The sequence below is a fragment of the Battus philenor genome, unplaced genomic scaffold, assembly GCF_028537555.1.
Source record: "Battus philenor isolate CCGP_79_NKW_IND1 unplaced genomic scaffold, ilBatPhil1.0.hap1 SCAF_23, whole genome shotgun sequence".
Taxonomy (NCBI): Eukaryota; Metazoa; Arthropoda; class Insecta; order Lepidoptera; family Papilionidae; genus Battus; species Battus philenor.
Genome location: NW_027181686.1, coordinates 11747507 through 12312685, shown reverse-complemented (window position 1 = coordinate 12312685; position 565179 = coordinate 11747507). Strand labels below are relative to the sequence as shown.

Sequence of the window (565179 nt, the reverse complement as noted above, 5' to 3'; positions counted from 1 at the left end):
GGTTTCTTTACGTTACCTCTGAAAATGACGTGGGTTACATCTCAGAAGCTGAAGCTAGTATATAGGCACCAAACATCATGATTTTAAATTTGTTTTATCAAAATTACCTGCATTATCTATTTCGGAATGTAATAAATTTAAAATCAACAGTTAAATAATATATTCGTGGCCGATTTCGTGCGAAGAAATTACATAAAATGTTAAAAAAAAAACACCGAACCACAGACAGAAACATATACAAGACTAAATAATATCATGCAGAGATTTTGCAATAGACGTATCGCGTAGTTACAGGAATACTGACATAGTTGCTGAGAAATGAGTTAAAACTATGACAAATCATCCAACTATACTTCATATATTTAGATATATATCTGAATATAAACAAGATATTAATATTTATATTGTAAACAAAATCAACCAGGTACCACCAAAACTTAAAAAAAAACAGCGGAGAATATCTAGTTATAATTGTTTATATTTCATTGTATAACCAGACTTAACTATATATGTATATTTGATTATTTTCAATTGTTATTAAGTCGAAATATTTATATGAGTGACTTCCCAGCCAGTTCCTTACTTTCATTTTCATCACCAAAAACACTTAAAAGGACTCATCAACGTCTCTTTCTAATAAGTTAAATCTATCATCTGTTCTGATCATACATTTACAAGGCATTCAACAGACCTGAGAAGAACTTATATATAATTAACATTAAAATTTCCTGGTGGTGAACACATTCTCAAAGGAATACGTATATCCTATGATGTCCTCCAATAAAATGAATAGAGATAATTAATCACGAATGCTTTTATTTCAACATACGATCAAGTACGATAGATGGCGCTGCCTGTATGTAACTAAATATCGAAGTACCCACAAAAGTCAGTATTCTAATAACCGCGCGATATTTACAAGATAAATACGTGCAACTCGGTAAATTAAAATAAAAATTATTAAATTAAATATATATCATACACATAATCGAAAAAAATCCTCGAGAAATAAATTCATTTTGTTCTAACCTCTCAATGTATACGTTCTAAATATCAAAATAATTTAATATACAAAATGCGTTCAATGTAAACCCGTGTCGGAGCGAACCACAAAATACAAATTATTTGTAAAAAAAATTCACAATAGTTTATACGAGGTGTCCCATAAATCAACGTCAAGTCTAACAATGTTGCCATATAAAAAGGTAAATCAATTCTTACTCTTGTGTTACCATTCGTAACCAAACTGCACTGGACTAGCTTTTAAAGAAAATATCACTATCTGATCACACCCATAATCAAAATGAAGTTGTTTTTAGTTATTTTTTGTACACAATTTCATCCTGACGTTGATTTATGGGACAGCATCTATCCCCACGTTTAAAGAAACATAAGTTTCCTCAATACAGAGGTAGTTTTAGTACAGTAAGGTATACAGATGAAAATATTACACATTCAACAGTTTACTCCATAAACGTATTTACAATTTGTATTAAAATATACATTTGTCAACGACATAGTTAATTATAAGATATTATAGATAAGATTGATTAGAAAATAAATGTATCAACTAAATATTTGACATTAAATGTAATTACATTTGTGATTTTGGCCTCTTTGTTAAACATGAGCTATTGCTATAGTTCTTTCGCGTTACCTCACTTCAACATTGTTCGTCGACCAAACCAAATTAGAAAATCACGTTAAGTGACCAATTCAAATACTTTCGTCTAAATGACAAATCTTTCTTAACGCAAACGACCTATAACATTAAAACTATGAATTTCGATTTTTTCGCCAATGACGTCTGACTTTTGGCCAACAAAAAAAAATTGATTCTATTTTACGAATGCAGTAAAAAGCACTTTGAAAATTCAACAATTTCCAAAATATCATATAACAGACACCGGCTAAACAAAAACCATAAGCGTATTATTAAAACAAAATCGAATAACAGATTAAATATTACATTACTCTAGAAATAGTTCGGCGTTACATTCAGACCGCCATTACAAAATTGGCGCGAAGAACACATCAACAGTCAATATATTTATAAAAGGTAACAAAGGATTTCACATCAAGAATATTCAGAAAATAGTGGATATCATGTTTATATATAATTTTTATTTTTTGGATTCCTAAAGCGTATATAGACATCATAAAAATAAAGGCTTATAAAATGCATTTCGCGGAAAAAATACTACGCCGTCGGCCATTTTGTTTTCTTGTAATGGCGTGCGTAGTATACTAATAATCTTTATCAAAGTATATATGTACTTGCGTATATCACTCTATTTTAACACGAAAATCATTCAGACTGATTTTTCATTCGTAAATTATTTTCTCCTAAAAATATTTTTGTTGAGAAAAATTTTAATGAAATGTTAATAATAAATTTATTTATTGACATTAAAATAATAAGTATATTTTTATTATCATATATTATAAATGCAGAGTCAAAAAGACCCTGGAGGATGCCAAGACTTACAAAGTGTTACAATCATAGGAAGTAGTAATAAAACGGAACGCAAAAACCTATCACCAGGATTATATATAGTCTGTGTTCAATAGATGTGTCTGTTTATTATTTATTTTTATAAATAAATAATTCCAATGACACACTATATATCATTTCTATTGTCATTGTTTTAGGAAAATTAATCAAATTTCTGTACACCTTTTAAAATTTTACACAATACGCATTATTTACACTTATTTGTTTTGCGTTTAGTTATATATTTTCAACAAAGCAATTGTATATTAGTTATAAAATGAAATATGACAGCTTTTTCACTGGGTATACGGGTTGCCCATAAATCAACGTCAATCCAACTAGAAAATGATTTTAAAATCCGTAACCTATTTTTAGAATTTAAAAGCATACGATTCCTTTTTAATTATGAAAAAATATTACGTTTTTACATACAATTTCACATTGACGTTGATTTATGGGACAACCTGTACACTCAAGTTTTTTTGGCTGCCTTTTCTCGTATATACATAAATGATAGATATATAAAATACATTAGGTTCTTCGAAAGAGTTTCATTTGGTAGAGCAACGACACAATCGTTAAGATACAACACTAGATAGTTGTACAATACGTTACACTAAACACGAAATATATTTAAACCGTAATGTACACGCGATAGGCTGAAATGGTCACAGGCGGGTACAAGCTTCTATTTGATCACTACATGGTCCCACAAGGCGTATAAACGCTGCCCACGCGTGAAGTCCACGTAAGCGAGAAACACACGACCCATACATGCTTTCGGTGATATACAAAGAAATTCTACACTCCATCAAACCTTCAACATTCCATCAACTTTTTATTTAATTACGTTTCAAACAAACGGAGCCATAATTGTTGAACAATAGCGCGAGGCAATAAACCACTAGCGCCATCTATTGACATCGTCCAAAGTAATATTTCAACATATATATACTCAACATGATATATCTGAAATTTTAGGGCTTAGAGAAATGAAATTTAACAGGAATGTTCCTTTCGCTGATTAGAGGTCAGCTAAGAAAGGATTCTCCAAAATTCCACCAGCAAGAAGTTGAAAAGGCTAACAACATGTAACAAAGGACTGGATGTAAATCCAACTGTCCAAGTGACATTTGCAAATTTCGACGATCCGAAGCGGCAGGGGACAGAGGAAGAATAAATACTACTAATACTATACTAATCTCGAGTGTTCATGGAGAAACCTTGACTCGGGGTATATACTACAATTTCACTGGGCTGAGAGGCTGTCGAACTCTTAGAAGCTCGGAGTGTCTAGATACAAGGGTCCCCAGGCCTCAAGCTGTAATTGTTGTATATGCTGTATTATCCCTTGATAATCCACATCAAGAAATAAAACCTTTAATAGAAAGCGATCGAGATACCGTTCTCTTTCTACGACATGAGTTCAGATTCCAAGAAAAAAATCCTTGACATCGATCATAATCATATCATATCCTTACATGATAAAATGTTAAATTAGCATAACATACAGATTGATTTTCATTAGCATTTTAGATAAAGGTTCCCAAAGAGGTTCTAGTGGAACATCAGAGGTTCACAGGAAACATGATGGTCTACATTGGCATGACAGAAGAATGGTTGTTTGCTGTTCTTATGGAAAGAGAGGAAGAATTTATTTTAAGTCATTTGGAATTAGCTATATTTTGAAAGAGCCCCCTAGTAAAAAAAGTTTGGGGACCTCTGATTTAGATAAACAATTTTTATCGATTGGAAATATATCATGGTATATTATATATATATAAACTCCTTTCTGTTACATTTCTTAAGATGCAGTTTCAAAAATGAATATAAATCATCACCCAAATGATTTTGTAAAAAAACACAACCTGGAAATGTTTTTCTCTAACTACAGACATTCTTACAATGCAACACTATAAAATTCTATGTATATCACCGCACTATCTTAAATCATCACTCACAATCAAGTGACCACATAACACCGGTATAAAAATATATTATGCGCAAATAAGCGAATAACAAAATAAGCGATCAACCACAATATTACACTAAGGCCTATTGCTAAAAAAAACTTAATATTCGATAAAATAAATTAAAAAGAAATCAATCAAAAATATACAGACGCATTATCGCCACACGTAACCTATGATCGGAAAAGTGGAATTTTTTTACACACGTAGTCATAACATAGACATACCTTTTATTAATAAATTGAGACTGAAAATTATATATTTTAATTTTGATTGTCCAATGGGAAATTATAATCTTATACAAATATTATACACAATTAATAATCTCATTTTTAAACATCCTGTGCTTTTTTTAATAATCAAGTCATTTCACCAAAATCCAATTCATTTTTGTATTATTCTTTCTTAATTTTATTTCTGCTGAACATTATTTTCAAGAGTCCTTCTGCGCAGCCAATGAATCTAAGATATATAGACATACATTATATGTCAATTAAATTAGCCATATAATATATTATCCTTACGCAAAAGGGCAGAAGTTTTAAATTTATATATATACATATATGCATATGTAGTGGAGTATATTGTATATTAAGATCCAAAAAATCTACAGAGGAGTCCTTTGTCCAGCTGTGGACATCTTACAGCTGAAATGATGAAAGGCATATCCATGTTAAAACATACATTCAATATATCCCAACTTTTCCGATCACTGCATACAGTAAAGTTAATTGAAGTTAAAATTACTGGTAACAGCGCTTTCTTAACACTCATATCTCAGTGACACGCCCAGAGCTGGGCATGTAGACTTATACTGCAGATTTCAGTGACTTCCTATAAATTCCACGACCTCCGACTAAGATGTTTAGGTGTTTCATTTGATCGAAATATATATAATTTTGTAGCTGTAATATTTGACGTATTAAAAACATTATACGGGGTGATTTGAAATATGTGTACAAGCTTATTAAACCTTTTTGTATACATATATGTGGGAACGGAACATAAGAGTGAAGGAAGTGAGCGATTGATTGATGAATGAATGAAGAGTAGGAATAAATTATGGCATTCTCTGGGAAGATGGCGATGGGCCGGTTTGTATGAAGTGTTTAAAAAATATCTAAAAACATCTATTATTCGCCTGCGTGATTCACTACCACATATACATCCCAAATCACCCTGTATATTGTTTTTAATATATCAGATATTCAAGTAATAGAAGTCATTGTCATATAGACTTACATTAGTATTTATAAACTATAGTATAACTTGAAAAAGAGGTTTTATTAAGTTACTGTTACCAGAAATAAGTTAAATATTTCGAGCCCTGAGCAAAACCCCTATGTATTTCCAACCATAAGTTGCTAAAATCATCTTGTGATGACGTGTAATGTAAAACCGACTCTATTGCTATACACATAGGAGTGATTTTCGCTACTTTTACCTTTGGTTTTGTACTGTTCGAAGGAATCTAAGCCTTATACTATGGGAAGAGAGTATATATTGTAAAAACTAAGCCGTCCTTTACGAATTTAATTTTAAAATATTGTATAGTTTGAATTTCTCATAGATTATTCAAAAAATTCCATTAGTGATGGTTTTTTTCAAAAAAAAAAAACATGTAAAATACAGTTTCATAGGAAAATATTGTTTAGGAAGATCTAAAGTCGTATAAATTCGACGCGGAGAAGAACAAAAAAAGGGAAGGAGATAGGGTGACATGAATTAAGGATTAATAGGGAGTGCATACATGAACTAGACAAAAAAATGGGAGGAGCTGAATGTTATATGTTCCTATATAGTCGATACCGTCCAAACGCAACATATTACATTTGAAATAGCTCTCATATACACAAACACACATATCAACCGATTTCAGCACAATATAAATATATAGAATTAAAAACAGACGAAAAACCACAGACAATAACTATGGTCGCACAGTATTGGAACATTACAAACATACAAAATACATTTTAACAATGATATACTATATCTTCTATGTTTACGTCGAAGCTGATGGACCATGACGGAGGTCTGGAGGCTTCGATGCTGAGGTCTCAAGTGGCACTCTTAACTCTCTAGGTTTCCCTGTAAAAAATACATTGTTTAATTAAAGAAATTTCTACACAAAAACACAGGTCACCGAGTTTGAAGAACTCGGTGACCTGTGTTAACTCGTTTAAAGTGGCAGTATGAGGGGGTACATTACTCGTGCAACAGCAAAATCCGAGGTTCTCCTATATGGTCAAGATTGCAGGAAGTTGTTGAATACTGACTTTAAGGAGAGAAAGAAGGGGTTATATCCACATTATTTCTTTCCGACACACACACATATATATATATATATATATATATATATATATATATATACCCGCAAACGTTTTGCAAAAAAAATTGATATTTTAATTTACAAATAAAATATAAGGGTTGATCGTAGAGGGGTGAAAATTTATGGTTATATGTATTCTTGTATGCTGTATCATAAAAAAATAAAAACAAAAAATTTCGTTAAAAAAATAAAAATTTTTTTTTAAGTGTGAACAACATTTATCACTTAGGGGTATAGAAAATAGATAGTAGCCGATTCTCAGACCAACTGAATACGCATATTAAATTTGGTAAAAATCAGTCAAGCCGTTTCAGAGGAGTTCAAGTTCGAACACCGTGACACGAGAATTTTATATATTAGATATATATGTGTGTGTAATATTAAATTGACCTCCTCTATGGCAGACCAACTTATGAGAAGAGCCTGCAATATACTCCGTCAAATTTTTTCTATCACTTACATTCAGGTGAAATATTAAAAGTTTTCTTTTAAATATCACAGTCACATTACTTCAAAGATTGAAGATACCAGAGATTCATATCCTGTAGTACTAAAATTTTTCTATCAAAGATAAAAAAAAGTTAACAGGTCAACTCTTCGCGAAGAAACTCCAATTCGGAAAGTTCTTCAAGGAATCAGCTCTGATTCTCTTAAGACTTCTCTCAGTAAGAGAGAGATAGCAATAGATGGACTAGATCGGCCATAGACCTTCATCCTTTTTCATAATATGACTAAGATGAGGAAACAATAGATAAACTGATGTACGTAACTGTCAGTGGATTATCACCAGCGGCACCCTGTGTCATCATCATCATATCATATCACCTGTTGGTAACTGACTAAAGCGTGTAGATCCCCCTTGCATTTTTTTATATTTACGTATTCAAAAATAGTTTTATAAAATTATAATTAAAATATCACATCACCACCATAATTTTCATTTATTTAATCACCCATCACTATAACATTGTCCCGTGATAGACAATTTTGGATAAACAGAGAGATATTCTTATATCATAGATTACAGATAGTTTAGCGGTGAACTACAAAAGCAGTATTTTGAAAAACATAATCCGCTGCACTGGTGTCTGCAAACCAGTGATATCAGGGTACAGTTTAGAAACTGTAATGCCAGAAATGATGCTAGTTGCTTTCAACTGTTCGTATAATCTATGGTGGAGTTTATTTGTAATATTGAACGACCTGTGACTAAATGCTGATAAAGATTGAGATGATAAGATGACATTAAACTTTCTCTTTCGCTCTCTCTTTACAAAAGAGAAAAGGAGTTATTGAGCTGGTATGTTTATTATGTAAAACTCTTGTGATAACTCACTTCTTATGGTTCTCGGAGGCCCGTGTGCAATTAAGCTTTCTCTTTCACTCTCTTTTTACAAAAGAGAAAAGGATTTATTGAGCTGGTATGTTATTTATGTAAAACTCTTGTGATAACTCACTTCTTATGGTTCTCGGAGGCCGGTGTGCAATGATTGGAGTTCGCTGGGCTATCACTAATCTCACTAGAGCTCCGGATGTCACCTTCCATCTGAAACCACCAGTTAAATGCCAATAAATAATAATACAAGATGTGTTATTCTATATATACATAAGTTGTAGATGACTATATGAACCTAGGACTAACTGTTCAGCTTTGTAAAACCAACTAAGAAAATGAGATCACTCGCTGAATTCAACTCTGATGGGCAGCTTTTGGCAAGCTCCTCATCTCGTCCATAATACCGCAATGTTTTAAGACGAAGGTATTTCATCAACGTGTTTTGCTGGTGATGACTTATGGATCACATCACACTTACAAGCCTAATAATAAAGCTCAAGGTTTTCCAGAAAGTTCGGAGTGAACAATCTACCATATAGCTCGTGCAATCTCGGTTCTCACGAGCTGGTGGACGAGGCGAGGGTAGACTCTCCACTAGCTGGACCAACGACATAGTTAAGGTGACAGGAAGTCCGGTCGTAGTGGCAGTCTTTAGGAGAGGCCTATAGCTTGCATATAGATGTCTATAGGCAAAAACGACGACCTTCAGTACAAAATTTGTATACACAACCATTTTTTTTAAATATATTTCAACGTGTTTTAACAACAACATCCGGCAAAAATATGCTATCATCGCCTAATACCCGCAGCCATTAAGTCAACAGATAAAAAATATTGTTACAAAGCACGAGTTATTTTTATTTAATATTCTTTATTGTATATGTTAAGATACATTTAATAACTTTTACAATAATATACAAAAAATTACAATGGGCGATCTTACCACACGAGGCAATTTCTTACACGCAACCATAGTATGGAAAAGGTAAAAGTACTAATAATGGGTAGTTCATGTGTACAAAAAATACATATACATATATAAATCATATTTACAAACAAACAAACATAAACATACATAGACATACGTACTTAAACATACATACATACATACGTATATAACATATATACTTATAATAAATAAGGTTTAATACATATTATAAACATAATACAATAATAAATAAAAAGTTACAGAACCCTCTAAACAATAAACACTGAACCCTAGGATCAAGAACACACGTGACCTTGAAGTTATATATCATTTTTCGTGTACGGTTCTCGTAAATTCTAACCGAGTACTATCTCGAACTTACTAGAACCTTCTCCGTAGTATAAATAGGTGTACTACCCATGTCGACAATTCAGTGTTGTTTTTCGAGTTATAAGATTAAGATCTACGATCAGTGATACAAATTGACTATTTGGCAAGTTATTTGGACAGTGATTTCTTGAGCGATTTGGAAGCGAAGTTTGGACTAAGCGAAAGTATACTTTGTGTTAAAGTAGGGTGACCATCTGATCTGTAAATAAAGGACTCCTTGTGAACCAGTGGTGTTTCATTTCGGGTCAGAACCCACAGTACGTAACAATATATTAAAAAAATGATTTTTAATATAAGAATACGCACTTTCAATGGTATTCCAGTAATAAATATATACTTCATTATTTTATTAAAAAAAGAGAAAAATCTAAATCAAGTCTCTCGGACGTGAATTCACGCCCACGGATGGAACATAATATATATATATACATGTATATATGTGTGTGTATATATATATGTATAGACAGCTTTTGCAGTAATTATCCAACCAGTTCTATTGATATATATATATATATATATATATATATATATATATATATATATATATATATATATCAATGATTTCATGCGTGATTTCAGCAGAAATGACGATGAAATAGTTTTTAATAACTTCAAAGTCAAAAAAACCCTGGATACCAAAGTCCTTTTTGGTGACCTCTTGGAAGTAGGTATTGGAAGATATCACTCACCATGCCGGCCTGGATGGTCCTGTACGCGATCTGCAGGATGAGGAAGGTCCACACGACGTGAAGCACCAGCAGCAGACAAAGCAATGAGTTGAAGATATAGTAAGCAGGGAACATGGGCAGCAGCATAGGTGCTCTCACCGATGTACTGCAAACAGGATATAATCTTTAATTAATATTATATATATAAGTTACATACATTGCACAAATACACCAACACCTCACTTTGCGTCGTGGTTACGTTCCAAAAGAACACGACGCAAATTGAAACGCCGCAAAGTGAATTAAGATTTTCTATAGCAAACCATGTAATGATCGAAGATAGGTTCCAGGGTCAAGAAAATACTACTTTTTAAAAAGAAAATTGAACAAAGTAAACATTTAAAAAACAAAAATAATATAACTCTGTCAATAAATAAATTGGAAAAATATATCTTTTTTGTAACCAGAAACAACACGGTAAAATTTATATAAATTTATTATTCTCTTTTAAAAAAAAGCATAACACACTACGTAATTGAAATTGAACTCCAAAATTAGCAAAAGGTGTGAAAATAAACCTGTATTAGAATTGCGTTAATTTTTAATTAGAAAGGGAATCCCCGAGTTTTGATGGCATGGTGCAATTAGAAACAAAAGTGTTGCCATCTTTTGGAAAAAAAAAAGAAAATTAAAAAAATAATTAAAGACTCGTACCCAAAACAACGCAACGTCGAAAATCTAACGACGCACAGTGAAAATTAGTACCAATTAAGCAGCGACGCAACTTCGAAAAATACGCAAAACGAAACGACACAAAGCGAGGTATTGGTCTATGTGAGTTATATAAGATTGTATCCCTGAAATCGAAGCCACAACCTGCTATTACAATTCCTTACCGCTTATTTACCACTGCTCACTATATACTACAGTTTATAGTAAATAAACTTACATGTAGAAGTAATATATAAAATGAGTAGACATTTTTGTACAACCTATTATTTTCCATATACAGTAATACCCCGCTTTGCGCGACCCCGTTAAACGCAGTCTCACTATAACGCGAATTGCAAATTTCGCGCTCAAATGCTTCGAATTACGCGAAAGAGTGCGTATAAATATAATGTAGTCATCAACTTCTCTATGGTGTCTTGACCATCTGTCAAACAATTAAAAACAGTGTTGGGTGTTATGAACGTATTTTACAAGAACGTAAACAAAACGTTACCCAAAAGACAATGATGTATTTTTCCGTAAAAAACAAAGAGTATGTATTGCTGCATAAAGTGTTCCTAGAATTAAAGTGATTGATTAAAATGATTTGTATTTTTTTGTAATAATTTTTGACTATGTTTAATCATAAACCTCGTTATACGCGAATTTCAGTTAACGCGATTTTTTTGGAACGTATCCCTCGCGTAAAGCGGGGTATTACTGTAATTCACGATAATGATGACACTACAAAAAAATATTTTATACCGCTACTAGATGGCGCTGTTATAAATAAGTTAATATATCACAAACAATTTATTTCTCTTTTCGACCTGTAGAAGTTTACCTCCAGAGTAAATAGAAGGGGAAGATGCCGATCCGAGTGCCGATCCAGACCACGATGAGACACAGGAACAGAGTGTCGCAGGTCCTCTGGTAGTTTGCGTACTTCGCCGCCTTCACCGCCTGAAGCATAACAAACATGAATTAAATTATTTTAAGAAAACGATCAATATTTAGCCACTTCCGCACATGCAGTCGTGTTCGTGCAACAAAGTGCACCAACCCGCTGATAAATGCGGATGCGGCAAACAATGCGAATTACACAACTGCCACCGTTAAATCACTCAACACGCGTTTCACCCCTCCATGGGGTATCTTCAGGAGTTATGTTACACCGATTAGTGCCAAACACAGAGTGACTCACTCTGTGCGTGCCACTACGACTGCATGTGCGGAAGTGGCTAAACATTGGTCCTCCGCAAAATAAAGCCTGATTCCATTAAATATTTAGATTATTTTATCATCACCATATCAGCTACATCACCATGATGACTCCTTGTCATTTATCCACCTTTTTTGGTATCGGGAGGCAAATCTTTAATGGACATTATATGCCCTCCATTTGGGGGGATCAGCGTTATGTGGAATTCCTACCCACTAAAACACCCTCGGTGGTCATCTTCGATACATTCGAAGAGGCGTACGGATCTCTTACGGAACTTGCAGTTGCTCTTCAGTACATCAAACAAGAATTCTCCTGCCTGTTGTAAGAGGCGACCGAAATTGCATCAGGTTCGCTTATGTTCAGGGTAGCAACGCGAAATGGTCTTGTTTTGCAGCAGTACTGAGAGTATGTCGTGAGATACTTCCTCCCAGGATCTGTTTTGACATAGTACTGGGAGCAACTGTGAGATTCATAGGAGATACGGCGATTCCTCTAGAGGTATCAAAGACGACCACCGTTGGGGTTTTAGTGGGATCCAGCATGACCCTGTTCTTTCCCCAGATGGCAGAGTATCTTGTATCCATTTAGAATATTTCCCCTTGATACCAAAAACGTGTAAAAGTCTTAAAGATTTTTTTTCTATTACACCTATAAACATTGTAAAGACTATTACAGAGGTGGTCAAACTGCGGCCCGCAAGTCAATTGCGGCTCTTTGAACAATTATTTTCGGCTCCGATTGTTTGTCGAATTATTTCAATATTTAAATCTATATAACCCATGTCAGCTGCTGGGAAATCTAAACAAATTACTGGCGTGAATAATTATTATTATTATTGCACCATAAAATTAGCGAAATATAAACACCGATCGTAATTAACTAACCGGCATCTTAAGTATTATTAGGAGTGCTGCCATATACGTGTGCCGTTATATGTAACTTTAATACACATATTTTATACTTTTAATTAAATAATTTAAATAAATATGATTTTTGGAAAAAAATTCTTTTGCGTGTTTTAATTGCGGCTAGTACTATTAAATAGCTTGACCACCCCTGGACTATCAGTTAAAATAACGAACCTCAACAAAGATATCTCCGCAGTCATGCAAGAGCAGCACCAGGGTTCCGATCCTGTGAAGGTTGCACACCCAGCTGAAGGATATGAGAGCAACGGTGGCGACGTGGTGGATGAACATCTGCCAGAAGTCCTTTCTACGCACGTCCCAGAACTGCGAGATGGTGAGGGATAGGTAGAACGCTGCTGATATCATGTAGTACCACCACACGTCGCCGGTCACGCCCTGTGGATTGTAAATGGTATCACTGTTCATTCCAGCTGATCATCTGCATTTATTTCCTTTGCCCATTATCAAAAGTAACCCTTACTGATAAACGTACAAAAACACTCAATATCAAGTGATAGACGTCCACTTGAAGGTATATGCCTCCCCCATATATTGCCACGTCCGCTACCTTGATTTAACACTTAATTTTCTATTATTTTAATAAAAGTTTTCAAAGAGTACAAACATAAATAATTTATATACTTCTGTGCTCAAAATGTAAGGTAAAATTGATATTTAAAACTATCGGACATTAGGAAGGCAGACAATTTTTTTTCTTAGTTGTCCTGTATTTATTTCCCAACATTGGAATCTCGCCTCACAGAAAGGCAATTCGATTGTTAAGGGGGCGAATAAAATTTATTTATGTTACATGGGGGGCGAAAGAATTTTAGAAAGGCTAGGATGTTTAAAAGTGCTAATGCGTCTATCGGATGAAAAAACGATGTAGTGGCCGCGTCCTATCACCATCAAAACGGGGGTTTCTGCAAATGCCACTTGGACCACTGTAAAAGTCCAGCCAAAAAAAACATACAGAAGGGTTATTAATTGGTGGGTTACCTGATGCGGGTAGCCAATGTAGCAGTGATCAATGTTCCACAGCCACTCCTTGTTCCAGAGTATACACAGCCCGAAGAGGAAGTTGGTGGTGTGGAATGTGAACTTCCATACGTTCTCGCAGAACTTGACGAGGGTCGAGGGCTTGTCCTGGGCGCGCCGGAGTCGCCACCAGCGCTCCACCTGCCTCTCCGTCATGTCCAGCCGTTTCGCCAAGTCGCATGGCTGCAAAGAACGCGTACCATTAAAATTCTGACTTGGAGCTTTTATATTCTTTAAACTAACTAAACCGTGTGTATAAATAAATAATTACATATAAATATATTAATTCCACTGGGTCTTCATACAGGATGATTGTTTATATGTGTAATAGCTTCAAATGAGTGAATGTATAGTTCATATGTCAAATAATTATATTCAAAAATCAATGGTTTGAAATAATAAATGATGTATCGCTTTTCATTCTACCGCGTCAGATGTCGAGTGTGGCTCGACATCGCTCTTAAAAATTTTCTAATTTTATTTTATATGTCCACTAATTTATAAGTAGGTAACATCAATGAAGTCATACACGTTTCCCACAATAAACACTAACAACTGCGTAAGCAACTGTCGAAATCTGTGTGGACCTGCTGAAACGAAACGGTGAAGAACATTTGCTCCACAAAATGTTAATTAAAGACTCCGCCGGCTATCCATTCTGCGTGCTATATGTATATACCCACTGCCACTTCCAACATGCCAATCCACTGGCCTATATTCCTCATCTCAACACAATTCATATATTAGTGATATTGATATATTCTCGTGCTCTCTTGTATCTTTTAAAAGACAATTTCGTTCGAAATTATTGGGTACACACAATACAATTTAAACCATAATATAAATATATGATATAGATATATAAACAAACATAATATAAGTTTATAAACCATAGTCTTTGACCCCTGTTTATTAATGTTTTTACTTGTTCTGTCATTGTTTGACCATAAATCATTGAATGTTTTCAGTGAGATAGTTATAAGGTAGCAATTGTAACTAATTTTATATGTCTATGCTTCTAGTTTGTACTTTCTTACTACTTTTTGTTACTGTTTATCTCCAATAAATAAATCTCCACTGTCCTGATTCGACCTGATCGAATCCCAGACATATCCTTGCATGACTGAGAGTTTATTACAAGTGCTATAGTAAGAGACCACGTTTCAATAATGTTAAAGGTATTTTCATAATAAAACATATCTTTACGAGTTTTGTAAAATATATTTACACTACAAATAGGTCTTTAGCATTACTCACGCCACAAGCTTCGCTAATGAACTTAAACTGGTACATGGAAATAACAAATCGATAGTCACACTGTGTGCATTTACACGGCTTCACTTTATGAGAAAGGGTTATATTGTAACATCCTTTATATATTTAACATGACATTGTTACTCGTGTATATTTATTATTTTATGTTTACCAATTTTATTTTAAATAATCTCTGTTTTTCCTTATTAATTTAACATCGGCAAAGAAATCAGAGATATCAATTAAATCACCTTTTCGTCATCTTTTATCTGTTTCATTTGATTTTTTTTTATATACTTCTGATGTACAAATAGACAAAGTCAAAACACAAAATTAATTAATGTGATGCCAACAAAATTCATTTTTAGTATTATATGTAAACATAAAATACACAATTAAAACTGATCAAAAAGTAAGGTGAGTCTGTTAGTAAAATATTTTTTTTTATTTATTCTTCCAAATAAATTTCATCACCTTCAAAGTAATCCTCGTTCGATAAATGCTTTTTCCAGTCTTCGAAACAATCGGAATGGCGTTTTAGTCGTTCTTCGATTTAGTTTTTTGTCTCTTTAAGAAAAGGACCAATATTTAGCCACTTCCGCACATGCAGTGATAGTCGTGCAATGCCGTGCAACCGTTCCACGGGGCATCTTCAGGAGTTATGTTACACCGATTAGTGCCAAACACGTGTTGAGTAATTTGGCGGTGGCGGTTGTGTGATTCGCATTGTTTGCCGCATACGCGTTTATCAGCGGGCTGGCGGGCGGTGCATTTCATTGCACGACTACCACTGCATTTGCGGAAGTGGCTAAATATTGGTCCTTTTCTTACTTAGAATGGACTTCCGCGAGGTAACGCCTGATTCCATTAAATATTTTATTTCTTTAATCCTATCAAAAAGGCTTCCCTGCGTTGGTCTTATCTCGCACGGAACCAAACCAGGTGAATACGATTGCAAAATGATTTAAGTCAAATTTATGGCAAAAAAAAAGTCGCGAAAAAACAATGCAGTGTGACATTGCCCAATCTAGACTAGACGCGTTTAAGACACAATACATCTTTCAAAATGGTTTCGGCTGAGCCAAATGATATTACAACTTTGAACAAACAGACGCTTGACTTAATTATATAGACAGTCCTTCCAATCTAGGAGAAAATATTACCAGCTTTTCTAATGCCCGGGAGATGTAAATGACAGTAGTAAATATGGCCGAAAACAAAGATCAATAGAATCAAAAGTCTAAAAAAAAATATCAACAGCATTATTATATTTGGACACGGTATTATATTTATATATTTATATATATATATATATATATATGTGTATATATATATATATAAAATTCTCGTGTCACGGTGTTCGAACTTGAACTCCTCCGAAACGGCTCGACCGATTTTTACCAAATTTTACATGCGTATTCAGTATGTCTGAGAATCGGCTACTATCTATTTTCCGTACCCCTAAGTGATAAGGATGGTCCACCCCTAAATTTTATTTTTAATTTTTTAAACAATATTTTTGGTTTTTATTTTATTATGATACAGCATACAAAAATACATACAAACCTAAATTTTCACCCCTCTACGATCAACCCTTATCTTACATTTGTGAATTAAAAACTTTAATTTTTTTTGCAAAACGTTTGCGAGATCAGCTAGTATATATATATACATAGATCCCATCTATTCCTAGCTTGTACATTATACTTCCAGACAATCATAACTTAGAAGTCTTCAAGACAAGAGTTAGTGGGTTTCTTATAGCAAGCATGTAACATGTTCGGCCTCGACATGCTTCGCAAATAAAGGAAAAGAAAATCCGAATCGCCAGCTTAAACTCAACAAAGTTGGTCTTTTATAAGAAATTTAACACTATTTAATGTAAATGCATCAACATATCTAATAGATTCAGGCGTTACTTTGCTGAAGTCCATCCTAAGTAAAAGGACTAATATATAGCTACTTCCGCTATGTAGCAGTAGCCGTGCAATAAAGTTCACCGCCCGCTAGCTTGCTTTCGCTCACTCGGTGTAACATTACTCCTGAAGATGCCCCGTGGAGGGGTGAAACACGTGTTGAGTGATTTAACGGTGGTAGATGTGTAATTCGCATTATTTGCCGCATGCGCATTTATCAGCGGACTAGCGGGTGGTGCACTTTATTGCACGACTACTGCTACATACCGGAAGTAGCTATGTATTAGTCCTTTTTATTACTTATAATGCATCAACAAACCAAGTTTCACACATATAACGATCAACTAAAAACTTTTGAATGCTATAAGATTTCTTTAATAATTCAATTTAAATTTTAGATTTAAAACTAATAAACAAAAGGTCTAAGATGTGTGTAGAAACTTTATACATGCGTAAACGCAGACCTAAGGATTTGTTGCCACTAGATATAGGTCTTCTTATATATTTCCAATAGAACTTGTGGAAAGCGGCGTGGATCCAGGGTCATCCTACGACCTTAAAATGGTCACATTGTGGGCGAAAAAAAAGTGCACCCCCCCCCCCTTTAATGGGCGATGATAAATATCCCCTGCATTTCTCTGGTTTTGTCAACAAATAATGCAACAGAACATCGATATGAATAACACTAAAGAGTAAAATATCAAAATAACAATTGATTGAAAAAAGATGCTGTAATAAAAACCAAATGTTACCAGGAATATAGTTGAGGAAAAAAGGTTGATGTGTGAAAAAAGAACAGAACTCGATGAAATAAATAAAATGTGAAAGATGAACATAAAATGAATGAAATTGCGAGAGATAAATAAATATACTAAACTGAAATAAGATATTTAACTCGAAAATGTAACGTCTCTCCCCTACAAAACAGGGGTCACGAAATGACCCCAATACATGGACCATAAAAAAACCTACAAACCCGAACTACCTTGAGGTCTGATACGTGGTCACTACATAGTCACTTTAAAGTCCCATTAGGTTCCACGCGCTCTACCCGTAACATATTATAACCCTTTACTTGATAATACATCTGTAGAGATACATCAGAATTAAAAAAAAATGGCGGCATCAATTTTGAACGTAGTAATCATTTGTTTATGAATGTTTAGATAATTTCTTAATTTTCGAACGCTTGTTCAGTTTTTTTCTGTTGGCATCCATGGGTTTTAAAAGTCAAGTGGTATGAATACTAATGTAATATTAAAAGAAAATCTGCCAAGTAATAATTTAATTTTAATAATCAGCCCGGTCTATCACTCAATGTCAAGTGAAAACCTTGCATCGTAAACAATACAGCCTACATAAACAATTGCACCAGTGGCCGAACATAAAAAGTGTTGAGTTTTTATCGATCCATTGTAATTTATGTTCACAGCAAGTAAAATAGAACACAGTCTCGAGGTAAAACGACATCCATTCTCTCCGACAGTCATCTTGTATAACTGTAATAGTAATTTGTTGACTTCACCGCGTAGACAAGTGGAAGAAAGGACCGTTTTTCGATGTGACACTTCGTTATTCAAATATATATATATATATATATATATATATATATATATATATATAAGAAGTTACACCACCAAAGTTCATTAGTGATGGGCTATAGGTTGGTCAACAAGCGTTTTGTTTTGTGAAGCCTAATTCCACTGTGCAAGTAATATTTCTTAAGCCTCGATCTAAACCAGAGATGAGCAACCCGCGGCCCGCATGCGGCCCTCGAAGCATGTAAAAATTTAATTTATTTTTATTTAAAAAAAACCGAGAAGCAAGGCTTAAAGGATAACAAAGTGTCTAATTAGTAACATATACCACGTTTATAGCATGTTGTGAACCTTGTATATGTACTTTATTTTCTTCATGGCCCCTTGTTTTTGAAACTGCGGCCCTCCGAGCAAAAAAGGTTGCTCACCCCTGATCTAAACAGTTATCGCTCCAGTAAGACGTACAGGATTTTAAAATAACTAGACGTCATCCGTGTTAAATTTCACAGTTGAATATATTTGAAGTATCAGCAGTACACCAATACCTCACTTTGCGTTGTGGTTACGTTCCAAAAAAAACACGAAGCAAATTGAAACGCCGCAAAGTGAATTAAGATTTTCTATAGCAAACCATGTAAAGATCGAAGATAGGTTCCACGGATACAAAAATACAACTTTTTAAAAAGAAAATTGAACAAAGTAAAAAATTAAAAAACCAAAATAATATAACTCAAACCCTATAAATAAATTGGAAAATATATATACCTTTTTTGTAACCACAAACGACACGTTAAAATTTATATAAATTTATTATTCTCTTTTTGAAAAAAAAAAAAGCACAACACGTTACATTACAACATACTAGGTAATTAAAACTGAACTCCAAAATTACCAAAACAAAATGAAAATAAAACTTTAAATTCACAGCGCATTGAAGAGGCTTCAACAAGCGCTAGAAACGTTACATTCAATTTTAAAAATCTCAGTGAAAGTTTAAGAATGGCAAATTAGCTTTACGATCTCTTTCGTCTTATTGTTAAGAGGCAAATCACAAACACTACTGCATGTCAGTCTGAATCGAAACTTTTAAAAACTGGCAAGCAAGAGAAAACTACAAAATTGTAAACAATTTGTTTAATATAATTAACCAACATTTTGTTTAATATAATTAAATTGTTGACATACAAGTAGAATGTGCATTGACGCATTCGAAAAACCACTTAATTTGGTTTGCCTGGCGTGCCAGTGATTTGACAAGACCAGAATCAGTGAGTTTCATGTTCAAATTTGCATTACTTCATCTGTATATAATTTACAATAAAAGTAAGAAAGTGACTAATATATAGCTACTTCCGCTATGTAGCAGTAGTCGTGCAATGAAGCGCACAGCTCGCTGTTAAATGCGCGCGCGGTAAACTATACGAAACACAACTACCGCCGTTAATCTAATCTACACGTGTTTCAACCCTCCACGGGGCATCCTCAAGAGATGTTACACCGACCAGTGCCAAACACCGAGTGAGCTCCGTCCGTCACCGCTCTACCATTTATATACTACCTTCCCCCACTACCACTCAGTCACGATTTTTTTTGCTAACGTACGCATACATACGCTTCATTGCACGACTACTGCTGCATAGCGGAAGTAGCTATATATTAGTCCCTTTCTTAGTTAGGATGGACTTCCTCGAGGTAACGACTGAATCTTTAGACACAATAAGTCTCTGACGGCACATGAAATGCGCGACGAGTAGGATTCGTAATTGTATGTCAAGGGTTTAATCAAATTTATATATATATATATATATATATATATTTATATATATATATATATATATATATTTCAATATATAGTCACCTAGGAACATATCCCCTATATTTACCATATAAATCACCATTCTATATTCACGGTTCTGTTCGCGGTATATTTATGGAACGTGTATTCCGCAAATAAATAGCTTTGTACAAATAAAATGTAATGCAATGATTACATTGGCTTATCGAGCAGCAGTTTTCAATATCTGTTATCTCCATTCATCTAAGACTCGCTGAGAAATTTCCTTATCGGTTTTTTGATACGCGCGGACTACCGGCGTGTACACCTTATCGAGAGAACAACTCATGATTGACGGATTAATCTTATCACCTGCGCATACGCATACGTCTCCTTATCACTGCTATCAAATACAATCGCTGGCAATTTTAACAATTTTATTTTTGTTAATTTTATCTGCTTTTTCAGTTCAATAAACAGTTGGATTGTGGGTGATCGAATAAAACTTGAAGTTTAATTCTTCCCAGATTAGCTTTAAATTTATGTACGACATTACGGAGAAGAATTCAACTCATTAATCATTCTTCCCATGACATATACAAGTGTTTGACATGGATCAGAGGTTTTTTCTCATAAACAAATTTCATCGAAGTTTATCATCCTAAGTAAGAAAAGGACCACTTCCGCACATGCAGTGGTAGTCGTGCAATAAAGTGCACCGCCCGCCAGCCCGATGATAAATGCGCATGCGGCAAACAATGCGAATTACACAACTACCACCGTTAAATAACTCAACACGTGTTTCACCCCACCAAGGGACATCTTCAGGAGTAATGTTACACCGATTAGTGCCAAACACAGAGTGACAGTCTCTCATAGACATCTATGAGGGGATATATCAATCACCACGCTTAGCAGAACTGTTGATGATCAGTATATTATGGTAAGCAGAGGACATTGCTGCCCATCCTCTGGAAACTTCTCAGGAGTGTCAATACTATATAATTAATGCATAGTACCCAAGCATTGTAAGTCAATCTCTACCGCTGGGATACTACTGCCTAAAAGTACACCATAAAAACCAAATATATATATATATATATATATATATATATATATCAATGTACATAGCAGTATACAGGATGATTGAATGTATAGATCACGTTAGTAAAAAGCTTCAAAATTTTTACAACTATTGTAACGTTGCAAGTTAACGTCCCATAAATCTTAGATAAAATTTTAACCATTAAAATATAAACACGAGAAACATCTCACAAATCGCAATACAGCAAAAAAATTGTTCAACCCTTGGCGGGAACGGTACATCTCAAGTGGCGTGATTTCGTGGAAGCGTGCTATTGGTTCAGCGGATCTTTGTTTTTATAACAAACATTCCATTGCGCCCGCGCACCAGCCACAGCAGTTTACGGCATTGCCCGGGAGAAGGACCCTGGCCTCGGTCGCGTTCACTAGCTAGGTGTCGTCTCACGCACCGCACTCTTTGTGTCGGTCGCGTTCACCAGCTACGTGACGTCTCACGCGCCGGGGCCAATTAGAATTTACGTTATAAATTCACGTCTTGGTCCTTTTCATTCTCTGGGCATCATTTAATTCACGGCACAACCTTTATATCGCCTCGCACCCCAAGTGTTGAACAAATATTATAAAGACATCATTATTAAGTAGCGTTTAGCTATAAGTTAGAGCTCAACATTTTGTCTGTGTCCATAGTTCCATCATTATGTATTCATTATTACTTTTCAATTTGTTTATTTGTTTATCTCTTCTATTTTTGTTTTACATGCTTTACATTTTGTAACTCCGTTCTGACAGTTAACAATCACATCAACTGCTTTCGGCTTCTTTCATTCCTTCGTCGCAAGCCATCTCGGGGTTTACTGTCAGCGGAGCAAATCGTACATATATATATATATATATATATATATATATATATATATCATAACTGTGACATTTATTCACAGGTGCGAATTTTATACAAAAAAATAACCTACTATCATTGAGGTTGAATTTTTATCACCTTGCACCGGAAGCAACACATCCTGTGAACTACCAGCGCTCCCTGCTTCCAACTTGCTGCCGCCTGATCAGTGCTGGGAGATCGTGCGGCTGGCTACCATCATCATCAGGAGATTATCGAGCTGTGATGCAAAATCAGACCAGGCCTTCTGCCCACTACTCATTTTAATTAAATAAATATATTCTTCTGTTGCCGAGTTGCTGTTTTCTTTAACCTACCATCTACAGCCTTATAACGGCACACTATTTTTAATGTTTCAGTTTAAAGTGATCGCTTTGAAATATGTTACATTAGTTATTTCATGGAATTTTTCTAGCGTAATAATAAATACACCTATCCCGGAATTTACACGGCACTCGTTTTACACGTTTTCGCTTTTACACGGTTTTCCAAAAAAGTTTTTTTTTTATTTTAATAACCGATTTTATTACCATCTCTCATAATGTAAATATTTCTGCTTCAAACATCGAATCGGCACAAATAACTTCGAGTGATGAAAGTGAATTCGAACCTTCGATTCGGAAAAAAAAATTGAGAGTAATATACTTTTTGTTCTTCTATTTAATGTATATTGTAATTAAATTAAAAAAAAAAATTCTGTAATATATTAAATATTTTAACTTGTCAATGCATTCTATTTTTATTTTTGTGCACACCTAAAATTATTGAAAAAAAATCACAACTTTTAAATAGCAAAATTATAGGTTTTTTGCGAGTTTTTCGATTAACACGGTTTTGACTTGAAAATTTTTAATTTTCGATTTACACGTTTTTCTCAGGAACGTATCTACCGTGTAAATCGGGGGATAGGTGTTTTAAAAAATCAGCAGTATTTTACACAACGACAGCTCTTAAGTCTGTCTGTATATAGCACAAGTCTGGTCATGCGTGAAGTACCAGCTCGAAGGTTTGTACTCCACACAGAGACGAACCAAGAGGCTGTCTGGTAACGATGCTTTGGTCAACGCCAGGCTTCAGAGCATGAAGCATCAGCGAAAGGTTGACAGTCTATATGTGTTCTACATATTGCATTTCGAAGAGCTTGCAGTGGAATTACACCGAATTCTCCCATCTTTCTTCCATCTGACAAGACGCATGGGTTCACTACATCCATACACTGTTGAAATTCCTTCCATCACTAAGAGTTTTGCTAATACTCTTATAGTGCAAACAGACAAGGAGTGGAACAACATATCGGCATCATTGTTTCCAACTATATCTTAGGATTCTTCAAGACATGAATGGGTTTCTTCTATGCAAGCATCTAGCATTGAATACCTCGTCATCGCTTAACATCAGGCGAGACAAAGGTCAAATGAATCGCCTAATATAAAAATAAACTAACAAAGTTAACTAGAATTACAAAAAAATTTAATGATACAGCACTAAAAGTTTTTATCACTTAACCCCTTAATGCATAATGATGCAAATCTGCAACATACTATTACACATGTATAAAAATATTTTCCTCTGCATTGTAGTGTACCTATCTGCAAGATATATATTTTTTAAAAGTATAAATAAAAGTCGTGCATTTAAGGGTTAAGAATGTGAACAAGTTTAACCCTTTCGTTACCAACGAAGTTAGCCGGTATCCACCTTGTAATATCGTCTTATGTGCAGATCCGTTTTAAGATTTATCAAAGCCAAATAGATTACTAATAATTATCCTAACCACTTTTAATTAGTATACCAATAAAATCTTTAAATATGTAACATAAATGAGAAAATACGAATATCAGCCTACCGCCATGAAATGTGCACTTTCGGCCCATATGCCCGGTTCACTAGCGTCACTTCGGAACGTACTACGGTAAGGAAAGGGTTAACACGTAAATAACATATTTACGTGTTAGGTTCAAACGTGACCACGTAGACAACGTGACGCGTGCTGTGCTTATCAATGGTCCACGTTCTAGGAATGCAGGTTAATGTTTAGATAAGCTGTTATCATATAGGTCTTAAATACCTTACTACCCAGTTAAGTTTTCTTCTATTAAAAAGAAGCATTGCAGTGTTCTCCCCACCTTCCGAAGGCTACGGCCCTAAAAAATTAGCTTTTGAAGCTTCTTTTTTTTTCGGTTGGGGAAATCTTCTGGTATTCAAGATGCTCTGCCTCTGGGGGGAGGACAGGGGTATGTGGGATTCCTTCCCACTAAAACCCCCCCCGGTGGTCGCCCTCTGCGCTAAACGGGGGACCGCGGTATCTCCCGGTCAAGGATCGCCACGCGGTCTTCCCTTGCGCCTTGCTATATTTCGATAGCCCGTCCCGGGGTATGCGTGGATACGCTACCCCCGAAACCCTCGTGGTACTATCACGATGGTTCGGGACCACGTCGAACCATCGTCCGCCTCAGAGTCGCCGAAGCTAATGGGAGTTTAGGGCCCCCACCCTAAACTCCCGCGACTCCGAAGGCCCTGTTTATGGTAGGGGAGCACCATTCATCGGAGGGCCGTCGCGAGGCTAGCTTTTGAAGCTGTACCAACCATCCAAATCGATTTTAAAATATCTTTATTCAAATAGACATTTACATGCTCGAATTCGAGTGCCGGTCTGGCGTTAAAATCAAAGAGGAGACAATAGCCTCCCTGATAGGCGGAGAAGATAAACAGTCATTCGCATCCCTCTGCAAAAAAATTGCATAAAGTGCCATTGAAATGAACAAATAGCAAACACAATAAATAAATAGATAAAGAGATAATAAATGATAAAATAGAACCAAAGTGATACATAAAATTGTGATAGAAAATAATTATAGGATATAAGTAATAAAAATGTAAAATAAAAATGTAAATTGAAAATGTAAAAAGAAAAAGGGAAAGAATGATAGATGAACAGAGCAAAAGGGTAAGAAAGCAGAAATGTAGCATGAAAGATAGATAATAGACCGAAAGAGAAAGTAAAGTATGAAAGAAGAGAGAAAATAAAAAATTATGTGAAAAATTAAATTGCCAATAAAATCCCGGTCCCACCATAAATAGGAGTACGAGAGGCCCCCAACAGCGGGGGCCTTAAAAATAAAAAAAAGACATTTACATGCGCTTTTAAATCGTCGATTATTTTAACATACGCAGTAAATTACCAACGTCTAGGTATGCGAGAAACACAACAGTTGCTATTTCAAATGAAATTTAAAAACCTTAGATATGTACATTATAATATCAATCATGTAAATGAATCAACAAATCAAGTTTCATATCTCGATCAACTAAAAACTTTTAAATTTTATAAGGCATATTAACATATAACTTTAGATGTTAAAAATAAGATATGAAAAGGTTAAATATATCTCGTGAAACTTTATTATATATTGGTGATACCGGAAAGTAATGTCGCTTTCTTAAGTTAAATTCACACGACTACATTTTTAACAAATTATTTATAATCACCAATATATTCTCCTTATCGACATCGTTTTACCATCTAATATACAAAATCAATGCCGGAGCGGTAACAAAGTAATCGGTTTTTCTGTAAAATATGTCGCCAGAAACGACATTACTTTCCGGTCCCCCTAATAATAAATTAAAATTTACACTTTATGTTTATATATATAAAAGCTTGAATATACAGTTCATTTGCTATTAAACATATGGTATATATTACAAATCAATGATTTCAGAAATGATAAACAACGTAGTGTTAATATAGTAAGAAAATGGTAAAGACATATAACCCTGTATATATTAGGGGGACCGGAAAGTAATATCGCTATCTTAAGTTAAATTCACACGAAAACATTTTTAACAAGTTTTTATTTCTAATCAACAACCTTTTGCCATCTAATATACAAAATCAGTTTATCTGTACAATATGTCGATAGAAACGACATTACTTTCAGGTCCCCCTAATATAACTCTAGCAAATCGAGTCAACAGACAAGCAGTCTTTTATCGATGACCTTTCGTTCTTCTTCGAAATTCTTTCCCGAATCGATCTTCTAGCAAATCTCCGAGAATATTTATCTCCATTGCTATCTAAGTGACTAAATCCGTTTAAAAAGTCAATAAAATATATAAAATAAATTACATTGTTTTGCACGACTGCGAAGTAAAAGTAAACAGAATGTGTTATCTTTAAACATTTAAGTTCAAAGATACATAACCTCGCTTCGATAGTTAAGTTTAACTTTTTATTTTATTGACTTGTTTATTAACTTTAGCAGCAGGTTTATTTTTGTGGGCAATGTAGGTGGGTAACCATTTTATCAATTAGAATTTTTATTTCTCATTCTCTTGTGGGCAAAAATCACATAGTGATCAAAACCGAAGTATTCAGTTGGTGAGGGTAGGTAGATATATCGACAACAAACATGCCATCGCATGTATGTCTCTTAACGCAAGGCAAATCATATACAGTAATACCCCCGCTTTACGCGACCCCGTTATACGCGGTTTCACTATAACGCGAATTGCAAATTTCGCGCTCAAATGCCTCGAATTACGCGAAAGAGTGCGTATAAATATAATGTAGTCAACAACTTCTCTATGGTGTCTTGACCATCTGTCAAACAATTAAAAACAGTGTTGGGTGTTATGAACGTATTTTACAAGAACGTAAACAAAACGTTACCCAAAAGACAATAGATGTATTTTTCCGTAAAAAATAAGAGTATGTATTGCATAAAGTGTTCCTAGAATTAAAGTGATTGATTAAAATGATTTGTATTTTTTTGTAATAATTTTTGACTATGTTTAATCATAAACCTTGTTATACGCGAATTTCAGTTAACGCGATTTTTTTTTGGAACGTATCCCTCGCGTAAAGCGGGGTATTACTGTATAAAGAACAAAAAAGTTTCTAATAAAGAGTCTTATAGTACTCTAACTATCGACGTTCTCGGGGCGAACGTTTCATTCACGTATACCATTTTAATTGCTATAATAAGATTTATTTAGTAATTTATTTTTAAGTAAGAAAAGGACCAATATTTAGCCACTTCCGCACATGCAGTGGTAGTCGTGCAATAAAATGCACCGCCCGCCAGCCCGCTGATGAATGCGTATGCGGCAAATAATGCGAATCACACAACCGCCACTGCCAAATTACTAATGTGAGTACCAATTTACCACTGCATGTGCGGAAGTGGCTAAATATTGGTCCTTTTCTTACTTAGGATGGACTTCCGCGAGATAACGCCTGATTCCATTAAAAATTTACTTTTAATTTTACATTTAAAACTAAAAAAGGTAGGGTTAAGATGTCTCGTCGTACTTTATTATAAATGTATACTCTGTTGTTCAGATAACATAACATATATTCCCTTCTAATACCATTATACAATATTAATGGTTGAACTGGTTTCACAGAGGCCAAATGTATTTACCGACAATATATTAAGGCTGTATATAAAATTATTCATTTCAAAGTTGATCAGTTTAAACCTGATTTGGAGCATGTCCACTTGTTACGGGATAGGAAAATGAATTTTTTTGCAGGTAAATGGTATTTTTGACGAAAATTCTACATGACAGGTTAACTTTTTTTTTAATATTTGTTGCGTTTCCGTGCCGTATTAGTGGCCAGTACAGCCACAATACTTTAAGGCCTTCTTGGGTGTTAGACGATGGTCTTTCATAATAAAATGCCAGCCTAAGTGACAAAAAAGCACAGACATTAAATCAAATCTACATTTTACCCATTATCTTTACTCAAATATCTCGTGTGCGTCTTGTCAATGAGACAGATGACTTACACTTTAGTACAAATGTATAAATATACTATTTAGATAAATTTATATACATTTAAATATTTAATACGCAAAAATTATTTTCACGTGAATTTGATTAAAATATTCCGTGATATCAAAACAGGTTACATATCATATCTCTGCGAATAGCTCTATGGAGTATTGTCTGATTTTGATTACTTAGATTATTTTGAGCAGTGATAGTCGAGCAGTAGAGGATTAAGACTTGTGAGGGTAAGTCGTGGATTCCTTTCCCGTTTTACCATCTTCATCAACAATTTCTGCATTTTATCTAATATATAAAATTCTCGTGTCACGGTGTTCGAACTTGAACTCCTCTGAAACGGCTTGACCGATTTTTACCAAATTTTACATGCGTATTCAGTATGTCTGAGAATCGGCTACTATCTATTTTTCATACCCCTAAGTGATAAGGGTTGTTCACCCTTAAAAAAATTTTTTTATTTTTTTGCCGAAATTTTTTGTTTTTATTTTTTTATGATACAGCATACAAGAATACATACAACCATAAATTTTCGCCCCTCTACGATCAACCCTTATTTTTAAATTGAAAATTAAAAATATTTTTTTTTGCAAAACAACGTTTGCGGGATCAGCTAGTAATTATATAGGAATGTCACTGCTCACAAAAAAGCTTCCAGAAGATGGTCAGCAGCATCTTCTGCATATCATAATACCACACTTTTTCTCACGCCAACGTTGACCTACTCTAGTATCCCGTGGAGTCCTGGGTGTCCACCTGGACCACTTTAAAAACCAAGACATAAAAGGTGTAAACATCAACAAATAGATTACATAATTAGATCGCGAGGGGAATCCCCGTGCGCTGTATGACAACTGTCTAATGAAAATAAGGCGTCACACCGTAAATTTCAGAACGTAAAAACTAAGCTATCATTATTCCGTTAAATTGACCGTAATGTCCGGATATAACGGATGGAATAGTGAAAGCGAAACGGTTACTATAATTGACTTCCTTACGCGAATTCTTGGCCCGTAACGGGTATATAACAAGAGTGTAGAAACATATGCGGGGATTCCCCGTGTCAAGTTTTTATTTTAATACTATTTTTTTATTCTTGTACACAATGCATCAGGCTGAATATGTACTTGCAAGATTTAGATAGACCAGATCACGGGTGACCAACCTTTTAAATTAACGGTTCAAATTATTTTTTTTCACGGGTCGCATATAAAATATTTATTTTTTGCAAAACTATAATAAGCGTTAGAAAATAAATCGAAAAGATTTCAACAGCAATCGTTGCGTTCGTGTTGAATAAATCAAGTAACTAATCACAATCGAATTGTTTCAATTTTAGTATGCTCTACCATTATATTATAATTAATTATTTATCGAGAGGAGAAAGTCGATAAAATAAACAAAACTTTGAAAATGCTTGGCGGCCCGCTAAACCCTTTTGTCCCGGATGGGACATATGTGTACCACAAATGTATGAAAACCCCTGGAACCTAAAATGATCGCTCGTTTTCAGTGGAAATTGTACCAGGCCGTTGTTTATGCGTTTGGCTTTGAGGTTATTTACAAAAATCGCACGCTGTCTGCATGACTCTTGCTAGTCTAGCGCTAATTTCCATTGTCTGCACGTGGTTTTGGTGTATAAATTTTTTAATAAATTTTATGTTTAAGTCTTCCGAGACGAAAGGGTCAAGTGTTTAACAGTCCGCGTGTTATTTATCCTTAAAATAAATAAAACCTTTCCCATTTCTCCACGAATATATTTTACGTAGCAATGATCTAGGCCAGTGATTCCCAAAGTAGTCTATATCGACCCCTAGCGGTCTATGACAACCTGCAAGGGGTCTACGTCAGCAAAAAAAATTGGGGGTCCATGAAATGAAAATGGGGGTCCACAGACTGGACATCATAGCCGAGGAGATTTAAGATTAACCCTTACAAAATTGACGCCAAATGTTGATAATTTATTATTAAAGCATCAGGTTCATCTTTCTCACTAAAAATATTGACTTATTGCTTATGTTATTTTATTTATAGTTTATTTTGTGTTTATTTAATGTTACGTATATTTTACATAACAGATACAAAATTTTATTTTGAGTAGTTTTAATTTAAATTCAATTAATAAATGTATAAATTAACATGTGTTTTTACTTTAAGTTTTTAACACTAAACTTCACTACAGTTAGAAATTTACAGGAAATAAATGTCAAAGAAAAAGAATCAAAAAGCTTAGTAGTGGGCCGATTTCCTACTCGTTCTATAGAGAAACTGGGATGGTGATGGATTACCAGTTCGTGGTCCTCGCGGAAGTCTATCCTAAGTAAGAAAAGACCAATATTTAGCCACTTCCACACATGCAGTGGTAGTTGTGCAACAAAGTGCACCGCCCGCCAGCCCGCTGATAAATGCGTATGCGGCAAACAATGCGAATCACACAACCGCCACCGCCAAATTACTCAACACGAGTTTCACCCCTCCACGGGGCATCTTCAGGAGTTATGTTACACCGATTAGTGCCATTCACAGAAATTTCAATTTCATTTTGAGATCTGACTCGGCGGGCGGTGCATTTTATTGCATGACTACCGCTGCATGTGCGGAAGTGGCTAAATATTGGTCCTTTTCTTACTTATGCCCCTTATCTACTGCCAATTTAACTTGACAATCAGCGTGGCTATGTCTCGAGATTGCGAATGAGGTCCACACCGCTGGGCTTCCTCGTTCACATGCGGACCTTATTCTTCCCGACTGGACTAACCTGCTTTAATTTGGACGATGCTCTGTAGGCTGCTTCTAGTTTAGGATTGTTCGGAGCTCTCCTCGGCCTCGTGTCCTTAATTCCTAAGTACTTTCCGAAAGGAGCGTAGACGAGCCTGTAACAAGGATAAAAACACATAAATCATAATAAATCAGGTAACACAGAAATATTTCATAGTATCAAAATATTGTTTTTTCGAATATGCTATTACCAGCACTTTCGAATCTCCACTCTAAATAAAATATCGGCATTGGTATCCCTACAGGAAGCTACCATCAGCTCGGAAGGCAGTTCTGCTGAGATCCAGCGAGAAACTCAACAGCTGTTCTTTACAAATATAGTTTTATAGATGCGTTACAATAATTAGCTTCTTAAGTGAACATCAACATTTTATTCCACGCATTTAAATCAATATAGTAGTATAAATATGAAAACAATATTAAAAAAAAAAACATTATGACTCGATTGTATGGATGCGCCATGTTATACCCAAGTAAGAAAAGGACCAATATTTAGTCACTTCCGCACATGCAATGGTAGTCGTGCAATGAAGTGCACCGCTCGCCAGCCCGCTAATGTAATAATCTATGATCGATATCATTTTATTTCTCATATGGATCACAAGACGATCTTTGGAAGTATATAACACAGTACGTTGAGTAAAAGTTCGTCGAACGTATAAGAAACACTATTGAATATTGCTATTCGATTTCGTTCTTGTTCTTTACTTCTTTATTTTGTAGCTACATCTATACATTTTGCGTAGCACAACTAGTGGGTGAGTGAACGCGCACAGATCTGCGTGTAGGTACTGTGCGAGCGAGACAGTACTACAATATTTGACGTATTATTGGTTGATTGGGCGATCTGAATGACGTGAGATATGCCTTTGGGCTTTCTTCGGTAGACATGGGTCCGAAAGACAATTATAATTTTTTATTATTACAACACAGATCGACACGTTGAATTAATATAGCTGTCATCGACCTTAGCGTCGGTGTCTTTTGAAAGTCACATATGTGTAAACATTAAAACACTTGTTAAATATTATTCTGTAATGTTATCATTCAATATAATATCTAAAATAAATATTTATGTAATTTTAACCTTTCGATTGCTACGCGAGTAAAGACAGCTGCATTATAATATCTCGAAAACAGCGAAGCAGTTTCAATGTGTCTCTGTCGACCTAGATATGTATCTCATCACCGCTTGAAACCATCGCAAGATAAAATCTTACGAAAATAATTATTAACACGTTCCGTGCTGCGGCCATTTCTGAATATTTTCCATTCTGACCGCGTGGGGCATGTACGACCCACACTTTAAAAACTAAAAGTCGTTTAAGACATATGCTTTACACTTTTTCAATACTACAAAGCTATAATTAGCGGGAAAAAGTTATAAATGTTTAATATGCATTACGTACGCATGCGTGACGTGAAGTTATCTATATTCGAGCCTGCAATTCATTTGTTTAAGAATGCTTTGTTTTTCAATGAGAACTGCAAATGGCCTGAACGGAAAGTGCAGCGGGGGTCGTATATACCCCACATGCAGTGTAATTTGTTAAAATCTATTGATAATTATCTAAATGAGATTTATTTATTGGATATCAATTCAAAATAAGTCCCGTAGTTTTAATGCGTTCTTGCAACAATTGATTAGTAATCAATGGGTATATATATATAAACTATGACCTCTTATTATTCTCTCTGCAACACAGGGGCTATGTGTCGTCATCATAAGGAACTAAAAACTGTGCATTTGTAGATTAAAAAAAAATCAACAAAACGAGTTTATTGAATAGGTCGAAAAGGCGGGCCGCGAGTTCGACACCCCTGGCGGATAGTTGAATTGGTAGGTAACATAAAAAATTGCATTTTACAATACAAGAGACCTTTCGCGTGTTCTAATGCGATAATAGGATTTCTATTTGCGCATAGTCCGTGCGGCCTGTATTTATGTCAAGGTATATTTATTTGTCTTCGCAGTCGTTGCATGTTAAATACACTATATATATATTTTTATATGTTGTATATTATATCTAACAGCTAAATAATATTCCTGATCGACTTCTTGCCTCCAAAATGAATTCAAATTTTAATATTTGAGCCCATTGTTACTTTGTTGACATGTGTAAAACTTTGATAATATCCCAACTAAAAATAAAGGTTAAAAATATTTATCTATACTAGCTGATCGTAGAGATAACAAAACGTAAAATTAAAAAAAAAAAACCACGCATTATGCCTTATTATGTGGGTTGGAGAAGGGGGGGGGGGGGTATGGACACTATGTTAAAACTACGGGAACACTTCGCATACTACCATAGTGACCTCAACTCTTCGGGGTAGACCTGCGTCCCCCCACCTTTTATTATAATAAGCTAGGCGTTAGCGCCACCTCAGGACCAGAAGTCACGTGGGGCAAATCACCACGAATCCATCGCCAAGGTATTGCATACTTCCATAACGGCAGTAGCAAAATTTTATTTACTTCTACCCCAAAAAACCCCCTTGGCAACGATTTTGCACCATAAAACAACCTTGTATGAGTGTTAAAACTGCAGGCAGTTTCCTACAAAGAAATTGCTAATTTTATATACCCTAGAGCAGTTTCACTACCTTGTTATGTGACGTGCATCATTTTAGCATTTCTAAAATTGTTACGCCCCCTATGTAACATACACCATAGAAGTAAAATTGCCCACACGTTGGGAAACACCGGTTTAGACCTCCTATTCTAGATCCTTTCGCGGAGAACCAGCGATCTAATCACTGTATGGAGAAGGGTGCAACGAAGCGATCTAAGTTGTTGGCGACCTCCCAATCCGTTGAAATTGTGGTATGTAGCAGACAGAGTCAAGATTCCTAGAAAGCCCTCTCACTTTGCTATATTAACCCTTTCCTTACCGCAGTACGTTCCGCCGAAGTGACTCTACTGAAACTGAACAGCGCGCCGCGACATGTACACATTTCATGGCGGTAGGCTGATCTTCCAATTTTCTCATTTATGTTACATATTTAAAGATTTTACTGGTATACTAATCAAAAGTATTTAGGATAATTATTAGTAATCTATTTGGCTGTAAGAAAAGGACCAATATTTAGCCACTTCCGCATATGTAGTGGTGGTAGTATATGCTACCTCCTCTAAATAACAAGCGGCGACGGACTGAGCTCACTCTGTGTTTGGCACTAATCGGTGTAACATAACTCCTGAAGATGCCCCGTGGAGGGGTGAAACACGTGTTGAGTGATTTGACGGTGGCGGTTGTGTGATTCGCATTGTTTGCCGCATTCGCATTTATCAGCGGGCTGGCGGGCGGTGCACTTTGTTGCACGACTACCACTGCATGTGCGGAAGTGGCTAAATATTGGTCCTTTTCTTACTTAGGATGGACTTCCGCGAAGTAACGCTTGATTCCATTAAATACTATTTGGCTGTGATAAATCTTAAAACATGGATCTACAGAAGCCCACATTACAACGTGAATGCCGGCTAACTCAAGCGCTGGTACACGCGGGTCGTCCAGTGAACGCCGGGTAACTCCAGCGCTGGTATCAAAAGGGTTAAAAGAGATGTTCAAATGCCATTTGGACTGCAGAAAAAATCAGATAAAAAAAAAACTGATTTAGAGAAATGAATAACAAACTTTACTATTTCTATTACAAATCTATTGCACACCACTATATATCTAACATCTATAAATATAAAACAAAAAAAAACTAGGTTAGTAACGGTTCGGATATAAAAAAACTAAATTTAGAAGAACGTCAAAAGATTCGTATAAAGTCTCGTCATTCAAAAATAGGCCCACTCTTGCTGGTTTTAAGGTCGATGTTCTTATCAAAATTATTATTTCAACTTGTACCTGTTATCATTGTAAAAACAATCAGTGTTGCCGTGTGCTAGTTTTGAGGTTGGTCAGGGCAATAAACAATCTTTTTTTTTTTTAACTAAAATATTTCACCTCAAAACAATGGTTTTAATGTACATTTTTATATAAGTTCTATATAAGTCTGTTTTTATATAAGTCTGTTTTTCTCCTTTATGAAGCATTTGACCTCTGTTTCGCCTGATACCACTACGGGACCTACTATGCTCTCATAGTATTAGAGGGACCGGAGAGTAATGTGGAAGTCCACCCTAAGTAATAAAAGGACCAATATTTAGCCACTTCCGCACATGCAGTGGCAGCCGTGCAACAAAGTGCACCGCCCGCCAGCCCGCTGATAAATGCGTATGCGGCCAACAATGCGAATCGCACAACCGCCACCGTTAAATCACTCAACACATGTTTCACCCCTCCACGGGGCATCTTTAGGAGTTATGTTACACCGATTAGTGTCAAACACAGAGTCTATAGTCTATAGACTCTGTTGTATGTTTGGCACTACATATAGTAATGTTACTTTAAATTAAATTCACATGACTACATTTTTAACAAGTTTTTATTTCTAATCAACAACCTTTTGCCGTCTAGTTTACTAAATCAATGCCGGAGCGGTAACAAATCAATAGATTTTTCTATACATGTCGACAGAAACGACATTACTTATTTTTATTTATTTAATATTCTTTATTGTACACGATAAGATACATTTAATAAGTTTTACAATAATATACAAAAAAAGTACAATGGTCGGTCTTATCACACATGGCAATCTCTTACAGACAACCATAGTATGGAAAAGGTAAAAGTATTTATAAAGGTTAGTTTACGTGTACAAAAAATACATATTCACAAACAAATGAACATAAACATACATAGACATACATACATATATAACATATATACTTATAATAAAAAAGGTTTAATACATATTATAAATATAATAAAATAATAAATAAAAACATTACTTTCCGGTCCCCCTAATATAATACAAAAGAATAGAACTCAAAAGTCAAAAATGTGTTAAGGAACACAAAGAGATATAAATCTCAATCAATATGAATTTCCTACGATAGAACTAGATAGATATAGACAATGGAATTAGGCATAATTCAATGACCATTCTGAATTAGATAATGATAGTACATCTGACATACGGTATGTTAATATACATCAATCACATTAGCGGTCAATTGCTTGCGTCTAGCAAAATGAAGTCAGACAGACAATTGACTCTTCACGCAAATTAGCGTGTTCAATGAAACAATTCAGTAATAAACCCTACTCTAAATAATTGATATAATTTTCTATGTACTCGGATAAATTCTTCTTTATCATGTCCTTTTAACGGAGCATTATTAATTCAGAGCAGTGTTTACCAACGTCGGGTCCACGCCCCACAAGTGGGCAATGATTATAACAGGGACAATTTAAAGTGGACTTGACACAAGTTTAACCATTTCACTTTAATATAAAAATTATGATACACGGATAGAAATTGTAGAATATAAGCAGAAGATAGATCATATGAAGAATGACAAGAGTATGGAAATAAAAAAATAAAGTAAAAAAAAATATTTAACACTAATCATACCAACAATTACTAGGTACCTATTTCTACAATAGTGTGTCAAATGACCCGACTTTATGTTTACTGCTTGAATGTATAAAGTATGGTTATTAAGAAATAAATGAAAATTAAATTTATTATAATTAAACAAAATAGTATATTGACCATTTCATTTACAAACGCAAAAAATAAGAATTTTGGATCCATGGGTTGTTTGCCCCTTGTGGTATGTTTGGTGTTAAAGATATATATGTATATATATATTACATAGGGGGGCGTAACAATTTTAAAAAGGCTATGATGGGCATGGCACATGAAAGGTTGGAAAAAAACAACCTGCTATTTCTTACACTACAAATACCAGTAGATATATGGGTTATTACCCCTTTATATCAGATGTACAATGATTAGACATGAGATTATAGATCACTAGTATATATCCCGGACAATCTTATATAATTCACAATATGCATTTATTATATAAGGTTGCCACTATTCACAAACAAGTTTGTAGATGATGGTCAGCAGCCTCCTGTGTACCATACCATACTGCAGTTGCCAGCCAACCTGCCAAGTGTGGCAATTATGGTATATCCTCCCGTAGATATCTTTTGGGGAGGCCTATGCCTTGAAGTGGGTGTCTATGGGCTAAAACGATGAAATATTCCTGACTTGTCGTCTCTCTCACACAAGTAGATATGATTTTCCATCCTACTCATCCATTTAAATTCTGGACTTTTAACACAAAAACGGTGGGAGAGGCTGATACTATGACAACCACCCTTAAAGTTTTTACTTTTTCTGTCCAGTGTTCTATATAATTTTTTACCATTATAGACAGTCTTCCCAAAGTATCAGACACTACTAATATATAGAAATAAACATATTTAAAACTCATTTATAACTTAACAAATTACTCATATATAAAAAGATGCTTATATATATGTAGAAAACAAAAGCAGTTATTTTAATATTACAAACAGACAATACAATTTTATTTATTTGTACAGATAGCCGATTAGTAATGTATATATTTAATGGAATCAGGCGTTACATTGCGGAAGTCCATCCTAAATAAGAAAGGACCAATATTTAGCCACTTCCGCACATGCAGTGGTTGTTGTGCATGAAAGTGCACCGCCCGCCAGCCCGCTCGTAAATGCGCATGCGGCAAACAATGCGAATTACACAACTACCATCGCTAAATAGCTCAACACGTGTTTCACCCCTCCACGGGGCATCTTCAGGAGTTGTTACACCGATTAGTGCTAAACACCGAGTGAGTTTACGGTGGCGGTTGTATAGTTGGGATTGTCTGTCGCATGCGCATTTACGAGCGGACTGGCGGGCGGTGCACTTTCATGCACGACAACCACTGCATGTGCGGAAGTGGCTAAATATTGGTCCTTTCTTATTTAGTAATGTATATGTTCTGTACCCGGCGATCAATATTACACATCGTCCTTTAGAAAGAGACAATCGGCTAATTTCAGCTTTGTAGAGCGTTATCTCTGTCGCACGTAATATAACGATTGACAAAACGTCACATAGGTAGTGTGGGACAGAGATAGTGCTCTATGAAGCCGATTGTCTCATTCCAAAGGTCGATGTGCAATATTAATTACCAGGTACTGTAACTATAGTTAAGTGTTTTTCTTAAATTTGCCTTCTGACACTTGTAATATTTAACTGCATATATTCCATAATAAATACAATAAAAATATTAAATTTCACTAAAGAAAATTGTCTGCGATTACTAAAATCCTTGTAAAGTTGACAATAGACAATTAATTTTTTTTTATTGTTTATAGGCAAAGCATTTGACCACTCTCGTCTGGTTTTAAACGATGACAGGTTCTTTGACGGTCCATGCTTGCCGACTCTTGAATGGTTGTTCCATTCTTTGGCTGGGTTATAAAACTTTTTAAAAATTCAATGTCAGTCACAATTACTTTAATTGTTGAATTATACAAGTTTCAATGGTTCCTATTGTATTGTTTTAAATGCTTATTTTACTAATGAGAAAAATAGCACCTGGTCTTGAAGACTCAATGCCAGAATTTCAATTGAAATATTAAATACACTCATCTTTCTTAAGTAGGTTCCCAAAATTTTGACTGCCAACATGAGATACTTCGTAGATTGCAATCTTTTCAAGGATTCTGAGTTATCTCGTCTTGTGTTTATTTGCCATTTTTATGCAGCTATGATTACACTCTATATACATATTTATATGTGTGTATATATATATATACAGAGTATAATCATATATATAATTATACTAAAAAAGCATTATTAGTTAGCAAAATTAGTTTTATTATGATTTTGAACTGATTTTAATAATAACATTTTTGTTTGATTATTAATAAATTTTCTGTTCGTGCAAGCCAGTATTGATTTTTTTTTTCGCAGAAGCAGTCTATCCATATTAGCACACACACATATACATATATATATATATATATATATATATTTGATGACAACTATACACTAGAATTAGACTTTTTAATAATACATTGTTATTTAATAACAAATTTTCATTTTATGGCAGACTTCTATAACTTACTGTGGCAGTCAATGTTATAGTAATGGCAATAAACATTACACATAGACATTTGCAAAGAGACAATCGGCTAATTTCGGCTTTGTTGAGCGCTATCTCTGTCGCACACTACCTATGTGAAGTTTTCTCAGACATGCGAAAAATTTATCCTGCGGTACTGTAAACGATGGTCTTCTTGAGTATTTAAATAGATATAATATTAACCACAATCTAACTCGTTCTTTTCAAATATGGAATTAATATTGCTACTGTTCATTTCGAGCGTGCGCTTCTGGTCTGACCAGATGCAAGCCTTTTCCTTGCTATGTAATTCAAATCATCTTTATTAAGTTGATATTTACACAGTTTTTAATTGTAAGTTCTTTAACATTATGATTAATAAGGTACCATGGTTTTTGAACGGTGTTCTGCTGAGAGGACCCAGCCAGAAACTACAGTTGTTTTTTTTTAAATGATATTTTACAATGTTGGATGTAGTTTTTAAAAGCTCCTTCAATTCAGACTGACATGTAGCAGTCCCATTAACAATTTGCCTCTTACTATTTATTTATTTACTTTATTGGAGATAGACAGTAACAAAAGGCAGTAAGAAAGTACAAACATAGAAGCTTAGAAATATAAAATTAATTACAGTTGTTACTTTATAACTATCTCACTGAGAACATATAATGATTTATAGTCAAACAATGAAAAACCAATAAAAATAAAAACATTACTAAATAGGGATCAAAGACTACGGTTTATATATTTATATTATATTTAAAAAAGAAAAAGAAAAAAACTCTTAACAAAAAGACTTCATTCCACAGACGGGTCAAAGTTCATAAAAAAAAAGCTCATTTACCATTCTCAAACCTTCAATAAGATTCTAATTGAATGTCACATTTCCAGCACTTGTTGAAGCCTTTTCAATGCGCTGTAAAATTAACATTTTATCATAGCTTTTTTAATTAGTCCATTTGATGGCATTTGCAAAAGATGTTTTATTGGATAGCTGTTGGAATCCTTTTATTATTATTTATGTACTTATTAGATCCACGAATAAAGAAATTTTCTCTTTCTTAATCTCCCTAAATTACCTTGTTGTTTTGGATGGCTGTTGGAATCCTTTTATTGTTATTTATATACTTATTACATCGACAAATAAAGAAATTTTCTCTTTCTTAATCTCTTTAAATTACCTTATAACACATTCAGCAAGTTGATTTTACAAAAAAATTCATGTTATAACATGAATGATTTTATGAGTGATAATAAAGCTTAGGTATTAATTATTCTACTACTGTGTTAACCAAATAATGACCCTGTCTGAAACCCTTGTCGCTTAAATGATCTTTCAGGATTTCAACCTGATTTAAATTTCTATCAAATTTAGGTTCTTCCATGATAAAAGTGGACACTATACAATCCTTTATAGATATTGACATGAACAAATGGTTAAGAATACCCAAAATTTTAAACTTGCTTACTTCTAATCTAAATTGTCATAAATAATAGACTTAATAAATTCAGAGCAATTGTGTTATGTTTCTCTTTATCATACCATCTGTCCACAGACTATAGCAAATGAATTGGCTTATTGAAGATATCATTGACCCAAAATTTGTTTTTTTTTTTCTTCAGCAGGTTGATTTGGGTGATTTTTCAGTCCCATATACTTGTAATGAATAACATACAAAAATTTCTCAGTAATTGTTTATAATTGGTATATTCCATTGTTAAAATACAGACATGCTTTCTACTAAAATAATTATAAAAATATACTGTTATCAATCATTTTAAATTGGCTTTTTACATTAGATTAAAAGAATAATTAACAATATTTTAATACACACTTGATAACTTTTAATTGTTTATATAACAATCGAGTTATATAAAAGAAAAATAATTATATTTTCTCATGCAGCAATTATATAAATATATATTAGTAACAAACACACATTATATGTTATCATAACAATAGATTAATATTTAAATTGAATTACATATTAATCTAATCTATAGTCAAAAACATATATTGATTAAAGATTAGAAAAGTACATGATGAGATTAAGATTTCTGATAAAAGGCGACTTTGCTTAATAGAATTAACCATTTCCTCAAGTTTCAGGAGTCAGGGTGCAGGTGTAACTAAACCTCATTGTAAGTAACTAAACTGGAAGCCAGAACCTTAGCTTGAGCTGGTAGTATTATCACAAGATTACGTTTTTACAGTTAACAATCAACCTATATGACTCATATAAGTTAAACATTCTTATTTATAATGAAACATATTTCGGTGATTTACGCATTGGTGATAAGGATTAAATAATTTATAGTGTTATGTCTTTTTTGTCCAGATTTCAAGCACTTAAAGATAAAAAACGAATCTTTCAATAATGGTTAAAAATTTATAACAATATTGTGCGCCGGCAAACTTTATTTAAAAAGTAAATATTTTGAATAGCAGCGAGTTTGTCATTCATTATTTATCCTGATCTTAAATAGAACAAGATTAGCTAAATTACTAGTAACTATGAATGACTCGTCCTATTAAAATAATACGAAGAATTCTGACATATTAATGTATTTCAGGTTGGAAAACGCCCCTAATATTTTCACTGACAAATAAGGTTCTGCACTCACCTCTGCAGCGTGTAGCGGAGCCCTATGAAGACAAACGCTAACGGTAAAGGAAAGAAGACGTGACGATGGTCCGCGTACTGCACTGCCTTGTGCGGGCCCGGGGCGATGTCCTCCCACGTCGTGTTCGGCGGCAACCACACATCCGCGCTCCAAAACGTATCTATCAACGGCCGAAGCATTTCAGAAATATCTACCAGTTGCTCACAACCGCTCCGTTTTCAGTTTAACTAAATATTAATTGAATAATTAATTAATTTCGCAGCCAACCGACTCGCACACCGGATGAAGGGCGACAGCGGTGGAGCGGGACAAACTAATGCACAGATAAACAAACAACTTTGTAACGTTCCGAGAAACAGGTTAAATATTATAGATAACAAAAATGAATAATTCTAACTTGATTACGAGGAAGATAACACTTACTCATTTTATTTCCTATTACTACGTTGTTACTTTTGTCAATATTCTCCAATGATTTTAATACAATGATTTTTTTTAAATGTTATAAATTTACATTAGTTGTCTCTGCAATACCAAAATTAATTTAATAAATAAAAAAATTAAATCTTTTTGAATTTAAGCAATAACGAAAACTCGATTAGAAAGAGTATCTAAAAAAAAAACAAATGTATTTAAATGTCCAATTCTATAAAAGAAACAAATTAGAGCATATAAATTAAGATAAACACTGACATGACTTGTATTTACAGATAGATTACAAAGTCTGTGATTTTGGTTTGGGATTAAAAATTATCTCGCGGTTGTTCGCAACACAGATTTGTTAGTTTTTTTACTGTCAGACGTTATGACTCTCTTTAATACCACAGAGCAAAATTAAAGAGAAAAAATAAAACTTTGAAATTAGAAACAACATTGATATCGTTGCAATTATTTTATTTCCATATTTTTCATTTGTAACGTGTACAAAAAATAATAGATATTGTGCAAGACAAAGCTCATACGCAGAACAATATTCACGACGATCTCACAACAGACCATTAAATTTATTATTTACCCCCAAATAGACGTATTAAAATTATCTAACCCGTTTTATATATACAGTTTAACTCGACAGTTGGCCAAGCGCATATTCACTGGCTTGTTAAACACAAGCATCCGAGTTGAACTGTGTATACATTACTTTTTACATGAATTTTTATACCAACATCTGCTATGTGCAAAAAAGGATAACTTGATTTTAAATAAAACTTTATTTTATTAATGTCATAAATAACATATTTTTTTATACCACAGTACCATATAACGCTTAAAGTACCACATACCAGGTCTCCTAGTGCACGTAGCAAATATTGGTATGACAATAGACAATACACAATACGATATTATGAACGACAATTATAACAAATGACTAAATAAATGCTCTAAAAAATTATAATTTAAAAATAGAACAATAATTATCAGTGATTAGAGCATACGGAGCGATTTATAAAAAAAAATGTATACTGTTATAACATTATTATTTTTCACATGCCTAATTTCGAAATGGAATAACATAACGTTTGAAAAAAAAAAGTTATTATGGTGACATATGACAGCTACTCGTATTATGTCATTGGTTATCTGTAATATTTAAATATACCGCGAAAAAGGAAAAGTCTAAATGACACCAATTATTCCAATCACTGAAAATAATAACTTTTAATTCGCATAACAGTTTTTGTTTTAAATTAAACGCTTTTCAAATTCGCGTAAGAATATAAATATCAACATTACAAATATTAAAATAATCCCACATAAACCAACATATTTATAACAACGTCAAACTTATAGTTAAACAGGAAGAATTTGAAATAGTCGTTTTACACACACTTGTTACTAGCCTCCAACAATAAGTAAGTAATATAAATATAAAAAATTATTAGTATATGGCATTATTTATTTGATGTTTTATTGTGTTTTAAAAACACATTACGATCTTAACCTTTTTGATTTTTGTAAATCATTTTTTTTAAATACGAAATGTCAAATTATTATTTATAAACTGAATTTTTTTTTCAATTTGTTTCAATTTTTGCTTTTACCATTTCTGCACTGTTCAACTGCCATTCTAAATTGTTAATACAAATGTACGAGACAAACTGTACCCGGTGTAGTGTTTTTTTTTAAACAATGGGTTTTACTGTAAATTCGAATGTTGAAGAAATAAGAATAATTATTATTGAAATCGGAATTAATAACACAGTTTTTGTTAGAGTGCGTTCAATGCAACGTACCATACCATGACCGTAATAGGAACGTATCAGACACAAAAGTATTCTTTGTTTGGAAATGTATGAGACTTATCAGGTTCTTCTCCATAGAATCAACATTTGATCTGATAGTAGTATATGGAGAATATTGAGACCAATAACACTTTGTATAAATATACACAAAGGACTTATGAGAATCCTGGTCTTCACATTTTTTCTATAAGGACCTGAGATCTGATTTGGATTGGTTTGGGATTCTGGATCGTCGCAAAATTGACGACCCGAAAATGTGGTAGATACGGATGCTTAGTATCCCGTGGACGATGAACTGAACCAAGGTTTCGATCCTCAAAGAACTCAACATGAAAGAGAGGTTATCGACTGTGCAAATATGAATCCTCAAGTTTTTTGGCTGTCCACACCCCTTTTTAGGGGGCAGCCGTTCCTTCCCTAACCGCGAACAGCGTGGGCGAACATAAGTTAGATCCTGATCTATCCTTGGCTCGCCTGTGGTCCACGCTGCCGTCCCAAGCCGCATACACAACATTTACACTACAGAGCTCTACTCAGGTAGAGCGCTCTACTACATATCTACAACTTGAATGCGTCCGTCCAGTTTCTGTTTTATTTTTAAATCACCTGACCCTTCCACTCCGTGAACTCAGTTCCAATGAAGCTGTAAAAGCCCTCGGGGTAACATCAACTGAAACTAAATAGTTCGAACAAATCACCCGAAACTTTGACTCAATGGAACGTTGTGTGATGATGTTCTCCAAAGAGATGTACCGACATCATCAGAAGTATCACTAAGTCAGTAAATGCTCTCCCTCCGCCAAACACAGAGCTACATGATGCTTTGCAAGGAACCGAGGAGGCACCAGATCTACGGGTATGACCATGACCACTCGGACAAGAATGTACGACCACACACACACATAGCATCTGACTGTGTCGAGGTTTGTTGGAATGTCAAACAGGTGACAGTTCAAACCGAGACCCAAAAGTTGGGATAGTTGCAGCACAGAGCGTCAGCTAAAGCGATGTAAGACCTCGGAGACATCTCAGTGAAACATAAGTATGTAACGTCCCGACATAAAGTCCTGATGAAAGATGTCTTAGGCCAGGAGCCTCTGCACCTTTCAGGCTCGAAAGTATTATTAAAAAAAACATTTCAATGTAAAGAACACAGGCTTTATGTATCATAGTGTCATGCTTCTTAAAATGCCTGATACATTCCTATATCCTACAGAATATTTTAAACTTTTATATTAATTAATAATGAACACCGAATTATCGAGAAGGCACAAAATATTCAACGGAGAAATTTCACACAATTATATCTAAATGTAACACTTTATAATAGATGGCAGCACATGTGCGATTTTTAACACGTCCCGTGCCGCGGCAATTTTTGAAGATTTTCCATTAATGCCGCGTGGAGCGTATCCGACCCACACTTTTAAAATTTAAAAAGTCATTCAAGACGTATGCTTATCACTTTTTCAATACCGCAAAGCTATAATTAGCGGTAATAAGTTATAAATTTTAATATGCATTACGTACGCATGCGTGACGTGAAGTTATCTATATTCGAGCCTGCAATTCATTTGTTTAAGAATCATTTGTTTTTCAACGAGAACTGCAAATGGCCTGAACTGAAAGTGCAGCGGGGGTCGTATATACCCCGCACGGCGTTTAATGTGTTAAAAATGTCATCAGTGATCGAAATACGAATTTGTATTAAACTGTTAAGCAGCTGATACACGATCGAACTTTAAGATCGCGATGTTAAAGGTCGCGAACTTTTAAAAAATACATATCTACGTTACAAAGGATTTTTGATTTCTTTGGAAATAAAGCTAAATCGTTTCATATTTTCTTTGGTATTTTAAACACATTCATAGGCGGAGGTCTCGAAAAGTTCCAAGTGTGTCCACGGACCCTTAAATTATTTACTTTAACATTATTAAACAAATTCAAATTAAATATGAAACTAAATATGTATATTTGATCTATACCTATACACTATAAAGCGTCTTTGGGTGTATTCTTTTGCATATAAATTATTACTTATATATAGTGTGCTATATATAAATGTACAGTGTGTTTAAATTTGATATGAATTTTATATTATACAGAGTGTCCAAATAAGAGGTAAACTTTGAAAGCATTTAAACATTTCGTTTCGATTCGTGTGATTTAATAATGAAAAATTAGGGTTCCCACTGCTGGGAATAAACCTCCTGATAGATTATGTAACTTGTGCGGGGATGAACTACGAAACACTAACTTCGTCTTTTGCATTATCAAATATGAAAGTTTACAAAGTGACTGCATTAAGTTTACGTAATATATATAAATATATACATATATATATATATATATATATATTATCTGTTGCCGCTAAAAAACGTTATTGATTTTTCGAGAAAGTTTGATATACTCTATATTCAATTTTTCTTTTCAAGATGGACGCCCACTGCAAGGTATAGGCCTAACCTGCTCTGCCCACATTCAGCGACTTCCAGCGACCATAACAATGTCGTTGGTCCACATAGTGGGAACGCGTCTATCGGCTTCTGGTGGTTGCGATGTGCCTTTCCTACTGCCTACTACTTCAGACGAGCAATTCTTCGAGCTACAAAGGTGGTCTTGGTTCCTCTGCGGATCTTATCTTTGAGCCCTCTCCATTGCTCTCTGGATAACCTCGAACCTTATGACGCCCATCGTGAGTGACCATGTCTCAGATCTGTATATCATCACCGGCAACACACATTGGTACAAGACCTTCATCTTCAAACATAGAAGATAGCACAACTTCTAAATGATTTGGTTTATATATATTTTATATAATATACAGTTCCATTCAATTTCTTACAAATTTTGTTATCATATATGAGTCATCATTTCAACATATATTAAACTAAACTCGACGATAATAAAAGATATATCCATCTATTGTTTAAATTTAAAATTGAAGCCAGATGTAGTTAACAAAAAATATTTTCCTATGTCATCATATGATAGACAGAGTATATTATGAAATTTCTCGAAACAATCCTGGCTGAATTTGAAATTAAAAAAAAATTACTGATTTTTATAAACTTGTGACATTTCGCAAATGTCAAATTTGACAACCAAAATGGCGGGATACTTAGATTTCCTCTTATTCAGACAGATAACATAATATATATCTACGCGGCCACAATTATTATACAGAATTTTATTATATCCATCGCCACAGATATAAATTATTCCAGACTATTCTTATAGCAAGGTGCGGCATGCAAAAATTGCATTCAAGCACATCACTTACTCTACCGACCAATTATAATAACTAAATACCTAACCTATAACGAATTGTAACTTTATTACGCACTAATGTGCCATATGTACTAATTAATAATTAAAAATTGTCCTATCTAGTATCTATTAATGTTATAGTGCTACCGAAACCGCTGTACCGCGCCTTGGGAAAGCGGGGCGAGGCGGGGGGAGTAAATGGACGAGGCCGATACTTCCTCCTCCGTCTCGCCTTGCGCATACCTATAGCGCGGTACTGCTGTTTCGGTAGCACACAGACGTTTCAAAATCCAGGCCATTTAAATGTACTTCGTAATATGCTCTTTTCGTTATTTTTTTTTCTAATATTTGGTTTATGATCTTACAACTTTTATATAAGCTACCGTACGCAGTCTTTGTTGCTTTTTTTTGTTTTTTTTGTTGCTTTGTTGTTTTCCGCACAAAAAAATTTGCTATATATACGTACATGGCGTTACCTTCCGATATATACATTGCGCTGAAAACTTTTTGAACAAAATAAATGCTATTAAATAAATAACAATAATTAAATCACTCAATTGGTTAATATAAATATTTACGAAAGATTTAAAAAGATTTTACGAAACGAATCTATTTAAAAAATTCAAAATTTGTTAGACAAAGGCAACTATGACATACAGCCAGAACATAATCTGTTGTCAAATATATGTTACACGATATAATGGTAGCCAGGTAACAGTACTATATTCACCGGACTAAGATAATACAAAAAAATGCGCAACTGTTCTCATTGATAATGAGATAAAAAGTGTTTACATGTGAATATTATGTCATTCTACATCTGTCAATTGTACAGTTCGGATGCGTTCTCGTGAACATTCTTCCTAATTTGATTGAAGTGTTTATAAAAATGAATGCTTTTTGTAACATAAGTATTAGCAACTGATAAAAATATTTTTAATGTGAGAACTTCAAACTGAGTCAGATAAAGAGAAATTTTCATTTAGATCAACGAGTACCTTTTACAAAATTATCCATATGTAAACGCATCTTCATATTTCTTCATCTGTCTCTTTCACATGCTTACAAATGCGTGACTGAAAGAGCGCTATATTAACTTTGTTCGGTGAATAGAGTTGTCTACATTAAAAAAAAAGATAACCTATAGTTAATTTTGACAGCGAAATCTTAACAAATTAATCTAAAACCGACTACGTGGTCCCAAAACGATCGGAACTATGACCTCTTTTGCCTTAATAAATGCCATATTAATTTTTTTAATTAATAGATAAAGGAACTAATTTGTAGCTAAACATTTTAAAGTACTAACATTTTTACACACAAAAATTAAAAAAAAGATAGATTAAGTCATGAATTTTGGTAATAAAAATGGTAAACATAATCATAATATATGAAGCACAGATAAATAATTTATATATAATAGTTATAACTCAAAATGTGGCCTACATTTTGAGTTAATCAATTAAATAAATCAATTATAATTTAAAAAAAAATTGTGACGTCATGTATCTCCCAATTAAATAATCAACATTTAAAAATAAAGCAACACAAAATAAAATTAAAAAGAATTAAAACTAATCAAATTCCCTTAAAAATAATACTGAAATAGACAAAAATTTTAAAAACTCTTTCATTTATGTTCCATATTCAAAAAAAAAATTACGTAATAGAACTTAGGTTATCCAGTACCCGGCGATAAATATTGTACATCGACCTTTGGGAAGAGACTATCTCTGTCACACACACTGTTTGTATTAAGTGCAACAGAGATAACGCTCTACGAAGTCGAAATTAGACGATTGTCTCTTTCCAAAGATTGAAGTGCAATATTTATCGCCGGGTATTGTACATTTATTTGGTAAATTAGCATAAGATATTTTTTTTTGGTAAATATTAATATAAAATTATAAGTAAAAGCCTCTTTAATAATTAAGCGCAAGTAATTTGATCAAAATAAAATAAAATAATTAACTCTTCGGACTGTATGTCATCGTGACATAACCTCAAGTAGAAATGGCGGGAAAATTTACATTTGACAAGTGAACATATTTTTAATTTTTTAAATTTGAACTTGTCGTTGTCGAAATCAATTAAAAAATAATTTATATTATTAATTATCTCACATGTTTTTTAATTATCTCGCTCTCCTGATATTGCTTTAATAATTAAAAACTTTTTAAAACTACGTTACTTCGTATATAGGCCGAATGTGTTTTAGATGTAAATAGGCTATATTTTTCCTATGAAACCTAATCTATAAATCCCCGTATAGCGAGTAAAAGAAAATGGCGCGCGATTTCCTATACTTTGACTAATTAATTTTAATTAAATCTCACAAAGAAATTAATATAAAATGAAATCTTATGGTCACAAAATATTTAGAAACGAATTTACCGATTTTTTTTTTAATTCTCTTAACACCGTATAGTTTCCGAACGGAAGGCACAGAGGGCGTTACTTATATAGCAAATCGAAGCCTACCTTAGGGTCCTTTACTTGGGCCGCTACTTAAGATGCTATATAGATTGTAAGACCTTTGAACTCTTAGGTCACTTAGACACAGGTTTCAGACTAAATAAGCCCAGTTCCCACAAGTGAACCTCTTTTTTGGGCTATCATTCAATACACGTATAGCATTCCGATACGCCCTGTTCAACTATTGGACGGTAGAATACTACTCTAACATTAATTCCAACAAAGATGTCATTACGTTTTCTTTATTTGATATCAAATTTATAATTTTAATCGAATTCAATTAATTTTTTAACACTATACAATCGCGCGCCATTCCAAAATAGTTATAATTGTTAATAATTTAGACAGGGATCAGATACCAGATGCATATTTATACAGCGGAAGCGTTGGCTTAGTATGGATCACGTTTTTTTTATAAAAAGTCCAGAATTTAAATGGATGAGTAGGATGGAAAATCAAGTGTGAATTATGTAAGATTATATCCAGGGAATCGAACTCGCGACCTACCATCACACTGCTTGTGCACTGGCCAGAGACATATTCATTATAGGCCTTCACCAGAGACGTTCACTAAAAATGGTCTTATTGGTCTTACCACCAACTAAGTGAACTTCCCACACTGCGCTCGCTGGTCTTTGGTCTCCACTTAAAAACCCAGCCTAAATGATATTTATATGAAAAGATCTCGGTAGGTATTGTATAAATATCTCTTATATCTCTTTTAATCACCAGAAACTGAACGCGGCTTGGAGATACCCCACAAGTGGACTTACGACATAGTCAAGATCGGTTATCGTGGCGATTACTGGTAAAGTCTTTTCAGTTGGATTTTATCAGCTGATATAATAATGAATCACGGAACGAGGAAGCCGCCGCCATACTTTCCTAACCAAACATGCATCAGGTAATCCGATCTTTGATAATGGCTTATATAAATGGTGTTCTGTAAGTCACGTTGTTTTGTCAAATATGCTATATTAAATATTTAACATACTGTACATAAAGAATGATTTCCACAGAGAAAATAATTAAAACATACAATTGTAAGATAGTACTCAGAAGGGAAATACCAGAAAAAAAACCATAAATTCGTACCAAAAGGTATCCTTAATTGTCGAAATTATGACCGTCCAAAAACTGGAATATTGCTATGCTTATTCCAGTAGCCTTATATATGTATAGCTCCATTTATATATATTAGAAATATGTCCCACATATTATGCCCCGTGATATATATGTTTTGATTAAAACTATTTATTGGTGTTACTAGTGGAATCATTGCTATATATACAAAACATTATAATACACATATATATGCAATGTACTTCAAGTTACAACCAGTTGCATATTTAAGTCAAATTTATGTGTTAGCTTAGTATGGAAATCGCTTTTATATTGTAAAAATCACTGAATCTGGCGATTGATAATGCTTCTGTATATTTTCATGATCCTGGAATTTCAACAAAAATATACATATACAGGATGATTGGTTATAAGTATATATAAGCTTGTAGTGAATATATAGCTCATTAGCAAAAAGCTAAAAAGACCATCATCCTCTATGAAGTGATCGCTTTGACTATATGAAAACATTTATTGTTATTAAATTCTCACTGCTTAATTTAATATTTCTGAAACTGATTTTTGTATAGGATTTATAAATTAAATAACGACATTATAGATCTTTTACACCCATTACCAATCACCCTGTATAATACCACTAATAATATTTTAGATGTTTTAATATTCTGAGATAAACAAGCCACATCCATACTTTTTTAACGCATAAAATTTGAATATGCATTCGATTATTCTATTTACAAATTAAATCTTTATTTAAATAAGAATATAGTGGTGCATTCAAAAATGAACTTTATACTAATATACGTAAAGTAAAAATTACAGATGACTTCAAAAGGAGTAATGTTGTGTATATATAGCAGGGATTAGATTGTATAATTCGCTTTACGGGTCGTGGGCGATGCGACGACGGTTCTTCACGAGGATTCGCTGATGCCAGGACTGTCCGGGAACAGGCTCCGCTTGTCACACCACACCGGTGCCTATATATCCCTGGAAAACAAATTTTATTGGTTATACCATGAAAAGGTTATGCGGCTTCATCATAAATATTACATCATTTATTAATCAATATCATCTTTTGTAATCATTTTTCGGTGATAATTTTTATACATTGTACAAAATTGTTTCAACTATTGCATCTAGGATATTTATTAAAAGTCCTTGATGACTTTACGCCCGTCTTGAAAGGCTTAATTCAAACCTTCACAAAGAACCTTATTTCAAAATCTATGTGGGAATTCTACATCCAGCGGTGGACCTCTTAAATCCATAATGAAATTTAAACGTTTTTTTTTAACGCCATTTTGTGAAAATAAATTACCAAATAATATAACATCCTTAGAAAGAATTTTTGAGTTCTATTTTCAAATTTAAATATTTGTTTTTATAACCTGCCAGTTTTACACTTCCAGTATCATCAACATTGATTTCAATAAATACAGAGTTCAACAATAATATCATCATAACCCATGTCCAAAAGTGGACATACGGCTGGAATAATGATGATGGATTCATTTAAAGGTTTTCTTAAATCTCTTCAAGATTTATGTCCGTGGTGTACGTTGTAAAACTCACTTTTTATGGTTGGCTCGGTTGGGCGTGCTGTGGTTGGATTGATGGGAGCTGTCGCTGATCTCCGAGCTGGAACTCCTAATGTCACCGTCCAGCTGGAACCGAAGATGGTAAAATACAGTGAACTCCACATCCACTCCAATGTCGAGTGTCACTCGACACTGATTTTGTTCCACAAGCTCCACTGTCGAGCGATACTCGACATGGTGTAATACTTTATTTTGCGGAAAATTTTAAAACAGAAAAGATTTTTGTTACTAAAATGTTTGAATCATGAATGAATGAATGAAACATATTCTAGAATCGCAAGATACTATAATTCAATTAAATTTTATCGATGCTACATAACAGCCTTGGAGTGGAAAGGGTTAAAGGGGATGAAGGTATAGCTCAATTGCATCAATGGTATTAAAAATAATAATATCATGATAATGTTACGTACTGAGGGTTCTGACTCGAAATGTATCACCACTGGTTCATAAGGAGTCCTTTATTTACAAATCATATGGTCACCCTACTTTAACACAAAGTATACTTTCGCCTAGTCCAAACTTCGCTTCCAAATCGCTCATGAAATCACTGTCCAAATAACTTGACAAATAGTCACGTTGTATCACTGATCGTAGATCTTAATCTTATAACTCGAATACAACACTGAACTGTCGACATGGGTAGTACACCTATTTATACTACGAATAATGTTCTAGTAAGTTCGAGATAGTACTCGGTAAGGATTTTCAAGGTCACGCATGTTCTTGATCCTAGGGTTCAGTGTTTATTGTTTAGAGGGTTCTGTAACTCGTGCTTTGTAACAATAATACTACATATAAAACTCAATTACAGTTTACTATCCATCCTTGCAGACTTTGTACAGCCTGAAGATATTGAACCTTGTTAACATATTTCAGAGTGATCACTTTATACAGGGTGATTGGAAATATGTGTGTAATAGATTCCAAGGATTTTTGCTGACAAGCTATACAATCATCACTTCAAAAGTTTTACATCAACTTTATATTGAAAGAAAAAATTCATAAAGGTTTGTTAAAGAGCTATAACCTCCTTTGTATATTATAATAAAAATAATATATATTTGTGGGTATACGGATCAACATACAACAGTATTATTTATATCAAATTCAAAACCCACTCAGGTTTTTAACAAAATCGTTGAACTGTGTCTCTACGACACTAACGCCCTCTTCTATAAGCGTAAAAATTTTATGAATACCCTACAATAATAATTGCAAGACTACCCTCTTTAATAATATGATATAGTAATTACTAACACACAGAACGAAATAAGTGGAATGTGATTTTTACCAAAATCGTTGAACAGTGTCTCTACGACACTAACGCCCTCTTCTACAAGCTTTGACAATTTTTATGAATATTCTACAATAATAATTGCAAGACTACCCTCTTTAATAATATGACATAATAATTGCTAACACACAGAACGAAATAAGTGGAATTTGATTTTTACCAAAATCGTTGAACAGTGTCTCTACGACACTAACGCCCTCTTCTACAAGCTTTGACAATTTTTATGAATATTCTACAATAATAATTGCAAGACTACCCTCTTTAATAATATGACATAATAATTGCTAACACACGGAACGAAATAAGTGGAATTTGATTTTTACCAAAATCGTTGAACAGTGTCTCTACGACACTAACGCCCTCTTCTACAAGCTTTGACAATTTTTATGAATATTCTACAATAATAATTGCAAGACTACCCTCTTTAATAATATGACATAATAATTGCTAACACACGGAACGAAATAAGTGGAATGTGATTTTTACCAAAATCGTTGAACAGTGTCTCTACGACACTAACGCCCTCTTCTACAAGCTTTGACAATTTTTATGAATATTCTACAATAATAATTGCAAGACTACCCTCTTTAATAATATGACATAATAATCGCTAACACACAGAACGAAATAAGTGGAATTTGATTTTTACCAAAATCGTTGAACAGTGTCTCTACGACACTAACGCCCTCTTCTACAAGCTTTGACAATTTTTATGAATATTCTACAATAATAATTGCAAGACTACCCTCTTTAATAATATGACATAATAATCGCTAACACACGGAACGAAATAAGTGGAATGTGATTTTTACCAAAATCGTTGAACAGTGTCTCTACGACACTAACGCCCTCTTCTACAAGCTTTAACAATTTTTATGAATATTCTACAATAATAATTGCAAGACTACCCTCTTTAATAATATGACATAATAATCGCTAACACACGGAACGAAAGAAGTGGAATGTGATTTTTACCAAAATCGTTGAACAGTGTCTCTACGACACTAACGCCCTCTTCTACAAGCTTTGACAATTTTTATGAATATTCTACAATAATAATTGCAAGACTACCCTCTTTAATAATATGACATAATAATCGCTAACACACGGAACGAAATAAGTGGAATTTGATTTTTACCAAAATCGTTGAACAGTGTCTCTACGACACTAACGCCCTCTTCTACAAGCTTTGACAATTTTTATGAATATTCTACAATAATAATTGCAAGACTACCCTCTTTAATAATATGACATAATAATCGCTAACACACGGAACGAAATAAGTGGAATGTGATTTTTACCAAAATCGTTGAACAGTGTCTCTACGACACTAACGCCCTCTTCTACAAGCTTTGACAATTTTTATGAATATTCTACAATAATAATTGCAAGACTACCCTCTTTAATAATATGACATAATAATCGCTAACACACGGAACGAAATAAGTGGAATGTGATTTTTACCAAAATCGTTGAACAGTGTCTCTACGACACTAACGCCCTCTATTACAAACGTGACAATTTTTATGAATATTCTACAATAATAATTGCAAGACTACCCTCTTTAATAATAAGACATAATAATCGCTAACACACAGAACGAAATAAGTGGAATGTGATTTTTACCAAAATCGTTGAACAGTGTCTCTACGACACTAACGCCCTCTATTACAAACGTGACAATTTTTATGAATATTCTACAATAATAATTGCAAGACTACCCTCTTTAATAATATGACATAATAATCGCTAACACTCAGAACGAAATAAGTGGAATGTGATTATCATACCTGTCCAGCGGTGATGGCTTTGTACGCAATCTGCAGGATTAGCCAGGTCCACACCATATGCAACACCAGGAGTAAGCACAGGAGAGTGTTGAATATGTAGTAAGCCGGGAACATTGGGTACAGCATCGGCGCCCGGATCGAAGTGCTGGAATAGACGAGCAGTTTGTTTTGAACTCGTTGGCATGATACACTTGATTTGACAAGTCAGAGGTGATTAGATTGGAGCTAATGAAGACATAAGTAAACCAATCACTTATAGATTTATAATTGGATTTTTCTTTTTATATTTCATACAGTGTGCGACAAGGATTAAACACGTGATAAAGTTTTTAAATATTTAATGGAATCAGGCGTTACCTTGCGGAAGTCCGTCCTAAGTAAGAAAAGGACCAATATATAGGTACTTCCGCTGATAAATATACAGAATCTCTGTGTTTGGCACTAATCGGTGTAACATAACTCCTGAAGATGCCCCGTGGAGAGGTGAAACACGTGTTGAGTGAATTAGCGGTGGCGGTTGTGTAATTCGCATTTTTTGCCGCATACGCATTTATCAGCGAGCTGGTGGGCGGTGCACTTTGTTGCACGACTACCACTGCATGTGCGGAAGTGGCTTAATATTGGTCCTTTTCTTAATAAAGTTTTTAAACATAAACGCGTCCCTACTTCCTGACTTTAACTATATCGTCGTTCCACCTAGTGTTGGGAGGAGGGTCTACCCAATCCGCGTCAACCGGTGCGATAATACTGATATCCTTTTATGTCACTTCTTCTCTAAGGTAGAGAAAAAAAAACATCAAAATCTACTGTAAAATAACTAGCAATTTGTTTATATGTACACCAGCACCTAAGTTAAAAATACATTAAAAGTTGCCATATTAATGATTCTGTTATGTGTTTTCCTTTATTTGTGACAATATTAAGAACCACGAAAAGAAAAGCGATGGTAAAAGGAAACATCTGTCTTACCATCTTAGACACCAAGAGCTTTTAATCTCAAAATGTTTCTTCTTAAAGTGCTTACAAATATGTTATGGATCCAGTGAATTAGGAAGATAGTTTTTAAATACTCTATAAGAGCCGATAGAGATATTGATAGCAGACAAGTTTCAAGTATTTTGCTATAAGAACTGCACATTCGCAAGATAGGGTTTATTCCAACGTTTGTACTATACTGGGTCCAGGCAGAATGGCTTTCATGGTACTAAAACTGCAGCCCAATAAACTCAATAAACTCTCTCCGAGAGAAATATAAATTTTGTCTCGGTGTAATTTCGATTCCAATTCTACCCCCATTAAAGAGTAGAATTTTTAAATTCCATTCTTAGCTTATCTTTACTTAGAGTAAGGAATATTCCTACAGAATTTAAAATCTCTAAGCCATATGGTTCCAGAGATATCGTGATGAGTAAGTACTTAGAAGGAAATGGAGAAGACATCAACCCACAATGTGGACTGACGCGCAGTGTGAACGACACTAGATGCAGGTTGCTTCTTACCGGTCCTATTTGAAATCTATGGTCTCTTAACACTTAGAAAATCCTTTACACGGTTGAATTGATGAATCCTACTTCTTCTTCTTTTTAAGCCGATGGACATTCACTGCATGGCATAACCTTCTGTGTTACTCGCATGCTTGTGATATCTGAATAAGAAGCCTTCAAGTTGACTTACCCCCATATAATGTAGAAGGGATATATCCCCAGCCTTGTTATTATCCACACCACCGTAAACACTGCAAACAGGGTGTCGCACAATTTTTGGTAACTCGCGTACTTTGCGGCCTTAGCAGCCTGAAATTAAAAAAAAAACATCGAATTGTAAGTTTAGTAGTGATATCTACAAATATATAAACGAATCTGTCTTTCCCTTGGTGAAGCCATAACCTGAGAACAACTTTCTGTTTCGTCAGGTTCTTAAGAATAAAAATTTAGGAAATTAAACATTACACATTACACAAACTTTTTTGGCGAACACATTGAAAAATGTAACTACGCGTATATTACTGTTAATTTTTAATTTCGCTATGAACTTCGCGCGTATGAAAGTTCTCTATGAACTTTGCGCGTATGACAGTTCGCTACGAACTTCGCGCGTATGAAAGTTCTCTATGAACTTCGCGCGTATGAAAGTTCTCTATGAACTTTGCGCGTATGACAGTTCGCTACGAACTTCGCGCGTATGAAAGTTCTCTATGAACTTCGCGCGTATGACAGTTCGCTATGAACTTCGCGCGTATGAAAGTTCTCTATGAACTTCGCGCGTATGACAGTTCGCTATGAACTTCGCGCGTATGACAGTTCGCTACGAACTTCGCGCGTATGAAAGTTCTCTATGAACTTCGCGCGTATGACAGTTCGCTATGAACTTCGCGCGTATGAAAGTTCTCTATGAACTTCGCGCGTATGACAGTTCGCTATGAACTTCGCGCGTATGACAGTTCGCTATGAACTTTGCGCGTATGAAAGTTCTCTATGAACTTCGCGCGTATGACAGTTCGCTATGAACTTTGCGCGTATGACAGTTCGCTATGAACTTTGCGCGTATGACAGTTCGCTATGAACTTCGCGCGTATGACAGTTCGCTATGAACTTTGCGCGTATGAAAGTTCTCTATGAACTTCGCGCGTATGACAGTTCGCTATGAACTTCGCGCGTATGACAGTTCGCTACGAACTTCGCGCGTATGAAAGTTCTCTATGAACTTCGCGCGTATGACAGTTCGCTATGAACTTTGCGCGTATGACAGTTCGCTATGAACTTTGCGCGTATGACAGTTCGCTATGAACTTCGCGCGTATGACAGTTCGCTATGAACTTTGCGCGTATGAAAGTTCTCTATGAACTTCGCGCGTATGACAGTTCGCTATGAACTTTGCGCGTATGACAGTTCGCTATGAACTTTGCGCGTATGACAGTTCGCTATGAACTTCGCGCGTATGACAGTTCGCTATGAACTTTGCGCGTATGAAAGTTCTCTATGAACTTCGCGCGTATGACAGTTCGCTATGAACTTTGCGCGTATGACAGTTCGCTATGAACTTTGCGCGTATGACAGTTCGCTATGAACTTCGCGCGTATGACAGTTCGCTATGAACTTTGCGCGTATGAAAGTTCTCTATGAACTTCGCGCGTATGACAGTTCGCTATGAACTTCGCGCGTATGACAGTTCGCTACGAACTTCGCGCGTATGAAAGTTCTCTATGAACTTCGCGCGTATGACAGTTCGCTATGAACTTTGCGCGTATGACAGTTCGCTATGAACTTTGCGCGTATGACAGTTCGCTATGAACTTCGCGCGTATGACAGTTCGCTATGAACTTTGCGCGTATGAAAGTTCTCTATGAACTTCGCGCGTATGACAGTTCGCTATGAACTTCGCGCGTATGACAGTTCGCTATAAACTTTGCGCGTATGACAGTTCGCTATGAACTTTGCGCGTTTGAAAGCTATGAACTTCGCGCATTTGACAGATTGCTTTAAACTTCGCGCGTTTGACATTTCATACGCTGCAAATTTATATTGTGGTTTAACAGCTGAATCGGTAAGTATTTGTCGATAAGAAAAAAATACTTATTTGACTTTTAATCAACAAATAAAGCCATCACTTTTAAATACGTTACATTACTTTCTTTATTAAAATGCAAAAGCCCAATAACTTCTGGCAGTATAGTCTGCCAGGACAGCTAATTGCACATTAAATAAACCTCTATAAAAGGTTACTAAAAATATTCTTTTGTAGAGTTTCTTCTCCACAACTATAACACCATGCGATGCAGAATAGAGTCAAGAATAAAATAGATTAAAAATAATATTAAGTTCGCGATCAATAAGAGTTGTGTTGAAAGTTTAAACCATGAAAAATTTTTTTTATTTTATCAAAAGAGAAAGAAGTGGAGATTATGCAGCGTAGAATTATTGAGCAATAAGAAAGAGTACTTAAATAAAAAGAGATTTGATGTCAATAATTTTGCGCTTCTCCTTTTAAGAAGATGCTTGTAATTAAAGAGATAAGATAACTGTCCTGATAATTATATTCTAAAATCTTTTAAATGGCTTTGACAACGATACTCACATCCAGAAGAATGTCGGCACAGTCGTGAACAAGCAGGACCAACGTGCCGATCCTGTGAAGGTTGCACACCCAGCTGAACGAGAGGAGCGCGATCGTCGCCAGGTGGTGCACGAACATCTGCCAGAAGTCCTTGCGTCGAACGTCCCAGAACTGGGATATGGTTAGCGACCAGTAGAACGCCGATGATATCATGTAGTACCACCAGATGTCGCTCGTCGTGCCCTGCGGGTAGACAGGACTATTTAAAATCATAATGTCACACCACTGACGCCCACTGTGGGGACACAGGTCTTATCCAAAGATCTTGCCCCGCCCGAAACGCAACCTTGACTATGTGGATCCACTCAGTGGAAAGCCATTACAATTATACAAAGCTACACAATAATCCATCTTACCGTTCAATATAACTCAGAACCTAAATACGAATGAAGTGGTAAAATTTTGTGTGTTGACGAGTATACTCGTCGCGAAAAGGGTTAAATTTGCGTTGACGAGTATACTCGTCCTGTACATAAATCACTGACCCTTAGCCATTTAAATTGCATTTTTCAAGAAATACAAAACATATTCTCAAATTTCAAAATTAACGAACAAATAGAAAATGTAGACATTTTGTGGTGATGTTATGCTTTCCCGCATGCAATGGTAGAAACAGTTTACCAATGCGCATAGTGTATTTATTTAGGTGCGATGTAAAAGCTTTTTAGATATACAATTAAAAGGGGCAAAGGCAAAAGTCAGAAAGGACTGATGATGATGGATTTAAATACTAGAAAGCTAATTCGTGAACAGTCAAGAGTATGAATTCTTACATGTAACATATTTAATTTAATTTATTGCGGTTTTGGTTCAAACTATGTAAAACATGCTTATGTTAACCAAAGAAGTAATAACTAGTTATAAATTTACAATTTTAAAAACAAACCCATTTTTTCATAATACCTTACCCGCTTAACTTTGTTAATGACGAGTATACTCGTCATGACTCCATTTTAGCAAAAACTGTGCGCACTTTTAAATGAGGTCAGTGGCGAACTATGCTACAGTTCCTCACTAACAAATTTATTGACTATTTCACAGATGCTCAAATAAATATGGAGAGGAATATATTCGCGATTTCTCTATGAGATTTAATTGAAAAAGAGGAAATCCGTAGACAAAATAAATTAAACGACAAAAATAACAGTGGGCAGGCTAAATTGCACAAGGAACAGATGGTACGACCTCGAGATATGATTCTGACGACGTTCTTTAAGTCATCAGGAAGATGCAGGGTTAAAACCGCTTCAGCTGGTATTATAGGAAATCTATGGAACCTATGTGTTTTGGACATCGTACGGCTGAATTAATGATGGTGATGCAAGCTGTATCATCACCTAATAAACATTTACACTTATTACATTATGTTTGATGAACTGTTTATAAATATATCCAAAGAGAAAACCTAGAATGTAGTGGTTGAGGATGGATGTATGGCTAATGGAATGAAAGAGAAAGACTGGTAAAATTGTATAATGAAAGAAACAGTAGGACAGATAAGACAGATATGATACATGAAAGAGGAGAATGATAATTATAAAAATATGAATAAATTACTAGAATTAAAAAGTTCCTGTCCCACACGAGATAGGGGAACGAGAGGTCCCCAATAGCGGGAACCATTTGAAAAAAAAAAACTTTCACTCTGAGTTTGGCACTAATCGGTGTAACATAGCTCCTGAAGATGCCCCGTGGAGGGGTGAAACACGTTTTGAGTGATTTGGTGGTGGCGGTTGTGTGATTCGCATTGTTTGCCGCATACGCATTTATCAGCAGGCTGGCGGGCGGTGCATTTCATTGTACGACTATCACTGCATGTGCGGAAGTGGCTATATATTGGTCCTTTTCTTACTTAGGATGGACTTCCGCGAAGTAACGCCTGATTCCATTAAATAAAAAAATATATCCAAAGTACTCACTTGCAGAGGATAACCGAGGAAGCACTGGTCTATATCCCACAACCAATTCTTGTCCCACAGCACGAAGAGACCGTAGGAGAAGTTGTACAAATAGAAGACGCATCTCCAAGAACTCTCGCAGAACTTGACGAGGGTCGAGGGCTTGTCCTGGGAGCGCCGAAGCCGCCACCATCGTTCCACCTGCCGCTCCGTCATATCCAACTGCTTCGCTAACGCACATACCTGAGAATATTTTACTATTTTATACTAACGCAAATATATATACAGGATGTTTTGTCATAGATGTAAGCACTCAAAATGAGTGTTTAGCTGTTCTATTCTTGCATACTTAGTTCTGAAATTACTAACATTACACAAGTTGATTAATTTTTAATGGAATCAGGCGTTACCTCGCGGAAGTCCATGCTAAGTAAGAAAAGGACCAATATTTAGCCACTTCCGCACATGCAGTGGTAGTCGTGCAACAAAGTGCACCGCCCGCCAGCCCGCTGATAAATGGTTTGGCTAAATATTGGTCCTTTTCTTACTCAGGTTGATTAAAAATTAACGTAAAGCTTTATAATTTTTTGCTGAAATATACATTCACCTATAGATTTTACACCTGTAAACAATCATCCTGTACATGTAGAAATCGAAGACTATGAAAGCCTTAACTAATGAGAAATGTAATCATATATTTATATACAGTAATACCCCGCTTTACGCGAGGGATACGATCCAAAAAAAATCGCGTTAACTGAAATTTGCGTATAACGAGGTTTATGATTAAACATAGTCAAAAATTATTACAAAAAAATACAAATCATTTTAATCAATCACTTTAATTCTAGGAACACTTTATGCAATACATACTCTTATTTTTTACGGAAAAATACATCTATTGTCTTTTGGGTAACGTTTTGTTTACGTTCTTGTAAAATACGTTCATAACGCCCAACACTGTTTTTAATTGTTTGACAGATGGTCAAGACACCATAGAGAAGTTGATGACTCATTATATTTATACGCACTCTTTCGCCTAATTCGAGGCATTTGAGCGCGAAATTTGCATTTCGCGTTATAGTGAAACCGCGTATAACGGGGTCGAGTAAAGCGGAGTATTACTATATCCTTAAGTGAGATTGAGTATTTTTTTATTATTAGGATCTAAATTCATCAGACATTAGCGTCGAACGATTTTTTGTAAGTGTTTACTAAGTCTCTTGATCTATTTTAACGACGCCATAACAATGTCTAGTTTTTAAAATTAAACTTAATGCCTCCACTTACTCTTCTTCCATATTTATTCACAGTTGTATCAACTTTAAATCAATTACAGTTATTGTTTTTTTAATTTAATATTCTTTATTGTACACGTTAAGATATATTTAATTAGTTTCACAATAATATATAAAAAATTACAAAGGGCGATCTTATCACACAAGGCAATCTCTAACAGACAGTCATGGTATGGAAAAGGTAGAAGTACTAATAATGGGTAGTAGACGTGTATAAAACATACAGTACCCGGCGATATATATTGCACACCGAACTGTGGAAAGAGACAATCGGCTAATTTCGGCTTTGTAGAGCACTATCTCTGTCTCGCACTACCTATGTGACGTTTTGTCAGTTGTTGTTTTTCGTGCGACAAAGATAACGCTCTACGAAGCCGAAATTAGCGGACTGTCTCTTTCCAAAGGTCGATGTGCAATATTTAAGGCCGGGTACTGTAGTAGATTAAAACAACGGTGTCGAAATTACAATTTCATTTCGGTGAAATATAATTCTTTGACTCCAATTACACCTAATATTCCCAATTTAAAATGTAAATAATTCATTTATATTTATATATATATATATATAATATATATACATATATATATATATATATATATATATTGTTGAATAATGCGGTGTATATTTTTTAATAAACTACCTTTCAACTGACGTTTTGTCAGTTGTTGTTTTTCGTGCGTGAAATAAATTATGTAAAAAAAAATAGTAAAAAACTGAGAAACGAGATGATGGATGAAACACATAGGAAAAGAGTGAAAATGTGAAATGGCAAATGTGAAAGTGAAATGGCAAGACAGATGAAATTTGAAATGTAAGGAAAGAATGAAACATCTTAAGATACATGGAAGAAAAATGCAAAAATAAAAATATTAGTGATAAAATTATTAAAAATAAATAAAAAGTCTATAACCCATAAATAAATATGGGATACGAGAAGCCTTCAATAGCGGGAACGATTAAAAAAAACTAATAGATGTATAAATATGCCACAGATTACATAATAACAAACAGTTTCGTGCCACAGATTATCTTATAATCGGTATATAATTACGTTTGTCGTGTCGTTTTATTATAGGTAAAGCTTTCATATCAGTTATTGCTATATAAGGCTGATTACACACGTTCTATTTACAAAACCTCGCGGAGATAGGTATAGACAATATTTCTACATCATTACTTCAGCTATACACCATTCATGATGATGATCTTTGAAGAGCGAAGGTGAAGCAAGAAAGGTGATGTATAGAAGACTAGCAAGCAGAATGTGAATGAAATAGGTACTATCAGTGTATGTGTTGAGATCCACTATCGTGGACCCCCATTTTTATTTCATGGACCCCCAAATTTTTTTTCGCTGACGTAGACCCCTTGCAGATTGTCATAGACCTCATAGGGGTCGATATAGACCACTTTGGTAATCACTGGTTTAGACCGAAAATAATCAAATAAAAACGCTTTCTATAAGCATACTAATCGGTAATATTTACTCTATATTTAAATGTTAATATACCATAACATATATTTAATGTCTACCTACATACACTATTTTATCAATATATCTAATATATAAAATTCTCGTGTTCGAACTTGAACTCCTCCGAAACGGCTTGACCGATTTTTACCAAATTTTACATGCGTATTCAGTATGTCTGAGAATCGGCTACTATCTATTTTCCATACCCCTAAGTGATAAGGGTGGTCCACCCCTAAATTTTATTTTTAATTTTTTAGACAATTTTTTTGGTTTTTATTTTATTATGATACAGCATACAAAATACATACAAACCTAAATTTTCACCCCTCTACGATCAACCCTTATCTTACATTTGTTAATTAAAAATTTTAATTTTTTTAGCAAAACAACGTTTGCGGGATCAGCTAGTAATCAAATAAAACGCTTTCTAAAAATATACTAATGAGTACTATTTACTCTATATTTATATGTTAATATACCATAACATATATTTAATGTCTACATACACTATTTTATCAATATATTACTACATATTAAAATTAAATATAGTTTACTACCTTTACCTACAGACTTTGTACTGAGAGAAGTAATTGTCCTGTTGCATGTTCATTAAAAATGTTACATATTTCAAAGTGATCACTACATACAGGATGATGGGAAATAGTTATAAATTGGTCAATATATAGCTAATTTCCTGATAGTATAGTGCGAAAAAACGTTTTTAAAATTTGATTTACCTACATATAAAAATTAATGATTGTTTACTATGTATCTTTATACATACATCTTTAACGCGTTGAACGCCATGGCGGACACCATGTTTCTGACAGTATACTGTCCCCTGGGGCCACACCATTAAATCAAAAATCGTCAAAAAATCGCCAACGTGTTTTTTTGCAAATATTGTCAGTAAAACCCTTAAAAATAATGGGCGACTTACGGAAACAGCGATTTACCCATTATTTTTCTGCGGGGCCGCGCGGGTCACATGCCTTGGTAAAAACAGTCGAAACACTGTCCGTTGGCTCCCTAGAGGCTTCTGAAGTGATCGAGGACATGCGGACACATGGTGTCCGACGCGGCCTCTTGGATCCAACATGATGGCAGTCACATGGTGTCCGTCGCGGCCCACTGAACTAAACATGGTTTTTAGTTTGGCGTTCAACGTGTTAATATCCAGACCGTGATCCACCTTGTGGCCCAGTGTCCCGCATTCGGGGGACTCCGGCTCGAATTCGAGTGCCGGTCTGGCGTAAAAATCAGGGAGGAGTCAATAGCCTCCCCGATAAGCGGAATAGATAAAAACTCATTCATTGCCCTCTGCAAAACAATTGCAAAATGTGCCATTGAAAGGAACAAAACGCAAACACAATAAATAAATAGAAAATAGATAAAAAAAGGATAAAATAGAACCAAAGTGATACATAAAACTGTGATAGAGAATAATTATAGGACAAGTAATAATAATGTAAAATAAAAATGTACAATAAAAAAAAATCTAAAATGAAAAATGTAATAACAAAAAAGGAAGGAATAAAAGATTGAACAGAGCAAAAGAGAAAGATAGAAGAACTATGTGAAAAAATAAATTGCAAATAAAGTCCCTGTCCCACCATAAATAGGGGTACGAGAGATCGCCATTAGCGGGGGTCATAAAAAAAAACAAAAAAGAACATGTTAATATCTATAACCAATCATCCTGTATATAAATGCACGAGTATAAAAACGACTAGAACAATTGAAGATATGATTAAACCGGTCCGGTGTGCGAGCACCTTTAGAGATGATCCGACGGTCGACTCTTATCAAACTGGCACATCTTATCATACGAGGATTAGTAACTATATTTCCTTGCCTAATTATAAATGAATTCAACATTTTTGTGCAAACAAACACGGCTTTCGACTAGCGGTGTAATAGATTTTCCAAGATTTTGTAATTCAAAATCATCTACACGTGTACTGTTCTATATAAGATACGAGATAACACCATTTGTACAGTATAGCAATACCCGGTTATAAATATTGCACATCGACCTTTAGAAAGAGACAATCGGTACACTATCTCTGTCCAACACTACCTGTGTGACTTTTGTCAGTCTTTGTATTTCTTGCGACAGATCAGCGGATCTCTCTCGGTCATAAACAAACATGATTTCAGTGTACCTTTGAATGGTATAATACACAAACATTTGGCTAATCTCTAGCTTTTTCGATATAAAATTGTCCGCTGGCTGCTTACCTACTATGTACAGTGCAATCACTGCAATTCTATTCTCTTTGGTGCCCTACACCAGGGCTTCTTAAACTTTTATCATTCACGACCCCATTTATGATTGCGAGTTTCTTGACGACCCCATACAAATATAAAAGAAAAATAAATTAATGTTTTTTGATGATTTATTTATTAGGTATTAATAACAATTAAAATTGCACAAAAAATTATAAAATTGTATTTGTATTAGTTTAAAACCTTCAACAAATGCGCGTGTCAAGACGCTGCAAGTCCACTGTATTCCATCAACTCTAGTGATGTTATAAAATGGTATATATAAATATTTGACATTAAAATCTCTCGACCCCAGAATTTTGCTACGCCACCCCATTTGGGGTCGCGACCCATAAGTTTAAGAAGCCCTGCCCTACACCATTCTCAATACAAATAATTTCTAAACACAACATACAATAATGGCGGGAAAGAAATCTATTTTTTTTTAACGTAGAAGCTAATGTTCGAAATTCAAATTAATGTATTTTTTAAATGTATGTAAACAGCCAGTGACAGTATTTATGGCTAGATTAGGTATGGTCAGACATTATACCGCGTCTTTCTCCAACCCAAGAGTCGAGGTGATCTCCCGCAAGTAAGGAGTCGAGGCACTAGACCAGTGATTCCCAAAGTGGTCTATATCGACCCCTAGGGGTCTACGTCAGCGAAAAAAAATTTGGGGGTCCATGAAATGAAAATAGGGGTCCACGATAGTGGATCTCAACACACACACTGATAGTACCTATTTACTTACATCATACTATCTTATAATATCAAAACATTTACATTATTTATAAAAGTACCTATGTAGTAAAAAATTTAGGACTGGACATCTTTAGCCAAGGAGATTTAAGATTAACTCTTACAAAATTGACGCCAAATGTTGATAATTTATTATTAATGCATCAGGTTCATCCTTCTCACTAAAAATATTGAATTATGTTATTTGCTTATGTTATTTTATTTATAGTTTATTTAATGTTACGTATATTTTACATAACAGATACAAAATTTTATTTTGAGTAATTTTAATTTAAATTCAATTAATAAATGTATAAATTAACATTTGTTTTTACTTTAAGTTTGAACACTAAACTTGACTACAGTTAGAAATTTACAGGAAATCAATATCAGGTAAGTAGGGGGTCTACCCAACACGGAAAAACATGGCAAGGGGTCTACGACAAAAAAAAGTTTGGGAAACTCTGCACTAGACCATCGCCATCGAAACTGCGGTAATATGCAAAAGGCGTTCAAGAAGACCGTGGGGTTTTAGCCCCAGCGGAAGAGTATCACATTTAGAATTTCCCCACGAGTATAAAAAATACGTATGGTCAGAAATTCTCCGTTTCTTTCCAACCAAATCGTAGGATCTAGTCTCGTGTAGATCTTGTATAATGAATGCTATAGTTAACGAAATCAAAAACGTACGCGCATTTGCGTCTACTCAGTCAACGCCTACGAATAGTCTAAACTAGAATTCAAATAACCCACTTGGGTCGGTTTCGTGGGTGGAATTTTTATATCAATTGACTAGACTGTTGATACAAATGTATATTACCACTATCGCATTGCTAGTATTCAAACTAGGGTGTCAGGGTCGAACTAAGACGCTTCCGGCCGCCCAATAGTCCTCGCTTTGTGCACTTACATTATAATAAATTAAAAAAAAAAGATGACATTCATAGTGTATTTACAAGACACCATGAAATACTGTACCAAAGATTCAACTGCAAAAATTTCTAATTCATTTATAATACACGGAATTAGATTACAAATACCGTTTACAAAATTCATATTAAAGTCAAATTGTCGGAAAAGGCTTATTGTTCAATAAACTAAATGTATGTACTAAATATAAATGTATATATATCGCCTACTTGAATTATAGTGTAAACATATACAACTGTAAACAATAGTAGGCTGATCATTTTAATAAATAATTTCTCTATGAACATGGCATAGAACTTATCTTGCATATTGAAAGCATCATTTAAAACTGGCAACACCAAAACTAATTTATTATAAACCAAATCAGATTTTTAATAAAATTTCATAATATATTATTGAACCAGCATTTATAAAATTCAAAATGCAAATTAAAAGTAAATAAACAAATATTTAAATGACAAGAATCTTTGGCAGTGATGTCGCCTGATTGTTTTCATTTCATTTAGGCTATATCTGATAGTATATATGTATACATCTGTATTGTTAAACTATATTAAAAGATGTGCTGTTGAGGAGTTTCTTCCTGCTTCTTCTCCACAACTATAACACCTTGCGAAACAGAGTAGAGTCAAAAATAAAATAGATAATATGTTGACGTAAGAGTTCTAAAGTTCCAATGTTGAATAAATGAATTATATTTTTATCATTAAACGTGTTACGTTATATATTTCAGGCGTTACTTAGTGGAAGTCCATTCTAAGTAAGAGAAGTCACCTGGTAGAAGAATGTCCCGTATTTGGAGGGCTCCGATATGAGACCGAATGCCAGCTAGGCAAAAAGATACAGGAGGCAACACTTGCCTCCATTATAATGGAAACGGATGAAAGAGAGTGCGTCCTCAAATTGTTTAGGAAAGTTGCACAACACGCAATAGACATTGTTAATTTAGAATGATAGACGGAGGAAAAAATATATTGTGTATGGAATAAACTATGGAAGACAAGAACGAAAATAAAAATTCTAGTGAAATTTTTTTTTATTAAGCAATACAAAACCCTGTTCCCGGAAAAGGACCAATATTAAGCCACTTCCGCACATGCAGTGGTAGTCGTGCAACAAAGTGCACCGCCCGTCAGCCCGCTGATAAATGCGTATGCGGCAAACAATGCGAATCACACAACCGCTACCGCCAAATTACTCAACACGTGTTTCACCCCTCCACGAGGACCTCCCAGGACTTCCGCGAGGTAACTCCCGATTCCATTAAATAAATAATTTATCACGGAAGCACAAGAGTCTCTTAGAGTATAAAAATAAAGACGTCGATACACTAGGAGCGTTTAAAATTTCAAAATTAGGAACACGGGGCGTCCCTGACCCGCATATCGCTGCGTTCAAATTACGACCACTTAGTGCTGCGTTCGTCCGATTGATATCTACGATAAACATTACGCCAACGTAACGCCGTCAATGTTCATTTAAATAACAACCTTACTGCACTACATTCAGAGTATAATTTGCATTGTAAGAAAAAAAAATCGTGAGCGTTCTCTCATTGAGTGAGACTTAAACGGTTTAATTGTATGGGAAATGTGTCGGAGCAAAGGTTCGATTTATTTACGAAGGCCCACTTGCCGCGTTAGTTGACGCGGTTTCGAATCCCGCGATACAATCTTAGATAAATCTGCTCTAATTATACAGGATTGCTGCTGCTCGGAAATTAGCTTCCAGAAGAATGGCAGCCACGTCTTCTGTTTACCATAATACTATACTACTATCGCCAACCCGCATGAGAAGGAATTGAGACGAAATATGTAAGGAAAGTAAAAAAAAATTCCTTTACAACATTAAGGGAAAGAATAAAAGACATTGAAAATGAACAAAAATATTATGTAAATAAAGATCACGTGTGACAGGTGATGAACGAGGGCCCTCAAAAAGAAGGTCATAAATAAAAAGAAAAAAATAAACAAAAAGTGTTTATGAATAAAGACCCTATGTCCACTTATGATAGACCGTGAACGAGGAGCCTCAAAAAGGAGATCATAAAAAAACGAAACAAAAATGGGTAAGTAAAGGCCCTGTTCATCCATGATAGGTCTTGAACGAGAGGTCACAAAACCGAGGCTTAAAAGAAAGAAAAAATATTTAGGTAAATAAAGACCCTGTCCACCCATGATAGGTCTTGAACGAGAAGTCAAAACCGGGGGCTAAAAAAGAAAGAAAATAAATATTTAAGTAAAGAAAAACCCTGTCCACCTATGTTAAGTCTTGAACGAGAGGTCAAAACCGGGGGCCAAAAAGAAAAAAAAATATTTAAGTAAATAAAAACCCTTTTCATCTATGATAAGTCTTGAACGAGAGGTCACAAAACCGGGGGCCAAAAAGAAAGAAAAAAAATATTTAAGTAAATAAAAACTCTGTCCACCTATGATATGTCTTGAACGTGAGGTCACAAAAACAGGGCCATAAAAAACCATCTGAAACATTGAAATATGTTATGTATTTTGCTATTACAATTCGACAGGTAAATTATTAGTGACAGAAAACTTTAAATTCCACTCGAAATTCCACTCATAGCCCCCATTAGTCTTTTATTACATTAATAATAAAAAAAATCATTAATATTGTACGTAGTGACAAACCATTTAAGTCTCCAATAAGTGCCTGCCAACCCCATTTGTTTTAATAAGCGCGCCTTGATTGGACAGTACCTTTGTAAGCAAATAAAGTTTCTTATATTTAACACGGCGACGAACAATTGAGGTCATTGCCTCCCCTCGAGGAGAATAAAAGACGTTCTTCAGTATTTAGTCTGACATATATTTGTTCTTGGAGTTGATCAATCGCAGATTTTTTTGATTTGCTACTCTGACCAAAAATTAAGGTGAAATTGTCATTTAAATTCCCGGGCAATAAGAAGGTAGGTAAATTTTCTATAAAATTTTCCAAGCGTCTGTTTATCAAATGTTGTAATATGATTAGGTTCAACCCAAACCATTTTGAAAGATATTTTATGTCTTAAACGCGTCAAGTCTCCGTGTTTGGCACTAATCGGTGTAACATAACTCCTGAAGATGCCCCGTGGAGGGGTGAAACAGGTGTTGAGTAATTTGGTGGTGGCGGTTGTGTGATTCGCATTGTTTGACGCTTACGCATTTATCAGCGGACTGGCGGGCGGTGCATTTCATTGCACGACTACCACTGCATGTGCGGAAGTGGCTAAATATTGGTCCTTTTCTTACTAAATCTCTATTGGTCGATGTCATATTGCATTAGTTCTTCACAAATTTTTAGCCAAAAACTCGACTCATATCATTCTGCCATCACCGTATTCGCCTGAAAACCTATGCATGTCCAGCTGTGGACATTCTGCGGCTAAAATGATCATGATGACGGACACCACGACATAGACGTTTCGAAAATTTAGTAAATCGCTCTATTTGTCGTCATTAAAGTGATTTATTGGAAAGAGAAAGCGAGATGATATAACTTACCGTAAACAAAAGAAACACATAAGGACAGAACAGTATATCAAGCACTTATAGAACTTCAAAACTTTGAACTCGTCAACGAGTTTGTGTACTTGGGATCAATGATCAGTGAAGTTGCGAGAAGGAGATTCGAAGGAATACACATATGGGCATGGTTAACAATGCAAAATATCTAGAATCTTGCAAGACAGACATATCTGAATCAAGACCAACTCCAACTCGTGAGAAAGCATGTACACCTATCCCCCAATTTACACGGTAGATACGTTCCTGAGAAAACCGTGTAAATCGAAAAACTTGCAATAAATGCATAATTTTGCTATTTAACAGTTGTGACGCAGAAATAAAAATAAAATGCATTGACAAGTTAAAATATTTAATATACTACGGAAACACTGTTTCTTATTTAATTACAATAAATTAAACAGAAGAATAAAAAAATAAAACCATAGGTGTTTTATTATCCTTTATCATCGTCAGAAATCACTCTCATTCGTTTTTTTCAGAATCGAAGGTTCGAATTCACTTTCATCACTCGAAGTTATTTGTGCCGATTCGATGTTTGAAGCAGAAATATTTACATCATGAGAGATGGTAATAAAATCGATCATTAAAACAAAAAAAAACTTATTTGGAAAACCGTGTAAAAGCGAAAACGTGTAAATCGGGGGATAATTGTATTGTCGTTTTAATTTCATGTTAAATCATGTTCTAACATATTGCTTTAATAAGTTTGCACATCAGAAAGCTTTGATACTAGGCAACAAAAGAAATGCAAAGAAGAATAAATTCGTGAAACTCATGTTTATATTTAGAACAATCATCACCGCCCCGGAATTGACGTATACTGTCGCTGCGTGACTAGGGCAGTGACGTCATCGCCCCCGTCAACTATATTCGGCCATTAACCAATGCTAGCAAATTTTGATCTACCTACACATACACAAGGCTGCCTTCGCACGGCTCCGTTCTGTATGACAATCACGGGAACTGAATAGGAGAGTTAAACTCAAAATATTCCGGTCCAATGTGAAAAATGTGCTGCTATATGGATACGAGACGTAAAAGGTCACGGCTCCAAGTTCATTAACAACTGTCTTTGACGTATTCTCGGTATAAGCTGGTCGGAGAAAGTCTCCAACGTAGATCTTTGGAAACGCTGCGGTGAAATGCCGATCGACCAACAGATCAGACGACGCAAGCGGAACTGGATAAGACACACGTTCCGAAGGGACCCTGATCACATACCGAAGCAAACCCTAGAGTGGAATCCTCAAGAAAAGCGAAGACGTGGTCGCTCAAAGCAAATCTGGCGACGGACGATCACTGTGTAGGCAGTTGGAATGACGTGAAGCGAAGTAAAACGCGAGGCTCAAGACCGCTCGGGATGGTGACTTACTGTGGACGCCCTCTGCCCCATCTTGGGGGCATGGGAATGAATGATGATATAAATATAAACTAATACGTAACTTCGAACTATAGGGTAGATAGCTAAGTTATTTACAACGTCAGAAAAGAAAGGGGAATTAGTACTACTACACTAGGATTAAGATTAAACAGAGCCATTGCCAAGAGGATGCTGAACATGTGTGTTATCTTATTTTTGACCCAACTCCTGGAATTTAATTATCAAAAAGACGTAAGAATATCTCCCAAATACGGACAGACGAGGACAGACGTTGGGGTCATAGATAGGCACTAGATCTTTCCGCTTCCTATCTGTATTTTTGTGATCTTTGGATAAGGTATATAACCAGCAGGAGATATCTTATGGCTGAAATGATGATAATGGTAACGAAAAATGATTGTTCGAATGTAGAATTAAAATATCGATCCATCTAATGCATTAGAAACCGATTATAAACAAGTTTATCATTACACTAGCGGAATGTAATCAGATACATACATTCGATATCTTTGAGTATACATTCCTGTTGCTAGGATTACAAGGATCTTAGATTAACCACGGTAAGAATATCTTCATTTGAATTAGAATCTATATTACAAAGACATTTGTATCCTTGCCTTTGTTTATTACCTTAAATATATATCCGAATTTTTTGCTCACGTTTTTGCGAACCTAACCCAACCTAACCTAACTAATTGTAAACTATTTAAAACTAAATTTAAGTCAACTAATTTTTTTTAATCATTGATGTCTTGTTTATTTTAAACGATGCCTTAACAATGTTCAATTTTTAATATCACCGTTATTGGGAACTTCTCGCCCCTCGTGTCTTACTTTTGGGACATGGATATACTTTACAACATTATTTTTCTTCTCTCTCAACCTTCATGATTTCTATTATTTGTTTCTTTTTCGCTCTTTTTCATTCCTGCGCTATATTTTCACATTGCATTAATGCATCATCTTTCATTTTTCGCCACATTTGCCGCAATTTCACATTTTCAATTTTTGGTTTTTATCTCGTACGACCACTTCCTCATTCTTCTCCATATCGACATTCCCAGATTGCGCGTCAGTATCTGTGAGACGGTTACCGTGGTAAGAATATCCAACAGTATGATTGATTCATAGATGTAACCTTCAAACGTTTGAATGTATAGCTGTCTTACATCTGTCAATGTATGGTACGACCTATTAAAAAATCAATTGAAATAATAAAGTGATACATATTAAAATTAACTATTGTTCACTGTCTGTTCGTGAACACTTTGTTATTGACTTGCATTCCAATAGAATGAATAAATCGCTCATTAATATATCTACCACCGCCACTGTCTGGTCGTCTTTCACTGTCTCGTATCCATCTACATCTCAAAACCTTGACCATGTTGATCCACCTCAAAAGAAGCCTAATGGTGGCTTCCCCTTCTGCCCAAATTGAGACAAAAGCTGGTTTTCAAAGTTGCAGGTTCACTGGTGGTCTTCCACCATCACCAGCGTAACATCTAGATCTAAATATAACAGATTACCCAAACACTGTTTTCTAGAATTATTCTTATGCAAATTCTAGAATATTCTCCACGCGCCATGCAACAGTGGACATCTATAATGTTTTAACTGACCGCGTAATGGGTTTGGCTAATTACAACAATTTAACTGATGTAAACATTTGATAATTATACGATTTAGCAGACTGATTAGTTGCGAGCTAGTGTTTTAATGTATTTACTAAATGGTCCTATACAGAGCTACCATAAAGACAAATGCTGTTCAGTTTGTAATTGCCAGGAAGGTTGAAAGATTTCATACCGTTCACCTTCACAACTACTAAGCGGACACGGGTACTGCAAGCAGTACCTGCACCGTTTTAAAATAATCTATAACGAGACTTGCCCATGTGACGACTCCACAGTACAGACTTTTCATCACTTACTCAGACACTGCTCCCGATTCGAATCCAAAAGACGTAACCACGTGACCTTATGTGAAAACCTTAACATACCTCCGTTCAACTTATCGGACCTTCTCAAGAAAAAATCTAAAGTATGTAACCACATTCGCAATTCCTCTGCGTACCATTATAACACTCTACGATCACCAATTCGTCCGCTAAGCACATTGACTATGATATATCCTAGCGTAAAAACCTTTGGGGAAGAACTATGACTTATAGTTACGAAACATAAATACACTGAACCAGTAGATATCAAGACTCGCCATTGCTATCTTTGATATAACGAAACCAAAGTATTTTGGCATTTTACAATGGGTACACATCAAATATATGTCAGAAGAACTGCACTTGATAGGAGAATCTGACCAAGTCTATAATGGCATTTCGATTCTCTTCTTCTTCCATTCAGCCGATGGACGCCCAAAGTCATCGGCTTCCACCGAAGATCGACACCATGACCGATCCTGCGGTGCCAGCATTCAGCAAATTTCCGCGATATCTTCGATCCACCTAGTGGCTATGTCTTTTGAATTATTTAAAAAATCAGATTACTTTGATTATAAATGAAATAAAGACTTTTCACGGTGCCTTGTAAATAATGGCCACGGTACTGCGGTGCCTGCGTTCAGCGACCTTAAAAATTTCAACGGCCCACTTAGTGGGGTTGCCTGTCCCACGCCACGTCTACAGACCCGTGGTCGCCACTCTAAAACCTTTCGGTTCCAACGACAACAATTGCATGAAGATGTGCCACGCCCACTGATGGTCATTGGTAAACACAAAAGCACATAGCAAGTAAAACTAAACTGAAGAATCCCTTATAGGGGGGAGTACAATTCCATTCTATTTTCAATCAAATCAGGCTCCATTCCACAACCTATACAATCAATTAACAATCTTAATTGAAAAATAATATAAATAAAAATTAATAAAGAAAAATCCAATTAATGTTTAATTGAAAGAATAATTAACGGAACTGTACCAAAACTTTAATGCGATAGTACTAAATGGCCGGTAAGGCTTGCTTGGTCACGACTTCCAATGAACCGTTAGAAAAGTTAAGACATTCACACACTACATCGATGCGATGTTAACTAGGTCCTAAGGTTTTGAGATCTTCAAACTTATTATCCTTTATGCAAAGCATTTGACCTAGGATCGTACATCCTTGCTATAAGAAACCTATTGACTCTTGTCTTGAAGACTTCTAAGTTATAGTTGGAAACAATGACACCGATAGTTTGTTCCACTCCTTATCTGTTCGCACTATAAAAGTATTAGCAAAACTCTTAGTGATGGAAGGAATCTCAACAGTGTATGGATGTAGTGAACCCATGCGTCTTGTCAGATGGAAGACAGATAGGAGAATTATTTGGTGTAATTCCACTGCAAACTCTTAAAATGCAATCTGTAGAACACGTATAGACTGTCAACCTTTCGCTGATGCTCCAAGCTCTGAAGCCTGGCGTTGACCAAAGCATCGTTACCAGACAGCCTCTTAGTTCGTCTCTGTGAGGAGTACAAACCTTCGAGCTGGTACTTCACGTATGACCAGACTTGCGCTACAGACAGACAGACTTAATAGCTGTCCTGGTGTAAAACACTACCTTCATCAGAATATCCATCTTTGGACTGAACAACTAATTTGGTACTAACTTCTTGCAGATGAGGAATTACAGTACAAGGCAATAAATATTATAGTAGAGCGTTATCTCTGTCGCACGAAATACAACGACTGTCAAAACGTCACATAGGTAGTGTTGGACAGAGATAGTGCTCTACGAAGCCAAAATTAGGCGTTTGTCTCTTTCCAAAGGTCGATGTGCAATATATATCGCCGGGTACTATAACGCTAAGTTTAACAATTATCATACGATAAATCAAAATATTAAACTTTGAAATTAATTTAAGTTTAAAATTAAAAAAAAAAAACGTTTTTTTGACACATTTTGTAGAAACAGTGTTAAAACATGAAGATACATATAAATTTTTAAATTTGAAAATGGAGATCATTACAATATAAATAATGATTTCATTTTACAGGGAGGGGGGGGGGGGCAACATTGTTTTACTTCAATATCACATCCCTTACATGCATAGTTAAGGATTTCTTGATAATGTGCAATATTTTTTGCCGGGTACTGTACATCATATCACATTGAAGATTTCGGATTCGATTCAAGATACAGCCCTTGGTGGATTATATCACACTTTTTGCATTAATGATATAGGTTTATCAATTCTCACCTTAATGACTGCGATAGCCAACCTGATAGCCTGCCGAGTGTGGTATTTATGTTGTATCCTCCTATAGATATCTTTGGGGGCGGCCTATATCTTGCAGTTGGCATCTATCATCAATATGATGATGTAATTATAGAGAAGTTCATTTTTTTTTAGTAAAAAAAGCATCTTCTAGCAGTAATTGATCTGCAGCTTTGAATAATGTGAATAAATATGTGAGAAATTCATACAGTTCACGCAACCTTAAACAATATTTTTGGCAGACAAAATATATAGTTTAATTTTATCAACAAGTAACAATTAGGGTAACAATAGAACACTTACCTCTCTCTGTGAAACACACGGTTAAAACAAGTAAACGAATATAAGTACAATTAGATAAAAACACGTAAAACTAAGTGCGGCGGTAACCTTATCGACTTTCCAGCGCTTCTCAAACTTACTACAATGCGATTTGTACAGTCATCGACAAAACATTTAACATTCAATAAAAATTGTTCCCCCCCACAGACGCCTAGTTCCAGGTATAGGCTTCCCCCAAAGATATCTATGGGTAGAAATACCGTAATCGCCATACAGGCGGATTGGCGATCGCAGTGGGCAGAAGACGCTACTGTTCATCTTCAGGAAATTTGTTTATGAGCAGTATATATATTTTATATATAATAACTAAATACTTCCACGTCATTAAAAACAGACTTATTAAAACATCAACAAAAGTTTGAGAAGCGCTGGCTTAGTGCGCAACTACAGGATGATTATAAATATATAAAAAAAACTGTAAAACATTTACCTCCTCCTTGCTCAAATAGAACTGGAAAGAAAACACATACATTGACATAAGTAACACACTCAAATCAACACACGAAGGCTCAAACACACCCGAGACAGAATACAGTCATTCACACACACCACCCTTTAAATAAAATTGTAAAGTCGTGTTCACATATACCAGTTGAAGTATTAAAAAAGTAAGGCCTCGTGTTCAAGCACTCTAGTCTGTCTCGGGCCTAACATCGACACAATCTAATTTCAATCTTATAAACATATCACGAAGTATCAAAATCAGCACAACAATTATATTCAATACCACGCAATATACACGAGGACAAGCATATTAGTGATAGCTTAGATATATAAGCATATATATATATATATTTTATATACCAATAAGTGAGTGACACTGATAGGTTGAGAAACATATATAGCCTATAACAGTGTAGTGTATATAAAGGTCTTATATAAATAAAATTATAAAACCACACATTTTTAACTTTAATATTACAGAGTGCTATCAAATAAGGTTTCTTATATACTTCAATTATGAATAGATTCAAATTTAGAACATTAACATATTCCATTGCATGTGGGGTATATACGACCCCCGCTGCACTTTCAGTTCAGGCCATTTGTAGTTCTCATTGAAAAACAAAGGATTCTTAAATAAATGAATTGCAGGCTCGAATATAGATAACTTCACGTCACGCATGCGTACGTAATGCATATTAAAATTTATAACTTTTTCCCGCTAATTATAATTTTGCAGTAAAAAAAGTGTAAGCGTACGTCTTGAACGACTTTTTTAATTTTTAAAGAGTGGATCGTACGCCCCACGCGGCCTGAATGACAAATCATCAAAAATCGCCGCGACACGAAACGTGTTTAAAGGCTTTTCATTATTACTTATAAAAACAACGATAAATCAGATCAGAGAATCGATCAGAACGATAAGTTAAAATATTCATTTACAACTCCGGGGCTTCTATAAATGTTATCTTTAGGTTGGAGTAAAATAAAAAAAAAACATGTTGACATTATGTTTACGTATTTAATTATTTAGAAAAATTACAACTGTACATAATATACCTATTGTTAAAATAAGACATCGAAAGAGAGAAAAATTGTTATATTTTATACAAAGAATAAAAATAACTATCAAAAGAAACAAATGATACTTGTTGTAACAGCTCCTAATAGATACCGGACTGTTTGTATTTCGTGCGACAGAGATAACACTCTACGAAGCCGAAATTAGCCGATTGTCTCTTTCCAAAGGTCGATGTGCAATATTTATCGCCGGGTATTGTATTAACAAACAACCTATATAAAGTGACCACTTTATAATACGTTACATTATTTTTTTTTATTATTAAAATCTATATTCCACTGACATTAGCGTCAGTGCCTTTTTACATTTACGTCTAATGTTTCTGAAATTTTTTTTGGTTACATTTAACTTGTCAGTGTTTACTAAGTCTCTTTATTTATTAAATTAAACTTCAAACCATTTTTTTAACAGAACCTAATATTGTCTAGTTTTTACGTTTTTTTTGACAGGCCAATAATTTCTGGCAGTACAGACACTACCAGGACATGATAAACAAAAAAAAATATTACGTAATAGTTCGAATTTTGAAAAAGATTTTCTTTACTATGTTATCATCACGATATTTCAAAAGCCATTGATTTATGAATCCAAGGCATAGTACAGACTTAATTTTTTCATGTTTAACGAATGATTCAGTATATTAAACGCTTGTTTAAATAAATAATTACTAGCTAATTATTTAATTACGTTTTTGCACTTGCAAAACCTCATTGTCATGGTGACGAGAGTAAAGTATGGTGTTACACCATCATTTTTCTAGAATGACTTGCATGTTTTCAAATTTAGAACAACATGTGTTTGAAATGTACATTTTAATGTGGTATCAACATTTAACTTTTAGCTGCATATGTTTAGTTAGCTCTTAGATTAAGTTGGGATTATAATTATTTAATCATTTTCGCATTATTCAACCTTTTTTTTAAACTAACAAACAAAAGGGGACAAAATCCTAACCTTGGTAAACACTAAGAATCTCTTTTATATATCCATAAAAACATTTTTAAATTTGTACTTTTTAACTACAAAATAATTACAGTGCCCGATTGGAAAGAGAGAGCGTTATCTCTGTCGCACTAAATACATCGACTGAAAAAACGTCACTTAGGTAGTGTGGGTCAGAGATAGTGCTCTACGAAGCCGATATTACCCGATTGTCTCTTTCCAAAGGTCAATGTGCAATATTTATCGAGTACTTTATTATGTATCTTTCTATATAACCGAATGCCTTCTTTATTTGCACTACAAAAGGAATTACTAAAGTATCTAAAAATTTTAGTAAAAAGTTAGCACATGGACACCGACTGCAAATCAAAAGCTTCCCCACAGATATCTATGGGGGATATATCGTAATCGCCACTCTCGGCAGGCGGGTTGGCGATCGATGTGTGGTATTATGGTACGCAGAGATGCTGCTGCCCATCCTCTGGAAACTTGCTTATATGCAGTGGCAATATAATATAGGCATCAATGCAACAATATATACATAAATAATCCCGGGAATAGAACACGCGACATACATTTGCAAGACTAAGTGCTCCACCGCTAGGCTACCACAGCTCAAATTGAAACATAGGTAAGAAAACTAGACAATTTTGTAGAACACACACACACACACATACACACACACATCGGCCAGGGCGGAGAATCGGATATCTATTTTTCATCCACCAATGTTAAGGGTGGTCCACCCATAATTTTTTTTTGACATAATTTTTTACATTTACAGCATACAAAAATACATACAACCCTAAATTTTCACACCTCTACGATGAACCCTTATTTTGTATTTGTTCATGGCAAAACAACGTTTGTGGGATCAGCTAGTATATATATATATATATATATATATATATATATATATATATTGTAAGATATATGTGTATATACTAGCTACTTTCGGCTTCGTAGAGCGTAATCCCTGTCGCACTTGTCTCTCTTTCCAAAGGTCGATGTGCAATATATATCGCCGGGTACTGTATATTATCATTACGTTAGATATTATTTCTGAAACCATTGATTTGTGAATAACATATACCATTTATTTAACAGCAAACAAGCTGTATATTTAAGCTATTATATATATTGAAATTATAACATAGAATGTCTGTATATTATATTTGGTAATAATTCATAATTTATTTTGTTACTAATCGTGTTCAAACTCATTAAATACTGTAAAACTCTAGGCAACCATACTGTATTATCAGATAAAGAGATATAAAAAAACTGCAAAATTATTAAATACACGATTAAGGTATTTTATTATTTCTGCGTGAATTTCAATAGATTACAATCGGTTTTTTTATTGAACACACACGACTCGATTTAATTACGTAATAAAAAACGTTTCTTTCTTTTCGTTTATTCGTCACACGATTCTTTTTCACTTGACGTAAATAATTTTTACAACATTTTCAAGATGCGTAATTCACAGATTATATTTATGTTCAATTGTTACTATGACTCGACACTACGTAACTTAAAATCCTGACTTTAATTCCAGACCAAAATTTAAAATTAATCTCCTTTTTGGCGAAGCTTCCCCATAAACCCTTGCCATCCGTCACGTTCCTGTGCCTCATATGTCTTCCCGTCTATAGCCTATATCTCTTGGCCCAAACTCTCTTAGGCATTATGGTGTTGCATTTTATATTATTATAATCTACTAGCTGATCCCGCAAACGTTGTTTTGCAAAAAAAAATATTTTTAATTTTCAATTTAAAAATAAGGGTTGATCGTAGAGGGGTGAAAATTTAGGGTTGTATGTATTTTTGTATGCTGTATCATAAAAAAATAAAAACAAAAAATTTCGTCAAAAAATTTAAGGGTGAACAACCCTTATCACTTAGGGGTATGAAAAATAGATAGTAGCCGATTCTCAGACCTACTGAATACGCATATTAAATTTGGTAAAAATCGGTCAAGCCGTTTCGGAGGAGTTCAAGTTCGAACACCGTGACACGAGAATTTTATATATTAGATATTCCGTAGACATTAGCATCCGTACCTTTGTTTTACATTTACGCTTAATATTAAAAAAAAATTTGCTCAGGCTTTTGCATGTACGACTCCATATTGGCATCAGGTTGTGCGCGCGTGTCTGTGCGGTTGCCGTATTCGTCACATCGATGAACCTTGCGATCGCATCTTGAGTCTCATCCGTTCAATACACGCACATGTGTGACATGATATCGCTACCGCCGCCTGATGAACACTGTTATACATCACGAGGGTGTCTGTTGTTCAACGCACAACAATGACCACCTCGATCTTTAGCCCCTGAGCCTCGTGGATTGTGAGCGTCCTTGAAACTCTGTGTAGCCACCGTAGCCTTGGCTATTGATAACTTGTTTTTCGGGGTGTTTTTCTATATCAAGATATTCTCCCAAGGATTATGTCTACTCAGAGAGTGGACCACCTCCTGTTGCTCATCCTGTAGACGTGTCCTGACAATTACCTATTGAATAGTCACTCGTTTCCATCTATGATATTGTTTTTTTTTTTCTCCTAATGTTCATATTGTTGTACTTATCTGATAGTTTTAGCCCCTGCTTGCTTCCAGATAGACATTCAATGGTACCACGTCTAACCTATTGACCACGTCTGACATCTATTTCGCTCAATCTATAAACCACGACTGACATCTATTTCGCTCAATCTATAGACCACGTCTGATATCTATTTCAGCAATATTCCCCCACTTCAAACGAACAATCCTACTTCGTTGATCTTGGTTCTTCTGCGGATCTCATTTATCATTCAATCTCGCATCGACCTAGCCACCTAAGAGTAATAAGATGTTGGAAGGAAGACGATGAAAGCAAGAAGGAATGAAAGAACAAAATGAAAGATATTGTGAAGGAAAAAAGGTAAGAATAAAAGAAATTGAGAAGAATGAAGGAGAGTGAAGAATAAAGATATAATTTTGAAAAACTTATTTATAAACAAAGACCCTAATCCCAACAAATTAGGGGTACGAGAGGCTTCCAATAGCGGGGGCCATAAAACAAAAAAAAATGTTGCATCGAAACCCCAAACATAGCACTCTACATTGCTCTTTGGGTGACCTTGAACTTTAATATGAATATCTAAACTCGGTATCTACCTTATCAAAAACATATACATATAATTCCGTCGCTTAGACCTTGTAACACTGCACTGTAATACCATCCCCTACCATCTGTCTCCTCACTTACATATACATAAAATGTGAATTTGATTCGATAATCTTTGGTAACTTATAAATTTAATATATCCTAGTTACTGTTCTTACGTATCTATTAATCTTATAAACCTATCAAAACTCTACGACTTATTTCAGAGAAGCGGACAAACTAAAACACGACGAAAAAAATATTGTAGGTAGTTTGAAAATTGCAATTTTCAGAATACCCTCATTATTATAATTATGCGATACTACAAAATAAATTCCAAATTTGACTAACCAGACGTCATTTGACATAGATTATATATATTACAGATAAAACAAATATTATACTGAACTCAATTTTTTTAAAACTACCCTACAATTATATCTACAGATTTTTAAACACTTGTTTAAGACATTTATCGATTATGATTCAGTTACTAACTTATCTATCAACTAACTATGTAACATTTGAACCTAATAATTAATAATGGCAGTTTTACTTGTGGCAGCGGAACATCAAATCTATTTACACACACACACACACTGGCATTGTACACACAAATATAACACACACAGGCTTTAGCACACATCGACTGATTGATATCATAGTTACATACCTGCTTATGTCTAATTTTTGAGGATGCGTGGTAAGCTGCCTCCAGTTTTGGGTTACTTGGTGCTTTCTTTGGTCTCGTATTCTTAATACCTAATGACTTTCCGAATGGCGCGAACCAGTATCTAAAACAATACGAAATTATAACTAAACATTAATTTTTTCTTCATCATTGATTAAAATACGATATACAGCATGGTTGCACAGACTTATTAAGACTAGGGGCCACTCGGGCAAATCATGAACTGATGGCGGGCCGGCCGCCAGAAGTATAGGTAATTAAATTTTTTTGGTTTTATTCTGGAATAGAATTCAATATTTTTCGAATGTACGAGAGTATTATTTTTGCTGTCGGCGGGCCACCAGTATTCGACCGGCGGGCCGCGGTCTGTGCATCCATGATATACAGGATGTCCAAAAATATTTGTAATAACGTGAATGTATGGATTCACAAGTATAGTAAGAAAAATAATTTCAAAGTCATTTCAGCGTAAAGAATCCCACTGCAAGGCACATGTCTACCCCAAAGATATGGGGGTATATATCATAACCACCACGTTTAGCAGGAGAATGCTGCTGTCCATCATCTGGAAACTTCTTTGCGAGGAATGGCAATCCTACATAATGAAGTGTGAATATGTGGGTGTATCCTCGGAATAGAACCCGCGATCTCAAGTCTTAGTCCTCTATCGCTATGCTACCGTTCCTTGAACTATTAAACTCAATCTAATATTTAAAATTCTCGTGTCACGGTGTTCAAACTTGAACTCCTCTAAAACGGCTCGACCGATTTTTACCAAATTTTATATGCGTATTCAGTAGGTCTGAGAATTGGCTACTATCTATTTTCCATACCCCTAAGTGATAAGGATTGTTCACCCTTAAAAATTTTTTTTAATTTTTTGACGATTTTTTTTTTGTTTTTATTTCTTTACGATACAGCAAACAAAAATACACACAACCCTAAATTTCTACCCCTCTACGATAAACCCTTATTTTTTACTTGTTAATTAATTTTTTTTTTGGAAAACAACGTTTGCGGGATCAGCTAGTTATATATATATATTAGCTTTATAAAAGTCTAATTTTAATGTGTTAGGGGTACCGGAGAGTAATGTCGCTTTTTTAACACATTAAAGGCGGGGGGATCTTGACAAAAGTATGCTAGGTAACGCGACCACCGCACCGCCTTTCTTTCGTCCTAGAGCGGGCGATTTTGTTTAATCATAAAAAATTTATCCTTAAATCCATAACACAAGAACTATTAAAAATGAACTAAACACTAATAACAAAAAATGAATAATCTAATAAATTTTACGATCGTGACAATATTGTTAACACTCGTGAAGAGGTTTAAAGCAAGTCAATTTTTTTTATGTGCTGCACACTACGCAGTGCGTTGGATATATAGCTTTTTGCCTTTATTATCTATCCGAATACAGTTGTGCCTTTTAATGTCTAGCGAAAAACGTCAAGGGGGATCAGTTTTAAATCGTGGAGTTTGTCGTGCTGAGTTCGATGAACCTATTTATGAGATAAATCAGTGATTCCCAAAGTGGTCTATATCGACCCCTAGGGGTCTATGACAACCTGCAAGGGGTCTACGTCAGCGAAAAAAAATTTGGCGGTCCATGAAATGAAAATGGGGGTCCACGATAGTGGATCTCAACACATACACTGATAGTACCTATTTACTTACATCATACTATCTTATAATATCAAAACATTTACATTATTTATAAAAGTATTGGTACTTTTATAAATAAAAAAAATATTATATATGTTTATAAAATTTACACAATTTTATAGGATATTGGTATTCGCTTTGTGATCGCAATACATTTTGAACTTGTAAAAACCTGAGAGGCGCAGTCTCAGAGCTTCGCTACCTTGCACTGACTTGTTCAATTCGTCACTCTATAAATACAGTTAGAAATTTACAGGAGATCAATATTAGGTAAGTAGGGGGTCTACCCAACACGGAAAAACATGGCAAGGGGTCTACGACACAAAAAAGTTTGGAGAACTCTGAGATAAATCGCAGTACTACGACTCCCGCCTTTAATGTTAAGTTAAATTCGCACGACTACATCTTTAACAAGTTTTTATTTCTAAAACAATAATATATTCACCTTATCAACAACCATTTCCAAAATCAATGCCGGTCCCCCTAATTTGAATTCAATTATTTTTGTAGCGTACGCGCAACCCTACTACGACAGTCGCGCACTGATCGTGACAGCGTGCGGACGTGCTTTATGTTACGTCTGCACTATCATTTCTTACAATAACAAAAATATTACAATAATAAATTTTGTCTATTATATATTATGTATAAAAATACGAAATAAAATGTTTTTGAATCCATTTTGCAATCAATAAATTAAGTATGGTCACCTCACAATCGCTCAACAATCCAATGACTTTGTTCGAGATTTTTCTAGAATTTTCGAGAATAAGTTGATTTATCTTTCTTTGAAGTGACAGTGGGCAGACAACGTTCATGCAAAATTAAAGGCCGTAGAGGCTTCAAGATTTCTAAAAATGTACACCACAGACCGTTAAGCTCAGCGAATGACGTCATGAAGGTAGATAGATGACTTTTAGGTCGCGGGAAGACAAGATGCAAGCTTTGTCCAGCTATGGACGTCCCACTACACGGTGTATTGTAATCTTAACATGAACTACTGCAGCGACAAGCGTGAAAGACGACCATCAAGATGAACAAATGATCTTATTAATACAAAAAACAGCCTTCCATATCTGTTCTCAGAGAGAGTATTCAGAGAAACTGCAAGGCCTCTCCCAAATATCTTCACGATGACCTATCTTTCGCTGCCTTTCTCCAGGGACTTCCCGAGTTTATAACTGGACTCTTACTGCTGTCCAATGCATTTGCATATTCCGCTGATTCCAGGCGGCATGGCATAGACGCCTTGATTGAAAACTCTTTAGGGTAGCGAAGCCCATGGGCTCCCGGAGGATCCTTGGCTCGAGTTGCTTCATACTACTATTTCACCAGATTGATCTAACTATGTCAGTGGTCTTGCCTGGCCGCAATTTGTTTTTGTTCTAAATGTCCTATCAGGTATTATTTTGTAAGTAGCAGCAATAATTAACGTATCCGACTCATTATATTAAGGAATTGAAATTATTCGACTAGTTATTAAGTCAGATTACTTGAACCTGGGTAGAGTAAACACTGTCAAGATTACCTTCCTAACCGTAAGATGACCACAGCTGGGCATAAACCACTCAAGATTTTTAATAGGATCGATTGGAAGCTGCCTACATCCAGCGTCTTCCTACTACTTTGACAAGGTAATTTGATCACTTTATGGGTCATATACTGTGATTGCCATTCTGTGGTCTTCGCTCCAGAACTTTAAACTCCAATAGCCATCTGTTTGGCGCACTCGATGGCCTGCATTCTACCAAATCAACTTGCCAACTGGCTTAGTTTCTTTTATGTCTATAGATCTTCTCATTCCTGACCATAGATCTTATAAAGAAATCACAATGAAAGCCTTCATGGCTTGTTGAGCAACTGTGAGCTTACCAATAGGGCTCTGAGTGGGAGACTATTTCTGTGACATTAGTAAATCTTGTCTAAATTAGCTCTACCCTACATAATTTTTTGAGAATCGAAACTATGACTAACAACACTATTCCACAGTAATTAACCACTGTACTATCATTATTCAAATCATAGTAAAACAGATAAGAATTAAAATTCTGAATCCGAGTTTTATTTTCATCATAAGACAGCTTCAAGACACTCAAAATGCCAGAAAACAGATGCTTAAAAGTCATCACATGTAATCATATAAGGAAATCCATGATAGAAGCAAATTCAGGCATTTTTTCAGAGTAAAATTTTATATCAATTGTTAAATTAACATTAAAGATGAAGGTGTAGCATAATGAAGACTGAAGGTCAATCTATGTCTAGGAGATCATGACACTTGGTGATGAGCAAAATGATGCAAGTAGGATTAAGGATGTGACTAGACTAGATGAATCAATAGATTTTATGTTCTTAAATTTCAAAGTTGGCTACATTGAACTGGATTCAGAATTTATGATCATGTTATATTCATACTCAATGGCATATTGGTGACAATTTTCCTATGTTGAGATGCATTAGATTTTATTTCAAAAAATTTTTGTCTATATTTTCAATGCATATTAATTTCCATAAACAATAAATTATTTATAAGTAATAAATAAAGAGTGCTCCTCTTTATTTAAGTTTTTAATGACTGCTTCTTTTATTTATTTTTTATACGTGTAATAGTGATCAAGCATGTTTCAAGGTATCACTACTGTACTATAAATGGGTTGTAGAAATCCACATCAAAGTTCATGACCAACTGTGTGTGCAGCGTGGGCAGGCATGCCACTAGGTGGACCAACAACATAGTTAAGGTTGCGCCAAGTTGCTGGATGCTGAGAGCTCAAGACTGGTCATTATGTCCATCTTTGGGCCTTGCAGTGGGCATCCATCGGTTGAAAAGAACATGCACTTAGTGTGTCAATAACATAACAACGATATTCCTTTTACCCAGACATATCCTAAGGACATTGGTTCAAAAGAACTCTTCAATCTACCAGAAGAGGTAGGTACAGTCAATCCTAGTCAATGCAAATACCCTTAAAAATAATTATATTGCCAACAAGATTTATTATATGCTTTATAGCTACAACTTATGAAGAAATAGGTATTAATATTAACAATTAGTAATATTCTTTTCATATAAAGACTGAAGGGCTTTTGAAGAGTCTAATTGAAAGAGTCTAAATCCATATAGTATAGTCATAATCCTATTACAATATATTCAAAACTAAAAAAAAATTACTAAAGTACAGGATACTTAATAGAACAAACAATTATCTTTTAATTAAATAAAGTATAATATTTAAGGATATAAATGAAAAATTGCGTTTTCAAATTTAGAATTAAATTTCAGTTTCAGATCTACAATAATTCAGTTGAGCAATAAATTATATTATGTTTTTTTATAATTTTCACAATTTTTCACAGTTTTAATATTCATATTAATTAATATTGATAGATCAGTGCTCAAATAAATATGTTGTAAATAACAATAACGTCGTAATATTTTAAATGCATTAAATTTATCGAACAAAGAAAATTAATACTTATATACAGATATGAAATTAATTATATAATAAATATAATAACATTTCACATTAAAAAAAAATTGTTTTATAAAATAATATAATTTTTAATTTATTTAAATTACAGTGATTAAATAAAAATATTAGGAATTTATGTTACTAAATAAGGACATTGATGACAGCGATAAGATACTAAAAAAAAATTCGAAATTACGAAAGCGAATATGGCGCGCATTCTCAAATTTATAATTTCAATCTTATAATAAATTACAAATTAGATATTAACATGGGAAACATACGTGATCTTATCAGTGGATCTCTTTGATAAAGCGTACTGAGTCACTGAACATGAAATAAAGCGAAATATCGGCACACTGACACAATTAACTAGGGATAATCAGTGAAGTGTAGTACTCACTTTTCTAATAACAGCCGTAAAGTAATAAGTACAAATGCCAACGGCAAGGGATACAGTAGATGTGTGTGGTCGTTCAACACCACGGGCTTATCAGGACCTGGAGCCAGATCCTTCCAAGTGGTGTTCGGCGGCAGCCAAATATCTTCGTCCCAAAATTTATCTAACAAATAACGCAACATTGTCTAATATTTTTTTTATACACACTGTTATGTTCACGCACAATTTTCACTATATATCGCGTCCGTAATGTGAAAAATAATTATTATATCGCTTCATTAATGAAACCAGTCGAACGTTACAGTATTGAAATGTCAAACTCGTGCCGAGAGATTTCACATTACAGTATCGTTACAGCTCTACTTGACCAGTGTTTATATGTGTAAACTTAATGTTTTTCATGCGATTGTAATATCCGATTATAACTATCGATAGAATCGATTTATCGATGTTTCAAATTACCACAAAATATATTCCAACTATATAAATGGAAACAAATATTTGAATTTCAACACATTTTATATAGTTAATGCAGAGAGTTAATAATAAATTATTATTTACTTTTTGCCTCAGATTATATTCATGTCAGTTGCAAAAACTATGTGATATAAATTATTACTTACATAATTTAAAATAAATTTATATTTTATATAGTTTACGATTTAAAATTACTTAATATTATAATATTATTCATATTACTAAATATTTTAACAAAAAATAATTCCTGGGTATATCCATATTTGAAGGTATTTGAAGAATTTGATATTTTGTAAGATTGTACTTATCCAGATAAGAGAATAATTAGGATTGAAACACATAAAATATTAATATTTAGTTATTAAATTAATCTCAAAATTTAATTGGCAATAGTTATTAGAGTCTGAAAACTTTTGTCAATTTCATGTAAATATTTTGTCATTTTGACACTGACATATTGTTCTGAAACATCGTAAAAATATTTTTTTTCTATTTGTTAACATAGTAAATCGGTATGTAAAATAAATTAGGTCTTATGAATATATGTAGATGATAAGATAATGTTATTTTGCCCAACGTGCGCGAACATACTTATGGTGGAAGAGCGACCGGAGGCCGGCTTACGTTACGCATGTAACACGTGCCCTTATGTATATAATATTAGAAAGAAAGTCTCCTCCCGAACATTTCCTAAATTAAAGGTAAAGTAAATATTTCAACATATTGCGTCATTTCTCAGCACTCTCATTACATGTTACATCTGTCATAAATCGTTTTATTGAATTTGTCACGGACTAAAATACACTCTTGAATTTTACTCTTTTTAACTAAAATTGTAATGGTTTTACGGAAGAATGTTTTTATTCGTTTTTTTAATAACTTGAACTACGGATAATAAGGATAAAATAATCAATTTTCTCCCGGTACTATATTACTTAATGTCAGAGATCGCAATATTCAGTTTATTAAAATAATATAGCAGTGGCAGAAAATTTTACAAAGACAGTTGAACGCTGTAAAAATCTCTGCTTATTTATGGTATAAAAAATTGAGAAGAAAATGGTGTTTTTGCCAGAAATATAATAAATATGTGTCTATCCAGGATAGGATGGCGATATTTTATTTTAAAGTTTTTAAAAGCAGTCACAATTTTTTTCAAATGTTTATTAGTGAACAGCCAAGGAACTTTAACTCAAGTACTATTCTTTGCCATTCCTCTCTGATAGAAGTCTCGGCAGTGGAAATATTCTATTGTTGCTAAAGACCAAATTTACTTATTTCAATTATAAAAAATCATTCATCTTATTTTTCAGGAGCTTGATTATATTATGGGCGGTGCTGCCGCATGGGAAAACGTCGATTCTACAGATGCAGTTTGTCCTAAATGTGGCCACGGCAGAGCATACTTCATGCAGCTGCAAACACGTTCAGCTGATGAGCCTATGACTACCTTTTACCGTTGCTGCAACCACGAGTGCGCCCATAATTGGCGCGATTAATAGTTACCTTAAATAGAGTACAATAGCATGGTTTTGCTTAAAAACCTAGGTAATGTCATTAGATATTTAGTAAGATATAAAACAGTTTCAACCAAAATGAAGAAAGATAAAATGGCAGAGGTAATCAAATGTACTGACAAAGAGGCTTTTGTGAAAGCTGCACAGTACTTAGAAGATGGAGAGGTGATTGCGGTACCAACAGATACAGTATATGGGTTAGCTTGTAGCGCTCACTGTCCTGAAGCCATTAAAAAATTGTATGCTATAAAAGGACGAGATTCAGCTAAACCTGTGGCTATATGTGTGACATATATAGATGATATACGTAAATGGGGTGAAGCAGAACACTTAAGTGATGATTTGCTACATGCTTTACTCCCTGGACCAGTAACAGTGGTCTTAGAGGAGACAAAACATTTTAGTAATCCTTATTTAAACCCAACAACATCGAAAATTGGTATAAGAATACCGGATTATCTATTCATAAATAAATTAACTAAAATATTTAATCAACCAATTGCATTGACCAGTGCGAACTTTAGCAGTGAACCGTCAACATTGTCCGTAAAGGAGTTTGAACATTTATACTGTCACTTAGGTGCGGTGTTTGATGGTGGAGTGTTGAGTGAGGGTTTGGATCAGAACCGAACTGGTTCTACCATTGTGGACTTGTCAAATATAGGCTCCTATAGAATAATAAGGAAAGGGGTGTCATATGAGAAAATTATAACAATTCTTAAAAGTCATGATTTGAACAGTATTGTCGAATGATTTTATGTAAACATTTGCTTTAAATAAAATTATGAGTTCATATTTTTGCATTTCATTTGCATGGAGTTTATATAAAATTCAGCCAAATAAACCTTTTACAACAACCATTTGATAATAAATGTGGGGAATAGATTTCTCTTATTACTGGAAATATATTTGTAAAAGAGATTACCGAAAAACATTGTGTTTGTTGTGAGCTTTTCTCAGAATGTCACTTTTAAAACCTACAAGGGTCTGTATAATTTATATTATCAAAAGCCAATATAAGGGGATATCAATATTATTCCTTACCTTTTTTTCAGGTTCTGTTACTTATTCTCTGTTGATGGTAATGCTTTTAGCCATAATGCTTTTACAGCTTTATCGGAGCTGAATCCACAGAGCGGAAGGATCCGTGAACACATGTAATCACTATAATTATTCCTTAATTGACAATATCATAAAACCATCATCGCAACCGATTCTCGCCAAGGTGTAGGCCTCCCCAAAGACCATCATAAAGATTGGTCTTATGCTTCTTACCATGTTTTGATAAATTTATAAATTAGTTACAATTTTCGACATTCCAAATGAAATGCTATATACCAGTGTTTTCTAATGGGGGGTGAAGAGTTAAATCATTTCACTTAAATATAAAAAACGTTTTCGGAGGTGTTGGAATTTTAGAAGGGCTAAGGTGGAAAATAGGACATAAGAGGTAGAAAATTACTGCTATGTACTATAGGAGCTACAATATGTCATTGTAAGCGGCGAATTGAACAGCGGATTCCCACGCCAGAGCGCTCTATATTTACGTGGAGCGAAAGAGAGCGCTCTACAATACTTCTCACCTTGTGATTGGCTGATGGTTTTATTGTTGATTATTATTTTCATACTTTTAAGAACTGGTTTAAATATGGCCTAAGCTTATTCAATATACACTCACATCGCCCCCCCAGTCAATCAAATGCAATTAATATACACTTGTACTTTAGACTTCCTATTGTCAGAACCTACAAGACCTACTGGCCCTAGAAAGAATCCTACAATACTATTAAGTATATATAGGAGTAATTCTGCTTTGTGGATGAGATATTTATTGCATGGAATTTAAAATGTTTCGAAAGCAACTCAGAAGAAATCTTTGTTGTATTTGAAGTTTATCTTACTGGTGATGGATTTTTCATATCAGTCTAAAGAAGTCAATGACTAGGCATAGGTTTTCAAAGATCACCGGAATGACCAGTTCTCATACGACCTGAAGGTAGATACAATATATTTATATTTACGACCAAAATTGGTACCTATAAAACAATACATGTTTTCTCTAACACCATTCTTACGCTGTCTAGGTTGTCACATATATTCTTCTCATGTATTTCACTAACATTAATGTCACCTACTCAACTGTTGTTTTTTTTTTTTAAATTAAGAATTAATATACATGAAGCATATTTGGTATATCAATATTAATCTCAAAGCTTTTACAAAACATACTAACATTAAAAGTATATGTCGCTTTATATAGATCAGTGATTCCCAAAGTGGTCTATATTGACCTCTAGGGGTCTATGACAACCTGCAAGGGGTTCTACGTCAGCGAAAAAAAAATTGGGGGTCCACAATAGTGATCTCAACACATACACTGATAGTACCTATTTACTTACATCATACCATCTTTTAATATCAAAACATTTACATTATTTATAAAATTACCTATGAAGTGAAAAATTTATTAGATATGTTTATAAAATTGTGTAAGTTGTAGGATGTTGGTATTCGCTTTGTGGTCGCAATACATTTTGAACATACACTAAACTTCACTACAGTTAGAAATTTATAGGAAATCAATATCAGGTAAGTAGGGGGTCTACCCAACACGGAAAAATATGGCAAGGGGTCTACGACGACACAAAAAAGTTTGGGCAACTCTGATATAGATAATCTTTTAAACTTGACTCGGATAACCTCACAAATATAAAATTGTTTACCTAGTCATAAACAATTTAATAAATTTTAAAACCTAATATATTATGATTTAGACTATGCACTGATTGCATAATAAACCAAAAATAATAATATATGTAATCAAAAAAGCAAAATCACTGACAGCTCGAAGAATTGCTTGTCCAAAGTAGCAATGAGGGGAGGACAATGCTGATGCAATTGATGGTCACAAGCTGGTAGATGGGGCATGGATAGGCTCACCACTGGAAGGGTCACTGGAAGTGAGCAGCACAAAACTGGCCAAGAGGACATTTATAATTCAGTATGAAGATAACAATTTCTGATTATTATCACTAATTAACAAATAATTACCGAATTATGTCCTAAAATGATAATAAAGGTTTTCCTAGCATTAGACCTGTTTATACAAAGTTCCAAATAATCATTTTAACCACAGGATATTTACTGCTTGCCTAAGCCAGTTATATAGACTTACAAGATCCATTGGAAGCTTCCGGTATCTTTTGATGACCTTTTAAAGATATCTGTCCACCTCGAGGGTCAAAAACCTATACTCCGCTAACAATATGCACCAAAAATTTTTGTTCACGTATAGCTAGGAATAAAAAGAGATATATGTAGTTATGTTTGATGCTGCTTATTGTTTTAAAAGCTACATTAGATTGAAAATCATGAATCCTAAAATATATTAATGGACAGATGATGCCAGGTTAGTTTTAGAAGCATGTCAACACATTTCACATACATCAAGTAGGTTTAGTAAATAAAAAGAATTATAGAAATACACTCAAAGCATTTGTAGTGACTAAAAATTTAATTTTAGATATACAATTATTATTATCAACTATTTCAAAAGCTATATAAATTAAATAAATAAGCTTCCTTAGCTACCAGACAAAGCAAGGTTTTTCACCTGTCGAGACATTTATAATAATCCTTATTTATAGGTGTACATTGACTAATGAAAGAAAACTGAGATTTAAAGTCCTATGCTAAGCGGTTTTCTACTTTCAGGCAACTTAGTTTCTAATCTCTGCCATCGCTCCGGCGGCCAAACGATGTACAGGGCTTTGGCACTTATCAATCCTAATGAGACAGGTCCAAATGTGTTACTATCTAATGTGTACCCTGTATGATCACCTTCTATCCAGCAGTGACCTTCAGGGATCTTGACATACTGACTCTTGTAACCCATTGTACTAACGACATCTCCTTGTAGCGCCACAACACGTTTGATTATCTTCTGGTTGGGATTTTTCGGCGAGGCCAACGAAATCACGTCCCCGCGTTTGATATCGTAGTCTCTAACGGCCCATCGGGATAGGAATACGAAATCCGAGTCTTCAGCCACAGGATTTAAAGCCGGTTGCATGGAAATACCTTCGACTTTAGCAACATAGCCTACAGTATCCAAAAACGTTATGCCTATGGGAATTCCAAACAGTATCGACCTGCAAATGCTTCTGAACGACATTAAATTGACTTTATAATTTTAAATCCTCAAACTTCAACTGCATGCTCGACGATGCATGTACTAGTTTTATATTCACTTTTTTCTTTCAGACATACTTTTTACTTTTGTTCGAAGTCTTTGTGGATAGGTGACATTTTAGCAAAATTTTGCGGTTATTCTGACAATGACAATGTCATCTGAGACATTTCATTGATTAATAAATTCAGAAAGCTTGTGCTTTTTCTTAAACGAGTTTTCTATTCTATTTAAATAATTCATAAAACATATAATGGAAATATTTAATTCGATCATTTGATTTACTAAAATCACTTTATGTAAAGATGTTATCCTTTATTGTAAGAAATTTTACGAATTACAAAAAAACTAATTATAAAGTTACAATTTTCATTATATGCAGATTTTTTGGACAAAAGTTTTTCTAGAGAACTAGCACTCAAAGGCGTATTTATATGATAATAGTGAATGAGCATTACGTATACTTATTATTGTAAAATATATATTCAATTTCAAAGACATTACAAGAAGAAACATGTGGTCTTTGTAATGTTTTGTATTTCAAATATCTGTAATGAAACTTATATGTTATAAAATTGATATTATTACAATCAGATAAACATTGATAATTGCCAGAAGCGAATTATAAAAAAACCACATGATATTAATTAGCAAGCGTATACGGTATTTTTGCGTATTGGAAAAATATATTGCTTTTGAAATGAATTAAATAAATAAAACAATAATTAATTTAATATTGCAAAAAATTCAACAACATCGAAGTAAATTTATAGAAACTTTATTTGAAATTTACAAACAATAAAAAAATTATGATGTAATATAATTATAAATTCATGCACTAAATTTTACAGTATTTTTTTCACATAATAATAAAAACAATTAGAAATTGCAGTTAATAATTTTATTAATTTTAATTAAAATTATCGAAACGACATTTTTTGCTATCGCTCTCTAAAAATATAAATGTAAAATTTATTAATTGAAATATCTTGGTATTCATTGATTATAATTAATCAGCTTATAGTTAAAATGTAGCATAATAAAAAGATAAAATTTCGTATATTTTTCTATCGTCAATCAAGTATTTAATTAATGCACAAGGTCTAGTGTCAGAGATCGCGGCTTGTCACGTCACTCAAACTTCCCAATGAATGGCCATAGACTATAGAAATTCGGATTCGGTCTGTGCTTTATTACAAATACTCAAAAAAGTGTTGATGCTTTCTGTAGTAAATCACAACCACCACCAACCAAACAGAAATTTTAGACATTTTTTATGTGTAGCGAGTACAATATAACATAAAATTGAGTCAACAAACACAACTTTCGCTTCGTTTCTACTCGAAAAACAATGTAGAAAGGATTGTCGACAGATGGAAGTGTCCCGTGGTGAAGAAAAACTTACAACCTGCATAATCAGCTGTCAGTGAGCTAGATCATCTGTCCGAGTAAATATAAAAGCTAAGTCAATCACAACTCGCTCCGTGCGGCCTCGTGTAAATAATGAAGTGAGGAAGTGCGGTACGATGTGATCCCGACGCCACGGCCGCGGAGCTCCGTCGCAAAAGCAGATATGGGATAATAACCTATCAAGGAAACGAGACGTTCGCCATGGCCGGTGGCTCGTGAGGACGCGCGAGCCGGATTCCTCGATCGTGACGGCTTTCGACACCGAAATATGTCCGGCGAGTTCCCGTTCGCGGCGAAGTTGGTCAGTCCCGTGAAGTGCAACGAGAAGCCTTGGGACTTATGGATCAGTGAGATAGGGCACCTGTCCCCGCGCCGCGACGACGATGTGGCGTTCGCGGCGCCGGTTGCGGCGGAGACCAAGGGCGGCGCGCGGCGCGGGCACGACGCGCAGCCCTACAAGCAGGCGGAGCGCGGGCAGCCCCGCCGCCGCCGCGCCGGCCTCAATCGCCTTAAGCACACCAGCATGAGCCTGCACGGCTTGTTCCCGCAGATGGACAACCTGAACGCGGCCGTGTGCCACATGTGCGGAGTGGTAGTGAAGTGCAGTGCGGCTTACAGACACTTACAGGAATCGCACGGGACCTGCGACCCTATCTTGCCGCCTCCGCCTCCTGCGCCCACAGTTAAGCTCAAGTCGGGCCCCGGTCGGAGCAGGCACAAAAAGGACCTCCCGCCTCCTCCCCTTCCAGCCGACTTCCTCCCAGTAAAGATGGAGACATCCCCCGCACACAATGCTACCGCCCCTCTGTCCAGGATAGTGCTACCGCAGCCGGAAATGCAGTACCTCGAGGAGCCGAGCACGTCGGCGGCGGTCACGGCTGAAGTACAAGTGAGCGTGGAGAGTGGAGAGTTACCTGTCGTCAGCATACAGGACACTGAGGAGTTGCCTCTTGGTGAGAACATTACGGATGACATCTTTGCTATAATGAACTCTGAGGGCATCCAGAGCGCAGATGACATAACGAATGCCGCCGACTGGAAGAACATAATCCGAGACATAGGCAACATGCAGGAGATCAACTTCCCCCAGACCACCGACCCTGTGCAGTCTCAAGACTTATATACATCCGTAGATGCTAACTCCCTTTATACAATAGCCGATACAGATTTAACTAGTTTACAATTTGCCACTAACACTTCTCCAATGCTATCATCTGTGATAGATACCAATGTACTCAATGCTCAAGCTTTAAAACCGGTGGCGCCGGGCACACCGTCGACTAAGTCGCAAGCGCGCTCCAAGACAAGCAAAACTAAGTTTAATCTGAGAGAATACGATCCGAATAAGCACTGCGGCGTGGTAACCGCCGAAAACCCGAAGCCCTGCACCAGGTCCCTGACCTGCAAGGCGCACGCACTGTCGTTGCGGAGGACAGTGGAGGGCAGATCGAAGCCCTTTGACACTCTCTTAGCGGAGCATCGGGCGTCAAGAGACGCCAGTGCCGCCGCGTCCACTCCTGCCACGCATCAGCCGCCGGTGGCCCCGGCCGCGCCGCTTAACCTGCCTCCGTTGCTAGATACGAACCTGGACCTTGGCGCCTTCAACGGGCTCACCGCGGAGCAGCAGGTTAATGACATCTACGCAAGCCTCCTCAGCGTGGAAGACCCCAGTTCCCTCCTGCCTGACACGTCAGGCATCACGTCGCTGCTCAGTCAGCCGTTGCCGCCAGGGCCGTTCCTGCTGCCTGACGACGCGGAGCTCCCTGCTGACGTGCCCATACTGAGTATAGCGTCGCCCGCGGAGCCTGCGCCCACCGCGCCGCTCCTGCAACCCGCACGCGCAGACGAGCGGGAGCCTCTTCCGCTGGTGCCAGGCGACGTGTGCTGGTACTCGTCGTGCCCACGCCCACTCGCCATATGCACCTTTAACGCGTCCCACGCGGGCGGCGCCGTCACACTGGGCAAACGGTTTGCCACAGTCCGGAGCAACATCAAATCCTCACTAAGCCGGACAAGCAAATCCAGCTCCACCAGCAACTACTACTACCAGAACTCCCTCGCGCTCTCAAAGACTATGCACTTGAACAATACAAATAAAACGAACAAACCTGAAGTGCGTAAATTGATAGTGACGTGTAGTGCTACTAGCGGAGCTAAAGATGTGCAGCAGACGTTGAGTGACTTGTTCGGAGGGGACGTGAGGCATACGCTCAATGGGCACTTGGCTCATGCTGAGAGGAGGCCCAGGTCCAGCTCGATAAAGAGTGCTAAGAGACCTTCACCTGCCGTGCTGGACCTGGGCTTCTCACTCGACCCACTCCTTGCGGACGAAAAATGTTAAACTGCCGAATAAGCAATCACCGGTTGTGTAGTCATATATTTGTATATTTATTTTTGTGTAAAAAAATCAAATCGCATTGTAAATGTAAAATGAACACGAATTTTCCCCGATGGAGGTCAAAGCTGTGGTGATGTCAAATCTCACGTGTTTGCGGAGGCGCAAACTAATGTTTGTATTATTTTGTATATTATTTATAAGAATTTTTTAAAAAAAAGCAACAGCTGCCTCAACTCCGCGAGCGATGAGGGAATTCATAACGCAGAATGGTTGTATTTTTTTGATGAGATGTAAATGTTGAATGCTGTTGAAACAGAGTTGAATACTTCGAAAAGGCCTAGGTTTAATCTTTAATGTGATGAGAATTTCCATGTAAAAATATAAATAGTATGCGTTAAGTCTATCCATAATAGTAAATCGCCTCCTTTGAAAATAAAGGCAGATATACCTCAATAACTCAATCTGATTGTTTTAATTTATTTCACTGCAACTAAGGGCGTGTTGGAAACTGTGATCATATATATATTCACTTTGTTACCATATTTTTAAAGATACAATGTCACAAATTAAGTTTTCCAAATCAATATTAAATGTAAAATATATCAATATAAATATTTCAATATGCAAACCTTTAAGTATATTTAATACCAAACCAATACATATATTTAGTGCTTTTATACTGACATACATATATTTACATATAACATACACATGTATACATTTTATATATTTTTACTGGCAACCTTTAAGACATTCATATATTATTTATTTAAAATGTTAATATAGAGATATAACAATTATTTAACACCACTTACAAACACAATACTGACACTAATTTCTTTAACTATACAGGGTGTTTGGTTATAAGTGTAAAAACTAAAGGGCCATGCAACTTATATGATATATCATATCCAAAAATCAATGGTTTCATATCCAAAAATCATAACATAGACAATATCGTAATAAAGTGTGTTCCAAATTTGAATTACTACCTATTAAAATTAATTATTGTTTATTATCTGTTCCTGTAGACTTTGTACTGATAGTGTAATTGGCCTGTTGCATTCCAAAACAAAAAATAAATTAATTTATCATATTTTAGAAAATAGGTGTAAAATCTTAAATCTTTTTGTCAAGAAATGAGCTATACATACATACACCCCTTTATATATTTTAAACCTGTAATCAATCACCCTATATAGTGTAAATTTAGACAGTCTTACAATATATATATCAGTCTTGCATATATATTTTTCTTCTATCTTTTACTCTTACACCAGATAGAACAACAATTTATCTTATATGAAGATACAGGTGCTGATGTTTTGAAAGTGTATGATATCTAATTGAAAAGTGTTCGGACCTTCAGGTATTTGGTTTCCATTGCTACAATCTAGGAGTGATATAGTGTTCGAAAGGAACTTATTTGAATTAAATCTAGATTTTAATAAACCTACTAGCCAAATATTAGATTTAATTGCCTAATATGGTGTTTCCTAACACAGGGCCAACATCCCATAAGGGGACAATTCGAAAGTGGGCATGAGTTTAACCCATTTGATTTAATATAAAAATAATCTATGATACATAGGGGGGTGTAGGAATTTCAGGGAGGCTAAAATAAGGCATGGCATAAAAAAGTTGGAAAATACTGGTTTTAAAGGTTTATTTTTTGGGAGGTTATATATTTTTTTTGTGAATTCCGCTATTGGGAGCCTCTCTTACCCCTATTTTGTTTGGGATAGGGACTTTATTTACAAATAATTTTTTCCATGGTTTTATCTTTATTCTACACTCACTTTCATTCTTCTCAATTTCTTTTATCCTTCGCAATATCTTGCAATTTTTTTTTGTTTTTTTCATTCCTTGCTTTCATCGCCTTCTTTCCTCATCTTTTTTACTCTTAGGTGGCTAGGTACAATTTTATTTCTAATCTTTATTTTATTCTTACATTTTCTATCCTTATCTTAAGGGAGGTTATATTTGGTCTGAGGCGTAAGTATATTTGGGAAAGATATTTCCTATAGAATGACCGTCAGTATGTTATATACAATACCCGGCGATAAATATTGCACATCTTTTGGAAAGAGACAATTTGCTAATTTAGCCTTCGTAGAGCGTTATCTCTGTCGCACGTAATACGACTGTCATAACGTCACATAGGTAGTGTGGGACAGAGATAGTGCTCTACGTAGCCGAAATGAGTCAATTGTCTCTTTCCAAAGGTCGATGTGCAATATTTATCGCCTGGTACTGTAACTAAATTATGATACTTCTGTGTAGGTATGTATAAATAAAATCTACCGACCATAGAGAATTACCAACTTTTTTATACTTTTAGGATCATTTATAATGATTGCTTGTAGTCTTGAGAAAAATTCCATACATTCAAATCAAAATCTGCCGTAATTACATGTTTCAACTTTATATTTAAATATATTTTGAATTTAGAATTGTATTTATTAGAACTATATAAATGTTCAACTTTAAACCGACCACATGTCATCACTGGCAACACAGGTCAAAGACTTAGTCTCCAGGCATTGAGGTATTTTGTACGGAAAGATTTTTGGTAGTTTCCAAACTCATTCGAGTTGAAATCGGCAAGTGATCTCTTTCTCGAAGATTGACTTGCCTGGTCGTTTTGATACAGGTATATATTCTTCTAGAACATCGGGTGTTGTACTTCCGACAAAATAGACTGGAATTTGGTTCCGACAAACCAGTTTTCTCGGTAACAACATCGTACATATCAAATTTGAATTACCTCAACAGTAACCCCCTCTATCGATTCCTTTAAAAACCATTTGATAATATTTATCTCTTATTTGTTAAGGTTATAACATTTTGCCCACTGCATCTGATTTGAAATAGTAATGGAACCTTCAAAGTATATTTAGGTACTCTGTTTTAACTGAAATGAAAGATAATTGAAGTGAACTGAGGCTGTTTCATATGGAATACTATTATAGATTCTTGTATTTTACTAAATTGCTTTGCTGTTAAAGATATTATTATTATTTTTAAAGGTTCTTAAAGTCGGGCTACGTATATAGCGGCCACTTTAACCTGATTTTTATCTAACCCAGGGTCCAGATCGGTGTAAACATAATCGACTTGTTGACAGACAATTTATTGCACTAAGTGATTGTGGGATTGAAGTCTGAGACTTGCGATTGTAGATCGCGGGTTCGATGTTCGGGATGTAATCTTATATAATTCACACTATGTGCGTTAATAACATATATGTGATTGACACAGTTCACAAATAAGTTTCCAGAGGATGAACAGCAGCGACCTCAACGTAGCATAATACAAAACTGCGATTGACAACTAGCATGCCAAGCTTGGCGATTATGGCGTTTCTCCCATAGACATTTTTGGGGGAGGCCTTTGCCTTACAGGGCGTCTATGGGATGACATAATTCACCCAAGTATATACCATATTAGTGACCAATATAAGCATTCATTACTTATGCAATTGCCATATGGTTTACTTCACCTAATTGTCTTTTATTTCAATTAGGGTAGAGATCATCTCTTCTTCCACCTTCTCTATTCCTAAAGCACGTTGTGGCGGCGTTCCTGAAGACAAGTGGCATATGAAACAAGATGGTTTTGCTCTATTCCTTCACTTCTACCGTCTCGGATGAAGTTATTGCTGCGAGTCTTGAAGGCTTTATTAGCCTCATCGGAACAGATCTCACGGAACGGAGTGACCGTGAACTTTTCAAAATTATCCATCGTATTTCCGCTTGCAAAACGTCGATCACACGAAGAAACTCATCCCTCGACGTGAGTTAAAGTGGGCGATTGTGTGAAACTTCTTGAAGCTATATTTTCATTGAAGCATCCGCCATAGTGACTTAAGAATTGGACGTGGAAATAAAAAATATAAAGTTCCAAATATAAAGTGTCAGTGGGATGGAATATCGCTCGTGCAACCAAAGGATGTTAGGGCTGGCGGAGGTGGCGTGGGAATGCCTCCCACTAGTTGGACCGACGACATTATTAAGATCGCAGGAAGCCGCTGAATGCAGGCAGCTAAAGGCCAGTCATCTTGGCGATCTTGGGGGAGAGCTATTCCTTGCAGTGGACAGTCTAATGAAATGTGGGCATATATAGGTTTTTATATTAATATTCCATAATAACTATAAGTAAAATTAATCGATAATTTAATCTGTACCAACTCAAGTAAAGAAAGACAGACTTATCAATCGTTGATTTTTTGGTAAAATATGTTGACGAGGAAGATGATAGCGAAGAGTGATCGATGAAGGCTTTGTGGGATTCTTTATAGGACCTGTAGGTCTTGGAGGGAATAACAACACGAAGCCCGAAGATGAAATGTGTGTAATCATCAAGCTTAGTCCATATTTATACAGATTAAAAACTATGAAAGCAACGTTAAACCAATTAAAATCGTCAGCCAATCATGCGTCTAGAAGTATTGTAGATCGCCCTCTATCGCCCGATGTATATAAATAATTATATTTCTACGTAATTACAGTGTATTAAGTGTATTTGCATATGTATAGGAAGTATTTACAGTTTACACAACGCTACCGTAACAGCAGCGACCTCATTACTGATGGCGTCCGATTCAAATCGACGTTCGAATTTTAAATTTGCCCAAGAAAGATTTAGCATTAAAGTATTGTAGCCGTACTGGTTAGAAATACGGTGAGTGAATGCTACATGTTCTTTTTCAATTAGAGATAACTCATGTCACTCGAACCGTTGTTTTAGCATGGATGCCCACTGAAAAGCACGGGCCTCCTTTAAATCTATGGAGAATATATTACAGTCACCACGCTTTACAGGCGGGTTATTTTTTTTATCGTTCTCCCTGCAAGGAGGTTACAGTTTGGTGATAACATAGTTAATTATGTAACTTAGCGATCAGGTAGGCACGGCAAAATATATTTTACTAAGTCTATTTCCTGACTTAAATCATTAGTATCATAAAAGCTGTTATACATTGCGTAACTTTCAGCGACGCATGAAAAGGGGAATTCCAGAGAAATATAATAGTTATATAGTTTATATACATCGGGCGATAGAGGGCGCTCTACTCGTACAATACTTCTAGACCTGTGATTGGCTGACGATATCCATTGGTTGAACATTGTTTTCATAATTTTATATTGATATAAATATGGGCTAAGCTTGATTATTATACACATTGCAACTTCGGGCTTCATGTTGTTATTCCCTCCAAGACCTACAGGTCTTATGAAGATCACTCTTCGCTATCATCTTCCTCGTACTACACTTGTACTTTGGACTTCATGTTGTCATTACCTCGAAGACTTATCGGTCCTAAAAAGAATCCCACAGTGTTTTGTTTGTTTTTCACGACGCCGTAACAATGTACAATGTACTTGCGACCACTTCCTCATTCCCACTTCAAATTGTCATCCCCAGGTTGTACTGTCATACTAAAAGGATATATATATATATATATAAATACGTTTTATCTATTTCAATTATTTGGTTAGATTTTGTGTTATTACGTGAGATTTCTAATGCTTAAAAAAAACTTTTTAATTGTGTTACAAAAACTCAATAATAATACCTAACACATTTTTTAAAAGTATTATCTATATTCCACAGACATTAGCGTCCATTCCTTTATTTTTTTTGCTATTATATTTAATATTTCTGAAAAATAAATTGCACTCATATTTTTGCTAGGCTTTGCTTTTGTTATATATCTTCAATCTTGAGTCCATCTGACACAAGGCACCCTACCCTCTGGGTAAGAATAGAGTTATGTGGGATTATTGCCCACTAAAACCCCATTGGTGGTCATCTTTTGACTCTTTTGGAGGGGCCATCGGATCTTCTATGGAACTTGCAGCTGTCCCTCAGTAATGTGCCAATACACATCCTAGGAGTAAGCTCTGGCTCCCTTGGCATCCTCACTGTACAGCAGCTACATGAGACCACTTCACGTTGCTGCCGTTCTCGGTTTCGCATTGAGTGGAAGATGAAGACCCCACGGGAACCAAATGCACTTTTATGCGCCTCTTACGACAGAAGGGAAAACCTATTCTTGGGAACCCAGGGTAAAGGGTTGAACTTTTTGCCAACCTACACGCCTTTACAATGTCCAGTTAAAATATTAACATTACGGTTTGTTCTACCACTTCCTCACCCCTATGCAATATTACCATCAGGTTGTGCGCGCGTGTCTGTGCGGTTGCCGTATTCGTCACATCGATGTACCTTGCGATCGCATCTTGAGTCTCGTCCGTGCAATACACGCACGTGTGTGACGTGATATCGCTACTGCCGCATGATGAACACTGTTATACAGCCCAGGAGTGTCTGTTATAATAATAAATAATTGTTTATTTATGTTTAACAATGTTTTTAGTAAGAAAGTATATCTCCGTCTTTTTCTTATCAACTCTAGGTAAAGTATTTGACCTCTGTCTTGCTTCATGTCAAGCGATGACGAGGTCTACGACGCTACATGCTTGCATAGAAACTTATTCTCTAACTTGAAGACTTTCAAGTTAAGTGCTAAGCTAGAATGTAATAATGTAACAGAATATACCAAAAATAAATTAGAGGAACAAAAGTAAAATGTAAAAATAAATGATAAATCAAGTGAAATACAAAGTAGACCAAAAAAATTAGTGTAAGAAGAAATTTTGATTAAGAAAAGAACCAATATTAAACCACTTCCGCACATGCAATGGTAGTCGTGCAACAAAGTGCACCGCCCGCCAGCCCGCTGATAAATGCGTATGCGGCAAACAATGCCAATTCCACAACTGCCACCGTTAAATCACTCAACACGTGCCAAACACAGAGTGAAATGCACTAATCGGTGTAACATAACTCCTGAAGATGCCTCGTGGAGGGGTGAAATACGTGTTGAGCTGGCGGGCGGTGCACTTTGTTGTACGACTACCACTGCACGTGCGGAAGTGGCTAAATATTGGTCCTTTTCTTACTTGGAATGGACTTGCGCAAGGTAACGCCTGATTCCATTAGAAATTGTGATAGACATGCTGTGGAAATCGCGGAGAAGAGAGAGAGTCCTTAAAACTAAAAACACAAGACGAAACATGAACTATCACGGTTCGCCGCTTAGTTTCGCAACAGATATGTGCTACAGGCATAGAAAAGGCCGTTGGAACAAGGTTTTTTTCATATTCCAACAAGCTATTTTATAAGTAGGTATAGCTTACAGTATGGTATTAGTTACGGCCTTTCTTCTTATGACGACAGAATAACATTCATTGTTTTTATGTCTGTAGCACATCTCTGTTGCGAAACTAAGCGGCGAACCGCGATAGATTCCAAGACGATGCTCTTAACCCTTAATAGCCTGAATTACGAAAGTGATTTTTTTTAAATATTACTGTGTTTCCTTGAGGGTCTAGATGAAGGGAAAAATAGATTTTTTTTTTAATTTCGTTGGAAAGAATATTATACAACAGTAAAATACGTACAGCCAACCTATAAAAAAACTAATAGTAATGTGAACATTCGGTTTAAAAGATTGGTATCAAAATTGAAACTCTAGACTAATAACACGTTCACTGCGGGCCCAATTTAAAAGAATTTTCAGCTGGTGCGGCTGAGGTCGAATCAGCTTCAAGCTGAACTTCCTAGTAGTGCGGTTGAGGCCTTTTCTGCCTCATGTTTCAATCATTTTTTTTAAATATTGAGTCAATGCTTCGCAGACATAAAGAAAGCTATATTTGTCTTTGTCATACCTCATACGGTTGAGTGTAAACAGCCGCCGCACTAGAGAGAAAACACGAGTTTTACGCGCCGCACCAGTGCAAAGTCTACCATGAGGCTGAATCGACCTCAAGCCGCAGTGAACGTGTTAAGGATTAACTGTCTTAGGGAGCGTCGCGGCGCCCGTGTGCATTACACCCTGCACTAAAGGTCAAGCCGCCCCCACGTAAACCCACCCGTAAAACATTAAATAAATATTAAATAAAAAACGTTCGATTGTAATAAAAATAATAAGGTTAATGATGACGTCGAGACAAGCATTTCGTTTAATTTTAGACATCATTCAAGTGAATATTAAGGTCGCGTTATGCAAACCGTTGCTTTCACCTGAATCACAATTAGTCAGCCATTCGCGTGCAACACCAACCTGTTTGATAACTAAATAAACAAAATTACAAGCGTCGCGGATTAATTACAACAAACTTGTTAAATAAAACCTTTTATTCTGAAAATAAAACATACAATTTGATTATACGTTTAATGCTTTAGGCCAGAGTTCCCCAAACTTTTTTGTGTCTTAGACCCCTTGCCATGTTTTCCCGTGTTGTGTAGACCCCCTACTTACCTGATATTGATTTCCTGTAAATTTCTAACCGTAGTGAAGTTTAGTGTTAAAAAGTTAAAGTCAAAACACATGTTAATTTATACATTTATTAATTGAATTTAAATTAAAACTATTCAAAATAAAATTTTGTATCTGTTATGTAAAATATACGTAACATTAAATAAACATAAAATAAACTATAAATAAAATAACATAAGCAATAAGTCAATATTTTTAGTGAGAAGGATGAACCTGATGCTTTAATAATAAATTATCAACATTTGGCGTGAATTTTGTAAGGGTTAATATTAAATCTCCACGGCTAATGATGTCCAATCTGTTTCTTTATATTATTATTTATAAATAATGTAAATGTTTTGATATTATAAGATAGTACGATGGAAGTAAATAGGTACTATCAGTGTATGTGTTGAAATCCACTATCGAGGACCCCTATTTTCATTTCATGGACCGCCAAATTTTTTTTCACTGACGTAGACCCCTTGCAGGTTGTCATAGACCCCTAGGGGTCGATATAGACCACTTTGGAAATCACTGTCGTAAAGAATCCCAAGCTCCTATGCAATAAAGATCCCGCACTGTTCTTTCTTATTACAAATATTGACTATCTGCAACGTAGCCCCATATGTCATAGGACAATATACTATGATGGTATTCTTCGTCATAATTATCCTTAGTAAGAAAAGGACCAATATTCCACCACTTCCGCACATGCAGTGGTAGTCGTGCAACAAAGTGCACCGCCCGCCAGCCCGCTGATAAATGCGTATGCGGCAAACAATGCGAATTACACAACTGCCACCGCTAAACCGCTCAACACGTGTTTCACCCCTCCACGGGGCATTTTCAAAAGTTATGTTACACCGATTAGTGCTAAACACAGAGTTCATAGTTTGGTTGGTGGTTGTTCGTCCTTTTCTTACTTAGGATGGACTTCCGCAAGGTAACGCCTGATTACATTAAATATAATTATCCATGTAAGAATATATAAAAAATATATGTACGACTATATATCCTGGGACAACCGTCCAGCTTGTCAAGTCCAACTTCGAGATAGAGATCACTCGCCGAATCCAATTCGGATGGGCAGCGTTCGGAAACCCCCGAAACAACTTCTCGTCCAAAATACCTCAATGTTTAAAGACGAAGGTTTTTGACCAATGCGTGTTGTCGGTGATATTTAGATCCGAGACGTGGTCATACGACAGACCTTATATGTAAAAGCTTGAATAAACAGTTCATTTGCTTTATTATATGCTCATCTTTATCATATAATCATATTATGATTTCAAAAATAATAAAGAACGTAGTGATAATATAGTAAGAAAAAGGGTAAAGGCATATAACCCTATATATTATATATTAGGGAGACCGGAAAGTAATGTCGCTTTCTTAAGTTAAATTCACACGTCTGCATTTATAACAAGTTTTTATTTCTAATCAACAATATATTCATCTTATTGTCGATACTTTTACATATCTTTTGCCGTCTAGTATACAAATCAATCGGTTTTTCTGTATATGTCGACAGAAACGACATTACTTTCCGGTGCCCCTAGTATAAATAGCATATGTAGATATTTAAATATATATATTATGGTATATTTATATAGAATCTTTTTTATTTTAGTGATTATATTCTCTTTTAACGGTTTTTGGTAAAGAATGCCTTAGGCATAAAGTTCACCATTATACATATTGTAAGTGTTAAATAAACAAATATATTTTCAAATTCAAAATACTATTTAAAATAAAACTACGCATTCAGGAACAATATTCTTTATTAACACGTAAATAATGCAATCTATTTTACAATCAACGAATGTCATCTGCTATTCGAGAATACACTTTATCTAGCAGCCAACAAATGCTATTTTAAGTTACAGCTTTAACAGATTCTTACTAGTACAGTACCAGACGATAAATATTGCACATCGACCTTTGGAAAGAGATAATCGGCTTCGTAGAGCGTTATCTCTGTCGTACGAAATACAACGACTGACAAAACGTCACATAGGTTGTGTGGGACAGAGATAGTGCTCTACGAAGCAAAAATTAGTCGATTGTCTCTTTTCGTAGGTCGATGTGCAATATTCCTCTCCGGGTACTGTAATATATATATGAGTCGCTTTAGGTTAAGGCGATTTATGTAAATTCACTGAATTATTATATAATCAATTTAAAATGTTTACTAAACAGAACCACGTAAAAACCATAGATGAAAACATTTTGTTTAAAATCGCAAACGTCTCATTGTACTGTACTTATAGTTTGGAACTCACACAGCCTTAACTTGAAAGCTTTCATCATAGCGAAATTCAATCTGGTTGTAGATTCTATCAAATTAGGTTCTGATATTATCCTACTTAAGATATATATAAATTGCTATTAAGAATTTTTTAAACTTAACTTCTTTGTGAACAGCTTTCATATATTGAAAAAAAGTTGGGTTAGGTTAGGTTAGGTTTACGATTGTTTGCGAGTTTGAGCGGAGGATCTTGGTCCAAGAAATCTGGCAAGGCTTTTGTCTGGGAAAAGCGTATAAGGCGCAAAGTAGGATCGAAAGAGGGCCTATCGATTTAGCCCAGGGTTTTCTATAATTGGACTAAGGTAACCCTGCTTGTCGTAAAAGTTGACTGAAAGGACATTGGGTTCGCGGGATGAGGGTGGGACGCCTTTACTTCCACTTAAGAGAGGAGTGTCTAGTTGCTATGGTAGAAACGAGGATGCTGGAGTAGGCTTAGCTTCCCCTAAGATATGTTTTTGCATAGAACTGACGAACCGCTCTAAAGGTATCGATCACTACCTCCAAGGGTGTTTTAGAGAGTGCTTCTGTGTGGACATCTTTCAAGTATTGAAAAAAGTTAGGTTAGGTTAATAATTGCTTGGGAGTTTAAACAGAGGACCTTGGTCCAAGAAATCAGGCAAGGCTTTCGTCTGGGAAAAGCTTATAGGCAGCGTTGGTCGCTTTAAGTAAGAGCGTTTTGGTGTAAGAGGTGACTGTAAGGACATCGGGTTCGCGGGATGAAGGTGAGAGGCCTTCATCTTCCATTTAGAGTGGCCTCTAGTTGCTGCGGTTCCAATGAGGATGCTGGAGTAAGCCTAGCTTCCCCAGGGATGTGTTTTACAGTACTGAGGAACCACTCGAAAGGAACTGATGACTACCTCCGAGAGTGTTTTAGTGGGTAGTAATCCCATATAACACTATCCTACCTCCCATAGGGCAGGATTATCATGTTTCCATACAGATTACCCCCCCTCCCCTCAAAACCAAAGAAAAAGATTAACAAAGGGCTGTCAAAATCAAAATCTAATTTCGTCAAAATGCTTCCCTAATTTTAGGTGATGGGTCGCAAAAAAATTATACACATATATAAAGTTAAATCATCGTTTACATCCTGATACTATATCTATATATCTTTCCTATATCGGGACTACATTCAAAATTTTCCCAACGAATATATCGGCGGAGAGGAAAATTTTTTTTCGGACTGCAAGTTTAACACCCCTGATAAATGATTCAAGCGGATAATTGAATAAATGAGAAAAAGTCGATTACATAAAATATATCTAAACATTAAATTATCTTTATTTATGTCTAAAAACAATTGGTTAGTAAAGATCCTTATTCTACACAGGTGTGCTGAAGGCTGTGTCATTTCCTCTTGGCGTTCAATTTAATTCCTTTCGTCTTGGACTTCACGATGCCTTTGAACTGTTTCGACGTAACCTGCTTCTTTCTGTTGAAATAATATTAAACTTAAATCTAAATTTTCCGGACACTTTATATCAAATAACATTTTTTATTTGTATACAAAAGACAGACATTGCTCTTGCAACCATAAGCCGTTTGTTTTTTAACTAACGCCTTTGGGGTCCAAAAGTTTTTTATTTATATATTTTAATGGTCTCTGTTTTTGGGGACCTCTCGTTCTCTCTGCCATGTGGGATAAGGACATTACATTTCTGGTAAATGAATTTATAAAGTTTTTTTTTTTAATTTTTATTTACATACTTTTTCCTTCTTTCTCAATATCTTTTACGCTACCTTTTTGTCTTTCAAATTCTATCTTTCCTTTACAAATCTTCTTTCATACATCGCCTTTCTTCCCTGATCACAATTTTACATACCACAGATATTATATATATTATATTAGATTTAAAAACCATTGTTTTTTTTTTAAATAATTATTTAACCTGTATTACTTTTAATACGATTTTCATCACAGTTTTATTTATTTCTTTCGGGTCTCACCGACAATTAGGGTCTAGGGCCGAGTCTTTTCATTGTGATCTGCACTATTATTTTTTACAATAAACAAGGAATTGATTGTTGTCGCCCATTACAGGGGCGACGCTTGCTCCCTCTATCTTTCTCCCTAACGTCTACATCGGAATCTCTCCAAACACAAGCAATGTGTTGCTGGTGATGACATACGGATCCGTGACGTGGACAGTTACGACCGGTCTCACAAGGTCACCCAGAGAACAATGGAGAGGGCTATGCTCAGAATTTCGCTGAGAGAACGAATCAGAAATGAGATCCGCAGAAGAAACAAGATGACCGACGCAGCTCGAAGGATTGCTTGTCTGAAATGGCAGTGGGTGGGGAACATCACTATAACCGATGACCGTTGGTGCACCAAAAGGTTCTTGAGGAGCGACCGACTCCTGGTAGTCGACAAGGGGAAGCCCCCCCCCCCAACTACGTGGACATGTGAACCGCAAGGCCGGTCATCGTTTTCGTCACTCGATATCGCCCGCTGCCACTTAAGACGAACAATTGTTTAAGCCACTATAACCAACTACCACTACCAACCAAACTCCGAACGTGTCCTCTGTATATATCGAAATATATATTAGACGTCAATAAAAATTTTACTTCTTACAGTAGACATATAACGGCTGACATAATGATAATGTTTAATATAGTTGGCGTATACAAATGTAAAAAGATGTAAAGATGCGTTTACACATGGCAACTTTTTGTTACAAGTACCAAAATTGAACTTGGTGTGGTCATTAACATGCACAGTATGTCAATGAGTCTCGGAGGCAACTATACTTGAGATTTATCTAGGAGACATAGCCTAGTGGATTGGAAACTTTAAACCGTATGGGATAGGCCACATAACCCACAGAATATATAGCCATTGACATAGATAAGGGTGATATGTGATTTTATTAACGGCGTCCTATATCCAACAGTGAAGATAATTATGTTAAATAATGATAAAGGAAAACATTTTGCCTTCAATGTAAACGCATCTTTACATCGATATGAATAAATGAAAATGTAATATATTTTCTGAAATTAAATCTATGGTCTTTTGACTAAGTATATGGGTTACCTCTTGTTGAGGTTCTTCCTGGACAATGGCAAGTACGCATACGGGTCAGGTTTCCCTTTCTTCTTGATGTCACCCTTGGCCTTCTTGCTCTTGTACTCTGTTCCAGCCACAGAAGACACTGATGCTGCTGATCCTAGAGGCCTGAAACAATATTTGTTCTTATTAAATGTTCTTTTGAGACACCGGCTGTACTAGACTGCAGACACACATAATGTACGTGATCGGGTCTCTCTTTCGCACAGTTGCCTGTCATCGTCGCAAGGCCACAAGAGGTGATTTTTAGAAAAATTCATTCCGGCATTACTCGAGTAGGTAACTTATATATATCCTTATCGATTTAAATATATACAACAATATATAAAGTACTCGGCGATAAATATAGTACATCGACCTTAGGAAACAGACATTCGGCAATCGGAAAAAGATCATTTATGTCAGCGGATACTCTCACTGCAAGATATAGATCCTCCCTCAAAAATCGTCACAATGATCTTAACTACGTCTCGACGACCCCCTAGTGGGGGGCATACCGTCTACCGGCACGTGGTGCCATAAAATGACTGTTGTATTAACATCGAAGTTAGTCTACCTTTGCCGAAATACACACACACACACACACAAATATAAATATATATATATATATATATATAAATATATATATATATATATATATATATATATATATAACGATTTGTATGAGGTCTTGATGGACATCAGCCTGATCTGAAAAACAACTCTCCTCCTATAATACAGCAATAAAAGCTCACCGGTGAATGCCTTTGCCTCCGGCGCGGTACTTGCTGGTGGTGGCGGTGGAAGCCCTGCTCCGGCCACTCTTGATGCTGAGGATATCATCATACCGTCGCTTCGAACCTGGCTTCAGGAGCTTCGACGGCTTTGCATCGGCTTCGTCATCTGTGGGTAGATTTATATTGTTACAAAGCACCAGTTACAGAACCCTATAAACAATAAACACTGAACACGCGTGACCTTCAAGTATTTATAATTTTTTTTGTACAGTTCTCGGAACTTCTGAACGATAACTAACTCGAACTTACTAGAACCTTATTAAGAAAAGGACCAATATTTAGCCACTTCCGCACATGCAGTGGTAGTCGTGCAACAAAGTGCACCGCCCGCCAGCCCGCTAGTAAATGCGCTTTTCTTACTTAGGTTGGACTTCCGCAAGGTAGCGCCTGATTACATTAAATACTAGAACCTTATTCGTGGTATCAATAAGTATACTACCCATGTCGACAGTTCAGTGTTGTTTTTCGAGTTATAAGATTAAGATCTACGATCAGTGATACAAAGTGACTATTTGGCAAGTTATTTGGACAGTGATTTCATGAGCGATTTGGAAGCGAAGTTTGGGCTAGGCGAAAGTATACTTTGTGTTAAAGTAGGGTGACCATATGATTTGTGAATAAAGGACTCCTTGTGAACCAGTGGTGTTTCATTTCGAGTCAGAACCCACAGAATGTAACAATATATTGAATATTTATTATATGTGGTATCTAACGGTAGACTAAAACTTGTAATAGCATGTCATGGGTTTAATTACAATGATACAATTTTATAATTCAACTGCAATAATTATATATGATTGCCACTGCTCACAAACAAGTTTCCAAAGGATAGATAGCAGCGCCCTCTATATACCATAGTATTATGGCAATTATAGTATATCTCCTAATAGATTTATATGGGGGAAGCTTAAGTACAGAAATGATGACGACGATTGTAAGTTGTTTGAAAGTTTTGAAGGTAGATAGAAAAGTGTATGGTTTTGTTCGAACACAATACTGTATTTTTAAATTCAATTTTTACAGTATATAGAAAGTTATCTGTCATTATCGAAATATAATTGTGGGAATACAAAGTTCTTCAAACCCAACAGTGGTGTTAGACATCTGCATATATCGCATATATGACAGCAATTTGGTTTAAACATGAACATTTGTTATCAAGTATCGATTTGTTGTTGAAAAATCGATTTTAATTACTAATTTCAATGTGTATTTTGATATGTTCTGTATATATAGATTTAATTTTAACTATAGATTAATTTAATTTTTTTTGTTATAAAAAAGTTTCTTCGACTTCTTATACGATTTTTTAAGATACTTAAGAAATTGTCTTCTTTCTTAGTTATCAAGTTTGTGTACATTTTCTGCCATATCCTTCATTTAATACTGATTGTATCTGGCCGGTTTCAATGAAATTAAAAAAGTTACAATTTAAAAAAAAGAATAATTATCATTTTTCACATAAATGCATAAGCCAAAGTCAATTGCAATTATTAAAAAAAAAACTTACCGGTATCATCTGTATCACTATCCACTTCACCGCTGGGCTTAGGTTCCTCTTCATCATCAGACGCGTCGTCCGTGATGATCAGCCTACCGTCTGCTGCTGTCCTGAATCCACCGTCTTTCTTCTTCTGTGCCCTCTCTTCTATAACCTTCTTCTGCCTTGGGTCAGTGGCTGTGAAAATTTATTACGAATTTTAACACCAACTTACCTTTCTAAACTTCAAACTTACTTCAATTTTAATTATTTCTCTTTAACAAAATACATAAAGTAGTTCTTATAGAGAAAAAAAATGTGTTTGAATTGGCTCAATATTTTGACACGTGACATGACATTGACAGTGACATTTCAATCGTGACAATTAAATAAGAAAGGACCAATATCTAGCCACCTCCGCACATGCAGTGGTTGTCGTGCATGAAAGTGCACCGCCCGCCAGCCCGCTCGTAAATGCGCATGCGACAGACAATGCCAACTACACAACCGCCACCGTAAATTCACTCAACACGTGTTTCACCCCTCCACGGGGCATCTTCAGGAGTTGTTACACAGATTAGTGCTAAACACCGAGTGACAATTAAATCTAATTCATTCATTCATTCATTCATGGTAACCTAAGCTTGACTATGTTATCTTCTAGTGGTCTCCAATCGAAAACTTCTTACATGACGACCCCTGTCTTCGCGTTATAAATCCAGCCAACTGCCATTTCACACTAGATATTCTTCGAAATATGTCGATGAACTATCATTTAAAAAAAATTTGAAACATCCTTTAATTTCAAACTGAGATCGTTTCAAAGGCACCTAGATTTGAAAATCGCCTACTATAGTTTCAGACGAAGTTTTTTACGGTCACTTTCACAACATCCTTAATATTATATAAATTCATATCCAGTTCCATTATCCTTATAAATTCCTTCATACCATAAAATTACTTTTTTACAATTTTTTATTTAAATAATTTTTCAATTTGATACACATACATATATACGATGTACCGTTAAATTTTCACGAAACTTTTCTGTAAAGTTCACCAGTTCTCATATATATACATATACATATATATATATAGCATCCTTCATGGGAGAGCGACTAATTTTGTATATGTATATGTATATATATAATTTATGACCTCTCGTTCCTCTTATCTTATATTTTGACAGGGATATATTTATTAATAATTCTTCCATTTTTTTTTCACCCTCTCACCTCTTAAAAGAACTCTTTCATATTACTTTTTAAAATAATCTTTCACTCTCGCGGCAAAACAACTTATTTATACAATACAAGCTTATTTACAGTTAAAATATTTACTAATTATACTTACCACAATTGTTTGCAAAACTGCAGAAAAATTGACAATTCCCATCATCTCCCATAGGGATACTATACTGCTGCTGGTGATCTTATCCTCTATCTCTTCTTCACAACAAGCTTTTATATCATATTATATAAAACATTTCCTTTCATTCAATTTTTCTCTTTTATCACATTCACTTATTTAACCTACCATTAATTTATCTCCACACCGTTCAAATGGTAAAATGGTAGAAAATTCCTACCACATTAAATAAATTATAATTACCAGTTATCTTCCTCGCAGCGGACACATCAGCAAGATCCACAATCTCCTCCGCATCATCCTGGATCCAGGCCTTGGTCTTCGCTCTCTTTGCTTTGTTCTTGGGTTTCTCCTCCTCATCAAGATGCTCCATCTCCGAATCGGAATCTCGGAGTATGTCCTCTAAGGTTTTTGAGGTGCCTTTCACCGCCATATCGGCATCTGAATCAGATTCTGTTTGGCCTCTGGAAAATTTAAATTAAGAATGCAGTCAGTATTGACGGTGCCATGTTTAAAAAACACATACACAGTACAAGAACGCAGAACTTTTAGATAGAATTTTTTGCACTTCCATTAAATTAATGCTTCAGGGTAGGTTTAAATAGGAACCGTCCAAGGTCTGTCCAGCATGTAGGTGACCATCCTCTGACCCTTTTACCCCCCCTTCCCCCTTTCCGACAACAATAAGCCTCTCCTGATAATCAAAGCTCCTCAGTGCAATGTGGTCGAACTAATTATTTATTGCCAGGTACAACCTTTTTTGATACCTCATAACAATGTAAAGATGTGTTTATACGGGTAGAATTTTTTTCTTTACTGATTTGTAAGTCCTTTTCTGAGTTCTTTGAAAACAGAAATAATGTGCGATGTCCACGACATCAGAACTGTACAGAACCATTAAATCTTTGAAATTATCTGTAAGAAATAAAAAAATAAGAAAAAAGAAGTTAATTACCGTTTATCATCCTTCATTCTCTTCTTTCTACTCTCCATCTTCCTGATATTCCGGAGGCGCTTCAGCATGACCTCGTCATTTGTAGGAATGAGTTTCTCTACGGTCTCCGCGCCGTATTTCCTGGTCATCCTCGCCAGGAAGTAACCAATCTCGGTCCGTGAATGTCTTTTGCAGTCGTCGCTCATTTTGGACAGCGTATTAAAGATTAGGGGGAGACTACCTGCTAGCACTTCTGTTGGGAGAACCTTGGTGTACACCTGGAATTATTATCACAAATCTACTGTCAAGTTAATTAAATTTATTCTCGACTTACATTATAGTTTCTAATTACATTCCTTTTGATTTTTACGCTAATTTGAAAAGCGGCACTACCTTGAGGAAGCTCATTGCAGCAGTGACCACCTCCCGGTTGTTCTGCAGCATCATCTCCGCGACGGTGTCCAGTAAGCGTTGAACCGTCTCCAGGCCCATGTCCTCGGAGAAAGTGAAGAGTGCCGACGCGAGGGCCCTGAGGGTCGCACTCACCACGCGCGGTAGTGGCGCCGACAGCCCTGACGACACCATATCCAGGAATACCTGCATACCTGGGTAGAAACAATTTTTATATATTCTTTCCTTTCGTCTTTCATCACTTGAAGTCATCAGGGCAGTGAAACGTGGTCATCACTCTGGTCCTCATTGGCAAGCAATGTTGGGGTGCTATAAACATGGAATTTTTTTATATCAGTAGTTTATCTGATGGTACAATCTTGATTAAGGGTATAGTATGTGTTGACACTACCTCCGGGCTGGTTCTTGAGAACTTCTCCAATGGTGTTGATAAGGCTGAAGGCACACTGCCGGCACTTGGAGTTGATGTCCTTTGTGCACACCACCGACTCCGCAACCGCACTCTTCAATAGCTTACTCTCGCCGTTGAGGAATGGCCTCGAGTGTATTAGATGCTCTATACACCTGGAAATAAGGTTCAATTTTCTTATATGTTCGTTACAACCTATAGATGCTTGCTGCAAGGCCTAGGCTTCTCTGAAAGATATCTATAAGGATACATCATAATCACCACGCTTGGCGATCGCAGTGTGATATTATGGTACACAGAGGACGCTGCCGTCCATCTTCTAGAAACTTCTTTGAGAATTTAAAAAAAAAAAAGTAAATAACTTAATGATAACATAGTTAATAAAAAAACATTTTAAAAATTCGTTTACTAAAATTAATTACTCATTTAAGCGATTTAGGCCTCCCTAAAGGCGATCAGAGTGTGGTATTATTGTATGCACATAACATAGCCCATCCTATAGAAACTTGTTTCTGAGCTGTGGCAATCCTATATAATTAATGCATTAGTGTGAATTACATAAGATTGTATACTTGGAATTGAACCCTCAACCTACAATCGCAAGTATGAGTCCTCTATGGTTGGGCTACCATGCTCACTCAACATAATAACCTCAACAAACCAGACAGTGACAGCATTTTGTGTTTGGCACTGGTCGGTGTAACATCTGAAGATGCCCCGTGGAGTGAAACACGTGTGGAGTAAATTAACAGTGGTAGTTGTGTTTCGCATTGTTTACCGCACGCGCATTTATCAGCGGGCTAGCGATCGGTGCACTCATTGCACGACTACTACTGCATAACGGAAGCTATATATTAGTCCTTTTCTTTAAAAGTAATAAAAAATGTTATATATTTTGTGATCAAAATGTAAGGAAAAATTGTCATTTGAAACTCGCAGACATTAGGAAAGCAGGTAAATTTTTTTCCTGGGTTGGTAGGCAGCTCAGAACGTTTAGTTTAATCAACAATGAAAGCGGTTAAATGAGAATCTGTGTTTGGCACTAATCGGTGTAACATTACTCCTGAGGATGCCCCGTGGAGGGGTGAGACACGTGTTGAGTAAATTAACGCTGGTAGTTGTGTATCGCATTGTTTACCGCACGCGCATTTATCAACGGGCTAGCGAGCGGTGCACTTATTGCACGACTACTGCTGCATAGCGGAAGTAGCTATATATTAGTCCCTTTCTTAGTTAGGATGAACTTCAGGAAGGTAACGCCTGAATCTATTAGATAAACTAGACAGTGAATAATGTAGTGCGTTTTTTAAGAAGCAATTTGAATTGTAATTGTTTTAAATAATTTCGATCGAATCAAAAATGAGGATACGCAGAAGTACAAAGATCACCGACGTAGGTAATAATTGCTCGTCTGAAGCCACCGATGATCGAAAGGTTCTCGAGAGACGACCACGAGCTGGTAGACGTGGTGGATAGGTCCCCACACTAGGTAGATCGACGACATAGTTGAGGTAGCAAGTCGCTGGACGGAGGCAGCGCAGGTCCTTGGAGGAGGTCTTTTCTAGCACAGCTTTCTTCATTACTCTCTGGATGACCTTGAGCCTTCTTATGAGGCCCGTCATCAGTCAACATATACATATGTTTGTTATATACATATATATATACATATATATATGTTTGAAGACGTGTCTTTGACCAATGTGTGTTACCGGTGATGATATACGAATCCGAGACGTGGTCGCTGATGACGGGAGTCATAAGAAGGCTCAAGGTCATCCAGAGAGGAATGAAGAAGGCTGTGCTAGGAAAGACCTCCCCTAAGGACCTATATATATAGTATAGTATATATACTCATTTTAAAAATCTTAAAAACCAGTGGTTTTACAGCAAAAACCAGTAGAATACAAAAAAGGGATAGAAAGAGATGAAAAACTTATTCTATCTCACCTTAATCGGGCAGCCTTACTGCTGTCAGCTACTTTGTTAAGAGAACTCATCAGCATCTTCTTTATCTTCTTATAATTATCCTTTATAAACTCCTTACACATCTCTTTATCACTTTTAAATATCTCCTCCAGTATCCTATAAGCCTTCTTATGCTCCATCTCCAGTAACTTCGCCTTCTCTTTGTATTTGAGCGTCTTTTTCACTTCTCCATCTTCATCCATCTTCTCTTTCCTCGCCTTTTTGAATGTCTTCGGGTCTTCTAACACGGTCTCGCAGAGTGGGTAAACCCATTTGTCGAACAGTAGAGCTATTTGTTCGCTTGTCTGATATAAGACAAGGAGACGAATTATATCCAAGATGGATTCTCTTTGGAAATGATTTTCCTCGGAAGTCTCCAGCTGTTCCAGCGCGTTCTTGTACAGTTCTCCTGTGACGGTTTCGTCACTTATGGTTAGATACACCTGGAATATACGGTATGATTGATTACAGGTGTAGATGCTTAAAGGGGTGGATGTATAGCTCATTTGGTTTCAGAAATAATTACGGTAGACGTGGCGTGGGTAGACCCTCTACCAGGTAGATCGACCACATAGACAAGGTCGCGGAAAGTCGCTGAAGTAGCTGGTTATGGAAAGTACTGGATTACGGGAAGGAACTGGATAAAATAAGAAGCTCGATAAGAGAAGTAGCTATATAAGAGAAGTAGCTTGATAAGAGAAGTAGCTTGATAAGAGAAGTAGCTATATAAGAAAAGTAACTAGATAAGAGAAGTAGCTATTTATAAGAGAAGTAGCTTGATAAGAGAAGTAGCTAGATAGAAGATGTAGCTATATAAGAAAAATAGCTAGATAAGAGAAGTAGCTATATATAAGAGAAGTAGCTTTATATAAGAGAAGTAGCTAGATGATAGAAGTAGGTGGAAAAGAGAAGTAGCTAGATGAAATAAGTAGGTGGAAAAGGTAAGTAGCTAGATGATAGAAGTAGGCGGATAAGAGAAGTAGCTATATAAGAGAAGTTGGAGAGTCGCTGGATATCGGCAGATATGATGACGACGATGATGAAGATATTTTAGAGCAATGACTTCAAGCAGGGTGATTGGAACCTTTAACACATATAATGAATATTTAAGTTTGTATCACCCACCTGAATAGTCTCCAATGCCGCCAGCCTTTGACCTTCCGCTTCACCACCCTTAGCGGGTGACATATATATGTTGAGCAATATCGGAAGGTAGTTCTTAGCGAACCTGCCCAGTTCCTTCCTATCGTCCTCGTTGTCAGCACTGCAGGCGATTAGCTTCCTTAAAGCCTGCATTACCGAGAGTCTAAATTCCGGATTGTCTTTCAGCACGTTGCCCAACACACGGGCGAGAGATTTGAAGTTATCTTTGATGTCTTTGGGAGAGTTGCAGAAGCTGGGCAATAAAGCCCAGAATTGATTGCACAGAAGATCGTATGTGTGAGATTTCGGCATATTATTCTGCTGGGTGTATTCTCGGGACCTTCGCCTGCAGAAGGTTGCCATCTCCAGGATTTCTGTAGCGAAGTACTTCAGGTTTGAATTCACTATCTTCTCTCTCAAGACGGGTAACAGCCAACTTCTCTCCAGGTTGATGTCCGTTCCATCTCTTATTGGTATATTCCTCAGCACGAATTCTGGTCCCAGGGCCTTCACAGCGCACCCTACGGCATACTCTGCTTCCTTTTCGTGGTGGAAATTGTGACTTTCCTTTCTCTCGTTAAGTTTCTTGAGTAACGGACCTAGTATATAAGATAATCTCTCGTTGCCAATCTGTAACAATGGATTGAAAACTCTTACTCATTTTAAATGACAGAGGCTAAAACGATTGAGCAAAGTTTCCCAATGTGCCCACACCCCACAGTGTGGAAATTTGAAAATGGACTCGACAAAAATGTAACCTTTAAGATTTAACATAAAAATTAGTTATGTTTCAGGGGGGGGGGGGCTCAAGAATTTTAAGTTGGGGCATGGTACAAGAAAAGTTGGGAAACACTGCGATAGAGTAAAGTATATATTCGCTTCAATAAAACATTAAACATAGGCCTTCTCCAAAGAAATCCACAGTGACTGGTCTTGGGCTGCCCGCATTCAGCTACTTCCCATGACCTTAACCAAGTGGTCGGTCTACCTAGTGGGGGCCTACCTACGCCGCGTCTACCAGCTAGTGGTCACCACTTATCTTTCGGCCCCAACGGCCATCGGTTCCACGAGCGATGTGCCCCACACTTCAGACTAACAATTCTTGGAACTACATCGGTAACCTTGGATCTTCTTAGGATCTCCTCATTACTGATTCAAAACTCCGAGCATAGTCACCTACGGGGGGGGGGGGGAGGGAGGCTTTCAGTTCCGAAGTAACAAAGACATCTCACCTCAAAGCAAACGGCGAGGGTCATGATGACATGTTTGATGGCTTGATTGAAGGGATTGTCCAAACCGGTGCTGATGCTCTTCAGCACGGAGTCCACGTGGGACTTATGTCTCATGAAACACTCATCACTGTCCACGGCAGGCTTCACGCAGTCAAGGAGGATCGCCTGTGTGTATCACAACAATGGTATAATTAAAATGATTAAATTCAATTTCAAAACAGCAGCATTCTGATCTGCTGAGAAGACCCGATCCTGAAATATAACAATTTTTAATGCCTACTTAATAATATCAACCATGTAAATAAGTCATCAAACCAAGTTCCACACATTTAAGATCAAATAAAAACTTTTGAATGCCTTAATAAGATTTATTTGATAATATATCTTTATTTTTAGATATACAAGGGAAATTAGGATAGCCTGATATATTACATGGAACTTTATGATATATGCGTACATTCAGACCCATGAAGGATTGCAACTTCATAAAGTTACTGATAAATATATAGAACTGTTTTATCATATTATCTCTAAACACTTACTAGATGGCGCTAGCCAGAAATACTCATAGACATAGTACTGATTTACCGACGTTTTGTTCTCATTAAACTCAACCTGTATGCGTACATTATACGTGCTTCGAAGAATATATAATTATATATCAAAAAATTGTATTTCTCTACTTCTGGGCCTAGAAGAGCAGCCTACCATCGTTAAGGAAGAGCCTTAGTTCGAAATATAAGAGAAATAAGTAAATATAAGTACAGAAAACGCCGTTAGATGGCGCTGGTAGTGTTGCCTCCTATTTCACACAAATGAGAGAGAGATTATGTTTAAAGATTAATGTCACTAATTGCAAAGAAATGTAAAGATGCGTGTACATTGTTATTTTTTTATAAATTTTACAGCGTAACATGTAGTGTATCTTAATATAAGTCATCTTTTGCTTGTCTTTGAGTAAATCTTGAGTTAGTTCCTATATTCTATGGTATAATTCTTCTTGGAGGTCCTGGTGATCAGTCAAGATATTCAATGGCTCACCTTCAATGCGTTCGTAGAGGCGGAGTTCACATCAGCAACATCTGACAGCCAAAGCTCAGACACGCAGATGTTGACGAAGGCAGGCAAATTTGGTACACACAAGTTTAAATCCAACCTTGAAATGAAATATTTTTTTATTTAAAACTTTACTAATTATACACCGTGTTACAGCTGACAGATTTATTTTTAAATATGTAAAAAAATTGTCCTGGAGGAAATAGTAAAAGAAAAGAGGAGAAATATGAATGGTAATGGAATGAAAAGGTATGAAGGATTATGTGAGAAAAACAGAGGAACGAATAAAATTGAAAAAGAGAAAGCGAGGACATAAAATAAGTAAACGAAAAAAATATTTAAAAAATTGTTACTTGTGTTCCCAAGACGGGAATGTTAAAAATATAATAAAAAATTTTAAAAATATTAAAAATTAAATAAGAAAGGACCAATATCTTGCCACTTCCACACCGAGTGTTTAGCACTAATCTGTGTAACAACTCCTGAAGATGCCCCGTGGAGGGGTGAAACACGTGTTGAGTGAATTTACGGTGGCGGTTGTGTAGTTGGCATTGTCTGTCGCATGCGCATTTACGAGCGGGCTGGCGGGCGGTGCACTTTCATGCACGGCAACCACTGCATGTGCGGAAGTGGCTAGATATTGGTCCTTTCTTATTTAGGATGGACTTCCGCAATGTGACGCCTGATTCCATTAAATATTAAAAATTAAACTCAAGTTAAAGATTTTATTAACACATACGCAAATAATATTTATTTATGTGTTTGTGCAAAAAATGCCTGTGTATTTAAGTGTATAAAGGTGATTTTTTGGACCTTACCGTCACTGCTGTCCAAATGGCATTTGCAGATTTTGAAGGTTTAAAGTGGCAGGGTGCAGAGGGTGCCAAGCTTAATACCTCTTAAAGTAGCGAAGGGGGCTCCCTGGTGATCCTCGGCTCGGGCCACTACATACTAGTATTATTATCGGATTGGGAAGCTTTGAGCTCTTAGATCCCTTCGATTAACGCTGTATGGAGGGAATAGGTCCAAGGATCCCCACAAGGGGGGTAGTTTGGAGTTTTGAATTTTTTTTCACAATTTTCATTATTCATGTTATGCTTTAATACTGATATACGAAATTTATCATTCACGATACAAGATGGCGTTTGAAACGCTATAACTACGAAAGAAGTCGACAGATGGCACTGGTAGTTGATTTCCAGCGCCATCTCTTGTATAAAGATAAATAAATCTAAAACAAAAATATCTCATATATAGAAAGATTGTTACGAAACAGATAAAAACAAACCATGTAAGATCCACCAAGACCAGTGTGACTTTAGTGTAAAAGAAAGAGAATTATACACCCCAATAATAACTTAATTCTTTAGGTCAAGATCAAGCAACGCTTGCCCAACGGTCAATTGCCCACTGTCGAATTTTTAAGTGCTTGGCTCGCGTTATTAGAACAAACGAAGACAGTGGGGAGGGACTTGTACAAGATACAGTAAACGACCCTAGATTCAGAGGTCGCCAACTTTATGATGCACGTATCAGGTGATGGTTCTCACCATCACCACTGTCATATCAGCCAAGACGCCCACTTCCAGGCATAGGTATAGTCTTAAACTGCCCACATCCAGTGTGGGGATTCGCCTATCCAGCCCACTAGTGGGGGGGTCCATCTGTCACTTCCTTATATTATTGCAATAAGAATAATTGTTCGAACGCAAGTCCACCTGTACGACAAGGTTAAAGGTGTCAACTAACCTGGCCAGGCATCCCAAGGCCTGCTGGACCACAGCCGCCCACGCGAGGACCTGCCCGGTGTCTGTCGCAGGTGGGCGCGCGGCGAGTAATGCTCTAGTGAGCTGCGCGACCAACCCACCGGTCACATTGCTGGTGTGCGCAGGCGCAGATAACAGCGCATGCAGTGTGTGCATGCAGCAAGTCTTGATGTATATGTTGTTATGCGTCATCAGGGATAGAATAGCTTCGCATGTCATCTGGAAACCACCTCATGTTAGCCAACCGAAACTCTTCAAGGTAACTTAGTATATTATTTATTTACCATGGGGGTGCTAGATCTATCGCGTTGTAGGAAGAGAGACCGTGTACGGTGTTCGATGCTGACGATCCGCGTTCCAGGTCAGACATAACTTAAGTTTCACGGCGCCAGTGTCGGGAAATTCGCGTTGTAGGGGGGCCAGGTACGTTGCTAACAACCCGTGTAAACCTTGCAATAAACTGACAAACCTTCCTTGACCTACGTAATCAATTTCTAAATGATCCTCCCAATACTATTCTAGAAGCCTGACTCAGAAAACCGCTGATGACCCTTGTGACAGACCCAAATCCTTTAGGTTACAGATAGATTTCATTACACGTCTCGCTTCTACCTCTACTGCATATATAAATCGCATAATTAGCAGCGCTGGTACCAGGGTACAGCATTGTCTACACTCCCTACTCCTTTGGCTACTGTAAGAGCTGGGTAAGAAAAATTTTAACGGCCTAGACACTCGTCAACCCCTTCTCCCCCCTTTCCTATGGATGATAAAAAAACCTGCAGATTTAGTCTTTGGCAGCTCCTTTATTAGGGGTAGCAAGTGTAACAATAATATTACAGCGGAAGAGAGGGTATTTTTCTCAAATACTACTTCTACCATCTTGTTTTCGGCACGGGCATATATACCCTCAACTTTCACCTTCACTTTCTCATCATTTACATTTCCTCTTTCATCCTTCATATTTTCCATCATTCAGCATACAGCATTACATTTACGCATCCTCTCTTCCCTAGCCACACTTCCAGTTACACGGTTTTGTTTGCAGCACCACCTCTCGTTCTCTTCCAAGAGGAAAACAATGTTGACACATGGAATGCTCCTATCAACTTCGCAAACCACTCTAAGCTCTCCATATATGGGAGAGCAAGCGATCGCGTGCACCACGAACTGGTCCACCGCTGGGTCACAGATGCAAGAAGGACTCCCTTTGAGGAGGAGGTATAGAGAAGCAGCAACAGTTTGATGAAAGCTTTTATCAGGTTCAAATGGCGTTTGTTACCCTCGGAACTCTGGAGAACAGTACAATCTCATTCTATCTTCTATCAAATTAATCTCCCCCTCCTATCCTCACAAAGAGAATTTTTTTTTGATATTTCTTAAGAGAATTTTTTTAAATTACATTAGTAATAAATACAATATCTGAAGGTCACCTTGATGTGATCCTTGTTGAAGACAGCAAGTACATCACGGAGCATCGTCAGGATGTGAAGTACAGATCGGTGGCCAGAGAGTAGCGCTTCAGGCTTGATCTGAGACAGGCAGTACTCAGCCACCCTGCCACTCGCGGGATGAACCTTTGGTACCTAAACAAAACCACATAGTAACATTAAAATAATTATCATAATGTAATTGCATACAGGGTGATTAGTTACAGATTTTTATGCTTCATCCATAGACTTCCTGGGATCATAACTGTCGTCGGACCACCTGGGGGAAGGGGGGAGGGGCACGAGAACCTTTCGATTTCAAAAAGGTGCGCCCCGCACACTGTCACTTCAGACAAGACTTCAACTTCGAAGCTTTGTATGTTCTATGGATGTATCTGGGGGGAAAGGGGGGAGGGGGAGGGGCACGAGAACCTTTCGACTTCAAAAAGGTGCGCCCCGCACACTGCCACTTCAGACAAGACTTTAACTTCAGAGCTTTGTATGTGCTATGGATGTATCTGGGGGGAAAGGGGGGAGGGGGAGGGGCACGAGAACCTTTCGACTTCAAAAAGGTGCGCCCCGCACACTGCCACTTCAGACAAGACTTTAACTTCAGAGCTTTGTATGTGCTATGGATGTATCTGGGGGGAAAGGGGGGAGAGGGAGGGGCACGAGAACCTTTCGACTTCAAAAAGGTGCGCCCCGCACACTGCCACTTCAGACAAGACTTTAACTTCAGAGCTTTGTATGTTCTATGGATGTATCTGGGGGGAAAGGGGGGAGGGGGAGGGGCACGAGAACCTTTCGACTTCAAAAAGGTGCGCCCCGCACACTGCCACTTCAGACAAGACTTTAACTTCAGAGCTTTGTATGTTCTATGGATGTATCTGGGGGGAAAGGGGGGAGGGGGAGGGGCACGAGAACCTTTCGACTTCAAAAAGGTGCGCCCCGCACACTGCCACTTCAGACAACTTTAACTTCAGAGCTTTGTATGTGCTATGGATGTATAGCTTATTTTTAGAAACCATTTTTATTACACTATATCCAAAAATCAATGGTTTCAGAAATAATAACCTATTGATATTATAGTAAGAAAAAACGTTTTCAAAATTCAGATTATTTCATATTAAAATAAATTATTGTAGACTAGAAGACTGCATATGGCAACTATATATTGCCAGATATTATTGGCACGTTATCAGAATGTGACAGCTCTGACTTTCAGAGGGATCATTTTATACAGGGTGATTAGAAATGGATAGCTTTAAAGCTTTTTGTTTATAAATAATGTAAACATTCACTCGTTTAAAACTTTTACACCTATATATGTATAATTAATCACCCTGTATACACTTATATCTATTGTTTTACCATATACATTTTCAAATATTACTAGTAATATGTACTCTCATTGCAATGTATTATGGTAGACCATATTTTGTTTTTTATTTATTTACGCTTTTTACAACATAAATAACTAAAAAAAAGAAACAATTCATATAGTGGTACAAAAGGTGGTCTTATCGCTCAAGGCAATCTCTATCAGACAACCTTTGGATTGATATGAGAAATATGAATAATAGAATAGAGGGCAGTTAATGGTGTACATATGTACACTACTAGCAGATCCCACAAATGTTGCTTTGCAAAAAATAAAGATTTTTAATTAACAAATAAAAAATAAGGGTTGATCGTATCGTAGAAGGGTGAAAATTTAGGGTTGTGTGTATTTTTGTATGCTGTATAGGAGTAAGGTAACTAACATTGTGACATGGAAATTTTATATATTAGACTATACATATATTACTATAAACACACACATACATATATACACATTTAAATTGACACACACACATATACATATATATATATATATATATATATATATATTGCGTGAAAAAGATTTATGTATTACACATCAATATTTTTTGTTTTATAACATCCTTAAATATTTTTATTGGTCTTGATTATCATTAAACATTTGACAGATAGACAAATAAGTGTATAACTGTAACTATTTTGAGTGCCAATCATGAGTCACTAGTTTCTTCACCTGATTCATCATCACTATTCTAGATGGTTTGTCCACTGTTGGACATGGGCATGCTCCCTAGATTTGCAATAAAACTGACACAGCCTACATCCAGTGTCTTTGATGACCTTAACAAATCATTTGTTAACTTTTGGGTCAAATTAAAGACCCCAGTGCCCATCTGTTCTAACTCCAACTTACTAATGTGTTACTGTCATAAACATTCCATTTATGAAAATACATATTAATGTCATGGAGACTTACCTTGACTTTCTGGTCCTCCGATGGTATCATGAAGCAACTGCCCCTTAATATAGCGGTAATAGCATGCTGAGCTGCCTTGCGTACCTTGAACATAAGAAGATATTCAGTCAAATAAGTCAGAATTACTGTAAAGACCATTATTATTTGATCTATATGATATTGGCTTGCAGTCTATTTTGTCTAAACCAGTGTTTCCCACAGGGGGGAGCAATTTGATTAATTAAAATCGACTTGATGTGATTTTAACCGTTTCTCCTTTATATAAAAATAACATATATTACATAGAGGTGCAGGAGGGGGCGTAAGAATTTTCAGGAGGGGCATGGCACAAAAACACTGATATAAACTAAAGACACAACCACTGTGATTGTTGAATGATTAACACTTATGATGCTTGGTTTCAATTGAGGTTGATGTTGTCAGCCCATGGACTTTTACAGCTTCATCAGAACTGAGTTCATGGAGTGGAAGGGTCAGTGGACTTAAAAAAACTGAAGCTGGACAAACGTACTCCAGTTGTACAATGACATTCACACGTAGTAAACCACTCTACCCAAGTAGTGCTGATATTGTATATATGCAGCTTGGGACAGCAGCGTGGACCACAGACTATAATAATGGTCACAACAATATTACCTTTTAAGATTGTTTTAACAAAATAAAATTTAAAAGTAAAAAAAAAGTTTTCAATAAAATTTGACAGAGAGAGTAAAGAAGAAACAAAATGTATCTCTGGATTTTTCTCTGCATTAGCATTGCTGTGTTATGCAGCTAATACAAAATCTTAATGAACAGTTTTGACGCCTCAAACATAAACCTATTAAAAAAAGTTTTATTCAAAAATCTTACCGAGATTTACCTAAAAATGTACCAAATTTTAATAGAGATTAGACATATAGTTTTTAAATTTATCGACTATAAAGAGACAAACAGACAGACGAACATTTATATGAGTCAATCTAGAGGAATGCACTATAGCAACAACCAAAGTATCCTTGGTGCGCTACCATGGTAGATCTATTTGATACTTTAAAATCATAAAACAAATAGGCATTGTACCTTCGAAAAGTCAATACAATGGTACAACGTACATAAAATATCTACTGTTATAATATATTTACTGTGATCAAAAAGTCAGGTGAAATTGTCATTTGAACCTCCCGGGCATTAGAGAAGCTGGTTTTTTTTCTAGGTTGGTAGAACTGTCTATAACATTTGCCATATCATTTAGATCAGCTTGAACTACTTGAAGGATGTTTTGTGTTTCAAACAAGTCAGGTCTTAATTGGTCAATGTGATACTGCATTGGTTCTATGCGACTTTTTTGCCAAAAACTTGACTCATATTGGATTTGGCTCCGTGCGACTTGTAGCTAATCAGCAAACTCAAAAGGCCAAAACGAACGTTCTGTTAAGACACGATTGAAGGGATAAAAACCGAATAGAAGATCTTGAAGGCTATAATGAAAAAAAGACTGTTCCGACTGTTTCAACGACTGGAAAAAGCTTTGGCAAAAGTTCCATTTATCAGACAGGGATTACTTTGAAGGTGATGTAATTGATTTGGAATTATAAATAAAGAATTTTTATTTTATAAACAAATTCACCATACTTTTTTAATCACAGTATTACATGTATTACATAAGACTTCAATTTTTGCTTTATTAATGCATTGTGTAAAATTTTTCTTTTTACTTTTAATCACCATCCTGTCTGATGATAGACTCCCGACTACCCCTTTACTGTTATCGGTCAACCTAGGGGGGGGGGGGTCCTTACCGAGAACCTTTCTGCCTCAAGGATACTTCACACTTACATGTTAATATTCTTATTGCATACAGTAACATTCGTGTCACCTATTCTTATCTATTGTTCTTGTATTAAATCTTTTTTATTAGTAGATTTAACTAAACCCACTTTCAAACATCTTACATTAAAAGGTTTTTATTAGTGTACAAATTAATTAAATAAATAGTAACAATAAACACTTGTTTTCACATGTAAGCCCTACCGCAATATATAGGGATACTTTGATTTTCAAGAACAACTAGAAACAAACAAGCTTGGCTCTAAATGTATGGTATGTTTTCTATAAAGACTTAAAGTTATTGCGAGCTTGAACAATATAAGTATTTTTGCATATTTATTGGCAAAAAATATTCTTGTGCAAGCGCCATTATTGCTTAAATCTTAAAATCTACTTTACCTTTGGTTTTGAATGTAAAGCAAAAGCGAGTACAGAGTCAAACACTTTCATCGTAGAGGAATCTCCCCATGTCGCATACTCCTGAGCTCTCAGGAGGACAGATAAGCATCCTATAGCACTCCTCAATAAAGTTCCATTGTCACTTTGTGCATTGTTCTCCAGTAGTTCTATGAATATTGATGCGGAGTCTGAGAATTGTTTTCTTAGAACTGCTTGAGGAACAGATTTAATTCCCATGGATAGGAGGGATATTGTCGCCACCAGACTTGAGTCATCCTCTGAAGCCTTCAAGGTTTGCATCTGTAAATATTGTTATATATGTTTAATAGTGAGTGGATTATTTAGTAGTCCGTTGATTCAAGTTCTGGTATATCATGGCCTGTATACTGCTTATTGATTAAAGGCTTAAACCCCAACAGTAGGCAAAGTATCATGTTGATGAAAATTTTGAACATGGTATTGATAACATCAACCACACAGTGAATTTTGTAGTAAAACCTCGTCAACTGTAAATTTTATATATCATTTCAGTCCACAACGACTCACTTCAAGGTTTAGGCTTCCCCGAAAGATATCTATGGGGGGATATAGCATGATCACTAAGTTTGGCAAGCAGGTAGGTAACTGCACTGTTGTATTATGATACACAGGAGATGCTGCTCACCATCTTCTGGAAACTTCTTTGTGAGCAGTGGCAATCCTATATAATTAATTCACACACACAACATTATAAACCTTACTGTGCAAACAAACATGTAATTTTGTTACTTATACACCAATTATAAATTTTTATAATCGGTGTATAAGTAACAAAAATTTTTATTTTAAAGTGTCTTCAGACGATTCTGGAACTATATGCCAGTCTTATCGAACAGTATATAAACATACCAAAGCAGCAAAGTACTCCGTGGTGGATTCCTTGCCACCCTGTTCCTTGATGACCTCGGTAACCGCTGCCAGTACTGCCAGCATCTCCTTGTGGACAGCATTGTTTGAATCGAAGCGATTTAGCAACCTGAACAGATACATTGAAATATTTCTAGTAATATATACATATGTTGCTACTTATACACTTAATTACCTATAAAACTAAGTTTATGGCTGGTTCCAATATTTTTTAATCACAATAGACATTAATTCATGTCCGTTTTTATTTTTTACACCCAAACCACACATCAAACACCAAACACTCCACATCAAACACTGTTTTTTCAATTTCAAAATTCAGGCTTTCCAGATTTTACAAAGCACAAAATGGAAATATTTAATGTCTATGTAATAAACATTTGAAATGCTTTTGCTTAATAAAATATATCAAAACCAGGTATTCTGTAATACACACCAAGCCAGAAGTGAGCAACTTTTTTTTTAATCAATTGGCTCAATAAAATTTTTAATTTTTTGTCAAGCCACACATGAGGTAACACTTATTAATAATTTACTAAAGTTCATTTTGAGTAAACACTGGAATAAGAGAATATATAAATTTTAATGTATAATAAAAATAAATAATATAAGCATGGGAAAATGAATATATCTGAAAAATGTTAACGACAAATTTGTCATTTTGGCCTTTCTAATCAAGTATCACTCAATTTTGACCAGTGTTTTTTTTTTGGATTATTAATTAATAGTTTCGGCATGTACCACCATTTTATTATAAATAATTTTATAACAATATTTTATAACAATATATTGATGTAAGAAATAAATTCAATTTTAGAGGTTCTTGGTGGGTCGCATGTTGCTCACTCCTGATCAAGCTATTCTTCTGGGATAGTGTCAATTTTGGATTTGAAATATCGGAAAGAAACAATGCAAATGGCCAATGCATGCACACTATGCCATTTCGGTACCAGGTTAATACATAGCACATCTTAGTGTCTAAAATAAATTGAGCATGGAGACTAGATTGACACCAAATGTAATATGAATGTGGGGCAGTAGTTTTTCTCCCTCGCTTCTAAAACATTAGGTTCGCTACCTCGCAGTATATGCAGTGCTAGCTTGTGCCCATTGCTGCCAGTTCACACACTTTCATGGGTGGTTCCCACATTACTCCCCCACAATCGAAGCAAACACTATTTACCACTCTCCCAGATCTAGTGATATAGGGCTGACTAAAGTCTAAATGAAAAGCATATATTTCTTTGATTGTTTTGTACACTTGAACCGCAAATGGGATCATTATCATTATTTCAGCATACAGAATGTCCAAAGATGGACATCGGGCACCCCCATAAATTGCCTATAACTTAAATAACAACTCGATAAAATTTTAAATTGTATACTTACTTGCTGAAGCTAACATTAGAACACTGGCTCCAATCAGAAGCGAATGTCTGAAAAGTCTTGAAGGTTCCTGATCTCATAGACCCAGAGTATTCGGTCTCCGACTCCTCATCTCCAGTTTTAACAGACATGTTTTCAAAATCCTTCGCTATTATCAACTCATTCTCTGCATCTGAGTTTTGCTTGTTACTTCCATGTCCATATCTTATTATAGCATCATGTTTTAACACAGCCTGTTGTGTTAGACCAGTATTTCCTGAAATCAAAAGGAATTATCTAACATGTCTTCACCACATGAATGCCTACTGCAAAGCCTATGCTTTGGCTCCTCCAAAGACTGGTCTTGAGCTGTGCACATCTAGCAACTCCTTGCTAACTTAATAAGTCTTAATAAGTCCACCTGGAGGGGATGGCTACTCATGCCACGTCTATGGGCAAGTCACCATTTGAGAACCTTTCAGCCCCAGTGGTCATTGATTGCACAAATGATGTGGCCCAACCATTGACACTTTAGATTAGCAATTATTCAAGCAATGATCTCGCATCATAACTCTGAGCATAGTCCCCTTTATAAGCTAACATATAGCTGGAATAATTGATGACAAACATTTAATAATGTAACAATAGCTGAAAAACCAAATAAAATAAGAAAAATCACCACCACATACTGTAATTAAGAAGCTAATAGCCCTTTTTGGGATACTTCATTATCTTATGTATGAAACCTTATTGACTCTGGTGTAAATTTATTATACTTTGGACCTGTGTTTCCCAATGTGAGGCCCTCGCCCTACAGGGGTGTAAGTTGATTGTTAAAAGGGGTAATGAGGACTTAACATGAGTTTAACCATTTAGCTTTAATATAAAAATTATATATGTTACAAGGAGGGGCATAGATAAGTGCTAGAAAGCCAGGTCTAAAGTGAGTGCTATGCAAATAATAACTTTTTAAAGGTTTAATTATTCTTAAAATTGTGATAATAACTGTTAAATCATGTTGTTTGATTACACATTAACTGTATCTATTTTAAAATCTAACAACAAATTGCCAATGAATTGGAATTATTTGATTTGTATATATGAAATACAAATAAATTGTTCATATAGCTATGGTGAAAACATAAATTATTTTTAAAATTTCACCGAGTCGGTTCATAAGAAGTTTATTAACAATTTATTAGTTGTATTTATAAGTAGTAGTAGTATTTATGACAAAAAATATAATTAACCATACCGAGATTTTCTTGAAAGAACCGGGATTTTGCCATTTCTCTGTATTTTTGAGTTTTCGGATTTGAATTTGACGATTGACCCTTCTGCCATCTCTTCCCTTTTGATTTTCCTTTTAGTTTAGATCTGAACTTCCCCATTTTGAAGTGTTATCTTTCTATTTTCATACAAAATACAAGCACGTGTTTCAGTTATAATAAATTCTGACAAGTATCGTTGACAGTGTCAAGTGTCAAGAACGAGAATTTTTTTCTATTAAGATATGACAGTGTTGTATTACGTCGAAATCCACATACTTTTTTTAATTTATAGATATACATGTAATTTAAGATAGCTTAATCAGAAGAAATTTAACATGATAAACAGTTTTACTTTATATGCTGAACAGAGTTAATGCCGAAAAATTCAAAACCTATCTAGTTACTTTGTCGTAATGAGTTAAAGGTAAATTTACATTCATTTCTTGTTTACAGTACCCGGCCATAAATATTGCAGATCGACCTTTGGAAAGAGACAATCGGCTAATTTCGGCTTCGTAGAACGTTATCACATTATGTAGTATTTACAAAATGCAATGTATGCGACTGAGTTAACGATTGATATGCAATATTTACCGTCGGGTACGGTACACATTTAACTGTCGACCCAAAAAAAACTAGCTTACAAATTCAAAACGTAAAAATACATTAAAATACATGTTTACCTTTTAAACAATACCCCTGTATAACCATTTTTTTTACATTTTTAAAAGTCTCGAAGTTCGTTAAGGTCACCTATGTCTTTTACTTAAAAGGGCGCTGTATCAACTCATTATGGCAGCAGTATAAAGTAAAATAACTTTTTATTAGTATTATAAATTAATAAAAACATTGAGATATTTTTTTCTTATATGAATTAATGTAAACAAAATTTTTTATAGTCTGTTATAAGATAAACAATTGCTGCAAGACGTGAAACGAAACGTCATTGGTTTTCTGACTAATTTTTATTCGCACAGCCTCGCATTCTTGTTTCATTGACGTTCGCTGTGTTTGTAAATAATATTGGTTGGAAATAGTGCGCAATGTAAAATTACACGCATTCCTTGACCGGGTGTGCGTTACGTAAAACATAAACCGTTGCACAAATCTGAAACTATGTCGGAACAATTGATATAACCTATCGCTTGTGTTTTGCTGTTTCTTTCGAATGTGTAATTATGTGATTGAATAATGCCGCCGTTTAGAAGAAAGAAGGCTTCCAAGTCATTCCCTGTGAAAGTGTGTACTTTAGACGCTGAATTGGAGTTTAACCTTGAGGTAAATTTTGTAGTAATAACTCGCACGTATATCCATGGTGTTTACTGTTATAATTTACTAACGCTTGCACATATTAGCGCAATAGACGGGCTTGAGTCAGGGGTCGAGCCCGGGGTTATGGTATGAGTAATTTGTTCAGCCCAATGTTTATTTACCGACCAATATCAGTAACGTAAACATTGCCTAGATAAAGACTTCCTTTTATTACAAATGACTTTTGTTTTATTTACTTGATAAAAAGTAATACATTGTTTAGTTATTATTATAGTTTAATATGTAATGGTTACCACCAAGTTATTTTGTAACATGTGTTATCTTTAATAATATTAAAATGAAAATAAAAAAAATATTATTTAAATAATATTAATACTTATAGAAAATCACATTTCTGTAGAAGTTTTGAAGAGTAATATAAAATTACTTATTAATTTAATTTTTTGGTAATGGTTCTGTACATTAAATATATATACATGTAAAAATATAACCTTTTTTAAAATTCTTTTTTATATGTATATATTTCATTCAGGAAACTTAAAATCTAGTTACATGTTAACAGGTGACTTATACAACAAGGTGTTAGTACAAGTTTCTGCCTTTAGCATTTAATTGCCAATATATATCTTAATAAAATTTATGAAACTGTTTTACCAGAGTTGTGTCATAAAAATATACAATTATCATTAATCACCTATGTAAAAAAGTTTATTTGGTGTTCTTATGATTAAGCTTATATGTGACTACCCTCCTAATACTGTCCAAAAAATCCTTAATGTTGATTTGAGCATCATTTAGAAGAATTAAAAATAATATCCAAGTCATACTCTTATTAAAATTCACTCTTTGCTACCATTTACACTGAACTTATTTATGTGGCTCACAAACTATGTTTTCCCAATCTCTGATCTAGATCAGTGTGTGCAAAGTGGGGCCCATGCCCCACATGGAAGCAATTTGATTAAAAAAAATTCTTATTGTCTAATCATTTTATTACAACACTATATACATTTATTCATCATAATTTGACCTGAAGGATGTCCACTAAGAGATACAGGCCTCTACAATAGAAGTCCAGTCAGACTAATTGGGAGTGGTCTGCATCCAGGGTCTTTGGAGACTTTAACAAAGTTATTTATCCATCTTTTGGGTAAAGTCTAGGACAGAGTTCCCCAAACTTTTTTGTGTTGTAGACTCCTTGCCATGTTGTGTGTTGGGTAGACCCCCTACTTACCTGATATTGATTTCCTGTAAATTTCTAACTGGAGTGAAGTTTAGTGTTAAAAACTTAAAGTAAAAACACATGTTAATATATACATTTATTAATTGAATTTAAATTAAAACTACTCAAAATAAAATTTTGTATCTGTAATGTAAAATATATGTAATATTAAATAAACAAATTTTTTACTTCATAGGTACTTTAATAAATAATGTAAATGTTTTGATATTATAAGATAGTATGATGTATGTAAATAGGTACTATCAGTGTATGTGTTGAGATCCACTATTGTGGACCCCCATTTTCATTTCATGGACCCCCAAATTTATTTCACTGACATAGCCCTCTCGCAGGTTGTCATAGACCCCAGGGGTTGATATAGACCACTTTGGGAACCACTGGTCTAGGACAATGTTTCTGTGTGTGTAGCCTATTCCCCACAGGAGGGCAATTCAAAAGCAGACACGACACAAGTTTAACCCTTGCTTTAATATAAAAAATTTGCATGTCACATAGGGGTGTGTAAGAATTTTAGGAAGGCTAAGATGGGATATGACATATAAAAGCTGTTCTAGACCAATAGTTTCCAACTGGTTTTATGTATGATCTTATTATATTGTATTAGGGGGACTGGAAAGTAATGTTGTTTCTGTTGACATGTTTTACAGAAAAACCGATTGATTTTTACCACTCCGACATTGAAAATTTGTATACTAGATGGCAAAAGGTTATTGATAATGAAAGTGAATATATTGTTGATCAGAAATAAACTTGTTAAAAATGTAGTCATGTAAAATTAACTTTGGAAAGCAACATTACTTTCCAGTACTCCTAATATATGTATTATGGAATATTATATTCTGATTTGTTGTAATGGAACTAGGATAGTTGATGTAGACTTGTATTGCATATGGTATATGTTACATAAATCCATGATAAAATTCAACAGCCTGATATTTTCAATGTGGGTTTTATCTTCAAGTATTGCCTGTGTGGGAGTGATGTCGGAGAGATTTGGGTTTAGCATTCTAAATTCAATTAGAGAGTTGCCAAATGCTTTTTTATAGTTGATTGTCATAGTCTCCATAGCATTTCATCATAATCACATAGGAACAGTTATGTGATGAAAAAATTTACAATGCAGTAGAGGTGGTGGGATTATATATTATAAATACCCACACTTTCAATATGCTATACCAAACCCAAACACACCTTGAATTCATATTAGAATAAATTAAAACAAAACTTAACTACACAATACAGTTTTTACGGTTGTTGTTTCCGGTTGTAATAAGTGGTACATGCTAAATTGAAACAATTAATTAATGATAACTGCCAATCCGAAACTGAGTGATGTGTGATGAGAAAACTGCATACATAGTTGCTTCTATGGAGGAAACTATGCCAAATTTCCCATTAAAATTTTCATGTATAATCATTTTTTCGTTATTATTTTGAATTAAAATTTGTGATTTTTATTAAAATTTCAAATTCTAATGTTTATTAAAATTCAAGTTTTATGTGTGTTACATTATGTGTGGCCTGCAAAAAATTAAATGACCTTTTGATTAAAAAGGTTACTCACCCCTGGTGTAGACTCTAGAATCTAAAATTAAGACACATTCATACAATGTAAGTGGTTCTACTACCTTCTGTAATATGATAAAATAAATAAGAGTAACTCAGGTAATTGTGAAATTATTGATTTAGTTTATTTATTATATAAGTTAATCTGAGCACCAACACAAACAAGTAGGTAAATATTAAAATGTGCGATTTATGATGTTTAATATAAACATTCGGTAACCCTCTCCCAACTGTCTGCGTTTAGTTTAAGTGAAAAATAAATATTGTAAAAAAAACACTAGCAATACAAATAAGAATTCATAAAAAAATATATATATAAACATCAGTTGAGACGATGGTAGGCTACTATTCAAGGTACAACTTTGTCTAAGAGACTCATTGACTAGCGCCATCTAGTAGGGTTTTAGAGAAAATATGATAATACAGTTTGTGTGTTAACCAATTATTATATGGTGTTTATATTTATAACTAGCTGTGCCCTAGACTTTGTCTGGATGGAATTTTACAAAAATGAGATGATTTTACAAAAAATTTTTATGGTTACAAATTTTCCTGAAATAAAAAAAAAAACCTAAGTTACTCCTTATTCCATCTGCGACCTGCCAGAATAAGTCCCATCAAAATATTAGGGGTACCTGAAAATAATATCGCTTTCTTAAGTTAAATTTTCACTTTAAACAAGTTTTTATTTCTAATCAACAATATATTCACCGGTACAGTATATAAAATCAATGCCGGAGCGGTAACAAATCAAACTTTTTTCTGTATGTGTGGATAGAAACGACATTGCTTTCCGGTCCTTCAATCCAACTGTTTCAGCGATTAGCTGGTAAAAAACACATTTTAATCTATGTAAATTTGGTATATGTACTACATTTATATTCATATTCATGTAGTGAAATCAAAGTAAGAAATCCATGTTTCAAAATTATTGATTTGATAATTGTGCTTATTAGTTTATAACAATTGTTACAGTGGCGGGCGACTGGGCGTGACCTGTTTGACCTGGTGTGTAGGACCATAGGGCTGCGTGAGACATGGTTCTTTGGACTGCAGTTTGAAGATACAAAGCATTTTATAAGTTGGCTGAAGTTGGATAAACGAGGTAAAAACATAAGTCTCTTCTATTGTACTTTCTTCGATTCTTCCTTCATTTTAGCCAAAAGAATTTGAAGAGAAAAAATTGGTATATATCATGGTTATTCAATAGAGATGTATCAATTTGTAGGATTATTGGACATGGTAATGTATGGTCCAAAGAACAAAGAACGAACGAATTTCATTTAACTATTCAGAAACCCTCATATGCGAGACTGTTTGGTTTGGTCAGTTGTTTTCTGGTTACCGTTGGTCCACCTAGTGGACCCACGCCGCGTCTACCAGCTGGTGGATGCATGAGCAGTGTGCCCTGCCAACTGCCACTTTAAATAAGAACATTTATGAGCTATGTCGGTTCTTCTGTGGACGTTTCGAACATAATCTATTTGTCCAGAAGTCATTGGATGTGTTCAGCGGAAGACTAGTCATCATGGCGATCATTGGAGGAGTCCTATACATATAGTGGTCGTTTATGGGCTAACATGTATGAAAATATAGCCTTTATCAATTTTCAGTGCAAGACCAATGCGTTTCCCAAATGCCAAGCACTCCGTTCATGTTACTCTGCAAACTGTACCCAGAGGATGTGGCCGAGGAGTTGATACAAGAAGTGACCCAGCACCTTCTGTTCCTTCAAGTTAAGCAGGCAATCCTCAGTATGGACATCTATTGTCCGCCTGAAGCTTCAGTTCTGTTGGCAAGTTACGCTGTGCAAGCTAAGGTAATATATATATGCTTACTATGGTATTAGAAGTAAGAAAGGGGGGGGGGGGGGGTAAAAATTGTCAGATGGATATGGTTAATGACACATGGATATGTTTAGCTGCTACTAAAAAAATAATAGGAACTACATCTTACAATATTGTTGGAGGAAAAAAAAACAAAAAAGGATTTATACTAATTATATTTTTTACTAGCTATGCCTGTGACTTCCTTCGAGTGGAATTTAAGGAAAAAAAAGTTTATTTAATTTTTTCCTGTTTGAGAATTTTTCAATAATTTAGAGTAGTTAATTTTTAGTAGTTAATTTAGTAGTAGTAATAAAAGTAGCCTTAATACATACGCCTGCCAGTATAAATCCAGTCAGCAAAAATCGGTTCAGTCATTTTAGAGATTAGTCAAGTATTTTCAATCTTTTATTGGCTTTGCCTCATTTTAGCTTTTTTTAATTATTACGCCACCATTAACCTGGAAGCCTTAACAATTAAATTACCTCCTGTGGGCTTGATCCTCTCGTTGGGAAACACTGGATTAGCTGGAACAAACAGACAGACAGCAAAAAATTAAAAAAAATATATATATTTTTGCATTTGTACCATATATGTATGTAGCAAAAACCATTTATTTTAATATTACAAACAGTCAGTCAAATTTTATTTAATATTTTATTTGTATAGATTTATCAACCTATATATTATATCATGATGTCCAAGGGTTATTTTTAGAACGATTTTTTATTACATTTTATTACTTTGTAAAGCCTTTTTTCTTGAACTGGTCACAGTGAACACTTGATTCGATTTTCTAGTTAAGAATAGTATGTAGGCTAAGCTAGAGAATTTTCGGCAGCATTTTTTACATCTATTGAATGTAGTAAAAATCGCACAGTATATACAGGATGATTTGTTAGAAGAGAAAGCTTTATAGGGTTTAATGTATAGCTCATTTGTTTACAAAAAGCTTGAATTACTATACACCTATTTTCAAACACCCTGTTTGTTTTTTTACTATAATGTGACAAGCCAATAACATGTACTACAAAGTCAAGGAATAAATACAACAATAATTAATTTGATTTTTTCTTATTGTTTTTACTTACTGTTGTACCATAATGTTTATAAAAATCAATGGTGCGGTAACCATAGATTTTTTTTAATTTGGTATCCAATACATTAACTGACAGCAAATGCTATACTTATCTCTAGCTTTGACGCCTATAACCAATCATCCTGTATATGTACAGACACTGTGAGAATTTAATAAAAAAAATCATATGACATTAATTTTGAGATGCAGATAAATATTTTTACATGTGCACATACCATTATGTTCTGTTATGTGTACTTACTATTTATAAAGCCGTAAATTTATATATTTGTTATGTTCTTCAGTATGGAGACTATGACGAGAGTGCATATAAACCTGGTATGCTTGCCAGCGAGGACCTGCTGCCTCAGAGGGTCATCGACCAATACCAGATGACTCCGGAGATGTGGGAAGACCGCATAAAGATATGGTAATTATGATCAAATAATTCTGATATTACACTTTAACTATACTATGTTATCATTGCCATAATTTAAGCCATAGAATGTCCACTGTTGGGCTGTTTTTTCTGTAGTTTTTATAACTAGATCTGGTTGGAAGTGGCCTGCGTACAGTGTTTTACCTTAACAAGGTCATCTGTCCACCTGATCAATGGTCCAGGACATTAAGGTCCCGGAAACCTTGTGCCAATTAGCTGAGCTATGTCGGTTATTTTCTGTTGTGGATCTTTTCATTCCTGATTTGATATCATAAAGAAAACCAGGGCATGGTTCTCTCCTAGGTTGATCGATTGACTGAGATTGCCAACAAGACCAAGAGAAGAAGGTCTGAATAGACATACCATCTTTCGATATCATACACATATTACAAAGAATTATTATACTAACATTTAAACTAGCAACTAAAATACAGGTAGTTATAATTGTATAAAACTAAAAAAAAAATTGAGTCAAAACTGATTAATCTGTATTTAATGGAATCAGGCGTTTTCATTTCGCGGAAGTCCATCCTAAGCAAGAAAAGGACCAATATTTAGCCACTTCCACACATGCAGTGGTAGTCGTGCAATGAAATGAGAGTGAGGCACCTACACTCCCACAGGGAATCTAGTTTCCCTCTGGCTCACTCTGTGTTTGGCACTAATCGGTGTAACATGACTCCTGAGGATGCCCCGTGGAGGGGTGAAACACGTGTTGAGTAATTTGGTGGTGGCGGTTGTGTGATTCGCATTGTTTGCCGCATACGCATTTATCAGCGGGCTGGCGGGCGGTGCATTTCATTGCACGACTACCACTGCATGTGCGGAAGTGGCTAAATATTGGTCCTTTTCTTGCTGATTAATCTGTAGTCCAGGAACGAAGATGAAGAAATGATGGTAATGCATGGTAGAAGATTTGAATGTGAAGAAAAGATAGAGACTGAAGGATGAAAGTAAAAAGTTAAATAAAGAATATATTTACCTGAGTTGTAACATACTCGACACATGGTAGTGATACGAGACGTCCTCAAAAAAGGGGAGCCAATCTAAAATATAAAAGAAGAAATAATTTAGAGTTTTTTGCTTAACGCTGTTCGTAAATAGGCATTAACAGTTTTAGCAGGTAAAAATTGGCCAAAGCGCTAAATTTTTTTGGTTTTGATCTATCTTCTAGAGGCATTAAAATTACACTTTGTCATCGTCTCATAGTCTTTCAATTTAGATTCTATTGAGTCTCCTAGTATGATGATTTATGGCAAGGGCCTAAAAGAGAGCCTGGATTTGGACTGACACTTGAATCAAGTTTAGTATTTACTCTCCAGGGTAACCCTTGTCTTTTCATGACTCAACGGACCGGCTTCCATGACCAAGTGACACTGTACCCTTAGGTCTTTGGGGTTAGGTTTTCAAATTCTCAAGCAAATTCCATTAGACCCGCTGACAATCTCCCACTGGTGAATCGAAGTGGGTAGCCCTAGGATGATACCACCTTGTACTAGAATAGAGCAGCAGCTATCTTCTCTTCCAGGTATACCTTGAACATGCAAGACCGTGAGTTGAGGTTCCAACTTTGGTATAATTGATCCTTTTTCTTTTGAGTTGAAGCATACTGCAGGGGATAGGTCTCCTCAAAGATATCTTTGGGAGGATATTTTATAATCGCTTGGCAGATGGGTTGGCAATTGAAGTGTAGTATTATGGTATGTAAAGGATGCTACTGTCCATCCTTAAGGAAACTTGTTTATGGTAATCCTATGTAATTAATGCACAGCGTCAATTATATAAAATTATATCCTGAGGATCGAATCTGCGACCTACAATTTGAACCTAACATTACCTATTCGCTTTAACTCTGTAAGAAGAGTATACAGAAGAAACTCCCGCAACTCTTCAATCATTAATAGTATATATACTTTTAAGGTATGCCGACCACAAGGGAATGTCTCGTGATGAAGCAGAAATGGAGTACCTGAAGATTGCACAGGATTTGGACATGTACGGTGTTAACTATTTTGCCATAAATGTGAGTACATCTCCATTTTGATGGATTTTGCATAATTATTTATTTATACTATGATGTAATATATATCTATTTATTATTTAACCTGAAGGATGTTCACAACTGGATACAGACATCTACTATAGATTTTTTTTTTAATTGTCTCCGCTGTTGGGGACCTCTCGTTCCCCTATCTCGTGTGGGACAGGGACTTTTTATTTCTAGTAATTTATTCATATTTTTATTATTATCATTCTTCTCTTTCATATATCATCTTATCTGTCGTACTGTTTCATTCTACAATTTTCGCAGTCTTTCTCTTTCATTCCATTAGCCATACATCCATCCTCAACCACTACATTCTAGGTTTCCTTACTATTTTATTTTGCAACATTACATTTTTTGTTCAAATATTTAACACGTATTTTCTTTATAATTATCATTTTATATTATTCTGTTTCTTGCAACATATTTGGTACTACTATATTTCTTTTATTTCTATATTTTAGTGTTTGTTTTATTTTTACCTATTGCATTTGTCACCACTTTCCTGCAGTAGCTGAGGAAGCATTCTCTCTCCCCTTCGTCTTGTATGATGGCCGAGATACTCCTTTCCTCTATCTTTTTGCCCATCCGGCATTCGGAATCTGCGCGCAGTCTTCTGAACGCCGGACAGTGGACCACGGTCTGGCCCACACCCGGTTCACAGAAGCACGAGGGGTCCTCCTTGAGCTTGAACCTGTGAAGGTAGTCAGAGAACCCCCGGTGACCCGTGAAGAGCTGGGCCAAGACCATATCCATCTCGACACTGCGGAGCACGCGGTAGACTGAATTGGCGTCCGGGAAAAATATCCTCGTCACTGAAGCCGTCGTTCCTTCCATTCTACTATAGATGTCCAAAACAACTACACCAATACCTCGCTTTGCGTCGTTTCGTTTTGCGTTTTTTTTTTCGAAGTTGCGTCGCTGCTTAATTAGTGCTATTTTTCACTGTGCGTCGTTAGATTTTCGAGGTTGCGTTGTTTTGGGTTCGAGTCTTTAATTTTTTTTGTATTTATTTTTTTTTCTAAAAGATGGCAACACTTTTGTTTCTAATAGCGCCATGCCATCAAAACTCGGGGATTCCCTTTATAACTAAAAATCAACGCAATTTTAATACAGTTTTATTTTCACTTTGTTTTGCTAATTTTAAGAGTTCAGTTTCTATTACGTAGTGTGTTGTGCTTTTTTTAAAAGAGAATAATAAATTTATATAATTTTTTACGTGTTGTTTCTGGTTACAAAAAAGATATATATTTTTCCAGTTTATTTATTGGCAGAGCTATATTATTTTTGTTTTTTAAATGTTTACTTAGTTCAATTTTCTTTTAAATAGTAGTATTTTCGTGACCCCGGAACCTATCTTCGATTTTTACATGGTTTGCTATAGAAAATCTTAATTCACTTTGCGGCGTTTCAATTTGCGTCGTTTTTTTTTTTTTGGAACGTAAACACGACGCAAAGTGAGGTATTGGTGTAGTTGAAAGCGGTCTGCATCCAGGGTCTTTCGAAATCCTAACAAAGTTCCATGATGCGGGTGAGTCTAGGATAGTGTTTCCCATCATGAGGCCCACGCTCCACAAGGGAACAGTTAAATTGTTAAGGGAGGGGGGAGGTGGTTTAATATAAAAACGTTTATCTTTACATGTTGTGGGTGAGTATAGGATAGTATTTCCCATCATGGGGCCCACGCTCCACAAGGGGACAGTTAAATTGTTAAGGGAGGGAGGGAGATGGTTTAATATAAAAAAAAGTTTATTTATCCATGTTGTGGGTGAGTTTAGGATAGTGTTTCCCATCATGGGGCCCACACTCCAAAAGGGAACGGGGGGGGGGGGGGTAATATAAAATTTTTTCAGAAAGGTTGCCAACTTGTATTCCACTGGGCTTTTAGTTACTTCCATTGATTATTGATAGAATAAAATTAATCGACCTTGTATATCAATCTCTTTCAGAATAAAAAGGAGACGGACCTTTATCTAGGTGTAACTGCACTGGGTCTGAACATATACGAGAAGGACAACAAGTTGACACCAAAGACCACCTTTCCCTGGTCGGAGATAAAGCACATATCCTTCGACGACAAGAAGTTCGTCATCAAGTTCGTGGACAAGAGCGTCACCAATTTCATCTTCTTCTCTCCTAAAGGGATGAACAAACTGGTGAGTGGTAGCTGGAGCAGTATCCTTGGAGATTGGTAACACATGATATTTCTTGACAAAGATATCGAGGAACATTGATCTTTCTCCAGGATACGCCAGGGCACAGTTATAGAACCACATATTTTTATAGGACATTAGAAGTCTTCATCAAATAACTCAATGTTCCTCATGAGAACAGTGTTAGATTTGTATCTAGTTAATCTACCCACTGGTCAGTATTCATTGGAATAGAGCTAAGGTAATATCTGCTTGTCTTAAAAGGCGACTGCGAGGCTTTGTCTACTTCTATAAGAGCAGCAACGCAAAGTGGTGTATTGCTGCCGTACAGTGTGGATGACGTGGTAGGATTAGCTTCCACCTGGAATGTGTCTTGGCACAATACTAAGAGGCACTTCCAAGTATCATATGAGATCCAACACCTCCAAAAAGGTACGGGGGAAGACCATCAAGGCGGTTTAGTGGATAGGAATCCCTTATAACTCTGTCCTTTCTCCAGGAGGCAGAGTATCTTGTGTCCAGAAGATTTCTCCCTGGTAACCTAGAAAATATGTATCTAATCTCTTTAGTCCAGGGTTTCAAATAAATCATATGCAGACATAGGCTGGTCTTCAAGGTCCAGAAAAACAAAAATAGATTTTTTGTGATATATAAATATTTATGTTTAGAGCACATATTACACGCACGGGTGGTTTTAAAGAGAACAAAACGTCGGTAAATCAGTACCACGTCTATTAGGCTTGTTAACAAGCGCCATCTAGTATAATTTAAGAGGAAATATGAAAAAACAGTTTTTTATATTTACAAACATAAAATGATATGAAAGTAAATCACCACGTGTAAAGGCTTGTGCTGTATAATGGCAGAAAATTTTACAATAAAAAGGTGGGGGAGTCAAAGTGAAAGTGCCTGGAGAAGGCACACGTTCTTGCTGGGGAAATTTTCGATAAATCTAGCTTCTTCCCTAGTTGTGTCTTGGGAAGTATGTGTCTTAGGAGATTAGGACTGCTGTTCCGAAGGTCCTATAGATGGTCAGCTTTTGTTGTTCAGGGGGAATGAAATCCATGTAACCTCGTTCTCCCCTTAGTGGGCAGAGTGGCTTATATTTGTTCAGAAATTCACAAATTTTTCCACTCAACAAAAAAGTATATGTATATATCTAATTGTATATATATATGTGGCTACATCAGGTAGGGATCCCGGGGAGGTTAAATATGAAGTGATCCAATGTTGCTTCAGCGAAAGATAAAGAACGAGAGAAATAGATGAACATTTGACTACAGATCCTGGACCTGTGCATCGGCAACCACGACTTGTATATGCGTCGGCGGAAACCTGACACTATGGAGGTGCAGCAAATGAAGGCACAAGCCAAAGAAGAGAAACAGGTAATTCTTCTAGAGCAGGCTTCTTAAACTTTTGTCCTTCACGACCATTTATGATTGCGAGTCTTTTGACGACCCCATACAAGTATGAAAAAAAAATTAACATTTTTTAATGATTTATTTATTAGGTAACAATATACATATATAAATAAAAATATATAGTTTTAGAATTCGTTTTTAAAAATACAAAAATCTATAATTAAAGATTGCACAAAAAATTATTAAATTGTATTTATATTAGTATAAAACCTTCAACAAATGCGTGTGTCTAGATGTTGCAATTCCACTGAATTCCGCCAACTCTAGTGATGTTATAAAATGGTATATATAAATATTTGACATTAAAATCTCTCGACCCCAGAATTTTGCTACGCCACCCCATTTGGGGTCGCGACCCATAGTTTAAGAAGCCCTGTTCTAGAGTAATAACCCAAGTCGAGGCTCTCTCGTGGGGTCAGGTTTAATGGTAGTATGTAGTGATATGATCAGAGGCTCTTCCGGAAGTTTTTGAGCTTTGCCATCTTAAAATATGTCTTAGGTTAGGTGCTTTCCACGACCTGATGTCTCGATTGCGTTTCAAGTGTTACTTGGGCAACAGTGTGAGTGTGGTCAAGAAGAAACGAAAGATCCAAGATGACTGGTCTTCCACTGCCCGTATCATAGTTACTTCCTATGATCTTATGTCATAAGTCCTGCTAATGGAGGCCTATCACATTATTATATTATTACAATTATAGTAATACACCGATACCTCGCTTTGCGTCGTTTCGTTTTACGTTTTTTTTCGAAGTTGCGTCGCTGCTTAATTAGTACTAATTTTCACTGTGCGTCGTTAGATTTTCGAGGTTGCGTTGTTTTGGGTTCGAGTCTTTAATTTTTTTTTTTGTAAAAGATGGCAACACTTGTTTTCTAATTGCGCCATGCCATCAAAACTCGGGGATTCCGTTTCTAACTAAAAATTGCGTTTTGAATACAGTTTTATTTTCAATTTGTTTTGCTAATTTTAAGAGTTCAGTTTTAATTACGTAGTGTGTTACGCTTTTTTAAAAGAGAATAGTAAATGTATATAAATTTTTACGTGTTGTTTCTGATTACATAAAAGGTAAATATTATTCCAGGTTATATATTGGCAGAGTTATGTTATTTTTGTTTTTTAAATGTTTACTTTGTTCAAATTTCTTTTTAAAAAGTATCATTTTCGTAACACTGGAACCTATCTTCGATCTTTACATGGATTGCTATAGAAAATCTTAATTCACTTTGCGGCGTTTCAATTTGTTTCGTGTTTTTTTTGGAACGTAACCACGACGCAAAGTGAGGTATTGGTGTAGTTCCATTAACGCTAGTAGTCCGAGTCCAAGTGTGTCAACTGACCCGGCCAGGCATATCAAGGGATCCTGGACCACAGAGCGGCTACCTGATGCGAAGATCTAGCTGGTGTCTGTTGTAGGCGGGCATGTGAAAACCGTAGAGCACTATCTCTGTCCCACACTACCTGTGTGACGTTGTATTTCGTGCGACAGAGATAACGCACTACGAAGCTGAAATTAGCCGATTGTCTCTTTCCAAAGATCGATGTGCAATATTTATCGCCGGGTACAGTAATTCATTTTGTTGAATAACAAATAAAAGATATATTTTTCTTAAATTATTTTGGTAATTATAGTCTGATAAAATTATATTAAAGGTTAGTGTATAATGTTAGAACTAAAATGAATACTTTACCTAACGTATTTGATTTTGCAGAGACGGCAAATCGAACGTAATAAGCTCGCAAGGGAGAAGCAGCTCCGGGAGGCGGCGGAGAGGGAGAGAACCGCCATGGAACAGAGACTGCTGCAGTATCAAGAGGAGATACGACTTGCCAATGAAGCGCTGGTATATAACTTTTGCTATCATTGATAAACCAAGCTAAACTGCCGTTAAGTTCTAAAGGTTCTGGAATGAAGACCACGGAACGGTAAGCCCAGCGTTGGACGTACACCCAAAGGTGGAGAGACCACCTTAAAATCTTCAAAAGACGCTGCATGCAAGCCTGTTCTAACAGGTTGTATTGTAAATCAAAAATAAAAATATTCTTTATTTATATTGGTTATATATTTCGTTTCCCTCTGTATGTATATCTTCAGAAAGTTTTTTTGATTGTTTTTGATTATGATCAAAAACTTTTTGATGAGTAGTTTTTTGGTCAACAGAAGGAATTTTGAGATATAACCTTTAATGAGTATTTTTGATTGTATTTGATGACCATCAAAAACTTGTTTGATTGAAAGTTTGTTGCTTAACAGAGTAAATATTGTGTTGATACTCTTATTAAGTTTTTTGATCATATTTGATTACCATCAAATACAGTGTTAAGTAGAAGCTTGTTTCAATCAACAGGAATATTGTGTTGTGATATTTAGTAAGTTTTATTATTGTATTTGATAGTGATCAAAAACCTGTTTTAGAGGAATATTGTTTCCCAACTATGAGAATATTACATTGAGTGTATGAATTGACTTCAGCGTCGCTCGGAGGAGACTGCGGAGTTGTTAGCGGAGAAGGGGAGGGTCGCAGAGGAAGAGGCTTCGCTGCTCGCGCAGAAAGCGGCCGATGTGGAGAGGGAGAACGCGCGGCTTCGGCTATCTGCAATAAAGACTGAAGAAGAGAAGGTGATTATTTTTGTTAATTAACAAAAGTGGGTGTAATTTTATTTTTAATATATATATATATATGATAACATATATCATAATTATCATTTAATCCAGATGATGTCCACTGCTAGATATAGGCTTCATTAATAGAACCTTTTCTATTGCTTTATAGGTTACCTCGTGCCGATAAGAGTATGAAAATACATTTTTAATAACTTAAGATTTCTTCTTAAATTTATTGTAGCACAGGATTTATCTAAGAAATTAATTTTGGCTTCTTTTTAATTCCAATCAAAGATATACATGTAGACACATCTCAAACTTCTTTTTCGGTGTTAAAACAATCTTTTTTATATATTAGTTATTCTATTTGACTGTTATTTAGTAATATTGGTATATAGTAAGTTAAATTAAGTTAATAAATAACATATTAAGTTATGGTAGGCTTCAAAAAGTCATTTAAAGCTCTTAGATTAGGATTCGTTTGGAACATTTGTTTCGTTTTTTTTTTAAATAGTAACATAATCATATCATTATAGTAACTTCATAATCATCATTTCAGAGATGAGATTCCTCCTAAGGTCTTGGAGATATGACAACACTAAGTCTAAAGTAGAAGTCCTTGAAACCCTAAAACTATGAAAAAATTAATTAACGAATAGAATAACACGAAATTGTTAAACCAATCACGAGGCGAGAAATATTGTAGAGCGCTGTCTCTTTCGCACGACGTAAATATAGAACTACCGCTATGGTTTTGCATTCCTCTGTGCAGAAGTTCCATATGAGGTCCGGCACCCCCACAAAGATACATGAGATGACCATAGACCATAAATTTCCAGATTTTAGTGAACAGGAATCCCACATAACCCTGACTTTTGTGTTTAAAAATTAATCATATTATTGTGAAATCAGGTGCACCTGGAGCGTAAGACACGCGAAGCTGAGTTTCTGACGGCGCGCCTGGTGGAAGAGTCGGAGAAACGCGCGGCGGAGGCCGAGCGACTGAAGGCGGAACTCCTCGCAGCCAGAGTAGCGGAGAAGCAGGCCAAAGAGAAACTGATCAACTTCCTCAGCAGCTCATCCACCGGCTCACTGCCACCGGTGGGTGATGAGTTTGTGGTGAAAATATTTGAATTGTAACTTAATTTAAACATGGTGGATGTGGCGTTTGTAGGTATACCACTAGGTCAGAGGTCCCCAAACTTTTTTGTGTCATAGACCCCTTGCCATGTTTTTCCGTGTTGGGTAGACCCCCTACTTACCTGATATTGATTTCCTGTAAATTTCTAATTGTAGTGAAGTTTAGTGTTAAAAACTTAAAGTAAAAACACATGCTAATTTATACATTTATTAATCGAATTTAAATTAAAACTACTCAAAATGAAATTTTGTATCTGTCATGTAAAATAGTATGATGTAAGTAAATAGGTACTATCAGTGTATGTGTTGAGATCCACTATCGTGGACCCCTATTTTCATTTCATGGACCTCTAAATTTTTTTTCGCTGACTTAGACCCCTAGGTTGTCATAGACCCCTAGGGGTCGATATAGACCACTTTGGGAATCACTGCATTAGGTGGACCAACTATATAGTCAGCCAGACTCTGGTCATCGTGAATATTTTTGGGGATAGTCCCATGCTTGCAGTAGGCGCCCATCGGCTGAAAATAATAAGATTGAAGGTCAACGTGGTCAATATTTGAGATTTACAGTGTATATGTACCTCATGAAAATTCTTGAAAAGCCTTTTGATACTAACTACAATCAGATTGAACTTCCTCTTTCATGTATCTTATATATTTAATAGAATCAGACGTTACCTAACACCGCTAATCGGTGTAACATAACTCCTGAAGATGCCCCGTGGAGGGGTAAAACACGTGTTGAGTGATTTGACGGTGGCGGTTGTGTAATTAGCATTTATCAGCGAGCTGGCGGGCGGTGCACTTTGTTGCACGACTACCACTGCATGCGCGGAAGTGGCTAAATATTGGTTCTTTTCTTATATAATCTTATGACTTAGTGGTTCCTTATTCTTCTCAGATCAACCAAGATATATTTTGAACTCGGTGATGTATTTTAAGTTGAAGGATACCGTTGTCAATATGTTATTTCGTATAATCTTATGTCGTTCAAAGCTAATCAACATTAAAAAAAAATCAAATTAATTTTTCTGTGATATTGGTTCTTAGTGGGTTTAGCGATAAATCTGCCCCTTTGTAGAGATCTGAAAATATTCCAGCGGTTGACATATTGAAAATTCCCGTCCCAATCATGACAGGGACCTGAACAAGAGGCCCGAAAATTGGACTATATATATAAAAGTAAAAAAAAAACGTAAATTACGATACGAACGCCATCTATCGACAAAATAGTACAATCACACAATAGTAGTATAAAAATATATTTGTCCTTCCAGTGTTCAACAACCACCAGTTTGTTTCCCTCCACGTGCTCGCTGCCAGCGGAGCTTGGCGAGTCGAGAGTCGACGTGGATGTGGGCGTGACAGGCGTGGGCGTGGGCGTGGGCGACAGCTGCGGCCTCAGCGCTGTCAGCGTCTGCGGCTCGGGCGTTGTACACAACGGCGCACCGGAGACGGAGCTCAACTCTTACCAACTCGTCCCTGATGACTCCGACCCTCATATACATAGGCTCTCGTTGGAGATTGAGAAAGAGAGGTACGTTGAGACCTTACAAAGAAAAAGTAGAGTAAAGTTGGATATCCCCAGAAGCAGTTTGTTAGTTTAACCAAAAATTGACTTCGATAGAATTCTAACAGCTGTATTTCTATCATATACCTGAAACTCCTACTTCTAGAGTGACAAGAGGAAGTAGGAGTTTTAGGAGTTGTAAATATTAAAAAGTGATTTCAAAAATTATAGCGAAGGAAGAGAGACAATGTGTGAAAGGATTGTGAATAAATGAAAAGAGAATGTGAGATAATGTGAAATATGAAAGAAGATAGAGAAAGAGAAATTGTAAGGGTCGAGAGTGAGGAAATATGATTACGAAATAAAATTTCCTGTTATGTTAAGAAAAAAAATTGTAACGTATTTCGTATTTTAGAGTGATCATTATATAGGTTGATTGAAATATGTCTCTAAGCTTTTTATAAATAATTTAACATTTGTAATATATCATCCTGTATACAATATTTAGGATGATAGGAATAAGAAGGCGTATGGAACTGCTCTAACTGATGTTACTTCGATCCAGAAAACTGACGCTGTAGATCCAAGGGGGTAGTAGATTGTACTGGAGGTGTAACGTATTGCAGGGTGGAGTACCTGGCGAAGTCCCAACACCTGCAGCGGCAGCTGGAGTCGTTGCGCTGCGAGTTCTCGGTGCTGCGAGTTGAGGGTACTCCGGACCGGCTGCGGGACGCTCACGACGCCGCCGCCCGACACGGCGACGACAAGTATGCGACCCTGCGACGACTGCGACAGGGCTCCGCCAACACTCGCGTCGCTTTCTACGAGCAACTTTGACCTTAAAGTAATTACTTATTTATTTACACCTTTTACGAACATATGCTACATATACATATTATCTAATATATAAAATTCTCGTGTCACGGTGTTCGAACTTGAACTCCTCTGAAACGGCTTGACTGATTTTGACCAAATTTAATATGCGTATTCAGTAGGTCTGAGAATCGGCTACTATCTATTTTTCATACCCCTAAGTGATAAAGGTTGTTCACACTTAAAAAAAAAAAAAATTTTAACGAAATTTTTTGTTTTTATTTTTTTATGATACAACATACAAAAATACATACAACCCTAAAATTTCACCCCTCTACGATCAACCCTTATTTTTTATTTGTAAATTAAAATATCAATTTTTTTTTGCAAAACAACGTTTGCGGGATCAGCTAGTATGTATATATAATTGTAAATTTACTTACTTACTCCGCTGGCTCAGTGACCCAAAGTGGTTCTTGGCCTCCGAAGCGAGAGACTTCCACTTTCCTCTATCTTGCGCCATCGTCTGCCATTGGATGACATTCAATTCGCGCAAGTCTGCCTCAACGCGATCGCTCTAGCGATACCTGGGTCCGCCCACTGGTCTTCGACTCCTCGGTTTTTCCAGGTACGCTACCTTCACGCTCCGATCCAATCCCATTCGCTCCAAGTGACCAAGCCAGCGGATTCGATGAGCTTTATATTCGCCAATGATATTTGGCTGTGCTACTAAAGTCTCAATTTGCGCATTCTTTCGGAGCCTCCAAGATCCGTCTTGATTTCTCGCTGGTCCCAAGATCTTCCGCATGATTTTGCGTTCCGTCACTAGCAGTTTTTGTTTTTCTTTCAAAGTTAGCGTCCAAGCTTCACAGCCATACATCAATATTGGTCGTATTACGGTTTTGTAGATACGGACTTTTGTAAATTAAATAAATGTAAACTAATTTTGTAATTGTAAACACAATGCTTTAATAGTATTATACAGTTACAGACGACATTAGACCTTAAGTGTAAAGTGTTACGGTCTATTGTCATTTAAAGCGTCCATTTGTATGAAAAATGTTCGAAAAGTTTCGATGTAAACCGTTCGCCAATTGGTCGATTCGTAGAAAGGGAACGAAATTTCTGAAACTAATTTAAATCGCGATAAGAGAAATACTTTTTGGAAGCCTTTAACAGGGGTAAGGGGGGAATTTTGCGAATATCTGAAAGATGAATAAAATTTTTGGAACACTATCAAAGTGTCTTTTATCCCACATCCTGTACAAACATTGCAAAGTTTCCTATCGTTTATGCACATAAATTAAACACACACACGTATGTGTGTGTGTGTGTGTGTGTGTGTGTGTGTGTGAGAGAGAGAGAGATAACGCCCTACGAAGCCGAAATTAGCCGATTGCCTCTTTCCAAAGGTCGATGTGCAATATTTACTGCCGGGTATTGTACTCTAATATGAATTTTTTTTTTTGCAGGTAGTTTGAAAATGACTGCTTGTGACCGTTTCGAGCGCCATCTGTACGTATGAAAATGTAGTTAGACAAATGTACAAGGATTATAGTAAGAATTAAGTTTAATTTAAGACACATGGATTAATTATTTATCCATGTATATCTTAAATAAGTTTTATATATGTCGTGTATGTACATCAGTATCTCCATATGAAATGTACGGTACTTTTAAATAATCCAAATTCTTTATTGAATGTGACAAAGCCTTGTTTAAATTATAAGCAAAGACGAGGTGATTTTATTTAGATTCGTTTTAATCCAGTCTAATCCAATGACAAGGCCATATAAAATGTATACATATAGATCAAATTCAATTCTACCCTCACATTTAATTTTTTTATATTTACACATATATACCATTTTTAATGATTTAAATTTTTATATATATATATACGCTAAAATTGAGTCGTAAGATATATATGCTAAAATATGTAATTAAATATATATGCAATAGATAATATATAATCGGATGAAATGTATCGCACAAAATATATTTATGTTATATATATATTCTAGAAACAAAATGATTTTGCCACAGACAATATATCGTCGTGAAACGATGTTATGAATCGACAATAATTGTGTTCCTAAATAATATATTCGTATGTCCGTCTAAAATATATTTTTTGTCATAATTTTTTTTTTACATATGTTTTACGTAGGAAAAGTTACCACTTTACAACACATCACGTCGTCGTCATTTTAGACGTGGGACACCCACTGTTGGACATGATCAGCTCCATAGATTTCCAATAACATCGACTGGAAGCGTCATGCATCTAGGGTCGTTCTTGTGGATGTTCTGCCATTTCAACCTGCCTATCCGCTGATTCGATCCCCTAGAGAAATCATTGAGAAACTGTGAGCTTGTCAATTAGTAAGAGAGAGAGAGGGAGATAGAGAAAGAGAGACTGTAACTGGTAACATTCTTTGGTTGAAGGCATTTAGTCTCAGGTTCTTTAGGGCAGATAAATATTTTTTTAAGCTCATTCTTTTATCTCTCTCGAGGTTTTTGTAAAGTGGTAACTTGATTTTCAATTTATACTGTTGTAATGTATAATATAATAATTAAGTTATAATTTCCATTTGTATAGAAATAGGCTATCCTTTCGAATTAAGAACGCGTGATCAATGAAAGCCTTATGTCGATTTGAGAGTATAGCCTCTACTTTATTCTCGTGTCAACTTACACATCTGTTGACGCCCACTGCAACATCACTATAGGTCACTCGCGTTAAAAATGGAATGAATCGCCATTGTCTGCTCGCTTCGATTTACTTGAATTTGAAATTCACAGTGACTGATTGATTGCATTTGAACGCAATGGTTAATTAAAAAAGTTCAAATTTTTAAAAAAACATCGGAAAATTAAAATCCCCCCTTTAACCCATCACCATAGTTCGTTTGCGTTAAAACTGCAGTGAATCTTGTCTGCTCGGGTAACTTTTAACTAGAAAGTTAAGTTCACAGTTACTGATTGAATACTTTCGAACGCAATGATTAATTGGAAAAGCTGCAACTTTTATAACAACTTCATCGGAAAGTTTTAATCCCTCTTCAGTCTGTTACTATATTTCGTTCGCGTTAAGAATGCAGTAAATCGTCATTGTCTGCTCGCGTCATCGCGTCGCTTTCGTTACTAGAAAGTAGAGTTTACAATGACTATTTGAATACTATCAACGCAACGGTGAAGTTCAAACTTTTAAAAGACTCATCGGAAATTTTAGATCCTTTAGCCCATCACTATAGTTAGTTTGCGTTAAAAATGCAGTGAATCGTTATTATCTGCACGCGTCACTTTTGACTAGACAGCCAATGTGAAAAGTTGAGACTTAAAAAACTCTCATTATAAAGGGCAAACTCCACTTAGCTCATCAACATAGTTCGTTCGCGTCAAAAATGTCACTGCATTTTATCGTTAAACGTTATTGTCTGCAAGGGTAACTTTTGACTAGAAAGCCAAGTTTACAGTCAACGATTGAATACTTTCGAACGCAACGGTTAATTAAAAAAAGTTTGAGTTTTTAAAATACCTTCATCGGAAAATTTAAACTCGACTACAGTCCATGACCGTAGTTCGTTCGCGTTAAGAATGTAGTGAATCGTCATTGTCTCCCCGTGTCATTGTGTCGCTTTCTTTACTAGAAAGTCTAGTTCACAGTGACTGACTGAATTCTTTTGAATGTAATGGTTAATTAATAGAGTTAATATTTTTAAAAGACTCATCGGAAAAGTTAAACACCTCTTCAGCCTATCACTATAGTTCATTCGCGTTAAGAATAATGTGAATACATCTGACGGTATACTTTTAACGCAACAGCTAAAAGTGTGTGTATAGGTCAGTGGACAATGTCGATTTGATGCGTTGCTTTAGCGATAGACAGGATGATTGTTAATCTCATTTATGCGTAATACCTACACTAATAGAATGTTTTTACACTAAAAATCAAACACCCTGTATCTTGTAGCCGGCTTAAAAGTCTATTAGATCTAACAACAGTTAGATTTCTTAACTTGTATCAAGTTTACATAATAACTCAAAACACGTCGAGACGAAATTAAAATAATTAGTTACATATTAGGTTTATATATATACGCTTTTAATTTACAAAAGTAACCAGCATTGGTTTAGGTGTATATTTTTATAACATTACTAGTGGTGCCTCGCGACTTTGTCCGCGTGGTTTATAACAAAAAAAAAATAGTTCTTTTCAATTTTCATTATGAGAACCAGATATGAATTTCACAATTTACATAAGTTCTCACGTCACCCACAATTTGAAACGTCCTTCGTTAGCCGTTTTCGTTTCAGTTTAAATCATATACTGATATGGCAATACCCCTATCCCCTGATTTACACGGTAGATACGTTCCTGAGAGAAACGTGTAAATCGAAAATTTAAAATTTTCAAATCAAAACCGTGTAAATCGAAAAACTTGCAGAAAATGCATAATTTCGCTATTTATCAGTTGTGATTTTTTTCAATATTTTTTGGTGTACACAGAAATAAAAACATTTAATATATTAGATATATTACAGAAGACCAAAAATAAAACCAAACGTGTTTTATTATCCTTTATCACTGTCAAAAATTACTCTTATTCTTTTCTTCGGAATCGAAGGTTCGAATTCACTTTCATCACTCGAAGTTATTCGATATTTGAAGCAGAAATATTTTCATTATGAGATATGGTAAAGAAATCGGTTATTATAACAAAAAAAAACTTATTTGTAAAACCGTGTAAAAGCGAAAACGTGTAAAAAACAAGTACCGTGTAAATCGGGGGATAGGTGTATATGAAATTCATTGGCATGACAGTGGCGCCATCTGTTGAAAATTGGTCAAACCAATTTAGAAACCTTCGAGTGTTAATGAACAAGAATTTTGTTAAAGATCATCACAAGATTAAATGCATAGTTTACGTTTCTATAGAGGACATACAGACATTCATATATATATATATATATGTGGCTGGCAATTATTTGTATATAAAAGTTCGCTTTCGTCACAATCGTTTCCTTAAAGTCGTGGCATGGTGAAATTTGTCTTTGATTCTTTGCGAGAAGTTTTATAATAAAGATTTTATTCTAACTCGTATCTAATTTCGTCGCTATATATCTATAATAATTATTTGTACGAACAAGTCCAAAAACTGATAGACACAGTGTTAATACAAGGAATGAAAATAGTCTGTATATTCCTATTTTTCCTACAAATAAGTACAGGTTTTTATTGACAATTAAAATTTTTATTACATTTTTTTTTGAACCCGATTGTCATTGCTGTCCCAGTGGCATCAGCAGATTCCACAGGTTTGAAATGGTAGGGCGTAGTGCGTTTAGCCTACGACCTATTTTAACCCTAAATAACCTAGAGTTTTAATTTTGATACCAATCTTTTAAACCGAATGTTCATATTACTTTTAGTTTTTTTTATATGTTGGCTGTACGTATTTTACTGTTGTATAATATTCTTTTCAACGAAATTAAAAGAAAAAATCTATTTTTCCCTTCATTTAGATCCTCAAGCAAACACAGTAATATTAAAAAAAAATCACTTTCGTAAATCAGGCTACTAAGGGTTAAAGTAGCGAAACTTTTAGATCGATTCGTTGGATGTTCCATGGAGTGATTTGGCTCAAAGGCCCCCACAAGGGCGGCCAAGAAGACAGAATATCGGTTGGGTCGGTTGTCATTGTCTGCTTAATATCACCACTACCACTTTGGAAAGTGTTACCGATGGAAGAAGTGGTGGAAGTAACTCCAGCAACGCTTCCATTATGATCGAGGGGCATCTCCTGTGATATACAGTTCTAACTCGTTTCGAACGAGACCTTCTTGATTATCAAATGGATTTTTCCATGTATTTACACTATTTATCACCTTTTCATAATATCCCAAAAAAATGGGATACTATACAGTACTTGTAACAATCAATTCTTCACTTCATAGAAATTCCTCGTGAGTGAGATATTTCGAAGTGTTCTATAAAAGTTAAGACATATTTCAATATGAAGCAAAGAAAGTTCCAAAAGCCTACAATAAACTCACTTTTTTCGGGTGATTTTTACAAGTTTAGCGAATGATTTCCAAGATTTATTTTGGGTTAAAAATTTCTTCACATTTTAATGTGCACAATAACTCTGTACAAAAAATCAAAAAGAAATGTACAGTAGCCGGCGATAAATACAGTACATCGATCTTTGGAAAGAGACATTTGGCTAATTTCGGCTTCGTAGAGCGTTATCTCTGTCGCACGAAATACAACCACTGATAAAACGTCACATAGATAGTGTGGGACAGAGATAGTGCAATATTTATCGCTGGGTTCTATAACAGAATAACATGGATAAAGTACAAGAGGCGGTCTTATCGCTCGAGGCCATCTCTACCAGACAACCTTTGGATGGAGATGGGAGGCATAAAGGGAAGGGCAGTTAAGGGTTAATTAGTTTTTTTTTAATCTTTTGTTGAATGAACTTCTTAAATTTATTTCAAAATGATTTAGAAGACATTACATGTCACCGATCTGGCTTGAACCTATAAACTAGCTTGCATAAAATAGGCTTGCCTACTGTCATTAATTTGATAGTAGTGTTTTTGCTAGGTAGACATGAAAACCAGGAATGATTTAAAGTTATGAGGGTATTTAAAGAAAATTTCACGCCTTATTATCTCAAAGGCATTTGTTCAAGTTCGGAATGATTGTCAGGAAATAAATTCTAATATATTTACACAGCGGCCTTATAAATGTTACTTGTGACGTTATTCACACTAAAATGTCCTTCGACTGTGGGTAGTTGAAAAAATTATATCTATTTATGTAGGGTAGTTATAATTTTCCTTCCAAAACAATTTTGTTGATCAAAAACCGTTGGATGCATATGATGCAATAATTAATATATATGTATATATTTATATTTTATCTCTTCACCATGTTTAGTTCAGCTGTTAGCTACTAAAATAAATAATTAATATATAGTTTCAACATTGGCAGCTCTAGGTTCATGCAAAGAATTAAGAAGGCTTTCAATAAGTATTCCTGATCGGCTTAGGTCACTCTTAATGTTACATTATGATATATTAAAACAAATCTTATGTCAAGTTGACATAATGCTGCAAAAGATCTGATAATTTAGAAACCAACTAATCACAAAAAATCACTAAAATTATCTATATTCAAAAGCATCGAACTATAGTCCATCTGCGTTAAGTAAATAGTTATCTCACTCGTTGTGAATATACTGAGCCACGGTCTTTGAACATAGTAATTTAGAAAGCCGTATTCACATTGACCAAATGCCTTTTAAAGTAGACTCTTCTCTAAAGGCCGAGAGAGGGGGGGGGGTGTTTGGTACAGGCCCTTTGGCCCGTAGTAGGTAATCCGGCGCAAGGAAAACACTTTGAGAATGGGTTAATACTTTAATAATTATCACAGCCCACAAAAATCTTAAAGTTGTAATAAGGCTTTTGTTACTACAGCGGTAGATGTGACGCGTTTAGACGGTAGGGCAGCGTGTCAGAAAGTGACACAAAGTCAATAGAGAGAGTAGGAAAATAGACGCGTTTTTGAATAATGGGTGTTTGGTGGTGAAATGAAATAAACGGATGCGATTGAGAAAATCCTAATTTATTGTTCACACAACCACTATACAAGGGTAGGCGCGTCGGAGCGAGATTTATTGCGGCGTGCTTGCGTGTGCGCTGATGTGCGGCCGAGCGACCGGGGATCCGGGCTGCTGGCTTACGTCAATGCGCTAGGGCGCGTATGTTGCCGCCGCGGACTGGACAGTCCGACGTAGTGGGACTGTCCGCCATAAAAAATTGAGAACAAAAATTGAGAAGGTCGTCTGTCTCCTAATTCCTCATGCATCAGCAACTGAGTAACCTCCTTTTCCCGTGACGCAGACAACCGCTTTATAAGTTCTGTTTCAAGAGTCTCGTACTTTTTGGTGGCGGGTAGATTCACTAAGATGTCTTTAACCTCGGCGGCGTAGCGATGCTCATCCTTGATCTTGGAGAGGGCGAAGCAACCTTCTCTTTGCGCGAACCACACTGCCGGTTCTTCAGGCCAAAACGGGGGAAGTCGAACGCCGACACGACAAAGGTCTGACGGTGGGAATGTCCTTCCGCCATCTTCAGTACGGCCATCCGACGTCGCTTTGTCTCGTGACCAAAATCGAGATCACTCATTATCGAATTAATAAGTCGATGAGATTCCTCAACACCACTTAAGACACCAGTTAATTGAAGACACTGAATATCAGATGTCTGATTAGTTAATCGCTGAAATATATTCAGCTCAGACACGAAAAATTTAAGTTTGTCCAACTTAAGATTATCTTAGACTGGCTCAACCGATGGTTTGGCAGCGTTCCTTGTCTCTGAAATACTAGTTACGTTACCTTTGCGGGCTCCGCGTTTCAAAACATCGACTTTCATGTCAAAATGGATCTCGTCATCCGTCTCAATTGGTGGTCTATCATTATCCTTTGTAGATTCATCGGGTTTCTTTGATTTCGAAACGGCTTTTGCCGCATTTTCAGAGTTGCTAGTGCAATGTCAATCCTTTAGCATCTTAGGAAAATTAGACAGCAAAGGACCATTCTTGCTGTTCTCGTCTACTTTGCGAGCTGGGTTTGCGCGTCTTTCGACGTGCCAGCCGAGCTGCATGATCTTAGCTAAATTGTCAATCTCAGAACGGGGGGCACTAGTACCGAGCGCTATCATCACCCGCACTCAATCTAACGGACGTCAATGCGCTAGGGCGCGCATGTTGCCGCCGCGGACAGGATGGTCCGACGTAGTGGGACTGTCCGCCATATCACTCCCCCCTAGAGGCCATGTCTATGGACGATAGTATTCCGACAATTTAACATGGCGTCCAGATCGTGTTACACGGGGTCCCTCCTCAGCAAATTTCGGCAAAAAGGTATGCGGGTTGTTCGGACGCAGTACGTAGGCCGGTTTGATGCGTTATGTTGAAACCGTACTTTCTTTGCCTTTGATTAAGAGTCTGAACGTCTTCTCGCCTCTTCATGGGACTTTATGAGGTCCGATGTATGCTGGTTGTAAACTGCCACGTAAAGCGTCGTCTCTCAAAAATACATATTCGCACGTACCGAGATCTTTGAAGATGGCAAGTTAAAAGTGCCTAATGGAGCGTGGACATGTCGTGACACTTTAGCACGCTGACAGGATAAGCAAGAGCGTGACCATTCTCTGCAATCTTTTCTAATGCAAGGCCACACAAAACATTTAGCTATTAACCTGACTAGAGTTTGCGCTTGGGTGGAGTGGGACGTAGGGCCTAGGGGTCGAAGTGCTAACGTCACAGTACAAGCTGGATTGACTACCTGGAATTGCATGCTTCTCCAAACGCAAAGATGTTTTATTTGCTAGAAGTTCCGACAGTTCAAGGTCTGGTGCTAGTACGATGAGATCAACCGGTGCTTGCAGTTCTTCAACTCGTGACAAAGTGTCAGCGACAATGTTATCTTTGCCTGATACGTGTCTGATGTCCGTGGTGAACTGGGCAATAAAGTCCAGGTGGCGAAATTGGCAAGGTGAGCACTTGTCCTTACGCTGGTGAAACGCGAAACGTATCGGTTTATGATCTGTGAAGACGGTGAAGTGACGCGCTTCAACTAAATGGCGAAAGTGCTTAATTGCTTCATATATGGCAAGCAGCTCTCGATCATAAGGAGAGCTGCTTGCCTTGCCTTTGGGCTGAATTTAACTTCCGACTGAAGAAAGCTAATGGTTGCCATACATTGTCAACGAGTTGTTGAAGTACTCCGCCAATGGTGGTCTAACTTTGCGTCCATATCCGGGTGAGCCAAAATTGTTGCCTTGCATAAACTTTGCTTGCATTCTTCAAAGGCTTTCAGTGTGTCACCAGTCAGTGTAAATGGGTGAGAACATTTGACTGTTCCTCTCAGCAAATCATGTAAAACGGCTTGCGATTTAGCTGCGTCTTTGACAAAACGACGGTAAGCAAAAAAAGGACCAATATTTAGCCACTTCCGCACATGCAACCGCCACCACCAAATTGCTCAACACGTGTTTCACCCCCCCACGGGGCATCTTCAGGAGTTATGTTACACCGATTAGTGCCAAACACAGAGTGCAACACAAGCACTCTACAAGCATTTCATTGCACGACTACCACTGCATGTGCGGAAGTGGCTAAATATTGGTCCTTTTCTTGCTTAGGATGGACTTCCGCGAGGTAACGCCTGATTCCATTAAAAGACAAACGGTAATAATTAATCAGCCCTAAAAATCGTCTCAGTTTCTTGACGCTTTTCGAAATTGCGATCTGTTTTATGGCTTCGATCTTGTCATCCGTGGGTTTGATTCCTTTTGACGATACGACACAACCCAAGAAGGTGACCTCTTCAGCTCCGAAAATGCATTTTGAAGGATTGATGACCATTCCGAATTCCTTTAATCGGTTGAATAATTGTCTTAAATGCTGAAGATGAGTCTGCATATCGGGTGAGAAAATCAGAAAATCATCTACGTACCTAAATGAGAAATCCAGGTCCTCTCGTCATCTCGTCCACTAATCTTTGCAGCGTCTGTCCAGCATTACGTAAGCCAAAGGTCATATAAGGGAATTCAAACATTCCGAAGGGTGTTGTTATTTCCGTTTTCGGGATATCCTCCGCGTTGACAGGGATCGTTCTAATGAAAACCACAAATTAAATTCTTAACGCAATAAGACTATAGTATTTCTAACAGCAATTAGTATAAGACTCTTGTAGGAACTGACCTAACCAGAGTAGTTAAAGACGTGAGTAAAAGTTAGTCTTGAGATACAAATATGATGTAAATCTGATCTGCAACAGTTAGGTTAGGTTTCGTTGGTTGGGTTATGTTCTATGTACAGTATTTCACGTAAACACGTTCTACCCACACAAGCAATACTGGCTTTTGGTTGAAGGCTTACGACAAAATTATATTTCAAGGTATTGTTGTGCATAATTTTTAATTATAAAATCTTGTCTAGCACCAAACCGTTGCGAGGGTCCATACGAGGAATACCTCGTATGGACCTTGTTCTTTTCTGAAGAAAAAATGTTTTTTTTTTCCAGTAACCTGCGTCTTTGGAACATTAAAATAGTTATTATTTTATTTGTTATATTGGATGATGTCATTTGTGATGAAACATGTGATTATAATTCGATTACCTGTAAAGTGCCTTACTGAATGCCGAGTTTTGTAAATATATTTATAGAGAAATTATTTTGTGTTTTATTTACCTGTGGTGTATGAAATAGAAGCGCGTAAATGCCGATGCTGGTTTGTTATTCAGGTATGGCCAAAATTAATTTTCATTTACCACGAACGCCTAATGTAAGATCAGGGGTGACAAACACAAAAAAATACTTGGACCAAATAAACAATTTTTATCTTTAGATAGCTTGCAAAACGTGTTATATTTGTAACATTACATAGTTAGTGGAGGGGTGAAACACGTGTTGAGTGATTTAACGGTGGCAGTTGTGTAATGCGTATTGTTTGCCGCATATGCATTTGTCAGCGGGCTGGCGGGCGGTGCACTTTGTTGCACGACTACCACTGCATGTGCGGAAGTGGCTAAATTGGTCCTCCTCTTCTTTAGTTGTTATATACGTAATGACTTTTGACATATGTTCTTTTTTATGGAGAATTTTTTTTTGACCAAGACTACTTTTGAAATTGATCTGTCGGTATTCTTCCTAGGGCATATAGGCCTTAGAGGTAATGACAACACGAAGCCTGAAGTAGAAGTGTGTATATCAATCAAACTTAGCCCCTATTTATACCAATAATATCCGTCAGCCAACATACAAGGCGAAAAGGAGACGCGTTGTATAGTGTTCTCTTTCGCCCGATGTAAATATAGAGCGCTCTTGGGATTCCTCTGTTGTTTGAGTTTGACACCCCTGCCCTAAAAGTTCTCCTGGTCAAGAAACTCCTAAAATATAGATAAAGGTAAGATATTAAAAAAAAATCAACGTACAACTGCTTTATTAAAAAATATACACCGCATTATTCAACAACATCATCTATATATAAACATAAATGAATTATATACAATTTAAACTGGGAATATTAGGAGTCATAGAATTATATTACACCGAATTGAAATTATGATTTCGTCACCGTTGTTTTAATCTTCTACAGTACCCGGCCATAAATATTGCACATCGACCTATGGAAACAATCCGCTAATTTCGGCTTCGTAGAGCGTTATCTCTGTCGCACAAATTCAAAGACAATACGTCGCTTAGGTAGTGTGGGACAGAGATAGTGCTCTACAAAGCTGAAATTAGCCGATTGTCTGTCCAATGGTCGATGTGCAATATTCATCGCCGAGTACTGTTAACACAATTTCCATTTTTCAAATTCTGATTGTATTCTTTTATCAAAAGAAAACCTAAGAATTTGTAATTTGACACAAAATTATTCAGTATTTTTGATCAATAAGTACACTGACATTAGAAAAACAAACAGAACATATATATTAATTATATCGGGGGACCTGAAAGTAATGTCGCTTTCTTAAGTTAAATTCACACGACTACATTTTTAACTAGTTTTTATTTCTAATTAACAATATATTCGCCTTCGTTATCAACAACCTTTTGCCGTCTAGTATACAAATCAATGCCGGATCTATAACAAATCAATCGGTTTTTCTGTATATGTCGACAGAAACGACATTACTTTCCGGTCTCCCTAATATTTCCAGCGATATATATTTTATAACGCATTTACATACATATATAAACTATAGTCTCATACCTAAATCGATTTAGGTAATATTTAAAATAAAATAAATTAAAATATATTTTTTATATTTCGACCATCTAAAGTTATTTAACAAAAGAAAACGTATTTCTATGATTTTATCACAATTACACTACCCATCAATCTGTCGGTACTTTAAATATCTCAATTTTGTAAGTACCCTCATTTTGGAAATGTCATAGAGTAAAGAAGTACTACACATTTGGTACACTTATTTTGTGCGGTTTTATCGCATGAATAGAATCAATATGTTAGATGGGGTAAGAAAAAATACACCAATGACAAGATGGATGATCAATTTTTGGTGAACGACATGGAAGGCATATATTGTTCGTCACCATAGAGTCATAGCTCTTGAAGTCATTTACAATTCTGTCTTCTCATTTATAAAATCAGTAAATATTTCACAATTTCTCTTTTGATCTTATTTGAGTTTATTGTTTTGAAAATTAACATGAAAAGTTCACCACGAGGTTTCTTTACATCAGTTGTAATAATTTAAAAATACAAAAGCCATAGATATATGACCAAAATGACATAAAGTGGCTCTTATAGTAACTGAACTAAGTCCAAAAATCCAGACTCTATTTCGGGGTTTTATAGGTCTCCATATGTTATACAAGAAATGAAAGCCTTCAATTTTATGATTTCACATTTAAACTACCAAAAATAGGTGATCCTATATCAATTACTAATAATAGCACAGATTAAAAATGTTTTATAATGCAGACTAGAATATTTCATATTAAACAAATGATGGTATTTATATATGTTAACAAATACAGAGAATTTGTGACATGTATTGACTGTAGGGTAGTTGTAAAATTAGTTCAAAGTAAAATGCAATAATTTAAAACCTATGAGGGTCGGAAAACTGTCTTGTATAACATTACAAGGTTTATTAAAGATTTTTTGCAAAGCACAGTAGTGTTATAGACTTGCAATAAACCAACTTTTTCTTCTTCTTCATTTAATAACAGAATTTATAAACATATTCTACTTATCGGGTTAATTTTTAAGAAAAAAATATATCGAAATTAGATATCTTTAAAAAAGGTTTGCCATCACTGGTCAATCAGCTTATTTGATTTGATGTATAATCATGTAAACCAATTATTTTTAACATAATCTCACTGAACATTTGTTTAATACAAATTATGATATATGATAATTAAATGGAATCCGCAGTTTACATACAAATATAGTCCTGAAAAGACAGACAGCCATGTTGCAATTATATGTATTGTCAATATATCAATAATGATTTTTCAATGATAAATGAAAAACATGGTATAATAAATATTATCTTCAAATATGCAATACTGAAGGTAAGACTAAATGAAATAACCAAATATATTAGTTTGCATGTCACCATTGAATAGATTGCAAAATCTAATCTTGTAGATACCCAAACACTGTTCAATAAAAAAGCGAGAAAAGCGCTTAAATAATTTAAACTACGCTTTATTGTAAAGCCTCTTGTAGCCACTGTTATCACAGAACTCATTCATAATTATCCTGCACAGGAACAAGTGGAACATTACGATCAAGACAATTATGGAGACCCAGAACAGCGGGTTAAGGCCGCCCAAGCTGTGGCCGTGTTTGTGCAAAGCAATAACATGGTGCTCATGTGCTGGGGCCTCCACCACTTCATGCACATGGATTGCATGCCTCAAGTCTTCCATGTGCTGTTTGTCAGCAGTAATATACAATATTGCTGTCAAGGGTTCTGTGAGTTTCACTGGGAAGTATTTCCGGAATGGTCCCAACTGAACTGGAGAGTCTAAACACCCAGCATCACAACCGTAGTAAGTTTTATCTGAGCGATCCAGTGCCACAAAGATAGCAGCCTTATTATCTTCCTGTAATATCACACTGATGTTGACATGTGTCATATTACCGTAATTAACACGGCGGAATAGAAAGTCTCTGTGCAGTTTCGAAGGGTGTATATTGTATTCAAGATGCTGATTACTGAACCGTAAACTTCCAAAGCTTAGTACCATCGCCTGGTTCACTCCGCTTGCTCCTGCTTTGAGTAAATTATGGCAACCTTGCTTCTCTAACGTCAGCAGCCAAATACTGGCTACAGTATTCAAATTTGCAAGATTATTCAGTGGTTTCCACAAATTAAAGGCATCTAATGTTGAATAGCCTTCGTAACAGCCTTCAGAATAAGTCAATGACCGTAATATATCTGATCTGGTCATTGACTTAATATTATCTTCATGTTCATAGCTTCTGACTTGCGAGAGAATAGCATATATTGTTGCATTTATACGGTCTCCATTGATGACACCTTCAGCCTTAGAGTCGGAGATATAAAATCCAGTGTACCACAAGCCCTGCCACACTCGAGCATGATTTTCTCTTAAATTCCTGACAGCAGTTCTGTCTCCAGTTAATGCAATAACTTTCTCCATCTCCTCTATTGCCTTCTTTTCTACAATATCCTTATGTTTTGCATAATCGGACTGTTTTATTGGTCTGCTATATTGAATTGTAGAGAGGATGAGAATGTCAGAGCCATCTCTGGCATCAACTTGAACCATGTTATTCAGTTTACGACAAACAACAGCCACTGCAAGTATTTTTTCACTGTCTGGTATTTTTACCATACCTGTTACAACTTCATACTCTTTAGAATCAACTCCTTGGTGAAGTTTTATTGTCTGTTTAACAGACGTGGGCCAGTCTGAAACCCTAGGAGTGGACAAACGTAAAGTTTTACCAGCATTCGTTGGATTGTTAATAAAGATTTCTTGAACAAAGAGTGAGGGTATGGTTCTGTGAGCATAATATTGGTAGGAGATTTGTAAGCCGGTGCTACTGCACTGGAATCTATGGACAATGCCTTTCTTATAATCAACAAGGGATGCTTCCTTCATATCATAATCGTCGACAATGTACAAAGGATGATAAAACACAGGCAATGATAAAGTCCTTCCATGTTTTATGTTCAAATGGGAGTCGTGTTCTAATGCGATACCAAAAAAACCGTTACCAACGTAAGGCACATAGTTATGTTTCGAGGATGTGAGTATAGCTGCTGTCTCTTGACGTAAGTAGGCGTCGTAGTCGCTCAGTGCTTCCTGGAATGGGTTCAAAAAGTTCCTCTGGCACACGATCTGATTATTGACAGCCGATGTTTCTGATCCGAAAAACCAGTTCATCAATGTAGGCCCGACGTAAAGTATAAAGAATATTACAATTAAGAGCAATATCACTAGTTTTTTTCTGGTCATCGGCCCATCGGCTAATCTGTTTACACGTCTCAGGAACTCGCCGCCGCGGCGACTCATTTCGTTTACTCCACTTGTGGGCCTTTCCATCACAAAAATATCACTACAGTGGGCCGTGCGCAACAAACAGTACAATCGCTCAAGTGAGCCCAATAATTGTCATCGTAAATGTTTTAAATCGAACTCATTTTATTTATTTATATAAACGTTATCAGAATTTACAACAAGTCAAGTGATATCACTTAGCGCGTGCGACAGATAATATAATAAATTCGGATACTCGTCAGACATTATCGACACGAGAGGTTAATAACGGTACTCAATTAAAAAAATATATTTATCAAATTATATCAATATATTTTAATAAATAAATTACTTTAATACGATTTAGTATACTTTTTATATCATATATGATTTAAATAACATAAGGATGAAATTTAAAATGTACTTTTTGAACTGTTTATATTGCATAAAAAACCCGCCTTATCTAATGAAAATAATAAAAAATAACATACAAAATTAATTTTAAATTTTATTAAAAAATTAACAATCTATTTTTAATGTAAATAAAAATTCAATTTTGATACAAAACTAATGAATATATGAAATATCTGAAGACAGACAGTTACTTGATAGGTCTTATTAAAGGATATTATTAGAAATCAGTTGTAGTGTTGATCATCTGTGTTCTGTGATACAATCACATCAGAAGCAAATTTTAAGGTGTGATATGTAATAATTTGTAGGCGGAAAAATAAGCCGTTTTCTTATTCTTACATTAACTCTGCTGTCTGTTGTAATCAACCTCACATATATTTTATTTAATTTATAAAATATACTATCTTTATAGATGTGCGTATAAACACATAAACTCACATAAACTCTGTGAAGGTTCTTTACGTCCATTCACTTTTGGCTGCTGTTCTGAAGACGTTGATCCATCTGCACGGTGCTCTACACCAGGGGAGAGCAACCTTTTTAATCAACAGGCCAATTTAAATTTTAAAATTGTTTCACGGGCCGAAAATAACGTAGCACTAATAATATAATAAATAATTTACAAAACTTTATTTCAAATGAATATTAAGTCGCTGATAACTTGTCACAATGAAATTGTTTCGTTCTAGTATTGACTACCATTTTGTTATTTTAAATTTAATAACAAGGTATTGATGGGAGAAAGTCGATAAAATAAATTCAATTCTAGAAACAATTGGCGGAATACAAAAACGTGTTTGATGTTCTCTTTCCTGCCTGTGGTGTAACCACGTCCTATACACAGCTTCCACCTTAAGGCTCTCCGACCCTTCTTATCTCTTCTTCTTTTTCAGGCAAGGCATAGGTCTTCCCCAAAGATATCTATAGGGAAATGTACCATAATCACCACGCCTGACGATCGTCATGTTGTACCTATTATGGTACGCAGAGGGCGCTGCATCTGTTTATGTGGAAACTTGTGAGCAGTTGTTATCCTACATAATTAATACACATGATGTGAATTATATAAGATTGTATTTTTTGGAAACGAACCTCCCTCCTCTTTTTCTTTTCAGTCGATGAAAGTCCACTGCAAAGACAAAGGCCTCCTTCAAAGATTGAAACGGTAACCGGTCCTGAGATGTCTTCATCTGCGAACTTAATAGTGTCGTCGGTCCACCCAGTGTGGAACCTGCTCACGCTGGGTTTTCTGACTTGTGGTCGACAATCGAGAAACTTTCGACCCCGACCGCCATCTACCGCTGAACTACCACTCTGCCCCCATCTATCGCCTCAGTCATCTTTATCGATAAATTAATATCAATAATATTAGTTTTTGACTAGATACGAGAGCTTGCCTCAGGGTCGACATACCATAGGACTCATCAAGACATCATTCCATCTCACACAACTACTAAGCGAGCACGGGTACTGCAAGCAGTACCTGCACCGTTTTAAAATAATCGATAATGAGACTTGCCCATGTGAAGACTCCACAGTCGACTTTTCACCACTTACTCAGACACTGCTCCCGATTCGCATCCAAAAGACGTAACCACGTGACCTTATGTGAAAACCTCAATACACCTCCGTTCAACTTACCGGACCTTCTCAAGAAAAAATCTACAGCAGAATCTTTTGATGAGTCGGCCCGGCACATTGTCCTAAATCTCAAGGCATTTAACGGTCTGTAGCGCTTGGGCAGCGACTTGAAATAAAATAATGTACTAACTAATATATAATTGAGTAAAACTTCCAAATTGTATTGTTGATATGTATAAATTTTAGCTGTGTTTACCCATAAGAGAAAATTGTATAAGGAAATATAAGATAATAATAAAACACTGCTCTATTAAATAAAAATAAATGGTTGTTCATACAATAATAAATGGATAAAAACTACTTCTCTATGGACACAGATCACAGATTATATCAAAACAACTGTCAATAAATGTCAAATGATTGACATCTATTGACAGGTGTTTTGATATATGTTTATATTATGCCCTCCTTATCAGGGAACTCTTATTAACCTCTTTCTTGGGAAGGACAAACTCTTTTTAACAAATCAATAGTTTCACTCTTGTTTTTATTTTTTTACTTTCTCTTTTTCTTTCACAATGTCATGCATTTCTCTATTTTTCTTCTTTTTTACTTTACCTTTCTTGATTTTATTGCTTCTAAAATATCTCTAGTAACCTTTTATAACATTTAACATTCAGATTAAAATAGAAAAAAAAGAAGTGGATGCTGCTTCCAAATTGCTCCCGTGTTTGAGGGTAGCATCAGGGCCATCTACCTCAGTTCACCTGGGTGCCTTCCCAATTTCGAAGACATCAAAGATCTGAGAGTGGATCATCAAGGAGTTGTGTCTAGATTCAAGCCAAACTCGAAGCAAAATGAAGAAAATATCGCTCATTGTGACAAGACAAAAAGTTGTAACACTTCAGATTTTAAAAATAAAACACGGATAGCATAATGTATATATATATTAAAACTTCTGAATCTACTAATACAAATGTATCACATTATTAAATACCATTTCAATAACAAGTCACATTTTACAGCACCAATATTTATTAATATCGTTATTATATTTGTAAATATCATTAACATTTTTTAATTATATTATTTTAATTTTTTTATTAGTATTGGAGATTCTTTGATAAATTCGTTAATAAAAAATATTACATTCGTTTTCAATAAATTTATCAATTGATATATTTTTAAATTACAACCAGTGTTGTTAATTATTAAAAAAGTAAATTTTGATTTTACGTTTTATTGTTAAAAAAAACCTAATAGTATAAATATTAACATATCAAAGTTTTTGATACGAACAAACTGTTTTCAGTTTCGTTTATATATTTATCATAATATATTTCATGTCCTAAATTAGTTGCATATAAGCCAGTAAGTTCAATGCTACAATTAAATATGAGTCAAAAAATGCGATGGGAATGTAAAGAAAATTATTGAAATTTATATCGGAATGTTAATGGTATTAAAAAAAAATTGTATTACTGTAAAAAATATCTTATCTGTTGTATTATTCTGCCTGTGTCCAAAAAAATTAAAAGCCCTTAAAATTTAACAATATTAAACTAATATATAACGAAAGCTATACTTCATAAGCCAATTATATATTTATACGAATAAATTTTAATGTTATAATACTGAATAATTATATTTTAAAACTGATTACAACTTAAGTTAAAAAAATACCTAAGTAGATAAAATAAGTTCATGTTTTTAGACAAGAAAGAAGAAGATTGATTTAAATATTATATAGACTTTAGTGTAATTATCAGAACGTATTAAATATAGAAATGATGTAAAAATATATCTGAAATTAAAATAAAAAAAAATTTAATATGTATATCACATTTCATACAGAGGTCTATTTGTTATATATATAACCTGTGATATGTCATAAGCAATACTTTATTTATAGTTTGTCTATAGTCAAAAATTCGTAACCCAGTGTTGCTATATTAACATATTTAATAAGCTCGTTTAATTTCTTACATGATATGTATATATTTCATTTAATATATGTTCATAAAATAAACAGGAAAGTCCATAGAGAATAAAATATTATACTTACCTCATTGGTTAGTTAAAATGAGGTAAGGGTGTGTTCACATTTAATCGCTTAGCCAAGGAAGCGGTCAAAATAAATCAATACATAAATTGTTACTTCTATCTTAAAAAAAACAAGTGTAAACGCATCAGATTTTATCATACGACGCCTACATCTATCCCTTTCAATTGCTATTATATTAGATTGAATAACTCATAACTATTTTAAATATGAAAGAATATAGGTATGTATAAAAGAAGAAAGATGCTAAAAGGAGAAAGGTGAGTGTTGGAAGTGAGTAAAGTTTCCTCGTCAGCGTTCTTCTTGGTCAATAGGTCTCCATTCTCGGTCTGAACGCAGAAGTACTATTTCATCCTCCGAGTCCGTCTCCGAAGGCGGGATATCCTCATCATCGTAGTATGGCTTCTCAAGAAGATCTGGAGTTTGGAAATAAATTTAGATGGTGATGAAGAATGAGATTACATCATCAGATCAGCCGATATACAACCACTGCAAGACATAGTAGTCAAGTTTTATCCCAACTCATATCTTAAATATTTTTATATATATTTTGGAAGCTTGCATAAATGATTTATAAATTTAGCATAGGGTTGTTTAGAGTTCTTTAATCACCCTCTTCATGCTGTGATGAAGTAGGATAAAGTAAATTGGCAGGGTCCATGTTATGCAAGCGATAGTAGCGCCCTCACTATGTAGACCTATGATATAGTTAAGGCCGCCAGAATTCAATAGATGGCAGCACAGGGCCGGTGATCATGGCGATCCAAAAAGGGGGAGGCTTACGCCTTCCAGTGGCGGTTTATTGGATGATAAGATGATGAATTAATACCGTATATTTTATAGAATTTATCATCAAAAATGGTCATGTTTGATATATGAATGTGAGACCAGCACCAGTTAACTTTTATGGATTGTTTTGAAGGTATACATACCATATGATGCATTAGAACATAGAGGGCGCTTGTCGTCGGGCGGTAGTTGAGAAAAGAGATAGCTGCGGCGAGACGCTCTCGCTCTCTCTCGACATCCGAAGCACCACGCCGCCATCACCACTAACGCAACACCTACCGCACCTATATACCACCAATAATATACCATCAGAATATAAACCTTTATTTCTAAATCTTATTATAGCATTCAAGAGTTTTTAGTCGTTCTAAATGTGAGGAATTTGGTTTGTTGTCTCATTTACATGGTTGATATTGTAATGTAAACAACGGAAATTGTTGAATTTATTGAGAATCTGGTACCAAAAAAAGGTATTGAAAAATTTATATCCCTACTCGAATAAAAACATCTTGAATTTGTATTTTATTCTTTATTATCTGTTTCTCGCCTGAAAATTAAAAAACGTCTCCACTATCTCCTTTGCGGGTAGAATTTCTTAAAATCCAATTTTAGCTGGCTTGTCTTGTATAACATATACACTATTTTTGGTCTTCATGCAGAACAAATATAAACTTTCATTTTAGACATTCTATATATATATATATATATATATATATATAAAATTCTCGTGTCACGGTGTGCGTGATTGAACTCCTCCGAAACGGCTCGACCGATTTTCGTGAATCTCAGCGCGCATATCGGCCAGGGCGGAGAATCGGAAAACATCTATTTTTCGTCCCCCTAAATGTTAAGGGTGGTCCATCCCTTAATTTTTTTTTATTTTTAGCCCAAATTTTTTGTTTTTATTTTTTTTATGATACAGCATACAAAAATACATAGCACTCTACATTTTCACCCCACTACGATTAACCCTTATTTTTTATTTGTTAATAAAACCTTTTTTTCCAAAACAACGTTTGCGGATTTAGCTAATATATATATATGTATATATATATGGGATTCTTCACAGGGTCGGTAATTTTTAGAAGTAATAACAACACGAAGTCTGAAGTAGAATTGTGTATATTCATCATACAGCCTGTAGCAGTTCCTATATTATATATATTAACTTAACAATTAAAAGTAAGAGTTGGTTGTAGAGGGGTCAAAATTTAGGGTTGTATGTATTTTTATATGCTGTTTCATAAAGAAATAAAAATTGACTAAAAAATAAAAAAAAATTAAGGCTGAACAACCCTTTTGACTTAGGGGTATGGAAAATAGATAGTAGCCGATTCTCAGACCTACTATATACGCATATAAAATTTGGTAAAAATCGGTCGAGCCGTTTCGGAGGAGTACGGTTACTAACATTGTGACATGGAAATTTTATATATTAGATGTTATAAATATCTTACCTGACAGCATGACAAATACGAGACGAGGCATCCCCAGCACAGCGTCATCTCGTTCCAGCTTGAACAGCACGTTTGGCGTCAAGTTACTGTCCCGGCTTGTCTAAACAAGCATATTGAAAAATTGAAAAACGAACTCATATACAACATATACCGAAGAAATTTAAAAGATTCTCTGTAGATGCGACACTGTGGAAATCGTGAAGAAGTGAGATGATGTATTCAATGTGATGAAAGACGAAAAGAGGGAAATAAAATGTGATTCATGGAAGAGAAAAATTAAACAAAAGAAATAAATAAAAAAAATTAGCACAAAAATAAAGTTCCTGTCCCTCTTCAGGTAGGGTTAGACAAGATGTCTTTATTAAAGGGGGCCATTTACCTTTGTCGGCTCCCCAGAAAAAGGACTACTTTAAAATAAATACATTTAAAAAACTTTTAAGTGAAACGGTTTTTTGATACCCATATTGTGGTGGTTGTGGAAAAATATGTACCTAGTCCGCCATATTGGAACGGCGCCCATCTTGAATTTTAAATTTTGACATAATCATCGTGTTTTACTAGTGTAGCCCATATGTAATCCGCCATTTTGTATCGGCGGCCATCTTAGTATCATATTGTCATCTAAATTAAATGTGTGTACCAAATTTCAGATCATTCTGACAACGAGAAGGTGCATAAATTTCAATTTCTAATTTTGACCCAAATAAATAAACAAATTCCGTACGGGTCGAACTAAATAAAACCGTTTAAAAATCTAGAAGATTTCACTATAACAATAAGTACTTTCAATTATACTCCAGTGATAAATGTACTTTATTTAAAACAAGAGAAAAATTTAAAAAGCCCGAATGGCCAGGGCGTGAATTGACATCCATGGACAGAAATGGGCGTATCTCATGCCTTATTATATTCCCAATGCTGGGACATTACTTTACATACGCCGCAATCCACGAGAATGATGTTCAGTGCTGCCATCTTTACTACAGCGTCGGAACAAGTGACTATTGAATCCGCAATGAGTTAAATAAAAATCTAAATTGCGTATTGGTCAAATAATTTTCCTACGGTCTTGAGTTCTGCTAGTTTGGATAAGGTAATTTTTAACTGTGCTTCTATTAATGTTGGCGTAAATACAGTAAACAAGTAACTGCCTATTTATTTTTTATCTTTATTTTTACAACGCATTACTTTAGTAGCCTATTGCCTCTATTCATCTTAATAAAACGTTAGGCCTATAGTCTGCCTATATTTCTCTGCTTTTGCAAGTAAAAAGGCACTAGCAATATAACTATATATCTCAAACTTTAATAATAAAACGTACTAATCCAGTAACTGTCTAATCATATCTCACTGCATTTGCTTGTAAAAAGCACTACCTTAGTTGCTGCCTATTCATTCTTTTTCTAATACGCAATAGTAAGTGCTTATTCATAGATATTTTCATCTATCGGTATAATGAAATACTGCAGTAAATGCCAATTAGTTTCTCTAAGTGCCTATTCACAAATTTTTTAAATTATTTTCGTCAAAAAGCACTGCTCTCGCATCTGGCTAATCATATTCTTTAATGGAATCAGGCGTTACCTTGCGGAAGTCCATCCTAAGTAAGAAAAGGACCAATATTTAGCCACTTCCGCACATGTTGTTGATAAAGGCGGTAGCTACTAATTGCCTATTCACATTACTCTGCTTTTAGTAATAAAAACACTATTCTCTCTACTATTTACTGTTGAATTATGGTCATTTAAGCATTTTGAGGAACTTTATCATTAATCTTCTATGAAAAAGAAGTTGAAAAGAGAAGGTGGAGTTATTACCGTTATGTGCCTGGTCCGTGCGACGTAGCCGTCCATGGTAGCGGTTACCGTCACTTCCCGGTCCATATAGGTGACGGGCAGTGCGATGATGAACCGGCCAACTTCATCACTGGTGTTCGTCACCAGCGGCTTCATGGAGTTTAGTGGGTAGACAGATAATTTAGCCTGGTGCAGTGGCAAGCTATTATAATCTAGCGCAAGACCTGCGTACAAAAGATAAAGATTACAAAAGAAGGCAACCCCCCCTCTCCTCGAACTATGTACTTTGCATTTTGGAAGAAGCAAAGTTGTTACAAAATTTATTTTTTAATGGAATCAGGCGTGTTGCGGAAGTCCATCCTAAGTAAGAAAAGGATATATTATAATTTAATTTATATTAATATTAATATTTATATTATATTAATATTAATATTTAGCCACTTCCCCACATGCAGTGGGGAAGTGACTAAATATTGGTATAATATAGTTGGCAACAAAGTGCACCGCCCGCCAGCCCGCTGATAAATGCGCATGCGGCAAACAATGCGAATTACACAACTGCCACCGTTAAATCACTCAACACGTGTTTCGCCCCTCCACGGGGCATCTTCAGAAGTTATGTTACACCGATTAGTGCCAAACACAGAGTTTATTTTTTGTTTGTAAATAGTATATGACTTAAATTATGGGGAGGGGGGGTTTGACATATATGCAGACAACACCCCCTAATTATCAAACAAATAAAGAGTTTAAAAGATTATTTTTACAAAAGGCCAAAAACCTACCACAATTTATAACGCTTCAACCTAGTTGAGTAAAAGTTCGTCGAACGTATAAAAAACAATATATTCAATATTGCCAGTCCATTTGTTACTTGATTTTCTGGCATTGTTCCTATACTTCTTTGTTGTTTTCTTCTTTCGGCTTTTTTATTTCGCCGCTATATCTATACATTTTGCGTAGCACAACTAGTGGGTGAGTGAACGCGCATAGATCTGCGCGTGCGTGTACTGTGCGAGCGAGACAGCATGAGGGGTTTTTGTTTGATGTACTTTTGGTTGATTGGGCGATCTCTGTAAAGCCATAGATTCCCATTGCAAGATATATATAAAGACATCAATGGAGTTATATACCATAATCGCCAGGTTTGACAGGCGGTTTGGTGATAGCAGTGTGATGGTACGCAGAGGAAATATCTGCCCATCTTCTGGAAATTTCTTTGTGAGCGGTCCTCGATCCTCGATCCTATCACGGGATTTGAACCAAGACCGCAAATCTCAGTCACCTACTGCTACGCTACCACTGCTCCGGTAACCACTTTGCCTTTGTGCAATTAAAAATAAAGGTTGTATTGCGTTGATATCATGTGTTTTTTAAATTGTATATGTACTATCTAATGTAAAAATATCAAAGGAAATTACATGTCTGAAAAAAAATTATAAAATGTAAATATATATTCTTGGTTTTGTTTCGATTTTGTTTATTTTATATTTCAAACGCAGAAATATCATGATTAGCGACAAATTTACAACTTCAGAGAAGGAGAGGGAGACAGAGAAAGAGTGTGGGGGATCGGCAAACTCTTAGTTCTCTGTGTAAAACTAGGCTTAAGGGCTCCTCGCGAGAGCATAAGAATTTATTAATAGTAAAGTTGTAAATGGTTCTGATGTACTAACCGGTGATGTAGATGGTGTTGGGGTCTTCGTCCAGGGGCAGCTGATCCACAGGCGCCGCGGGAAGGTGCTCCGCGTTCAGCCGGCGCAACACCACGTCCTTCTCCTTGACGGTGCCTTCCACCACACGCCATGTCAGTTGCTGTGGAAGACCTTTCTACCATCAGCACATTGAATTATGAGCACAGGTTAGATTATTTCACCCGTGACGTCCAAGGAATTGTCCCCCACTGCGAGGGATAGGCTTGCTCCATAGATTGCAATGATGACCTGGTTTTTGTCAACCCCATACACCGTCTTCCTTACCCTCAAAACGCTTAAAATTTCGTCTTTTAGTAAGATTTTTAATCTCTGCTATTTTTGTTCTGCACATGAAATTTTACAAAGGTATATCCCATATAGCTCTATCGTCCAGAGATACCTGGACATCAGCAAACAATATGGTAGACCACGGGGAAGAGTAGCGACTATGGTGCGTGTGTGGTATGGTTACTAGAATCGTGTGTGGTAAGGTATCTACGGGGGGATATGCCATTATCGCCACACTTGGCAGACGGGTTGGCGATCGCAGTGTAATATTATGGAAGGCAGAAGATGCTGATGCTCATCTTCTAGAAACTTGCTTATGTGTAATGGCAATCCTGTATGATTAATGCACTACCACTCCTTATAGATGGGCACTTGGTGTCCGTAGCAAGGTACCTAGAGAAAGAGAACTTTCAGAGAAAGAAGAGTTAAAAGGATACGAACCTGATCATGGTAGCCGTGGCAGCGAATGATGACGCGGTAGTCGCCAGGAGGTAGCAGAGCGCGGTAGTGGGCTCTGTTACGGGATACCCGGTACTGCCGCGCCGATCCCGTTATGGCTAGAGTGGCGTCACGCATAGGTATACCGTCCTCATTCTTTATATAACCTTTTACACCTGAAATATTAAAAAGTGTATTTTTTCTGGTTTATTTGGTGAGAAAACAAAGTCCACGAAGTAAAGGGTAAGCAGATCACGTAGCGCGCAGAACTAATGGCTGCAAAATTCTTAATTTTTATATATATATATATATAATATATATATATATCTAATATATAAAATTCTCGTGTCACGGTGTTCGAACTTGAACTCTTCCGAAACGGCTTGATACCGATTTTTACCAAATTTTACATGCGTATTCAGTATGTCTGAGAATCGGCTACTATCTATTTTCCATACCCCTAAGTGATAAGGGTGGTCCACCCCTAAATTTTATTTTTAATTTTTTAGACAATTTTTTTGGTTTTTATTTTATTATGATGCAGCATACAAGAATACATACAACCATAAATTTTCACCCCTTTACGATCAACCCTAATTTTTAATTTGTAATTTAAAATATATATATTTTTTTGCAAAACAACGTTTGCGGGATCAGCTAGTATATATATATATATATATATATATATATATATATATATAAGTATGTATGTTCATGTGCGTGTGTTTGTAAATATGTATGTTTTGTACACGCTAACTACTCATTACTTATATGCTTCTACCTTTTCCATACTATGGTTGTCTGTAAGAGATTGCCTTGTGCGATAAGACCGCCCTTTGTACTTTTTTTATTTATTATTATGAAACTATTTAAATATATCCTAGCGTGTACAATAAAGGATATCAAATAAAAAGAATCAAAATGAATTGAGGGTAGATTTAAATTATGTGAAAAAATAATATGGCTTTATGACTTTTTTAACATTGCCAATTGTATTTTGTTAAATTAAAAAAAAAAGTGGACAACGTGAATCAGCATTAATTACGAATCAAGCAAATCTCACCCGTATTGGCAACTTCCACAAGCTTCATAATCCCGCGAAGGTTGTCCCTCCAAACCCACCCGATGGCGTCAGGCGCTGGCATCTTACAACAGCTCAAACCCACCGACACTATGGGAGTATTATATCGCTCGCAGATCAGGTCTATTAGGTTCCCATGGACTACATCACCTCTCCTCTGTGAACAATCGTATCTTTCTCCAGGCGTCCTGTTATCCTGGAACTTCCTGGCAAATTTCTCGTAAATATCTCTCGATAGTTCCGGATATGCTACATTCTCTGACCCAGATGATAGCTCTATCATCAGATCGTACTTCTCTTCTTGAAGAAGATCAATAAAAGACTTCTCTCTTGTGTAGTTGTTGAGTGGGTTCATCTCTTTTTTCGTGAGATAATTGTAGACGCTGTCACCGAACTCTTCTTCCAACGCTTGAATCTCACACTTGTCTGTGCCGTCGTATTCTTCTAGAATATTCTTGTATAGAGGATCGATGTTTGGTATGAAGTGGAGGACAGAATTCTTCAGGAGCCTTTGATGAACTGGTTCACCGATGGTGTATGCTGTTGTGAGATGTCGAGCAAAGTTCAAAAGCAATTCCTGGCCCAGCGGTTGAGATGCATACAGATTACTTATGATGGCTATACGGAACTTTGTCTCCTCTGGTGAACCAACCTGTAAATGATTTTAATATAAATCTGGTACATTGTTTGAGCCTGCTTTTATCTGTGTTTCACAAAAAATCCCTGTCTGATTGAAATTAGTATCACATTAAACTTTTCTTTAAGACACTTTCAACTTAAAACTAAGATGAAGTGGAGGGGTGAAACACGTGTTGAGTGATTTAACGGTTGCAGTTGTGTAATTCGCATTGTTTGCCGCATGTGCATTTATCAGCGGGCTGGCGGGCGGTGCAGTTTGTTGCACGACTACCACTGCATGTGCGAGGTATCTAAATATTGGTCCTTTTCTTATTTAGGATGGACTTCTGCAAAGTTATGCCTGATTCAATTGAATATAAAACTAAGATGTTTCCAAAAGCAGCCTAAAACCTTTTCCCACATAACATACAGATGAATTTATCAAGGAAATCAAAACTCGTTGTACATTCCTGTTTACACGTTCAACAGTGGGCATCTTTCAGCTGAAATAAATATGATGAAACTGACCTGGTCGGTGACTTCCAGCTGATGAAGAGCAGCTGTACGAAGAGCATCACCAGCTTTGAACTCAGCTACATCAGGGAACCTGTTCTCCAGTTCAGATAACTCCGAATACATCTCCACGCTGTTGTGGTATCTTGTGTTTATTATATTGTCCAACACCCTGTGTAAAAATGTTTCGCAATTTAATAAAATATGAAAATCATTAAATATTTATATTAACATATTACTTTAGGAAATAAATTGCATCAGGTGTTACGTATTTTAAATATATATATAATCAAAATCTCATTGTAAATGAACGTATATATTGTTAGAGATGGGTGAAAGTTAAAATGAGGTAATATTATACAAGTCTAACTGGGAAACGTAGAAGGTTATTTTATTAAACACCCTTAGTGATATCTTCTTTATTCTTCTTTTTCAGCTGATGGACGCCCACTGCTGGGCATAGGCTTAACCCAAATATCGCCACTTTTGCGCTGCATCCTGTGACTTCTCGCGATCTTAGTAATGTCGTCAGTGGACCAGCTCGTGGTCGCCACTAAACCTTTCAGCATCAGCCATCGGTTCCATGATGTGCTACTGCCTTATCATACGAGCAATTCTTCGAGCTATGATGATATTGGTTCTCTAGCGGGTCTTCCCATTTCTGAATCTCACAGCGACATCTACTTACGACAATCAACATAAAATGTCGGCATTGGGAAGCTCCCATACAGGAAGCTCCCATTAGCTCTGAAGGCAGTTCCGGCGAGAAACTCAACAATTGCTCTTTACAAATATAGTATTATAGATGCGCGACAATAATTAGATTCCTGAATGCGCATCAACATTTAATTACACGCATTAATATAATTTTGGATACAATAATATACTTTTTTTTTAAGTGACAGTTATGAAATTGATTGTCGAATTTTATTGTACATACATATATATTATGCTATAAATATTTAATTTTTGAAAACATCATGTCCGAGTGACTTGTAATATAAAATTCGAGAAAATAGCAAGTGAATTCAGGTGTATTTTAAAGACATATTAATATTATATAATAAACTATATGGTTTGTTATATATCATTTATTTTAGCCGCAATGTGTCATTTACTGGACATACTGTTTATATCTAGAGTTAGTTTATGAAACCGTCTTTTTCCCTAGAACTTGCTGAAGTTTGTAGTTATATATGGAGAAAATTGAGACAAACAGCTCTACTATGTATATATACACACACACATTTATATATAAATATATATACATATATAAATGTAGAACAATGTTTTTCGACGTGGTGCACACGCCTCACAATGAGGAAATTTGATTGCTACGGGGGGGGGGGGGATACGAAAGTGGACGCCAGTTCATACCTTTCCCTTAAAAATATATATATGTTAGAGGTATAATTTTAAGGTTGTTAACAATAAAGGTTGAAAAGCACTGGTCTAGTTTTATAAGGTCTTCGAAACACCATTCCAGAACATATGTTCTGCTATGTGCCCATTTCAATTTGCGAATCAACTGGACAACATCGTTCACTTTTATATATTTTTTTTAATTATTCACTCTTTTTACAGTATTTGTTAAAGCAGATTTAATGTCTTTATGCGTTCTCTACCAGTCAACCTACATTTTTGCAAATAATAAAATAACTAATAGGCACGTGTCGAAATGTCATATAAAAATTAATTAGTTTTACCATATGATATATATATAAATACTATACTTAATATTATTACATATAATTACCAGACATTGTAATAAAACCTGACCTCTTTGAGAGCACATATAGTGAAATGGAAGTAACTGATAATTATAATTATTATTATTTTTATTACAATGTTTAATTTTAACAATAGGTATAATAGTGTTTATTATGTACAGTTGTAATTTTCTTAAATAATTGAATACGTAAACATATGTGAACATGTTATTTTTTATTTTATTTTACCCCAACCTAAAGCTACCATTTATAGAAAAATTGGTGTATATATACAAAGAATAAAAATAATTATCAAAAAAGCAAATGATATTTGTTGTAACAGCTCCTAATAGATACCGGACTATTTGTATCGTGCGACAGAGATAGCGCTTTACAAAGCCGCAAGTCTCTTTCCAAAGGTCGATGTACAATATGTATCATAGGGTATTGTAAAACGCACTACATATTAGTATGTTATATGTACTCGGTATATCTTAAATTTTTAATTTTAGACATTTTGTTATAATTATTTATTGTATTTAAATGGTATATAAAATAATCTGAATTATTTAATTGTTTATGACGAATATATTGTACATATGTATTCTCTTATATCTTTGTAAATGTCGTTGACGGATTTAAATATATATTAACACTTTCATAGAAAATATGAGCCGTTAAGGAGCCAATGCGGTCGAATCCATTTTTTAATATTTTCTGATTTTTGGAAATTTTTATAAAATAAATTATAATATTAGTTATTAAAGGATTTACTTGTTGGTTATTTTTCTCTAGGTAAGACACCCCTTTTTGAAAACATCTGAATATATTGCATAATAATTTCAAAAGCCATTCTGAATAAGTCAACCGTTTATCAGTATATTTTATATAAATTTCCTATCTCTTTCAGCTGCCAAAAGGTATGAATACTACAATATTTAAGATGCCGTCATTATTTCAATAAACACTTACGTTTCTATTTACACATCCTGTACATATCTTGTTATTTTTTAAAGTTTACAATTCGAATAAAGACTTTATACACATTCTAATTAAATTAATTAAGTAAACCAATAATTTTAAAATCTAATGTAACAAAAAACATAAATTTTCTCAATTTTTGTGTTTTGGACTAAACGTAACACAAGACATAACGAAAGCGTGGTTATAAGGTCAGCTCTCCCCCCCCCCCCCCCAAATATCAACACGAGGACTGGTCTACCCACTCTGCAACTGCCAGCTGAAAAGTTCTCTATGGGTTTGGATCAGTGTCTCCCAACGCTGTCCCCAAACCTCAAAGACAGGCAATTTAATAGTCAAATGATGGCAAATCCAAAATTGACTAGACACGTGTTTAACCCTACTAATTTACTAAAAAAAAATCATATATATTACTGAGAACCCCCCCCCCCTCCACCTAGTGATATATATATATATATATATATATATATATATATAATGAAGACATTAAATTTAAATTTCAAATAATTTTAATGTAGTGTTTTCTATATTTATTTAATTTAGTGAGATTTAAAAAGCATTTGATGCTTGTCGTACAGAGGTTTTATGTTAGGCGCCTATTTCGTTAACCGATTTGTTATTTATCTATGTTGTAACGTAACAGTGATATTTAAAAAAAAAGTTTTAATACTTCACCCGAATGTAAGTGATAGGAAATATTTGGTGGAGTATACACACACGCGCGCACACACACACACACACACACGCACGCGCACACACGCACACGCGCGCACACACACGCACGCGCGCGCACGCACACACACACACGCACGCACACACACACACACACACACACATATTAATTTTAGAAAGGCTAAAGTGCGGCATGGCACTATAAAGCTGGGCATACACTAGTTTAGATTATTTAAATTTTTAAGCCAAATTAAAAAAAATATATAATCTTGTTTTACATTTATATATTTCATTACAACTCTATTCAGTCGATAGAACTCCACTACAAGATATATGACACCCAAGCTACCTCACGTGACGTTAACCGTGTTACCGGTATACCTAGCTGGTGTCCAACCAACGCCGTGTCTACCTCGTGAACGCCATCGAACCTTACAGCCATAACGGCTGCCGGTTGAACTGCCACTCCAGACAAGAGCGATTTTTCGTGCCATGTGACATTTCGGTGACAACTGCGGATCTCATTTTTTTAATCCATCTCTCAGAGAAACTCCAAACATAGAATCTACTATGTCTTAACTTTACAATAATATATTTTTATATTTATATGTGACTTCATTGTGTTTGGAACTATGGTATATTTGCAAAACAAATAGATGAAGGACAAAAGGAAGGCATAAAAGATATTGTTAAAGAATAAAGGTGTATGTGAATAAAAATTGAAATAAAAAACCTGAAAAACTGTTTTGGACTCTCAACGAGGAAATCTTTTCAGTTCTAAAAGAGCATAGGCCTCTCACAAAGATATCTACGGGGGGGGGGGGTCACATACCATAATTAAGAAAAGGACCAATATTTAGCCACTTCCGCACATGTCGTGCAATAAAGTGCACCGCACGCCAGCCCGCTGATAAATGCGTATGCAGCAAACAATGCGAATCACACAACCGCCACCGCCAAATCACTCAACATGCGTTTCACCCCTCCACGGGGTGTGTGATTAGTGCCAAACACATAGTGGCTAAATATAGGTCCTTTTCTTACTTAGGATGGACTTCCGCAAGGTAACACCTGATTCCATTAAATATACCATTCAGTCTAATATAATTAATGCACAAAGATGTGAATTACATAACATTGTTCCCCGGGATTTAAACCCGCGACCTATTATCGCAACTCTCCTTATAGTGTTATTTAAAACAGACAGTTAGTTAAAACAAACAACATTATAATCATGCTGTATTTAATATAAGCATTATACAATGAGTATATAATTAGAATTAATACTTATACATATATATGACAGATACACACACACATATATATATGAAATTGTAGTACATAAATAGAAAATTACAAACATACACACATGAGAAAGTTATGTGAATTTGTGTATATAATATAGACAGAAAATTTATATTACAATTCCATATATAATATACATATACAAAACATAACGTAACACAGACATACACATGTAATAATCCTACGGAACAATTAAGAAATGTTGTCATGTGCGTTTTATATATATAAATATTTATAAATAATTTTATAAACCAAAAACCATGAGACGGATTTAGTCAAATTTGGACGGAAATTTTCGTAAACGCAATTGGAATGTTTATAAAACGTATTACTATATTAAATAGAGATACGTTGCGAATATAAAAAAAAAAGATTATTATGAATAGCAAAGGCATGTAATTAAAATATTAATAAAAAAAATTTTAGACTTTACAAAATATGTAATTTAGCTATTAGAAAGTGATGGCTATATGTATGTATTGCGCTATCTTTATCATACGTGTAAAAGGGACAGCGCTATACAAAACATCGTTATCTCTTTCTAAAAAAAAATCGTATGTGAAGAGTATTTTATATAGCGCCGTCTCCACCATCGTTATATAGATGACAGAGTCAGCTATATAAGTAAAATTATGAGTATATTATATTAGATCAATCAAGTATGCAAAGGTCAGAGAAACATAAGTACAGTACAAAGCAAAGTAGATCGTAATGTCGTCGTACGAAGGTGCAAATCGCTGTGACTTACCGGAAGTCGTAAGCCGATGACCAGTGTTGAGGGTCGTCCACCATCAACGTGAAGTTGACGCTGATTGAGCCCGTATCTGGAACTGTCACCAGCTCTGTCACGCTCTCGTATCTGTAAAGATGTGTTCACATGATTATAAATTTACCCTTATTACAATTGTAATGGCGGACATTCTCTACCAGTCAATCCAAGGTTAATTAATTATATCAACATATACTACATATACATACTAAACTATATGTGTAAATAGAAACAAAACTGTGATAGAAAATAATTATATAATAAGTAACAATGTAAAATAAAAATACAAATCGAAAAAATGTAAAAAGAAAAAGGGAAGAATGATAGACGAACAGAGCAAAAGGGTAAGAAAGTAGAAATGTAGCATGAAAGATAGAAAACGGACCGAAAGAGAATGTGAAGACTGAAAGCAGAGAGAGAAAATAAAAGATAATGTGAAAAAATTAAATGCTAATAAAGTCCCTATCCCACCACAAATAGGGGTACAAGAGGCCCCCAATAGCGTAGGGTCATAAAAAAAAACTAAACTATATGTGTTATATGATACTTATTAGAGCTATGACGACATATAAATACTAGCTAACAATCTTATATATTTATGTAAAGAAACTAGCTACTTTGACAATTCTATTTGGTATTGTGCCGCGCTTATTTAATGTCGGTAAAGCAGTGTCTGTTTAACCTTGACACTTCATAGATGGCGCTGTTAACAATGGTGTTATGATGGCGTCTATTGTACACGCCGGTCGGTAAAGCAGTTGGTATTTGAGATGTCAAAGTGATAATTTAAAATATTACAGATTAAACTTTTTAAATAATAACTTTAAATGTAGTTTCTCTGCTTTCAAAACAACGCATGGTTGTTTATTGAAGCATATAGCTATATAGTAGACAGATATCGTCTTATATTTATTTAATTTATTCATTTTTGTGAGCAGTTTTTTATTTTTTGTACACCATAGATAATAACCAAAAAAAAAAGAAACAATTTATATATAGGTACAAGAGACAGTCATATCGCCCGAGGCGATCTCTACTAGACAACCTTTGGATGGACACGAGACGACAGTTTAGTTTTATATATATATATATATATATATATATATATATATATATATATATATATATATATATATATATATATATGTATGATTTGTTTCTGCTCCTCCTCTATTGGGTTCTTTTTAAACTAAACACTTCTTATAAAAAATACGTATATCTTTCAAACCTATAGATATATACAAACAGGATGATTGATTAAAGGTGTAAAAGCTTTAAAGGGACAAACGTTTAGTTCTCTTTCTCTCTCTCCTCCTATTTAATCTGATAGATCCCCAATACACGGAATAAACCTTCCCGTTAACGTTGTCTGGTCTTCGCACGTCAGGTCTACTGTATCACTGTCTCCGTTCTAGAACCTTTCGACTCAATTTCTTCAGTTGCACGAGGGAAGTGCCACGCCCACTGTCACTTTATACGAGCAATTCTTCGAGTTGCGACTGTGGCCTTGGTTCTTCTGTGATCTCCTCTTTTTATGATAATCTTCTTTACTGTCTATATATAGTACACGGTGTCCAAAAATCAACGGTTCCATAGATAATAAATATAATGTAACATATAACATGTTGATCACTTTATACAGGGTGACTCTAAATATGTGTGACAGCTTTAGATCGTTTTCTGTCAGGTTTATCGATTAATTCTAGATCAAATCATCCTGTATAACAATATAATTAGATTTTTCGACATAGTAATTGTTGTTACCCGTCTTTGCTGGCGGTGATGTTGTAGGTTCCCGGTAGAAGCAGACGCCAGAAATCACCATCCTGTGCTGTCTTCACGATATGCCTGATGCCGCCCACGGATATGGTGGCATTTGCCAAGGCGTGTCCGATATGGCTGTGGACGAAGCCATGCACCCCTGTATGAACCTGAGGAAAGACCTTCCGTTTCAAGATCATCACTCCAAACACATAAATTTTGTCTCCAATAAATTAACATACTTCAAATATCTAAGTACAGACATTTATAATAAAGTTTCGTAACATATCTTAGACATTTCGTTATAGTTTTAAATCTAAGATTTAAAGTATATTATTTAATAATATCATTAAAGAATTTTTAAAAATTTGAAACATCCTTTATTAAGAAGTCTATTCACGCCGCGTCTAACGGTTCGTGGTGGCCATTCGATATAATTACTAATAAACAGATACTTAAACAGGAGTATCACCCTGTATATAATAGGCGTAAAGGCTTTGGAATGGAATTGAATGAATGAAATTAGCCAAAATTTAAAAAAAAAATTAATATAACACATCTCAGTGTGATCTCTTAATACAGGATGTTTGGAATGTGTAAAATCTTATAACGTTTTGCTGACAAAACCAATCATACTGTTGAAATTATTTTTCTCCATGATACCTGTTCCATGAAATCCAGCAGAGCGTCCTTATTGTCTTCCCAGTATGTGGGCAGATCTTCAGCCGGTGGGAATTTGTAGCATCCCAACTCCAGGGTCAGCTCCATGTCGCTGGTGTGAAGGTAGTTCCAGTCCTGCATGCCGCCGGACAGTACGTACCTGGAATCGTAACATTTTTCAGTCGTAATTTACTTAACAATTCCTAGATGGCGCTAGTAGCAAAGGCCCTTAACCAATCAAATCTTAATTAGAAAGTCAAGTTCACAGCGACCAATTGAGGGCGTAATTTCGAAACAACTTCTATACCGCATTACACATACTTTCAATGAGACCGTTACTAATTGTAAAGTCAAGTCCATAGTTACCAATTGAAGTAATATTTTCGATCGAAGCGGTTAATGTACTAAATTGCATTTGTTGTTAATAAATCGTTCCTAATTAGAAAGCCAACTTCACAGTGACCTATTGAAGGTATTCTTTGGAACGTAACAGCTAATGTACTAATTACATATTTTATTAGTTGAACCGTTACGAATTTGAAAGGTAATTTCACAGTTATCAATTAAAATCATATCTTCGAATTCAACGACCAATGTACTGAATTACATATCTTGCCAAGTTGTTCCTAATTAGAAAGTAAAGTTCACAGTGACTAGCCAAAGGCATATTTTCAAACGCAAAGGATAATATTGAATTACATATCATGCCCATAAAAACGTTACAAATTGGAAAGCGTAGTCCATAGTGACCAGTTAGACATACTTTTGGACATAGCAGCTAATATACTGATTAACATATCAATAAAATCGTTACTATTCGAAAGTCAAGTTAACAATGACCAATGTAAGATACATTTTCGAATGCAGCGGCTTATCTGGTCAATTACATATCATGTCAATTCCGGTTCTTATTGGAAAGTCAAATTCACAGTGACCCGTTGAAAGCATAATTCTGAACATAACCGCTAGTATACTACTTAGCATATCAATGAAATCGTTAATATTGTAAAGTCAAGTTCACAGTGACCAATGTAAGACTTACTTTTGAATGCAACGGCTAATCTAGTCAATTACATATCTTGTCAATCGAACCCGTTCTTATTGGAAAGTCAAGTTCATAGTGACCAGTTGAAGAAGTTCTTTCGAACTTAACTGCTAATATACAGTATATTAAATTTTATGATTATACATAAAAATAATATGCATAAATTAAAAATAAAATAAATAAAAAAAGTCTTGCCCCAGCGCTGGTTTGGACAAAACCTTTTCTGTTTTAAGTAATCAATCAAAAATGTGTTTGGCTGTGTTGAGACTGACCATTTGGCACCGTTGGTGATGCCTTCTGGAAACTTCTCTTCGGGTACATTCTTGCATGGCTGCCCGAGATGCATTTTGTGGTGTGCCTGTGAATGATACAATATAAGAGAAAGTGGAGAAAGAGAGAGAAAGAGAAACTTGAGTTTTGCCTGTACTTTTGAGTATCTCTTGGATCCCTTGGTCTTGGGTTTCATGGACGACCGTCGTTAACAGGGCTGCGAATAGGTTTTGCAGTTCCAGAAGCACCATCATAAGGTGATGATATAATATCGTTAGAAACCAAAAAGTTAAGCCTAAAAGTCACCTATCATCAACCAATGAATAAAACGTAGAACTGATTGACATAGGCCACCTCATAGACTCGTTGGAAGCGGTCGTAATACTTCAATTTTTTTAATATAGAATCCCACAGAATTTTCTTCGCCTGTTAATCTCGGGTGTGATGTGTTTATCATACGAAAAGTTGGTAGTCAGGCTATCGACTATACCAGATGCATTACATTTCATATTTTGTAAATAATTTTGATTAAAACACGTGATAAATACAGTAAATTTTGTCTTCAAAAATTTAACAAACCCTGCATAGACCTATGCAGGATTTGTTAAAGTGTATTGTTAAAGTGTATATATATACTCGTATATATCAATATATATATATATATATATATATATATATATCTATATATATATATGTAATAAGATTCCGTAAGATTTCGCAGACCTTCCTTTTTTATCACCAACTTATCCTCGTCAACTTCCATTTCAGACGTGCGATTCTTCGAGCTACAGTAATCTTGGCCGACATATTTACGAAGAATCAACTGTCGTATTTCTGGACAGCTCTTTTCGGCAACTCAACATTTACAAGCAAATCACTTTAAAAAGATTAATCACCTTACTGACACATTAATCTTATAGTGTTAAAAATAATTAAAGTTTCACTTATTTTTCATTTTCTTAGTTTAAAATCTAAAATTACAATATATTATTAAATAAATCTCATTTTAGCATTCAAGAGTTTTTAGTTGAACGCAACATGTAAATTGGTTTGAAAATTTAATTCACATGGCTATTATACGGAATCAAAGATAAGCATTTTCCATACTATTCTAGCATTTAGTAAGTAGTAATATAGTTTAGTTTGACTACTGTATTCTGTACTTACATTGGAATAAACATGGGCAAGGTGGACGAAGACTCCGTGGTCTGGGGTGAGGAACTCCTGGCCGCTGGTCATGGCTGGATTGCCATCGTATGGGTAGTTAGCGACCAGCGCACCGCCGTGAAGGTTGGCAGACAGCACGAATGGCAGCGATGAAGACCATCTCATCACCGCTTGGGTTTCTGGTTCAGCTACTGTGTTCTCCTGTAAGGATATATTATAAAAATACAGACGCATTCTTCCTCGTTCATGGCCAAATCTTTCACCACGCAGGCCGTTCGATTGTGGAATGATTTACCGCTGAATATAAGACGTGCTAACTCTCTACCTATTTTCAAGAAAATGGTTAAGAACCATTTACTAGACCAGTGATTCCCAAAGTGGTCTATATCGACCCCTAGGGGTCTATGACAACCTGCAAGGGGTCTACGTGAGCGAAAAATAATTTGGGGGTCCATGAAATGGAAATGGAGGTCCACGATAGTGGATCTTAACACATACACTGATAGTACCTATCAATCAGGAATATCAGGTAAGTAGGGGGTCTACCCAACACATGGCAAGGGGTCTACGACACAAAAAAGTTTGGGGAACTCTGTACTAGACCTATAATTATCTATCTGTTGATTCATTTCTTTTTTTTCTTCTGTTTCTTTCTGAGGCAAGTGCGATCGAACCAATACTGATCGAAGTCAGATAGATGTTTCTATTTATTATTGTATTATATTTATAATATGTATTAAACCTTATTTTTTATAAGTATATATGTTATATATGTGTATGTATAAGTATGTATGTCTATGTATGTTTATGTTTGTTTCTCTGTGTTTGCCACTAATCGGTGTAACATAACTCCTGAAGATGCCCCGTGGAGGGGTGAAACACGTGTTGAGTAATTTGACGGTGGCAGTTGTGTAATTCGCATTGTTTGCCGCACGCGCATTTATCAGCGGGCTGGCGGGCGGTGCACTTTGTTGCACGACTACCACTGCATGTGCGAAAGTGGCTAAATATTGGTCCTTTTCTTACTTAGGAAGGACTACCGCAAGGTAACGCCTGATTCCATTAAATAATTATGTTTGTTTGTTTGTAAATATCTATTTTTGTACACGTAAACTACCCATTATTAGTACTTTTACATTTTCCATACTATGGTTGTCTGTAAGAGATTGCCTCGTGTATAAGACCGCCCATTTTACTTTTTTGTATATTATTGTAAAACTTATTAAATATATCTTAACGTGTACAATAAAGAATATTAAGAAGATACGAAGAATAAGTGTAACCGATATAGTCCTGATAAGCTAGTTTAAGTGCCAGTGGGCACTTACAAGCAGAACTATATGGAGCCTTAAGGTTTGATAGGAGACCACTGCAAGGCCTCCAAGATATTTTTATGCCCCCCCCCCCCGCCTTTGGGAACTTCTCATTCCGCCCTAAAATGTTTGGGTAGGGACGTTACAGATTTGGATAAATATATTTTTATATATTGGTTATTATTATTCCATATTCACCCACCTTCCTTTTATTTGTACCATCTTTTTGTATTTCACATAACGTATCTTTCCTGTCTTACACGTTTTTCATATTTACATTCCCAGATTTATACATTTTACATTTTAATATTTACATTAATATTTCCACTAGTTTGACATGTGACTTTATTAAGGTCGTCAAAAAACTCTGGATGCGTTACTTCCAGTCTTATTGGAAATCTGTCGAGAAGGAATTTGCCCACTAGTGAACATCCTACGGATGAAATATCACTGTTTATTGCAATATTCATATTTAGGCCTAATCTAGTAACTAGTAGTTTTATTCTAGGTAACCGAGAGATGGGCAGCAACGGGAAGTGTTCACGTGTTGCTGCGGTACAGCGAGGATGCTGGAGGTACAGCTTCCTCCCAGGATGTGTCTTGGCACAGTAATGAGCAGCAGCTGCGAGTTCCACAGGAGCCTCTATAAAGGTACCGACTACAACCACCAAGAGGCTTTTAGTGGGTAGGAATCTCACATAAGACAGTTCTCCCTCCAGAAGGTAGGGTATCTAGTACATCCATTGAACATTTTGATTTTGTTGTTCAGATTTGATTTAAGGTTTGAATAACATATACATTACATTTCTGATATCTTTATCGAAAAACTTTGTTCACGGTAGAATATTTCTACCAAACCTACCAAAATATATACTACCAATAATCTAATAAAATCAGATGCAGGGAGTTGTTTAGTTTATTTTAGCAGTTACCTTCGTGGGTCCAAACTGGTCCGGGAAGTTTCTGTTGAGGTCTACGTTGTGCGCGTTTGATCTGCCTACCACACTGCTGAAGTCTCCTGCAAGGATACAAGAGATATATATCTTTCCATCGACAAATACTCCAACCGCCCCGACAGATTTCGCATTGTTCGAAAATGCATATACATATATTTTACTTGTCAATGTTTATATTTGTTGTATCATAAAAGTTTTTAATATGATTATTACATGTCTCTCTATTTAGGTCTTGGCTCTTCTTCTTGAACAGCTTCATCTTAGTTCAGTACTCCTTTTCTTCTGCACCCCCCCCCCCACTTGTATAAGTACTTAAAGCAAGCAAACTTAAAGGCAGTTTAAATCATGAAGTAACATTTTTGAACAGACTCACTTTCTCTACTCCTCTCGTATCCGTCTGGATTCATGCTGGGTAGGAGATGCACCCTGGTGGTGTTCAACAGCCTCTGGACCCTCTCATCACCGCTGGTGTATTTCTGGCAGAGGTACTTGGCTAGTAGGAGCAGCATCTCACGTCCTATCACCTCGTTACCATGCATGTTGGCTACGTATTTGAACTCCGGTTTACCTGATGATATAAATTCTCTTTATTCAATTAGGTATTTAACATATATGTAGTAAGTTACCACCGGTTCGGAATGATGATCTGCTGAGAAGAACTGACCAGAAATTCAAGAGTTGCTATTTTTAAAATGAAATTTAACATTAACCTTGCAAATGAGTCAACAAACAAAGTTCATCACATTTCGACTAATATATCTTGAATGCTATAAGATTTATTTTGTAATATACTTTTAATTTTAGATTCATCACTAGATAGCATGCATTTGAGGGTTAAAGAAGGTAATATATACACTTGTCACCAAAATGCTTTTACATCTATTTCCAATCACCCTATATAACACCAAATAATCTCTTTAGTGAGAGTTGCCAAGATGTGGAACAACCTGTCTGGGTCTATTATTTCTGATGAGTTGAACTCTGGAGCCTTTAACAGTAGAGTGAGGTTTCTTTTGGATGGGCGTTTAGCACTTTCGTCTTCATCTACATTTTCCATCGGGTGAGATGGAAGACAATCGCCTAATACATTACAACTATATAAATAAAAGAAATCTTACCAGGTATATGTTTGCCAGGATCCTTTGTGATCTCAAGCACGTAGAGCTCCCTACCCTCCACGGATTTCCCAATGCTGGACAGTCTGGTGATGTCAGGGTAGGCATCCTTCAAGCGCTGAAGGTAGGCTTCCATCTTAGGGTAGTCGTGATGCGCGAAGTCCGCTGGGGGAATGCCGTCGATGTTGTGACGCGGATGCCTATTACGCTCTGTAGATTCGCCCGCCATTTTCACATCTCCCGCGCAATGGTTAGGTTAGGTTGGGTTATGATTTATATATTCATTTTTTTTCATGAACGATATGTAAATATCTCTATCGTAATACATTTACCCTAGTCATTTGGCAGATTATTGTGTCGTAATTATAAGATTAATAAAATATGGTTTAATGAACAGGAACTTGGTTGAATGAAAGCCTATCGCTACGTTCTAGATATCATCCGAAGGAGGTTCAGAAGTTTTAATGGTGATAACGTTTGATTGTATTATTTCAATGTATCTAAATAAATAAAAAAATACATATCTAATCGACTACGACACCCACTACAAGTCATAGGCCTATCGCAATAGATATCTATGGATATATACCACAATCGCCACAGTTGGCAAGTGGGTTGGCGATCGCAGTGTGGTGATATAGTACGCAGAAGACGCTACTGCTCATCTTCTAGAAGCATGTGAGCAATGGCAATCCTATATAATTAATGCACAAAAATGTCAAATATATAAAATATCCCGAGTATCGAACCCACAACCTAATATACTAAGTCAGTCTTCTACCGCTGGACTATATATAACTCATTTGTCAACAAAAATCTTTAATTTTTACACCTATTTTCAATTACTCTGTATTGAATGATCTACCAAAATTTTATTCTTTTTTAAGGACAGATTAAAATTTTCTTGAAGTATATATATATATACAGATGGTATACCATTAATTTCAAATATTAATCCGAATTTTAAAAACTCATTTTTTACTATATTATCGTTATTTATTATTTCTGAGATCATTAATTTTTATATAGGTGTGACATATATTAACTGACGGCAAATAAGCTATACATTAATTATATCATCCTGTATATTCATGAATTAAATGTAATATATATAATCAATGATAACCTATCTGTACCTTTGTATCTTTTATCTTTCTAGTTCCACCTAATATATATATATATATATATATATCTGTTTTAAAATATTACCTAAAATCTAACTACACTACGATATTGAACACTACGTACATGTTAATAAAGGTCATTGTTTATGAAATATTATGTTTTTAAGCATAAAAGATAATAAAATCTTATAGTTGAGACATTTGATTTGGTACATTGGAAATATATAAACATATATTACATCAAAGACAATTGTGTTAATAAAGAAAAATCGGTGTGCCAAATCAAGTGCCGGGTATATTTCAAAATGTTAATTTATTGATAATGAACTATAACGAAATGCACATAAGATTTCATAATCAATGGACACAATAAATAGAGAATGAGATAGAGAAACTCACCGATATCACATGGCTGCGTGTTATAAATGGAAATGTGGGAAAGAAGACCAAAATAGAGATTGAGGGGAAAATCGACAGTGCGTAATAGGAGTCACCAACACCACAGAATATTATCTATTCAGGAGCACAGAAAACCTATTATGACATCATTTCAGCACTAGATCTAGAATTGGAATTAGGCCTCCCCCATAAATTCCCACTTGGACTAGTTGGAAGCGGTCATTCTAGATCTTTCGACGGCCTTAACGAGATATGCCTTATTATTAATAAATTTATATTTCTTCTCATCAAGTTTCATATTACCCCCAATTAATCTATAATATTTTAAAGTTACACTGTGCCATTGAATAAAAGTTTAAATATTTATTTATAACATATAAAACAAAGGATTATTTACTGTAACGCCTTCTAGACCACGAAAAGCTCTGATTAAAAACATGTCTATCTTTCAGGTGGACATATATTTAATAAGTTCCTCAATAATTTCTAGAAGGTTCGTATAGAAAAAAAATCAGAACATTGCGAAATACTTGAAACATTTATAAATGTAATGAGCATTATAACTTTACGCATTTGACAGTACGCTATGAACATCGCCGGTTTTGACAGTTCGCCATGAAGTTCGCGCGTTTGACAGTTCGCCGTCAACTTCGTGCGTTTGACAGTTGGGTATGAAGTTCGCGCATTTGACATTTCACAGTGAACTTCGCACATTTGATCGGTCAGTATTAACCGAACACAAAATTAATACAGTAATCAATTTTAAATATGTTACAATAATTTATTTCCTCTATTGCAATACAGGCCAATAACTTCTGGCAGCATTATTTAAATATCAAAAAAAAAAACTAATATATATTCTTAATAAAATTAATCAACAAAAATCTGTGCTTCTGAATAATTTAAATTTAATAGAAACATGGTAGAAAAATTAAAAAAATATTTTTTAATCATACATGGATTTTTTATTACATATTCACTTAATACAAGTAGTGAGTCTTTAGACAGTGATTCTCAACCATTGGCCCGTATAACTTCCTCGTCTTTAAATAAAATTTGAAACAAATAAATGAAATTTAATAAGATACGTAATATGAAAAGAGTGAGTACTTTCGGACTAAAAAGGTTGAAAACCACTGCCTAAATGTAGACAGTATAAGAAAGCCTCGTTAATAACAATGTGAAAATTATTGCTTTAATTTTTATTACATATTTAATATTGCTCCAATATTTTAGGACACTGCCTACCCATAAAACTATCTATGGTCACATAATAAACTAACACAACCTTTACTGGTCTACACAATATATCTACAAATAATTACATGAAATAATTTCAAAATATTGACTGCAAATATTTTTTTCAAGTTGGCAACACTGAAATTTTAAACGATAAAAGTTGCCAGCATTACTATGGTTAAAATCAGATTTATTTGCATATTAAAACATAGATTATATATATATTTCAACAGATTTTACACACACTTTTATTATCTACATTAATAGATTACAATATATCTTTACTTTTATTTGAGGAAATATTTCTGCATTAATTTATATTTATTTATTTAATATACAATATGTATAGCTTTACGACATAAATACATTTTCACATACGTAATTACAACAATACAGTACCCGGCGATTAATAATGCACATCGACCTTTGGAAAGAGACAATCGGCTAATTTCGGCTTTGTAGAGCACTATCTCTGTTTCACACTACCTATGTGACGTTATGTCAGTCGTATTTTGTGCGACAGAGATAACGCTCTACGAAGCCGAAATTAGCCGATTGTCTCTTTCCAAAGATCAATGTGCAATATTTATCGCCAGGTACTGAATTTTGTTGTATATTTTGCACTAGGAACCCAGACATTAGTGAAAAGACAAACCACCACCAGAAGTAAAAGAAACTTTTATTTATTTATTTATATACAATATTAACCATTCACCATTATATACACTATGTAACTTGTTAGATAATATGACAAGGAAAACCAAATATTTCTCCTAGCTATACAGCGAATCAAGTCTAACTATAAGACGTTCTAAAGTATGCTTTCACATGGTCACTGTGAACGCGACTTTATAATTTACACAACTGTTTCTGTGTATTATTATTGAGAAAGAACAATGTACAGTGAAACTTTGTTAATATAGTATTTAATTTTTTTCATCATAGTACTAAAGGTAATATATGTTTATAGCCTGTTTTTATTATATATATGAAGCCTTTGTATATATATAGCCTATGTCCACAGCTGGACATGGGCTCTCCATATATATCCAATATGACCAGCTCCAAGTGGCTTGTAGCCAATGTGTTTCAATGTCATCTACCCACCTTGTGAATGCCCTACCCTGGGCTTGCCAGTCTATGATGTCCAATCAAGAACCTCAAGGTATTGACCTTCTTTCCTACTTCTCCAACTTTTCAATCCGCTAGATTACATCGGTCACTTCGTTCATCTACGGATCCCAAGACTCTTTATTTGATCTCGTAAAGAACTGTAAGGTACAGGCCTTACCTAAAGATCCTGCGGTCATGCACTGCCTTCATATTATCTCGACTATGACAACAGTTCACCATGGGGGGAGGGGGGGGGGATCACATTCGCCGCGTCTACCATATCATCAGTAGCAAAATCAATGATCTCCACCTGCTGCCTTTTTAGAAAAGCAACTCTTCGAGCTGAATCGGTGATTTAGGTTCTGCAAATCTTGTCATTTCTGATTCGATTTCGCAGGAAACCTCCGAACACAGCTCTCTCCATTGCTTGAGGCACGTCGCAAGTGTCCACGTCTCGGATCCGTATATCATCACCGGTAACACACATTGGTCAAATACTCTCATCTAAACATTGCTGTATTTTGGTCCAGATCATCTTTCGGAGCTTCCTGAGCTGCTCATCCGAGTTGGATTCGAGTGATCTCTTTCTCTAAGTTGGACTTATCAAACTGAAAAGTTTTTCTAGGGTATATAAAATCTTATATAAAGTACAATACAGACAAACATAAATAAAACAGACAACTTTGATAAGTTTGTCGCAAAACACTGGATTAAAACTGCTTTCAAGCGGTCTTATTTAAAGTCTATATCACCTACTATGTTTACCAGTGGACATTTTATGGTTGTATTGATGAAAATGATATAAAAAGGAACAAGATTTATAACTTCTTATATAATATCTTATTGCATGTATAGATCGGACCATATGCTTTAAAAAAAATATCTTTCGTATCAAATACTAGGAGTCAACACAGCAATGAACGAGATTTAAATGCTGACAAGCAAATGGTTCTCTGGCACCCTCCTCCAACTGTTGCGACCCTGACTGCGCCTGGTGTCAGGGACTTAAAAGCTCATGGTCTTTTCAATAAACATCTTGGATTGTCTGAAAGAAGACGAGACTGCGGCCCACGTACTTCTTCAGTGGTAACAGCCCCCGAGATAGCCGGCGACATCCAGAGTCTACTAGGAGGTCTCGAGGGTAAGTGCAAGGCTCCAAACCAGCCCGCAGAGACAAGACAAGACAAGGTATCTCTTTGAGAAATATCGAGAAAAACCCTATTCCATAACTCGTTGAGGGAGACAAAATGTAACTGTGCCATTGTCTGCGATAAATTAAATTTTAATTTAAATCTAAATATTCGAGAATAATAAGTACATATATATATATATATATATATATATATATATATATATATATATATATATATATATAAATATAAATATATATAAAAATATATATATACACACACACAAACACATACACACACACACATATATATACATTTTGGTCAATCTAGCTGTATTGTTAAAAGACATTTAAATATGGAATGACCGTGATCAAATTCAAATTAAGTGTATGAATTACGTCTCTCGTTGATATTTTTTCAGTATATTATTACATATATAAAATATATTGAAATGACACGTTCCCAAAGTGGATTTTTTTTTAATTGCTCAACCCCTATCATGACAGTATAATTATTAACATACTTTTTTATATCATGATTAGGACAGTGTTTATTTACATATTCTTTTATTTTCATACTACTCTTTCGTTCTTCTGTCTTTCATTCATTCCTCTAATTTCCTTCACACTATCATTCATTCCTTTCATACATCCCTTTCTTCGCCTTCACTCTAAAGTTCAACAATTTGATGTTCATTTATCATTTTGCTTAAATCTAACAATAGAAGTTGAAATAGGGAGCAGAATCATTTATGTCAGCGGATACTCTCATTCCAAGATATAAGGTCTCCCCTAAAAATCGTCACAATGATCTTAACTATGTCTCGACAACCCCTAGTGACTGAAATGACTGTTGTATTAACATCGAAGCTTTGCCTAAATACACACACACACACACACACCCACACACACACACACCCACACACACACACATATATATATATATATACATACTAGCTCCCAAATTGAATACAATTTGGTTGACTCGCCACGATGGCAACCGCTACTAGTAATGTAGACACACCGAAGGAAAATGCTAGGCCAACAGCGTCCACTGCTACAGGCAAGACCAGACCGAAAGGGAAGTTTTATAAAAAAGCTTCTGTAGGATCGGAGAATGCGGCAGCCCCGCCTCTTCCACCTAGAGACCCCAACGCGACTGGACCTAAGCCGTCAAAGCTATCGACCGTGCCTACTAAACCCCGGAATGAGCCGATGTTTTCGGACATTGACATGATGGGCTTTCCTGGAGTAGCGCCCTATCGCAGAACGAACGAGTTTGCGGTTACAACTGAAGGGTTCATCCCTTTATGTGAAAAAGAGTATGACATCATAGCTGCTCAACAACCGTATTTCGCCAAGACCGTTCCTAAATCTGCCTGGGTCTACTATTGTGTAATGAGCTTATATGCTCGTCTAATTACTATAAAGCAAGAAGAGGGAGAATCAACCTATGAGGAAGATTCTTTTGCAGGACTCATATTGTCTGGCAATCACAATTTGCCGACACCTATTGAATCATACATAAAGGCTCTCGGACATGTAGTCGACATGTCATCATTACGCTACAAGTTGAGAATGCCCGCATGGCCGAATGAGATGGGTGACTTCGGTAAGGTCGGACCAGACACGCATTGGAAATATATGGCTATGCCATCTCCAAGAGTGTGCGCTATGCGCATTCAAGAAGACCTGCGTGTGACAGGAACACCTGGAGGTAGAGATTGGAATTTGCCTACAGCACTTCGCCCAGATGGTGATGGTGCAGGTAACCCAACTCGCAACTGTTTGGGATGGGCTCGTGCAGCCACCTTAACGAGTGATCAAGTCGCATTCCTCGAAAGCGCAAACATTATGGAAGATGCATTTCCGGTGAAATTTAGCCGGTTTCAGTATAATACTGATTTGTACGAGAAGATCTCTTTAGCACTCACCAGAACTGATGAGAAGATTAAGCTAGCACCCCAGATTAAGAAGAGTACTGAGGGAGCACAGGGATTGGTTTGCTGGTCAGCAGTAGAGCATGTGGAGCAGGACACCTCGCCGAACGTTTTCTACGTTGAAAGCAGAAATAACCAGGTCATCGCTTCCGCCGAAATTGACGCACGCCAAGTCTTAGCGTCGATGATGATAATCCATGGGGCAAGCCGTACCAGGTTGTAGTTAAACAACTGAGACATGAGAATACAACGCCCACTTGTCCTATTCTACTAGGAAGAATTGTCAGAGCTCTGTTCCCCACGCAACCAAAATCCTCCTTTCAACTAGGGATTGTGGATCCGAATGAAATCCCCCCTATTACCGAGAAGGAGCTAATGGTAGCATGCGGTAGGGTTGGAAACAACAAAGCTCCGGGACCGGATGGGATCCCCAACGTAGCTCTTAAGCAAGCTATTGTAGCAACACCAGGAGTCTTCTTGGAGGCCTACAATAGCTGCTTACTGGAAGGCACCTTTCCTACCGCGTGGAAACGACAGAGACTGGTACTTCTCCCTAAAGGTAAGAAGCCACCAGACGAGCCATCGTCATACCGGCCCCTCTGTATGCTGGATACTGCGGGGAAAATACTAGAACGTATTATCCACAGCAGGATCGAAGCAGCAGTTGAACCCCACCTAGCTAACTCACAGTATGGGTTCAGAAAAGGCCGGTCTACGCTGGACGCTATAGAGCAAGTAGTCAATATAGCAAAACTAGCAGTGTCTGGGAAAAGATGGAAGAGAGGCTCGATAAAATACTGCCTGGTTGCCACCTTGGACATTAAAAACGCCTTTAACTCAGCAAAATGGGAGGTCATCATGGGGGCACTTAGCTCACTGAATGTACCTCTATACCTACGTAAAATAGTCGCTAGTTACTTCTCTGATAGGGTCCTCATATACACTACGGAAATCGGGACGGAGGAGTACAAAGTCACCGGAGGCGTCCCACAGGGGTCAGTACTAGGGCCACTTTTGTGGAACGCTATGTACGATGGACTCCTAAAGAAACATCTACCCAGCGAAACTAAACTCGTCGCATTCGCTGATGATCTAGCAGTCGTTATAGTAGCGAAACACGTGGAGGAAGTGAAGTGGGCATTTGAAAGATCCTTCCAAGTAATCACCCTGTGGATGAGGTCAGTCGGACTAGAACTGGCTGAGCAGAAGACGGAAGCAGTGCTCATTACTGGCAGGAGAGTTGCGGAGACCATCACACTCAATGTCGGCAGCTGTGAAATCGCAACTCAACCAGCTATACGGTACCTAGGAGTAATGATCGACCATAGGCTAAACTTTAAAGATCAGGCTGAGAGAGCTGCAGCGAAAGCGTCTCTGGTGACAGCTAAACTCTGCCGACTCATGCCTAATGTCGGAGGTCCCAAGCAAAACAGAAGGAAGTTATTAGCGTCGGTGACTACGTCAGTGCTTATGTACGGAGTACCCATATGGTCCGACGCACTGAGCAAACAGGAGTCCCGACGGAAAATCGCCTCTGTTTATAGAGTCAGCACTCTACGGGTAGCTAGCGCCTTTCGTACAGTATCGGAGGATGCAGCATGCGTGATAGCAGGTATGGTTCCTGTTGCGCTTCTTGCAGACGAAAGAACTGATCTGTACCGTAGCAAAAAAAGCAAATCAGACCCAACTTCAGCTGAACTTAGAATTCGGGGAAGACTGAAAAGCTTGCAACAGTGGCAATCGTCCTGGGATAAGTCGACGAAAGGAAAATGGACGCGTAAGCTTATACCAAACCTAGAGTCATGGGTGAACCGAGATCATGGAGAGTTGAACTACTACCTGACTCAGATGATATCCGGCCATGGCTGTTACCGAGCGTATCTCCATAGGTTCAAATACGAAGATTCCCCTGACTGTCCTAATTGTGTCGGAATGATTGAAGATGCAGAGCATGTCTTTTTCGTCTGCCCCCGATTTAACGAAGCCAGGAGGTCTTGGGAAGAAGGTGTAGGATGCAAAATCTATCCTGAAACTCTGATAGCTACAATGCTATCCTCGCCTTCGGCCTGGGAACTTACGAGCGCGTACTGTACGACGGTGCTAAAGGAGTTGCGTAAAATAGAGCAAGAGCGGAGGAAGTTGGCTTGAACAGCCACTCTATCAGAGAAAGCTGCGGCTAAATCCCCCCCGCGAAGTAATGCCTAACGGCCATGCCGTGGGGACCAGGGATACCGAAGAGAGAGGATTGTTTTTAGTCGGTATTGATCTAGATCGAGTCCGACATACGGGGCACCAACATCAGGCCCTATGATACGTAAAGGTATTTTTAAACCTCTATAAAAAAAAAAAAAAACACACACACACATATATATATATATATATACATACTAGCTCCCAAATTGAATACAATTTGGTTGACTCGCCACGATGGCAACCGCTACTAGTAATGTAGACACACCGAAGGAAAATGCTAGGCCAACAGCGTCCACTGCTACAGGCAAGACCAGACCGAAAGGGAAGTTTTATAAAAAAGCTTCTGTAGGATCGGAGAATGCGGCAGCCCCGCCTCTTCCACCTAGAGACCCCAACGCGACTGGACCTAAGCCGTCAAAGCTATCGACCGTGCCTACTAAACCCCGGAATGAGCCGATGTTTTCGGACATTGACATGATGGGCTTTCCTGGAGTAGCGCCCTATCGCAGAACGAACGAGTTTGCGGTTACAACTGAAGGGTTCATCCCTTTATGTGAAAAAGAGTATGACATCATAGCTGCTCAACAACCGTATTTCGCCAAGACCGTTCCTAAATCTGCCTGGGTCTACTATTGTGTAATGAGCTTATATGCTCGTCTAATTACTATAAAGCAAGAAGAGGGAGAATCAACCTATGAGGAAGATTCTTTTGCAGGACTCATATTGTCTGGCAATCACAATTTGCCGACACCTATTGAATCATACATAAAGGCTCTCGGACATGTAGTCGACATGTCATCATTACGCTACAAGTTGAGAATGCCCGCATGGCCGAATGAGATGGGTGACTTCGGTAAGGTCGGACCAGACACGCATTGGAAATATATGGCTATGCCATCTCCAAGAGTGTGCGCTATGCGCATTCAAGAAGACCTGCGTGTGACAGGAACACCTGGAGGTAGAGATTGGAATTTGCCTACAGCACTTCGCCCAGATGGTGATGGTGCAGGTAACCCAACTCGCAACTGTTTGGGATGGGCTCGTGCAGCCACCTTAACGAGTGATCAAGTCGCATTCCTCGAAAGCGCAAACATTATGGAAGATGCATTTCCGGTGAAATTTAGCCGGTTTCAGTATAATACTGATTTGTACGAGAAGATCTCTTTAGCACTCACCAGAACTGATGAGAAGATTAAGCTAGCACCCCAGATTAAGAAGAGTACTGAGGGAGCACAGGGATTGGTTTGCTGGTCAGCAGTAGAGCATGTGGAGCAGGACACCTCGCCGAACGTTTTCTACGTTGAAAGCAGAAATAACCAGGTCATCGCTTCCGCCGAAATTGACGCACGCCAAGTCTTAGCGTCGATGATGATAATCCATGGGGCAAGCCGTACCAGGTTGTAGTTAAACAACTGAGACATGAGAATACAACGCCCACTTGTCCTATTCTACTAGGAAGAATTGTCAGAGCTCTGTTCCCCACGCAACCAAAATCCTCCTTTCAACTAGGGATTGTGGATCCGAATGAAATCCCCCCTATTACCGAGAAGGAGCTAATGGTAGCATGCGGTAGGGTTGGAAACAACAAAGCTCCGGGACCGGATGGGATCCCCAACGTAGCTCTTAAGCAAGCTATTGTAGCAACACCAGGAGTCTTCTTGGAGGCCTACAATAGCTGCTTACTGGAAGGCACCTTTCCTACCGCGTGGAAACGACAGAGACTGGTACTTCTCCCTAAAGGTAAGAAGCCACCAGACGAGCCATCGTCATACCGGCCCCTCTGTATGCTGGATACTGCGGGGAAAATACTAGAACGTATTATCCACAGCAGGATCGAAGCAGCAGTTGAACCCCACCTAGCTAACTCACAGTATGGGTTCAGAAAAGGCCGGTCTACGCTGGACGCTATAGAGCAAGTAGTCAATATAGCAAAACTAGCAGTGTCTGGGAAAAGATGGAAGAGAGGCTCGATAAAATACTGCCTGGTTGCCACCTTGGACATTAAAAACGCCTTTAACTCAGCAAAATGGGAGGTCATCATGGGGGCACTTAGCTCACTGAATGTACCTCTATACCTACGTAAAATAGTCGCTAGTTACTTCTCTGATAGGGTCCTCATATACACTACGGAAATCGGGACGGAGGAGTACAAAGTCACCGGAGGCGTCCCACAGGGGTCAGTACTAGGGCCACTTTTGTGGAACGCTATGTACGATGGACTCCTAAAGAAACATCTACCCAGCGAAACTAAACTCGTCGCATTCGCTGATGATCTAGCAGTCGTTATAGTAGCGAAACACGTGGAGGAAGTGAAGTGGGCATTTGAAAGATCCTTCCAAGTAATCACCCTGTGGATGAGGTCAGTCGGACTAGAACTGGCTGAGCAGAAGACGGAAGCAGTGCTCATTACTGGCAGGAGAGTTGCGGAGACCATCACACTCAATGTCGGCAGCTGTGAAATCGCAACTCAACCAGCTATACGGTACCTAGGAGTAATGATCGACCATAGGCTAAACTTTAAAGATCAGGCTGAGAGAGCTGCAGCGAAAGCGTCTCTGGTGACAGCTAAACTCTGCCGACTCATGCCTAATGTCGGAGGTCCCAAGCAAAACAGAAGGAAGTTATTAGCGTCGGTGACTACGTCAGTGCTTATGTACGGAGTACCCATATGGTCCGACGCACTGAGCAAACAGGAGTCCCGACGGAAAATCGCCTCTGTTTATAGAGTCAGCACTCTACGGGTAGCTAGCGCCTTTCGTACAGTATCGGAGGATGCAGCATGCGTGATAGCAGGTATGGTTCCTGTTGCGCTTCTTGCAGACGAAAGAACTGATCTGTACCGTAGCAAAAAAAGCAAATCAGACCCAACTTCAGCTGAACTTAGAATTCGGGGAAGACTGAAAAGCTTGCAACAGTGGCAATCGTCCTGGGATAAGTCGACGAAAGGAAAATGGACGCGTAAGCTTATACCAAACCTAGAGTCATGGGTGAACCGAGATCATGGAGAGTTGAACTACTACCTGACTCAGATGATATCCGGCCATGGCTGTTACCGAGCGTATCTCCATAGGTTCAAATACGAAGATTCCCCTGACTGTCCTAATTGTGTCGGAATGATTGAAGATGCAGAGCATGTCTTTTTCGTCTGCCCCCGATTTAACGAAGCCAGGAGGTCTTGGGAAGAAGGTGTAGGATGCAAAATCTATCCTGAAACTCTGATAGCTACAATGCTATCCTCGCCTTCGGCCTGGGAACTTACGAGCGCGTACTGTACGACGGTGCTAAAGGAGTTGCGTAAAATAGAGCAAGAGCGGAGGAAGTTGGCTTGAACAGCCACTCTATCAGAGAAAGCTGCGGCTAAATCCCCCCCGCGAAGTAATGCCTAACGGCCATGCCGTGGGGACCAGGGATACCGAAGAGAGAGGATTGTTTTTAGTCGGTATTGATCTAGATCGAGTCCGACATACGGGGCACCAACATCAGGCCCTATGATACGTAAAGGTATTTTTAAACCTCTATAAAAAAAAATACATACTAGATGATCCCGCAAAAGTTAACAAATACAAAATAAGGTATGATCGTAGAGGGTTGAAAATTTAGGGTTGTATGTATTTTTGTATGCTGTATCATAATAAATCAAAAAATTATAAAGGGTGAACAACCCTTGTCACTTAGGGGTATGTAAAATAGATAGTAGCCGATTCTCAGACCTACTGTATACGCATATAAAATTTGGTAAAAATCGATCAAGCCGTTTCGCAGGAGTACGGTAACTAATATTGTGACATGGAAATTATATATATATATATGTTCTAATTGTTAATACTATATGTTAATAAACTATGACTTAACTATAAGCATTAAAACGAGGTTAGCTATCAACACCCAACAATGCGTGAGAGTTACACCTGAGTTGCCGTCGTGAAACTGTCCGGACTTACCGACGGTCAACGAACGCGGCCGACGGTGAACTGTGAAATTGACTGTCACCGGTGAAACCTCCTTCACCGTCACAGCAACTGGATCAGGTGACACATAACTGGAATAATAAAATCCAAGTTTCACAAAACAAAGTGAATTAAATATGCTTATCTGATCAATTGGCAATGGAAGGTTCCCCCCCCCCCACTTTAGTTGACCGACGAAATAGTCAAAAGGTCTTTGAAAGTCGTTGGATACAGGCAAACCTTTGACCAGTGTGTTGCTAGCGGATCTACGGATCCGACAGGCAGGTATTCATGGTATGCATAAAGCACAGGCTTGTGCATAAGAGCATCAGCACCGGATTGGACAATCTCGTTAACCAAACCATCAAATCATCATGACCTTCGCTGTTTCCTTTGACTTACTTGTTACTTTGGAGCTGGAAGGTTCTCCAGAGGCGTCCTGGAGCCAGTGAGCCTTCAACTAAGTGGCTCCAGGTCACCCAGGGATTAATGGAAAGGTCTATGCTTGAATTACCGCTGCGTTCAAATCCAAAATGAGTAGATCTACAGAATCTAGGTCAGGGACGTATCTTGAAGAATTGCTCGTAAGTGAAAGTGGTGGGCATGACGCTCATGCAACTGATGCCTGTCGAGGCTTGATAATTAGATACTAATAATTGTCAGCAATGTCTGGGGTAAAAGGTCCTGAAGATGTTCACGTACTTCCTGGACTGACGCAGACGAACTCATAGCAATTTTTAACCCATAATCACCTACTGCAAGGCATCCTTCAAAGATATCTATGGATATATATATCACAATCGTCATACAAGCGGATTGGCGATCGCTGTGTGGTATTATGGTAGGCAGAAGACGCTGATCATCCTCTGGAAACTTGTCTGCGAAGAGTGGCAATTCCATATAATTAGTGTACGAAATTGTTATTCCAATAATCGAATCAACAACCTAAGATTCCAAGTCTCTTTCCTCTCCTTCTGGGTTATGTAACATGTTTGACTAGAAGCCTCAGTCATGAACTAAGAAGGAGAAAGCTTGGAAAAGAATTTCTCTGTTAAGGAAAACCGGTTCAGTTTGGTGTGGTAGATTCTTCTTCGATCTGAATGAGGGACTTGCATAGTCGAATTATAAGTTAAACGAAGAAAGAAAAAGATAATAAAGAAGATGGAAGAAGATAAAAAAGAAAATGGAAGAAGATAATAAAGATGAAAGAAGATAATAAACAAGATGAAAGAAGATAATAAAGATGGAAGAAGATAGTAAAGAAGATGGAAGAAGATAATAAAGAAAATTGAAGAAGATAATAAAGATGAAAGAAGATAATAAACAAGATGGAAGGAGATAATAAAGATGGAAGAAGACAGTAAAGAAGGTGGAAGAAGATAATAAAGAAGATGGAAGAAGATTAAACTCACCCGGAGGCAACTGCGGTGATGTTGTAGTCTCCAGGGAGGAGCAGTCTCCAGTATGCTCCATACTCCGTAGTCTTGATGGGGTGTTTTATTCCCTCCACAATTATTTGAGCATTCTGTAATAAAATATTTACTTCTTTGATAAAAACATTAAAGAATCCCAAGCTGGAAGACTGGTATTTTTTTTTTCTAGGTTCTTCGGACTGTTTATAACAGGGGTGGTCAAACTGCGGCTCGCGGGCCGCACGCGGCTTTTTGCACGATTATTTTTGACCACAATTGATTGTCGAATTATTTCAATATTTAAAATTATATAATATATATCAGCTGCTGGGAAATTGAAACAAATCACTGGCGTGAATAATTATTATTATTATTCCACCATAATTAGTGAAATATAAACATCGATCGTAATTAACTAACCGGCGTCTTAAGTATTATTAGGAGTGCTGTCATATACGTGTGCATATATCTAACTTCAATACAAATAATTCGTACTTTTGTTTAAATAATCTCAATAAATATGATTTTTAAATAAAAATTCTTATGCGTGTTTAAAATGCGTATTTAATTGCGGCTCGGAAAACAATTTCAAATTTCGATTAATAGCTCGAATTATCAAGGAGATTGGCCACCCCTGTTATATAATATATATGTAGTATATTACGTAATATATGCTGTATATCTATATACTTCATACTATATGTATCTAGAGCAAACCTACTTAATATATACACTCTCAATATAATACACTATCATACACACACATATATATATATTCTTTTTTTACCTAAAATTTATTTTTTATAAGAGTATCTAGTTGTTCTGAAAGAGTACAACGCTGAACGTATCTCTTTCTCAATCTCCTTTCGTTAAACTCACATCGCAAAGCAAAAATAGAGATAATTTTACGTACCTTAACCGGACGACCATCTTCTTCAAGGACGAACCCATTCACACCGACGTGGATTTGCTCCATGAAAGCAAGAAGTGGTTCTTTATTCTTCGCCCAGAATGATGGAAGTTCGCTGGCGGGGGGGTACTTGCAGCATGACAACTCGAAGGTCACCTCGAAGCAGTTGGAATTCACGTAATTGAAGTCCTGCATGCCACCTGAAAACCAAAAAAAAACACCACCAATAAACACCATGTCTGAAGACCTTTGTCTTCATTAGTGTACTGCCGGTGATGAAATACGGATCTGAGACGTGATCACATACGATGGGCCTCATAAAGCTCTAGGAACCCATAGATCAATGCATGAAGTTTCGCTTCGTGAGAGAGACAGACATGAACTTCTGCTGTAGAGAAGAAAAGGAACAATATTTAGCCACTTCCGCACATGCAGTGGTAGTCGTGCAACAAAGTGCACCGCCCGCCAGCCCGCTGAATAACACGCATGCGGCACACCGATTAGTGACAAACACAGAGACTCTGTGTTTGGCACTCCATTTGTATATAAATAAGGCAATTTAAAAAAAAAAATCAAAAATATCACGCACCGGCGCGTGGCCGGCACTGCGAAAGGAATTATCGCTATCATTGCCTGGTCTCTAGGCGCGTGGTAAATAAAAACCAATAGTTCGCCAATAAAGTTAAAACGTCCAAGCGCAGCGCAGACACGATAGCGTGTTACTATGCGCGATGCCGGCGCCGTACTAGCTCATAACGGTTGAACGGTCATCAAATCGAAACATGCAAGACGAAGGGGAGAGAGTATGCTTCCTCAGCTACTGCAGGAGGGTGGTAATGGATGCAATAGGTAAAAATAAATAATGTTGCAAAATAAAATAGTAAGGAAACCTAGAATGTAGTGGTTGAGGATGAATGTATGGCTATTGGAATGAAATGAAATGGGAAAATTGTAGAATGAAAGAAATAGTACGACAGATAAGATGATATGAAAGAGAAGAATGATAATAATAAAAAAAAAAGAAATGAATAAATTAGTAGAATTAAAAAGTCCCTGTCCCACACGAGATAGGGGAACAAGAGGTCACCAACAGCGGGAACTATAAAAAAAAAAATTGTTGAATGGTAGTCACCTCGCGCCGGCGCGAGACCGGCCCCAGCTGAATTGTTTACACTGACCTTGAACAGAATACCAGAATGCACCGTTGGTGATGCCGTCCGTGAAGTTCTCCGGCTTGCAGGCGTTACCCAGCCTCATGTCGACGTGGCGCGAAGCGTAGACCAGAGCCAGATGCTTGAAGAGTTCGTGATCCGGAGACCTGCTCTCTTCGCAGCAGTCCTTGCCTGAGCTGGAATCAGATTTTTGGGTCTAACTGCTTCCTGTCAAATAATACCTGATGGTACACATTGAAGCCGGATAGACAAGCAACGTATGAACGGAAGGTACGACGGCTTCAACAACCAAGATTTTCTTCCCAGATGCCGAAACGGCGTATAGAATACTCCGCCAAATTCAATTTGACACAGACCTGGTTCAGATGTTAACAGGGCACGGGGGGTTCTCGGAATACCTCCACAGGTTCAAACTCAAGGAGAGTTCCTCGTGCCCCTGTGACCCTGCGGTGGACCAGACTGTGTTGCACCTTCTCACCAGCTGTCCCGTGTATGGAAGGCACAGGTATGAGTGCGAGGTGGAATTATGTGCGAGTATAAAGTGGGAAACCATCTCTTTAATACGCCACAACCAGTTACGAAATATTTTCCTAAAATTCTGCATATATGTCATAAGTAAAACAGTGAGTTGTAATAAGTCTCGGCCTACCAATAATATAAGATAATGTAAGCAAATAAAATAAGTCTAAAACTGTAAAATAAAAGAAGTAAAATAACCAAATGTAACTTAGCATAGCAATAATATTAAGAACTGAGGAGAAGAATGAGAGAAAACAAAAGAAAAGAATTTAATAAACGATAAAGACTGAATGACAATGTGACGCATGACAGAAGAAATAAATAAAGAATGTGAATAACTTGTTGTAAACAAACATCCTTAACCTTACACATGTTAGGGGCGCACGAGAGGCCTCCAATAAAGGGGGCCAAAAAAAAACATAAGACATCCACCCCTGGAGTTCCCGGATTAGCAAATTCTAGTGACGACATGTCTACTAGAGCCTTCAGGTTCGTAAAACCATTGACCCACAATCTCAACTAAGATCTTCATTATTTATTCCTATGTCCCCATGATGGGGCAGAGGGCGTCCACAGTACATCACCATCCCGAGGGGTCTTGAGCCTCGCGCTTTACTTCGCTCCACGTCATTTCAACTGCCTTCACTTGTGCAGTGATCGTCCGCCGCCAGGTTTGCTTTGGGCGGCCATGTCTTCGCTTTCCTTGAGGAATCCATTCTAGGGCTTGCCTCGGTATGTGATCAGGGTCTTCGGAGCGTGTTGCCTGTCCAGTTCTATTTGCGTCGTTTGATCTGCTGGTCGATCGGCATCTCACCGCAGCGTTTCCAGAGATCTACGTTGGAGACTTTCTCAGGCCAGTACATACAGAGAATACGTCGAAGAAAGTTGTTAATGAAGACTTGGAGCCGACGCGTGATATCCTTGGTAACCTTCCACGACTCGCATCCATTTCCATATCTTAACTAAGGACATCTATATATCTAACAATATCTTAATTTAAAATCTTACATTAAAATCAAAATAGAGACATGATTAATTTCGTATGTAAAAACGTAACAAATCTTTCACATGTCTGTCACGTATATATAAAATTCCACAAGATATCATATACCAAAAGTAGAACTAAACGATTTGATAGCTCGTTTATAGTGGGAGTCGCCAAGATTTGGAACGACCTGCCTGGGTCTATTTTTTCTGATGAGTTGAACTCTGGAGCCTTTAAGAGTAGAGTGAACAGGTTTCTTTTTGATGGGCGTGTACCATCTTCGTCTTCATCTACACTTTTCATCAGGTAAGATGGAAGACAAACGCCTATGCCATTACAACTATATATTATATATTTTATTCATAATTTCTATTACTACCTAACTATATATTATATTCATAATTTCTAAAATTAAAAGTATATTATTAAATAAATCTTATTCGCATTCAAGAGTTTTTAGTTGATCATCGATATCAGTCGATAATCGGAATAAAAATATTTTGAATTTGAATTTGTGGGACATGGCGTCCCACTTCTGATGGTGATGAAATCAAAGCCATCACTATGAAATATCATTTTTTCTAAAAAAAAAAACTACTACGTAAATATTTTTCAAACATTTATACTATTAGTCTTACGCCCCCCTATATAACATATATATATATATATATATATATATATATATGTGTGTGTGTGTATATTTTTACGAATTGCCACCTTGTGAGGCGTGGGCCCCGCGTTGAGAAACACATTTTTTTTAAAATTATAATACATTAACATTTTACAATTCTACTGTCTGCATTCCGCTATTTTTAGCTTCTTTTAATTTTAATACGAACAAAGACATATTTTAAAATTCATATTGTTAAACTGGTTAAACTTTCAAATATTTGTTATAATAATAAAATTAAAAACATTTAGCATTTATATTCGTCTGCGCATTTATTTTTGTATAAAACTTGATATGAAAATTTTACTAATATACATTGTCATATACATAAATATCATATATATACATATAAATAAATATTAAATTAAATATTTTCTTAATTTAAATTCACACGACTACATTTTTAACAAGTTTTTGTTTCTGATCAACAATATATTCAACTTTTGCCATCTAGTATACAAAATCAATGCCGGAGCGGTAACAAATCAATCGGTTTTTTTTTGTATATGTCCACAGAAACGACATTACTTTCCGGTGCATCTGATATATTAAGGATATAGAATATATAAGGATATAGTAGTGAGTAAGAAAAGGACCAATATTTAGCCACTTCCGCACATGCAGTGGTAGTTGTGCAATAAAATGCACCCCCCGCCAGCCCCCCGGCAAACAATGCGAATCACATAATCGCGACCGCGTAATCGGTGTAACATAACTCCTGAAGATGCCCCGTGGAGGGATGAAACACGTGTTGAGTGATTTGGCAGCGGGCTGGCGGGCGGTGCATTTTATTGCACGACTACCACTGCATCTGAAGTGGCTAAATATTGGTCCTTTTCTCACTTAGGATAGACTTCCGCGAGGTAACGCCTGATTCCATTAAAGATATAGGAGTGGTTGTGGTCATGCTCTGGTAGGTTTCGGTGCCCCCCCTACTCTCGCTAGGGATCGCCATGTGACTCCGTGTTTGTCGGAGAAAAAGCCTTCATTTACAGACATATCAATGACAGTTTTTATGTCTGTCCATTCAGTTTAATAACACCACCAAACATTCCATTGAGTTCATACACCGTACCACATGTGCCTAATGCATTCTTTTTAAATTCTAGTAAGATATGTCGCCATCTAAAGATCACGTTGACCTTTTTTTCAAAGAAAAGTAACAGAGTTTTTTTATTTCCTCAAGAATTTTTTCAATTTTTTTTTATTTTCTTCCTCATCTTCCACGCTTCACATTGTCGTTTTTTTCTACTTTCTCTCATTCCACAATTCAATCTTTCTTTCCCTTCTATTCAGTTTCTCTCATCCATCCTCAATAACTGCAGTTGCAGTCTATTGTTTACAATGTTTTACTGATTTTTATTCATTTTGTTTTCCAAAGTTGTTTTTATAACGGCTTTATATCAAAATTTATTTAAGTTACATTATAATTTATTTCTAATATCATTTTTCTACCTGTTTACCTCGTGGTCGCAACTCCAGTCTTTCATCCCCAATGGCTGTGGAGGGAGCTATATACCTTATTGCGACTTGTAGTAACGGAAAGATCGCACGTACATCACGCGTGCGCTTATTGTCTGCGCCGGCGCATCGGTCAACTTCGGCTATCTCCGGCCGCCGCTCGCCATTGTTAGCCACGCTTGGACACCATACGCACGCTTCTTGGTACAGCGATTTTTGTTCCCGTTTGCAACGTAATAAACCTTGCATTATATTCTTTTTTTATGTTTTTCTCTTTGGCTTAAATTAATTTCTATCTCTTCCTATCTATACCGCGCTAAATTATAAACCAGATGTTCGAGTAGAATCCCATTTCTAACAGATGCTTGCACGTATTAAAGCGAAATAGAATATGATTGTTTCTCTCAAAATGTTTAACACATCTGTTTTTATTACACAAATAACCGCGTAACCTTTCAAAGTCACAGGTGACGATGATCACTGTACAAACATATATTCATAATATTTTTTTTATTTATTTATTAACAAAATACAATTGAGTGTTTATATATATATACACACACGCGGCCCGGTAAACATGACAATACGGCTCGCCAAACTTTTTTAAAATTGAATTTATTTTATCGATTTTCCTCATCAATATATTGTTATAAAGTTAATTATAATAAAATTGTGGTACATGCTAAACCGAAAGAATTAATTTATAGTCACCACCGATCAAAACTGAGCAATAGACGAACGGAAAGCTGCATAAGCCTATACATATAATTATATATATATATATATATATATATATATATATATATAAATATATATATATATATATTATATTATATTGTTTCTTAGTTCTTATCCTGTTTATTTTTATTATGCATTAAAATATATTTTTAATACTAATGTTTCTCAAAAATAGAGCTTTGTAGATTCCAAAAAAAATTGACCCATTGATTAAAAATGTTACTTACCCCTGATTTACATCGATCTGTTTTTCTTCTATAATTTAATGTCAAACGTGATTCAATTGGAAGCCAAACTCACCTTAAATCATCGTAAGGATAGCTAGCGACGACAGCGCCCCCATGCAGGTTCCCGGACAGCACGAACTGCTTGCGAAGCACCCAGCGGATCAGGGCTGCGGTCTCCGGCTGCCTACCTCCGAAGAGGTACGCGTCGTCAGAGGACCTGTGCCGGTCGAACTGATCCGGGAAGTCTCGATTCAAGTCCACTCCTCTCGCGTTGTTGCGCCCCATCGACTCCTGCAGCGACTCGCATTCTCCCTCCTGTAACAATTATATCATTTATACCCCCCTCTGGTACCTCTCATTCCCCTAATCTATAACATACTTTCTCTTCTTCCATCTTCTAGACCAGTGATTCCCAAAGTGGTCTATATCGACCCCTAGGGGTCTATGACAACTTGCAAGGGGTCTACGTCAGCGAAAAAAAATTTGGGGGTCCATGAAATGAAAATGGGGGTCCACGATAGTGGATCTCAACACATACACTGATAGTACCTATTTACTTACATCATACTATCTTATAACATCAAAACATTTACATTATTTATAAAAGTACCTATGAAGTAAAAAATCTATTATATATGTTCATAAAATTGTGTAAGTTGTAGGATGGTTGTATAATAGATTGTTTTAGTTGGTACAGTAGATACAAAATTTTATTTAGAGTAGTTTTAATTTAAATTCAATTAATAAATGTATTAATTAACATGTGTTTTTACTTTAAGTTTTTAACACCAAACTTCGCTACAGTTAGAAATTTACAGGAAATCGATATCAGGTAATTAGGGTGTCTACCGAACACGGAAAAACATGGCAAGGGGTCTACGACACAAAAAAGTTTGGGGAACTCTGTTCTAGACTATATGACGCAAATAATGTTACGCTACCAGCCATTTTCAAGTACATGGGAATAGAGTTTGCAGAAACAGAAGATCCTGTTCATTGAACTTAATGCAGTTAGTCCTTGGAGCTTTTATAGCTTCATCAGAAATGAGTTCACGAAACGGAAATGTCAAAAACTATTAAAAAATTAAAATACGTACATCGTATTTCAGCTGACATACTCTGCCACATGAAGAAGGTATACCTACACGAGTTATTTGTAGTGTTTATGTGAGTGTACAGTTTTTTTTTATGGCCCCCGTTATTGGGAGCCTCTCGTATCCCCTATCTGGTGTGGGACAGGGACTTTTTATTTACATTTATTTAATTTTTTCACATATATTTTTTTCATTTTCTTTCTCTTCTTTCATACTTCATATTATCTTTCGTTCATTTCTGTCTTTCCTCAAATCCACTGTCTTTCCCTTTCGCTCTGTATCGCCTTTCATTCGTTCCTTGCTACTTTTACAGAGTGTACAGTTTGGAGGGAATCGAGGACCACCAGGCAATCACAGGTAGGATATTGAACCTACCTCGGATCGACCTAGCTGTTCTCGGAGGCGGGAATGTCGCTTGATTTTATCGCATCACACGCATTTGCGTGATGAGGACCCTGGTAGAGTTAATAAGTCTGTGAGCTGTACATTTACAAAGCTGATGCTCCATCGAAGAGTGACTTGTGAAAAAGGACTACTCGGCGGTCAGGAGTGATCAGGAACTCTCCTGACCACCCTCGCTTGAACGTGGACTATGTACTCTCATAGTGTACTCTCCCTGTAATATGGACTACCATTTTACATTATTTTCAAGATGAAATCTTCCATCTCGTTCCGCTATCATGTATTATGATATACACTTAATTTTACAATGAATTTTTATTTCCGTTCTCCTCTCTCGTTCTTCACAAATTCTGTGAGTACATCTTCTTTTATTCATCACATTCTCTTCTTTTCATTAACATTCACATCATCTTTTTGCCACATTCTTTGGTATCCACAGTTAGCAACAATTCTAAATTCTTATCTCATTTTAAATATTTTTTTTTATTTTCTAAACCTTATATCTTAATGCCTATTTTTATTTATAACCTTTATAATTGTTTTACAGTTTTACAGGAATTTGTGGCGGCGTTCTTGTTTTATCATTAGGGAGGTGATGGTGACACTTTCATCCTTTCCCTCCAGCTCCATCTTACACTCCCATCTCTTTCTCTTACCAATACGAGATAGACTATTATTTAAAAAAATCAATGGGCTTATTTTTGATAGTAAAGGAAAATTACGTACAGTACCCGGCGATAAATATTGCACATCGATTTTTGGAAAGAGACAATCGGCTTATTTCGGCTACGTAGAGCGTTATCTCTGTCGCACGAAATACAACGACTGACAAAACGTCAACTAGTGTGGGGCAGAGATAGTGCTCTAAGAAGCAGAAATTAGCCGATTGTCTCTTTCCAAACATCGATATGCAATATTTATCGCCGGGTACTGTAAATCGATTTTGGGACGTTTTTTAAATAACTGAGTTTTAATTTTTTTATTTATAAATTCACTTTTTAATTGCATCGCTATGTTTTTGATTCTTTTCATCTTTGAATGTAGAACTAACCATGTAAAAGATAGTTTCGCTAATGTAAATGTATATATATCGCCTTCTTGAATTATAACGTAAACATATACAACTGTAAACAATAGAAGGCTTGTCATTTTAATAAATGCATTTTCTATAATCACGGTATAGAACTCATCTTGCATATTTAAGGCACCGTTAAAAATGGCAACACCAAAATTAATTTATCCTCAACTGAATCAAATTTTTAATAAAATTTTATATTATTGAACCAGTATTTTAAAAATTCAATGCGCATATTAAAAGTAAATAAAGGAATATTTAAATGACAAGAATCCTTGGCAGTGATATCCCTTGATTATTTTGATTTCATTCAGGCTTTATCTGATAAGGTGTATATGTGTAAATCTGTATTATTAAACTTTACTAAAAGATGAATTGTTGTGGAGTTTCTTCAAGCTTCTTCTCCGCAACTATAACACCTTGGAAAGCAGAGTGCAGTCAAAATTAAAATAGGTTAAAAAAAAGTTGTAGGTCAATAGCAGTCATGTAAAAAGTTACAATGTTGAATAAATTAATTTAATCTTTTATCTTTATTTTTAAGATCACGTGAATAGACGCCCACTGCAAGAGGTAAGTGTCCCCCAAAGGTGGTCAAGACGACTGGTCATGCGCTGCTTGCTTCCAGAAACTTCCTATGACCTTTCAACCACAACGGCTGTCAGTTCCATGAGGAATATGCCCTACCCGTAGTACTTCACTCTAGAATTTCTTCGAGCTATGTATAAGGTCCCGAACTTTAATCTCTGGACCTCATTCCTGATTCTATTTATACCTAAATGTAAAATCTTTGACATAGCCAAGTCTTCGATAAATGTCACATTCAATAATTAGAATATAGACTAAACATCTTCGGACGGAGTTATCAATGCATTGACATATGCCCTTGCATTTGCATTGAAACCTATCTATACAAGTACTAAGGTCTCTGAACTTACATTAACGGACCTGTAGATAAAATAATGTTATTCAAAACAAAATATTTATTTACAAGTAATTTTAAAACAATACCTACTCATATTGGTAAAGTATTGGTCTTTGATATCACAATGGTACTGGTTTATCTGCTGAACCAAAGTTTGGAAACCAATACAGTAATTATAATGGAAAAAAAAATGAATATTAATCTACAGTTAAAAAAATATGTCATCTTAACACTTTAATCATATTATGGATTCTTTAATTTTATTCACTTAAAAGTTAATTATATTTCAACATTGTTACCTCAGGGCAGGAAATTCAAAATAGAGAAAAAAAAGTAACATGGGCGCAGTTTTAAAATAATTAAAACAACAATTATTTATAAAATATTTCTCTCACTTCTGGACTCATGTTCAAATTCAGTTGCCCAACGAGCAACAAAAGGCTTTGGAACAGATGAGACATGTCAAGGTTCTTAAAAAACACTGGACACAGATTGCCTTCAAAAAAATTTATTATAAATCCATGGAGGTGGCGCATATCCTACCATGAATATGTTGTTGAACATATTTGCAATATATACTATTATTTTATTATATATGTATATATATATATCTGACGGACCACAGCGCCAAGTACAGAATATGTATGGGTGATCTTGTCTTGTCTCAGCAAGCTAGTTTCGCAACCAAGCTGCAATGCGCACATTTTGCATTGTTGTTGGTCTTAATCAAGCCAATCCAACTCCTTGTGAAATCCCAGCAAACCCTTGTATGTATGTATGGGTGATCATGTATAGGGTGTCAATGATTGTTGATAAGTGTGGGTGTGGCAAGGAGATTATAAGATAATCTCAAATAGCAAAAGAGCAATTGGTTAATTGACCAGAACATAGCAGAAAAGAATTGTCTCCAACACCAGAAAAAACAAGACATGTAAGAACTCAATCTTCATACATGCATTTGAATCCTGATCATTCCTTATGGCAGATCAAACAAAGAAAAACACTATTGTACTAAGGTGCTGGTTAAGGATGCTATCCATATCATGGAGTGCCAAGAGAACTGACAGATCTGAAGTTGGTTAACTTCATAAAAAGACCTAGCTTTTTATTTTTTGTCCACTCATGAATTCAAATCAAAAATTATAGTGTTGCCAAAAACAAAAGAACTAGTCCAAAAAATTCTGATGCACTAATTATACATAGCAGTTATGTCAATTTTTATTTTAACAAAATTGATGTTTTTTTTCAATTTTACTCATAAGATAAACAATAATGGTAAAAATATATAAAACACGCTAATCTATTATTATAAATTATAGATGGCTAATACCTAGTAAGTGAAACTATAATTTAAAAAAAAATAATTAATTAAAAAAAAATATTATTATTATAATAATGTACAGAAAATACTTTATTACATTAAACATATTAAAAAATTTTTTTGAATTATTGTGGATGATTTAATTTATTTTCACTTACGTAAATTAAAAAAAAAAACTATTTGAGTGACCTCTCTAATACATACATAGGTCTCTGACTCACGAGATTAAAACCACAGATTTACAGTTAAAATCTTTTGAATTAGTCATTCTGATGCAAAATAAAATGAATACTAACCATAAATAGCTAATTCTTAATTGAATCGAAACTAATTTAACAACCAATAGTGCCAACTGGTAATAATCTAATAAGAAAAAAGTTGTTTAGTGTTTTACAAAATAAACAATTCAGTGAAGTGGTCATAAGGTAATTAAAGCAGGAATGTGACTCACCTTACTCTTTTCGAATCCGTCAGGGTTCAGCGACGGCATCAAGTGAATGTCCGTCGTGTTAACAAGGCGGGAAACCCTGTCATCCTTTCCGTAGTTTGCCAGAAGGTACTGCGCCAAATAAACCATAAGCTGCCGCCCCACAGACTCATCTCCATGCATATTTGCCACATATTTAAAGGCTGGTCGCTCAGGATGTACAGTTTTAACACCTTCGCTGATCTGCAACACCAGAAGTCGACGGTCTTCAACCGACTTCCCGATTTGATAAACCTTCGCAAGATCCGGGTAAGTTTTCTCTAATTCATCAAATAATTCAACCAATTTCTCATAGTTATCATAACTGGGATCTTTTAAAAAGGTTTCTTCGTCTATTGACCGCAACGAAAATCCTCTAATGAATAAAGTAAATATAAAAAAACATGTGTAAAATGCGGGTGTCATTTTAACACGGCTTTGTCTTCAATCACAATATTTTTCTTATTGATTCATATGAGAGTTGTGAATAAAAGCTATGTTATGAATATAAACATCGTATGGGAACAGGGTATTCACTGCAATGAAACGATAAGAGAGAAACGAGAGTCGATTCACACTCTTGACAGCTGATACTAACAGAACAGGTATATCGGTGTTGTCATACTCCATACAATATTTATTACTCATGCCATGAGAAATAATATAGTAGCTCTTTTATTTTAAATATTTATTATAATTCTTGTCGCTTTATACTCTTTTCGCAAAATAATAGGGTGACCGCCAGGAATAATTGATCTGCCATAAGGGCCTTTGCCAATACTCGCCACGCTTGGCATGCGGGTTGGCAATCTTAGTTTTTTTTTATTTAAAAAAAAAGTTAAATAAACATTAGGGGGACCGAAAACAAATGTCGGTTTCTTAAATTAAATTCACACGACTATATTTTTAACAAGTTTTTATTTCTAACTAACAATATATTCACATTCGTTATCAACAATCTTTTGTCGTCTAATATACAAAATCAATCGGTAAAAAATCAATCGGTTTTTCTGCAAAATATGTCGACAGAAACGACCTTGCCTACCGATTCCTCTAATACTTTTTAAGTACTGCTTAATTTATATATATTACAAAGACTTTCAATTGGACATAAACCTTCCTCATATATTTCCAATAAGACTGGATGGAAGGCGCTTCTATCCAATATTTTCCGACGAACTTACTATGCTTGCAGAATATAATTTAAGGATTGGTATTACCGCTCTTTCCGATGTATAAGAATAAGAAAAATTATATTCTTACCATCTATTTTAATGACTATATCTGATAAGTTCTGGATGCTATTAGCCTTTTTAGCTTTTACAGCTTCTTCGGACTCAGGGCTCACGAATCTGAAATCCATGAGCAATGATCAGGTGCGACACCTGACCACAATTGTATATTTTGAGTTCTAGCCAATCATAATTTATAAATTGTAAATATCTTCGATCAAAAATACGAATAATCAAATCAGAAATATGTAACATTCATGAATCTGCGGATCGTGGAATTTTTAATTTATTTTATTTAATATACTTTATTGAACTGGCTAGGATACATTTAAATAGTTTCATAATAATATACGTTTCGACAATATCCGAAAAAAAATTGGAATAATAATGAAATTGTAAATAAAACGTATTATAGAAATGATTTTACATTAATAAATATTATTAACTTGAAACAATTACCAGTAGCAGATAATTTAGTTTTATTCTTTTAATATATATATATATATATATATATATATATATATATATATATATATATATATATATAGTAAGTAGTATAGTCGTATCTATTGTAAATATTTCAATTTAATTATTGTGCACGTTGTGTCTGTGTTACTTTTTATGAATCTCCTTCCGTACGCCTACTGGAAGAAATTTCTGGTTAGAAATAAGTAGTGCCTGTTGTGTCAGTTATATTTGTATTGTTACTTTAGTGTTTTTATTGTGTGCAATAAACTGTTAAATAAATAAATAAATAAATATAATATACAGAATCTATTGACTAAGTATCTCATATAAAAATTCTACTAAAATGTTAGTTTTTTGATGATCTGGCAACACCTATACCAGTAGTTGTCATAAGATGACGTGTATAATAAACAGTTATGTATAGGTGTTTATAACTTTGCCAATCTCCTTGCAAACGAAGCGTGTAATTGTGTTCTTATAAACAGAACACTACGACTAAGTTCTTCTTAAACTTTAAACTTGAATATTTAAGATATAAAGTAAAATGTATATTTACTTTAATAATTCGCCTGCAGTTAATTATTTATGTTTATTTCTGCTCGAGAATATCATGTGATTAAAAGAAAGTTAATCATGTGATCGGCCTGATTTAGAAGTAATTGTGATAGAAATTAATCAGGTTTTTCGTGTAACTCTACCGTGTTGCGGAAGTAGGCATTGGCCTCGTATTATAGATACAATTCTAGTGTCTTAGTTACGTAATAGTCTTATTGGAAATTTTATTCTCTGATTATTTTTAAAACTTTTGGAGACACATGTAATGTTTTATAGCATAGTTCCCCAAACTTTTTGTGTCGTAGACCCCTTGCCATGTTTTTCCGTGTTGGGTAGACCCCCTACTTATCTGATTTTGATTTCCTGTAAATTTCTAACTGTAGTGAAGTTCGTGTTAAAAACTTATAGTAAAAACTTATAAACTTATAAACTTATAACTTATGTTAAAAATTTATAAATTGAATTTAAATTAAAACTACTCAAAATAAAATTTTGTATCTGTTATGTAAAATATACGTAACATTAAATAAACTATAAAAAAAATAACATAAGCAATAAGTCGTAATAAGTGAGAAGGATGAACCTGATGCTTTAATAATAAATTACTAAGAAATAAATAGCACTATCGTGGACCCCCATTTTCATTTCATGAACCCCCAAATTTTTTTCGCTGACGTAGACTCCTTACAGGTTGTCATAGACCCCTAGGGGTCAATATAGACTTTGAGACTTTGGGAATCACTGTTTTATAGGCTCCTAGAGTACATTGGTTATAAGAAACACGGTATAAAATCAGGAAACAGTTGCTAACGGCTTCTGTTATCACTTCAACTTGTCTGTTACTAATGTAGCTGCCACTTGAATCTTCATGTTTTATCTACCGTATCCAAACATGCAAGTTTCGACTAGCACTAAAATATTCGTCAAATACGAAGAACTAAACATTCTTTGTGAAGACCTTTCGTTAGCGGGATGCAGGAGAGGTTTTGGTTGAAATTTGTTTTAAATAGATATAAATAAGGGTTAAGCTTGATGAATATATTAAAAGGAGAGACGGTTAGCATTCCACTTGACAAGGATGGAACATAAAATGTTTAGGGCGCTACTTGACCACACTTTTCTCATCCTACATCAGAGTGTCTATGGAAACCCGAATGCGTTAGTTTTTAGTATAGTTCACGGATTTTCCCAGAACTCATATCAGACGAAGCTGTAAAAGTCTAGAAGGCTAGAAGCACTAGCTTCATCGAAACAATACAATACAATTAATATATGCACTTACACTTTGCACTACCAGCGCCTGAAAGAATCTCACATGCTAAATGATTTCAGGTTTTCTCAAAATTTTCAGTGTTACCACACTTATCAAATATGACTTCACTTTGTAAATTCCAAAAATATAACTTATCCGGATTATGTCAATATAGTTTTATACACCAGTATAAAATGGTACACCCAACACTTGTTACAGGTTATTATTTAAAATATCTAATGGATTCAGGCGTTATTTTGCGGAAGTCCATCCTAAGTAAGAAAAGGACCAATATATAGCTACTTTATTAGTGCCAAACACAGAGTCACTCTGTAACATCCGTGTCGGTGTAACATTGCTCCTGAGGATGCCCCGTGGAGGGGTGAAACACGTGTTGAGTGATTTAACGGTGGTAGTTGTGCAATTCGAATTGTTTGCCGCATGCGCATTTATCAGCGGGCTGGCGGGCGGTGCACTTTATTGCACGACTACCACTGCATGTGCGGAAGTGGCTAAATATTAGTCCTTTTCTTACTTAGGATGGACTTCCGCAAAATAACGCCTGATTCCATTAAATTTTTACGAAACCTCCCTGTGAAAACAGTTTAGAGGTCAATAATTTTGCAGTGGTTTCAATATATATGTTATATGTTAATATGTTGTGTGTTTACAATAATTATAATAGATACAAAAAGTAAGTAAAGTGGCGGAAGTAGCTATATATTAGTCCTTTTGTTATTTAAAATAAAAATGCATTAAATAAAAAGTAACGTATATTCATATAAATTTAATACAAAGGAACTTATGCACAATTAAATAATATTTAACAAACTTAAATTGGACACAGAATTAACAAAATATATGGCCTGTTTCAAGCTAACTTAATCATATCACCTGATAGACGCCTACTGCAAGGTATAGGCCTTATCGCCACCTCAACTATTTCGAAGGTCCACCACGTGGTCAACAGCCGTCAGTTGTATGAACAATGTACCTTACCCACTAATACTTCAAAATGTTGCATAGCACAATTGTCTTCTACATACACTGCTTGAGGAGTTGGAACTGGTTAAGGAAATTGTACAGATGTCATAGTGTCAAAATCAAGTACCGATGAGCGCCAGACCCTAGTCATTTTATAAAACTCATGGTATCTACCAACGAAACTGTTATATCATAAAGCGCCAACAGATGGCGCTAGTAGTATTTAGTTTTACTTTTAAAACGGAACCGCTAATAAGTCATGCAATGGAAGGATTATGTGAGGGTACTTTGGTAAACGAATATTTTTAAAACAAGAATCCTTGGCAGCGATGTCGCTTGTACAGAATATTGAATGTGCAGTAAGTTTGATATAATAACTAAATAGAAAATGGCGGATATAACTTGAATAATGACGGGACACGACACCAACGATACAATCTCCTTCAACTTATCATGATGGGAAAGGTCGCTGGTAAAAGGAAGGTTGGTAGGAGAAAGAAGTCGTGGCTTCGTAACATTAGAGAGTGGACCGGAATCGCCAGCGCTGCTGAGCTATTATGCAGAACCAAAAATAAGGAAGAGAGCAGGAAGCTGATAGCCAACCTCCACTAGTTGGAGAGGCACTTCAAGAAGAAGAAGAAGAATGACGGGAAAATATTTTCTCCGCAGTAGCCAAATTATGACAGTTCCAACTCCTGGACCGTCGGTAGATATCAAGCATGCGCTGGGAAAATTAATTTTTATAAAATCACGGAGATCTGGCGCAATTTTAAATTTAAATATCCTTGTAAATAAATTAGGATAATAAATAAAATTAAACTCAATTCCTATTTCAAAAATTACTTACACACAAAACATACTGTTTCAATCGACAACAGATAACATAATGCTTATAGTAACACAAGTCTTTTATTAAAAAAAATTAAATTAAAATCTCAAATGCACACAGAAATTTATACGAAATATTTTATAATACAAAAATAAATCTGTAGGGAAAAATATTGTCTATCATAGTGTTGCCAGTCACAGTATATCATCGATATGTAATTATCTATACTTAAACCATGAACACATTAACAATCTATATTTATAAATAAAAAATATGGCAATACTCGGGCAAAACTATTCGTGTATATAGGCTAAAAATTTTATATTTTTCTTTTTATTTATATTCAAAAGGGTTCAGTCTAATGTAATTATTACACGGATAACGAAGAAAAAAGAAAGTAGTTGAAGCATAAAAGAGAAAAAAAGATGTAAATGAATTGAGAATGAATGAAATAAATTTCTAAAACATGAAAGGATTTCCATAAAACTACCATTTTGGTAACTTTTATATCGAAAATTGTAACTTTTTGAGATCTCAAAATTTTATTTAATTAAATTTCCAAAGATATTTTGTTAATATACAATAACAAATATTACTTCGACTCATTAAACAAAACATTAAAATGGTTTAGGTTAATATTAAACTATTTATATCATAACCAGATATAATCCCATGTATATTTATATAAAGTTTATGTGTTAGCTAATTATGGAGAACACTTCTGTATTAAATATCCGTATAGCATATGGGTAAGTGAAATGGATAGCTATCCTTGGTTGTGGTCATTTAGATTTGAAATATTACAGCCGTGTCCATAATTTCTGGAACTCATTGAAATATGAAAAGAGAAACATCACAAGATTTCTTTTATACAGGGTGATTAGCTATAGATGTTAAAGCTCCAAGTGGATGTATTTATAGATCCTGTGTTATTTAATATATATTATATCCTATTAGAAAATTGTTTGAAAAATTAGTATTACTATATATAAAAATTAATTATTTTTTATTATCTGTCCTCAAATATTTTAGCCAAGCAGTAACATGTATCATATCAAGACATAAAGTTTTAAACTATTTACTACCTATTTCCAATCACCCTGTATTTACATTTCTGATCAAAAACAATATATTCGGATCCATATACTTTAATTTAAAGAAGCTAGCTTATTATGGAAAACACTTTTGTGATGAAAAAGTCACGGTATGCAAATGACTGGACGGGTAACATTTACTTGAAAAGCTTTTCACTGTGTACCTAATTATGACATAAATACTTTTGAATTACCATTTCTTTTCATAAAATAATAAATAAAATAAAAATTGTATCATTTGTAATGTTTTCGTATTAATTGAACGATTATTTTTATGCACCGAATAAAAATTATTTTATCACAGTGACACGTGATTACACTATGCATTAATAAAATAACATAACCTTTAAACTCAAATTCAAATGTCAAATTTCCCGCCAAAATTAAAAAAAATATGTCACTTTATTCATACAGACACAGATTTTATAAACATAGAGCCAAATAATTTTTAAATATTATAACATAAATTAAATATATGTTTAGTATACTAAAAAATGCTCATTTATAATTAATACTACACAGACAAATGTATCTTAAAATAGCTACCGTTTATTGGACGATTTGAGTAATACATTATTTTGTAAATATTTTAAAAGTGATGTAATGCGGTTCCAGTGATGCAAGAATAAAATTGTATTAAAAATTAAAATTTACAGTTAAAGCACCTATTGCCGTGGTATATAAAATATGCACAGTATTTGGCTAATTTTTTTTTTACTGAAATGTCATTTCAAAATAATTTTTATATAGGATATTAATATCAATTTTTATATGCCACGGTAATATGTGCTCTTATTTTAATTGTAATCTTTGTGCTTCATGTAAAAACAAAGTATATTTGTTCAATAAAAATACATTTTGTGCTTTGTCATAAATATAGTCATAAATTATTACAGATATAGGCAAAGACAACAGGGAGAGGATGCCACAGAATAATAAAATATAAAACTATTTATATCATGTTATCATAAAAAATATCAGTCCAAAATTGAATTATTTTCTTATGTTTATATTTGTGCATTGTTGTTTTTTAATCATTACTTTCAAATTTTAGTTTTTTTTTAAATAATTGAAATTTTTAATTACGAATTGCTCCCATATTTATTATTAGTTGTATTTTAAAATGTATACTTGTACAAATTGTGTTTTTTTCTAATTACAACAATTATAAATAAAAAAATATACACTCACACATTAACAATAGAATTCCAACACGCACTCGAACACACACACACTCGCACATCTATAATACGCTGAAAGAGCAGACTTATAAACACGAAAAGGCACTTCGATAATGTCTAGGCATAGACTTTAGCTCATTACTTTTTTATAGACAAGTTTTTCTTATTGTCGTTATGTAATTATAGTGCTACCGGAACCGGTGTACCGCGCCTTAGATAACACAACGAGGTAAGAGCCGTGGAAAAAAGATCAAATGCCGCAAACAAAAAAAGAGGCCTATACTTCCCCCGTTCCGCGCGGATACCTCAGGCGCGGTACAGCGGTTTCGGACGCACTATTACAAATAGCTATAGATGTTTTAGGATTTATATTCGGCAGTGATATATAAAACATTGTTTAGTTAATCAGTGATCGGATAAAGTGTTAGTTTTGGCGCTGTGTCGTTGTGGGGTATATACGACCCCCGCTGCACTTTCCGTTCAGGCCATTTGCAGTTGTCATTGAAAAACAAAGGATTCTTAAACAAATGAATTGCAGGCTCGAATATAGATAACTTCACGTCACGCATGCGTACGTAATGCATATTAAAATTTATAACTTATTCTCGCTAATTATAACTTTGCGGTATTGAAAAAGTGTAAAGCATACGTCTTGAACGACTTTTTTAATTTTTAAAGTGTGGGACGTATTCGCCCCACGCGGCCTGAATGGAAAATCTTCAAAAATTGCCGCGGCACGGAACGTGTTAAACTTATCAATCCCCTGGTTTACGCTGGTTATTTTCATTTGTATACTGTCATAATTCTGATTGGATCTTGAGAGAGAAAGAGAGAGAGAAGAAGAAAGACACGTTTCTGTTCTGTAAGCCAGTTGAATGTTGAATTAATGACCAAAAATAGCTTCACCTATTCCAATCACAGATTAAATAGACAATAAAATAAATACATTAATAATATATTTAAAACGTAAAATGATAGAGTATTTGGTGTATTTAATATGGTTTCGACTGTATACGTCATATCGAGAATAGACAAATTGATATTTTCATAGATCAGTACTTTGGTATGAACACGTGTTTTCACTGGAAATGCGAGTACCAGAATATATTTGCTAGAACTCCGGCAATCATGAGAGAGAAGTAGAGGACAACCGCTGCCCACCATAGGCGCTTTTCCCATTTTCTTTTTTCCAAATTCCTCAGTACACCTATACCGACTAATAGACCTGGAATATAAATTAATACTGTTTATAAATATCTGTAATTTCATATGAAGCGTATTCCGTTAAATAATTATTTTAATTCAATCAAATAGCCAAAGGTGTAATGGAGACGTGCATTGTTGCTAGCGAAATAAAACACATGACGTCATCCTTTAATCTCGCTACCAACTGTGCGCGTCTCCATTGCATACTTCGCAACTTGATAAAATAAATTTTCCACCATTTTACAGAGTATCCTACATAAAGATACTCGCTGAAGTATAAGATTTGTCGGCCACCCACTGCGTCTTTTTACTATTGCGACGCTTTTGATCGTTTAAATCGAAACTGTCGCCTAGCAAGATATACATACTCGTATATAATATACAGAGACAAAAATTTTTAAAAACATATTTTTTGTATATGTGCCGTATTAATTCATATTTATTTAGTAAAAAACGATTATTTTTATATTACAAACAGACACTTCAATTTTATATATATGTAAAGATTTTATCTCGTTTTATTGTAGTCATGTCGTCAGAAAGCTCGACAGTGTGTTACGTTTGAAGATCCCAAATTCTAATATGATAATGTATTCATATTTATTCTTTAGTTATTAAAAGAAAGAAAGACTGTGATAATGTAGCAAACGGTGGTCTAGAAACGAAGATGAGGGAAGGAAGGTGATGCACGGGAAACGGTTTGAATGTGAACAAAGATAGAGATTTGAGTGAAGGATAAAATGGGAAAGTGAAATATAAGAATAAAATCAATAAATATGAATGGTTTCAATAAATTCACTGTTTTTTTTACCTAAAGTCTAAACTGTCCTGTAGACATATATATTTATTAGTAAAGATAGTTTTTAGTTGAAACATACATAAGGGTTGTTCTACAGTTCCTGTAGTAAGAATTGCATATACGTTTGACAGGGGAATCTGAATTCTTTTATCATCTCACTCACCAGCTATTGCGCCGGCAAGATGCGCGACGTATCCTATATTCTGCTGAAGGTGGCGCCAGTAGCGGTCGTACACCGCCGTGCCCACGTCCACGCCAGCCAGGAGTAGGAACACCAGGAGTTGAACTATCGCGAACTCCATTTCTGCCCAATTCTGATTCAATAGCAAACTTAGAATTAATTTCCCTGACCACTGATGGGCGTCCGAGTGTCTACAGTGACGACCACGAGCAGCTAGAAACAGCAGGTTCTGACTCATAATGAAACACCACTGGTTCACAAGGAGTCATTTATTCACAAATCATATGGTCACCCTACTTTAACACAAAGTATACTTTCGCTTAATCCAAACTACGCTTCCAAATCGCTAAAGAAATTACTGTCCAAGTAATTTACCAAATAGTCACTTTGTATCACTTATCGTAGATCTTAATCTTATAACTCGAAAACCAAAACCGAACTGTCGACATGGGTAGTACACCTATTTATACTACGGATAAGGTTCTAATAAGTTCGAGATACTCAATTAGGATTTTCGAGAACCGTACACACAAAAAATTTATAAATATCTTCAAGATCACGCGTGTTCTTAATCCTAGGGTTCCGTCTTTATTGTTTAGATGGTTCTGTAACTCGTGCTTTGTAATAATATTTTTTATTCGAATAGGCTGTTACAAGCGCTTTCGAATTGTCATTCAACATAAAATGTCGGCATTGTTGTTCCTACAGGAAGCTACCGCCGGCTCGGAAGACAGTCCTGCTGAGAGCAGGCGCGAAACTGAACAGTTCCTCTTTACAAATATAGTTTTATAGATGGGCGACAATAATTAGCTTTAAAACTACAACTTTCTGACAAACCTACCAACCTAGGAAAAAAAAATTACCTGCCTTCCTAATACCTGCGAGTTACAAATGACAATTTCACCTTACATTTTGATCACAGAAAATATAACATGTTTTATTACTTTTAAAGAAAAGGACTAATATATAGCTACTTCCGCTATGTAGCAGTAGTCGTGCAATAAAGTGCCCGGCCCGCCAGCCCGCTGATAAATGCACGTGCGGTAAACAATGCGAATTACACAACTACCACCGTTAAATCACTCAACACGTTTTTCACCCCTCCACGGGGCATCCTTAGGAGTAATGTTACACCGATTAGTGCCAAACACCGAGTAGTTACTCTCACTTTATTGCATTACTACTGCTACATAGCGGTAGTAGTTATATATTAGTCCTTTTCTTACTTACGATGGACTTCCGCAAAACAACACCTGATTCCATTAGATACTTTTAAAGATTTCAGCAAATGTTACCGAGTCTTGAACAGTTTTCTAATTATTTAGTTTTCTTGTGTATTCAGAATGCGTTCGTGAATTTGATTTTGGAGTCTGATGACTGCAATACATAGACATTATGTTATTTGTTCTATTTAGATTAAGATTTAGTTAGATTTACAAGTACTTTTTTCATTTCGTTTTTGCCTATCCCGTATGTATATCTTTATCTATTCTATTTACATAACTCTTATTTACTAGACGTAGCCTAGGGGTATGGACTGTGACTAGCGATCCTAGGTCGCGGGTTCAATTCCCAGGAGACAGTCACACTGTGCATTATATAGGATTACCACTGCTCACAGACAAGTTTTCAGAGGATGGACAGCATCTTTGGGGGAGGTTGATGCCTTGCAGTGGGCGTATATAGGCTAAAACTATTATCTACTCTTTTTGTATTTTTTTATCGATTACTAGTCAACTTTTGACCACCAACAGGCCTATTGGAAGGCGACGATGTTGTTCACTGTGACCCTGAATAAAAGGGTCCTAATTCTATTGAAAGAAAGAAGCCGGCAGATCTTTCTATAAGTATTAAATAATGTGTCACTGTCTTACTCTTTCCAAAATGTTTTTTGGCGATCGGCATTTGATTTGGCACTTAGAAATCAAAATGGCTCTATATTTTTATTATTATTCGCGCTGTGTGATGTAATTGCTCATTATACAGGATGATTGGTTATAGATGTAAAAAATTTAAAGCTATAGCTTGTTACGGTTTATACAGTTTGCAATAAAACCTTTTTTATAGTTTTAAATCGAGAAAACACGTCAAATGTCGAAGCAAAACATGGAAATTTCACTTTACTTTTACATCATTCGGGACTGTTTGTGGCAGACACGGTTTTCATCAAAGGAGATTTGAAAAAGGAATACATATGGACATAATAAGATATACATACCATAATAATTGTGGCGATATGCGCAGCTATTAACGCGTAGACCCCACCAGAAGCACCCGCGAGGTAGACCTTAGGGTCTGTAAGGCTTGTGGCCAGAGACCCTGCTGCTACTCCTGCTAAATACACCAGCACCACCCGCCACCACTTGTGGACCATCTCCAGCGGCACTCCGAGGAACAGCTGGACTAGGAGGTTTACTAATAAATGTACTACCCTGAAATAAACAAAACAGATTTGATTTTATAGACAAAAACATTTGGTGCGAATTGAACTGTAAATTACATATCTAAGTATCAAGATTGTTCCAGAAACAAATACAGTATTCGACGATAAATATTCCACATCGATCTTTGGAAAGAGACAATCGGCTAATTTCGGCTTCGTATAGCATTATCTCTGTTCCACACTACCTACGTGACGTTTTATCAGTCGTATTTCGTGCGACAGTTCGAAATTAGCCGACTATCTCTTTTCAAAGGTGCAATATATCGATGTGCAATATTTATCGCTGGGTACTGTATAATTGTTCTTTGACTGTAAAAAGATTTTTTTCAATTTGAAATTCAGAACGACACAATTATTTTATACATAAGACTTAGCGTATTAGATACAGATAATAAAGCATTAAAAATATATCGGCAAATAAACACTTAATTATAAAATAATACAAGAGTAATAGATATAAATAAAACTAAATAAAAAAAATCTGGTTGAGTAATAAAATAATGAAAAAAATAATTATAGATATAAAGATAAAAAAAAACTGTGAACTAAATCGCGATTCTTAATGCGGCGAAGGAAAAGGCACATGGCCTATTGTAAGGACCACAACAGATATATTATAAGATATAGTAAAAGAACTTGAGAAGACAGAAGAGAATAATGCTAATAACAAAAAAATGTTTTTTTTTAAGTCCTTGTCATAGATTTAAGATAGAGGAACAACAGGCCTTAAAAAGGGGATCCATAAAATATTTATGGCCAATGGTCTCTTCTTGTCTTGCTCTATCAGAGGCTTTTTGCACGCAAAGATTAGAAGATTGGACCAGGGGTGATAAACACCCGGTCCGCGTGGCATTTCGAAAATTGAATTTATTTTATCGTCTTTTTCCCATAAATATATTATTAAAAAATTGATTATAAGTAGTAATATATATTAAATCAAAACAATCTGTTTGTGACGTGTTACTATTTTTGTATTAAATTTGTCATCTACAAAAGTTTTTTTTTTTAATTATAGTTCTTTATTGTAACCTTTTGTAGATTATTAATAAGTGTTACTGTAGGTACTACGGTTCGCTAAAAAAAATTTAAATTACTCGTTTGATTAAAAAAGGTTTATCACCCCTGGATTCGACCATTATTGCTCAGCAATCTCTGGATAGTGAACCAATCACCATATAAATTTCTTTCGCCTATCAAGGTAGGAAAAAATAATAATAACTTTAATAAAATGCAATGTACTGTCACAGCCGAGTCTAGATTCCTATTTTTGGGTCCTTTTGTTCCTTCTGCCTTTTGTGGAGACTTCAATTTTTATTGTACATTCTCTTTCGTTCTTCACATTATCTATTATTAATTCCTTTTTTGCTTCAAATGATCTTCTTGCATCTCCTTTTTTCTTTTATCTATATTTCTAGATCACAGTTTTGTTACAATTTTTGTTTATTGTTACAATGGTAAAATACAACTTTATTTCATTTATTTACATTCCTTTTGTTACAATTTACCTGTTAGATTTTAATTAATTTTCCTAATTACATAAAAAAATATTCATATACACCTATCCCTCGATTTACACGGTAGATACGTTCCTGAGAAAAACGTGTAAATCGAAAAACTTGCTGAAAATGCTTAATTTTGCTATTTAACAGTTGTGATTTGTTTCGATGATTTTAGGTGTACACAGAAATAAAAATAAAATGCATTGACAAGTTAAAATATTTAGTATATTACGTAAAAACTGTTTTTTTTTAAATATTTAATTACAATATACATTAAACAAAAGAACAAAAAAGAAATTACTTTCATTCTTTTTTTCGGAATCGAAGGTTCGAATTCACTTTCATCACTCGAAGTTATTTGTGCCGATTCGATGTTTGAAGCAGAAATATTTACATCATGAGAGATGGTAATAAAATCGGTTATTAAAACAAAATAAAACTTATTCGAAAAGCCGTGTAAAAGCGAAAACGTGTAAAACGAGTACCGTGTAAATCTGGGGATAGGTGTATTTGTAACAGGATTATATCATAGTGAATTAACATCGTGTAAGTCGTCGCTGCAATTGACAAAGTAATTGGTAATTGTTGGCGCGAATCATATAATTAACCCGTGTGTTTTTTCGTGGATAAATCTAGCATGGGATTCAGGATGGACTCCAATGCTCAGGCAATGGAAGGGTTATTTGGAACTCTAACTGCTAAAACCTCAAGTTGTTAGTTTATTTAATTATTTTAATGTCTGTAAATATTATATTACTTCTTTTAGCTCCTCGGAAATCGAAACAAATTACTGGTGTGAATAATTATTATTATTCCACCATAAAATTAACGAAATATAAACATCGATCGTAATTAACCAACCAGCGTCTTAAGTATTATTAGGAGTGCTGTCATATACGTGTGCATATATATAACTTCAATACACATATTTTTGTTTAAATATGATAAATATGTTTTTTGTAAATAAAAATTCTTTTGCGTGTTTTAAATGCGTATTCAATTATGGCTCGCAAAAAAATTCAAATTTTTATAAATGGCTCGAACTATAAAGGAGATTGGCAACCCCTTTTATATACTATATATGTAGTATAATATGTAATATGTACTGTATACTTCATACTATATGTAACTAGAGCAAACCCACTCAACATATACACTGTCAATATAATACACTATCGTACATACATTCATATATATACATATAAATATACACACACACACACACACACATATATATATATATATATATATATATATATTAAAAATTCTTTTGTGTGTTTTAGATGCGGATTCAATTGCATCTTGCAATCCATTTTAAATTTATAAAAATGGCCCGCACTATCAAAGACCTTGGTCAACCCTGATATATATATATGTAGATATATATATGTAAATGATATAGGGAATATACTCACCCAACATGCACCAGCATATATGTGAGGAATCTCCACGCCTCCTGCCTCTTGTGGGGGTTGTAGATGAAGATCTGAGCGATGGGTCCGGTGGCGTCCGTCTTGCCCTGAGCGGCGTCATAGCAGAACAGCACGATCTCCACCAGCGAGATGATAATCATACAAACGGCAGGCGGCCAACAGCTGTATTCTTCCTCGTATGTCCCGTCTGTGTATGTGAAGTATGCTTTGCTACGGGAAGCTGCTCGCAACACAACGGGAATGACGGAGAAAAGCGGAGATAATAGGAGAGGTAGGAGATATATTACAGGAGGATTAAAAATAGCGGTTATAGAGTCATAAATAGCGCGACGATAGCGCAGAAATAGTCCACACGAGTGACAGGCGTTATAGCCAGGACGTCGATTAAATGGACGTGAAAAGGACAAATTGGTCATGCGCAACGCCGGCAAATTAGCCATTTTGAATACGAGCGTTATTTGAATTTGGAACAGATTTCGAATGTTTATTTAAATGGAACGTTTTGTCATATATAGAAGCGAATGTAAGATAAGAATAAATAGGGACACTCGTACGAAATTCATTACGAACGCGTTTAAATTTGAATTTGGAACAAATTTGAAATGAAAATCGTAGGTTTTTTTTTTATATACATTCGCAATAAATTTTAAATTTAGAATCGATCCGGAGAGAAATTCAAATGGTTAATGTTTTAATTGTATAACGAAACAAAGATTAAAAAAGAACAAATATGAGATTTGAATTACGAATCGATAAAAAACATCAGCGGAATGTCGTGAAATTCGCCATTTCGTATGTTATTAATTTTTTTTAAATATGGAACCGATTTAAATTTGGAATGATCGTAAATTGTAACAATGTTTTTTTTTAACACGCAAAAGGTTTCAGGTGAAATAGGACATAACAAAAGCAACAATAGGTTTGGGAATTAAAAGAGAAAATAGAAGAAATTAGTAAATTTCATGCACTTTATATGTTAGTCATTAATACATATGAGTTTTTTATTTTTATTTAGCTTAAATACCATAGCAAGCTAGAAGCAATTCCATCTGCGAGCAGTTGATGAAGCTATGGGATATTAAATGCAAATATCTCTATACAAGTAATGTCAATATATATATATAAAAACATATTTCGGTATTATATTTTATTACTAAAAATATATGATGTGAGCAGTGGCACATATATGGTAGACTAAGACGTAGGTTCGATTCCCGAGATACAATCTTATATATTGACTGAATTGCCAGTGTTCACAAACAAGTTTCCTGATGATGGGCAGCAGCGTCCTCTGTGTACCATAATACAACACGGCGATCACCAACCCGCCTCCTAAGCGTGATGATTATGGTATATCACCATATACATATATGTGGAGAGGCATATGCCTTGTTGTCTATGGGCAGAAACGACGGTATTTTCTTCTTTTCAGTCGATGAACGCTGCAAAGCCTAAATCTCTTTTAAAATTCGTCACGATCACCACTCCTGCGCTGCTCGCATCTATCGACTACATGCAACTTGAACTATGTCGACAGTCAACCTAGTGGAGGTAGGGATTACCCGCGCCGCATCTAAAGGTTCGTAAACCACTTTATATATTATATATATACTATATATATACTGTCGTAATATATGTTGCCTTAGATCACGCCTTAACTTCAAAAGGCAAGACATTGCGCAGAAACAAAATATCTCCAAAATGTCTATTGTCAGTACACAATACACCCGAGGCGTAACTTTCAACACTAAAACGCTAAAAATGCAAACGCGATTCTGTGATGATGCAAACGCGATTCTGTGGCGATGCAAATGCGATTCTGTGTCGATGTAAACGCGATTCTGTGTCGATGTAAACGCGATTCTGTGTCGATGTAAACGCGATTCTGTGTCGATGTAAACGCGATTCTGTGACGATGTCGATTCTATCGCGATGCAAACGCGATTCTGTTTCGACGCAAACGCGATGCATACTCGATTTTGTCGCGATGCAAACTCGATTCTATCGATACAAGCGCGATTCTGTCGATACAAACGCGATTCTGTTGCAAACGTGATTCTGTCGATACCAACGCGATTCTGTCGCGATACAAACGCGATTCTGTTGCAAACGTGATTCTGTCGATACCAACGCGGTTCTGTCGCGATGCAAACGAGATTACGTCGCGATGAAAAATCGATTCTGTCGCAATACAAACGCGATTCTGTCGTAATGCAAACTCGATTCTGTAGCAATGCAAACGCGATTCTGTCGCAATGCAAACTCGATTCTGTGACGATGCAAACGCGATTCTGTCGCGATGCAAACGCGATTCTGTGACGATGCAAACTCGATTCTGTCGCGATACAAACTCGATTCTGTCGCGATGCAAACTCGATTCTGTCGCGATGTAATAAGCTCCGTTCTCTCCCTAGCGCGTTGTAAATGCTACTATCACGCGTTAGTAGCACGGCGATGCTGTCGACCATTTACTAAATCATCTCCACAAAATGTGGGCGTGGGCGTAGTGCCTATGCGAATAATAATATTATTAAATAATAGTTTTTTTTCTTGTTCTCCATGCCTTTTGTGGAGTAAAGACGATACAAATTCGGGTGAAGTCAATTTTTCAATTATTATCGTGAATTCTCTTTCGCGCTTCATACGATTTTCACTATTGTATTTCCTTCCTTCCTTCATCTACATTCCTAGATCACAGTTTTTACACTAATTAACACAGATATATTTTTTACCACATACTCTTAAATAATTATAAATAATTAGATTAGTTGAATAGTAAGTATTGGGGTTGGTTATATAAATAAAGTTAGTTCTAGGATTTGTCAACATAGTTTTAAGTTTTATATAAGTACCATTCAAGTATTATTTTTCACTTCAAGATACATTCTACTGAGCATCAATAAATTTCTCAATCTCCTTTTTTCCATCGGACAACAAGACATCTTCTCTCATCTAGATTCACGACATCTGTACACGATTGAAATACCTTCAACCACTAAGCGTTTTATACCTATAGTAAAGAGTGAATAGGTTTCTATGCAAGTATGTATATAGACCTCGTAATCACTTAACATCAGGCGAAATAGAGGTCAAATGCTATACTTAAAGTGGAATAAACATAAAAAAATTAAATTTGAAAAGGTGTTATTAGTTAAAAAAAATGTCCTTCGTATATTTACAATCACATTAGAACGTTGCATTCAAACTCATGACTCATTCTAAACATGGTGGAATAATAAATAAAAAAAACATACCGAAATAATTAATAACATTCTTCGCATATACCAATGTTTTATTTACACTCTTAACAACGCAATTCACAGTCAATATATCCTTGTAAAAGTATTTATCGATCTTACACCATCTATACCACATTTTCTACTCAAAAGTTAAACTCCTTAAAAACTTATCCATTGTACACAATTAAAAAACAATTAACTAATTTCTAAACAAATTAAAGTCATAAAAATGATAGATTAAATATACTATTTTTAAAATGTCGACTTGTGTAATTTTTCGCGCGCTTTTTACTGTCAAAGAGTTTGCACGGAGCCGCCATGCCGCGCGTGATATTTCCCGCGCTGCTTGCGAAACACTAAAGAGGTTATATATGTGAATGCACGAACGGTGTTAGAATAATCTGTGTCCGTCGCATCATTGTGTTAGACGTACATTGCCGGTTTAGTACTACGACGACTTGAAGTGTTACAAAAAATATAGAGATGTATTGAAACATTTTATTAGCACATTAAATAATTGTATTTGGTTCCAGATTTATATTACAAAAAAAGTTAATATCTTTTTAACAAAATATACAGATGAGCAGTCAAGTTAAACAGATTTTATTAGGGGACCGGAAGGTAATGTCGCTTTCTTAAGTTAAATTTACACGACTGCATTTTTAACAAGTTCTTATTTATCAACAACCTTTTGCCATCTAGTATACAAAATTCAAGCAGAAGCGGTAAAAATCAATCGGTTTTTCTGTATATATATTTTTCTTTCTCAAAAAACTTTGTCAAAAAACAAAAAAGTTTTTTGACAAAATCTCGACTCATATCTTTCTGAAGCCACCGTATTTCCCTGATTTGTCTTCGTGCGACTTCCGGCTATTCAGTAAACTGATAATGCAATGCAAATGCGGGGATGCCATGTTAACACGATTGAAGAGATAAAATCGAATCGAAGGTCTTCAAGGTTATATCGGATAAAGAGTATTCCGACTGTTTTTTTTTTGGCCCCTGCTATTGGGGACCTCTCCTTCCACCCCTATTTAATTGGGAACAGTGTTTTGTATATCTTAATAATTTTTCACTTGAATTATATTTTCGTTCTCGTCTTCCATAGTTCACAATATCTTTTTTTCCTTCTTCTATCATTCTACAATTCCATCTTCCTTTCTCAATCATTCCATCCCTTTCGTACATCCTCAAACACTTCAGTTATCTATTTCTATTACAGTACCACAGTTTTAATTGGTTTATAAAAAAGGCATTTTTTTATTCCGACTGTTTAGTCCTAAAAAGCGTTGGCAAAAGACCATTTTATCAGACGGTGATTACTTTGAAGGTGATGAAATTGATTTGCAAGAATATATAAATAATTCACATTTCATGTGTATTATATTATGAATTAAAATGAATCCCTCAAAACAGATTAGATAAAGGGCAAATAACATGTGTCATCGAGCAATTTGTCCAATTAATGGAGGTCAAACTGTGACTTGTCATCGTTGTACTTTGTTAAATACGTAATAGAATAACGGTTTAATGAACCTAAGTGCTACTATGACAATAGGTTACTGGCTGTAAAACTTCATCTAAAAATTAAAAAAAAATCGCTTCTGACATGCTTCGAGAATCTCCAAATCAGTGGCGTAGCTATGGTGTTTGGGGCCTGGGGCAGATTGGGGCTTGGTGTCCCCCCCCCCCCCTAAAGAGTCTAAATAATTTCAAAATTCAGAACAGAATGTATTTAATATATATACATATATATTTGGTTCAAAATAATAATAAGTATATAACATATAAAATAACATTAGATCTTAATAAAATTTATTGGGAAAATTTAAAAACGAACAATCCTCGCTTTTTGGCCTGCAAAGTCATTAATCACATTTTCAAAATCAATGGTGTCGACTAGTTTGAAACACAGATATGTGTTTTTGTGATTTAGGGCCCTTTTAAAAAACACTTTGTGTGTTTTGCGAATGAAAGGCTTAAAACACTGTGTATATTATAAATTGTAACCGTTTACTTTTTTTTAATGTTCATATTATTTAACAGCTTTTTTAGCACAAAAATAGTAAAATTCGATATTCTTTTTATTCAAAAAAAAATATTTTTAACTTTGGTGCCCCCCTGCTTGTGGTGCCTGGTGCGGCCGCCCCACTCGCCACCCCCTAGCTACGCCACTGCTCCAAGGTAAAGGTATCCTTCGCACGGCTCCGTTCTGTATGACAATCACGGAAACTGACTAGGAGAGTTAAACTCAAAATATTCAGGTCCAATGTGAAAACCGTGTTGCTATATGGATGCGAGACGTGGAATTTCACCAAAGATATCTCGCGTCGGCTTCAAGTCTTTGCTAACAACTGTCTTCGACGTATTCTCGGTATATACTGGGCTGAGAAAGTCTCTAACGTAGATCTCTGGAAACGCTGCGGTGAGATGCCGATCGACCAGCAGATCAAACGCCGCAAGTGGAACTGGATAGGCCACACGCTCCGATGGGACCCTGATCACATACCGAGGCAAGCCCTAGAATGGGATCCTCAAAGAAATCGTAGACGTGGCCGCTCAAAGCAAACCTTGCGGTGGACGATCACTGCAGAAGTGAAGGCAGTTGGAATGACGTGAAGCGAAGTAATCCCGCTCGGGATGGCGACGTACTGTGGACGCCCTTTACCCCATCACCTTACTAAACTAGATAATAATGTGCATTATCTTAGTCAGTTAGACATTTTATTGCTTTAAAGATAGCACAATACATCTGGAAATCCAAACAAGGTACTCTGATCACATACCGAGGCAAGCCCTAGAATGGAATCCTCAAGGAAATCGAAGACGTGGCTGCCCAAAGCAAACCTGGCGATGGACGATCACTGCAGAAGTGAAGGCAGTTGGAATGACGTGGAGCGAAGTGAAGCGCGAGGTTCAAGACCGCTCGGGATGGCGACGTACTGTGGACGCCCTCTGCCCCATCTTGGTGACAGGAATAAATGATCTGACATGCGACTAGCTGATTATATATCCCGCCAATTTAACTGTCAAAAAAAATGTCTTATTTGACATAAGGTTTATTGTTTTTATGTAAATTATATGTTATCGTAAATTGTGATAATATAGTGTTATAGAATTATATTTTCGACTTGCATTTAATTATTGTCGAATGATTTTGTACTCGTAATTTCGTTTGTGAAACCGTCATTATATTTGATTGGCTTTATGAGAAGTTTCAAGGTCAGCTATACTCGGAATTTTGCCTGCTGAGTCAGGAATGAGATACACAGAAGAACCAACTGTTCTGGTCTGATGGCAGTTGGGGACAAAGCTTCTGGAGTGATGACCACGAACCAGTAGACTATCATAGGTGGTGCAATGAAATAGTCCAGGTCCAAAACCGCTGAATGATTGGAGCATAGGATATACCTATACCTTATAGTGGGCGTGTATCAATATCACGACATTACAATGATAATTAAGTTTTGTGTGTTTTGTTAAGCTGCACAAAAAATGGGGTGTTGGTTCCAATTTTCGTAACTAATGTATTGAAACTATGTAATCGGCTCTACCGAGATTAAATTTTAGGTAGATCAGCTACTTAGACAATCTTGCATATCTTACTTTCATTACACACCAATACCTCACTTTGCGTCGTGGTTACGTTCCGAAGAAACACGACGCAAATTGAAACGCCGTAAAGTGAATTAAGATTTTCTATAGCAAACCATATCAAGATCGAAGATAGGTACCAGGGTTACGAAAATACTACTTTTTAAAAAGAAAATTGAACAAAGTAAACATTTAAAACACAAAAATAATATAACACTGCTAATAAATAAATTGGAAAAATTTACACCTTTTTTGTAACCAGAAACATCACTTAAAAATTTATATAGATTTATTATTCTCTTTTTAAAAAAGCACAACACACTACGTAATTGAAACTGAACTCCAAAATTAGCAAAAAAAATTGAAAATAAAACTATATTCAAATTGCGTTGATTTTTAATTAGAAAGGGAATCCCCGAGTTTTGATGGCATGGCGCAATTAGAAACGAAAGTGTTGCCATCTGTTGAAAAAAAATTATAGACTCGAATTCAAAACAACGCAACCTCGAAAATCTAACGACGCACAGTGAAAATTAGTACTAATTAAGCAGCGACGCAACTTCGAAAAAAACGCAAACCGAAACAACGCAAAGCGAGGTATTGGTTTATTGAGATTTACTTGTAATATACGTAACTATTTACCCACGTGAGGTAGTATCCGTCCTCGGGGAATCATTGGCAGGGGAAATTCTGTTTATTTGTACACCGCTATAGATCATTGGCACTTGGCATACTGTTACCTCGGGAGCACCGAACTCCCCCATTTTGATCATCGTTTTCCTTCTGTACTTCTCTCCTGCCGGAATAATAGTCGTATCAGGTGATGACCACGCATTTAGATTTATCGGGGTTTTTTTTAATACCTTTTGAAAATAGATGCATCTAAAATAGGTATATGTTATCATTTCAGCTGTATGACGTCCACAGATCGACATGGAACTCCCTATAGTTTTTTAAGTGACTTATACTGGCAGGTAGCTGATGAATAAGGAGTAATTTAGGCAACTTTATTTCATAAAAATTCTTAAACGAAAAAAAAACTAAATAGTCCAAAAAATTTTTTTTCGTTAAATTCTATGGGAAAGAAGTCGCAGGCACTGCTAGAGGAAAAATAGATTGATGCAATTTATTTCAGAGACATCTTTTACTGAAACTGAAACTATTTTTTTTACAAAGTATTACCCCTACATAAATATCTTTGGGGGAGGACGCCTTACGCCTTGCAGTGGGTGTCTATATCTATTTGGGTGCCAAATTGAAATTAAAAAGCAAATTAAAAAAAATAAAAACCTAAGGATTTTAGAAAGGCTAAGGTGGAGGCATGCCAGAAAAAAAAGGTTAAGAAACACTGCTCTATCATCATTAAATTATCTATTATTTCTGAAATCATTAGATTTTGAATAAAGTGTACTTATCACCCTGTATATTATTAATATTTAATTTATCCCATTAAGGATTTTCACCTTATTAACCAATATATATATATCAGTAGCTAAAACTAACGTGCTCGTTTACCATTCCATTTGTTCTAAGAGATTGTTCACTATATTAGTACAAAGCCGGAATACAATCCGCGACCTTGTGGGCAGCGATCCGTGTCATAAACCATTTGCTATTTGCACTTGAATAGGTAGAAACGTTGCGCATTGCCCTTCTACTTTACCAATTGACACTTATCTATGTTATTGATATAAGCGCCATCTATTGAGTAACAATATCAGCTAAGAACAATGGTGTAGATGATTTGTTTGATATATATATCTATATATATATTGGCGGGTTCGTATCTCCTGTGAGTAATATAAATTGGGTTTTATATTGAATAACTCTAAAAAGTTAGAGACGACAATCTAAACAAGTATATGTGCGGATAAAGAATCACAAAAACAGATCCTAATAATAATTTATTTATTATTAATCTTTACCCATTGGCATAGACCCAGTGTCTTTTGATTTCTTTTTTTAAATATCAAACTTGTGTGCATTTTCGGCCGTCCTTAACTTCCATATTTCTGCTTTTAGATCTTACATTTAACTGTTTTCTATTACATTAAAAGAGTTCATTTCTTTTTTTAAAAAAAGCCAAATTTTTCTACAATTATTTTATTTTGATCATATTTACTTATCTATGAGACTATAACATATCCCTTAATTGAATCAAAATACAGTTTTATTTTTTTTTTCATATTTTTCTATACCAAGAAAATATTTTATAAGTTCCTTATTTCTGCTTAGTTCCCACAAAATACCTCAGAAAATTCATTTATTAGTTATTCAATGTAGCCACCGGCAAAATTATTTTGCCATTAAATAATTAAGTATGTTTCTAAGTATCTAGCCTGTGTATACATCTTTTAGAATCCTAAACACTTCAATAAATCAATAATTATAAGACATAAGTATAATCAAATAAATTTAAAATTAAAAAAACGCCAACAGAATCGAATTTTAAATCGACTTTATTGTTAGCACTACAAGGGCATGAATATTTGTTTTAGTGTCGACTACCACCGCTAGATGTCCCTTTTATTAATAATGAGTTGAGATTATTGAACTTGAGGATTTAATATAAATATTAAACTGATTATTTTGGCACGCACAAATTATTTCAAACAGCTATATTCATATTTAATATGTTTTTTCGATAGTCCAAGCAACAGAATAATAGAATTTCCAACTGGTAAATAAAGCGCCTTTTTATGAATAAAATAGCGACATCGTTTTATACTGTTATAAAACAAAATCTTGATATAGAGGTTAATAATAATTATTATGTTTGTAAATGCGGGTAATTCCCCTTCATACAAATAATACGTGGGTTAACGGGCGAAGAATGATTTCATTAATAATTTCAATTTCACTAATAATTCTTTCACATGTAAACACTGGCTTAACATCGTTATCCTGTGAGCAACAATAGTCATCCTCTACCAGCCCTCAGAACTGACTTTAATACCCCTTGTGATTAACTAAACAGGACTCTGTGTTTGGCACTAATCGGTGTAACATAACTCCTGAAGATGCCCCGTGGAGGGGTGAAACACGTGTTAAGTGGTTTGGCGGTGGCGGTTGTGTGATTCGCATTGTTTGCCGTATACGCATTTATCAGCGGGCTGGCGGGCGGCGCACTTTGTTGCATGACTGCATGTGCGGAAGTGGCTAAATATTGGTCCTTTTCTTAACTGGACAAGAACGACATGACGTATGAAGTTTCCTGGCGGAACTACGGCGCCGAACGCTGCCAGATCATCTGATGCCGCTGATTAACTTTGTATAACATAAATAGATAAGAAATTACTATATATGTTGTATATGTTAATGACGAATCTTACTTATTCTCTGTTAATGTTTTTGCTGTTAGACCGAAGGCTTGTACAGCTTCATCGTAACCTTCCGCATGAAGATGTTAGCACGTAGTAAAGCGCTCTACCCGAGTAGAGCTGTGTAGTGTTGATATTGTGTATATGTGGCTTGGTACGGCAGCGTGGACCACAGGCGAGCTAAGAAGGGATCCGGATCCAATCTTGGTTCGCCCACGATTTTTGCGTTTAAGGAGCCAGCGGCCGCTGATGTCGATTCTACGATAGGTAGATATCTTTTATACAAACATATAGCGCCATCTGTCGACGAAGGAACTACAGAGTTCCACATAAGATATAAAGCTAATTTTAATTGTATATAAAACAGGACTTAAAGCAGATAGAAATAAAAATAAGATATAGATAAGTGAATCATACAAAAATAAACAAACAAGCTGTATCATCATCCTAATTGCCAGTTATTACCAATAGATGGCGCGCATACATAATTATGAGATTAAAATTAAGATAATAAAAGTAATTTGGTATGACAAATAGGAAAGTAAGAAAGAGAAAAAATTTGTGAATAAGGAATAACTTGTACTAACAAGGTATCTGCCGTATTAGGATAAAGATGTATGGCGACTATTAATATTAAAAAAACACTTTGTGATTGGTCGCCTTTTGCCTAATTTCTAAGTGTTGCCATATAATCCCGAAGCGTCAAAGTGTATATATATCCATGTTATCAAGTTTCATTAGTATGTGACTTATTTTTTTTTAAGTTAGAGAAGACTATTTTTATTGTTTAACTTATCAAGTTTAATTTGGGACTCTAAATCTAAGCTACTACACCAACCTTTTTATGTTAATTATGTACAGTTGTAATATTCCTAAATAATTAAATACGTTAACATAATGTGAACTTATTTTTTTTATTTTATTTTACCACATTTTATACAAAGAATATAAATAATTATTAAAAAGAGCAGATAATACTTGTTGTAACAGCTCCTAATAGATACCGGACTGTTTGTATTTCGTGCAACAGATATAACTCTCGTCGAAATTAGCCGATTGTCTCTTTCCAAAGGTCGATGTGTAATATTTATTAACTAGTACTGTGTAATATTTATTAACTAGTCCCGCGGAGCCTAACTCAGAACTGTCTGCATTACCACCTGAAGTACCTCGAGTTGTTCATTTGTTTTTCGGGACATCAGATGTGCTATAGACAGCTTACCCGTCAAAGAGAAGTCTAAGAGATAGATATTATCTCTTCTATAGCTTGCGTATTAATTTGAAATAAGCTGTATGCTGTGTTTAAAACCATCTCGTTAACATAGGCATTGCTTTGGTTGGCGATACTGAGGCGGACGATGGTTCGACGTGGTCTCGAACCATCGTGATAGTACCACGAGGGTTTCGGGGGTAGCGTATCCACGCATACCCCGGGACGGGCTATCGAAAAATAGCAAGGCGCGAGGGAAGACCGCGTGGCGATGCCTGACCGGGAGATACCGCGGTCCCCCGTTTAGCACAGAGGGCGACCACCGGGGGGGTTTTAGTGGGTAGGAATTCCACATACCCCTGTCCTCCCCCCAGAGGCAGGGCATCTTGAATACCAGAAGATTTACCCCACCGAAAAAAAAAAGGCATTGCTTTGGTTTATTGCACACAACAGTGTTTGAATTTATTTAGGATAGATACGATAATTAAAAATATAAACCCTGAAGGTCATACAGATAAGTACAAAGGATAAGATTACACATTACACAATCCATTACGGGGTTGGGCATTAAAGCACGCGACGGGTACTTTGAAATATGATTGATAAGCTGTGATAAGAGCGAACATGTTGATACTTTATACATGTCGGAAAAATAGCTAAGTTAGAAGTGATGTCAACTTTGTAGATATAACCAACATAATTTTGGTTTGGTTAGGTTAGTCTAAATGTTGGGCAGGTCCCCCTGTCCTCCCCCCAGAGGCAGGGCATCTTGAATACCAGAAGATTTCCCCCACCGAAAAAAAAAATGTTGGGCAGGTCATTGGCTTCTTTCTGTGAGACCGTCATGGTCCAGAAGGAGGAAGTCAAACATGATCGGTAGAGGGTCCCGCTCGAAGACGACGCCGTCAGCGCAGAGACGCGCCTCATGACGACCTTCCGGAGAATGGTGTTACCCAATCAGAAACAGGACCTTTGAATGGATCGAAATGTTTTCAACCCATCGATCACGAGAGTTTTGGAGGTAGCGTGGACTACTCATACCCCGAGACATGACATGACATGATACCTGATCGGGAAATACCGTGAAATAGCACAGAGAGCGATCACTGGAGTGGTTTTAGATGGTAGGAATTTCATATAAACCTGTCCATCCCCCAGGGTATGTTGAACACCTGGAAGATTGTGATGATTGTGATGTGTTGATGTTAGATTTCAACCTCAAATCAGGGTTCAGTATACTAGAGCTAAGGTATCCCCTGCTTATCGTAAGAGGCGACTAAAAGGAAATTGGATTCGCAGGAGTTGAGGATCCCGACAAGGACAGCAACGCGAAGTGGTAAAGCGAGGATGCCGGGGAAGGCACAGCTTCCTCCCGTCGGTCCAAAGGTACCGAACGACCACCTTGGATTTAGTGAGTAGCAATCCCACATAACCCTGTACTTCACTCAGAGTCAAATGAATGTTGTCAAAAATTCAAATCAGGAACAGTAAGAGTAACGAATGTTTTTTTTTTATAAACCCAAGTCACGAGACAATGGTCGTTATCAGAACAGCCAAATGGTCAAACCTCTTCATATTTTTCTTATCGCTCAAAACATATAAACATTACGTGAGACCTCAATTACGAATACAGTTATCATTTTTACGACAAACAATACATTAGTCATGTAATTTCATAAGCAACCTTGACACTGGAGATAATTTATAAACAATTACACGATATGTTCTGTATCTTTGATGCAGGTGTGTTTTGTCGTCATTTCAACCGAATGAAATCCTCTGCTAGAAACAGGCCTCCTCCCTCCTCACTTAATTGCCACCAGGACCTGTAGAAAGCTTCCTGCAACTCCAGACGACATTAATAATGTCAATTTCCATCTTGTGGTGTACATGTGAAGCATTTGATCTCTTTAGATGATGTCTTTCCACCTTGTTGGCCATCACCAAATATTCCATTGAGTCCTTATCTGATGACATATCCAGACAACCTGAGGATTCATATTTACCCAGTCTCCCTCTCTTTTATAATGAGTTCTTTGAAGATAGACACGTTGGTTCGGTGCACTGTCCACGAGATTCTGATCTCTTCAGTCACCACATCTCTAGGGTGTCAAATTTCCAACGATCCAGAATCCTGAGCGTCCAGGCCTAAGCTCCTTATAAAAAGATTAAAAATAGGCTCTCTCTTTTTGTTCATCTTTTTGAGGTTTTCTACTGAGGACTAACAGGGACATATAGTAAACAATAATTATTTTTTATTTACTATATTATATACTTTTAGTTTTATTTGTTATCTCTGAAAGCATTGTCTTTTAGAGTGTAAGAAACACAATAAATGGGAAATACTTTTACACCTTTTATATCTATAACCTATCATCCTGTATGTAAAGTTATCAAATATATATATATATATATATATATATATATATAACAATAATATATATATATATATATATATATATAACAATAATATATATATATATATATAAAACCATTTGTACAGTACAAACGTGAATTCTAAACAAAAAAAATTGCCCCCAATTTGAAAAGGTTTTTTTTATTAAGACGTATAGAACAATAAAAAGAACATATAAAACATTTTAAATTAACTGCGGGTAGTTAGAAATAACAATGTTTGAAAATAGATCACGGGAGAGATAAATGTGAGTAAATTCTAGTTTAAAATGAATACCCGAATTAGGGTCAAAGATCAATTGGGTGCATCGTGTCAAGGTACGTAAGGTATTTTATTTAAAATAGGAAGGTCGCACGTGATTTTCCGCAAACAACAGATATATGTATATATATTTGATAATTCAACTATACATACAGGATGAAAGGTTATAGAAGTTTAAAAAGGTGTAAAAATAATTCTCATTTGCTGTGTTTTGCACACTCTAAAAGACAGTTCTTTCAGAGATAATAAATAAAGCCTGAAGTATATAATATAGTAAATAAAAATTGATTAATGTTTACTATCTGTCCCTGTAAATCCTTAGTTGAAAAACTCAAAAAAGAGAGCCTGAAATATATACACACATACACACACACACAGACGCACGCATACGCATGCGCACGCGCACATACACATATCTGACTTCTTGGAGAGCACAGAAAACGAAATGGAAGTAACTGAGAATTAGAATTATTATCATTTTTATTTTTATCAAAATTTAATATTGCATTTATGTTTTTATTAAAGTAACTATCAAAAGAAGCAATTGATACTTGTTGTAACAGCTCCTAATATATACCAAGCAGTTTGTATTTCTTGCGACAGAGATAGGGCTCTACGAAGCCGAAATTAGGTGATTGTCTCATTCCAAAAGTCGATGTGCAATATTTATCGTCGGGTATTATACAGCCAGTTTTTCACTATGCCTTGGAAATACACTATGAATGTAACTTATTTTTAAATTTATAACAAGTATTGTATTTTATTATAATTATTTTGTTTTCATTATTTATAATAACATTAAAAATATTATCATAAATAATAGCTTTGAGTAAATATAAAAATCATTGTCAATCTGTCATGAAAGGTATAAGGTATCAACGGTGTGCTAATAAAAAAATTTACAATTAACATACAGCTTATGATTCAGGCTTTATCAATTAAGGATATATCAACGGTCATCGGTTTTTACGATAAGGTATAGGAAAAACCAGTTTTATATTATCATTATTATCGATTTAATATTTCAAATATTTTTAATTACGATATCTTTTTATCGGTAAAGTGGTACAACTATCATGCCTGATGTTAAGAGAGGTCTAAAATGCTAAATGCTTGCTTAGAAGAAACCTATTATATAATAACTTATTTACACTTGATTTGAAGACTTCAAAGTTTTTCTTAAAATTATCTTGTAAGACGTCGGTAATTTGTTCCATATCTTGGCTTAATATAAAAGTATTTAAACGTTTATTGCAGGTTAATGGGATTATGATCAGTAATAAAATAACTCTATTTATAAGTTTATTCAAGTTACTCCTCATATATAAACTGTGGTGCAAAAGTAATGTCATAATGTGAAAGTGCCTTAATTTTTGAAATTATATACTCCATGGTTTATTGACAACTAATTGTTTATATATCTACATCATATATATCAAAGTATATTGACATTTGTGCGACATTTTTAAAAGTTAGGGCGCGTTCACATTATGACATTACTTTTGCGCCACGTATTATATAGACTTTTTTATTTCGTATGATAAATCTTCCGGATGTTCAAAATTATATTTCTTTTATTCGTGTAAGTATCTATATAGACTTTTAAATCGTCGATTATTTAAAATTTATATGTAATAAGCTACCATAGGCTCGGCATACTGATCTGTTGAGAAAAGCTCCCCAGAAACTCAACAGTTGCTTTTTTAAATGAAATTAAACATTTTTGATATGTACATATATCAAACATATGAATGAGTCAACTAACAATACTTCTATCTCTTATTGACAACTAATTCTTTGTATATTTACGTCATAAATGTCAAAGCACGGTGACATTTGGCGCCATTTGTAAAAATAAAGGCGCGTTCACATAATGACATTACTTTTGCGCCACCTGATACGTAGACATTTTTTATTATGTAGGGAGAAATCTTCGGAAAGTTCAAAATTAAAATTATTTTATTCATTTTGAATCCTCGATTGTTTTAACATTTATAGTAAGCTAACATAGGCTCGGCATGCTGATATATATATGTGTATATGTATATATATATATATATATATATATATATATATGACTGCGACAAAGCCACACAATAGGGCGATCGACGGCATAGGCACGCGGGAAAGACGCAAGACCGATCAGCGTGGCGATCTTTGAGGCTTAATGTCTATGGGATGTAATCTATTTCATTTTCCACGTCACAACGCACACGTGCACAGATGGTCACTTACCGATACGCGCTACACGCCTACAGATATAATATATCTCAAGGTCAAGTCATCTCTTGTAAAACCGGACAATTAACAGGTTATTAAACTAATATCATTATTCAACGTAGGAGTTAGACGCGCAACATACATATTGGGTAATCCCTAAAACTATTTTTAATAGCACTGGCAGCAAGACCTTCGGCCACGATGATTTAAAAATAAAACTGTGACGTAACACGGAAAACAACACACAGATAAAAAACGAAACAGTGACGAAGCAAATGCTGGTATCCGTACCATGGGATACTTTTGAAACGGCCAAAACATATGAAAAGCAAATATATTTGAAAAATAAAAATCGTAATATAAAAGCACCTATTCCCGTGGTATGATAATGCGGAATGTATTGCCGAAGTATCATGAGATTTTATTCAAGTCAGAACATGTTCGAAATATTATAATTTTTCACGACTTTTGCATATAAAATCTGTTTAAATACGTCTCAAATTATATGTGGGTATTTTGAAATATGTTTATGACAAAGTCATACAACATTAATTTCCTCAAAATTCTAACTCCACATATCTGGATGAAAATAAATGGATGAATGATGGCTGAAAAGAATACGGCGACAAATGAAAAAAAAAACAAACGAAGAAATGACCCAAAAGACAAAAACCACGAAAAAAAAATTTAAAAAAAAAGTACCGCGATCAACCGTAGGCACCGCCCGGAATCCTGGCCCCAAACCTATCGAACAAAATTGGTGTTTACGGCTAAAGAAATAAGCTGCAAATTGCAATGTTAATCACGTGGCATATGAAATTTTAAAAAAAGAACACAGTTATTGTATATACATAGCATTGGCAGTAATTGTGGCATATTTCATAGCTTGCATTTATTTACGCACATACAATATATACAATATATCAGGGGTGGTCAACCTGCGGTATATATATGTTTTATTGCTGACAAGTGACACCCATTATTTGCCAAGAACATTTAAAATAATGTCTTAATAAAAATTAATGTATATTGTAAATAAATATAATTTGAAAAATTTTTGGACAATGACTTTCCAAATATGGATCGCAAAAATATATAATTTTTTTCAAATTATTCCGACTGGTGATTGAACACCCCTGGAATATATAATATGTAAACACTATGAAAAGGCACTACTTGTATCGTTAGATATTTCATTAGGCCTATTCAGATATATTCAGTGTGTAATATATATTTATTTAAAACATATATACAAAATTAGCATGCGCTATTTAAATTATGCTTTGTACAGTTAAATCCGCTATTTACAGTAAAATCGTGATATAAATTCAAGTTTATTGAGTCACGTATATTCGGAATTCCCATCAAGGAAGACAACATTTAAAAAAAATCGGCGTCATCTTTATAAGTGCGAGTCTTATTTAAGCTGCATTTTCACTATCTACAATTTGACATGCATTTTCGTGCCAAAAATAATAAAACACAGATTATAAACAAATTAAAATATACATAAGAATAAACGATTCAATAATAGAAAGACCTCGAACAAATTTAAAATTCGATCATTATATTAGATTGAATTTATTGACGCGGAATTGACAATACAGTTCTAAAGATAAACTTCGGTAGAAGAAGCATAAAGGATGATTTTCATTGGTCGTTGACTTTTGCACGCGGGGAATCCCATAACACGAACTTATAACGAAATTTACCTACATATTGTTACAAAGCACCAGAACCCTCTAAACAATAAACACGGAACGCCAGGAGTGCCGTAAACAGGCGATTTTTGTGTACGGTTCTCGAAAATTCTTGCAGAGTACTATTTCGAACTTACTAGAACCTTTTCCGTAGTATAAGTGTACTCCCCATGTCGACAGTTCAGTGTTGTTTTTAGAGTTAAGACCTACGATCAGTGTACTAAACTACACAATACAAAGTGACGACTATTTGTCAAGTTATTTGGACAGTGATTTCTTGAGCGACTTGGAGGCCTAGTTTGAACTAAGCGAAAGTATACTTTGTGTTAAAGTAGGGTGACCATCTGATTTGTGAATAAAATCAAAAAATGACTCCTTGTGAACCAGTGGTGTTTCATTTCGAGTCAAAACCGACATTACTTGAAACACTTATCTCGAGTTTTTGGGGGCGGTAGCGAAACCATACACATATGGGGGGGGGAGCGTTATTAAATATATTATCATTTTATCTAGTCGTGTAAAATAATACATTTTACTAATTTAAATTTATAGTCTCGCGTTTGCTCAGTGTTCTGTGTGTGGTGGCTCCATCTTTGTGTAGGGTGTACAATTTTTTGACTTACTTTTTATTTCGTTCTACCTTACACTTTGTGATCTTTGTTAGAATTAAATGTTTTTTTTATTATAATTCCGTTTTATTAATTAATTATTATTAATACCGTCCACTAGAAGTACGATAACAATTTTTATTTGTAACTATTTATAAATAATAGTCAGAATTTTTTTCTACGAAAAGTGAGGGTAGTTCAACAAACGGTTCGGAAGCTATTTATGACTGAAATAGCGCGATAGGGAAAAAAAAACATTACACAGATGGATCCCCCTTTCTGCCTGCTCTACTTTTGGGTCTGGATCTGTATACCTTGCTTAGAACAAACCGCAGAAAGCAGTTAGTCTATATTTATTTTATATAACTTAAGTAAGAAAAGGACCAATATTTAGCCACTTCCGCACATGCAGTGGTAGTCGTGCAACAAAGTCCACCACCCGCCAGCCCGCTGATAAATGATACGCAATAAACTTTGTTGCCTACTAAGTTGCCACTGCATGTGCGGAAGTGGCTAAATATTGGACCTTTTCTTACTTAGGATGGACTTCCGCGAGGTAACGCCTAATTCCATTAAATATTTATATCACTTAGGTTAAGGGTTCTATACGGCATCTCGGCTCGGAGTGTTCTGTCATATACAATATACGACATTACAGGGAGATAGGTGGGCAAGATTGTCAACGGAGCACGAGAGGGCCGTTAAACTTTTTTATTTTCTGTTGCCCAACTTCTACTGCCACTTAAGTAAGCGTTAGCTCTGGAAGAAGTGGCGGAAAAAAGTAACCGTGTAGAATCTATGGCATGCTTAGAACTTCAACGACCAATGAAAACTCTGTAAATATATTCTAATTTCAAATAATTCTCACCGGTTGTGTCGACGGGATTCCTCTGCGGTATTATAGAGTGGACGTATCTGGCAACGAAGTGTCCAAACACAGCCTTCAGATCCGGGTTGTGCATCATGTCGACGAACTCTGCGAAATCCAGGTACCCTGAGTTGTCCCGGTCTGCGAGCGCCATGATCTTCTCAACCACGTTGTCTGGCAGGTCGTGATCATATTCTCTGGACTCTATGATGTCTCTCAGTTCCACGTATGATATACGTCCATCGTTGTCTCTGTCGTACTGAAAAGAAAGAATTTCTATGTTGATCTGACCATGTATTTCCAAAATACGCACACGCCCATGCGCATGCGGCAAACAATGCGAATTACACAATTGCCACCGTTAAATCACTCAACACGTGTTTCACCCCTCCACGGGGCATCTTCAGGAGTTATTTAATGGATTCAGGCGTTATATTGCGGAAGTCCATCCTAAATAAGAAAGGACCAATATCTAGCCACCTCCGCACATGCAGTGGTTGTCGTGCATGAAAGTGCACCGCCCGCCAGCCCGCTCGTAAATGCGCATGCGACAGACAATGCAAACTACACAACCGCCACCGTAAATTCACTCAACACGTGTTTCACCCCTACACGGGGCATCTTCAGGAGTTGTTACACAGATTAGTGCTACTCGGTGTTTAGCTGGGGCTGGCGGGCGGTGCACTTTCATGCACGACAACCACTGCATGTGCGGAGGTGGCTAGATATTGGTCCTTTCTTATTCAGGAGTTATGTTACACCGATTAGTGCCAAACACAGAGTCATATGATGGCATTTATCAACGGGCTTGCGGGCGGTGCAATTTGTTGCACGACTACCACTGCATGTGCGGAAGTGGTTAAATATTGGTCCTTTTCTTACTTAGGATGGACTTCCGCAAAATAACGCCTGATTCCATTAAATATTTCTATTGCTAGTTTATGTATGTTTATAAAACCCTTTAACATTCATAAGCGTTGAAATTATAATTTGACCTCCGCCTCGCTGTGACTCCTATATTCAGTTATGTACAAACATGGAGGTCTCAAATATTTGCCCGATATATTTCTGTTTGGCATTTCGGTGTCACTGTTAAGTATTACTTGACCTCTAAACCATGTCAATGTCCGCTAAAGCCTTGATATAACTCTTTTCAACTTATCGGACGTCTATACAAGAATATTTATAAATTTTTGAAGAGTTGGCACATTGTCTTAAACATCAAGTCATATGATTCGCATCAAAAAGACGTTACCACGTGACCTTATGTGAAAACTTTAATATACCTACGTTCAACATACCGGACCTTCTCAAGAAAAAATCTACAGCAGAATCTTTTGATGAGTCGGCCCGGCATATTGTCCTAAATCTCAAGACATTTAACAGTCTGTAGCGCTTGGGCAGCGACTTGAAATAAAATAATGTAGCAACTAATATATAATTGAGTATTCCAAATTGTATTGTTAATATGTATAAATTTTAGCCGTGTTTAACCATAAGAGAAAATCGTGTAAGAAAAAATGTAAAAAATTATAAAACGCTGTCGTGCCTCGCAGCTGGGAGAAGAAAGATCCGTATCAAATAGCGGCAACCATCTCCCAACTGTCTGCGTTTAGTTTAAGCGAAAAATAAATATTGTAAAAAAAAACACTAGCGATACAAATTAGAATTAATAAAACAAGGAACGCGGCGATAAAGATTGCACATCGATCTTTGGAAAGAGAGAGCGTTATCTCTGTCGCACGAAAAACAACCACTAACAAAACGTCACATAGGCAGTGTGGGACAGAGATAGTGCTCTACGAAGCCGAAATTAGCCGATTGTCTCTTTCCAACGGTCGATGTGCAATATTTATCGCCGGGCACTGTAATTGGTTTATTTAAATGCGGATATTAAACATTGGCATATTCTCGGTTTATATACAGATTGCATTAGCGCATTGTGCCAAAAGTCCGACGTCAGTCTCGTGGGGTAGATATGAAAAAATTGATTAGATAAATCCACCAGCAAAACTGATACGGCTCCATGTTATGTCACACCTTTGCCTGCATTTTGATAATTTAAAAAAAAATCTTCTGAGTGATTTATTTATTCATTCACATGCCTATGTTGTCGGTGACGTAAGGGATATACATTTAGATAAGCAATATTTTTCATTAGCTAGCTCCACTTAAATAATTCATAACAAAATGAAATAAAAAAAAAAAATTTATGTCAGTAATTAGGATACATTATTAATGTCATCGGGTTTGACACCCCTGGTGTAAAATCTGACAATTAATGTATTATATACACAATTCAAAAATAAAAACATTTTGAAATAATAAATAACACTGTAATATATATTTAAAATTCAGATTACTACATATTAAAATAAATACGTTTAAAAAACTTTTAAGTTAAACGGTTTTTTGATACCCATATTGTGGTGGTTGTGGAAAAATATGTACCTAACGGTTTTATTTAGTTCGACCAGTACGGATTTTTAATTTGGGTCAAAATTAGAAATTGAAATGTAAACATCTTCCCGTTGTCAGATTGATCTGAAATTTGGTACACACATTTAATTTAGATGACAATACAATATAGTAAAATCAATAACATTATAAATCTAAGATGGCCGCCGATACTAAATGGCGGATTACATATTTTTCCTTAACCCCCTCAATATGGGTATCAAATGAAAGGGCTACACTAGTAATACACTATGATTATGTCAAAATTTAAAATTCAAGATGGACGCCGTTCCAATATGGCGGAATAGGTACATATTTTTCCACAACCACCACAATATGGGTATCAAAAAACCGTTTTACTTAAAAGTTTTTTAAATGTACTTATTCAAATTTTAACAGCGCGTTACCAAGTTTATGGTAACTAAAAACCTTTAATTACCCTGAGGTAATTTCTAAATATAACTTACACGGTTTGTAAATGTTTTCACATAGTTTTAGGTGAGTCAAGCACCAAAGTAAACATTATTTGAACTCGGCTATCGTGTTTAACGGACTAAACAAACTATTAACGTAGATATATAGATATACTGTTACGTAGATATATGAATCACGTGGTCTTTGTACCTTTTTTATTAGTCATTTTTTACTTTAAATATTTTCGAAAAAAAATTTCACTCACGTTTTACATGCTAGTGTTTACTAAATACACCTATCCCCCAATTTACATGGTACTTGTTTTACACGTTTTCGCTTTTACACGGTTTTTCATAATTTTTTTTTAATAACCGATTTTATTACCATCTCTCATATTGTAAATATTTCTGCTTCAAACATCGATACGGCAAAAATAATTTCGAGTGATAAAAGTGAATTCGAACCTTCGATTCTGAAAAAAAAAAGAATGAGAGTAGAGTTCTTTTTTGTTCTTCTGTTTAATGTATATTGTAATTAAATAAAAAAACAGTTTTTTCCGTAATATATTAAATATTTTAACTTGCCAATTCATTTTATTTTTATTTCTGTGTACACCTAAAATTATTAAAAAAAAAATCACAACTGTTAAATAGCAAAATCATGCATTTTCTGCAAGTTTTTCGATTTACGTTTTTCTCAGGAACGTATCTACCGTGTAAATCGGGGGATAGGTGTATTTTTATCTATTATAAAGACACCCTAACAATGTCAAGTTTTTAAAATTACATTTCGTGCGACAACTTTCTTTTCCTTACTCCATCTTGCGATAGTATCTTGAGTCTCGTCCGTGCAATACACGCACGTGTGTGACGCGATATCGCTACCACCGCGTGATGAACACTGTTATACAGCCCGAGGGTGTCTGTTGTTCGACTGACAAATGTGACCACCTCGATCTTTACCCCCTGAGCCTCGTGGATGAAAAGCGTGTTTACCTGTCTGATTTTTGTAGTTTTTTAACTGTTTAAAACAGTGATTCCCAAAGTCGTCTATATCGACCCCTAGGGGTCTATGACAACCTGCAAGGGGTATACGTCAGCGAAAAAAAATTTGGGGGTCCATGAAATGAAAATGGGGGTCCACGATAGTGGAACTCAACACATACACTGATAGTACCTATTTACTTACATCATACATCTTATAATATCAAAACATTTACATTATTTATAAAAGTACCTATGAAGTAAAAAATGTATTATACATGTTTATAAAATTGTGTAAGTTGTAGGATGTTGGTATTCGCTTTGTCGTCGCAATACATTTTGAACTTATAAAAACCTAATAATATGCCTATATATCAATACTGCCACTGCCAATCCGCTTGCCAAGGATGGCGATTGTCCACCATCAGCATCTTATCATTTTTTTTATTTGAACTGTCAAAGCGTTGTCAACCGTGGCGTGTATTGACAAAGACCCTCATGATTAGCAATAAGATCAGGCATTAAGTTCCTGGCAGATCAAACATTAATACCTAGTGCTGTTCCGCTCGCACAGTACCTACACGCAGACCTGCGCGCGTTCAATCACCCACTAGTTGTACTACGCAAAATGTATAGATGTAGCAGCAAAATAATGAAGCTGTATGAATCTAGTTTCCGGATCATTCCGCTCCGTGAACTCAGTACCGATGAAGCTGTAAAAGCCTTAGGGCTAAAAGCATTAACATCTTCAGAAACAATAGAAGCAGTATAAAGTGAACCAAAGAACAAAGAAGCCAGAAGAGGATCAAGAACCAAATCGACTAGAAATATTGAACACGGTGTTTCTCATATGTTCGACAAACTTTTACTCAGTGACCTATCTCCAACACTATTTAAACCACATTAAAAAAATATTTTTCTATTGAATATTTTATTTAAAGATAGATAAATACCGTACGCACACATTAATATCATGCATGTGTGTGCAAACGATCAAAACGCATATCGACTTATTGTCAAGTGATCCAACCGCAGACCGACAAGACCAACGCATTGAGGTCAGTACGTGTTGAATTCCGTCCAGACCGCAATAATGATTCATTGTTATTTGCCCTCTTAACCGAAGTCTTTATATCATTTTTAAAAGTAACATTAGACACAGTACCTTCCGAAGAGCTTGCTACAACTGGTCAATGTGAACGCAACCTTACAATTCCCTTTGATTCATCGGCATTAATAACTTTAATATTAACCTAAACAATGATAAGCAGACTGAGGGAGAGATTAGATAATAGATTAGAGATAAAATATCATATTTTGGGGTTTCATGTATCAGGAGAAAATACTGCATATTCTTTTATAAAAAAGGTTCATGTTGGATTACTGTACAATAAAACAACCTTCGTAATAAAGTGTTTAGTTTAAAAATTCTCAATGCAGTATCTCTTGTGCAAAATACTCCATAATTGCCAAAATAGACGCTGAATTTTTTATAAATTCAAAGTATAAACATGTAGAAATGAAGTTCACACTATCTATTATTTATTTACACTTTATTGTACACCAAAACTCCATATAAAATTCAAAAATGTAATATAACAAAATAACAATAACTAAAAAATATTTAAAGGTACAAGAGGCGGTCTTATCGCTCAAGGCGATCTCCACCAGACAACGTTTGGATTCACATGAGAGGCGTGAAAGAGAGCGGTAGGGTATACATAATAAAAAAAAACATTTAAATATATATTCACATATACACACATACATACGAATACGAATAAATAACAAATGCTACACAATATCCAATTTTAGAGCCGAAGGAAATGATTTTTTAACGTCTTTTTAAAAGCTGACAAAGATATATCGCATATTATTGCTTCTGGTTAATTATTATCTGGCTGTATAACCTAGTGTCCTTTGCCTGCGATTGAATGACGTTGCATTGACGTGAACTGTCATTTTTAAATCGAGATTTTGATTGACATAAAAATGGACCTAACCTTATTTATTAAACTGAAATAATGGGGTATAATAATTTTTGTTATTAATTTTTATTTAAATTAAATAATCTAAGGATTTAAAATAAGCTATTTAATGTATAAACTCTAGTAATTTCAAGTTTTGACGTGATATTTTAAGCGCCATAACAACATTCATTCTAAATATAAAAAATATTTTTTTTACTTCGTTCCCTAGACAAATACACTAAAGTTTCGACAAAGTTACAGAAATTTTTGATCTGTGGCAATACAAGAGTAAAAAAAACATAAAACTTCTTTCGGCGATTACTTTTTTATTGATTTAATGTCTTAATTGTAATAAGATGATTTCAGATACTGGAATTCTTTTAAAAGATACCATATATTATGTGTTTTTTTTTGTTCTAAAGATATTTATATTTACTCTGTGGTTTTAATGGTTAATTTTAAAAATAAAGGTTTAATTTTTTTTTATCGATGTCCTTGTATTTTATTGATTTTTTTTCGTAAAGATACAGTAAGATTAGATAAAATTCATTTATATAACGTTTGAACTTTTAACAGAACTCTTATTGATCGTCAACTTAGTATCTATTTATTTATTAATTTATTTAATTTTTGACTTTACTCTGCTTCACAAGGCGTTATGGTTGTGGGGAAGAAGTAACAGATAAAGTACAGATTTATATACATACTCTGTTAGATGTAGCCTAAATTAAATCAAAATAGCCAGGCGATATCACTGCCAAGGATTCTTGTCATTTAAATATTAGTTCATTGAATAAATAAACCTTTTTTTTCAATTTATTTTTAATAATGTATTGCGGAATTTTATTAAAAATCTGATTCCGAGACTTTTTTCAGTCAAATCGTGCCTTCTACTACACTATGGAAACGCACAAGATATTATCATATAACATATATTATGAGACCACTGCAAAATTATTGACCTCTAAAAATTTTATGGTATTAGGCGTTACTTCGCGGAAGTCCATCCTAAGTAAGAAAAGGACCAATATTTAGCCTCTTCCGCGCATGCAGTGGTAGTCGTGCAACAAAGTGCACCGCCCGCCAGCTCGCTGATAAATGCGTATGCGGCAAACAATGCGAATCACATAACTGCCACTGTTAAATCACTCAACACGTGTTTCACCCCTCCACGGGGCATCTTCAGGAGTTATGTTACACCGATTAGTGCCAAACACAGAGTCAAACTCTGTAAACTGTAGCATGACAATAAATTCGAAAATTTGTTTCAATAGATTATTAATACAATACACGGATGATTTTAAAATACTTCATTGGATTTTGTTTAAAATACACATACGAAAGCACTCTCGCACTGGACTAAATATTGGTCCTTTTCTTACGTTTCGTAAAAAGCTTTATGTTCATGATCAATATAAAAAAAAATCTTCAGAATTTGTAGTCGTTTTTGAGCGCGCCTAACAACACATTTGACAATTTATATTTATATAGATTTCGTTCAAAAATAGTATCAACCGCTGACTCAGTTCGGTAATTGGCGACATCCATTGTTCAATTCAATGTTTCCTAATAATTTACATGACTCACACTTGAACCTAGAGCAATGCGATGAATCTCCCTGTGGAAAGTCACTGTGAAATCATTATTCAATTATTCATTCCCAGAAATTTATACAGGGTGATTTGAAAGAGATGTAAAAGATTTAAAGCATGAATTATATTCTAAAATATCCGAGACATGGGCGCTTATGGTTTATAAGACAGGAACCCATAATAGAACATGCTATTCTCTAAGTTTTATTTCTAGAACAAATCAAAAATAAGGAGAAGCTCTAGAATTTTCCATCTGAAATAGCAGCGGGCGTATCGCTCGTTCATATAGTTTAATATAATTATTTTTTTATTCTTGTTCTGTTTCAAAATTTATAATTTTTGTAAACAAAAAAATTATTCAGTTTGTTATAAAATTTTTCTAAAATAAAATCAGCCTATGTTACTTCTGATTACATAAACTATCTGCCAGTATAAATCCCATCAAAATCGGTTAAGCAATTTCCGAGATAAACCGGAATAAACAGACAGACAAAAAACTTAAAAATGTAATTTTGATTTTTATACCTAATTATATGTCGAGATAATGGCAACACTAGGATAGAGAGATCAAAGGATTGACATTGACAGATGACATTTGTGTGGTTAGAAAAAGAACTTTTAATATGTATTAATTAATGTTCTAGTAATAAATTCAAGTGTATTTTCATTGAGCATCCAACATATATGCGTGTTTAAACAAGGTCATTTTAATATAACAAACAGACAGTCCGATTTTATTTATCTGCATAGATGACATGCGACTAAAAAAAAAACAATTCTATTTTTAAAAGTGACAATTTCTCTAAGACTTCACCCGTGCGCAGTGCAAACGAATTCTTCTTTATCAATGAGTCATTGCCATTACGTCGACCTTGATCATCGATTGTTTTCACATCATGCCGTCATATATATAATCTTGTTAATTGATACACACGGACAATTAAATCTTAAAACACTGCCCTCGTTCGCCTAATTGTGCAATGAGGTCAATTTTTTATCACAAAACGCTCAATGATTGATGATTTTGAAATACAAAATCTCACATACCGGTACAATTACAAATTATGCGGTATCCAGCGGGCACAAAGCTTCCTGACCGCTAAATGTTCATGGAGGATTTTGTGCACTTGACTCATACCTATGCCTAGACTTGTCCGAATCTGCTGATAGGTCACTCTTTTGTCAGTCTCTATCATACGCCGCACAACACTGATATTGTCTTCAGTCGTCGCTGTAGAAGGCCGTCCCTCACGCAAATCATCGGTGAGATTAGTTCGACCACGTTTGAATTCATTAAACCAGTTGTAAACTGTGGCACGAGATAGGGCTTTATCAAAGACATCGAAAGTCATAAAAAATCATTGCACGAAAATTTTCTCGGCTTAAATTCATTCTGACGTGCACAGACAATTTTCAATTTGCCGCCAAATCGTAAAACAAATGACAAATGAATGAAATGTATACTCAATATTATTGGTAAAGAGTTCTATTTTCAAAATTTAAACTTATTTTTTTAATATAATGCTTTTAAGTTGCCAGTTTTAAAAACTTTCAGTTTGGCCCTCGTAATGAAAAATAAAAAAAGATATAGTAATATTAACATAAACACGCCTTCAGTATTCCGGAACATGAAAAAGGAATTCAGTGATTGCCTAGTGACGCGGTACAGTAATGAAAAATAAAAAAAGATATAGTAATATGAACATAAACACGCCTTTAGTCTTCCGGAATATGAAAAAGGAATTCAGTGATCACCTAGTGACGTGGTACAGTAATGAAATGTAAAAAAGATATAGTAATATTAACATAAACACGCCTTCAGTCTTCCGGAATTTAAAAAAGAATTCAGTGACCACATAGTGACGCATCACAGTAATGAAATATAAAAAAGATATAGTAATATCACATAAACACGCCTTCAATCTTCCGGAATATTAAAAAGGAATTCAGTGATCACCTAGTGACGCGTACAGTAATGAAATGTAAAAAAAATATAATAATATTAACATAAACACGCCTTCAGCCTTTCGGAATATGAAAAAAGAATTCTGTGATCACCTAGTGACGCGGTACAGTAATGAAATATAAAAAGTATATAGTAATATTAACTTAAACACGCCTTCAATCTTCCGGAATATCAAAAAAAGAATTCAGCGACCACCCAATGACGCGGTGCAGTTACGAAATGTAAAAAGATATGGTAATATTAACTTAAACGCGCCTTAAATTTTTCGGAACATGAAAAAGGAATTCAGTGATCACCTAGTGACGCGTCGCAGTAACAAAATATAAAAAAGATATAGTAATAATAACATAAACACGCCTTCAGTCTTCCGGAATATGAAAAAGGAATTCAGTGACCACCTAGTGACTCGGTACAGTAAAGAAATGTAAAAAAGATATTGTAATGATAACTTAGATACTCTTTTAGACTTCCGGAATATGAAGAAGGAATTCAGTGATCACCTAGTGACGCATCACAGTAATGAAATGTAAAAAAGATATAGTAATATTAACATAAACAAGCCTTCAGTCTTCCGGAATTTGAAAAAAAAGAATTCAGTGATCACTCAATGACGCGGTTCAGTTAGGAAATGTAAAAAAGATATATAAATTCTAACATAAGGCCACATACGTGTTGTACTTAGTTTTTTAATTACGCAATTTTTTAATTATTATCCAATCGACTTAAGAAGTAAGCTATGTGAAAATACCAAATAGAAAACCATATAAAAAGTAAATGTTTATTTATTTTTAATAATATATATGTATGAACCAGTGACAGCTGGCATCAGAAAAAGCAGGCTGCTTTCTATGCTGGTGGCCCGTGTACAGCATTGGACGTCAGTCATTTAATACGTTTATTATTAAACAAATAAACATATATACACTTCTTCAATATCATAGACATATTACAGTTTAAAAAAAAAACGAATTGGCGCATCCACTTTCGTAAACACATTAATAACTCCATGGTCATATTCCGTATGTTTTTACAGACTATAAAAACGTTTAGTACTGTCGTTTTCTATTACGCGGTTTTTTTTATTGGCCGCTATATATTGCCAGTAAAAAAAAAACTGCTTTAATTATTGCCGATGTAAACCCACTACCACTTACATTAAGATAACACTATACATTACTAACATTACAGAAGATGAAGTTTTTCAGATATTTAAGATTTAAGAATGAATGACTTCATTCATTCAAGTGAACGCCCTTTCAATTTCTTTCAGGTTGAATTAAAACCTTTCTTAGCTGATCTCTACTCCGCGAAAGGAGTATTGATACCAAATTTCAAGTATCTGAGTCATATGGTTTCAGAGATATCCTGATGATTCTGTATTTAGGAGGGAATCTCATTACGAGAGACATCTGCAAGGCCTCCAAAGATTGCTAAAATGACCAGTCTTTCAATGCCTGCATCCAGCGACGCGAACAGCCTTGAACATGATCAGTCCACATAATGGGCGCCTATTCTCTCTGTGTGTGTGCGAGTGCGTGCGTGTGTATGTGTGTGTGTAGTTTTTTTTTCGTAGAGGTTTAAAAATACGTTTACGTATCATAGGACCTGATGGTGGTGCCCCGTATGTCGGACTCGATCTAGGCGCCAATACCGACTAAAAACAATCCTCTCTCTTTAGTACCGTTGGTCCCCACGGCATGGCCTCTAGCGGGGGGATTTAGCAGCAGCTTCCTCTGATAAACTGGCTGTTCAGGCTTCCTCCGCTCCTGCTCTATTTTTCACAAGTCCTTCAGCACGGTCGTACAGTACGCGCTCGTAAGTGCGTGCGCGCGTGTGTGTGTGTGTGTGCGCGCGCGCGCGCGTGTGTGTGTGCGTGCGTGCGTGTGTGTATGTAGTGTGTGCGTGTTCGTGAGTGCAAGCGTGTGTCTTATACACATTCTCTACTCGTCGATTCAGAGATATATCGAATCAGTCTTATAGCAGCAAAGGAATTACATGCCAATGAGTTTATTACCTATAATGTTCACATTCCAAACATTAGATGCGTCTTATAATACTGCGTATAGTTTGGACAGACGCCAGACACCCGAACACGAGTGGCTGAATCGACTTCTGCAATCCACAATTACTTCATTTGTGCAGATGTAGCATGCAGGTTGTATTATGGATACATCATGTAAGCCGATAGACGCCCAAGGCATGTGCATCTTCCAACAATCTCCACGATGACCGCTCCGACGACGCTTGCTATTTACTTTTATATATCAAAATCTCAAGACAGCACATATGAACTTTCTCTAATCGACAATAGATGGCGCTGATTGTAGTTTACATCGCGTTTTTTATATAGTTGTAATGGAATAGGCGTTTGTCTTCCATCTTACCTGATTGGAAGTGTAGATGAAGACAAAGGTGGTACACGACCAAAAAAAAACCTGTTCACTCTACTCTTGAAGGCTCCAGAGTTCATCTCATCAGAAAAAATAGACCCAGGCAGGTCGTTCCAAATCTTGGCGACTCTCTTTTGATATAGTTGTAATGGAATAGGCGTTTGTTTTCCATCTCACCTTATTGAAAGTGTAGATGAAGACGAAGGCGGTACACGCCTACCCAAAAGAAACCTGTTCACTCTACTCTTGAAGGCTCCAGAGTTAAACTCGTCAGAAAAAATAGACCCAGGGAGGTCGTTCTAAATCTTGGCGACTCTCTTTTAATATAGTTGTAATGGAATAGGCGTTTGTTTTCCATCTCACCTTATTGAAAGTGTAGATGAAGACGAAGGTGGTACACGCCCATCCAAAAGAAACCAGTCCACTCTACTCTTAAAGGCTCCAGAGTTCAACTCATCAGGAAAAATAGACCCAAGGAGGTCGTTCCAAATCTTGGCGACTCTCTTTTGATATAGTTGTAATGGAATAGGCGTTTGTCTTACATCTCCTGATTGAAAGTGTAGATGAAGACGAAGATGGTACACGCCTAACCAAAAGAAACCTATTCACTCCTATCTTGAAGGCTCAAGAGTTCAACTCAACAGGAAAAATAGACTCAGGCAGGTCGTTCCAAATCTTGGCGACTCTCACCAAAAACCGAGCTGTCAAACCGTTTGGTTCGACTCTTGGGTATGTCAACAACGTATGGATGAAACTTTTGCCTGCGCCTAGTAGTCCGATAAAGGAATCGCATCCAAAAACCTTGACTCCGACGATCAATTCTTCTTTTAATTACGCTTTTTTATTATTGGTATTTGAAAAATTGAAGAGGAATATAAAAATTAAAACAAATCATATTAAAAATCCAACTTTGGTATTATAATAAACGAAAAAAGCCTTAAAGAAGCGAAAATATGAATTTTTTTAATGAATACGTATATAAAAAAGTTCCGCAAGATATCTTCGATCTTCCGTTTTTTAGTTTTAAATCTAAAATTAAAAGTATATTAGTAAACATATCTAATAATTGCATTCAACAGTTATTTGTTGATCGAAATATGAAACTTGGTTTGTTGAGACATTTACATGATTGATATTATAATGTACACATCCAAAATTTTAGAAATTCATTTAAAATAATAACTGTTGATATTCTAGCCGGCTTACTACTTACAATATTAAAATAATCGCCGAATCAAAGGCGCATGCGCATACTCGAATACAGGTTTTGAATATGAATTTGTAAAACTTCCTTGCGGGAATTAAGTAAAATTCGTTCTTAGTTGACTTTATCTAGGCGATAAGAATATTCATAATAACATTCGAGTCAAATCTTATTTATTGTTTCAGAGATATCTTGATGAGTCAGTATATAGATAAAAATGTTTTATATACATGGTGATATCTTTGTAATATATTTAATTAATTTATTCTATTATAATGCGACTAGCCAGTAACTTCTGGCAGTACAATCTACATGAACAGATAATAAACAATAATTATTTTTAATATGTAGCAATCGGAATTTTAAAAATACTTTTACAAATATATTATTTATTTTAAAAACTGTTGATTTTTGGATAGGGTATACCAAATATTAATTGACCGCAAATGAGCTATAGATTCACCAGAGGTGTCAAACCTGCGGCCCGATATGAACATTTTTACTGACAATCAATATCAGTTTGGTCAATTTTGAAAGTAGTTTCAAAATATAAAATTTCTTTAAAAAAATTAAAGTATAGAGATGTAATGTATTAGAAAGTCAACAATAATTTATATATGGGTATTACAATATACAATACACATACACCAATACCTCGCTTTGCGTCGTTTCTTTTTGCGTTTTTTCGAAGTTGCGTCGCTGCTTAATTAATACTAATTCTCACTGTGCGTCGTTAGATTAGGTTGCGTTGTTTTGGGTTCGAGTCTTTTATTTCTTTTTTGAAATTTTCTTTTTTTGTTAAAGATGACAACACTTTTGTTTCTTATTGTGCCATGCCATCAAAACACGGGGATTCCCTTTCTAACTAAAAAAAAGGCATTTTTAATACAGTTTTATTTTCAATTTGTTTCGGAGTTCAGTTTCAATTACGTAGTGTATTGTGCTTTTTTTAAAAGAGAATAATAAATTTGTATAAATTTTACGTCTTGTTTCTGGTTACAAAAAAAAGATATATATTTTTCCAATTTATTTATTGGCAGAGTTACATTATTTTTGTTTTTTAAATGTTTACTTGTTCAATTTTATTTTTAAATCTTAATTCATTTTGCGTCTTTTCAATTAGCGTCGTGTTTTTTTGAAACGTAACGACAACGCAAAGTGAGGTATTGGTGTATATTGATATATCAGATGAACCGGAAAGTAATGTCGTTTCTGTCGACATATACAGAAAAACCGATTGATTTGTTAAAGCTCCGGCATTGATTTTGTATACTAGATGGCAAAAAGTTGTCGACAAGGTGAATATATTGTTGATTAGAAATAAAAACTTGTTAAAAATGTTGTCGTGTGAATTTAACTAAAGAAAGCGACATTACTTTCCGGTTTCCCTATTAGAATATTAAAAAGATTTATTAATAATAACATTGATTTTTTGTGACAACCCTAAAATCAAGCATTGTTCATTGGCGCGAGTTATCTTTTGATTTTGACACCCCTGAACTACAGCGCACATAGACACACTCACAAATAAATTGCACAATGTCACACGTTTCATCTAAATCGTGGATGTTCCAAATGTATTTATATCAGTTCTTTAACATTACGTGTTCTAATTACGGTTTAAGGTCAATGACACCTTGCTAAAAAGACATTGGTGTTTTATATTTGCATTTAATGCAATAGTAATTCCAACTTAAGTGTGTATGCATTAAAGTACATTTTATATTGTATTAATATTACGGTAATTCTGATTGATTTGGACCGGTAAATTAATGTTGATAATTTTAAAATCGATTTTTTTTAATTTAAATATCTGCACATCTTAGTTTTAAAAATTTTTACATTTTAAAAATTTTATTCGGGTAATATAATTCCAAATTTAAACCTTTACATACCCGATCTACATTATTATTATTTTTATCACAAAATCTTTATATAGCTGTATTCATACTTGTAATGACGGTACAGATAGCTATCTATTATTTATTATACCAATCTATTTACACTTTTTTGTATACCGTAGATAATATAACAAAACTATAAACGAAACAATTCATACAGGTACAAGAGGCGGTCTTATCACTCGAGGCGATCTCTACCAGACCACCTTTGGATAAAGATGTGAGACATGAAGGAGAGGGCTGTTTAATTTAGTTCAGATATTAAAACCGATGCAGGTCTTGTAAGGCAAAATAAATCTATAGCGCGCCATTTGCAAATGTGCGAATTTCATAGCGTTACTGTCAAAACGTACGAAGTACACACCAAATTGTCCAATGAACAAACTTCACATTGAACTGTCAAACTAGCTTTAATTACTATTGAATATTTTCTGAAATATTCAAGTTTCTGTGCATTTTCCTCATTCTCTCCATAAAAATTTTCAACAAACTATTAGAAAACTATAAGAATTCACAAATAAAATCAGTAAAATTGTTCTCACGTTATGGCTAGAACAAGGTTGAACAAGTTGACCAAGAAGAAATCTCTTTCTTCTATTAGTATTAAATGATACAGTTGTAATTTACAATATTACAATCTACCTTTTCTTGCATGCGTGCTTGAATCTAAGAAGAACCAAGTTCACCAACATAGCTTGAAGAAGTGGCAGCGGCTTTGTGCGACCGAAGGCTTTTAGGGCCGAAAGGCAACTAAGGCATAGGAAGGGCACTCACTTAACTAATAACATAGTTAAAGTCTCAAGAAATTCAGGAGTATTAGAGGAAAAATAATTGATCTATAAAAATAGTGCGGAACCCATATTGAACAACATCTTAAAAACATTAAGATTCTCCAAAAGACTACAAATATTAAAGTGAAATAAATAAAAACTTAAGGTTAGGGTTTAAACCCACATAAATTTTATTTAAGAAAATAAATAAATAGATTAACAAAATTGACTAGTAAAAATTCACTTCAATTATTTATTTATATATTACCTACACAGGTTAATTTACCGCTACCACTAGTGGGTGTTATGTTTGATAATAGAATCAGATGAAGCTCCCGTATTATGGCATTTGACTTGATTTACAGAAGATCAGTGATCTCTATGTATGGTTAAATACTCTAAACCAGAGTTCCCTAAACTTTTTTGTGTCCTAGACCCCTTGCCATGTTTTTCCATGTTGGGTAGACCCCATACTTACCTGATATTGATTTCCTGTAAATTTCTAACTGTAGTGAAGTTTAGTGTTAAAAACTTAAAGTAAAAACACATGTTATGTTATGAAAATGTATTGCGACCACAAAGCGAATACCAACATTCTACAACTTACACAATTTTATAAACATATATAATAGTTTTTTTAATTTATAGGTACTTTTATAAATAATGTAAATGTTTTGATATTATAAGATAGTATGATGTAAGTAAATAGGTAGAGATCCACTATTGTGGACCCCCATTTTCATTTCATGGACCCCAATTTTTTTTTCGCTAACGTAGACCCCTTGCAGATTGTCATAGACCCCTAGGGGTCAATATAGACCACTTTCACTTTGGGAATCACTGCTCTAAACCATTATGATACCAGTAGCCATCAGTTCTGCTGGGTATCTGGCCTGGGCACTATCACTTCAATTTACCAATCATCTGGACTATGTGTATGGAACTTCATTCGATCTCAAAGGGAAATCAGGGCATAGTAGTGCTATAACTTATTAACGATATCATAACATCTTCCTTTATGCCAAACGGCAACTACAAGGCATAGGACTCAGTTTTGCACTGCCAGCATCCAGCTAGTTCCTGTCACCTTAATTATGTTAAGGGTACATAGTGAGAGACATACTTTACAAGAAATTTTCAGCCCTAATGGCCATTGGTCACATGAGCAATGTGCCCTGATCACTGCTACTTCAGATAAGCAATTCTTCCAGCTACATCGGTAGTCTTAGTTCTTCTGTAGATCTTTTCATTTATGATTCTATCTTGTAGCGAAATTCCAAGCATAGGTCTCACCATTGCTCAACAACAAGAGCAACACAAGAGCATGCTTGAACTAAGAACAATTTATTCCTAAACTTTATTATCACCATAAATTCCTTTACACTGTTAAAGGGTTTACTATAAATTTTAGTTTAATAAACTCATAAATTTATAACTTAAAAGAAATAGCATGGGAATGTATTCTAATACACAGTTTCAGACAAAATGTTACTAATATTATCAAACCAAGAGAAAGAATAACATAAGACAGTCTTTCATTTTAATTTTGCACAAAACAATTTCAACTCCAATAATTCTTTGATATTTAAAATCATAATAAAAAAATTATAATTAGATTATAAACAAACGGAACTATTTAACAGTAACGACATTTACATTTCAATGAATATGAAATTATAAGTTATTTTCCCACGCATTTTATTCACTCTCACATTCACAAAGACACTTTCGTAGATATAAACACAGTTCTTTCATCATTTTCTCTTTTTACTTACTTTTATTATTTTAGACATTACTTTTTTATATTCACAGAGGTCTGGGGACTGAAGACAAATAAACAAAAAAAACATTAGGAAAACTGCCAGTAAGTTTATAAAGTTTTCCGTTAAATGCAGAATGTTATCCGTAAAAACCCTAGTACACAGTTTAGACAGTTTAATAACCGCGACAGCGTGAATTAGGGTAAACAGGGTCAATGAAGCGAAAGTTCAATATTGTGACTAAAAATCAACACGACTTACCTTTGTAAATATTCTCCGCCAATATAAATCGGATCTGGTAGGGGTAAGTGGCACGGAAACCGTCGTTTCTCTCTGCTGCGAAGTCATTTTCACTGAAAACTGCCCGCAACGAACTGATCGTGGTAACAGAAATTCACTTTTTCAAAACTCTAACATAAAACACACAATATCATTGCAATGTTTTAGACTTATCTTCGATTATTCACCATCGATTCATTGAATATATTGATAAGATAGTAAAAACCTTGCAGCGTTACGATGAAACTATTATGTGTCAGTGTTTATATTATTGATAACACCGTCGAGTGACCACCTCACCCCAGGTACCGTTATAAACTGACATGAATTGACGTCCGTAGAGATGTGCGGATGGAAAAAAATCGATGTTGCCGATGGAGTTAGCTTATTGAAAATATATTATCGATTTTATGCAATTTACGTATGTATATGTATACTTCAGGAAAATAGTTACAACAGTTCAAAGAATCAAGAAATTTATTGAAATCTTATAATGCCTAATTTTATCAGATATTAATAAACAACAATTAAAATTTTAGATTTTATCTATAGTTCCTTTCTGTCTGATTTAATGTCAGTGTTTTTAAATTTATAATAAATATTTTTATAATTATTTTAATATCCAAAACGTATTTGATTTTAATATAATTTTTCCATGGTACAGTTGTAATTTTCATACAAATATGAATACCATTTGAATGTAAATCATTTTAAAATTATTAAAAATGAAAATTATTGTTATGCACGATTATGGGAAGATAAAACGATGAATAGATTATTGCCACGTTAATTTTATAAATAAGCAACTTTCAAATTTTATTTTATTTATAACAATATTAATTTTCAAATTTTCGACTTTATGTGGTAGAGACTTGAATAGTATTAAAATAATTATTAATTGCATTGTGAACATAAAGCGTTGACTTCATCATTATTGTAGTCATAAGACGTGCACTGCTAAACACAAGCCTCTCCATAGATTTATAAAAGGTCCGGTTGGAAACGGAATTCTTTTCTGCAATGTCTTCCTTCTTCCTTTCTCCAATGTCTTCTTTACAAGCTTAGACTTAAAGTCATCATATTTTCTTAATAAACGGCTTCTTAATTATCATTTAAAAATAATAAATTGCGTGTTTTGAACGAAACTTCGTTGCTATAGAAACTATTTGTCAAACAAGTCAAATATTGCGTTATAGAAACATTGTAATATCGTTATTGCAATACATTTTGGAAGTATTTACAAACATGAATGATTTTGATCGCAATAATAAACGATCTGGTGTTTATTGGCTAAAGGAGTCTATAAAAGATTTAAGTGTAAAGTATGTTATACTGTGTATCTTAAAATCACTTAAAATACAATTAATCGCATTTGTCTGAATTACGAATAAAAATACATGTTTTATATGGTTAGCTGTATATTGTACAGTACTTTTTATACATTTTTTTTTAATTTTATATAATCTGCCGTATAAACTTTAGTTTTTTTATTATAATAGTGAAATTATTTATAAATACACAAAAGTTTTTTTTGACAAAATTAATAAGCATGTGTAAGGCATAAAGAGCATCTTCTATCGCCTTTGCTTACAGAAATAATTGTTTATGTGTATTTCTATGTGTTAGATTATTTCGATACTAAACATAGATTGACCGTTCCTTACAGAGTAACAATAAAACCACAAACCAGTGTCATTAATTTACCAAAATATGAAGATTTTGTGAACGCTTCGAAGACAAATGATTTGAGTATAATAGAAACGGATAAATTCGATGAACATACTTTTAAGTGGCAGGAGAAAGTGTTTAGTGCGTGGGAAATCGATTATTACAATGACATAAACAACTGTCAAAATGACAATGATTTAGCAAAGCATGATCGATTAAATTCAGCGGAGTGTACGCCCCAAAAAGTTTTTACATATATAAATGAAGATTTTTATTTACCATTGCCAACAAATACTAGAGAAGCTACATATGACAGATGTAATTTTAATCTGTATTCATGTTTAGAGAATTTAAATTTGGAAGAGCGAATTGGCGGGAAATTTGGCGGGACGAACTCAACTCGTGAACTGTTTAGTAGCAATGATGATATATTGGAAAAACAAAAGTGGGAGGCCATGCATGTGGTGTTTGATGATTCTTTATATACGGAGTAAGTTAAGAAACTTTTTTCTAGGCTAAGAAATTAGAGAAGCGACTTTTATGATTTATTTTTTATTTATGACTGTAGGTGTAAAAACTATAGAGTATATATATTGATATATACGAGTTGTCATAAGTAGAGGCAGTACGAAAACTGCTAGTACAGATAAAAAATAATAATTAATTTAAAAAAGTTGTAATCCAAATTTTGAAAATGCTTTTTCTAAGTATGATATCATTGGGTTATTTATTACTTCATTTATTTTGCATTCACACCTTTAGAAACTCCAATTCCCATATAGGTTTGTTTTCATGTCAAACACTCTTGATTTCATCTAGGGCGCGGTAATATGGTAATATCCTCGCGTTCCTGTCGGATCCGTGACAGGAGTCATCTTCCTTGACGTAATTAAAGTTGTTGTCAAATTCTAGCATGACAGATTCGTATAAATAAAGATTCTGACATTTTGAAAGAATGAACGTTACAGTAATGCGTCGAGTAAGTTAGAAACTAGATCCTCAATATACAGAGCACACAATATGCAGATATTTAATGGAATCAGGCGTTACCTTGCGGAAGTCCATCCTAAGTAAGAAAAGGACCAATATTTAGCCACAGCTCCTGAAGATGCCCCGTGGAGGGGTGAAACACTTATTAGGTACTTTAGCGGTGGCGGTTGTGTGATTCGTATTGTTTGCCGCATACGCATTTATCAGCGGGCTGGCGGGCGGTGCACTTTGTTGCACGACTACCACTGCATGTGCGGAAGTGGCTAAATATTGGTCCTTTTCTTACTTAATACAAAGCCAGAACGGGCGTGCCAAGATAGGCTCTAAGTGCCGGTATCTACAAATCATTTATTTCCACATAATTTTCAGAGATTCCCAATTGATCCGGAAGCAAGAATATCTTATGTTATCTATGTTCTACAATACCATAGACAATTGCCTCATAGTGACACCTGATGTGAATGATCTTGTATTCAACCCTTATGATGTAGCGATGGAAAATGCTGCACCGGCAATCCAATATGGCGTTCAGATCAATTTTGGGGAGTTTGAAAAGGATGAGGAGTTGGTGGAACTGGTATGTTAGATTGTTTTACGATCAAAACTTTGAAAAAATGCATATGAAAATTCCTCGTAAGATTATCATTTTATAGCAGTTCGCCTTACAACGGCTAATTTTAAACAATTTCTACACCAATTTCAGAAAGTATAAGCAAGTACCCGCTAATATTTTCCAAGATTACCTCCATTTTTAACAATCACTCTCAAGAATACCCACATATTTAAAATTTCAAAATCGTTTCAGAGCCATCTATACAAAAAAGGTTACTACATAATTTTAATGATTCAGTGAGATTATTTCTAGGGCTGGTAGGTTTCGAATGTAATTATAACACGAAGTCCAAAGTAAAAGTGTGTTTTTTTTTTAACTTTTGATGTATTAGATGTTGTTCTGCTAGCCGGTGTAGGCTTTGTACAACTTCATCGAAATTGAGCCCGTGGAAACAGAGGTCCACGGACTAAAAATTTTACACCGGGGATCGTACCTCAGTTACGACGAAGACGTTTACACGCGGAGAACTATAACCGTGTAGGTGTATAGTGTAATGAGTGAGGTGTTGAGTATGTAGTACGAAGCGAGGACTACTCGGCGGTCGGGAGAGACACGGGCCTCTCCGGACCAACCTCGCTTGAACGCGGGTTAGGCGGACGCGGCCGCGTTGTTGTGTAGGTGAGTAGTGCATGATATTTGCATCGAGACCGCCGGGGCTCGATGTGAGGCGTGTGTCCTGGTGTTGATACGGGGGGTGTGTATTTTAATCAAACAGCCCATATTTATACGGATTCTTAAAACTATGAAAACAATATTCTACTAATAAAAATCGTCAGCTAATCACAAGGCGAGAAGTATTGTAGAGCGCTGTCTCTTTCGCCCGACGAAAGTACAGACCGCTCTTGTTTGGGATTCCCCTGTTCGATACGCCGCTGACTATAACGTATTGTAGCTCCCACAATAGCTAACACAGTAAATATTTAATGGAATCAGGCGGTACCTTGCGGAAGTCCATCCTAAGTAAGAAAAGGACCAATATTTAGCCACTTCCGCACATGCAGTGGTAGTCGTGCAACAAAGTGCACCGCCCGCCAGCCCGCTAATAAATGCGTATGCGGCAAACAATGCGAATCACATAACCGCCACCGCCAAATTACTCAACACGTGTTTCACCATGGGGCATCTTCAGGAGTTATGTTACACCGCACATCAGTGCCAAACACAGAGTGCAGGAACAGTTAAGGAGCATATTTCCGCGTATAGGAATGATCGACCTGAAAGATCTCAATTCTATAAACATTTATTAGAGTCGGAACAAAGTTTACCTCACAGCATGTGCGGAAATGGTTAAATATTGGTCATTTTCTTACTTAACACAATAAATTTAATATATATATTGTTTTATATAAGAGTGCTTTTTTAAAGTGATCTCTAAGTGTCATCATATGACTGTTGTATTTTACCTTTTGTTTGATCAATATACTCACTTCTACTTTGGACTCCATGTTGTTATTACTTACATGATCTATCGGCCCTAGAAAGAATCCTACCTTATCCTTTTTATTGACAACTCGCAGGTAAAATCATATCTATCGAATAAACATTGTTAACAATTTGTTAGGAACAGGTTTGTTGCAGACACAAATGAATGTTTTATTTGTTCTTGGTACAAAATCTTTTATTTTCTCATCGTTTACATTAATTTCGTCTATTAAAGTCTAATACAATTTGCGGGAATGGCTTTTTAACCCTTAATAGCCTGATTTACGAAAGTGATTTTTTTTTATATTACTGTGTTTGCTTGAGGGTCTAGATGAAGGGAAAAACAGATTTTTTTAATTTCGTTGGAAAGAATATTATACAACAGTAAAATACGTACAGCCAACCTATAAAAAAACTGATAGTAATGTGAACATTCGGTTTAAAAGATTGGTATCAAAATTGAAACTCTAGGCTATTAGGGGTTAATTACGCATGACATATATAATATATTCGCTAGATGGCGCTTAATTACAAAATTGATATCGATAAAACTGAATACTGTTGCAAGAGATGCAACTAGATGGCGTTGTCATTAACACAATTATAAATGTTATAAGTACAGTCAATTCTTGTATAAATTGAAATAATTTATAATCATCCGTTAAAGATAATACGAATAAACATTCGATTAGTAGAAGAGAAATAAAAAAATATTGTTTCAGTTGAACAAACTGCACAAGAGATGGCAGAAGAAGCACAAACAGTTGGTGCGTTTTGCACAAGCACCTCTGGGGATTAAAAAACACTATCTGATGTTCGAAATTATGTCTGCTTCGGGTTTTGATATGGACAACATTTACATTGAGTATGATATAAAGGTCAGATTAGTTTATTAGTGTCAGGTAGGATAAGAAACACATTTCTTTTTTCTTTGTTTTAATACAGTTTTTCTTGAATTGATCTAAAATGCAAAACCAAATGTTTGTAATTAATCTAAAGGATCAACTCTGCAACATATGCTATATAAATTGCGATAGTGCATTTAGTGGGTAGCTTGCATCTTGTGGGTAGCTTGCATCTTGTGGGTAGCTTGCATCTTGTGGGTAGCTTGCATCTTGTGGGTAGCTTGCATCTTGTGGGTAGCTTGCATCTTGTGGGTAGGTTGTATCGTGTGGGTAGCTAACACACAACGCGTCTACCAGCTCTTGGCCCCTCACTTAAGAACAAGTAAGTGGTGTTCCTTTATTATTAAAAAAAATAATAATTTCTAAGGTTCCAGAAAACATCAGATGCGAGAATACTCTTCACGGCCGGACCCATGTCAGCAAGGGCCGAAGTGTAGACGGCTGCCAAGAGTGGTCGTATGGACACTTTATTGAGCTGGAGTTGGAGGTGGCTGAAGAAATTGGTAAGTTCAAAAGACTTTGGTCATGTACACATCTTTAAATAATGAAATACTTATATTTAGTGTAACGTAAACATAATTTCACAGCTGTTCAACAATCAACTTGCCATCCATTTATACATCTAATGACTGCCTAATAGAAATCCTATCTTTTATTTTCTCTTGTAATATCTCTTTTATGTCGGATTTTTTCCTGCGTAGATGTTTTGCATTGTTTAACAAAAAAGTAGTTTTAAAAAACTTTCAGAACCATCCCCACTTCAAATGTACTTCGAAACGATCTCAACTGACTGGTGGGGCCGCCATAGAACGGAAGGATATTATTATCTACCTATGCCTCTATCTCCTGGTAATTTTACCAAACACCTGTCCAGCTCTAGACCAGAAGAGAGGAATAAGGTGGAAGCGGATAGCCGGCGTTTTTTTGTGGGCGGATGTCATTTGATCAGGGATTTGGAGGTGTTGTCCAAACCACAACTGCAGGTGAGTATGTCGTATTGCTTTAACGACAGCTTATTATTTTAGGTATTGTATGTCCTTTATCCCAACTGTTTGTGTCGAGTATACTCGTCAGAGCGAAACGATTTTTTTCGGACAATGTCGAGTATACTCGTCGTGAAGATAAAAACAATCGCATTCGTATTATTATTAAATGAATTAACTGTAATTTTCTTTTCCTGAAAAAGGGAAAATAAAGATCATTTAGAAAATGTAAATTTTACAATATTTGTTAGTCTGGCAACCATCGAAAAATAATATTAGAAGAGTATACAGATATTAGTGCCTAATGTTCTGCACTTTGCTTTATAAACTATAATTGCCCTTAATTTATATTTGGACAATCTTCAAAAATTGCAGTCGCAGGTAACATGTTAACAAGTAATAAAATTATATATTTTCTTTAAAAACCAACGACCGACCAACCAACGTTTCATTTTTAATCAGAATTTTCTACATTTATAGGCAGAAACAATTTACTCCATGTCGAGTATACCCGTCTTCGCTGGAAAATGATTAAGTAGACAGAAAACCTTCTTCGACACAAATTTAAACAGTTAAAGCAATAGAATCGTGGATACATATTAGAACGCTTATTGATAGATTAAATTGTCAAAAAAATATTTTTACTATGTTGCGTGTGTGTAATGTATCTATACATTTAGGTTTTGTGCAGCTTCGTCGAAATTGAGGTCCGTGAGCTGAAAATTTTACTCTGGCATATTGTATTCCAGTTACTTCGATGACTTTCGCACAAAGAGGGACTAGACCCGCAGGGGCGGCTCTAGCTCCTGTACCGCCCGTGTGCAATAACCCCCCCCCCCCCCGGCTATAACTATGAACTTTGCCATCGTAACAAGAAAGTTTTTTCGTATTCCAACAAGCTATTTTATAAGTAGTTATAGCTTACAGTATGGTATTAGTTACGGCCTTTCTTCTTATGACGGCAGAATAACACTCATTGTTTTTATGCCTGTAGCACATCTCTGTTGCGAAACTAAGCGGCGAACCGCGATAGAATCCAAGACGATTGCTCCTAGCTAGGCTGCTAGCTTGCTGCTAGCTAGGCGCCGCGGCACGACCTGAGACGGCGACGCCCGTGTGCATTGCACACCCTGCATTATAGGTGTATAGTGTTGTGACTAGTGTAATGTAGGTTTGCGAAGTGAGAACTACTTGGTGGTAGGGAGCGACCTAGGTTGACCTTGAAAGCCTTTGCAAGTGCCAGTGTCGTTTTGATGCATGAGCGGCGCATCGCCTGCGGGCTCCATGAGGGATGTGTCGTAGTTTATAATCATAGGGGACATTATTTGAATTCCTCCTAAAAATATTTTTATAGTAAATTAAAAAAATTACGACACTGTAAATGACGTCATAGATGACAGCACAACTCAGGAATGTCATGCATGACCTGCAACTTGACCTGGAAACAAGATCTAACATTCAACAACATCTCTATCTCTACAGAATGCAGACTTCACGTATACCGCGACGGGTAGTGTGAGAGTGAGATGGAGTATAGTCGCACACACGAATACACCTGGATTCGAACCCGCTTCAACAGTTCCTAGTGGTTCATCAACAGCTTTACTGTTGGGCGCCGAGGCAGTGCTGAAACAGTACAGCCAAGCGAGGGCTAGGTTAGCAGCTGCCACCAAGGACCTTGAAGGAGACGAAGATTAACTTTAAGTTTTAAAAACATTTCAAGTTAAGTAATAAGATATAAAATAATGTGAATTTTAAGCTTGAGGAAATAGCATACCTGTAGTAAGAAAAGGAGCAATATTTAGCCACTTTCGCACATGCAGTGGTAGTCGTGCAACAAAGTGCGCCGCCCGCCAGCCCGCTGGTAAATGCGTATGCGGAAAACAATGTGAATTACACAACTGCCAACGTAAAATCACTCAACACGTGTTTCATCCCTCCACGGGGCATTTTCAGGAGTTATTTTACACCAAATAGTGCCAAACACAGAGTGGCTAAATATTGGTCCTTTTCTTACTTAGGATGGACTTCCGCAAGGTAACGCCTGATTCCATTAAATAGCATACCTGAAGTATAATATTATATACCAAATATACTATAGCGGGATTCTTGTCAGGGTCGGTATCTTAGTGTCTTGGAGGTAAAAACAACACGAAATCCAAAGTAAAAGTTTGTATGTTCATCAATCTTAGGCCATATTTGTGAGGGGCAGCAGTATCTGTGTACCATAATGCCACACAGCGCCAAACGAGGTAAATATGGCATATGCCCCCTAGATAGGGGAGGGAGGGAGGCCTGTGCCTTCTAGGGGGTGTTTATGAGCTGACGACGAATTAAGTTGTAGAGTACTTAATAACTGGACTGCGAAAAGGCATAACTTGCCTGTTAAGGCAGATTGTTGATTGAAAAATATGAACTACCCTCCGGCTAAAAACTTGTATCTAATATCGTTTCGTGAAACATTAAATACTTTCATTAAAACAGTCATATTTTACTGCATTTCCACATTTTTATACGTTTGCTGTATTATTGTTATGATTAAAAATTGTTTTTATAATGTATATATTGTTTTTAATGGCATCCATTTATAGAGCTGGTGTGGTCCTTTTATTATATTTTCATTTATTTTTTTATTTGTATTTTAAAAGCTGTGTACTCTCGCGTTTAGTTTTTTTTTAACTAAATTAATAATTTCTGTGATTTAATGTCTTAAATATTTTAATGCATGTGCGGAAGTGGCTAAATATTGGTCCTTTTCTTGCTTAGGATGGACTTCCGCGATGGTACGAGGGCCAAACTGAAAGTTTTTAGAACTGGCAACTTAAAAGCATTATATTAAAAAAATAAGTTTAAATTTTGAAAATGGAACTCTTTACCAATAATATTGAGTATACATTTCATTCATTTGTCATTTGTTTTACGATTTGGCGGCAAATTGAAAATTGTCTGTGCACGTCAGAATGAATTTAAGCCGAGAAAATTTTCGTGCAATGATTTTTTATGACTTTCGATGTCATATAAGTCAACAAGAAAGTTATGATAGACTTCGATTGGCTTTTCACGATGAAGCCCCATCTCGTGCCACAGTTTACAACTGGTTTAATGAATTCAAACGTGGTCGAACTAATCTCACCGATGATTTGCGTGAGGGACGACCTTCTACAGCGACGACTGAAGACAATATCAGTGTTGTGCGGCGTATGATAGAGACTGATAAAAGAGTGACCTATCAGCAGATTCGGACAAGTCTAGGCATAGGTATGAGTCAAGTGCACAAAATCCTCCATGAACATTTAGCGGTCAGGAAGCTTTGTGACCGCTGGATACCGCATAATTTGACCGAGGCTCAAAAACTCCGCCGTGTTGATTGGTGCCGAGAAATGATCCAAAAATTTAACGGAGGTAACTCAAATGCTGTGTTCGACATACTAACGGGTGACGAAAGCTGGATTTACTGTTATGATCCGGAAACCAAAAGACAGTCTGCTCAGTGGGTGTTTCCTTCCGAAGAGTTGCTAACTAAAGTAAAGAGAGGTCGAAGTGTTGGAAAAAAGATGGTGGCCTCGTTCTTTGGAAAGACAGGTCATTACGCGACAGTTGTCTTAGAGGATCAGAAAACGGTTAATGCAGAGTAGTACACTAACAACTGTTTGCCACTTGTCTTGGAAAAAGTTCGAGAGAAACGACCTCACAGCAGGATCCTTCTTCATCACGACAATGCCTCGTCGCACACCGCCAGGCAAACGATCGACTATTTGGCGACCTCAGACGTGGAATTACTGGGTCACCCGCCGTATAGCCCCGACCTCGCACCCTGCGATTTTTATTTATTCCCGAAAATAAAAGAAAAACTTCGAGGAAAACATTTTATGGACGCCGAAGAAGCAGTGGCTGCGTTTCAAAACGCCGTCGAAGAGACCCCTAAGGCCGAGTGGGCAAGGTGCTTTTCTCAATGGTTCCATCGAATGCAGCGATGTATTGATGTAAATGGACGCTATTTTGAAAAGTTATAATAAAACTAATAACTTGCTAGAATGCTTAGTTTTTGATTTTCTAAGAACTTTCAGTTTGACCCTCGTAACGCCTGATTCTATTAAATATTTTAATTGACACACTACTGTCTGTATGTGACTGGGTTCCCTATTGAATTTTTTGCAATTTTATTTATATTCTATTTTTTAGTTTCCGCTGGTTTGTGGTTAAACCCAGGTTTATTTGGCTTCTGCTTAGGTCGTTATATTTAACAGTATTGTTATCAGCAACCGTAAAACGCTCACACGTGGACATGTGTGGTTGCATGAGGTCCAGCGGTGATCAGACGATTTTAAGAATATTGAACGTCGACTCATGGTTTTTATTTATGTATTATTTGGTAATAAGCTCTTTAGTTAATGTAGGTATTCTTTGAAACTTTTGTGGGTAGAGGTAAATAAATGAAACGCTCGACTGTTGTGTTCAAAACACATTTTTTATGTTTTTTTTTATTGAAAAATCATGGACACAGATGTACGCGTGCCAACAGCTGTTGTTGCATAGCGTCGTTCAAACAAAACCTCGCACTGTCAACGTCCGCCCCGACGCTCGTATAAAACCGCCATCTCCCCTCACGTCCCTCAGTCTTTGCGGCGCTTTGGTCGGGCACCGCGCGCGGACGAGGGGGTTCCCCGCGCGGTGCTCCACCTCGCCTGACACCTCTCAGCCCCGTAGAGCCATCCATTCATTCATAAGGCAATTCATAGAATATACAATAATAATATAGATATATATATATATATATATATAAATGTGTGTGTGTGTATAAATACAGTAGCCGCCGGCGAGTCCGCGGGACCGAACGGATCGCGAATAGGAACGAAGCAGCCACGCGTCACCGCGGCCCGCCCATATATACACAAGCGAAACTAAAGTGACATGTTCAGGTACAAAATAAAAGCGACACTCGCGACCCAAACGGTCACGCCCCTTACTCCGCAACATGTTCCCCCCTCCCATAACACGTTCCCCCCTTCCATAACACGACGACAGCTTCTGACATCTTTCTAGAAGCTGTCATCACGGTGACAGTGCTTTTTTTTTCACAAACATAAGCCGATACGACACGGTTGATCCGATTTACATATTTTTTCGATCATTCACATAATGTCAAATATAAGTAAACCCTTTATTAATTTATCAATAAACATTATTTTTCAAATTTTTAATTATGTATCGCATAGATACAAAGGTATGTATTACATGCCTTGGTGGTGGGGAGAAACCGTATAAGAGTGAACTGAAGTACCTTATTCGCGCACATTTGTGACTACCCTACATTCGAAGACAAATCTCTCGCAATGGTGGAACACGCAGGTTCCATAAATTAACTTTTGGACAAAAATTTGGATGCTTTCTAAATTTCTCATCGAGTTAGAAACTCTTTTAGAAACATAGAAGATTCATTTACTTATGTAGGGTATATACAGTTTAGTTCTTACAGAAACAAGTGTAAACACAATTAACATGTAAAGTTTCCCCGATCCACTCACCAAAACGACATTTAATGCAAGGTTTACTTAATAGAAATCACATTATTACATCTTATTACAGACAGACAGCTGTACAAAGTTTTCATATAAAAGACGCGAATAAGGCTAAAATAAGTTTTTCGGACTTCACAAAAGTTTGAATAAAATTTTTTTTATATTGTTAGCCATTTTAGGCCACCATATTGTATCTATATCGACGACATATAAGGTTTGTCCATTCGTCGACGCAGAACTTATACAAGGGTCCGCCTTAGACCGCTGCCATAGTGGACAAAACACATAGCTTATTTTACATCGCGAAACAATATCGACCTCCACAACCGCACGGAGATATTAAACTCTCCCAATAGTTAACTCTAACGCCACAACGGCGGAAATAATTCGCCCACCTCCCACCCTCCCACGCGTGGGCAAACGCGACGCTCTAACCTATATTTATATCACGGCGCACAACAATCAACAGACGCTCATATATCTCTCGCATATCACTCTCATCTAACAAACACGGGTACTTATAAAATTTAAATGAAAACAATCAGAAAATAAATGAAAAAAAAAAACAATTATATACATATATATATATAGATAGGTGTGACTCGCGCCATGTCAATCATCACCGTGCATGACGCGAGTCAAATAGGCCTTTACCGATTTTTTTGGCGATTTTTTTTAATTATAATATTATCATTTTCATACGTCACAACGATACACGAGCAGTAGACGTGATCTTCAGAAGGGGATTCCCCGTGATCTATATACATATATACAACTATCCCATAGTACCAGTGAGCACGTCGCCCACCAACGAAAGTCTACCTATATATTACATCTATTTAGATCTACGTGTCGAACTTGTCCGACCAAAGTCCGGCGTTTGATATATTAGCTGTATATAATAATTTTTATTATTAAGTATAATATATATATATTTTACATCTAAACAAGCGACTCGAAATCCTTGTTCTATCGCCTCATTTTCATTGATCAGAGTCACTCAGCAAAGTCATATAGTCGTAAAGATCTAGTCTGAGAATGTTAGAGAACTTAAATGAAGCTATGAATCGTAATGAAGAAACAGACCGCTAGATGGCGCACAAATTTTTTCTTACATACCCACAAGAATTAAAGTGTTTATTGAAACGAAAATATGATAGATTAGTTATAAGCGAAGTGATGAATTTATATATTTGCAGTCGATATACTATATGATTGCAGAAATAACAACGTAATGATAATATAGTTTGAAATCGGAATAGCTATTTCATCTGGTATGCTATAGTCAAAAGTTTTTGACCAGTCGCATACCTACAGATAAAATTTTATGTAGTGACCATTTTATATATTGAATGCTTTCACAATATTTAGTCACAGTGCGTACGGAGTATCAAAGAAAGGAATGTATTTAATAAATACATTTAACTGCATGAGGTACTAAAGAAATTTTTACTCGGGTTAACTGAAGAATAAAATTTTGTCTTGCCTCTCTTTCGCACAGTGCACTGTACCGACCAATGAAAATGAGTCAAACATTGCTTCCTTAAACACGTCATATTAAATTTGGAATTAATGTGAATGCACGTGTCCACATTTGGCGCTACCCAGGGGGCACCACGCGGAGGTCATGGACTGAGCCCCCCTCCATTCAAACAAACGGAAGCCCCACCCCCCCACAGCCCCCGGGGACTCGGGCTTAACGCACCCGACTTCCGATACGAGTATTATTCAAATGAAATTAAGCACGCCTTCAACTGTAACTTCGGGAAACTTGAAGCCATTTCTCTCATATACGAAATTGAGCTGATAATTCCTAATTCGAATAAAACTAAGAACAATTATTTTTAAACGGTGTATGTTTTTCTGCCGTCACAACTTGCTAAATTGATTTTAAAACATTTTTAATTTCTGAGGGTAGAACTAGCTTAGCACCCAATTAGGACGACACCCAAACACACGCGTTCAACGCACACAGCCTCATCAAGCACATCCCGCAATGGTCCCCTTCTCTATCAGTTGTCCGAGGGTGTCGTCCAGAGCTCCTTGCGACGGCAGGACCAACACGGAGAAGCCTCACATCCTTCCGTCACGGGCCTTCCAGCTTATTCTACACTTATTGTCACGCCCACACGCACGCCTCACACACCGATACGTACTAGCACAACTTTGACAGGCAGTTAACGTACTAATAAATATTCAAATACCCACGCACTGAACTCTTGACGGTAAACTACAAAACAAAAACATCAATTCCACCTTTATATCATCATATAATTGTTTAATCAACGAATCATCTGGTTTATATCATCACGACGTCCACGGCTGGATATCTAGACCTGAAGGAAGCGGTCTCCATTCAGCATCATGATGAATGTCATAGTCTTGGTCATCAAGAACCGTCAAAAATTCAGAACCAGATATGTGAACAGAGAAATATCAACTCGCGACATTATAGGCGCACGTATAAAAGTATCAAATGTGTCCACACAGTAGCGCCGCGCGGACAAAACTAACACTGAAGAAATATTCGGTAGGCGTGGACATTTCGTGCTGGAATTGACCCCAGTCTATAGGTAGCGCTTTGTATCTATAGAGTCGATACCTTATATACTATACTGTACAATTAACGCGGGTAGTCAATTGGCTAGCTGCTGGTCTCCGGTCCGGACCGGGTGGATATTTTAAAGTGATATATACAGCCAATCGACACAATTAGGAAGTAATTTTTTCTAACTATACTAGGGCTCTTACGCCTTGACTCGGACTGCCCCGCCGTGCCTGACTAGCCGAGTACTCGAATACCGTGTCCACTGTTTCACTGCTCATCACGTTCCATGTGATCACATCGACATATATTCACATATACCAGGCGTTTTGAAACAGAGCTAAAATTACATTTATCTTAATAATCAATAGTTTCCTACTTAATTTTAACCCTGTCGCTACTACCTCGCAAATATATTTCTTATATATATCATAAATTACAATCAAAAACTTCAATTCGTCGAAATATGAAATTTTATGCGACGATGTAAATCATTCACATTTACATTTAAACCAGATGTTTTTAGAAAGGATAGATTTTAGAGTAAAATATTATATAGAATCTTCGTGGCATTGGAATGTAAATTAAAATATAAAACTATGATAAATATAATAGATATTTTGAACAGAAAAAAACCGAGGAATTTGTCGCTCATAAAAATTCATTTTCCCACGTTACATATATCTTTGAAGTAATATCGACCTTACACAGCATGTATTACAGTTCACAATAGGAGATTTGAAGATCAAACTGCGGGTAGTTGTAAAATTTGAAATATATCCTTTGACAGCCACGTTTTTAAGTTGCAACATTCGAACTGGCGGCAAAAATGCTACAAACTTGATGTGAAATCAACCTTAATACAACGTTATAAGAGCGATTTTAAATTGTCAGTATCATCTTAGTGCAGTTTTGAAATTCAAATCTCTAATAACAAAAGTACACGGTGAGAAGATTTTCACGTATTTATGCAAACAAAACCAAACTCACGAAATAATGCCCACAAAAATAACCCAATCATATTTTTTTCCTTTAAAAATCAAAATAATTCAAATCTATTGACCATATGTTTAATCACATCCGATACGATGAAATGCGTTTAGAAAATTAAAACGAAGATCTGTAAGTTTCAACGATTTGATGTTTTTATCACAAGCTACGTATTAATCAATGTTGCCCAAATAGAATCTTTTAAACAGTCAATAGTGTTGCCAATTCAAATATTTTTAAAACAATTCACTGGTGCTGCCAGCTAAATATTTTTTTAAACAGACACCAGTGTTGCCAGTTTTAAGGCTTTCAATAATGTTTCCCAAATAGTGAAGGTTTGATGTTGTTTGCATAACTACGAGCTACCTTGTAAGGTACAGTGAAACTAGAGTTGGTAAACAAAAGTGGAGCTTATCGCGAGGAGGTAAGGTTCGCTTTACCTCGGCGCGCCTAGCACGGCGGGGTGTTTTCGGCGCGACGTATGCGCATGCGCGTGCCGGATTGCACGTGCAGGCGTGCGCGTTACGGGTGCTGATGCACTCCGCCCGTGCTGGAGCCGGCCGACGTGTGCTGCGGCGGCATCAGCTGCGGACAAGCGAGAGAAAGAGTTGAGTGATGATTTGGTACCTTCACGCTGATGACTGTACCCTGGATGGTTAGTGACAAGCCCACGATAGTTAGATAGCCTAAGTGCGACGCTGAATAAGACCCGATAAAATTCGACATGAGCTCTGACCGAGAAAAAAGCTATAAAAGCAGAAAATCAGGAAGTTCGTCTACGGATGCCGAAATGCCTTTTGTTGGCGCGGTCGCTCTGTGTCGGAACACTCGTCTAACCTGTAGGTGCTGCGGATGGTGGGGCGACGAGGCAGTGGGCGGGGCGTGGTTGAGGTAGGCCACGTGGTGGTGGTGGTGTGCCGAGCCGCCGGGCGTCATCAGTGGGCATATCACCTGCGAATACACGAGTAAGTACCGTCGTCTTAAATTCCAAATTAGTTATTCCTGGGTCATATAACCAGAGGTCACCATTGCTCCCAAATCCAATGACATGATACGTGTGATCAAAGTAAATTGAGTTGTAAAGCCATTGTTTAAAGTGTGGCCTGGTGAAAGTGAATACATAGAAGTATATCGACAGAAGTGATCCACATTATGCGATGGACGCGAAACGGGCTTCTGGGGGATTTGGAGGTGTGACGGTTATTCCCTGGGCGGCGTGTGCAGGTCACAGGCGTCGGAGAGGGCTTTTAACTGGTACATTGACTTATAATTTGTATGTAGTGATTGTTTTATTGGTGATACATGGTACTAACCTGGAAAGGTGGCTGGTGGTACGAGGTACTGACCTGGAAAGGTGGCTGCTGGTAGTGGTGGTGGGGATGGGGATGTGGGTGGGGGTGGGGATGCGGCGTATGCGCGGGGGAGGGCGGCGGGTAGAGAGCAGGTGAGGCGGCGGCGGGCGAGGGGGCCTGTGGCGCGTACGCGGCGCCATCCGCCACGCCCACGCCGCCGCCCACGCCCACACCAACGCCGCCGCCCACGCCTACTCCCGGCGCAACTCCACCTCCGTACATTCGCATCTGTAACAACATACATGTGAGCATCAACTTTTTCTAATTTAAGCTAGAAATATTTTATATGCATACACTGTGACTAGATTGGAGTGTATCCAAAGAGGTGAATGTATAGCTTTCTCCAAAAAGCTCTTACATATTTGTTTATTTCCATTCTCTTTGGTATTCGGTATTTTTCTTTCGTATGGTATGAAGCAAAGCAGTCTCCAGGATGCAACGTCGAATTCGCCTTGTAAATATTTCACTATCTTCCGACAATTCTGATCTCCGATGTCTTCTTCCAAATCAGCCAAATCGTGTGGAACGTCAGACAAGACGTCCGCGCATTCATCATAAATAATCGTGTCGTCTATTTCGTCTGCCATGATGAAAGAGCACAAGCACTTATTAAAACAAAAAACTTTTTGACGTGTGTAACCAACTTATTGTTACTTAAACAAAACACCAACAGAACTTAGCGACATTATTTATACTATTTTGCGCGCGACACTACTGTGGTGTCGCCTGACAGCATTGTGTAAAGCATTTACACCTATTTCCTAACACCCTGTATAGAGAGTTCAATTTGATATTTATATATAGATAGGCCAGTTACTGCTTACACTAATCTGTAGGGAGAGTCTTACTTCTTCACCACAACCATAACACCTTACGAAGCAGAGTAGAGTAAAAAATAAAATATATAATAAGTTGACGATCAATAAGACCCATGTCGAATAACTAACTACATTTAACCCTTAAATGCATGGTGATGTAGATCTACATTGCACGCTCTAATAGCCTATGGCTCATTACGTTTTGTCCCAAGTTGTATTTATTTTACTTTTTAAATAAATTTGATATTTACACGTTGATTTATGAACGCAAAAACCAAATAGTGACAGGAAGTTTTTAAAAAAATTCGTATTTCATATGTTTGGCGCCAAACATTTATTACACTGGTGCAGTACAATCAGTGTTTTTTGCAAAATAGTGTCGGAAGTAACAACGAAAAATTATTTTTAAAAAAGATAAAAGGTAAGTGTAACGTTTTCATATTATAATTTTGATAATAATTGTGTATTTTACAAATTACTTGGTGTGTTTAATGAAGATATGCATCAACAATATTTTTTGAAATAAAATATTATTTATATTATTATGATACATTTCTTTATTTTTCCCATAATCTTTATAAAATTTCCTATCCAATTTAATTTGTTCGGAAGTAATAAAAAATTCATGCATTTAAGGGTCAATCTTTATATGTTGAAAATAAGGAAATGTGTCATTTAAACCCATGAATTCTATCCAGCCTCACTTGGCATTTTCTCCTGTTAAGTTCCTTCCAACATCCGCTCCAAGCGATTGGCTTTCTATTTTTAAATTCTTTATCATTGAAAGCCTTTTCATTACACCCCTAAAATTTCATTCTTAAATATATTTTTTCTCGAAGAATATCTTAGTAACCGTCTGTTCCTGATACTCACCATGTGTTGGTACTGCAGAGCTGGTTGCGGCTGATGACCAGGGTGCCCCGGGTGAGGGTGTGGATGCGGATGGGGATAAGGCACGTAGGGCTGCATGGGTGCAGGCGCCAACAACGGCTGCCCCGTCGCAGCCGCCACTTGCACCCCGGAACCCACTCCCACTAAAAAAAAATCATATTGGACATTACTATCACCATCACATCAGCTAATCGCCGAATGGAAGGCATAAACCTCTCCCATGGATTGCCACAACGAAAGGTCTTGTAAAGCCCCTATTCGGGGATTTCCCGTAGACTTCATTATGGGAGACCATAACAAAGTATTTATTCATGCTGATTGGTTAGTTGTAAAAGTTTATTATATTTATCAGGTATAAAGGTATCGCTTTGAAATATGTTTTTTTCTTATCGAACGCCACAGGGTAAACCCTTCTAGTAATACATACTGTAAGTATTCATATATGGTAATCTAAATTTTAAAAATGTTTTTCGTACATTATCCCATCATACATTGATTTTTGTATACGCAGCCCATGTTTCCCAACGTGGGGCCAACGCCCCAAAGCCTGACAATTTGTTTTCTAAAGAGGGCAATTAAAAAAATTAAAAACATAGGAGGGCATAGGAATTTTAGGAGTGGCATGACATCAAAAAGTAAGAAAAGGACCAATATTTAGCCACTTCCGCACATGCAGTGGTAGTCGTGCAATGAAATGCACCGCCCGCCAGCCCGCTGATAAATGCGTATGCGGCAAACAATGCGAATCACACAACCGCCACCGCCAAATTATTCAACACGTGTTTCACCCTTTCACGGGGCATCTTCAGGAGTTATGTTACACCGATTAGCGCCAAACACAGAGTCACTGTGGCACTAATCGGTGTAACATAACTCCTGAAGAAGTGGCTGGTCCTTTTCTTACTTAGGATGGACTTTCGCGAGGTAACGCCTGATTCCATTAAATATTGATAATAATAATTATTTGATTATCTCTAGTTGTGTGTACAGTACCAATATATCATCTTACCTTTTCTGAAATTTCTCTGCTGCTGCGCGGGAAGGGGCCCGTGCTGTCCGGCGCCACCCCCCACACCTGCACCGCCCCCCATCGCTGCTCCGTATAACTGGACATATTCAAACTGACATTAAGGGCGATTTTTTTACCTGCCAACGGTAAAACTTTTGGTACACATTTTAATGGGAGGGTTTCGAGTCATATGTCACAAGTTTTTTTTTTTTTAAATAGGAACTTCTCCTTTCAGCTGCAGGACATCCACAGATTGACGTTGGACCTTATGGTCGTACGTCCATCTTTGTTGTGGATGCCATACGCCGAGTTTTCCAGAACCTGAAAAACCACGGCGCCATTGACCATATATATATATATTCAAAACAACATATAACCATCTTAAAAGCTTTCCATGTTAATAATTGTTAATACAATACACTTCACCCGATTATACAACTCTAGTATATTATAGTAGAAATTTATATTCCTATTATAACATTCTTATAATATATCTGTGTATTTATTTATTTCAAGATTATTTAAACACTTCGGTACGAGCGACTGTAGTCACAGTTGAAAGCGCACCGCCGGCTCGTACCGGCCTGTGCCTGTCTTGCTCTTTTACACATTGGCGATGAGCATTTTTTTACAGTACCCGGCGATAAATATTGCACATCGACCTTTGGAAAGAGACAATCTGCTAATTTCGGCTTCGTAATACGTTATCTCTGTCGCAAGAAATACAACGACTGACAAAACGTCACATATGTAGTGTGGGACAGAGATAGCATAGTGCTCTACGACGATTAGCCGACTGTCTCTTTCTAAAGGTCGATGTGCTATATTTATCGCCGGGAATTGTACAAGCAGATATATACGACGCATTATGTTCATGTAATGTAATTATAATATTCTGTAATTGCAGAGATAGGTTCATATAAAAAAAAAACTAATCTAGACACTCGGCTGTGGGTATGATTTTGCAGATGACGAGAATCGAACCAAAAGTAGTTTCGTAAATCCATATTATTAAAATCAATCAAGCGTGGATTTTGACCTATGTAATCAAGTATTAAATTTAATTTCGCATTTACATTAATCTGATAATTATTTATAAATAAGTCATGCGGTCTAGTTGTGACGTTTTGATAAGTATTGATAAGGCGAGAGAGCTAGTCATAAATACGACTATTTTGCTTCACGACTAACTTACATGTAAAACATTATTGTTTTATATACAATTAGTCGATATCCGATAGATGTATTGTATTATGGATAATTGATTTGAAATTTAACAAAAAAATTATTCAAAATATAGAATTCATTTGTAATGTTTTTTGTAGTTAATTTTAATTTCTGGACAGTCAATAAGTAATTTCATTTTTCTTTTATAAATTTTGCAAACTAAAGCCATCCTAGCTAGCGGCGAATCTTCTTGAAAGATAGTTTCATGTTCACACCTTGTTTATTTGCATACAAAGTTGAATTTTAATTTAAAAAAAAAATATATCCAACATTTTTAAATGTTAAGTCTGATTTAAACTTTATCAATATTATAAATAAAAACAAATAATCCTATATATTTAGTTAAAAAAATTTTTGTTAGATGCCAAATATTTGTCGTAAAACCATAAAAAAAAATCTTATATCAACAAAGCAATAGTGTTCGAAATATGAATCCTATTTTTTTTAAAACATTTTTTTTTTATTAAACTGCGACTGGCCAATAACTAGCATCTGGCGCTATACAAATCAGTCACACGTTGTCTACAGCACAGATAACACATGTCGCGCGTTCGGAAAAAGATAGGATATTATCACAGATAAAATTACGTTTTTGTTCTAATCAAATTAATTGAAATTAGAATTTGTCACTAAAAATGCTGTGGTTAATTTGGATAGTGTTAGTTATGATGTTGATCAGGGTATACAATAAGGTGATGAGCGGCTGGTGTCGTTGTGATACTGTCATGACTGGTAAAGTGGTGGTTGTCACCGGTGCGAGTGGTGGAATTGGATACGCGACCGCTCTGGACCTCGCTCGGAGGGGAGCAAAGGTCATCATCGCATGTCGGGACGACGAGAGAGGATTTCGTACCGTGGAAAAGATCATCAGAGAGACCGGCAACAATCAAATCAGGTATATCCATCTCGATCTTTCGTCTTTTGATTCTATTAGGAAGTTCGTATATACTTATAAAAGCACTGAAGCAAAGTTAGATGTCCTGATAAACAACGCGGGAGTGATTAATCCGAACAGAGATACAACAGGTGATGGTCTGATGAAAGATATGCAGGTGAATCACTACGGTCCATTTCTATTGACGACTTTACTAGTGCCAATGTTGAGAGCGTCGGCGCCGAGTCGTGTCGTGATCGTGTCGTCTGCTCTGCATAAGTTTGGAGTGGTCGAGGTGGACAGTAACAAAGGGTGTTACTTTCAGTCGTACGCGAATAGTAAACTTTACAATGTGCTGTTCAGTAACGAACTTTCTAGAAGACTCAGCGGGTGTGGAGTGACGGTAAACGCTGTGAATCCGGGACAAGTGAACACGTCACTGTATAGAAGCTCGACTCTTGTGGAGAAATTGAAGAGTCTAGTTCTGTATACGTTCTTCAAGAACCCAGAAGAGGGTTCCCAGACTTCAATCTACGTCGCGGTTTCCGAAGAATGCGACTATACGACGGGTGGATATTACGAAGATTGCAGAACGTGCAGTACGTCGTCGAAGGCGAATGATGTAGAATTGGCAAAAGAAATATGGAAGCTATCTGAAGATTTAGTCAAATTAAAACCAGATGAGAGGATCTAACTATTTCTAAGTAATATTTGTAATTAAAAGATATTACGTAGCAAATAAGTATTTTGTAAATTATAAACAGCAAAAAATAAAATGGAACAGCCCCTATTACTATGTACTTTTATAACGCGTTCTTATATGTATCCCATTAAGATACACTGATAATTCCCCCTACAACGCGGGAATTATTAATGTCATTTTGTGTATAGTGTACCTTTGCATATCGTGCCATTTATTTATGTACTGACTTATAAAAAAAAAAACTACACAATACGTTTATAAATAAGCTTTTTCACTTTTATCCCAATTAAGTCTAATTTCGTAAGAAAAATTAAATTTGAATCACTTGTACGTAGCGTTATAGGAGGTCATATCAGCGCGATTTATATCGCACGAACGCATTTACAATGTTTTTGTAAAGCACGGAATAAATCTGTCGCGTTATACGGGGGATCGGGCAAATATATCAAAAGAATACGGTTAAGTTATTTCCATCTTGGCTCTGCGTAAAGGCATATTACTCCAAATAAAGATGTTTGAAAATGAAATGTTTTAAATTATAAAAAAATGATTATTTAATATTGGGCCCGTTGATTAAAACGGTTGGTCACCCCTGGCCAACACTATGATTAAATAGATAATTAATCCGCATTGACTTTTAACATAGCAGATAACAATTGCTATTAAAGTTCAGTCGCTTTAATGTCATTCAAATATCAATAATAAAATTAAAATTTATAACTCTAGAGATAACGCATCATAAAGCCGAAATAAGCCGATCGTCTCTTTCTAAAGGTCGATGCGCAATATATATCGCCGGGTACTGTAACATTTTATCCGAGTGTCTCTAAAATTGCCTTCTAAACCTTTTACATCCAGAGTAGTCCCAGAGGCATTATTAATACGGTAACTTTAAATTAACTTTTAGGTTACTTGCCGCTGGTATACATAAATAAATAAAATGTAGTCGAAGATACAAATTATAATAATTTAAATACAAATAAGAACTTACCGATATTTCAATCTTTAAGTTTTTCAATGTTAGAAAGTAGTACAATCAACACATAAAAAACACAATAAGCCATATAGCACTAGATTAGTAACAACGTATGCATGAGAAAACATATTTAAATTATACATTTACCTTATAACATTAAATATAAATATGTACATCAAAACTAGTTTCGTCCGGCGCCGATAGATGGCGCTAGTTGTTGGTAAACGTATATAAGGGGCGCCGCGCGGTAGCTACGTCATTAATAAAGAAGACTCGACAACGACATGACGTATATAATACATACATAATACAATAAATATAAATTAAACAGTGAATATCTTATTTGCAGTGTAAAACAACAAGGTTTGCCAAATTGCGGATATATGAACGATTATTTTTGGATTCGATTGATTATCGAATGGAAAATCGAAACAAATCCCTGGTGTGGTTGATTATTATTATTGTACCACAAAATTAGCGAAATCCAAACATCATAATTAACTGACCTGCGCCTTAAGTATTATTAGGAGTGCTGTCATATACGTGTGCATATATCTAACTTAAATACGAGTATTTTTTACTTGTCATAAAAATAAGTCTGTCTATTTTTCAAAAAATAAATAACATGATTATGGAATGGTTTGATAAGTGTTTTTTTTTAATTAAAACCTTAGTAATTTTACATATATGTATCATATGTGTATGATATAACTTGATAGTTAACTATTAACACTATTTCTACCACGATTTTGTATATAGCCATTTCGATCAAAAGGTGTATTTGACACCTTTACGTTTGGATGCAAATTACTAAAACATGTTCTATTTTCTTTTTTTTTTAATTTAATATAATTACACAGCTGTATATTTCAAATTAAGAGACTTGCGAAGTAAACGTAAGAACTAAAAACTGCGTTGTTTGGATTCTATAAATAATCACTTCAACTAACTACAGTAAAATTGAACATGACAAACGCCTAATATAAAAATTAAAATTGAGGATTCAGTGTTGCCAGTCTTAGATTTTAAAATAGCCGGAATTTTAGTGTAAATTACTTTAAAATTAGACAATGTTCTCATAGTAGAAACAGGTATATCATGGACGTTTATAGATCCAGGATGAACTTAACTAAAATGACAAAATACCCGACGATAAATATTACACATTGACCTTTGGAAGGAGACAATTGGCTAATTTCGGCTTCGTAGAGCGTTATCTCTATCGCACGACTAACAAAACGTCACATAGGTAGTATGACAGAGATAGCGCTCTACGAAGCCGAAATTAGCTTTTCTCTTTCCAAAGGTCGATGTGCAATATATATCGCCTGGTACTGTAACGCTAAGTTTAACAATTATTATACGAAAGATCAAAATATTAAACTTTGAAATTAATCAGTTTAAAATTAAAAAAAAAAGTGTTTTTTGACACATTTCGTAGAAATAGTGTTAGATATGAAAGATTTGAAAATTAAAATCATTACAATATAAATAATGATTTCATTTCATAGGGGGAGGGAGGGAGGGAGGGGACCTTGTTTTACCTCAATATCACATCCCTTACATGCATAGTTAAGGATTTCTTTTTGATATGTATCAAGTTCCGACTACATGGGTTAGGTTAGGTTAAGTATTATGGTTAAAATTTCATCCGTTAAACTCCAAATGCCATCAAGCGGTTAAACCTTCAAGCGTATTCAATCTACATGAAAACAACAACTTTCAAAACACACAAATTTTCTGGACGACCCGGGTTGCAGCGGGCAACTGACCAATTCTACTTCTGTATATATTTTACTTCTAAATTTTGACTAACGTATAACCAAAGATATATAATCTTTGACATATACATATAATTATTAATCTTAACACGTTGAACGCCAGACTAAAAACCATGTTTAGTTCAGTGGGCTGCGACGGACACCATGTGACTGCCATCACGTTGGGTCCAAGAGGTCGCGTCGGACACCACGTGTCCGCATGCCCTCGATCACTTCAGAAGCCTCTAGGGATCCAACGGACAGTGTTTCGATTGTTTTTACCAAGGCATATGACCCGCGCGGCCCCGCAGAAAAATATTGGGTAAATCGTTGTTTCCGTAAGTCGCCCATTATTTTTAAGGGTTTTACTGACAATATTCGCAAAAAAACACCTTGGCGATTTTTTGACGATTTTCGATTAAATGGTGTGGCCCCAGGGGACAGTATGCTGTCGGACTCATGGTGTCCGTCATGGCGTTCAACGTGTTAACTAAACATTGTAATAAGTTCCGTTAAGAAAATAATTATCATCAAAAACCTATTTTTGTGCGTCTTATTTTATATTGGCAAATTTTACTTCACCTATATTGTATTTACAAAAACTGTTACATTCAAACTAAACTTTTCTGTACGATAACAAAATTTGAAACTGGAATACAATTAAACAAATATTTTTTAAAAAGACTTTGAATCTTCTGTAACTGTCCACCGATACATGTGAACGTCCAGTGAAAACTATATTCATCACATAAACCGATCACCAACTTCATGGTAACTGAAGAAAAGTCTAAACTACTGCTAGATAGTAGTAGTATTTTCAAGAAATGAAATTCAACTAACTACAAAGGACAATGATTCCTGCGTAATTACGTAAGGTCTGATCTGTTAAGTATCAATTTTTTAAAGCATTTTTTTTGCGGACCCTACAGCGCACAAAAATAGGTTTTAAGGGTATATTAAACCTCTGTGGATCTACTAGTCAATTACTCATTGGTTGTTTAATTTTTTTTTAATTTTGAGACAAAATATACATGTCAAACTAAAGCCAAATCATTTTGAATCTTATGCGTATGTCAATAAGAGTTATTATCGTCAGACATTGAAACAGAAGTAGAATCAGTCAGCATGACCACATGCTGGGCTCACCGCTTCGTGACGCTCTCGCTTCTCGGGCACCACCAGTATAGGAGGTCCGTATTGACGGCAGTCGCAAGCCATCTCCATCTGTCACCCCGCAACCATCTTTAGACATTTCTCTTTACACTCAAGTTCATGTGACGTCATAATATATCACCTGTACCATTTTAATGATTCTAATTCTGGTGTGTATTTCTAAATAAATATAGTGTCCCATAAATCAAAGTCAAGCACATTTTTTTTACCTACGAGATGCTCGGATTTGAATTTAAGTAATTTGTCAGAAACTATATACACACATTATATCAAGCCTAATAAACACTATATATAAAGCTCTCAGAACAGCACTACAACAACGCTTACATCACAATAGTGCGACACTAACGCCCTCCTTTATAAAAGTTTTCCTTAAATCTAATTTAATTTCAAGATTACCCTACATTTACATTTGTAATAATATTTGGTATGTATTTTAACTATTGCTAACATGATGTTCATTCTAATAAGTCTTTTGACTACATTTTTACTTTAATAATAACTTTTTTATTTTTCACACTGTAACTTGATTTAGAAAAATGAACACTTCGACAAACAATATACTCTAATACCAGACCTAATAACTCTATCTAACTCTAACCAACAATTTTTTAGATATTTTAAATATAATTTTTGCATCTACTTTCCTATGCCACAGTATGACGTTGATTTATGGGACAACCTGTCTCTAAAAAATTGTTTGTCTTAAGATGCATTTATGAATATATTGTAAATTAAGTTTAATTCAAGCTGAAAATAAACAGAATCTTCGAACTTTTAAATATAATGAACTATTCAATGATTTTAATAAAATCTGTTGGTTATAAAAACCTCGTATTATATCGATAAATGATATACTTTTAACATATTTAGAATATTTATATAATGGTCACCAGCTTTTTTTTAAATTGTGTGTTATCCAGATTTTGTATTTTAAAATATATTAATTGCATAATTTTTTGTATGTTGTTACATGTGATAATGTCATATTTACCTTCAAACAATCTCCCAAATGGCAATGGACATATGAAATTGATTTACTTATATTTAACAACTGATTTCTTCATAATGATGTGTCTATTAAATAACAGTAATATAAATAAAAAAAATATAAAATAAATAAATCATTTGTTGGGTGGTTAGATAGATTTAGGTCAGACCGTCTGTTCTAAAATATCTCGTGTATGTCTTGTTCATCAACTTGCCTCGCACCGTACATATCTAAGAATCTAACATATTTGCTTATACATGTCTGTCTTTCGCACCTCAATTAAAGAAATTTAGTTAGCAGTCTCATTACTATGATGGCTAATTTGCAATCACTTACAATCGAGTGTTTTATGAAACAGAACTGATTATAATGTTACAGTTAACAAGTTTAGATCATATTAACTTCTTTGTACTTCAGTCTCTACCAGTACGAAATCATTAAATTCTTTAGTATCCATACCCAAAATATATTCTCTTTTAAACTCGAGCAATATTTTGCCAATAACTAAGTCATATTGTTCGTGACAGGAATAACTATTTTTTATTACACAAAGTGTTGCAAGGTTTCGTTGAAAAAAAATTGTCACATTAAAAATTTAAAAACCTTCGCTATTACTTACAATATAATATTTAAGTATCTTCAAATTTGATAAACTGTGTAACATCATAAAGAGTGATGTGGTACAATCATTACAGGAGCACACAAGACAAAGACCTCCCAAATATCTTCACCGATGACTAGTTTTTGGTAAAGTTAAAATTGTAATTGTACGCACATATACAGTAATGTTATTTGAGAAGCTTGCTTTTTACTGATACAGTGTGTTCTGTTATATATGTGTGTGTGACAGTACAAGGTACTCACGGTATGCGGGTGGGGCAGATAGGCTGGCGGCTGCTGCGCTGCTGCAGCCGCCGCAGCCACCATGGCGTATGCCGGCACCGCCGCCACCTGACGCACAAGCTACCTTCACTTAGGGCTTCCGCCACGCTCTCAAGATATAGTCACAAATCTCTTTATTATGTATATTTATATATTTAAAGCGATTTATCGACTCTATGGGATATTCAGCGGATATCTAAGGTGGGAGCTCTAAACTATGACGATAAATGGAGTATCAAGCCATCTTGATGTATCTCAGGATGAGACATACAGAATAATACAGCGCTGATGATCCTTTACTTGGAGATATGAGTGTCTCTCATAAAGTGCAGACAGGTGATCACTGTTTTATTCATCTCCACAGAGGGTAGAAATAGGTAAAGTAGGTCTTGATTAGTGCGACCACTGTCCTTCCACTACATATCATATACGGGTAATCTTTTCACTACCAATATATTCTTGACCTACTTTTTTAAATATGGACAAATGCTGTTGGCATACACAGCATTTCCGGTGTTGGCAGTTGGTATGTAAGACCAGGTGGTTATCAGTGAAGGTGCTTGACGTAATGACATTTATTTCCTTTGCAGTGCCCAAACTTGCACATACCTCTCTATTTATATACTAACTAAACAAGAGTTTCCCTCGGGAAACCCACAACTATTTTTCTAATCTAAATTACTCAGGTGGACATTTCATGGAGTAACTAGACACTTGCTTCCACTATAGGACCTTGAGCTGTCAATTCTAGACAGTACGAGTAAACCTTCAGCTCTGCTAGAAACAAAGACTTAATGTGCGTGTGTGTAGTGTTATGAATGTGTGTAAACTAACCATGTGCGGAGGCGGCGGATGTGGCGCGGGAACGTAGCTGACTCCTGCCCCCATCACGCCCACGCCGCCCAGCCCCATACCGACGCCCACTCCCATGCCCACAGGTGTGCCTGGGGTGTGCGGACTGCAAGAAAAATACACATTACAATTGAAGAAGTATAGAGCTCAACCTTAACTGGAGATCATGACGTTGAGATTATTCTCCGACACCCATAAAACTTGGCGAAGTGTTCTTAGGACATATTGCTAATTGACCCACACTTGCACTGCCTTCGGTCAATGTTAAATCATAAAACCTACTCTTGGTAGTTTTTAACATTCTAAAACAAAATTTTGGTAAAATTTTATTTAACGAGCTATAGATTCAAACCACGAATTTTTAAAATAAACACTCTTAACCATATTGATATTGAAAGTTTCTATTATTGTTAAAATTTAGATGTGCAACTATCAACACCACTTATCATATTTGAACTAACTCGTATTATCTATGTATTTTGTCCAGTAAAATATCATTCAACCATCACGGTTCTCTCGGTGAGAAACATTGTTTTATTATATTTCCAGAAATCCAATGTTAGCTAACCTCTACATGTATGACTCTACATGTATATATATATAGATTAAATTGTCTTCATGATAGGTGTTACTCAACTATGTGTGTCCTTTACAAAATACCATCGCCACTCTTTTAGAGCGATCATCATTATGTTGTGCAACAGTCTATGTCGACTTGACCTTGTACGGTTGTATTTGAGAATACTTATTACTGGTAAGGTTGAGTAAACACATTCTTCTGAATGTGGGTTATTGGAACAGTAGATAAACAGATTGTTGTTGTCAATGAAAAACAGACGAGTCAAAAGCGAAACCCCAATTCAACCAGTTAAGTCCGTTCAACGTGTATACAAGTCGAGCCAAATCTATACTGTAGTGTGATTGACGTGTATACTCGTCACAGCCTGCTTTTAATTCCACACCCTATGGTGATCTTTTGACACTAAATTCGAAAGTTAACTAGTTAAATACGTCAAAATAAACGTAGAGAAGTTTGGCTATGGTCCACAAGGCAGTAGCTAATTTAATTTAGATTTTAAATAAATTCAAGAGGAAAATGAAATGCCCTCAACACATAGTGCAGGATTGGTCATTGTGCCGAAGGGAGAAAAGCCCTATAGTGGCAGTCTATCAGCTAACATAAATGAATAAAACACTTACCGGCTGGGGTTGGGAGTACTCGGGCTGCGAGGCACGAAGGGCTTCGCGCTGGGATTGAACTCCTTCGCATTGGGGTTGAGCGTGGACTTCTTGAGTGTGGCTGTCGCGCGGTCCACCCCTGGGGACACGGAAGACGGCGGCGAAGTGGACGATGGCGACTGCTCTTCCGATACTGGCTCCTCGGGCTTTGGAGCTGGTGGTGGCTGCAGACCAAAAACATTCATTATACAGTGATATTCTATGTTTGAATTATATTCTAAAATCTTTGTCTGAACTTAGGTAATATGTAAAACCCTTAGAACATTAATATCCAATAAATGTAGAAGTAAATAAAATTGAAATAAATAAATATAATGTTTTTGGTTGAATAAAACATTTAACTTTGGTAATAAATTTATTATTTTAAGCCTTTTGAAGTGTTGGCTAAATATGTAAAACACTTTCACACCGAAGATCCCTGATTGAAAATCAGCAAGTGAAATTTTATATTTATATGACCACAGATACTTGCTACTGTTTTAAAGAAACCATAGTAGAAGATATTTTAACACCTGATTGGGTGCAATTGCGAGAATTAAAAAAAGGCTTCCACAATTTCTTACAAGTAAATTGATTTAAGGCAAATCTAGAATCTACTATCGTTGATGAATATTTGAAATAAAAATGAACATTATGGATAACAATCTTGATAATAGAGAGATACAATATTTCTTAGGTTATCTAAAGAAAATGAGTGTTCTTTTGATAGTTTAAAATGATCAACTTGCGAAGAAACTAAAGTATAATATACACCAAACTTGTTTGTACACATCAGATAGGTTCCTCAGAGAAGGAAACAAAGAAAAATAGTGTAAAAATATAAATGTGATATATAACTTTTAAAAATCGTGTATGATGAAAAAAAAGTGCAAAGGAAGTAATAAGTAATTCCGAATTATCCAAGTTTTATAAAACAAAAACAGTTCATTTAGAAGAGAAATATTTAAAATTATAGTAGGATTAAAATTCTATCCTTAAGTATGACACAAAAATGTAAATATAAATTGGAAATTAAACTAGATTTTTCATTTATTGCTACTAAATAATTATAAAAGCATTTATGTTTATTATGAACTAGACCAAAAATGCATCAGTAGATATATCAGATATGCAGTTGTCTATTTGCTGGGTTTTAAGATATACCGTGAGTTGTATTAGTAGTAATAATATTGCTATATAGCAGAAGTAGCCAATCTTCGACTCTTTATTGGACTATTTGTAGCTTGCTATAAATGTAACTGCCTTCACTTTTCAGTTTTATGTAACTGTATCTTTAAAAAAATCGATATCATTATGTACGTTTTTCAACTTTTTTAAAATATGTAATATTTAATTTAAATACATATATTTTGTACCAATAAAAAAATACCGGCTAGTGAAAATTTATAATTTCCGAAAATTAGTTCGTATCAAGGCGCTTGGCCATCCCTGCTATATAGATATTTCAGTAATTACAGTCAAAATTTTATTAAAATTTTTTGTAGAGATTCGTGCTAGGCCAGTGTTGGACTCACACCCCACAGGGGGCCATTCGATAGTAGACTTGACACGAGTTTGACTCTTCCTCTTTAATATAAAAAATATTTACGTTACATAGCGAGCCATAAGAATTTTAAAAAGACTAAGTTTGGACATACATATATATATAAATATATATATGTACTATATATATGTAATATATATATATATAATATTGGCATCATTTAACTCCACTTGAATAGAACCTGAACTTTGATTGAAAGAGTTTGCCAATGCCTGAAATATAAATTTAAAAATAAAGAATACCTTGTGCGCAGCGGGTGGTGTGTGTTGCTTGGGCGGCCGCTCTCGTTTCGGCAGCGGATCGGATGGAGCACCCGCATTGGCTGAAACCTCCGGAGGACTGGGTGCCGGAGGCGGTGGCAGCTGCAACGGAACATTTAATGCTTGTGTTACAATTATTCACAAAATCACTTTATTATTTAAATATATAACAATTACTACTCTCTAGAAACGAACAGCTGGTCTGCTAGACCATGTATACTAAACCTTGCAGCTCAAACTTTTTTTAATTTTTTTTTTTTAATTTAAATCTATATAAACTAAAATGAACAGATACATCTGTTACAACACTAAAATAAACAACAAATGGTTTTAGATTTTATTTGCTATAGAAGTTGTCAAGTTCCTACCTACCATAGAATATTTTCATATCTGTCAGACATACTATCGCTCCCATGTCTATATTAAACTATATAACAAAGTCTATATATATAGCAGTGAACTGTCACAGACATATAATGTCACTTATAATCAAGTGAACAACATTACATACATTACAAAAACTATTTGACGTAACCACCAAGAATGGGTAACGTCAATTTTAAAAATAGCTGTAGTAATAATGATGATGTACCTGTGGTTGGGTGTTGACAGGTGGTTGATGGGGTTGATGCGGCTGGTGCGGCGGGTGCGGCTGATGTGGCGGGTGTGGTTGGTGTGGCTGGTGCGGCTGATGAGGCTGGTGGGGCTGGTGCGCTTGGTGTGGCTGGTGGGGTTGGTGCGCCTGATGCGGCTGGTGGGGTGGGTGAGGCTGATGCTGTGGATGCGGTTGGTGCGGCTGGTGCGGCGGGTGAGGTTGCTGCGGCGGCGGAGCCTGCTGGTGCTGGATTGGGCTTCCCGAAGTAATCAGCTTGAACTCTTGACCGAATTTTCGGAGCTCCTGAAAATTTATTGATTATTAGTATAAATACTTTTGACGTGTCTCTCATGGTTGATTATAGTATAAGTAAACATATATTTATAAAAGAAATGCGACTGGCAACACCGTGCAGCCAGGAACAACTGTTTCTTAACGACCCTGGCAACACTTACATCTATTCCTCGAACAAGAGATTCCTTACATCATCCATATCTAGTAGCCTCTCGAAAATACCAAAGAGTAGATGATTAAACTAAACAAAATCAAGGCTCTGTTTCCTTGAGACCCGAAGAAACTGTAATTATTAATTTATAAAAAAAATACCTGTACTTCGTCGGCGCGACGCTCACGCGGTTCCGCTGGTGGATGCGGACGAGACCGGGGCTCCGGTGCCGATGGATTCTGTACACGAAACATTACATGTTAAAGTTAATACACTTTAAAACATTGTTTGTCCTTAAATATCTCATGTGCGTCTTATCAATAGCACCATGTCTTGTATTAGAACCTCCGCGAACATTATAGCCGATTACTTATAAATATATTAATATAATCTGTACTGAACAACTGATTATCAGCAATTATAACAATTTCTCGCTAAAATTACTTACATAAGTCATACCAACTTAAGTTATATAATCACATGCTACAATATAATGCTTAGTGGTTGCATAAAAGACTGAAGATATTTTAAATGTCATATTTATGCTATGTTAAACTGTATAAGTTTGCGACAAACCATATGAAATTTTATATATATATATATGACCTTTATTTACACAACTAATCACGTGACCCGTCTGTGTGAGAGCGACGGATGGTATGTGCGACAGAGAAAGGTATATATAATTTTGAACACTCCTAGTTTTGTGGTGCGCAGTAATCTTTGGAGGTTGATATAGCTACAATTGCATTACTATATTGCTCATTATATTATATCTCTAGGGTACATTGCTTGCATCAGCATTACATAAATTTTATTATTGTAATTAAATTCTTAACCCTTTGCACTTGAGGCCGTATCCGCGCGTTCCTTACCAGCAACTCGGAACGTTTTTTAGAGCTTTTCTAGACTTTACTACCGCTAACATAAAATGATTACACACCCAAAGTAACAAACAAAACTTTTACATTTTAATACTTAACATACCTTTATATGTTTACAAGGATAATTTGTTTAACATTATTCTTTGTAATTTTGTTTTGTGTGATATTTTATGTAACAATTGCCAAGGTGCATGCCCGGCTGCCCAGGGCAAGTATCACAATAGTATGTTGTTTGATGTTTTTTGCCAGGTGTACTTCGTTACCACGATTCTTAAACTTTTCTAGACTCTTTGCCACGGCTGTCAGGTTCGAACTGATATCAAAAATGCAGTCCAGTTCGTGGCTGGGTACTAATTTCAAATAAAGTTTTATCTCCATTTGAAGGGATATCATTTTACATTTCATAGGATTATACAAAGAGAGCATAGGAACTTGGGTCAAAGGAACTAAACGTAAAAAACTATCGCCGCGCATCAGTTACCGCAGCGTACGAAGTGGTGAGTGAGACTCACATCTCGAGTTCAAAGGGTTATTCATGAGTAAATGAGTTTTTACTACCATGTTAAAAATGACGCCATATTGAATATTAAATTATAACAAGCAAACTCACATGATGGTGATGCGGTGGGAAACCTTGTCTTGGCAGTGGTGGTGCTCTGGGATCACCATTCAGCTTTCCAGCCCCGGGTCTGTTGAGAACAATGTTACATGTATTATCTATGTAAATTAAAAAAAATACTATTGTCATATATATATATATATATATATATATATATATATATAGACTGAAAAGTAATGTAATTTCTGTAGTTATATTTCACAGAAAAACAGATTGATTTTTAACGCTCTGGGGCATTGAAAATTTGTATACTAGATGGTTTTTTCCATTGTGCCAGTATTGATAACGAATTGAACATATTGTTGATTAGAAATAAAAAATGTAGTCGTGTGAATTTAACTTAAGTGACGTTACTTTCTCGTCTCCCTAACATCATACATATGTGGGAATATTTAAGTTTATAGTTCATTATTTTGTAATAGATTAGTTATATTTATTTTTAACAGATTGGTATCCGTACGTCTGTCAAAACAAACTATGTACATCAGGTGAGGTGTATGAGCGATGTGATGAAGGACATATGTCATGTTATTTGTAAAGAAAAAATAAAGCATTTTGCGTTGTTAAAGATGTTGTTGTGCCTCATATTGAGCCCCATTCACACATAAATATGCATAGATTTTGGTATAAACGCAGGTGCCGGTGGTGGTTTTCTCCTTTTCAGGTGATGGACGCTCACTGCAAGGGCACAGGCCTCTCTCAAAGGTCTAACTTCCTGAGACTTTAATTATATCGTCCGTACATCTAGTGGGGGGACCTACTCATGCCGTGTCTACTGGCTAGTGGTCGCCACTCGAAAGCATTGGCTTTGGCTCCTAAGATAAATATATAAATATATGTATATCTATTTAAACAAAATTGTGTAATGGACTTTAATGCCTTGTAAACTTTCTTTACCGGTCAAGTCAGATCAGTATAAGGATTACTGGTAGGCAGGTGCGTTGTATTGAGATAGAAAATGAAGTAATATATATATATATATATATATATATATATTACTTCATTTTCTTATATATATATATATATATATATATACTAGCTGATCCCGCAAACGTTATTTTGCAAAAAAAAGTTTTTAACTATCAAATGAAAAATAAGGGTTGATCGTAGAGGGTGAAAATTTAGGTTTGTATGTATTTTTGTATGCTGTATCATAATAAAATAAAAACCAAAATAATTGTCTAAAAAATTAAAAATAAAATTTAGGGGTGGACCACCCTTATCACTTAGGGGTATGGAAAATAGATAGTAGCCGATTCTCATACATACTGAATACGCATGTAATATTTGGTAAAAATCAGTATAGCCGTTTCGGAGGAGTTCAAGTTCGAACACCGTGACACGAGAATTTTATATATTATATATATATATATATACACATATATATATATGTACATATATTGAGATACAGAAGTAATAACAGTTATCCCTAGTTCAAAGTGTAGCGATACAAAGGTACTTGTAATTTTTTCAAGTGTTATTTATGTTCGTAGTGTATCATGGTATAATGGTGTTGGTACTCACTGAGCGTGGTGGGGGAATGGTGGCGGTGCGTGATAGCCACCAGCCTGCGCGGCGTAGCTCTTGTTTCCTGCGCTGTTCGCGTTGTTGGCTGAACCGCCGTTGCTCGACTGTAACAATATTATATATTTATTATTTACAACTGTCTCAATCTTTTGTTTCATATGTATATATATAAATGTATGTCTGTATGTATGTTTTTTTAGCAAAGTTATTGTGCATAAGGCTATAATGGTTTCTTGGTTGATTGACTTTTTTTTTTCAAATAAAGTAAATCAAAATTAATTTAATATTTGTGTAATATCTTTCCTTGAAATATATTTTGATAGTGAGGCATACAGGGTATATATAGTATGTTACATCTATCACAGTCATATCTAATATGTATCTTGAAAAATAACGTGAAGAATGAAAGAGACATAAATTATTTTCCAATATTCCCTGTCATCTGTTATAAAAATAAGATAGGGTAAGAGTAGTATAAATTATACGATATACTGCTCTATTAAGTTTATTATTGCAGTTTCTCCTCCTTACAACAGAAAAAAAAAATCCGTGGTGATGTTCACAGGCCAAGGAGCTCGGGTGATAGTACTTGATTTCAACTTACGAGGTTATTGTTGATGACTTGAGGTAACATGTTATGGATCATCAGGCAAACACTATGTTAATTATTTCAGTTTGCACAGGGTCTAATTCTAAAGATATAGGTGCAGAATTATGTCTCATACCATCTCTAAGAAGAGACTTGTTAAAAGGCTAACTTTTTGCAATATACTGACCGGAGAATCTTCCTGTCGACGGTCGGAGGGCGGCGTGAGATGATGCCTGGGCGGGCGGTGCTCCTTGTCCTTGGGCGGTCCGTGCGGGGCGTGCTGCCCGTGCGCCGGATGCTGGGTGTGGGGTCCGTGCGAGAAGTTGCCCGACTTGCCCGGACCGGGGGACGAGCCTCCCCCGTTTCCCGGGGTTGGTTTTATCAGTTTACCGCCCTGGAAGACATATTTTTAATTAATATAAACGTTGTCATATTGTTAATGGCACATAAGAAACTTATTTTTTTTAAGTGTTCCTTATTTCATCTGCGATCAGTCCCAGAACTATAAGCGGATTTGTTGAAAGGTTATAGCTTTGGAAGCGGTTTCTCCGGCGGGAGACACTCCTAGTTCACCATCGAGCGTCTAGTCTCTGGATGTCATGGCGTTTAAGACGTTTCCTGTACTGGATGCAAGTCAATTCAGAAGCCAAGTCATTTGGGTGTTTGTCTAGCCGATATGACTGCTGGATCTCCTCCTTTTTGTTTGGATCTCCATAAATAAACTTATAAGAATACTAGTTGATCCCGCAAACGTTGTTTTGCAAAAAAAATTAAAGTTTTTAATTAACAAATGTAAGATAAGGGTTGATCGTAGAGGGGTGAAAATTTAGGTTTGTATGTATTTTTGTATGCTGTATCATAATAAAATAAAAACCAAAAAATTGTCTAAAAAAATTAAAAATAAAATTTAAGGGTGGACCACCCTTATCACTTAGGTGTATGGAAAATAGATAGTAGCCGATTCTCAGACATACTGAATACGCATGTAAAATTTGGTAAAAATCGGTCAAGCCGTTTCGGAGGAGTTCAAGTTCAACACCGTGACACGAGAATTTTATATATTAGATTTTATTAAGATGCTAGTAGCATTGAGAGACTGTATATATTATAAAATCTTTGGTAACCGCAAAAAATTATTCTTTCACATTTGCGGTACCATTTTTAGTTGTAACTATTAACTTTATATATATGTTTGTACTCTCACCTGCAAATTCTTCCGTTTATTTGGTATAACATATTTGCCGGCACCATTGCCCTCAGCTGGACGGACCACAGCTGCAAATCTCTCCTCTTCATCACCGTTCTCCACTTCGATGCGTGCCTTGTACGAAGGTGCACTTTCTATCTCTGCTGCAATCTCTTCCGCTTTGGCCTCGGCATCTCTGTAAAATATTCAACCGTTATTATTCACTGTACTTAAATATTTAAGCCTACATAGAAGAAATTGCATTTTAGACAAATCATAAAATAAGAATATAAATATACACCTATCCCCCGATTTACACGATACTTGTTTTACACGTTTTCGCTATTACACGGTTTTCCAAATAAGTTTGTTTTTGTTTTTATCGCACTCTAATAAATGCTACTGTTATTGAACACGTGCGATGTGTACACATTTCACGGGGAATCCCGAGCTCATGTGCTGCCTTGCTGCACACGCACACTGTGTCTGTATTTCTTCACATAAAATTAATGTTGTATCTACGGAAAATTGTATTTGAGTGAAAGTTTTAGTTTCAGAAAGACTTAATTTTCCATATTTATAAATTACAAGTGAGTGTATAATTTAGATTATTGTCAATTAACGGCTGTGATTAAAGTAAAATTCAGAGGGAATCAATGCAGGAAATTTTGGAGGGAAATCATGGTTTTGAAATGGTGATATTTTACTTATTGACATTGAAATTATTGAAAAAATTACAACTGTTAAACAGAAAAATTATGCATTTTCTGCAAGCTTCTCGATTTACTTGGTTTTGACTTGAAAATGTTTAATTTTCGATTTACATTTCTTAAGAACGTATCAACCGTGTAAATCGGGGGATAGGTGTTTCACAAAAAAATTCCAGTATTTAATAATTCTAGCACTTAGTTTGTTTTTATATCTAGCTTACAACTTTGCTTAATTTGAAGATACCACCAGGTTTGATGAGACAGATAACAGAGGGCGCTTATCTTAAAACCATTTTAAGGTAACTTCCTAGGGAGCCTTGACTCGACGACTACATACTATAGGCTTCACCGAATTGGTGGTCGAATACAAAGTTTACATTCTCAAAATTCAATAATAATTTAATACAAACGTTACTCATCATAATGGCCAGTTCAAATTAAAAAAAATGATGACTATATTCAGGTGGTTACATTGAATAACTGTGGCAACACTACACATTAAAAAACTATGTTATGAAGGAATCTCTATTTTTTAAACCTTATTTTCAAAGCTGTTCAGGTGTCGCTTGCAGATTCATCAGATACGAGGAGGCTAGAATCTCTCTGAAGGTAGCAAGAGACAGTTTTATAGATCATCAGCTACACAGGGCATCCTCCCGAGCGAACAATATGAGTATCTTTATGAGTGTGCCTGAAGGGCTTCATGAGAGACTCCTGGTGAGTCCATTGCTGACTGGTCCTTAATAACGACAGCTGGAACCCATCATGGAGCCTTTGCTGTCGCTAATAACGAGAGAGCTAAATTAATGGAATCAGGCGTTATTTTGCGGCAGTCCATCCTGAGTAAGAAAAAGGACCAATATTTAGCCACTTCCGCACATGCAGTGGTAGTCGTGCAACAAAGTGCACCGTCCGCCAGCCCGCTGATAAATGCGCGTGCGGCAAATAATGCGAATTACACAACTACCATCGTCAAATCACTCAACACGTGTTTCACCCCTCCACGGGGCATCTTCAGGAGTTATGTTACACCGATTAGTGCCAAACAGTGTTTTTTGGTTGACTCTATAATATTCACTTTTTCCCATTATTTTTAGTCTTAACCTTTCGAAAACTCTTACCCCCCCCCCCCTGTGTGATATATATAGAATAAAAAAAAATATTAAAGCGGAAGGGTTAAACTCGTATTGAATCCACTTTCGAATCCCCCCCCCCCTCATAATCTAATTGCCCCGCTGTGAGGCGACCATGTTGTGAAACACTAATATATAGTATCTGTACAGGCACTTATTAGTAGTTTAGTAGTATATTTAGTGGAGTATTTTTTCATCGAAGGTTATGCACTTGTAAACAATAGCTTTTTTTCAACACGCGTTTCACCCTTCCATGGGGCATCTTCAGGAGTTATGTTACATCGATTAGTGCCAAACACAGAGTGTATGGTGTATATAGATGATAATAGAGTGAATTCACATAGTTGGTGCTCACCTGTAGTCCTGGGTATCCTTCCGCTGCAGTGGCAGGGTGTAGCCAGCCAGCGAGTGATCGTAGGTGCTGTGCACGCCGTACACCTCCTCGTTCTTGCGGAACATGTCGTTGGCGTCCCAGCCGTTGGCGCGATGGTCCAGTTCCAGCTCGTCCAGGCGGGCGTCGCCGTTCAGGGAAGGAGCGTCACCGGCTTCACCGTCGCAGCCGTCCCAGGGCTCTAAGTGACGTTCCTCGGCAGTACGACCGTTGCCTGTGACATTAAAAGGTTACATTTTAAAAATGGAAACAATCTAGTCAAATTTTTCTTGCAAAACAAGTCAAGATATATCTGTGACGTTTATGGAAGAGTAAGAATATCACAAAGTTGGTTTAAAAGGTTTTTTCAATTAAGGAATTTTGAGGTCAAAAATGTGCCTCGCTCAGTTACGGATAAAATGGGCGCCATTTTGGAAAATCGCACTGTAAGATCAGCATATCATTAGCTGAAGAATTGACGTTCCTCGTCAGCGCAACCTTTGATTGCACAAGTCACGTTTTACTTATTTATTAAACACTTTGTACTGTACACATCAAAAATAAATAGATTTATTATAACTAAAAAAGTACATTAGGCAGTCTTATTAAAAGCAATTTCTTATAGACAAGTATAAAATTAGAAGAACATGTAGCGGGTACTTGCATATATTTGTATATACTAACAATAAATAAATTATACACATATACAAATAAATAAAATTAGAGGGTATGTTTGTAATGATAAAGTTACCGCTTTTTACGACATGCATTTGAATATATACAAACTGTATATATACAATAAATTACTTATTACATTAATTTTTGTCTGTTCGGCTAATTTCTAAAATAGCTGAACCCATTTTGGCTGGACTTAAACTGACAGATAGCTGTTGTTATAAGGAATAATTTAGGCCACTTATTTTAAGTACAAGAAAACTAAATAAACAACCTTTTTTTTCTTATAATTTCACGCGGACGAATTCGCAGACATAACTAGTTAAAAATAAAAACATCAAATCAACCCGGTATGCTCGACAGAGAAAACATTACTAATTCATTTGTGATTTAAAAATATACAACTCTATTTGACACCGTCCATCTCTCTTTCTCTATTGGATATTGTGCAAAATTAACTTGTCTTTAGAAAAAAACGTAATAAATTGTAGGTAGAAAAAGGGTGTTGAAAATTATTGAGTGTAGACGAATAAAAAGTAACTTTCTTTGTAGGTAAAACCGTTACAGATTTAAATAGAAGATATATGCAGTGTAAGTAAGAAAAGGACCAATATTTAGCCACTTTCGCACATGCAGTGGCAGTCGTGCAAGTCGTGCGTGCGGTGCACTTTGTTGCACGACTGCCACTGCATGTGCGGAAGTGGTTAAATATTGGTCCTTTACTTATTTAGGATGGACTTCCGAAAATAACGCTTGATTCTATTAAAAATATGTAGTGTAAGCAGCACAGAATCTGTTGTTTTTTAAGATGCGTTTACACTGGTTTTTTTTATATCTCGAATTGATGTACAATGTACAATCGCCTCTTATTCGGACTTAAAAAATACAATAATATATATTTAATACTACACATATGTTATCCACATTCAATTTTTTTCCACGTATTTGGCATTTTGTTATTTCTTTTTAATCCGCTTGCCAGTTGACAAAGTCCTTCTTCCAACCTATTCCATTTTACTCTATCTCTGGCCATTCTGCTCTATGTTACTCTTGGTTTTTTTAATGTGAGAACATTTAGAGATGCAGCATATATTTTTGATACTCTGTAAGTTTTTTTTCCCTTTGTTGTCGGAGGGTTGTAGTCTTATTCCCCCACGAGGACTAATCGGCTTTGGGGGGAATCCGTCCACCCCACACATACTCCATTCAAAAAATACATTTAAAAAACTTTTAAGTTAAACGGTTTTTTGATACCCAAATTTTGGTGGTTGTGAAAAAAAATATGTACCTAGTCTTCCATATTGGAACGTCGTCCATCTTGAATTTTAAATTTTGACATAATCATCGTGTTTTACTAGTGTAGCCCTTTCATTTGATACCCATATTGAGGGGGTTAAGGAAAAATATGTAATCCGCCATTTTGTATCGACGGCCATCTTAGATTTATAATGTTATTGATTTTATTATATTGTATTGTCATCTAAATTAAATGTGTGTACCAAATTTCAGATCAATCTGACAACGGGAAGGTGCTTAAATTTCAATTTCTAATTTTGACCCAAACAAGTAAATTCCGTACGGGTCGAACTAAATAAAACCGTTTAATTATTATTTGTATTAGTAATTACCATTAAACTTGCTGATGGCCGCGTCGGTCTGAAACACATCGTGCGTGGCGTACTCGAGGTCCGAGTCCTTGGCGCGGATGGAGACCACGTCCTGCGGCTTGAAGATCAACTTCTCGACCACCGAATCGACGGCAACCACGCCCTCCTGGTCCACACGATGTGCTACTTCTAGCACAACCTGTTGACAAGTTTTCGCACTATTAAAAATCAAAACTTTAATATGCACATTTTAATATTAATTATTTTTGTAAACTGACCAATTGAATTTATTTGTATCCTAGACTTATTAATAATACTGTTTGTTTTTACCACGTTTCGTGCCGCGACAATTTTTCAAGATTTTCCATTCAGACCGCGAGGGGCCTATACGACCCACACTTTAAAAATTAATAAAAGTAGTTCAAGACATATGCTTTACACTTTTTCAATACCGCAAAGCTATAATTAGCGGGAATAAGTTATAAATTTTAATATGCATTACGTACGCATGCGTGACGTGAAGTTATCTATATTCGAGCCTGCAATTCATTTGTTTAAGAATCCTTTGTTTTTCAATGAGAACTGCAAATGGCCCGAACGGAATGCGAATCGGGGGTCGTATACGCCCCACATGGCGTGGAATACGTTAACAATTCCTTCCGTTACTCTTAAATATATATGTCTTGCAAAATGCACATTATGCGCCAGTATATGTACACGGTTTAACAGTTGAAAGGCCCGGCGTGCGATCGATTTTCTTGTAAACTATGGCATTCAATCTCGATCTTGGCAAAAAACGTTTATGCCATAGAGTAAAATAAAACTTACTCGACCTTTAGAAAGAGACAATCGGCTAATTTCGGCTTCGTAGAGCGTTATCTCTGTCGCACGAAATACAATGTCACATAGGTAGTGTAGAATATATAAAAACCGCCTAATTAAGTTCGTTGTGGGCTTTTCAGATATGGGAGCCTTTGGAAATCTCATATTTCAATTTAAGTTAAGAAATGTCATTAAGGAGAAACACTATTAAGTCAACATGTTTCTTGATTCCTTCAATTTGGGCTCTTTATTTAAACACACTTAACCCTTAATAGCCTAGAGTTTCAATTTTGATACCAATGTTTTAAACCGAATGTTCACATTATTATTAGTTTTTTTATAGGTTTGCTGTACGAATTTTGCTGTTGTATAATATTCTTTCCAACGAAATTAAAAAAATCTATTTTTCCCTTCATCTAGACCCTCAAGCAAACACAGTAATTTAAAAAAAATCACTTTCGTTAATCAGGCTATTAAGGGTTATGAGATATCAACACATTTTTTCGACACAAAGCGACGATTAGCAATAAATTAAATCATTATAAAGTCATAAATTAATCTAGATTGTAAAAATAATTATTCGACCACATTAAATAGTTCACAAATTGAATAATTAGTAATCAACAATCAGCTTATTACTCGAAATAATTGAACAACGATGCAAAGCTACAAATTCGTTAATCTGGGACGGGAATAAAAATAAATAAACATTTTTAAATTACAGTACCCGGCGATAAATATTGCACATCGACTTTTGGAAAGAGACAATCATCTAATTTCGGCTTCGTAGAGCATTATTTCTGTGGCACGAAATACAACGTCACATAGGTAGTGTGGGACAGAGATAGTGCTCTATGAATCTGCAATATTTATCGCCGGGTATGTATGTATTTCCCTCGAAACTGCTTAATCCAATAGGATTTTCCGCAAAAGATTCCAAGTCAACTTCTATCATGAAAACTGTAAACATTTACATAAATCGGGCTAAAATATAACATCTTTACTATACTATAGTTAAAATCATATAAATTTGTATTTCAAAAGTAAAACTTATTGTTTTGTTACTCCTAAGAGGTAATATTTGTATTTTATAAAAATTTGACTTTCTTGAATCTGGTATTCAACAGTCACCGTTCCCTTAAACATGTCATCATCATGTCGCCCAGCGATCACCTTCATCATCAACATCGCATTCATCGCCAACATCGCATTCATCACCAACATCACATTCATCACCAACATCACATTCATCACCATCATCGCCTTTATCACCAACATCACATTCATCGCCAACATCCAGTGATCTTAATCACGTTGTAGGTCCACTACACCAGTGCCCCGCAACAGGTGTGCCGTGATACACCAGTAAGTCGAAGATCAGATACAAGTGTGCCGCGATAACAATAATTAAATTGAAATTTTAACTCATCACTACACGTTCATTCCTCCCTAGAAAGCTTCACATGTGCCGCGAAATTCTAGTAAAGATCTATGTGTCGTAGATGAGAAAATGCTACAGAGCACTGCACTACACAAAACTTATAAAACAGGCGGCAAATTACTTACAATGTGAACAGTAGGCGCCATTTTCAACACAAACACGATGACAAATTGAGACGGTAGATATATGCAAATTTAAACTTTAAATTCGCAAACGCGACCGATCCCAACGGAGTACTCTTTAGTAATGAGACAAATTTAAAGATTTCAAAATTCCTTTTTCAGTTTTCGGGTGCAATTCTTGCAGAATTAGCGAAAGAAATTCCGCAGGTACCCCGTACCCTTGCAGTTTTATGACTCCATTTTTATAACTTAAAACAATAACGGCTTACCCTTCCCAAAAGGTAATTACAATCTATTGTATTACACTATCTAACGTTCACAAAATACGTGGAAAGATAAAAAGAAATATTCTTTTACAATGGCATTCCTTTTAGTGTATTTATTATATCGAATGCCGCTTTCTATGCTCCCGCATCATAGGCCCGGCGAAACAAAAACATATAATAATTTATATTTAAGCTACTCTCAAGGTCACATTAAACGTACATTTATTCCGAGAAAGGACTAAGTTGACGTTTGAAATACCTCTGTAATTAACTTAATTTTTAACTTAAATATTTCAAAAACAAGTCTAGAGACAGTTAGTTTAAAGTCAACAATAAATTATACTTACACAAAAATCAATGGTTTCAGAAATAAAATATAAAGTAATGGTGATATAATAATTATTCTAATTCTGCTATGTTTACTGAGAAATGTTTTACCGTTGTTGCTGTCAATCAGGTTATGAAATGAGCTACCAGAACCAATTAGATGCACCTAAATTGGTATCAGTATTTAACCCTTAATAGCCTGATTTACGAAAGTGAATTTTTATTAATATTACTGTGTTTGCTTGAGGGTCTAGATGAAGGGAAAAATAGATTTTTTTTAAATTTCGTTGGAAAGAGTATTTATTATACAACAGTAAAATTCGTACAGCCAACCTATAAAAAAACACTAATAGTAATGTGAACATTCGGTTTAAAAGATTGGTATCAAAATTGAAACATTACACTATTAAGGGTTAAAAAAATGGTGAAAGAGCACTTCCTTGGTCTCCAATATACGATATTATATAGCATTGTGTATATACATACATATATATGTATGTATGTGTTTGTGCACCAAAAACTGACTTCTCCTTCACCTCTCTCATCTCCATTCAAAGATCGTCTGGTAGAGATCACATTTTTTAATATTATAAAATACATTATGGTCGCGCTGACCATAATGTATTTTATAGCCCCTATTTTTAGTGACCCCTCGTTGAAACCTGCACGTGAGATGGGAACATTTTCAGTTTTCATTTTTATTTTATTTCGTGCATCATCTTTCGTTCTTCACAATGTCTGTTACTACACATTCTTTGCATTTAGTTCAGGCTTCCTCTTACATCCTCCTTCCTGCATTTCCAAAATATCACAGATTTAGTCACTGTTTTACAACTTGCGTTCATATCTCGTTCTTATTTTGTTCTTTTAAGTAAACACCTAAGTTAATTACAACGTTTTTCTATCATTATGTATTTAAAGCAATAAGGATATACAGTTTCGTTTCAATAGCCTTTCCACCGACCTATCCCCACTATAATATAAATACATTTAAAAAACTTTTAATGGAAAAATATGTACCTAGTCCGCCATATTGGAACGGCGTCTAAATTGAATTTTAAATTTTGACATAATCATCGTGTTTTACTAGTGTAGCCCTTTCATTTGATACCCATATTGTGGTGGTTGTGGAAAAATATGTACCTAGTCCGCCATTTTGAAACGGCGTCCATCTTTAATTTTAAATTTTGACATAACCATCGTGTTTTACTAGTGTAGCCCTTTCATTTGTTACCCATATTGAGGGGGTTAAGGAAAAATACGTAATCCGCCATTTTGTATCGGCGGCCATCTTATATTTATAATGTTATTGATTTTATTATATTGTAATGTCATCTAAATTAAATGTGTGTACCAAATTTCAGATCAATCTGACAACGGGAAGGTGTTTAAATTTCAATTCCTAATTTTGACCCAAATAAATAAACAAATAAATTCCGTACGGGTCGAACTAAATAAAACCGTTTAAAAAGAAATATTTGAATAACAATAGTAATTCATGTCCCACCGTAGACTACACTACGTGCCGCTATCATAAACACAGGTCCTTGTATAGTCGTTATTATTAGTTATAACTTATAGACGTAATAATTTTTATTTATTTTCATTTCTTGTTACTTTACTTTATACGACTACGCTACTTCTAGAAATCTTAATCATAAAACATTTGCACTATGCTAAAATAATCTGATAATGAATCTAATCTTCAGGTATATGCTTGTATATATGTTACAAATCCAGCGCCATTACTACCACAAACTGTCTAGAAGAAAGGTCTCAAAATCATTTGATAGTATATACCAGGAGTGACCAAGCCCTTTGATATTGCGAGCCTTTATTCGAAATTTGAATTGAATACGCATTTAAAACACGCAATAGAATGTTTTTTTTTAATCTTATTTATTAAAATTATTTAAAAAAAAAACTAAATATGTGTATTGAAGTATAATTATAATAATAACGGCACACGTATATGACAGCACTGTTAATAATACTTAATATGTCGTTTAGTTAATTACAATCGATGATTGGATTTCGCTGATTTTATAGTGGAATAATAATAATTATTCACACCAGCAATTTGTTTCGATTTTCCAGGAGCTGACATAGGTTATATAAATTTAAATATTGAAATAATTTATTAATCAATGGAAGCCAAAATGCGGCTCGCGTGCCGCAGTTTAACCACCCAGAGGTGAACAACTCTATAGTATATATCATGATATATACTATAGAGTTGTTCATGACAAAAGTCTAAAAATAATGGCAACAGAAAAGTAAAGTTTTTCGAATGAAGAAACATTGCCACTACGAACACAATGGAAAAACTGAACGGCATTCTTCTCGGAACATAAAACTTGTGCACTAACACAAATAAGTTGTATTCTAAGCATCTTGATCATAACAGAATTAACATGGCGCGTCGAAATTGCGATAACTGTCTCATTACTTATATATATGTCTGTAATTAAGTCCTAGTCTTAATCTACCTAGAATCCCTATCCTACCTAGAAGTTCCTGTTCCGTGAGCTCGTTTCCGATGAAGCTGTAAAAGCCGCAAGGCTAACAGCAAAAACTTCACATGAGACAATAGACAATAAGTCCTAGCAAGAAATGAAACATCGTTATTTATTTTTTAATGTAATATATTTAAACTTTTGGACAGTTTATTCTTAGGTTATTCACTTGTTCCCTGCCGCGGCAATTTTTGAAGATTTTTCATTCAGGCCACGTGGAGCGTATACGACCCAAACTTTAGAAATTAAAACAAAATCGTTCAAGACATATTAGAGGGATAAAGTTATAAATTTTAATAAGCATCACGTACGCACATATGTCACGTATTGTATTGTTTCTGAAGATGTTAATGCTGTTAGTCCTAAGGCTTTTACAGCTTCATCGGTACTGAGTTCACGGAGCGAAAGGGTCCGTCAACTAGATTTCGTGACGTGAAGTTGTCTACACGAAACTACGGAACGTAAACAATTACGTTACCACAGTCAACAGTGGTACTGAGTGAGACTGATCTCTTGAGTTGTAAAAATTAAAGATATGTAAGAAAAGGACAAATATTTAGCCACTTCCGCACATGCAGTGGTAGTCGTGCAACAAAGTGCACCGCCCGTCAGCCCCCTGATAAATGCGTATGCGGCAAACAATGCGAATTACACAACTGGCACCGTTAATTCACTCAACACGTGTTTCACCCCTCCACGGGGCATCTTCAGGAGTTATGTTACACCGATTAGTGCCAAACACAAAATCCTCTGTGCATGCAGTGGCTTAATATTGGTCCTTTCCTTAGAATAAATAATCGTTACAATTATTTCAAAGAGCGCAGCTGTAAATAATTTTTTTAAATGCACTCATTGCTGTCCAAATGGCATTTAAATTCATCAGGTATGAACTAGCAGGGTGCAGAGTAAGCTTAACCCAAGACCGTTTTTCTTTCAAGTAGTAATACTTGGGGGCTCTCACTACATTATTATATTTTACGGGATAGATTCCCACTGCTGGTCATAGGCCCACAGGGAAATATCTCTGAGGGGAAGTACTACAATCGCCACGCTTGGCAGACGGGTTTGCGATAGTGTGGGATTATGGTACGCAGAGGACGCTGTTGCACATCCTCTGGATATTTATTTGTGAGCTGAGGTAATTCCTATATAATTAATGCACAAAGTGACAATTATATAAGATTGCATATCGGTAAACGAACCTGCGACCTACAATCGCAAGTCTCTGGTTCTACTGTTGGGATGACCACTGCTCAATTTTTACTTTTTAACCCTTAAATGCATAATGATGCAAATCTGCATCATACCACTTAAACGGTATAAGTAGCAGTAAATGCAGTGTTGTATAGCGGCAACATAAGGTTTTGAAAAAAAAAAATATTATACATATATAAAAAATATATTCCTCTGCATTGTAGTGTACCTATCTGCAAGATATATATTTTTTTAAAAGTATAAATGAAAGTCGTGCATTTAAGGGTTAAATTACAAATTTCAAAAAAAAATAATTGATGTCAATCAGACTTAACAAAGGCAACGACAATGTATATCGCGCGCATCATGTTCTTCCTAACACTAAGTAGACATAATATTTCTTTGTATTTTAATGTACTTCTTACGAAGAAATGTCATCCACTATATCCTTATACACTTCGGCAAAAAATATCTAACAGCTTTAAAACTTTTATGTAATAAGTTTCCTTATTACGTTTTGTAAACAGAAACTATTGAGAGTATACAAGCCGTATGAGTGAGTTCGATGGCTTATAGGATATTTGTTGAAAGTTAATATATATATATATATATATATATATATATATATATATATATATACACACAGGATAAAACGCAATTTCGTTGTCGGATAACCAAAATTTGCGCTAGATTAAGAAAACAGAAAGAAAATTTTTAGAATTAAAAACCAGATCAACAATAGATAGTACGTAAGAAAGGGACTAACACATAGCTACTTCCGCTATGTAGCAGCAGTCCAGTTGGCACTGGTCGATGTAACATTACTCCTGAGGAAGCCCCGTGGAGGGGAGAAACATGTATAGTTTAGAGCGGCTGCCCGCTTCCTAAATGCGAGCAGCGATGGCGCACTGAGTTTGGATCCGGATCCATCCTTGGCTCGCCTGAGGTCCACGCTGCCGTCCCAAGTCGCTTACACACAACAAACACTATTCAGCTCTACTCGGGTAGAGCGCTTTACTCTTCATGCAGCTGGTAAACGCCCTGGACTTTGTTTATACTTAAAATTCTAAGATAACAGACCCCGTAAACCTCCGTGAGCTCAGAAATAAGCCTTCAGGCTAACAACAACATTAATCGAGAATAAGAGACAACTACGGCTTCAACTTCGATATACAGACAAATTATTCTGCCTTTACATATAAATATATTCAACGCGATCGTTGCGCAGGCGTCGAACAATCTTTCTTATCACTTTACCAGGAACTAAGCCGCGTATGCCGCATGCAATTATGCTCTGTACACCCATAACAATAGAGATTGATATCGCAACAAGACGTAACGATGGTTACGAACCAACAATTACTTGGTAATAACTTACATTGTTGCTTAATAGCGAGGTGAAATAACTTTGTTCAGTAAATCATTATTTTTTATCGACTGCAGCAAAGTAAATTGCGAAAATTATTTATCAGTTACAGTAATACCCCGCTTTACGCGAGGGATACGTTCCAAAAAAATCGCGTTAACTGAAATTCGCGTAAAACGAGATTTATGATTAAACATAGTCAAAAATTATTACAAAGAAATACAAATCATTTTAATCAATCACTTTAATTTTAGGAACACTTTATGCAATATATACTCTTATTTTTTACGGAAAAATACATCTATTGTCTTTTGGGTAACGTTTTGTTTACGTTCTTGTAAAATACGTTCATAACACCCAACACGGTTTTTAATTGTTTGACAGATGGTCAAGACACCATAGAGAAGTTGATGACTACATTATATTTATACGCACTCTTTCGCGTAATTCGAGGCATTTGAGCGCGAAATTTGCAATTCGCGTTATAGTGAAACCGCGTATAACGGGGTCGCGTAAAGCGGGGTATTACTATATATTGAAGCACACAGTGTTGATTTAAGCCTTTATACTTATGTTCAATTATCCAAAATATGGCAAATGACCATCACTCTTGAAATGTGAATGATCCTATATGATCAATGTGAAATACATTTTATATATTTTGTTCTATTGGACTACGAGTGGAGCATAACATACTGTACATAGTCGGGGAGTGTCCCGGATGGTACATATGTGTACCACAAATGTGTGAAAATCCCTGGGACCTAAAATGATCGCTCGTTTTCAGTGGAAATTGTACCAGGCCGTTGTTTATGCGTTTCGCTTTGAGGTTATGTACAAAAATCGCACGCTGTCTGCATGACTCTAGCTTTTTTTTTATTAATTCTAATTTGTATCGCTGGTGTTTTTTTTTTTTACAGTATTTATTTTTCGCTTAAACTAAACGCAGACAGTTGGGAGAGGGTTGCCGCTATTTGATACGGATCTTTCTTCTCCCAGCTCTGCGAGGCACGACAGCGTTTTATATTATTTTATTTTTTTTACAATTTTTTTTTTACACAATTTTCACTCACAGGTAAATACAGCTAAAATTTATACATATTAACAATACAATTTGGAATACACAATTATATATTAGTTGCTACATAATTTTATTTAAGTCGTAATTTCCATTGTCTGTACGTGGTTTTGGTGTATAAATTTTTTGATAAATTTTAAGTTTAAGTATTCCGGGACGAAAGGGTTAAATGTAAAGCTGTGGTCACAAATGCGTGGCAATTATAATATATCCCCCTATAGATACCTTTGTAAAGGCCTACTCCAGTGGGCAGCTATCAGCTGACACCAGCAGTATATTTTGTATTGCTTTAGACAATGTGTGATTTGACGCACATGAGATATTAAAATGACTATAAACGTAACTGTACAAACAAAGGCACGGACGCTAATGACTGTTGAATATAGACCCTAATAAAGCACCATTCTGTTTTCACTTGTATATTGAACCACATAGTGCAGTTTTAAAATCTTAGTACTTATGTTCAATTATCTAAAATATAGCAAATGGCCACCACTCTCAAATATGTGAATGACCCTGTATAAAGTGAAGAGTGATGTAGATGATCCTATATAAAGTGATCAATGTGAAATACATTTTATACATTTTGTTCTTTTGGACTATGACTGGAGCATACAACATACTGTGCATAGCCTGGGAAGGTATTTTAAAATGTAAAGCTGTGGTCACAAATGCGTAGCGATTATGGAATATCTCCCCATAGATATCTTTGGAGAGGCATACTCCAGTGGGCAGCTATCAGCTGACACCAGCAGTATATTTTGTATTAATTTAGACAATGTGTAATTTGACAAGACGCACATGAGATGTTAAAAGAACAATAAACGTAACTGTACAAAGGCACGGACACTAATGTCTGTTGAATATAGACCCTAATAAAAAAGCACAACTTTGGTTGTTTTCACTTGTATATTGAACCACACAGTGCAGTTTTAAAGCCTTTGTACTTATGTTCAATTATCTAAAATATAGCAAGTGACCATCACTGTGAAATATATATATATATATATACATCTTATATATTACGATGCGATAGTCCTGTAACATCAGACTGAAATTCTGCAAGGATAGTAAAGTATAATTAATTGTAATATGTACCTTATATTAGGGGAACCGGAGAGTAATGTCACTTTCTAAGTTAAATCCACACGACTGCATTTTTAACAAGTTTTTATTTCTAATCAACAATATATTCATCTTGTCAACAACCTTTTGCCATCTAGTGTACAAAATCAATGCCGGAGCAGTAACAAATCAATCAGTATTTCTGTATGTCGATAGAAACGACATTACTTTCCGGTCCCCCTAATAAATTGTACTACCCACATACATGTATATATTTTGATTGCAACAAATCGACAAAGCGGTGTAATAGTTGTGTAAATGCATTTGCAATTGATGTGTTAGACTTTGTGCAGCTTCATTGAAATTGAGTTTGTCTAAAACTAAAAATTTACGCAGGGCGATTGTGTTTCAGTTACATCGAAGAATACGCACGAAGAGAGTACTTGTACTTGTGTAGGTATATAGCAGTGATTTCTAAAGTGGTCTATATCGACCCCTAGGGGTCTATGACAACCTGCTAGGGGTCTAAGTCAGCGAAAAAAAATTCGGGGGTCCATGAAATGAAAATGGGGTCCACAGACTGGACATCATTAGCCGAGGAGATTTAAAATTAACCCTCACAAAATTCACGCCAAATGTTGATAATTTATTATTAAAGGATCAGGTTCATCCTTCTCACTAAAAATATTGACTTATTGCTTATGTTATTTTTAGTTTATTTTACGTTTATTTAATGTTACGTATATTTTACATAACAGATACTAAATTTTATTTTGAGTGATTTTAATTTAAATTCAATTAATAAATGTATAAATTAACACGTGTTTTCACTTTAAGTTTTTAACACTGAACTTCACTACAGTTAGAAATTTACAGGAAATCAATATCAGGTAAGTAGGGGGTCTACCCAACATGGGAAAACATGGCAAAGGGGTCTACGACACAAAAAAGTTTGGGGAACTCTGTGTTAGACTGTGCAGCTTCATAGAGATTTCTGTGGATTAAAAGTTTACGCAGGGCAATCGTATTCCAATTACATCGAAGAGAGACTATACCTGTGCAGGTGTATAGTGTAGTGAATAAGGTGTAGTGTAAGTTATGCAAAGCGAGGACTACTCGGCGGTCGAGAGAGACACGGGTCTCTCCTGACCGCCCTAGCTTGAACTCTGGCTAGGCGGGCGCGGATTTACGACAATAAGTGTGATGAATGTTCAATGCATCGTGCCCTCCGTAGGCTTAATGTGAAGCGAATGTCTTAGCGTCGATGTGACTGCAACTAAATGTTCAATGTACAGAAAAAACCGACACTCTAGAAAAAAAAAGCTATTGTTTACAAGTGCATAACCTTCGTTGAAAAAATACTCTACTAATATACTTCTAAACTACTAATAAGTGCCTGTACAGGTACTACATATTAGTGTTTCACAACGTGGTCGCCTCAAAGCGGGGCAATTTAATTATAAAAAGGGAGGGGGAGGGGGGCAATTCGAAAGTGGATTCAATACGACTTTATCCTTTTCGCTTTAATATTATATTTTTTTCTTATATATATATATCTCATAGGGGGGGGGGGGGGGGGTAAGAGTTTTCGAAAGGTTAAGACTAAAATAATCGGAAGAAGTGAATATTACAGAGTCAACCAAAAAACACTGTTTGGTACTAATCGGTGTAACATAACTCCTAAAGATGCCCCGTGGAGGGGTGAAACACGTGTTGAGTGATTTAAAGGTGGTAGTTGTGTAATTCGCATTGTTTGTTTAAACTTGTACATTTATTTTGTTAAATTTCACGCGGACGAATTCGCGGGCACGGCTAGTAAAATATATTTTAAGATTTTTTAATTTTACATATATATATATATATATATATATATATAATATCTAATTGTATTATATTATTACTAGTGCAGAGCTCTTCCGGTTTATATTTAACATATATAGATCTGCACAGACAGGGTTTAAATAATTGTATCTTTGTGGTAATGGACTTCGCCTACTCGTGTGAATTAATTACTAATGTGAATTAACCCTTAAATGCATGACTTTTATTTTTAAAAATATATATCGTGCATATTAGTACAGTATAATGCAAGGTATATATATATATATATATATATATATATATATATATATATATATATATATATATATATATATAAAATTAAAAATAACATTTCTTATACTTACTACACATTTTACACTACGCATTTACTTTTAAGTGTAGTATTTATTTTACGTTTAAATGGTACGTTGCAGATTTTCATCACTATGCATTTAAGGGTTAAAGGCTGTAACTAAAATATAAAATAGGGTAAGTATTTAGTAATTTTCTTTTGAGTTTTAATACTCAAACATTGTCATTTGTTTCCATTGACCGCCATCGCTGGCCGCGCGGCGTCCATCCGTATTGTTTCATTCGCAAAGAGGTTTACGTACAATGTAATGCAGTAAGCGCAGGTAATGTTCGCGGAACAAAGGTACAGTCGGATCGACAATGCACACAGCAGGTACTTGGTCGGCCTTACCCCTAAACAACCGACATCTGTTATTTAAACAATAGCACACCCACCTAACTCTACTTCCGTTATAGTTCAACAAGACCACGTGGTATATGTTGGCATGACAAAAAAAATTAGGGGATCGTCTATTTACAATACCCGGCGATAAATATATGGTAGGTAATATATATATATATATGTACTTCAGCGAATGCGTTTTAAATTCACATTTTAAAAGATTTTATAAATATAACCATTCACCCTGAATGGCAAAGTCCTCTTGAAACTACATATCAATTATTTCTATTGTATATCCTTTATAAAACTAAGTATTTAAAAAGATAATGCTCTACGAAGTCGAAATTAACCGATTGTCACATTCCAAAGATCGATGTGCAATATTAATCGCCGGGTATTATATCTGCTTTACAACTGGCACTGTAGAAAATTCAATCTATATATATTTTTGTTTGTATATATGAAAATATTACAGAAATATAACTACAGGGAGTGTATTGGAGTTAGATAAATCTATAATAATGTCTGGGAAGTATAGAACTGTACAATTTCACGCCTGCTGAATATTTAGGGTGTGTCTTATATGTCTAATTCTGTATTAATATACAAGGGACATTAGATTTCTGTACATGTTTATTCAATCATATATCTTTATAAAATCTCGCATAATACATTAGTATGTTGATAATATAATTGGTGAGGGGTTGAAAATTGTATTAAAACACTGACCGTATGCGAAGAGTGTGTTTTCCGCGCCTCGTATTGCAGGATCAGGCCCGTGGTGCGGGCACCGAAACGATTATACGAACATCGACCACAGTACACGACAGATTTCCGAACTATAGCCACTTCCACGTCACCGTTTTTACAGAAGAAAATCGAAAACCTCCGTGACGGACCCATTAGAAGGTTTTACGATCGATGTGTAAGGGAAGCGGAAGAGCCTTCCGAGTCGCGCACATCCGACGTGCGGCGCCATCTACCCGCCGCGGCGTGCACTACACACGCGAGCTCCGCGCCGTCGCCAAAGGTTAAAGATCAGCCGGTCGATGGCACTCTCGGTTTCAGGGCGACCCGAGAGCCTTTCAAAAGCGCGAAAACCTCGCGCGGGAAAATTTAATTCAACCTTTTGGGGTCTATTAACGCAAATCTACTCAAGCCTTTTTTAACTTGATAAATACATTTATAAAACGCACAAAAATCGCGTGATATATGTTATGATATATGGTATCAATTTGAGGACATATTCACAAACTTAAAAAATCGTGTAAAATGAAAAACTCGAGTAAAGTATATAATAATCAAATCCTAGGCATTTATAGCTCCTTTAGATCTAGAAGGCACGCGATTTCGAATCGTGGGCTAATAAATTAAAAAATGTCTTCATCAAATGCCCAGTCTGACGTGTTGTATGTAAAAGGGTAATGAAATAAAATCAATATTACCTAAGTATAACCTTAATACATTTAAAATAAAAACAATCAATTTTTATTACGAAAAAAAAATTAGTGAAATTTCAATCCATTACTATTACATGTATAAATATAATAGACATAGAAATAAAAATCAATTTTTCAACTATTCGTTGCAATTTGATATCAAGCGTATATATACACATACGTATGTCATTTATACCTGTTTTTTTTAATGGTCTCTCACAGAAGCCCAGATTTTATTTTATAAATGGCAATTTTTGACTCGTTTTACCCGCTTTTTGGGACCCGGGACGTTAGGATTTTAAAACAAAAAATATATTTTTTTCAATTTTGTATGTATTAGAGGGATCGGAAAGTAATGCCGCTTTCTTAAGTTAAATTCACACGACTACATTTTTAACAAGTTTTTATTTCTAATCAACAATTCACCTTCGTCATTAACCTTTTGCTATTTAGTATACAACAGTAAACAAATCAATCGGTTTTTCTGTATATGTCGACTAACACAATACTTTCCGGTCCCCCTAATACACTGTACTACCAACATACATGTATGTATTTTAATTGCAACAAATAGACGAAACGACGTAATAGCTGTGTGAATGGATTTGCAATTGATGTATTTAAAATTGTGCTGCTAGCTGATTTAGGCTTCGTGCAGCTTGATTTAAATTGGGTACAGGTATTAAAAATTCACGCAGGGAAAACGCACGCACGCTCTATTTTCTCTTTCCTTGCATCCTTCACGTTTTCTTTAATTAATTTCTTTCTAATCATCTTACTTAGACCATTTTTCCCTAATCTACATTTATTTTAAGCTTTAATTTTGTTCTGTTTAATAAGAATTTTTTATGTTTAGTAAGAAAAGGACCAATATTTAGCCACTTCCGCACATGCAGTATAAAAAAGAATGGTAGAGAAATTGTAGAAGATAAAAAAAAATAAAGAAACATCTTAAAAAGACATAGAACAGTGCAAAAATAAAAAGTATGTAGTAAAATATAACATATGTTCCTGTCCCAAAAATCAGATAGGGGGTACGAAAAGCAATAAAGGCCGGCCACTATAAAAATTTAACCTAAACAAGTTACTGGGTCAATATTTCACTGTAACATAAAAAAATCAAAGCTTCGTACACCTAAACGGCGTGAAGGGTTGTTTACGGAGGGTGAAGGCGTAAATTAAAACGGGTTGCCAGGTAAAGACTCCGCCACACGTGCGTTGGCGCGTACGAGTTTCCTTGTACAATGCGATTAAAATAAGAATAGGACCAGCCTAGCGGCATGTTGTGACGTCACAACGGGAACTTGGTATAGTGTGCAAAAAAAGCAATGTTAAAAAACAATACCAGTGGCTAAAGTCACTCGCTCGGTTACCTTCGAAGCAGTTTCCAAAGGCTTAATGAAACTTCCAAATACATCACGCGATATATGAATATTGCCATCTGGCCCTGGTACAATTCTTGCTTGTTTTAACTGGTCCAACAACATAATGGCACGTTTTTTCTCTTCCTCGAAGTACTTATCAACATTGTTGATAATCTCTCGAGCTCGCCGATGTAAAACACTACCTCTTTTGCTCATTGTAGAACAAATTAATCAATCAATAAAAACAATTATTATATTTTTTTTATTTTACATATTTAATGCTGACCGTACTTATATGAGTGAAGTTAGCCGAGAGCCCGTCCTATTCTTATTTTAATCGCATTGTACGTGAATTTATGGTTTATTAAAAAAAATAGTGATAATGCGAAGATTCAATATAGCGGCTCAAGTACATAGTTTAAAAATGCATATAAAATAACTAGTCAATTAATAATAGGAAAAATAGAATAAGAAAAGTGTAGTATTGTATTAAGAAAGCACAACCCAAAGAAAACTGTGATAACAAATAGAATATGTCAATAATAAAATAAAGGATAAAAAAATGTACCACCTAAGAGTAATAAGATGATGTAAGTAAGGCGATGAAAGCAAGAAGGGATGAAAGAACAAAATGAAAGATATTGTGATGGAAATAAGGTAAGAATAAAAGAAATTGAGAAGTATGACAATGAGTGAATAATAAAGATGAAAAATCTGAAAAATTTATTTGCAAACAAAGACCCTGATCCCAACTAATTAGGGGTACGAGAGGCCTCTAATAGCGGGGGCCAAAAAAAAATGCTCGATTATTACTAATATTGATTACACAGGGTGTATCAAGATGGGTGTAATACGACTCAGGGGTGGGGGAACTAAATACCGATACATTTCACACCAATGCATGGTCTTTAGACAATTGTTAATGGTACGGTCGAAATTTTAAAATTGTTATATTTTTACCACGTTCCGAGCAATTTCTGAAGGTTTTCCATTTAGGCCACGCATGGCGTATACGACCCGCTCTTTAAAAATTAAAAAAGTCGTTTAAGACGTACGTTTTACACTTTTTCATTACCGCAAAGCTATAATTAACGGGAAAAAGTTATAAATATTTATATGCAATATGTACTCATACGTGATGTGAAGTTATCTATATTCGAGCCTACAATTCATTTGTTAAAGAATCATTTGTTTTTCAATGAGAACTGCAAATGGCCTGAACTTAAAGTGCAGCGGCGGTCGTATACGACCCACGTGGCCTTATGTGTTAAATGTTTTTATTTTGTATTACCTTAGGATTTAACAGTACAATGTTATTGTTTTGATTATGATTTATTGCTTCAAACTAGCTGAATAGCTTTCTGTACCTTCTACATCGACCTTTGGAAAGAGACAATCGGCTAATTTCGGCTTAGTTCGTTATAACTGTCGCACGAAATACGACTGACAAAAAGTGACGTAGGTATTGTGGGACAGAGATAGTGCTATATAGATACTGTAATCGCAGTTACACCATAGAGATGAATATAAATAAAATTAAACTTAAATAAAAAATGTCAAGTTTTTTTTTCAACCGTCTTAAAAATTACTAGGATTCATATAAAATAATTTCATTTAACTGGCAACACTACATGTTATAATTTTACTTAAATGAAGGATTTGCAAATTTTTTACTTTTTATGTCTTCAATGAGTCTGAAAAAAAAAATATTTGCCCCTCAACTAGTCTTATTGGATATCTATAAAAAAAGTTCTAGGTCCCAAAATGATGTTTATAATATTTCTTGTACGATATGCAACGCTGCAACGACAGTCTTCGTGTAGCGATTTTTGCGCGGCGTGTGAAGCAACCCTTATCACACCGAGTGTACGCTTATATTGTTCCACAGGGTCCGCCGTCACGTCCCGTAAATTTGTTTTCACCGTAACTTTATTTAAACATTACAGTGCTCTTTCTTTAGACTAAAAATACATTCAAATGTTTAGAATATTACAGTAAATATTCCATTAATAAAAAACTATGAAACAAATGTTTATATTTAATTATTACTTTTGAAAACTTAATAAGTCTGTGCAACCATGCTCCAGTCCGATGCTATTTTATCTACACACACACACACACACACATATATATATATATATATATATATATATATATATATATATATATATATATATATATATATAAAATAGCATCGCGGTGTAGTTCATTGAAACATTCTTCATTACGTATATCATTTCATTCTTAAATATTTTTTTACAACAAAAGATTTGGCGGCTCTTATAAGCGAGAGAAACAGCTTGTATTATACAAACGAACGATTGCACATTATCGCCAATAGACATAACAACAGTGATGAAAAAAGAAACCCATCACCAGTTAACTCATGGCCGGTCTGCAATGTGTTAGAAGTGGTCACGCCGCTTCTATCGCCACGTGGTCGCCGCCTCGAAAACCAAGTGCCAACGTACGCCGGTTGCTAACAATATGCCTCAATGCAATTCAAACGAACTACTGAGTCGCTCAGAAGCCAAGGTCAAGTCCATTTTTTGATATTTTCTGATTTTTACTAAAAAAAACTGATGAAATATAATAATAATTTTAGTTAATAAAGGATTTACTCCTTGGTTACTTTTCTCTAGGTCAGACAGCCCTTTTTGAATATATTGTATAATAATTTCATTCCACTGTGAACAAGTCCACAGTTTATCAATATTTCTTTACATAAATTTCTTATCACTTTCAGCCGCCAAAAGAAATAAATCCTAAAATTTTTAAGACGCTGTCAAAATTTCAATAAATAATTACGTTTTTATTTACACACCCTTTACATATCTTTTTTTTTCAGGTTTTCACCTCGAAATAAAACTATAAACTTGTCTACTTAAATTAGTAAACCAATTAAATTAGTAAACCAACTTATGTATAAAAAAAAAAAATTTCTCAATTTTTGGTTTCCGAGCGGCTCAATTACTCGAACGTCTGTGACCTTGGTTATTTAAAAAAAAAAACAATGACAGATGTACCTTAAACGGCAGGTAGCTCACGACGCGACGTCACCTGTTTTTTTTTTTCACACAACTTGGAACATAACACCGACAACTGCCAAAAGGTTTGGGGGTGTAAAATTAAAAAAAAAAAAGCGCAACGGGCCCCCGGTGCGTGGTGGTATCGATCCGACCCAGTTAGCGCGCTCGGCCCGGGACGCAAGGACGATGCACTTCACGTCCCCCCGTCCCAAATCAACCCGTATCGCCTATAGCGTTAGTGACGTAGAGAACCCCGCACCCCGCCCTACATACCGCGCTCCCGCCCGCCCCGCCGCCGCCCTCACTATACACAACTATTACAACTAAGATGTACATCACAGTGTGTATTTATACTAGTCTTACGTAATATATATCTTTTTAATTATCTTTTATTCATCGACTGTCAATATATGGATGGTATAGTAACCAAAAAATATATTTTAAAAATAATGTACAATGTAATGATAATATACTAAAAAAGCGTTTGCTATCTGTTCCTGGATAAATAAGAAAAGGACCAATATTTATCCATTTCCGCACATGCAGTGGTAGTCGTGCAATGAAATGCACCGCCCGCCAGCCCGCTGATAAATGCGTATGCGGCAAACAATGCGAATCACACAACCGCCACCACCAAATTACTCAACACGTGTTTCACCCCTCCACGGGGCATCTTCAGGAGTTGTTACACCGATTAGTGCCAAACACAGAGTCTTGACTCTGCGGAAGTGGCTAAACATTGGTCCTTTTCTTACTTAGGATGGACTTCCGCGAGGTAACGCCTGATTCCATTAAATATTTGTTCCTGGATACTTTGTACTTCTAGAAGTAATCGACTTATCGAATTATAAAACCAAAAAATAACCTAATGTGACGTTTCAGAGTGATTATAGCTGTAAAAGCGTATAGATCATTTACCGTCAATAGATGTATAATAGATCCTATATAAAAACCAATGAATTTAAAATAATAAAAAAATAAATTATTGTTTACTATCCGTACCTGTATACTTTGTACTTCAAGAAGTTGCTGGAATGTCGCAATTCATTAGAATAAATAATATAACATGTTTCAAAGTAATCACTTTATACAGATAGCTTTCACCCATTTCTACCTTTTATCACCTGTTTTAAAGCAGTCTGCATATATAGCTTAGATCAAGATACAGGTTTGCTAAAGAATTTAGACCTGTTAAGAGGAAATCAGCTTATTTCTCATGTTCCATAAGCATGGATTGTTATATTAAAATTATTAAATGAGGTGATCGGGGCTGACGCCTTTAACCAACGCGGGTCGTCAGCCCCGATCACGCAAAGCGATGAACGCTAGACTTACACGGTAAGATTTGAAGCTGATACTTCTCTTCGATTTCTATTAAGAGGAACATATGACATATATACAAACAGTAATATCTTAATGTATAGTATTAGGACCTTGAATAAGTTCTCGCTGTTTTTTTTTTTTTCAAAAAAAAAAAAAATTAAAATACAACGCTTACAATGACATTACTCAAAGTATTGTCCATCATTAGAGACCACTTTCTCCCATCTCTCTGGTAGCAATTGAATCCCCCGTCGGAAAAATGACATATACATTTATTAAAAATCGACGAATGCCTGTATATGATTAATTATATATATGTATATAACTTATTTTATTACATATGTGTGGTAATATATATTAAAACAAATAATAGAGCATACAAGTGTACAATGGTAATTATTTACATTTTATATACATTGCAACACTGGGTTAATCTGCTAAAAAGGAAGATGAATATTGAACTAGTGCTTACAAAACCGAAATCCCGAACAATTTTTGTCCGGTATTAAAAACCGGTATTTTGATTAAGTTATTATTATTATACTATAAATACTTTCAATTTAATTATAGTTTTTGCTTCTTTATTTATATAATGCCATACGAGTCTATGACATGTAAAATGTAACATAGAATTTCACATGTACTTTTTTTACTTTTTTGCCAGTTTTTGTATCTACCTACTCCTACTATCTATGTAATAAAATAAATAATGTCTACTCATTTTAGAACAATATTTATTGGATTTCATATATTATTTGTTAACAAGTCAAAATAACAATTGACGTAAGTAAAAATATAGCTAGTAACTTTTTTATTAATAAAACCGATTTTAATACTGGTATCCCGATATTTCAAATATATAGGCCTTTAATATTTGAAATATCGGAAATATCGTTGAACATATCATTTTATTACTAAAAATTTGCATCGACTATCCAGAATTGTTCTTTTAAAAAAATTTCGGATCGTTCTGAAGCTTTATAGTTTATTGAAAATACATAATTGCATAATTATTCAAATTATCTTTTAAATAAGGTCGAACATTTGAAAGCAGGTACGTGTAAAACATCTATAATGTAATGTTAATTTGTTGAGTAAGTAATGTCTTGTTTGTACGAATATATAGTACATATCTTTGGTAAACTAATCCAGGGGTGGTCAGATTACGGGTCGCAAACAACCACATATAAATAAAAGTGCAAAATATATTTAAAATTTTGTAAACAAAATTGAAACTATTACATTGAGTTCAAAGAGTCTGATTGACCCCATCTCTACCTGGTCTAGTAATTGAAACGTTCACCCGTAAAATTTCATAAGTATACTAGCTGATCCCGCAAACTTTTTTTTGCAAAAAAAATTAAAGTTTTTAATGAACAAATGTAAGATAAGGGTTGATCGTAGAGGGGTGAAAATTTAGTGTTGTATGTATTTTGGTATGCTGTATCATAATAAAATAAAAACCAAAAAATTTGTTTAAAAAAAAATTAGGGGTGGACCACCCTTATCACTTAGGAGTATGGAAAATAGATAGTAGCCGATTCTCAGACATACTGAATACGCATGTAAAATTTGGTAAAAATCGGTCAAGCCGTTTCGGAGGAGTTCAAGTTCGAACACCGTGACACGAGAATTTTATATATTAGAAGATATGAATGTAAAGTAAACCCGAGAAACGTCTACGACATTGAAGATTTTAACTGCGTTATAAGCTGAAGTCTTCGACCCGCCGTCCCCCATGGTTCAGCGACCGGCGCCCGAACCTGAGGTCGTCTGTTCGATGACACCGGGCCAGCTGCTCGCAGACGTCTAAACTTTCGCCTCTCGGGTGAGGAGGGCGTGTTATCCAGACCGCTAGTTATTAACAGGTCAAACACGCCCACGCGAGAACGCAAATTTATTTCATTCTACATTTATAAGTAAAGCTTAGAGATTTCTTCGCTATCAATTTATTGAAAATTAACCAAAAATATTTTTTTATATCACTCGTTATAATAATACACCTATCCCCCGATTTACACGGTTTTAGAAAAGTTATTTTTTTGTTTTAATAACCGATTTTATTACTATCACTCATAATGTAAATATTTCTGCTTCAAACATCGAATCGGCACAAATAACTTCGAGTGATGAAAGTGAATTCGAACCTTCGATTCCGAAAAAAAAAAATGAGAGTAATTTACTTTTTGTTCTTCTGTTAGACTAGTAAATTAAAAAAAAAAAAACCAGTTTTTCCGTAATATACTAAATATTTTTAACTAGTCAATGCATTCTATTTTTATTTATGTGTACACCTAAAATTATTGAAAAAAAAAATCACAACTGTTAAATAGCAAAATTATGCGTTTTTTGTAAGTTTTTCGATTTACACGGTTTTGACTTGAAAATTTTTAATTTTCGATTTACACGTTTTTCTCAGGAAAGTATCTACCGTATAAATCGGGGGATAGATGTATATTAAAAAAACAATTAAAATTCATATATCTACATATTAAAATCAATTATTTTTTACTATCTATCCCTGCATACTTTGTACTACCAGAAGATACTGTCCAGTAAAAAAAAATGTAACATATTTCAAAGTGATCACTGTATACATGGCGATTGTAAGTTTAAAATCATATATTATATTTAATGGAATCAGGCGTTACCTCGCTGAAGTCCATCCTAAGTAAGAAAAGGACCAATATTTAGCCACTTCCGCACATGTAGTGGTAGTCGTGCAATGAAATGCACCGCCCGCCAGCCCGCTGATAAATGCGTTTGCGGCAAACAATGCGAATCACACAACCGCCACCACTAAATTACTCAACACGTGTTTCACCCCTCCACGGGACATCTTCAGGAGTTATGTTACACCGATTAGTGCCAAACACAGTCTCTGTATATATTGGTCCTTTTCATACATTATATCGCAGATCAACGGTAGTCCAACGGTAGAGGAATGGGAATTGAAATCATAGGTCGCGGGTTCGATACCCGGGATAGTTTCATATATTCACACTGTAACCTCTGCGTACCATAATACCACACTGAGATCGCCATTCTGCCAAGCGTGGTGATTTTAATACACCCCCCCATAGATATCTTTGGAGGCATATACCTTGTAGTGGGGTTAAAACGGGAATATATTACACATCACCACGCAAGTGTATTTTAAAGAAAATCCAGCAAAGTATTTTAAAATCATCCGTGTATTGCATTAACAATCTATTGAAACAAATTTTCGAATATATTGTTATATGCTACAGTTTACAGAGTTTGACTCTGTGTTTGGCACTAATCGGTGTAATATAACTCCTGAAGATGCCCCGTGGAGGGGTGAAACACGTGTTGAGTGAATTTACGGTGGCAGTTGTGTAATTTGCATTGTTTGCCGCATACGCATTTATCAGCGTGCTGGCGGGCGGTGCGCACTTTGTTGCACGACTACCACTGCATGTGCGGAAGTGGCTAAATATTGGTCCTTTTCTTACTTAGGATGGACTTCCGCAAGGTAACGCCTGATTCCATTAAATGTAATACTACCTACACAGGATGATTAGAAATAGGTTTCAAAACTTATGAGCTTTTACACTTATCATCATCCGAGATCACATTTCACGCCATGTGGGGCGTATACGACCCCCGCTGCACTTTCCGTTCAGGCCGTTTGCAGTTCTCATTTAAAAACAAAGGATTCTTAAACAAATGAATTGCAGGCTCGAATATAGATAACTTCACGTCACGCATGCGTACGTAATGCATATTAAAATTTATAACTTATTCCCGCTAATTATAGCTTTGCGGTATTGAAAAAGTGTAAAGCATACGTCTTGAACGACTTTTAATTTTTTAATTCGTATTCTCCCCATGCGGCCTGAATGGAAAATCTTCAAAAATTGCCGCAGCACGAAACGTGTTAATAAAACTTGTATAAGTACTAAAAATTGCAATTTTTAAAGTTTAATTTCCAACGTTACCTGTGTACGAATAAGAAAAATATGGAAAAATTTTGTAACACGAACTAGACGATCAATTAAAACTTTGAAATGCACTCGCAGACTGCTGGGAGTAATACTCGAATGCACTATTTTTTGCAAGGTGTAAGATTTTAACGATGTCTATTGGAAAAAAACAACTTAAAATTAGATTTGTTGAACTAGAGCAGGGCCGATCAACCACCGGCCCGCTTTTAAATTTTATACGACTTAATATCATCATGTCAGCTGAGAGGCACTGCAAAGGCATCCGCTTCTCAGATAGATTATCTATCCATATCTAGCTCTAACGTCATAATTTGAGAACTATTGATTTCATTCTAGATTTTTTTAAAGTTTTAAAATTAAAAAATTACAAAGTTAAAGTAGATTTATTATGTAAGATTATTACAATTAGCTTGAAACAGTGTTTTCTAACCTTTTACGTATCATTTCTCATCTTAGCCTTATTAAAATTTCTACGCTGCCCTATATATACGTAATTTTTATATTTCAGCGAAAGGGTTAAACCTCGAGTCCACTTTCGAATTGTCGATCTGTGGGGGCACGGGCCCCATATTGGGAACCGCTGGCTTAAAATTAACTTTACATTAGTTCGTAACACGCCATCTTATTAACAAAAACAAAGCAAAACATAATGACTTTTGTTACAAATTTCAAAACACATACCTGTTTCTACCGTTCCCTGTGACGCCAAAAAAATTACTTGTCGCATTTTAACACTAATCGTACTAACATTTACAAGATACTTATTTCTACTGCAGCGTGTCAAATTACTTGACTTTAAGTGTCCTGCTTGAATATATGGTAGTTTGGATAGAAATGAAAATTAATGTTATTATAATTAAACAAACAAAAAATAATAATTTTTGATTCATAAGTCATTTGAACTTTTATGGTGTGTTTAGTGTTTAAAACTAGAGAAAAAACGATGTAATTACATACACTTGTAGTGTCTTATCACACTTAGTATTCGGCAATTACTAATCCTATCTTATTCAAAATGTTCACAGTTTTAGTTGACTTTTTCAACGTAATGTTTGTTTTTCTATTTCATATCTACCGCCACTTATATTATACTTTGTTTGAGGGTTTAAATAAGGTTTTACCAACCTTTACGGTGCCACGCCCCATCTTAATCCTTTTAATTATTTATGCCACCTTATATAACATGCATAATTTTTAAAATTTTATTATTAGTTCACTCAAAAAACTATGTCGTTGGTTTTAGGAACAAATCACTATAAAATTGTAAACAAACACAGTAATTAAATTTCCAAAACATGTAATGAAAAATAAAAATTCAAATTAATAAAAAATTTTAATAAAAAATTCATGTAATAATTTATTATTTTTTCTTCGGATCAAAGAGTTGACCCTGTCAAACTCATTTAAGATTTATCTCCCCACCATAATTATCGAATAGCCTCCCCGTGGGGCGTGGGTCCCATATTGGGAAAATACTGGTTTAAATAAATAGTAATTCCGCTTGATATTAAACAGTCGGTAGAATTATTAAAGTTTAAAAAAAACCAACTGTACCCTACCATTTTGCTATTTTCAAGGTAACAATAACTATCTACACAAGTTCAACATTTATATTACTCTAAAAACCGTTGGACGAATTTGAACGTTTTTTTTTTGTATTTGGAATTGTCTTCGCTCAGAACAGGATAATAAGCATGGCCTTTTTAACGGCACGAAATACGCAAATTTAGATAATTAAATTTAAACTGTACTTAAAATGTTAGAATTAAAACCAATAACCATCTGTTAGTACCATCACCAAGCAAGCATACCCCTTCGTAAAAAGCACCGTGATAAATGTATTGATTAACTGACCTCGAACTGCGCGCTGAAGGTCTTGAATACCCCCTCCCAGACACTGCCGGACTTCGTGAGCACTTGCACGATGTCTCCCACGTGGGAGGTGGCGGCGTGCATGAAATGGGCGTTGTTATAGACGCCCTCAGCCACCACGCGGCCCCGAGGCGACCTGCGTAACGACAAACGGATGCCATCATCGACGTTTCCCCACATCATCACCATCTCAAACGATAGACGCCCACTGTTTAGGCCTCTCTCCCCCAAACATCACCACTATCTTGCATCCAGCGACTTCCACCTAGACGGGAGCCTACCAACGCCGCGTCACCGACTCATCGTCACACGAGAACCTTTCAACACCAACGGCCATAGGTTTCACATGTGATGAACCCAGGGGCGGTCCCTGCCACTTTATGGTCGGCCACCGGTTATCAGAAATCTATCCAGAATTGGTCATAAACACATAGAAGATATCATTAGTACAATTCGAAAGGAGAAAATACCATCTTGATATAATTTCCATAGGAAATCAAAATCCGGATTATCTTACTAAATGAGTTCTATTATAACAACTACCAAATAACTGCAAAGTAAGAAACAATTAAAATAAAGTGTTTAATATATGTGAAACTAAAAAAAATATATTTGACATGAGTTCAATGAACAAAATGTCCAAATGAAAAAAATTCTCCAAACAACTAACTAATCAAAACACATAACATTTCGCAATGCAGTATTAATAGAAAAATATATGAAATTTAGCAAAATAAATTTTATAAGAATCTTGCTTTGCCGTCTGATACAATAGTCAAAAGTTATGAGTGAAGATAAAAAATCCCATATCTATTCCTATAACAGCACTTTATACACTATATTCACCATAGGTAATATAGCTCTTTCAACCGCACTTATGTATATGATAGAGACAGATGACTGTAGTTAATGTCAACAAATGTAGTTAAATCTAAAGATGTGTTTACACGAAACTACTTTTATATAAGGCGCTCCTTGTAGATATTTGAAATCGCTGTCAATTTTGGTATTTTTAAAATTGATTAAAAAAGTTTTTATATTTATGTAAATCAAACATAATATTTATCTATCATATATATTAAACATTTTTCCACCAATGTAAACAAATCAATGCCTCATTGTTTTGTTTAAGCAATGGATAAATTACATTTTCTGATATTAATTTTGATTGAAAAATATATAACAAACTATTTTAAATATTTATTATTAATATAACGGATATAAAACACAAGATGATAATGATATTACCGTTGGATTTTATATTTACAGCAAGTAAATAAATCAAGTAGAAATTATTACAAATTCTTCATAAATACATTTTGACTTTAAATATTCTATGACAAAAATTAGATCATATAATACCAAATTATAATTTTTTTCTCTGCAAAATAGACTTGACCTAGTGCAGATTTCATAAATAGTGAATTACAGTATCCGGCGATAAATATTGTCTTAGACCTTTACAAAAAGACATCGGCTAGTTTCGGCTTTGTAGAGCATTACCTCTGTCGCACGAAATACAACGACTGACAAAACGTCACATAGGTAGTATGGGACAGAGATAGTGCTCTATGAAGCCGACATTAGGCGATTGTCTCTTTTTAAAAGTCGATGTGTCACACTTCACTTCAATGCTCATATATTTTCACCAAGAAATACGCTCACCTGGACTTTTTACTTTTTTTAGTTGTTTTGTCTAATTCATTGAATAGCCATTTATTTTTAATATCACATAGTAACAATTTTACAAATTTATATATTTAATCTGAACTTTTTTTAATGCATTTAAATAAATGGTAAAATAAAAACTTCTTTGAATTGAGCATCAGGCGGACCAGAAAGTAATGTCGTTTCAGTCGACTTATTTTACAGAAAAACTGATTGATTTTTACAGCTTCGGCATTGATTTTGTATACTAGATGGCAAAAGGTGAAATCAAAAATTAAAAACTTGTAAAGAATGTAGTCCTGTGAATTTAACTTAAGAAAGCAATATTACTTTCCAGTCCCCCTAATATATTGGCGCGAAAATAAAACAATGAACAATCATTATAGAAATGACAGATTCCAAATTAAAAATTATTTTTTTTATTTTTAAATGTAATAGTATTAATGACCTATTAAAAAAAATAAAAATTGTAATAGTATTATAAACATATCTAGAAAATTGTATATTAGAGATGAAAAAGTGGATTTTTTGTTGAAAAGTTCAGATATTTTTTTTGGTTAAATAATTTAATTATGGCATTGTCAAATATATGTCACATATATTTTAATACATGATGACAGAGTATAAAAATATATCGAGTACCAATTTTAAAATTAAAACTGGTGCGTTTATCTTTGCCGTTAACTGTACAAATATACATCTAGCGGCAGTAGGTAGTGTTGTAATCCTTATCAGCGGTTTATGATGATACGCTGCACATACTGTGCATCAAAAATGATTTACTGCTAAGTAATAAATTATTATTGAGGCTATGGTTACATAATAAATGAATACAATAAAAATGTATTGTTTAATTTTAAATTCAATAATCCTTTATTTAACATACAATTAGTTATATTTGTTACATCATGTCCACAACGTTTTTGGATGAAAATTTCTTCAGACTTGAGAAGAGTCAAAATAAACTTAGCAGTATTTTTTTCAGAATACAAAATAACATATTCAATAATTTTCTATCTTTACATAGCACATATTGTTTTTTGCATAAATTATTTGACATATGATATATACTTCCATTTTTGAACCATTTATATTCTATCGTTGATAACCAATGTGAATATATTGTTGATAATAAATTAAAAACTTGTTAAAAATGTTGTCATGTAAATTTAACTTAAGAAGGCGACATTACTCCCCCCCCCCCTCACCTCTCATACTTGAAACTTTCTTCACTTATAGCACTATCACAAAAGATCATTTATACCAACTACTTGCACTGGCAAAAATGCCAGAACCCAATTTTACAGAACGTACAATCAAACTCAGCTTATTTATTAACATCCTTCATTATTCAACCACTTGAACTGGCAAAAATGCCAGAACCCAATTTTACAGAATATACAATCAAACTCAGCTTATTTATTGACATCCTTCATTATTAAAGACTGCAAATAAATGATATAAGCTTGGGACAATATGTTTTGGGGCAAACATGTACATTCAAAATCAAAACTATGTTATGCAATTTTTGTGAAAATTTTTACTTAAAAATGATTTTGTATGAATTTTTAAAAAAGGATACACTTTAGATATTATTAAAAAATAATTACTACATCACCAAAGTTTCTACAACTTACTTAAAGAACAAATATCGTGTGACATATTTTTCTCTGTGATCACCAAGTATTTTACCATCAAGTTTAATACATTGGTCGTTGATGTAATTAGGATACAATGAATCAAAGTAGATACATCTAAAGAGAGATTCATTAGTAACATACGGAATGTGAAACACAAGAAAACTTGTAAGTGGTTGTGTTAAAAGTACAAAGATTTCAAATTCACCCCAATCAGATTAGATAACAAACATTAATCATATCAACACTGACTAGATACCTATCTCTACCATTGCGGGTAAATGCACCTATCTATGTTCCTGATTGAATGTACGAAATATAGTTGTAAGGAAATAAAAATTAAATATATAATTTAACAAAATAGTATATTAACCATTTCTATTACAAAAACAAATGTAATGATTTTTTTACAACTTCAATGCAAAAGTTCAAAATAGGTCATTTGACCCATTGTTATGTTTAGTGTTAAAGTTCAATGAAATTACTTAAAAAGAGAAATAATTAATGATGAAAATATATAATTGCAATCAACTACCTTCAAACATAATGCAAAGATCAAAAGTAATTATAAGTCCATATCTAAACAACAATGATTTATATTTACTTATGATATTCTTACATATATATTTTTTCTATGTTCATCTGCATTCAGTCGCAGACTATAAGCAGATTTGTTTCTTCTTTTCCTACATCTAGTTTAAGGCTCTCCACAGCAAGAGATACATCATTCTTCACCATATGTCACCAACTTTTGGTATAATCTAGCATTTCAGTCATTTAAAGCAGCTGACAGTTGTGGTTGCTAAGTCAATCAGGTCATTTTCAAGTCATATATATTCAATCTCTGCTACTAAACTGTACTTTCATTTGTGCTTTTTAATCTATATGATAATAAATACATTTCAAAGTTTATTCTCTTAGCTTTAGATTGAAAGACACCTTACAGAGGGGATTAATCTAATTCTAGTTCTATACATACAAGTGATTGCAGGAGTTGCTCCCTAACACATTGCGAATTAGAGTAGTTAAAAATAAAATAGATAAAAAAATTAATCATAAGTTGACAATCAATAAGAGTTCTGTTAAAAGTTTCTATGTCGAATAAACATATTTTATTTTAAATGGATTTTAAGTTATTATATAAATCATCTCATCTCATTCATGTACCCTTGTCAGAGTGGTTGTGGTCATACTTCGATCAAATCTGGTGACCCTACTGCGAGACATGTTATAAATTTTGCAACATCATTGTCTAAGGAAGAATAATTATTGTTATAAATTATTAAAAATAAATATAATACAGTTAATTTCATTTGATAAATATAACTAGGCAATTATGTAATATTACAATACAAGTGTAAATAGTAAATGGTAGCTTTTTACCATCCCATGCTTTTAGATGTTGGTTCAACATTGCCAGTTTGTATTTTAAAAAAAATAAACATCTTCCTATGATCTATTAAGATATTAATGGCTTTCACTACTGAACCATAAACAACAAATCCTTACTAAAAAATTGTTTTCAATATTGTTTCAAAACTTTATCCAATATGATTAGAGTTATATATATTAAATATTTATATGTCTAGCATACAAATCAATCATTTATTTATGAATAATCATTTATTTATGAATAATAAGTAGGTAAATCAATGCTCTCACTCCACCAAACACAGAGCCACATGACAATCCTTAGCAAGCGCAACATGGGCATCAGAACCGACTGGAACATGACCACTAGCACTCTGACAAGAGTGTATGACTAAGAATATAATAATATGCATAATAGACAAAATTATATGATTTCAAAACTTTTTTTTAGATATATTATCTGTGTAACATGTATATTAAAAAGAAAATTTTTATCTGTATTTTTCAACATTTTATGTGACATGTCACACCATAGCCTTTCTAAAATTCTTACATCCCCTATAAGTAATATATAATATATATATATATATATATATATATATATATATATATATATATATATATATTATAGTATTATAGTATAATACATATATATATTATAGTAAACGAAATGATTAAACTTGTAACGAATCTACTTTCAAATTGCCGTACTTAACAAAAAAACTGCCCACTTGTAGGGGGCACAGTCTGGTCTATATCAAACATAAAGGAATGCTTTTATTCCACTGTTCAAATATTAGTTTGTGTTCAAATATACAGTAATTATGTTATAGGTGTGAAAGTTTTAGTCATTCATAGCTCATTTGTCGGCAATCTTTGAAGTTTTTACATCTATTTCCAGTCACCCTGCAAAATTTTCTCTGAAAACTTTTTTTCTACTAATATATGACAAGCCAATTACTTGTGGCAGTACAAAATCTGCAGGGATAGATAGTCTACTATTATTTTAACAAATAGTAACTCAAACTTTAAGAACACTGATTACTATACTACTATAAACATGAACTATGATAGATAAACTTAGTTTTTTATTATTTCTGAAACCATTATTTTTATAAATGAACAAAAATTGAAAATGATTAAAGCCATTAAGTTTTTCCCCTACAATAACAAAGCAAACACGTAATTACACATGTCTCGTCTATATTACTTACACATATAAATTCACAAAATTTTAAATTCCCTCAGAATTACAGTATCCGGCGGTAAAAAATGCACATCGCCTTTTAGAAAGAGACAATCGGCTAATTTCGGCTTCGTAGAGTACTATCTCGTTTCACACTACCTATGTGACATTTTGTCAGTCCTTGTGTTTCGTGCGACTGAGATAACGATCTACGAAGCCGAAATTAGCCGATTCTCTTTCTAAAGGTCGATGTGCAATATTTATCGCTGGGTATTGTATAATTTATTTTATATAATATTTAGCGTTAATTGTATTTTATCTTTTTCGTATATTTCGTACTTAATATATGAATGTACATTTATATAAACTGCCATTGATAATAATTTTCTAATCACCATTGAGATGTGCTAATATGGCTTCCGAGAATCATTTAGCTTGTATGCTCATTGGATACAAATATAATTTACTTATTAGTCTCATTTGCAATGACATTTTATATGGGTTAAGTGGATATGAACAATTTCTTTCAAATTAACATGTACATATAATTTCATGTTTATCATCCCTCTTATTATAATTTATATATAACTAAATTCACATAATATTCTAATTATTTCGGAGATTAAATAATTAAAAAGTAAACAAGTAATACAATATATTCCAATGTTATAACTAGGAACAAATTAATGGTGAATCTATGTGGTGGAATTAGGAGAGGTGTTGACTTAAATTTTCAAATATCTTGATTTACAAGTTACATCTCCTACTTAGATCTTACTTATCCATGTATAAGAAATTATAATGGATACATAAATTTAAAAATTTATACTATGATATATATTGAAGTAACTAGTTTTTTCCTAAATCCTCCATATGTATTAGGGGGACTGGAAAGTAATGTGCTTTCAAGTAAAATTCACACAACTACATTTTTAACAAGTTTATATTTCTAATCAACAATATATTCAACTTCATTATCAACAACCTTTTGCCATTTAGTATACAAATCAATGCCGGAGCGGTAAAAATGGCTTTTCTGTTAAATGTGGACAGTAATGACATTAGGGTCCCCCTATAATAAAAACTAAAGATCACTAATTACATAAAATGAATTATGTGTATAATGAAATTCCTGTAGAAGCTTTACGGCAGTTACTATAAATATGTATACCTAAAGCTAGTGTTCTCAACATGGAACCCACACCCCACAGGGGGACAATTTAAATGTTGACTTGACACAAGTTTAAATCTTTTGCTTAAACATAAAATATATATATGTTATATAAGGAGGTGTAAAAATTTTAGAAAGGCTATGATATAGCACAAAAAAAGTTAATAAATACTGCCTTAAACACTTCTAGACTGCCTGAAAAATTGTGTATACTTAAAACTAAATTCATTGAACTCTTCTATTGAAAATATAATAATAAACATTACCTGGGATATAATAATGTCCCAGGCAATGTTTCAACACATTTTATTGCAAATAAAAAGATTTATATTTTACACAGTATAGAATATCTCATAAAAGAGCAGACTTTGGAATTGGTGTGTTCACCTTAATATTAAGAAATATTTAGTCCAGTTGAAGTTCTTTCACCGTTCTGCTCAGGTCTAAGGCATTATCCAAACAAGTGGTAGACTCATACTATTGCTGCCAATGCATAGTATTGAATCAATAAATCTTTTTAGATCTATTTATTATCTTTAATGAAGTTATTGCTGCTAGACCTTAAGGCTTTTTCAGCTTCATGGAGCCAGAGTTCATAAAATTTAAGGATCCATAAACCATTCATTCCAATGAATATTACTAATATAGAAAACAACATAACAAGACAACATAAAACATAACATGTGCTAACCAACCCTTCAGATTGATTATGAACTTGGGTGATTATCTATTTTCAATGTCTATTGTATACATATATTTATTCCCCGTGTCTGTAATCAGTCTCAGGCTATAAGCAGATATATCTAATGGATTCAGGTGTTACTTTGTGGAAGTCCACCCTAAGTAAAAAGGGGCTAATATATAGCTACTTCCCCTTGCGCAAGTAACTTTCTAATATAAGCAGATGTGTTCCTAGTAACATATACACATATATATATATATATCCTGTATCTGGTGGCAGGGTTCTTAACAAGTCATGGTGTTTTTAAAAACATCTGTTAACATTAGTTGTTACGACATTCCTATGTTAGGGCATGTCTCGAAGAATATGAAATAGTTGACCATGTACTACTTTAGTATATGGTAGTAGCACCCTACAGAGCTACCCATCTTAAATCACCTAAGTGCCTCTCTGAGATTGTTGGCGACATCAAAAGTCTAATGGACGTCTTAAGAAATTGGGTTGGCTTGCTAACTAACCTCAGCTAAATATAACAAAACGCAAAATGTGCACAGTACAGCTTAGTTGAAGAAACCAGTCCACAGAGACAGTATATACATATATATTTATATAAATATTTTTTTGTATCTACTTTCCTGAATTATATTACTGTAGTTATTGTTTTCAATAAATATATTACTATTTTAAACATGTTTATAAGATATATTTTCCATCCTATTTGAAACGCCAATATTAACATAGCATTTGCCGATGATCATCATAATAGCCTTAAAATTTAATCAACTGTTAAAGGCTTGTCATCTACCAAGGTTTTCGCAATCTCTAAGGGTGGTCCATGCCTTGCAGTGGTCACCTATCAGCTGATATGATGATTAAAGGTCTGGATATATCACCTGTTTCAGTTTGGACTAACGAAATTTCTTTAATTCGTAAATAAGCACCCATATTTACATGTACTTAAAATTGATCAATGCTATTATATGGGAGTACAAGGTAATTATAATATCTAGAAGATTTAGATCTAGAATTTCTCACATGTCAAAAAAGTCATAATTATTGATCTAAATGTTATAAAGTATTTTCACAATGCTACTTCATAAGTAAAAATAGGTTACTTCGTGTGTGTAATAATGCATCTCTTCTTAGATACTTTTAAAAAAATGTAAAGAATTTAACTTTGTACATATCCAGAAACATATGGCACTTCTATATATACTTTAAATCCTACCCATATTAAAATTAAATAACATAAATTATTATTAAAACACATGTACATTGCCTTTGACTTAAAGTTTTCTATTTTATTGATTAATATAACTATATATTAAACAATTTACCTTACTATCAGTATGGTTGTGTGTATCCTCAAATTTTTTCAACCAAAAAACACCATGTATTTATTTATCTTTAAGAGAATACAATATGGCACAATAAAATATCACAGCTTTATTCAATAACTGGCTAGTTAACAATGAAACACATCAGTACCCACTTTTAGACTCACAGAGAAAAATCAATACTAAACTGACAGATTGAAAAAAAAAATAACTTTGAGGTACAAAGTTATTGTAAATATGTAAGGAAACACTCAAAGTTTGGATATTATGTTGAAAATTTACAAAATACACATATTAAATACATACTAAGTAATATTAATGAAAATATGCAAAGGCAATTATATACGGAGTTTATTATACAATGGCTACCTATTGATTAACAATTTAGAGATGTCGATGTTGGCGAACGATGGAATGTCTAAGCGAAGTGGCACGGGCGCTGGGATCAGCTGATCGCAAGCAGCTATTCTAATAATCGTGAGTACGCAGCAAAAGTAGGGCAAACATCTAAAGGCGGCCGCGGCCGCGGCCACAGCTACCGCACGGCGCGTGTGCCGCCGAGCGCGACCCCAACTATTGTTTACACTCTTTATTCTAACCCACGCTCTCCACACTCAGCCCTGTCAACTTGACAACGAACACGGCGCGTAATCGCAAAGCCAACAACGTCTACAGATGACAAAGCCATGTCACACCACCGCTGAAAGTTGGTGTACTTATGTTGCCCTTACCTCGGCGGCCCTTGGCGATTTTTGCGCTTGTTCATATCTCCTTCGCCCGACTGCCCCGGCGGGTAGGCACCTTCTCGTTTGCGCGTGGGGACCGGAATTTTGGCAAATTATCACTTCTTTCTTTTACAACACAGTCCTTTCAACTTTCGCGGATGCACAAAACTGCAGTTGAAATTAAGAGTTAACACTCGAAATGCGACAACAGGGATGCATCGAATTCACTAAAGTTGTTTTACATTTGCCAACAAATATAAACTAAAATATATCTGAATACAAAATCGGAGTTCGATTTATTCTCGGGCACTAATCCCAAAAAATAAACGGGTTGGCAGATTTCTCGTGCCTGCAATCAGCGCAGGAATACAACATGGCGCTGTGACGTATTCATCAAAAGAATTGCGAAAATTACAAAACGCCAATAAAAACACAACACACGAAGGAAATGTTGATTTAAATGAAAAATGATAATTTAGGAGCACTTTAGTAATTATAATTACAATGAAATAAATGCAAAATTTCTTAAGAGGTTGCCTTTTGACCGACTTCCACTCGCGAACTTTCAATATGGCGGAAACAGTACTTGACTTGTAACATTGCCATCCTAAAAATTATTGTAGTTTTCTTTTATTTTCGTTAGGCACATATGGACGTTAATAAAATATTTTTATTTATATTAATATAAATTTGTTATTTTCATAAAAAATAATTATAAGTATTAATAAGAGTAAATAAATATAATGTAATAAAATAAAAAAATTAATAACTTAAAGGTAAGAATTTTTTAAAGTTGTATATCCTAAAATATTAAAAGTAATAACTAACATATTTAAATCAATAATAATTTAATTATTTTTAGTATCTTCTCTCAGTCTATGGTACAATTGTAAGCCTTTATAGCGCGCGCGCGAAATTCGTTTATCGATAAGCTTTGACAAAACGCAACCTAGATATCGATCGCGTCGGCGGTCGCGGCTGAATTTGTAGGTCACTTTAGAAATGAGCCTGAAAAACGCGGCAAAGATGAGCCAAAGGGAAAAATTCGAGTTAATTAACTCGGAAGTGCGGTCATTTTACGAATACTGTAAGGAAGCAGGGATGACGGACGAGGAAATGGATATCATATGTCGTCCTTTAACAACTGCAGTGAGGAAAGCTTCTATTAAGAGATGGACCCGCGTGTTTCTTTTCCTGGTGATGGTGCTGGCTATCGGGTACACGGTGAGCCAGACGGAGACATTTCAGTGGCATGCTGCGGCACTGGCGCGGATGGCTCTGATCAAGTTACTGCCTATTTGGGATTGGACTCCTCTGTACTACAACAAATGCCTCATAGAACGCTCCCAGCCGCACCACGTAGACAACGATTTGATTTCACCGGCTGATTGTATCTCATGTGAATCAATTCGTAAGTATATATCTACCTTTACATATGATATACTATATATCTACCTTTCAAAAAATTTCATTCATACATGGTCACGCTAATTCTATATTCAAATTTTAGCGTGAAGATTGCAAAGGTTTTAACAATGTTATGTAAAATGTTTAATATTTTTACCACATGCTAATGACTTGTTTTGTCAAAAATAAAAACTTAATATTTATAATACCAATACGTTGAATAAATCGCGTATAAACTCATTGTACAACATTATAAACTAGTGATGGCCAACTTTTGAGCTCGATATGTCAAAATTTTGAAAAAAAAAATCGTAACATTATTTTTCATCATTATCATTAAAAGTAAAGATTAAAAAATTAATAATATTAATAATTTGCATTAAATAATTATTTATTAAATGGTATTTTTAAATTAAAAAAAAAACCTCATTTACTATTCAAACTATTTTTAATACAATTCTATCTTACATATTTCATAGACACTTAAAATAAAGTAATATACAGAGTGATTAGAAATAGGTGTGAAAAATGAAGTAGCTTTAAATGAGTGTATAAATAAGTATTGCACACCCTATCCGAAAAAAATTGGTTTCAAAAATTGCTTTATTTATTACATAATGTTAATATAGTAAAAAGGGTTAAAATTAAATGATTACATATCAAAATCAATTATTGTTTACTATCTGTCTCTGCAGATTGCACAGACAGAAGTTATTTTCCATGCGCATTCCGATATAAAAAAACTAATTACTGCATCATATTTGTTTGTGTTCACTATATTTATTGATGCAGCAATGGCAGTATAAATTTTCAACTGTCAGATGCTCGAAGCCCAAAGTGAACTATCAAACGTGCGAAGTTCACGGCGAACTGTCAAACACGATAAAGTCATAGCGAACTGTCAAATTAGTTTGACGTTTCAAGTTACTGCACACTTGTCCATTTGTTTCAATAAGAATCTTCTGAAAAGTATTCTTCTTCTCATTCGTTAACTCTTGTCAGAGAGATCGTAGTCATGCTCCGGTCGGTTCTGGTAATCCTGCTTCTCTCTCTTAGCGTCACCAAATGAGAGCATAAGTTTACTGATACATTTTGTAATAATATTCTTGCTTTTTCACAGCTTTTCCCATAATAAGGGTAATTAAAAATCAGTCTTGTGTGCATTCTGCAAAATTATGCCTTCAAGCCAGGACGAGATTAGAACAAGTCATGTATAAATCAATTTGCAGGCATTCAAAAACCAACCGACCTTATAGATGAAGTCGACGCGTTTGTCACAGGGAATCCCCGACAATATTAGATAGAAATGTTCCTTCAATTTATTTACATTTTTCCAGTAATGATGGCCAGGTATTTGTTATTCCAGACCCTTGCGTTAGAGTATTAAATAGGAAGCCTTAGAAATCGACAAGCTTAGCAGCTTCCAGTCTTATAATGCAGTAGAAAGTGGGGGCCCGAGCTTGGGCTTCCGAGAGAACCCTTTAGATGGTTATATCTATAAAAGGTTTAGTATAAGCGCCATCTACCCGCAGTATGTGTAAATAATACTTGAGCAGGAGTGTAGTTCAGATCAAAAAAGGTTAAATATTTTAGGTTTGTACGTTTTAGTTACGATAATTTTTCATAATACTTTTTCTATATGTAACTTACAGAAACCATCGCACGCGTGTCAGATTCTAATTACAACGAGGTGTTCAACCATCACCTGCTCCGTGGAGCACCTGTTATCGTGGCAGACGCTTTCTACGAGTGGTCCATAACACGAACGGATCTCAACCTGACCAGCTTTATAGAAGACGACGACCGTCTCCGAGACTCCGTACCATGTAGGGTACTTACAAATATCAGACTGGGTCGACAGCCTATGGACCTCGAGGAGATAGTGTCTAGAATAACGAGTACAAACATACCGAGCTGGTTCGTACATTTTCAGAACTGTGATATTCGTGCAGTGAAATCTTTCAGGATCCTTGCACCGAGGCCTTATTTCTTTTCGCCTCATATTCCACCTTCACACTTCAACTGGCTGTTACTTTCCAAAAACTATGATACACATAGATATAAATATCTAGAATTGGATGTAGGTTTGATAGTGATGTCACAGTTGAAAGGTAAAAATTACATACAACTCAAACCTAAGGCGCCATGTGAGGAAATCTGCTACAATTTGAACTTTGAAATCATCGAAGGTGAAACATTAGTTCTTGCCAATTCACTATGGGAGTTCGAGTATCTTCCTGGTAAAGGCGAGAATGTTGCCATGATCACAGAAACTGATTGGCTCGAATCATAATGTACGACGAGGGTAATCAAACATTTCCCTATTCAATGTTGCCAGTGAAAAAAAATTGCTAAATGTCAGTTGAGTAAAATCGTACTTTGACTTCGTAAAATAAATGTAATTAGCATGTTTTTCGATGTAAAGATTTTATTATATATAATTTCTTAACTAAGCAACGAACAAATCATATTTAAAATATTCTTTATATATATTAAAAATTATTAGTATATATCAAATTAATATATAGCAGTTAAACTATGTCTATCCTATCATCTCTTTTTTCAAAGTGTTAACATATGTGAGCTGCTTTGGTTAGCACAGAAAAAGGTTTGTAACTAATTTTTTTTTTTAAATAAATTATTTCGAAATTCAAAAGTACCTTCAAATTTTTTTAAATCTAGTTAAGTTTAACATAGTCTGTATAAATTTTCTTAAATTAATATATATATAACGGAGATGATTTTGACTGAAATGGGCGAACATATCAACATTTGAAATTCATGCTTGTTATAGTAGTCATATAGATATTGTCAAATCAATGTGTTGAATTTAATTTAAAAAAAAATGTAAGTGTCAGGAATCTGAATTCAAACCATTATACCGGTTCTATTGGCAATCCTTGACAAGCCTTGCATCACCAACAAGACTGTGAACAAGGAAACTTGTCTTGACATTATAGTTTCTCCACCTGGCAGATGGTTGCCGTTACCCACTGCCATTTCAGACGGGCTTAATAATTAAATATTCAAGCTACCTCTGTCACCTTAATTTCTTTCTTTTGAACAATTTGAGACAGTACAATATGTAACGTCAAATTGACATTCTGTTTTGGGGTAGTCCCATATTATTTGGAAAATTCTTTTGACACTCGACTAATAGAAAAATGACATATATAATATATTTCACATTGGTTTGACAATGATAATATATTACATTTTTATAAATATTCTGCACTTTTCTCGTAAATAGCGCACGATTCCCGCCAAAGATTTTATTAATCTATGGTTAAAGTCATTGTTTGATATTAGGCACAGATAATATAAATATTTTCAACCGGTATTAATATTTGATTTGTACAAAAATTTTTCTTTATTATTAATTAAAATATTAACAGTTAAAATTAATAATTTTAAATGTTATATATTTTTTTATTTTCAATACTTAAAATGTGTAATAATTTATTATAATTTTGAGCAAATTTAATTCCTCTCTAGCTGTTTCGCTATGTAAATATATGTTAAAAAAATTTAAAAATATCAAAGTGAATTTTGATTGTATATGTACCTCGGCATTACATATTAAATAAATTGTAACGTGAAGCATTATTTAATCTTTATTTATTCAGACAACACCCCACTGTGGTAATTTTTTTAGTTAATTAGAATGCGTCTGTAACGTATTTTATTTGAAATTGAATGATGCCATTATAGGTTACCTCAATTTGATTTGTTTCCGTCAAATTTTCCACCAATCTTCTCATGTCGTACACAACACATTCCCATGCAATATCTCTTAATTATAATTTAATAAATTTTAGTTTATTAAATACACACAGTACCCGGCAATGAATATTACACATCGACTTTTGGATAGGGGCAATCGGGGACAACACGTAAAAAATTATGCAAATTTATTATTCTCTTTTTTTTTAAAAAAAGCACAACACGCTACATTACAACACACTTCGTAATTGAAACTGAACTCTAAAATTAGCAAAACAAAGTGAAAACAAAACTGTATTAAAATTGCGTTGTTTTTAGTTAAAGAGAATCCCCGAGTTTTGATGACTTGAGGCAATTAGGAACAAGTGTTGCCATCTTTTAGAAAAAAAAGAAGATTTAAAAAAAATTAAAGACTCGAATCCAAAACAACGCAACGTCGAAAATCTAACGACACACAGTGAAAATTAGTACTAATTAAGCAGCGACGCAACTTCGAAAAAAAAACGAGGTATTGGTGTAATTCTATGTAATTCACAATTTATGCAATAATTATATATGATTGCCACTGCTCACATGTAAATTTCCAGAAGATGGGCAGAAGCGTCCTCTTCGTACCACAATACCACACTGAGCAATACGAACCTGCCTGTCTAGTTTGGCGATTATTGTATATTCTAAGTAAGAAAAGGACCAATATTTAGCCACTTCCGCACATGCAGTGGTAGTCGTGCAACAAAGTGCACCGCCCGCTAGCCCGCTGATAAATGCGTATGCGGCAAACAATGCAAATTACACAACTGCCACCGTTAAACCATTCAACACGTGCTTCACCCCTCCACGGGGCATCTTCAGGAGTTATGTTACACCGATTAGTGCCAAACACAAAGTATCAACGACGCCCCGTGGACACTTGGACTTTGACTTTCACTTGCACATGCGGAAGTGGCTAAATATTGGTCCTTTTCTTACTAAGGATGGACTTCCGCGAGGTAACGCCTGATTCCATTAAATATTGTATATACATCATGGTATATCTAGCTATGGGCTGAAACGACGAATTAAGACAGTACGTCTGTCAACTCATATAGTACGTTAATAAAAATTAGTGTGACACAATAAAAAAGGTTTATTTTTTATTTATTTATTTTACAAAATCGACAATGAATTGGCAAGTAATATGAACATTTTTAAAAATTTATTCATCATATATCTTACTGTTTCGTGTACAAAACATTATTCAGTGTGAAATATTTCTTAGATGATGAAACTTTGCAGTGAATTGTCTCCACTACTGTATTAAAGAAAAAATAATCACAAAAACCCGTCAAGTTTGTTGAATACAGTCATATCATGGAGTGTTGACAACCCTATAGTTTTAACCCTTTCCTTACCGTAGCACGTTCCATCGAAGTGACGCTACTGCACATTGCATGGCGGTAGGCTGATGTTCCAATTTTCTCATTTTCATTACATATTTAAATATTTTACTGGTATATTAATTAAAAATAAGTTAAGATAATTGTAAGTAATTTATTTCGCTGTGATAAATCTTAAAACAGGATCTATTTAAGCCGACATTACAATTTTTGCGTTCATATTTAGATTCCAGTCTTTTGTTATCAAACAACGCACCTTCTACTTCGATTTATTTCTACTGATTTATAAATTGTAAGTAAAACGTCTTTCGGTCAAACTTAGTAGATTATTACTGAGGTAATACTTGTTTATATTTTAAATTTTAGTTTCCATATACATACTATACTTTGGAAGAATTGTTTTTGAGTAAAAGCGCATTCAATAACATGACTGTACCCTCAGAGAAAACAATTCAATATCATTACAATGTAAGGAACTGCAAATGGATGCCATCTAAATGCGACACAGGTAACGAAAGGGTTAAGTATTAGAGGGACCGGAAAGTAATGTCGCTTTCTCAAGTTAAATTCACAGGATTACATTTTTAACAAGTTTTTATTTCTAATTAATAATATATTCACACATGCTTTTTGTACTACGAAGACTTTGTTGAACCGACAGGCTGGATGCAGCGCATCACCAGTCATTGTGATGATCTTTGGGAGGAGGGGGGGGGGGCTATGCCATGCATGATGATAAGATGATGAAATTCGATATAACCTGTAACTAAATAATGGCTGTTATTCAAATTACTTCGTAAAAACAATAAACAAAAGACCTTCCAGCGCTGCCGTTTCATTCTATCATTAAAACTAAATTATAAATTACCCTATTTTTATCATCTCTATTAAATGTTTGTCTGGTACATCCTCTATAAGAAAATACTGTAGAATTGTATCACCATATATAAATCGTCATCACGGCGATAAATCGCAAAAAATATGTAGGGTAGACATAAAAAATAATAATTGAGGGTAGATGAAAATCTGGAGTTTTAGTTAAATAATGTCGCACCGACTTCACAAAGAGAGACAGTGTTGCTTGAACCACTAGATGAACGTTTGAATGTCTGAACTTCAATTCGTTGAATATTTATTAGAACTTCGTTGTAATCACTGAATTCTTCGTGACTTCGGCAAGCTGACAACACTCAAACTATAGTGACGCTATTTCTCAGACATATATAGGATGATTGGTCAAAGGTGTAAAACCTATTAAATGTATTGCTCATTTGTTGTTAATTAATATATGAGCCGTTTATTTTGAAAGTGGTTTAAGTCACTTTTTTAAAAAAAATCGAGTTAATGGCAACACTCAATACATTTGAACGGGTTCTTTCCATTTTTAAAATATCTCGGTTTAAAAACAAAGCGACTACTATACTACTTATACTATATTATAATATTAATAATAATATACTATACCACTTTCAAAATTAATGGCTTATGGTGTACCATACACCATATCCTAAAATGGACGTCGAAATAAATAAATAATATAACAATAATATAGTAAGAAATATTAATTATAGTTTATTATCTCTCCCTGCAGATTTTATACAGCCAGAATTTATTGATCCTCTTGATCTAGAAAAAATAAATACATGTTACATATTTCATAGTGATCATTTTCTACAATGTGATTGAAAATAAAGATTTATTGGTAATGTAACTTCACCACTTTAAAGTTTTGTCACTTATAACCGATCATCCTGTATATTAATTTTGTAGACTGTGTTAGGGATGAACGGAAAGTAATGTCGTTTCAGCAGATTTGTTACAGCTCCGGCATTGATTTTGTATACCAGATGTCAAAAGGTTGTTAATAAGTTGAATATATTGTTGATTAGAAATAAAAACTTGTTAAAAATATACTCGTGTTAATTTAACTTAAGAAAGCGACATTACTTTCCGGTCCCACTAATATGTTATATATTTAATGATATACTATGTTTTTAACAAATGCAAGATGATCAGAAGTATTGATGGAATAAAAACAATAATTCTGGAATTATTCAGTCTTCTCCTTTTTTGGTGACCGTCGCAGCCAGTTGAAGAGATTCTTCAATGACAGAACAACAGGGAACATGATGGGCAGGAACAGTGGGATGTAAATTGCATACCTGTATGAGAAAGAACACGTATGTACATTTCAATAAGTCATTTATAAAAATAAAGATATCATCATCATCACTTCAGCTGTTCTGATGATGGACATAGCCCCTCACGATATCTCCAATAAGACCAGTTAAAAGTGCCTTGGATGTGGCTTCACTTGGCTTTAACCAAAGTCCTCCATCCTTACGTGTGGACCTGGGCTGATTCGAGGTCTTCAAGCCAGATTGCATTCTTTATGTTGAATCAAATTTTAAAACGTATCCAATTACTTCATTAAGTAACTCGAAATGAATATTTACTACAATACCCGGCGATAAATAATGCACGTCGATCTTTGGAATGAGACAATCGGCTAATTTCGGCATCGTAGAGCGTTATCTCTGTCGCACGAAATACGTCCGACAAAACGTCACATAGGTAGTGTGTGACAGAGATAGTGCTCTACGAAGCCGAAATCAGTTAATTGTCTCTTTCCACCTTTTACTAACTTAAACTAAGTTGAAATTAACTTATAAATATGATTATTTTTTATGTCGTTGGTGTCTTGTTTGTTTTTAACGACGCCCTATGGGACGGGATCCACCGTGTGATGCGTCGCACGGAGGTGAGGCGAGAGGACGTCCCCCTCGTCCAGTCAGGTAAAGTGCTGGACGCAGCGGGATCAGCCAGGTTGCTGGCGGAGGTTTTCTTCCCGGAGGATGACCCCGGGAAGGACAATGCGGACCACAGAACTGTAAGAGCTAAGGCCGATGAAGTCAATTCGGGGGACCATGACGGAACATGCGATCCCCCGTTTACGATGGAGGAGCTCCGATGGTCCGTATCGACCTTCAATGCCAAGAAGGCACCTGGCTCTGACGGACTCACCGCGGACATCTGCCGAGCGGCCGTCGCCGTGGACCCCGCTCTGTACCTCGCGCTCTCCAACCGGTGTCTCGCGCTTTCCCACTTCCCCACGAGATGGAAGTAGGCAGTGGTCGTAGCGTTGCGGAAGCCGGACAAGGAGGACTACACGCACCCGAAATCCTACAGGCCCATCGGACTCCTGCCTATTCTCGGCAAGGTCCTAGAGAAAATGATGGTCCGTAGGATCCGGTGGTACACTGCGCCGTATGTCAGCAGCCACCAATACGGCTTTATGCCGCAGAGGTGTACCGAGGACTCCCTGTATGTCCTGATCCAGCATCTGCGAACTCGGTTGAAGGAGAAGGAGATCGCAGTGCTGGTATCATTGGACATAGAGGGAGCCTTCGATAACGCCTGGTGGCCTGCTATACGGTGCAGACTGGCAGAAACTCGCTGCCCCGTGAATCTGCGGCGCCTTGCCGACAGCTATTTTAGCGATCGCAAGGTGTCCGTACGATACGCGGGGGCAGAGTGGGCCAGAGAGACCACCAAGGGGTGCGTGCAGGGATCCGTAGGCGGCCCAACCTTCTGGACCCTCCTCATCAACCCTCTCTTGGAGGAGGTGGTAAAGACCGGGACACACTGCCAGGCGTTCGCAGATGACGTCGTGCTGGTCTTCTCGGGGCAGAAGGCCCAGGACATCTCAAGTCGGGCCAATGCCGTTCTCGCCCATGTTCATGACTGGGGGGTTAGGAACAAGCTGAGGTTCGCACCACACAAAACCAAGGTGATGGTGCTAACCAACAAGCAGAAGTTCGACTACCCATTACTGAGCATGGGGGGCGAGCCGCTTGGCCGGACTGGGGAGGTCCGGATACTAGGCCTCACAATTGACGATAGGCTCACGTTCAACAGTCACGTGAAGAACGTGAGCAAGAAGGCACAGGGCCTCTATCGTCAGCTGTGCAGGGCTGCGAAGGTATCTTGGGGTCTGAACTCGGAGTGATCAGAGCGATGTATCTGGCGGTGCTGGAGCCGACGATTTTGTATGCAGCGAGTGCATGGGCGCCGGCGGCTAGGAAGCTGCTGGTCCGCAGGCAGTTGGACGCGGTCCAGCGGGGCTTCGCGCAGAAGATCGCGAGGACCCACAGGACCGCGTCCCTGCACTCGGCCCTTATACTTGCCGGGTTGCTTCCCCTGGACCTTCGGGTCCAAGAAGCAGCCCGCTTATTTGAAATAAGAAAGGGTCATTCCCGGCAGGTGGTAAAGGACCGAGACCTGGAGGTACCGGTCAGCTACCTGAGACTACCACACCCGTCTGGTCAAGTTGGTGTGGAGTTCTCCTGTCTGGGGGAAAGTGCGGAGGAAGTCCGACTTGCCACCGCGGCTGCCGATCTGGTAATTTATACCGACGGCAGCCGCATAGAGGATAAGGTGGGTGCGGCGTTCTGCGTCAAGCGGGGCGCCGTAGAGTCATACACAAAGAAACTCAAGTTGGGCAACTTCTGCACCGTATACCAGGCAGAGCTGCTGGCTCTAGCTGAGGCAACAGGGTACGCGGCCGGCGAGTCGGCGCAAGTCTGCGCCGTACTGAGCGACTCGCGGTCCGCTCTCGAAACTGTCGCAAGATCGGACACCCTCCATCCCTTAGCGTTAAGAGTGAAGGAGAATGTAATGAAAGCGAGAGAAAAAGGGAAGGATGTAAGGTTGTTCTGGGTGAAAGCGCACGCGGGGATGGAGGGGAACGAGAGGGCGGACCAGCTGGCCAAGGAAGCGGCCCTGAAGAGTAAAAGACGACCAGAGTACGAGAGATGCCCTGTTTCATTCGTCAAGCGGCAACTGAGACAGGAGTCGCTCGACGAATGGAACAGGAGGTATGTGGAAGGAACGACGGCTTCGGTAACGAGGATGTTTTTCCCGGACGCCGTCTCAGCCTATCGCGTGCTCCGCAGCATCGAGGTGGACGCGGTCTCGGCCCAGCTCTTCACGGGGCACGGGGGGTTCTCTGAGTACCTTCATAGGTTTAAGCTCAAGGAGGACCCCTCGTGCTTCTGTGAACCGGGCGTGGACCAGACCGTGATCCACCTTGTGGCCCGGTGTCCCGCATTCGGGGGACTGCGGTTCGGCTTCAAGTGCCGGTCTGGAATTCAAGTCAGGGAGGAGACAATACCCTCCCTGATCAGTGGCGAAAATAAAAAGACATTTTTATCCCTATGTCGAGAAATCGCAAAAAAAGCCATCGACAGAAACAAAACAAACATTGTGTAAAAAATATAAAACAAAATAAAAAGCTAGAAGAACAAAAATGTAAAATAATAGTATAAGATCAATGTTAAACAATGTTAAATAAAATTAAAATTATAAATGTAAAAAGGAGAAGAAAGGGAAGAATGTCAGACGAATAGAGCGAATGAGAAAAAAAGACGAAATGTAACATGAAAGATAGACAAGACTGAAAGATTATGTGAAGAACGATAGAAGAGAAAGACAATAAAAATTCTGTGAAAAAATTATATTAAAAGATTAAGTCCCTGTCCCACTCAAGATAGGGGTGCGAGAGGCCCCCAATAGCGGGGGTCATATAAAAAAAAAAAAACGACGCCCTAACAATGTCAAGTTTTGTAAGATTACATTTCGTGCGACCACTTCATCACCTCTTCTCCATATTGCAATCCTCAGATTCAGAGAAAATTATTAATGAAATATATTATTTTTCCATCTTCATTACGTTATCTTATTTGATACATACATACATACATACATACATATAAGTTTATATATATATATATATATATATATATATATATATATATATATATATATATATAAAACAAATATATATATATATATATATATTTGTTTTTGTCTTTTCACTCATTATTTCTCGTGACATTACTTCAACTTCACGTTTAAAGGTCAAGAAAACACGTGACAAATAAGGTGCGTCACACACACAGTGTCACATAAGATATATGACATATGAGACAGAGAGAGAGAGTGACTTACTTCTGATCGTCTGGGAAGTAGAGGAGGGCTAATAAGCTGGGTTCCATGAATGCCGTCTCCGCAGCGAGAAAGCCTTCAAGTGACGTCCTGTATGCCTCTAGAAGGTCGCCGCCCTTGGCTAGGGCTCCGGCCTTTTGTATGGCGTCCACAGCCGCGTTGATAGAAGCGCCCACTTCGTCGTTTATCACAATGTTGGATATTTCACCTGGAAACATCAGACTATCATCATTTCAGCTGCTGGTGAAATCGATTTTTGTTACAAAAAAAGAATATCTAATAGATTCAAGCGTTACTTTGCGAAAGTTCATACTAAGTTAGAAAAGGACTAATATATATATACTTCCGCTATGTAGCAGTAGTCTTGCAATAAAGTGCACCGCCCGCCAGCCCGCCGAGTTTAGTATGATAAATATTATTGATCATCCAAGAATGTCATACTGATGTTAATGCGTGGAATTTAATGTTGATGCTCACACTAAGCTAATTATTGTCGCGCATCTATAAAACTATATTTGTAAAGAGCAACTGTTGAGTTTCTCGCCGACTGTTAGAACTGCCTTCCGAGCTGGTGGTAGCTTCCTGTAGGAACAACAATGCCGACATTTTATGTTGATTGACCTGAGCCTATTTTGATTTTGATAGTTAAGTATAGCTATCGCATTAATGTGTAAACAGCTTTATTAAGAGTACGTAGCTCACCGAGCAACTGCGCCAATGACTGCAGCGTGCTCTCAGCTGTACTGATCTGCTCCAAGGTTCGGATCCTGAGGAGGGTGTCTACCTCCCAGCGTCTTGGTATCACAGACCGCAGCGGTTCCAGGTGTGCGCCTTCAATGTTGGCCTATAACGAGTTTCCAAACATAGATATACATTCATTTCACACCAGCATTACACATAGTCTGGCCATAAATACTGTTGTTTTTAAAAATAAAAAAATACTTTTGAATTTGGAATCTGTCATTTTTATATTATTGCTCATTGTTCTTATTTTCGCGCCAATATATTAGGTAGATCGGAAAGTAATGTCGCTTGGAATTGGAAAGAGACAATCGGCTAATTTCGGCTTCGTAGAGCGCTATCTCTGTCCCACAGTACCTATGCGACTTTGTCAGTCGTTGTATTTCGTGCAACAGAGATAACGCTCTGATTGTCTCTTTCCAAAGGGCGATTAGCAATATTCATCGCCGGATACTGTATATTATATTAGGGGGACCGGAAAGTAATGTCGTACTCTTAAGTTAAATTCACACGACTACATTTTTAACAAGTTTTTATTTACAATCAGTAATATATCCAACTTATCAACTACCTTTTGCCATCTAGTATACAAAATCAATGCCGAAACGGTAACAAATCAATCGGTTTTTCTATAAAATATGTTGACAGAAACGACATTACTTAGGCTCTTTAATATTGTAAAATATTTTGTGATATTAAAATGCAGAGGGGTGATAAAGAGAACCTAATCGCTATGATTGCAATACGTAAAGTTTGTGAACCGGACTATTTATATGTATAATGACACCTCTTCTGTTTGTGAAAGAAAAAGATCTGACTGTCCACGCATTACGAAATTTCGTAGCACTACGAAAAAGGCGTGTAAAGCAGTAAGAGAAAGAGTTCCAAGAAATCCGGTCCATAAGCCAGAGATTTTATCTCTGGAGCTGAAGATTACACCACGTCGCGTATTTTAAAAGATGACTTAGTTCTTGCAGCCTATGAGAGGCAAACTTTCTTAAATCTTTAACATATAGTACAAACCTTGGGGTACACCCTCTGCGTGAAATTTAACCTTATTAAAATTGTTTATTTTATTCATATTGCGAACCAAAACTTTGGTAACTGTATACCGTACCTTATCAGTGATGCCGAGGAGTTCCCGGAGCTGGGCTATGAAGGTTCCCATAATGAGGGCGACTGGAGGGCGCCACGAGGGAGGATCTCGCGCGCAGTCGTCTGCTGAGGGGCTTCCTAACACTACACCCCCCCATTTGGGAGACATGAACGCTTGCACCGCAGCGGACACTCTCTTATCTGTAACGGTGATAACATCATCATATCATCAACCATCAACTCACTGAAAAGTATAGGCTTTCACAAAAGATCACCCTAATGAACAGTCTTACGTTGCCCGCGTTCATCTACTTCCGCGACCATCTTACTCGACTATGTCATCAATTTTTAAAGTGGAACGGAACCCACGCCGTTCAGACCAAACTGCATCTGGTCACGGTTGTTCCGCATTCGAAAGACTCGGAAAGGTTCTCGAAATCGAAACAGAAAGAGGTCGTTACCATCGCCTCTCTTATGAACGACTGCGAACATCGCTCCACGCTCCTCAGATGAAGTAAAATTACACAGGAGGTTACAGAAAAGAAATAAATAAAGTGCAGTAATAGTCAAATATCTAGACAAAATAATTTAAAAGTACAAAACAATGTAATACATACCAATAGTAATAAGAAGATAGAGATGTGATAAATTATTTGATATGATTATATTAAAAAAGCTGTAATTATGACAACGAGGAAATATCGGAGAAGAGAGAGACGTGATAAGAGGAGAAGAGAATGATAAAAGCACGAAGGAAAGTGTGATAGGAATTAGACGAAAAGAGCGGAAGATAATGTGAGGTATATATATATATATATATATATGTATATATATATATATATATACACACACACAAATATTTACGTATGAGGCTACACAATATCTTATTTTAGAGGCGAAATAAGTGCTCTTTACCCTTTTTTTTTAAATGCTCACAGTGGTTTAGCGCATCATATTGGTTCTGGTAGCTCATTCTGTAACCTGACAGCGACAACAGTTAAATATTTCTCCATAAACATAGTAGAATGAGCAGGCATGGTCAATTAAGTTCTCCGATGATCTAAGCAACTTATCATGTGAGTCACGTAAGTAAAGAAATCTAGATATAAGGTAAGTAAAGGAAGTAATCACAATCTGAAAGAGGTACCGTCAGTGTCGTAGATGACGAGGGGAGCTTCGGCGCAGGGGACCAGGTACAGCGCCAGGTTGATTGCGGGCAGTTCCGACACGTGGGTGGCAGCACGGCTTTCCAGCTGCGCTAGCAGCAGCTGCAGCCGCTCCTCGCGCGTAGCCATGTGACGCCCCCACGCGCTCTCCTCACGCACCTGGACATATGTGATGAAGAATGTTTTGAATGCCTTAATCTACCGTTGCACTAACATCTGCATTCTGAAGAAGCACCGAGATATATAGAATACAATAGCAGACAACTAACGCCATCTATTGACTTATTTCAATATTTTTTCGTCAAGACAAGGCAAGACTTGTGTAATAGTATTTTATTTTTATTGTAACGTTTAATAGTACGCCTATCCCCCGATTTACACGGTACTTGTTTTACACGTTTTCGCTTTTACACGGTTTTCACAAAAAAAAATTAAAACAATTGTTGATAACCGATTTTATTACAATCTCTCATAATATAAATATTTCTGCTTCAAACATCGAATCGGCACAAATAACATCGAGCGATGAAAGTAAATTCGAACCTTCGATTCCTAAAAAAAGAATGTGGGTAATTTCTGACAGTGATAAAGGATAATAAAACACCTTTGGTTTTATTTTGTTTTTCTTCTGTTTAATGTATTGTAATTAAATAAAAAAACAGTGTTTCCGTATTAAATTAAATATTTTAACCTGTCAATGCATTTTATTTTTATTTCTGTGCACACCTAAACATATTGAAAAAAATCACAACTGTTAAATAGCAAAATTATGCATTTTCTGCAAGCTTTTTGAATCACACGGTTTTGACTTGCAAATTTTTAATTTTCGATTTACACGTTTATCTCAGGAACGTATCTACCGTGTAAATCGGGGAATAGGTGTACACAATTTTTTATTCAATTGTCGTCAAATATTTCAAAGCTGAAAAGATGCTTAAAAAATCCAAATTTGATGTCATTCTCGTGTTTTTTCGCTTATGAACATATTCAAGAATAATAAATTTTATTTCAGACAGACAGTCCAACGAATATAAGTTATAATAAATGTTTCATTAAAGGCTATGTAATAGATAAGTATTAAATGCAATTGAGCGAACAAATTTTAATTTTATTTTCATAAAACTATAAGCTATTTGAGCAGTTCAAGTCTAATGGTAGAGTATTGATACTTGTAGGTCGCAGATTCGATTTCCAGGATATAATTTTATATAATTCACACTTTGTCCTTTAATTATATATGATTGCCAGAGCTTACAAACAAACTTTTTATTTTATTTTAATACAGGCCTCCGCTATTGGGACCTCTCCTTCCACCCCTATTTTGTTGGGAACAGGGTTTTTTATTTCTTAACAATTTTTTCTTCGTCTTCCATAGTTCACAATATCTTCCTTTCTTCCTTCTATCATTCCATAATTCTATCTTCCTTTCTCAATCATTCCATTCCTTTAATCCATCCTCAAATACTACAGTTGTATTTTATATTGCAGTATTACAGGTCTTTTTAGTTTATTTATTTTTCTTATGTACATCAATTTGTTCACAGATTTTTACATTTTTTATTTTAATTTTAATAAATCTATCTTAATAAGATTAAATATATAATAAGACTTACAATATTTTTTGTTTAACTATGTAAAACAAATTATTTAGAAAATGGGCAGCAACTGCAATCGCCAATCTGCATGCCAATCGTGGCGATTATGATATATACCCATAGATATCTTTGGGGGAAAGCATGTTCCTTGCAATGTATGTAAACTTTGAAATTAAATGTTATCTTAGTATCTATCTCTATCTCAGTAGAGTCAATGATAGTGAGATACACGCCAATAGATGGCGCTATGTGTAGTATTGTGTAAACCAGTATTTTCCTTGCTAATGGAATGAAAGAGAAAGACTGGGAAAATTGTAGAATGAAAGAAACAATACAACAAATAATATGATACATGAAAGAGAAGAATGATAATGATAAGAAATATGAATAAATTATTAGAAATAAAAAGTCCCTTTCCCACACGAGATAGGGGAACGAGAGGTCCCTAATAGCGGGGACCATTATAATAATAAAAAAAAAACAGTATTTTCCACACTTTTTTGTGCCATAACCTACTTTAGTTTTTTCTATAATTCTTACACCCCCTATGTAACTGTATGTATGTAAATTTGTGTAGAGTGAGATTTGTGTATATTTTCGAATTACCCCCATTAACCATCATATTAACCCACTGTGGGGCGTCGGTCTCACATTGGTAAACACTGGTAGAATTCGGATGGAAAAAAATTATAAACTCACCTCTTTCGCCTGAAAATCGAAATTCAGCAAATATAGCCACTGGGACTTGAGGGTGAAGTTGTGAATTTCCTCCAGTTCATCCGTGAACGATCCGATGTAATCTGAAACCGGACATTAGGATACTTTGATTTAAAGAATGAATTTTCATAAAACTTATAAACATTAAAAACGAGACATTACATTATAGTACTCGGCGATAAATATTGCACATCGAATTTGGAAAGAGACAATCGACTAATTTCCGCTTCGTAGAGCACTATCTCTGTCCCGCACTACCTATGTGACGTTTTGTCACTCGTATTTCGTGCGACAGTGATTCCTAGATCACAGATTATTATAGCATCACAGTTTATTTGACTCATTTTTTTTTAATAAAACACTTTTTTATATCTAATTTTATTAACCTTATTTAAACACCTGTTTCTGCTTGCATATATAACTTACCGTGAATCTTATCCGACCATTTTGTTTTATCGCCGAGTCCTATTATTATTTTAGTTTCTTTAAAACTCTAGGAAGACATGGCTACATTTATCGTTAACATTTTCTTCCTCTGGTCTCCTACCTTTCGCAACCTTGAGATCAAGACGGAGCCTTCCAAGTACAGGACAACCAGCCGTGCACGGCAATATATGCAATAGAATATAAAAGCCTGGAGATTTTGGTCGATTTTGATATTGGTCGTCAAGACTGACATCTCTGCCATGAGGAAAGACAAAGCAGTTTGAAACACAAAAAGTATCAATATTTAATGGAATCAGGCGTTACCTTGCGGAAGTCCATCCTAAGTAAGAAAAGGACCAATATTTAGCCACTTCCGCACATGCAGTGATAGTCGAGCAACAAAGTGCACTGCCCGCCAGCCCGCTGATAAATGCGTATGCGGCAAACAATGCAAATTACACAACCGCCACCGTCAAATCACTCAACACGTGTTTCACACCTCCACGGGACATCTTCAGGAGTTATGTTACACCGATTAGTGCCAAACACAGAGTCAAAAATACAAAAAGTATCAAATCTTACCTTCCATGGCTTCGCCGGCGTGGAACTCCACTTTAAGGTCCTGGGGGCGCGGATGTACCACGGAGAGTACTATGTAGTAACCGCGACCGGGTGGAAATCGTAACCGGCGCCAGCTGTCTGCCAGCTCGGAGCGTGCGCCCCGTAGCAACGCTGGTTCGTAAACCCACTGCCGCAGCACCTTCGCCAAGGTACCCAGAGCTGTGGACACCACATATCCACATAAGCAACATAAACCAGCTACAAAGGTATTCGATTTGAATTTGCCAAAATGTTTACAACAAAGATGATCACATTGGATTGTGTTGAAATTATATACAAATAATCATTAATTAATATATATATACCGCCATCTATTGGAACATAGATTGTATAGTGTTCCTACCGTCATTGTTATAAAGAATGTAGGTATGTTTTGAACGTAAATAAAAAGTTAGTTCTGTTCGAATCTCACAACCGGCGTTTTATTATAGATTGTTTATTTTTTTCTGATTTTAGTGTGGCAACCGTGTTACTCTACTTCATCTAGCGGAGTTGTCCTGAACGAGGTCGGGTGCAAAAGACAGAGCCGCGTGCGCAGGCGACGAGCATCGACGACATCGGTGCTCGCAAACATCAATCTTCCTTGTAACAGCTCGAGCACAGCGGCGAACGCGTGTTCCTTCGTTTACTTTCTTACCACGTGACCTATTAAAAATTGTCTGGCATACCCAATAAACTCATATTCATAAAAGTGTTGTTTTCAGTTCATATCTAACAAGTTATGTCTTGCTATTGCTATAGCTATCTTACATTAGCAATACACTGCTGACAATGTGACATTGCCAGAGTGCAAAGAGCGCCTGGCCTAAGACTTTTGGGTTAGTGAAGATCGAAGAGCTACTAGGGAAGCTATGACCGCTACATAGATTTCGGGGCGGACGCTCCATGAAGTGACCAGGGTTAAGGACCCCCACAAAGGGTCCTTGGGTTCGCTTACCATTCCAACACAAGTGCGCACACGAGACCCGAATCTCCGTTTATTCCGTTGCTATTCCTGAATAACAACACCAAACCGAGATTTTTGCACTTTGATGTATTAGAAGTTGTGCTACTATCCGGTCTAGGCTTTGTGCAGCTTCATCGAAATTGAGCCCGTGGAAACAGAGGTCCACGGACTAAAAATTTTACGCTGGGGATCGTACCTTAGTTACAACGAAGACGACCACACGCGGAGAACTATAACCGTGTAGGTGTATAGTGTAGTGAGTGGTAGTCAAAGCAGAGAACCAACTTAACATTTGTAAACAACCAAATGATATTGCGAGGCAATAGGCTATCAACGCCATCTATCGAAGCACTTCGAAGTAGTAGCGTCTCGAACGCCATCTGTATACGTTGTAATATATTACATCGGGGAAAAAAATTATAAGTCAAATAATACGTAAAAATTTGTTATAAAATCTCTGGCTAGCTATGATAAAATTAAAAAGGTTGTATTTTAAGAAAAGAACGACGATATAGTATAAAAATACCTTTGGCATCTCTGAAGAACAGGACCCTCTCGCCAGCCAGCCACACGTCCTGGAACAGCGGGCCGCGCTGCACGACATACAGCTTATTATGCTGCTTGATATCGAAAGCCGCTGCCACCTCCTCAACAGCCTCCTGCTCTTCGGCCACTGACTCCATACTCCTGCGCAGCTTTTCAGGGAGCACTTGCTTCGTTATCTTCAAGTTAAGTACATCTGAAATATATTTACATAGAATTAGATACGATGGCTTCTTATCATATTTCAGTTACAAGACGTCCACTGATGGACATGGGCGTCCACCATTGGTGTCCAAGATTTATTTACGAACATTGCTTCGTCTAAAGAGTTCTTATTGTTAAGAGACAAATCGCTGATGCGACTGCGTGTCAGCCTGAATTAAAGCCTTAAAAACTACCAAGCAAGAGAAAATTACGAAATTATTTAAAGAATTCTTTAAGCCATAAGATAATTAGTCAAATTTTTATATATATTTCTTTTCTTTTTATTTTGTCACCTAGCAACATATCCACTATATTCCCATATACCACCATTCCATGTTCACAGTGTCTGCATTCGTAGCATATTTATGGAACATATACCCCGAGAATGAAGAGCTTTTACTTTATCCTTGTAATTAAAATATCTATGGGCTGAAAGAGATGGACCCTGAAAATGACTCGTTGAAAAGTACCATTTCCTGATGGTAGCTGTAAAAGCCCGCTGACTAACAGCAACAACTTCTATAAAAACAATATATGTATATGTCATTAAGCCAATAGTGACTATATATAAATAAAAAGTTAACTTTTAAACAGATTCAAATAACCTAACCTAACCTAACCAATCACAAAATAAAATGATACACAAAGTTTAAAAAAATTCAATCTTTTTTTATTATGTACACCCTAAATTGCACTGTCCTTCATGTATCTCATCTCTATCCAAAGATTGTCTGGTAGAAATCGCCTTGATCGATAACACCGCCTATACACAGGTATATACAGATATAAATTATTTTTTAGTTATTATCTATGTTATTTTGTCAGATTTCCTTTTTACATAGAAGTTTTGGTGTACAATAAAGTGTAAATAAATAAAATCGATGTGAAGGTGATTTAAAAACAGACCCATCTCCTATATATCATTTAACATATTTAATATACACCAATACCTCACTTTGCGTCGTGGTTACGTTCCAAAAAAACACGACGCAAATTGAAACGCCGCAAAGTGAATTAAGATTTTCTGTAGCAAACCACGTAAAGATCGAAGATAGGTTCTGGGATCACGAAAATACTACTTTTGAAAAAAAATTGAACAAAGTAAATATTTAAAAAAAATATATAACTCTGCCAATAAATAAATTGGACAAATACATACCTCTTTTGTAACCAGAAACAACACGCTAAAATTTATATAAATTTATTATCCTCTTTTGAAAAAAGCACAACACACTACGTTACAACACACTACGTAAGTGAAACTGAACTCTAAAATTAGCAAAACAAAGTGAAAATAAAACTGTATTAAAATTGCATTATTTTTTAGTTAGAAAGGAAATCCCCGAGTTTTGATCTTTTACAAAAAAAGAACATTAAAAAAAAAACAATTAAAGACTCGAACCCAAAACAACGCAACCTCGAAAATCTAACGACGCACAGTGAAAATTAGTACTAATTAAGAAGCGACGCAACTTCGTAAAAAACGCAAAACGAAACGACGCAAAGCGAGGTATTGGTGTATAATCTTATATTATTCAAAGTAATGTAACACACCTGTGTTATACATTGAACAATTGAACACGTTTTAATAATTATATAAACATAAGAAAAGTCTATTGTGAGAAAATCAATATTTTATTTCCGTAAATAACCATCTGGATGTTCAAAGTGATCGATATAGGTCGAGAAAACAGTTTCCCACAGGTGGAGAAGATAAGGCATTAAGTTTCTACAAGGTGGTGATGACTTCGCCTACTTTCGATATAAATTGATATAGGGGTCATATCGACCATGTAATGACTAGATCAGAGTTCCCCAAACTTTTTTGTGTCGTAGACCCCTTGCCATGTTTTTCCGTGTTGGCTAGACCCCCTACTTACCTGGTATTGATTTCCTGTAAATTTCTAACTGTAGTGCAGTTTAGTGTTAAAAACTTAAAGTAAAAACACATGTTATGTTATGCGATCACAAAGCGAATACCAACATCCTACAACTTACACAATTTTATAAACATAAATAATAATTTTTTTACTTCATAGGTACTTTTATAAATTATGTAAATGTTTTGATATTATAAGATAGTATGATGTAAGTAAATAGTTACTATCAGTGTATGTGTTGAGATCCACTATCGTGGACCCCCATTTTCATTTCATGGACCCCCCAAATTTTTTTTCGCTGACGTAGACCCCTTGCAGTTGCCGTATCAAATAGCGGCAACCCTCCCAACTGGCTGCGTTTAGTTTAAGCGAAAAATAAATATTGTTAAAAAAAACACTACGGATATTCATCACCGGATTACAATGCATTACAAGCGATTCTATTTTTAAACTACATTAGAAGCCTATATCCAAGCGGTAGACGACATATTAATGAAAAAAAAATATGGCGAATATCAGGTGAACTTTTCGTTAGTTTCATTTTTGCACTCCATTCGTAATCGGCTCGTCGATAAGAGAGTTCAACATTATTAATTGGGTCAAAAAGTTATCGCTGATATTTTATTACATAAAACTGTAGTTCATGGAATACAGTAGGTGACATTTAAATCGTCAAGGGTACTATTTTGAAAAAAATTGCACAGTCGATCGAAAACACTAGAGCGGGCTTGGGGTTTTTTTATTTTTTGTTAACACCAATCGATAGATTTAGTAGTCCTTATTCGAAGTTGTTCTATATAATTTTTTCTTAAACCTGGTAGTTTAGGCAAAAAAATTGTACATGTTTTTTTTTTGTATGGAGTCGAACCAAAAGAAACAAATTACTGCTAATAATCGATTCACATTTGAAATGTTATATATATATAACATAAAATTTCCTTGTCACAATGTTAGTTACCGTACTCCTCCGAAACGGCTCGACCGATTTTTACCAAATTTTATATGCGTATTCAGTAGGTCTGAGAATCGGCTATCTATTTTCCATAACCCTAAGTGATAAGGGTGATTCACCCCTAATTTTTTTATTTTATTTTTTATAGAAATTTTTTTGTTTTTATTTTTTGGATCAGTTAGTATATATATATATACATATATATAAATATATATATGTGTGTGTGTGTGTGTATATATATATATATATATATAACCACACGAACGCACTGTAAACGTTTGTCTATAGTTGCGTATTGAGGAGATAATTAAATCGAAAAATTTAAAAAAATGCTATTTTTAATCAACTTTAGTAAAACACATTTTAATATAAAGTTTAATACAGAATTATACATAGATACATACTCTATCAGATATAGCCTAAATGAAATCAAAACAAGCGACATCACTACCAAGGATACTAGTCATTTAAATATTCGTTTATCGAATAATAAGCCTTTTCTTTAAATTTACTTTTATTATTTTTTCATTTTGTCCAATATGGTCTTGCGGAATTATTTATTAAAAACTTCGCAAGATTCAGATTCTGTTTATTACATGTAAATTAGAGACTTTTAACAGTCGAAACTTTTACTTACCAGAGTCGGTGAAAGCCTTTTCCACGTATCCGGCAACCTCTGCAGCGGTTTTCTCATCATATGCCAGGACTACCAGCTCGGAGCTGACTGCGTGGGCTTGCGTGTCGAATGCATTTATCTTGTCGTACGGTAATGCCACCCTGGGTATTAAAAACGATTTTTGTATTGGTTTCGTAACGTGTATGGGATCTTTATTGTAAACTAGCTACACCTAGACTTACAATTTCCATTTCCAAGGTTCTGGAGTTGAAACTGGACGTCCATCTACAAGGTGAACAAACGACCTTCTCCTCCTGGTACTCCTCGCTTATGGTTGACGGTCTTGGAGGAGTAAAATGCCTGCTTTAAAAGAGGCAGAGAACTAAGTTGCCTTAGATAGCCGCCTTTTCTTGGGAGAAAAAGTGATGATTTTTTTTCTTGAGGCGGAAAAAAGCCTTCGGGGTAAAGCCTTCCCAGGATATCGACATATAGTGAGACTGGAGATATATCGTGGTGATTTAAATGTAAACAAACTCGAGAATGCTAAGTAATTCCATCGTAAAATAAACAAAAGAGACTCGTATGACAGCTATAACTTTGAATTTTTCGAATTGTCCTGTGACTCCGGATCTTCGAAGAACGTCCATTGTTGGACAAAAGCCTTCTCACCCGATTTCCAATAGTTCCGGTTAGAACAGACCTGAAATCAGGGTTTTCGACCACTAGGCTTGCAGTTCCGTGGTCTCCGCGCTAGAACCTTAAGGCTCCAGCGGTCGTATGTTCTTAGAGTTTTGTAGTCTATACACTGCCACTTCTTGACAATCCTCTTGACTTTTCTTGTCTACTCTCTCTTATTAATCTCTTTTCCTACTGGCAATGGAGGGCCAGTGCTGTCTTCTTTCTTTTCTTTTTTAGTTATGAATTTTTAAAACATTTCCTGCCCTGACCGATCATTTCTAACTCTCTGTTTCATTTACACACCCTTTTTTATTTTTACCAAAATATTCCTAACTTTGTTTATATTTATTTCTTTCTTTTACCATAATTTACTTCTAAATACAATTAAGTTAGGTATTCAATCTTTTTTATATACCTACATTTCTCTACGAGATAAATTCCTCTATCGGCGATAAATATTGCACATCGTCCATTCGAAAGAGACAATCGACTAATCTCGGCTTCGTAGAGCGTTATCTCTGTCGCACGAAATACGACTGACAAAACGTCACATAAGTAGTGTGAGACAGAGACAGTGCTCTCAAGCCGAAATTAGCCGACTGTCTCTTTCTAAATTTCGATTTGCAATATATATCGCCAGGTACTGTATCTACTACTATTTATTTATCCCTATTTATTACTTACTTTGTCTTCATATTAAAAATAATACAATCTCATAATACAACAATGGTTAAAAGTAATATTTCCCAAAGTCATAGGTTCATACAACACGTGATACGACGATAACTTCCAACCCCGCTGCATGAAACATCAAACAATTACGTAAACATACATTTACTTAGTTTTTTTCTCGACTATTTATAAATACGAGATATCTATCGAACATTATGTAATCTGTACGCATGCAATGTCATATGTCGGATTATTTGAAACATAATAATTTACTGTTTAATGGAATCAGGCGTTACCTTGCGGAAGTCCATCCTAAGTAAGAAAAGGACCAATATTAAGCCACTTCCGCACATGCAGTGGTAGTCGTGCAACAAAGTGCACTGTCCGCCAGCCCGCTGATAAATACGTATGCGGCAAACAATCCGAATCATACAACCGCCACTGCCAAATTACTCAACACGTGTTTCACCCCTCCACGGGGCATCTTTAGGAGTTATGTTACACCGATTAGTGCCAAGTGTGACTTTGTATTGGTTCTTTTTTTACATAATAATTTACTTTTTTAATATGCGGTCGGTAAAGACCAGTGCGTCGATGTTTTACCAAAAGCACGCAGTTTCTCTTTAATTTCAACCATCCTGTATCATCTTCCTATAATTCACTACGGTGAATGCTTTCTTTGTTTTTTCATTAGGAATGAAATGATGTCACTCTATTCTTCTCTCCAACTTCACTTCGCAACCCGACTTCCTATCATTTGAAACCGGGACAGCTGGTTATTGAGTGAACTACTGTCTAAACTATCACAGGGTCACAGATGCACCAGGAAGTCTCTTTGAGTTTTAATGTACAATGTTATAACAAAAATTAGATTCTCTTTAACAACCCTCTCTATTTTAATATGACAAAAATATTAAATACCGAATGGCGCGAAAATGAGAAATCATCATAAATAGTTACATAAGAATGACAGATTCGAAATTCAAATTTAATAACGTTTTTTATTTTTTATTTTAACGATATTTATAGCCAGACAGACCAATACAACGTTAGATCTTTTCTTACGTCGTCTACAAAAATTGTGTAAAAAACCAGGCGCCAAAATTCAATTTAGACCTTCGAGCAGGATATGAACTAAGGATCCAAGAATACCCTCGGAAATTTGATAAGGAACCACAAACCTGTACACCTCCGTGGTCTTCCACCAGAGCGGCAGACCGATCACGATCAGCACGCCCACGAATGAGGCGCTAGCCCACATCCGATTGGACTCTGGAACAAGATAATATTTAATTTAATTATATAGGCAATTTATTCACGAAAATTTTAAAAAGATCAATGAACCATATTACTTTATTATATGAGATTCTTAATAGGGCCGGTAGATTTGGAGGTAATGACAACACGAAGTCCAAAGTAGCAGTGTGCGTATTGACATTTGATGTATTAAATGTTGTGTTGCTAGCCGGTATGGGCTTTGTGCAGCTTCATTGAAATTGAGCCCGTGGAAACAGAGGTCCACGGATTAAAATTTTACGCTGGGGATCGTACCTCAGTTACGACGAAGACGTCTACACGCGGAGAACTATAACCGTGTAGGTGTATAGTGTAGTGAGTGGGGTGTAGTGTATGTAGCACGAAGCGAGGACTACTCGGCGGTCGGGAGAGACACGGGCCTCTCCGGACCGCCCTCGCTTGAACGCGGGTTAAGCGGACGCGGCCGCCGTGTCATGTGTAGGTGAGTAGTGCATGATATGTGCATCAAGACCGCCGGGGCTCGATGTAAGACGTGTGTCCTGGCGTTGATACGGGGCAGCGAATATTATTTAAATTCCGCTTTAAGGGCGGCGAGAAGGACCGAGTACTCCGCAATACAGAGAAAGCGCTCCGAGGGACCGAAGGCTTTGCAGAGTTTTGCGGCGACGATGCAGACCTCGTCGAGGTCTACATTGGCTAGCTATTGTGCGAGGGCTTTGAGTTCTTCGGCAGACGAAGTCAACCCGGTTTGGGGTTTGGAGGGTTTCGGTTGCTCGTGAGCAACAGCAAAAGCGAATCTAAATTAGAACCATTTCGAATTGTCGTTGTCTATAAAATAGCAAGATTGATATGACTAAAACATTCCTTATGCTTTATTTGGATCATCATGTACCAGTTCCAAACGTAGCACCTTCATTCCATATCAAGCATATAAAGTAGTTTATAAAGATGTTAACTGGAGTCGACTGAAATATCAGCTTCGCGCGTCCGACGATGCCAAGGAGTCGGGTGTCAGCGCCTCGTGTGCGTCAATAAAGTCATTTTCAATAATAATCGCTAAGGCTTCTCGAACACGGAGATATTTAAATAAGAAAATGACCAATATTTAGCAACTTCCGCACATTCAGTGGTAGTCGTGCAACAAAGTGCACAGCCTGCTGACAAATGCGTATGCGGCAAACAATTCGAATTACACAACTGCCACCGTTAAATCACTCAACACGTGTTTCACCCCTCCACGGGGCATCTTCAGGAGTTATGTTACACGACGTTGCACGACTACCACTGTACGTGCAGAAGTGGCTAAATATTGGTCCTTTTCTTACTTAGGATGGACTTCCGCAAAATAACGCCTGATTCCATTAAACGGGGATATTTAAAAAATATATGAAATATGCTTTTAGTCCAATATCCTTCAAACACAAAAGTCAATGTGTGTGATGATTTATGGAATAGACATGTGGTCAATCAGAGCCTAATTGGTAAACTCACAGTCTCTCAAAGACCCATGGAGAGCGCTATGCTAGTGATTTCTCTACAAGATTGCACGAATACAACCGAATGTAAAATAATCCAGTAGGTTGGCAAGGTAACAGTGGGCAGGCTACATAGAAAGTTTATCGCCGGCTCTTCTTATCAGAACCGTCTTTCGACCCATTGCAGTGGCGTACCTAGGGGGGGGCGGTGGGTGCGGTCCGCACCGGGCGGCACTTACCTTGGGGCGGCATTTTTTAAATTTACTTATAGTTGTAAAAAGCAACATATTCATTTCATATTTATTTTCTTTCTTGAATAATAAATTAAAATTCTGTTCCCAACATTGTAATTTTGTTAAGAATTTTTTTAACAACTTCAATCAGTGTCGGTAGTTGCGAAAGAAGCTTCTCAAAATTGAAGTTGATAAAAAATTATCTTCGTTCTACAATGAGTCGATTAAGACCAAAAACTCTTGCAATATTGCCAATAGAACAAGAAATTACAAATAATTTTAATTTTGAGAGCATTATACACGATTTTTCTAGTATGAAAGCTAGAAAGAAGAGTAGATATTATACGAGTATAAATATGTTTACGAGTGCATACACATATGTCTAAAAAAATTTACTCTGTGTATTAATTAATATTGATTAAATAACTTAATAATTTATTTATGTGTATTAATTTATAAAAAACCACTATTTGATTGACTTATAATAGAAGGGGCGGCAAACTGGAGATCGCCCCGGGCGGCAAAAGTTCTTGGTACACCACTGACCCAGTGGTAGTATCCTGTAGGGACAACATTGCCGACATTTTATATTGATTAATTTCAAAATGATTGTAACAACCTTTTCGAATTAAGAATATTTTGATTTATTATTTCAAAATTATAATTATTAAAATTATATTTTTCGTCACAGACAAGCTTAGCCAGATGTTTTTTTTATCATGTCGCCATCTGAGCATGTACCTCCTTATGGCAGCATCTTTTCATTTAAGGTACAGTTTTATAAGTTTCATTATTTTTTTATTTATATATATATATTTATATAGTTGTAATGGAATAGGCGTTTGTCTTCCATCTCACCTGATGGAAAGTGTAGACGAAGACGAAGGTGGTATACGTCCATCCAAAACCTGTTCACTCTACTCTTGAAGACTCCAGAGTTCACCTTATCAGGAAAAATAGACCCAGGCAGGTCGTTCCAAATCTTGGCGACTCACACCATAAACGAGCTGTCAAACCGTTTAGTTCGGTTCGATATTACATTTTTTATATATTTGTTTGCTATAACTTTTTTATTTTTTGACAATTTCCTCATTATTACTATTTGCCCATTTTATTTTACTATTTGTTTTATTTTTACATTACTTGGCCGGTTATTTATTTCCTCTCCTTTCACCTGAGTGCAGCAAAATGCCGTTCCCTTCCTCAGCTACTGCAGGAAGGTGGTGATAAATGCCATAGGTAAAAATTAAACACAGTAATAGTTTTCAAATAATTGAATATGAATAAAAAAGTAAAGCAAACACTAAAATATAGAAATAAAATAAATAAAGTAGTACCAAAAATAGTGCAATAAACAGTATAATATAATATCATAATTATAAAGAAAATATGTGTCAAATGTATGAACAATAAATGTATTATTGCAAAATAAAATAGTAAGGAAACCTAGAATGTAATGGTTGAGGATGGATGTATGGCAATTGGTATGAAAGAGAAAGACTGGGAAAATTGTAGAACGAAAGAAACAGTACAACAGATAATAGGAAACATGAAAGAGGAGAATGATAATAATAAAAAAATATATAAATAAATTATCAGAAATAAAAAGTCCCTGTCCCACTCGTGATAGGGGAACGAGAGGTCCCCAATAGCGAGGACTACAAAAGAAAAAAGAGCTGCCGTTCCTCGCCAGAGGCGAGGAGATACGGCCCAAACTCCTCATCGGAGAGATGACTTATCCAGGTGTACAGAATAATCAAATGATAATATTTACATAATGCCTTGCTAAATATCACAACTGCGCAGTAGCTTCACGTTAAGAGCATAGGTTAAATGGTCTCGTATTTAATTGGGAGCAATAAACACTTGGCCAGTGTCAATAGGCAATGAGAGAATGATACGTACTAAGGAATGTGATGTAAGATATACGCATCCAGTGCCGGCTGAGTATATCTTACATCACATTCCAGAAACTTCCTTTACCATAATCCTTAAATTTAAATAATCTACTATTAGATTTATAGATATAAAAGCTACTAATGGATGAATATATACATCATCTGCTGTCAATTCTTGTATGGTATATCCTATCCAAAAAATCAATGGTTTTATAAATATTACGTAATATAATAAGAAAATCATTGGAGCAGTTAGCGCAGCGGTAGAGAACAGAGACTTGAGATGGTAGGTCGCAGGTTCGAGGATAGTAAAAATGAAAGCCCAGAATAGCCCAGTGGTAGTTGGGACTTTCGATTTCCGGGATACAATCTTATATAATTCACACTTACATCAATTATATAGGATTGCCACTGGAAACAAACATGTTTCCTGATGATTGACAGTTCTTCCCGAATATCATAATACCACACTACACCCCTCCATAGTCGTCTATAGGGTAGGTGGGCGACTATGCGCTGAACTCTGACTCTGTGTTTGGCACTAATCGGTGTAACATAGCTCCTGAAGATGCCCCGTGGAGGGGTGAAACACGTGTTGAGTAATTTGGCGGTGGCGGTTGTGTGATTCGCATTGTTTGCCGCATGCGCATTTATCAGCGGGCTGGCGGGCGGTGCACTTTATTGCACGACTACCACTGCATGTGCAGAAGTGGCTAAATATTGGTCCTTTTCTTACTTAGGATGGACTTCCGCAAGGTAACGCCTGATTGCTGTCCTTTATCATCTGGAATAAGCGTTATCATGTGTTGTGAATGCTACATATTAAAAATAATTATTGTTCACTATCTGTATCATTAGACTTTGTACTACTAGAAGATATATGTCGATCACATTTCAATCATTTTCATCACCCTTGCAATTGGCGTACTACCCCTAAAAATCGCCACAATGCCTCGCCCTGCGCTACCAGCATCTAACGACTTCAGCAACCTTACCCACGCCGTGTTTATCAGCTAGCGGTGATCACATAGAAACCTTTCGGCCCTGACAGCTATCACTGGAACCTCAGACATGCATTTCCTTCAAGCTACATTGGTAACTTTGGTTTTTGTGCATATCTCATTTCTCACTGCATTCCAATAAAGAAATAGTGAAACATATTTCACAGTGTTAACTTTATTATATATAAAATTATTTCAAATAGGTGTAAAATCTACAAAGATTTTATACCTATAGCTAATCTTATTTATTTATTTACTTATTTATTTATTTAATTTATTGGAGATAAACAGTAACAAAAAGTAGTAAGAAAGTACAAACTAGAAGCATAGACATATAAAATTAGTTACAATTGCTACCTTATAACTATCTCACTGAAAACATTTAATGATTTATGGTCAAACAATGACAGAACAAGTAAAAACATTAATTGTATTATGTGTACCCAATAATTTCGAACGAAATTGTCTTTTAAAAGATACAAGAGAGCACGAGAATATATCAATATCACTAATATATGAATTGTGGAGGTCACACATTCTGTATAAGGGTGCACGTTTACCGATATTTGTCTTTATATATATTATATATATTTCTTATTTTCTTCCTGTATATAGTGAACTACCAGTCCATCACGTAGGTTTTCTTTAACAAAAAAACGCACAAACCGATAAGGAAGATCAATTGTTATTAGTGCAAACAGTATCCAACGTCGATAGTGACTTTAAACGGAAACGAACACAACACGCTTTGTTTATTCTAACCACAGCAAACAATACAACAGCACCATCTTAAGATAGGAATACGAAGCGATGCGTTTAATGCATGTGCATACAAAATGCGACTAACTATATCATGCGATGCTATTTATTTTTATATATCAAAATCTCAACACATATGAAGTTTCTCTAGTCGACAATAGATGGCGCTGATTGTACTTTACATCGCGATAATTTTTACATATAGCTGTAATGAAATAGGCGTTTGTCTTCCATCTCATCTTAAGGAAAGTGTAGATGAAGACGAAGGTGGTACATGCCCATCCAATGGAAACTTGTTCACTCTACTTTTAAAGGCTCCAGAGTTCAACTCATCAGGAACAATAGACCCAGGCAGGTCGTTCCAGATCTTGGCGACTCCCATCAAAAACGAGCTGCCAAACCGTTTAGTTCAACTTTTGGGTAACTCAACAACGTATTTATGAAACTTTCGCCTGCGCCTAGTAGTCCGATAAAGGAATGGAGATGATGAAGATGCTCAATCAGTTGGAAACGATATCGTTTATACGCAGAACAGTAGTTACTTTCTCAACTGGAAAAGCCTCAACCTCCTCCCTGTCAAGTGTAGTTTCAGAAAGACTAATGATATAGTTTTTACGTCTGTCTGTTTGTTCCAGATAATCTCTGAAATGGCTGAACCGATTTTAATGGTACTTATTCCGTTATTAGGTAGCTGTGGTAGCTTAGTAGGTAGCTATTGTAATAAGGAGTAACTTACTCTAATTTATTTATATATAAAAAAAACTAAATAAAGTAAATACTATTTAGTTAAATTCCACGCGAACGAAGTCGCGGGCACAGCTAGTGTATATATATTTAACCTATTGCTTCGCAATTCATGTCGTTTCACTTAATATATTATCTTATATTGTTCATTGCAGCACTACAATGCACCTGTGTTATTATATCTACAGTTAAATAATTATATAAACATAGTACACCCCCCTATTGTTGGACAAGGCAATAGAAATTATCTATAGCAATAAATATCTATCTAAAGGTTTTCTGTGTTCTAAATGAAATAAGTTATGTTAGGTACTGTGGATTCCGACTCGAGATGAAACACCACTGGTTCTTTTTTTTTTTTTATGGTCCCCGCTGTTGGGGACCTCTCGTTCCACTATCTCGTGTGTGACAGGGACTTTTTATTTCTAGTAATTTATTCATATTTTTTATTATTATCATTCTTCTTTTTCATGTATCATATTATCTGTCGTACTGTTTCTTTCATTCTACAATTTTCCAAGTCTTTCTCTTTCATTTCATAACACCACTGGTTCACAAGGAGTCCTTTATTCATAAATCATATGGTCATCCTACTTTAACACAAAGTATACATTCGCTTAGTCCAAACTACGCTTTCAAATCGTTCAAGAAATCACTGTATAAATAACTTTCCAAAAAGTCACTTTGTATCACTGATCGTAGATCTTAATCTTATAACTCGAGAAACAACACAACTGTCGACATGGGGAGTACACCTATTTATACTACGGAGAAGGTTCTAGTAAATTCGAGATAGTACTCGGTTAGAATTTATGAGAACAGTACACAAAAATCTTTAAATAACTTCAAGGTCACGCGTGTTTACGGCACTTCTTGATCCTAGGGTTCAGTAAGAAAAGGACCAATATTTAGCCACTTCCGCACATGCAGTGGTAGTCGTGCAACAAAGTGCACCGCCTGCCAGCCCGCTGATAAATGCGTATGCGGCAAACAATCAAATCACACAACTGCCACCGCCAAATCATTCAACGTGTGTTTCACCCCTCCACGGGGCATCTTCAGGAGTTATGTTACACCGACTAGTGCAAAACACAGAGTCAACCAAAGAATCTTACCAGCGGGCTAGCGGGCGGTGCACTTTGTTGCACGACTACCACTGCATGTGCGGAAGTGGCTAAATATTGGTCCTTTTCTTACATAGGATGACCTTCGGCAAGGTAACGCCTGATTATTCCATTAAATAAAAAAAATTACCTACCTCTTCAATTACAGTTTATTATAATAACATTAGTTGAACGTAATGCGTATCTGTATCAGATTGTAATGTAAAACACTCTCATAACAAGTGCGTTGAAGATCAAGACGCGCTCAGTGATGCGGCACGTAAAAGCTGCCTTTGTGCATTCACCTGTGACCGTCGAGTATACTCGACGCATCTACCTAAGTGGTTAATATCAACTTAAATAGTTGTTTTTTTTAAACCATAGATACACATGATTGCCACAATGCAAAAGTAGCACTTTACCATGATTATTTTAGTCATAGAAAGTCCACAGCTGGACTTACCCAACTTTTAATAAGACCAATTGAAAGCCGCCTTCTAGAATCTTCGAAAAAAATTAGCAACGTCATTCAAATTGGATATACAAATTTTTATTTATAAGACCTTCAGAAAACATGATATATATTATGCTAGTATATATAACCGTGCAATACATTTGTTTGAAGAGATGACGTTGCATTTTTAAACTTACCAATTATTCTATGATTTAAATAATTATCATGTAAGTTGTAATTCAAAATTCAAGGTACAATTCATAGAACATGATTTTTTTTTAATGGCCCTCGCTATTTGGAACCTCTTGTACCCCTAATTATTTTTCACGAACATTTTTATTTTCTCACTCTTTCATGCATCATATGATCTATCGTTCGTTTTGTTTCTGTCTCACCACAATTCTTCTGTCATTCCCTTTCGCTTTGTAATGCCTTTCATTTATCGCTCATTACTATTTTACATTTTCTTTATTTTATATTTTTATTTTATTTCTTTATAAGCTTATTACATTATCACATTAGTATTATTGATTTTGGTTATTAACATTTTTATAGGTTTTTATTTTTATCTATCACTATGCTTATTATTTTTCTACAGAGTAGGAGGAACTCTTCTTTCGTATCTTCTTCTCTAATCGAAGAGGCTATTGATTCCTCCCAGAACATGACTTTATATATCTATATATTAACTAAGAAATACATTTTGCCAGTTTATCTGTATTCAACAGACTTCATTTTGAAGAGTGTGCGTCGAAATAACACCAAATAATTCCACCATCTCCTTTCTTCCATCGGACAACAAGACGCCACGGATTCACGACATTGCACGGTTGAAATTCCTTCTACCCGCACTAAGCGTTTTGCTAATACATTTATAATGCCACCAGACAAGGAGTTGAACAACTTACCGGCGTCATTGTTTCCAACTATAACTTAGAAATCTTCAAGATAAAATAGGTTTCTAGGAAAGCATGTAGCATCTTAGACCTCGTAATCGCAAGATCAGGAGAGACAGAGGTCAAATTCTTCGTCAAATATTTTATGTAATCAGGCGTTACCTTGTGGAAGTCCATCCTAAGTAAGAAAAGGACCAATATTTAGCCACTTCCGTACATGCAATGGTAGTCGTGCAACAAAGTGCACCGCCCGCAAGCCCGCTGATAAATACGTATGCGGCAAACAATGCGAATCACACCACCGCCACAGTCAAACCACTCAACTCGTGTTTCACCCCTCCATGAGGCATCTTCAGGAGTTACGTTACACCGATTATTAGACTCTGTGTTTGGCACTAAACACAACTACTACTGCATGTGCGGAAGTGGCTAAATATTGGTCCTTTTCTTCGTCAAATGACTTTTTCTTGTCTTCAGCCGTACGTCCTGCTAGAGACAGGTTCCCATAGATCGCCAATAGAAGCTGTTGGAAACGGTCTGATCAAGCGTCTTCCTTGTCAAGATCATGTGGGTTATTCAATAATCCAGTTTGACTTACACCGATGAAAGTGATACCTTCTAGAAATGGGCAAAATGTATACCTAACAAGAAAAGAGTGATTCGTATATTTTCGATCTTGGGATATATGTGGTAATCGAGATGCAGGGATTGAATTTTAAAGTCTTTCGTGGGGCACATATATTTATTTGAAAAAAGAACTCCTAATCTAAACTGCGCACGCTCCTTTGTCGTTCAACTGTCGCCTCTCTCCCTTCCTATTTCACCCCTCTCGCTTGCACCATCTGACGTTCCTATTTACACATGTTATTACGTTACATTCTTTAACTCATTTAGCTCTGTACGGCTCAGAGAGAGAGAGAGAGAGAGAGAATAAGGTAGCTAAGACTAAAAATATATCTTTCACTCTTTTAACTCAGACTTGAAACTCGGTAAGGCTGAATGAAACGCGTGAAATTGAAATAATGAAATCAATTAGAACCAAAGGTTTTACTTGATACTTGACCGGCATAGGACTGTCAACCTTGATGAATAATAATAGTTTGATGATTTTTCATCAAGTTTGTATGGACCCCTTTAGGGTAAAAGCCTTCTCCAAAGTTTAACATTTTTCTCTATCCTTGTCAACTTGGAACCACCCGCGACCTGCCGTTACCACGATCTCGTCAGCCCATCTGACATTAGATCTGCCTCTCTCTCTGGTACCTCGTGGTCCCGTCCATTTTAAAACCATCTGCGTCCACCTGTTACCAACAAACCCAACCTAAATAAATATATAAGTTTAATCAAAAGCTAAACGCGCGTGTGATTATGTCGTTCCGAAAATCCGTAGTTTATATTTTTAACACAAACATACAATAGCTTTCTTCTCACTTTCACGTGTAAATTTCTATATAAGGACATCTCTTTCTCTCCAACTCTGAACCAGCCGTTATTCAACTCGAAAATTGAGTCTTAAGTATAATGATATAGAGATATAATTGAATCGCACGCGCGCCAGAGAGTGATTACATCTTTTGCAAAGATATATATATATATATATATATATATATATATATATATATATCTTGTCTTTAGGTCGCGAGCTACCCATCTCTACTACCTTTCTTTATACAAAAGGGGACATTATATTTAATATCTACACACTATATCTAGTATTTACTGTTAGTGTTACTAGTCGACAATATCAGTATGTTCACTATCAAGAACATTAAATTATGTAATCCATGAGAACCATTAGACAGTTGAATGACGCTGCAAACAGAAGGCCGTAGGAAGGTCACTCACTTATCGCAAATATCGACGCAACGTGAACACATTACGTTATGTTATACAAGCGGTATATAAATAAAAAACACATTTACATATAATATATATAAACATATGTATATATGTGTGAGTGCGCGTGCGTGTGTGTATGCGTGCGTGTGCGTGTGCGTGCGTGCGTGTGCGTGTGTGTCTGTGTATGTGTGTGGTATTCGGGATGCAGAGATTAAATTTTAAAATCTTTCGTGCGGCAAATATATTTATTTAAAAAAAGAACCCCTAACCTAAACTGCGCACGCTTCGTCGTTCAACCGTTTGTCTCTTTCACCCCTCTCGCTTGCACCATCCGACGTTCCCATTCACGCATGCTATTACGTTCCATTCCACATATATGTATACTATTTATTATGACATTTATGTGCATTAATTATATGATTGCAAACAAGTTTCCGAAAGAGCAGCAGCGATATCTGCATAAATAAAAATATATAATATATAAAGATAAAAATATATAATATATAAATAAATAATATATGATAAGATAAAGCAAAGCGATCGCCATCGCCAAGTGTGGCGATTATAAACATCTTTTGGGGGGAAGCATATGCTTTAAAGCGGGCGTCTATGAGCTGAGATGACTATATATTTCTTTCTTTTTTTTCAACTACGTCATCGGTCTACCTAGTGGTGGGCATACCCACACCGCGTCTACTTGCTTGTGGTCACGAGCACGAGCTATGTTCCACTTCAGACGAGCAATTCTTCTAACTATGTGACCTTGGTTCTTCGGCGGAACTCCTTATTTCTAATTCGTAGCAAAACCAAGCATTGCCCTTTCCGTTGCTCTCTGGGTCACTTTGAGCGCTCTTATCAGGTCCGTTGTAAGTGTCAAAGCAGGGGCGGCTCTTGCTAGTGTGCAGTAAAACCCTAGCACCCCCTAGTCGAGACCCCCCCCCCCCACGGCAGAATAACACTCATTGTTTTTATGCCTGTAGCACATTTCTGTTGCGAAACTAAGCGGCGAACCGCGATAGTTTATGTTTCGTCTTGTGTTTTAAGTTTTATGTACAACGAAATAGAAGCGAAATGTATCTAATTTCTATTTCGCTGCCCGTAGAACTTACACCACAAGGCATAACTCTACCGCCGTCTCAGGGAGCGCCGCGGCGCCCTTAGACAGCTGCGCCCGTGTGCATTGCACACCCTGCACTATAGGTTAAGCCGCCCCTGTGATCAAGTCTGGGATCCGTATGTCATCATCTGTATATACCAAAGCAGCAGTATATACCACGACTAAATATAATCTAATATATAAAATTCTCGTGTCACGGTGTTCGAACTTGAACTCCGAAACGGCTTGACCGATTTTTACCAAATTTTACATGCGTATTCAGTATGTCTGAGAATCGGCTACTATTTATTTTCCATACCCCTAAGTGATAAGGGTGGTCCACACCTGAATTTTATTTTTTATTTTTTTAGACAATTTTTTTGGTTTTTATTTTATTATGATACAGCATACAAAAATACATACAAACCTAAATTTTCACCCCTCTACGATCAACCCTTATCTTACATTTGTTAATTAAAAACTTTAATTTTTTTGCAAAACAACGTTTGCGGGATCAGCTAGTAGCTAATAAAATACAATTATAGTCAGCTTGTAAAGCAACATGTTACAAAACAGAGCCATACGAGATATTTACGGCATAGGGCCGCGAATCTCAGAAAAATTGGTTTTAAAGTAATCAATATTCTTACAGTGACCTCACAATATACTTATGATAATATCTTGTAGGTTAATAATAATTATAATAACTTCAAAAATATATATGGACCCTCCATAGTATATTTAAAAGGCATCGAGAAAAAACGGACCAAAGATTCAACTGCAAAAAGTCTTTAGTTCATTTGTAATAAACCGAATCAGATTTTTTAATAAATTTCCGCAAAACATTATTAGATTCTATTTATAAAATTCAAAACTAAACTTAAATAAATAGAACAAAAAGCTTATTATTCAATAAACGAATATTTAAATGACAAGAATCCTTGACAGTTATAGGCTATATCTGATAAAGTGTATATGTATAAAACTTTATAAAAAGATTTGTTTTTGTGTGTGACCAGGGCGCATTATTAGAGATTTCTAATTCTACTTTTCTACCAAATTGGGATCTTTCAGCATTCTTCTCTAGTACCAAGTTGTCTTTAAATTATCCTGTGTGGATAAAAATATGAATAGATTAATAAAGACTCCAAAGTAGATCGAATGGGAGAGTGTGATAAATATGGAATGCTGCGATTTCGCAGACGAAGAAGTAGAAGAAAGAGAGAAGTAGACTAAAATAAATAGGAAAGCAGAAATCAGTGCAATATCAGTAGCAGACTCTATTTATATAGTCGTTGACACAGTCAAACTTCAAGACTCGACCAGTCAAATTAGATAATTCTAACTTTCAGATAGATGTAAATTCAGCTTTCGACTGTTCCTCTGTGAAATTTAAAAGCATGTCTTATTATGATGCTAATACAGAAGACGGTGTTAATCAAAATTAGTTTTTAGTTGAAAGTAATAATTCAATCAACAACTACGTACCCTTGTAACTAGCACTTGCTTAATTTCACAATTACTCAACAATTAAACATGCAAATAGATTACAGCAATACGGAGATGTACTTCTGTTATCTCTAACACCGTAAACACTTATCAACCCATAAAAACGTTCCGTACAAATTTCTCAAGCGATATTTTCTTCTCCTTACCACGACTGTCATTTTATTAGGAGTACCGGAATGTAATGTCGTTTCTGTCGACATATAAATAAAAACCGATTGATTTGTTACCGCTCCGGCATTGATTTTGTATACTAGACGGCAAAAGGTTGTTGATAAGGTGAATATATTGTTGATAATAAATAAAAACTTGTTAAAAATGTTGTCGTGTGAATTTAACTTAAGCGACATAACTTTCCGGTTCCCCTAATACTACTTACTATGAAACTTGCTATCTTAAATGGTGTAAACTTTGTGCATTAATTATATATGATTGCCACTACTCACAAACAAGCAGGAGCAGCAGCGACCTCTACCTACATATAATATATCTCTGTGATCGCCAATTATTCTGCCAAGCATGGCGATTATGGTATATCCTTTCACAGATAAGAGACCTATGCCATACAGTGGGCGCCTGTGGATTAAACTACGATATACTATATATATATACTAGATGATCCCGAAAACGTTTTGCAAAAAAAATAAAGTTTTTAATTAACAAATAAAAGGGTTGATCGTAGAGGGGTTGTATGTATTTTTGTATGCTGTATCATAATAAACATATTTTTTTTACTTCATAGGTACTTTTATAAATAATGTAAATGTTTTGATATTATATGATAGTATGATGTAAGTAAATAGGTACTGTCAGTGTATGTGTTGAGATCCACTATCGTGGACCCCCATTTTCATTTCATGGACCCCCAAATTTTTTTCGCCGACGTAGACCCTTTGCAGGTTGTCATAGACCACTTTGGGAATAGAAAATGACTATGACTAGATAAACGATTTTTTAACTGAATGCATCGAAAAGATTTATCCATGCATAATGGAGTCGGTTTTACTAGCTTCAGTGTTGATCTTCGAATATAGACAAAGTAAATATTAGCAGAGATAAGAAGCGTAAAGGATGATAATTAAAATTATAACCTAATTACGTTGTTCATAGTTGAAGTACGTTGTAACGTTACGCAAACGTAAATGTTTACTGACATTATACTTAAATGTTTTCAATCTCATGACTGATACAATCTTTTTTTCTATTCTCACGTTTTTTCACGTTAGTCGTTACTCTATTAAATCATTTAATACTAAGGTCACGTCAACGCCCACTGATTATTATATTTATTTCTTTGTTAATCCTTAGTAGCCTGATTTACGAAAGTAATTTTTTTTAATATTACTGTATTTGCTTAAGGGTCTAGATGAAGGGAAAAATAGATTTTTTTTTTTAATTTCGTTGGAAAGAATATTATACACCAGTAAAATACGTACAGCCAACCTATAAAAAAACTAATAGTAATGTGAACAATCGGTTTAAAAGATTGGTATCAAAATTGAAACTCTAGGCTATTAAGGGTTAAATGTTTTCAATCTGAAAATTGATATAATCTTTTTTTCTATTCTCACGTTTTTTCACGTTGGTGGTTACTCTATTAAACTATTTAATACTATGCTGACTCCTACGCCCACTGATTATTATATTCATTTCTTTTTTAAATCATTGTTGTCTTGTTTATTTTTAATTACACCCTAACAATGTCTAGTTTTTTAAATTACAACTCGTGCGAACACTTCCTCATTACTACTCCATAGGCAGATTCAATTTGTAAACTTGTCTGAATCATACAGAATGACTAAACGAAAATGCAAAACAAATAGATAAGAACAATTCAATCATTGTTTTAAACACCGTACTTTATCTACCTCTAGAGTGAAATTAACCTTCCACAAAGACTCTGTGTTTGGCACTAATCGGTGTAACATAACTTCTAAAGATGTCCCGCGGAGGGGTGAAACACGTGTTGAGTGATTTAACAGTGGCAGTTGTGTATTTCGCATTGTTTGCCGCATACGCATTTATCAGCGGATTGGCGGGCGGTGCACTTTATTGCACGGCTACCACTGCATGTGCGGAAGTGGCTAAATATTGATCCTTTTCTTACTTAAGATGGACTTCCGCGAAGTAACGCCTGATTCCATTAAATATTCCACAAAGACATCTATAGGGGGATATAGCATAATCATCACGCTTTTCTGACGAGTTGGCGATCGCAGGCTTACACGGTACCCTAAAACCTGCTACCTAAGGCTGTATATCACACTCCTCTGCCTCTCGACTACCATTGCCACTTATTTCCAAAAGTAAATACTGGTTTTCCTCTCCATTATCAGATCACATCCGGGGGACTCCGGCTCGAATCCGAGTGCCGGTCTGGCGTTAAAATCAGAAAGGAGTCAATAGCCTCCCTGATAGGCGGAGAAGATAAACAGTCAATCGTATCCCTCTGCAAAAAAATTGCATAAAGTGCCATTGAAATGAACAAAAAGCAAACACAGTAAATATATAGATAAATAGATAAAAATGATAAAATAGAACAAATCATTAAAATAATTATAGGATATAAGAAATAAAAATGTAAATTGAAAATGTAAAAAGAAAAAGGGAAAGAATGATAGATGAACAGAGCAAAAGGGTAAGAAAGCAGAAATGTAGCATGAAAGATAGATAATAGACCGAAAGAGTAAGTAAAGTATGAAAGAAGAGAGAGAAAATAAAAAATTATGTGAAAAATTAAATTGCCAATAAAGTCCCTGTCCCACCATAAATAGGGGTACGATAGGCCCCCAACAGCGGGGGCCATAAAAAAAAATTATCAGATCACAGACTCTATCACACATCAACTCCTCACAGTTATGTGATATCAACGGTGACATCACCTTTTTAAAAACACTACGAAGCTATGTCACGTCATATATAATGTACTATACTGTACCCGGCAATAAATATTGCACATCGACCTTTGGAATGAGACTATCGGCTTCGTAGAGCGTTATCTCTGTCGCACATTACCTATGTGACGTTTTGTCAGTCGTGCCGATTGTCTTATTCCAAAGGTCGATGTGCAATATTTATCGCCGGGTGTTGTACGTATTATACTGCTCAAAGTACATTGCTACCCATCCTCTGGAAATTTTTTGAGCAGTAGCAACCATATATAATTAATACACAAAGTTCGATTTACATACGTATTCCGGGAATTCCCCGTTCTCTACCTACCTCACTGTTTTTCTTATGAGCTGCATATTAACATTAAATCATCATCAGCATTTCAGTCATAAAACGTCCCACATCTGGTCATGTGTCTCCCCCAAAGGTTCCTCAAAAGGACCGGTTAGAAGCACCCTGTATCCAGCGTCTATTGACCTTTTCATGGATGTATATCCATCTTGTTAGTAAATGTTCTACAACAGTCCAGAATTCGATAAAATACTTCTTTAATTTTAATTGCATTACCAATCATCTATGGTGGTATTTTGTTATTATACAGGATGATCGATTACAGGTGTTAAACCGTTAGGATATATACAGGACGTTTGTAATTAAAACGATTTAAAACTACACCAATACCTCACTTTGCGTAGTGGTTACGTTCCAAAAAAACACGACGCAAATTAAAACGCCGCAAAGTGAATTAAGATTTTCTATAGTAAACCATGTAAAGATCGAAGATAGATTCCAGGGTTACGAAAATACAAGTTTTTAAAAAGAAAATTTAACAAAGCACACATTTAAAAAACAAAACTAAATATAAATCTTAACATAAAAACTAAATATAAAAAATATAAATCTGTCAATAAATAAATTGGAATAATATTTACCTTTTTTGTAACCAGAAACAACACGTTAAAATTTATATGAATTTATTATTATCTTTTAAAAAAGCACAACACACTACATTACAACACACTACGTAATTGAAAATGAACTCTTAAAATTAGCAAAACAAAGTGAAAATAAAACTATATTCAAATTGCGTTATTTTTAGTTAGAAAGGGAATCCTTGAGTTTTGATGTCATGGCGCAATTAGAAACAACAGTGTTGCTATCTATTAGAAAAAAATGAAAATTTAAAAAAAAATTAAACACCCGAATCCAAAACAACGCAACCTCGAAATTCTATCGACGCACAGTAAAAATTAGTACTAATTAAGCAGCGACGCAACTTCGAAAAAAAAACGCAAAACGAAACGACGCAAAGCGAGGTATTGGTGTATTACAACTATTTTAATCATACTATATCGAACGGAACTAGATTTTTTAATAAAATTCCGCAAAATATTATTGCACCATCATTAATAAAATTCAAAACGCGTCTTAAATATAATATTAACGTAAAAGGCATATTATTCAATAAACGAATATTTAAATGACAAGAATCCTAGGCAGTGATGTCGCCTGATTGTTTTCATTTCATTTAGGCTATATATAAAGTGTATATGTATAAATCTATATTGTTAAACTTTATCAAAAAGTTTGTTGTGGTGTTTCTACCTGCTTCTTCTCCACAAGTATAACACCTTGCGAAGCAGAGTAGATTAAAAAAAAAACAGATAATAAGTTAGCGATCAAGAGTTATAAGATAAGATAAGAGTTCTGTTCAAATTTCCAAAGTTAAATAAACGTACTAAATTTTCATCATAAAATGATCGCTAAATAACATAATTTTTTATTAAACGGTTTTATTTAGTTCGACCCGTACGGAATTTATATGTTTATTTATTTGGGTCAAAATTAGAAATTGAAATTTAAACACCTTCTCGTTGTCAGATTGATCTGAAATTTGGTACACACATTTAATTTAAATGACAATACAATATAATAAAATTATTAACATTATAAATCTAAGATGGCCGCCGATACAAAATGGCAGATTACATATTTTTCCTTAACCCACTCAATATGGGTATCAAATGAAAGAGCTACACTAGTAAAACACGATGATTATGTCAAAATTTAAAATTTAAGATGGACGCCGTTCCAATATGGCGTATAAGGTACATATTTTTCCACAACCACCACAATATGGGTATCAAAAAACCGTTTAACTTAAAAGTTTTTTAAATGTATTTTTTTTATTACAATGCAATTGGCTATTTACTTCTAGCAATACAAAGTGTGCAGATACAGATAATAAATTACCATCAATTTTAATATGTAGTAATTCAAATTTGGAATGCGCTTTTTTACTATATCATCATTATATTATTTATTAAATACATAACACCTTTAATCTTCAACGTGTATCAACAAACTTAATGATTTTATTGAATATATAAATTTATATATATCGACTGGGAAATACAAATGAATAAAATGCCAAAATTTATAAATAAAAACGCGTACAATCTGCCAAAAATATAACAAAATTATGTATCACTTCCTAGTTAACAAGGTGAAAAAAATATAATAAAAATAGAAAAATATATTAGATTACGTCAAGAACTAAATTTATATTATTTTTGTCTCCAGAACAGTAGTGGTACAGTGTTTAATAACTGTAGCATTTGAACGTACGTAGCAGGTTTGATTCCTGATAGGTAATAGCTAACTCAACAAGAACACTGTTAGGCACTCTATAACGCACTCTAATTGAAGCGCTAAAAGTGTAGTCACAAAATACTCCCCCCTCACCCCTCTCGTCGTGAGCATACCTAAGGCGCGGTACAGCGATTTCGGTAGCACGATTGCACTGTCTATAAAGACTTGTGATCTATATCGTCGTTTTTAGCTCGTAGAAAGGGAGATTCGTTTACTTCCCCATGACTTTCATTCATTTCTACCTTCCTTCCATAAATTACCCCACTTCCATCTCCAGAGTTCTACAATTTTTACGATTATAATTTTTATCATTTTTAACAATTTATTTATTATTAAATCCTGTTTATTTTATTACAATTTTTCGTAATTAATTTACATTTCTAATATCACAACTATTTTATCAAACTTGTTTATTATTTCTTTTCCTATTATCTTTTCACGGAACTCCAAAAAGGTCTAACAAATAACCTAACCAAGGCTGTCAATCTATCTCCGGGTCAGGACCATAGTCGATAACCATTCTATCGCGCTATGCCATGAGCTTTTTATATCGTTCAGAAATCAAAAGCTCTTATCTAAATCTGTATTAGTCTACAAATAAAATGCGCAAAAATAATTTCAACGTCATTTCAAGGTCGCGCGTTCGTTTTATACGAAACTTCCGTATTTATAGTTACGTAACTCTAACGGGACACGGATTCTATTTTCAAATTTACGGACTTTGAATTTCTTATTATTGTTAGATTATAAACCAAAAGACACATTAATTGTTGAACAAGAACACTGTAGTTCAACGAACAACGGCAAGGATCATACTCAGAAATTCCAATCAGAAATGAGATCAGTGGACAAAGGTGAATAAACAAACCAGAGATGTTGGTAAATTGATGTGGCACCAGCCAGGCCACAGGGTCCAGGATGCTGCTGGACCTTTAAGGTTATAGAACATGGACATACGACCTTTTTTATGGCCAAGGATATCCCAGGGCTTGATTGAGCATGGCTTTTGGAGGGTCACAGCGGTGATGTTCATTTATTGTTATCCACATAAAATCTCTGGTCTTGACATTGTTCACGAGCGAACACTAAGAGTAAGATAAATGTAAAATCTATTTATTTCCCTTATCACTACCATCATTATTTCAGCCGTAAAACGTTCATCACTGCACATAGATTTCCAATAGAACCTGGTGGAAGCAGTTTGCATCCTTCCGAGAAATTAATTAAGGTAGTCAGGACAGACAGAAAGCTGCGCTTGCTGCTCCGTAGTGTCTGCTCAAGGAACTTAAAGCTCCAGCGACTATCTGTTCTGGGTGGCCTGGCCACCGCCGTTTCAAATTGCCATTTCACTGGGCCAAATCAGATACCTATAATAGTCTTTAAATTAGGAGATCAGAAATAAAAGGATACTGCTTAGCTTGTGCTGGTCGAGATGAACCGTCAAGTGCTAGTTTTCAACCTCTCTCAGCTTCTTAAGTTTATGTAGAAGGTTTACCATGCCATATGGTAAACCTTTATATTGCTGGCCAACGAACCTAATTGGAAATTCAGCGTCTGCGCATGCGTTCGTTTGTTTGTGGATGAAATGTTAGTAGAGGTTAATTTGATAGTAATTAAAATCAAAATGATCTCTCCTGTGAACCTTTAAACTCGAGGATTCCAAACGCACCCTAATTTGGGAAGAACCCACTACAAAATCTGTGTGATATTTGTGATTACCTTAAAAAATCTCCTTAATTCAGTAGTTAAAGTAATTCATTCTTAAGATTGTCACTAAATCCTTTACAGTGTGATTTTACACGAGTTTTATTATAAAGAAATACATAATAATTCAACGTGGAAGTAATTTCGCGAAGTCTAAAGAAAGAAAAAAAATTGCCACCAAATTGCTAATTTAATTCAAAACTGTCAACGTGTTATATATTTTGTTATATCTTCTCAGGAGGTCACAAGCGAACAAGTTAAATAATTTAGACAATCGTTGACGAATAAAAAAAATATTGAGTCGAAGGGAGAGCGTAGAGCGGAGGGCTATAAAAAGAGGGTCCATGGGGTGACTCACATTGCATTACTTCGATACGAGGGAGACTTATAGAGAAATCGATAGTGTTTTACCTATTTTTTTCTTAGCATCAGTTATGTAAAATACTTTTTATAAATGCTTCACGACTATATTTCACAAAAAAAATATTAACATAAGTTATAAATGTTATATATAGAAAATGTATTTAAATTAATTATATTCTATATTTATATTTAATTTTAATTATAATCTGTATGATGTATTTATATTTAACTCTTTATATCTTATAGTTTTTCTTTAATTATTCGTGAAGCATTTTAAAATAACTATAAACAGATTATAAGATTTTATTATAGTGTAGCTATAATGTATTTACAATACTTTAATGTTTAATTGCATTTCTAGTTGAAGTAATGTTAGTTCAGTATGTTAAAGTATAAATCTAGAAGGTTATTAGATAACGCAAGTAAGACCGTGACATTGTAACGGTGACGCTGTGTATGTAAGCAAGTAACTTGCTATCCACAACTTGCAAGTTCCGTAAAAGCCGCCAGTGCTAAACCAGAATTAAATTAAACATATGCTATGACGTACAACGTTGACAAGATAAATAACAAAATTGTGTAAAATAACGCAATCGAACCAACCTGCCATCACGTGTGTTTATCCGAACGGTTCACGCACACGAAATTAAAAATAAAAAAAGGCACAAGCAACGCGTCCCGTCTGCCAGCGGGGGAACACTAAAGAACGCTCCGCGACTGGCCAGTTCACAACCGCGTCGCGCGCCGAACGTACGCGCCGCTGTCATATTTTCCCGCCAACCGACATTCCCGGCATAACCAAACAATATTTTGTGCAGTGTTGTTATAAAATCAGTTAATCAAAATAGAAAAAAGAGGATTACTTTACACAATTCGTAAGTGTATTTTTTTTCTTAATAATAATTTACAATCGAATAATAATAATGTGTTTACGTTTCATTGTATTGTACGATAAAAACTCTAAAACAAATGTGATGTTAGAATATTAAATAGGTATAGCTTCCTTGTACAAAGTTCGTAATGACGTAAATAAAATAAAATTTATTTTAAACCTAAAACGTAATAATAGTTAGCAATCATTTTTATCTTACACTTCAAACTTATAATTAAGGGCCATTATTAAACTTTGAGAGCTGGGTTTTTCTCTGCTTTATTATAATTGCGTACATTTCTAAATTCCGTTGCACTTTTCTGTTTCCTTGATAATGAATATACTGAGAATTACATTCGCAGTCATTTTTAAAACTAAAAAATGTTCTTATTTAATTTAGTACTGACATAAATATGATGACTTATGTATGTCAAAAGTATTTTTAATTTTTCGTGCAAGATCAAAAATAAATCGTCCCGTATATTATGTTGCTGTTTGATTGATATTTACTTGGATTGATGATAGATCTGTTATATTGGCTCGAATTATTACATATATTATTTCACTGGACTTGGAAGGTCTTTAATAATAAACTGAGCTAAATATACCATTATAATAAACACACAGAAGACCTATACAGATATCGTAACATTGTACGCCACAAACTTTCCAGAAAGGGGCATCATCATAACATTTCCAATAGAATGTCCACTGTTGGGAATCTATCTCCTCCGTAGATTTAAAATTAACTTCCGATGACCTTAACAAAATCATTTGATTATCTTATGTGAGCACGTCTATGCTTTTTTATCTTCCGGATGTTCAAGATATCCTGCTTCTGGGGGGAGGACAGGGTTGCGAGGGATTTTTAATCACTAAAACTGCCCAGATGATCACCCACTATGCGAGAGGCCGCGGTATCTCCTGTCCTTCGCGCTTTGCTATTTTAGATAGTTCATCTCATGGTATTCGTAGTCCACGTTACCCATGAAACCCTGGTGATGCAAACACGATAGTTTCACACCAAGACAAAGTATACGCTTCAATATCGATAAAACTAGTGGTAGTTTAGGTTCCCCACCCTAAACGCCCGAAACTCCGGAAGGCCGTCACGAAGGACGTCCATACGTTGGACTTCTTATTATAAACTCGTCGGTCTATCATCTCGACTCCAGAACTTCAACACCCCAACAGCCATTCTGTGGTGGAGTGGCCTTATACATCAAAATAAGAATTACCTTAAATCATAGCTTGGTTAATATAAGCTAATACATTTTAGTCTAAGACGGATGTTGGATCGATGTGGTCTAGAGGCTTCCTCCTCTACGTCACCCACCACGAAGGTTTTGAGGGTATCGTGGATTACACATACCCAGGGAAAGGCTATGTGAAGTAGCAAAGCTCGAGAGAAGATCGCTTGGTGATCCCCGATCGGGAGGCACCGCGGTCACCCAAATCACACGCAGTGCCATCACCGGAGGAGTTCTAGAAATCCCACATAACCATGCCCCCCCCAAGCGATCCTCACGAAACCAAAAAAAAACACCTAATACATTTTACCCAAATAAACAATTCAAATCAAGTCTGACAACATTACAATAGAAATTAACATTTACAAAACCGGTTTTTACGACGCAAAATGATTTAACTTATACATCGATATGCAAATCTTATAAGCATGACATATCAAAAATAGATTTATTTTGGTCATGATCAAATAATGATGTCTGACTGACATTTACCACTACACTGGCTTTGAATATCTTTAGAGTATTTTTAATTAATAATGATTATTAACAAAATGCAATTCACCATCTTAATAGACTGACCTGTTTCACTGGAACTTTAATGCCTTATCCCAATTCCAGTCGGACATCTCTTTTTCAGCTAATGGACGCTGATTGCAAGGAATAGTCTTCGCCTAAAGATCATAAAGACTAAAGACTATGATGCAAGTCCTGCTCTCCTCGCATCCAGCGATTTCCCAAGACCTAAACTATGTCGTCAGTTCATCTAGTGGAAGGACAACCCAGGCTGCGTCTACCCGCTTGTGGTCACCACTCATGTACCATTCAACCCCAACAGCCATCCATGATCTAGGATCATCTGCGGATCTCCGAGCACAGCCCTCTCCATCACTCTCTGGGTGACCTTGTGCCTTATGATGCCCGTCGTAAGTAACCACGTATCGGAACCACATGTCATCACCAATACACATTGGTCAAATACCTTCGATTTCATTGCTGTATTTTGAACAAGAAGAGTTGGACGATATTACTAAATATCCGCTTTGGAAGGTAACTGAGCTAAATAACTTCCAAACCCTCCATCAGGAAACCTTATCCTGGTCTGTCAGTCGATATCCTTAAGTATTCCTACTCAAGGACCCTGGACAGGATCGAAACTCTTCTCTTTTAATTGCCATGGCCTATATAACACTATTACCACTTCAGTAATCATAAGCTTTAGGAGAATTGATAGAAAATTCTTCACCTTTCATCACCAAATTGATGGTGACTCGATTTGGTCAGTTCCTATAGCCTGACTTTCAATCCTGCCACACTATAGCAAAAAACAAAAAAAGAGTATTTTTTTTGGAACATTATTCATAGCTTAGTTATCAGTGTTGCCCAATGCTGGACCCACGCTCCACAGGGGAGCAAATTAAAAAAGAACTCGATAAGAGTTTAAATCTTTCGCTTCAATATTAAAAATACGTATGTTATCGATAGGAATTTTAAAAAGGCTTTAGTGGGACATGACAAAGGTCGGAAAACATTGTCTTAGATACAATAACAACAACATATTGCAATTTTATTCCCCTAACATAAAATACCATTCATATTAGTAACACTGTTTACCCGTTTCAAGTAAACAGCGCAAAGATATGCGCAGTTAAATATTTTGTTTAGCTAAATCCGTACGACTTACGTAAATGGTCAAGAAGTTAATCGGATATCATTAGAGATGATATTACGGAATCTTCTAGACCCTTCACTGTATCGTACATATGCATTATATATTATAGAGTTGTGAACTTCAAAGCTTTCGCATCTATTTCCAATCACCTTGTATAAAGTGATCGCGTTTTATTATGCTCCATTTATTTATTTATTTTTTTCTTGAATGCGACTGGCCAATAACTTTAAGCAGTACCAAATTTACAGAGACATAGTAAACCAAAAAAAAAAAAAATTAATGCGTAGTATTACGAATTAAAATCGCGTGAAATATTAGCATACAACTGGTCGTCAAGACAACCTTTGTGGGTAGTCCCATATCTCGCAGTGCAAGTCAATAAAAATAATTTGAATTTCGAAAACAATTTTTCTTTATTAATCATTGTATCATGCATTAATTAAACCCGTTATACTTTTACACCTATAATCAATCACGCTGTATATCTTTATCCTGATACATTACACAGAAATATATTGTATGCGTAATTGGTTTTACTTACATTTGACGTATTTCAATGACATACCGTCTCAAGCGTTGACCTATTTAACTAAAGTCAGCACTTCAAAAGTCAACAAAAAATTTTTTACATTTACTTTTAGTTAATAATAATAAATGTCTGATATTATAAAAACTGATAAACATATATATTATGATAAGGGTTTATATTAGTCGGAACCGGAAAGTAATGTCGTTTCTGTAAATATATACAAAAAAACCGATTGATTTGTTACCGCTCCAGCATTGATTTCGTATACTAGACGGCAAAAAGTTGTTGATAAGTTGAATACATTGTTGATTATAAATAAAAACTTGTTAAAAATGTAGTCGTGTGAATTTAACTTGAGAAAGCGACATTACTCTCCGGAGCCCATAATATTGGTGTTCGTTTTTTCTTGCCACATCTAAAAACCCTATATTAGAGACCCTTATATACAATATGTTAATATATCGATGTTTGGATTTGAGAAATAATTTTTTTTTGCTCGATCTAGATTACTTGAATTAATATATGATTTTTATATTTTTAGTGTTAAATGCAGGTTGAATATAAACCGTTTTTGTTTGTTAGGCCCAGCCAATCTTATTCCATTAGCACAAATGATAGAATAGGTAATTAGTTGTCATCATTGTCAGTCAGTTTAAAGTATAAAATAAATCTTCAAGATCATCATAGTTTCAATTTTAAGACGTCCACCGTTGGGTATAAAAGCCCACAGATTTGTTGTAAGACCTGTTAGAATATCAGCGTGGTGTTCTTTGACGTATATCTCTATGTTTTTCTATTGAGCATCCCACACACACACACACACGCACACGCATATATATATATTGTGTCGTGTCTGACTGTACTCGACAGATTTAAAATCAATATATACCATTGCCGTGAAAATCTCTTTAATTATTAGGTATATCTCCGTAAGTTTTTTGATTTTTTATTATCTGTATATATTTGAAATACCAATACAACCGTTTCAGTTCAGATTTTTTAATAGATAATCATAATTTTTGACACAGCTAATTGTGAACGGATACACTTCTTCATTTCAACCGATGCACGCCCACTGCAAGGCATTGGTCTTCATAAAAGATCGTGATGATGACTGGTCCTACGCTACCCGCATCTAGCGACTTCCCTTTACTTTAATTATGACGTCAGTCCGCCTAGGGGAGGGGAGAGGGGGGGCTACCGACGCCACGGGCCACACTATTGTATAGTAATTTTATTTTAATTTAATATTCTTCATTGTACACGATAAGACACATTTAATAAGTTTTACAATAATATACAGAAAAGTACAATGGGCGGTCTTATCACACAAGGCAATCTCTCACAGACAACCATAGTAAGGAAAAACCATAGTAATGTAAGATAAATCTATAAACGTCATTATTATAGACATACCTTACCTACCCTTTATGCTGCAATCAATATAGTCGTTTCACGTGTATAAACACAAATATTACGCATAAAAAAATTCCAAAATTTTTCAACAATCAATATTCGACAAAGGTAAACAGCGAGATGATAATTATAAAGAAAATACGTGTTAAATATTTGAACAAAAAATGTAATATTGCAAAATAAAATAGTAAGGAAACCTAGAATGTAATGGTTGAGGATGGATGTATGGCTAATGGAATGAAAGGTAAAGACTGGGAAAATTGTATAATGAAAGAAACAGTACGACATATAAGATGATACATGAAAGAGAAGAATGATAATAATAAAAAATATGAATAAATTACTAGAAATAAAAAGTCTCTGTCCCACACGAGATAGGGGAACGAGAGGTCCCCAACAGCGGGGACCAATTTAAAAAAAAAGGTAAAAAGCGACGAACGAATATAGAAATGAACTTACAAAATTACGTAAAAAAAAAGACGACTAAAATAACGTTATATGCTTTCGTGAAATTAGTAGCTTTATTTTGGAAACGTTTCAGCTGCGAGCCAAGAGACGCGTGACTCATTGAGAACGCCGAGACAAAGGTCCAGAGGAAACACAAGAATAAATTTTAATCTTACAAAGAACTCGTTCACTGCGCACATACCTTGCATTTCTATAAAACTAATCATATAGACCAGGGCTTCTTAAACTTTTATCATTCACGACCTCATTTATGATTGCGAGTTTCTTGACGACCCCATACAAATATAAAAGAAAAATAAATTAACATTTTTTGATGATTTATTTATTAGGTAACAATATACATATAAAAATATATAGTTTTAGAATTCGTTTTGAAACATACAAAAATCTAAAATTAAAAGATTGCACAAAAAATTATAAAACTGTATTTATATAAGTTTAAAACCTTCAACAAATGCGCATGTCTAGACGCTGCAAGTTCACTGTATTCCGCCAACTCTAGTGATGTTATAAAATGGTATATATAAATATTTGACATTAAAATCTCTTGACCCCAGAATTTCTCAAAATTTTTGGGGTCGCGACCCATAGTTTAAGAAGCCCTGATATAAACCAAGGGTTGTCAAACTCCTTGATAGTTCGAGTCGCAACTTGATACGCATTTAAAACACGCAAAACAATGTTTTTTTTTTTTTACAAAATCCTATCTATTATTTAGATCAGTGGTTCTCAACCTTTTTTCACCTGCGGCACATTTTTAACTATTCTGAAATCTGGCGGCACATAAAGAAAAAAAACCAACAGAAGTTTTTTTGTTGGCATGACAAACTGAATAAAAAGAACCATAAAAATTGTATTATATGTAAATAATCTAAAAATACAACAAAATGGCCAGTTTTCTTAACGATATAAAATTAAAAGCTAATTAACTAAACTACTTTAATGAGAAATTTGAGCTTGATGTTTTTCGATAATTTCATTTATATTTGGTCGTAAAAATGACAATGCTACTCTCATATCGTCTTCTACATTTAACAACCTTGATCTTTTTTTAGTTTTAATATTGGCTAATGCTGAAAATCCGAATTCGCACAAATAAGATGTGGAAAATTGTAATAGAATATTTAAAGCTTTTCTAGATAAAAGTGGATAGATGCATCTGATTTTTATCCAAAATGTATTAAGTGATTCTTCAGAATGTTTTAAAATTAAATCTCGATTAGTTGAAAGCAAAATAAGCTCTTCTTCTTCATTTAAAGTTAACTCAAATACAGCAGTGTCCGTAATTAGAAATGGGTTACGAACCCAATCAAACTTATTAATATCCAATTCCGGGAAATAATAAACAATTCTCTCCTCTAATGTTGTCAAATGATCAAGAACAATTTGTTTAATAATTTTATACCCGTCTTTAGGAACTGATTCGAACTTTTCTAAATTACCTTCTTGGGCTTTCTTTTTCCATAAAGAAATTTGTCTTTTTAACCCCACCAACTTATCAGTTGAATTTAAAATATTTTCATTTGAACCTTGCATACTTGAATTAATACTGTTAAAAATGACAAAAATATCTGACAAATAAGCAAGTTTCGTTGTCCATGTTAAATCTTCTAATATTTCAACAAATTCAATATTATTATTTTGTTCAAAAAAAGCTTTCATTTCCTTTTTTAATTTTAAAACCCGAGATAAGACTTTTCCTCTGGATAGCCATCTTACTTCAGTATGGAGTAGCAAAGATTCATACTTGGACTCCATTGCTTTACATAGTTCCTTGAATAATCTGTTTTTCAATGGTCTTGATTTTATGTAATTTACCATTTTAACACATTGCTCCAAAACTATCTTTAAATCTGGTGACAGGAACTTTGTTATAAGAGCTTCTCTATGCAAAAAACAATGTGTAACTATTATATTTTGATTCAATTCTTTTACATAAGATACAAATCCTTTAATATGCCCGGTCATTGAGGGTGCACCATCTGTGCAAATTCCAATACAAAAATTCCAAGAGACATTTGTTTTTTCTAGATATGAATTAATTACTTCAAAAATATTTTTCCCGGTTGTAAAATTTGACAGCTCCCGACAACATAAAAATTGATTTATAATATCATCTTCATAGATAAATCTAACAAATGCAATTAACTGAGAATTTCCTGTGATGTCGGTGGTTTCATCTATTTGTATTGCAAAAAAGGAATTTTGAAGATTTTTTGTAGTATTCTGCTCGATATTTTCTGATAGATCTTTTATCCTGCGATGTATAGTGTCATTAGAAAGGGGTATTTTGGAAATTTCAACATCGGCTGATTCACCAATCATCGTTTTGACTATTTTACGGCAAGCAGGTAATATAAATTCTACTGCTAAATTATGGGGCTTCAATTTTACTGCGATCAATTCCGCGATTTCATAAGAAGCAAACTGAGCTTTTTCGGACACACAAAATTGTTTTTTAAAATTTTTTCCTTGTTTTACTTTTGTTGAAAGATACGTTTTAAAATAGTTCTTATCTTTGGTTGATAAAGAGGGATGATTGGTAACCAAGTGACGAAGAAGTTTGCTAGGAACCATAGCACTATTTGATAATTTTAAATTGCATATAATACATTCTGGGACTACTATGTTATTTTCTAACGATGAGGTGAATCCAAATCTTAAAAAATTGTCGTTATATTTTCTACGAATTATATACTTTTTTAAAATAGAACTATTTTCACTTAAAACAGAGGAACACTCATTACTTTGGTCGTATATGTCATCATTATTGTTACTTGCATCATCATCATCATTATTCTTTTTTTTCTTTATCCATTTGTGCATTTTTAAGGGGTCTGAAAAAAACAAAAAAAATACTGTCAAAAAAATCGAAGAATATATAAATTTAAATTTATAAATATACAAATTCTGTAACCATTTGTAATTTATGAAAATGAAAAATATAACCCTTATGAAGTTATATAACTTTCACACAAATACAATTTTTAATGCATAAAATCGAATTTTATTTAAATAATTGCTGCCATTGTATTCGTGAAACAATTTAGCAGCAAACCTCGGGATTTTTTTAGATATAAACAGCAAACTTTTTTAATTACAGAAATATTCATCGAATGGAATAAAATCTGAGAAGTCTTAGATATTGTAAATCAAAGAATACGTGCATTGCAAAGTCAATATACCTCCTATTTTTTTATCGAAACTACATGCCAACAAATTAATAAGGATACGAATCAAATACTTTTCTAATTTTACAAAGGGTAGATTAGTATTACAATGGAAAATCATGTAAATTTAAAATATCACACAAACAACATGCTCATTTGGAAAAAGACAAGTGTGGTAGACTTGAGACAATTTTTAATACATAAACATGACTTTATCATAATTAGGGATTAAGAAAAGCGTTTTGTAAATTAAATATAATTAGCTGGTTCAATATATAAATATTTACGTTCAATATTTTTTTTTGTATATGTGTTATATATATTTTAAATTTTTCGCGGCACATTTTTAAAATCTCGCGGCACACAAAAGTGCCGCGGCACATGGGTTGAGAATCACTGATTTAGATACTACAAAATATGTGTATTCAAGTTATATATATGCACACGTATATGACAGCACTCCTAATAATACTTAAGACGCCGGTTAGTAAGTTACGATCTGTGTTTGGATTTCGTTAAATATATGATGCAATAATAATAATAATGATTCACGACAGAAATTGTTTACGATTTCCCAGGAGCTGACGCAGTTTATAAATTTAAATATTGAAATAATTCCACAATCAATCGGAGCCAAAAATAATCGTTTAAAGTGGCGCATGTGGCTGGCGAGCCGCAGTTTGGCCACCCCTGATATAGAACATAATATTCGGTGTTGAGACAAATCAATTCAGATCATAAAATGAATGTTTGTCTGTGTGTTACATAAAAGTTGTTGTTTCTAAGTCAGTATGAATAAATTTCGACAGATGGCGCCACTATCATTCCAATAAATTTCATATATCGCCGTGACAGTTCATGTTGATTTGAATCGAAACGAAAACATCGCACGAATGACGTTTCTAGTCGTGGGTGATGTAAGAATTCATATAAATTGTGAAATTCATTTCCGGCTCACGTAATTTAAATATAAACTAAATATTTTTTTGTATTCAAGGCGAACGAAGTCGCGCGTCATAGCTAGTAATATATATATATATATATATATATATATATATATATTTTTTTTTTTTTTTCATAATAATAAACAAAAAAGTACTAAGGGCGGTCATATCGCACGAGGCAATCTCTTCCAGACAAACATAGTCTGGAAACAGTAGAAGTATAAATTACAGATTGTTAATGTTTACAAAATATATACACATATGTATAGGACTAACATATAATAAATACGGTAAATGCAATGGAAACTTTTTATATCGAAATCACACCTAATGGTAGACATAGTCTCATAAATACGTATAGTACCCGGCGATAAATATTGCACATCGTCAGTCGCACGACTGACAAAACGTCACATAGGTAGTGTGCGACAGAGATAACGCTTTACGAAGTCGAAATTAACCGATTGACTCTTTCCAAGAGTCGATGTGCAATATTTATTGCCGGGTATTGTAATATGGATATCATTATTACGTTTCACATGGTTTTTTGTCAAAATATTTTGAGTTACTTCATTTATAATTTTAAAAACTCATGGAACATCTCAAATTTACTGTAAGTGACGTGTATTTTTATTCAACTTATCACACTTTACTAAGTTTATCTACGATGTAAATAAGTGACGAAATTGGAAGGTCGTAAAACCTCTTGGATTACTTAAGTGAAGGTTGCATTAGATGATTAGACTAAAGGACTCTTATAGGGTTCCTGGACTGCCACTCATCTATATCCTGCTTAGTATTTCTATACAGTGGTGCCCGAAAGTGCTAACCCTCGATTGGTGATTTGTATAATTACTATCACTTCGTAAAGCTCTTGGAGAAGTGGAACTCCAGCAAGCCTTCCATCTAGAACAGAGTTCCCCAAACTTTTTTGCGTGGTAGACCCCTTGCCATGTCTTTCCGTGTTGGGTAGACCCCTCACTTACTTGATATTGATTTCCTGTAAATTTCTAACTGTAGTGAAGTTTAGTGTTAAAAACTTAAAGTAAAAGCACATGGGCAAATTTTGTATCTGTTATGTAAAATATACGTAACATTAAATAAACATAAAATAAACTATAAATAAAATAACATAAGCAATAAGTCAATATTTTTAGTGAGGAGGAACCTGATGCTTTAATAATAAATTATCAACATTTTGCGTCAATTTTGTAAAGGTTAATCTTAAATCTCCTCGGCTAATGATGTCCAGTCTGTGGACCCCCATTTTCATTTCATGGACCCCCAAATTTTTTTTCGCTGACGTAGACCTGCAGGGCAGGTTGTCATAGACCACTAGGGGTCGATATAGAACACTTTGGGAATCACTGATATCATATTTGGTATACCATTAATTTGATTTCTATAACTTCACAGTATGAACACATTTGTAACATTTTCTTAAAACTTTGTTCTTTGTGTCACAGAACACGTGTTACTAGTCATTTAGATGAGTTATATCACTGAGTAAGTTGCATTAGGAATATGGTTTGCCTCTATATTTTGCCCGATGGAAAATACTCTTTGTTTATAATAAATATTATTATTACTTTTATTATTTCCTTTAAGGCTTGACGAGGGTTTTTATGAAATAATTTTTTTTTAAATTGCTAGGGCAATGGTAAATCCAAAAATAAATATCCCATATAAATCACGGCATAAAATAAAAACAACAAACTCCGATACAAAATTTTGAAATAATTAAAAACAATATATAATTATTGAAATCTGTGATATTTGAGGAACGAGGTGAATGAAGAAAGACGATATTTTCAAAGAAAAAATTTTCAAAATTTAAAATATTCTTTTTTCGAATTCAAATATTCTTTACTAACAGGCCTGTTACAAGCAATTTCGAATTGTCAAACAGCATAAAATGTCAGCACTGTTGTTCCTACAGGAAGCTACCACCAGCTCCGAAGGCAGTTCTAACAGCCGGCGAGAAACTCAACAGTTGCTCTTTACAAATATACTTTTATAGATGCCTGTCAATAATGACCTTCCTGAGTGTTAGCAACATTAATTCCACGCATAAACTTCAGTACAGTATTCTTGTATAGAATTCTCCGCGAGGTTTTACCCAAAAAAAATATCTAGTAAGACATAAAATACAAAACCTTATTTTGTAAATAATTCAAGTGATTTCAGTAACTCAGTACAAAGTATTTATAAGTTGCTAATATAAAATCAAAAAGACAATACACATCGGATAATTTCAAAATGTTGTTATCCAGAAAGAGATGGAATATTCGTGCTTTCTCCCTCTACGTGCATGTTTTTTGTTTACACCGTGGAATTAATTGGAGAGAATCCAGGAAATTTTATTTAACGAACGCACCTAATATATGTTCTGAATGCATTATTTTGTCTCCTCTCAAATCCCTTCCGCCATAAACACGAGGGCAGTAAAGATACTGTGGCTAATATATGTTCTGAATGCATTATTTTGTCTCCTCTCAAATCCCTTCCGCCATAAACACGAGGGCAGTAAAGATACTGTGGTAATAAAAATATGACATCATTACATAAGGAGCGTGCAAAAACATTAAACCACATAGCACACGCGACTAAAGAAATACAGTAAACGATAGAAAAGCATATCGTAATAAAATATTTAGTAACAAGTCATTTAATAAATAAATAATTTCTATACATGGCATTTGGTAATAGACATGAAGGCTTTAAAGGGGTGAATATATATATATATATATATATTTAATAGCCTATTTATCAGGAAAAATCTAAATATCTCTGCTAGTGTTTTATACATGGTAGTCAGTCAGAAACCAACTTTATCTTTATTGTTTATCTGTTTAAAAATGATTCAAATGATGTATGAGGGTATGGGATTCAAAAATATCACGCACCGGCGCGAGACCGGCATTACTAAAGGAATTATATCTATCAGTGACAGGTTTTATGTGTTTGGGCACGTGGCGGACCCTTTCTCGTACTCATATGCAGTCGCAATAAAAAAATTAATATAACTAAAAATCAATAGTTCGCCAACAAAGTTAAAACGTTCAAGCGCAGTGCAAACACGTTTGCATGTTACTTGATGCTAACATCGTATTAGCTTATTTAACTTAGTCGGCTGGCATCACGCGCTGGCGCGAGACCGGCCTCCCACAGTATACCCTGCGTCTCGCGCCGTCGCGAAACCTGTGGCTAGGTTTTTACACATATTTCCAATCATCTTTTATAGCAGAGTTCTCTAAACTTTTCTGTGTCGTAGACCCCTTGCCATGTAATTCCATGTTGGGTAGACCACCTACTTACGTAATATTGATTTCCTGTAAATTTCTAACTGTAGTGAAGTTTAGTGTTAAAAACTTAAAGTAAAAACACATTTAAATTAAAACTACTCAAATCAAAATTTTGTATCTGTTATGTAAAATATACGTAACATTAAATAAACATAAAATAAGCATTAATTCAATATTTTTAGAGAGAAGGATGAACCTGACGATTTAATAATAAATTATCAACATTTCGGGTCAATTTTGTAAGGGTTAATCTTAAATCTCCTCGGCTAATGATGTCCAGTCCTAAATTTTTTACTTCATAGGTACTTTTATAAATAATTTAAATATTTTGATATTATAAGATAGTATGATGTAAGTAAATAGGTACTATCAGTGTATGTGTTAAGATCCACTATCGTGGACCACCATTTTCATTTCATGGACCCCCAAATTTGTTGTCGCTGACGTAGACCCCTTGCAGGTTGTCATAGACCCGCAGGGGTCGATATAGACCACTTTGGGAATCACTGCTGTATAGTGATTATCTTAAATTATTTTACATATTTTTTATAATGCAACAGTACATTCTGTAAGTACAAATTCTATAGGGAGAGATAGTATACATTTATTTATTTTTATTCACGGTAATCCGAATTTGTAATGTAACTGACAACAAATTAATTAAAAAAAATGTTTAAAAAATCAGAACATCGATTCAATTTGAATTGCGAATGTAACTCGTGTACAGATAAAAAAAAAGATTGTCACGGAAAAAAAAATTACCGCTCTTAAATAATTACTCTGTCCTCACTTTGTTTAATCGCTTCTTACACAACGGACGTCGCGTGAACCTTGTAACAATGATAATGGAATTTTTTTTAAAAGGACCATAAAAACAAATCTAATTTCACCGACACGGATTCTTAATTGCGCGATAATTTTATTTGTCACACATCTAATGCATTTCCTCATTTAAATCTACCGTCATTAGAGATAATGCGTTCATCTTCGAAATTTAAAAAAAACAACGTGACGTCATCTTAAATGCAATTAAGACATAATTAGTGTCATCTGCTAGATTCAGAGTAATTGTATAAGTTTATTAGAAGTCGTGGTTTTCCACAGTGACCTACCAGCTTGGAAGATGTTTTTTTTCTTGTCTAATTATGTTCATATGTTCAAGAATCCTACGAAAAATATAGAAATACAAAATACCATCTAGACCAAGTAACAAACTACGTACTAATATACAAATTTTTGGTGGAGGGCAGCCGCCCGCTCCCTAATCGTGAACCTAACGTCCTAAAGAGGTACTCCTCACGCCCATCAGAGGGTTCCCACAGAACTCTCCCCACACCACACCCGCTGCGAAAACCACTCAGTATCATCAGCAACCACTGCACCTACAACACTTCACATGACCCACTACGTCACAGCACCCGTTTTTAGTGAGCGTCCGTCTGCTCCCTAACCGCGAACAGCGTGGTCAAACAGTGGTTGGATCCGGATCCCTCCTCAGCTCGCCTGTGGTCCACTCTGCCATCCCAAGCTGCAAGCACACATCAATAACATATCCCATCAAAGTAAGAAAAGGACCAATATTTAGCCACTTCCGCACATGCAGTGGTAGTCGTGCAACAAAGTGCACCGCCCGCCAGCCCGCTGATAAATGCGTATGCGGCAAACAATGCGAATCACACAACCACCACCACCAAATTACTCAACACGTGTTTCACCTCTCCACGGGGCATCTTCAGGAGTTGTTACACCGATTAGTGCCAAACAAGAAGTCATTTGGCATGACTGGACTGCACGACTACCACTGCATGTGCGGAAATGGCTAAATATTGGCCCTTTTCTTACTTAGGATGGACTTCCGCAAGGTAACGCCTGATTCCATTAAATATCCCATCAAAGCTCTACCCTCAAAGAGCCACGCGAACGACACCGTGCAACTGGTAGGCGCCATACCAACTTTATTCTTCTAGGTTTATAAGTTTTTAAGTTCACGGACCCTTCCGCTTCGTGAAGCTCCATAAACTACATCTACAGAGAAAATGAAAATGCCTTCACCCGCGAAATGTTCTTATAGATTACTAGCTGATCCTGCAAACGTTGTTTTGCCATGTATGTTATCTCTAGGAAACATTAAAAAACAAAAAATAAGGATTGATAGTAGAGGGGTAAAACATTTAGGATTGTATGTATTTTTGTATGCTGTATCATAAAAAAAAAAACCAAAAATTAAGAAAATTAGGGGTGGAGCACCCTTAACATTTAGGGGGATGAAAAATAGATGCTGTCCAATTCTCCGCCCTGGCTGATATGCGCGATAAGATCTACAAAAATCGGTCGAGCCGTTTAGTAGTAGTTCAATCACGCACACCGTGACACAAGAATTTTATATATTAGAAAGAAACAAGCTCGTAAAAACAAGAAATTCATAACTCTGTAACTTATCTTTCTATAAGAAATTTAAGGCGTTATTATTATTATTTAATACAAGACTTATTTCATTGATCACTCTTAAATATGTTACAGCATTTTTTATGTCAAAATATGACAGGCCGATAACATACAGATAAACAATAATTATTTTTTATATATAATAAACTAAATTTCAAAAAGGCATTTTATTATATTATCATAACATAACTGATTATTTCTGAAACCAATAAGTTTTCATGTAGCAACCTTTTTACACTTTTAACCAATCAACCTGTATACTTTTCGTTTTTAACATACATTACTTGGAACAAGTGATTAATGTGTTGCGAAAGTATTTTAAGGAAAATGAGAGCGTTGGAATGAAAGATATTTCACAAATCATAAGCCATTTTGAACAGAAACACGAATCAAGGTTGAAAAAAAAATGTTGTTTTTAATTGTCTTTATTTGAAATTCAATTTGGTTTTTTGAGACAAACTTGCACTTAATATACAAAAGACTACACAACCTTCCGCCTTCTTAGATTATAAATTTAGTTTAGATCATGGTTGCACAGACTTATTAAGACTTGGGGCCACTCGGACAAATCATGAACTGATGGCGGGCCGGCCGCCAGAAGTATAGGTAATTATTTTTTTTTGGTTTTATTCTGGAATAGAATTTAATATCTTTCGAATGTACGAGAGTATTATTTTTGCTGACGGCGGGCCACCAAAAATCGACCGGCGGGCCGCGGCCTGTGCATCCATGGTTTAGACCTTCACGTCTCCACTTTTCCATTTTTTGGACAGTGGAAGTCATACCCGCCAGCTTCGTGACGTCATCTATTTGACAGGTCCAAGGAAGCTCACCATCTACAAGGCTCAGGGGGTAAAGAGTGAGGCGGTCACTGTCCGTCGAACAACAGACACCCTCGGACTGTATAACAGTGTCCACCACGCAGCGGTAGCGATATCACGTCACACACGTGCGCGTATTGCACGGACGAGACTCAAGATGCGATCGCAAGGTTCATCGATGTGGCGAATACGGCAACCGCACAGATACTAGCGCATAACCTGAGGATGCCAATATGGAGTAGGGATGAAAAAGTGTCTGATCTTAAAAACAGGACATTATTAGGACGTCGTTAAAATAGTTTAAGAGATATAGTTAGCTAGCTGCTAACATCTCCTGAGGATGCCCCGTGGAGGGGTGAAACACGTGTAGAGTAGATTAACGGCGGTTTTGCGAGTTATATATATTTTGCGATCTAATAAAGTCAGGCGTTACCTTGCGGAAGTCCATCCTAAGTAAGAAAAGGACCAATATTTAGCCACTTCCGCACATGCAGTGGTAGTCGTGCAAATAAGTGCACCGCCCGCCAGTCCCTCTGATAAATGCGTATGCGGCAAACAATGCGAATTATACAACTGCCACCGTTAAATTACTCAACACGTGTTTCACCCCTCCACAGGGCATCTTCAGGAGTTATGTAACACCGATTAGTGCCTCTGTGTAGTAAATACTACTACTCCCTACTAATAATTAGGCTAAATATTCGACCTTTTCTTATTTATTACTTCGACTGATGTGTGTTTTTGGATCATCATTATTAATTTTCATATATATACATCACAGTTTCAATATCTCATATCAAATATAAACATCATGCTGTTGGCCCTGAGGCTATTACAGCTTCATCGGAGGGGAAGGGTCCGTCAACTTAAAATTAACGTCCGGTGAAGTGACTTCACTAATGAAGTTATATACACCAAATATTTTTTCCTCGTATATCTGTATTCATTATTGTATTAATTTAATTTTTATTTAAAATACTTTTTACACGTTTTATGGGGGACCGGAAAGTATTGTCGCTTTCATAAATTAAATTCACACGACTGCATTTCTAACAAGTGTTTATTTTTAATCAACAATATATTCGCCTTCGTTATCAACAACCTTTTGCCATCTAGTATACAAAATCAATGTCGGAGCGGTAACAAATCAATCATTTTTTCTGTATATGTCGACAGAAACGACATTACTTTCCGGTTCACCTAATATAACGGCGAACTTAATTACGAAAGCGAACTTAATTAAAATAAATTAATGAAGGTAGGTGAAAAATAGGTAATATAATCACATAAAACACCTTATATAAATATACAATAATATAAATATCTACAATTGCTATTTATATAGATATAATAAATCTGATTATCACAATGATTCCGTCATTCGAATAAGTTTTGCTTTAAAACTCTTATTTCCACTGCGAACTCGAACCGACACAAGACTTCAAGGAAGCGTCATGTTTATACAATTCCTCACAAAGCGAGCTTGTTTAATCTGTGGTCCGTGTAAACCAATGCATTTGTTACCTCCACAATGGTACTTTAGTGTGTATGATATCAATTTCCAGTGTCGTGTTCAACACACCTCATCGCTTGTCCAATTCGGTGAAATTGTAATATGTAGCGAAGGCTTCGTAGATAGATCTCGAGCCTTGCTACCTTAAAAGAGGTGTTAGACTAATGGTGCTCCCCTACCATAAACGAGGCCTTCGGAGTCGCGGGAGTTTAGGCTGGGGGCCCTAAACTTCCACTAGCTTCAGCGACTGAGGCGGACGATGGGTCGACGTGGTCTCGAACCATCGTGATAGCACCACGAGAGTTTCGGGGGTAGCGTATACACCCATACTCCGAGACGGCCTATGTAGAATAGCACGGCGTGAGGGAAGACCGCGTGGCGATCCCTGACCGGGAGATACCGCGGTCCCCCGTATAGCGCAGAGGGCGACCAACGGAGGAGGGGGTTGGTGGGTAGGAATCCCACATATCCCTGTCCTCCCTTTTCAGTGTTTTTTTCTGTTCTGTTGTGTTCCCTGTTCTCCCATTCCCCGCGCCCTCTCACACTTGCGGAATCCCCAAAAGCCTTTTGGGCAGTAGAACAAGTCACTTGTCACAGTCCAACAAGACAAAAGATTAACAAGAAAATACATGCAAAGGTTTGATGGTGATTGAGGTTGTGAGATGAAGGTTTGAAGCTTTGATGGCGTTACATATTCATCAGATAAAATCCGAAGATTTATATTCCATACAAGCCAAGAAGCTGATTGGTAAGATCCAAAGCTTGGAGCATCAGCCAAAAGCTGTCAGACGGTTTATCATCTTTCTTCCATCAGACAAGACGCACGGATTCACGACATTGCACGGTTGAAATTCCTTCTACCCGCACTAAGCGTTTTGCTAATACTTCTATAGCGCGAACAGACAAGGAATGGAACAACATACCGGCGTCATTGTTTCCAACTATAACTTAGGAGTCTTCAAAATAAGAGTAAATAGGTTTCTAGGCAAGCATGTTGCATCGTAGACCTCATCATCGCCTAACATCAGTAAAATAGAGGTCAAATGCTTGGTCTATAAAGATAAAAAAGGTATTGTGTTATGAATAATTTGTTTACAGTTCTGTGTACATTGTTTAATTCGTTTTTTTACTACAATAATAATTACATTTTTTTTTCTAAAAATTCTTTTCGGCCATTCTCACCATGTCATCCCATGATTTGCAGTTGGCATCCATTGGTAAAAGAAATAGTAGGATATGATAAATAATTGGCCAGAATTTAAGTCAATTCTTAACCCAAAAAGCCTCGAAACTTCTTTTAAAACATGCATGTAATATCAAATTCCAAGGGGAAACTAATTAAAAAAAAAACAGAACGGTTAAGATACAGTATGTTGACGTAATTTTAAATTTAAAACAAGCCATTAAACAAATTATCGACCTTGTTACAATTAACTAAGGTCTTATTTACAGTGGAAAAGAAAATTTGATAATTCTGGTAGATTCATATAAATTGGACGCATATAGATTGGTATACTTGTAATTTGTAACATCAGCTTCGAACGTGACACGTGCATTCCAAGTTACAAACTGCAGCGGTAGGCAAAAAAAGTTTAAAAAAAACTTTAATTGCAAATTTAATAATTAATACTCTGACTAAACACAATGTGAACACGACACTTTCACTTTTTATGGCCCCGTTTTTGGGGACTTCTCTTTTCTCTCTTATCCTTCATAAAATCTTCCATTCATATTTCTTTTTTTCTCTTCTCACTATCTTGCATTCCTTTACTTACCTTTCCTTTCGTATATCGCCTCACTTCTATCACTTTTTCTGCGGGATCCCACAATTACATTTTATTTTTGGTTTCTACATTAATTTGCCTTAGTTTAGTATTTATTATCACTTTCGGATCTCATGAGAACGGTCAGGATTTTTCTATGTGATCGAATAAGGAATAAGCAGTTAAAGATGAACAAAAGTGTATACCCAGCGGATTGGCAAGTTGAATTAGCAATCGGCAAGGGACATTGATACAAAACCGCAAAGAAAATCCGACTGCTCCCGTCATCTTCCAAAAGCAAAACGATGCTGCTGCAAGTGAGTCTTCTACTTAGTTCCATTTCGCTTCGTACTCTCAACCCTTCATAGAAGCGACAGCATTGGCCCACGGTCAGACCCACCGCTGGCTCTACAGATGCACGAGTTGAGACTCTCTTTAAGCTTGAATCTATATATGTACACAGCAAATTCCCCGTGCCCTGTGAACATTTGGACCAGAATCCAACCACTGCAGTTTTGTTTGAAACGCTGTCGTCTGTGACATGTATTGAATCAGATGCACAAATGACATATGTCCGATCAACGGGAAAGTTTCCATGTGGGCATTTCCATCTCAACGCGACATCCACTTTCTCTAGACTGCTATATGTTTAGCCTGATATTAATTTTTTATTAACATCCACCGAAGCTATACTTAACAGATAATCTTACATTAACATATTGTTGCTAGATTTACTTCAAAATCCTATATTTTACGCATTTTACAGTTGCTTATATTTTTAAAATTCGAACATTTATTTACAACGTATTTAAAAACGGTGGGTAACGCAAGACCGTCCTTTGTGACGATCTTTGGGACTTCTATGGACTGACATTAATAAATATGAAAATATCTCGTATTAACGAACACTAATTTTTTCATAAGTACACTTCTTTCATTCTTCTCTTAGAAATAAGTTTAGTATCTTTAAGTGAATCTAAAAAGTGGATTCTACAATTGGTTACAAAAAAAATAAGACTTGTTAAGAATACTTTGAGATTTATTAAAAAAAGTAACTTATATTTAAATAAGTCAATATACTGCAACAAAACATTTTCAAAGTTGAAAAAATAATAATACATTCGTTCCTATTTTTATATTTAAAGCTGTCTGTTTTTTAATTATTTTTCCTTCGACATTGGAGTCTCATCATTAAATGTTTATAAAGAAGGTTGGAAACCTATTTGCGAAGGAATCGACGTAATATATATATATATATATATATATATATATACATGGGCCTCTACCGGAGCAATATTATATACAGCAGGGCTGTTAAACTAGCGGCCATAGATAAAAAACTTCTACGGCCCGTCAATATGACCGTTGTCAATTTTGAAATTAGTCTCGGCTCATAAAATTTCTCCCGGAATGTTAAAGTTTGTATAGAAATTTAATGTATCAGTTCGTACACAATAATTTAACTTTATATATGTTTATCAATACACTAATTAAATCAAAAATTTATACGAAAAACTTTTGCGACCCATCAAAAATTATACATAGTTTATTTGACCCGAGTTAACTTTAGAGTTTGACACCCCTGATTTAAACTGTTCTATCCATCACGACCCAGTATAATATAGCGTTCTAAAACCCGAAAATAATGTTTACAAGCTGACATAGTGAAAGTCACACACACAGATGGCCTTAACAACACCTGTATAAACTTGACAATTACCGATGGTTTTTTTAAACCTGCATTCACGAACCCTACAATGTTACCAAGAGTTCAAATTGTTTACATAATTGACTGCGGGTCATCCGACGCCACAGATATGGCCGGAGTGCTGGGTCGATGTGACCTTGTACAAGCTCTAACGGACGATAATCCATTTGCATATCAAAGTACAGTAACCTAACTATAAAAATTGAACTAAACATTCATTTACCACTTTAAATCATGATTTATTGGTGATCAGAGAAAATTACGAGTTAATAAATACATTTAAAAAACTTTTAAGTTGAACGGTTTTTTGATACACATATTGTGGTGGTTGTGGAAAAATGTGTACCTACTCCGCCATATTGAAACGGCGTCCATCTTGAATTTTAAATTATGACATAATCATTGTGTTTTACTAGTGTAGCCCTTTCATTTGATACCCATATTGAGGGGGTTAAGGAAAAATATGTAATCCGCCATTTTGTATCGGCGGCCATCTTAGATTTATAATGTTATTAATTTTATTATATTGTATTGGTATCTAAATTAAATGTGTGTACCAAATTTCAGATCAATCTGACAACGGGAAGGTGCTTAAATTTCAATTTCTAATTTTGACCCAAATAAATAAACAAATAAATTCCGTACGGGTCGAACTAAATAAAACCGTTTAAAAATTATTTGTTTGATATAGAGTAAACTTGAATTACCCTGGTACACGTTAAATAAAACTACCACAAGTTTCAAAGTATCATTTTCACAAACATCTCTAATAAAATAGAATTTCCTCAGTTGTAAATTTTCAAAAACCAACTAGATGGACCGACGTCATATGCCTTACTGTGGGCTTCCACTTTTGACTTTTTGCTCAAATAATAATTCCAAATATATTACCCTCTTTCTATCCTTTTCAACTGATAAAAGCTTTCTTCAAGGCATAAACCTTCCCCAAAGATCACCACCACGTAGAATTTGATGTGTTTGAAATTGTGCTAGCTGATTTAGGTCTTGTGCAGCTTCATTGAAATTGGTTCCGCGTTAAAAATTTACTCTGATTGATTACATTCTAGTTACATCGACGCATGAAAAAAGAAGGACTGTACCCGTTTAGGCGAAGCGAGGAGTAATCTGCGGTCAGGAGCGACATGAGCCGATCCTGACCGTCTTCGATTGAAATCGGACTAGGCGGGCGTGGCCGCCGTGTCATAAGTGTGAAGAATGTTTGATGCATCATCACCGACGGGGGCTCGAATTGAGGCATATTGCCATGATGAACAATCTTGCGCTACCCTCATTCTTCGGTCCATCTAGTAGGTGGGCTTGCCCACCCACACTGCGTCTACCAACTCGTGTTCGCCACTCGACAACCCAGACGAGCAATTCTTCGAGTTACATCACCAACCTTAGTTCTTCCATGAATCTCATATTTGATCTCACAGCTAAACTCCTAGCAAAGTACCATTGCTCTTTATTCATATTACCCTCAGTGAACTTATTTTAGTCAAAGTTACTAACATCAAATAGTACAGTTAATCATGGCGGATTTCTATAGAACATATAATTGAAACAACGCACATTAAACGTTACTGGTTTTATATTTCCGCTTGTTACTCAAAAGGAAGTTGCAATATCCTTATAAATGGAACTTCAGCTTTGCAAGGATGTAGACAGTAATCATTGCAGTCTAAAATATCCTTACGATGTTTTCCTTTCTATCTGAACTTAGCCTTTTTATAATAACGATCTATATTCCACAGACTTTTACAATTACGTTTAATATTTCCCAAAAAAAATGTTTTTTACTATTTTTTTTGCATGTTAGTGTTTAAGTCTTAAACTATTTAACTTGACTATTTAAAACTAAGTTCAAGTCATTGATTTGTTTTTAGCGGCGCCCTAACAACGGACTTACTGTCAAAAGATACATAACAAGCGACATTTAAACGAATAGATTTTTTACTGAAAATACATATGTACGCCACCTTAGTTTAATATTTAATGGAATCAGGTGTTATTTTGCGGAAGTCCATCCTAAGTAAGAAAAGGACCAATATTTAGCCACTTCCGTACATGCAGTGGTAGTCGTGCAACAAAGTGCACCGCCCGCCAGCCCGTTGATAAATGCACATGCGGCAAACAATGCGAATCACACAACTGGCACCGTTAAATCACTCCACACGTGTTTCACCCCTCCACGGGGCATCCTCAGGAGTTATGTTACACCGATTAGTAGTAGACTCTGTGTTTAGCACTAATCGATGTAACAGCGCAAGTGGCTAAATATTGGTCAGTTTCTTACCTTAGTTTAACGTTTAAGTAATTCATCAATTATTAAGTTTAATTCAAGTTATTCTTCAATTAGTAACATTTACATTGACCACTTGTGAAACTCAAATGTTCCGGAACAAAATTTAATAGAAACAAGGATCTGATTCACCAACACTGCTGACCATCCTCTGGAAACCTGTTAGCATTGGTAATCCTATATAAATAATGCACAAAGTTTTAACCCTTAAATGCATAATGATGTAAAACTGCAAAATACTACTTAAACGTAAAATGAGTACTAAACTTAAAAGTAAATGCACAGTGTTGTATATCTACAACTTAAAGTTTTTAAAAAAAATAAGTATTAAAAATATTATATACATTTTTTTTCTATTTTCCCTGCTTTTTAATGTACTTATCTGCAAGGTAAATATTTTTTTAAATTATAAATACAAGCCATGCATTTAAGGGTTAATTGTTTAAGATTTTATCTCTGGATTCGAACCCGCGATCTTCAAGTCTAAAATGTGCGTAAACTGGCGTTTTAACAACCGACTATAGGATCTATTTTATTTTAGCATTGTGTCGTCTCCTTTAAAGGTAAAACATATTATGACACTAAAATATTTAACTATCTGTATGTTATATATCTATAGTTTAATATCAAAGTTTTGACTAGAGATTTTACGTAATTCTCATAAAATCTTATGTAATACCCACTTATCTGGGATCGAACCTGTGACCCCACGGTCATTAACCTCCCATATGAGTACGAGTTAGACTGTTATAGTTTTATAATATATAATATCTATTCAAACAAAGTTGTGTAATGGATTTTAATGCCTTGTTTTTTTCTCTACCGGTCAAGCCAGATCAGTATAAAGATTATGTGATTAGGCAGGTGCGTTGTATCGAGGTAGAAGATGTAGTAATATATATATATATATATATATATTCATTGTAAAAACACTCGAATATACCTTTGAACTCTATCAATAACATATTCTATAAGAGCCGTCATCTTCGATTATTTTCGTGTAATAAAATTACAATGCACAAAGTTTTTCTTTTTGTGGTCTCACTTCCTTGTCACGCATAATATATCCCAGACACTCTATTTTTTCTTTTACTAACTTCCATTTCTTACATTTAAAATTAAATCATATTCATATATACATTTAAAATTAAATCATATTCATATCGAGACTCGCGATCCCAGGATACAACCCATAATTCATATTTTGTACAACCCTTTCGTTACCAGCGCTGGAGTTAGCTGGCTTCCACCTTGTAATTTGAGCTTATATGTAGTTCCATGTTTTAAGATTTATCACAGCCTTATAAATTACTTACAATTATCTTATATTTTTAATAAGTATACCAGGAAAATCTTTAAATATGTAACACAAATGAGAAAATTCGAACATCAGCCTACCGCTATGCAATATGCACACTTCGCGGCACATGCCCGGTTCAGTAGCGTCACTTTGATGAATCGTACAGCGGTAAGGAAAGGGTTAATTATATAGAATTGATACTGCACACAAAAATGTTTATATGTGCAGCACCGTCCTCTGTGTACCATAATACCATTTTACCATCGCCAACCCACCTACCAAGCGTGGCGATTATTGTATATCTACACATATATATCTTTATACCTTGCTATTAATGATCATATATATTTACTAGCTGATCCCGCAAACGTTGTTTTGCAAAAAAATTAAATTTTTTAATTAACAAATTAAAGATCGTAGAGGGGTGAAAATTTAGGTTTGTATGTATTTTTGTATGCTGTATCATAATAAAATAAAAACCAAAAAAATTGTCTAAAAAATTAAAAATAAAATTTAGGGGTGGATCACCCTTATCACTAAGGGGTATGGAAAATAGATAGTAGCCGATTCTCAGACATACTGAATACGCATGTAAAATTTGGTAAAAATCAGTCAAGCCGTTTCGGAGGATTTTATATAAATTAATTTATCCGCCAAAAGAACTCGAAATTTGTTTTTTTTGTTTTAAGACGAACTTTCAAGAATTTCAAATATGGCGTAAAACAAGGCAATGTTCTACATATAAGTAACAGACAGCAGTTAAAACACTCAATTATATATTTAATTACCTAGTATATTCATTTGGAAGGTTACTGAACTTATTTATTTGTATCTAGTTTAAATATCAAATATATTTTTACATTTCAATGTGAACTAACTAATTCACAGTTTATTGTTATTGGAAGCAAAAGCTATATTATTGTGCTACTAATAAAAATAACAGACATATACCACCCTGTATACAGTGATCATACGATCAGTGACGAAGGTATATGAATGCGATAGACCAATAAGTTCTGAAAGTAATTCAGGATTAGATAGTAAACAATAATTCATTTTAATATATAGTAATATGAATTTTGAAAACTAAATAATATTTGGAGATATACCATACATTAATTGATTGACAGTAAATGAGCATACATTCGCCTCTTTGAAGCTTTTACACGTACAACTAATCTAACTGTATAATACACAGAATCACAGAGAGAAATAGAATACAGTAGGATGGAATCACAGAGAGAAATAGAATACAGTAGGATGGAATCACAGAGAGAAATAGAATACAGTAGGATGAAATCACAGAGAGAAATAGAATACAGTAGAGTGGAATCACAGAGAGAAACAGAATACAGTAGAATAGAATCGCAGTGAGGAATAGAATCACAGTGATAAATAGAATACAAAAGAATAGTATCGCAGTGATAAATATAATACAAAAGATTAGAATGAAAAAGATAAATAGAATACAGTAAAATAGAATCACAGAGATAAATAGAATACAGTAGAATAGAATCACAGGGAGAAATAGAATACCGTAGAATAGAATCACAGAGAGAAATAGAATAAAGTAGAATAGAATCGCAGAGATAAATATAATACAATAGAATAAAATCACAGTGAGAAATAGAATACAATAGAATAGAATCACAATAAGAAATGCTTACCAGGCAGTTCTATAAAAATAATTTATAAATTAATTGTAACTAGAACGGAAACGCCGGTGAACGTACTGCACCGCGGAATTTGAAAGTCATTGACCTCTAGCGCCCTTGTCTCCTTTCGTACGAACGTACACTCGACGATAGTGCCGCAATAAATTATTGTCTTATATTTACAATTACCGAATCAATTAACAAAAATTCAATACATCGACAATTGCCCGGAACGAGTTAAAATATTTAAAATATCGCGCGAAGTCTGGCAGCGCAAGGCCGAACATCGTGGCGATATTTAGGAGAGACATATGCGTTTATTTTCTTATACGACTTCCCTTTTTGAATATATCTAGTTTCCCGTTTTCTTCGAAACAGTCTGAATAGTATTTTTCCTCTATAGCCTTCAAGATCTTCAACTCTATTTTTATCTCCTCAATCATATCCTCAACAGTGTCCGCACATTGACATTTTGAGTTTGCTGAATAACTAGAAGTCGCACGGAACGATATGAGACGAGGTTTTGACAAAAAAAAAGTCGCAAAAAACCAATGCAGTAACATCGAACAATCTAGACTTGACAACAAAACATCTTCCACAATGTTTTGGGCTGAACCAAATCATATTCCAACTTTTATATCTAATAGAATCAGGCGTTACCTTGCGGAAGTCCATCCTAAGTAAGAAATGGACCAATATTTAGCCACTTCCGCACATGCAGTGGTGGTCGTGCAGTGCACTTTGTTGCACGACTACTTACGAATTTTTTTTCAGTATTTCGTTCTTTATTTCTCTTCTTTTATCCTATCTATAATCTCGCGTTCCCTGTTCTTCCTTCCTTCAAGATATCTTCGTCTGTAACTGATTTACATTATTGTTCATACATCACCTTCTATTCGTCGATTAAGTTTAATTGTCTCAGCTGTTAAAATTTATTTTCTTTTTACTATTCCTATATATATAGTTATAAGACCCACGCTTTGAAGTGGGCATGTAGGATGTCCACTATTGGACGTTGGAATTTACAATATACATATAAAAAATGTGAACAAACGACCTTGTTAAGGTATCATTAATATGCTAGATGCAGGCCGCTGCTAGTTCCTGTGTATATATATATATACACAGTGTGTGTGTATATATATATATATACACACACACACACACACACACATATGTGTATATATATATATATATATTTACAGTCAACATTAAGCATTTACTGCTATACTGGTGCGACCGAAGGAAAGTACTCCCTTCAAAAAAAGTCATAGCTCCAAGTCTTCGCTAAATCCAAGGATTAATCTGGCCTGATCAAATCTCCAACCTTGATCTCTTGGGTCAGAATAACACAAATATGATGCAAGATAGGCTCAATCGGCAAGTTGAGGCAAGCAATTTGAATTAATAAGGAGTAATACGATATATATAAAAAGAAAATCGATACCGAGGAAAATGAAAGGCATATTTCGCAAAAGCAAGGACGGGCAAAACCTGCCACAAATGTCATAGTTACTAACACACGACACTGAACGACGAAGTCAGGAAGTAAAAGTCATAAGGACCTGACATTGTTTAGATATTAATACAACCTCCAACCACACAATACATTAATCTAGACTAGAGTTTCTCAAACTTTTTTGTATCTTAGACCCCTTGCCATGTTTTTCCGTGTTGGATAGACCCCCTAATTACCTGACATTGATTTCCTGTAAATTTACAAACAAAACGAATAAACGTATCTGTCCCACATTCGTATTTATAGAGTGACGAATTGAACAAGTCAGTGCAAGGTAGCGAAGCTCTTAGACTGCGACTCTCAGGTTTTTACAAGTTCAAAATGTATTGCGACCACAAAGCGAATACCAACATCCTACAGCTTACACAATTTTATCAACATATATAATATTTTTTTTACTTCATAGGTACTTTTGTAAATGATTTGATATTATAAGATAGTATGATGTAAGTAAATAGGTACTATCAGTGTATGTGTTGAGATCCACTATCGTGGACCCCCATTTTCATTTCATGAATTCCCAAAATTTTTTTCGCTGACGTAGACCCCTTGCAGGTTGTCATAGACCTATAGGGGTCGATACAGACCACTTTGGGAATCACTGATCTATACGTATATTTTGACATTGAAAAATATCATCTGTACGTTGTCATTATCGGATTCACGTCTGAGCATTGAAGGCTCTTTGCCTTGCTTGCTTTACATTGACTTAGACGGCTCAGGTGCTTTACTTATTTATTTCACGTATAAATTTAAACATTTATATCAAATATAAACACAATATCTTTATATATACGAATTGTTTACTAAAAGAAATAGATTCATATTTTTACACCGTAAAAAACAGTCTATAAAAGTTTTGACTGCAAAAAATCTTGATTAGTAATAAACCGAATCAGATTTATTTATAAAAACGCATTAAAAGTAAATTGATGTTCCTTTAGGAATCCTTGGCAGTGATGTCGCCTGATTATTTTGCTTTGATTCAAGCTATATCTGATAGTGTATATGTAAATCTGTATTGTTAAACTTTATTAAAATATATGTTGTTGTGAGTTTCTTTCTGCTTCTTCTCCGTATAACATCTTAAAGTAAAGTGGTCAATAACAAAATAGATTATAAGAAAAAAATGTCGATCAATAGAACTTCTGTTAAAAGTTCCAATGATAAATACATTAATTTTATATTTAAAGAGAATAAATTGAAAAACCAATCATCATAATGACGACTAATACTAAATTACCTCATTCATAGATTTTCAATTCGTTCAAAACTGCCAGCATTCGAATATTAACCAGCTGGGCAAAAAAGAACCTTTTTTTTTATTTAAATGCTCTTTTAACATTATAATATACATCAAACCACTTGATATATTATATCAAGAACTACACCCCGCTTTACTTTTACAAGATATTGTTTAATGAACTTATTAACTATATATATATATGTATAAAAATGAATGTCTGTATGTCCTTTATAGAAATTAAAACTATGGACTTAATCATGTGATGATGTTTTGCAAAGTTGTTGTGAATGACCCGATGAAGGATTCTAATTTGACAGATGGCGCTGCTATCGTTCGTTATAGTTGATGAGGGTACAACTAGAAATGAGTTTTAGATATTGCATGCGATACCGTACACAAATAAACAAAGAGTTAGTGTACCCGTCGATAAATATTGCACATCGGCCTTTGGAAAGAGACAATCGACTAATTTCGGCTTCGTAGAGTACTATCTCTTTCTCACACTACCTATGTGACGATTTTCAGTCGTATTTCGTGCGACAGAGATTGCTATATTTATAGCCAGAGATACGTAGAGAAAGGCATTTATTTCTTATAAATTTTCGTTATTTATTATTTAACGGAGTCAATACAAAGCCATCACCTTCAAGATTTTGTTTACTTATTCCATTGATCTAATACGAAGTCAGTTCCGGCAGCTGATGATAAGAACAAACGTGTGAACAAACAAAAAAACACGATGGCATGAGTCAAGCTGACTCAAAATCACGCGCGACATGATCCATCTTTTGTTTGCACGCAGTCACAAGGTGAAGCTCCCGCGATAATCAAAATTTCGGGGACAATTACCAATACAAGCAAGATAACAAAGTGTCAAGATGTCTCAATTCTTAATTAGCACTTGGCACACGGTTTTTTTTTATCTCACTTGCTCCACTGACCAAATGGCATTTGTGCGAGGGGGCAGGACGCTGAGAGCGCTCATCTTAACACCTCTATTAAGGTAGCAAAGCATACCTCTAAGGCTCTATAGGAAGACTCGACTTGGAACGCTGCACTACAATTTCACCGGATTCAAAGGCTGCTGAGATATAGTACGCCGTACATTTTGCGGACGTTCTTTCGTCTAACTCGAGGAATTTTTATCATTCAGAATAATATCAATAAATCGAAAAATACTTCTTACTTATAAATAAAACTGTATATTATATTAAATATATTCTATATATAAACTCGGATGCGTAGTATTCAGGGAGGTACGAAACGTTTTCTCGTCAAAAATACCGCAATGTTTGAAGCAAGACGAAGATCTTTGATCAACATGTGTTGCCGGTGATGATATACGCATCCGTGACGTGGTCACTTACGACGGACCTTGTAGACTCAAGGTCATTTAGGGAGCAATGGAGAGGATGAGGGATCGAATTAGAGATGAGGAGAACCGTAGAAGAACGAGGATTATCGGCGTAGCACGTCCGAAGTAGCAGTAGGGCGGGGCAGTAGTATGTACGTAAGGTTCTCGAGTGGCGACCTTCAAGGTGACAGGAATTCGCTGGATAGGGGAGCGCAGGACCAGTTATTTGTTACCTGTGGGTGTCCGTTAATTGAAAAGGAGACATTCAGTATGGTTATTTAAAAAAAATGCGCTCCAACGACAGACTGCAAAGCACTTAAAAATACGTTGCCCACGTGGCATGTTTTAATAAAGAAATCCATATAATATTATACACCAATACCTCGTTGCGTCGTCGTTACGTTCCAAAAACACGACGCAAATTGAAACGCCGCGAAGTGAATTAAGATTTTCTATAGCAAACCATGTAAAGATCAAAGATAGGTTCAAGGGTCACGAAAATACTACTTTTTAAAAAGAAAATTGATTTTTTTTTTAGTTGGAAAGGGAATCCCCGAGTTTTATTGGCATGGCGCTATTAGAAACAAAAGTATTTTATAAGTAAATTAAAGACTCGAACCCAAAACAACGCAACCTCGAAAATCTAACGACGCACAGTGAAAATTAGTACTAATTAAGCAGCGACGCAACTTCGAAAAAAACGCAAAGCGAGGTATTGGTGTATATAAACATAAATATATATATATATATATATATATATATATATATATACATAAATATATATATATACACAAGGATAGTAAACATATTAATCTTAATTAATAAGGACTGAGATTTACGATCGTAGGTCGCGGGTTCAATTCCCAGGATGCAATCTTATATAATTAACACTTCGCATTAATTTGTATTGTCTCTCATAAATTCCCAGAGGATGGACAGCAACATTCACTGCGTACAATAATAACACACTGCGATCGCCAACCAGCGCAATTGTAAAAATTTTAAGTCTGATTCAGAGTTCAGGGTGAGGGTCGAACGCTGCATCGTCTCCTCAAGGATATATATCTAGAATGCTCCAAAAAGATAGTACAATATACAATAAAAAGAAAAAGGCCGAGTCAAAAAAAGTCAAACAAGATCCCAAACCTGTCTTGAATAAAGTAATACAGGTTTAGTAAATAAGAAAAGATAATAAAATAGCTATAGTTATTTAAAAATAAAACTAGAAATAAAAATGAGAACTATTAAGTCTAAATAAGAAAAGGACCGATATTTAGCCAATGCGCAGTGCATTTTGTTGCACGACTACCACTGCATGTGCGGAAGTGGCTAAATATTGGCCCTTTTCTTACTTAGGATGGAATTCCGCAAAATAACGCCTGATTCCATTAAATATTGAGTCTAAACTGTAATAATGTAGCACATTATGTTCTCGAAACGAAAATGAGGGAAGAAAGGTGATGATACGGGAGACGATTTGAATGACAATTTGAATGTGAAGTTAAGATAGAGATTGTAAAAGATAAAAGGAGAAAGTGAAGTAAAAAAATAAAATGAAAAAATACTTTACCCGAGTTGTATCATCTCTTCCCCAAACATGACAGGAAGGAACGAGACGTTCCCAAAAAAGGAATATTAAAAAAAAATTACGTATAAAGTGCATTTAAACTATGTACAGTACCCGGCGATAAATATTACACATCGACCTTTGGAAAGAGACAATCTGCTAATTTCGACTTCGTAGATCGTTATCACTGTCGCACGAAATACGGCTGATAAAAATCACATAGGTAGTATAGGACAGAGATAGTGCTCTACGAACCCGAAATTAGCCGATTGTCTCTTTCCAAAGGTCGATGTGTAATATTCATTGCCGGGTACTGTAATAATAAGACATGACAGTAGAGTATTTAATATCAAAGCTAATCCCCAACAGTTTTTTACACTTAAATAAGGCTTTCATACAAATATATCTCACCTCATAAATAAATATATATACACGTTTACTAGTACACGAATTCAAATAGCAAGGCAGTGATAAGTTTTCTTTTAAAAATCTCTGAAATATTTATAAGCGTAATTGATTTCAAAACAAGACAATTTTATGTTACAACTAGTTGTACATGCGACTTCATTCGTGTGGAATTTAACTAAAAAAATTAAGATTTTTACTTAAATAAAAGCAGCCTTATTTGCTTCTTATTACATACGCTACTTGCCAGTATAAGTCCTGTCAAAATCGCTCCACACATTTCATAGATTATCCGGAAAAAACAGACAAAAATTTAATTAAATATTAATTTTCATATGCATGTAGTAAAAAGCGGTTATTTAAAAATTACAAACATACTACAATTTTATTTACTTGTATATATATATGTATATTAAGTGTAGCAATTAATTGCTATAAATAAAGATAAATCCGATTTCAAGTAGCTTTTAAAGGCCGTCGACCTTGAATGAATGATATTCAATATATTTAATATGTTGCTTTATATATCTTTAGCAGTGGTCGCTCAGCGGTAGTAGATAGAGACTTGCGATCATATGTCTCGGATTCGATTTCTCGAATACAATCTTATATTATTCACACTTTGTGCATTAATTACATAGGATTGCCCATGCGCCAACTTGCCTGCCAAACGTGGCGATTCAAGTATATGCGCCCATAGATATCTATAGGCTATACCTTGCAGTGGGCGTCTGTGGGCTGAAATGACATGAATTATCTATCCCTGTAGACTTTATACTGCCAGAAGTAAATAACAGTCTTCTTGTTAAATTTATTAAATTATACTTTAGAAATATTACAAGTGAATGTATTGTAATACAATACAAATGACTATAAAATATTTATTAATTTTATGAAACCCAGAGAAAGAGAGAGAGAGAGAAAGAGGCGTATAATTATTTAAAGTGCTAACGATTTTCATTGCACCACGATAATTACGATTATGCGACTATATTACTACCGAAACCGCTGTACCGCGCCATAGGTATGCGCGCGGCGAGGAGGAAAGGGGGAATATTTCCCGCTCCGTTTTATTGGCCTTCATCAACACTCATGCTATTTTTTAGTCTTCCTTCATCACACCGCGCTTTCCTAAAGCGCCATAGCGATTATGAAAGCTCTATTCCATCTGTCAGAGTCAGAATTCAAATCAGAACACAAACGAGAAAATAAATTAACTTCAAACAGTATGAATATCTATAGTGGCCACTATGTCTATAATGTAGGGCGTTGTCACTCGCCTTGTAGCATTACAAGGCGCATACATTGCCCTCAATCCATTCTCACCATATTTATCAAGAAATATCTGACACGATACTATATTAACGGCATAATAAATTATATATATATATATATATATATATATATATATATATATATATATATATACTAGCGGACAAGAGACTGTGTTTGGCACTAATCGGTGTAACATAACTCCTGAAGATGCCCCGTGGAGGGGTGAAACACGTGTTGAGTAATTTGGCGGTGGCAGTTGTGTGACTCGCATTGTTTGCCGCATACGCATTTATCAGCGGGCTGGCGGGCGGTGCACTTTGTTGCACGACTACCACTGCATGTGCGGAAGAGGCTAAATATTGGTCCTATTCTTACTAGTTAGTATTGGTAACTAACAGTTACCAATTTATCGGTATTACACAGACTCCATTTTGGAGATTTTCTAGCGGAATTACATCAAATAATTCCTCCCATACTATCTTCCATCGGACAACAAGACGTAAGGATTCAAAACATTCTTACACGGTTGAATTTCCTTCTACCCGCACTAAGCGTTTTGCTAATACTTTTATAGTACGAACAGATAAGGTGTGGAACAAACTATCGGCGTCATTGTTTCCAACTATAACTTAGGAGTCTTCAAAACAAGAGTAAAGAAAAAGAAGAAACCTACTTCTTTGCTTATAGCATCGTAGACCTCATCGTGGTTGCTTCACCTATAAAACCACAAAAAGAAAAGCAATTCTTCGAGCCACATCATACTTTGATTTTTACAGCAAATCTCATTTCTAATTCGACCTCACGACCTTTCCTTAATAAAACCTTTTAATCCACATTCTCAATATCATGCCGTAAATGAAGGCGACATTAATATTCAAGTAGGAATACAAATTCAAAGTTGCGTACAAGATCCAAGTGTAGTGACGTCAGTGGGCGTGGAGAACGCGATTGACCAGTTACTCTCTGTACAAACAAGTGTAGCGATGCACGGTCAGTTTGTTTGCTAGAAAACGTGTACTAGAACAACTAGTTTCCGATAGATACGACACGGGAAGTAACTTCGGCCTTGACACAATGAAACTGCGCGGTTGTCGGCTTCGATTCTGAGGTTTCTATTGACATAATAATTGAGATGACTATTCATGCTTTTGTTACATTTCATTTTAGTTTAGTTCGTATATTTATTTCACCTTCTCTGGCTGCTATAGCTGATATATTGACCCTTTCCTCGAATAGGATGATGCAAGCACTTTCAAATGGTCAATCAAAATAAAATGTCGGCATTGTTGTCTCTTCATGAAGCTGCCGTCAGATTGGAAGTCAGTTCTAAGAGCCGTCAAGAAACTCAACAGTTGCTCTTTACAAATATAATTTTATAGATGCGCGACAATAATTAGCTTCCCGAGTGAAGCATCAACAAATAATTCCACGCATTAACATCGGTATAGATTGTGATAGATATTCTTGAAAAGAATAATATACTTTTCAAAAATTTTGGTTTTGAATCTTTCCAGTGGCAGATCTAAAATTGTTTATACATATACTTTATGCCATAAATGATATATTTAATTTTTTAAGACGAAAACTAGAAGCATATGGTTTAATTTCTTTCCTTATATTAATACCGTATCTATATATCACTGTTTTATTTAACTCTTAATTGTACACGATATAACCAATGACGACAATATATTCCAGAATACCATTAGATGGACTTGTTTATGAAGCAATAGAATATTCCAATATATTCCAAATTACATAAATACTCACCGCTTCATCCACGTATAAATAGGTAACAACACAACCTACATATTTTATAATATATTAGGGGGACCGGAAAGTATTGTCGCTTTTTTAAGTTAAATTCACACGACTGCATTTTTAACAAGTTTTTATTTATTATCAGCAAAATATTCACCTTCGTTATCAACAACCTTTTGCTATCAAATATACAACGTCTTCCAAATACGTATTTACGTACGAACGACATTACTTTCCGGTCCCCTAACATTATACCGTATTTAATATACGCATATATGCTTTATACTTACATATATGTATGTTTTTGACAGTAAATTCGGATAACGAAAAAAAAAGTTAATTACGTTCGAAAATCAAAATCTAATACGACCTTATTGAAATACATATATAAATACACTGATATATGTCAACTGCCTAGGCCTCCCTCACCGACCGCCAAGATAATGTCTTACATGTATGTATATTTTGTCTTAAATACAACGAGTATTTATATTTATTCTTCTACTGTTTCCATTCTAAGGTTCTCTGTAATAAATCGCCTCGTGTGATAAGACCGCCTTATACTTTTTTCTTTACCATTATTCAACTATATTTACTAACGTGTACAATAAAATAATTTCAATTTATTCAATCATAAACTAAGTGTTATATATCTACAATATCATTATCGGGAGAGAGAATGCTTCCTCAGCTACTGCAGGAAGGTGGTAATAAATGCAATAGATAAAAATGAAACAAACACTAAAATATAGAAATAAAAGGAATATAGTAGTACCAAAAATAGTGATAAGATGATACATGAAAGAGAAGAATGATAATAATAAAATAATATGAATAAATTACTAGAATTAAAAAGTCCTTGTCCCACACGAGATAGGGGAACGAGAGGTCCCGAAAAGCGGGGACCAATTTAAAAAAAAATCATTATCAACAGCGTATCAAATCTATTTATACTAAATAATATTTCCATACAATAAACTGTAAAATCCATTTATTTCCAACGTCAATACGTTCGCTGTTACGCACATCTCGTTGAATTTAAGACACACGATCGAGCTCAGTAGCCTTGATTCCACAAGGAGCTAAGCTATTTTCAGCATTCCGCCACTCTTTGGCGCCACTGGTTATAAAGTAAACAGGTGCCAACTGTGTTAATAACGATTCTCTGTTACTTTCTTCAATGCATCGACCATTACTTTATTATAAAATCCTTTCAGGAAAAAAAGTCTAGGGGAAAACGTGCCAATCCTATAGACACCTAACTTCCTATAGAAATCTATTATAGATCGCTTAGTGACTGTTTTATTTCAATTCCAATCATATCGAAAACCATATACGTTCATATTATATATGTATAAGAATAATATATTCTTCTACAATACTATGTAATATAAAGTGTATACAATAAATAACCTAACCATCGAATATATGCGCACTACATAACCTATCCACTGTAAGGTATTTTGTGAAGTCGGCGCATTCGTGCATATTTTGAGCGACAATCCGCCCTTGAGACTGTCACAAGATCTGACACCTTCCATTCCTAAGCATAAAATATAATATAATAAAATGTCTAAATATAAGTATATAAAATATAATAAAATGTCGAGCAAAAGAGAGAAGGATGTAAAGATCAATTGGATGAAATCTCACGCGATGACGAAGGGAGACAGAAGACCAGACTAGTTGGCCAAGGACGCGGCACTGAAAAGCAAAAGAAGACAGGAATTCATGTGATGACTCGTTTCCTTCATCAGGCGACTGATTAGTACTTATTACTTTATACTCATAAAGAATAGAGGTATACAGAAGATACGACGACATCCACAACGGGAAATTTCTTCAGGGAAGCCGTATCAGACTACCGCGTACCCCGGAAAGTTTAGCTTGACATGTATCTGGTCCAGATGTTACAAGGAACGAGAGATTCTCTGAGCACCTACATGTTTAAGCCGAAGGAGTCTCTCGTGCATATGTGACCCTTAAGTGGACCAGAGCGTGATGCACCATATACCTGTGTTTAGAGAGCTTCGTATCGATTCCGAGTTAGAGTTGGAAGCAAAAATAGGAATAGATAACATCGCCCTCCTAATGGGCAACCAACTGTGCTCATAGTTCTTAGGTTATTGTTTTAAGTAGTGCATTATGTAATAAAAACATAACTAAAGAGTAGTTACAGGGGTCTGGCAAAACATTAACGGAAGTAAATAAAGAAGAATGAAAAATTAAAACAGTACTAGCTACAAATAAATTCAATAAAAAATTACCTGTCATTCATACAAAAGGAAGGCGATGAAAAGCAGATGATATATAAGCGATGGAAGGACAGATATTGTGAAGAACAAAAGGAAAGGATGAAAAGATTTGTGAAGAATAGGAGAATGAAAAGTAAAAAATGTAACTAAAAAAATATTTACTCGTATATGTAACGTCCCTGGTCCACACGTGACAGTGAAACCAGAGATCTCCTAAATCGGAGGCCATTTAAAAACACCTGCCTAAAATTCCTCATTCCTGGTTTCTATCCTGGTATCCGAGGGTCATCGAAACTATCTCTGCTATAAATCATCTACCACTACACATATACCACATATAACTATTTTTAAACTACTTATATCATCATTTATTTCCATGTCCCCAAGATGGGGCAGAGGGCGTCCACAGTACGTCACCATCCTGAGCGATCTTGAGCCTCGCGCTTTACTTCGCTCCACGTCATTCCACCTGCCTTCACTTCTTCAGTGATCGTTTACCGCCAGGACTCCTTTGGGCGACCACATCTTCGCATTTCTTGATGATTTCATTCTTGAGCTTGCCTCGGTATGTGATCAGGGTCCCTTCGGAGCGTGTGGCCTATCCAGTTCCACTTGCGGCGTCTGATCTATTGGTCGATGAGAATCTCACCGCAGCGTTTAGATTTTCTCAAGCCAGTTTTTCCCAAAATACGTCGAAGACATTTGTTAACGAAGTCTTGGATCCGACGCGACATATCTTTGACCTTCCACATCTCGCATCCATATAGCAACACGGTTTTCACATTGGACCTGAATATTTTGAGTTTAACTTTCCTGTCTTGGAGACTCTCAGGCAGCTATATATCAAGAATACGTCTAAAACAAAACTACTGTACTTATATAACATAACGTATCGACACGTGTTAGATCAAGTTCCTACGACGTAGAATGTCACGTAACAAAAGACCGCTAAAGGATTCTGTATATCCCATTTCAATAACAAGTTCATGTATTCGCAGCCCGATATTATGTCATCGCATGATGCAAGACGATAAACAGGATAATTTGAAAACAACAAAACCAACCGCTACCGGGAACGAATTACAAATGTTCATCTAAACCAGGGGTGACCAACCTTTTTCATCTACGGGCCAATTTAAATTTTTTTTGCGTGCTACACATAGTGATACTTATTTATAATTTACAAAACTTAGTATTTAAATAAAATGTATAAATTTTAACGAAATACTACTACTACTCCGCTAGCTCAGTGACCCAAAGTGGGTCTTGGCCTCCGAAGTGAGAGACTTCCACTTTCCTCTATCTTGCGCCACCGTCTGCCATTGGCTGACATTCAATTCGCGAAAGTCTGCCTCAACGCGATCGATCCAGCGATACCTGGGTCTACCCACTGGTCTTCGACCCCTCGGTTTTTCCAGGTACGCTACCTTCACGCTCCGATCCGATCCCATTCGCTCCAAGTGACCAAGCCAGCGGATTCGTTGAGCTTTATATTCGCCAATGATATTTGGCTGTGCTACTAAAGTCTTAATTTCGGCATTCTTTCGGAGCTTCCAAGATCCGTCTTGATTTCTCGCTGGTCCCAAGATCTTCCGCATGATTTTGCGTTACGTCACTAACAGTTTTTGTTCTTCATTCAAAGTTAGCGTCCAAGCTTCACAGCCATACATCAATATTGGTCGTATTAACGAAATATAAAACTAAATAATAAAATTATATAAAAACGAATTATCAGAAATTTGTTAAAAACGTTGTCGCTGTTTCAGCTCTTAGAAATCCACTATAAGGCGTAAATCTCCCCCTAAGATATCTGACGGAATATCCTATAATCGCCACGCTTAGCAGGCGATCGCTGTGTGGTTTTATAGTACGCAGAGGCACATCATCTGACAATTTGTGAGCAGTGGCAATCATATATATGCACAAAATGTGAATTGTAACTTTATCCAGGGAATTGAACCCGCGACCTACGATCGCAAGACCCAGTACTCTATTGGACTACCACTGCTTTTTATTTTTCTTTTTTTTTATGGTCCCCGCTGTTGGGGACCTCTCGTTCCCCTATCTCGTGTGGGACAGGGACTTTTTAATTCTAGTAATTTATTCATATTTTTTTTATTATTATCATTCTTCTCTTTCATGTATTATCTTATCTGTCGTACTGTTCCTTTCACTCTACAAATTTCCCAGTCTTTCTCTTTCATTCCATTAGCCATACATTCATCCTCAACCACTGCATTCTAGGTTTCCTTACTATTTTATTTTGCAACATTATTTATTGTTCAAATATTTAACACGTATTTACTACCACTGCTTAGATACACAGACAGATATTTAATCTTTGGCAATTTTATTTACCTACACATTAACCCTTTCCACTCCAAAGCTGTTATGTAGCATCGATAAAATTTAATTGAATTATAGTATCCTGCGATTCTAGAATATGTTTCATTCATTCGTGATTCAAACATTTTAGTAACAAAAATCTTTCCCGTTTTAAAATTTTCCGCAAAAAGAAGTAAAAGGTTGTCAAATATCTCCCTTCCGCCTTTTTGTCTTTTGAATTTCGCTGCTATGTACAAAGCGCTACAGAGCTCGTATCTGGCAATACTATACATAATTTGAAAGGTCTTGACATAACCTACAAAACGACGCTATGCATGATTAGTTTGGATATTGCGTTCAACAGTTATAGACGTGTAAACATGGAGTTCACTAACGCCGAAATTCGCGCTATTTTAAAGTTTTCCTTCGTTAAAGGCAAATCCGCTAGAGAAACGTTCCGTGAGATTAATGGTGTTTTGGGGGATGGTACTCTATCACTTCGAACCGCGGAGGAATGGTTTCGACGATTCAGAGCCGGCGAAAACGTATCATAATGTGAACGCGTCTTAATTTTTGCAAATGGCGCACAAATGTCACTGCGCTTTGACATTTATGATGTAGATATATAGAGAATTAGTTGCCAATAAGAGATAGAGTATAGTTAGTTGACTCATTCATATGTTTGATATATGTACATTTAAAAGACGAAGTGTTAATTTTCTGAATTCTTCTCAGCAGTTCAGCACGTCGAGCCTATGGTAGCTTACTGCTCATAATGTTAAAATAATCGACGCTTCAAAGTGTATATAAATTGGCCAACAGGAAGGGTGTAGTGTTCCACCAGGACAACGCCAGACCAAACACTTCGTTGATGACTCGTCAGAAGCTACGGGAGCTCGGATGGGAGGTTTTATCACATCCACCATATAGCCCGGACATAGCGCCAAGTGATTACCACCTGTTCCTGTCCATGGCGAACGCCCTTGGTGGTGTAAAGTTGAACTCAAAAGAGGTTTGTGAAAAGTGGCTGTCCGAGTTCTTCGCAAATAAGGAGGGGGGCTTCTACGAGGGAGGTATTATGAAGTTGCCGTCTAGATGGAAACAGATTATCGAACAAAACGGCGCATATTTGAACTAAATCCGATCACTGTAACACTTTTTATAAAGTATTGAATAAAGAGCAAAAAAGCGGAAGGGAGATATTTGACAACCTGTTATTACACCATGTCGAGTATCGCTCGACAGTGGAGCTTGTGGAACAAAATCAGTGTCGAGTGACACTCGACATTATAGTGGAAAGCGTAGCAAAATTTTTACACTTATAACCAATCCCCTGTATGTTACTAGATGAATCCGGCAGATATTATATCACCGCATTCAATTTTTTTATAGAAATACTGTTAGATTACCATTTCACGGATTGATTGCCCTAACTAATGAAAAGAGGAGTTCGTGCAGAAAAAAGTTTCTTCAAGGGCGTGACAGCGATGTATCTATCCTCCTTGCACTTCCTTCTGAAGATCTTTTTGAAAAGTTTGTCTCCATGTTACACCATCTGGCCACTGGTATCAAGTCTTGTGCCAACCTGGACCAGCTCTTTGTCCAACGTTCAATGTTTTGCCACATCAAACCTAAGTCAAAGCAATATTCGACTATATAAATAGTTCTGGATGGAGGGTAGTGTTATAAAAATCAATTTATATCAATTCATACAAATCTACGCCGCCGCGCACGCCATTGATTGGTATCTATTTGTATACACTATTTCGATTGAATGAGTTATGTTGAATCGAGTATAGCTGACGCAATAGACGTGCCCCCATCTCTATTCAAATGACCCCCTCGTGCGTCACTATTACGTAACCCGACGCATGTGGGTTGATCTTCAAAACAGTAAAAATATCTCGTAGCCTTGGACTTCATAACAAACTTTATTGCTTCACCGTCGACCTATTCGTCCGACGATATATGGTTTTTAAACAAATTTTATTTTAGTACTCCTATGTGCAGCACCCGGCGATAAATATTGCACATCGACCTATGGAAAGATACAATCGGGTAATTTCAGCTTTCTAGAGCACTATCTCTGTCCCACACTACCTATGTGACTTTTTGTCAGTTGTTTTGTCAATCCTGCAACAAAGTGCACCGCCCGTCAGCCCGCTGATAATTGCGCATGCGGCAAACAATGCGAATTACCCAACTACCACCATTAAATCACTCAACACGGTTTTCACCCCTCCACGGGGCATCTTCAGGAGTTATGTTACACCGATTAGTGCCAAACACAGAGTGCCGAAAAATAACGCCTGATTCCATTAAACAAATCCTTTCATTCTAATTAAAAACTGTAACTCCAATTGACAATCTAATCCGTGTAATTAATAAATGTAACATTGTTAATAATAAGACATAGGTTAGTGCAGTGCATACAATTGTATTCAGAATTAGTTAGCAATTGTGTACATTCGGCTGTCAGGTGGGCCAATAACCTAGATATCAAAGCTAACAGTCGATTTAGGACTCAACAGTTTATTTTTATTTATATTTTTACTGAGTACTGTGGGAGTCGTATATACACTGATGTGATGTCTGAATGAATAATAGGTGTAAGATTTTGTGGGCGAGCGTAGCCGACGGGCGAACTTAGTGTGCCGAATTAGTGCAGCGGGCACATGCACGCACCGGTGACGCGGGCGCAGACCTTTTGTTTCTTTTATTTCTTTTGCGCCTTCGTTCTATTGCCCGCTTTCACTCGGTCGCAGAGCACATTGCGCCCCAGAGTCCTACGACGAATGCACGTCCTTTTTGCTCGCACTCAAGCGCTAATAAAAATTTGTTCGTGTGTTAAATAAATTGATAGTGTTACAAAAGTCTTTTAATAAGCCACTAACCCTTTAGTACTATATACACTTCAGTGTAATGTTTATAAATTATCTTTATATACATTTAGCAAAAGGTAAAATCGGCAAATATCGCACAGATACTGACTTACAAACCTAAGATTGCAATATGGAGTAAGGTTTAGTGGTCGCACGAACTATGATCTTAAAAACTGGACATTATTAGTACGTTGTGTAAATGATTAAAAAAATAATTACTTTACTTTAGATTTTAGTTAAAAAATATTTTAAGGGACCAATGTACAATACCCGGCGATAAATATTGCACATCGACCTTTGGAAAGAGACAATCGGCTAATTTCGGCTTCGAAGAGCGTTATCTCTGTCGCACGACACAATACGTAACATAGGTAGTGTGAGACAGAGATAGTGCTCTACGAAGCCGAAATTAGCCGATTGTCTCTTTCCAGAGGTCGATGTGCAATATTTATCGCCGGGTATTGTAACTTAGTTAAACACGTGAGCAAAAAAATACGGAAAATATAAAATTTGTAAAAACAAAAGCAGGAACGATAATGTCTATGGAATATAAAGTCAATAAGTTGCAAAAATTAAGAAGTTTATCAAACAAAAAGTTGTAAAAAAAACCCCATTATATTGTGATGTGACGACTTTGTTTCGACACAATTCTAAGTCAATACAAGAAAAATACTTTTTCAACTATTTTGAGGACTGGAAAATACGTTTGCAAAAGTACTTTTTATTTGAAAGAGAATAATTAATTTGTAAGAACAAATTCACCTTAGATCTTATAAAAGTATAAATCAGAGTGGAAGTAATGATAAAAATGAATCTATCATATCAACACGCTTTAGGCGATGTGGCTATAAACATGTTTATACATTTAGCATTACAAATCCGGTTGCAATTACCATATGCATATAATTTTTAGATGTATTTTAGTGCGGAACGTTCTCTAAATTTTAAATCAACAATAATGTACTTGTTCATCTCAACGTCGTGAATATATTATAAAAAAAATTCGACCCTACACTATACAAATATGTAAAAGTACTTGCTTAATTTAGGCGTATAGACCTTAAAAATAGATAGATCTTAGATATAGTAAATTAAAATATTGATCACCAAAAAATCGAAGTAATTACGATATATATCATTAGTATTCAAGCTTTTTGATAATTCAAACCATTTATCTAAATCAAATAAAATCAAAATATAATAAAAAATCAAAATATCTAATCTCTCTTTCTACTGTGTACTGTGATTTCCAAAGGTCGATGTGCAATATTTATCGGCGGGTACTGTACAGCCGAGCATAATCTATTCGAAACGTAATAAATAAGTAACAATTTTAAAACAATCATATACATTGTAATGCATTTTAGTACACAATACTTTAAATAAAGGTGATGCCAATTCAGCGGTGGTAGTTCAGCACTATACTGGCTTGCTATCGGTCACGGGTTCGTTTCCAGAGATACAATTTTATATAATTTACAATTTATACATTACTTATATATATGATTCAATATTGAACAAGCAGATAAACGTATATGTCCACTCTAACATTTTTTACATATTTTTTTTTCTCTCTGAGGCATTTGCAATTCAAGTTAGATTGATGTTTTAATTATTATTGTATTTATAATCTAATATATAAAATTTTCGTGTCACGGTGTTCGAACTTGAACTCTTCTGAAACGGCTCGACCGATTTTTACCAAATTTTTTATGCGTATTCAGTAGGTATGAGAATCGGCTACTATCTATTTTCCATACTCCTAAGTGATAAGGGTGGTCCACCCCTAACTTTTTTTTTATTTTTTAAACAAATTTTTTGGTTTTTATTTTATTATGATATACAGCATACCAAAATATATACAACCCTAAATTTTCACCCCTCTACGATTAACCCTTATTTTTTATTTGTTAATTAAAAACTTTATTTTTTTTTGCAAAACAACGTTTGCGGGATCATCTAGTTATACATATATGTATGTTTTATCTATACATTAACTACCTGTTATGTTTCCCTCCACTATTTCGATACTATGTTATTCTGTAATAAATTGCCTCGTGTGATAAGGCCGCCCATTGTAATTTTTTCTTTACAATTATGCAACCTTGTACATGTTTTATAGCGTGTAAAATTATCAGAAAAACTCCCAATTCACAGCACAGTACATAATTTTATTCCACTGTTAATACTCTTATCGGCCAACTAGCATAGTTTCCACTAGACAACTTATCACTTCGATGGTTATTGAACGAGTGACCGAGCTCCCGACTCAATAATCAAAACGCTGTTTCATCCCCACCACTCTCAATCCTTTTACCGGAAGTTGTCACAAAATAGTGACGGGATCGAGTAGTGTTGCCATTTAAGAAAAATAAAACTACCTTTTATAAAATTATTACAATCGTGTATGTTTTTACTCGTTTCTCGTCTTTATTTTGTTTGATAATAGGTGATACGGTTCCCCCAAAACAGAATACGGTAACATTAGCATTCGATCACCTCGTGATGAAATATCGGTAACCTCAATAAAGCTGTAATTCTTACTAAAAATATTTGCACACATAAATTTAATAGTCGTGTCTACCTAAAGGATATCTAGGTCTACCATAATACCTTATAACAGGGTCGAGTGGTGTTGCCATTTAAGAAAAATAAAACTGCCTTTTATAAAATTATTACACAATGAAAACTTTTAAATATACAAAGAAAAACTTTAAATACCTTTAAGCGAACTATTTATTCATTTGAATTAAAAAAAAACATCAAAATGTAAAAATAAATATCGAAAAATATATTTAAACGTATAACGGTAAAGAGTTTGAATAAATTCAACGTTTCTCCACTATGACGTCACATACATATACTTCCTGGTTGTCACGTCTATTGTATGTATATAAGCCGTATTAGATACGCATAATAAATTCATGCGTATGTTTTGTTTATCACTAATATACTTGGTTTAAGTTCACAACTTAGGTTAACAGGTTCAAGTCTAACTTGTCAAGATAGTTAGAAGACGTTTGGTGCTATACTAAATCTTTCATACAGCAGTATATTGGAAAGGTAACATAGTGCATAGAACAAATGTCCAATGGAGCCTCATGGTTTTGGAGGCACCACAAACAAACAAAAGCAGGACGTCCACCTTTATGGTGGACAGGACCTATGGTGGACAGGACCTATGGTGGACAGGACCTATGGTAGAGAGGACCGATGGTGGACAGGACCTATGGTGGATAGGACCTATGGTGCTGTAATAGATAGCCGCTGGGGCGGAATGCTTCTGTACAGAAAGACTGGCGAGCGCAGATAAACTTTGGGATTATTCCTGGGATCAGTAGTTCTTGACGGTAATAACAACAGTCCGAAGTGTAATTTGGAATATCCACACACATTGTCTCTATTAAAGTTTTTGCTGCTAGTCTTTGGCTTTGTGCAGCGAGGATGCCGAGGGTGGTTCAGCTTCCTACCTGGATGTATCTGCACAGTACCGAGTTCCGCAGAAGATTCGGTAGCTCCTCTAAACTTATCGAAGACGACCACCGAAGTTGTTCCAGTTGATAGGAATTAAAACCTGTCCTTCATGGACATAGTATCTTGTGTCCATCCTGAAGATTCCCACCTCCCATACAAAAACAACAAGGTGACCCCACATAGTTACAGTCATAGTCTAAGGATGTCTTAAGAATACAGGCAGCGGGAGACAGGTCATCGGAACCTATGTCTTGCAGTGAACCGTCTATCTGCAGACACAATGAAAACATCTAAATATCCTTCTTCATTCATTAGTCGTGTACACTTATTTGACAGATTGAATGGAAAAATATCTACTTAGCGGTCGCAAAATAAACTTCACGGTTTGCATGTAACTATGCGGTGAGAATAAATAACTCTGCGCTAATATGGCTTCCAAACTCAATACGATGACAGGTGTGTTGCATTATCGCACGGTGTTGATCAACAAACAGTGTAATGTATAATGCATTTTATATCATCACTAAGTTATGTTGTAATTTAAAAAGTTACATTTCAGTGATATGTTATAAAAAAATGATTTGCACTTGTCTATGATCCTGTGATATTAAAAGACAACATTAAAAATGTAAGTAAAGCAAGTTTGCAAGTTAATGCAACATATATATATGTTTTGTATGTCCGCACAACAGTGTTAGACAGTGTCTTCAAAAACTAAATAAGCATTGTTTATAGCTAAATGTATACATGTACAATAAATTCCACAGTAAATTTCATTTCTGCAACTAGAAAGAATTAAAACATTATTTGAAAAAAAGTATGTTATTCTTTGCAAGTATATCATACTGATATTAATGCGTGGAATTAAATGTTATTTACTCAGAAACCTAATTTTGCATCATCTTTATGAAACTACATTTGTAAAGAGCAACTGTTCTTGAACCAGTGGTAGCTTCCTGTAGGGACAACAATGCCGACATTTCATGTTGATTGATGTTTCAACAGCCTATTCAAATAAAGAATATTTTAATTTATGACTATTGCAGACTCATACAGCATATATATCACATAAACAAGCCTCACAATGTTTTATTATGTTGGTATTACGGGTTTTAATGTCGTTCACATTGGTTTAGGCTTTATCTTGCAACTCTAATGGTCCAATGCCACTCATTTCAGCTTCAGTTCAGCTTCACCAGAGAAAGAAGTAGCAAAGCACTGAAGGCACTTAGATTCTATCACTTTAAAGTAATTAAAGGTTGCCATCATATATTTCTTAAGTAGATGTTCCATGATATAACAAGTCTAAAGAGCCTTCTAAATGAAATCTTATCATAGGTTGTATATTGTATTTAAATTTAGGGTACTCAAGAGAGCTGAAACTTGGCTTACAGCATCTTTTGAATCCATAGTAAACCAATTGTGATTAGTACAAATGTGAAAAAAAAATTAAGACCGGGTTAGGCAATATAAAACCAATGTATATGTATATTTTATTTATTTATTCTATATATAAATTATTTAAGCACATGTTTTTTTATTAGTACTAACCTATATATGATTGAAACATTAACTAAAAGATATAATATAAATCTATTAGTGTTAGTTAAATTTTTCTTATGTAGATCTCTCTTGAATAAGAGGTTATCGCCTGGAGCCAAGTTAGCTTTAAGAAAAATACAGTATTGCATACATAGTATACTTAAACCAATTTACAAATTGTTACAAATCTCCTTGCTATACCTAATATGTTGTATGCTTTACGACCTACTGGTGAGAGCATACTACTCCATCAGGCCGAGCCAGAATCATGAAATCAATTATTTTTATTATTTGAGATATATGTTCTTAACCAGTGTATCCTAAAGTGGGAGCCATTGCATTTTCAATAGGGGCAATGACATGGCATATACTGTCACAAAACTCTAGGCCATTTAAATGCAATACTAGATTTCGATAAAAATAAATTTATATAAATGTAAATGTGATTAATAATTATTAGGTATAATTTCACTTGACAGCATGGCTTTGTGAGGAAACTGGAATAAAATACCCAAATTTAACTAAATTAGCAAGAAAACTATTGCTACCGTCTCATCTTCATTTTTAGCCAAATTTGGATATAGTGCTGTAAAATTTTTACTCATACAAAAAGTGAAGCTATGGAAATAGAAACCTAATATGAAATGTCATCATCAAGCATTAAGTGCGAGGATCTAACTAAATTAAAACAATAAACTAATATAAAAAATACTTATTTCAAATATTAGAAATTCACTTACTGCATTTTGTTATTTATTAAGTGAACAATTAAATTTTTTATTTTAATAATTTTGTGTTACTTGGGGCATAAGAATTTTAAAAAAACTATGATGGGTTGTGGCAGAAAGGAGGTTGGGAAACATTTTTAAAAATACTATTAACACCAGATTTTAGTGATGAAGCAAAATTCCTAAAACCTAAAGGTGTTTATTAGATTTGAAAACCACACCATCCAGTTAAAGAACAGTCACACAGATCACCGCTAGATGCATTTTGTTTGACATTTGAAATATTTGGTCTGAGGGTAACTTTACCAATGAAACTTATATGGCCCACAATTGAGCCAAAATCTCCATTTTTTAACAATGCTTAAATAGGATCAAATATTCTACAAAAAAAATATATCTACATATATGATGTTTCTTGAATTTAAAGTAACTTTTATTTATTTATACATTACTAACTGTACCCGCAAACGTTGTTTTGCAAAAAAAATTTTAATTTTCAATTTAAAAATAAGGGTTGATCGTAGAGGGGTGAAAATTTAGGGTTGTATGTATTTTTGTATGTTGTATCATAAAAAAATAAAAACAAAAAATTTCGTCAAAAAAATAAAAAAATAAATTTTAAGGGTGAACAACCCTTATCACTTAGGGGTATGAAAAATAGATAGTAGCCGATTCTCAGACCTAATAAACACGCATATAAAATTTGGTAAAAATCGGTCAAGCCATTTCAGAGGAGTTCAAGTTCGAACACCGTGACACGAGAATTTTATATATTAGATATCTGTGTGCGCATGTACTTGCATACATGTACATATTCATGTGATGTGAGTATATGTTTATATGTATCTTGTAAGATTTTCTTGCTGATCCTGTATGTACTATAGAGTTTTTTGAGTAACTTTCTTCTATGTAGAATTATAATCCTTTTGCATGTCCTCGCAATGAATTGCTAAAGGCAGAAACTTGTAATGACTCCTTGACATATGTCGTCTGTTAAAATGTAACTAATTTTTAGTTTCCTGAGCGAGTGAAAATAAAAAATTAAATTAAATTAAATATTATCAATTTAAATAGTCCAACAAAATTATGACATCACAAATGATTTGAAAAAAATGTCAGTAGTCATTCAATTCTCACCACAGCAAAGGATGTTAAATGGTAGAACAACTAAAAGTTATCATTGTATAAATTATAGATATAGTAAATTATGTGAAATGTTATTGGTCAAGGGTAAGTTATCTACAGTCAACATATATAAGGTTATATGTACCAATTTGCAAATTAATGTTATATCCAAACATATCCAATACGATAACAATATTTTTATTTAAACGGTAAACAAGAATTTAGCACGCGATTGACATATATATTTATAAAAAATGTAAATAAACAATTTTTTAGGTTAGATGATTTACACGAAATAAAATATCATTTACCGTGTCGGTTACATATTAAAGGAGTAAATATTTAATGTATTATTACATAAAAGCGATTAGAAAAATTAATACATTCGGAAAATGTATAAAGCGAAGCAAAACAACGGAAATTAACTCACCCTCTATCTCCGGTTTCGTTTCATGTTTAGTCATTTTAGTTTAGATTACACTTATCGCACGTTACACTGATACTTTGCACTGGAATTGGTTATATTTTAACTTTGAACTTGTTTAGAATTATTTGGAATCTACATCCAATGTTATTGTTTTTGACGTTTAACGTCTTAACTGACAGTTTGTATTTTTTTATTCTGTATTCGCCGGACAGATATAATATAGCACCTTTTAGATAATTTTTTATAATTAATTTAAAAAATCGAATGATTTTACGCCTAGCTACTTTAAAAAAATATCAATATAAATTAAATTTGATATTCACTAACAATTTCTGACTTTCTAATATTATCAATAGAATTTTTAGTGAAATTCTTATTTCCATATCATTTACAGTATCCGGCGATAAATATTGCACATCGACCTTTGGAAAGAGACAATTGGCTAATTTCGGCTTCGTAGACCGTTATCTCTGTCGCATGAAATACAAACTGTCCAGTATTTATTAGGAGCTGTTAAAACAACTATCATTTGCTTCTTTTGATAATTATTTTTATTATTTAGACAGATTTACGTAATTTCTGGGTATTTTGACATACTTGATATTGATATCTGAGAATCTAAGATTAAAATGGAATAAACTAAAGAAAATTCCATACATAAACAATCAACAAGAGCAATAGGAACCGTAAATGCCAGATATTGGCTGATATTTTACCTACATGTAAACGTTGCGGATTCATTTACAAATCTTTACTACAAATCAATGACAAAAGATATTCGTTCTCCTGTACAACTCTATTAGTATAAACTAACCTAAATTTAACTCTTACTCACATATATATATTAGAAATTACTAATAATTCTTGGATTTATATAACAAATAGACATATTCTTTCGATATTACATTTAAATTTAATAAAAGTTTTAAATTCTATTTAATAAGGTTTTTTTGCGCGAAATTATTTCTTGTGACGTCATAAGTCACAACAAAGGTATTTGTCATTGTCATAATAAGAACGTTTTGTTTGAATTCAAAAAAAGGTATTTAAAGATCTTAGATAGTTTACCATATTCTTTATTAATATTCAGTCATAATTACTAATTTTTATTTCTTATTTTTTTCAGATATCTGTGATAATGTGAGGTGGACACAACGGTGAAGAAAGAAAATATTAGTCTTGGTGACAAGGATTGAAAAATACCACAAAAATGTCTAACTCCAACCCTGTACCTATTGAAAATGGCGTTGGTGATGATGCTCGGTAGTATTTCATCATTATTTACTTTCTTTATCATTCAACTCACATATATACATGGCGTCGCGTCTTTCGCAATTTAAAAAGATATTCACAATATATTGTTTAATCCATTTATATTTCTCCATATTTACATATCAGAAATCCACGTGATAATATTTTTATAATTAAATCTTGAATTAATTATATAAACATAGTAAAAAATATAACAACAGTTACCTATAGTGATAATTTCAATTTAAATATGTACAAATATCAGTGTTCAATGGATCCAAAATTGAAGATCGTCTTAAAAAGTCATAATTTATTCTCTGAAATAATTCATTTAAATTCAAAGATTATTACTTAAATTCTTAGATATGTTTATATATAAATAGGATATGTAAAAATGATGGGTTACATTAATATGTACAATGATATTCTGTGCTTCTATTTGAATGGAGGCGTTGGGATGTTCCTTTGCCTGGTGGAAGGATTAAAAAGGTTAACAATATTCTATATATATGCACCTTAATTATTTCACTTCGCTATGTAATGTCTATTTCTTATATGCATTCTTTATTGCTTGTATAATATGTATAAGTAATACATTAATATGATTATGGATATAGAAACTTTTTTCATATACCATGATATACATGATATACATGGTGACTGGTTAAAAATATAAATGGTGAATGTATTAGCTCATTTTGTACCAATTAATGTATGGTATACCTTATCCAAAAATTAAATGGTTTCAAAAATAATAAATCACATAATGGTATTATAAAAATAGTGTTTTTAACATTTGAGTTTCTGTATATTAAAATTAATTGTTGTTTATTATCTGTTCCTGTATGTACTGCCAGAAGTTATAGACCTAGATATTGATTTGTAATAATATATATATCTTTATATATACATAAATAGGCTACATCTGTTTATTAAAAGATTAAATATCATTTGGGTCAGCTCAAACCATTTTGAAGGATGTTTTGTGTTGATGTCATTCTGCATTGGTTCTTCGCAACTTTTTTTTGAATCATATATGACTTCTTGCTATTGAGTAAACTATATATATATATATTCATATATGCATCTACGTGTGCATACAGTAATGTATGTATATATAAAGTGTATGCTATTTAAAATATGTGCACATTTTTAATATATATACACTAAACCACCCTCTCTTTCATGTCTCTTATATTCATCCAGGTTGTTTGGTAGTCATCACCTCGAGTGATGAGTCCGCTTGCTTTATATTTTTTGTTATATATTGCAATGAAAATACTTTGGCATGTATTTTCTGGGATATTGAATAAATATTTCAGAGTAATAATTTTATACAGGGTGCAAACTTTAAATCTTTTTGCTAACACAAGAGCTATATATTCTCCCTTTATAGTTTTTTTTTTACTAGTAACTAATCATCCTTTAGATGCTTAAAGGTTTGATATTCCTGAATATTATATAGGCTTTTAGATGTATAAAGCTTGTATGGAATGTTGTCTGAAGGTTTCAATATAGTATATATAATGTTTACTTACTATTGCTATGCCTATTATAGAGAAGTAATTCCAATGTATCACATTACAACATTTAGACATTATTTAGTACTATAATAAATCATCTTTAAATAATATTATAATGCATACTTTTTCAATAAACAAAGATATTTCTAATTTATTTATTGATATTACAGTTATATAACATGTAAGTGATTTTGGGCAGAATCTAGTTGGCTTTGCCCACTCTTGTGACATTTAATTTTTTTAATATTTGTTTCTGCAAATTAAAGAGTTCTCTCATAATATTTTAGTAGCTGTTTTATTAAATATATATAATTCTTATTTACAATTTTTTAACCATTATTTATTTTAAATTTTTTAAAAATTGATGTTTTACAATACACGTCTTTTAGTTTTTGCAATAATTATTAATGTCTGTCTTTACCTATGTATTTGGTGCCTAAATGTTGCCAGTGTATCTACAATAATTAGTTAAAAATCTCTTATAATGGATGTATGTTACAGTAATTCCTCCTATAACACGGTAGATTAGTTTTACATTGCGTCCCCGTATAACGCGTCATATACAAATAATTCATATTCAGCTGAGGGAGTTTAAATACAATACTAGTGCAAACTTTGTTATGAAATATTGACTGTCTGTATGTCCTTCATAGCATCGTAAACTATGCATGTGATCGTGAAATGATCTTAAGCAAAGTTGCTATGAATGAGCCCAAGAAGGTTTCTAAGTTAGTTGGTTTTTTTTTAAATTAATAAAAAGTCGTAAACTGATTTTAATGTATAATGTCTTCTCTTCAATTTTTTTTTATTTGGTGGCGTTGCAACCCATGCAAGGTACTACTAGTTACGAAAAATAATAAAACAATTAACTAAGAAAGTTAGTCCCTTTCTTAGTTAATTGTTCTATTATTTTTAAATATATAGCTACTTCCTCACCCTGAGGTAGACAACGTGTAGAGTGAATTAACGGTGGTAGATGTGTTTCGCATTGTTTGTCGCACGCGCATTTATGTTCACGACTACTGCTATATAGCGGAAGTAGCTATATATTAGTCCCTTCCTTAGTTAGGATGGATGGATCTATTAGATATTAAAACAAATTTCACTAGATGCGGGCATATCCCGCGTTATACGAGGGTAGCGTTATAAGAGGTGCTATAGGAGGTATTGCTGCATTTCCAAACTATAGATAAAACTGTTGTAATGCGTCCTATTTATCCCCTGCAAAGATATCCTTACCAAAGTTGAGATTGTCTCCTGAGTTTATACATAAATATATTTACACATACAAGTACAGTAATACCCCGTTTTACGCGAGGGATACGTTCCAAAAAAATTCGCGTATAAGGGGGTTTATGATTAAACATAGTCAAAAATTATTACAAAAAAAAATACAAATCATTTCAATCAATCACTTTAATTCTAGGAACACTTTATGCAATACATACTCTTATTTTTTACGGAAAAATAAATCTATTGTCTTTTGGGTAACGTTTTGTTTACGTTCTTGTAAAATACATTCATAACACCCAACACTGTTGGGGATTGGGATCCCGCGACCATAGCGAAGTTGATGACTACATTATATTTATACGCATTCTTTCGCGTAATTCGAGGCATTTGAGCGCGATATTTGCAATTCGCGTTATAGTGAAACCGCGTATAACGGGGTCGCGTAAAGCGGGGTATTACTGTAATGCTTGAAGGCGGCTATTTCAGGATGATTTTGCTTAGTTTTTATATACCTTTAGATTTTAATTATGTTTTGTAGTCACTTGATTGTCTAGTTCTAACAATAATTATTTCTGTTCCAGCGGCACCACATATTTCTTTTCCAGAGGAAGATCCAGTGCATCGTTATGGCAACGATTGAGTCTTTTCGTTTCCATTTACTGGAAGTCCCTCATCGTGGTTCTTACTCCATTAATATTGTTGCCAATTCCAATATTGAATTCTGGTTCGGATTCTGTGAGGGTAAGGTTTATTTTTTTACTATTTATGTTTGTTAATCATCATTTCAGGTATAGGATACCCACTGCTGAACAAAGGACTTTAATATAGATTCCCAATAGGAACGACCATTAAATACGCCTGTCCACTATCCTGAGCGGTTTGTGGTCAGCCAACTGCCACTTAAAACTTGTCTATCCGTTGGACTATGCCAGATATAGATATCTACGAATCTCATCATTTATGATTAAATGTGATAAATCATAATTTACATTTGATTAATAGATAACAATACACTTATGGTTTACTGTGATCAAAGAGTAATGTGATATTGTCATTTAAAATCTCCCGGGCATTATGTGTGCAGGTATTTTTTTACTAGGTTGGTAGAACTGTTAACATTTGCCAAGCGTATGTTTGTCAAAAGTTTGAATTAAGAAAGGGAATAATATATAGCTACTTTCGCTATCATCATTATTTAAGCAGAGTTAATTATAACTATTTTTGAAGAAACGGTCTCTGGATTAAAAAAAAAAACATGGCGGAAGTAGCTATATATTAGTCCTTTTCTTAGAATGGACTTCCGCAAGGTATCGCTTGATTCTATTAGATGTAAAAGTTGGAATATGATTTGGTTCAGTCCAAAACATTTTGAAAGATGTTTTGTACAAGTCTAGATTGTTCGATGTTACTGCATTGGTTCTTTGCGACTTATTTGTCAAAAACTCGACTCGTATCGTTCAGTGCGATTTCTGGTTATTCAGCAAACTCAAAATGTCAATGTGCTGACTCTGTTTTGATATGACCGAGGAGATAAAAATAGAGTCGAAGACCTTGAAGACTATAGAGGAAAAATACTATTCAGACTGTTTCTGACTTCAAAAAGCTTTATCATAAGTGTGCGGTACGTCGAATGGTCATTACTTTGATGGTGATGAAATTGATTTGTATGAATAAATAAAGAATTAAATTTACGTGTGTAAATTCACCTTACTTTTTGATCACAATATTAAACCAAACTATTGTAAACATTATTAATATATTACTGGAACCAGAAAGTAATGTCGTTTCTGTCGACGTATATAGAAATATATATATATATATATACATATCCTGATATATTTATTCTGACACAGTACACAGAAATATATATTGTATGCGTAATTGGTTTTATTTACACTTGACGTATTTCAATGACATATCGTCTCAGACTTTGACCTAATTAACTAACGTCAGCACTTTAAAAGTCAACAAAAAAAAATTTTACTTTTACTTTTAGTTAATAATAATAAATGTCTGATATTATAAAAACTGATAAACATTTATAATCTGACAAGGATTTATATTGGAGGGAAACGGAAAATAATGTCGTTTCTGTCGACATATACAGAAAAACCGATTGATTTGTTACCGCTCCGGCATTGATTTTGTATACTAGATCGCAAAAGGTTGTTGATGATATATATATTGTTGATTATAAATAAAAACTTGTTGCAAATGTTGCCGTGTGAATTTAACTTGAGATAGCGACATTACTTTCCAGTCCCACTAATATAAACTTCGCATTATATTATATTTAAAAAAAAATTACAGGCCTACAAATGTATGTACGTTGTACTTATAATGGCAACGTATTGGGTTTTGGAATTACTACCTTTACCTGTGACATCGATGCTTCCCATTGTACTGTTCCCAACGCTGGGCATACTGGACTCTGATAAAACATGTGCGGCGTATATGAAGGAGACAAACATGATGTTCATGGGCGGTCTCATGATAGCCGCTGGAGTCCAGCACTCGAAGCTCCCGAAGAGAGTTGCATTGTGGACTGTTCAGGTGGTTGGATGTTCACATAGGAGGTGAGCACTGGGTTTCTTGACCTGATTTATATTTATAGAGGATAAGCTGATTAAACTCTTCATCTAAGTAAAGGACCAATATTTAGCCGTTTCCGCACATGCAGTGGTAGTCGTGCAACAAAGTGCACAAATGCGTATGCGGCAAACAATGCGAATCACACAACCGCCACCGTTAATTCACTCAACACGTGTTTCACCCCTCCACGGGGTATCTTCAGGAGCTGTTACACTGATTGGTGCCAAACACAGAGTGAGCTCAGTCCGTCGTCGCAAAGACTTTCGACTTTCCTTTCGACTGCAAAGATCTCTTAATTTATTTGCAATAAACGCAATCAGATTTTAGACATAATTGGACTACCATTTATAAAATTCAAAACGCATATTTATAAGTATATTGATGGAAAATGCTCGTTTCAATAAGCGAACATTTTGGTGCCCCGCCCTATTTTCAAAACAAAAACATATAACAATATCGGAAAAGAAGTCCATTTTTATCGTAGGAGCTAATGTTCGAAATTTAAATTAATGTTTTTTTTTTCAAATGTATGTAAACAGTCAGTACCAGATTTAATTTAATGAAATTTTTAATGTAGAATCATATTATGTTTTCTTATTGGTGTATCAATTTTGAAGTCTTAAATACATATTATATTTATGTATTTGTGTGAGTATATACACACACATATATCCTTAACTTCATCTTCCAGGTTGAACTTCGGTCTGACTTTCGTAACAATGTTCATTTCAATGTGGGTGTCAAACGCGGCAGCCACCACCATGATGGTGCCCATAGTTGAAGCCATCCTGGAAGTTTTAGAACAGGTGTGTATATGAGACAAGTTTGAAAAAAATTGTTGGAAATGTCGTGTGAATAAGAGTTTTTATTATTTCAGCAAGGATTAGGAGATGTCTATGTGAACAGAAAGAAGAATGCATTGTCTGAAAACGGCAAAGATGTGAAACCAGCCCATGATAGAAACACTGAAGAAGAGTGAGTTCATTTTTTACTTATTTATTAGATTATATAGATTTATTAAAAAAATATGTAGATGAACAATTTTTTATAATTTCAAATGATACTTGTTGTAACAGCTCCTAATAGATACCGGGCTATTTGTATTTCGTGCGACAGAGATAACGCTCTACGAAGGCGAAATTAGCCGATTGTCTCTTTCCAAAGATCGATGTGTAATATTTAACTCCGGGTATTGTAACAGATAGTAAATAATAATAAATTTTGATATGAATATAAAACAATTTCTCTCGACTGTGTAGGTATGTTTCAAATAAACAATAATGCGTTGTTATGAATATAGTGAAACGACATTTAAGATTTCATTTTAAAAAAATATTCTGCAATATTTAAAATTACCACTTTGAAATCTCAAATACCAACTGCTTTACCGACCGGCGTTTGCAATGGACGCAATCATATCACTATTGTTAACAGCGCCATCTATGAAGTGTCAAGGTTAAACAGACACTGCTTTACCGACATTATATAAGCGTGGCAAGATACGAAATATAATTATTAAAGAAACTAGTTTCTTTACATGTATTGATATTTCTTATGTAATCAGCAAACAAGATATACCAAGCTTTATATATATTTTTTTATATCTATCACCAATAATCCTGTATATGTGATTATAAATTGCTAATAAGCGATTTTGTACCATATTAATAAGGTGGAAATTTCTTTTTCATTCCTGAACGTGTTTCATTCATTCATAGGCCTCCAATGCCGAGCGACATCACCATATGCTACTACCTCAGCATCGCGTACGCTTCAACACTTGGCGGCTGCGGCACTTTAGTTGGCACAGCTACCAATTCAGCCTTCAAAGGGATATTTGACTCGTAAGTGGATATACTTTAAATTATTCTTTTTTCTTTCACTGCAACCCAGCTCTACTTCTTCTAGGGTAATGAAGTACGAGGACTTCCTTGGTATCCAGGAGCTTAGAAGTCACTCCATGGTGACCAGATTCAAGTGCTCCTATGAAGAGATCTTGATTAGGGCTTTCCGAGAGAGTCATATAGAAAAGAATAGCAATAGAAATACAAATCTTAGTAGTTTTTAGTTGTTGATTTCAATTACAGGAGGTTTTGATCTGATAATAAATAGAAATCATACATGAAGTCATATCTATGTTAAATATTACCACGGTTATAAGTTACTAAATGATCTATGTGCCTAAAGAAAACTTGATTGATAAATTATCATAAAAGAAACAGTTTAAATAATCATTAATACATATCAGATAAAAAATTTAACTATTTATAAGATAAATATCCCAATTGTTGAAATATTCTTTGATCTTCATGCTATTACCTCCAGGACCTCTCAGCTGTAGGAAGAATCCCACAGTTACATTAAATATTAATTGAAAAAGTAATTTTGTTAACTGTGTAACTGTGGTAACTGTGTCAAATTCATTAATTTTAAAATTTAAGCGAGCAACAAAACAAACAAATAGTTAATACGGTGAAAAATTTAAGTATTTATAAATATTCAGTGAAATCTATACATCTTCTCCCGTCCGCAGAGAGTTCCCGGAGGTGTCTGGGTCTGTGAACTTCTTCTGGTTCATGGCGTACAGCACCCCGCCCATGCTGCTCATGCAGTTCCTCGTCTGGCTCTCGCTTCAAGTCACCTTCATGGGGATGTTCAGGTAAAGATTCCCTTTTTACTTACTCTCCCATATATAGATTTTTGTAAAACTTCATACAGAAGGAAAAGTACATGAGGTTAGTAAGAATTGGTTAAAAATGCAATATTTCGCTTTTTATATGATTTTATTAAGTTTCATAACTAAGCTAACGATATATATATATATAAATCCCTCTTGTAACTTATAGTAAAACGTATTATACAAGAATACTTCTATAGCGCGCACTTTTGACCTCTTACAACGCATTATATACAAAAAGGTTTAAATTTAGCATTAATTATGAAATATGTAAAGAATGTATTATATTCGTGTTATTAAAAACCATTTTTTTAATATATATATAGCTTAAAAATTTTTATAAATATGTAACTATAAAAATACATCTGTCAAAATATGCAGATTTACCTGATATTAATAATGAACAATGCACAAATCACTAAGTTTAATAAGAAAGCAATTTAACGGGGGAAATTCTCGCGTTATAGAAAGATTCACACTAGTTACACGAGGGTCGTCAAATCGCGTAATATGAAAACGCGTTATAAAAGTACCTTGTTGCACAGGAGATTATATATATATATATATATATATATATATATATATATATATATATATAATCCTATCAGTGAATCTCGAAAACATTTTAGGATAACTTTTTTAAAAACTTAACATTATTTTAGCGAGGATGAGATATATATAACACTATCAATAAGTATTGAAAGTTTGACATTAATTTAAAGACAAAGCAAATTATACTTTAAATGCATAGCGTTAAGGTTTATTTTCATTATATTCATATGAATATTTCAGACCTAACAGTGAAGCAGCTAAGAACGTAAACAAGGCATCATCAGGCTCCTTCACCACGATGAAGGTCATCAAGGAGCAGTACAGGAATCTGGGCCCTGTCACCTTCCACGAGAAGGTATGTTTATCATTCAACTAATTTAACCAGATTATGTACTCGGATGAATCAGTCTTTGGTGATGGAATAATCACCTAATATATGATCTATCTACAAAAAAATACCTGCATATCTAATGCCTGGGAATTTAAAATCAACTAATTTTTTGACCAGAAAGTAACCCGAAAAACCTTTTCAGGCGTCAGGTTTCCTGTTCATCCTGGCTGTGTTCCTATACATATTCCGCAAGCCTGGCTTCATGCCCGGCTGGGCTGATGTCATCACCACTATGTGAGTATATTATTAATATACATATTAATGGTACAGTTTCTATCAGTTTCTTGTAGGACATCATTTTGGTGGGTAATAAATAAATAATAAAAACACTGTACTATAGATACCAATTAATCAGATTAAAAAAACAATAACAATGTTGCTAGTGCAATAATTACTTTGAATGTTGTGAGTTATATTTAAACTTCACTACAATTTTTTTACATTTAAATTTATTATGTGTATTGAAAAAAAAATAGTGTTGTAAATTCGCATCATGAGAATTACTGAATTACTTATATTTATAATGAATATATAATAAATGTGTGTAATCTGGCGAAGAATGGAAGGCATAGCACGGGAAGAATGTGAAAGAAAATTAAAGAGCGAGAGAAATTGTAAAGTACGAGAGAAGGAATGAAATATCCTTAAACTAAGATAGAAGAACGGAAGGCCTCAATAATGGGGCAAAAATGTATGACCAGCCCCCCTCCACCTCAAGTGGCCTATGTATTTAGGGTTCACCATCATATGAAACTGGTTAAGTCGTGAGTCCATCTACTGAGGAAGAGGTTGGATCCTGATCGGTGATGGATATATTAAATAAAAAAAGTTATACATACTCAGTGTTGCCATAAATATTATTACAATTTTTTGTATCTACGTAATTTATGACCATTACAGTGGGTTAGTTTTTCAGCAGATAGACGTCCACTGCAAGGCATCCTGCGATGCCTGCATTTAGTGACCTTGACTATATCGTCGGTAGACCTAGTGGGGGGGGGGGTCAACCCTCGCCGCGTCTACCAGTTCGTGGTTGCATCTGGAGAACCTTCGACCCCCAATGTCCATGGTTGTATTTAATGTTGTGTATGTGATGTGTGTGCCCACAGGAAGGTGAAGGACGGCGTCACCTCTATGTTCATCGTGGTGCTGATGTTCATCCTGCCCATGTCCATGGATTTCTTCAAGTTCTTCTCAGCCTCCGCCTCGTGTTAGTATAACAAATAACAATGATATGTATAGATATACAGAAAGAGACAGAGATAGAGAGAGGGAGACACACATACACACTCACACAGAGACACACACGCGCGTATACATATATATATATGTGTGTGTGACACGACCGTGAGAACTAAACACCATAGGCGTATGGAAGACCAGCACGTCGGACTCATGGTGTGGTCCCATAAAGGCTGCATGTGCACACATACACAATACATAATGTAACACACATACACATACATAGATACAATTCTATTCGGAAATGATTTGATGTGTGTCTTAATTCCGTTCAGAACAAATAAATGTTTTGATGTGTATTTATTTATTTGTTTTGTGTTTATAAGCTAAATTACTGTAATTATTGAATGCAGTACATACATATATAAGTAATATTATTATATTTCAGATGAAGAACTGGCAGCGTCCAAGCCATCCGCAGGCGTCGTCACTTGGGGTATCCTGAAGGAGAAGATACCCTGGGGCCTCCTGTTTTTGTTGGGTATGTAGCGGTAGTGAATATACCTACACAGCCTAGCTCTATTGTATCACTAGCTAACTATATCAAAATGACTGACTTTTCATACATGGGAGTTTTAGTGTTGGATAAAAGCCTTCTCCGTATATTTCTAACCATAAAAATGTACGTACACCTTGTTCGAATAAAGAATATTTTGAATGTTATTTGCAGGCGGTGGATTCGCATTGGCTGAAGGCAGTAAAGCAACGGGTCTGTCTTCCATGATCGGGTCTTCCCTGAACGGTCTCCACGGACTTCACCCGGCGCTGGTGCTGCTGGTGGTGGTGCTGGTGACTCAGTTCATCACGGAGTTCACCTCTAACGTCGCCATCGCCAATCTCATCCTCCCGGTTCTCGCTAATATGGTAACTTTATACATTACATACTATAGGTATACATCGCGCGAAAATTCTACTAAAAAAAGTTACCATTTGGTAGAATTTCTTTATGTTCTTATATATGACTTTTGTTTTAAAAAAAAGACTTAATACTTTATCCTGGTCGAAATTGTGTGATGGATACATCAAAAAAAAAGAGTTATACGTACTCAGTGTTGCCATAAATATTATTACAATTTTTTAGTATGTACGTAATTTATGACCTTTAAAGTGGGTTAGTTTTTCAGCAGATAGACGCCCACTGCAAGGCATCCTGCGATGCCTGCATCCAGTGACTGACTATATCGTTGGTAGACCTAGTGGGGGGTGGGGGGGGGGTTACCAACGCAGCATCTATCGGCTCGCGGTTGCCATATCAACATTAAAAAATTAACACACGCACGCACGCACGCGCACGCACACATATATTTATATACACTCAAATCATTTTGAAGTATGTGTGTCAAACTCTTTCTCGATTGTTCGATGTCATACTGCATTGGTTCTTCGCGACTTTTTCTTGCAATAAAACTCTACTCACATCAGATTTGGCTTCGTGCGACTTCAGGGTATTCAGCAAACTCAAAAAGCAAATGCAGGGACGACATGACATGATTGAGGAGATAAAAACCGAATCCAAAGTCTTGAAGGCTATACTAAAAAAGGACTATTCCTTCTGTGGAGTGATGAAAGCGTTGGCAAAAGTGCGTTTCATATGACGGTGATCACTTTGAAGTTAATTAAATTGATTTTGAAGTATAAATAAAGAAATTACATTATATAAACATATGTCTAATATCTATAATTCAGTGTTGCCATAATGTTTGGGACTTATAAAAAAATTTCGTTGGCGAGTGTAAATACAATAATAAATATTCACAGGCACGCAGTTTGGACATGGATCCGCGTTACCTGATGGTTCCAGCTACCCTGGCCTGTTCCATGGCCTTCCACATGCCCGTGGGGACGCCACCTAACGCAATAGTGGCTGGAGTCGCCCATATACCTACCTCTAAGATGGTAAGTAATTAGATATACATAGCGATCTTATAACTAAACTAGCTGTTCCCGCAAACGTTGTTTTGCAAAAAAAAAATAGGGTTTTAATTAAAAAAAATAAGGGTTGATCGTAGAGGGGTGAAAATCTAAGGTTATATGTATTTTTGTATGTTGTATCATAATAAAATAAAAACCAAAAAAATTGTCTAAAAAATAAAAAAAATAATTTAGGGGGTGGACCACCCTTATCACTTAGGGTTATGAAAAATAGATAGTAGCCGATTCTCAGATCTACTGAATACGCATGTAAAATTTGGTAAAAGTCGGTCAAGCCGTTTAGGAGGAGTTCAAGTTTGAACACCGTGACACGAGAATTTTATATATTAGATATAAAGATAAAATTCTAAAGAAAACCCTTAATTTCTTACTTTATTTTCGACTCTACTCTGCTTCGCAAGGTGTTATAGTTGTGGGGAAGAAGCAGGAACAAACTCCACAATAACATATGTCATAGTGTTTAATAATACAGATGTATAAATATGCACTTTATATATAGCTTAAATGAAAAAAAAAATTAGGCGACATCACTGCCAAGGATTCTTGTCATTTAAAAATTCGTTTATTGAATAACAAGACTTTTGACAGTTAATATTTAATATATATTAAGAATTTTATATTTAGGCGAACAGATGAAGAAGTAACGAGTAGTCATGTGTACATACAGACATACAATACCCAGCGATAAATATTGCACATCGACCTTTGGAAAGAGACAATCGGTTAATTTCGACTTCGTAGTGCGTTATCCCTGTCGCACGAAATACAAACAGTCCGGTATCTATTAGGAGCTGTTACAACAAGTAACATTTGATTCTTTTGATAATTATTTTTATTCTATGTATAAAATACACAAATTTTTCTATAAGTGGGTTCTATAGGTTGGGGTAAGATAAGTGTTATGTTTTGTTTGTCTCTAAAAATGTCCAAAATTGTTAAAAAAAAAACAGTGATAGACACGGTGCTAATAAAAATAAGTTGCATGCTCCTAACTTTTGTGTTCAAAAATTAAATAAATCATTTAAGCACAAGGCATATATTGTACAATAAAAATTCTCCTGGGGGAGCCTGGGCTTGGGTAGCTTCATAATATTTCATCTGATTTAGAGGCCAAGACAAGGGGACCTCTGCTTGGGCTGTCGCTCTCAGGTAACACCTTCTTAGCAATTTGACGCAAGAGGGTTAGAGAGGACGGCTCATTTGCATAGTTTTTATTATAATTCACAAATAAAAATTGTTAATTTTCATTTATAAAGAACAACTATTGAATTTAAGTGATAGATTAATTTTGAATTTCTTCTCGCAGGCCGTCGGTGGTATTGGACCAAAGATAATAACCACCCTCATAGTATGGGGAGCGTACCCAACATGGGGATCACTCATCTTCAAAGCGGAAGACATCCAGGCCCTGTCGAACCCAACGACAACGTCTCCAGCCCTGGCTAAGAACCTGACCCTCGCGTGTAACACAACCGCCAGCAGCCTGACCTTGGCTCCTAGCTTCAATTGCACCAGCAGTGTCTCCGAGCTGGTGAAAGGTGTCTTCAGTTGTAACTACACTCCGGTTAAAAGTTAACTGGAACAACCAATTTGGTATATACCGGTGATATAGTATCTAGTAACAATGAGTTATATAGCGGTACGGTGGGACCTTCATAGTTTATGTATATCTATATCAAATTTATATGCTAGAACAATTTCAGATTTCATTTTGACATAATATACAAAAAAAATTCTATATGACAGTACACATATATTTCTATTACATGAACTTGAACATTACAGATATTGGTTTGACATAGATATAAAAAACAAACTACTTTGTACCAAAGTTTATACATGAGTAGATGGCGTTACTGTCGCAAGAAATACACTCTGTGAGAGTGAGATGCATATAGATGCATATCCACTTATAAAAATGTCAATTATTAAAAAGGCAGTTACAGCACTCGGCGAAAAATATTGCACATCGACTTTTAGAAAGAGACATTCGGCTAATTTCGGATTTGTAGAGCACTGTCTCTGTCACTCGAAATACAACGACTGACAAAATGTCACGTGGGTAGTGTGGAACAGAGGACTTCCCCTTTTACTGTCATTTTTCTTTTAAAGCTAGTTCGTTTCTAGATTTGATTTAAAGTTATGGGCTAGAAAACTATGGAGACAGCTTCAATTATTTACTGATAGATAAATTTAGAAGAGAAACTATTTTTTTGTCTACCCATCCACTAGCATGTACTAACTGATACAGGTAGATCTGTCTTATATCATTTGAACCCCGAGTTTTTTGAGATATAAAAATTCTTTCCATAGTAATTGGACAAATACTTGTTCGATGGTAGTTAAAACAATTTTAATTACTTTGCAATTAAACTATATTTTAAATAAACTTTAGTAGAATGTATCACAATATGCCGATTTATACATATACTCGTATAAAAGAGAAAAACGTGTCCTTAAAAGAAGCCCGCAATTTTTATTTCAAAATTCTTTTTCAAGTATCAAGAATTGTTGAAAGTTTGAAATTTTTACATCAATACATACAAAAATTCAAATTCATACATATATATGTAATGTTCAAATATTATGAATTCATATGCATAATGTTCAAGTATCAAGAAATTAAATCTATGTATACAAATATATTGTTCTAGCAACAAGAATTTAATTATATACAAATATGATGTTCAAGTATCAAGAATTTAAATGAATACATATTTTATGTTCAAGTGTCAAGAATTTTAAACAATACATTCGCCCACCGACTGCGAACTGACTTTGCCAAATATGTCATACAAGATATATATTTTTGTATTGTCTCCCTATTGATAGGTTAGCGGAGGATGCGGGTGCGTATGTCTTATATGTAATGTAAAGTTAGATAATATTTTTATTATGATTATATCCTTAGATACTTTTAAAACATTTCCTCTCAGAATAAATATATATTCACATATTTACCAGTACAAGTATCAACATTATGTGAACGTATTGTCATCCGGTACTATCGCATACAAAAGTGTTTAATTTTTTTTGTAACCATATTAAAAATTTATTTTATTATTAAATGCGGTTTATTAGTATGAGAATTAGATGTAATTCTACCAATTTTTTTTTATTTTAACTACACAATATTCAAAAATATATCTAACATGACTGAAAAATATATCATATATTAATATAGTTAATTGTGAACGCGACTGTCCAAAACTACTGCGGCGGATTGAACAATTTTGAACATTTATAGTTGACAGTAATAATTTGATAGAACTAGATTCAAATAAAATAAAAAGGAGCTCGAAAACACTTTATTTTTGTGACAACCTTCACCAACAACAGTATTTACGAAAGAGATATTATATATGTGAGAATATATTGCTTCTGAGAGAAATATTTTAGAAGCAAATGGATTCCGTGCATTATGCATGCATTTTAGAGCAATTATTTACTATATACTTCTTTACACTCAAATCTGTTCTTGCGTAGTTTTGATTCTAAATGAAAAACTAAATATATGTCGAACTCTTGTTAATAAATATTATATATGTCGTGTCCTTGTCGAGTCTTCTTTGTTTGTCGATTTTACCGCGCGGTTCCTCTTTTATGCGTTTATGCGATGTGACTACTAGCGCCATCTGTCGACGTATCCCGAAACTACTGTTTCAACATACATATATATATAATATTTTAAACTTGATATATTACTATAACAGGAGAGAGATCTGGTACGAGCGCTGGCATTTATAACCAGTGATTTCAATACTACTTTCCAAGACTACCCTCCATTTCTACCTATCACTTGCAGGAATACCCTCAGTTTTATATCCTTAAAATCTTTGCATAGACTTCTGTACAGAACAGTAGCGCAATTTCAATGATTGCTGATATACTGCTATTTTCAAGAGATGTATTTTTAAACTAATTCACGGCAACAAAGAAGTTTATTATGAAGTATATGACAGACTCTTTTGAACATATAAAAATAGTATCGCGGATTTTTTTACAACTACCCACGTTAAATTTTTTTATGCATTTCACAAAACACAAAAACAGTTTTGAGTGTAAACATTTATCAATCTCATATAATCTCTTTTATGGTTTCATCGCCGATTTTCGTTTATGGCAACACATTTAATTTAGGCAGGGAAAATGTGAGTTTGTTGAATTTGTGGCGGTTTTAAAAATAATTGTAGCGAATATATTTTTCGATGCGATGACGACATTCTTTTTACCAGCCAATGGCTTAGCTTAAATTTTAAATATGCTAATCTATTAAACAAATTTAATAGTATATTTTTAATACTACCCTCATTTTGTTGTTTTTAATTTATACATTAGCATGATAATTCTAGATCAAGGCTTCTTAAACTTTTGTCATTCACGACCCCATTTATGATTACAAGTTTCTTAACGACCCCATACAAATATCTTCTCTTCTTCCTTCCCTTTTCCCTTTATTTGGGGTCGGGTCTCCTTATCAATTTGCTCCAGGCCACTCTATCCTGGGTTGTCCCTGCATCAAGTTGAAGGGTTTCCAGTTCCTTTCTGATATTAGACCACCACGTAGCTTTTGGACGCCCTCTCCCTCTTGGGAATTCTGGGAGGCTTAAGGCAGTTTTTACCACGTAGTTATCTGGTTTCCGTTGAATGTGGCCATACCATCGTAATCTTTTTTTCCTGTAATTTGCTGGGGACGACAAATATATATAATATATACGACAAACGACCCCATACAAATATAAAAAAAATATATTTTTTGATGATTTATTTACTAGGTAACAATATGCATATACATATGAAATTATACAGTTTTAGAATTCGTTTTAAAACATACAAAAATTTAAAATTTTAAATTGCACAAAAAATTATAAAATTGTATGTATATTAGTTTGACATTAAAATCCCTCGACCCTAGAATTTTGTCACACGACCCTGTTTGGGGTCGCGACCCATAGTTTAAGAAGGCCTGTTCTAGATGGAAGTAACATGGATTTATAGCCAAACTTGTGTTGTGAAATATTGTGGTGGCTCGTGTAGTTCTGTCCTTGTCTAAGTGTCTTGCTCCGTGTAAAGATTGTGTACGTAGGAGCAAGACAGAAAATCGTTTATCGCGCGAGCATAGCAACACATCGCACAGCGGCTGTGCCCACAAGCTTTATGCTTGGTGAGTGAATACAGATCTATTTCTAACGGCTGTGGAGTTCTCGAATTTTTGGAGTCCTTTATATAGTGCAAATTAGTATAAATATATGACTAAAATTTAGGTGCATAACATGTATTTTTATATATTTCGTCGCAATTGATATCTACGAATTATATGAATAAATATTTTTATACCATACAGATGTTAAAATTGTTGAAGGATGGGTCCGCAAGAAATAAAGATGGCTGTCATTTTAAACCGATCTGTAAGCGATTTTTAAAATAAAATAACGCCGTTTATAGGAATACCCTCCAAATTTATAAGAAATTGTTAAAAAAGTTTCTCCATGTACATATAAATACAATAATCCTACCCATAACACGGTAGATTAGTTTCGCGTTATAGTAAAGGTGTTATATGAGCTTTCTGGAATAAGTTCCTTAAGTGACCGACCCCGTATAACGCGTTATGTACAATTGATTAGTTAGTGTGTTTAACTCAAACATTAATGAAAAACTATATTAAATATATATATGTGAGTTTTATTAAAATCAAATTACATGTGTAATGTGTAGAAGTGTGAAATTCATTATAATTTGTAAAAATCACTGTAAATTTTACATTGCGGAAATATAACACGGGAAGTTTTCGCGTTATAAGGGGATAAATACTTTACGTAATGCGAAAATGCGATATAAAACTACCGTGTTATAGGAGGATTTTATATATAACATAAATGATTCGATAAAGATATTATATTTGTGTAATGTTGATACTGCATTTATAATATTAGTGGCAGATATATAAAGAAAATGGCATGTTAAAACGGAAGGTAATATAAACCGATTCACACTAAAAGCTCTAAAATTTTGGTCCAAACTTAAGTCTGTCTAACATTCAACTACCCGCATTTCCAAGCCTTCTTATAAATGTGGGTAGTCGAGTTTATATCTTGCTACAGATATATACATAAATATAAATTGAAGAATATATTGAATACACAAACCTTTTTATGTAGTACCAGGAATAACAGCATATTCCGACACTGATAATCTATGTCCGCCATTTTGTATTAATGCAATCATAGGCAATAATATAACAAGTGCTAAAAATTGTGAGAATACGGTCAATAGATTTGTATCTTCGAGGAGCGTAGATCTATTTTTAAATTATATTTATTATTCGTATTGAAAACTGAAAAAATATTTTTGTATGGCTAAAGATTACTTATTTCAATATGGAAGGTATTTTTACTAAAATTTATTCGGAATTAGTTGTATTGGAACGGATTCAATTGATTGGTTGGTTTAATGGTGACAGAAATTAAGGTTTTTATATTTTTAAAGCTACCGTCACACAGACGCCATATTTAAACTGACAACGTATCGAAGTATTTGCCGGAAAGGTGATTGTAGTTGGTGCCAATAATTGTAAAGATGCGTTTACATGTAGTATAAATTACCTTTCTACAATGAAATTTAGCAATAATAAATCGAGAAATTTTTAGCCATGGTTTTAGCGAACATTCACGACATATAAGCATAGAAACAACAATCAGAGGGGCTAAAGAAAAACATTCACGACATATAAGCACAGAAACAACAATCAGAGGGGCTAAAGAAAAACATTCACGACATACAAGCACAGAAACAACAATCAGAGGGGCTAAAAACACGTCCGCACCGCGCAAAGAACAGTTGTAGACTGATATTTTGCTTGCATGTAAACGCATTCTCAACTCGTTAACAAACCCATGAGATGTTTTTTCGATAAATATAGTAGCTTTCATATCGCAAAGGCGTCTGTGTCGCGCAAGCTTTGTGTCTAAGATTTGCGTATACGTTCTTTCGAAATCGACTTCCATTTAATCGATTGTGAGATATTTTCTATTGGACTTCATTTATTTTTATATTGTAAATATTTGTGAGCTGAATGTTGTTATGCAATAAAACATTGGAAAAACATCTGGTTTTTTATTACATATTTTTTACATTTATTTCCAATATTTTTGCTATGATTGGAGAAACTATTCACGTTTTTTCAAGTTATTATCAACATATAATTATTTAGATTTAGAAGAATGCCAATTTCATAGAAATTAGAACCAAAATGATTTCTTTCATAGTGGCATCTTTCAACTTTTTGGTGACCATTTCCACAAATACCTTTTATCTAGTAGGCAAAGTAATTAATTTTTCAGGTTTATTACTTTAAAAACTATAAAGTATTAGATTTTTTTAAGAGTTTTGTTAAAAAAATAATGTGAGATGTTATTGAACCCTTTTTTTAAAACTGAACTGTTTTTACAGTTTTAGATATACTTTGACACCAGCGCCATCTCTTAACAAGCATCGACATTCACATTTCGTAATTTCGGTTAATGACGTCACAATTTGAAATTAAACGACCATTTCTCTTTTGGACAAATATGTTTATATATTTGAATGAAACAAAATTACAAAAAATGTACTTCGCAATATAAAATTTAATTTTTTTATTTTGTTACTTTTTGAAATGGCTCCCGCTATTGGGCGCCTTTCGTTCCCCTGTCTTATTTACGGGACAGGGACGTTTTTATCTTTTAAAGATTCACTCTCTTTTCTTTTTTGTTTCCAAGCTCTTCTGTCATACTTAGCATGATCTATCTTTCTTCTAATTACATTCTGCAATTTCTACCTTTCTTTAACTTACTTTCTACCGTTCATTAATCGCTTCACTTCCTTCGCCTCGTTCCTTACTATTACAGCTTTTGGCTATTACAATTTTTTTACATTTTTTCTTGCTACTAATCTTCATTCAGATTCCTACCGCTTTTTTTTGGTTCCGTTTGTTGAAACCTCTCATATTTCCCTGCCATATTTAAGCAGGAATATTATTTACAATAAATTTTTTACACAATTTCTTGTAATTTCCACGCTCCTCTTTCGTCCTTTTTAAGATCTTTCATTAATTCCTCTGTTATCCTTTTCATTCTTTTTCATACCTTTCTACCTCTTATACATCGCCTCCCTTCCTTCGCCTACTCTGCAGAATACTGTAACAATTCAAAAACTAGACCATTAAGTTAAACTTTATTATGGTTTTATTAAAACAATTTCAATTATTTAATTTTTATTTATTTATTTTACGTATAGTTTAAAAGATTTTGTGGGTATGTTTTCAATCCAGCGTGTGTAAATCGGCCCACTTCGGATATAAATTTATTTCGGGCCATATCGCTCTGGACCACGTGATGACCGTAAACCAAATTATGGCCACCGAAATAGCTGACGGTATGAAACCGACACGTAACTGAAATTTATAATTTCTAGATTTTAAAACTACCCTTCCAAAATTTTCAGTGAAATTTTTATGAAAAATATGAATTTATGCATTCAATTAAATTAAGAGCACACTACCCGGCGTTAAATATTGCACATCGACCTTTGAAAAGAGACAATCGGTTAATTTCAGCTTTGTAGAGGATTATCTCTGTCCCACACTACCTATGTGACGTTTTGTTAGTCGTATTTCGGGCGACAGAGATAACGCTCTACGAATCCGAAATTAGCCGATTGTCTTTTTTCAAAGGTCGATGTGCAATATTTATCGACGAATACTGTATCACATCACGTATGTAGGTTTGTTCTTTTTTAAAACTACCCTACGGAAATTTTTGAAATCGCCGGCTGATTTAAATGGTCCTCTTGGAAATGTATGGGGGTTAGCTGGGTTCATAGATCAAGAAGCATTTGAAACCCCTGTATCTTCATGTTAAGACATAGATAAATTTGGATCTAGTTTCAATCAGTATGATCACTTAAAATTATTTAAAGTTAAGAATGATATAAGTACCATAGTCTTTGGTGATATGTTGACATACGCCAACACCATAGCGTATACCGGCGTGCCTGTCATCAAATGGAAGGGTAGAGAAATAGTAAGAGTCCCCGCAATCATTAGATAGTGTGGATTTACTTTCGACATCACACACTGGAACAGTCAAATTAAAATTTTTCGGGACAGTCCTGCTCGCGTTCTGTGAAAAATTTGATAACATCCGGCATTTGATTTGGCACAACAAAGAAAACGGTAACATTTATGTTAGTCGGGGTTCAGTTTTGAAGAGCGTTGTTTTATGGTATACTGCTCCAACAGCTTTGTAAGTATACAGACCCGTTAGAAGTATATATATATATATATATATATATATATATATATATATATATATATATATATATGAGAGGTATATACATATGTGCCAAATTAAATGCGTTTGTTAGCAAAGATTGGTTACTATCTGTCTGTAACCCGATTTTAGGTGTTTATTTATGTAACAGTCTGTGGTGATAGGTGTAAAAGTTTTGTTGAGTAAATGTGTAGATAGCAACCAGCTCCATAGATTTCTAGCGCGCTACAGACTGGCTATATTCAATTAGTGTAGCTTCTTCAGATTTAGGGCTCGCGGAACCGAAATACGCGAGCTAGTAAATTTGAAAAAATCTAGATCAGACGACCTGTCGTATTGCATTGGCTTATTGTTATCTACACGGTTTTTGCTACAGAATTACAGTACCCGGTGTTTTTTATTAAAAATATTACTTGTAAAGTTTTAAAAATTAACTTTGGAAAGAGACAATCGGCTAATTTTGGCTTCGTAGAGCGTTATCTCTGTCGCACAACTGACAAAACGTCACATATGTAGTTTGCGACAGAGATACTGGGTACTGTAAAAGTGATTGCATTTCTATATACTTTTCTCTGTCGCACATATCTTCCGTCGCCTCACACAAACGTCTGTGATTGGTTGTAAAGTAGGGATTGTGATTGGTTGGGTTTGGTATAAATATAGATGGTTGTTTAATAAATTTTTTACAATTCACTGCACTTGAGTTTGATTTTTACTCTAAGAGACAGTCTCTTAAACATGTATAGATATTTTTCTGTCAATTAATATATGGTAAAACATCCAAAATCAACGGTTTCAGAAATAATAAATAACAACATAATTTCGTTTTTTTATAATAATAAAAATATTATTAAAATTCAGATTACTACATATTACAATGAATTAAAGTTTTTTCCCTGTCTCTACATACTTTATACTGCCAAAAGGTTTTAGTCTGTCGTATTCAAATCGAAAAAAACATATATTTCATCAGTATACATGTGATTGGAGATGCAAAAACTAATTTCAACAGAAAGCTTTAAATAACTGAGCAATACATTTACCCTGTAAAAGGCTTTATATCAATAATCAATCACACTGTATATAACATATATATGCAGTGTTAAATCAAAAACTAAATCTATTGTTGCTCACCTTCGTATGTTGAAGTTTATAGAAAATATCTTTGAACTAACCACTTTAGCGATGTGCGGAAGTAAAATTCCTGCCACGGTTATATTGCAAGCGAATTCAGTGAGTGTTTTGCACAGGATTATGACGATCAACACTAGCGCCGGAGCGGGCCAATCAGAAAACAACATCAGAAATTTCTCGAACTCCTGTGTCATTTTCGACATTTTGAGGGCTTCGAACATGGTGCTACTACTGCCTAAAATGCAACAAATATTGTATGTACCTATTTTTTAAAGTATCAATATAGGAATAAATTACCCTAAAGCAGAGTTCCCCAAACTTTTTTGTGTCGTAGACCCCTTGCCATGTTTTTCCATGTTGGGTAGACCCCTACTTACCTGATATCGATTTCCTGTAAATTTCTAACTGTAGTGAAGTTTAGTGTTAAAAACTTAAAGTTAAAACACATATTAATTTATACATTTATTAAATGAATTTAAATTAAAACTACTCAAAATTAAATTTTGTATCTCTTATGTAAAATATACGTAACATTATATATAATAAAGTAAATGTTTTGATATAATAAGATAGTATGATGTAAGTAAATAGGTCCTATCAGTGTATGTGTTGAGATCCACTATCGTGGACCCTCATTTTGTTGCTCTACCTATCTTTCGTAACTAAGCACGATTTTACGCGAATGCCGCGACGGTATATCTGTGGGTAGTCTGGGAAAACTGACAATGCCTAAAGTTATGACTACCCTCGTGTTCATTTTGTATTTCTTTGAGCGACGGACTCGGAACAGTCCGTTGACTATAGATGAAGATCAGACTATAGATGCCTTTCTTTAAGAGAGCTGGAAGTATATCTTCCCATGAGACGGAGCCGGGGGGAACGATTGTTGCTGGTAGGGCTGTGAATATGCTGATGGGTAGTTCAATACCGTTAAGGAATTTTTTGTTGATTCATTTACATGGTTAATAGAGTATACATCAAATATTGTTATATTTTAATTTAAAAGTGCAACTCTTAAGTTTCTGGTCTGCTCTTCTCAGCAGATCATATTCCTAAACCAGTGGTAGCTTACTACTTATATAATATTGAAATAATTGACGTTTCAAAAGTGCGTGTACATGCCTACTTGAAAAAAGATATTTTGAATTTCAATCCACCAATCGGCTCAAGGTGGAGTACAGACTTCTTATTCTCAGCCGATGGTTGCCCACTACAAGGCATGGTTCCTCAAAGATCGAGATGATGACTTGTTCTGCACTGCCCGCATCCAGCGAATTCCGCGACCTTTACTATGTCGTCAGTCCATCTAGTGGGGGACCTCCCACGCCGCGTCTACCGGCTCTGATCACCACTCGAGAACCTTTCATCCCCGATGGCCATCGGTTGCACGAGCGATGTGCTCTGTCCTCTGCCACTTTTAACAAGCAATTCTTCAAACTACGTCAGTGATCTTGGTTCCTCTGTGGACCTCCTCATTTCTGGTCCGATCTCGCAGTGAAACTCAGAGCAAAGCCTTCTCCATTGCTCTCTGGGTTACCTTGAGCATTCTTATAAGGCCCGTCTTATGTGACCACGTCTCGAATCCGTATGTCATCACCGGCAACACACATTGTGTATAGACTAGTAGGCAGATATTTAAATGTTAAAGAAAAAAAGTTATAACGTGTAACTATGACGGAGGAACATGATGGTAGTTTAAATTGGAGTAAGTCTAATATAACCGGAAATCCGAAACAACAACACATTAACTTTTCTCACCGATAACCAGAAGAACACTCCAGGGGACTCTTTCCTTTACGAGCTCCCAGCTGAGACACATCTTGAGAGGCGCCGGTGGAAGAGACCTCGGGGCGCCTGGTTTTATTCGATTTTTGTGTATTGTATAGTATATGATAGGCGGATTCTAGATTATTATGTAATAAAGATTTATACTGTTTTAGTCAACTAAAGCCATCTTATATATTATTCAGTTAGAACATGTGACACAAAAGAAATGTCAAAATTTGAACGAGTTTCAATTTTTAAAAATGGCGCCTAATGTCTCTGTGCTTTAATATTATTAATGTAGATATGTATTGAATTAATTTTCAACAAGCGATGGAGAATATCTACATATATTTGTAAAAAATAAGACACTTTCACATTCTGACATTACTTTTGCACCACCTGCTATTATTATCTATCTAAGATCGTTTATAGTAAGTTAACTTGACAAAAACTAGAATCAAATCATCTGCCTATAATAGCATCCCATTAATTATAATAAAACCTCGTGGATGCCAAACGCGGCTGAATCTGAGGAGAACTCATAAAAAGTCTGTCTAAGATTATTTATGCACTTTTTTGAATAAATTTACACTAGTAACATTTCACTTCCATGCTTTATTATTATATACAGTTTACAAATATTGTGAGCCATATCTTGGTCAGTTTGATAAGAGTATTTTTTTTGCAAGAAACTCATGTATTTCCTCTTCATATCTTCAGCTCACATTTCATCCTGGGTCTTCCGTATGCGAGACTAAACACACGAGTAATATAATAATTGTATTATTCATTTCAGAAAAACTCCCATTTCACAGCACAATAAAAACTATTATTCCACTTTTATCGGCCAACTAGCATAGTTTCAACTAGACAACTTTATCACTTCGATGGTTATCGAACGAGTGACCGAGCTCCTGACTCAATAATCGAAACGCTGTTTCAACCCCACCACTCTCAATCCTTTTACCGGAAGTTGTCACAAAACAGTGACGGGGTCGAATAGTGTTGCCATTTAGGAAAAATAAAACTACCTTTTATAAAATTATTACAATCTTGTATGTTTTTACTATTTGCTCGTTTTAATTTCATTTGATAATAGGTGATACGGTTCCCCCAAAATAGAATATGGTAACATTAGCATTCGATCACCTCTTGTTAAGATATCGGTAACCTCAATAAAGCTGTAATTCTTACTTAAATTAATTGCATAGATAAGTGTAATAGTCGTGTCTACCTAAAAGATATCTAGGTCTACCATAATACCTTATAATATGAATATACCAGAATGTCGTCTGAAGAATCTGAGGTCCAAATTGACAGGTGTTATGAACAACACCATCGCACACACAATTGAAGGTACTGACAGCTTCATTTGACTGCAATTATTAGTAGGGTATTATTATAAATATTTCATTTATTTTTAACCGGCAAGAGATGTTTATTTTCTCTTTTTAACTTCGCTTGACATGTACGACGCTTGAGTCTATGCCTCTCTTTCTAATGACCTTCAGTACTTTTCCTTACAATCACGTCTTTTTACTCATTACTTCTCACAGTAATAAAAGTTTAAGAAAATCATTGTGTGAACGTATTTTAAATGATACATTACTTAGGTTAGAAAAGGATCAATATTTAGCCACTTCCGCACATGCAGTGGTAGTCGTGCAATAAAGTGCACTGATTAGTGCCAAATACAGAGTGAGCACAATGTGTTTGGCACCTATCGGTGTAACATAACTCCTGAAGATGCCCCGTGGAGGGGTTAAAAAAAGGGGTGAAAAAAAAACACGTGCTGAGTGATTTAACGGTGGTAGTTGTGTAATTCGCATTGTTTGCCGCATGCGCATTTATAAGCGGGCTGGCGGGCGGTGCACTATGTTGCACCACTACCACTGCATGTGCAGAAGTGGCTAAATATTAGTCCTTTTCTTACTTGGGATGGACTTCCGCAAAATAACGCCTGATTCCATTATATATTACATAGGTTACATCTGTCAAAAAGTAAGCACATTTAAGTAAAATTTGTCCGACAGAAACAAGACCAAAGTGACAGTTGTGACATTTACAGTTTTTGTACATTTTCTATCTTACCTTTCAACAAGCTTATAAAGTACAGATGTTTCTAGAACTCTTTATAATTACCCTTAGTCTAGACTTTCTCAAAGACTGTCTTTATAATTTTGTATCCATTATTTAACCTCAAAAAATTGCCATTCCGAAGTGGCAGTAGGTTAGGCATATGGCTCGTGAAACTGGCAGCCGATTGGCGACCTCGAGCTGGTTGGCGCGGCGTGGGTAAGCCCCCTCTTAAGTGGATCGGTACATATGCAATATCGCGGGAAGTCCCTGAATGCGGGCAGCGTAAGACCTGTCATTTTGATGATATTGTGGGGAAATCCCAGGCCATTGTAGTGGTCATCTATCTGCTTCCATACCTTTTTTTTTCAAGTTTTGGAAGCTAAATTTTTTTGTAGAAATTAATTATTTTTTTATATTTTACCAAAAAAAAAATACTCGGTGATCGTATTAAATAATTATTTTTCATTTAGACGTAATTATTTTATACCTCTAAGGAGAAAAAGAAGTTTCCAGAGTTGACCTTCAATGAGTGGGAAGGTATTACAAAAATATTTTTAAAGAAAATTTTTCGCACATCGACGAGCATATTTTATATGAATATCAGTACGATCCGAGACATAAATTAGGTTGCCTAGATTTTTCAAATTTCAAAATAAAAATTTTGCGTGTTCTTCACCTGGCATTATTCCATCCGAACAACAATTTAGACCAATCCTCTAGTAATTAGGTGGTTCATATTCAGTTGGAGAACTCGTATCTGTCATTTGCATCATACTTTATTGATCTATTGTTAACCAGTGGGTCCGAATCGGCGCCAAAATAATCCAAAGCAAGCTGAAGTGCAAAAGGACGATAACTTATGCTTCTATAGGATATGTAACTTGTATACTAATAGTTATATAACTTTGTCTTGATATTCCGTATGGAACAGCTGTGTGGTTTACGCCACACAATAGTATTTTACTTCATCTAGGATAGAGAACTTTTAATCCACCCTTAAGATTTTCTAACCTGGAAACTTACTCGTAGCTCACCTTTTTATATGTTAAACTTTATTATAATAATATTTTATTTAATTTATTTAATACCCGATAATCGTCTGATGGTTTGAGGAGTCTATGAATGTCATATCGTTGATCATCTGCAACACCATCATCAGAAGCACCAACGCCGATACGAACTGTAAACGCAGATTATTTACAATTTATTACTCTGCATTTGATTGAGCAAGCCCCAATTATTAGTTACTACAATAGTAATGTCATAATTTGAACGTACCTTAATTTTTACAAATGGCGCCAAATGTCACTGTGATTTGACATGTAAACCAATAACTAATTTTCTATACACTTACATGATAAATATCCATAAATGTGTGTACATATTTAAATATATGCAATGTGTATATTGCAGTATATTGTAGTTACAACATAATTTCAACGCTATATTTTATAACTCGGTAGTGACGTCACTGACCATCTCTTGAAATTGTAATTCCCCCAACTGTCGGTATTTTGCTGCCAGGAGTGTGTTCATATACTCCGTCTCCTCTTCAGTCATACTCATCTGAAGTGGTGCGCCATGGTATGACCTGGTGGGATTTATTGAAATAATACACTTTCGTATCTTATTGATTTCTACAAGATTTTACCTTTTAATTCATTGTTATCATAGCTAATAGAAATCCAGAATACACGCCTACCCCAAAGAACGCTTTAAATGTATGACCTTGACTATATCACTTAGTGGGACCGCGTCTAACAATTTTTTCAATGTAACATATATATATATGTTTCATTTCATAAATATAGAATTTATATGTCCGCCTAATGCTAACATATTTGTTTACAGAAAATATATGAAATTATTATTTATTTTATAAAAATTACATTACACAAGTTTAAATAAGAGAGTTATTTAACCCTCTACCCTTTTCAGATTGACCTGTGGTATTCTTCCGGTATGTATTGAAGGTATTGATAAAATAAATTCAAAAGTAGAAGTGTTTATATTGATCAAAATTAGCCCATATTTATACCGATTTTCAAAATATGAAAACAATATTCAACCAATCAAAAGCGTCAAGCATCAGAAAGCGAGTAGTGTAGTGCGCTCTCTTTCGCTCAACGTTATTTTTCGTTCGATGCGGCGCTGTCGATGACGTATTGTTGCTTCTACAGACCGATTTAGTTTAAACAAGTTTGAGGTTAAAAAAAACTGCAATCAAGGTCAGCTTAGACTTTTTTGCTGGAACTATCTTGTTATCGTCGCATTATTTAATTTAGAGGCAGTAAAAATTTAAGCCGACTACGCAAATTACATAGGATTTCTGGGTGTAAGATATCTCAAGGGATCGCTCGATTTGGCATTTCATTTCATACGTTTCATGCGTTCAGATCACCTCAGTAGGTTGCTATTATCGTAATATATTATATAGTAGAGGGCGTTGCTGTATTAAAACTAGTGAAATTCTAATGTCTGTATACCACAGCTCAATAGTGTTTATGTGAATCTGTACCATTTTAGTCCTTTTTATACTAGATTACCTGAACAGGCCCAAGAAGTAGAAGTTCAGCCAGAGATACACGAGCGTCTCCATCAGCAGTACGCCAGGAAGGTTTAGAAGCATCACGTGTGGGAACTCGATTTTCGGACCCATCGGGAACGTCCTAATAATTTTCTCTCATATTATTATCTGTATTGTTATATACAGGGTGGGCAAGAAAGACTTTACGAATCTAAATCATAAGTAACTTTTTCTTTCAACAGCTACATAATTTTGAAGCAGGATCTGATTTGAACAAAAAGGCGCAAAATCTAGCAGTTATAAACTCCTATTTCCTAAGCTTTGTAGTCGTTTTAAGTTCAATCAATGGATCACCCTGTATTTTTATCCAAGTTTGGGTTACTCGTTGTAGCTTGTCATACGAATTAAAAAATTACGTACAGATTGTAAAACATATTTGTTGCAATAAACGTCGCATTTATTTTGTCACTGGTTCAATTAAGATAATAAAATTTAACCATTAGGCAATTTGATATTGTTATTTTTGTTCAATATATTATTTTAAGGTACTTAGCGTCACAAGAATTTAGTAAATAACTCGGAAAACAACACATTAAAGAAGCATAGTAAGGCAGTACAGTAAAGCACCACAGAAAAGCAGAACTGTAATTCATCACAACAAATCAGCACTGTAAAGGAGAACAGTAAAGCTCCACAGAAAAACGGAACTGTAATTCAGCACAGCGAATCAGTACTGTAAAGGAGCACAGTAAATCATCACAGTAAGGCAACACAATAAAGCAGCACAGCAAGGTAACACAATAAAACAGCACAGCAAGGCAATACAATAAAGCAGCACAGCAAGGCAACACAATAAAACAGCACAGCAAGGCAACACAATAAAGTAACACAGCAATAGTAAGAAGGCCTCACAACACATAAAACGCATGCTATACATCGTTTACAAACTTGGGGCATAGTGAGCGGGCGTCAGTATATACATATATATATATAAATATTATACATTTATATATATATATATATATATATATATATATATATATATATATATATATATATATATATATATATATATAAATGTATATATATATTTTTACACTTTTTTTTGTTTTAGTCTTTTCATAAGTTAAGTTACTGTAATTATTGCTTACAATTATTATTAAATTAATATAAACTAGATGCAAAAAGTAAATAAAAATAAAATGTTATTGAATAAAATCACATACACGACGAAATATAATTGGAAGATGTAATTTCTTTATCTAAAGTTTGTTTGTATGCGTGGTGAACAAGATGCCAATTTTTATGTATATAATTATTTGTGTTAAAGTAAGTCCCTCTAAATACAAAAAGAACATTACGTTTCGAAGATCATTTTGAAGATTTGATTACTTCTACTTCCAAATAAAGTCGCCATGCTTCCTGAAAGAGAAAAATCATTAAGAATCATTTACATTCGTAGCGTTTTCTTTAATGTACATTTGAAAGCTGACCAGTGTCACAAGAGTCGTACCTATGGAAGAAGAATACGCAATTCCTAAGAAGTAAAAAGAAGTAAACACTGTAGGGTTGCGAGCTCGAGTAGTATTTCTTTCCTTATCGAAACTTTCATACACTTCAATTATACCTAACTGTAACAAAAAGAATTTAAATCAATCTGTATGTTACAATATATACAGTACCCGGCGATAAATATTGCACATAGACCTTTAGAAAGAGACGATCGGCTAATTTTGGCTTCGTAGAGCGTTATCTCTGTTGTACGAAATACAACGACTGACAAAACGTCACATAGGTACTGTAGGACAGAGATAATGCTCTACTAATCCGAAATTAGCCGATTGTCTCTTTCCTAAGGTCGATGGACAATATTTATCGTCGGATGTTGTATATATTGTCTTTCATTCATTTCTCATCACTTTTTACATTTTCTTATATTCTATTATTATTCTATATCACATTTTTTATTTTATTACTTTATTTTGCTTTTATTTTATCTCTGTTATGTCTTGTTTGTGTACAATTTTTTAGTTTTTATTTTTATCTGTAGCTTTGTCTATAATTTTTCTACAGAGATGAATGAACTCTTTTTTTGTTAGTTCTTCGCTTATCAGGGAGGTTATTGATTCCTCCCTGATTTTTACGCCAGACCAGCACTCGAAATCGATACTTCAGGATATTAGGTCCCTGTCTATCATTTCAACTTGCTACACAATGACCATGTCAGTCACTCTCCTGTGTCTACTTATTATCTCATTCTGGATTACATATTGTTAAAAATTCCCAAGTAAGTTCTACCCTACGCTAATTGGTGAGTTAGTTATTTGTATATCATAAGAGCTGTAGTGACATATGCATCAAAGAATGCAAATGCGACATAGGATCAAAGATCGCTATTTAAATATGGAACAAAGTCACACACTGTGCGAATTTATAGAGTAACTACTCACGTATGTTGAAAGAAGATATTGTGACGAAAGCGGCATATACTAACAATGGGCTGTTATAGTGAGCTCTCAACGGAATTCAACTTTCTATTGCAATAAAGACCGTTACGTGATTTGAAATTCGAATCATTCAACATAAACACATTTTGATAGAAGACCTATGTTTTTTTGTTTTAAAATTAGTGTGTTCATGAAAAACAGAGTATAGATCATTTGTTCAATTTTGATTTGATGCTATTTTTTAATATTTTAGTAGACAGTCTTTTGAAGTTAAAAGTAAAAGTCAAATGCGGAGAACAGATTGAATTTTATTTGCCGAAACTCTATATTTATATTATTACAAAGCACGAGTTACAGAACCCTCTAAAACAATAAAAACGGAACCCTAAAAGTGCTGTAAACACGCGTGACATTGAAGTTATTTATAGATTTTTGTGTACAGTTCTCGGAAATTTTAACCGAGAACTATCTCGGACTTACTAGAACCTTCACTGTGGTATAAATAAGTGTACTCTCCATGACGACAGTTCCGTGTTGTTTTGCGAGTTATAAGATTAAGATTTACGATCAGTGATAAAAAGTAACGATTTGGTAGGTTATTTGGACAGTGATTTCTCAAGTGATTTAGAAGCGTATTTTGGACTAAGCGAAAGTATACTTTGTGTTAAAGTTGGGTGACCTTCTGATTTATGAATAAAATACTCCTTGTGAACCAGTGGTGTTTCATTTCGAGTCAGAACCCACAGTACGTAACAAAACCAAATCTTAAAACAACGTTAACGTATCCTAAAACTAACTTTATTTAGACAACCAATCATAACCCTCACTTTACAACCAATCACGTGTCGATTGTGTTAGCGAAAGATGTGTGCGACAAAGAAAGGTATATATATATATATGAATGCTCCTAGTTTGTAGCGAGCAGTAATCTGTTGCCGGTTGTCGTCGCTACAATATCATATGTTGAAAGCCAAGACAGCACCTTACTAAACTGGTGACATGCTAAACGAAGAAAAATATATCGGCGTGATTGCTTTATAAAATCAATTGATTGTTAAAAATTAACTATTGTAGGGTAAACACATATTATTGGTGAAACCGTGATAAGATCATCTGTTTGATTTTTGAGGGTATACAAATATTTGAAATTCTCATTGGAAATTTAAATATTGTCGCACCGACGGCACAACAGTTGTCACTCGAACACGACCGTTTTTATACTGTTAGACAAATATAACAAATCTCCTCGAAATTTTGTGTCATTGAAAGAATAAGTAATCGACAAAACTATGTTAATGATGGTAGAATTTCTCGCATCATGTTCTTAATGGCTCCAAAACCTCGTACTATGTACTACTATATATGTACACTATGTATACTATGTACTACTATGTACTATTCGATCTTTGAAATGTGGACAATTATGTTGCTTACTTACTTACTCCGCTGGCTCAGTGACCCAAAGTGGGTCTTGGCCTCCGAAGCGAGACTTCCACTTTCCTCTATCTTGCGCCATCGTCTGCCATTGGTTGACATTCAATTCGCGTAAGGCTGCCTCAACGCGATCGATCCAGCGATACCTGGGTCTACCCACTGGTCTTCGACCCTTCGGTTTTTCCAGGTACGCTACCTTCACGCTCCGATCCGATCCCATTCGCTCCAAGTGACCAAGCCAGCGGATTCGTTGAGATTTATATTCGCCAATGATATACTAATTATGTTGCTTCATTTTAAAAATAGATGTCTTATTATATCATCCTCATTTTAACCATAGGTGGACCACTATTGGATATAGGCCTCGATCCTAGGTTTCCAATAGGACCTTTCGTCTTCCGATAACCAACAAGGATAGCTGTTCACCTTATGGATGCGGACGTTCTACTCTGCGCATCAGAAACATAAAGCCCAGGAGCTGTGTCCTGAGGACCGTGTGAAGTGTTCGTCTAGGGATGTGGTTATGTAAAAATCATCTCTGAAGTACTCATATGGTACAAACCTTTTCCAGTTCATCCAGGATAGACTTCACGAGAGGTATCATGAGTCCACAAATAATGATGTTGGAGACCCACATGGAGAGCACCATGGTGGTGAAGAATAGCAGGAAGCTGATCCTGAAATAATTCTCGTTTGATATAGACACGATGAATAATGAGTTGATATACATACAACCCTTTCACTGTGAAGAACCAAAGTCATTCCTATTTATTTGTATGGAAGACTAAGCTGTGGATTATTGTATGTACAAACTAGTGTTGTTAAAGAAGGAAATTATAAGATTTCATATATAGCTTTATAATACGTAACAAATAGAAAGTAAACCAAAAATAAAGATATGTCGAAAAAATTCAGGTTAGACAAGATTCCTAACTTAACTTTTTTCTTCATTTGGTTGAACGATGGCCGTAAAAAGATGTACAGTACCCGCCGATAAATATTGCACATCGACCTTTGGAAAGGTACAATCGGCTAATTTCGGCTTCGTAGAGCGCTATCTTTGTCGAACGAAATACAAATAGTCCGGTATCTATAAGGAGGTGTTACAACACGTATAATTTGCTTCTTATGTTAATTATTTTTATTCTTTGTATAAAATACACAAATTTTTCTATTAGTGGCTTTAGGTTGGGATAAAATAAAATGAAAAAAACATGTTCACATTATGTTTACGTATTTAATTATTTTGGAAAATCACAACTGTACAGAATAAACACCATTATACCTATTTTAAAATGAGACATTGTAATAAAAATTAAAATACTTGTTTTAACAGCTCCTATTAGATACCTGTTTGTTTTCATGCGACAGAGATAACGCTCTACGAAGCCGAAATTAGCCGATTGTCTCTTTCCTAAGGTCGATGTGCAATATTTATCGCCGGGTACTGTACCTCTTTTTACGGATATCGTTCAACCAATGCAGAAAAAAGTTAGGTTAGGAATCTTGTCTAAAGTAACATATACAACTATTTTTTTTTCTATATATTACCTGTAATGGGAGCAACCAAATATCAGCATGATCTTCAACGCGACTCGTCTATGTATGTTGCAATGTTCAATTGCCGCGTTAATCAACATTACTCCCAAGCAGTCTAATAGAGCTGTCGTTACATGAATCTATGAAATTTTTTAATATTAATACTATAGCAAAGAATGTAACACTTCAAATTGTTATTTTTTAAAGGTATGTGGCGTTCATTAGAACGCAACCAAATTTATTATCTATGGACCCATCTGTTTATGCATGCCCCTTCTTCACTCGGTATATCTAGCTCACTCTTCAACCGCTGTTAAAAAAGGAAATACTTGTAATTCAGATTGAGATTTATTGTTGTGTGATATTATAAGTTGATTATCCGACAAGTGTTTTTCTTTACATCGACGGGACGAGGGGCCCGTACAATCCTCAGGTACAAAATGAAATAGGTGGAAAAATAAATCAAAATTTAAACATGGAATAAACTAAAATTATAATTGTAGTGTTCTGAAGACATGGCGAAAGGAACGAGACAATGTATGAAAGGAAAACAAGGTTTGGAAAAAAATGCAAGATAATGATAGACGAATGAACGGAAGACATTGAAATGGATGAAAGAAGAGCGTGTAAATATAGTCATGTAAAAAATCTATGTCTACCCACGATAGAGGAGTACGAAAGGCTTCAATAACAGGGCCCTAACCCTTAGTAGTCTGATTTACGAAAGTGATTTTTTTTAATATTACTGTGTTTGCTTGTGTTTGTGGGTCTAGATGAGGGGAAAAATAGATTTTGTTTTTAATTTCGTTGGAAAGAATATTATACAACAGTAAAATTCGTACAGCCAACCTATAAAAAAAACTAATAGTAATGTGAACATTCGGTTTAAAAGGTTGTATCAAAATTGAAACTCTAGGTTATTAAGGGTTAACAGTTTGAACGCCGTTCTCGTTTTAACGCGGGTTTTATATTCTTGTTCGCTATTGTTGACTTTAAATATATATATATATATATTATAATGCCGCATGCGGCCCGCCGGTCGAATACTGGTGGCTCGCCGACAGCAAAGATAATATTCTCGTACATTTGAAAAATATCAAATTCTATTCCAGAATAAAACTAAAAAAATTCAATTACCTATACTTCTGGCGGCCGGCCCGCCATCAGTTCATGATTTGCCCGAATGGCCCCTAGTCTTAATAAGTCTGTGCAACCATGTATTAAAGTATAACAGATAATGTAAATCAAATACCGAAGTTATTATTTCCACGTTAAACAATGAGAAAATTGTCGATAAAGCGAGTGGCGCTAGTGAGATAACGGCTGGATGTGCTACATTTGTTGACCAATACACCGCAGCGACGCAGAATATATAGAAACATGGATATGCCTGCAATAAAATGTACACAGATTATCAAACTACCGAGTAATTTCTTTAAAATATTTAATAACTTTAAAGAATTATATACATATAAAACTTACGTTACTTTCGCCTATAAAAATAATAGGTAACAATACTAATGGCGCTGTCAGAAATAATATTATATTTCTATAAAGTTTGCAAAATGTAACCAATCTCCTTTTATTTGTAACGATAACCAAATTAGTTTCACTGAAATAAAATAATAGATTATACTCTAGTATACTTGCAATATAAAATTGAAATGTTCTCTCATCTTTTAATGGTTGTATGAATTTTGATATACACTATTTTAGATAAATAAAATAAAACATATATACATACGATTGGAAAGTGGTGTAAATGTTTATAGGTATAAATGTATTGCTCATTTACAAGCTTTTACGACTATATAAATCACCCTGTATTAAGTGATTATTCCGAAATAAGTTACATTATTCTTTTATTATTAGAATGCTACTGGCCAGTAACTATCAACACATAGTCTGCAGAAACAGATAATAATTAGTAATTAATTCTAATATGCAGTAATCCGTGTTTTTAAAACCTGTTTCTGATATCTGTGCACACAGCGAGCCTTCTAAAATATTTGACATACATTTTTTTTTATTTCATTTAGACAAGCCAATAGCTTCTAGCAGTTTTGTACTGCCAGAAGCTATTGGCTTGTTGAATGTTTCTAATACTGTTGGTTTTTTAATGGATGGTACTATACAATAATTTACAGCAAACGATCCATTCACCCTTTTAAAACTTTCATACTTAGCAATCATTCTGTATTCATCATATATAAAACATGTTTTCTGAACTAATATTTAGGTTATCTTTGACTTTTTATTATAATTCAAACTTACGATGAGCTTATATCCATTTTAAAGTCACCAAACGACATTACAACTAATCTTGTTGGTTTAATTAAGTAAATGACACCTAAATTACAAAAAGAGACATAACTTATTTTAAATTTATTACTTTAAATGACTAGACAAATATATAAAAAGCAAGTATAGGTTACGTATGTCATCAAATATATTTATTTTTTAATTTGAATTTAAAAAAGATTAAGTGGCGAAAAGCTCGGAGTTACGAGCGAGGAAACTCATGGACGTTTCGTAATTCGATTAAACATTTTGTAGAATTCTATTCAGTTGTCATATTGTTGTTAAAGAAGTTGGTTGTGTAGTTGTTTATCCGCGTTGTCGTACGAAAATACGATATTTAATTATCTATTAATACAAAGCAATGCCCGTAGAACTGGAATATGATTATGAAGCAACTACAGCTGCTATGGACATTTTCTCTCAGGATGACATAAACTTATTGAAACAATGGACTCTGAAATTAGATAAATCTAAATATGTTCCAAAAGATTTATCCGACAAACAGCTTGTGTTGTTCTACAATGCCTGTTATGGAGATATAGACAAGACTAAAACGTGTATAGAGAAATACTATACGTTTAGAAGAAATGCGCCGGAATTTTTCGACGGACGAAATTTAAATTCCGAAGATATAAAACCCAGCATGGAAGCATTGTAAGTATCTTATACTAATAACAATATTTTTTTAATTGATAAGAATAAATGAAACACAGATAATTAATCATAAACATGTAATCAATTTATTTTTTCATTTTACCTCGATCTGCAAAAAATCATGTATGTAGTGATTTTATTATATTATTTTGATAACATATATATATATATATATATATATTTGACCTTCAAAATATATAATCAAATATACACAACTTAGAAGATAAATTAACAAAGTAATACTAATTACTATAGATATTAAACATTGTTGTAAAAGATCATATTTATACAGGTGGAATAGTTATAATTATAAAAGCTATAAAAACAAAAATATATAGATCATTTGTCTGCAAAACGTTTTAGTTTTTCTAATCAGCCTATTTAAAGTGGTCACTCTAAAATATATTAGGGGGACCAGAAAGTAATGTCTCTTTCTTAAGTTAAATTCATATGACTACATTTCGAACAAGTTTTTATTTATAATCAACAATATATTTACCTTCCTTATCAACAACCTTTTGACGTCTAGTATACAAAAACAATGCCGGAGCGGTAACAAATAAATCATTTTTTCTGTAAAATATGTCTACAGAAACGACATTACTTTCTGATCCCCCTAATATAAAAATAATTAATTATTCTTATTAGAATCTAACAGGACAATATTATCTGTCAATAGACAGTATGTAGGGACATTATCTGTCAATACAGTCTACATGAACAGATAATAAACCATAATTATTTTTAATATGTAATTAGAATTTTTATTTTTTATAAAAATTTCATAAACCATTAATTTTTGAATAGAGTAAGGCAAATGAGCTATATTTCAAGCTTTTATACTTATATCCAATCACCCTGTATACAAACCATGGGGTCGACTAGTTTAAAAAGAATTAATGATATCTTACTTCTGTATTTAGTTCAGGAGACACTAAAAACTCTGCCATATTTTTTATCTTCTCTGTGCTATTGTTCTACTCTTATAAATCGGACCTCTTAACTCTGGATTTCCTCTGAGCATAGGCGTGTTACATCATGGTGAACTTTCCTTGACCTTGTGTCTTCTTGACCTTTGCCATTTCTTTAAGAGAAAAAAATTCAATAACAATGTTGTACAAAGATAGGTTTATCAATAAAACAAACTTATAAGTTAATCTATGATTTTTCATTTAGAGCTATACCCATCGCAGGCATCGATATATATTGATATTTTCTATTTGTATTTAAAAAGTTTGTATGTAAAATCAAATACAAAATTCTATGTTCAACATATAAATATTACATTTCCTGTTGACATCAATTTGTTCATATAATAAATGCCATGGACCTGTGAAATAAAGGTGTAAGAAACTTAGCGGTACTATATTTTAATGTAATTAAAGTAACATATTCAGTAACGCAGCATGTGTAGGCTGACCGGTGACATAGTATGTCACCGAAAGTCCCTGGATGCTGGCAGTGCCAGATTAAACACTGTGGCTATTTTTGAGTAGAGGACATTGGGTGTCTGCTGACTGCAAAGAATATAAGAAGATATTCAATGTTAATTGAAGTAGCCTAGAGGTGAACACATTAACCAAGGGTTGCTATATACTATGAAGTATATACAGAGTAGTAATGACTCAAATATTCTTTAATAATTTTCTTATATCTCATTTAGTAATAAAGAAAACCAATTCAATAATATACAATACTTTTGAAAAGAATATCAGACTCTTAACATTATAAAGGTGTTTCATTAAATATTTTACACCTATTGTTTCTGGAGATGTCTGCGCTGTTAGCCTGGAAGGCTTTATTATTTTCATTGGCATAGAGATCACTGAACGGAAGCTGTGAATTTACAAAAAATTTACGGGACAGATGTATTTTACAATTATTTTTGCACAAAGATAGCAGCTTTACCTGTATATTAGAGTAATGTGTGTGTGGCCTGAGATGATAGTGTGAACCACTAGGCTATTTAAGGAAAGATATGGATCCTAATCTCGGATCAACCACCCTGTTCCCCAGTTTAGGGAACGGGAGGCTGCCCCCAGAAACTTCAATTAAGATATTTTAAATTCCTTAAAATAATAATATTTTGACACAAATCACAAATGTGTTTAAAATAGTTTTTCATTTATATGTTTTTGTAATTAATGTAAATGATATGATTACAATGACTTGTTGTGTGAACTTTTGAATTGACCTTAATATAATATGTGTTATCTATTCAGGAACAAACAAATTATTTAGTAATTGTTTTATTTAATTTAAGAAAATTTATTATACAGTGTTACAGTAAAAAGGAGTCATTGTTTTAACAAGCAGAATATTACATCTTTACCTTTATTAAGTTTGTTATTGATTTATAACAAGAGGAATAGTAAAATTGGCATTAAAAATGTATCTATCTAATTTCATGTCAGGTTCTTCTCCACAGAAGACAGTACATATAAACACATATTTAAATGTACATTTCTTACTTATTCTCTGATGATGTGCGTGCTATTACCCCGAAGGCTTTTACAACTTCATCCGAGTTGAGTTCACAGAGCGGAAGGGTCTAAATTAAAAGTAACGTAAATTTTGTCAATGTAACATGACTATTCGAATTTGCTTAGAAAAGCATATTTAAAAAAAATATTTATTTAATTGTTACAATTTAAAAGTGGACATATAACTTATGAATCTGCTTTTAGGATCCATCAAACCTCGCAAGTCAAAATCATCTAAACTCATGTTAGAATGTTGTTACAAAAAATCTTAATTTAAATTTAACTTAATTAATCATAACATGGGATGAGAGTAGATTTTATGTTATATTAATAGACTATATTGACGTTTATTTATAGAATAATTTCCCTTTCTACACAAAGCATTAAAGCTTTCCATGCTCCAATGGTTACTTACCCCTGTTAATCAGATATTTCAATGTGTATTCATTCAATTAGTTCTCTTTGCTTCTGCTATTGTCCGTACAAATGTGTTAATCACGAAATCTGATATTTAACATACTATGAAATTTTGAGCGTCCAATTTGAATGTTTCGTAATTTCTTTTATTGCACATTGCACACAAGGTCATAGAATGTTCGTTGAATTTTAGTTTTTCGCAATCTGACACTGATAACTAAACATATTAAAATATTACAAATATAAATTATTGCATAAATACATTATGGATGTAAATATCACGATGCATTGTATGACAGCAAAGTTTTCGCGGCAAATTTTATAAATACTTTTGACATTTTGACCGTGGTATCAACACGGTGGAGTACAGACTATAAAATTATTATATCTACTTATTTAATCAGTTTTAACGATAAATGAATGTTATCTATAAAAATTCATAAATAACTATTTAATGATTATTAGAATGATATATTATCGTCCTTATACAAATATTTTTTCCATTAAATTTTATGTTTTTACTTGCATTATCTACACATGTCGACCTAAAATAATAAACATTGACTGACATCGTAGTAGTTTATATATCTATTTAGTTACTCTGTTATTAAGAATTAGTTCCACTCTAGTAATTTTCGAAACGCAATTTGATTTTCAAAAATATTTTTGTGAAAATATTTACATGAAGGTATTGAATCGGCAGTATCCGTGTTAGTTTCAAACTGACCTGACATTTTTAATGTTACAATAATTTCTATATCGTTCATCTTGGCTTCAGCTATAGATGCTTATTGCTGAATTTAGATCTATGGCTGTCCAGTGGAACCGGTTGGAAAGGGCCTTCATCCAGCAGTGATGAGTCTATTAATATGAGTTTCGAGTAAAAAATAATTACGTCTATTAAATAAAATTATTAAAGCACTGTTATTATGATTTTTTTTAGAAAGTAAACGGTATATGAATATATTTATATATTAATTAATTATTCATACGGCGTTAAGATACGTTAGCGGATATTTTTAGTGTAATTAAAATTAACATATTCGTAGTAAAATTTATAAACGTAAAACTGCGAATTTATTTTGCGGAATATAGTTTGACAGGTTATGGCTGCAAATGCTTCAAAGGGGTGAATGTATGGTTATGCCAAAAGTCAATGGTTTCAAAAAAATAACGAAATGATCATAATAAAAAACATACCAGCTGTTTTAAAAGTTCGATTTCTACGTATTAAAAATAATTATAGTTTATTGTTTGCCTATGGAAACTTGGTACTGTTAAAAGTTATTGGCCTGTTGTAATATTCCATTAAAAAAAATATTTCGGACTATACTCTTTATACAGGATGATTAATATTAGATATAAAAGCTTGTACAGCATTTTGCTGACACGTGAGCTACTATGATTAGGGCAGCGCTTTAATGTTTGATGTTGGAAGTATTTTTTATTATCTACCTTTTAATGTTTGATGCAATCAAAAGCACTAGCTAAAATTGACTCAAATCATATACATTGTATTTCAATGAACTCAAAATCGGTGAGTGTGTGTTTGTATTATTAAAATAACCGCGTTTTACAACATTCGTATAAATATATATATGGGATATATATCCGAAAACATTTTTTAAAATTTCTGTCTGTCTGTTTATACAGGCTAATATCTGAAATCACTGGACCGATTTTGACGGGACTTATACTGGCGGGTATTGGATGTAATTTGTAACATAGGTTACTGTTTATTTCAGAGAAATTCTTAACAGAAAAAAACTAAGTAAACTTAATATTTTTTTTTGTTAAATTCCATGTGTCCAACTTTACATCACTGGGATCACTTTTTTCTTCAATCTTTTTCCAATGAATTTGTTTTAACTTGACGTGGTCTCATCTTTCTACAATGTTGTATAAAGTTAAAATTGTTGTTGTTTAAAATTTACAATGCTGTATCTCCTGTAGAGGAACACAGAACAGAACCACGCAGTACCCGGCAATAAATATTGCACATCGACCTTTGGAATGAGATAATTGGCTAATTTTGCTTTTTTGAGCACTATCTCTGTCCCACACTACCTATGTGACGTTTTGTCAGTCGTTGTATTTCGTGCGACAGAGATAACGCTCTACGACGCCGAAATCAGCCGATTGTCTCTTTCCAAAGGTCGATGTGCAATATTTATCGCCGGGTACTGTACGGTAAGTTTTAATGTAATTTTATGTATACTGCTGGTGTATCTAAATAAATAATTTATGACTACACGTTTAAGATCATTTAAACCTGTGATTCCCAAAGTAGTCTATATCGACACCTAGGGGTCTATGACAACCTGCAAGGAGTCTACATCAGCGAAAAAAATTTGGGAGTCCATGAAATGAAAATGGGGGTCCACGATAGTGGATCTCAACACATACACTGATAGTACCTATTTACTTACATCATACTATTTTATAATATCAAAACATTTACATTATTTATAAAAGTACCAATGAAGTAAAAAATTTATTATATATGTTTATAAAATTGTATAAGTTGTAGGATGTTGGTATTCGCTTTGTGGTCGCAATACATTTTGAACATACACTAAACTTCGCTACAGTTAGAAATTTACTGGAAATCAATATCAGGTAAGTAGGGGGTCTACCCAACAAAGAAAAACATGGCAAGGGGTCTACGACACAAAAAACTTTGGGGAACTCTGATTTAAAGTGACTAAATCTACGTTTTGAATTTGATAGAAACGAGTTAAATTTAACTATTCAATAATAACATGCTTTAAATTTGAAGTACGAGGGTCAAAACACTTTTAATTATACTGTAGATCGTATCACCTGTTTAATAAAATTTTCTCAACTCGCAACACTTCCTCATTGCGTTGTTAGCATTAATTTTGGAACGGTTGTTTGCACAATTCAAAAGTCGAACATTAATTATAAATTACGTAATTGTCCAATGTTGCCATATTCAAATGTTTAAGATATAATCATTAAGATTGTACGTGATGATAATTTTGGGGATCTCTCGTATGATCACGTATAAGCAGAAACACAATTCACTAATTTTTTTTTCAAAGAATTTTTTATTACAGTTATTTATTTTGGATTTTACAAAATTCCACTCGAAAAGAGGTTACGGGGTTGTTCGTTACAAATATATATTTTCAAACTCTAGCACTTATAATGATTAATAATTTAGTTGATATACTAAAAGATTTTATGAAATTACAGTACCCGACGATAAATATTGCTCATACACTTTTGGAAAGATACAATCGGCTATTTTCGGCTTCGTAGAGCGTTATCTCTGTCGCACGAAATACAAACAGTCCGGTATCTATTAGGAGCTGTTACAACAAGTATCATTTGCTTCTTTTGAAAATTATTTTTATTCTATGTATAAAATACTTCAATTTTTCTATAAGTGATGGCTTTAGATTGGGGTAAAATTAAATATAAAAACATATTCACATTATGTTTACGTATTTATGTTTCATGGTTTCGTGATAGTGATCTCTTTGAGAGCACATATAGTAAAATGGAAGTAATGGAGAATTAAAATTATTATTATTGTTATTTTCTCATGTTAACGATAGGTATTATGGTGTTTATTATGTATAGTTGCAATTTTTCTAAATAATTAACTACGTAAACATAATGTGAACAGTTTTTTTTATATTTCACCCCAACCTAAAGCACCACACCACACGGTGTATTTTATACGAAGAATAAAAATAATTATCAAAAGAAGCAAATGATACTTGTTGTACAGCTCCTAATACATACCGGACTGTTTGTATTTCGTGCGACTGAGTTAATGCTCTACGAAGCCGAAATTAGCCGATTGTCTCTTTCCAAAGGTCGATGTGCAATATTTATCGCCGGGTACTGTACGTCGTTACCATATTTATAGGAAAATAAATAAATAACATTTATAATTTTTCCCCTGCGTTTCTTAAATGGTCAACTGGCAGAAAATATCTTCGTTTGGCTCTTTGCTTAGTATAAAAGTGCATAAATAAAAAAAAAATAATTACTGTCTTATAGCACAAGGTTACATTTTTCCAAATAATGATTAAAGATTTCATTTATCTAATCTATATATGAATAATAATGAATTGTCAAATGTGTTGATACGTGGGAAATTTGATAATGGCTTTAGAATAATTGGATACATTTTACATATGGCCTTCCGTTCACTGAAAATATAAAATATTTATCATTTTTCTCACTAGAAAAAAAACACGTAAAATATTATGTAAATTTATTCTCTTTTTAAAAAAAGCACAACACACTACATTACAACACACTACGTAATTGAAACTGAACTCTTATAATTAGCAAAACAATGTGAAAATAAAACTGTATTCAAATTGCGTTGATTTTTAATTCTAAAGGAATCCCCGAGTTTTGATGGCATGGCGCAATTAGAAACAAAAATGTAGCCATCTTTAAGAAAAAAAAGAAAATTTCAATTAAAGACTCTAATCCAAAACAACGCAACCTCAAAAATCTAACGACGCACAGTGAAAATTAGTACTAATTAAGCAGCGACGCAACTATGAAAAAAAAACGCAAAACGAAACGGCGCAAAGCGAGGTATTGGTGTATAATGTTGAGGTGATTGTTGATTCAAAAATGCGTATGTACTCGAATAAAGATATTTTGAATTAGAGTGTCTGTTGGTATCGTCCAGACCTCTACAATATTTATGATGTCCCTGATCGGGTGCTTAGTTTCAGTTTGTTACACTTTTTTTCACTATTAGTTCTTCGCTCTCTTCGCGTGGTCGTCACTGCCTTTAGTAGGTTTAATTTCATAAAAAAAAAACAACATTTTTAGTAACTTTTAACATAAACTAATTTTTAACAAAATCTTGCCAAAAATATTTTGTTAAGTTTTATACATGATCTGGCCATTAATACTATTATAATTAAAAATAAACAATATATTATTTTTGAATTTGGAATCTGTCATTTTTATATGATTGTTAATTTTGTTTTCTTATTTACGCGACAATATTTGACGGACCCCTCCGTTCCGTGAACTCAATTCCGATGGCTTCATCGGCCGGCCAGCTGGGTCGCGCTGGGTTTGTGTACTCGAGGGCTGGCTGGGTGAGCCCCACTACTACTATCTCGCGGCCACTACCTTTGTGACTTCCTCATCCTCCCGCTAAGTACTGGTACGGGTTCGGAAACTAAAATCCTGTAATTTTATATAGTTCACGGACCTCTCCGTTCCGTGAACTCGTTTCCGATGAAGCTGTAAGAGCCGCAAGGCTAACAGCACCAACATCATACGAGACAATAGACAATAGTATAATATTTTATGATAGTAGTTAGATAGAGATGACTATATTACTGTAATTGCATTACACAAAGTAGGTATTGCGCCAAATATAATTTTTAATATCCTTCATACGCTTGATATTAGTCAAATGTTCCTGATGAATATGAATAGATGCAATGAAACCTCTGTTTGTGACAAAAAAAGATCTAGCCGTCCACGTAGCGGTACGAAAAAGGCTATCAAAATAATAAGAGAAAGAATATGAAGAAATCATGTCCGAAAGCAAAAGATTTTATTTCAGGATACGAAGATAAGACAGGGAACCATGTTGGGTATGTTAAAAGATGACTTAGGACTTGCAGCCTATGAAGTCACAGAAAAAGCCTGCGGAGAGAGAGAGAGAGAGAAAGAACATCTGAGCTGCTCTTCCACAGTCGGAGACCAGGACGTTGAAGGATGTTAGACCGCGCCTTTCTCCAACCCCTTTAGCATGGCCTTGGCGACAGAGTCGAGGTGATCTGCCGCAAGTAAGGAGTCGAGGACCTGGATATGAATAAATCATGTCCGAAAGCAAAAGTGTTTATCTCAGGATATGAAGATAGCACCTGGAACTATGTCGCGTATTTAAAAGACTACTTAGGGCTTGCAGCCTGCGATGTCGCGGAAGGACGCGATGGAGAGAGAGAGAGAGTAAGAACATCTGAGCTCCTCTTCCACAGTCGGAGACCTGAACGTCGGAGGGTGTTATACCGTGCCTTTCTTCAACCCTCTTAGCATGGCCTTAGAATCGAGGTGATCCGCCGCAAGTAAGGATTCGAGGCACTAGGCCACCGCCATTAAAACTGCTGTAGTATGCGAAAGTTTTCCCGTAGTTTTAACAAAAGGCATTCAAGAAGACCATGGGATTTTAGCTGGTAGGAGTACGACATAGCCCTTTCGTTACTCCAGCAGCAGAGGGGTATATTATGCAGGATTTCTCCACGAGTAAGAAAAGGCCTTGCAGCCTATAAACACGCACTGGTCATTTCTTAACTGATAATTTAAAAGAAATGGTTGGTAAAATCAAAACAGTTACTTCAGCGGTACGCAAAAGGTGTACACAGTAGAATTTTATTTACGAATGAGAATTTTTAGAACAGAACAACGTTTTAACAAATAAAATGACTGCTTTTATAATGAGAACTATAAAGAAACTTACTAATTAGTCAACAGAGTACAACATGTGCAACTTCAGTGATGGTTTGGTGGAATTTTAGCTATGAAGGTGTGACTGTGTCATATTGTTGTGAAAGTTATCAAAACATCGGCACAAGTGTATCAAGATATACTTCTTGAGAAGGTAGGTAAGCCCCTAACAACACCATGTTCAATAACCAAGAGTGGTCCTTTCAGCAGGACAGCGGCAGGTCATAAACCTCGATCCAACTAATTTTCTTTAAAAACGAACATTCCAGACATCTTCAGAGCTGAAGACAGGTCGTCACCTAGTCCAGATCTTAATCCACTTGGAATATGATTTATGGTCAGTTTTAAAGACTAAGATTGGCTTTAAACGCCTTGATAATTTGAAGAACTAGAACAGTTCATACGAAGACTTTTCCTATGTAAATAGTGCGTGCTGCTATTGATATCTGGCCTCAAAGTTTAAAGGACTGTATTGCAGCCAATGAACGCCACTTCAAATATGCTATATATATTTTTAATGGTCATATATAATTGTATTAAAACAACACTCTAATTATAATAAATGTAAAGTACCATAACAAAATGTTGTTTTTCTTTGTGACTATATTTATGGCAACACCAAATGTAAGCGTTAGATTGGAAAAATTTGCATTATTTTGATAAACTTACCCTCAACCACAATTGCCGGTAGAATTTCTTGTGAATCCTATGGTTTCAAAAATATCGTAATGAGTTGGTACACACACACACACACACACACACACACACACACACACATACATATATATATATATATATATATATAAATTCCACGCATTAACATCAGTATAGTATTCTTGGATACGATAATATACTTTTTAAACGGTTTTATTTAGTTCGACCCGTACGGAATTTGTTTATTTATTTGGTGTTAATGTGAGATAGAGATAATGCTCTGCGAAGCCGAAATTAGCCGATTGTCTCTTTCCAAAGGTCGATGTGCAATATTTATCGCCGGATACTGTACCTTAGCAAGGATTCCCAAATTATTTTTAGCCAGAGATTCCTTTTTAAACGGTTTTATTTAGTTTGACCTGTACGGAATTTGTTTATTTGGGTCAAAATTAGAAATTAAAATTTAAGCACCTTCCCATTGTCACATTGATCTGAAATTTGGTACACACATTTAATTTAGATGACAATACAATACAATAAAATTAATAACATTATAAATCTACGATGGCCGCCGATACAAAATGGCGGATTACATATTTTTCCTTAACCCCCCTCAATATGGGTATCAAATAAAACCGTTTGACTTAAAAGTTTTTTTACCGATTTTTATTTAATAATACTAGTATCGAATCTCTCCAATGGCAGATCTTGTTTATACATATACCTTATGCCAAAATTATTTATTTAACTTTAAGACGAAAACTAGGATCATACATCTGATTTTAATTCCTCGTATTAACACGATATCTATCACAGTTTAATTTGTTGTCTCCTAATTGTACATGATATAATTACTATACACAATATATTCCAGAATAACATTGGATGGAATTGTTTATGAAGGAATAGAATATTCCGATACATTCCAATTTACATGATTACTCACCGATTCATCCATATAAGAAAGCAAGGAGTTTATATGTTTATATTATATATATGAATATTTAAAACCGTGCCTTTCACAGATTTATTTAAATAATTTTAAATGTTTTCGTTTTAAAAATATAACTTGAATAGCTTGAATCAATGACAAGTTTTATTCGTTAGCAAGAAGCATTTGATTTATAAACAAACGGAAATATACTAAGGTTGTAATATAACCGGTTTTATTAGCATTATTGATGATTTACCTCGTAAAGACAAAGGTTGGCGTTTAAACCTGCGTACCTGCGTAACAGATTTATCTGAACAACAATTATTTTGAAATGAAGGACAGAGTAAATCAGGGTTCTCTAACTATAAGAAAAAATTATATTAGAGGGACCGGAGAGTAATGTCGCATTGAGTTAAATTCACACGACTACATTTATAACAAGTTTATATTTATAATCAACAACATATTCACCTTATCAACAACTTTTTTTAACGGTTTAGTTCGACCCGTACGGAATTTATTTGGTTCAAAATTAGAAATTGAAATTTAAGCACCTTCCCGTTGTCAGATTGATCTGAAATTTGGTACGCACATTTAATTTAGATGACAATACAATATAATAAAATCAATAACATTATAAATCTAAGATGGCCGCCGATACAAAATGGCGGATTTTTCCTTAACCCCCTCAATATGGGTATCAAATGAAAGGGCTACACTAGTAAAACACGATGATTATGTCAAAATTTAAAATTCAAGATGGACGCCGGTCCAATATGGCGGACTAGGTACATATTTTGCCACAACCACCACAATATGGGTATCAAAAATTTCAATAAAAAATCAATAGGTTATTCATATGTCGACAGAAACGACATTACTTTCCGTTCCCCATAATATATTTCTCTATCAAGTATTCTTTGTACAACTCTTCTGTAAATGAAAGAGACAGATGATACTAGTACGAGACAGATGTAAATAAATTTAAAGATGTGTTTACATGTAACCACTTTTTTAATTGGTTTACGAGTGTCAATATATTGACATTCTTTATTTAAACACAAATGTATTAAATTAAACTATTGATAAAATACTAAATCTTATTACATACCCAAACGTGTTTTTGTGTGCTATTTTTTGTGCCATTTATTGTATGTAAGATTTTTTGTGCGGTATATGAAACTTGATCAAAATGAAACATTATTATAATGGTATTTAAGTCTTTAGTTTTTTTTTTTTTTTGAAAAATAGGCATGAGTCATTTTAGTAAGTATCTAATAGATTCAGGCGTTACCTCGCGGAAGTCCATCCTAAGACTCGGTGTTTGGCACTGGTCGGTGTAACATCTCCTGAGGATGCCCCGTGGAGGCTTAAAACACGTGAAGAGTAGATTAACGGCGGTAGTTGTGTTTCGCATTGTTTACCGCACGCGCATTTATCAGCGGGCTGGCGGGCGGTGTACTTTATTGTACGACTACTGCTGCATAGCGGAAGTAGCTATATAATAGTTTCTTTCTTAGTCACTTATAGTCTGTAGGTGCAACATTACGTCATTATCGACGGTAAGGGGAATTCCACAGAAATAAAAAAAAATTGTTCATTTACTTCGATATACTTGAACTACTTGGATTGGACTTCGTGTTGTTACCTGTTCCCTAGAAAGAATCCCACAGATCAATAAATAGGTTATGTAAACCGCTTGAAGAGTTCCATTATGGTCTTCCATGCTTCACGTGTTTATGTTCTTTATTTGTAGCATTTTATATACTTTGCAGTCATTAAACCACGTTTAATTACAGTGATAATAATGTTTAATTACTCGAAATGTAATCATGATTTTGTAAATGTGAATCGAAACAAAGGGAATGAGATGAGATAAACACTTATCAATATAGGGAGAGTAGAGATTTTTGATTACAAAATGGGAAGCCAAATGTTATTGGAATTTCAAAATGTGTTATAGGCTATAATAACAACCTTTAGATTATTCTTACGATTTTATATCATTAAACTTAGTGCAATGTATAATAATGTATTTTATTATAAATAAATATTTGTTTATTGTTAATTTATTATTTTATACACTGTCCGAGTGTTCGCACGCGTGGAATTTAACCAAAAAAAAAATTTAATTTAATTTTTTTTTCGGTTTAAAGAATTTTTCTAAAATAAAAGTAGGTTTACTTCTTATTACATCGGCTATCTGCCAGTATAAGTCATTTGAAAATCGGTTCAGATATTTTAGAGATTAGCCAAAATATACAGACAGAAAAAAAATTAAAATCGTAATTTTGGTATATGTACCGTATAAATATTCATATGAATGTAGTAAAAGGCGGTTGCTTTTAATGTTAACAGACACTACAATTTTATATATTTGTATAGATTGACATTATTACATAAATTTAAATAAGACCGTCGATTGTATTCTGTCGTTTTAGTTCATTAAATCCCACTGCAAGGCCTGGGCTTTCCCCAAAGATATCTATAGGTAGTTATACCATAATCACCACGCTTGGCAAGTGGGTTAGCGATTCCAGTGTGGTATTATGGTACGCAGAGGATGCTGGTGCACATCCTCTGGAAACTAGTTGGTTTGCAACGGCAAATCTATATAATTAATGCAAGAAATGTGAATTACATAAGATTGTATCCCAGGAAATCGAACTAGCGACCTATATATCAAGTCTCAATCCTTAAATGTATTCAGTATTGTTACCATATTACATTAATAAATAAATAAAAAATAGTAAAGATGAAATCAGGGTATATTTACCCGCTGCACGTCAAGAAAAAAATTCCACTGTTCTATTGATTCTGTTGATGAAGATGCTGCTAGTTCGGGAGGCTTTTATGGCTTCGTGGGAATTTACAAAATTTACTATCGCGATCGTATTCCAGTTGAATGATGATGTTCGTACGTAGGTAGGCTGTGTTTTGGGAAGGCAGTGTGGAGTACTTGGCGATAGAAGGATACGGATCCCACTTCGAAATGCCATCGCTGTGGGCGGAAACGGGGGCGGGCGGCCGTTCTCTAAAGCCATGTGGATTATGAGAAGTGTTATGGGTGAAGTGTTAGTTGTGAAGGTTAGGCAGGCTCACCAGCTTTACAGATCTCATTGTATTACAATTGTAACTAGTCGCCATCTTGAATAATTTGCATATATTTAAAGAAGTGTTGCCATATATGTTATTATCTAGTTTTATTAAAAATTTTGTTTTTTGTATGATTGTAAGAATAAATATTGGACATCGACTATTGGAAAAAGACATTTGGATAATTTCGGCTTCGTATAGTATTATCTCTATTGCACACTACCTATGTGACGTTTTGTCGGAGAGATAACGCTCTACGAAGTCGAAATTAGCCGATTGTCTCTTTCTAAAGTTCGATGTGCAATATTTGTTGCCGGGTACTGTATGATCTTCTCCGGCGAATGTGTGTGTGAATGATAGTTTTTTAAGTATGTGTGTAGACTTACTTTTTTTGATTCGAACAGTTGGTAAACTAAGATCGATATCAACAAGAGATTATATGAGAGATGTTTTTTAAAGAAATAGGCTATATGACAGTTGTTTTATAATACATATTTAATAACATTTTATTTATGCGTATAGTTTAAAATCTTAGAGTTGACTCTGTGTTTGGCACTAATCGATGTAACATAACTCCTGAAGATGCCCCGTGAGGGGTGAAACACGTGTTGAGTGATTTAACGGTGGCAGTTGTGTAATTCGCATTGTTTGCCTCATACGCATTTATCAGCGGGCTGGCGGGCGGTGCACTTTTTTGCACGACTACCACTGCATGTGCGGAAGTGGCTAAATATTAGTCTTTTTTTACTTCCGGACTTCCGTAAAGTAACGCCCATAGAATGTTGAATAATGTTTAAATTTTGAAATTTGCCTGACCCACAGACTTTTCTGTTACGATTAAATCTTACGACATAAATATCATACAGAACCCTACAACGATCCGTTTAAACTTGGCAAGCTTCAACCTCCATTACCATTGACGTCATTAGCGCCGTTGACATTGTACAACACGCCGCAATGTATACGTAAGTTATAAAATATGACATAGTGGTATCGTTCTACATCGAACTTATAATACAAGGATGTTGTTTTTTTTTTTCTACAAAATACATGTTTGTTTTTTAGCGTATTTTATGGTATGTTGATATACGACTTTATTAAGTATGTATATGTTATTTTTTTAACATTTTTTGACTTGACATGAGGTACTATAACTTGATAAATATAAAGATAAAATTAACTTATTCAACATTGGAAGTTTTAACAGAACTTTTATTGATCAACTACTCTTTATCTATTTATTTTTCAATGTTTTTTATTTTTCACTCGTTCTGTATGATTCCGTTGGCAATGTGTTATAGTTGTGGGGAGAAGAAGCAGGAAGAAATTCCAAAACAACACGTCTTTTAATAATGTTTAACAATACAGATATATACATATACACTTTATCAGATATAGCCTTAAATATTTATTAGTTATTGCCATTAGTAGTTGCTATAATCGAAAATATGCTTAACTACACCACACACACACATATTTATACACATGTATAAATATATATATATATATATATATATATATATATATATATATATATATATATATATATATATATATATATATATATATATATGTATAGCTTGTAGTCTATTGTGTGAAGTATTTTAAATGATAATAAAACTTGGAAATTAATTTCACGACCCATCAGCGTCTTATGTAATCTCTCCTTCCGTCAGAGTGTATTTGGAACCTTTGTTCATAGCTTTAAGTTGAAGGATTCCATTCCATCTGATTCTAGCTTCTATCAAAGTGGGTCCTGCATTTCTTATGACGTAAATAAGCTGTTTTAGATGATACTAAGTGTTTAATAAAAGTTTACAGATACGAAGGTACTTGTATTTATTTCGCTTCATGACACTGAAAGAGATATGGTATAGTTTCACAGCCCTTTTGATAGATTTTCACTATCTCTTTCTAACCTGGACACGTACATTCATGGAATCGTGTAGATCCGCCAGCTCCTTCCATCACATAGTTTAAAAAATTCTCAATAAAATAAATGGTTGTGTTAATGTCATAATGTGAACGTGATTTAATTTTTACAAATAATAATTTTAACAAATATATGTATATATATAGATATACTCCATCGCCTGTTGACAACTAATTCTCTATATATCTAGATCATAAATGTCAAAGCGCAGTGACATTTGTGCGACATTAGCAAAAATTAAGACGCGTTCACATTATGACATTACATTAGCGCCACCTGTAACATATACTTTTTTATTACGTTGAATAATTCTTCCGGATGTCCAAAATTAAAATTCTGTTATTCATGTACGTATATATATATATATAAATATATATATATATATATATATATATATATATACACTTTGAAGCGTCGATTATTTTAACATTATAAGCAGTAAGCTACCGCAGGCTCGGCGTGCTGAACTGTTGAGAAGAGCTATTCAGAAACTCAACAGATTGTTTTTTAAAACGAATACAAACTTTTTTGATATGTACATATATCAAACACAGTGGCGTAGCTGAGGTATTTCGGGCCTGGGGCAAATTGGGGCTTGGTGCCTCCCCCCCACCTAAGAGTCTAAATAATTTTAAAATTCAGAACAGAATATAGGTAATATATAATTTTTTTTGGTTCAAAATAATAATAAATATATATAAAATAGCATTAGATCTTAATAAAATTTATTGGGAAAATTTAAAACGAACATTTCTCGCTTTTTGGCCTGCAAAGTCATTAATCACATTTTCAAAATCAATAGTGTCGACTAGTTTGAAACACAGATATGTGTTTTTGTGATTTAGGGCCCTTTTAAAAACACTTTATGTGTTTTGCGAATGAAATGCTTAAACACTGTGTATATTATAATTTGTAACCGTTTACTTTCTTTTAATGTTCGTATTATTTAACAACTTTTTAGCACAAAAATAGTAAAATTCGATATTCTTTTTATGTTATTTATTTTAAATTACGGTTTTTTTCAACTTTGGTGCCCCGAAACTTTTCTATTATGACATTACTTTTGCGCCACCTGTTTTAACAGTTTCTTTGAAGCATTCTTTTTGAATATTTCTAGGCGACTTGGAACTTATCATCATTAGCCAAAGATTTCCAACAGGACCGGTTTGAAGGAGCCGATATACAGCGTCTTCCAATGATCTTGACAAGGATGCCCTGCTCTGTATTTCCCAGTCCTCGGAATTTAATTTCTTCAATAGTTACAGCCCTATTTTCTAATAGCGTTTTGTAGAGTTTAACATATTTTTTATCATATTGCAGAGAGTTCTCCTTCCTCCCAGAAAAATCATGCGAAGGATATGACCTCATATACCACAGACTGCACTACACGGAGCCGTCAAAATACCATCTGGAGACTGGTGTGAAACTTCTCTTCATGACCGTTGGTGCGTATTTTTTGGTCTTGCACGCTCTCTTGACATGCTCTGAAGGTGATATATATATAATTATTGTTATTTAATGGAATCAGGCGTTACCTTGCGGAAGTCCATCCTAAGTAAGAAAATGACCAATATTTAGCCACTTCCGCACATGCAGTGGTAGTCGTGCAACAAAGTGCACCGCCGGCCAGCCCGCTGATAAATGCGAACTACACAACTGCCACCGTTAAATCACTCAACACGTGTTTCACCCCTCCACGGGGTATATTCAGTTATGTTACACCGATTAGTGCCAGTGCACTCTGTGTTTGGCACTAATTGTTAAAAATCGGTTGTTGCACGACTATCACTGCATGTGCGGAAGTGGCTAAATATTGGTCCTCTTCTTACATAATTATAGTTCCTTTGTAATACGAAATATTTTTTTTATATCACGTCATACCTCATGTCTGTAACGTCAAATAAGGGTACAATTATATAAATTGAAATAGATCATCTTTTTTTTTGATTTAGTAATATACCATATGCCATCTATTTATACAATAATGATGGCATGCACACAAACTTGATAAAAATAAATAGAATCGAGTAATAGTAAGTTTAAAAAGGTAAACAAATAAAAAAGATATAGGAATTAGTGTGCTACAATGCAATGTATTTGTTGTATCAGCACTATCTCTGTCGCACGAAATACAACTGATAAAACGTCACATAGGTAGTGTGGGACAGAGATAGTGCTCTACGAACCCGTAATTAGCCGATTGTCTCTTTCAAAACGTCGATGTGAAATATTTATCGCCGGGTAATGTACAATATTTTACACAGTGGCGTAGCTAGGGGGTGGCGAGCGGGGCGGCCGCACCGGGCACCACAAGTGGGGGGGGGGGGGCACCAAAGTTGAAAATAATTTTTTTTTTAATTTTTTTGAATGATGGATTATGAAATGTTAAAAGAAAAATGAAAACCATAAATTAAAGTAAATAACATAAAAAGAATATCGAATTTTACTATTTTTATACTAAAAAAGTTGTTAAATAATATGAACATAAAAAAATAAACGGTTACAAATTATAATATACACAGTGTGAATGAAAAGGCTTAACCTTTTCATTCACAAAACACAGTGTTTTTTAAAAGGGCCCTAAATGACAAAATAATAAATTATTACATTATTGCAAGATTATTTAATGAGAAATAGATTAAATAATCTTGCAATAATGTCAATAGAACATGAACTAGTCGACACTATTGATTTTATATATATTTATTATTATTTTAAACCAAAAAAATATATATTACTACATTTTGTTCTAAATTTTGAAATTATTTAGACTCTTTAGGGGGGGGGGGGGCACCAAGCCCCAATAGTTAAAACGTAAAATAACCGGTTTTGTACTGTAGAAGTCGGACGAAATTATCGTCAAAAAGACGAATATGTTTGACACGTCAAAAAATACTGGAAGACGCTCTTGGATATGCATTCTGAAAGCTTTCTATTGGAAACACGCCTCTTAGAAGTACCAGTTCGATCAGTAAAGTGAATTTATAGCTCAGGTTCAAGGACGCCCACCATCCAAGAGACTCGACAGCTAGAACGAGGAGATCATCGTTGTATGTCGAAAAACAGACACTCTCGAGCTATATCACAGTGTTCATCACACTGTGGTAGCAATTACATCACACGTCGTGCGTGTCTTGCACGGACGATACTCGAGATGCGATCGCAATATTCGTCGATGTGAATACGGCAATCGCCAATACTGGCGCACAACCTGATGGCAATATGTAGTAGGGTTTATGAAGTGGTCGCATGAAACGTAATATTAAAAACTAGATGTTGTTATACAGTTGTTAGACTAAAGAGAATAAACTTACTTAGTTAACCACTGTGCCATACAAAAACGTAAGAAATTTAGAATAAGAAGGTTGGAGATGAAAGATGAAGCGCTGAATGGACAGAAAAGAAGTAGTTTATGTGCTTGAAGTAGCAAGAAATCATTGACGTAATAACTTTCGTAAATGCCAATTAAAAAGAAGCCAGCACAAAACTTTCTAGCACTGTCCTGATATATCTCCATGACACTACAGTCTTCGTATCATCGTTTCTTCTTCTTCTATCTAGAATGTAGTCTTGAAGACATTAAGTGATACTTGAGATAGAGTATGATTAAAATGACATACCTTTGGTTGGGAAATATTAGAATTTTAAGAACAAAGGCACGGGCTAGAAAGGTGGAGTGTGATTTTTGAACAGTAATCAGAGAAGCCAATTTATATATTATATAGGCGTTTTAGTTTGAAGTACCACGTCTAGTGAAAAGAAAGGAACGTGACCAAGCTTTTTAGTTTAGACGTAATATTTAGTTATATTTTATATGTCTCCAGCTCTATTGAGATAAATAGGAACTTTTAACAGAACTCTTATACATAGTTAAACATTTAATCTAGGAAATAATTCAAAAGGAGACTAGAATAACTTGGTTTAGAAAACATGAGCAAAACATTTTTTTTCTGTAATATTAAACGTAAATAAAAACAAAGGCACGAACACTTGTTTCTGTGGAACAAAGCTCCTAATAATAGAAAAAAAAGAACCGAATAATAGTAAAAAAGATCCAAATAATAGTAAAAAAAGATCCTAATAACAGTAAAAAGATCCTAATAACAGTAAAAAAAGATCCTAATAATAGTAAAGAAGATCCTAATAATAGTAAAAAGGCTCCTAATAATAGTAAAAAAAGATCCTAATAATAGTAAAAAAAAGATCCTAACAATTGGAAAAAAGCTTTAAAATACTACAAAGTCATAATTCTGAAATATATTTTTTTTTCTATTGGAATGCGACTGGCCAAAAACTTCCTGCAGTACAAAGTCCGCAGGGACGGAAAGTAAATAATAATTAATATTGATATATAGTAATCATTAAAACACTTTTTCACACCATATTACCATTACGTTGTTTATTATTTTTGATACATTTGCTTGAGTGTTAAACATATTGACAGTAATTAAGATATATATCCATTAATTTTTTTCACACCAATAACCAATCATACTGTATTATAATCTTAATAATATCAAGAACAAGTTTCACGTATCAAATATAATAGGAATAGGAATTTGATGCTTGATTCTTCTGTCATAAGGTTCATTTTAAGTTTTCTTGTACAGCATAATGGTTATTACGTAACTTTAGAGATGCTTTTAGAGCCGGCAATGCGGGGAAGTCGTTCGTGTTGATTTACGTAATCACTGCCGTGAACTGGTCGATGGAGATGGAGGCTGATGACCTTCCAGGTGGCGTCATCGAGGTTATGTTAGAAGCTAAAGTCAACTGTCCAGTTCTCTAGAGATGGAATGCTTCATGTTGTTACACGGTCAAAGCCGAAATCCCCTTTCGGGAGCCCTTTTATCATGGCTCACCTTTTTAAACGTTACAACTCTGAGTAAAGTATTTCTTTATTTCATTTTCCTCTTTTATACAATTTTTTTTCTCAACAATCTCTTATCTTTCTTCATCTATGGAGGGGGGAGGGGGGGACTTATTTCGGCAGAGCACTTCATGAAGCGCCTGCCTAAACTATTTATGAACTTAGCGACTGAATACGGTAATATTGTCATATAACGACCTACGCCGAGGTTCTAAGGGAGCTAAATCATAGAAACGGGACATTAACAGTCATCCGATTATGTCCACCCAAAATCCCTACACTGGACTTGACGGCCTAGTGTTTCAACTCCAAAACCATAAAGCCCCAGTGGTGGTCAGTTCTGTATGCTTTGTGGCCTATATACAGCCAATTCAACTTACCAATTCTCTAGGCTATGTCGTTTACTTTCTTTCAGTCACGAATCTTCTCATTCCTGGTCTTAGTACGAAAGCCTTCTCCGTAGTTCGTTGAATGACTACTAGCTTGCTAAAGCTCGAAATGATGGAACACGTTTCTGTTTCCTATGGACTATCACTGCTGTCCAAATGGCATTTGTACATTCCCCTTAAAATGGTAGGGCTCACAGGGCGTCTAATCTAAGATCTTAAAAATAGCGAAGCGAGAGCTTCCGGGGAACCCTGGGATGGATTGGGAGGCTGGCAAGGTTATATTATAATATAGGATAGGTTAAGTGAAAGCTCCATGGAGTGACTTGACTCAAGGGATCACATGAGTGGACCCAGGCGTGATCTGTCATTCGTCGATAGCACCCGCTTAACATTCTGATACGAAAGCGTCTTTTTTTTTATGGCCTCCGCTATAGGGAGCCTCTCGTACCCCTGTTTTGTTTGGGACAGGGACTTTATTTACAAATATTTTTTTTCAGGGTTTTATCTTTATTCTACACTCACTTTCATTCTTCTCAATTTCTTTTATTCTTTCCTTTTATCCTTCACAATATCTTGAAATTACAAGAGCGTCTTAGAGGACCGTATCTTGGCTTGGTTGGCTATTTGTCTGGCTAATATCATTACTACCATTTCGGAAAGCGTTAAAGCTGGGAGAAGAAACGGAAGAAACTCCAAGAATGCTTCTGTAGTACCCGGCAATAAATATTGCACATCGACCTTTGGAAAGAGAGAATCGGCTAATTTTGGCTTCGTAGAGCATTATCTCTGTCTCACATTACCTATGTGACGTTTTGTCAGTGGTCGAAATTAACCGATTGTCTCTTTCCAAAGGTCGATGTGCAATATTTATCTTCGGGTATTGTATCTAGTATGATCGGTGGTTGGCGTCCCCTATGATACGCCCTCGTTTCCGACGAGATAGGTTGGTTATTGAAAAACCTTCGTGGAGGCATTGAGGAATATCAGACAAGAAATTTCACCAAAAAAATTGCAAATTAAAGGTATTTGTTGTTACTCAACGGGGGTAGAAATAAAATATGCACTGAGTCCAGATTGCTACTCGCTTTTTATTAGAGAACTTGGCGATATTTATTTAAATTTCTTGACTACAAGTAGTCGCGACGAATGAGAGCGCGGAGTAGTAGTTGTCTCCCTCGCTCCTATAGCGTTCCCGCTCGCACAATAATGCCACTACGTTTACCTTGGGTTCGACAACTCGTGGTATTTGCAATACTAACTTGCGTTAATTGCAGTCGTTTCGTATGTTTTCGTAGATGGATTTCGCGTCATATATTGTGTTGATATTTACTATAAAAACATAGTAATAAGATATATATTTATATTTTCCAGATGCGTGTTTATACCAAAGAGGTCCGCAGCCAGGATATATCTTCCTATTCGATATGCGCGGCGTGAAACTCGGACACATCACCAGGGTTGGACTTTTGTAAGTTTTCTTACCATTTCTGTATACCCGTGTGTAATCCTTATAAACATATATGTATATATTATTGTATGTTCTAGCTATCAGAAGGATAGACAAAGGTATGATTAAAGCAACCGCGTATTATACAATCCGCTTCGTTTCATTGTAACAGGTGGCGCAAAAGTAATGTCGCAAGTTGAACCTGTCTTAATTTTAACCAATCGCGCCAAATGTAGATATATAGGTATACTTCATCGCTTGTTGACATTTGGCGCCATTTGTAATAGTTTTTTTTTTAAATGACCCCCGATAGGGACCTCTCGTACTCCCTATTTTGTAAGACAGGGTATGATATTCTTTAATGATTTTTTCACTTTCTCTTCCTTTTATTTGTGTACTCTTCTATTATTCTTCGTATGATCTATCTTTCCTTTTCGTTCATTCTTTTTCATACTTATTTCCGTTCATTCGTCGCCTCACTTCCTTCGCCTCGTTTCTCAAATATCTTTACTTCAATTTATATTTGTTTTGTGTTATTTTACATTCTTATTTATATTATTAATTTATTAAGAATTATTACAGTTTCCAGTTTTTATTTTAATTACCTAACATTGTTTTTGGTTTTTAATATTTCTTCCTAGTTCTTTTAATTCTAGATTTATTTTTCTTTTCTCTACCTCCTGTTTATTTAGTTGCTTACCCGATCTGTATCAGTTTTATTTATTTATATTGCGTCCTCCACTATCTTCCTGCAGCATTTGAGGAACGGTGGTCATTGTAATCTTTCATCTGTGAGGCGATGATCATCGAAAATCTTTTCGCCTAACCGGCATTCAGAGTCAAATCGAGGTCTTTCGAATGCGGGACAGTGTGCTGTCAGATGCACTATGATGTCCACACCCGATTCATAGAAGCAAGCAGGACTTTCATTAAGCTTAAACCAGAGCTGGGCTAAGACTGTGTCCAGCTCGAAAATGCTAAAACGGCATCCGAGGAAGAATTTCCGGGTTGTCGATACCGCACTTGTAAAAGTTAAGGCACTTTTACATTATGACGTTACTTTTGCGCCACCCTATTAAAAGGTTAAAGGAATATCACGATAAAGACCGTCGTTAAATGACTTCATATTTGTTATACAAATACACACAAGCGAACCCAACTATTGTTTGTCGAACTACCCACAGTTTCATATTTGCTGTTCATGTAATTCAATTTTAAATGTTTTTTTCCTGTTTTATTTGTTCTTATAAATTATCAACCATTATAATTAAGTGTTTTTTACCAGAAACGAACGCGACCGTGTCAATTTAATGTACAATGGACTATTGTATTCCGTGCGACAGAGATAACGCTATACTAAGTCGTAATAAGCCGGTTGTCTCTTTCCAAAAGTCGATGTGCAATATTTATCGCCGGGTATTGTAAATCAAGAATAATAATTTAATTAAATATACATTTAAATAAATATTAATCACTATAATATGCGCGGAAATATTAGTATGTAATGAGACGTGTAAGTGTGGAATGTATAAAACGCACACGAGATGTTTTAGAACAGATAAATCTCCAAATAAATGGTAATATTTATTTAATGTAACGTGAAAATTGTTTTATTATTATTTTCGGTAAAAACCATGTACATTTAGAAGTGTTACATAAATTCGTATGTTCAATAGGTTGTATTTAAAGAATGTAACCACACAGAACAACAGTTTACGAAATTTTGTGTATATGCTTGAACAACAGTGTGGTTAAATTTGGGCAATTCACGGTACGGGGGACAAAGACGGATTGGAAATAGAGAGACGCCAGGTACGCGCTTTTCGTCTTTCTGGCGCCACTAGCGCCACCAATGGAGTCCCTATATCATTCCACATCTGTAGTCTAAAAAATACCGCGCCAATTAAAAATAATATTTTTATTATAAGTATATATGATATATACGTATGTATGTATGTTTACGTATGTATGTCTATTTATGTTTATGTATATTTATGTTCATTTGTTTGTGAATATGTATTTTTTTTGTACACGTAAACTACCCTTTATAAGTACTATTATCTTTTCCTTACTATGGTTGTCTGTAAGAGATTGCCTTGAGTGATAAGACCGCCCATTGTACTTTTCTGTATATTATTGTATCTGAATATTATGTATCTTATCGTGTAGAATAAAGAATATTAAATAAAAATAAATAAATACTGCAAAACATTTTTATAAACAAAATAAAATCTCTCATTATTATCTGCTGAAGAAATATTTCTTCTAGTAACTTAAGCGTCTTGGTAACGCTTTCAAATCGATTTTTGGACCTTAGTTACATGTGAAACGGTGTGGTCACTTATGACATGTCTTATGTGAAAGTAAGAAAAGGACTAATATATAGCTACTTCCGCTATGTAGCAGTAGTCGTGTAATGAAGTGCACCGACTAGTGCCAAACATCGAGTACAGACTCGGTCGGTCTAACACGTGTAGAGTAGATTAATGTTGGTAGTTGTGTTTCGCATTGTTTACCGCACGCGCTTTTATCAGCGGGCTGGCGGGCGGTGCACTGAATAGCCAAAGTAGCTATATATTAGTCCCTTTATATATAGAAATATGATATACATGATAATAATACCAAAGAAATTATAATAAGGAAAACTGTAAGTGTGATAAGAAAGTAACTAATATATAGCTACTTCCGGTATGCAGCAGTAGTCGTGCAACGAAGTGCACCGCCGGCCAGCCCGCTGATAAATGCGCGTGCGGTAAACGATGCGAAACACAACTACCGCCGTTAATTCACTCAACACGTGTTTCACACCACGGGGCATCCTCAGGAGTTATGTTACACCAATTAATGCCAAACACCTAGTCTAGACACCGGTTTTTAACGCCTGAATCTATTAGATACCTTATGTGAAAGTTCAAGGTCACCAAGAGAGGAGCTATGTTCAGAGTTTCGCTGCGAGATTGAATTAGAAATGAGATCCGCAGGAGAACCAAGATCAACGACGTAGCTCGAATAATTGCCCGTCTGCAATGGCAGTAGGCGGGGTATATCGCTTGTACAACGGTCACCGTTGGGGCCGAAAGGTTCCAGTCATGGCCAAAAGCTGCTAGACGCGACATGGGTAGACTCCACGCTAGTTGAACTGACGACATAGCTAAAGTCACGGGATGTCGCTAGTCTTCATGGAGATCTTTGGGGAATAGCCTTGCAGTGGGCGTCCATCGGTTGAAAAAAAGAAGAAGCGGTGTGCAGCTTCAATATAGCTGTAAACACCGAAATGTTTCTCATTGAAAAGGCCATATCAAAATGTACTCCGGTATCTATCATGTAGTCTTTGATTGGAGCGGATGGTCATTACTACCCAAATGGCATTAGCTGATTCCGCGGTTGAAGTGGCATGGCGCAGAGGGCGCCTAAGCTAGGACCTCTTTTAGAGTATCAAAGCTTGCGGGTTCCCTAGAAAGCCTCGGTTCGATCCGCTACATACTACTATTTCACCGGATTTTTGTTGAGCTCATATTTTGCTTCGACGCTCCAGGCTCCAAGAACCCCTTGACGAGACCTCGGCTTGGGCCGTAATTCGTCGATAAATGTCACTTAACATTCCGAAAAGTAAGCGCCTGAAGAAGCCGAACCTCGGCTTAGTCTGTTACTCGGTTCGTCCAAAATTACCGTGTACCGAACGCCATCTTGTATCAAGTTTCTGAAACTTCGTACGGTCTGAAATGCGAATAATTGGAAATTTCTTGTTAGCTGGGCCCCAATTTAAATATATCCTACAGCGTTATAATTTCAAAATAATTAATATGAAATCAAATATATAAAAAATTAATGTATATATAATAATCAGTAATTTTATAATATTACCACATTAAGTAAAAAATATTTCGTAAAATTTTATTTAAACTTATATAAAATAACACAATATTTAACTTGCACACAAAAAATATATTTTAATTTTGTTCATTAAAACTGTCAAAAATTTCGCGCCCAAAATTGACACTTCGTTCATTTGACATAATCGTACATAAACGATGAGCACAGATAATATAATAGCGTGTTATTACAGATCGCTGCGCAAGTTCTTCCAGTACATTCAGGAGGCGCTGCCTGTTCGTATGAAGGCCATTCACGTTTTCAACACGGAGCCGGTGCTGGACAAGCTGTTGGTAATCATAAGGCCGTTCATGGAGAAGAAGTTCTTCGATATGGTGAGATTTTATTTAGACCATAGGTTACCTGACTTTTTTTCTCATGTACCATTTTCTACATAAAAAAATTACATGTGAACTCTTGCAACTACATTTCTGCAATATTTTCAAAACATAGCAAAAATTTTGAAAATTAGATCTTAATATGGAAATTTACGTCGCAGCTGACTTCCAAGTCTCTCAAAATATTATCTTCCTACATTGATTAGTGAAGTCAAGCCAATATTTTAGTTTTGTGAATTATGAAACCCTATTGTTTGTTCCAACGTAGATCTCTGATGAATCTCCCGTGGATCCTTGAAGGTACACGTGGGCTTTGGGAACTTAGGATTTTGAACGTAAAATCGATTTATTAACCGGAATACATTGGTGTACATCTAGAGATTATCATGGTCACTAAGTAGTCTTGCAAGGAGGTTTTCTTACTAGTTTAGCAAGAGAAATCTTCACGCAAAAAATACCCTGCTGCCTTCTCTTGGAGAGATAGACTTGGGATTATCCACTACAATCCACTCTATTGTATTCTTCGGTACTTTAATGGGGCGCCTGGATCTTATAAAGGTCCTAGTATTACTCCTCAATACCTTGTCAAGGTAGAATATACTTCATCACCCTTGCTTTGTCCCCAGAAACACGAAACCACTTTGTATTGCTATCCTTCTCGTGTTCAATTTAACAGACCATGAAAGGCTCTACTTTTCTAGTCCATGAACTTGATTTACTTTTGCCAACGCTTTTTCCAGTCCTCGAAACAGTCTGAATGGTCTTTTTCAGGTGTTTATCTCATCAATTGTTTCAAAACGGCGTTCCCACATTGATCTTTTGAGTCTGCTGAGTAAGCAGAAGTCGTGCGAAGCCAATTCGGTCGAATACAGTGGTAGTGGAACGACATAAGTCAAGTTTTTTTACTTTTTTTGGCAAAAACACACCCTTGGCAAATGTTTTAAACAGTGCCACCAACCTAAGAAAAAAATACCTGCCTTGCTAAAGCCCAGGAGTTTTAAATGATAATTTCATCTTAATATTTGATTATAGTATGTAGAAAAATGAAAATTTATAAAAAACATTTGAATAATTAAAATTGACATTGTCCAGATTAAATTTCATCACAAGAACGAAGACCTCGAGAAGTTCTACGAGACGGTGGTGCCGCGATCCGCTTTACCACCTGACCACGGCGGCACACTGCCCGACACCCAAACCCTCCATGCAAAGTGCATGCAGCAACTACGCACCCTGGAACCCTACTTCCGTGCTGAGGAAGAACAGAGGATCGCTGCCCTCCCAGATAAAAAGCGAGACAAGGCGATGGAGAAAGCATTCAAGAATCTTGATATAGACTAAACGGTTGAGGGCGCTGTAGTCACGATTATTACGTCCTTATAGCTCTCAGACTTTGACGGTATGATGTCTGCGGACCATAGACAACATTCCACAGGTTAACCAGTTATTTTATCTAAGTATAACATACGCGAATTTTAATTAGTTATCTATGTTCAGAAAATATTAAAATTATGTGCTTCCGTATTATCAATATGTTATTTTTTATTATTTTGATATTATACATCGATATAATAAAATATATAATGGAGTAAATTTTCAAATAACATGATAATATAAACACTGCCAATTAACTTTGATCAATTCAATTTTTTCAAAATTAAAATTAATATTCTTGACATGAATAATATTATACTCGTAGCAGTAAGTAATTTGACTCGAATAGGTAACAAATATGTTGCACAATATGTGTTCTGTTATTATTTTTGACTAAAGATATCGATGGTTGATGAAACACTGGTTAACTTTTACTAGCCTTTACTATGTAATTTCACATATTATATATAAATGGTCATAAAAACTGTAGTCACAAGTGCTTTCGCATACACTGTAATTCAGTTTCTTATAAGAACAAAGTTTGTTCGCTTGAAGTATCATAATAAAACATGACAAAAATTAATATATATAAAGAAATAATTTTTATTAAGAATTATATTTAATTTTATAACGTGTACATATTGTTGCTAGTTGAAAATTGTTGCCATTAGAAATAAATCAACGTATATATTATATACGCAATTTATTAAGACATCCGTAGTCCAAAATAAATAGAATGTTTTAAGTAACATACACTTCTGTATGTACAACGCCATTTAAGTACAAAAATTATTATATTCATAAACGAAAAGATCTTTCAATTACAAATTATAGGGTAAAAATAAAACAATAACCATTACATTAGCTAGAATTTTAACATATAAGTAGTTAGTGAAGTTTTAAATTTAGTCGGTTTCTCTTTAATAAATTTCTTCCTATCATTGGTGGTGAGATAGCGGTGTTGGTAACTTTTTGGTCGCTGATTTAGTAGATTTTTAGAATCTTATATAAATTGTAAATGATTTAACTATGCCGATATTTTGTGATACACTGTATTTTGTGATATTGGTTAGAGAAAATATCATGTGATTTTGTTTTAATAAATTTTGTTTGCATAATTCGAATCTTTTATTTAATTCCACAAATCATCTTAAACTGTCTGTTTTAAAGATAATCGTTGTAATATGGTACAAATATTAAAAACAAAGTTTCAATGATAATCTCATTTAAATATACACAGATATTTATATATAGCTTATCAAGTGTCAGTTTATTTATGGTACAAATAAATAATAAACAACTTAGTGATAATATAGTGATAAAAAGCGTTTTCGAAGTGAGACTACATATTAAAATTATTTATTGTTTATTATCTGTTCCTGCAAGCTGTACTGCCCGATGTTGTTAGCCAGATCCATACATATATAATAAAAAATAATGTGTACACCTAATGTGTAGTCCAATAGGACAATTGTCCAAAAAACTTTATATTTACCTCATTAAAGTTTTTACAACTATAATAAATAATTCCCTATATATCACGAATTTTTTATAACAAATATATCTATTTAATGTACATATTTATTTTAATACTTTTTTATATAATATATTTAATACACGAATTCAAAGGTTATTACTGGCAACTTTTTTACAGTAACTGTCAAATGTGTAACCGTCCTCGTACACCTGCCGTTTTGGTGAAGCCGTTGTTTTGATGTTTTAATATTGAAAGTTATAAATGAAAATTATCGAGGAATTATTTAAAAATAATTATTAATTGAATATTTACCACTTAGAATCTATAGCAGTTAATCTTTGTGTGAAACATTGATATATTCTAAATGAATGGGTAAGTAATAGACATATTATAATACGAAAACTTTTTTTTAATATATTTATTTTTTATAAAGGATAGGACTAGAAGTGCGGTTGCCTTATAGTAAGTAACACTACCTTCCCATAAGAATGTAATGCTTCAAAAGACCACATAAAGTATTATTGTTCGTAATTTCGCTATGAATGTGAATAGATGCATTTCACCAGCTAATATATTTTACTAGTCTAGTAATAATATTACAGAATTTTCAAACCGGAATATATTGAATACACACTTCAGCTTTGTGTTTAATATAGGCACTTTGATGAAGACCCCCTAAATAAAAAAAAACTTTAGTTAAATATTTATATATTATATATACATGCGTAAATTGCAAATTACGGCTAAATGTCCAACACCAAATGTTTATTTAAATGTTTGAGAATATTTTAAACAAGTATAACAATTTTATTCACTTTATTTTCCAAGTCAAAATGCACAACTAAAATATTTCTTGCTATATATTTTTTCATGTATTAGTTCGTCATCTGTGATTTGAATCTCTCATTGTATTTATTAATGACATTATTGTTAAGGGAGCATTTCGGAAGTGAACTTGACATGAGTTTAATCCTTTTGTTTTAATATAAAAAGTTTATATGTTACATTGGTGGAATTATTAAAAAGTTTAATGTGGAGCATTGGAGCACAACTTTGTTTTATGTATTATTTAAAAACATAAATAATTGAGCTACATTCTTGTATGTAATGAACCAAAGAGTTTTATGTTAGTAAAATCAACTTAAACATAATGCATATTATATATCATATAGCTGGGGTATATTACTCATGTAATTGGTGCTTGTTGGGACTGAAAGGTTTTTAAGTGGCAACCACATGCTGGTAAATGCTTTGTAGGTAGGCCATCCTCACAATGCGACGTGGTTAAAGTTGAAGAAATTCTCTGGATGCGGGTAGTGCAGAACCAACCATTGAGGAGATGTTTAGGGAATATATCAGTTGAAAAGAATAATATCACTCTGATCACTGAGATACAGTCCTGTCCTAGTGCAAAGATCAACATTGACTTTTATCTAATTATATATTGTAGGTGGTAAATAAATAAACCTAACTGTAGGTAATTAATGTAATCTACTGCATATATATATATATATATATATATTTATATATAAGGTAAAGTACTACTTATGTATACATTTTCTATATTCACAACACTTAGCTAAATAATTAAGTGTTAATTATGTCTCTTAGCATAATATAAAATTCTATAAAACATATAAGTAAGGTATATCCACATAGACTTTGTTATAGCATAGAAATGGGATTATATATATAAGTTATTATTTCTTATCAACAATATATTCACCTTCGTTATCAACCTTTTGCCATCTAATATACAAAATACCATAGCAGTAAAAGTCAATCAATCGGTTTTTCTGTATATTTTAACAGAAATGACATTACTTTCAAGTCAATCTAATTAGGGGCTTATATGTTATTTTTTTATTTAAGAGCAACAGGCCAGTAGCTACTAGTACTGCAAAGACAGATAGTAAATCTTTAAAAATGCTTTTTTTTGAAACTATTAATCTATTTTAAATTAATGTTTAGACAAACAAGGTATGCATATCCTTAATTGTGTAAAACTTTTACACTTCCAACCATGACATGATTTTGTAATTCATGGAATATGTGTAGATATGTTGGTAATTATTTTTAATTTATAATATTATGATCTATGTAGGTTCTGAGATTGATATATAAATTAAAAACAGTAAACCTTGTTTCTTCTGAATTCTTCTGAATGATATGAACCACAATCCACCATGAGCCATAATTAAACGGTATATTTTTTTATCTCCAGTTTAACATGGACAACAACTTGTTCGAAGTCAAACCTGATTCGAAAAGCAAGAGGAAAAGAATAGTACCTAGCTCCAACGTGTTTCTAAACCCAGCGCTGGACCTACTCGCGAACGACGACCCAATGTGCAACAACGCAATGGAAATAACACCTAATAAACGTCGCAAAAGGACTAAGAGCTGTGATATCGTTGCTTTCGAGAATACTGCTTTAGATTTGGGCATAAGTAAAGAAGCTGTCAATGAATTTTTGATACGAGAACTAGAGAATGTACGAAAGAATGTTCGCACATACGAAAGTCCAATCAAATTTAATAATAACATATCAAATAACACTAATCATAATGAACCTATTTATGCTAATATAGCTGAAATATCAAACAAACCAGTCAGAGTTCCAGAATTAAATTTATGCAATACCTTTAACTTGAATGACAGTGTAGATAATTCTGATATAAATGCAACAAATGAATTAGATTCGGGCATTTCAATTCTAGAACAAAAATCATTAAATGCCCCAATCGTAACAGACTTGGATGCAGACTTATCAGCAATAAACAATATAACAAATGTACAAAGCAATGTAACAAATCAAATATTTGTCAGTAATAACAATAATCTAAACTTAAGTTTTATAGACAGACTTGCTTTAGACTTACCATGTCCGTCAAATCAATCACTATATTTAGATGATGATTTAAATGAAAGTAATATAATGGAAATTAAAACAATAACAATCGTTACTAAAAAGAAGAGAATACAACAGAAGAAATGTACAAATCCATTTTTAGATCCAAATTTGGATACCAAAGTTGAAGTTGCTGCAGAAAATCCTTTTATAGATGAAGAGGATGCAAAACATGAACAAGAATATGATGTGTCGTGTATGACAAGAGAAGCAAATCCATCAGGTTCAGTAAAGCATTTAGTTCCTCGTATCTTGTTCAGCGGTGACACCAACAGTACAATATCCACTGTAAATGAATCATCTATTAATGTTGAAGGTAATTATGAAAATGTTGATAGCTATAGATCAGAGAGTCCCATTTACGAAAACATAGATGAAGATACAATACAAGATGGATCATGTTACAACAAACAAAGTAAAATCCTAGGTCATGATGTATCCAGATTTAATGCAATAGACATTATGAATTTGAACAAAAACAATGAAGGTAATCATTCAAACGACTCCACTGATAGCAAAAAGGATCTTAAACATCTATTTAAAGTCAGCAATAAACTATCAAAGAAGGTTTTCAAGACTTTAAAGAAAACTTTCAAAAGCGAAAAAGTTGATCAAAATACAACACTTAACCCATACGAAGTACCTCGAAAACCTCCTAAACAGAAAACACCAGCTAAAGAATCAGGAATAGAGAATCCAGCACTCAATTTAGATAATTCAGATGAAATTGAAATAGAAGAAATAGATGAGGAAAATCAATATGAAACCATTAAAACAATAAGAAACACAAGATTGAATATGAATGTAACTCCGCTTAAAGAGAAATCAAATGACATTACAGATGTAAGCACAAAGTCTAATACACCTGGAAAAAAAGTTAGATTTGATTCAACCTTAAATCAGGAGAAGGTGATCACAGGAGATAGCTTCGATTGTGATATCCAAAGTCCTGGATTAGATGCCAAGATAGATACATATCATGATGAACTTGAGAATTGTATTAATGAAAAGAAGTTTTTACAGCAAAATATGTAAAAAATCCTTAAGAATATATATAAGGACCTTGATGTAATATTTCATACCGTTTAGGTATAAATCTATTTATATTTTCTCGATGAAGTTTCAAACTGGAATTTTTTAATTATCTAGTTTCATGTTTAATCTAGATCGGTTTGTTTTAAATCTACCAAAGCATAATTCCAAAACAATAATAAATTTACACAATATTTTTGATTACTTTTACAGTGATGTTTTTAATTTATTTTTATTAATTAATATTTGAGTATCTTAAGTAATATTTATAAGATAATTAAAATAGATTATTGTCTATGTCAAAACTTACCTGTATGTTGTACTTAATGTCTATTGATACTCGTATACAGATAGTCAAAATATTTTTTATCTGTATTTAAAGGCTGAATCTTGCCAATTAAAAATATTTTTATAAAACATTGTTTTATTTTTATATACATATCTATAATATATATTGTAAGTACTATAGGCAAATTCAAAATATTGGCCCTCCACTAGATGTTCCTACGAGATAGTTCAGGTCATCTTGGTGATGCTAGGAAAAGCCTATACATTACAGTGGGTATCTATCAGCTGATATAATGATGAAGTAATATAAAGAAAATTGAAGGTGTGTGAACTAAATAAGATTTTGGTCTACAGCTGTAAATTTACAAAAAAGATGAAAGGGTTAAAACAATCTGTAAAACTTAAATTCACCTCGTTTACATACATAACGAGACATTTATACTCCATGTGACTGTGGGAACTCTACTTGATATTATTGACACAGATATATAAACACTTCCTAGAAGTAGCCATGTGGTTCATGCATAACCTAAAATTACAACCGCGTGCTCCGCAGTTTAGAGGTGGACGCGGTCTCGGCCCAGCTCTTCACGGGGCACGGGGGGTTCTCTGAGTACCTCCACAGGTTCAAGCTCAAAGAGGACCCCTCGTACTTCTGTGAACCGGGCGTCGACCAGACCGTGATCCACCTTGTGGTCCTGTGTCCCGCATTCGGGGGACTCCGTTTCTACTTCGAGTGCCGGTTTGGTGTGAAAATCAGAGAGGAATCAATAGCCTCCCTGATAAGAGAAGAAAAAACGAAAAAAGAAGAGTTCCTCCTACTCTGTAGAAAAATAATATATAAGTAATATATATAAGTATAGTAATAGATAGAAATAAAAGCTAATAAAAATGTAAACAAACAAAATTTTAAAAAAACAATGTAAAACCAAGTATATTGTAATAATCCTATATAGAAATAAATTAATAAAAATGTAAAAGAGTAATGAGAAGGATGTATAAAAGGCGTTACAGAGCGAAAGGGAAAGACAGAAGAATTGTGGCAAGAATGAAAAGAACAAAAGATCATACGATGTATGAAAGACGGTAAAGAAAATAAAAAAAATATGTGAAAAAATTAAATAATGTTAAATAGTCCCTGTCCCACACAAGGTAGGGGGATAGAGATTAAAAAAAAAACTAAATTATATTAAAAGTTACAGTATTGTTAACTGTTCTGTCAAGTGTTCCATTATAAGTGATACAATATAAAAAATTTTACTATATACATATATAGTAAGATTAAATCACACATAAAATAAATAATATGGTATATATAAATAGTATATATCACATATAAAAAAAAAAGTGGTCTTACTTAAGAGGGAACATCTGGCTTAAGACGAAACATCGAAAAGGCTCTTAATTTGAAAATATTTAGTCCCGTGCAATCTTCTTTAAGGCAGTTATCTTAAAAATACCGAATTAAGATTTAAAAATTTATGATGTTTTCGAAAGATTCAATAAGAGTCGGGAAATATATCGATTCATTTAATTTGGCTTGTCAAACTCTCTGTTCTAAAACGACTAATATTAATTCGAAATTCGACTGTTTTATTAATAGCAAAATATATACAGAGTTTAAACTGGTATATAAAGATACCGTTCCTCAAAGGCCACTCTGTGGCGTCAATTACTAAAAATCCTTATGTCACAAAATTGCCGCCATTTTTATATCTATTCACTTATATAGATGCATAAAAACGCATAATTGATATTAAGTGATACTTGCGCCATCTAACGACGATAATTAGAAAGGTTAACACAATTGAACTTTGGTTGATGTAGTCACTTAAATGGTCGTGTAGGCAGTGGTAGACATCAAAGGAACTGTGACGCAGTGTCATAAACATTGATATAAAACGATTAAATCTAAATGTATATATATACAAATAGATTTATTCCTAAATATATACGTCCAAAAGTTTGGAAGCAGCCAGAAAAAATCAAAAAAAACAAAATTTAACGTTTTTCAATTACTTATACTAATATAAAATTAAAAATTTAACAAAAAGTGTCTTAGACCAAAGAGAAAGTTAACAAATAATGGGTTAAATAATCAAATTTTAGCTTCATCGTGTCGCTTCATTTGATGAAGCTAAAATTTAACTTCTTAAACTAATTTTCATCAAACTTGTTACATTTATTCTCTAATAACTGCTATAAATGTTCTGAGCTCAATATGTACACACAATAAAATGTACATTAAAAAGTAATTCTTGCAGAAATTGTAATTGATCGTAAATTTAAATTTTTAACACCGGAAGAATTGAATTTCATATAACTACAATCAAATTAAGTTCTGTAATGACTTTTTTCAACTCAAAATAAAGCAAGACAATGGGAATGATTACTCGACTTATTATTTTATTATAAATGTATATTAAAAAAAACTATGTCATTAATAATTCTAAAATTACTTAAAATAAACATATTTTAGATTCACATAATCCAAGACATTTTTAAACACTTGTAATAAATGTGCGATTGTATTCATTAATAATGTAGTGATTAAAAAAAGTATAAAATATGTTAAAAAAATTAGGCTGTGTTTTAAATTAAATATTCACTAAATCGTTGTAGTAAAACTTACATTTTACTGTACCTAATAGCTTAATATTTAATATTAGATAATGGCAACACCTAATACCTTTGTCAAATAATTACAATTAAATTTCCATCCAACAAAAATTGCTGTTAATTTTTTTTAATTACTTCTAATAAGTAAAAGATTAGCAATAATAGTTGATATCGCTCTTTCGAATTCAATTCTTTTTATTGAAAAAAATATTTTTCATGCAAATTTCAATAATGCATAAAAATCAAAAATTTATTTCAATTATTTGTTAACTCATATAGTAGCAAAATGCACTGACTCAAGCCTATTGTTAAAGCAATTCAGTCTCTATTATGTCTGTCCTTCGGATTTTTTATTCTTTTGACATTGTCACGCCCGTTATACATTCCCGGTTCCTGAACACGATCAATAAGAGCAATTGGCTTGGACTTTGACCTCAAGGTCCTTTATTCAAATTACCGTCCATTATTGAATAATCGCAGACTGCATGAGTACTCTTTAAATAGATAACTTTAACTCACCCACATACGATCTGCCTGATGAGGCAGTAAATACCTTGTTTATGTGAGTAATAGGATCTGTTACGTGTTGTACCTATATAAACATAGATGGCGCTGAAACTAAATCACTGCGCGTTTTGTATCTTGTAATAATGTTTATTTGCTTTAACAGTAAATATGTGTATTTTATTATCTTTAATATAACAACGTGTCCATTTATGACAGCGCATCATAATTTGTAATGACATTTGACAGATATATCCCGCCAAAATCTTAAGAGGCGTATTCAGTTAGTATGTCAAATTATTATTGTAAAATATTTAGATTCTGGTTTTTGTCAGCTTAAAGACGAGATAGAGATCATAGATTTTATTTGTGAAATACAATTCCATCCTTGTTTTTTTTTAATTTTACGTCATTCTTCATTTAAATAAACAAGCTTTCTCTAGATATTCTACCTCTTTTTTACTTCTTTTCAATAATGAATAAAAAGTTTTGCTGTGACGAATAAAGTCGGATATTTTTTGTCTCGTTTTTTTGTTACTAACTTCTCTGTCACTCTTTTCACGTATGCTGTAGTTTATCTATTAAGTATTCAACTGTTTAGTTTTTAAAAAAAATTAAAATAATGTTGTGTAATTACATAAATTTTATGAGAAAGGTTTTACCTTTTATTTTAAATATATCGTTGTCAACTATATAAAAAAAACTAGCGTTCAAATAAGAACGTTTCGTATTGCTCGCCAATACGACCGCAATACAAAGGGTTCTTTTTTTAAATAATTCTTGTGAGATCGAATTGAAATTCGAACGAGGATTTTAAATGAGACGCCTTTGCTATTGAGTTGATTTTTAAAGAGCAATTACGGGTGATAGTTTGAATTCAAATATGGCATCAAATTTACACTTATATTATTGATGACAAAATATATTTTCAATTTTATAATAAGTTTAACTATGTGATAGATGTGTAAATATAACTTGTTAAAATGTTTTGTACTAATATTATCTATGGCGTACTAATGTAAAATAAATAAAAACTCGTTGAAGACACACGTTTCCATGCGATGTGTGTGGTCAATCAAAAAAAACTTTGCTTAAAATATTTATTGGCATCAATAAGCATTGAATGATATACGGCCACAGAAACGTAACAGCGATCCTGTACGATGTGGTCAATTACTGAAATATGTTTACGATCGCTTCCGAGAATCGTCGATGATGGTTTTTATTGCCGGCCAGTTGCGTCAATTATGTTTTATTTTATAGTCTGTATCGATGTGGCAAGTCAAAGTTTTTTATTTTGTTACTCTATATATCCGACTTAGCGTTCCTGTAGTCTACTGTTGTTACAATAAAATATATTATAGTTTGTTTTTCACATAATTTTTCATATTCAAAACGTATATAGAATGATTGATTATAGGTCCAAGTTTTAATGTGATATATGCAGGGGCGGCTCTAGCTCGAGTAGCGCCCGTGTGCAATGAAACCCTGGCGCCTCCTAGGCCTGACCCTCCCCCCCCCCTCCCGGCTATAACTAACTTTGTCGTCGTAACAAGAAAGTTTTTTCATATTCCAACAAGCTATTTATGAATATATGGTATGAATTACGGCTTCTAAACTTTAAATACGTGAAATAAGGTTTATTTCGAGTTGAAACAAAATATTCGAAAAAGAAGTCGTACATATGGCGCTCGCGTTTGATAACTGCCGCCACCGCGCTGGCTGGCCGCTTCATATCATTGTTGTACCATGATGGTCCAAGACGATGCTCTTAGCTGTCTCAGGGAGCACGGCGGCGCCTGTGTGCATTACACATCCTGCACTATAGGTTAAGCCGCCCCTGGATTTATATCTAGCTCGTTTTTTACTAAAAAACTCTAACACCTATTTCAAAGCACCCTGTATATAGTGTGATAACTGTTGAAATATGCTCTATGCACAGGGCTTCCCCTAATATGGTTGTACAGACTTATTAAGACTGGGGGCCACTCGGGCAAATCATGAACAGATGGCGGGCCGGCCGCCAGAAGTATAGGTACTTTTCGAACATATTTTTTTTTTTTGGTTTTATTCTGGAATAGAACTCAATATTTTTCGAATGTACGAGAGTATTATTTTTGCTGTCGGCGGGCCACCAGTATTCGACCGGCGGGCCGCGGTCTGTGCATCCATGACCTAATATATCTAAGGGGAGATAAACCATAAACGCTACGCTTTGCATGTAAAATAACGAGTATTATATATTATAATATATCTAATATATACAATTCTCGTGTCACGGTGTGCATGATTGAACTTCACCGAAACGGCTCGACCGATTTTCGTGAATCTTAGCGCGCATACCGGCCAGGGTGGAGAATCGGAGAACATCTATTTTTCAACCCCCTAAATGTTAAGGGTGGTCTACCCCAATTTTTTTTTAGACAAAATTTTTTGTTTTAATTTTTTTATGACACAGCATACAAAAATACATACAACCCTAAATTTTCACCACTCTACTATCAACCCTTATTTTTATTTGTTCATGGCAAAAAAACGTTTGCGGAATCAGCTAGTGTATATAACTATATAAACATGACGTTCATCTTTTTTCCGAAAAATTATTAAATAAATTATTTTATTACAATTCAAAACACTATATTTAAAAATATACCTAACCTAATTTACTGCTGCTATTACAAAAATACGTATATAGTCAGTCCATAGACGCGCACTGCGAGGAATGGGCTTCCTCCACGAGACCTATGAGAACACCATAATCATTACGCTTGGCAGACGGGTTGTCGATCGCATTGCAGCATTACAGTATGCAGAGGAATCTACTGCCTATCCTCTGGAAACTTCTTTCTGTGCAGAGCCAATTCTATATAATAAATGCATAAAGTGTCAATTATTTAAGACTGTACTCCCGGATTCGAACCCACGATTGGCTTAAGTTGGCAGAGTGCAGAAGGCCTCTTTAAAGAGCGAAGATTGAGGGCTCCCGGAGAAGCCTTGATTAACAAACCAGCGACCTACGATCGCCAATCTTCGTTCTTTACCGCTGGGATACCATTACTCAACTATATCTAATATATAAAATTCTCGTGTGTTCGAACTTGAACTCCTCTGAAACGGCTTGACTGATTTTTACCAAATTTAATATGCGTATTCAGTAGGTCTGAGAATTGGCTACTATCTATTTTCTATACCCCTAAGTGATAAAGGTTGTTCACACTTAAAAAAAAATATTTTATTTTTTTAACGAAATTTTTTGTTATTATTTTTTTATGATACAACATACAAGAATACATACAACCATAAATTTTCACCACTCTACTATCAACCCTTATTTTTTATTTGTAAATTAAAATATCATTTGCAAAACAACGTTTGCGGGATCAGCTAGTATCACGTAATAATTATTTCTAAAATTAAATACATTAATTGGCGATATATAAGCTATACATTAACCAATAAAAGCCTTCATGTTTGTAACCAATAACCCTGTGTGTACATCGCAATACATTATTTGTCCGGTTGTGTAAAGAGGCGCAAAGCAACCACGCATGCGCAATGGTCTGTTTGCCGACATGATTGCGCGAGTCAAGGTAAATTGCGTTGAGTTGATTGGATTGTGTCAGCAAAGAGTTGAGTCTTTATTTCTATATTTATTTAACAAGAAAAAAATTACACAATATCGATAAAATGGCTTTAAATTATTATTATTATTTCTCTAAAAGTTCTAAGCCAAAACTAGAAATATATTTTAAGAACTTTTGTTGATTTTGCTCGAGTTAGCGACGAGAACGCCCTCACTAGAATGACAGTACAATAACAAACACAAACTTTGACAGCTGTCATTTTATTTGTCATTTAGTGACGTTTCTCGTGACGTCATTCATTCGTCATTATGATCATTTCATCAGAAATAGACCTGACATAGGCACTACATAGTTAAGGTACTGGAAAATACAAAGGGGTGTTACTAAATCGGTTACTGTTGCGATATTTTTGGGAGGATCTATGCCCAGCAGTGGGCGTCTATCGGAGGAAGAGAAGAATACCTGACACTGACCCGTTTTACAGATCTCTAATTAGATCGGCTGGAAGCTGATTGCATCTAGTGTCTTTCGGCAAACTTAAAAAGGTCGTCTACCTTGCGAGTGTACATCGAACGCTGCGATTCCCGGTTGTGGCAAAGAATCTAGGTGTCTTCTGTTTTGGGTGATTCTGTGACTTACCTCCTGCCACATGAATTTGACAATCTGCTAGGCCGAGCATTGCTACTTCTTAACTAATTTTACGTATATATAATATACCTTTAAATGTCATATAAATATTATAATAAGATGAATAAATATATGGCGTTGCTAAGAAAGACACAACTGTGTCAATAGTAGTCTAAATCGTTAGTAAAATGTCATTCCGATATTACATAGAAAAATTCTGAACTACGCAGTTCCAAACATCAAATAAAAACCCATCAAGAAAGGCTGTTGTAAAAATACCAAACATCAAATAAACACCCAGATAAATATCTCTGACTTGAGAAGTAAGATTTCGTTAGTATATAATAAATAAACGCAAACACATCGCACAGATAATGGCGTACAACCTGAGGATGTCAATATGGAGTAGGGATGAGGAAGTAGTAGCACGAAACATAATTTTAAAAACTAGACACTGTTAGGGCGCCAATGATTAAAAAAAACTAGTTAATATAAATCTAGTTTTTAATATTTTATAATTCAAGTTAATAAACAGTTTAAGAGACTTATTAAACACTGTAATATGCAAAAACGTGTCCAAAAAAATCGAAAATATTGAATGTAATAGTAAAAAAGGCACAAACGCTAATGTCTGTGGAATATAGATTATACTTTAAAAAAAACATATTGATCAAACAGCTTTTGATTGTTTCAACCGGTCTTATTGGAAATTTATGAGAGTCGTATGTCTACACTCAGAAAACGCCTTTGACAATTAGTGTCACATTTCGAGATGTCACTTGTCAAATACAATGACAGCTGTCAATGTCATTGAAGTGAATAGAAGTCTTTTGGCTTTATTGTTGACAATTGTACGGATGATTTTAGTAAATATTAAGTTTATCACGTTGAGGTAGAATTAATCTTAAAATTATTCATTAAGGTCCGAAGTTTTGCACACTGCACGGGTCCTTATGTGAGCAGTTAATAGTACTTGTATGCTTTACCCGCATTATACTCGGAAGCAATCTACTTGCTTAGCACTTCTGTACACCATGATCACTTAAGTGACACATCGAGTTAAAGACAAAGACGTTAGCTCCATAGACACCCCCATTGACCCCCTTTCCCGGTCGACGAACTTTGACATGTTTAGTGTGACCATGCGTTCCGTGTTTACGTAATTTAGAATTTTCATGTCCTCTAAGCAGTGATTCCCAAAGTGGTCTATATCGACCCCTAGGGGTCTATGACAACCTGCAAGGGGTCTACGTCAGCGAAAAAAAATTTGAGGGTCCATGAAATGAAAATGGGGGTCCACGATAGTGGATCTCAACACATACACTGATAGTACCTATTTACTTACATCATATTATCTTATAATATCAAAACATTTACATTATTTATAAAAGTACCTATGAAGTAAAAAAATTGTTTATTTAATGTTACGTATATTTTACATAACAGATACAAAAGTTTATTTTGAGTAGTTTTAATTTAAATTCAATAAATTCATAAATTAACATGTGTTTTTACTTTAAGTTTTTAACACTAAACTTCACTACTGTTAGAAATATACAGGAAATCAATATCAGGTAAGTAGGGGGTCTACCAAATACGGAAAAACATGGCAAGGGGTCTACGACACAAAAAAGTTTGGGGAACTCTGCTCTAAAGAGTGATTGGTTAGAGATATAAAAGTTTGAAATAGGTGAATGTATAGTCCATTCATTAGCTAAAAGCTTAAAATCGTTTAACCTGTTTATAATCACGCTGTATAAAGTGAAGAAATGTAACTTACACTTTATAACAATCCATCTTTTTAGCACTCTACCAGAATGATGTGTCGTAAAAGCACTTTACAAAAAACTGTTGGTCAAATAAGCACACTACTAGAAAATTCCATCATGTAAGCACTCTACCATAACTGGAGGTAGAGAAAAAAAAAATTAAACCAGAATTAAAAGAGCTCCTGGTTCTTTTAATTAGTTTCGTTATAGTTTCGGTTCGTACCGACTAAAACACCACGGTGTTCTTGGACGCTTTTTCTGGAAATTACGGGAACGCCTTTACATATTTCTTATGATAGATCTGGAGTCTCCCATAATGTTGTCGAGTTCTGGCGTAGCTGAACCCAAAGGGTACACTCGTCAAACGTGTGTAGAGCTCTGTACTCGTCAATATCATTCTGGTGGCACATGGAGCAGGTTCTTACCAAAGCACCTTCACCAGCCTCAATGTTAGAGCACCGTATCACCTGTTCTTCCATTCCACTAGGGTTGAACGAACAGCTTCGACTGTTTTTCTGCCTGCTCTTTGATTTCTTCATCATTCTAATAGCAAGTATCGAGTGTAAGGCATCCTAAATTCCAATTGCCTTGGTGGGGTTCCTAATGCCATTGATAAATTCTATAGAAAACCTGCCAAAATACATGCAGTCTCATAAGAGATGGTGCGTCTGAGAGTGATCAAGCCTACTATAACTTTTGTTAAACATATTAGGATGAATATATCTTTTATATGAAAAAATTAACAGTCCTATATTAAAATAAGTATACATGGTCACCCTAAAGAATTCAACAAAACAAGTTTCGTGTTACGTAATGTTAAAAAGTTCCCTTCCCGATTCTCACGTACACGGGGACGTCGCCCTGACCTATGAGTTGTTCTATTTACTCCCTGAGCACGTGCGACGATAGTCTAAATAATATTTTATGTTTAAATTTGTATATCCTGTGTAAACTGACCTATGTTACCCTTTCTCTATGACTATAAACTGTTAAAGATATTTTTTTACAATAAAGTGTTATAACAATTAAAAATGCTGAAGTGTGAAATTCAGCAAATGTATACGCGTCACCAACCCTCGATTATGATCTTCTATGATTTGATTCTTCTTGAACTAACTAGAAGCATTGCTAGAAGTTCTTCTTGAACTGTTTGATGTTAGGTCCACTCTATATATCACTAAATATGTCCCTCTAAAACATGGATGCACAGTCGAATACTGGTGGCCCGCCGACAGCAAAAATAATACTCTCGTACATTCGAAAAATATTGAATTCTATTCCAGAATAAAAACAAAAAAAATTAATTACCTATACTTCTGGCGGCCGGCCCGCCATCAGTTCATGATTTGCCCGAGTGGCCCCTAGTCTTAATAAGTCTGTGCAACCATGATCTAAAATATGTTACTCTATATGGATTTGTAGCTTCTGACACTACAAAGTCTGCATGAATAGATAAACAATAATTAAATTTAATATGTAGTAATGCGAATTTCTGAAACACTCTTTTAAGTATATTATCATTATGCTATTTATTATTAAACCATTCATTTTTGGATAATGTGTTTTACAGCTACATATTTAAACCTTTCAAGCTTTTACATTTCTAACTGATCATCCTGTATAATAGTAAATAATAAAACTCATATATTTAATGGAATCAGGCGTTATTTTGCGGAAATCCATCCTGAATAAGAAAAAGACCAATATTTAGCCACTTCCGCACATGCAGTGGTAGTCGTGCAACAAAGTGCACCGCCCGCTAGCCTGCTGATAAATGCGCATGCGGCAAACAATGCGAATTACACAACTGAGGCAAGGCCTGATGCCATTCAATTAATTAAAGTAGCAAAAATTAAAAAAATCTAGAAATAAATGTAGATAAATTAAATATAAATGAGTCAATACTGTGATACCAAAATTAAACTGTGATCCTTAGATCACAGTTTAATTTTAGTTTAATTAATAGTGAAGGAAGGCGATGTAAGGCAGATAATATGTAAGCAATGGAAAGATATTGTCAAGGTGTAAAAATAATAATTTTCATTGACATTAATTTTTTACCAGGTCTACAAGATCTACCAGATCTACCAGGTCTCCCAAAAACAGGGACCATTAAAAAAAAACTTACGGCTTAAATGATGACTGAATTAACAATAGAGTAAGACACAATTGTTAAAAGTACATAGTTTTTAATGTACATGAGTAACAGAATTATTAGATAGAATAGGATGCACAATCAGCCATGGTATATGGCCAATTTGATCATAACAACTGAAACACTATTCATTTCATTTTACACTCTGGCTCACATAATTGAAATAAAAAACACAATAAACGAAGTCGCGGAGCACAGCTAGTTAACTAATAAAACTCAAATCGAGTTTCTATGTATAAATTCTGAAATTAACAAAACAAACTAAACCTGTATGGACAACTACATAAATATATGCAAATACATCACAAAGGTTATCTTCCGTTTGGAGAGTTGCGTGTTTAAAGATAAGTCCTATGTAAACATCAAGCGGGAATATATTTTTACGTTTTGAGTTCCGTATATATATTTTTTATGTTTTCAAACAATTATTTTGCTTGGTGGGTAGCGACCGCTAGCTATATATGTAACAAAGCAATAATGTTAAACACGTAAGTCTATTTTAACAAAATAATTAAAAATGTATGACAAATTATGTATAGAATAATAAATGAATAAAAAATAAAAAATAAAAAATGTACCTAGCCTAACTTTAGAGTGAGAAGATGATGGAAGAAAGGCGAGGAAAGAAAGAAGGTATGAAAGAGCAAAACGAAAGATATTGTGAAGGACGAAAGTAAAGAATGGAAGATATTGTGACGCGTGAAAGAGAGTGATTAATAAAGAAAATACTGAATAAATAATAAAGTCCCTGATCCCAATAAGTTAGGGGTACGAGTGGCCCCCAATAGCACAAAAAAAACACGCAAGTCTATCACCATCATCATCACAATTTCAGCTGTAGGATGTTTAATTGTGAAGATATCATCAAACCGGTAAGAGGCGGTGCATCCAGCTCTTACCGATGATCAAGAAAGTCATCAATACACCTTGAAGTTGTTCTACTCTGTGCTGATCGATCAGCGGACTCCACTCCAAGATAATAAAACTTGCTGTCATCTGGTTTGTCCAAAATGCCGAGCGATGTCATAGTTTTCTATAAATTATATCAAAAATAAATAAATAGTCAGACATACACATACCTCGACTTATTAAAGTTTTATTAAAAACAAAAATTATTTACAATGCCGTCTTATTGAAAATTGTCTCTCAATATGGCGTTGATCACCTTTGACGCCGAACTTTGAATGGCACTTTGGTTTATATCGAAAAAAAATCCATAGATTTTTCTGCCTTAAGATGTGTCTGCCTATATTTATTGTATTAAGAATGTCATCATTATTTAAACCGTAAAATTCCACTGTTGGACGTGGTCTTCCCACAAAGATTTCCAATAGGACTGGTTAGAAATGAATTATCATACATCTATCGCCTTCGGACATTAAGAATATTCAATCTTATGTTCTCCCTACTTTAGTTTTAAACGATTATTAATAAAACAAAAAAAAAACTTAATCTAACCTAAAAATATTTAACACTAAATTTTAATTTAATCTAAAAAATTTGTATCTTTTATACTCTATTTATAAATGTCAAATTAAAGTTTAGTCGGATTTGACTTACCCAGAGACATTAGGACGCCATATATAAACATTTAATAATTTATTTAATATTTAATAGTTTATTAAAGAAAATTATAATAAAATTAAACTATGAATATTTTTATGATTAAATTAAAATTGTAATAAACGACAATATAACCTAGAGAAATTAAAAACAAAATTGATCGTGTGTGAAAATATTTCGCGCCACAGATCACTAATATTCCAAACGTCATAATTCCCGCGCTTTCCGTCATCGGGCGCGGCTGTCGTGCGCATGCTCTACAACAGTATTGAATGAGCCGCAGTTCGAAGCGATTTTCTTAACGCCAGTCCACCACAGAATGGCGACAAGATATTATTGATTCTTTGCATCTATAATTAATAAATCACAATTATCCGTCGCTTTGTGTTGTGGCTGTAGTGTGGAAAAAAATAATATTAGTGCCTTTACGTGTAAATTTTCGCTGCAACCATTATCGGTAAGTGGGTCAGTCGATCGAATTTTATTGTGTATTCTTCTATAGTGATATTTGATTTATTTTGACGACATATCCTGTGGCGTATCATTTATACATACTGGAATCTTTTCAATGTTTTAATTTTACTGCATAATAAATCACCATATGCACACACAGCAATATTTTTTAAAAAACTTTATTAATAAATCACACGTAATAAAATTATCTAACCTTATAAATTGCAAATAGTAAATATTGTTGTGACAAATGAAACATTATTTACGCGGTATATGCGTGCACAGATAATAATTTGTTAGATGAACGCTCGATGTTTGTTTTTGTTTACGGCCAGTATTGATTTGTGCGAATCGGTGAGGGCGCTGTGTAATCTGATCGTACATGTTTACGACAATTATCTTCGCAATTACGTATTTATCTAAATATAACGATTTTATTTTTATACTGTATAAATATAATTTTTAATTTCGGGCTGAATTTATAACATAAAACCTTATTGCTTGACAGCGAATTTTTTTCATAATTTCCCTCTTATTTATGTCTAGACTTTCGATCTTTTTTTTGTAGTTATTTTATATACATAATATCCGTGCCTGCGATTTTATTCGCATGAAATTTAACAAAAAAAAATTTTATTAATTTTTTTTTTGGTAAAGAATTTTTCTAAAATAAAATAAACAAAAGTTACTCATTACTACATCAGCTACCTACCAGTATAAGTCCCGTCAAAATCGTTCCAACCAATTTAGAAATTAGCCGGAAAAAACACGTAGACAGATGAAAAAAAATTGGTATTAAACGATTATTTTAATATTACAAACAGATACTATAATTTTATTTATTTGTTTATATGTGCCATAAAATATATACTTTATTAATACAAATAATAATAATTAGACACAAAAACACACATTAGAGTAACAGTTACAATTGTTAATAAATAAAATATTATTATATTAAAAACAATGAAAATATTGAACTATAAATTTCAGACGATAATATATTGAAACAATTTTCAGACATAAGTGTCTTTCAGTTTTAAAATAAACCATACATATATCTATATATATCATCAATTGAAAGTTAAGTTTATATTATAGAATAATTAACAAAGTTATACGCATTCTGTTAACTTAAAATAGTACGATATATTAAGTTTTTCAGTTAAGACAGTTAAGTTATAACAACTTGATTCTTAGCTTATTTCTTATTGACATTTCTCGAGCAGTGGTAACCTAGCGGTTGAGGACTGAGACTTGCGAACGTAGATCACGGGTTCAAATCCCGGGATACCATCTTATATAATTCACACTTTGTTGTATTAATTACATGATTGCCACTGCTCAGAAATAAGTGTCCAGCAGTGATTCCCAAAGTGGTCTATATCGACCCCTAGGGGTCTATGACAACCTGCAAGGGGTCTACGTCAGCGAAAATAAAATTGGGGGTCCATGAAATGAAAAAGGAGGTCCACGATAGTGGATCTCAACACATACACTGATAGTACCTATTTACTTACATCATACTATCTTATAATATCAAAACATTTACATTATTTATAAAAGTACCTATGAAGTAAAAAAATTATTATGTATGTTTATAAAATTGTGTAAGTTGTAGAATGTTGGTATTCGCTTTGTGGTCGCAATACATTATGAACTTGTAAAAACCTGATAGTCGCAGTCTCAGAGCTTCGCTACCTTGCACTGATTTGTTCAATTCGTCACTCTGTAAATAAGAATGTGGGACAAACAAATAAATTTACAGGAAATCAATATCAGGTAAGTAGGGGGTCTACCCAACACGGAAAAACATGGCAAGGGGTCTACGACACAAAAAAGTTTGGAGAACTTTGCTCCTGAGGATGGACAGCAACGTTCTCTGTAAACCATAATAACATGTAACGATTGTGATATAACCACCATATATCCCTTAAAGTGGCGGTATATGGGATCAAATGTCATTTATTTATTCATATTTCATCCACATAGGATAATTCAAAGTAACCGTGAACATAAGAAAAATGCCGTAACAGCCTGATTTGATAGAAACTTAAATCATATTAAAAACCTAATTAAGGCAACTTTCAATATATAAGTTAAAGTTAATTATGACTCTATATATGTAAAAAAGTACATAATTAAGTTCGTATCATTAGAAATAATATTGTAATAAAAATTTAATTACATTGTTTAAATTATATATTAAGTCGTATTTTAATTTTATGTTTTTAAATTATACAGACAAACTAGAATATCTTGAACGGAGAGGTCAAACATGTTACTATGTTACTGTATTTAGATATGCTTTTGACATTTAGCGATCACTTCCGTTCTCTGGTATTGTGTTATTGTTACACTATCGATATTTTACATGTATATATATATAAATATATATAGAAGTATAATTCTCAGTATATGTTAATAATTGTAACATACTGATAGTGTATTAAATGAAAATAAAATCATTAAAATCTATTATAGTATCCAAAATCAAAATGTTTTTTTAACGAAATACATTCCGTCATTTTGTCAAATTTTAATTTTATATTGTATTATTCATATTATTTATTTACACTTTCGAATACCATAATCGATAAAAATTCAATGATTTACTACAGATTACTTTTTTTATTCTTTTGTTCGCGTATACTAACACATATATATATATATATATATATAGGGTTGTATGTATTTTTGTAATGCCACATTATAAAGAAATAAAAACAACAAATTTCGTCAAAAAAATTTTAAAATTTTTTTAAGGGTGAACAATACTTATCACTTAGGGCTATGGAAAATAGATAGTAGCCGATTCTCAAACCTATTGAATACGCATATAAAATTTGGTAAAAATCGGTCAAGCCGTTTCGGAGGAGTACGGTAACTAACATTGTGACATGGAAATTTTATATATTATACATATAGTAATCTTTTACCTATATATTGTAGATACCGTTAGTTACTTTTAAAAATAATCTCTGAATATTTTAAAATTCGAACTCATAGTTTTTAAATTACAAGATATTTTACACCCTTTCTTTTCTTAGTTTTAAACCTGAAATTAAGATTATATTTCGAAATAAATCCTAATATGGCATTTAAGAGTTCTTTGTTGATCGAAATGTGTGGAACTTGATTTATTGACTTGTTTACATGATTGATATTATAATATACACATCAAATATTGTTAAATTTCATTTAAAAGAGCAACCGTTGAGTTTCTCTCCGGCTCTTATATCAGCGTTACGAGCCGGTGATAGCTCATTGCTTATAATGTTAAAATAACTGACGATTTAAAAGCGCATGTAAATGCATACTCGAATTCAGATATTTTTAAATTCAAATTTTTCGCATTTATTATGAAGCAGGATGTCCACATCTACAGATAAATTTATAGCACCGTTTGGAAGCTGCATCTAGTATCTTCTACCCTTTGGGGCACGCTGGTATTAAAAATGTCCCACCTTTTTGATGCGTTATAACACATGGTGGGATATTTCTCGACCCACCTGGAAATATTGGAATAGTTGCGCGTTCATAAATTTTTTTCTGAACTTTATTATTTAAAGTAGTTGGCAACACCATTAGCAATTGTTAAAAATATACACGATTGCGCTGGCAAGGTTTATCATCATATGACAGGTTCATCAAGTGTTGAAACCGAAAATTTTTAGTAATTAATAACAGAATTAATTTTTTTTTTATATATTTGTATATCCTTATTAATAATAATTATTATTAATAATAATTAACACTAATTTCGTTAAATTTTGAACGAAATAAAATTTCTGTGCAACATGGGTATTTATATTTTCTAAAATTCCGTGCCTCAAAGGGTTAAACTTTAATAAGGTTGTACGTATCGAGTCGCGTCTTGAGTCTGTGAAATTTTCGTCTTTGTAATTTATCAGGTTTGTTTGAATTTTAATATTGTATTTAGTAATTAGATTTTTAATTGTTAATATCGGAATGTGCAGAAGACATGCCGAAGGCTTTAGAGCATAGTGTCCAGTATTAAAGTGGATATACAACCTTATTGAGGTCCATAAAAAACGCTGGATGCAGGTCACTGTCAACCGGTCTTATTTGAAATATATGAGGAAGCCTTATATTCGGTAACAGCCTTTTTAAACGGTTTTATTTAGTTCGACCCGTACGGAATTTGTTTATTTATTTGGGTCAAAATTAGAAATTGAAATTTAAGCACCTTCCCGTTGTCAGATTGATCTTAAATTTGGTACACACATTTAATTTCGATGACAATACAATATAATAAAATCAATAACATTATAAATTTAAGATGGCCGCCGATACAAAATGGCGGATTACATATATTTTCCTTAACCCCCTCAATATGGGTATCAAATGAAAGGGCTACACTAGTAAAACACGATGATTATGTCAAAATTTAAAATTCAAGATGCCGTTCCAATATGGTGGACCAGGTACATATTTGTCCACAACCACCACAATATGGGTATCAAAAAACCGTTTAACTTAAAAGTTTTTTAAATGTATTTATTACAGCTGAAATGATGATTGCATTAGTCTTGACAGTTATCTTTTTAATTTCGTAAAATTATGCAATCGGCATAGGTCTTACTCAAGGATATCTATGGGAAGATATTATATATATGGGAGGTTATCACCACGCGCCAGACGGGTTGGTGATGACAATGATATTATGGTACGCATGTTGCTGCCCATCGTCTTGAAACATTTTTAGAGCATTGGCAATCATATATAATTAATCCCAGGAAATCGAACCCGCGGTACGATCGCAAATCTACCGTCTACCCAACGATCTGACGGAACCACATTTTTATTTATATCTGCTGGAAAACAAGGTTATTTGTTAGAAAATACAATACGTAAATAGAGTCTGTATATGTTTACTCAGACAGTAAACAGTGTTTTGTTAACAAAATAAAACTCTTTACACTCTTGTATTGTCGTAAAAATATACTTAATGCGTAGAGTAGTGTTTACCAACGGGGGGCTCATGACTCACGGGGGGGAGGGGGGATTGATTCTTAATCACTTCGGTACGAGCGTCGAGTATAGTCGACGGCCACAGGTGAATGCGCACAGCCGGCTTTTACCTGCCGCCATACCGAGCGCGTCTTTCTTTTTAACCCTTTTGTTACCAGCGCTGGAGTTAGCTGACATCCATTTGCCGTTTCCTATCATTATCATAGTATTTAAAATTTCTGAAACACTTTTTCTTACTTACGTTATTTATTATTTCTCAAACGATTGATTTACGAATGGGATTTCTCATATATTAATTGACTTTTAAAGTTTTATCGCCTATAACAAAACATTCTGTATAAAATTTAGTATCAGTTTACTGCAGTGTTTCCCAACGTTGGGCTCACGCTCCTAAGGTACCTCCCTTATTTGAAAGTGGACAACATGGGTTTAACCCTTTTGCTTTAAAATAAAAATTACATAGGGGGGCGTAAGAATTATAGAACACAGTGAAGTGAAGTGAGAATTATAGAACAAAGTGAAGTGGGGCATGACACAATAAAGGTTGAAAAATAGTAGCTGTTTTGTGATTAGATTTCAATTATATTTTCGCAACGCTCATGTTTGTGGGATTCCACACGTATGTTCGTAATCTCAAAACAAAATGGCGGATCGAGCGTCAATTTCTAAAAGAGTTTCACTGACATCGCTCTGAAAATGATACGCGCTCGACGAAAATATGATTTTAATGCCCGCGATGCTTGCAGTGCGTTTATTAATATATATCTCACACTTCCAGACTTCCTAGCAACCGCTGGAATTTTTATTAACATCTTGATACGTTGTTATATTTATAATATTTATTTATTGTATCAACTCTTTATATATATGCTTTATCTTTTTATATATGTATGTATCTCCATGTAGATTCAAGATAAAGTTTATTTTATGTTTTATTTTTTCCTTATTACTTTAGCTTCATAAACGCACCTTATTTGTTTTTTTTTTGACGTTTAACTGTCAAGTCGATGTAATGTCACCAGAAATATATAGCGTAAAAATTTTAACGTTGCTAAGAATAAAATAAAGATGAGTGTATATATATATATATATATATATATATATATATATACTCCTTTATGCCCCCCTTAATGGAGGCTTTTCGTTCCCCCTATCGTCCTTTTTTCATTGTTACTATTTCATTTTGGTACTCATCTCTCTTCCTTCAAAATTTCTACTGCTACATCTTACATTCATCATTTCATCACACATGATTGTCTAAAGTGACAGAAGGCACACGTCGAACCGATGGCCATTGGTGCCGAAAGGTGCACGAGTGACATAGACCTTTTATTTTCTTTCTCTTTCTTTCTGTCCAATCATGAGTAGGCCTATGTTCGGTATTTTTCTACGTGATTATATCCGGGATGAGGAAGTCCGTGAGCGATCGAAATTATTCGATATATATCACTTATAGTGGCAGTAGGCAAGCCACATAGCACAAAGAAAGGTCTCTTGGTCCTGAAGGTTTTGGAGGGGAGACGAAAAACTGACAAGCCAACAACGTCCAAACATACAATACATAGACCATCTTGCGAAAGTTGATGGTTGTAGCACGTTTCTAACCTATCCTTAATCCGTAGATGTTTGGGCCCATGTCCAGCTGTGGGCCTCATGCGGATGAAATCATAATGATGAACTGACGGCATTGTTAAGGTCGATAGATGCAAGCCGCTTCTAACTTATCCTCCGTCCTTAGATCTTCGGGCCCATGTCCAGCTGAGGACCTCCTGCGACTAAAATCATAATGATAGACTGACGGCATTGTTAAGTTCGATAGATGCAAGCCGCTTCTAACTTATCCTCAGTCCTTAGATCTTTGGGCCTATGTCCAGCTGTGGGCCTCATGCGGATGAAATCATAATGATAAACTGACGATATTTAATGTCGATAGATGCAGCCTGCTTCTAACCTATCCTTAGTCCTTTTGAGATCTTTTGGCTTAAGGACTATGTTCAACTGTGGATGTTATTCGGCTGTAATCATGATGATTATGACAATGGCTCCCTGCTCATGCTTTTGCCTAAATTCTCTGAAACTAAAAAAGAAACTAATCCAGTTTCAGTTGTCAATAATTAATTTTATAGAGTAAAAACTCTTCTCGGCCTTGGCTGAAAAAAAAAACGTATTCGAAACATAGTTTTTTTTTTAAATTCAACACATTAGCGGCCATCTTGATGTGGCGTGATATCATTTGTATCGTTAAGAATACAATATGTCTGACGTGGGCGGGCTCGCGGGAAGTCCGTCGAGTTAGGATTGTTAAAAAGCAATTATGATACAAGTGCACATATCTATTTTAAAAGATTTGTTCATTTTTGATTTTGTTGAAATAGCTTTATATATCTAATCTAGCCATAAGTTCTGTTACAAAGAAAATACCCGATAATTACTAAAAAAAGAAATTTTACTTTTAAGTTTTATATGTGATAATGTAGAGAGAATAAGATATGTTAACATACTAAAATAGTTATTCAAAGTGACCACCCTTAGAGTCTTCCCCGCTCTATGTGTGGCAATAATCGGTGTAACATAACTCCTGAAGATGCCCCGTGGAGGGGTGAAACACGTGTTAAGTGATTTAACAGTGGCAGTTGTGTTAATTCGCATTGTTTGCCGCATACGTATTTATCAGCGGGCTGGCGGGTGGTGCACTTTGTTGCACGACTACCACTGCATGTGCGGAAGTGGCTAATATTGGTCTTTTTCTTACTGTCCACCTTTAGTTTTAACGCACGCTTTTTAATGGTCTGCCCATGCGTCGATGGATTTACGAACGGTTTCCATTGGAAACCTGGTCACTGCTGCCTCCAAAGATATCTTTAGCTACTCAATATTTGGGTGATTAGAGCAGGCCATGTTCTCTAGCACAGACCACAATTTATAGTCCAAAGGGTTTAAGCCCGGACTAGCCGAAAGCCAATCATCAGCCTTGTTGAAGTCTGGAACATTTTGCTCAAGCCAAATTTGGGCAGTCGCGCCTTATGACTCAGGGCTGAATCCTGTTGGAATGTCTACACTTTGTTATGGTGGTAGCTTGTATATTCGCGCGTGTATATTCCTAAAGATATTTCGAGTAAAGATATTTTGAATAAATAGCGTATTTTTAACTAATTTATTATAAAAGAAAGCGTAAGAAATAATATCCAATATTCGCGTCTTGCGTTTTGGGTCAGAAAAACGTAGAGATTAATATTTAATACCGAGTGTTTGTCACTGGTCGGTGTAACATCTCCTGAGGATGCCCCGTGGAGGGGTGAAACACGTGTAGAGTAGATTACCGGTGGTAGTTGTGTTTCGCATCGTTTACCGCACGCGCATTTACCACCGGCTCAGAACGTTCTGCTAAAAGTCGGCCAGAAACTCAACAGTTGCTATTTTAAATGAAATTTAAGAATTTTAGATGTGGACATTGTAATATCATTGTCACAAGTCTTAAGAACGGGTCGCATGGTGGGTGATCGCCCAGTAATAAGCCACCGTTGGCGGTAGCTTGCTGAATGACAACCAGCTAGTTACCGCAGCTCGGATATTTTTTTCAGCAAGACGTATATGATCCCGTGATGGTAACATATCCGGAGAATACGGGAGCCAGCTTACCTGGCATCTCGAGCGAGAATTGAATCAGTGCGTTCTTGGTGACGTACGGGAAGTGAGTGTGCCTTGCCTCCATCACCTACTTAGAAAGTCAAGTAGTGCATTCGCGCACGGGGCACTCAAGGTGAGACCTTTCGTAAATAAGTACTCCTACCCTCGAGCAGGTGTTCTGTCTCCGTTGGTATAACTTAAAGTTGGGAACTTTGGGTACAGTATAAAATACAAAGAGAGAGAGAGAGAGAGAGTTTAATATTTTTTAATATAACGATTAAAAATGTTTAAACTTATTTGAAGTCGTCTCCATTGGTTGCAATAGCACTTTAAACTTTAAACCAGTTAGACCAGCACGCATTCGTAGCACTACGAGGTTATATGACTTTTTGTTTAGAATCTTAATTTCAAGTTTGTGTTTCAATAACAATTTTTCATTATATTTGTTCACGTGGAAAGTGCGACGAAGCCAGACAGATGATATATATCAAGTGTCCAGAATAAAAATAGGTGTTAATCCAATTTGTATGGATCACTAAAGGTTACCGCGGCGTGTAATATATATCTAACTTTTAATTTCGTTTTATAGTACTGTGGAAGGAATTATTTTTTTTTGGTTATGGATTTGCACTGTTTTGCAATAATAGCTCAATATTAGATGAGCGTTCAAAGCGAGCCTATATTTCTAAGATCGACGACCTCAGCAAGAACAGATCGATACGATAGACCTCTATAATTTAAAGGGAACTTTCCGGAACGTATGAAGGTATATATATACTGTGATCAATAAGTAAAGTGAAATTTTCATATATAAATCAAGGGCACTAAGAAGATAAGTATTTTTTCCCAAGGTTTTTAAGTCAATCTAAAGCCGTAGATTGAATAAGATTGTAAAGTCTAAACCGTAGATTGTAAATTATTTGTCAAGTGTCTATCTGTCAAAAATATGGTACGCCGAGAACATTAATGCTCATTTTCTGGAAACCAATTTTGTGAGCAGTGACAATTCTTTAAAATGAATGCAAAACGAGTGTGACTTGTAAAAAAATTTATCGCGACAATCGAGATAGGCTGGTAATTTTTTCCAAGTTCGATAGAACTGAAAAGAAATGTGCGTCTGTCCGTACTCTATAGATTCAAAAGCTATATATTTAATCTCCGTGAATATTTGATAAATTATTAGATATATCCCTGGAAAGGTTTTAGAAAAATATTAATTTTAACAGTTTATGTTTGTGGTATCAAAATCTCCTTTTTGAACAGGTAACTCCTTTTGGTTATGGTAGGTAGGATAATAAGAATAAGTAAATTTGTTTTTTTAACTTATGCTATATTCTTTCGATTAATATGTACTATATCTCGTTTAATTTTGCAACGTTTTCTCTGTTACATTAATATGTAAACATATCCACAAAAACAGTTCTGTGAATTAAGAAAAAAAACAGCAAGGTACTCCGAGATCCTTTTTCGTTGAACAAATTGAGTAACTTGGTATTGATGACAAATTATATCGTACTCACCGCTCGCTTCCAATCCCTAGGGCTGGATAACGTTCATTGATTTTCCGTTACTAAATAACGTATTATGTAAGAAAACAGTTGATAAAAATTGCAACATTTTAAAGAAAGATATTCTAATTTTAAATTTAAATTTAGAATGATATTGGTGCATGATTATTTTTCGATATATTCAGTGTTATATTTGACATGTATATGTTGCAACAAAATTTATTTTTTAATAATATAACAATGTAAAATATATATATCTAATATATAAAATATCCATGACACAATGTTAGTTACCGTACTCCTCTGAAACGGCTTGACCGATTTTTACCAAATTTTATATGCGCATTCAATAGGTCTCAGAATCGGCTACTATCTATTTTCCATACCCTTAATTGATAAGGGTGGTCCACCCCTGAATTTTTTATTTTATTTTTTGTACAAAATTTCTGTTTTTATTTTTTTGGATACAGCATACAAAAATACATACAACTCTAAATTTTGACCCCTCTACGATCAACCGTTATTTTTTATTTGTTAATTAAAAACTTTTTTGCAAAGCAACGTTTGCGGGATCAGCTAGTATATATATATTTGAATTCAAGTTTAGAATAAAATTTAAATATTTTGTAGACTTTCTCATAGTTTACACGTATATATATATATATATATATATATATATATGTATATATATATATATATATATATATTCGTGAATATGTCTCTTAAAGAAAGATCCTGAGTCAAGTGTATATAGATACACTACTGTGTTCAAAAAGTAATGTGAAATTGTCGGTTGACAATTAGAAACCTCGCTGATAGTATTGTAATATCATTTGGCTAAATACAAACCATTTTAAAAGATGTTTAGTATCCCAAACGCGTCAAGTCTCGATTGGTCGGAATCATACTGCATTGGTTCTTCGCAACTTGCAACAGCCAACGTGTTCGTTTCATTTTGCTCCGTGCGATTTCTGGCTATTCAACAAACTCAATAGCCCAATGCGGGAACACCGTTTGTACACGATTGAGGAGATAAAAACCTTATCGAAGGTGTTGCAGGCTATAGTGGAAAAAGACCAGAATGGGTTTTTCTTGTTCCACTTTCATCGATTTTTCTGGTGAAAGTAACGGATCTTTTGGAAATGAATTTGTAGACAATGAATGTAGAAACCAGAGGAACCTTTGAAGCTTTCTGGACCATTTATGGAACACGCTTACAAAGCAGTTTCATGTACGATTATTTAATAATTAAATATATTAAAAAAAGAACGACCACAGTATATTTATAAGGCACCGTGAAAAACTGACTGTACTAGTACAGTTAGTTTTTCACGGTGATAGATTATAGAAATCTTTTAGTTGAACGTTTCGAGGACTGGAAAAAGCGTTAGCAAAAGTTCAATTTTCGGACGTGGATTACTTTAAAATTTTCATTAAGAATTTTCATCTTACTTTTTGATCACAGTATTATACATGAAAATAATTATAAATAAGAATTTTATGAATATACACAAAAATGTCACAGACACTCGAGCCATGGGGAGGTTGTGCTCTGGGTTTTTCATGAACGAGGAGACCGACACAGTAGATTGACAAATAAGACCGACAGTGGCCAGATCACCCACAAGATGGACGGCCTTATTATTGTCTTCGGAAGATGGTGAATCCAGGCAGCTTCCAATCAATATCATTGGAAATCCATAGGTGATACTTATATCCAGCTGTAAACGTCATATGGCTAAAATTACGATATATAATAGACGATAGATATATGTCAGAACTCTGAAGTTTCGGCCGGTGTCGATAGATGGCGCTAGTTCTCCGTAAACGTATATAAGGGACGCCGCGCGGTAGAATCGTCATTAATAAAGAAGACTCGACAACGACACGACATGTATATAATGTCTCAAGCGATTTGATTCAAAATTAACTTTAGTGATATAAATTATAACTTTAAATTAACTGTTATCCAACTCTCTCAACTTATAGTAAGTTTATCTAGACTTTAGAGTGTTAGACAGATATTTGTATTAAACAAAAGTAGAAGTTTATTGAAGTGATCCAAATAAAAATACGATTCAACTTAGTAAATAAGACATGTTAATTTATTCAAGCCGACAGATGCCCACGGTATGGGTTTGCCCTGCCCGCATTCAGCAACTATCCGGTTCAATTATATCGTCGTCCATCTAGTGGGGGGTATACCCATCCCGTGTCTACCGGTTCATAGTTGCAACTTGAGAACGTATCAGCTCTGACGAAGAAGGTTGACCGTTAGTCTCCACTTCAGACCGCGTACCATCAAGTTCATTGTAAAACGTCTACCCACAAGGTGCGTCCACGGCGACCTTGCTACGGTTGCCTGGAGACACTGTCCTATTGTAAAAGGTGGAGGCCTTTATCCCTGGGGCGTTTATAGCTTCGTCGGAACCGCGGACAGTTCGGACCATTCTTTTACGTGAACTTTTCAAATTTTTTTATTGTACACTCGCATATCAGTAATGACGTACGAATGAAGGAATGAGAATGATGTAGGAAACAGCTCTACCTGTGTAGAGGTGTGAACCGTGATTATGTGCAGCTTGCGACGGCTGCCTTTTTTTTTTGTTTCGGTGGGGGAAATCTTCCGGTATTCAAGATGCCCTGCCTCTGGGGGGAGGACAGGGGTATGAGGGATTCCTACCCACTAAAACCCTCCCCAGTGGTCGCCCTCTGCGCTAAACGGTGGACCGCGGTATCTCCCGGTCAGGGATCGCCACGCGGTCTTACCTCGCGCCGTGCTATTTTTCGATAGCCCGTCCCGGGGTATGCGTGGATACGCTACCCCCGAAACCCTCGTGGTACTATCACGATGGATCGAGACCACGTCGAACCATCGTCCGCCTCACAGTCACCGAAGCTAGTGGGAGTTTAGGGCCCCCACCCTAAACTCTCGCGACTCCGAAGGCCCCGTTTATGTTAGGGGAACACCATTCATCGGAGGGCCGTCGCGAGGCACGTCTCTGCGCTGACGGCGTCGTCTCCGACGGCAGTCTGGACTATCTGACAATCTGATTCGGATCCTTCCTCGGATCACCCACACTAACGGGGCTAGAGATATAAGGGGCGAGAGGCCTTTCCCGTAATCGGATCGAGCGGTATTTAGTTCTATTGTATCGAATACGGTGTGGTGAGCAAAGTGTAGCAGTTGCAATAGCAGTTGGTGTGGAAGGGGGAGGGGGGCAGCGCTTGCAGTGTTGTGAGAGACTGGTTTCTGATGATGATGATGTTGTTAGCCTTGCGGGCTTTCACAACTTCGTTGGACTCAGGGCTCGCGGGTCGAAGACCCGCGAGCTAATATTTATATACTATCCTACTGCTGACTCTCGGCGCGTGTGTGCGCTGCAAGAGACTAGCTAGAGTTGCTGTGGCTTTCCTCCTTCGATGTTGGTGTTGGAGTCGGCGTCGGCTTTATCGGAGTTTTCGTCTTCATGTCTTCTGTGTTGATGATGATGATGTTGTTGTCTTCGTTTTCTTCTTCGATGTTTTCTTCTCGCTACTGTCTCTTGGCAGTAGCTATTCGGTGCGCCCTCTTCGTCGGGCGTGTCCTGGCCATCTTGAATGTGGTCTACTTGGTGGTGGCCCCCTCTGATGTTTTCAGGGGGCGTTTTTTAATGCCTTTCGGGGTCGGAGCGTCCTCGTCCGGCACTGCGTGGCGTGGCCTACGCTTTGTTGTCGTTGCGTGTGTGTCTGGTATGTAGTTGGCCGCTTGGACCACCAGACTGTTCGGATGGTGTATGGCGTCATGGAAGTATCTCCTTGACGCCTCTCCAAAGTATTCTCTGATTGTGGGGAGGTCTAAGTCGCTGTGGAGGTCGACGTCCCTCTGGTATGGTGCCGCACCGGTTGCTTTCCGGATGAAGCGGTTTTGAATTACCTGCAGGCGATTCAATTTCAGCTCGCTGACATGAGCGAAGACTACGCTTGCGTAGGACAGTATAGGTCTTACGCAGGCTTTATAAATGTGGATTTTGTGCTTCAGCGAGAGTTTGCTGGAGGCACAGAGTAGAGGGTGGAGTTTACCCAATACGAAGGCTGCTTTGTTCCTCACGGTTTTGATGTGAGGTGAGAAGTTTAGTCGGGAGTCTAGGGTGACTCCTAGGTACTTGACCGATGCTTTCCATGGGATTGGACGGTCGAAGAGGGTGATGTTGCCTAGTTTCCTTCTCTCAGGTACTGGCTTGAGTCTGCGCATCGGCTTTCTTTCGAATTTCTGGCCGAAGAGGACAGCTTCGCTTTTGTCCGGATTGATGTTGATTCTCCACTTCCGGAACCATTCGCCTAGGCGGTTGGCCGCGGTTTGGAGTCTGATCGTGATTTGGCCCTGATGCTTGTCTGTGTAGAACAGGGCCGTGTCGTCGGCGAACATAGCTAGTCCGACCTGGGGGTCTTTTGGTATGTCGCTGGTGTACAGCGAGAATAGGAGCGGTGAGAGGCAGGAGCCTTGTGGTACTCCTGCCAGGAGCGGTCTTTTGGAGGACCGGGCTCCTTCCACACGATATCTGAACGTGCGGTTCTTCAAGAAGGCTTGTATGGTGAGCACAAGCCTGTCGGGCACCTTGAGTTGATAGAGCTTATATATTAAGCCCTCGTGCCAGACTTTGTCGAACGCTTTCTCGACATCGAAGAAAAGTGCGCCGGTGAGGACGGGCTTTTTTGATCTTCCTTGACCTGACAGTATGTGTTCTGTCAGTCTGTGTACTTGGTGTACACATGAATGCTTCGGTCTGAACCCGAACTGTTCGTCCGGGATGAGGTTTTGACCGAATGCGAATTCCTTCAATCTTGATAGGATTATTCTCTCGTACACTTTTCCCATGGTGCAGAGGAGGCTGATGGGGCGGTAGCTGCTTGGCAGCTCTCGGGGCTTGGCTGGCTTGGGGATGCCGATGACGACCGCTTCTTTCCACTCGTCGGGGAAGGTGCAGCTGGCTAGCAGGACATTGAAAATACCTGCAAGCAGAGTTAGTAGCTGCCCGGGCAAGGCTCGGAGCACCCTATTGGTGATGCCGTCCGGCCCGGGTGCCTTATTAGGTTTGAGATCTGTTATGATCTCGGCGACTTCCTTTTCTGTCACTTCCGGTAATGCATCTCCCTCTGGGGGGAGTGCGGTTCTCCTACTTACTTCTGTGTTTACCAGATGTAAGTGAATAGGGTCGGTATAGTGCGTAGATGGTGTGCACTGGTTTTCTAGACTGTCGGCTAAACATTCGGCCTTTTCTGAGTCCTCGAAGGCGAGATCGGCATTGTTTGTCCTAACTAAGGGAGGGATGGTTGCGCAGTTGTCCATCTTCAGGCTTCTGGCCAGCCGCCAGAAAGCGTACTGCGACGGTTCCAGGTCCTGAAGCAGCGCATCCCACCTATCGTGTCTAAAGTCTGAGACGCGCGCTTTCACTTGCCTTTGTAGGCGGCGCAGTCTCTGTTTGTTTACCTGAGAAGGATGTTTGTCATGCTGCCTCATAACGGCATTCTTTTCCCTAATCAGCCTCCGAATGGAGCCTGGGAGAGCCCCGAGTCGGTGTTCCGATTCGGGTATCACCCTTGTGGCTTCTTCGATTGCTGATGAGAGGTGAGCTGTTAAGGATTTGATCGCTCGGCATGCTATGTCGGGCGTATCAATTACGTCTGGAATCTCATCCAGGTACTGGGATTTCGTGGCCTCGAGTTTGACCCCGAGGCTACGCCAGTTGACGACGGTTTTGGTCAGAGGGACCTCACCGCCGGACCGGCCCAGCTTCATGACTACTGGTCGGTGGTCAGATGTAAGATCTTGTACCACCTTTATAGCTGCTACTTCTAATGTTATGTTTTTAAGCAGCGCTATGTCTAATGTTGACGGCCGATGGGTGACTGAATGTGAGTACCTCGTCGGCTTATTTGGAGCAACTATGTCATAGTTAAGTGTCCCCGCTAGCTTGAAGAGCACCTTACCGTTCTGATTTTGACCTGATGCGTTCCAGGAGGTGTGTTTACTGTTGAGGTCACCTGCCAGAAGCACTGCTGGACCTAGATTCATAATGGATTCCAGGTCCGATTCTAATATTGGTTTCTTGCATTGTTGGTATGCAGACACAATTACTAGGGACTGATGGCCCGTCATTGCCACCTTGCAGATGGTGGCTTCTAAGTTGACTAAAGGGGGGGGTGTGATAGGCACACAGTGGAGTTTTCTTTTGTAATAGATCAGGGTGCCGCCTAATGGTCCGGTCAGCCTGTCCTGTCTAACTATTTCATAATTGGCTATCTTGGGGTCGCGAGTTGCTGGTTTAAGAAATGTTTCTTGAATGAGCATGATGTCTACATCGTGCTCCCTAAGAAACAAGCCGATCTCGTCCCTCTGAGACTGGAGTCCGGCCGCGTTAAAGTACGCGACAGTAAGTGTTTTAGGTTTAGTCCTTTGTGTATTTGTACTACCCATTGTGGTTAGTTCTTGTGTTTAGTGCTCTGCTTTGAGAGCCCTGATTGTTGCGGCGTGTCTGATCGCCACCTCCATCCTTTCTTTCCACCCGCTAGCGGCGTGGAGGTCATTTGATAGCGCTAGGATGCTATCGATATCTATACGGTCCAAGAATCCCGTAAGGGACTCTAGTCCCGCACCTAAGTCTGTCATACCTGCCCTGGGGGTGGGTTTTCTTGCTGCTGGTTCTGGTGGTTGCGGCCTTGCGGCCGCCGCAGCTCGAGCTGACTGGGTTCCCGGCAGGGGTTTGGCCCATGCCGAGACTAGTGGAGCCGGTGCCGGGCGCAGCGGCGCTGGCGGTGGCTGGGTGGCGGTTGTGGTACCGCGTGGTTCCGGGCGGGGGCGGTGCTGGTAGCGCTGATTGCGCTTAGCACCCCCGCGGTGCCTGCGCGGAGCTTTGGAGCATCCGCGATAGTTCGCGGGATGTCCTTCAGCCTTACACAGGCAGCAGGTTGGTGGGTCGGCCGAGTTGGCCGGTCTATCGCACTTAATTGTGCTGTGATCTCCATCACATTTAACGCATCGGGGGCGGGCGTAACAGTTACGCGCCGAATGTCCGTAGAGTTGGCAGTTGTGGCACTGCCCTACCTGTCCTTTCCTATGCGGGGTTTCTATTTTAATGCCGCTGAGCTGGCACAACGTTTTTACGTTGTACACTTTTTTGCCCTCCGGAGAGAGCTCAATTGATGCCATCAACAAGGGGATGGGTTGTTTTGTCCTAGAGTTGGACATCCTGTAGACACTCCTCGCCGGAATGCCTTGTGCTTTAAGGTCTTCGAAGGCCAGGCCTGCGTCAACCTCAAGAGGGATGCCTCTGATGACAACCCTTAGCTGTTTGTCCTCCTGGAGAGCATAGGTGTGAAACCCTATGTTCTGTGCCCTGAGGTGCTTTGTAAGTTTACGGTAGTCGTCTACCGTACCTATGTTGATAATGATACCCTGCTGGGTATTTTTTGCCTTAAGGCAAGAAATTTTGTTTCTGGCTATCCATTTGGATAGCTCATCCCATTTGCCCTTCTCCTGAAGGATAATGGGCGGAGGGGGTTTGGGACCCCTGGGTGCCTGTGGTTCGATTTCTTGGGCGGGGGACGGAGCCTTGCGCTCCGTCTGGGCCACTTTCTTAGGCGGCGACGCGCCTGGGGATGGGAGGACCGAGGTGTCCTCGGTTTCACTTTTTTTGAGCGCACGTTTGCGCTTTTTAGTAACGAGGGTGAAGCCCTCGTCACCTGTCGAGTTAACGTGTTGTTCGACCTCCATGTCGGAGCCGCTGGACTCTGACTCTGAGGTCGTTTTGGACCTCCCGTAGGAGGTGGAGGGCCGGCCCTGCGGGGTCGGACGGGTCTCTGGCCTGTGTGCGGCCTTTGGGTTTTTTTCCGGCACTGCTGTGCCGTCGTCGGTTTCGCTTCCTAGGAAGCGTTTATGCTTCGCTATGAAGCCTTCCTATAGCTTGGGGTGGGATTCCTGGAGGAAGAGGACTAGGTGCCTCCCTAGTTCCTCCATCTTGGTGCTGTTTCGGTGGTCGCGTCAGTTACTCCCCGCCTAGCGGCAGGGAGAGAGAGTCTTTCCTCCCTCGGTAGCCTGCTCGCTTGCGCGGCAGCCACCAACGGGAGGTAAGGCGTCGAGTTGGTCTCCCAAGGGAGACGAAATAATTGGTGTACTTACCCCACTGGAACCCAGCGGCGTTTTCCACCTCAGCGTGGTACGTGCACACTCACACACTCGGGCGCTCTGAGCGCACCGTCGGCTGCGCGCACTTGCACTAGACACGACCGCCCGGCGGGCTGTCGCGTCGAACACTGAACCACACACAACTACTCGTCGGTAACTTTGGCGGGCAGCATGGGCTGCCGGGGATTGCACTATGGGAGCGCACGTCCGTCCGCGTCGACTACCTGCGAGCGAGTCCTTCGTGTTGTGTTGTGAGAGTCTGCAGCGAGTGTGCCTGGGTTGTAGAAACTGGTTGAAGCAACGAGGGGGTTACGGAGAGAGTAGGGAGGAGCACTCTGAGGGGATTCGATGAGAAGGCTGTTTCAAAGTACATCTCCGAGCAAGCCTTGAAGAATTCTTGAACATAGTTTGAGGAACATTAAAACCTAAAAATAAAATTGTTTACACAATTAAAATAAATATCGATTTATCCGCAGTCACTATATTATTAAAACAATAACATTCCAGTGTTTTTCCATACAGTTTTGACATTGATAAAGATTTATCGATTCCCATTACAATCTGTCATTTGCCCATCACTAGCGAAATAATCTGACACGTACCGGTTTATTGTCATCGCTGAGATTCGCGCGCATTTTATAAATTTGGCGCGAATCCAACGCGAGACGTTAAAATTTACGTAATAATAAGAATGTTATCGTTTGAAATTGGAATTATATAATCCCTTGCGATAAATCAAATAATACCGCTGACAAATGGGTTTTTTATAAAGAGGTTATGTTAAATTGTACATAGAGAAGAATTCGTGTTTATAGTTGTAAAAGCTTTTAAAGTTGTTATATATATATATATTCTGTTGTTGTTATATATATATATATACACCAACACCTCGCTTCGTGTCGTTTCGTTTTGAATTTTTCAAAGTTGCGTCGCTGCTTAATTAGTAATAATTTTCAATGTGCGTCGTTAGATTTTCGAGGTTGCGTTGTTTTGGGTTCGAGTCTTTAATTTTTTTTTGAGGTTTTCTTTTTTTTTCTTCAAGATCAGACAACACAAAAGGGTTGTCTGATCTTGAAGAAAAAAAGATTTTCGTAACCCCGGAACCTATCTTTGTTTTTTAAATGGTTTGCTATAGAAGATCTTAATTCACTTTGCGGCGTTTCAATTTAAGTCGTGTTTTTTTGAAACGTAACTACGACGCAAAGTGAGTAATACCTCACATATATATATATATATATATATATATATATATATATATATATATATATATATATATATATATATGTCAGGTATTGCTCACACACATTTATATATATATATATATATATATATATATATATATATATAATTATATATATATAAATGTGTGTGTGTTTGTGTATAAAAAAAACCTTTAAAGCTGATCACTATAAAATATGTTACATTAATGATATATTTCTATGGAAATGCTACAGACCAGATAACTTCTGTCAAAACATAGTCTACATAGACAGTAAACAAAAATTAAACATTTTATATAGTAATAAATAGAATATTGTGTACCATATATTAATTGACAGAAGATGAACACCATATCACACCTTAAAAGCCTTTATTATCCACCAATCACACTGATTAGTTACTAGCTGCACAAATTGACTTCGTATAGTTTAAAGGTACTGGATTGTTACAATTTAATAGATAAATAGAACCTTTTTGGACTGAACTCTTTATTAAGGGATCTGTCATAATAATTATTTTAAAATATATTTATTTCTTACATTTCTTAACTTTGTACAGTATATGTATATAAGAGTCGAAGAAAGGAACATCGCATCACTTATGGACAACGAGGAGAGTCGCGGAAAATTTCTAGAGTAGCAGAAGGGTCATAGGGGAGACCAATAAACGGAACAACTAGGCAAAATAAAAAAAAAAACGAAAGTATATAAGACCACTCAAAATAAATACTTAAATGTAGTGTGTAAAAATTAAATTATAAAAGAATGTAAATGTATGAAAAAATAAATAAAAAGAAAGCGAAACAGAATATAAACCTGTAGTAATCTGGTAGGAAGGTGACGAAAGTGAGGTGATGATTGAAAGGAATGAAAGAATTTGCGAAGAATAAAATATGAATGAATAAATGACGTAAGTAAAATAGACAAGTACGCAAATAATGTCAAAAAATATGTATACTTTGTGCATGTGTATATAAAATTTTCACAGACATGAACAGGTACTTTAATGTCACGCAAGATTTTGTATTACAAAATTCAAATTTAGATTACACCAATACCTCACTTTGCGCCGTGGTCACCAAAAAAACGCGACGCAAATTTGTAACCAGAAACAACACGTAAAAATTTATATAAATTTACTATTCTAAAAAGCACAACACACTACCTAATTGAAACTGAACTTCTAAAATTAGCAAAACAAAGTGCAAATAAAACTGTATTCAAATTGCATTGATTTTTAGTCAGAAAGGGAATCCCCGAGTTTTGTTGGCATGGCGCAATTAGAAACAAGTGTTGCCATCTTTTAGAAAAAAAGAAAATTTCAAAAAAAAAATCAAGGACTTGAACCCAAAACAACACAACCTCGAAAATCTAACGACGCGCAGTGAAAATTAGTACTAATTAAGCAGCGACGCAACTTCGAAAAAAACGAAAAACGAAACAACGCAAAGCGAGGTATCAGTGTACATATTTAATTTTTCATAAATGGAACCGTGTACTATTATAAAATACAAGTAAATTAATACTCGCTTCTTAACTGAAGCCATACGGTTGAGGAATGTATGTTTAAAGTATTTCTGTATTTACTACACATCAAATGGAATTAATTGTTATTATTTTCATACTCGTATATACAGGATGTTTCGCGAACACCGCAGGCGAGTAGCGAGTTTTTCAATTTTGGGCATTATCTCTGTCCCTCATAATGTGACGTTTTGTCAGTCGTGCGACAGAGATGACGCTCTACGAAGCCAAAATTAGCCGATTGTCTCTTTCCAAATGTCGATGAGCAATATTTATCGACGACTATTGTAGTGTAAATAATTTTGTGTGTTATTATTTTATTTCATTCTTAAAGTACATTAACAACATAAATATGAACAGATAATATGGAATTTAATTAGGACTACATAATTACATTTAGTGAACGTGGTCACATGTCATGTAAAATTAATTTTAATTATTATATCGCCTTTTGTAACTAAAATACATTTAAACACATAATTAGTGTAAATAGAAATAGCGACCACTCAATTTTCCATGTATACACAAAGCTGATTTTCGATATTTTCGGACAAGTAGAAAATATCATCTAAAGAGTGGATGGATGGTGACGATCCGAGCTCCCATACGCTGGTCCGATGGGATTTGAACCATGTTCCATTACATAGTAGCCTAACCAATACACCCCGCCAAAATGCGACACAGATTTAACAATCTACAAAGAATACAGTGCAGTATAAAATGGTATAAAATTGAAAAAATGAAGTAAATAAAATTAAAACCTGTCAATGTAAATAATTTATTAAAGTTTAACCTTCACCGCATTAATGAGTACAACAACTCCTTCCGGAACCTGGGCTCTAAACTCCTCTACGGTTCCAGAAAGAGGCTTCAAATATGCGTTTAGAATTACGATTTATAAGTGAATATGATCACCGCTGTCCACAGCTGGGCATAGGATTTTTCAGTATTACTAATTTAACGCGGCATCTGCCCAGCCTTTTCCAAAGACTTTAAGGAGGTCGTACAACACCAGAGGGCATCCAGAATTTTAAGACCCTAGCAGAATGTCAGTTCTGTTGTGGTTTGTCCAATGAATATTTCAACTTGTCAATATGCCATATTGGTTATTTTCGTTTGTCTACAGATCACCTAATTCATCACTGGATCTTGTAAAGAAAAATTGTTTTTCAACCTTTTTCAAGTCATACCCCATCAAAATATTTTCAAAATTCTTATGCCCCCCTATGTAATATACATAATTTATATATTAAAGTGAAAGGTTTAAATGCGTGTCGAGTATATTTTCGAATTGCCCCCTTAAAATCAATAAGGGACGTGGGCCCAGCATTGGGAAACACATTGTAAAATAGCACACCGAACTGATATAATCAAACCGTGTCAACCAACGGGGTAAACAGCCTATGCTACTCGTCATATTATGCTATTGGACGATCGCCAGCACTGCGGCCATTATATACAGGGTGATTTGTTATAGCTATAAGGCTTTAAAGGAGTTAATGTAACACTTTGCTGTCGATTAAACTATTATACATCCTATACAAATATCAATTGTTACGAAAACAATAGATGATATAATTATTTGAAAAAAAAAAACGATTTCCAAATTCAAATTAGTTAACAAAAAAATTTTTTTTTACTATTTTTTACCCTTACAGACAGAGTTTTGATATTATAAGATAGTGTGATGTACGTGTGTGTACACTATTAGTGTGAGTTGAGATCCACTATCGTGGACCCCCATTTTTATTTCATGGACCCCCAAATTTTTTTTTCGCTGACGTAGACCCCTTGCAGGTTGTCATAGACCCCTAGGGGTCGATATAGACCACTTTGGGAATCACTGCACTAGATTATAGGTTATAAATCATGTTTCACAAGTGACGTTGCATTTCAGCGACGAACAGAATGTAATTTTTCACAAGTAGCGATGGTACCACATCATTGTACCAACACCATTATATTTCCTCATTAATAAAACCACAATGGTATCACCAATTTGTAATAGTGTGCCTCGAATATTATACAATAATTTTTAGCAAACCTTTTTTATTCCATAACTACCATATATGACTGCGTGAAAGAGAGTGATTAATAAAGAAAATACTGGAAAAAATATTGAATAATAAAGTCCCCGATCCCAGTAAGTTAGGGGTACGAGAGACCCCCCCATAGCGGGGGCCATAAAATAAAAAAAAACCATATATGACTGGCTTTGTAACAACAGCCGTTCTTAATATGAGTCTTCTTGTTTTTCACTTCTCTTCAGGATGCAGACTGACTTACAATGTCCTCGACATCGGCTTTTATAGTCGTCAACAATATTGAATCGAACATTCGAATTTTGATATTTGAAAGTTTAAAATTAATGACATCAATTTTCTTGCAAGCCAGCTGCAGTAAAACCTCTGCAGTTACAAAACTATAATTTTGGATACTCGTTCTTATAGATTTTAGTCATACCAACTTCTAAAACCTTTTCTAAACATAAAACAGCTATATTAACGTTTTCTGTCTATGTATATATGTATCTGTGTAACGTATTATACTTGACTATAACTATATATCTCGTTGTATATTAATGTATTATAAAAAAACAACGCGACATACTGAAAGCATTTGATTGTATCTTGTATTCGATTACGTCGTGTCATGCACTTGGCGAATTTTATGCGGATCTTTATTTAGGCAGCCGTTCCGTCGAAATCGATCGGCCACAACACGCCACGGCGATAAATTACTTTTTCCGTTCACATTGCAATCGCGACCGCCGCACGGAACAGTCAGACGCTGCGGTCAGATCGTACAAGGCTCCGCAAAGCTGGCAGAGGCGACGAGAGAACGTCACAATGTACTCCGAGCAAGCAGTGTATGCTTGGCTGAGAGACCGCGCTCCAAATATGCACGGACCACTCGAAGCGCTGATTCCAAACATTTCCAACCCCACCAACACCAATTCGAATCCACATTCAATGTAAAATCCAACACCAAAACCACTCCACTCCTTGTAAGACAGCAAAAGAGAAAGTCAGTTCAAAAAATCCCAATGAAAATTCCAATTCACAACATATCCATACCAACCCGCTACGATGCGACGAATTCAATTCCCAAACGCCCAGAATGTAACGAAGATAATACTAAAACGTTTTCTTTTATTCCAAAACAGGTCGGCGAAAACAGGAGGCTGTGCCAGACGGTCGGCGGGAAAGAGACGGAGAATAAACTACTGCTGCAGATAAGCGAAGCCGAACAAGTGTCAGACTTTGAGAGGATTCTTAATACCCATGCGTCGCTTTGGGAACGCACCGGTCACGTGTGGCGGCGCAGTGTAGCAGCGCGGTCGCCGACTGCCACACCGCTGCCACGGTCCGCCTACTCCTTGCGCGCGCTCAGCAGGGCATACCACCACCTGTTCCTCCAGCACGAGGAGTCACTGCAGCCGCTCGTAGACCGCTACCGCCAGGAGACCAAGACCAGAAGTACAAGGTGCCCATCGCATAATTCTCTGGACGAACACTGGTACGAAAATCTACACAGCCTATCCGAATATTACGAGGAAGATCACACACTGCGTGAACAGCTTGAAACCGTCTCCAATCGCATCATTGACGAGGAAGTAAAAGCGAATACCGCTGGTGGTAAAAACTTCAACGTAAATTTGACAAACCTCATCGGCCTGCACGTGAACGGAGAAGGAGTTTCGTCCGGCCGCGACCCGGAATTGGAGAAGAACACCGAGGAATGGCTCTCACCGAGTATGACCTCGAATGTCGATGATCGGGATACTTCGGATTGTACCGTGGAGCGTCTGGCGGAAAACTTGGATGCTGTCCAACTGGGTTACGATGCCAAACTGCCAACGATAACGTTCAGCAATTGCTGCGAAAGGCCTGCCAATAGTGAAAGCACTGGCAACACGGACGTCGTCATCCATCTTACTGTGCCACCCGAAGGTACCGTTCACGAGGCTCGTCCACCTATGTGAAAATCGACTTTCCATTCTAAATCAATTTAAAATACATAAAATGATCGCTCTAGAACCGGAGCAGGCGATGCCCAAAGAGGACAGGATGCCAAAGATCGAAGCTACGACTTCACAAAGGATACTGACCAGGTCCAGTGCGGTCAGCCAGAAATCAGTAGACATAATTGTCCAACCTGACAGCTCCAACAATCCCTTGCACCGTTCCAAACTCGCGCCAACTCGTTCCGCGTCGGAAACACAGTCGTCCAGTAAGAAGATTTTGAATCTACGTAAGACTAAGAACTCCTCGATAGAGTCAACTATGAGCCTCCCGAATCAGAAGTCGCTGGAGAAGAAGCACGGAGGGTTGAGGCACCAGAAGGCGATAGGAGCGCACTCAGACATCACACTGAGCACGCAGCCGTCAATAACGGACGACAGGAAAGCGTTGAGGGAGGCTTTGTATCAGGGTATATTTCATAGGCACAGGCGAACAATTTTCGCAGTCGGTTCCTTTCTTAGAATGTTAAGGAGCAAAACTTCGAATTACGATTCGATAAGATCGGACTCTGATGAGATTTAGCAGCCGCAGGACCCGAGCGGATGCGTTCGTGGTGATGTAAAATAATCGGTGAACTGTGCAAAACGCTGCTGCAACATTTTTACCAATCGTGGACATCACTAATTTAAGACTCTGTGAAATATGTTCCTAAATTATCTGTTTGCGTGTATCCTTTACCATCGCTGCATACTCCCTCTTCCCCCCATAGCTAAATAACGAACGTACATATATGTAAAGGGTTGTAATTTTGTAACGAAAGTGTATTTTATGACGTCAAAGTTACCATATGTCACAAAAGTTACCATTTGGTAGAAATATAATACATTTTTTTCTTTACACTTATTTTCGATAGTTTTTATATTTTAGTTCGTAGGTGAGTAATGTATTTATCACTTAACATGACATACATTGTACTTAGGGCTTAGAGTGAACAATAAGGTCGCGTGACATTAGATCCGTCAAGGTCATCGGGCGACACGCGCTTCTACCAACTTGACCCTATTATTACTAATCATGATTATTGAATGAAAATATAAATTAAGTGTTAAATTCAAATTGACACGCAATAAATGATACAAATATAGTGTAATTGGTTATAAATGTAAAAATTTTAAATCTGTAAATATATATATATACAGTACCCGGCGAAAAATATTGCACATCGACATTTAGAAAGAGATAAACGCCTAATTTCGGCTTAGTATAGCACTATCTCTGTCCCACACTACATGTGTCGTAATTCGTGCGATCTATTTCCAATCATACTGTATAAATTGATCACTCTGAAATTAACACATTATTTTTTTTTCTATTTCAATGCAATATGCCAATAACTTCTAACAGTTGAATGTAGATAGACGGATAGTGAACAAAAATTAATTTTAATATGCAATAATTCGAAATTATTATTTTCTTACATTATTGTCACTATTATTTCCAAAGCCTTATTATTTTTTGATACTATATACAATATAGTAAATGAGCTATATGTTTACCTGTTTAATGTTTTTACGCCTTTGACCAATTAAAATGTTTTTGATGAAAAATAAAATAAACCATAAAATACATGACGTGACAAATATTTTGTTTTAATAATCAACTATTTTGTGTTAAATTAATAAAATACCCGACGATAAATATTGCACATCGACCTTTAGAAAGAGATAGTTGACTAATTTCCGCTTCGTAGAGCGTTATCACTGTCGCACGTTTGACAAAACGTCACATAGGTAGTGTGTGACAAAGATAGTGCACTACTAAGCCGAAATTAACCGATTATCTCTTTCTAAATGTCGATGTGCAATATTTATCGCCGGGTACTGTAATTGCTTTCGAAACTTAAATAATACGTAACGCTATTTGAGAGTAAACGATTTATATTCAAAATATACAGAAAACCGTTTTCAGTCAGGTTATATAAAAATCAAAGATATCAGCGTTTATTTATATATGTATTAGTTTAAACATTTTCGAAGAGAAATTTGCATAATTTCCATTGATAACATTTGAAACATATGGTAACATTTTAAAATTGAAAATAATGCCATAACATAGGAAGATTTGTATTTAAATAGATTTATATTTGTTTGTCCACTGTCTGTGTATGAAAGACTAAATTGTTGATATTTTAGTAAATATAGAGCTTACATATAAAGATGGGTGAAAACATGTAGAACATAGATGTATGTAGTTAAAAAAAAACGTTCAAAAATCATTTGTTGCTCTGCTTTTGATAGTGTGATAAGTTTTGCTATTGCATAAAAATATTGGATATTTTATAATTTGCGATTATCGATAATATATATGATATCGATGTATCGATACGGGCGGAAGTAATCGATTATCGATACACAGTTTTGGAACAATTTATGCACTTTTTATATATTTGTACATCTGTAATTTTATATGATGTATGTTGTTATGAATGTACACTGATACCGACTGTATATGTTATACGATACTGTCCGGCGTTCAGTATGTTACGTTCCTATATATGTATATATATGTATCGCTAATGCCAATAAAATGAGCTTATATTCGATTTCATTTTATGCTATGT

At 35.2% G+C, this 565179-nt stretch overlaps 22 protein-coding genes, 1 non-coding gene and 1 pseudogene across 28 annotated transcripts; 15 read left to right on the top strand and 9 right to left on the bottom strand.

The window, feature by feature from the left end:
- Positions 1–6074: 6074 nt before the first annotated feature.
- LOC137924145 (ceramide synthase 5-like) lies at positions 6075–41937 on the bottom strand. The gene is made up of 8 exons (XM_068767494.1): positions 41629–41937; positions 30973–31087; positions 13962–14183; positions 13137–13358; positions 11674–11792; positions 10140–10284; positions 8254–8342; positions 6075–6555 (listed from the first exon to the last, which is right to left on the bottom strand). The coding sequence occupies exons 1-8, from the start codon at positions 41805–41807 to the stop codon at positions 6546–6548; spliced, it is 1101 nt and encodes a 366-aa protein (XP_068623595.1). The 5' UTR covers positions 41808–41937; the 3' UTR covers positions 6075–6545.
- A 9564-nt stretch (positions 41938–51501) lies between these two features.
- LOC137924241 (ceramide synthase 5-like) lies at positions 51502–89775 on the bottom strand. Its single transcript, XM_068767620.1, has 8 exons — positions 89423–89775; positions 83867–83987; positions 61420–61641; positions 59462–59683; positions 57062–57180; positions 55388–55532; positions 52275–52366; positions 51502–51689 (listed from the first exon to the last, which is right to left on the bottom strand). Exons 1-8 carry the CDS (start codon positions 89599–89601, stop codon positions 51680–51682), a joined length of 1110 nt encoding a protein of 369 aa, XP_068623721.1. The 5' UTR covers positions 89602–89775; the 3' UTR covers positions 51502–51679.
- Positions 89776–90351: 576 nt separating this feature from the next.
- Polr3K (RNA polymerase III subunit K) lies at positions 90352–91395 on the top strand. The gene is made up of 2 exons (XM_068767548.1): positions 90352–90597; positions 91210–91395. Exons 1-2 carry the CDS (start codon positions 90457–90459, stop codon positions 91393–91395), a joined length of 327 nt encoding a protein of 108 aa, XP_068623649.1. The 5' UTR covers positions 90352–90456.
- A 27-nt stretch (positions 91396–91422) lies between these two features.
- On the top strand, positions 91423–92208 carry Tcs1 (Threonyl-carbamoyl synthesis 1). The gene has a single exon (XM_068767547.1). The coding sequence runs from the start codon at positions 91423–91425 to the stop codon at positions 92164–92166; it is 744 nt and encodes a 247-aa protein (XP_068623648.1). The 3' UTR covers positions 92167–92208.
- A 2673-nt stretch (positions 92209–94881) lies between these two features.
- Positions 94882–95711, bottom strand: LOC137924290 (mitochondrial inner membrane protease subunit 2). The gene has a single exon (XM_068767674.1). It carries the CDS (start codon positions 95585–95587, stop codon positions 95093–95095), a length of 495 nt encoding a protein of 164 aa, XP_068623775.1. The 5' UTR covers positions 95588–95711; the 3' UTR covers positions 94882–95092.
- A 1085-nt stretch (positions 95712–96796) lies between these two features.
- LOC137924096 (ataxin-7-like protein 1) lies at positions 96797–99906 on the top strand. Its single transcript, XM_068767417.1, has one exon. The coding sequence runs from the start codon at positions 97281–97283 to the stop codon at positions 99351–99353; it is 2073 nt and encodes a 690-aa protein (XP_068623518.1). The 5' UTR covers positions 96797–97280; the 3' UTR covers positions 99354–99906.
- A 9536-nt stretch (positions 99907–109442) lies between these two features.
- LOC137924320 (RRP12-like protein) lies at positions 109443–135267 on the bottom strand. The gene is made up of 19 exons (XM_068767711.1): positions 135061–135267; positions 133830–134082; positions 132423–132549; positions 131535–131834; positions 129330–129413; positions 127037–127189; positions 125587–125822; positions 123823–123937; positions 122782–122946; positions 121532–122179; positions 120389–120849; positions 118424–118596; positions 118015–118226; positions 117643–117899; positions 116931–117151; positions 115350–115517; positions 113798–113945; positions 113031–113171; positions 109443–111419 (listed from the first exon to the last, which is right to left on the bottom strand). Exons 1-19 carry the CDS (start codon positions 135194–135196, stop codon positions 111335–111337), a joined length of 4083 nt encoding a protein of 1360 aa, XP_068623812.1. The 5' UTR covers positions 135197–135267; the 3' UTR covers positions 109443–111334.
- An 804-nt stretch (positions 135268–136071) lies between these two features.
- On the top strand, positions 136072–156035 carry Mer (ezrin/radixin/moesin family protein merlin). The gene is made up of 13 exons (XM_068767713.1): positions 136072–136354; positions 140133–140262; positions 140771–140976; positions 142367–142491; positions 144421–144523; positions 146494–146700; positions 147981–148085; positions 149829–149960; positions 150590–150736; positions 151634–151822; positions 153142–153401; positions 154001–154218; positions 155660–156035. Exons 1-12 carry the CDS (start codon positions 136268–136270, stop codon positions 154209–154211), a joined length of 1902 nt encoding a protein of 633 aa, XP_068623814.1. The 5' UTR covers positions 136072–136267; the 3' UTR covers positions 154212–154218; positions 155660–156035.
- A 12242-nt stretch (positions 156036–168277) lies between these two features.
- Positions 168278–170479, bottom strand: LOC137924159 (uncharacterized protein KIAA2013 homolog). Its single transcript, XM_068767509.1, has one exon. The coding sequence runs from the start codon at positions 170330–170332 to the stop codon at positions 168455–168457; it is 1878 nt and encodes a 625-aa protein (XP_068623610.1). The 5' UTR covers positions 170333–170479; the 3' UTR covers positions 168278–168454.
- Positions 170480–174515: 4036 nt separating this feature from the next.
- Positions 174516–223749, bottom strand: svr (Carboxypeptidase D svr). 3 transcript variants are annotated; one of them, XM_068767187.1, is made up of 22 exons: positions 223164–223749; positions 217972–218213; positions 213305–213474; positions 212130–212326; positions 211217–211329; positions 209799–209896; positions 196724–196957; positions 195979–196173; positions 195582–195667; positions 193337–193537; positions 192172–192257; positions 190858–191014; positions 190198–190364; positions 188413–188523; positions 183013–183169; positions 181849–182518; positions 180789–180961; positions 180042–180180; positions 178387–178589; positions 176570–176669; positions 175256–175396; positions 174516–174739 (listed from the first exon to the last, which is right to left on the bottom strand). In XM_068767187.1, exons 1-22 carry the CDS (start codon positions 223602–223604, stop codon positions 174615–174617), a joined length of 4206 nt encoding a protein of 1401 aa, XP_068623288.1. In that variant the 5' UTR covers positions 223605–223749; the 3' UTR covers positions 174516–174614. The 3 variants fall into 3 exon arrangements, with proteins under 3 accessions (XP_068623288.1, XP_068623289.1, XP_068623290.1); XM_068767188.1 differs by having other exon boundaries at positions 196724–196930; XM_068767189.1 differs by having other exon boundaries at positions 196724–196885.
- On the top strand, positions 202718–203887 carry LOC137924337 (uncharacterized). Its single transcript, XM_068767731.1, has one exon. It carries the CDS (start codon positions 202718–202720, stop codon positions 203885–203887), a length of 1170 nt encoding a protein of 389 aa, XP_068623832.1.
- On the top strand, positions 206092–207261 carry LOC137924334 (uncharacterized). Its single transcript, XM_068767729.1, has one exon. It carries the CDS (start codon positions 206092–206094, stop codon positions 207259–207261), a length of 1170 nt encoding a protein of 389 aa, XP_068623830.1.
- A 2718-nt stretch (positions 223750–226467) lies between the features above and the next one.
- On the top strand, positions 226468–226555 carry LOC137924438 (U6atac minor spliceosomal RNA). The gene has a single exon (XR_011107594.1). It is a non-coding gene; the product is annotated as a U6atac minor spliceosomal RNA (small nuclear RNA).
- Positions 226556–231655: 5100 nt separating this feature from the next.
- rho-4 (rhomboid-4) lies at positions 231656–275754 on the bottom strand. 3 transcript variants are annotated; one of them, XM_068767477.1, is made up of 7 exons: positions 275439–275754; positions 257771–258029; positions 255297–255338; positions 238317–238554; positions 235178–235391; positions 232942–233092; positions 231656–231998 (listed from the first exon to the last, which is right to left on the bottom strand). In XM_068767477.1, the coding sequence occupies exons 1-7, from the start codon at positions 275523–275525 to the stop codon at positions 231853–231855; spliced, it is 1137 nt and encodes a 378-aa protein (XP_068623578.1). In that variant the 5' UTR covers positions 275526–275754; the 3' UTR covers positions 231656–231852. The 3 variants fall into 3 exon arrangements, with proteins under 3 accessions (XP_068623578.1, XP_068623579.1, XP_068623580.1); XM_068767478.1 differs by having other exon boundaries at positions 238317–238521; XM_068767479.1 differs by lacking the exon at positions 255297–255338 and having other exon boundaries at positions 238317–238521.
- A 1825-nt stretch (positions 275755–277579) lies between these two features.
- On the top strand, positions 277580–283735 carry Mks1 (Meckel syndrome, type 1). The gene is made up of 6 exons (XM_068767804.1): positions 277580–277614; positions 278484–278691; positions 280872–281027; positions 281422–281557; positions 281802–282037; positions 283520–283735. Exons 1-6 carry the CDS (start codon positions 277580–277582, stop codon positions 283733–283735), a joined length of 987 nt encoding a protein of 328 aa, XP_068623905.1.
- Positions 283736–291526: 7791 nt separating this feature from the next.
- Positions 291527–354013, bottom strand: LOC137924405 (ataxin-2 homolog). The gene is made up of 20 exons (XM_068767803.1): positions 353472–354013; positions 343671–343824; positions 318003–318180; positions 315685–315934; positions 313505–313682; positions 312488–312694; positions 311709–311815; positions 310176–310254; positions 308843–308920; positions 308234–308539; positions 307624–307743; positions 305800–306002; positions 304582–304705; positions 303730–303816; positions 301848–301925; positions 295162–295258; positions 294135–294295; positions 292438–292671; positions 291929–292042; positions 291527–291676 (listed from the first exon to the last, which is right to left on the bottom strand). Exons 1-20 carry the CDS (start codon positions 353504–353506, stop codon positions 291614–291616), a joined length of 2853 nt encoding a protein of 950 aa, XP_068623904.1. The 5' UTR covers positions 353507–354013; the 3' UTR covers positions 291527–291613.
- On the top strand, positions 296975–297956 carry LOC137924220 (retinol dehydrogenase 11 pseudogene; annotated as a pseudogene).
- A 454-nt stretch (positions 354014–354467) lies between the features above and the next one.
- On the top strand, positions 354468–357200 carry LOC137924310 (uncharacterized). The gene is made up of 2 exons (XM_068767700.1): positions 354468–354876; positions 356525–357200. Exons 1-2 carry the CDS (start codon positions 354468–354470, stop codon positions 357163–357165), a joined length of 1050 nt encoding a protein of 349 aa, XP_068623801.1. The 3' UTR covers positions 357166–357200.
- A 4380-nt stretch (positions 357201–361580) lies between these two features.
- Positions 361581–451859, bottom strand: PIG-S (phosphatidylinositol glycan anchor biosynthesis class S). The gene is made up of 11 exons (XM_068767334.1): positions 451719–451859; positions 380011–380101; positions 377501–377640; positions 373811–374023; positions 372300–372497; positions 371274–371374; positions 368961–369138; positions 367836–368014; positions 366680–366821; positions 365981–366185; positions 361581–362133 (listed from the first exon to the last, which is right to left on the bottom strand). The coding sequence occupies exons 1-11, from the start codon at positions 451750–451752 to the stop codon at positions 362022–362024; spliced, it is 1593 nt and encodes a 530-aa protein (XP_068623435.1). The 5' UTR covers positions 451753–451859; the 3' UTR covers positions 361581–362021.
- On the top strand, positions 401326–467485 carry Indy (I'm not dead yet). Of its 2 annotated transcripts, none has more exons than XM_068767332.1 (15): positions 401326–401576; positions 452842–452978; positions 456304–456463; positions 458033–458298; positions 459006–459120; positions 459192–459289; positions 460033–460158; positions 460848–460973; positions 461784–461898; positions 462077–462168; positions 463044–463144; positions 463565–463657; positions 463847–464040; positions 464935–465072; positions 466415–467485. In XM_068767332.1, exons 2-15 carry the CDS (start codon positions 452926–452928, stop codon positions 466682–466684), a joined length of 1947 nt encoding a protein of 648 aa, XP_068623433.1. In that variant the 5' UTR covers positions 401326–401576; positions 452842–452925; the 3' UTR covers positions 466685–467485. The 2 variants fall into 2 exon arrangements, with proteins under 2 accessions (XP_068623433.1, XP_068623434.1); XM_068767333.1 differs by lacking the exon at positions 401326–401576 and adding an exon at positions 452689–452757.
- A 22447-nt stretch (positions 467486–489932) lies between these two features.
- On the top strand, positions 489933–519692 carry LOC137924151 (alpha-tocopherol transfer protein-like). The gene is made up of 5 exons (XM_068767502.1): positions 489933–490301; positions 507604–507728; positions 512914–513010; positions 517056–517197; positions 518293–519692. The coding sequence occupies exons 1-5, from the start codon at positions 490009–490011 to the stop codon at positions 518539–518541; spliced, it is 906 nt and encodes a 301-aa protein (XP_068623603.1). The 5' UTR covers positions 489933–490008; the 3' UTR covers positions 518542–519692.
- Positions 519693–522281: 2589 nt separating this feature from the next.
- On the top strand, positions 522282–524087 carry LOC137924274 (uncharacterized). Its single transcript, XM_068767659.1, has one exon. It carries the CDS (start codon positions 522282–522284, stop codon positions 523995–523997), a length of 1716 nt encoding a protein of 571 aa, XP_068623760.1. The 3' UTR covers positions 523998–524087.
- Positions 524088–537464: 13377 nt separating this feature from the next.
- Positions 537465–562579, top strand: LOC137924403 (uncharacterized; the record flags this gene model as incomplete). Its single annotated transcript, XM_068767802.1, has 2 exons — positions 537465–537560; positions 561761–562579. Coding segments are annotated over 2 exons (915 nt in total), but the record flags the coding sequence as incomplete, so codon positions are not given.
- A 40-nt stretch (positions 562580–562619) lies between these two features.
- On the top strand, positions 562620–563289 carry LOC137924238 (uncharacterized). The gene has a single exon (XM_068767617.1). The coding sequence runs from the start codon at positions 562620–562622 to the stop codon at positions 563139–563141; it is 522 nt and encodes a 173-aa protein (XP_068623718.1). The 3' UTR covers positions 563142–563289.
- The last annotated feature ends 1890 nt before the right edge of the window (positions 563290–565179 follow it).

What these genes read in the sequence shown, in the direction of transcription:
- LOC137924145 (XM_068767494.1), bottom strand. Translation starts at nt 41,807, where the DNA reads ATGCTTCGGCCGTTGATAGATACGTTTTGGAGCGCGGATGTGTGGTTG. An exon ending in CATCGTCCAAATTAAAGCAG is followed by an intron (nt 14,184 to 30,972) that starts GTTAGTCCAGTC and finishes CGTTCTTTGCAG; the next exon opens with CCATGCGACTTGGCGAAACG. An exon ending in CCCTTCTATTTACTCTGGAG is followed by an intron (nt 10,285 to 11,673) that starts GTAAACTTCTAC and finishes TCCTGTTTGCAG; the next exon opens with TACATCGGTGAGAGCACCTA.
- LOC137924241 (XM_068767620.1), bottom strand. Translation starts at nt 89,601, where the DNA reads ATGTTGCGTTATTTGTTAGATAAATTTTGGGACGAAGATATTTGGCTG. An exon ending in CAAAAATTAGACATAAGCAG is followed by an intron (nt 61,642 to 83,866) that starts GTATGTAACTAT and finishes AAATATTCTCAG; the next exon opens with GTATGTGCGTTAGCGAAGCA. An exon ending in CCCTTCTACATTATATGGGG is followed by an intron (nt 55,533 to 57,061) that starts GTAAGTCAACTT and finishes CGTCTATTCCAG; the next exon opens with CACTTCGATCCGGGCGCCGA.
- Polr3K (XM_068767548.1), top strand. Translation starts at nt 90,457, where the DNA reads ATGTTATTTTGCCCAACGTGCGCGAACATACTTATGGTGGAAGAGCGA. An exon ending in GAACATTTCCTAAATTAAAG is followed by an intron (nt 90,598 to 91,209) that starts GTAAAGTAAATA and finishes CTTATTTTTCAG; the next exon opens with GAGCTTGATTATATTATGGG.
- Tcs1 (XM_068767547.1), top strand. Translation starts at nt 91,423, where the DNA reads ATGGTTTTGCTTAAAAACCTAGGTAATGTCATTAGATATTTAGTAAGA.
- LOC137924290 (XM_068767674.1), bottom strand. Translation starts at nt 95,587, where the DNA reads ATGTCGTTCAGAAGCATTTGCAGGTCGATACTGTTTGGAATTCCCATA.
- LOC137924096 (XM_068767417.1), top strand. Translation starts at nt 97,281, where the DNA reads ATGTCCGGCGAGTTCCCGTTCGCGGCGAAGTTGGTCAGTCCCGTGAAG.
- LOC137924320 (XM_068767711.1), bottom strand. Translation starts at nt 135,196, where the DNA reads ATGGGGAAGTTCAGATCTAAACTAAAAGGAAAATCAAAAGGGAAGAGA. An exon ending in CTTTACATTCAAAACCAAAG is followed by an intron (nt 129,414 to 131,534) that starts GTAAAGTAGATT and finishes CTTATGTTCAAG; the next exon opens with GTACGCAAGGCAGCTCAGCA. An exon ending in CGCTGCGAGGAAGATAACTG is followed by an intron (nt 115,518 to 116,930) that starts GTAATTATAATT and finishes AAATTTTCACAG; the next exon opens with CCACTGACCCAAGGCAGAAG.
- Mer (XM_068767713.1), top strand. Translation starts at nt 136,268, where the DNA reads ATGCCGCCGTTTAGAAGAAAGAAGGCTTCCAAGTCATTCCCTGTGAAA. An exon ending in AAGCCAAAGAAGAGAAACAG is followed by an intron (nt 148,086 to 149,828) that starts GTAATTCTTCTA and finishes TTGATTTTGCAG; the next exon opens with AGACGGCAAATCGAACGTAA. An exon ending in TAAAGACTGAAGAAGAGAAG is followed by an intron (nt 150,737 to 151,633) that starts GTGATTATTTTT and finishes TTGTGAAATCAG; the next exon opens with GTGCACCTGGAGCGTAAGAC.
- LOC137924159 (XM_068767509.1), bottom strand. Translation starts at nt 170,332, where the DNA reads ATGGAAAGGCCCACAAGTGGAGTAAACGAAATGAGTCGCCGCGGCGGC.
- LOC137924337 (XM_068767731.1), top strand. Translation starts at nt 202,718, where the DNA reads ATGGCAACCGCTACTAGTAATGTAGACACACCGAAGGAAAATGCTAGG.
- LOC137924334 (XM_068767729.1), top strand. Translation starts at nt 206,092, where the DNA reads ATGGCAACCGCTACTAGTAATGTAGACACACCGAAGGAAAATGCTAGG.
- svr (XM_068767187.1), bottom strand. Translation starts at nt 223,604, where the DNA reads ATGACACCCGCATTTTACACATGTTTTTTTATATTTACTTTATTCATT. An exon ending in ACCAGTTTGGACCCACGAAG is followed by an intron (nt 193,538 to 195,581) that starts GTAACTGCTAAA and finishes ATATCCTTACAG; the next exon opens with GAGAACACAGTAGCTGAACC. An exon ending in TCATCGGCTTACGACTTCCG is followed by an intron (nt 183,170 to 188,412) that starts GTAAGTCACAGC and finishes ATTTTTACACAG; the next exon opens with GGTGTTGGACAATATAATAA.
- rho-4 (XM_068767477.1), bottom strand. Translation starts at nt 275,525, where the DNA reads ATGACTTCGCAGCAGAGAGAAACGACGGTTTCCGTGCCACTTACCCCT. An exon ending in TATATGCTGGTGCATGTTGG is followed by an intron (nt 235,392 to 238,316) that starts GTGAGTATATTC and finishes TGTTTATTTCAG; the next exon opens with GGTAGTACATTTATTAGTAA. An exon ending in TCTTGCCGGCGCAATAGCTG is followed by an intron (nt 231,999 to 232,941) that starts GTGAGTGAGATG and finishes TTTATATTCCAG; the next exon opens with GTCTATTAGTCGGTATAGGT.
- Mks1 (XM_068767804.1), top strand. Translation starts at nt 277,580, where the DNA reads ATGCATGTGGTGTTTGATGATTCTTTATATACGGA. An exon ending in ATGAGGAGTTGGTGGAACTG is followed by an intron (nt 278,692 to 280,871) that starts GTATGTTAGATT and finishes ATATTGTTTCAG; the next exon opens with TTGAACAAACTGCACAAGAG. An exon ending in GGAGGTGGCTGAAGAAATTG is followed by an intron (nt 281,558 to 281,801) that starts GTAAGTTCAAAA and finishes AAAAACTTTCAG; the next exon opens with AACCATCCCCACTTCAAATG.
- LOC137924405 (XM_068767803.1), bottom strand. Translation starts at nt 353,506, where the DNA reads ATGAACAAGCGCAAAAATCGCCAAGGGCCGCCGAG. An exon ending in GTCGCGCCGACGAAGTACAG is followed by an intron (nt 308,540 to 308,842) that starts GTATTTTTTTTA and finishes ATAAATTTTCAG; the next exon opens with GAGCTCCGAAAATTCGGTCA. An exon ending in ATCTGCCCCACCCGCATACC is followed by an intron (nt 301,926 to 303,729) that starts GTGAGTACCTTG and finishes GCGGGGTGACAG; the next exon opens with ATGGAGATGGCTTGCGACTG.
- LOC137924310 (XM_068767700.1), top strand. Translation starts at nt 354,468, where the DNA reads ATGAGCCTGAAAAACGCGGCAAAGATGAGCCAAAGGGAAAAATTCGAG. An exon ending in TATCTCATGTGAATCAATTC is followed by an intron (nt 354,877 to 356,524) that starts GTAAGTATATAT and finishes TGTAACTTACAG; the next exon opens with AAACCATCGCACGCGTGTCA.
- PIG-S (XM_068767334.1), bottom strand. Translation starts at nt 451,752, where the DNA reads ATGACTAAACATGAAACGAAACCGGAGATAGAGG. An exon ending in AACGAAACCGGAGATAGAGG is followed by an intron (nt 380,102 to 451,718) that starts GTGAGTTAATTT and finishes ATCTTGTTCCAG; the next exon opens with AGTCCAATCGGATGTGGGCT. An exon ending in TCCTCGGCATCACTGATAAG is followed by an intron (nt 366,822 to 367,835) that starts GTACGGTATACA and finishes AACTCGTTATAG; the next exon opens with GCCAACATTGAAGGCGCACA.
- Indy (XM_068767332.1), top strand. Translation starts at nt 452,926, where the DNA reads ATGTCTAACTCCAACCCTGTACCTATTGAAAATGGCGTTGGTGATGAT. An exon ending in GTTGGATGTTCACATAGGAG is followed by an intron (nt 458,299 to 459,005) that starts GTGAGCACTGGG and finishes TTCATCTTCCAG; the next exon opens with GTTGAACTTCGGTCTGACTT. An exon ending in ATATACCTACCTCTAAGATG is followed by an intron (nt 465,073 to 466,414) that starts GTAAGTAATTAG and finishes TTCTTCTCGCAG; the next exon opens with GCCGTCGGTGGTATTGGACC.
- LOC137924151 (XM_068767502.1), top strand. Translation starts at nt 490,009, where the DNA reads ATGCCCGTAGAACTGGAATATGATTATGAAGCAACTACAGCTGCTATG. An exon ending in AAACCCAGCATGGAAGCATT is followed by an intron (nt 490,302 to 507,603) that starts GTAAGTATCTTA and finishes ATCATATTGCAG; the next exon opens with AGAGTTCTCCTTCCTCCCAG. An exon ending in AGAAGAAGTTCTTCGATATG is followed by an intron (nt 517,198 to 518,292) that starts GTGAGATTTTAT and finishes GACATTGTCCAG; the next exon opens with ATTAAATTTCATCACAAGAA.
- LOC137924274 (XM_068767659.1), top strand. Translation starts at nt 522,282, where the DNA reads ATGGACAACAACTTGTTCGAAGTCAAACCTGATTCGAAAAGCAAGAGG.
- LOC137924238 (XM_068767617.1), top strand. Translation starts at nt 562,620, where the DNA reads ATGATCGCTCTAGAACCGGAGCAGGCGATGCCCAAAGAGGACAGGATG.